Source organism: Neodothiora populina (assembly GCF_041146345.1).
Source record: "Neodothiora populina strain CPC 39397 chromosome Unknown canker_contig_17, whole genome shotgun sequence".
Lineage (NCBI taxonomy): Eukaryota > Fungi > Ascomycota > Dothideomycetes > Dothideales > Dothioraceae > Neodothiora > Neodothiora populina.
The window spans coordinates 1-483230 of NW_027191406.1; the positions used below are offsets into that span (position 1 = coordinate 1).

General features: G+C 51.1%; 146 protein-coding genes across 176 annotated transcripts; 74 read left to right on the top strand and 72 right to left on the bottom strand.

Moving 5' to 3' along the window:
- Nucleotides 1-3204: 3204 nt before the first annotated feature.
- On the bottom strand, nt 3205-8063 carry AAFC00_003937 (uncharacterized protein; the record flags this gene model as incomplete). The annotated part of the gene is made up of 6 exons (XM_069343487.1): nt 3205-4068; nt 4118-4766; nt 4817-5075; nt 5124-5825; nt 5880-7239; nt 7293-8063. The coding sequence occupies 6 exons, from the start codon at nt 8061-8063 to the stop codon at nt 3205-3207; spliced, it is 4605 nt and encodes a 1534-aa protein (XP_069202039.1).
- A 5141-nt stretch (nt 8064-13204) lies between these two features.
- On the bottom strand, nt 13205-14393 carry AAFC00_003938 (uncharacterized protein; the record flags this gene model as incomplete). Of its 2 annotated transcripts, none has more annotated exons than XM_069348125.1 (3): nt 13205-13726; nt 13786-13974; nt 14040-14393. In XM_069348125.1, the coding sequence occupies 3 exons, from the start codon at nt 14391-14393 to the stop codon at nt 13205-13207; spliced, it is 1065 nt and encodes a 354-aa protein (XP_069202041.1). The 2 variants fall into 2 exon arrangements, with proteins under 2 accessions (XP_069202041.1, XP_069202040.1); XM_069347764.1 differs by having other exon boundaries at nt 13786-13980.
- Nucleotides 14394-16391: 1998 nt separating this feature from the next.
- Nucleotides 16392-17221, bottom strand: AAFC00_003939 (uncharacterized protein; the record flags this gene model as incomplete). Its single annotated transcript, XM_069343489.1, has 3 exons — nt 16392-16611; nt 16673-16744; nt 16806-17221. The coding sequence occupies 3 exons, from the start codon at nt 17219-17221 to the stop codon at nt 16392-16394; spliced, it is 708 nt and encodes a 235-aa protein (XP_069202042.1).
- A 1832-nt stretch (nt 17222-19053) lies between these two features.
- Nucleotides 19054-20544, top strand: AAFC00_003940 (uncharacterized protein; the record flags this gene model as incomplete). 3 transcript variants are annotated; one of them, XM_069348126.1, is made up of 4 exons in its annotated part: nt 19054-19444; nt 19521-19964; nt 20017-20373; nt 20471-20544. In XM_069348126.1, the coding sequence occupies 4 exons, from the start codon at nt 19054-19056 to the stop codon at nt 20542-20544; spliced, it is 1266 nt and encodes a 421-aa protein (XP_069202043.1). The 3 variants fall into 3 exon arrangements, with proteins under 3 accessions (XP_069202043.1, XP_069202044.1, XP_069202045.1); XM_069348127.1 differs by having other exon boundaries at nt 19276-19444; XM_069343490.1 differs by having other exon boundaries at nt 19426-19444.
- A 1993-nt stretch (nt 20545-22537) lies between these two features.
- AAFC00_003941 (uncharacterized protein) lies at nt 22538-24566 on the top strand (the record flags this gene model as incomplete). 2 transcript variants are annotated; one of them, XM_069343492.1, is made up of 7 exons in its annotated part: nt 22538-22684; nt 22734-22829; nt 22890-23167; nt 23236-23525; nt 23576-23885; nt 23945-24043; nt 24104-24566. In XM_069343492.1, the coding sequence occupies 7 exons, from the start codon at nt 22538-22540 to the stop codon at nt 24564-24566; spliced, it is 1683 nt and encodes a 560-aa protein (XP_069202046.1). The 2 variants fall into 2 exon arrangements, with proteins under 2 accessions (XP_069202046.1, XP_069202047.1); XM_069343491.1 differs by having other exon boundaries at nt 22547-22684.
- A 1611-nt stretch (nt 24567-26177) lies between these two features.
- AAFC00_003942 (uncharacterized protein) lies at nt 26178-27427 on the top strand (the record flags this gene model as incomplete). Its single annotated transcript, XM_069343493.1, has 3 exons — nt 26178-26361; nt 26427-26708; nt 26772-27427. The coding sequence occupies 3 exons, from the start codon at nt 26178-26180 to the stop codon at nt 27425-27427; spliced, it is 1122 nt and encodes a 373-aa protein (XP_069202048.1).
- Nucleotides 27428-30033: 2606 nt separating this feature from the next.
- Nucleotides 30034-35168, top strand: AAFC00_003943 (uncharacterized protein; the record flags this gene model as incomplete). Its single annotated transcript, XM_069343494.1, has 2 exons — nt 30034-34936; nt 34999-35168. 2 exons carry the CDS (start codon nt 30034-30036, stop codon nt 35166-35168), a joined length of 5073 nt encoding a protein of 1690 aa, XP_069202049.1.
- Nucleotides 35169-36418: 1250 nt separating this feature from the next.
- Nucleotides 36419-37759, top strand: AAFC00_003944 (uncharacterized protein; the record flags this gene model as incomplete). Its single annotated transcript, XM_069343495.1, has 1 exon — nt 36419-37759. One exon carries the CDS (start codon nt 36419-36421, stop codon nt 37757-37759), a length of 1341 nt encoding a protein of 446 aa, XP_069202050.1.
- A 14647-nt stretch (nt 37760-52406) lies between these two features.
- AAFC00_003945 (uncharacterized protein) lies at nt 52407-54575 on the bottom strand (the record flags this gene model as incomplete). The annotated part of the gene is made up of 1 exon (XM_069343496.1): nt 52407-54575. One exon carries the CDS (start codon nt 54573-54575, stop codon nt 52407-52409), a length of 2169 nt encoding a protein of 722 aa, XP_069202051.1.
- Nucleotides 54576-54926: 351 nt separating this feature from the next.
- Nucleotides 54927-55568, top strand: AAFC00_003946 (uncharacterized protein; the record flags this gene model as incomplete). Its single annotated transcript, XM_069343498.1, has 2 exons — nt 54927-55382; nt 55443-55568. The coding sequence occupies 2 exons, from the start codon at nt 54927-54929 to the stop codon at nt 55566-55568; spliced, it is 582 nt and encodes a 193-aa protein (XP_069202052.1).
- An 8950-nt stretch (nt 55569-64518) lies between these two features.
- On the bottom strand, nt 64519-65758 carry AAFC00_003947 (uncharacterized protein; the record flags this gene model as incomplete). Of its 2 annotated transcripts, XM_069343500.1 has the most annotated exons (3): nt 64519-65442; nt 65502-65679; nt 65733-65758. In XM_069343500.1, 3 exons carry the CDS (start codon nt 65756-65758, stop codon nt 64519-64521), a joined length of 1128 nt encoding a protein of 375 aa, XP_069202054.1. The 2 variants fall into 2 exon arrangements, with proteins under 2 accessions (XP_069202054.1, XP_069202053.1); XM_069343499.1 differs by lacking the exon at nt 65733-65758 and having other exon boundaries at nt 65502-65540.
- Nucleotides 65759-66982: 1224 nt separating this feature from the next.
- Nucleotides 66983-67916, bottom strand: AAFC00_003948 (uncharacterized protein; the record flags this gene model as incomplete). Its single annotated transcript, XM_069343501.1, has 4 exons — nt 66983-67017; nt 67108-67203; nt 67323-67533; nt 67914-67916. The coding sequence occupies 4 exons, from the start codon at nt 67914-67916 to the stop codon at nt 66983-66985; spliced, it is 345 nt and encodes a 114-aa protein (XP_069202055.1).
- A 1434-nt stretch (nt 67917-69350) lies between these two features.
- AAFC00_003949 (uncharacterized protein) lies at nt 69351-71004 on the bottom strand (the record flags this gene model as incomplete). Of its 2 annotated transcripts, none has more annotated exons than XM_069343502.1 (5): nt 69351-70084; nt 70167-70400; nt 70472-70597; nt 70777-70830; nt 70917-71004. In XM_069343502.1, 5 exons carry the CDS (start codon nt 71002-71004, stop codon nt 69351-69353), a joined length of 1236 nt encoding a protein of 411 aa, XP_069202056.1. The 2 variants fall into 2 exon arrangements, with proteins under 2 accessions (XP_069202056.1, XP_069202057.1); XM_069343503.1 differs by having other exon boundaries at nt 70472-70678.
- Nucleotides 71005-76640: 5636 nt separating this feature from the next.
- AAFC00_003950 (uncharacterized protein) lies at nt 76641-77584 on the bottom strand (the record flags this gene model as incomplete). Its single annotated transcript, XM_069343504.1, has 3 exons — nt 76641-77195; nt 77334-77499; nt 77559-77584. 3 exons carry the CDS (start codon nt 77582-77584, stop codon nt 76641-76643), a joined length of 747 nt encoding a protein of 248 aa, XP_069202058.1.
- A 3292-nt stretch (nt 77585-80876) lies between these two features.
- On the bottom strand, nt 80877-83977 carry AAFC00_003951 (uncharacterized protein; the record flags this gene model as incomplete). The annotated part of the gene is made up of 2 exons (XM_069343505.1): nt 80877-83715; nt 83766-83977. 2 exons carry the CDS (start codon nt 83975-83977, stop codon nt 80877-80879), a joined length of 3051 nt encoding a protein of 1016 aa, XP_069202059.1.
- Nucleotides 83978-84986: 1009 nt separating this feature from the next.
- On the bottom strand, nt 84987-86847 carry AAFC00_003952 (uncharacterized protein; the record flags this gene model as incomplete). The annotated part of the gene is made up of 2 exons (XM_069343506.1): nt 84987-86694; nt 86777-86847. The coding sequence occupies 2 exons, from the start codon at nt 86845-86847 to the stop codon at nt 84987-84989; spliced, it is 1779 nt and encodes a 592-aa protein (XP_069202060.1).
- Nucleotides 86848-87429: 582 nt separating this feature from the next.
- Nucleotides 87430-92670, top strand: AAFC00_003953 (uncharacterized protein; the record flags this gene model as incomplete). 2 transcript variants are annotated; one of them, XM_069343509.1, is made up of 8 exons in its annotated part: nt 87430-87557; nt 87631-89511; nt 89564-89800; nt 89846-90077; nt 90130-90440; nt 90491-90966; nt 91015-91164; nt 91220-92670. In XM_069343509.1, 8 exons carry the CDS (start codon nt 87430-87432, stop codon nt 92668-92670), a joined length of 4866 nt encoding a protein of 1621 aa, XP_069202061.1. The 2 variants fall into 2 exon arrangements, with proteins under 2 accessions (XP_069202061.1, XP_069202062.1); XM_069343508.1 differs by having other exon boundaries at nt 89852-90077.
- A 3052-nt stretch (nt 92671-95722) lies between these two features.
- AAFC00_003954 (uncharacterized protein) lies at nt 95723-96437 on the top strand (the record flags this gene model as incomplete). Its single annotated transcript, XM_069343510.1, has 2 exons — nt 95723-96355; nt 96414-96437. The coding sequence occupies 2 exons, from the start codon at nt 95723-95725 to the stop codon at nt 96435-96437; spliced, it is 657 nt and encodes a 218-aa protein (XP_069202063.1).
- Nucleotides 96438-100879: 4442 nt separating this feature from the next.
- On the bottom strand, nt 100880-101902 carry AAFC00_003955 (uncharacterized protein; the record flags this gene model as incomplete). Its single annotated transcript, XM_069343511.1, has 1 exon — nt 100880-101902. One exon carries the CDS (start codon nt 101900-101902, stop codon nt 100880-100882), a length of 1023 nt encoding a protein of 340 aa, XP_069202064.1.
- Nucleotides 101903-102565: 663 nt separating this feature from the next.
- On the bottom strand, nt 102566-103701 carry AAFC00_003956 (uncharacterized protein; the record flags this gene model as incomplete). Its single annotated transcript, XM_069343512.1, has 3 exons — nt 102566-102911; nt 103000-103363; nt 103473-103701. 3 exons carry the CDS (start codon nt 103699-103701, stop codon nt 102566-102568), a joined length of 939 nt encoding a protein of 312 aa, XP_069202065.1.
- Nucleotides 103702-104465: 764 nt separating this feature from the next.
- Nucleotides 104466-105624, top strand: AAFC00_003957 (uncharacterized protein; the record flags this gene model as incomplete). Its single annotated transcript, XM_069343513.1, has 4 exons — nt 104466-104483; nt 104532-105224; nt 105279-105434; nt 105490-105624. 4 exons carry the CDS (start codon nt 104466-104468, stop codon nt 105622-105624), a joined length of 1002 nt encoding a protein of 333 aa, XP_069202066.1.
- Nucleotides 105625-107317: 1693 nt separating this feature from the next.
- On the top strand, nt 107318-109282 carry AAFC00_003958 (uncharacterized protein; the record flags this gene model as incomplete). Its single annotated transcript, XM_069343514.1, has 3 exons — nt 107318-107615; nt 107672-108150; nt 108215-109282. 3 exons carry the CDS (start codon nt 107318-107320, stop codon nt 109280-109282), a joined length of 1845 nt encoding a protein of 614 aa, XP_069202067.1.
- An 850-nt stretch (nt 109283-110132) lies between these two features.
- On the top strand, nt 110133-111437 carry AAFC00_003959 (uncharacterized protein; the record flags this gene model as incomplete). Its single annotated transcript, XM_069343515.1, has 3 exons — nt 110133-110174; nt 110233-110552; nt 110615-111437. The coding sequence occupies 3 exons, from the start codon at nt 110133-110135 to the stop codon at nt 111435-111437; spliced, it is 1185 nt and encodes a 394-aa protein (XP_069202068.1).
- A 4114-nt stretch (nt 111438-115551) lies between these two features.
- Nucleotides 115552-116887, top strand: AAFC00_003960 (uncharacterized protein; the record flags this gene model as incomplete). Its single annotated transcript, XM_069348128.1, has 4 exons — nt 115552-115728; nt 115778-115903; nt 115959-116249; nt 116300-116887. The coding sequence occupies 4 exons, from the start codon at nt 115552-115554 to the stop codon at nt 116885-116887; spliced, it is 1182 nt and encodes a 393-aa protein (XP_069202069.1).
- Nucleotides 116888-120879: 3992 nt separating this feature from the next.
- Nucleotides 120880-122511, top strand: AAFC00_003961 (uncharacterized protein; the record flags this gene model as incomplete). 2 transcript variants are annotated; one of them, XM_069348429.1, is made up of 3 exons in its annotated part: nt 120880-122019; nt 122086-122243; nt 122313-122511. In XM_069348429.1, coding segments are annotated over 3 exons (1497 nt in total), but the record flags the coding sequence as incomplete, so codon positions are not given. The 2 variants fall into 2 exon arrangements, with proteins under 2 accessions (XP_069202070.1, XP_069202071.1); XM_069348129.1 differs by having other exon boundaries at nt 121018-122019.
- Nucleotides 122512-124076: 1565 nt separating this feature from the next.
- On the top strand, nt 124077-125702 carry AAFC00_003962 (uncharacterized protein; the record flags this gene model as incomplete). The annotated part of the gene is made up of 3 exons (XM_069343517.1): nt 124077-124244; nt 124313-124408; nt 124476-125702. The coding sequence occupies 3 exons, from the start codon at nt 124077-124079 to the stop codon at nt 125700-125702; spliced, it is 1491 nt and encodes a 496-aa protein (XP_069202072.1).
- A 196-nt stretch (nt 125703-125898) lies between these two features.
- On the bottom strand, nt 125899-128089 carry AAFC00_003963 (uncharacterized protein; the record flags this gene model as incomplete). The annotated part of the gene is made up of 7 exons (XM_069343518.1): nt 125899-126593; nt 126651-126786; nt 126903-127074; nt 127130-127195; nt 127254-127608; nt 127674-127742; nt 127819-128089. The coding sequence occupies 7 exons, from the start codon at nt 128087-128089 to the stop codon at nt 125899-125901; spliced, it is 1764 nt and encodes a 587-aa protein (XP_069202073.1).
- A 2317-nt stretch (nt 128090-130406) lies between these two features.
- On the bottom strand, nt 130407-132635 carry AAFC00_003964 (uncharacterized protein; the record flags this gene model as incomplete). The annotated part of the gene is made up of 1 exon (XM_069343519.1): nt 130407-132635. The coding sequence occupies one exon, from the start codon at nt 132633-132635 to the stop codon at nt 130407-130409; it is 2229 nt and encodes a 742-aa protein (XP_069202074.1).
- Nucleotides 132636-134183: 1548 nt separating this feature from the next.
- AAFC00_003965 (uncharacterized protein) lies at nt 134184-136567 on the top strand (the record flags this gene model as incomplete). Its single annotated transcript, XM_069343520.1, has 5 exons — nt 134184-134211; nt 134308-134352; nt 134594-136233; nt 136297-136410; nt 136472-136567. 5 exons carry the CDS (start codon nt 134184-134186, stop codon nt 136565-136567), a joined length of 1923 nt encoding a protein of 640 aa, XP_069202075.1.
- Nucleotides 136568-137078: 511 nt separating this feature from the next.
- On the top strand, nt 137079-138386 carry AAFC00_003966 (uncharacterized protein; the record flags this gene model as incomplete). Its single annotated transcript, XM_069343521.1, has 1 exon — nt 137079-138386. One exon carries the CDS (start codon nt 137079-137081, stop codon nt 138384-138386), a length of 1308 nt encoding a protein of 435 aa, XP_069202076.1.
- A 1266-nt stretch (nt 138387-139652) lies between these two features.
- Nucleotides 139653-142801, top strand: AAFC00_003967 (uncharacterized protein; the record flags this gene model as incomplete). The annotated part of the gene is made up of 6 exons (XM_069343522.1): nt 139653-140216; nt 140287-140648; nt 140747-140979; nt 141112-141167; nt 141239-141360; nt 141430-142801. 6 exons carry the CDS (start codon nt 139653-139655, stop codon nt 142799-142801), a joined length of 2709 nt encoding a protein of 902 aa, XP_069202077.1.
- A 449-nt stretch (nt 142802-143250) lies between these two features.
- Nucleotides 143251-145317, bottom strand: AAFC00_003968 (uncharacterized protein; the record flags this gene model as incomplete). Its single annotated transcript, XM_069343523.1, has 3 exons — nt 143251-143500; nt 143600-145003; nt 145094-145317. The coding sequence occupies 3 exons, from the start codon at nt 145315-145317 to the stop codon at nt 143251-143253; spliced, it is 1878 nt and encodes a 625-aa protein (XP_069202078.1).
- An 888-nt stretch (nt 145318-146205) lies between these two features.
- AAFC00_003969 (uncharacterized protein) lies at nt 146206-147500 on the top strand (the record flags this gene model as incomplete). Its single annotated transcript, XM_069343524.1, has 5 exons — nt 146206-146499; nt 146552-147037; nt 147133-147157; nt 147206-147406; nt 147463-147500. The coding sequence occupies 5 exons, from the start codon at nt 146206-146208 to the stop codon at nt 147498-147500; spliced, it is 1044 nt and encodes a 347-aa protein (XP_069202079.1).
- A 1509-nt stretch (nt 147501-149009) lies between these two features.
- Nucleotides 149010-151181, bottom strand: AAFC00_003970 (uncharacterized protein; the record flags this gene model as incomplete). 2 transcript variants are annotated; one of them, XM_069343525.1, is made up of 2 exons in its annotated part: nt 149010-150654; nt 150712-151181. In XM_069343525.1, 2 exons carry the CDS (start codon nt 151179-151181, stop codon nt 149010-149012), a joined length of 2115 nt encoding a protein of 704 aa, XP_069202080.1. The 2 variants fall into 2 exon arrangements, with proteins under 2 accessions (XP_069202080.1, XP_069202081.1); XM_069343526.1 differs by having other exon boundaries at nt 149010-151181.
- Nucleotides 151182-151629: 448 nt separating this feature from the next.
- Nucleotides 151630-153326, bottom strand: AAFC00_003971 (uncharacterized protein; the record flags this gene model as incomplete). Its single annotated transcript, XM_069343527.1, has 3 exons — nt 151630-153030; nt 153084-153214; nt 153272-153326. 3 exons carry the CDS (start codon nt 153324-153326, stop codon nt 151630-151632), a joined length of 1587 nt encoding a protein of 528 aa, XP_069202082.1.
- A 779-nt stretch (nt 153327-154105) lies between these two features.
- Nucleotides 154106-155326, bottom strand: AAFC00_003972 (uncharacterized protein; the record flags this gene model as incomplete). Its single annotated transcript, XM_069343529.1, has 1 exon — nt 154106-155326. One exon carries the CDS (start codon nt 155324-155326, stop codon nt 154106-154108), a length of 1221 nt encoding a protein of 406 aa, XP_069202083.1.
- Nucleotides 155327-155695: 369 nt separating this feature from the next.
- AAFC00_003973 (uncharacterized protein) lies at nt 155696-157255 on the bottom strand (the record flags this gene model as incomplete). Its single annotated transcript, XM_069343530.1, has 5 exons — nt 155696-156117; nt 156174-156909; nt 156961-157052; nt 157108-157157; nt 157212-157255. The coding sequence occupies 5 exons, from the start codon at nt 157253-157255 to the stop codon at nt 155696-155698; spliced, it is 1344 nt and encodes a 447-aa protein (XP_069202084.1).
- A 792-nt stretch (nt 157256-158047) lies between these two features.
- On the top strand, nt 158048-158959 carry AAFC00_003974 (uncharacterized protein; the record flags this gene model as incomplete). Its single annotated transcript, XM_069343531.1, has 2 exons — nt 158048-158083; nt 158150-158959. 2 exons carry the CDS (start codon nt 158048-158050, stop codon nt 158957-158959), a joined length of 846 nt encoding a protein of 281 aa, XP_069202085.1.
- Nucleotides 158960-159443: 484 nt separating this feature from the next.
- AAFC00_003975 (uncharacterized protein) lies at nt 159444-161568 on the top strand (the record flags this gene model as incomplete). The annotated part of the gene is made up of 3 exons (XM_069343532.1): nt 159444-160053; nt 160107-160251; nt 160308-161568. 3 exons carry the CDS (start codon nt 159444-159446, stop codon nt 161566-161568), a joined length of 2016 nt encoding a protein of 671 aa, XP_069202086.1.
- Nucleotides 161569-163392: 1824 nt separating this feature from the next.
- Nucleotides 163393-164427, bottom strand: AAFC00_003976 (uncharacterized protein; the record flags this gene model as incomplete). The annotated part of the gene is made up of 2 exons (XM_069343533.1): nt 163393-163551; nt 163639-164427. 2 exons carry the CDS (start codon nt 164425-164427, stop codon nt 163393-163395), a joined length of 948 nt encoding a protein of 315 aa, XP_069202087.1.
- A 1234-nt stretch (nt 164428-165661) lies between these two features.
- AAFC00_003977 (uncharacterized protein) lies at nt 165662-168376 on the bottom strand (the record flags this gene model as incomplete). The annotated part of the gene is made up of 4 exons (XM_069343534.1): nt 165662-166529; nt 166591-166953; nt 167015-167646; nt 167708-168376. The coding sequence occupies 4 exons, from the start codon at nt 168374-168376 to the stop codon at nt 165662-165664; spliced, it is 2532 nt and encodes an 843-aa protein (XP_069202088.1).
- A 2281-nt stretch (nt 168377-170657) lies between these two features.
- AAFC00_003978 (uncharacterized protein) lies at nt 170658-172048 on the bottom strand (the record flags this gene model as incomplete). Its single annotated transcript, XM_069343535.1, has 3 exons — nt 170658-170886; nt 170962-171930; nt 171996-172048. 3 exons carry the CDS (start codon nt 172046-172048, stop codon nt 170658-170660), a joined length of 1251 nt encoding a protein of 416 aa, XP_069202089.1.
- A 578-nt stretch (nt 172049-172626) lies between these two features.
- On the bottom strand, nt 172627-173833 carry AAFC00_003979 (uncharacterized protein; the record flags this gene model as incomplete). The annotated part of the gene is made up of 3 exons (XM_069343536.1): nt 172627-173438; nt 173522-173727; nt 173817-173833. The coding sequence occupies 3 exons, from the start codon at nt 173831-173833 to the stop codon at nt 172627-172629; spliced, it is 1035 nt and encodes a 344-aa protein (XP_069202090.1).
- Nucleotides 173834-175965: 2132 nt separating this feature from the next.
- AAFC00_003980 (uncharacterized protein) lies at nt 175966-177569 on the top strand (the record flags this gene model as incomplete). The annotated part of the gene is made up of 4 exons (XM_069343537.1): nt 175966-176103; nt 176316-176904; nt 176961-177196; nt 177258-177569. The coding sequence occupies 4 exons, from the start codon at nt 175966-175968 to the stop codon at nt 177567-177569; spliced, it is 1275 nt and encodes a 424-aa protein (XP_069202091.1).
- A 1363-nt stretch (nt 177570-178932) lies between these two features.
- Nucleotides 178933-180042, top strand: AAFC00_003981 (uncharacterized protein; the record flags this gene model as incomplete). The annotated part of the gene is made up of 3 exons (XM_069343538.1): nt 178933-179032; nt 179148-179956; nt 180019-180042. 3 exons carry the CDS (start codon nt 178933-178935, stop codon nt 180040-180042), a joined length of 933 nt encoding a protein of 310 aa, XP_069202092.1.
- A 1110-nt stretch (nt 180043-181152) lies between these two features.
- AAFC00_003982 (uncharacterized protein) lies at nt 181153-182297 on the top strand (the record flags this gene model as incomplete). The annotated part of the gene is made up of 2 exons (XM_069343540.1): nt 181153-181516; nt 181612-182297. The coding sequence occupies 2 exons, from the start codon at nt 181153-181155 to the stop codon at nt 182295-182297; spliced, it is 1050 nt and encodes a 349-aa protein (XP_069202093.1).
- Nucleotides 182298-188862: 6565 nt separating this feature from the next.
- On the bottom strand, nt 188863-191152 carry AAFC00_003983 (uncharacterized protein; the record flags this gene model as incomplete). Its single annotated transcript, XM_069343541.1, has 3 exons — nt 188863-189084; nt 189144-189671; nt 189725-191152. The coding sequence occupies 3 exons, from the start codon at nt 191150-191152 to the stop codon at nt 188863-188865; spliced, it is 2178 nt and encodes a 725-aa protein (XP_069202094.1).
- A 1107-nt stretch (nt 191153-192259) lies between these two features.
- AAFC00_003984 (uncharacterized protein) lies at nt 192260-192634 on the bottom strand (the record flags this gene model as incomplete). Its single annotated transcript, XM_069343542.1, has 2 exons — nt 192260-192496; nt 192548-192634. The coding sequence occupies 2 exons, from the start codon at nt 192632-192634 to the stop codon at nt 192260-192262; spliced, it is 324 nt and encodes a 107-aa protein (XP_069202095.1).
- A 1163-nt stretch (nt 192635-193797) lies between these two features.
- Nucleotides 193798-194892, top strand: AAFC00_003985 (uncharacterized protein; the record flags this gene model as incomplete). Its single annotated transcript, XM_069343543.1, has 3 exons — nt 193798-193816; nt 193881-194464; nt 194524-194892. 3 exons carry the CDS (start codon nt 193798-193800, stop codon nt 194890-194892), a joined length of 972 nt encoding a protein of 323 aa, XP_069202096.1.
- A 219-nt stretch (nt 194893-195111) lies between these two features.
- AAFC00_003986 (uncharacterized protein) lies at nt 195112-196195 on the bottom strand (the record flags this gene model as incomplete). The annotated part of the gene is made up of 3 exons (XM_069343544.1): nt 195112-195918; nt 195972-196021; nt 196081-196195. 3 exons carry the CDS (start codon nt 196193-196195, stop codon nt 195112-195114), a joined length of 972 nt encoding a protein of 323 aa, XP_069202097.1.
- Nucleotides 196196-197865: 1670 nt separating this feature from the next.
- On the bottom strand, nt 197866-198483 carry AAFC00_003987 (uncharacterized protein; the record flags this gene model as incomplete). Of its 2 annotated transcripts, XM_069343545.1 has the most annotated exons (4): nt 197866-198078; nt 198183-198251; nt 198313-198377; nt 198447-198483. In XM_069343545.1, 4 exons carry the CDS (start codon nt 198481-198483, stop codon nt 197866-197868), a joined length of 384 nt encoding a protein of 127 aa, XP_069202098.1. The 2 variants fall into 2 exon arrangements, with proteins under 2 accessions (XP_069202098.1, XP_069202099.1); XM_069343546.1 differs by lacking the exons at nt 198183-198251; nt 198313-198377; nt 198447-198483 and having other exon boundaries at nt 197866-198051.
- Nucleotides 198484-199049: 566 nt separating this feature from the next.
- Nucleotides 199050-200377, bottom strand: AAFC00_003988 (uncharacterized protein; the record flags this gene model as incomplete). The annotated part of the gene is made up of 2 exons (XM_069343547.1): nt 199050-200167; nt 200221-200377. The coding sequence occupies 2 exons, from the start codon at nt 200375-200377 to the stop codon at nt 199050-199052; spliced, it is 1275 nt and encodes a 424-aa protein (XP_069202100.1).
- A 1418-nt stretch (nt 200378-201795) lies between these two features.
- Nucleotides 201796-203592, top strand: AAFC00_003989 (uncharacterized protein; the record flags this gene model as incomplete). The annotated part of the gene is made up of 3 exons (XM_069343548.1): nt 201796-201895; nt 201988-202164; nt 202304-203592. 3 exons carry the CDS (start codon nt 201796-201798, stop codon nt 203590-203592), a joined length of 1566 nt encoding a protein of 521 aa, XP_069202101.1.
- A 1027-nt stretch (nt 203593-204619) lies between these two features.
- On the bottom strand, nt 204620-206783 carry AAFC00_003990 (uncharacterized protein; the record flags this gene model as incomplete). Its single annotated transcript, XM_069343549.1, has 2 exons — nt 204620-206240; nt 206542-206783. 2 exons carry the CDS (start codon nt 206781-206783, stop codon nt 204620-204622), a joined length of 1863 nt encoding a protein of 620 aa, XP_069202102.1.
- A 1176-nt stretch (nt 206784-207959) lies between these two features.
- On the bottom strand, nt 207960-208533 carry AAFC00_003991 (60S ribosomal protein eL43; the record flags this gene model as incomplete). The annotated part of the gene is made up of 4 exons (XM_069343551.1): nt 207960-208023; nt 208087-208251; nt 208369-208399; nt 208515-208533. 4 exons carry the CDS (start codon nt 208531-208533, stop codon nt 207960-207962), a joined length of 279 nt encoding a protein of 92 aa, XP_069202103.1.
- A 638-nt stretch (nt 208534-209171) lies between these two features.
- Nucleotides 209172-210431, top strand: AAFC00_003992 (uncharacterized protein; the record flags this gene model as incomplete). Its single annotated transcript, XM_069343552.1, has 1 exon — nt 209172-210431. One exon carries the CDS (start codon nt 209172-209174, stop codon nt 210429-210431), a length of 1260 nt encoding a protein of 419 aa, XP_069202104.1.
- Nucleotides 210432-211477: 1046 nt separating this feature from the next.
- AAFC00_003993 (uncharacterized protein) lies at nt 211478-215057 on the bottom strand (the record flags this gene model as incomplete). Of its 2 annotated transcripts, none has more annotated exons than XM_069343553.1 (3): nt 211478-214068; nt 214130-214348; nt 214418-215057. In XM_069343553.1, the coding sequence occupies 3 exons, from the start codon at nt 215055-215057 to the stop codon at nt 211478-211480; spliced, it is 3450 nt and encodes a 1149-aa protein (XP_069202105.1). The 2 variants fall into 2 exon arrangements, with proteins under 2 accessions (XP_069202105.1, XP_069202106.1); XM_069343554.1 differs by having other exon boundaries at nt 214418-215033.
- Nucleotides 215058-217483: 2426 nt separating this feature from the next.
- On the bottom strand, nt 217484-218368 carry AAFC00_003994 (uncharacterized protein; the record flags this gene model as incomplete). Its single annotated transcript, XM_069343555.1, has 2 exons — nt 217484-218105; nt 218337-218368. 2 exons carry the CDS (start codon nt 218366-218368, stop codon nt 217484-217486), a joined length of 654 nt encoding a protein of 217 aa, XP_069202107.1.
- A 1211-nt stretch (nt 218369-219579) lies between these two features.
- Nucleotides 219580-220538, bottom strand: AAFC00_003995 (the record flags this gene model as incomplete). Of its 2 annotated transcripts, XM_069347765.1 has the most annotated exons (6): nt 219580-219614; nt 219688-219900; nt 219966-220091; nt 220281-220296; nt 220385-220441; nt 220536-220538. In XM_069347765.1, 6 exons carry the CDS (start codon nt 220536-220538, stop codon nt 219580-219582), a joined length of 450 nt encoding a protein of 149 aa, XP_069202109.1. The 2 variants fall into 2 exon arrangements, with proteins under 2 accessions (XP_069202109.1, XP_069202108.1); XM_069343556.1 differs by lacking the exons at nt 220281-220296; nt 220385-220441; nt 220536-220538 and having other exon boundaries at nt 219966-220059.
- Nucleotides 220539-221659: 1121 nt separating this feature from the next.
- AAFC00_003996 (uncharacterized protein) lies at nt 221660-222976 on the top strand (the record flags this gene model as incomplete). The annotated part of the gene is made up of 3 exons (XM_069343557.1): nt 221660-221682; nt 221735-222261; nt 222321-222976. The coding sequence occupies 3 exons, from the start codon at nt 221660-221662 to the stop codon at nt 222974-222976; spliced, it is 1206 nt and encodes a 401-aa protein (XP_069202110.1).
- Nucleotides 222977-223223: 247 nt separating this feature from the next.
- AAFC00_003997 (uncharacterized protein) lies at nt 223224-224554 on the bottom strand (the record flags this gene model as incomplete). The annotated part of the gene is made up of 2 exons (XM_069343558.1): nt 223224-224103; nt 224169-224554. The coding sequence occupies 2 exons, from the start codon at nt 224552-224554 to the stop codon at nt 223224-223226; spliced, it is 1266 nt and encodes a 421-aa protein (XP_069202111.1).
- A 2487-nt stretch (nt 224555-227041) lies between these two features.
- Nucleotides 227042-228399, top strand: AAFC00_003998 (uncharacterized protein; the record flags this gene model as incomplete). 2 transcript variants are annotated; one of them, XM_069343559.1, is made up of 3 exons in its annotated part: nt 227042-227510; nt 227580-228059; nt 228152-228399. In XM_069343559.1, 3 exons carry the CDS (start codon nt 227042-227044, stop codon nt 228397-228399), a joined length of 1197 nt encoding a protein of 398 aa, XP_069202112.1. The 2 variants fall into 2 exon arrangements, with proteins under 2 accessions (XP_069202112.1, XP_069202113.1); XM_069343560.1 differs by having other exon boundaries at nt 227042-228059.
- A 25-nt stretch (nt 228400-228424) lies between these two features.
- AAFC00_003999 (uncharacterized protein) lies at nt 228425-229084 on the bottom strand (the record flags this gene model as incomplete). Of its 2 annotated transcripts, none has more annotated exons than XM_069343561.1 (1): nt 228425-229084. In XM_069343561.1, one exon carries the CDS (start codon nt 229082-229084, stop codon nt 228425-228427), a length of 660 nt encoding a protein of 219 aa, XP_069202115.1. The 2 variants fall into 2 exon arrangements, with proteins under 2 accessions (XP_069202115.1, XP_069202114.1); XM_069348130.1 differs by having other exon boundaries at nt 228425-229024.
- A 3157-nt stretch (nt 229085-232241) lies between these two features.
- AAFC00_004000 (uncharacterized protein) lies at nt 232242-233309 on the top strand (the record flags this gene model as incomplete). The annotated part of the gene is made up of 2 exons (XM_069343563.1): nt 232242-233080; nt 233132-233309. 2 exons carry the CDS (start codon nt 232242-232244, stop codon nt 233307-233309), a joined length of 1017 nt encoding a protein of 338 aa, XP_069202116.1.
- A 482-nt stretch (nt 233310-233791) lies between these two features.
- On the bottom strand, nt 233792-235168 carry AAFC00_004001 (uncharacterized protein; the record flags this gene model as incomplete). The annotated part of the gene is made up of 1 exon (XM_069343564.1): nt 233792-235168. The coding sequence occupies one exon, from the start codon at nt 235166-235168 to the stop codon at nt 233792-233794; it is 1377 nt and encodes a 458-aa protein (XP_069202117.1).
- A 4088-nt stretch (nt 235169-239256) lies between these two features.
- AAFC00_004002 (uncharacterized protein) lies at nt 239257-240554 on the top strand (the record flags this gene model as incomplete). 2 transcript variants are annotated; one of them, XM_069343565.1, is made up of 4 exons in its annotated part: nt 239257-239362; nt 239449-239719; nt 239821-240471; nt 240551-240554. In XM_069343565.1, 4 exons carry the CDS (start codon nt 239257-239259, stop codon nt 240552-240554), a joined length of 1032 nt encoding a protein of 343 aa, XP_069202118.1. The 2 variants fall into 2 exon arrangements, with proteins under 2 accessions (XP_069202118.1, XP_069202119.1); XM_069343566.1 differs by lacking the exon at nt 240551-240554 and having other exon boundaries at nt 239821-240475.
- Nucleotides 240555-241002: 448 nt separating this feature from the next.
- On the bottom strand, nt 241003-242138 carry AAFC00_004003 (uncharacterized protein; the record flags this gene model as incomplete). The annotated part of the gene is made up of 3 exons (XM_069343567.1): nt 241003-241747; nt 241800-242037; nt 242108-242138. The coding sequence occupies 3 exons, from the start codon at nt 242136-242138 to the stop codon at nt 241003-241005; spliced, it is 1014 nt and encodes a 337-aa protein (XP_069202120.1).
- Nucleotides 242139-243037: 899 nt separating this feature from the next.
- On the top strand, nt 243038-246363 carry AAFC00_004004 (uncharacterized protein; the record flags this gene model as incomplete). 2 transcript variants are annotated; one of them, XM_069343568.1, is made up of 7 exons in its annotated part: nt 243038-243061; nt 243172-243313; nt 243372-243740; nt 244191-244316; nt 244372-245999; nt 246073-246192; nt 246310-246363. In XM_069343568.1, the coding sequence occupies 7 exons, from the start codon at nt 243038-243040 to the stop codon at nt 246361-246363; spliced, it is 2463 nt and encodes an 820-aa protein (XP_069202121.1). The 2 variants fall into 2 exon arrangements, with proteins under 2 accessions (XP_069202121.1, XP_069202122.1); XM_069343569.1 differs by having other exon boundaries at nt 243059-243061.
- Nucleotides 246364-246968: 605 nt separating this feature from the next.
- AAFC00_004005 (uncharacterized protein) lies at nt 246969-249953 on the bottom strand (the record flags this gene model as incomplete). Its single annotated transcript, XM_069343570.1, has 3 exons — nt 246969-248387; nt 248437-249829; nt 249895-249953. 3 exons carry the CDS (start codon nt 249951-249953, stop codon nt 246969-246971), a joined length of 2871 nt encoding a protein of 956 aa, XP_069202123.1.
- A 595-nt stretch (nt 249954-250548) lies between these two features.
- On the top strand, nt 250549-252656 carry AAFC00_004006 (uncharacterized protein; the record flags this gene model as incomplete). Its single annotated transcript, XM_069343571.1, has 3 exons — nt 250549-250614; nt 250676-251284; nt 251334-252656. The coding sequence occupies 3 exons, from the start codon at nt 250549-250551 to the stop codon at nt 252654-252656; spliced, it is 1998 nt and encodes a 665-aa protein (XP_069202124.1).
- A 453-nt stretch (nt 252657-253109) lies between these two features.
- Nucleotides 253110-254738, bottom strand: AAFC00_004007 (uncharacterized protein; the record flags this gene model as incomplete). Of its 2 annotated transcripts, none has more annotated exons than XM_069347766.1 (3): nt 253110-253321; nt 253385-254440; nt 254501-254738. In XM_069347766.1, the coding sequence occupies 3 exons, from the start codon at nt 254736-254738 to the stop codon at nt 253110-253112; spliced, it is 1506 nt and encodes a 501-aa protein (XP_069202126.1). The 2 variants fall into 2 exon arrangements, with proteins under 2 accessions (XP_069202126.1, XP_069202125.1); XM_069343572.1 differs by having other exon boundaries at nt 254501-254687.
- Nucleotides 254739-255481: 743 nt separating this feature from the next.
- AAFC00_004008 (uncharacterized protein) lies at nt 255482-257559 on the top strand (the record flags this gene model as incomplete). The annotated part of the gene is made up of 3 exons (XM_069343573.1): nt 255482-255554; nt 255637-255752; nt 255841-257559. The coding sequence occupies 3 exons, from the start codon at nt 255482-255484 to the stop codon at nt 257557-257559; spliced, it is 1908 nt and encodes a 635-aa protein (XP_069202127.1).
- A 774-nt stretch (nt 257560-258333) lies between these two features.
- AAFC00_004009 (uncharacterized protein) lies at nt 258334-258913 on the top strand (the record flags this gene model as incomplete). Its single annotated transcript, XM_069343574.1, has 2 exons — nt 258334-258365; nt 258472-258913. 2 exons carry the CDS (start codon nt 258334-258336, stop codon nt 258911-258913), a joined length of 474 nt encoding a protein of 157 aa, XP_069202128.1.
- A 937-nt stretch (nt 258914-259850) lies between these two features.
- On the bottom strand, nt 259851-262962 carry AAFC00_004010 (uncharacterized protein; the record flags this gene model as incomplete). 3 transcript variants are annotated; one of them, XM_069343578.1, is made up of 7 exons in its annotated part: nt 259851-260968; nt 261026-261844; nt 261904-262224; nt 262288-262334; nt 262393-262474; nt 262545-262647; nt 262846-262962. In XM_069343578.1, the coding sequence occupies 7 exons, from the start codon at nt 262960-262962 to the stop codon at nt 259851-259853; spliced, it is 2607 nt and encodes an 868-aa protein (XP_069202129.1). The 3 variants fall into 3 exon arrangements, with proteins under 3 accessions (XP_069202129.1, XP_069202130.1, XP_069202131.1); XM_069343577.1 differs by having other exon boundaries at nt 261904-262239; XM_069343579.1 differs by having other exon boundaries at nt 261904-262239; nt 262545-262650.
- A 3244-nt stretch (nt 262963-266206) lies between these two features.
- On the top strand, nt 266207-267092 carry AAFC00_004011 (uncharacterized protein; the record flags this gene model as incomplete). Its single annotated transcript, XM_069343580.1, has 2 exons — nt 266207-266633; nt 266686-267092. 2 exons carry the CDS (start codon nt 266207-266209, stop codon nt 267090-267092), a joined length of 834 nt encoding a protein of 277 aa, XP_069202132.1.
- Nucleotides 267093-268679: 1587 nt separating this feature from the next.
- On the top strand, nt 268680-269951 carry AAFC00_004012 (uncharacterized protein; the record flags this gene model as incomplete). Its single annotated transcript, XM_069343581.1, has 1 exon — nt 268680-269951. The coding sequence occupies one exon, from the start codon at nt 268680-268682 to the stop codon at nt 269949-269951; it is 1272 nt and encodes a 423-aa protein (XP_069202133.1).
- Nucleotides 269952-270847: 896 nt separating this feature from the next.
- AAFC00_004013 (uncharacterized protein) lies at nt 270848-272281 on the bottom strand (the record flags this gene model as incomplete). Its single annotated transcript, XM_069343582.1, has 3 exons — nt 270848-271119; nt 271172-271560; nt 271623-272281. The coding sequence occupies 3 exons, from the start codon at nt 272279-272281 to the stop codon at nt 270848-270850; spliced, it is 1320 nt and encodes a 439-aa protein (XP_069202134.1).
- A 371-nt stretch (nt 272282-272652) lies between these two features.
- Nucleotides 272653-274352, bottom strand: AAFC00_004014 (uncharacterized protein; the record flags this gene model as incomplete). Of its 3 annotated transcripts, none has more annotated exons than XM_069343583.1 (8): nt 272653-272826; nt 272878-273246; nt 273305-273571; nt 273634-273720; nt 273775-273846; nt 273897-274004; nt 274072-274238; nt 274289-274352. In XM_069343583.1, the coding sequence occupies 8 exons, from the start codon at nt 274350-274352 to the stop codon at nt 272653-272655; spliced, it is 1308 nt and encodes a 435-aa protein (XP_069202135.1). The 3 variants fall into 3 exon arrangements, with proteins under 3 accessions (XP_069202135.1, XP_069202137.1, XP_069202136.1); XM_069348132.1 differs by having other exon boundaries at nt 273305-273577; XM_069348133.1 differs by lacking the exon at nt 273305-273571.
- Nucleotides 274353-274836: 484 nt separating this feature from the next.
- AAFC00_004015 (uncharacterized protein) lies at nt 274837-275939 on the bottom strand (the record flags this gene model as incomplete). Its single annotated transcript, XM_069343584.1, has 3 exons — nt 274837-275551; nt 275604-275663; nt 275719-275939. 3 exons carry the CDS (start codon nt 275937-275939, stop codon nt 274837-274839), a joined length of 996 nt encoding a protein of 331 aa, XP_069202138.1.
- Nucleotides 275940-278755: 2816 nt separating this feature from the next.
- On the top strand, nt 278756-280002 carry AAFC00_004016 (uncharacterized protein; the record flags this gene model as incomplete). The annotated part of the gene is made up of 2 exons (XM_069343585.1): nt 278756-278922; nt 278979-280002. The coding sequence occupies 2 exons, from the start codon at nt 278756-278758 to the stop codon at nt 280000-280002; spliced, it is 1191 nt and encodes a 396-aa protein (XP_069202139.1).
- A 1024-nt stretch (nt 280003-281026) lies between these two features.
- AAFC00_004017 (uncharacterized protein) lies at nt 281027-282952 on the top strand (the record flags this gene model as incomplete). Its single annotated transcript, XM_069343586.1, has 2 exons — nt 281027-281231; nt 281295-282952. The coding sequence occupies 2 exons, from the start codon at nt 281027-281029 to the stop codon at nt 282950-282952; spliced, it is 1863 nt and encodes a 620-aa protein (XP_069202140.1).
- Nucleotides 282953-284694: 1742 nt separating this feature from the next.
- Nucleotides 284695-289313, top strand: AAFC00_004018 (uncharacterized protein; the record flags this gene model as incomplete). Its single annotated transcript, XM_069343587.1, has 2 exons — nt 284695-288451; nt 288505-289313. 2 exons carry the CDS (start codon nt 284695-284697, stop codon nt 289311-289313), a joined length of 4566 nt encoding a protein of 1521 aa, XP_069202141.1.
- Nucleotides 289314-290611: 1298 nt separating this feature from the next.
- AAFC00_004019 (uncharacterized protein) lies at nt 290612-292253 on the bottom strand (the record flags this gene model as incomplete). The annotated part of the gene is made up of 3 exons (XM_069343588.1): nt 290612-290702; nt 290758-291958; nt 292019-292253. 3 exons carry the CDS (start codon nt 292251-292253, stop codon nt 290612-290614), a joined length of 1527 nt encoding a protein of 508 aa, XP_069202142.1.
- A 3623-nt stretch (nt 292254-295876) lies between these two features.
- Nucleotides 295877-296331, bottom strand: AAFC00_004020 (uncharacterized protein; the record flags this gene model as incomplete). The annotated part of the gene is made up of 2 exons (XM_069343590.1): nt 295877-296247; nt 296316-296331. 2 exons carry the CDS (start codon nt 296329-296331, stop codon nt 295877-295879), a joined length of 387 nt encoding a protein of 128 aa, XP_069202143.1.
- A 590-nt stretch (nt 296332-296921) lies between these two features.
- On the bottom strand, nt 296922-299822 carry AAFC00_004021 (uncharacterized protein; the record flags this gene model as incomplete). The annotated part of the gene is made up of 3 exons (XM_069343591.1): nt 296922-298322; nt 298384-299378; nt 299438-299822. 3 exons carry the CDS (start codon nt 299820-299822, stop codon nt 296922-296924), a joined length of 2781 nt encoding a protein of 926 aa, XP_069202144.1.
- Nucleotides 299823-300966: 1144 nt separating this feature from the next.
- Nucleotides 300967-301947, top strand: AAFC00_004022 (uncharacterized protein; the record flags this gene model as incomplete). The annotated part of the gene is made up of 5 exons (XM_069343592.1): nt 300967-301057; nt 301116-301155; nt 301212-301290; nt 301348-301747; nt 301808-301947. The coding sequence occupies 5 exons, from the start codon at nt 300967-300969 to the stop codon at nt 301945-301947; spliced, it is 750 nt and encodes a 249-aa protein (XP_069202145.1).
- A 504-nt stretch (nt 301948-302451) lies between these two features.
- Nucleotides 302452-304159, top strand: AAFC00_004023 (uncharacterized protein; the record flags this gene model as incomplete). Its single annotated transcript, XM_069343593.1, has 3 exons — nt 302452-303615; nt 303669-303999; nt 304062-304159. The coding sequence occupies 3 exons, from the start codon at nt 302452-302454 to the stop codon at nt 304157-304159; spliced, it is 1593 nt and encodes a 530-aa protein (XP_069202146.1).
- Nucleotides 304160-304814: 655 nt separating this feature from the next.
- AAFC00_004024 (uncharacterized protein) lies at nt 304815-307964 on the top strand (the record flags this gene model as incomplete). The annotated part of the gene is made up of 3 exons (XM_069343594.1): nt 304815-305081; nt 305160-307843; nt 307925-307964. 3 exons carry the CDS (start codon nt 304815-304817, stop codon nt 307962-307964), a joined length of 2991 nt encoding a protein of 996 aa, XP_069202147.1.
- A 383-nt stretch (nt 307965-308347) lies between these two features.
- On the bottom strand, nt 308348-309862 carry AAFC00_004025 (uncharacterized protein; the record flags this gene model as incomplete). Its single annotated transcript, XM_069343595.1, has 5 exons — nt 308348-309009; nt 309099-309207; nt 309349-309486; nt 309656-309699; nt 309787-309862. The coding sequence occupies 5 exons, from the start codon at nt 309860-309862 to the stop codon at nt 308348-308350; spliced, it is 1029 nt and encodes a 342-aa protein (XP_069202148.1).
- A 643-nt stretch (nt 309863-310505) lies between these two features.
- On the bottom strand, nt 310506-312529 carry AAFC00_004026 (uncharacterized protein; the record flags this gene model as incomplete). Its single annotated transcript, XM_069343596.1, has 2 exons — nt 310506-312259; nt 312325-312529. 2 exons carry the CDS (start codon nt 312527-312529, stop codon nt 310506-310508), a joined length of 1959 nt encoding a protein of 652 aa, XP_069202149.1.
- A 545-nt stretch (nt 312530-313074) lies between these two features.
- Nucleotides 313075-315925, top strand: AAFC00_004027 (uncharacterized protein; the record flags this gene model as incomplete). Its single annotated transcript, XM_069343597.1, has 4 exons — nt 313075-313083; nt 313160-313267; nt 313324-314252; nt 314308-315925. 4 exons carry the CDS (start codon nt 313075-313077, stop codon nt 315923-315925), a joined length of 2664 nt encoding a protein of 887 aa, XP_069202150.1.
- A 2558-nt stretch (nt 315926-318483) lies between these two features.
- Nucleotides 318484-319642, top strand: AAFC00_004028 (uncharacterized protein; the record flags this gene model as incomplete). Its single annotated transcript, XM_069343598.1, has 2 exons — nt 318484-319509; nt 319574-319642. 2 exons carry the CDS (start codon nt 318484-318486, stop codon nt 319640-319642), a joined length of 1095 nt encoding a protein of 364 aa, XP_069202151.1.
- A 1922-nt stretch (nt 319643-321564) lies between these two features.
- Nucleotides 321565-323457, top strand: AAFC00_004029 (uncharacterized protein; the record flags this gene model as incomplete). The annotated part of the gene is made up of 4 exons (XM_069343599.1): nt 321565-322539; nt 322652-322905; nt 322995-323369; nt 323430-323457. 4 exons carry the CDS (start codon nt 321565-321567, stop codon nt 323455-323457), a joined length of 1632 nt encoding a protein of 543 aa, XP_069202152.1.
- A 737-nt stretch (nt 323458-324194) lies between these two features.
- On the top strand, nt 324195-326042 carry AAFC00_004030 (uncharacterized protein; the record flags this gene model as incomplete). Of its 4 annotated transcripts, none has more annotated exons than XM_069348134.1 (2): nt 324195-325528; nt 325586-326042. In XM_069348134.1, 2 exons carry the CDS (start codon nt 324195-324197, stop codon nt 326040-326042), a joined length of 1791 nt encoding a protein of 596 aa, XP_069202153.1. The 4 variants fall into 4 exon arrangements, with proteins under 4 accessions (XP_069202153.1, XP_069202154.1, XP_069202155.1 ...); XM_069348430.1 differs by having other exon boundaries at nt 324642-325528; XM_069343602.1 differs by having other exon boundaries at nt 324684-325528.
- Nucleotides 326043-326524: 482 nt separating this feature from the next.
- AAFC00_004031 (uncharacterized protein) lies at nt 326525-327208 on the top strand (the record flags this gene model as incomplete). The annotated part of the gene is made up of 1 exon (XM_069343603.1): nt 326525-327208. The coding sequence occupies one exon, from the start codon at nt 326525-326527 to the stop codon at nt 327206-327208; it is 684 nt and encodes a 227-aa protein (XP_069202157.1).
- A 574-nt stretch (nt 327209-327782) lies between these two features.
- AAFC00_004032 (uncharacterized protein) lies at nt 327783-329393 on the bottom strand (the record flags this gene model as incomplete). The annotated part of the gene is made up of 3 exons (XM_069343604.1): nt 327783-328263; nt 328326-328794; nt 328850-329393. 3 exons carry the CDS (start codon nt 329391-329393, stop codon nt 327783-327785), a joined length of 1494 nt encoding a protein of 497 aa, XP_069202158.1.
- A 989-nt stretch (nt 329394-330382) lies between these two features.
- On the top strand, nt 330383-331196 carry AAFC00_004033 (uncharacterized protein; the record flags this gene model as incomplete). The annotated part of the gene is made up of 3 exons (XM_069343605.1): nt 330383-330406; nt 330575-330686; nt 330904-331196. 3 exons carry the CDS (start codon nt 330383-330385, stop codon nt 331194-331196), a joined length of 429 nt encoding a protein of 142 aa, XP_069202159.1.
- Nucleotides 331197-331717: 521 nt separating this feature from the next.
- AAFC00_004034 (uncharacterized protein) lies at nt 331718-333801 on the bottom strand (the record flags this gene model as incomplete). 2 transcript variants are annotated; one of them, XM_069343606.1, is made up of 2 exons in its annotated part: nt 331718-333229; nt 333286-333801. In XM_069343606.1, the coding sequence occupies 2 exons, from the start codon at nt 333799-333801 to the stop codon at nt 331718-331720; spliced, it is 2028 nt and encodes a 675-aa protein (XP_069202160.1). The 2 variants fall into 2 exon arrangements, with proteins under 2 accessions (XP_069202160.1, XP_069202161.1); XM_069343607.1 differs by having other exon boundaries at nt 333286-333792.
- Nucleotides 333802-336010: 2209 nt separating this feature from the next.
- Nucleotides 336011-337196, top strand: AAFC00_004035 (mitochondrial 54S ribosomal protein mL46; the record flags this gene model as incomplete). Its single annotated transcript, XM_069343608.1, has 3 exons — nt 336011-336056; nt 336116-336837; nt 336894-337196. The coding sequence occupies 3 exons, from the start codon at nt 336011-336013 to the stop codon at nt 337194-337196; spliced, it is 1071 nt and encodes a 356-aa protein (XP_069202162.1).
- Nucleotides 337197-337450: 254 nt separating this feature from the next.
- Nucleotides 337451-337931, bottom strand: AAFC00_004036 (uncharacterized protein; the record flags this gene model as incomplete). Its single annotated transcript, XM_069343609.1, has 2 exons — nt 337451-337666; nt 337761-337931. 2 exons carry the CDS (start codon nt 337929-337931, stop codon nt 337451-337453), a joined length of 387 nt encoding a protein of 128 aa, XP_069202163.1.
- Nucleotides 337932-339440: 1509 nt separating this feature from the next.
- AAFC00_004037 (uncharacterized protein) lies at nt 339441-343347 on the top strand (the record flags this gene model as incomplete). Its single annotated transcript, XM_069348431.1, has 3 exons — nt 339441-342094; nt 342151-343122; nt 343176-343347. 3 exons carry the CDS (start codon nt 339441-339443, stop codon nt 343345-343347), a joined length of 3798 nt encoding a protein of 1265 aa, XP_069202164.1.
- A 996-nt stretch (nt 343348-344343) lies between these two features.
- Nucleotides 344344-347865, top strand: AAFC00_004038 (uncharacterized protein; the record flags this gene model as incomplete). Its single annotated transcript, XM_069343610.1, has 1 exon — nt 344344-347865. The coding sequence occupies one exon, from the start codon at nt 344344-344346 to the stop codon at nt 347863-347865; it is 3522 nt and encodes a 1173-aa protein (XP_069202165.1).
- A 470-nt stretch (nt 347866-348335) lies between these two features.
- AAFC00_004039 (uncharacterized protein) lies at nt 348336-348977 on the bottom strand (the record flags this gene model as incomplete). Its single annotated transcript, XM_069343611.1, has 2 exons — nt 348336-348500; nt 348651-348977. The coding sequence occupies 2 exons, from the start codon at nt 348975-348977 to the stop codon at nt 348336-348338; spliced, it is 492 nt and encodes a 163-aa protein (XP_069202166.1).
- A 5865-nt stretch (nt 348978-354842) lies between these two features.
- Nucleotides 354843-357057, top strand: AAFC00_004040 (uncharacterized protein; the record flags this gene model as incomplete). The annotated part of the gene is made up of 2 exons (XM_069343612.1): nt 354843-356702; nt 356764-357057. 2 exons carry the CDS (start codon nt 354843-354845, stop codon nt 357055-357057), a joined length of 2154 nt encoding a protein of 717 aa, XP_069202167.1.
- A 2970-nt stretch (nt 357058-360027) lies between these two features.
- AAFC00_004041 (uncharacterized protein) lies at nt 360028-362857 on the bottom strand (the record flags this gene model as incomplete). Of its 2 annotated transcripts, XM_069343615.1 has the most annotated exons (2): nt 360028-362589; nt 362798-362857. In XM_069343615.1, the coding sequence occupies 2 exons, from the start codon at nt 362855-362857 to the stop codon at nt 360028-360030; spliced, it is 2622 nt and encodes an 873-aa protein (XP_069202168.1). The 2 variants fall into 2 exon arrangements, with proteins under 2 accessions (XP_069202168.1, XP_069202169.1); XM_069343616.1 differs by lacking the exon at nt 362798-362857 and having other exon boundaries at nt 360028-360495.
- Nucleotides 362858-364009: 1152 nt separating this feature from the next.
- Nucleotides 364010-365703, top strand: AAFC00_004042 (uncharacterized protein; the record flags this gene model as incomplete). Its single annotated transcript, XM_069343617.1, has 2 exons — nt 364010-364729; nt 364780-365703. The coding sequence occupies 2 exons, from the start codon at nt 364010-364012 to the stop codon at nt 365701-365703; spliced, it is 1644 nt and encodes a 547-aa protein (XP_069202170.1).
- A 457-nt stretch (nt 365704-366160) lies between these two features.
- On the top strand, nt 366161-367785 carry AAFC00_004043 (uncharacterized protein; the record flags this gene model as incomplete). Its single annotated transcript, XM_069343618.1, has 2 exons — nt 366161-366239; nt 366299-367785. The coding sequence occupies 2 exons, from the start codon at nt 366161-366163 to the stop codon at nt 367783-367785; spliced, it is 1566 nt and encodes a 521-aa protein (XP_069202171.1).
- A 1334-nt stretch (nt 367786-369119) lies between these two features.
- On the top strand, nt 369120-371121 carry AAFC00_004044 (uncharacterized protein; the record flags this gene model as incomplete). 2 transcript variants are annotated; one of them, XM_069343619.1, is made up of 7 exons in its annotated part: nt 369120-369392; nt 369443-369958; nt 370013-370135; nt 370182-370362; nt 370412-370712; nt 370764-370789; nt 370844-371121. In XM_069343619.1, 7 exons carry the CDS (start codon nt 369120-369122, stop codon nt 371119-371121), a joined length of 1698 nt encoding a protein of 565 aa, XP_069202172.1. The 2 variants fall into 2 exon arrangements, with proteins under 2 accessions (XP_069202172.1, XP_069202173.1); XM_069348432.1 differs by lacking the exon at nt 370844-371121 and having other exon boundaries at nt 370764-370797.
- Nucleotides 371122-371689: 568 nt separating this feature from the next.
- Nucleotides 371690-373467, top strand: AAFC00_004045 (uncharacterized protein; the record flags this gene model as incomplete). Its single annotated transcript, XM_069343620.1, has 5 exons — nt 371690-371738; nt 371824-372214; nt 372271-372485; nt 372539-372564; nt 372619-373467. 5 exons carry the CDS (start codon nt 371690-371692, stop codon nt 373465-373467), a joined length of 1530 nt encoding a protein of 509 aa, XP_069202174.1.
- Nucleotides 373468-373971: 504 nt separating this feature from the next.
- Nucleotides 373972-376218, bottom strand: AAFC00_004046 (uncharacterized protein; the record flags this gene model as incomplete). The annotated part of the gene is made up of 3 exons (XM_069343621.1): nt 373972-374852; nt 374917-375370; nt 375439-376218. 3 exons carry the CDS (start codon nt 376216-376218, stop codon nt 373972-373974), a joined length of 2115 nt encoding a protein of 704 aa, XP_069202175.1.
- A 694-nt stretch (nt 376219-376912) lies between these two features.
- On the top strand, nt 376913-379763 carry AAFC00_004047 (uncharacterized protein; the record flags this gene model as incomplete). The annotated part of the gene is made up of 3 exons (XM_069343622.1): nt 376913-377095; nt 377151-377211; nt 377323-379763. The coding sequence occupies 3 exons, from the start codon at nt 376913-376915 to the stop codon at nt 379761-379763; spliced, it is 2685 nt and encodes an 894-aa protein (XP_069202176.1).
- Nucleotides 379764-380314: 551 nt separating this feature from the next.
- AAFC00_004048 (uncharacterized protein) lies at nt 380315-380668 on the bottom strand (the record flags this gene model as incomplete). The annotated part of the gene is made up of 1 exon (XM_069348135.1): nt 380315-380668. The coding sequence occupies one exon, from the start codon at nt 380666-380668 to the stop codon at nt 380315-380317; it is 354 nt and encodes a 117-aa protein (XP_069202177.1).
- Nucleotides 380669-383533: 2865 nt separating this feature from the next.
- AAFC00_004049 (uncharacterized protein) lies at nt 383534-384427 on the top strand (the record flags this gene model as incomplete). Its single annotated transcript, XM_069343623.1, has 2 exons — nt 383534-383860; nt 383915-384427. The coding sequence occupies 2 exons, from the start codon at nt 383534-383536 to the stop codon at nt 384425-384427; spliced, it is 840 nt and encodes a 279-aa protein (XP_069202178.1).
- A 457-nt stretch (nt 384428-384884) lies between these two features.
- AAFC00_004050 (uncharacterized protein) lies at nt 384885-386028 on the top strand (the record flags this gene model as incomplete). The annotated part of the gene is made up of 2 exons (XM_069343624.1): nt 384885-385408; nt 385467-386028. 2 exons carry the CDS (start codon nt 384885-384887, stop codon nt 386026-386028), a joined length of 1086 nt encoding a protein of 361 aa, XP_069202179.1.
- An 859-nt stretch (nt 386029-386887) lies between these two features.
- On the bottom strand, nt 386888-388177 carry AAFC00_004051 (uncharacterized protein; the record flags this gene model as incomplete). Of its 2 annotated transcripts, none has more annotated exons than XM_069343626.1 (3): nt 386888-387507; nt 387564-387787; nt 387840-388177. In XM_069343626.1, 3 exons carry the CDS (start codon nt 388175-388177, stop codon nt 386888-386890), a joined length of 1182 nt encoding a protein of 393 aa, XP_069202180.1. The 2 variants fall into 2 exon arrangements, with proteins under 2 accessions (XP_069202180.1, XP_069202181.1); XM_069343627.1 differs by having other exon boundaries at nt 387840-388015.
- Nucleotides 388178-389102: 925 nt separating this feature from the next.
- Nucleotides 389103-390756, bottom strand: AAFC00_004052 (uncharacterized protein; the record flags this gene model as incomplete). The annotated part of the gene is made up of 3 exons (XM_069343628.1): nt 389103-390230; nt 390288-390599; nt 390646-390756. The coding sequence occupies 3 exons, from the start codon at nt 390754-390756 to the stop codon at nt 389103-389105; spliced, it is 1551 nt and encodes a 516-aa protein (XP_069202182.1).
- Nucleotides 390757-391460: 704 nt separating this feature from the next.
- Nucleotides 391461-393503, top strand: AAFC00_004053 (uncharacterized protein; the record flags this gene model as incomplete). Its single annotated transcript, XM_069343629.1, has 1 exon — nt 391461-393503. One exon carries the CDS (start codon nt 391461-391463, stop codon nt 393501-393503), a length of 2043 nt encoding a protein of 680 aa, XP_069202183.1.
- Nucleotides 393504-393738: 235 nt separating this feature from the next.
- Nucleotides 393739-395610, bottom strand: AAFC00_004054 (uncharacterized protein; the record flags this gene model as incomplete). The annotated part of the gene is made up of 1 exon (XM_069343630.1): nt 393739-395610. One exon carries the CDS (start codon nt 395608-395610, stop codon nt 393739-393741), a length of 1872 nt encoding a protein of 623 aa, XP_069202184.1.
- Nucleotides 395611-397473: 1863 nt separating this feature from the next.
- Nucleotides 397474-402042, top strand: AAFC00_004055 (uncharacterized protein; the record flags this gene model as incomplete). Its single annotated transcript, XM_069343631.1, has 1 exon — nt 397474-402042. The coding sequence occupies one exon, from the start codon at nt 397474-397476 to the stop codon at nt 402040-402042; it is 4569 nt and encodes a 1522-aa protein (XP_069202185.1).
- A 3864-nt stretch (nt 402043-405906) lies between these two features.
- Nucleotides 405907-407312, bottom strand: AAFC00_004056 (uncharacterized protein; the record flags this gene model as incomplete). The annotated part of the gene is made up of 2 exons (XM_069343632.1): nt 405907-406091; nt 406151-407312. 2 exons carry the CDS (start codon nt 407310-407312, stop codon nt 405907-405909), a joined length of 1347 nt encoding a protein of 448 aa, XP_069202186.1.
- A 768-nt stretch (nt 407313-408080) lies between these two features.
- Nucleotides 408081-409370, top strand: AAFC00_004057 (uncharacterized protein; the record flags this gene model as incomplete). The annotated part of the gene is made up of 1 exon (XM_069343633.1): nt 408081-409370. The coding sequence occupies one exon, from the start codon at nt 408081-408083 to the stop codon at nt 409368-409370; it is 1290 nt and encodes a 429-aa protein (XP_069202187.1).
- A 338-nt stretch (nt 409371-409708) lies between these two features.
- Nucleotides 409709-411538, bottom strand: AAFC00_004058 (uncharacterized protein; the record flags this gene model as incomplete). Its single annotated transcript, XM_069343634.1, has 1 exon — nt 409709-411538. One exon carries the CDS (start codon nt 411536-411538, stop codon nt 409709-409711), a length of 1830 nt encoding a protein of 609 aa, XP_069202188.1.
- Nucleotides 411539-412587: 1049 nt separating this feature from the next.
- AAFC00_004059 (uncharacterized protein) lies at nt 412588-413975 on the top strand (the record flags this gene model as incomplete). The annotated part of the gene is made up of 4 exons (XM_069343635.1): nt 412588-412608; nt 412667-412759; nt 412820-413521; nt 413592-413975. The coding sequence occupies 4 exons, from the start codon at nt 412588-412590 to the stop codon at nt 413973-413975; spliced, it is 1200 nt and encodes a 399-aa protein (XP_069202189.1).
- A 239-nt stretch (nt 413976-414214) lies between these two features.
- On the bottom strand, nt 414215-415144 carry AAFC00_004060 (uncharacterized protein; the record flags this gene model as incomplete). The annotated part of the gene is made up of 2 exons (XM_069343637.1): nt 414215-414925; nt 415094-415144. 2 exons carry the CDS (start codon nt 415142-415144, stop codon nt 414215-414217), a joined length of 762 nt encoding a protein of 253 aa, XP_069202190.1.
- A 757-nt stretch (nt 415145-415901) lies between these two features.
- AAFC00_004061 (uncharacterized protein) lies at nt 415902-417181 on the bottom strand (the record flags this gene model as incomplete). Its single annotated transcript, XM_069343638.1, has 4 exons — nt 415902-416243; nt 416302-416559; nt 416613-416886; nt 416955-417181. 4 exons carry the CDS (start codon nt 417179-417181, stop codon nt 415902-415904), a joined length of 1101 nt encoding a protein of 366 aa, XP_069202191.1.
- A 732-nt stretch (nt 417182-417913) lies between these two features.
- AAFC00_004062 (uncharacterized protein) lies at nt 417914-420004 on the top strand (the record flags this gene model as incomplete). Its single annotated transcript, XM_069343639.1, has 3 exons — nt 417914-417960; nt 418035-418185; nt 418238-420004. The coding sequence occupies 3 exons, from the start codon at nt 417914-417916 to the stop codon at nt 420002-420004; spliced, it is 1965 nt and encodes a 654-aa protein (XP_069202192.1).
- An 848-nt stretch (nt 420005-420852) lies between these two features.
- AAFC00_004063 (uncharacterized protein) lies at nt 420853-422748 on the top strand (the record flags this gene model as incomplete). The annotated part of the gene is made up of 3 exons (XM_069343640.1): nt 420853-421134; nt 421186-422608; nt 422669-422748. The coding sequence occupies 3 exons, from the start codon at nt 420853-420855 to the stop codon at nt 422746-422748; spliced, it is 1785 nt and encodes a 594-aa protein (XP_069202193.1).
- Nucleotides 422749-424908: 2160 nt separating this feature from the next.
- On the bottom strand, nt 424909-426554 carry AAFC00_004064 (uncharacterized protein; the record flags this gene model as incomplete). Of its 2 annotated transcripts, XM_069343642.1 has the most annotated exons (4): nt 424909-425712; nt 425786-425902; nt 426032-426348; nt 426422-426554. In XM_069343642.1, 4 exons carry the CDS (start codon nt 426552-426554, stop codon nt 424909-424911), a joined length of 1371 nt encoding a protein of 456 aa, XP_069202194.1. The 2 variants fall into 2 exon arrangements, with proteins under 2 accessions (XP_069202194.1, XP_069202195.1); XM_069343641.1 differs by lacking the exon at nt 425786-425902.
- A 1877-nt stretch (nt 426555-428431) lies between these two features.
- AAFC00_004065 (uncharacterized protein) lies at nt 428432-429534 on the bottom strand (the record flags this gene model as incomplete). Its single annotated transcript, XM_069343643.1, has 3 exons — nt 428432-428556; nt 428632-429402; nt 429462-429534. The coding sequence occupies 3 exons, from the start codon at nt 429532-429534 to the stop codon at nt 428432-428434; spliced, it is 969 nt and encodes a 322-aa protein (XP_069202196.1).
- A 1464-nt stretch (nt 429535-430998) lies between these two features.
- On the bottom strand, nt 430999-432256 carry AAFC00_004066 (uncharacterized protein; the record flags this gene model as incomplete). Its single annotated transcript, XM_069348433.1, has 3 exons — nt 430999-431315; nt 431378-432000; nt 432054-432256. The coding sequence occupies 3 exons, from the start codon at nt 432254-432256 to the stop codon at nt 430999-431001; spliced, it is 1143 nt and encodes a 380-aa protein (XP_069202197.1).
- An 858-nt stretch (nt 432257-433114) lies between these two features.
- AAFC00_004067 (uncharacterized protein) lies at nt 433115-433668 on the top strand (the record flags this gene model as incomplete). The annotated part of the gene is made up of 2 exons (XM_069343644.1): nt 433115-433174; nt 433270-433668. The coding sequence occupies 2 exons, from the start codon at nt 433115-433117 to the stop codon at nt 433666-433668; spliced, it is 459 nt and encodes a 152-aa protein (XP_069202198.1).
- Nucleotides 433669-434645: 977 nt separating this feature from the next.
- AAFC00_004068 (uncharacterized protein) lies at nt 434646-439313 on the top strand (the record flags this gene model as incomplete). Its single annotated transcript, XM_069343645.1, has 1 exon — nt 434646-439313. The coding sequence occupies one exon, from the start codon at nt 434646-434648 to the stop codon at nt 439311-439313; it is 4668 nt and encodes a 1555-aa protein (XP_069202199.1).
- Nucleotides 439314-440316: 1003 nt separating this feature from the next.
- Nucleotides 440317-442290, top strand: AAFC00_004069 (uncharacterized protein; the record flags this gene model as incomplete). Its single annotated transcript, XM_069343646.1, has 1 exon — nt 440317-442290. The coding sequence occupies one exon, from the start codon at nt 440317-440319 to the stop codon at nt 442288-442290; it is 1974 nt and encodes a 657-aa protein (XP_069202200.1).
- Nucleotides 442291-444348: 2058 nt separating this feature from the next.
- On the top strand, nt 444349-445558 carry AAFC00_004070 (uncharacterized protein; the record flags this gene model as incomplete). Its single annotated transcript, XM_069343647.1, has 5 exons — nt 444349-444384; nt 444462-444509; nt 444598-445113; nt 445170-445368; nt 445428-445558. 5 exons carry the CDS (start codon nt 444349-444351, stop codon nt 445556-445558), a joined length of 930 nt encoding a protein of 309 aa, XP_069202201.1.
- A 297-nt stretch (nt 445559-445855) lies between these two features.
- Nucleotides 445856-446662, bottom strand: AAFC00_004071 (uncharacterized protein; the record flags this gene model as incomplete). Its single annotated transcript, XM_069343650.1, has 1 exon — nt 445856-446662. One exon carries the CDS (start codon nt 446660-446662, stop codon nt 445856-445858), a length of 807 nt encoding a protein of 268 aa, XP_069202202.1.
- Nucleotides 446663-447758: 1096 nt separating this feature from the next.
- On the bottom strand, nt 447759-448135 carry AAFC00_004072 (uncharacterized protein; the record flags this gene model as incomplete). Its single annotated transcript, XM_069343651.1, has 2 exons — nt 447759-448068; nt 448119-448135. The coding sequence occupies 2 exons, from the start codon at nt 448133-448135 to the stop codon at nt 447759-447761; spliced, it is 327 nt and encodes a 108-aa protein (XP_069202203.1).
- A 551-nt stretch (nt 448136-448686) lies between these two features.
- AAFC00_004073 (uncharacterized protein) lies at nt 448687-450101 on the top strand (the record flags this gene model as incomplete). The annotated part of the gene is made up of 2 exons (XM_069343652.1): nt 448687-448981; nt 449050-450101. The coding sequence occupies 2 exons, from the start codon at nt 448687-448689 to the stop codon at nt 450099-450101; spliced, it is 1347 nt and encodes a 448-aa protein (XP_069202204.1).
- A 1092-nt stretch (nt 450102-451193) lies between these two features.
- AAFC00_004074 (uncharacterized protein) lies at nt 451194-453440 on the bottom strand (the record flags this gene model as incomplete). Its single annotated transcript, XM_069343653.1, has 2 exons — nt 451194-453347; nt 453408-453440. 2 exons carry the CDS (start codon nt 453438-453440, stop codon nt 451194-451196), a joined length of 2187 nt encoding a protein of 728 aa, XP_069202205.1.
- A 2061-nt stretch (nt 453441-455501) lies between these two features.
- AAFC00_004075 (uncharacterized protein) lies at nt 455502-456874 on the bottom strand (the record flags this gene model as incomplete). The annotated part of the gene is made up of 7 exons (XM_069343654.1): nt 455502-455727; nt 455787-455832; nt 455890-455941; nt 455993-456320; nt 456386-456507; nt 456564-456724; nt 456799-456874. 7 exons carry the CDS (start codon nt 456872-456874, stop codon nt 455502-455504), a joined length of 1011 nt encoding a protein of 336 aa, XP_069202206.1.
- A 771-nt stretch (nt 456875-457645) lies between these two features.
- Nucleotides 457646-459425, top strand: AAFC00_004076 (uncharacterized protein; the record flags this gene model as incomplete). Its single annotated transcript, XM_069343655.1, has 3 exons — nt 457646-459079; nt 459132-459243; nt 459298-459425. 3 exons carry the CDS (start codon nt 457646-457648, stop codon nt 459423-459425), a joined length of 1674 nt encoding a protein of 557 aa, XP_069202207.1.
- A 724-nt stretch (nt 459426-460149) lies between these two features.
- AAFC00_004077 (uncharacterized protein) lies at nt 460150-461142 on the top strand (the record flags this gene model as incomplete). Of its 2 annotated transcripts, XM_069343656.1 has the most annotated exons (3): nt 460150-460312; nt 460364-460434; nt 460483-461142. In XM_069343656.1, 3 exons carry the CDS (start codon nt 460150-460152, stop codon nt 461140-461142), a joined length of 894 nt encoding a protein of 297 aa, XP_069202208.1. The 2 variants fall into 2 exon arrangements, with proteins under 2 accessions (XP_069202208.1, XP_069202209.1); XM_069348434.1 differs by lacking the exon at nt 460150-460312 and having other exon boundaries at nt 460411-460434.
- Nucleotides 461143-461716: 574 nt separating this feature from the next.
- AAFC00_004078 (uncharacterized protein) lies at nt 461717-462798 on the bottom strand (the record flags this gene model as incomplete). Its single annotated transcript, XM_069343657.1, has 2 exons — nt 461717-461867; nt 461924-462798. The coding sequence occupies 2 exons, from the start codon at nt 462796-462798 to the stop codon at nt 461717-461719; spliced, it is 1026 nt and encodes a 341-aa protein (XP_069202210.1).
- A 1742-nt stretch (nt 462799-464540) lies between these two features.
- Nucleotides 464541-465755, bottom strand: AAFC00_004079 (uncharacterized protein; the record flags this gene model as incomplete). Its single annotated transcript, XM_069343658.1, has 4 exons — nt 464541-464981; nt 465055-465468; nt 465562-465585; nt 465648-465755. The coding sequence occupies 4 exons, from the start codon at nt 465753-465755 to the stop codon at nt 464541-464543; spliced, it is 987 nt and encodes a 328-aa protein (XP_069202211.1).
- A 680-nt stretch (nt 465756-466435) lies between these two features.
- On the top strand, nt 466436-466793 carry AAFC00_004080 (uncharacterized protein; the record flags this gene model as incomplete). The annotated part of the gene is made up of 2 exons (XM_069343659.1): nt 466436-466503; nt 466583-466793. The coding sequence occupies 2 exons, from the start codon at nt 466436-466438 to the stop codon at nt 466791-466793; spliced, it is 279 nt and encodes a 92-aa protein (XP_069202212.1).
- An 8683-nt stretch (nt 466794-475476) lies between these two features.
- Nucleotides 475477-477235, top strand: AAFC00_004081 (uncharacterized protein; the record flags this gene model as incomplete). The annotated part of the gene is made up of 3 exons (XM_069343661.1): nt 475477-475584; nt 475743-476464; nt 476521-477235. 3 exons carry the CDS (start codon nt 475477-475479, stop codon nt 477233-477235), a joined length of 1545 nt encoding a protein of 514 aa, XP_069202213.1.
- A 575-nt stretch (nt 477236-477810) lies between these two features.
- AAFC00_004082 (uncharacterized protein) lies at nt 477811-481087 on the bottom strand (the record flags this gene model as incomplete). The annotated part of the gene is made up of 4 exons (XM_069343662.1): nt 477811-479002; nt 479057-479765; nt 479824-480756; nt 480844-481087. The coding sequence occupies 4 exons, from the start codon at nt 481085-481087 to the stop codon at nt 477811-477813; spliced, it is 3078 nt and encodes a 1025-aa protein (XP_069202214.1).
- Nucleotides 481088-483230: the final 2143 nt, after the last annotated feature.

Here is a 483230-nt window from a genome sequence, read left to right on the forward strand (position 1 = left end):
CCTAACCCTAACCCTAACCCTAACCCTAACCCTAACCCTAACCCTAACCCTAACCCTAACCCTAACCCTAACCCTAACCCTAACCCTAACCCTAACCCTAACCCTAACCCTAATACGAGTTGTAAATAAGGCGACTATCGGATGGGCTAAGACATGCTCGGTCCTATCTGCGGAGCTATAAGCGATAAAGATAGTGTTAAATCATATCCTCACCTTACACGGTCCGAACCGTAAGTATGTAATTGCTATAGACAGCTAAGAAGTACTTTAAGCTATAGTAAAGGGCAACGGTACTAAGCGAGGTAGGGAAGCACTTTAAGGCACCCTTTAAACGCTTCGAGACGCTAAACAGAGTGGACTTAACGTGACCTTTGTCTAAGTACTAGCACATATAGGAAATGCAGGAAACGAATGTGCTTACTAAACTGCTTAAACTACTATAGAGACAGGCACAAAACCATTTAAGAACTTTAACGTCCGAATTAGGGAGAGCAAGGTAGTTTAAACACTCCTTATTAAGGACCTTATAAAACAAAGGCATTTAGAAGCCTAGACACTAAGAACAAACAGATAGGGTCAATATACATAGAAGCTAAATGCAGCTCTCTTAAGCAAGTACACGCTTAAGCTCTACGGAGCGCTAAACTTTAAGTAAGCGGATATTCTTGTACAAGTAAGAACGAACTATACTTATCTCCGATCCTATTTAGTAAAGATCGGAGTCGAGGAAAGTAGTAAATGCAAATGCAAGCAGAAAGACAAGACAGTAGCTTACGTGCTTCTCCGGTGCTAGCGCTAAATAAGTATATAAGCAGAACTTAAGCAAATAGCAAAGAACAGATAAGGTAACTTGTCCTTTCTACTAGGAGGGTATAGTAAGAAAAGAGAACTGCACATAAATCAGCTAGTAGATGGCCCGCTTGAGTAGTAGAGACTGAATTTGAAAATAATAAAAGCGACAGTCCGGTTTCTTTAATAGACAACTAGGATGGCAGCTATCTCTTTACGGCAACAGGAGGGTAGCGATTAAGGAACAAGGGGCGTTAGGGTTCTTCTTTTATTATCCGTAAGGCTAAGTAACAGACAAGAAAACGAGGGAACAACATTAGACAGCTCATACGGACGATAAGACCGTGAATAGCTTGATAGACTAATTAATCAATCAATCAATCAATACTGGGTAGGCAAGAAAACGAGGGAACGACATTAGACAGCTCATACGGACGACAAGACCGTGAATAGCTTGATAGATCAATCAATCAATCAATCAATCAATACTGGGTAGAATACTAGGTAGGTTAAAGACCAGGTCAAAGGGCGGATAGAAGCTAGCGGAATCATTTTCTACACATAAATTGATGTTCGTGCAATGAGGCACCCTCCCCAGTATTTGACGATGAGCTAGCGTCATCTAAAGCATCCGATCTATTCGAATTTCAGCACGAACATCGATCCACAAAAAGCCGTTCTCATCGCACTGCTTTGTCTTTCGTCTTTTAATGATCCTTTTGGAATGACTCCTTCGATCTCGACTTACATCCATTCAATTGCTGCTGGCCCTCGTCTCACAAAGGGAGCTCGATCTCGAAGATCAGGCTTGCCATAGAACCAAACGCGTCTAAAGATACGGGTCTGAGCTCTTGTCAAAGTCCTTAATCATGATAACAAGGCTGTATTGCCCTGTGATCCTGCTCTTCGCCTGCTTGCCACGTCTTCATATCCTTTGGCGCAGCAAATCTCGAGATGAGTATGCGACTACAGGCTTCGACTGGCTCGTCGCCCTTTGTACAGTTGTCTACTTTCTTATCGAGATGTTCCGATTAGAGCAAGGCACCACCTTCGGCGGAGTAAGGGACGACGATATTTCGAGCACTGCAATTGTTTCTTATGACATATCAGCCTTACTCAAACAAATTGTTAATGATGTACTAAGTGCCACGACACTGTTCACATTCTTGACTCATCGAAAGGCAGCTATTGAAGTTATAGCTATAGCTGCTGTTTCGAGATTATCGTGGGACTTTAAGGACATCCATAGTGTCTGGCATCCTTGGGCTCCCATCTTCGCTGGCTGCTTCACTGCTGGCGCCCAGCTCTACATGATAGAGCGGACTAGAAGGTCTCAAGTAGATCTGGAGTGTTGGATCGTTGCATTCGCAAGTACTTGGATCGCTATCTTAGCATGAATACCAAAGTATCGGAGTAAATTTAACTGTTCACAGTCTACGGCCGCTGAACTTGACGATCAATTGGATAAAGCATCAAAATATTGTTCTTTAAGTAGTCACTTCGCCATTCATTGACTTCAAGGTCATCTACTAGTTCGTTGATTGAGCGCTTCTTTGGGCATTGTTTTGTGGCAATGATATCTCTACCATACGATCATCTATATCCCTAGGATGCTGTAGGTGCAGTTTGCTCTGTTTCGAGATGGCATTTCAGACTGTAGCGTCTCGAGATAGAGGACCTATGCGTTGACCATCGAAACACAATGTGAAAATTTATATAGCAGTGTAGGTCGTCTTGATCTCGTTGAACTGGACCAAAGTGATGCACAACGTTCATGTGGAGATAAAAAGAGTCAAGAAAATGCAATATGCTGGTCAAAAACATCGGACATGGTCGTTGAATCATGCTTTTAGCCAAACAATCACGGCCCGCATTGGACTGTACAGCACCATTGCTTATACGTTTAGATGCTGATAGCCTAGCTGATGGTGATGTCTTGCGGCCCAAACGCGTGAACTAGACAGCTAAACATCTGGTGTAGTACTGTAATCACAAACCCTGTACATCATTGTAGCCGCGCACTTCTACTAGTGTGAAGTTCAAGGTCGACCGGCATTGATTTGCTACCATCGTCCGACCTCGGCACGCTGTTCCACTTCGAATCATTACGCAAAGCACTTTCAAGCAATATCCTTTGGACAGCTACACTGTCTGGCGACTGTACAGTACGCGTACAAGGTCGAAGTCGAGGTTTCTCAGCCATTCCCAGAAACTCATTTAAAATAATTATGGATTACTTGACATGATGATACAATAGACAAAAAGATTGAAAATTATCCTGAGCATATACGAGTGTATGGTCTGTAGCGAGCTTCCAGTCGTCAGCCACTCGAACATGTTACTCATCCGACGTTGACATCCCAGTATGTACTGATGCGACTGCTTTATGGCTCAGCGAGATCCAGCAAGACTCGACTAATACGGTCGTGGATTAGGAAGCTCTTCTGTTTTTTCTCGTTCAGTAGAGCCAGCCGAATTAGGTGCGGTGTTGCCAGCTGACTTTGCCTTTTCTGCAACCTTGTTGACAGACTTCTTCTTGAAACTCAATTTCTTGAGATCTGCAACGCGGAAGATGTAATAGAGAAAGACGGCGGCTGCAATATTAAATGCAATATACGCCCACATGATACCGTAGTTGCGCCACCGGTCGGCCCAGAGAATACCAACACTGGCGAGGAATTGATCAGATGTAGTCAAAGAGCAGACCTCACATCCAGTCGTGGCCTGGGGGTTCCCGAGCTGTGCTCCGGACGTAGCGAGATAGTCGGCAAGATATTCTCCGCATGTCTGACCACTTGGAGGGTCGAAGATGGACGTTTCTCTGGCAGAGCATGTCACTTGCTGGCCATGCAATTGTGTAGCTGCGATACCGGACACCCAGTAAGTAAATGGCGAGACTCGGTACATGAAGATCCAGAAGCCAGGAAGTGCAGCAGGGGCCTGGAACACGCCGTTGAACGACAGAGATAATGAAAACAGCAACGTGACAATGCTTGCAGCAGTTTCTGCGTCCGGCAAGGCCGCAATGCACATCTGTCCAAACGTGCTGGCGTACACGAAGAATTGAATCATGTAGAGTAGAACCAATCCTTGGCGAATTGATGACTGGATGCCGTTGACTGCATAGTAATAGGATCCGAAAACAAGGATACCCAGAATGATCTGGTATGGTATCTCAACAACGATGTTGGCGATGATGAATGCTTTCCAACTGTATGCTTTACTTGGGCGTTCACGAACTTCATATAGAGCTCGCTGGGTAACGAAGAGCGGCATGACCTGGTAAAAGTCAGTGTAAGAAGCTGGGAAGCTTGCCAGAGAGACTCACTTGTTGAACAAGGGTGGAAAAGATAGTTGACACCATAAAGACGGAGAATATAACGTTTTGCAGGCCTTGTAGGGATGTGTTGGAGTTCCAAAAGGAAAAGCCAATAAACAGGCCGGACATAATACCGAGAAGCCACTTCGCCCAGATGTAGGCAGGCATCCTCCAGTACTGCTGGAATGCTCGGCGCGTGACAGCCGAGACTTGGGTAACGAAGGGCATAGCAAATTCCTGGTGCGATTCTGGCTCGTCATCGCCATCTGCGGGTTCATTCTGCTTATCGGCGTGGATCTTTTCGAGCTCCTTCTTGACTTGTTGCGAATTATCACTCGACAGCCAAACTTCATGCCAATCAGGTCCTTCGCCGCTCGAGCTTGCGTTAACTACCTCCAGCATGTATTCCGCAGGGTTCTCTTCATCATCACACTTTCGCGCGCCGTTAGACTCGAAGTAGTCAAGGAGCGTTCTCGAATTTTCGCCAATCGGCCCAAAGTAAACAGTCTTGCCGCCTCTTGCAAGGAACAGCAGGCGATCGAACTCCTGAAAAAGAATTGCGCTAGGCTGGTGGATTGTGCAGAGGACAGCTTGACCCGCATCGGCAAGTTTTCGCAAGAAGGCACATATAGCCCACGAACTTTGAGAATCGAGGCCACTGTCATGTGTAAGTACCGTCACAAAATTCAAGGCGCGATTACAACTCACCTAGTAGGTTCATCCAAGAAGAGTAACAGTTTTGGCTTAGCTGCAAGTTCGACACCAATAGTCAAGAGCTTGCGCTGTTCGACATTGAGGCCCTGGCCAGGGACACCGACCACCGCCTCTGCAAAGTCTTCCATATTGAGCATCTTGATGACCTCTTCGACGAAGGCGTACTTCTCCTTTATCGGGACTGATTTCGGCTGTCTCAAAAGCGCGCTGAAACGAAGACTTTCACGAACGGTAGCAGTGTCTAGATGCAGATCTACAATAATGGTGTCAGCTAGATCCCGAATTCCGTTGAAAATCATACCTTGCTGCTGAACATAACCTGTTTTCCTTTGGAAACTAGCGTCGAAAGGCTTGCCATTGACAAACATATCGCCTGTGATCACACCCATAGTCGTACGTTGGGCGAGTACGTCCAGTAACGTAGTTTTTCCTGCACCACTGACACCCATAAGAGCAGTGAGGGTTCCTGGTTTGACCCATCCTGAGACATGATTCAACAGGCGGCGCTGCTCACTCTTGATCTCGATATCGTACACTACGTTCTGCCATGTAAAGATGTCTTGCTGAGGAGGGATGGCGTCGACGTGATCTGAGCCCTCGTCGTCCTGGCTTGAGACTTGCATCTTGGTCTGTTCGTGATCATCATCGCCGTGACTCTCTATCAAATGTGCTGGTACATGGCCTCTTCGGAAAACAAGCACCTCTGCGGTACTTGCAGTCGATGAATTGATTTCAGTGGCAAAGAAGTAAATTGCCATGAAGCCAAAGAGGCAGCCCATCAGAATGCCAAAGTTCCTCCATACATGGGAGAATGAGTATCCATAAGCAGTAGAAAGATAGCTATCGCCATTGACAGTAATTCGGCCTGCGACTGCGCCTGTTGCGCTGCAGATCCAAGAATCACCTTGAGATGGGCTGTAATCCGGGATTCGGGCAGAACAGATCAACTCTTGCCCATGGTACTGGTTGGCAAGCAAGATCTCGAAAGCATAATAGATAGGATCTGGTTAAAGTGATAATTAGTATAGGATCATAGGTTGGAATAAAGTATACTTACTGATCCACCTGATCCATGCGAACCAAGGATGCATATTCGGCACGGGCAACACATAGCCAGTATATATTACTAGCGCAAGAACGACCACACCAGCCAGAGTCATAGCTTGCGAAACAGTCTTGGTGACTGCACCCATGGTTCTGAAAACAGCACTCATAACGAACATGGTTATGAATACTATCAAAAAATAAAGAAAGAATTGACCGGCAGTGCGCTGAAGGCCTACCATGAAATAGAGGATGATATTGAAAGCCACAGCTATGGTGAACTTGATCGGTATGTCGCTAATGACTCCAGCAATAGCCTCTGTGGCAGGATGGTAAAATGCGTAAGAGGCCTGCTTCTCGACAATTGGTCGTTGAGAGTACAAGGCATTAATTTCTGAGATGGCAATGAGAGCGTTGAGGAGTACAGCGAAGAACAGAGCGCCTCCGAGTGATTGAATGTATTGAGTGGCAGGCAGAGAGCCATAGAAAAGTGAACCGACGATAAGAGCCATGACGATTTGTGCGAAGATTGTTGTCAATGTGGAGGACTTATCCATCCAGATTCTCTGATACGCTCGTTTTGTGTTGAGCTTGATCTGCATCGGAATACTGATGAGGTACGGGGATTTCTGTCTGGTGTATCCAGCCTGGACTAAATGCTTGTGTTCTTGCATACTGTGAGCAGCATCACCACCGGATGGAAACTTTCGTTCGTGAGTTTCGATAGAGTCCAGTAATGCCTTGTATTCTGGTGATTTTCGCCAATAGGTTTCGAACTCCTCAACAGATCTCGGAACTTTGTTCTCCATTCCGTCACGTGGTTTGCGTTCCGATGCATTCGTGATGGAAGTCAGAAAGTCTCCCGTCGTTTGTCGAGGTGGACAATACCATCCTTGGTCCTCGAAAAACTTTTTGGCTTTGCTAGCTGGACCATAGTAAATCTGTCGTCCTTCATATAAGAGTATAGTCTTGTCAAAGATGTCGTAGATAGCTTGACTGGCTTGGTAAATTGCGACAGCGTGAGACGATCCAGCCAGGTTTGCTAGAAGCCGGAGTGACTGCACAAATTTGAGTGCAGTAGCCGAGTCTAGTCCTCGAGTAGAGTTGTCCCAAGCAGCCAAAGGCGAAGCAGTAACAGCCATCTCCGCGATACTGACCCGCTTGCGCTCACCTCCTGAGACGCCGCGGACATAGTCATTTCCGACCTTGGTATTATATGTATGGCTCAGTCCGAATACGGCCATGATGACCTGAGCTACATGCTTAGCGTGTTCATTGCGAGACATGTTCTTGATACGGATCGAAGGGGTACGCGCTGAGGCAGCAAATTCAAGAGTTTGGCCAACGGTGAGGTGCGGAAAATGTTTGTCGACCTTGGGAATGGTCAGCACGTGAAATATAAGGCGAGGAATGCAGTTCATCTAACCTCTTGATTGTAGACAACTTCACCTTTGAACTCTCTTATCATCTGCTTCTGGGGGATACCATTGTAATGAAGGGTAGAATCGGGATCCAGACTCAGTCCGTGCAGCTCTCCGCAGATTGTCTTCAGGAAAGTGCTGCAACCAGAACCTGGACGTCCAAGCACAATCAAGAGCTCACCACTGCCCAAGAATCCATCGAATTTGCTCAATATCTTCTTGTGCGGCCGCGACTTGAAGCTCAAGTTCCGAAACGGTTCCAGCAGCATCGAAAAGACAGTTTGTTGGAGTTGTAGGGCGGCACCAGAGCCACTAACCGATAATTGCTTGAAGACCACACCGGATCGCACAGCGCGAAGACCCTCTTGATCAAACTCATGGATAAACCTGCGAGCCCACTTGTAGAGGTCGAACTGCTTGTTCGTCGGGTCCAGAGCAGGAACGCCTTCGGGAAGTGCTAGAGTGTCTGATTTATGCAAGCTGCGATCCTGAGTTGCGATCTTTTTCAATTCATCCATATCAGCTCCGGCCAACGAAGAGCTTCTGTTACCGGAAGAGGATCCATGGTCCATTGAATCCGCCAGGGTCTGATTTGCGCTGGATGGGGTGGCTGTAATGGGGTCATCTTGCGAGTATGACGACGGCTCGACCGGTTCTTTGACATTGTGTCCGAATTCCTCGATCTGTGCATTTCTGGTCACATTGTTTATGATACCGTCAGGCGCATACGTGAGGCGACCTGATGCAGTCTGCACTATACCCTCACTTTCGCTCATCGCAAAAGGGGAAGCTTTGCAGTCCTGGTGAATTGATACGACTGTTAGAGACTCGATGGGAAATCAAGCAGAAATTGCTACGTCCACGTAGAGGTATGCACACTCAATACATTTTGAACAGAGCCCGCGCACTGTGGCAAAGGAGTTTGCTAGATTTTCGAGAGTCGTGACAAACAAAAGAGCACGGAGGACCCAGTCTATCTAGCTAATGATATATCTCCGTGGCATCGATTGTACTCTTTCAACGTTTTTTGACACGAACCAATATTCGAGAAAGGATGAGGTAAGACACATGTGGTCCTCCAAACCTTACACTGTGGATGCAGTCATCACGTCACTATCCAGAACTTTGAGATGCCCTACCTCAGCTTTATTTCCACCTTACCTTACCTGGATCATTTAGCTTTACCTCTAAATCACGGCGGTTCATCCTTCCCCGGAACGGGACTGTGACCTACGCGTCCTAGAACTTGGAGTATCTGGTTTTAGTTGCGCTTCACTCTTTGTATACAATGTTGAGAAATACAGTTGTGTTGCTGGAATGGGGAACTTTACAGTCTTCCACTACATTTTGCATGGATTAATCGCCAGACTAAACGGGCGGCGGGACGACAATGACTCCGGTGCTGCGAATTGCATACCTGCACTTCCATTATGCAGCAAAGTTGCAAGACTGACAGGGGTCGAGTACTCGTTACGTGTCATGGCAGTCGAGTAGCTCAGGTCTCCAGGTTTCCCCACAATAGAGTTCACGAGATGCCGTTGACCAAGTCAGAATGGCTTTCAGCCACCTTATAAACTTCCTGATGTTTGTCGAAGCAAAACAAAACATTTATCATAGCCGTGCCAAGGTTCCTTCCAAAAGGGGTAATCCTTTTTCCCAGCAACCAGAATAAGTGCTCCCCAAATGGGATTTCCTATTTGGGAGTTTACCTTGGCCCGGCTACACAAAGGAGTTAGTTCTTGTTGATTGATAGCTGGCATGTCGAATTGCCGAGTTGGTTCTTTCCCTTTAAGCACCTCTGGCAACTGGAACTTCTCCATAGCTACTATACCTACAGAGGCAATATCGTGTTTAGTATCAACCCCGACTCGGGGGACAAATCTCCAGATCGGGTCAACAAGAAAGCCTTCGAGATCTTGTGGTCCTCTAGCTTAGGTGTAATGCTAGGTTGTCTTGCGCTGCTAAGACATTGCTGTAGCCGTAAAGTCATTCGTCACTTGTCGTAGCTATCGTAGCCATCTGTCTCGGTGGCAAATAGGTATTTTGACAAGTCAAGAGTGTGCCGTAGTTTAGATAGATGTAGACAAATTCACGCCGAATATGCTCATAAGGAAAACGCTCGGGATATTCGATTTGAAAGCGAGACTCTCATGCGATAGAATTGTAGGCGAACTTGCGCAAGTAACAGCATTGCTGCACGGCTCAATCCTCCTGGCTATTCAATTCCTTTCGAGTCTAAAACGAGCGACGCCAATGAGCGAAAGCAACGCGATACTTTTGCGATCTTGACTTGGCAAACATGCTTACTCTCAATACAAGTATCGTACGGTGCTTTGCCAACGTTTGCCAAGGACAAACTTTGTCTTCAGCGTCCTGAGACTTTTCTGACATCAGCACACCTCACTGTACAATTAGGTATGAGGATCACGTCAGCTCAATGAACTCCAAGGTGGCTTTTTTTATGTTATCGATAAAAGGGGCCATAGGCGCGGGATAAATTCGCTTTGCGTTGCACCTTTGCGCATTACTTACACAGAGAAGCTTGGCGCATTTGCCGTTTACTGAACAAGACACTAAGCTGTGGACTTTTGCCATGGACTTGGCTATTTTCAGCTCATAAGGGGTGGTGTGTAGTGTTAAGGATTGGTTGTGAGGCTACGTAATAGTCTCTCCTGGGTTGGACTCGTGAAGAGGAGTATCAAGGTACACGTGAAGAGGTAATTCCAATCGCTGGTAACGAATATGAAATTGAACACAATGTTCCTGTAATAGCATAGGTGCTTTACAGCATAGGTGACCCGTGCTTTGGGTCGCTAAATAGGGGTCTAGATGCCTTAGGCGTCGACCCTTTTGTCCGAACCCCGCTTACAGTACCGCATGCTTGTAGCATGCGGGCCGTATGCGCGGTATTCACTATATGAGAGGGGTGTCCCCTCATTGCCTATTGAAGGCAACGATTAGTCTTGATCTTATAGGACATCTATTCCTATAGGAGGACCATACGTTGCTACACTTAGTTATTCCGTTACAGTAATAGTCTCTCCTAAGTTGGACTTATGAAGAAGAGTATTAAGGTACACGTGAAGAGGTAATTCCAATCGCTGGTAACGAATATGAAATTGAACACAATGTTCCATAGGGGAACATTGTTTACTGCTATATACTTTACGGTATCGTAAGTGAGTGTTTGTAGTGTGGTGACTGCTTAGTGGTGATCAGTTTGATTAGTGCGACTGAGCAGTACTAATCACTGAGCGAGTAAGTTGCTTAGTGCTAAGTATAGCTCCTGGTCACGTAAGTCGTGGTCTTGCTCAGTAGTGCCAAGCTTCAGGTGTCACTGAGCGCTTGGTCCGTGCTGGTCACGTGACGTCCCCGTGATCATAGTGATCGTAACATGTAGAAGCATTGGCAACCCCGGATTCGAGGATTAGGCCCCGTCTGAAGTAGTAACCTTTGGTATACTACTACTGTAGGCGGGCGCTCTCACGAGTCGAACTGTGACTCTACAAGCATACTCACATTTCATGAGCATCCCTCATTCCAAAACCCTTGTGGGTGCAACTCTACCGCACAATGTCTGCACATTACTTGAACAGTGCATCACTCCTGCTCCGGAGTCCACTACTCTTAATGAGAACGCTGGACACGAAACCGTTGTTTTTCTTGAAGTTCTATTTTTAGGCAACCACCTCATTATCAGAAGCCGTCTCCACGATTCAATGGCTGTATCACGAACAGCGAGATGTTATGGTTCATGGTTAATTTGATCAATTTCTTGAAGTTTCCTTGTTGTTCTATAGTGCGGAAAGGTGGTTGCCAAATGGTGAGCCCGTTCAGCGAACGACTTTGTAATAAAACCGTTTGACATCAGCCCGCCATAACCCCCATCTATCGTATAAGCAAGCAATATGCTTTAACGCTTTCTATATGTTCACACCCAACAGCCAACCACAGGAGAAGCTCGCAATCTTATCGTATGCAACGATGACTAGCTCTCCTGAAAAGTCCTTGGGCTGCATCCTGCATAAAAGAAATGGGTTCGTCCTGCAGGTTGCGTCGCTGAACACACGCTGCAAACCAGGATACACATGATTGAGAGGTCAGCCCATAATGTCAACGCTGTTCCGGTCACCTCGCAATGCATGGTACATGGTTGCTTGCCTCGTCGGCGTACTGGTCTATTACAAACTCGTGCAAGGTGCTAGTTATAGCGCACGAGCTGCATCTGATGAGGACGTGACAAAAGACACATTATGGACCAAAGCTGGAGCCCGGATGCGACATCCTATCGAGTATCTGGTACACAAATCTCAGGACGAATTCGACAATATGCTGGGACAGCAGTCCAAGGATCTGACCGCTGCTGTCGAAGAGTATCAGCGCAGATACAACAGGAAGCCACCGCCAGGATTTGATCAGTGGTTCACATTCGCCACGTTTCATGGCTCCCTCATTATTGACGAATTCAATGACATCCACAACATGCTTGAACCGTTCTGGGAGGTCGAGCCGGATTTGCTCCGTCGAGCAGTCAGGACAATTTCCAAGAATGACGATGATGCGATTGGATATGTCAAAGTGGAGAAATTGGAGGTTCACAAGAACAAGACAACCTGGATTGGCGATGGACTAATGGGCCTCATTACTGATTTTGATATTAAGCTTCCTGACCTGGAGTTGATGGTTAGTGGTGCCGATGAGCCAATGCTTCTTCGGTCCAGTGCATCTCATGGGATCGACAAGGACGGAAGCATCCGTCAAATATCTCGCAACGGCCTTACATGGGCTGATATCCAGAAGCCCTGCGAGTTTCGTGCTTCTTCCAATTTGGCGCAGGCGCCTAGGTGGAAGACAGCAGACATACCACAAAGCAAACTCCACAACCTCCCTTTCGTAACAAACAAGTATGACGAGACAGACTTGTGCAAGCATCCAGAGTACAACGAGATGCACGATCTAGGACGTTCGTGTGCGGATGACAAGACTAAGGTGTATGACGGGCTTGTTCCTATATTCTCGCAAGCAGCACCATCAACATATGGTGATATTTATTTTCCTACGGTCCAGTACTGGGGCGGAGGTCAATTGCCTATACACGACCGGCTTCCATGGGATCAGAAAAAGAACGCATTGTACTGGAAGGGCTCGACGACAGGAGGATGGGCGCTTGAGTCAAACGATTTTCACTATTTTCTGCGCCATCGATTTGTCGAATTTGTCCAAGGGCTCACACATCCGACCTATAAGCTCCTTCAACAGTCGCGCCTAGGCTACTGGTACGGCGCGTCTACCAGCGAGCTCCCAACAGACAAGTACAACGTTCATTTCTCGGCTGTCATCCAGTGCAAGCCCGAGTCCGAGTGCAAAAAACAGCAGGAGTTTTACAAGATGGGGGCTTACGGGGCGAAGAACGAGTCTTTGGGCTACAAATTCATTATGGATATCGATGGAAACACATTTGCGAATCGATACTATCGATCCCTGTCGTCAGGCAGTGTTGTGCTCAAACAAACAGGTTTCCGGGAATGGCATGATGAACGTCTGTTTCCTTGGGTTCATTATGTCCCCATCAGCATTCATAACGACGAGTTGCCCGAGGTAATGCGCTACCTGACTGAGACCGAGAAAGGACAGGCCTTAGCCAAGGAAATCGCAGGCAGAGCAAACCACTGGGGCGCACGTGTTTTGCGGAAGATCGACGCTTCTGTCTTTACCTATCGACTGATGCTCGAGTATGCGAGGCTGATGCAAGACGGTCGGCATAATCTAGGATTTGACCTTCCTTCCGATTTGCCTTAGTTCGAGGTCTCAAAACATTTCATATAGAATATTCACAATATAAATTTCCTTTCCGTCTTATAAGCATTAACTCTGGCCCCCCAATTACTCGAAGCAGCAGGTAGCCTTTGATATGCACTTATAGTTGGTTCAAGGCATCGTATCTACCCTGATCCACACCCAAGACGCTCCCGTGCCTCAAATTGGATGGAAAGTTACTGCGATCGCTATCTGTCCACACGTCGGAAGTTGCAGGATCCGCATTCTCGAACGGTCGATATCCATCATCACTAAAGTAATCAAGCAAGAGATGTGCTAAGCCGTCTTCCATGTTGTCCAGATAAGCTGCGGGCCCTTCGACACCACTGCGAATGATCGCATCGGGACCCCCTGGCCGGGTCCAGGCGTCGTTGGCTCCGACATTGAGACCAGTGGTTGAAATCTCCATGTACACGTTGGTCGCGGTCTCGTTCTTGATGAATCGCGCGTATGAATTCGTGGAACCAGATTCGAGAGGCAGGATATTGAGATCAATAATCGAGGAGGATCCTGTATCGATGAGCGTAGCGGGACTGCTGAAAGACACAAAATCGATGGTGTATGCGTATCGTATAACAATATTCGTCGGCGGTCCGCTATGATCGACATCATCTGCCGCGTACTATACAAGTCAGAGGCAGATCTCGAAGGTCACAATGATCTTGGGAAGACAGTGCTCACGAATTTCGAGGCCCAATGAACCAGATATGCATTTTCAGCAGGATCCCAGATTGCGTCTGGAGCCCACACCATGCCTGCGTCATCATTTTCAACCTTCACCAGCCGCTCTGCGCTCCAGTTGACTAGATCAGTGCTTTCCCAGATGTAAATACTCAGAGATCCATTGCGCTGCGATGCATCCCATGTGGTCTTGGACTCAGTTAGCATTGGCAACTGATTGAACGACTTGATCAACTTCATGTTTTCCTCAATACCTTTGCAATATCTAAGTCAGTACCAATAATGTACCACTTGCTACCGGATTCGTCGCCTCCCCCAGTGATCAGGGAGGGATCTCGCACACCACCTGTGCCTCCACTTGGGACAAGGATCGGCTTCCCGCCGTTCAGAGCGCGAAACGATAATGCATTGTTCCCGTTGCTGAGATAGAAATAAACCGATGGTTCATCACCAAGGAAGAAAGTTCCAAGATATCCAACAAGACTTGAGTCTGCTCTAGCGTTAAGTTGCTCGAAATCAAGGGACTGATATTCCGTGGGCGCCGCCGTCACAGTCGATACAAGTCCAGTGAGGGAGAGTAAGGCAATGATATTAGTTAGGCCTCTCATTGTGATAGTAGCAATTTTGAACGAAAACACCTATGCAAGCTGATATAGGTAGTATACATGGGAAGATACAAGGGACTCGTACTATACCTTAAATACAGCGCAGAATACTATACTACTTACCGAGGTTCTTATATTGCATGATGTACATCCATATTTCACGCAGTATTCGAGGTCAGGTTTGCATTGATCTTTTGGCATCTAGTGATGACGGTATACCAAGACAGTCCCACAATACTGCAGCTCTTTTACCCGCCTTTTACTTAAATAAAGTGTCAATGAGGGGTAAGCTGATCTTCTCGTGAACCCTGGCCGGTTAATATATGCTTCGACAAGATAGCAATAATGTATGCGACGTTAAGGCATACAATCTGCGAAACTTACATAACAGTCGATCTGGGCGTGCTTGCATCGACGAAGCTGTGAACACACCACGCACAGGCAGACACCACGAAACATGCAATGAAGATAGATCCACAGCTATGTATGGTACCTACAGTACCAGACCTATGGAGAAGAATGGTCTCCGGCTGGGGGTTCTATTGTTCTTGTGTCTCCCCGCAAACAGACAAATTAGAACACAGGAATCGACAGCTTAGCAAAGCTTAGCAGAGCTACTGTTTCCCTCTCACTGCCCCTTCTCAAGTGCAATCTTGGCCGCTGCAATATCTCGAAATGTCGAGGCGAGCATACGCCTAGGTAACGTAAGTCTATGCTATCAGTATGCAGTAGGCAGGGCGCAGACTCAGCGTTGTATCTCTTCAAAATCTGACAGTATGGAAGTCTTCGCATTTTTTCGAGTCACAGTACTGTGCAACCAGTCATGCTCTTAATTGTTTCGTGACTCTACTGACGCATGGCGATCTTCTGTGTAAGTCTAGACCAGACTCGAGCAGCGGATTCTTGGTAAGAGAAAGCCATCACATTGAAGATGCAGCGTTTTGACAGCAGAAAGACATATGGTGTAATAGTATCAAAGATGTCGTGGAACGAAAGTGTACAAACTTTAGTCATTAACCATTCACTCGGTAGTCATTCACTATTCGTTGAGGGTTCACTGTCAATTCATGCGCTCGTTAATCAGTGCCCGCTGAGAAGTTATTGACCATTCATTGTGGAGTGATTGACCATTCATCAGGGAGTCAAAGACCTTCCATGAAAGAATTATTGCATATTCATCGTAGAGCCATTTAGCAAATACGAGCTCTTTGTAGTACAAAGCACTGGCCGAGATCTTCGTTAAACAGACTGTATCCCGTATCAACGCCCCACAGCCTGTCTTGTGACCCTAATATCAAGTACCTTAGAGGCCTCAGATTGACAGCCAAGATATCGCCCCGGATGATTTACGATCCTTTCACCTTATACTCGGGCAATAACAAAAGACGTTATCTTCCGTACGGTGATCTCCTTGGCGCCCATCTATGAAACAGAAATACACTCGGTGCACGCAGTCATGTAGATTTCCCACAGTCGTTACTTGATCTGCGGTGCTGAGGCTACAGTGGGACTCGAATGCCTCTGCCTACTTACCTTACAGTACATCATTGTGTCATTATACACAAATCATCAAGACGTTGCTGCTATGACATAGCCTGCACAACAGCATTACCATACAAGGTTGTCACTAATGGACCATGCGGACAATGTAAGGCTTCGATCTAACAACTATTTATGTACTGGTAATCACGATCATTCCTTGCCCGATGCACGAGAGTTGTGTCATGGTTAATAATGGAAGTGCTACTTGAAAATTGTTTCAACAGACGCTGTTTATTTATTGCCTTGTACGCAGCAAGTGGACGACGTCCGACTCGGTTTGTACAGGATTTCTGACGTGCTTCACAGGAAAGATGCTGACACTGTTACATATAGACCACTGGAGCGAGCAGAGCTTCCACGCCGCAACTATCATACCTACAACAGGACTGTCGAAATCGGTACTCTCCATACAACAATACAGCTTTAGTGTGATACTGTTCCGGGCTGTGGAATGATCCTCTATGAGCTGGCATCCATGGCAGGAAGGTAGATCTCAGCGATGCGCCAAACCTTGCCACCCTGGAGCATTTCGATCCCGGTGTGGTTTGCACCACCTGAAGAAGTGAGGGTATCACCGAAAGTAGTATCTGCTGACCGGAGGGTGATGGTTGTGTTCAGATAACGTTGGGAAGAAATGGTTCCAGTGCAGCTGTCATCGCACTCGGTCCCAGTTCCATATCTATAGGATACGTTAGCTCATTGTTGCACTTCAACAGGAGCAACGAAAGATCTGTTCTTACCCAGTCATGTAGGGGCCGGATTTGTGAGAGAAGGAAGAGTAGTAAGCACCCGTGAGGGCATTGGTGACGTTTCTGTACCATGATGTCAGTCTAATGCATGCAACCAAGAGTTATTTCAACATGTTTGACTCACTGGACCCAGGTATCTTGATCAGCCGCAAGGTTGTACTCGATCCGGACATGGTCGTCGCCATTAACAGGAGCAGCGTCCGCATCGAGTTGTCCGAAGCTACCGAAGAGCGAAGCGCGGACGCACCATTGCGAAGCATCGGCACCGCACCAAGAGTTTCCTTGAGGCCATTGCTCTAGTGTTGTCTGGACCAGATCACCAGTACCATTCGACATTCCAGGCCACAAAAAGAGTTCGCCATTCTGAGTCTTAGGTGGAACACCTGGGATCAAAGTAGTAACAGCATTGATGATGTTGGATTTGGTAGGGCCGAGAGACACTGCGCCGCCCCAGGAGTCGTCACGTTTGCTGATGGGGGTTGGCGATGCGGACACTGCGACAGCTGCAACAGCTACGGCAGAGAATACAGAGACAAGCATTTTGAGATATTGAATGTAGGTATGAATGAACGTAGAGGTGAAGGGCCTGCCCTTATCGGTTAAGGATTCTTGTCGGAAAGGAATGGTACAAGACGAGTTCTGAACGGCTGAGGAGAGGGGAGTGCAACACATCAAGCGTTCATCAGTCCATTATTATCCAGCTAGACACAGCTCGCTAAAGTGGTGTTGTTATTCTTTCATGTCTGCACTCTACGCGATTCACGGTACGGCACTTTATTTCTGGTAAGCTACAGGAAAGCCGGCTGTTTCAGCCTTCTCAGAGCCTTAGATGCCCGTTAAGTCGCGTGTCAGAATCAAAAAGCGAAATTGATCACAGCTCAAATGTAGACCTTTCAGAGAGCAAAAGACTCACGCGTTAGTTCCCAGAATAGAAAAAGGACGATCCTCACTACCGCATTTATGTTCAGGTTGAGTACCGATGTAGTAATACGAGATAGGAGATGGCTGCTACAAGTATGGTTTCAGAGAACCTGGAGAACTGATCTTGGCACTCTCCCTCCCCTTGACCACTGCGGCTCAAGTCGCTGCATCTACTCCACCTGACTAATTATGATTCCCTGATGATGGGACAATGACCATTTACCGAGTATATATTGACGCTTTAACGGATAGTCAATGACTCGGTAACGAGTGATGAACATATATCTGATGAATGCCCAATGATTTTTTAGCGAGCAGTGAATGACTAACGTATGAATAGTCAAAAATCCTCAGCGAAATGTGAATGACTACCGGTAAATGGTCAATGACTGGAAACAAGCTCCTTTGTGTGGAAGACCAGGTATCTACTCTATGAATAGTGCAAAGGGATAACGACTGAGGCTTCTTGTAATGTCAACATACAACCTCTCGTATGCACTCAATTCGGTGCTTCAGCAAAGGGATAACGACTGAGGCTTCTTGTAATGTCAACATACAACCTCTCGTATGCACTCAATTCGGTGCTTCAGCAAGGTGAGCTATACCTGTACCTTCTTCAGAGGTACCTTGACTTAGGGCTTACACGGTGTTGGGAGGGAATCGGCCGACGTTCTACTGAGAGCCTAACTTCCGCAGCCTACTCTTAGCTCAATGCAACGCCATTCTCCACGATACTGTGCCGTGCCTCGAAATACCCTGATTGTTTGTTCTGTGTGTGTTTCGTGCTTTACCTATACCCTGCCACAACGCTTCGCATCGCATAACGCTGGCCTTCACCGAATGAGATGGTCATATTGGCTTCACCCTGCTTAATATTACATCCACTATAGGTATCAATACGACGTGGCGCCATAGACATCTGTCTTCCTGATCATATCCGCGAGCAAAAGGGGTCGACATTCTATATGGTGATATCTAGAGAGGTGACGGGTTTGATCAAGACACCGTATGATAGTAAGGTATCCCTATCGGCTTGATGTCTATCATTACTGTACTTGTACAAGCCGCTTCCAAAAAAAAAAAAGGCTTAGTCAAGCCTCCCATGCGGCACTTTATGGGACTTCACCTACAATGAACAAACCCTTGAGAATCCATGGATTCCATATGTCAAAATGCTAGACTGACAATGAGACCAGGAATACAGGCAAATACAACTAGCCTGCTACGGCTCACAGCCCTTTGTCATAGTTTTGCGACTCGATGTCGTTCATGACGGATCGCAGTACTCCGTACAAGGCTTGGCTTACTTCACAGACACAGTTAGCAGCGATAAGCGATAAGATAACACGCTTATCGCTTCCACTGTACGGTTGCATACCACCATCACCGACGACATCAGTACGCAATATACCAGCTTCTCTTGCAGACTCGACATATCCCCCGTGATAAAGATGGACGAGTCAACTATACAACGAGTGAGAGGTATCATCGATTCATATACGGCTAAAGGTAATGGCATACCATGTCTGTCCTGCAGCATAGTAGATAGGACTGGTGCCAGCATATTCTCGCATGCAAGCGGGAAGCTCGGGGTAGACTCTGCGGAATCGGTGACGCAGACGACGCTCTTTTGGTTCGCCTCGTGTACGAAGCTGGTGACTGCGATTGCAGCGATGCAATTGGTCGAGCAGGCAAAAGTAGAGCTTGACGATGGCGAAGAACTTGAAGGGTGGCTACACGAGTTAAAGGACAAAAAGGTCCTCGTTGAGACTGATAATGGGCAATTGCTTCAGGAGGAAAAGAATAAGAATATCACATTGCGTATGCTTCTCTCACACACAGGTAATACTCTTTCAGCCAATCCAAAAGTCCTTTTCCAGTTTGCAACAAGTCATGACCACTGACGGTAGCACTCCAGCTGGTTTTGGCTATTCCTTCTCTTCCGCCAAGTTGGAAAAATGGAGCCAAGCGAAAGGCGGCATTGACGAACTTACCAGTGCACACACTGATGTCTTCACGCAGCCGCTCCTTAATCAGCCAGACATGAAGTGGGAATATGGAATCAATATGGACTGGGTTGGCCTTCTAGTCGAGCGCGTGTCTGGATTATCTTTGGCCGCTTATTTCCAAGAACATATCTTCACGCCTCTAGGAACATCTGGTCTCACTTTCTTTCCTGATGTTGAACATGCGACACTGGCGCAACTGAGCCAGAGGGACGAGAAAGGTGTTGTTGTTGCGCGGGAAGGCCAATTTGGTCATGTACTACAGTCACCGTTTGCTGCAGTCTCCGAAGAGCAGAGAAGCAAAGTACTATGCGCTGGTGGACATGGCCTTTATGGCACGCCAACGGAGTACTGTAGTATGTTCGGTCCTGACGCTCCCTTCTATGTAAACCTGTCTGACACACACAGAAATCCTCGCTACCATCCTCAATCATGGCGTTGATCCTGTTGGCGGAGCTCGACTACTACAAGCTGCTACAGTCGAGCAAATGCTTGAGAATCAAATACCTCACCAGCCGAACTTTGCGCGCGATCTTGCTCCGTCCGCTAAGCCAGACATCGTGAGTGATGACGACGAGACTTTTTCGCAACCTGGAGATCCACCACAGGGTTGGGGCATATCCTTCTTCAAGTTGCTTGCCGATGGTCCCCATGGCTGGCGCAAAGGCACTGTTTGGTGGAGCGGCGTGGCGAATCTGGTATGGTGGATTGATATGGAGAGCGGAATCGCTGGTATGGTAGCTGGCCAGATATTACCGTTTGGAGGTCAGTCCATATTTCATCATACACTTGAACTCATCGCCTCTGTATCAATATTTACACAGTAGACCCATTTTGTAGACTGACTTTTTTTGCCTGGTAGATGATGACTTCTTCAACTGTCAGCATGAAGTAGAGAGTGTGGTTTATGAAGCACTAGTCCCAAGGAAGGCATGAGAGAAGATAACAAGGTATGTGTGTCCATGTTTCATTAGGTTCTTATCGTACAGACTCCAACTTGAATGTAGAAATTGAATTAGCGACAAGGCCTATATACACTCGCAGATGTCACTTTTCGTCCTTGGAAGAATTGACTATGCCGGGGTATCGTCTACTCGGAGCAAAACTTTCCCGAAACATGTGTGATCTGCTCTCCTTTTATGTGCGCTTGCAATATCCTCAAACGAAAAGACCGAATCGATAGGCATGCGATATACTCCGCTTTCAAGATTGTCGACCCAACCTTGAACAAGTTCTGGCGTTCGTGGAGTGCCATCAACGCCACCAATAGTTAGACGGACAGTGGGAGGGATAAGTTCCATAGGATGAGGATAGCCGGGGACAGATCGGTCCTCCCGTAACGCTGTCTTCATTGACACAGCTTGATCGTTCAGGATGCCAGTAAGGCATACCGTTCCGAATGGCCGAACGGATTTCAGTGATTCGCTTAGTCCACTGACACCAAGCATCTCTAAGGCTAAGTCGACTCCAAAGGGCATGATAGCATGTATCTGCTCCACTAATGTGCCGTCGTCGACGACAACGTGATGTACTCCATGTGCAAGCAGCTTCTCTTTCTTACTGGCATCCCTGCTGCTTGCAATGACCGTGGCACCTTGTGCTAAGGCCATCGTCGCTGCTGCAAGACCAACGCCGCTCGTGCCTCCGCGGATGAAGAGAGATCTTCCTGACAGATCACCGAGGGATCGTAAGCTCCCTGCAGCAGCTGTGAAGGAAGCTGGTATTGCAGCAAGAGTTCGGGAGTCCAGTGACGTTTGGACGGGGAAAGCATCAGCCGCGTCAACGCAGATGTATGTAGCCCAGGCACCATTTCTGGTGTAGCCGTAGCCTCCATATCCTCCGATGACCCTCGTGCCAATGCGAGTTGTGTCGTCAGGCGACGCCACAATCGTACCAACGAACTCGTTACCGAGGATGAGTGGAAGTAGTGCCGTCGAGACGCCTTGTCGAGTAGCTAATTCTGAGGTGATGACTGTAGTGTATTCAACCTTGACAAGGACCTGTCCTGGCGCCACCTTGGGCACATCTACTTTTGAGAGCTGCAGAGTATCGACTCCTCCAGGAATGTCTATAGCGACCGCGTCCATGGTACTGGGTAGACTCATTGTGAATTTCACCAACAATGACTCTTTCAATCAAGTATAAAAGCTGGTTGTAATGTGCCTAAACATGCATGTGTGGTGTTAATTGAATATAAACATATCTTATTAAGTCATCAATCTGCCGGCTCGAATTACATATAATGTTTACCTATCCTGAAGGCAGATAGTATATGGGCAGCCGGCGCTGTCCGATCGCTGCGGCTAGGTACCAGTATCATCTATCCAAGTCTGTCGTCTGGAATAGGAACGTCCGTACCATAGTCTATAGAAGATATCGCATTGGTGGGGGACGCGTTGAACGCATGTGCGGGGCGCCGCCGGGGGATGTACGCCGCCGCGCCGAAGGCTACTCCACGTTTTCGTCCCTAATAATACTAGTATGCACCGTGTCACTCAGTCAGCCCACCTTTGTACTTGAAGTTCTTCCTGTGGACGCATGTCGGGGGTATCCGCGGCCGATATATTCTATACCGTTCGGGTTACTCTTACGTTATCTTGAAAGCGCACTTCTGATGCTGTCCGGTTCACATCCTCAGAAATGGACGCTATAGATCCTTCACGAAAGGTTTCTTGGCAGACATGATAAGAGATACCCGTCCCTTCGGAAAGTGGTCGGAAAGTGGCCATTCATGTAACCGGACGCGGAAAGTATCGATGGATGCCTATGTAGCCATGTAGTTGATTACCTTTGCCATACGGATAGATAAGACGAACCCTAAGAATGGCAGATATGGCATCTATAAGATGACGAGTGACGAGCGATGCGATGCTAGGGCGGTCAGCAGTTACCCAGAAACAACATTTGATACTCGTCTTCTACTACTGTAATGCTTGAGATGGACGCAAAGTTGGCGATACTCGCTGAGGGAACTCGCAAGAGATTGACCACCGTCGAAGCATGGCGACTAGAGAAGACCCCAAGTGCCTTTGTTCCTGAGGGACAGCATTCGAATTTTGACATGGAACCAGTTCCCGTGAGTTATTCCTGCCAGTGAGATGTGTAGTATTCTGATCATTGTGTAGAGAGAGTCATGGACTTGGACCACGTCCACCTTCATCGCCTACTGGATGTCAGATCTCCTCGGTGTCACGTCGTGGACGACTGTTGCATCATTTATGGTGAGTGAACATACAGTTCTGGACCGTAAAGTACATATCCATGACCTTACATTTTCCTAGGTTCTCGGCCTCAACTGGTGGCAGTCTGTCCTTGCTGTCTTCACAGGTGGTGTGCTTCTCGGAGTTGTGCTTGCTATCAATGGTATCATTGGAGCCCGCCTTCATACTCCTTTCGCGATCACCGCGCGTTCGGTGTTTGGATACCACTTCAGTTACTTCCCCATCGTCTCTCGCATGGTCATTGGTTGGTTTTGGTTCTCAATCAATACCTATCAAGGCGGTCTTGGTGTCGGGCAGATGATCACGGCGATCTGGCCGTCATACGCGCACTTTGCCAAGTAAGTTATCCACATCGTTTGTCCCTGGGAGTAACGGAAGATCGCTTCTGATGCCACTCTGTGTACAGCCACTTGTCTCCAGGCTCGGGATTGACGTCCTACTCTTTCCTGAACTTCTTCCTGTTCTGGTTATTCCAGCTTCCCTTCATCTTCATCCATCCTACACGACTCCGGCCGCTGTTCCTGGCGAAGAACATCGCCGTGCCGATCACTGCCCTAGCTACGATGGCGTGGGCCATACACCGCGCCGGGGACAAAGCTGGCAGTGTTCTGGTAGGAGAGACTACGCTCTCGGGTTTGCCCATGTGGTTCGCCTTTATGACCGCGGTCACATCAACCATGGGCTCCATGTCTACAAGTATGTTCGCTCCGAGCTCATTACCCAGAACTTGAGTTGACATTTGCCAGTGGCTTGCAATATCGGTGATTTTACACGTTACAGCAAGAAGCCTGCGGGGGCATATTATCAAGTTCTTGTCATGCCCGTTACATGGAGTTTGATGTCAATCATCGGAGCAATAGGCTCTCAGTGTGCCTCTGCTGCATATGGTGAGACTTTGTGGCAACCATTCGACATTGTCGGAAAATGGCAAAATACTGCCGGTGGTCGTGCAGCTGCGTTCCTTGCATGCTTGGCCTGGCTGTTGGGAAACATCGGTTCGAACATCACAGCGAATTCGATATCTGCTGCTAATGATTTGACAACCCTCTTTCCGAGGTATGCTTGCTTGCTATTCCGTTGATCCCATGGCTGGTCTGGTGGCTAATTCGGGGTAGATACATTAACATCTACCGTGGCCAATGGGTCTGCGCAACAATTGGCGTCTTTGGCTTCGCTCCATGGAAGGTCTTAGCGAGCGCGAGCAATCTTCTTGCGTAAGTACAGCATCGAACCATCTATGTTATGATTGGATCTAATGATCTTATTTGCAATAGTTTCATGAATTCGTACTCTATCATCCTTGCGCCAATAGGAGCAATATTAGCAGCCGACTACGTGTTAGTCAAACATGGTCGGATCGACGTTCCAGAACTATACAACAGACCTCAGGGTATCTACAGATACACAAGGGGCTTCAATTGGCGGGCAGGAGTAGCTCTATGCGTTGCTATTGCACCAAACATGCCCGGTATGATCAATGCGATCCAGCCAAAGATTGCTATCGGCGGTGCAAAATATGTTTATTGTGTGGCGGACATCTTCGGCATGGTCGTTGCGGCTACAGTGCATGTGGGCCTTTCCAGACTGTTTCCTGACGCACCATCGGTCATTGATTACCACTTGTCTGCAGAAGATGCCATTCTACATGGCCGGACGCCTGAAAGAGACGATCTAGACCTGGATATGGACGACATGGAAAAGGGCCCTGATGCGAAAAGCATCGAAGTAGTAGCTTAAAGGAGTGTTACAGGTGGAAGAAGCCGAACTTGGGCGTGTCTAAAAGCCATTGAGATGCCCAGTGATGCTAGTAAATGCCAGTAAATGCCAGTAAATGCCAGTTGTTGCCAATAAGCAGGTTATGGTCTGCGGAGAGTAGAGCGTTCTCTGTGCTGCTGTCGAAAACGACTGTGAGTGGCGGAAAGGTGACCCTTCGAGCAAGAATGTGAAACGTACGATATAAGAACACGATCATTCATCTATCACGTATAGTGCGGTCGGATGAGCGACTCCGCACTTGCTCTCGAGACATCTCCACTTTGTGTCGGGTCTACTGGAGTTTCTCTCCATGTGTCAGGCGCAGTTTGTCCGCAATTGATGGGGTAACGAGTCCACAAGGCGGGAACGCTAGATGGCGTGATTCAGGTACAAAATAAGTACGGATCACTCCGGCCAGTAAGGTAAGAGCAAATGCAAGGTACCTGGATACGGTACTTGTACCTTCCATACCTACTCGAATACCAAGGCTTGGCTACCATCATGCACAACGGGTCGTGTGGAAAGCGAAATAAAAAAGTGCCATACCTTACCCTGTCTTAGTATTCGCAAGGTACAGTACTTGTACAGTATGGAGTCTCGTATTTTTTAAGACTTCTCGGAACACTAAAGCTCGCAAACAAACTGCTCAGGATCGTCCAATGAATGATGGAACACGATGAGCAGCCAGTTTCTCTGTAGATTGACCACATGAAAGTTTGTTGGACCTACAGTCGACGCGAAGCAGGAAAGCGTCACCTGTCGCTTCTACTGCACTTCGCTGCAGACATGGATATTATAGGGTCGATCTCCGTCTAGCCTCATGAATATGGTGAGTAATATATGAATAGCTGGGTCCGTTAGAGAACACCCTGCTCTTACTCAATCAATACCGCAAGGTAGGTTGTTTACTGTGCAGTCTAGACTCTGAGCATGCCTAAGCTTTGCTTCCGGCAAACGGCGGCTTGTTATGAATTTCAAAGCACTTGCGGAATACTTCCTTGATTCTTGTCATCTATTAATTTTACCTCACTTTGGAATAGCATCGACATGCGGCAAGAAAATGAAACGTCGAGAACAATCGAGTGCGGTGGATGATGTAACGTACGCGTCCCTCCGTCGGCTAACAGCGACCAAGTTTCTTCTGTTCGACCATGTACCTGTATTTCAAAGCACAGCGGAACACTTTCGCTGTATAGCGTTATACTTGGCACGAAGGAGAATCTCTTGATCTAGGACATCAGTTCCCCGTTTAGCGTGCGATGGCGGGGCGGCAAGTTTCTCCATACACGGCCATTGCGGCATCGCGATCATCATTTCCTCTTCGCTTTTGAAACAAGGTGAAATTTGAGTCTAGTAAGTCGCCTTATGATTTATCAGCTCCACATGGAGATGTCAGGGGATCGACACTACTGTCTCTTTATTGCTGCGGAACACTTCCTCTGGACATCTTGGAGAGGGTGGTCCGATGAATATAAGAGCAGGCCGCCGCAGGATCATCAAGGTCCGTCAACGCTCATTTGATAGTTTTCCTTGACTACTATCAGTCCTTGTTGATAGAGATATAATCTTCTTTTCTCTTCCGGAAAACAAAACATGAAGTTCGCTTCCAGTGGTTTGGCCGCATTGGGCCTTTCTGCCCCAGCACTCGCTGCTGTGCTGCCTCATTTGAACTCGTACCCAGGACACTCTCCTAAAGTTGACAATCGTACTCTTGACGAGATCTATGCCGCTGCCAAAAACGAGTCTGGGGAGTTGATTGTACTTTGGGGAGGAGATGGTGAGTCAAACACCTTCGCATTGATGTTCGCATGCTGTAAAGCAAATATTAATGCATTTATGCAGAGGTCAGCCAGGGCGACGCAACTATCAAGGCATGGAGGGAGAGATTCCCCGATGTCAAGTTGAACCTGACTGTCGATGTGTCCAAGTACCATGACAGCCGTGTCAACCGTCAATTCACTCGCAATGGCGACGATGGCGCCGACATTGCAGTTCTGCAGACCCTTCACGACTACGGTCGCTGGAAGCGTGAGGGCAGACTGCTTAACTACAAGCCCGTCGGTTGGGAGAACATTTACTCTTCCATCAAGGATCCCGATGGTGCCTTCCTCGGAACATACATATGTGAGTCACATCGATCTTGCTTCCTATATCAATTAGCATGCTAATTCGTATGTTTTTACTCAGACCAATTCGGTAACCTTGTCTACAACACCGACCTGTTGAATGAGACCGACGTGCCATCGAGCTACGCCGACTTCGCCGACCCCAAGTGGAAGAGCAAGCTCGCACTCACCATCCCCAACGATGACGATGCCATCACCTACCTCTTCTCCGTGATCATCGGCAAGTACGGATGGGAGTGGTTTGACGCAATTGTCAAGCAAGACGTGCAGTGGATCCGTGGTACTGGCGAGCCAGCAGACTGGGTTGCTGCTTCCAACAACTCCCGCTCAATTTCCTTCACCACCAACCTCAACACCGATACCAACCTCGGCAGCAAGACCCCCGATGACGCCCGCCTTCTCTGGCCTCAGACCGGTGCCATCTTCGCAACTTCCAAGAGACCCGAGAGCTCCAAGCTCTTCATGAGCTGGTTGATCAGTGACGAGTACCAGCAGCAGTTCGTTGACGGTGGATACTACCTGGCCCGCAAGGACTTGAACTCCACCCTTGGAAGCATCTGGGATGACGATTTTACTGCCCTGACTCAATTCGCTACTTTCGAGGAGAACAGAGACCTCGTTGAGTGGTGGAGACTCCAATTCGAGACTTCCCTCGGTACCGCACAGGGTCCCAGCCCCGTCGAGTCCAGCCCCTACGGCAACGTCTCTACCCTTTAGACGTGGTCAACATCGGAGATATAGATGGATTTGAGTGTTGTAAAGATTCGCAGTAAAGTAAACATTGTGATACATTATTTCTGGGAGTTGTATAAAGAAACTTTAGGTTGTAATAAATAAATCACCAAGATTCCGCCCATTTGTGCTATTCCAGAGTCCCCACAGCCCCACATGTTCGTGCTATAGAAGTAGCCAACACCACAGTACAGTTCATATTAACTACAATCAGAGACAAGAGACCACTTAGTGCGGGAGTCGCACGAAAACATATTTCCATTCCAATACCCACCAACTGAAGCAGATTGGAATAAGCTCATGTTATGTTCTATACGATTGCAATGTCGATCTTGGAACAACTCGTGAATTATCGGCGCCATGGGGTCCTATGAACAGGGTTCCCCTCGATCACATGGCTAAGGTACGCGAGTCAGACGGACATGCAGCATGACTTATGCCCGGTCGCATATGGTAAGGTATCCCGTACGGTCAGGTACCTTTCAAATTTGTACATAGAATTCGATGAGAACCGCACCGTTCATTCGAACGATTGACAATCATATCTCAATCTGTTGTGATAAATGTCAATGGACTCAGATGAATTCGATCATCGAACTCTCGAGACAAACCAGACAAACCATTCAACAGCAACTCGCGCTTTCCTTGCCCCCAATTCGGACTAATAAGGAGGAATTGGGAGATTGCAGATCCTTTGCGATTTTCCATCTTCTCGAAGGCAGGATCATCGCTTCGTGTCGTAGACTTGAAGCGGCCAGGGGACATCACAACTCGAAGATCAAGGACCAGGAGGCGTATGGTGGTGTCAGATGAGTTCTTTTTGGCTATGAATAGGTTCTCACTGGTCACTTGATCTTCTGGGAGTTTCCCCAGTTATCAAGATAATCGTGACTAATTTCCAAGGCCAGAGGTAGCATGTTGACCTACTGTGACCGCTCTGGCTCTAAAGACAACTTACTGGACGGTAGAAGAGGTATGATTGCTTCCATCGGGCATGAAATTGTGGGACTTTAGGGCCCAGACGCGTCGGCGTGGACGACAAACCGTGGCTGCCGATCCGAACTCCGGTTTACGTCTGATGGCTTGGCAGTTTGCCTTGCAGCGCCGAAAGCTCGGTAGAATCGGTATGCCTTGTTCCCCCATGTCTCATCAGGCAGTCCGAAACACCTCGCATGTGGACTCGACGCTCCGTTATGAGGTTTGGGAATGGATGAATCCACAGAGGTGTCTATCCGGCGCCCTTCAACCTAGCTTGCAATGCCGTAAGATGTGTTAGTCATATGTAGTCTCAAATCAAGTGGATTGGTCCATGTCATGGTCGAGAAATGAAGATGGCTTCACACAGAGTAATTGTCAAGGTATCCATGCCAGAGAAGTCCATGTTCCGCCCCTCAAGTAGCACTGTAGGAACAGCACAACAGCAGTGCACGAGTCAAGGAACGGGGGCAGTTGATGGAGAACGACCAAGATATGATCTCAGCTTTCTTGTCCAATCAACGTGGCCCCCTCTTTGCCTTAGGTCCCGCATTGTGATTGCATTACAGCATTGTCCTGTCAGCCGTCGACGTTCCGCCGCTGTTCTCGAGTCTTGTTTCTTGCTGTTCAGGCACAAGCTTTCTGCTTCGCTCGAGTTGACGGGTACCCGAATTCGAAGAGGGTAGACCGATCTGACCCCACCAAGCAGACACGAAACTCTACACAGTGGTGACTGCTGCTGCTTATTGCTGTAGTTATTGTGCTGCCTTGTTCTGTATTTTGCTGCCGGATATACGTGCTTGTACTGGTACAACTCAGCTGCGATACTGTACAGTACGATACCTTGCACCAAAAGCGAAACCTTACTTTACTTCCTACACTTCTCTTGTTTACCTAAACTTGGATCACCTGAAGTGGTTTTCACCGTTTTTCTCTTTCCGCTTTGAGTCAGCCAGCCGTGCGTGCTGCAGTGTCGCAATCGAGATAGGGACAGCAGAACAAAGGAACAATAGCCCTTTATAGGCGACAATCACGAGTCGAGCAGCGCAAGACAAGACAAAGACAGAAGACAAGACAACGACAAGGGCATTGTGGCAACTCAGGATCGGAAAAGGCAAAACAACAGATCCCGCGCCAACGCATCCCCTCCCTCGGTCCCTTGGTCTCTTGGTGGCAGGTCAACTGTCAACAAAGCTGTGTGGTGCCGCCCAGCTGTCATCATAACAAACCGCCTCAAAGTTCTTGCTCTTGCCTTATCCGCCGACACCTTCCTTGACTTTAAGCTTCCCTTTACGGATTGCAATTCTTCTGCAAATCCGCCCCGATTTTGCAGTCGCAATCAGTCATCGACACGCATGGCAGTCGTTCGTTGATTTTCTTCGGATTCTTTCCTCTTTTTCTCTCTATTTCCTCTCTTCTATTTTCCCTTGGACTTCCCCAAAATACAACTATCACCGGCCCCACAACGACCGGGCATCTCCATACGATTATCTCTACAGCACGTGTTGATCCACCCAGGGACGCACAACCCCCCTCTTTTCGAACTGTCCCGCTATCGCCGACCATAGAAGACAATACACAATCGGCGGCGCATAGCATTTAACAAGTCACTCGACATGGCTGCGACTCCGCCAGCTTTGTTGAGCGTCTCCAATGGAGCCAACGGAGACGATCCCTTCTTGTCGCCCAGTCTACCGCACCACGTCCCGCATCGATACGCATCTTTCGACAACAGCCAGACACAGTCGCTATTCAACAGCAGCTCGCCGAGTCAGGCAAAACGCGCCCTTGAGGCACATCTCAAGGACACGGACAGACGCATCCAAGACGCGTCGCGTCTCGGCCAGACACTTCTGAAACAACGAAAAGACCTCTCGGAGCGTCTCAAGGATGTCGAACACGAAAAAGACGACAACGAGATCGGTCCAGAGCTGCAGAAGAAGCTCGCAGACCTGGAGAAGGAGTACACTGCAGTCGGGCGAGAATCCGCTCGCACTTTTCTGCCCAAGAATCGCATCGTCTCGCAGGACTTGACTGGTCCAGGTAGTCCCGCAGTCTTCGCCGCCGACTCTCGCGCTTCGCCCTCCAAACTCTCCGCCCCCTCGCGACGACAGCGCAACCAGCCCGCCAATCGAGTGCACGACATCGAGTTCGCCACGGAGATCAGTACTTCCCTGCTCGCTCAGGTCAGACAGCTGCAGGCCGTGCTTGCGGAAAAGGACGACACGCTACGGACGACGACGGCCGAGAAGACGCAACTAGAGACAGACATTGCGCTGCTGACGCATCGGCTCAAAGTCCTCGACGAGAGCGAGCAAAAGTACAAGGAAGAGAATTGGAACCTCGAGACCCAACTGCAAGAGATCCAGTCCTCGCTCAAGGACTTGACGGACAAGGAGAACCGGCTGAACCAGATCCTCAAAGCCACCCAGGCCGAGAGGGATGCGGCACAGCGCGACTTGGAGGAGCTCAAACACTCGCACGGCAGACTGGCCGAGGACCAGGAGTTGTTCAAGAAGCAGACGGACGCCGAGTTCCACGGTCTACGACGCGATCTGGCGAACCACGAGTCGCAAAGAGATGTCTTGCAGAAGAAGATCGAAGAGCTGACTTCGCAAAACACCGAACTCGCCCGCGCCGTCGCCGCAAGATGGCACGACGGAGATCAGGCCAACGACCGCAGCCCGGCAGGCGGAGACCTGGATCTCATGACGGGAGGACATTCGCCCGACGACTCGCCGCCTCCCTCGCCATCCAAGACGCCAGCAAGAAACGGCATGCTTGAGAGCGAGACGCTCAAGTCGTCACTGACCCACGCCCACCGCATGATCCAGAGTCTCAAGAACAACATCCACCGCGAGAAGACGGAGAAGATCGAACTCAAGCGCATGCTGCAGGACGCGAGAGACGAGGTCGAGTCCCTGAGACACGGCGGCAATGCCTCGGTGGCCAAAAAGCGCCGTTCCGCCCAAGACAACGCGAGGAAACAGATCCGGCCGGAGAAGCTGGGCGCAGCGAGAAGCAGCACGCAAGAGATCATCATGGACGTCGACGACGACGAGGAGTGGGAGGACAACGGAGAAGCGTCGCCCAGCCGCGCGGCATCGACCAGACTGAGAAACGCCGCTTCGTCTACATCCTCACACCCACACCGCCACGTCGACACCGAACACGACAACAGCACGGATGCATTCGAGACGGCCAATGAACGCGACGGCACCACGACCGAGTCCGAGGCCTTTGAGACGGGCGTCGAGACTCTCGGTGGAGCCAGCAGTGACGATTTGACCGAGACCGAAGGCACGATCCGCGGCAAGTCCTCAGTCTCCTCGAGACCCTCCATCTACCCCAGCGGCAACGCCGGCGACAGAATGTCCTTCCATTCCTTCCAGTCTTCCGCTTCCACCGACGACGAGGACAAGGGCGACCATGTGCGCACACCCGTGCAACAGCAGCATCCCAAGCTACGACTCCGCAATGTCCGCAGCAGACGCTCAGCCCGTGCCAGCAGCCTGTCCTCGCAGGACCCCTCCATCATCGGCGAGAGTCCCAGCAGCATTCACTCGAGCGAGAGAGGCACTCCTCGCGCCCAGGCTGGCCAGAGTCTCATGGCCGAGTTGGAAGGGTTGAGTGACGAGGGGGAGGAGAGCGATGCCGTGACTCCCAGCAGATCCAGCTTGAGAGAAGACGCCGCCGCTTCTGCTCGTTCGAGTCCGGATGTGCACAGACAGAGAGCCGTAACTGCCACGACTGCCTTGGGAGACGCCATCGGTGAAGACACGCCTGTCAAGGCAATCAGACCCCAGATGGTTGACTCGAGCATGATGACAGAGCCTTGGGAGCCAGAGAGCAGCAGCTCTATTGTGTCTTCTGCTGCCGGTGCGGTCGGCGGTGCCATTGCAGGTGTGGCTGGATTCGCGCTTGGCAAGACAGTGGGTGACGACGCTGAAGAAGAGGCTGTCGAGAGCAACAAGGCCCCCGAGGCAGAGGCTGCTCTCGCTGGAGTTGTGTCTGACCCGTTGGAAGGGTCGACCAAGGACCTTGCGTCCTCGGAGCCAAAAGCTCTCACCGAAGACATGGCGTCGCGACGAAGAGAGGCTGTGGCCCGGGCGAACATGGGCACCCCTCGTGCTCCGCTGCAGAAGATGGCAGATGTCGTATCACAGCAAACATCTCCCATCTCGCCAGCTCCTGCAGCTCCGTCGCAGCTCGCCTTCTCCAGCACGACAAGTGCAGCGACCGAGCCTGTCCTTCCACCGAAAGCTGGGCAATCGCAGCCTGCAGCACTCGGATTTGCTACGCCGAGCATCGCAGAGACCGAGCCCGTCTCCCCTGCTGTCGCACCACTGCCGCAGGTCGGTCGCCTTGCTTTCGCCACTCCAAGCACCGCAGAGACCGAGCCTATCTCTCCACCACCACAACAGCTCACCCCTCTTGGTTTCGCCACGTCGACCACCGCCGAGACGGAGCCCGTTGCTCCAGTCGCCGCAACGGTACCGCTTGCCATGTCCTCGATGGTGATTGCAAACACCGAGCCGCGGGAGTCAGAAGCACGTGCCGTCGCCGAGCCATTCAACTTCTCTACCATCGTCGCTCAACAGTCGGAGCCTGTCACCCCTGCAGAGGGGCTTCGCGGTGCTGAGTTCGGCAACACTCCCTTCTCGCAGAGGCCCGACTTCTACACCGACTCTGGCTTCTCACCCGAGATGGACGATGAAGCTGCCGCGACTCATGTGCCAATCTACACGGACTCGGGCTTCTCGCCTGAGCAACAGTCTCGCGATGTCGTCATTCCTGGCACCGAACATGTCAGACCTGGCGCCGCATTTTTCTCCGCGAACCCTGCCGTACCCCCACCGTCGTCACAGTTCCCGCCGCGAACGAGCAGCATCCGCTCTGTGTCTCGGGATGTGCGATATGCCGACAAGAGTGTGGATGTCTTCGATGACGAGAACTCGGTGGCCCCGAAGACGTCAAGACCGAGCACTGCTGCCTCCCGAACGCCATTCGCCGAGGTGTCCAACAACGCTGCTGCTGTCGCCGCCGCCGCTACCACCACCAAGCCGGAGTTCAAGAAGACGCACACGTCCGAGACAGGCACACAGACAATCGTGTCCTCCGAGGAGATTGACAACATGCTACGAAACAAGGAGAGAGTGACGGCCGTCTCCGACTACAGCTCTGCGCACAGTGGAACCAGTCCAAGCAAGTCTTCTGACTCGGCGTCTTTGGCTGCCGCAGCTCTCAAAGCACCGCGCAGACCTACCAGTTCGGGCAGCATGCGCAAGGGCACCTCTCCCGCACCTCCCCTCCCACTGGACCACAACCTCAAGATCGCCGCGGCATCTGGCAGCATGGGACCCCCGGCGATGCCAGCATCTGCATACAAGGGCACCAACGGTACACTGCCACCTCGATCGAGAACGCCCAGTATCACCACGCAATCCGTCCGGAATGGCGCAGGCTCGATTCACCGTCCACGTGTCAGCAATCCGGGAAGCACGCGGCCAACGTTGGAGTTGCCGACCTCGCCAGGAACGCACACACGTCGCAGCTCCGTGACTTCGTTTGCGTCCGAGCTGGACGAACGATTCCATATCAACAACGCCAATATCTATCCCGAAGACATGCCTCCGGCGACCGACCCTCGCATGATCCAGGCCATCACGCAGACCATGATTGGTGAATACCTGTGGAAGTACACGCGCAAGACGGGACGTTCTTCCGAGATCAGCGGCACTCGCCACAGACGTTTCTTCTGGGTCCACCCCTACACTCGCACGCTCTACTGGAGCGAGACGGATCCGTCGCTCCACGGTGCCAAGCAGAGCAAGGCCAAGAGTGTCGCCATCGAGGCTATCCGCGTCGTTAGTGATAACAACACTTACCCACCTGGACTCCACACCAAGTCGCTGGTCGTGGTTACGCCTGGCCGCGAGATCGTCTTCACCGCGCCGACCAGCGCCCGTCACGAGACTTGGTTCAACGCATTGACATATCTCTTGTTGCGCACTGGTTCTCAACGAGCCGAGGATGTTAATGACACGCTCGGCGAGTTGACCAGAGACGACGTGGACGAGTTCAACCCGCAGGTCCGAAGCAACAGCAGGACCAGCCATCGCACGGGCATGACGCTGAGCACCTACAACTCCAAGCTGACCAGGGACACAAACAGCCCGATGCGTCGAGAATACCTGAGCGAAGTGCCGACGCTTGGTCGCAAGGATGGACAGAGGACATTGAACGCCAAGAGATCGCAAGCACAGTCTATGGGAACACCGGAACCGAACAACTACGGCAGTGTGTCGAGCCGTCTGGGCACGTTGTTCAAGAGTCCGGGAAGTCTCAGGGGAAGCTTCTCGAGCACGAGAAGAAGCAAGAGCGCGATGAGCAACCGACCCGGGGATCCGTCTATGATCGAAGAGGACAGCGAGGACGACCTGAGGGCCGCCGTGGAGAGAGGAAGAAGAGAGCGAGAGGAAGCTGGCTTGATGGAGAACGTCAGGGCTTGCTGCGACGGCATGTATTTGTCTTTTTTTCCCTTCCAAATCAGATATCAAGACACTAACGTGAGTGACCAGGCAAGCACGACGTAGGCTCTCTCAATAGAGCGACAGGCCACACGCATACGCATGGAGGAGCGGCGTCAGGAGTCGGATCGGTGATGAGTAGGCACACTTCTGCACGCTCCCACACCCCATCCAATTCCGAACCCCCTCGTGCACCCAGCCCAGTCAAGCGAGACGAATAGGCTTCTTTTCTTTTCGGTTTCCTTTTGGTTCTCTGGTCGCACAATGGACTTGATCTCGAAAGAAAAAAGAGCATGTCCCTTTCATTTATGATTGGCCAAGAGATTGTTCTGTCGCATCAGTCGCCGCTCTCTTTCTCCATCTGTCACGATACCCAAGGCCTTGGCATCTTTTGTTTTTCTTGCCATGTTTGAATTTCTGATGTTCTTCTCGCTGTCTGTCATTCGACATGTTTCATCCTTTTCATCTGTCCAGATTGGCCACCTGACGGCTCCCCACTGCGTTACCCTTTCTTTTGTTTCTATTTTCGTTTCTCCCGACTTTCTATATTTTATTCAAATCCATGATCCAAACTCCTCTGATCCTACCTCTCATGCTCACCACGTCATGCTATGTCACTATTCGCGATGAGTGTTTACTAAAGGTCAAGTGCTCTTTTGCATGTGCGATAGGTCGATCACCTGGTTCCATTGGCGGTCAAACGAAACGATCGGTTGCCTTTGGACTGCATCAGTCACCGCAGTCGTCGCCGCGGAGACGAGCGCCGTCTTCTCGGAGTGTGGCACGGAGGGTTCGCTCGACCAAGCAGGTGCGGTTCGCAAGTGGAGGTGGCAACAAGACTCCGAAAGAGACGGCAGAGAGAGACGAGCGAGAAGCAAGAGCAGAGATCCAGAGTGTAGCAGAAGAGAAAGATGCTGAGATACAGAGTCACGGTCATGGCGATATACAGCAACATCCAGAAAGGGAAGAAGTAGGATCACGTATGCATGGTTCGTCTCCGGCTTCAGCACCGGGACAGTTGCGCGTGAGAGTTCAGAGTCTGAAGATGGGGACAGGAAGTGGAACAACGGAAAGATCTGTGTCGTTGCCTGTGGCTTTTTATCTCAGGGGACGAGAGACCAGTCATGTTTGAATTCCGTTTGTATGTCATTCGGGCATTCTACATACCGAAGATTGCCATTTGGTATATCAGTCCTTGATTCGTCAACTATAAACTAAGGTATGCAATGGTAAATGTTTTTCTGTTGTTGCTACCTCAGCTAAGGTAAATTAGAGAAGATAGAGTGAGGTCAATGTCTTGGCAGAAAGCACAGCTTCCTAATCCGAGACGAAACGAAGCTTTTCCTTCTTCTTCGTCTTCTTCGACTTCTTCTCTTCTCTTTTCCAACAACTCCATCAACATGAGTTGAATAGTCTTGCACGCCGAGTTGCGCTCTGCACTCAGTCTTTCATCCACCAATCAGACACCGAAATGTCACTGAAATTCGGACTCAACGTCAAGTCCAAGGCAGGCGCCGTCGACGAGGATGATGCTGCCGCCTCGAAGAAGAAGCGAGGAATCGCCTTTGACGACGACGACGACGACCTCGACGTCGCTTCGGACGACGAGCAGAACAGATCCACCAAGGGCGGAAATGTCTTCGGAGAGGAAGAAGAGCTGACCGAGTTCAATGCTTCCGTCTTGGGTTCTTCTTCGCGTCCTGCTCAACCAAAGCCCAAGGCCAAGTCGACGGCGACACTCAAGTCACGATCTGGTGCGCCTCCCTCCAACCCCCCGACCCGAAAGCCGAAGCAGCCCCTCGACATGGGCGACCACAACGACGACGACGGCATGATGGAGTTCGGCGACCTCTCGTCGATACGCGAAACCAAAGCGGTGGCGTCCAAGGCCGAGGAACTCGACCCCACAATCTACGACTACGACGCCTTCCACTCGGCTCATTCGCTCGTTCACCAACAGAAACAGGCGGCCGAGCGACAGGATGCTGTGGATCGGAAGCCCAGATACATTGGCAACCTGATCGACGCCGCTGCTCGTCGGAAGCAAGACCAGCAGATCGCCCGCGAGAAACTCCTGCAGAAAGAACGAGAGAACGAGGGAGACGAGTTCGCGGACAAGGAGAAGTTCGTCACTGGTGCATACAAGCAACAGCAGGAAGAGACGAAGCGTCTGGAAGAGGCAGAAAAGAAAAAGACGGCAGAGGAGGAAGAGAGGAGGCGGAAGAACGGCGGAGGCATGCAGGGATTCTACAAGAACCTGATGGGCCAAGAAGACAAGAGACACGCCGAAGCCCTCGAGGCGACCAAGAAGCTCGAACGAGGCGAGATTCCCTCTTCGCTAGATGCAGACGATGACAAAAACAACAGAACAGAGGCACAATTGGCGGCCGAGATGCGCGCCAAGGGGGTCAACATCCACATCAACGAAGAAGGCCAAATCACAGACAAGCGCCAGCTTCTCTCCGCTGGTCTCAACGTCGCCCCCGCCGGCGGAAAGACAAACCTGCATTCAGCAGACCACCTCAAAGCCTCGAACCAGAAGAACCGGGAGAGCGCATTCCAGAGCGGCAGTGGTCGCTACGACCGGAACGACCAGCGTGCCATGCGCGAGCGACAGACGCGCATGCTGGAAGACCAGCTCGAACAAGCCAACAAACGCAAAAGAGAGGAAGAGGAAGAAGAGAGGAAGAAGTTGGAAGAGAAGAGCAAGAGTCGCAAGACCGAGACCGATGTCTCGAGCGCCAGAGAGAGATATCTCGCCCGTAAAAGGGAGCAGGAGGCCAAGAAGAAGGCTGCCGCTGACGCATCTTGAGCCTTTTGCTTTTCTCTCTTATGCCTCTTTCCATCTCTTAATATTCATTGGAGTCGTGCCGTGGTCTTTTGAGTCATATATCAAGACAAAGGTCATTGGTGGATACCTTGTTCATATTCGATGATACTCCTTTCTCCGCGTCTTCATCGTAAGAAAGCGAAACAGCATCATTTCTGTTCATCTGTCTACCAAGGTATGTCTTTCTTCTTATCTTTCCTTTTCAATCCCTTCCCTTCTCACAGTCATTCTCTGCCTCCTCATCCATCATCGCTACCCCGAACCCCGACCTTACTTTCTCTCCAATCCCCATCCACATGCACAAGCATTAGCACCAAACCACGGGCAAACTATCAGGACGGCGAACTTGGCTTTCCTAAACCCCCATGACAAGTTCGTATCAATTTCAAAGCGCCCAAAATCAAACAGACTTGCCGTTGAACGTGCCAAAAGACCGACTGCCTTTGTTGCGTCGGTCCTTAGCTATTCTTCTGGATCTGGTCTCGGCTTTTTTTTCTTATTGCTTTCGGGCACCTTGCTTTTTTCGTTTCGATGAGCAGTGAGGCAGGGGAGTGGGCTGACATTTATTTCTTCTTTTTAGGCATCTATCTCTATGAAAGTGAGGGTAACGTGGGACTGGAAAATACTGTTGCTTAGAGTAGATCTTAGAAATCCCATCGCTGTCGAGCGTATCTACCATATAAATCATGAACCCCTACTTATACCCGATCCTTCATCCTCTCCGGTTCCACATGCGCCCCAAGTAAAATCTAAGAAAGTCTCCCGAGTCGAGTAAACAATCACTTTACATGACCTTGTGGGCATAGCCTCGGACTACCGTGTACGCTGCCTTGTTCTCCACTCTATATCGCTCGAGTATCGCTTGAGAAAGTAGGAGAAGTCCGACCCCTCTGCATCGCCGTCCGAACTTTCCAAAGGCGAGGCGCCACCTTTAGCGTCGCCAGCAGAGGACGCAGACTGCACGAATGTCTCTTAAGCGCCGCGAGCCATCTCAGGTGACGAAGATATTGGCACTTCGTCATCGCTCCATTCCCCTTCAGGCTTTCTGCTCTTGTCGGTCCGAATACCGAGTTCTTGGCACTCTGTTCTTCTCCTTCAGGGTGGTGATCTGTTCCGATCCTGGGTTTGGCAGAACAGATCCGAGCAGAATGTTATGATTAGTAAATACTTGATAAGTAGCAAATAAGTAGCAAATAAGTAGCTAATAAATAGTTGACGAATAGTCATTGAATAGTTAATGAGTCGATCGTGAGTAGTCATCGCGTACTCAGTCTGTGATTCGTGAATAGGTAGTATAGGTCGTACGTCACAAATTCAAAATCAGTGAAAGCAGTAAGAGGGAAGAAGTATTCGTGTACCCGTAGTGGTCTAAAGATCAATGAAAAGGTGGTCTAAGCACCAAGCAAGTCAGAAATGCAAGTCCATCCACCGAGAGCCTTATGCCCAGCCGGTTGTTTTTGTCTGATTACTCCGTCATGACTATATAGCTGCGATTACCTCGCCCCTCTTAGGCTCCTGGGGACTCAGAAGGAATTTCAGACCTGTCTCCTTGCTAACGAGATACCAGTACAAGTATAGGTGGTCTTAGCACCTTAGTTTGCTTCTGAAGTTGTCATTCTAACTTCCTCCTCTTCTTCATCAAAGGTATGGGATCAGTGCCCTCTGCTACGCCAACGTCGCGGCCGTCGCTGTCAATGGATTCAAGCGATGTAGGCCTCCCTGTGTCGCTCTTACAGGCTTCGTGGCGCTTGTGTGACTTGACTACGAGACATCTGACTCGATGAAGACTTCAATACATCGCTATCATCTTTGTATTCAAATTTTCCCTCCTTGTTCATTATCATCCCCATTCTTGCCTGGCTGCATAGCACTGCCTTCCCCCTGTTGTCTTGCTGTATTAGCGCCATGATAGAATCTTAACAAGAGAGGTAGATCATCCTTATCTAGAGAGGATGATGTAGGATTCAAATTGGATATAATCTGAGCTCCGTATGCGGGAATGATTTCCTAAATTTTCAGCACATTTGCCAACTTTCCTGGAGATCCGAAGACGGCCTACAATAGCTGGGTCCCCATCGTGTCTTTATTCACATAGAGGCCATATAATCGTTTCGCCACCAAGTTCAGTCATCCGGTCCGACGCTGCCTTTGCGACGATGGAAAACAATTGAGGCGATGATGAGTACACGCGGAGATAATGTTCCAAGAGCCATGACACACTCCACAGATCTCCTGTGTGCCGCAAAATCTTTTTGAGGAGTCGCGTAGACCGATCAATTTCTCTCTCATCTCTTACCAAAGACAACCGCCACATGGCTTCTGCCTGATTAGTGTAGTCATGCTGATCTATACACGTCCACCTGAAATCAGCTAGCTTCGTAAAGGCTTCGTGAAGGAAACTCTGGCAACATAATTACCTAGAAGACTTGCGACCACCAGAATATCAACATGGTAAATCGACAAGACCCTCCCGAAGCGAAGTGACCAATGATCAGGCATTCGATTTTCAGGACCGAGCTCGGCAACTAATGAACACAATATCCTAAAGTGCTTTTTTAGTGCCACCAGAGCGGGTTCGGTGACGTCGCTTAACCCTGCCCACATGGCTGAGGAGATAGATTGGAAATGTGTCTCAACAATGCTAAATTTGGTGATGAATGATAGCTCATCCTGGTTTGCAAAGGTCGGAAGGGCGACAGGAACCTCTGTTCCAGTGAAGCGTTCGTAAATGCCTTTGGACCACCAGAGCCTCCCAATGATGTCCACTTGAGAGTAGCCTCGAGTGCAGCTCAGGGAGGGCACTTGTCTTTGGTTTACTATCGAAGCAAAGCATTAGGTCCTCTATAGAGGCGACATTGACCTGCCAAGCACGAAACAATATCTTAAGACTTAGAACTAGGACCTGGATCTGCACAGCACCAGCTAGGTCAATCACATACTGCAACTCGTCCCTACCTGAACATGATCTAACAAGGCCACCGGTGTAAGGGCAGTCTCATTCTTTGCGCTTCGAGCTATTTCTGCTGCCTTGAACACCATGCCTCTGGTGTGTATGCGCGCCATGCATCTGAAAAGATCTAGAAGTTGTATCTCTAGAACATCAAAGTCTGAACGGCCTCCCCCAGCGTCAAGTATTCGACTTGAGAATTGTTCAAGCTCCCCGAAGTCACCCTGCTCGAGCAGCATCTCAGCGTACTCAGCTAATACCGGGAACCAGTCTTCATGATCAGCAAGGGTTTCCTTGTAGTACTCGCGCGCAGTCTTGTATAGACCCAGCTTGCTCAATCTCACGAACTCTTCCAATACTCCTTTCACATCCTCCTCGATGTCTGCCTGTAGTTGGATATGCTGGGCTCGTGGAGGGTACACGTTGAGCTGCGTCGATTTCTCGAGCTTCCATTGGCTATTTTGATTTGTGCCAAAGTATGTCCGGTCAAGAGACAAATTATTTTGGAAATATTCATCCATAGACAGAAGAAAGCAAGTTACAATTTCAAATATGTCATTGGAACACTTGATGGACAGCACACTACCTTATATTGTCCGACAATGTCAACTCGACTCGGCAAACTTGAAGCTAAGCCCATCTCTCGTAGACAATTGGCCAAAAATATTGATTACCATGCATAATGAGCTTGCCTGAATAGTGACCTGAAGTGTGGGGTCGGAGGAGTGTGGAGCTCGCGATATACTCATGGGTAGGGAAATGCTTCCTTGATTTTGTGTTTCTAGAAACCCTTCATCATGACTATTGAAGTTTACTCTTGGGAAAGCTATCATGAGTTGGAGTTCTTACACCAAGTATCCTACATACAGAATACGTGATCAGAGTATCGGTCAAAAGAGGTTGGGCAAAGCACACGTTGATTGTACGCTGCTCGGATCTCGATCTCGATGGGGCAAGTTGGGCTCACCTCTACACGGTCAAAAAAGAGCAGGTTTGGTATTCTTCCAGCTACGTTTCTATCAGCCGCACGACTATGTTCTTAGACATGCTGCTATAACCATGGAATTTTGTACACCAGCGGACGAAACTTGCGGACCGTTCATCCAATCGTACGCGCCTGAAAAGATGTATGGACAATCAAGATATTCCCATGAAACAAGGAACACAGAGGTCAATCCTGAGTTGAATCTGGGAGCCATGGCCGGCGGTGTCGGTTTCAAAATGGGCAAGCTCGAGCGCAATGTCGACCGGATCAAGGAGGAGCGATGGTCCCTCACTGGTCATCGACAAGCGCCAGATCGGGCCTACACTACACTGTTGTGGAAACTCGAGAATCCATAATCTAAAAGCGAAGCGACAGAACGACCGTTCACTACAGCTGCAGTCCTCCTTCTCGAGGAAATTCCAAAGCCCTTCATCATCAAGGTTGATATAAATGGGAAGTTGACTTCGAAACGCCATAGATGGAAGCAATTCAAGCTGGTCAAGCCGGAAACTGTTCAATCAACAGAGCTTATTCCCTAGATGTCTCCGGAAGATCTCAATGACTTCATCCAAGGCCTTGCCAAAGCGATCGAGGATGAGATTATGGGACGTGCAACACAAGGTTAGTTCTCATCTTGCATATCAATCATCAGGAGTCCTGACTGGAACGATGAATAGTGTTCCCTGATATTCGAAGCGCATCGGGTACTGCGTTGGTGGCGCCGTAGTCATTATTCACTACTCATCGACACACTCTTCATGAACCATGTACCAACAGTTCATGGAACCATTCAGTACCTCTTCATTGAGCATTCATTAGGTACTCATCAACTCTTCATCAACTCTTCATTACGGAGTCAGCGACCATTTACTAGGAAGTTATTAGCCATCCACTGGATAGTCATTAATTGTTTATGGAAAAGTTGTCCACCATTCATTGTGTAATTACTCATTGACCAAACACGACCTCTTTCGTATTCATGACACTTGTATCATGTCGACAGCTTAAACGCCTCACGAAGGAAAGCATGAGTATCGGCAAGACGGCTATCGGACAGTTACCTCTCGTGGCTCGCACTAAGACCATGTTCAATCGGGCCTCGCTAAACCATCATGATGGACATCCATCCGCAATGGTGCGTGTTGCTATCACTACAAGATTTCGAACAGTCAGGCATGCAAGGGCGTTGGTCATTAGCTGGTAGCAGTGCGGGCAGTTCGACGCAACGCCTGCGCCTCGTGGCTTGAGAGCTATACTTGGAGTAACCCTTGACACAATTAAGTAGATGCATTCTTCCCATCCAATTCGTATATTCAGTCTATGAATAACAAAGCGCAAAAGGGTAATCCATGTAGGATCATAAGTGTCAATTAAATTGCTAAGTCTCACTTATCGACAAGAATGACGGATAGCGGACCTCGATTTCGAGGGATCAAGGGACCTGAAGCCCTTCCCCGCCATCGAGCATAAGGCAAGGTAGGTAGGTAAGGTACCTTATCGACGATTGTAAGGGTACAGCACGTGCAGGAGCATTGGTGATCTCAGTTTGCAATTGAACCTGTGAACGTAATCCTGCTTTTGCATCTGGACATACCTCAATGATCTGGAGCCTACTCCGTGAAGGGCCGCGAGGAGGGTCATACTGACGAGGCACGACGACCAGGGTATCTTTGCGAGCTTGGTGGACGCGAGAGTCATGAACCGTGCGAGTTCAGAGAATCGCCGATTTGTCGCATACCACTACGCCTTGATCGGCGATGATCGCCCATCGTCGATTTATCCAAGCCTCAGTGTTGGAGCCGCCGACGACAGTCAACGGTTTTTGCCCATAATCTCAAAATGTATATACAATGTATAGCCTTCCCACTCTTGTTAGTTACTATCCTTTGTTGTGGACCAATTTATATCTTGTCGACACGTTTGTTGGTGCCGGGGATGCAACATACCGTACATAGCGACAAGTACACAAGAAACAAAAACAGCAATTGGATCGGATTCGAATAGCAGAAATATCCTCACGACACAACCTTTCAAAAAAAAAAACCAGAAAATGAAGACCAATTCAAGCGGGGGCTCGTCCAGCACACCTTCGTGCTACAGCGCTGACCAGCTGCAACAAGCGCCGGCAGCAACAATAACTAGAATGAGAAAAGGCAGCTTCAGCCACACTTTCCCGGCATGTCCATCATCCGCGAGCGCGGTTGCCGCGACACCACAACCTCAGCGAAAAGGCCTTTCGCCGGAAACCATGGCTCTTGCGAAAGAAGCAATGCAGGCGGAACGTGCCTTTTCGCGATTCGAGGATAGGACGAAATTGTTCTTCGGTGGTCTGCAATGGCTACTCGACGCCACCGTGGACCCGAACCCCGCCCCCACTAGGCGATCCCTCCGTCAGACTTCGCTCACCGAGGATGCTGTGAATGCGTACAATGTCTTGAACGATATGCCCAGAGTACAAGAGCTCGATGAAAGCAGGAGCGGCAACATGTCCGCCACAGGCCTGGATGCTCCTCTATCTCAATTACCACAGCAGCAGCCACAAAAGCTACAGCAGCTTCAGCAGCTGCAGGGGCAAGCGCCGAGCAGGACGCAAGACTGGGTCGCGAAACAAAATGTTGATGTTGTCGAGTCAGATGTCGTCGCTGGCCCCCCATGAGCTAATTGCCCGCCGCATTGGATGTAGGATTTCTTGGTTTCACACCTGGAAGTCATGGAACGCCCACATGCAATCCGCCTCACCCCCTACACAAGTCAAGTCAGATTTCTCTAGAGGGAGAAACTCGTCCATTCTCGACGAATGGTCGTACGGCTTGAGACGCCGATCTACTGCCGCCCAGCTCGACCGATGCAGTATGGCATTGTCACTTATCTCTGCATCTCGGAAGAGCAAGACTCCGGAGAACTGCTGGCTATGTACAAGCGACACTCCACTCGGAAAGAGCCGTCTACCAGTACTTGCGCCTAGCTTTACCAGCTGAGGTTTCACCAGCTGAGATTTCCGCTCCCCCCAGGACCACAGAGATTGTGTCAAAGGATTCAGAAGTTGATGAAGACCGAGAGAAAGGCCGTCACGCTTCGAAATTTTCTTCGTCAGAGCAAGACCAAAACCCATGAAAGCAATGGAAGCAGCCACAAAAAGCCGCCGGTAACAAAATTGATACCCCACGAATGCTGTAAGAAGCATTCTAATTTCTGTCCGTAGAGGATAACCAAAAAGTGCCACGACATACTTGTCGCATGCGAAGGTCATGAGAAAGATCCGCACCTCAATTCACGTCGAAAGACGAGGATGCGGATAGTAATCCGAGAAGGAAGGACTATATGATATTTGGCCATCTTAAATAACATGACATTGAAATGCTACAACACCATCCTCCCAACCAGACTCTTGCTCGCGAGATGAGGAATCTACCAAGTAGCAGTAACATAATCTGTAATTCTCCTCTCAACCACCAAGTGCGAAAGAACGTCAGTAACCCGCACCTCTTCACCCTCGAGTCCTGTTCCTGCCTGCCACGCGCCCCCTCCCCCCCTCCCCCCCCCCCCACCCCCCAGCCAGCCCGCCAGCCAGCCTAGCTCGCAAGATCTACGATCAGCGAACATGCGAAACATAGTAGCTTTCCACACTACTGTTCGCACTACGAAACAACCTGATCTACTCTGTGCATGAAAAGCACATGCGGACTATGATCCGTTGCTCCCACCTTCCTGTTCCTTGTTTTCATGGTCTAAGATACTGTAGCTTAATGTAAGAACTGGACGGGGCTTGGCCCAAGATACCTTGCTGTCACTTCTTGTCCTCGCAGGTAAGCGGGAGCAGCCCAAAAGTTCAAGACGAAGCGAAGCAGCGGAGTGGATCCGGCAGTCCAGCCGGTTATACCTGCCTTGAGACTTGACTTTGCTTGCCAATGCGGCCGCCGTTTCTCATTGGCTTTTCCATACCTTGAATGTGCTCATTAATTAGAAATCTGTGTCTTTTCACATGAGGGCTGAACCATGCACTTTTGAATCGATCTCACGCTCAGATCGGGTTCGTAATAAGCAAAATAAACGAAGAGTTTCTTTGTTCTTCAAACTTCTCTCCTGGCTGGTCTAATCTATCTAGAAAAAAAAAAAGTACAAGGTTTCTTTTGTTCGTCCACTGTCGTCATATATACAATATCTGTTGAGTTTTGGTCTATGTTCTTTATGCTTTGCTGTGCTGAAGTTTTATGATCGGTCCGTCTGGTATGTGTATGTGTATTGTAGTTTGTTCTTACTCTTTTGCTTTGAAAGAGGCTGAACTTGGAAAGGTCGTGGGCGTTGACCTTGGACGCCTGACTGTTCCCCTTCTACTGTGCTGGCTGTTTTGGTGTATTCATTGTCTTGGTGCGCCGCTTACAGACCTGTGTACTTGACGATCCGATCGTCCGTGGGGATAGCCGTACGGAAAATCTGATACAGTGATTGTCTAGTGCCCATGGACATCGTGCAGTTGACCGTGGAGATGGGCGTGGTTTTGAAGTTTCCTTCGACGGGACTTCGACGGCAATAGGCGGCTAGAACTCCTCGAATACGACCGCCCCGATATCCTCATGAGAACGCAAACAAGAACCTTAAGTCGTCCGTGGTCGACTGTACGCTCATCGAACGATTCTTGAACGCGGGGTGGGTCGACTGATCACCGTGCCGCGCGATGTGTCTCAAGGAAGATAGCCACGCTGCATGCGCTGAACCAAGATCTGGTACCTGGCGATGCGAGGACTCGATTCCAGCCTGAAGGAGTTGCGGCGGAAGGTAGATGTATTGCCTCAGAACAGACAATCTTCGGAAATATTGATACTGGCGACCGCCTCAATCGTCGCTGTTACTGTTGCCAATCTCACCGTTGCCAATGTCAATTCCATATTTCTTCGTCGTGCCAGACCCCTCGAACCAGTCTAGGGAAAACAGATAATCACTAAAGATGCGTTTGTTCTGCAGCTCCTTTCTACCGTACCACTCTACTCCTTCTGGAATGTTACAAAGTATCTCCGAGTCGACCAATAGCGATGACATGGCGCCGATACTGCAAGGATTCATGGGCAAAAGCTTTCGAGTATCCAGAAGGAACCATGCAGTGACGATACAGATTGTTATGGCGGCCAACAGTCCTTCCAGAATACGCGTTGAAACTGCACTCTGCTGCAGACGCATCCTTTGTGGGTCCATGATCAAGGCATCCAGAATTTCAGCATCGGCAGGGGGCTCAGCCCGTCCATAGATATTCAGCCACTGTGAATAGATGATCCCGTAAAGCTCGTCCACGGCACTGGAGAAATTGGCAAAGTTCTGGACGTCGAGTAGATCCGTCCAAGTAACGCCACGACGGCCGGGAACCAAGCCTCCATAGAATGGATCCACATTCCAAGAGGTGGGCGGAAGCCAGTCTGCAATGTTCAACGTCGCGTTGCCAGCACCCCCTTTAGTGATCGTCTCCATTGTACTGAAATCCGGCTTGATGGATCGTATGCTGAAACCAGGCATGACGAATGTGGTATTTGTTTTGACGCGATACACTGTAGGTGAACAGACAGCGGCCGACAGCTCCAGGTCACTCTGGCCATGCAACGAATCGACTCTGCCGCGACCGTAAACAAAAGCCGTTTGAGGGCAATGCGCTGGCAGCGAGGCGTTGAGCGAAACGTAAGTCATACCGTAATCCGAGAAACCTTCCCGTAAAGCAAGATCGCCTAGATGTAGAGTGTCAAATCCGGGCTGATCCCCACAGCCCTTGGGTACGGGCACTTGTACATGCGCGTAACTCATGTCCGTTCCTATCAACAGAGGAAGAACACTTGGCACGGCATACTGGCAATTCATTGCAGCAGAGTATGCAGACAGTTCCACCCGTACGGTTGTGGTATTTGACATTGAGTCGGCACCAGCCTCAGATTTCAAAAAAGCATCAGTGGAGAGCTTTGGGACAACATATCTTCCGTAGGTCCAGGCTGGATACGACGTGTTGGCTTCCACCAACAACGTTGCCACTGTCGACGCGAGCATAGAAGAGCTTGATTCGGATTTGTTCCATGCAAGAGTGTTGTCGATGGTATCGTTCAGACCGATGGACGAGGGCACGATGTTTTCAACGTAACCAGGGATATAAAGACCGCTGACCACAACAGTCAAAAGCGGCACCATCAACATCACGAGTCCAGTGAGCATGACAGCGTAGTGCTTCCTGACAAAGGCCTGCCAGATGGTCCTGGGAGTCATTTGCGAGAGGTAATTGACAAGGATTGTTCTATCCGCAGGTGACGGTGATTGACGAAGCGTACGGTACGGCTGGAATAGGCGCGTGTAGAAGTCGACCTTTTGGTAGCCAAATTGAGACAGTATTGTTACGGTAGCAGGAACAAAAGTCCACGCGTAGAAAGAGTGGCCGAACTCATTTACATCTGCCAATCCACGGTGGTCCTTGGAGAATTGGTAGACAGCTTCCAATGTTGCAATCAAGGCGAGTGGCAGAAGTACAAGCCCAATGCGGGAGTAGACACTCATAGCGAACGGCTGCCACCAACGAGTCTCTTCGCGAAAGGATGAAGCAGGGGTGATGTTGCCAGTGCAGCCGATCACTAGTCCATAAGCTGGGTCGCCATCCGTCGAGATGACAGTGTGACAGGTCTTGCCAGTCAAACGTTCTTTTAGTTGTTGCGGTCTGCTTGACCCGAGACCATGAAGTGCACTTGTCGCGCGGTGACTTCGTGCCAGAATGCTCGCAATACCAGCAGGTGTGCTAGCATCACAGGGAGTAGAGTGGTGAGGACGCAACAGCAGTGTAACCAGAGCGATGGCAATCAGACTCGCGAAGATACTCTCCAGTAGTCGGAGAGAGATTTCGCGAACGAACAATCTCTGCTGATAAGCTATGACAACTCCGTCAACCCGTTGTGTCGTCGGCATCATGAGTGCGGTTTTCGCAAGCTGAGCCGCCAATGATGCAAACAGATTCCGCACAGAATCTTCCAGATAGGTGCCATTGTTGAACTGAGTGATGTTGCTTGGACGTGCTGTCGCATTCATAAGTTGGAAGAACGGATCGAGGTTGACAAAGGAGCCATTGTATGCTTCGCCAGGCTTGTCGAACAGTGTCGCGTAAGACATGCTCGCATACTCGACCATGTCCAAGACTGCAACTGCCAGATCCATAGACGAGATATTGGGGATACTGGAACATGACGAGTTGATCTGCGACACACGGTCAATCGTGCCATTAAGAAATATCGACACGGGCGATTTGCAGATGACGTATTGAGGTTTGCAGATCTGAGCCGTCGAGTGAGACGCGTTGCTAGCACCTCCAGAGTAGCCGATCACTTGGTGCCCTGATAGAAAGGTAAGGCGCTGCTCGTCCCGCTTTCCCTTGCAGTAATCGAGAGAAACACTGCCGTAATACTGATCGCTAGCATCATCGACGGAAACGCTGATTTGGGAAGAGTTCGTGGTGCAGTCGTTGGAACTCACGGTGATGTTGTAGCTCACAATGTCGCAGCTACTCTCGGGGTCCGAACCAGCGCATTGAGCCGCAGACACGTCGGTGATAACTCCGGTTTGACAAATCATGTCCGCGGACAAGACATAGACATCGGCGAGCAAGACGCTGCTCTCGTCGGTGATGGTCTCGACAGCCTCGAATGATTGAGCAGCATAATGGTCTGTGGTGCCTGGAGGCAGAGCCAGGCCGTACTGGCTGGCTGCCAAGACGGTGATGACAGGTTGAATGTAGGATGAATTAGCAGATGTGCCGAAGGTCTCGAAGGTGTCCTTGAGTTGCACCAATGTGCCAGGCTCAAAGACTCGCTGTGATCCTAGTGACAAGAGGCCCGCCGAAAAGATGATGGCAAATTTGATCAACAGGGTGCCGATGATTGCCAAGGCTACGACAATATGCCTTTCTTTGATAGCGGTGACCAGAGCGGAAACGTTCCAAGGAGAAACGTAGTCGATAAGAAGTACTTTGTCAGCCGGCACTGGTCCCTTGGTCATTGCCTTCCAAGGCATTAGTTGTTTCACCCAGTATTCGACCCGGCCCCAGAGACATGCAACAATAGTCAGAAACAGAGTTGGGCCGAATGTCCAGAGATAGTGAAGGTCAGGGTCGAGCGTTCGCAGGCCGTGGCCCCGGTTAGCGAATTGATACATGACCTCGACTGCAATGAGCATTGCAGCAAAAGTGAAAGCGAACGCGACGAAGACCCATGTTCGCAGGAAAAACGGCGTATAGAGCTTGAAGTTGGATTTGTTGTTCTCATCCAGTTCGAATTCATGAGTGCTCGGATAGTCCTTGGCCGGGTCAATTTCTCTGTAAGGCGGCGGATACTCGCCACCTTCTACTACAGCAGTCGATTCGGCATGCGTTGTAGTCGAAGACGACCGTGGCTCATCTAGATTAGCTGCATTATTATTCCAGGGTAGTGGCGGTATCGATGGTGATGTCGAGTCCAGCCACGAACGGATATTGTCGGTTTGACTTTGGTCGGTCACATGTTGTAGCAGTGGCTGCTGCTGCGGCGGCGGCTGCTGCTGCTGCTGGCCATTCGACAGTCGACGATTCACGGGTTGGTTTTCTCCTCCGGCGAAGTCATGACCGGGAGAAGCCATCCCTCATGATCGAGACAGGAGGATAGGAAGCGGCGAGCCGACATCAAGTTTGTTTTTAGCTGATTCGAGAACTTCCTGAAGCGATTGATCGACTTATCAGTTGAGGCGGTGCGCGCGCGCCTTTCCTAAAGATACCTTACCTTACTGTCACTCGTGAAAGCTTTGACCCGAGTTTTAACGCATTGAGTTCCGGGCCGGAACAACGCATCCCCGTAAAGGCGGCATGCAGGGACCTGAATCCTCGGGCTCCGTTAAAGATTGGTTAGAAACGGATGACGGAGTTCACTTTATTGTTCTTTAGTCTTAACACGACGACAGGATGTGACTTTCATGGGATCACTCACTGCATTTTTGGTCTGTCGACGTGTCTTCGCCACACTACGAGCACATACAGAAATAGCAGGTCGTTCAAATTCGACGTCATTGCGGCGAGACTCGCACGGCTATTGGCCGAAATGGCTTGATTTTCTAGAAAGAAAAAAGGGGGTCAAAGTCCCTGCGCGTGCACGACGAGGATATTTTAATATAGACATTTGTATGTGCTTGTACGGGAGAATGGGCCTCCCCTGTTACAGGCCAATCACATGCCGCATCACCTGTCGCTTTTTCGACGTGCATTTGCCATTTTGCATTTCTCTGGGCGAATAGGGAGCGGACATCGATCATATTCGAGATCCTCCCGTCTATAATCCCACACCCAAGGCCCATGGCGATTCAGTCTGCAGCTCGAGAGCGACAGAGAGATATTGATAGAGTAGGTCTTGGCTGCTGCACTATCGCTGCAATATTTGCCGAAGGTGCATTGCACAGCAGTGACTTTTTCCCAGGGCTAATGGATGCTCTTGGACTGCACAACGAGCAGTGGCCTGAGATGGAGTCTTTGCCAGCGGTCTTGGTTCATTTTACTTTACAGCAGTGAAATAGGACGTTGAAATGAATTCCTTCATGCTTCGTTCCTTTGTCCATACGATAGCATGTTCCGATTACCAAGGCGGGACAATCTCGAGCAGCCCACATGGTGTGGCACCGGAAGCAAGGCTAATCTTAACATCGACAGCCGGGGCCCATGGGTTAAGCTTCGACTTGATCTTACACTCACAGGCAAGTCCCAGACTATACAGGAAAGAGCAGGTGTGAAGTGACTCGAACACAACCAAGTGGAGATAAAGACGATGCCGGGCCCAGGTATTTACAGTACAAGCACAATAGTCCAGATGGAAAGAGGCCGATCGTGCTCGGGACTCGGAAGGTCTATCCGTGGTTGATCTTGGTTGCTGATGCTTCGATCGGTTTGGTTCCCCACGAGCCAGGACGCGGACAAGGTTGCGATTCCACTGTGCTACACACTGTGCAAAGCCATGTCTCTGACTATATACACCATTCTGCGAGGCTCGAGGTGAAGAAAGAAGACTCTAGAGATCTCGTCCTGACCGCCGCCAACTTTTTCTCGTTGTTGATGTTGTAAGCGAGATTGCGGTATATGATGCTCTTGGCTCTTCGAGACGAGCTTGTTGTGTTGGTCTTGGTGCATATTGTCTGTCTCAGACCGACCTGGCGCCAGGACTCGCCGTCGGTCCAGGTCAGCGTAGCATATATGCAAAATCGGTGATTGGAGCATCTGGAGTCGTTGATCGAGGGTCGTCCTGCGCCGACGGCGCCACTGCGTGGTGCCACTCTTCTCATCATAGTCTATCGGGTAAAACGACGTATAGACTGCACTACAGACAAACCGGATGTATAGATTAGAGAAGCGGACAGTCCTGCGCGGACATCGCCACTGCGTGGGGCCTTTCCTTTCTGTCCTCGGCCCCGACCTTGGTCATGAACATATAGTCTCACACTTCAAACACTTGGAAACCAAGAGACTTGTAGTACATAAGTACATATCTCTGCTAGACCAAGTTTGTCCAAAGCAGGGAGAGGACGGTCGAAAAAAGAAGGCTCCACGCAGTGGCGCCGTCCGCGCAGGACATGCACTGGGATACTTTTGCTGGGTACTACTGGGGTCGTACGCGAGACTTTGGATATGGGAGCTCATTGATGGACATGGTAGATAGGAGGGATATATCTTGGATCTAAGCTCTACTTTTTACAACAGCCTTTTCCAATCCCACAATGCCCGCTCTGACCTGCGGGGAGAAATGCTTCCTCAGGATCTCGCCCTCCCAGCACGTCGCGGCGAAGGGATTCGTGCCCTCGACTTCACCGCCCGCGGCGCTGGTCGTGTCGCCCTTCCACACGCCGTCGCCCTTTCTCTCCTCGGTGTACCACAGCGCCGAGACCTTCTTGCCGTGGACGCGCGTGATCTGGGTCAGAAGACCGAGCATGGCCAGCGCCGACTTCTCGGGGAGTTGCAGGGAGGCGGTCAGCAGGGTCTTGGTGAAGGCTGCGATGCGCAGGGGCGGGACGCTGCGAGTGGCGATTCTAGGCAGCAGGGCGGACGACAGCGAGCGCAGGAGTAAGACGGTCGTCGTCTGGACGTTGATCTTGTGGTCTTTGTTGGTTGTGAGGACCGAGTTGCCGCCTTCGCCTGTGTAAGGGTCGGTGAGACGCAGGGAGGAGGCGCCGAGCTCGATGTCGGGGTTCAGGGAGGAGGGGACGAGGGTGCGGTAGAGATGGGTGATGAAGAAGTCGAGGTCGAGATGGAGCGAGTTTGCAGACTTGACGACGTCGAGTTGGCCCTGGAGCAGGGCAAAGGCGGTGATGATGCAGAGGAGAGACTCGCGGTTCAGGTTTCGCGGTCTGCTCGCTCCTTGCTCGTCTTCGTCTTCGGGGTCCGAGTGCTCGGCGTCGTCGCCTCCGTCGGCGGGAGTGGATTCTGCTGTGGCAATCATCTCTCGCAGTGCCTCGAGGATGTCGCCGAAGAAGTCTTGGTTGATCAGATGGGCGTATCTCGCCAGCCCTTCTAGAACGGCTCCCATGAGGTTCGGGAGGCGGGCTTTGAGGATGCGGAAATAGGCGACAAAGACGAGCTTCAGCATCTCGGATTGGTACTTGTCTCTCTCCTCGTGCGAGACGACGGCATCTGCTTCTTGCAGTTCTTTTTCCACCACTCTGTACTCCTTGACTCTCTTGCGCTCCTTTTTGCTTCTGAACTCTCGGTCCTTTTTCTTGAGTTTTTGAGGCGGCTGGTCGTCCGAGTCCTTGTCGATGCGGTTGGTCGAGGCTTTGTGGGCGAACTCGGAGAGCAGACGCAGATGCAGAAACATGTTCAGGACGCTCTCGTGGATGTGGTAACTTTTCGCCTTCATCATCCTCGTGACCATCTGCACAGCCTCCAAACTGGCGTTGCCGTCCTCGTCGTCGCGGAAGAGCTGCTCGATGGCGTCCCTGCACCTGGCGAAGTCCTGGTCGACGTGTCTCGTGCTGAGTTTGCCAATGAGAATCTCGAGGACGTTGCCGCGGAAGTTGAAGTGGGGCACTGCATTCAAGAGAGTGCTGGCGCAGGCGAGAGCGACGGTGGCCACTCCGGCCTTGTCTGTCATTCTCTTGTCGCCGCTGAACTTGGCCGCCTTCTTCAGGTCTGCGAGATAGTCGTGGTATCCTCCGAGCAGGGCCTGTTCGAAGTTGCGCAGGACGCGGACGTCCTTGCTCAGCTTGGCGCGCATGTCGTCGTCGGTCAAGGGGCGGATGCGGTAGCCGGGGACGATGTCTTTGTAGACGGCGAGCTGAGTGGCCAGAGCGAGTTTGCGGATGGCGTGGATCTTGGACGAGGCAATGGTAGCGAGGGTTTTGAGCTGGCCGACGTATTCTTCGGGGTCTTCGCTGATGTTGGAGGCCAGCCGAGCCAACTCTTCTTTTGCGGTGATGATCTGCTGCTTGATGGGAATCTCTGGCTCCTGCTCTTCCTCCGACTCTTCGTCCTCCTCTGCGTCGTCATCCTCGTCGCCGCTGCCCAGGAAGCTGTCCTCGTCGTGGTCGTCGTCGTCGTCGTCGTCGTCTTGGGCGTCTGCTGGCGTCTCGACCGGGGCAGGCTCCTCCTGCTTGTGCTCGACCCATCCCTCGGCGGTCTTGATGGGCAATCTGTTGTTCTTCTCTTCCTTCTTCTTGCTCAACTTGCGCGGTCGGGTTTCGTAGTCTTGCTCGAGGTTCCACTTGGAGGCGTTGGAGTAGAAGCTGTCGGTGGCTTGTTCGTCGGTCGGGGCGGGTGTGGACTTTTGTTGTGGGTTTGATTTTGATTTTGATTTTGGAGGAGCATCTTCGCCGGGAGGACTGAGCCTCCGTCGCTTGGTGATTGGCGCCATTCTTGTGGTTATTATGGCTTATGGCTATAAAGCAAGACTGAGATGATCAAATCTTCATCCTATTGAACAAAAAGATCCAGGGTCCGGTTTGGGAAGTCGCGCGTGCCAAGACGATCAGAGATAAGATAATCTCACCGCCTTCTCCTTTGAGGTTGACATCACAGCATGCTCCTTCCGCCGGCAGTATCTTTTTTCTCGGGACTTTCTTTGCTCCTGCTCTTTCTGCGGGGAATTCGAGACTCCCGGGAAAGAACAAGGAAGGAACGAAGTCTCTATTGTTCCCATCCATCTGTCCATTCAGCCATCCACCCGACCCATCGCTGGATCATCGCATTTCTACATCACTATAAGATGCGTCCTCTGACAGACACGGAGACGCAGACTCTCTTCGCAAAACTCGCCAACTACACGGGCCGCTCGCTCAACAACCTCTTGACAGACACTGCCAAAACCGCAACGAAAGGAGGAAAAGAAAGCGAGGAGCGCTACGTCTTCCGCATCCAGGAATCGCGAGTCTACTATGTCCGCGAGTCTCTGGCCAATCTCGCCACTTCGGTCTCCCGCGACTCGCTCTTGTCTCTGGGCACCTGTCTAGGCAAGTTCACCAAGACGGGCAAGTTCAGACTCCACATCACCGCCCTCGATGTCATCGCCCCTCACGCCCGCTACAAGATCTGGGTCAAGCCCAACGGAGAGATGCCCTTTCTGTACGGTGGTCACGTCGTCAAGGCCCACGTCGGACGATGGAGCGAGGAATGTCCCGAGCACTCTGGAGTCATTGTGCTGAGCATGAACGACACCCCCCTGGTACTTCTTTCCATTTCTGATCTGTTTCCGCTCCATTGACTTACACTGCTTCTCCAACAGGGCTTCGGAGTCACCGCGCGCAGCACCGCAGAGGCCAAGAGACTAGATCCCACCGGGATCGTCTGCTTCAGACAGGCAGACATTGGCGAATACCTCAGAGAAGAAGATACTCTTTTCGCCACTTGATTTGTTAGACAAAGAGTCCGCCACTTGATTTGTTAGACAAAGAGTCGGAAGTTGAGAAAGAGAGTCGTCAAGATACCCCCCTCATCAATCTCCCTCCAGAATACATCCAAAAGGAGCCGCGGCGTTTTTCTGGGCATTTGCGAAATATGAAGAGGCAATGATATAGGCATGCATCGGGGTTTGGCGCATTTGGATTACGTCAATGTAGGCATAGACCTCTTGGAAAAGGAAGACAGAGAGGGGTGTTTGACATGGCCATCGGCCTTGAAAGATGGGCACGAGGATCATGATCAAATGTGCAGCTCGTCGTAAGTAAACAACGAGCTAGACCAGCAAAATGGGAGACAGACTCATTGTTACATAAACCCCACTACGCGACTCTTGCTTCAGCAAGCCAGATTCACCGTCTTTTTGGCTTTATCAATACCGGTCTATGAAGACAGCGTCGTCCAGTGCATTCCAGCAAACAGCAAGCTTGACCCTACGAAGAATACCTTATATATGACACTTGCTTCTTCTCCGCATTCATCAGTCCATGCCATCTCCATCACTTCTTATATTTCATGAGCCACAGCATTATCATCATCATCATCATCATCATCATCATCATCATCATCATCATCCCACCGCACCATCATCTATCATGCACAACCTCTCCTTACCCTCCGACACCTACAGGAGATGGGCTAGCGATCTGCTCCAGAACATCTCCAAGACCAGGTGCTCTCGGCCCTGGTCTTGTGCCAATCTTCACTGAGAGTTTGTACACGTCCTACGCCCTCTCGCATACGCGCGCATCATCAGCATGGGCGAAGTTGGTGACCGCGCATGACGCAAAAGAGTCAACGACGCCTCTGTTAGCTCTAATCTTGTCTATATTCTTCCTTCACTTCTATACCTGGTCAGAACCAATGCAAGTCGCGACCTTGATCATCGAGACCAAGAAGCCCTTTCACCAGCTCAGATAGACCGGGCGCCCAAGCATTTTATATATCGCGTCATGAGCACAACTAAGCCGACTAACTCTGTGCCCGATGATGGCATTATCTTCACTGATGGCCGGTCGAGCCGAGCACCAGGTGACACCCACTCAGGTCGCCATCAGCACTGCTTTCGCATTCGTTCATCTCAATGTCCTCATCACAATTCTGCGCCCGACGCAGATGCTCAATGATGACACTACTGCTACTTTTCTCAAATCATTAGCGTCACCCGGAGCCCGTGTCATCCAGGTCGTTGCTGCAAATTACAATTAAGAGTCATGGGCGTGCATGCACACGACTAGGAAATCCCGATCGAACAGACTATAGCATTTGAGATTCATGAATCCTTCATTGCCAGAACAGCCTGTTCCTATCTGGACATCAGTCATGTTGTCTCTTAACAGAGCACACTGCTACTCTGCTCGGTAGATGGGTGGCAGACATGGCCACTCTGCCCCATATATGCAGGAGACCACCAAGGTCTTTGTCCAGGCTACCTAGCGCTCGATCTACCTACTGGAGATTCCCCAGGTCGTTATGCCTATAGGAATAGTTATTGAAATGCGAAATAGTGCCCCAAAGACTCAGGCACCACCCAAACCAACCAAGAGGCGATCAGGACTGTCATGTAAGTCAGCGAACCGCATCGGTCTCCTTCCTGCGTGCCCAGTTCCTATTGACAGCTTCTTTCAGTTTGACAATAAGCATAAGAAGCAGGACCGGAGGTACGAATAACGGCTAGTCAAGGGACGACAGCATTGGCAAGTGAGTATGAGAAGAAATATCTAAGGATCAGCAAAGGAACCAATTCAATACGCAGCTTGTGGGTCCGAAACAACCACTTGCTCAATCCACTAGACAGCCTATAAGACAGCCCACTTCTCCAGGCAGCACACCGCCAGCTTCCCTTTCTCAAGCACTATTCTGACATTATGGACATCCGTGAAGAACTCCTGTAGTTATTGTCTTGGGAGACCAAGAAGATCTAACCCCTACCTGGGCTCCACCTAAGAGACATGAGGGTCATTCTAGCAAAGAAGTCTTTCGCCCCGGAGATAAACGCTTCACCTGCTAACTTAGTAGTGAAGTCTCTGCCACTGTACACTGGCTCACGGATAGCGCTGTGTGGGTGGAAATGGTCATGTCTGTTACATTCAATGGCATTCATAGCCTGGTCAAAGGCAGAATAACGCTTCATAGCTGATGGCAGCAGCGTAATAGGGGAACCAGTGGCCTTTCCAGGGGGGAATATGAGGAACTCTTGAAGTCAGCTAAGTAGAAGGTTCTGAGGAGTCAGTCTCGGCTTAATCATCGAAGAGAGTGAGGAATGTATAGAGAATTCGACAATTGTAAGGATCACCAAGTTTACCAAGGAGATGCTGTAATATTGTTCGAACAACGGCTCTAGTAGAGAGAGTCAGCTAGAGAGTCCAGGGTGAAGAACCTGCTCCAGGGCTAATCCATCAGTCAAGATCTAGAAGAGTACGGGAGATGCACCACGTCTGCTCGTTTGCTGTACAAGAGTCTTTGTTCGTGTGCCTTGTTTTACTTCCTTCACTTTGATCTACTTGTACCTTCTTCCACCTCTTCCACTTCTCTATCTTCTGCTCACTCTCTCCTGCAAGAACCTTTGCAGAACGTCATCTCAAGGACTCACGGTCTCTCCATCATATTTTGATTCCATCACCATCAGACAGACTGATCAGCGATCGCACATCATTATATCACATAGTAAGTCCCATTTATGCAGCGCTCTGTGTCGACCATCTTGAAAAGGATCTAACCTGAGTGCCAGCTATAATCCTCTCCCCGCCCTTCCCACAATGGCAATTACTACGCTGAGCCAAGAGGAAGTGGCCTTCATTGCAGCACTCTTTGACAGAGAGACCCCAGTGAAGGTAAGTGTACCACTTCTCACAGTCATCCACTAGGTGCTCTTGCCCCATCCGTATTGCCATTCCATCAAGGAACAGGCTCTCATCGGTGGTTTTCATGCACTATCGTCCTGCAACATGCGTTCTGACATGACTCTCACTAGGTCAACATGGACCTCATCGCACAAAGGGGCGGTTACTCCACAAAGGCAAGTGCCAACACAGCCTGGTGGGGGCTACGCAAGAAGCTGGGGATCATAATTCCCCCTTCGGGCCCTTCGGGAGCCAACATGGTTCCAAAAAGGCAAGTCAACCCAGGCACCGTGGGAATGAAGGAGGGGACCGAAACCAGGGAGATCGGAAAGGAGGGCACCGAGGCCAAGGAAGTGACAGGATACGACCCAGAGGTTCTGGAGGCGGCAGCGATTCTCATGAAGATGAAGAACGCAGGCTAATTCCAGGGTCATAAACAAACATCACAACAAGTTGGAGATGGCCAAAGCCCCCGCCACGACCGACCCGCTACACGTTTCTTCCAGTTCAGTGTGTATGACTGGACAAAGGGCCAGTCAGTAACCCCAACCTGCCCCCATCGAGATCGCGGTCCAAGCAGAGTGTGACCAACATGTAGTGGCTTGTAGGATTGGAAAGTGCTCCACGGTAGATACGTCTTCTACTCACTTTCCTCAAGGGGGATGGGTAGAGGCTTATCACAGATTTCAACGCACCGTCATTTCACTCCCATAAACTCGACTATGGCGCCGTACTCATCCCAGCCTCACCAGCTTGCTTCAGCTGTACCACATGAATGCTTCGCATAGACAATTATATACTGTATCTGTGATCTTTTCAAGTTTCATGCATCTCATACTGACGACTGGATTTCTTTCTTTTTTTCTCATGTTGACTTGATCTATGTCGGTGAGAAAGACTACCCAGCTATGAGTGATCGATGAGTCGTTGACGTCCATCACTGATTCATCGGGACATTGGGCCTTCTAGGCGTCAGTATTGACTATGGTACTGTATGAGTGTACACTGACTTGGAGGGAGTATAGTAGTGCACTCCTATTGATGTGTTGGAATTCCACAAGATAGCTGACGCCGAGGACACCATGTACATTTGTATGTATGCCACTCTCGACATTGTAAAGTCGACATCGAAAGAAACAAACACACGAATGGCGATTAGGAGAAGAGAATAAGATGCAGATGAATTGATTTCGGAATTTGCAGTCGTGAGTTTCATCTCTCTATGGAAAAAAAAGGGTAATCTATAAGTATGCTATGGTATGCTATAACGCCCCGATCCTTAACCTTTCTATGTTCGCTTTATTTATATTCGTGTGATGATGTCCGAGAATCGGTGTACTGCCACATGATACTGCCAGATAATGCCCGGGTGCGATTGAAAACGCCGTAAACGATGATGCTGGTAAGAAGGACATCTTTTTCCTGTCGAGGTGAATCTTCTTGCGACATGTTCCGGTGTAGAAACCATGCGAAGCATTGCCTTATCGTATGGTTTGTCCGGTGCGGTTCGTGGTATTGCACAGCGGAGCTGCGCTGCTGGAGCTTCCTTTGATCTCACGGATGGTGACGATTGCGGCCTGTGCCACCCGTCAGTCTCCTCGGGCTATGCGGTCTTCCTCTCGGGGCGATGGCAAGAGAAACACTTGCGGCGACGAATTTTCAGGCTCAGCGTGCCAAAAGACGACTGATGCCCGGCTTCGCCGATGCTCCACACATGTCTCGAAGATCTTGAATCCAATCGGTCGGTCAATAGCGGCAATCAGCTGCTGCTGCGACTGACTAGGCTTGCACGACGATACAGCGACGTACAACGTCCATGACTGCACTCGGACGCTCTCTACTCTCTTCGCCCCTCGGTGCCGATCCTCAAGTACCGCTGACCTCTTCTTTCATCTCGTCCTTCTTCTTCCACTCGTCAAGCGCCTCAGCAACAGGTTGGTTATGCGTCACCTCGACCCATGCGAAAGCGTCGTGTAGTCCATAGCAGTCCTTGAGACGGGGATCCGCACCTCGCTCTAACAAAAACTTGACTGCATCCGCTCCTCCGTGGTAGGACTTGGCGGCATAGTTCAGTGGAGGGCCCCAGTGGTTGAAGAGCTGGACGTCAGTGTCCATTTGATTGACGGGCAGAGCGACCTCGTCGACCAGATACTTGACCATATCCATGCGTTTGGAGTGATCTCTGTTCTTGCTGGTGGCTGAAGCGCCAACGGCGTGATGTAATGTTGTCCTGCTCGGCACCGCCCCGCGCTCGAGCAGATGTTTGAAAGTGTCCACGGAGCCGAAAGTGGCTACGCTTTCGAGCACAGAGGGCTGTCGGTCGTCGATCTTGTTATTGTTCTTCTTCACTCTCGCTCTGTCTGTTGCATTGCTTTCCTCGACTACCGTGGCGCCGTGGTCTAGCAGCCAGTGCACAAGCGCTTCATCACCGCAAACAAAATGCAATAGACGTCTGCCTACACCAGGACCTCGATCGACTCGCTTGTTCAAGTCCCAACCGTGGGAAACAAGCGTAGAAACAAGATCTACAGATGGCGCTGTGGCTACAGTCCGCGGACTAAGTGTATCGAGAGGTGCTTCGCGGTGTGTTAGGACAGCTTCTGTCAGAGGTGTACTGCCTCGGTAGACGGCTCGGAAAAGGGCATCTTTGATCAGTTCTTGATAGGCGTATCGGGGCAAGGTCTCAGAAGCGCGACGCAACGCCTCGGATACCTCCTCAGGTGAGCTGTTGGTGAATCCATGTGCCAGTAGTCGGGATGGGTGGTGTGCGGCTGTGGTTGCGGGTACGGTGATTTGTGCCATGTTGATATGAGTTGGGAGTTTACAGAAAACAGAGACTAATCTCAATTGTCACGGGCGAACGACCTACAAGTATCATCACATATAAATATACATCCGCAGACCAGCGTGATGGTTTCTTGTTATGTCACACCACTGTCATATGTTACGTTGTCCGGCGCTCCGTCTCATCTCGTGGTTTAAGCGGCCGACACTAGATGGCACGACTGCCGCTTAGCGTAGTGATGTTCGCTGTTGATGTGGAGAAGGACGAGCGCAAAACAAGACTCACGACTGCACCTTATTTGTCGTTGGACGCAAATCGCAATCCGTATTTCGTCATCGCTTCGGTGTATCGCAGGTCTTCGGTGTCTGTATGTGTTGGATATGGGGGACGTTGTCCGCAATACCAATCACGTCGCGGGATGGCTTCCACGTTTTTGGCAAGGTGCAGCTGTAGGTAATGCGGTGCCGGTAATTAGCGTGTTCCTTCTCTGGCTTGTTTTGAAACGGGAGACCCTGTCTTTCGCGAAAGAAGGAGCTGTGAAGCAATAATGCGGAACAGCACCCTGATGGATCGACATGCAGCGCAAGCTGTGCCATAGCTATGGTTGATGCTGTTGTTGTTGTTTTGGATAGCTGTCTAGCTACTGGAGTCCCTGTAAGCAACATACAAATTCCATCATGAGCAACCTCGGATCTCGCTAGGAGTTGTGGTGCATTGATATCGTCACATTGAGCTTCACCATCACTGACTCCGCACATTGTCTCCAGCATTGAGCTAGTCGAGTGGGAGATGGGGTAGTCGAGGCATGAGTCGAGCATGACCAGTGAAGGTTCAGTGATGGGTAGCGTTACGTGCTGCACTAAGCTGTACGGTGTGTAAAGTCAGCGGCATCAGCTGGCATGTTGTACAGAATTGCTAGAGCTTCAATCAGAGCACAGCGACTGACTCAGCCTTGGTCCTCTCATTTGATTGGAGTCATTTCTCGACAGCACCCAGACAATAGAGGTGCGGGGGCTCCATATTGAAGTTTTGACCTCCAGCTCATATCTGATATCAAGCACTTGCCGAGGTCATCAAAGATATAGTCTATTAGACAACCGACGTGGAATCGATGACTGGTATTGGTCCTATGTGCAGCCGGTGTAAACCCCGTAAGCGAAGTCGTTGTCGAGGTCTGTCTTAATGTGACTGTGACTGCGTTTAATTGTTGACAGATCACCGCCTGCTATTAATTTGACGGTGGTTAAGATGTCTCCTTGCAGATCTCATATCAAACAGATGGTCATTGAAGACGTGGGGTGCTGGGATTGGATTTACCGGTAAATTGGTCTGTCATGATATCGTTGCCGACAGCCCCAATTGCAGGCGCCAGCGGTTCTCGACGGGGGGGGGATGACCGAAATATTCACTCGATCGAACACGACCATGTCGATGTGATCGGGATCATTGCAGTGAGATCAACCGGAGTAGACAAGCAGTAGGTAATCACCAATCTCTTTCGAAAGTAGTACAGCTTAGACTCCTTACCGAGGATACATGCGGCCGCATCACAGTGAACAAAGGAAGGGATACAAAGCGGAGAACTCGAGGACATGATGCCTAAGGTAAGCATCGCGAGTCATGAACTTGCATGAATGCCATCAATATCTAGGCATATATACCTTTAAAAGGAGAAGGGTTTGTACTATCATTATCTACCTACAGAATGTAGCCACAATTCGAGGGAGCCAACCAGAGCGCCGGACTGTTTTCGAGGCAACTCATGTGCTGCTGCTGCTGATTGTTTTCGAAATTACCGCATGCATGCTTCAAGGCTGCTTCTGATACGGACATGTCCATGTAGACTATCGCCCAAGACAAGTGAACAAAAGGCACTGCTGACCATAAAAATTGGGAGAGATTATCTCTGTGTCTCGATGATTGCAATCGTGATTTGTACTTATGAAAGTTACTTCCTGCTTGTTTTCCCAACCAGAAGGAAAAGACCTTGTTTCCCCAACCTCGCAGCAGAGTAAGAAAAGTTCATCACCACACATCCTTCAGCTCCTCTCACGAGCATGCTCTGATGCCACTCCCATCCTCTTACTTCCCACTAACATCTCCCTTTCCCTCCGCAGCACCAGCACCCTTATTCGATCCAGCACCGGTGGTATCTCCGACAAAGCCACCGACACCCTTGGTCGTGTTCTCCAGCCCACTACTCGCGTCGCCCAACGTCTTTCCCACGCCTCTACCCACGGAGCCGACGGCGCCTCCAGCAGTAGACAGAGTGTTGTTCAGCACGCCGCCTGTCGTTGAGGCGAGACCTGAGGCTGTCGAGGTGACGCCTGAGGTTATGCTGCCGAAGAGGGATTTTTGCTGGGCGGGCTTTTGGTCTGATGGGGTTTCTGAGGAGGAGGACATGGTTGGGTGGGTTTTTTTGAGGTGAGATTGAGTTGGAGGAGTATGTGTGTTGGTTGTTTGATTTGTTTTTTGTTTTGGTCTGAGTGTATATGATGGATATTTGATAAGTGGATGAATGAATTGATAGATGGACAGAGTCGATGGACAGAAGAAGACACCACGGGACGAAAGATATAAAAGTGGAGAAGAAGACGAAGAGGGTGATTGAACAATGACGACGAGGAAGAGTCGTTGCCTTGAGATACCTTGCTTGTACCATGTCTAATGCTTCTTTGACCTTCTTGATCCTTACCTCTTGACTCTTCCTTGTCGTCTGACCTCTATCTCTATCATGACCTTGCAGCTTCTACCTTTCCATCTTACCCCGGCACATGATCCCTTGCTACTGATTGGACACGCTGTGGCATACACACGCACAAGCAGCGAGGTATCGTACAGGGATGGCGATACTGTATGCCTACAACATAGGTGGATGCTTGTGACTTCAAGGTAGGGGGAAGTGGAGCTTGATGTCATTGATCATCCTGCCGTCTTCAAAGCGACACGAGATGGACCGAAAAGGCGGGGGAGGAGGGAAGAGCGGGTTTCGGTCTGTTACAGGCGCCAGATCACGGCATGTTTTGCCGAGCGAAGCAACCCCGACCTAGAGGGGGCACTTCCGGCTGCGATTTCCCTCTTTTGTTCTTGTTCTTGCTCATGGCAAAGTGGGTTCAATTGTTTGGTAACGCATCTCAAAGTAGTCATCAATTCTACAGCCACACCTTTTACGATTTGGGTATGCTTTCGCCGGGACGAGTAGGTGTAATGATTAGGAAGATTGTTTCATTTATGGTTTTCATCTGATCTCGTGGACTTGAACACCTTCAAAGAATCTAATCGAAAATGGGCAGGAACACTCCGTAACCAGGAGGGTTGTTGAATCGGAGGCCTCTGTCGAGTCCTGAGATGGCCTTGATTTCGTCCTCAGCAAGGTCAAATGAGCAGACATCCAAGTTCTGAGCCAGTCTGCCCTGGTTGTTCGACTTGGGGATGACGGCGACTCCGCGCTGGGTGGCCCATCTCAGCAGCACCTGTGCGGGAGTCTTGCTGTGCTTGTCGGCAATCGCCTTGACCGTGTCGTGATCGAAGAGTAACGGGCAGTCCTTGGCGGATTGCATGCCGAGCTCGAGGAATGACTGAGGACCAAAGGACGAGTATGCGGTGACGTGGATGTTGTTCTTCTTGCAGAGCTGGAGCAGGATATCCTGAGTCAAGTACGGGTGGTGCTCGATCTGCAGGGTGGCGGGCATGATACGAGCATAACGGAAAAGATCGAGCAACAAGGCGCCGTTGTAGTTGGAGACGCCAATGCTCTTGGCCAGACCCTCGTCGACAAGCTCTTCCATTGCCGCCCAGGTCTCGTGGAGAGGAGCCTTGACGGGAGTCGTCTCGCCGTTCTCATCGGCCCAGCCGGGAGGGTAGCGCACGCTGGGGTCGACGTACTTGATGGCGATGGGGAAGTGGACGATGAACAGATCAAAGTAGTCGATGCCGTAGTCCTGGAGCTGCTTCTTTGCGATGGGCTTGACGCGCTCCTTCTCGTGGAACGAGTTCCAGAGCTTGGAGACGATGAAGAGCTCCTCGCGCTTGACGAGTCCGTCCTTGATTGCCTTGGCGAATCCCTGACCGGCCTCCTTCTCGTTGCCGTAGTCGCATGCGCCGTCGAACAATCGATAGCCGGTCTTGATGGCGTTGTAGACGGTGTCGGCACAAGTGTCGTTGTTGACCTTCCAGAGGCCAAAGCCGACGAGAGGCATCTGAGGGTCGCGAATCAGAACATGAATGACCCGACCGATCAATTGGGCTACAAACTTACCTCGTGGCCGGAGCTGAGCTTGACGGTAGGAGCGACCATGTTGGCGGTAGCAAAGTTTCGTGAGAAGAGAGCTGATCGATTCGACTTGAGCGAGAGAGGGACAAAAGCCGGACGGGTAGAGAATGTAGAAACAGCAGAAGAAGATCTAGGACGAAGAGAAAGATAAGAGGGAGCAGGACTGAGAATAAAAGTCAGCGATATTTAATGTTTTGGCTCTGCATGTCACCCTACCACCTGAACGGTCTGAGCACCTTCATTGCGTTCGGTGTCTTTGCCGGATCTGCTACTTATGGATACAAGACTTAGGGACGCTACTTTTGTGCGGGGCAGCTAAGTTGGTCAAGACGACCGAGTACTGTAAGGTAGTGTTGGATGAATCGGGCAAACATAGGCCACCAACAGGCTAGGTTATGTAATAACGGAGGGTCACAGAGGGCGACGGAAAAGGATAATGTGTGTGAATAATGGCTAAGACAAGCAGGCCATGTAGGGATGTTTACTACGATTCAATCCACCCACGATGCCTTCCTGATATCTGCAGCAAAACATACCTACCTATATCACCCCCCACGCAAATTCATACATTCAATCTGCAGATCAGCCCCAGTCCCAGTCGTCTCCAATCGTCGCTACTTGATGACAACTCGGGATATCTCATAGCAACAACAATGACCAAACCTTGGGAAAAAGACTTTGCCCAAGGACGTGGACCTTTACTGCAACCCAGGGCACCTCATGCGGGCATGCAACAAAGAAAGTGACTTGTACCCCGCAGTCGCAGACTGGCTCGTGCTTTGTACTGTAACCTGTGTTTTGGCGGCTAAAGTCTGTGTCGAGGCTGCTGCGAGGACACATTTACTGTGTGCCACCTTGCTGTACCTTGCCTTTTTATATCAGTACGGATCCGAGATCATGTTGTTCGCATACTCTAGGATATGTGTGTCTCGCGAACCTGTAGGGTTTCTAGCAATTGATCAAGGTCCGCTTTGTCGTCAGGTTGTAACCTCAAGTCATACCACCTAGCCTGAACTCCAGCCGGGGTTGTGATGCCGATCAAGATTGCCGACCGGCCGGGGTTCTGGCCGTGTGTCTGTTGGACCTTCCTTCTGTAAAGATACGGTAGTTGTGCTTGTCGATCATACAGTCTCCACTGTGAGACATTCCTGCTCGGTACTGTTGTCTGCTCTAGGCGGTGTTGGAAGGTGTAATGGATTGCTATGAATTGTTCATCATCTTCCCATTTTATGTGAGGTATCGGTGTATAAAGAAGAAGAAAAAAAGGACGCCGATAGTGCATGCCCCCCTCGCCTGTCCAATCACCTGCTTTTCCCTCGAAACAAATACAAGGCACATGTCACGCATTACAAGACGAATCTTTCGGCCTCGGAGCTCTGGTGTACTAGCAATAGCCAGCGTTTTTTTCCATACTCCGAGAACCGTCCCATCAACCAGAGCATCGACATGCTCGAATCACATGACATCTATGACGAGTACTTCTTGGTGACCTTGGCGAGGACTATCACGGCGAGGTTAGCCAGGCTCTGAGTTCTGTGCAGGATTGATGAATAAGAAAAAGAAAGAGAGGTACGGAAAGTGCTGTACTCACTGTGCAGAGCGACGACCGAGATGATGAAGCCGACGGAGAGGACGAGGACAACAAAGGGGTCGACCTTGAGACCGGGAGACTCGTCGGTGTAGAGTCCTGTTGGAGAGGGCGAATGTCAGCTTCTAGTACCTGTGTATATCTCATGTTTTTCTCCATAACCATCCATCATGCACCCATCTATCGACTCTTTGACACTCTTAAAAAGACAAACGTACTCAACATGGTGCTCGAGCTACCACCAGCACCAGCGGCTCTCGTTGAGCTGGGACGGGCATTGGCGACTTTATCCGCACGGTCGGCGGCGGCCTTTCTCCTAATGGCGGTGGCTGGGCCACCTGGAGGCTTCGGCGATGAAGGACGAGCGCCTGTCGAGGAGCCAGAGGCGGCGGCGCCAGCGTTGACGGGGGATGCGGGACGAGGAGCAGACTAAGGAGTTGTCAGTTCTTTGTTCTCTCTCTCTTTCTGTGGATGCCCTCTGCGTGTATCTGTCCTGATGCGGCCGAGTGTGTGCATGCACCATTGCGAGATGCAGAGTGATGCGAGAGTGCCGAGAGGGAAGGAGAGCGATGCGAGGCTGGTCGACGACTGCGTGCTGCAACACCACTTCCTCCACTACTGCCAGCGCAGTCGGTCAACCCGATCCCGTCTCGCGCATCTCTGTGCCACCCTCTCTAATCTCTGCTCTTGCTCATCGTACAAACAGACCGCAGACAGTATTGCGCCGCTCCTGATGAATCCGCGAGGGAGCAGGGTTCGATGATGGGGTATCGCAGTTCAGGAGATGGTGCAAAGTCAATCGTTCGTACCATTCTGGGAGTGTGTACAAGAGAGGATCCAGTCAATTGGTGTTCTGCGTAATAAAAGAACAAAAAGCAGAAAGAAAAGGTTGTTGTTGTATTGGGGGGTATCACAAGCAAGAAGAATCAATGGTCAAGTTAATTCAATGGCATCTATCTCCCAAACTCAGGGAAGTCGTGTGTCTCGCTCCTTCCTTAGCACTTCGCAGTACAGGACATGTGGAACTTTACAGCTGGCTCGACCCTTCTTCCACCCAAACTAGACCAAAGGCTTGGCAACTTTGCCTATTTTGCCCACCTTACAGGTACTTTCCACTCAACAACTGGACTGGACTGGACGGAATATTCCCTTGTTGCTTAAGGTAACTCATATGCTGTACCCTACTACTGCTAAAGGGACATATCGTCATCCATCGTGCGAGTCCCTGTATGCTGTACTTGTAACAAGTGCAACTGTTCCCTGTGCTGTGTGTTTTCCCAGTCTGTTCTCGACTGACTCGTGCTCTCTCGACTGATTGTGGGGAATAGAAAGGGGGCTCGGAGGTAAAGGTAGCATAAGACCCCGTCTATTTCACCCTTCTGGTACCTTAGAATGTATGGTGTGTTTCAAACATTATCCACACGTTCCACTATCCTAAGCGATGACAATGGCGACACGACAATAGCAACGGCTACAGCAGCCGTGACAAAAGCATACACGCTTGTAGACACTGTACTTCAAAGGTAGGAAAGTTATTGTTACCAGCCCAAGAAAACATATTTGTTGATTTTGACTCCTACCCTTGCCCCCTCTTGCGTGACCGTCCAACAGAAACCTCAACAAATCACCCAGAATATATATAGCCCCGCCCCCAATAAATATTCGCAATTACCCATCCGTCTGCGACCATGGCAGAGACAAATATTATCATGCGTCAAGCCTATCCGCCCAACCGTATCGAGAGAGCAGAACTCCATGATCCCAATACATGTTCAAACCCCCTGCTACCAATGATCAAAGACAGACTCCCTCGTCCGAGAAGAAGGACTGGTGGGATTGCATAGCCATTGATCCCGCCGACCAGGGAGAGAGAAAAAAGACCTTGGACCCTTCTTCTCCTTTCCCTCTTCGTGACACTTTCCCCTAACACATGCTTGTGTTCAGAACACGACTCCCCGAGAAACAGAGTAAAGCAAACATGACTAAAGCGCGAATCCCCAGCCCAATGGCGTTCCAATTTCAAATGACGAATTCCCCTTGACATCAGCATGCCCTTCCTCCTTTTTATCACCTTGTACGCAATCTGTGGTATCTCCCGTAGAATCCGATAGACACCTTGAATAGTTTTCTTTTCGCGAGGGGGAGACCAATGCAGTCGAAAACCCTTGGACAAAACAATGAGAAACTCCGTAATGCATCAGAGAAAAAAAAGAAACAGCGAAAGAAAATAGGCGTCATGGGATCGTCTAGCCCCAGACCGATGCTTGGACGCCGAGAGAGTTCTTGGACGCGCCCCAGCCGCTACCGTTGGACGCCCACGAAGCTCCGAGTCCGCTGATGGGCTTATCGGCGTTGGTGATGTTGGATGCTGCCGATGCAGAGCGCTCCGTCTTGCCGTTCTCGCCGCCTGCATTGAAGCCGTAGCTCAGTGGGGACGGCAGAGGTGTCGTGGCACGCTGCTTGTTCAAGCCCGAAACTGCAGCAGGCTGTGGAGGACGGGTGCCGATGGGCACGGCACCAGCAGCGGTAGACATCTGCTTCACCCCTTGGGCAACTGGGGGAGAGCCACTACGCGAGGACACAGAAGTGCGGGCAGAACTTTGAGCATTGTCAATCAAGCCGAAGCTGGTGGGGTTGGAAGAAGGAGAAGTGCTGGTGGGAGACTTTTGCAAGTCACGAGGGGGCATCTGCACGACAGACTCAGTGCCGGGTTGGGCGGTCTGCTGAGCGCTAAAGGCATCGAAAGGCGAGGCACCACGAGGACCGACGGGACCGCCGCTGCTGGTCGATCCGACCCTTACGTCCTGAGACTGGCGACGCTGGGCGGCAGGAGCATTGGCTGCGCTGTCAGGGCTATACAAGTTTGAATCGTTTCCGTACAAGGCACGATGCTGGCGAGCGATGAGCTCGCGACGTTCGTCTTCACTCATGCCTGTATTGGGGCTCATGGAACGGTCTGGCTTAGTGGCGCCGGAAATGTCTGTAGGAAACGCAGATAACGTCAATGCCATTCTATGGGGGGAATAAAACGAAAAGCTATTGCTGTTCTGCGATGCTCTTACTCCGGTTGTACTGTTGCTCCTGGTGATAGTTTCGGAGTTCCCTCTCTCTTTGCGCAGCCATCCGTCGCTTGGCCTGCATCATCTGTTCTGCCTCGTTCGCGCGCGGTGGCGGCGGCGCCTGCTGCTGGAATCGCTGGTTGGCGTAGTATCCCTGGAGGCCGGCCGCCGAGTTTGTGCGCATTCCATCGTACTCGCTCACCGAGTGGTGTCGAGCAGGACCGGTCGTGCGGGGGTCTGTAGAAGAGGAAAAGAAAAATGAGAATTCGCGTTCCTTGCTGTCAAAACATTCCATCTCCAACACTCACCATACTCGGCGCCATAAGGACGGCCCATCATGTGCGGCATCGACTCTCTACGGCCAGGGCCGGGCAGGCCATGACTACCCATGAATTTCCCGCTCTTCACGAGATTGTCGCTCGCACGGTCAATCTCTGCGTAGGCCATGTCAGTCTTCCGTTCCCTAGCTGGCGCTTGTGGGCGGGACATGAACATCGACTGCAGCGCAGCAATAGCTGCAGAGCAAATTTCGTTATTCATTTTGCGTCGTAGGTGTGTTGACAGCCTCAGCGCAAATTGTGTATTTGTGGCAAGGTGGAATTAATGAACGCACCTTCGAATTGGGAACTGAAAGCCGCAGACTCATCTCTGGACGCGGATGCAGTGCCTGTTTCACAATATTTCTTAGAATCTCTGTCCTCTTTCTTTTTTCCTTTCAGATGGCCAGGCGTTTTGCCTATGGGGTTGACTAACTCGATCTCGAAGGAGGAGCCTGCTGCTCCCACGATGGTTGACGACCGGGTGCGGACCAGGATGCATTGTTCTCGTAGTAAGACGCCATGATGCTTTTGGGAATATCCAGACAATCGAGCCGAGTTTATGTACAGGTCCTGTTTTTTTTTCCCTCGTTGTGCCTTCAACTGAGACTTTGGATGAAACCGTGCGCAATGAAGATTGCGACGGGGAGTGAATGAAGGATGCAATATGCGGACTGGGAACAAAGAGAGGGTCAGTCCGACGATTGACTCGGTTGAAGATAAACACCCAATTGCTATGCTGCACAAAGACAAAGAATTACAACAATCAGATAAGTATGCACGTTGTGCGTGAGTAGACAAAATACATGCAGCTCTTCTCCTCCGATGCAAGTCCAACGGTTGAAAATCTTAAGCCTGGCCAGACGCTTTGCCGAGTGGGGGCGACGGACAGGAACAGACAGAGGAAGAAAGACGCAAAGGTGAAAGTGAAAGCGCTTAAGCACAAAAGGCCGACACTGATATTCTTGCTTTGATTTCACTCTGATATTTTCTTCTGAATCAATGACAAAACTCACCAGAAAGTGCAAATCGCAAAGGAATGACTGCTCTGCCGTAGAGCTTCGACTTCTCAGGCTATCTCAAAAGGAAGAAAAGGGAAGAAAGGAAAGGTCACAGCACACAGTGGAGATGGACAAGTCGGTGGGAGATTAACTGCCAGCCAGAGATCAGAGATGGTGGACCGAGCGAGACTCAACTCTCCAGGGCCCTGCCGCTCGTTCGCTCGTCCGTTCGTTCGTTCGCTGGCCGCACCGACACTCCCCTCTAGTCCTTTTCCTCTTGCCGTGTCTCTAGGGTCAAAGTGTCAATCATCAGCATCTCATTTCCTTAGACTGACTAGGTGGACAATAATGGCGGCCGCCAGTCATGTACCACAGTACAGACACTGATACCGTACCTTATTGCTCCTTACCAAGTCTGCTTTGTTTTATGTGTGCATTGTAAGAAAAAAGGTAGTCGCGCTGTTATTCTTCGCAGCTGTGTCGGATCACTTTCCTATGGCTGCAGCAAATCCATATCACCATTATTATGACCATTATTACCATTGTTCTTTTGTTCCAACATTCAACATCGTCTCCCCGCAGTTTCTCTCACTTTCAAAGACTCGTGCATTTGTCCGTCTGTCCGCTGCCTGGCCGCGACCGACAATGGTTATCCTCATCCGGCATGCGGCTACCCGCACACTCTGGACCGATGCGCAGCAGCATACGGCAACCATTTCCAGGTAGGAGGCGCCCGCCTCGTGTATCTTCACCCCTCGTCTACATTGCCCGAAGTGCCCGTCCGTATATGGCAATTCGTCGCCCACGCGAGCCATCCACATTCGCTCAACAAGCTCGTACGCCGCACACACACACACACACACGCAATCCCACGATATTGCGAATGTGGCCACTTGGATCATTCTCACGCTCTTGCTGTGTGTCCGCCGACTTGATTCGGAAATAACATCACGTTATACGCGCAGCCTATCTCTGACCCCTTAGCAATCACTCATTTCCATTACTCCGCTCTCTCCACCCACCAGTACAACCTGACCCACGTTACAGACACCCATATCTTTTCCATGATCCCACCCTATCAGACATCGCCTAGCGCTTGGCATGTGACACTGAAGCGCAGAATTGCGCCTGTCATATGAGCCTTTTACTGCATGTACTTGATGTCTCTTCACTGCTCGGCGCCGCATGTTTCCTGCAAACCCCACTCGCCTCCCCGCATTCGATGGTGCTCGCTACGAAGTGTAGCTACTTCTGTTTCATTAAAACGGCATCTCCCTCCGTGATATCAGAGGCTGAGAGGAGAAGCCTCTGAGATACAGCTCGCTCTGGCGCATCTGCTGATCGTCATGACTATGCGAGAGTCATCCGCAGGACGCCGCGTTGCATGCCCTTCGTCTGCTGCGGCTCTCGCATGTGCGAATATCTGACTGTCCTTGCATGTTGACGCCTCTGCCTTACCTCGAGCCGGGCGAGTGCGTAGCCATACACACGCGTTGCATTATGGTACGGAGAAAACGGTGCCAGATACGAGCCGCTGCGTATCTTCGTTCTTAGACGACTTCTGAGCTGTACTAATTTTAGCTTCTTTCTCTACCTCCGAGTGATCTTGGTGTGTCTATGAGTCCGCTCACCATCAGTATCGTCTCCTCAGTTCGCATTTAACTCACCAGGATATCCACGAGATAGTCCTGCCCGGCTCTTATGAGAATCACTTGCTAAAAGTTCTGTTGCTTTGACGATTCGGGGTCTTACTCCCGAGGCTTTCGATTCACTCCGTAAAAGGCCTATGTAAGAAAGATGCCACTCGATGTGCATAACGAAGTCCATTTATTGTTATTCACAGTCTTTGTACAGATGGTTCACAAGGCTTTATTCGCTGATTCTGAATAAGAGTCGTGAGGAAGTGAGCCGCTTCAATCTTGTGCCCTGCCAAAATCTCCTTGCTGAAATAGCCATATTGATAGCTCCATGTAAGACATTGAGTCTGGTGTAGCGCGCTACAGTTGTGGCGCTCATCCTACATGCACCAATAGTACTGCCGAGGTGGTCGCTATCAGCAACATCGCAGAGACATGAACAATACTAACTAAAGAAGCTCTCGGTGACAATGACAACTGATCAACGGTAAGGCTCATCATGACGGTGGAAAATCTGAATAAACGTGGAATGAGGCTAGGGATTATGCAAGATCAAATGACCATCCACTACGCTTAAGCTCAATCATCATTGTTGCAGATGACCAGATGACTACAAACAAGCCTGCATTCTGGTTCGATTCACACGACCATCAGTGCCAGCAGATGTTGAGTCTGCGGAACTCAACTCGAATTTGGCACATATGGCCAGAACATCACTCATCGAGGATGTCCCTAGGCATCAGCGATGCACCTAGCAATGTACTTCACATTATAATCTAACATGTTCGCGGATATGCAAGTCGGCAGCAGTTAATTGGACACAGGGTCTTGGCGAATGTTTCAGCCTAGAACTGCTTCACACTTGAAACAAGTGCAATCATGACATGTCGTTCAACCAACTTATTACGGATACTTTCTGCCTGGATCCTGATGAACCCAGCGTGGTGTTTCTTGGGTCTTTTGGAATTGAACTTACAGGTTCGCATAGCGACGGCTATATTATGGTTACGCTTTCACACGACACTCTGTGTCACATATAACAGCATTTGTACGCTTCAGTCTTATCACACAGTGTCTGTCTAAGATAAGCTTTCCATCTGCGACGTGTGAACAAAAAATGTCTCGCCTTATCGACAGACAGATTCAAACCAGAGGTCTTTCCATAAAAACACTCTGAAGATTGATCATACCACCCCGTTGAACATGCGTACATAGTGTTGTCCTGGAGATGGATTCGCACATGCTGCTACTGTGTGCCAATACTCCAGTCACACGACATCCGAGACACACAAGAAACCATATCTGATGCAGGGGCTTCGTCAGTTGTTGATCTTCCCTGTTATTTTGTCATGCACTCAGAGCGAATAATTCTTGGTCATTTGCGGAAACTAACATGGCTATTCTTGCTTTCAAGATTTGTTTCTCTCTTATGATCAATGGTTGGTATACTACTACCGTTATAGCATATATCAAGGTAAGTAGGGATCGGTAATTCTTCTGGTTGTCTCTTGCTCTTTCCTTTCGGCCCTGTGTTGACTTCCTCGAGCACGGTTTCACGGTCTCCAAGCATTCACTCTTGGTTCCCTATGGAGGTGCAGAGATCGCGCCGTGACCCACTTTGATACAAATATAGGATCCAGAAGACTCTACGCTGTATGACAATGTTGGCGCGCGCATGCTCGCAGGTCTTCTATTCGCCAGCTTTCACATAGGGCGCGTGTATAGCAGGCGCATCTTTGTTGAGAGTAGAATTGCCTGAATAGGACACCATCATTCCTCGGATCCTCCTGTCGCCTGCGTTTCTCGAAGGTCAGATTTGTCGACTATCTATCCTGAAGCATCCCTTGTAATACAGAAGCAAAGTAGAAGGTGGAGCTACAGCAGATAACCAGATTCCTGAAAAAGCTAGTTGCTATACGACGATATGATGTTCACGATCAGCATCATTGAATTCTTGTGTAGTCATTTACAGAAGGCTGCACTTCCTCCAAAGATATCACAACAGTCCGATGCTCGGGATCAAGCGCAGAAGCAAGACGGACCGTCCAAGGCTCCGAACACAAGAAAACTGGTGAAAAGAGACATCAAAGACCTTAGTCCTCGACCATCGCTTATGTCATTTTCTGATTCACCTTCTGCTATTCACCACCAAGAGCGTCAGGGCTCGTTTCCCATCTTGGCCTTGCCATTAGACATCCTTCATCATCTCTACACCTCCTGTCTTCCACCGAGCGCCTCAGTCGCACTTGCTCTCACATGCCGCAGTCTCTGGTTCTCACTTCCGCCAGTTTCGCGCATCACGCGATCCCTGGATCTAGCACAGGAATGCAGCATCGATGCCATCAGATATCATTTCGAGGAGAGTTGCGAGATGCGTGGGACGAGGAGAAGTGATCTAGAGAACCGCGCCACCGAAGCAGGGACAGAAAGTACCGAAGGCGAAGATACGAACGCCGCAGGGAAGCGCAGCACTGCGAACCAGCCGTCTGGATCAGGAACATGTGTAAGACGAGAAGGCCGTGTACGCTGTGCGCTATGCAAGTCTCTGTATCGCGTATCGCTGTTCGATCGCGCTGGCTTCATCGCACTAGACGTGGACTCGTCCTCCTCGTCTCCGTCTTCTCGGATCACCTCAACACATGGACCAATTGTCAGCGCAACAGACGAGCCCATCACGGCGAGGAACAGGAGCAGCACAGCCCATCCCTCGGGATCCATTAACGTACGAAACCGAGTCTGCAAATGGCACGACGGCCGTTTCCATCGAACAGTGCGACGGGGATCAGTTCGTACAGCAACAGCCACAGCTAGGAGCGGTCGTAACAGTAGTAGAAGCCACATGGAGGAGAGAATAACAGAAGGCTGGACCCTGGAAGAAGCGTGCATGCATTGCGGATCCGTATTCGTGTGGGACGGCGGCGAGTGTGGCTGTAGTTGCCAGGCGTGCTGGCGCAGGGAGGTGTGGTGTTTTACGCATGTTGCTGGGGTGGAAGAGGAGCGGATCCGGGATGATGTTCATTCGAGGTGGATGTTCTGAGGTGTTACGTTGTGGAAATGAAGATGTGGTTTGAGCTATAGATTGATATCGAGAGGCAATGGCAAAGCCTGCGAGTATTGTTGTTCAGCAGTAGAGTCGGCGAGTTAAATTACTCGATGGGCTCCTCTTCTCTGGTAGTAGTCATTGACGATGATCATGATGAGGCACACGCCAGGCTTGAGCAACTTTGAATTTCTCCGAGCTTCGTAGCATTTATGTTTCTTGAGTTTGATGTTTTGGTTTCATCCAAGTAATAAGTTATATAGCCGTATACATGTAATCGCGCATTCTGGGTCGTCAGATGGGGTATCTCTGTGCAAATCTCATCTTTGTAATAATCACGTCGAAAGCTTCAACAAACCCCTTTTACAGGCACTTTGTTTTTTGAAGTTCTTCCTTTATCTTCTCCTTCCTCGTTGTTCTTGTTGTTGTTGTGTGTCTTCTTGCAGTCTTTTCTTTCTCGGTCAGTTGGTCTATTATCTTCCTCATGCTTTCTCGTTCTTCTTGTCCTCCGAGACCACAACGACGACTGCCGGAGATTTCTCACTGCCGCCAGTGGTGTTCCATGATGTCCTCCACTGGGACACGGCCTTGACGGCGTCTCGGTATCCGTCTGCCAGGCTGTCTTCCTCGTAGAAGGCCTTCTCGACGTCGTGTCCGCAGCTCGCGCCCTCAACATTGCGGCCACGCACTTCAAGTCTCACTGCGTAGCGTCGGATGTAAAGACCCAGTCCCCATTGGGCGGTGGTCCAGAGCACCAACATGGCAAGAAGAATCATGCGAGCGACGGAGATGCCGAGCTCGCAGTTGTGTCGCATCTTCATCGTTTCCATCCATTGCTCGTTGTTCGGAGTTGCTACTCCAGGGCCATGAAGCGAAGACTCCTCGGACGGCAACCAGAAGGAGGCGGAAATTTGTGTTAGGCAGAGATCGGATGTTAGATCGTGAAACAGGAACAACACTCCAATCTTTGGTACTAGTGAAAGTACTGTGTCGATGAGAAGATGGTTCGAGAAGATCGTGAGGAGAGTCGAGGATCGCTTGGGTTCACTGTAAGCGCGGGCCATTTGTGTGGCGGAAAGAAAGCGTCAAAGCCAGTTTCTTGGCTGAGTTACACCTCTTTCATTATAAGAGGGACAATGCAATTGAAGTGAAGCAGAAAAAGGTGATAAACTTACGTTGATCGAGCCCATGACTCCCAAAAAGCTCAAAACACAGCCATACCAGGCATAACCGCTGATGCTCACTGCGACATAGAGTGGATCGCTAGGCAAGTATGTGCACAAATATGCCGTCAAGGCGTGGTAAATGAAGATTCCAGATGCGACCATCAGACTCAAGGATCTGGTGAGCATTTTGTTAGGATCAACGATTATTCTCCTGGTTTTACTGAATATCCATACCTTCCAGCATCTGCTCGGGTCTCCATTGCGGCGTTGATGGCGGTTTTTTTTTCAATTCTCACAAGCCGGGATTGTTCGGCGTTTACACGGGTAGACAGAAGTGACGATCTCGTGTGGCGTTTGTAGGTTGCAAGTAGCTTTGCAGCTTCGCCGGACTCAAGAGGACCAGCTCGAGTGTAGTATATTGATATTGTGCGACGGTATTTGGGAGAGACAGAACTTGCTTGCAGCGACACCAGCGCGCGAAGGGGACGCAGCTCTTAATGCCAAACTTGTAAAAGCAAAAAGAGGCCTGAGAGCGAGTTGAAATGGAATGATTCAGAACTAAAAACGTCATGTCACCATGAATACACCTTGACACTCCATTTTCCACTACACCTTTCCGCGCTGGTCCGCTTTGCTTACGATTTGCTTACGATGTGCGGCATCTTGGCAACAAAAGCCCGATCCCGAATGAGCACCGATCATGACTGCACCGGAGCCTGTACCAATTCCCTCAGCTCTCTTTTCTTATCACTCTTACATCCCAGGAATGGTATGGTCAGAAAACAGAGAATGACTCGCACTGTGCGACAGACGGAGATCCCCTGCCTCTGCAGCTCATAGTCGTGCAAAACGGTGGTTGCTGTCGAATTACAGAACATTCCTCACCCTTCAATGCTGGGCCGGATGTGGGATCCCTGAAAAGCCAACATCATCGATAAGGCACTTGCATCCAGGTCCAGACACGGGTACCTCAATATAAAAGGATCCTCTTCTACCCGTTATGTCCGACAAGCTAATATGGCGTTATACTAAGACTTGAGCTTCTGACTCGCGTATCGTACGAACTTGCAGCCCAATCAGCCCAGGAGTCCAGTACGTAGTGGATGGAAAAAGCCGCAGGTTTCGCATCTTCACGGGACCACCTGCCCCTGGCTCCGAAGGAAAGGGTATACAGTAATTCGTACCTGTATTGCGCTACAAAGGCAGTATAGTGCCTTGGTTTGATCGTCAAGAATGCTGTGGCCTGACACGAGTCACCCGACTTCTCATCGAGATGTAGGTGTAGTCCACAGTGATCGGCGTCATAAGAGCTGTTTCTCATATGGTATCGCACGATGCTTAGGATCCCGTCCTACCCTGCTTGGCAATCATGTCTGTGTGCGGCTTCCCGGACAAGCCGGTTCCGCTTTTTCTTTCCTCTTGCCGAGGGAGTTATCTCCGACAGCTCACCATGACCCCGCATCAGAAACCACAATACAGAGAGAGGTTCCTTAATATCCATGGATACCATTCTGTACATTGGAACAGCTTGCGAATATACTTGTATTTGACGAGCCTAGATACTGTAGCTACTAGCAGTGTGAACTCGTCAATTGCAATAGGCGCCGAGCAACTTTTTACACATAGCAATCTACTCCAAAGCCACGCTCTTCGTGACTGTTGCCATGGTAAGTGCAGCTGCGCCGTTTGTACTTACATTATTCCAACGCTATAGTCCCAATAGTGTCCACTCAAAGGCAAGGACTAGAAGAAGACAACACTGGTATGTAAAGCTGCAGTCAGCTGGTCTCGGCCTCCGTTATCCTCGGGGGAAGGTACTTGCGCACTTGAGCTGGTCTACAGTATCCATGCTCCACATGCGCGTGTCTAATGGATCCAAAAGGCCACCAAAGGCAGACACGACCTGTGATGTACTCATGTACCTGTATAGGTATCCACTTACCCCGATCTCATGTGTGGGTGCACCGAAGATCTCTGAACCCTAAGGTAAGGCAAAATAGGTGGTGGTTGACTATGGCCCTGCTATTGAGCAATAAGCCAGGGTTGCCCTGTTTATGGTATGCCTATCGAAAGTAGATCACGTACAATTCGAGCGACTAACTTGCACATATAGCTACAGTACTTGTACTGTACTGTAGTTCCGTCCCACTTGAGCCTCATCGCACGAATGGCCTCGATCTCATAACATCTTATCCCACTCTCCACCGTAGATACTTGTATCGAGGAGCACCCATACGATAGACGTCAAAAAAATCCACTCCGACCTTTAAGCGCACCGAAAAGGGGCAACTCTACACGCAACCCGCTAAGCTTTGCCGGAAAAGAGCACCAAGACAAGGCCAAAACAATGACAGACCCTGAGTATTCAGGCGCCAAAGCAGTCGAAGAGCAGGACGAAGAAAAAGGGTTTTTCTTCTCCTCTGCTCTCCGCGGGTATTGCGGGCACCAACCGAAAAATCTAGCCGTCCAGCCGTAGGTAGTACCGACCGGAACAACCGGCCGAGTCGTCACTACCTTATCTGACTGACCGAACCGAACCGGCCGGCCGACTGACGGACTTTTCTCCACTTGAACGAAACCAAGGTGCGGTAGAATCGATATCCATACATTGTGGTATGCGAACATGATGTTGCAGGATACGAATACGGTTGTAGGGCATTGTAGGATGAAGAAGGGTTTTTTTTTTACTTTTTCGTTCGTGATCTGACTAATTGGCGATTCTCTATCCCTGTCGAACCTGGACTGTGAAGAACATGTGTTCGATGCTGGTACTCACCCACCCCAGCTGTATAGAGAGCCAAGGGATATTTTATCATCATCCTAGCATCATTCATCTGTTCGTAATCTTTGGAAATACAGTCAGTGTTGATATCAGTGCCAAAAAGTGGTCGGTGAAGTCAATGCTTCAGACATACTCATACAGGACAACATTGGCAAAAGGTGTAGTCGCACTGGGGATCGAACCCAGGACCTTTCGCGCATTCAGAGTCGCTAGGACATGTGAAGCGAACGTGATAGCCACTACACCATGCGACTGGTTACTGTAGTTCACATTGTGTATGGAATTATAACGCTCATAAGCAGAGTGATACAGTCAATTCTCAGCACTCGCTCGACGTTCACGCATCGGCTCGTCCAATGCTCACTGCACAGTGGGAGGTAGTTTTGTTGTGGCCTAACATCTGTGAAACACTATAAATACGAGAATATGACGCATGCTTTATACATGCTTTGATCTTTAAAGCTGTAGTTCAATTAAAGCCCATTCGGGTTTCTCTCCGATCCATTCACCCCGAGATGATCACTCGCTCTACTAACGAGTAGTGACAAATAAAAGTACTACAAGAATCGAACCCCGCTCTGTCAAGCGTATTGTGGTATGTAAATATATATCCGGACAAGAAGAGGAGAAAAAAGGTAATAGTGCCCGGAGGTTAACTGTGGATCCCTCTGAGCTGTCTATAGTAAAGGTAAGTGGATCAGCTGAGGGATGTCGATGTTCAGATGAGAGAAACATATTGCGACCCAATCGCGAAAGGAGGTGATGGGTTTTCAAGTATGGTGTAGCCGATTAGCGAGTGTATCCTTCAGCTTCGATAATGAGAGAGGCTTTGCGAGGAAATCATCTGCGCCGGCTTCTCTGAACTGTTGTTGAGCTTTGGGATTCACGACCGCAGTAACCGCTATTATCGGTCGTCTCCTTGTCAACACTCCTGAAAGCTCTAATTCCCGGATCTCTTTCGTTGCTTGTGTCCCGCTCTTCCTGGGCATGCTCTCGTCCATAATGATGACATCTATGGTGGCGTCATGCTTGATCAGCTCGTCTATGCCAGCTTGGCCATCATCTGCCACCAGTACGTCGTAGTTGAGAGCAGCCAACATTTTCTTAGCCAGTTTTTGATTAATTGGATTATCTTCCACTACCAATACTGTCAGTCTTGGCGTTTCCAGTTTTCGTGATCGGTCATCGTCGGGTATTAGGGTTGGCATGACCTCGACCTCAGGCGCGAAGCGGAGGGTTTTAGTCATCACCTTATCCACGGGGCTTTGCTGCTTGTGTTTTATGCGCTTCTCGAACAGATGCCATATTAAAGGCTTCTGCAGGACTATACAGTGCGCAGCTCGTTGAACGCCTTGCAATTCTTGCAGTGTGTCTTGACTGTTGCTTGGTACCAAGACCAAGGTAGAGGTGCGCTGCATCAGTAGATTATACTGTGGCGTATGCTTCCTAAGAAATTCCGCATCTGCCCAGATGTAGTCCAGCTCGACGTCCGGCAGACCCGCAAGTCCTTGAGCTATATAGGTCTCATATCCGAACAGTCGCCATGATAGTTGGAGACCTTGAGTGTACACAGAGACATCGTCGTGCACGAGCAGTCCTACGCGACGTGTACCTGGCCGTTTTGTAGACTCCATATATAGCGAAGTTGTTTGCAGGGGTAGCGTCAAAGTGAAGACGCTGCCACTTGGCGAACTATCGTCCATCTCGTCGCGAAAGTCGCTCTGTACCTCAATTGTGCCACTCATCTTTTGCACTAGTTCTCGGATGATGGCTAGTCCTAGCCCGGATCCCCGCTGTTTTCCTCTGACTTCACCCTGCTCAAAGGGCTCAAACAACCGAGGCAGAAATTCTGGATCGATGCCAACTCCAGTATCTCTAACTTCTGCAACCAGCTTGTCGCCGGCAACACGGACCGTCAGCATGATATAGCCGGACGACGTGAATTTGAGAGCGTTCGAAAGCAGGTTCATGAATATCCGATGAATATAGCTCTCGTCCATGAACACTGTCTGAGGTACGTCAGGTGAGACAACTAGAAAGACTTCGACCGTCGCTTCATCATCGATGTTGGGAAGAAGAGCGATGATGGACTCGCAGACTTCTCGAATGTCTAAAGCAACCGGTCGATATGCAGCCTCTGCATTACGCTCTAGCTTTGACCAGTCAAGGACGTTCGTGGTGATCATTGATAAGGTTTTGGTTGCCCTTTGGATTGAACACAACAGGGCACGTCCCTCTTCAGTCAGTTCCTGTTGGCTCAGCAGATCACTGTAGCCCTGCAGATGATGTAGTGGTGTACGGATCTCGTGAGATGCAGAGGCAACGAACTCGCTCCGCGCCAAAGCGGCTGCTTCTGCGTTTTCTTTTTGTGCGATGGCCTTCCAAAGTTCCTTTCGTGTCCAGACAATCTCTGCGAGCTTATTCCGAGATGCTGTGGCACTATAAGTCAGGAGTAAGTTTGCAATAACGCAGGTAACCCCTGCCACTCCAATCACTGAATTAGCCAACGCGGGTGGATATCCTCTTTGTTCTGTAGTTGCTTGTTTCGACCAGAAAGTTGCTGCTATCATGCCTACATGGTGCATTCCGTTCACACCTATCGTGGCTACGACAGAAAAGAGCAGTTGTTGGCCAAGATGCGTCTCCATGTTGGCCATGAGGATAGAGCCGACCAAACACACAATCCAGCTGATCAAGGCCGACGATAAGACCAATAGAGGGTTCAAGGTGTAGTATCCATTCGGTATACGCAATGCTGCAATTCCGACGTAGTGCATAGTATCGATAGCGAGGGACCATACAAATCCCTTGAAGATATTGACCGTCGTGCACCCAGCCCAGAATGCCTTTGCGAGTGTAATTACTGCCCAGCCCGTCGTCTCACCTCTCCGATATACCATGCCAATTGCGGAGTTCAATCCGCCAAGATATCCAGAACTCGACCCGCCTACTGAGGAGTCTCGACGCAAAGAAGACCAGTCGCTCGATGTCCTTGTGCCTGTTTCTGTCACCTCTGCTTCGCTCACCGACCTCATAGGACTTCTTGCGTCGAAATCCTGCATATGAGGACGACTTGGGTGTAGCCAAGCTTTACTGGCTGAAGACATTCCGCTTCGACTCGTAGCATCACCGGAGCCAGCATCATTGTAGTTGAAGCCATGACTCGGCGGCTTCAAAGCGTTAGTTCCCGGACTTGCGGCAGCACTTCCAGGCTGTAGAGGAGTCAAAACAAGGTCGTCTCCGCTCTGATACCGAGCAGCATGAGAGACGTGCTCGTCGAAGTAGCCCTCTTCAGCCTCTCCATGTCCGTCGTTAGCAGCCACGCCGTCTGCCTCGTCCTCGCTGGACTCTAATAGAGGCTCTGAGCTCGGCGTATCCTCGACGTCGTCGTGATAGGGGTGCATTTGCTTCTTCTTCTGCTTACGTGCTTCCCGCGAGCGCCTAGCCTGGCGTCTTCGATGCTTCTGGAACCGGTCCCACAAGATGTCTGAAGAAAGGGAGATCCAGGTGAACATGATGGCCAGAACAGCACTTAGTGCTGTTAGTGGCGCATCGATGCCAATTTCCAAATCAAATTTACACGCCAACATGGCCACTTCGTGGAGACACCTGAGACACTGTAAGCATTACTTACGATAATTTACAAGATCGCGCATTACCAAATGCCAGTGAATCCAAACAAGATCGCACCCATGGCTGTCCAGCATGCCACAGCCCGGAAATGCACTGCCATGCGGGCTTGACAAAACACCTGCGTCGCGGTAAAACTGCCCAAGAAGCAGATACCGATTGACACCGCGATCAGAGCCGGATCCCATTGCGGTTCCAGCAGGCGATATTCCGCCTGACCGACGCCGTGCGAGCTCGTCATCGTGTCCTCGCAGCAATGAAGTCGAGGGTATTCAATAGTCAAACATGATCATGTGTCATGGCGGCGAAATTGCAAATGTTTCATCGAAAACAGAGGTTGCTACAAGCATCTCGCATGTCGAAGGGGGAGGCCTGGCGGAAAACGACCAGACCATGATCCCATGGGGTCCTTGCCATCTGGCTTTGTCACGCTAAGAAACTGTATATCTGAACTGTTGGAGTAACCTTATTTTCGAAAAGTTGACCGCGTAACAATGTCCTTGAAAATTCCTTTGCGTTGTCCTGCCTTCTGCTGTGTATACTACAGAGGTGCTGACGACGAGCTCATGAATAAACCATTGCCTCGAGTTCTTATGCAGGGTCCCTCGAAATAGCTGCGCGCCATCGGATTGGGACTGTGGACGTTAAAGCTCAGGGCATCGGCAACAGAGTAGAAATGCTGCCAAGACCCGGCTGAGTGAGCTATGCATCGAGGGTCTTTCCCCTAAAACAACACATGTACCCTACATTGGGTACGAATTGGGGCGGTGCCAATTACCTTACCGTACGACATTTGCTCCTTGTTTAGTATAATGCTTGGCTCAGCAATGGAAGGTCAGACGGATGGGCGAAATGCTGTGAGGTACGTCACAAACATCACGGTGTATCTTGGGCCCACTGTGACGTCTGCGAGATATCCCTAGAGCAGAGATAACACTGTCGCATCATGTAGCTTGGGAATCGGAAGAAGAACGAACGGTGTAAATACAGAAGATGACAGTCCAGGGGCAGCATGGCTGCAAGGCGTATGTTGGAGAATGCTGAAAATTATGCACGATAGTCAGCAATGGTGCCATTGGGCATTCGTATTGTTTATTATCGTGACAAAAGATGCACAAGACCCAGAATTTTTCCAATCCCTTTGAAACGCCATTGATCACAAATCTTGCTAATGCTACATCACTTCAGCCGAGTCTGACGTTTTCACACAGACTTTCATGCATCCGTGATACAGCCCTGACTTGCGTTCGTCACGTTCTTGGCGTACTTGTAGAGCGTGCCCTTCTGGTACTTGAGGGGGGTGCCTTCCACTCGAGCTTCCTCCTTTGCATCTCCTCGTCGCTGACATCCGCATCAATCACTCTCTTCTCGGCATCAATGGTGATGATGTCACCGTCTCTGACGAGTGCGATGGGACCACCGTCTTGAGCCTCAGGGACGATGTGACCGATGAGGAATCCGTGAGAGCCTCCACTGAAGCGACCATCGGTAAGCATAGCGACGTCGTTGCCGAGTCCAGCGCCCATGATGGCCGAAGAAGGCTTGAGCATCTCTACCATACCAGGGCCACCTCTGGGTCCCTCGTAACGGATGACGCACACAGTCTTTTCACCCTTCTTGATCTCGCCGCGCTCGACGGCGTGAATCAGACCGTCCTCGCCATCGAAGACGCGTGCCTTACCGGTGAAGATGGTGCCCTCCTTGCCGGTGATCTTTCCGACAGAACCGCCGGGTGCTAGGCTGCCGTAGAGGATCTGAATGTGGCCAGTCTTCTTGATCGGGTTGCTCATGGGACGAATAATGGTCTGGTCTGCAGGGAAGCCGGGCGCGTTCTCGACGTTCTCCTTGAGGGTCTTGCCGGTGACGGTCATGCCGCTGCCGTCAATCACACCTTCCTTGAGCAAGAATTTGATGAGAGCGGGGGTGCCGCCAATGCCGAATAGATCGCCCATGACGTGCTTGCCAGAAGGCTTCAGATCTGCCAGGAAAGGCGTCTTGTCACTGGCCTTCTGCATGTCGTCGGGAGTGAGGGTGATGCCGACGGAGTGAGCCATTGCGATAAGATGAAGAACAGCGTTGGTAGAACCACCGGTGATGTTGACAAGAACCATGGCATTCTCGAAAGCCTTCTTGGTCATGATGTCGGAAGGACGGATGTCCTCCTTGAGCAAGTTGCGGATGGCACCTCCAGCAGCAAGACACTCGAGCACCTTGGCCTGAGACTCGGCGGGGTTCGAAGATGAGCCGGGAAGGGACATGCCCATAACCTCGATGACGGAAGCCATGGTGTTGGCAGTGTACATGCCACCACAGGCACCGCCTCCTGGACAGGCGTGCTTGATAACGTCCATACGCTCCTCCTCGGTGATCTCACCAGTAATGAACTGGCCATAAGCCTGGAAAGCAGAGATGATGTCGAGCTTGTTGTTTTGGGGCATGTTACCACAACCAGCAGCGATACTTCCGCCGTAGACCATCAAGGCGGGACGGTTTACTCTTCCCATGGCCATGATGACACCCGGCATGTTCTTGTCGCAACCAGGGATGGAGATGTTGGCATCATAGAATTGACCCTGCATGACAGTCTCAATCGAATCGGCAATAATGTCACGAGATTGGAGAGAGTATCTCATGCCAGTGGTGCCGTTGGAGATTCCGTCACTGACACCGATGGTGTTGAATTGCATGCCCTTGAGTCCCGCTCTCTTTACACCCTCGGTGACCTTGTTGTTCAGATCCATCAAATGCATGTTACAAGGATTGCCAGAGTACCACACCGAGGACACTCCAACCTGAGCCTTGTTCATGTCTTCGTCAGAGAAGCCAGTGGCGTACAGCATAGCTTGTGAAGCGCCATGTGCCTTTGGCTGCGTGATAGCCCGACTGACCTTGTTCAGGCCGGCGGCATCGGTGCCAGAGTTATCACTATATAGACGCGTTTGCTGCGATAAGATGCGACTGTAGAAAATATACACATGTCAGACCGAAGGAGCTTGAATTTCTTTCTTTTTGTATGCGAGTAAAACGTCAAAATTCTTACGCTGATCGCCATTGGGCCGTTGACCTGAATGCTGGCCTTGCAGCCTTAGCTGCGATATGCGACGACAACATTGCGACGTCCAATATCACCAGAGGTGTTGAGAGGAAGCTGGAAACAATGGAGGTAGACTCATTTCCAGAATACCATGTGGTCCGACTCACCATCTACTCCAAACTTTCTCCACGAGTCATTTCAGCGTCTTCGCGATATCGCTGACGTCTGACTAAATCGTCGTTGTGATTGGATACTGCTTATATCCGATACCGCCATCCACTTTTTTCTCTGTATAGAGCCCTAATAGCCCTGCTGTGCTCTGAGAAATGCAATCCGGACAGTATTTCATGTGGGGTTGTCGAGGATGGGTACCGCGCCAAGCTAAGCGGCAAGATTCCGTCGATGAAAAGCATTCCCGAAATAATTATATTGTTGTATACAGATCTGGTGGAAGCAGGCTTCACATGTATATGATTGAAATCTCTTGACCAGCAACTTCCTTAGTTGGGTCCTTTCTATGATAATCTGAGACTTGGAGACTCGAGAATCTCATCAAGACTCATTTTGCCACACTTTAGACGAATGATTGGCCGTTCAATTACTCCCTTACCTGAGTAATCGGACAACAGGAAAAGATTGCCACTGGTCAATTCGACGTCATGGCTATCCGGAATGTCGGGGACAGACATGTCCTGCCCGAGGCTGAGATACGCAGCACAGCAATGGGCGGGGGTAATCTTGTGCCGAAAGATACTACTGATCAAGACATCCCTATAGCATTTCAAAAGTGAGCATTTCCTACGTCCTCGTGCGCACTGTCTCGTCCAAGGATTGGAACTTTACTAAACATACTCACTTAGACTATGGAACCTTGCTGAAGATCTCCTGTTTACTATCAATGATATTGACACCCCTGGCGGACATAAGACAGCTGCCTGTAATCTACTCTGCACTGTGATATCGCAGTGCTCACGCTCGCAAGTAGAACAATTCCGCGCTCTTGTCTGGGAAGAGCGGGTGTGGGCTAAAGCATTCGATGTTTTCCTTGCCCAAAATCATGCATTGAGTGTCAAGCCCCTTCGCCAGCTGTTGGCTACCTTGACTACCGCCCTAGACGAGTGCTCAGATATATCTATGGCTGAGGCAACCAAGACTATCATCCTTCAGAGCCTTGTTGGTATCCTGTGCAGTACAACCGAGCATGTTCCCATAAGACCCGCCATGCAGGCTTTGGCACACTTTCTGCATAAACATCTCATGCGATCTCACGAGGTCTACGAGGCTATTTGCACTTTACGGTCGTCGGCTGCGGAACTCGAGGAACGTGTTGTACTTCTGGACGTTGTTCTGAAATGGGCTCCTTACGATGATTACAGCTCCGCTTCTGGACTACTGGCGTCTGCCATCCTGGAATCTCAAGCACAGCCAGTAACATCAGCAATTGAAACTCCCATTGCGCAACCAACGTTCCATTCGGAGCGGCAAGTATGCTGGGCGGGACCTGTACTCACAGTTCTGGAACATGATCCCTCTCGTTTGGAGAATTATCGCCACTATGTGCTTCCTGAGCTTTTCAGACATTCTCTACCGGATTTCGTCGCCTTCATCGAGCGCCTAGGACTTCATGAGATACTAAGCGGCAAGTCTTCCGGCCAGTCGCTTCATCTACCGCACGCCCAAATCGAGCGGATCTTGTTCTGTGCCCTTTCGGTGGGAAACAAGATGGGGTTGGTACAAATAGCAGAGACCCAGAAAGTTGGACCACAAGATGGGCTGTTTCTTACCTCGAAAGCTTTGTGTATTCCAGATGTTCTTCTCGGGGACTTGGTCCTTCGTTCGTCCACGACGGTCAGAATTGCTGGTTTATCTATGCTCATTTCTTCGAGTGCCACCACCAAACCGCTCACACATAGTACAATGAAGGCCCTCAGAATCGGGTTACCTTTCTTACACGCCGATGCTGACGCAGGTTTTCGCAGCGAGATGTTCAGCTTGATCCGCAACCTGACTGATCGGTTGAGAGGTGCGACCTCTAACCTCGCGAAATTACACACTGGGCACGGCACAATACGCGGGAAAGGAACTATGGTCGCAAGTGACGGGTTCAAGTCCAACGACGCCGGGCGTTTACTTCATGCTCACGAGCGATTCCTTTCCTGGTACATTTCTTTCCTGAAGATGGAGCTACGACCCAGTGCAAGCTACCAGAGACATATTTCTGCTGTCAAGTGTATTGCTCTTGTTTACAAATCTGGAGTCGATTCGCGTATCCTCCTCCGCCTCCGAGCCAAGACCGCCTCACCTAAGGCAGTATGGCCCTTCCATATCGACATCATAGATGACACTGTGACGGAATTACTGCTAGACCTCCTCCTTGACCCCTTCGATGATGTTCGTCAAGGTGCAGCAGAGCTTCTCAGCATAGCTCCTGACATGCCCAATGATTCCTCCTTAGCTGGACTACATGACTCTGATCGTTTGGCGAATATCCTCGGCAAAGCGGAGCATACAATGAGGTTCACTGGTCGAGCAGATCATGCCGACGGTGTGGCGCATCTATACAACACAATCTACAATCGTTGTTTAAATACTGGTACAGTGCGCGAGGAATGGTGGATATCCCGCTGCGGTGTACTGGAAAAACTTGTCTCTGCACTCGAACATACACTCGAGGTAGCTGCGCATGACATGAATAAGGCTGTCAGCGAGCAACCCCTGCACGGGATTTTCATAAGTTTGAGGTGCACAAATATACAATCTGATCCCAATCCATACACTGACTTTCACTCTCAGGTATATCATGGAGACGCCCGGCTTCTACAAGGCTTTTGCCACACCGGATTCTACTTCGACGTTGCAGGCATTGCATCTGCGTTTATATACATGCTTCCATGCAGTGTGGCACTGTGTCAAGACCACGCTTTGCAATGATGCACCAGAAGGCCATGTTCCCGAGGAAGTAGAGGAGAACGATGATGTCGATACCAAGGATGTGTTGAGTTATTCATGGAGAGCACTGAAAGAAGCAAGGTTTGTTTTCCAAGTGGAGAGAACTGATCATTCATTTGCTGACAGCAGTAGTCTTGTAATGCGGACCATGGCAAAGAGTTGTCCTATTATAGATTGCACAGAGTCTTTGATGACAAGCGACCAATTGAAAGATCTGGGAGATCTGTCCTTCACTCAGCTTGCCGAACTCCGACATCATGGAGCATTCTCTACCGTTTCCCAAACCTTTGCAACATGTTGCACCCGTGCCTATCAATGTGGTGGAGCTACCACAGAATTTCTGGATGACTGGTACAAGGTATGACTACTTGGGCTTCTACTTAGCGCTGTACCGGCTGACAATTTCACAGCGAGCTCTCCTTTGCATCCAGAACCAGACCACTATCAATACTCGTCGATCGGCAGGTTTGCCAGCGCTCATGGTTGGGCTTGTCATTGCAGATGATGGCAAAAGCGATCTCTACCAAAAAGCGTTTCGTGACCTGACAGTGGAAGCGACGAAACCCGTCGATGAGATCTCCGGAAATGCTGACGGTTTGTCGCAAGTACACGCCATGAACTGTCTAAAGGACATGTTTAGGAACTCGAAGCTTGGGGAGAGATCGGAAGCAAATATTCCGGATGCTCTTGGTCTGGCCTCGAACTGCCTTTCTTCAAAAATGTTAGTGTGTCCGAGTGATACATGTTTGATCTTACTGACTGTGGAGCAAGTTGGGCAATACGAAACTCTGGCCTCATGCTCTTCCGAGCCCTCCTGGATCGTCTTCTAGGTACAAGCGAGGCTTATGTCGACCACGAGACCGCTCCACAAAGTCGTCTGTCCTTTAATGCTGTGCCGAACCTGATGAACGTCATATTCTCTCTAATATCACCACCCCTGGACAACACCGAAGATCTACTTACCGAGGGAGTATTTCCGGCGTTGCAACTTCTTCAGCGGACTCCGCCTCCCGCAGAGCATTTGTCGGCCGTGCAAGATGCGATTTTGAGACTCACGGCAAGCTCGCAATGGCACATCCGCGAAATAGCTGCGGAGACGTACGCGGTTCTGACTCATCAGACACAACGCTTAGCACGCGCTCTACAATTGGTAAGAGCTGAATATGTGTCAGCGAATGCGCTTCACGGAGCACTTTTGGCTGCGCGTTGTCTATTGCAAAGTCGCTATACGAAAGTGCAGCATGATGGTAAGTACGGAATCTACATCAGCTGCTGGCGAATACTGACGATCGAAGACCTTAGAGATATCTTTCAAGCATTGTGTGATGCAAAGGTAGCACTCTACGAAGCAAAATCATGTCCTTTTACGAAGGCGGCATTTGTCGATTTGTACAACGACTGGTGTCAAGCAGCATATCTCTCGCATCACAAGCTGCAGATCACTGGTATGTGCAGGTGGTAGCATGACTTATAACGCACGACTGACCTATCGTTTTGCAGAGACCTTGCCACTTTCAACATCCGCAGAGCTGATTGCACTATTCCATCTCGATCGCGACACGTCGGCTGCGTGCTCAGCTTTGAGAGCGTCTCTCTCGGATGCATTATTACAGGAACATGCATATTTGGAATCCATTGACAAGTGCAATCTTTCCGACACCAGAGCTGCGCTCCTGGGATTGGCGGACTCTGATGCAGATGCTTGCACTACTGCACTCATTTCTGCATGCACCTCTTGCAGCAACAACCCCGAGTTTACTCGAATGTCACACAAACCTCTCGCCAGTGTGTGCGCGAGCTTGTTGTTTGACTCTGCTAGTTACACAGACATTGAAGTCCAAGCCGCGGCGCAAGATGTTCTTATTTCTTTACTGAACTCGAAAGAGGCTAGCGCCGTACAAGACATCCTTTCAGACAGCACTGAGGGTCTGTACTTGCCTTCGAATGCTGCGACGCCGCTATTTCAGGACGATAGGCTGGTGTTGCAGGGTGCTTTGCTCGATCTTCGTCTTTGCGGTACCGACATGACTGCACAATCGTTGTCAACCGATTTTCATGCCTGGATCAACGCTGTAAGAGCCGCGCTGCACGAAGACAATCCCTTCGACACCCGCTTTGCTGCCTCGCAAGCCGCTGCCAGGATACAGCAGGGACTTCGGGTTGTGTCCACAGCCCCTGCGTTCTCTACTCCATTCTTGATCTACTGTCTCACCGTGTATGATCTCACCAACGATGACGACGAGGAGGTCCGCAATCTTGCCGCACAGACAGCCTGCCGCATCCTTCACGCGACGAGATTCTCCAGCCACGACCTCGACCTCGTTCCGCTTGCGGCGGGCGCTCGACTCGCGGGATTCATAGCACAACGCTTCGACACGGACATAACGCTCTTCGCCACAGCGACATCGCGTCTGATGGACGGAAAGGGAACTCCTCGAGAGGGTCCGTCAGTGCAACAAGCATTAGCAAACGCTAGCCGACAAGACAGCGCGCTGTTCGTACAAGAGAAGCAGAATCTGTTCCTGGACGAGGTCAGAGAAGCGCGTTTGTGGTCGCAGGTGCTCATGCGCATGTCGCGCCAGGCTGTGTCACCACCAGATCTACACACACTATGCGATTGGACTACACATGGGCTAGAGACACTGCTCTCGAATCTGGACACAGAGGCAGATGGTCCTCTGGGGTGGAAGAGGCGACCGGACCTGTTCGTGCTCGGACTACAGGTCATCTACGCCATTGAAGCGTTGCTGGTTCTGAACAGAGACTGGCGAGGTGCGGTACCGATCAGCGCAGCTGAAGTCAGAGATAGACTTGTGCGACTTTTGCAACGAGGACAGGCAAATGAGGTGCATCCGTTGTTGTTGAATCAGATCAGGAAAGTACTGGCGAGGGCTGTTCGAAGAGGTGTGGGACATGTGGCGGCTGTCTTGCGCGGTATAGATAGAGCGTAGGGTCCAACAGATCCATGTATCTTATTTCACTCAGACTGGTTCTCAATGCATGCATGCGTGCTTTATAACAGCTCACATCCTCTGAATCGAAACCTGATGCAGTTCTTGGTGTCTCTTGACAACAAGCAATCCTCGACCTGTCAACGCACCCAAGCCTGCCTCTCCTGTGCCTCCGTGCCACGCACGACATTTCTCAATCTAAAAGGTATCAATCACTCCGCGTACCAAACCAAGCTAAAGCTAAGCTATATCTTACCATAGGAGCGAAAGTCTAGCCATATCTTCCTCCTCGAAAAGTTCGTGCACAACAAGAGCCAGACGGACGCCATCAAGTCAAACAGCAACAAGATCCCCACTCGGCTGGAGGAGAGAAAGAAGAGAGTCAGGGAGATCAGTTCTAATCGTATTGCCCCTTACAGAGGGTCACACGGCGCAGTAACTCCGTACTGATTATACAATAAGACTACGCGTGCGCTTGATCACCGTCAGATCAGAGTCAGACCTCCAGCAGTACCATCTTGCCGTAATCTCCGTTTGAACTCACGATCCTCACGTGTCTGAACAACCCGAGGAGACACTACGGACACACGCTTTGCGGGTTCGACTTCTCAGCTCACGGCGGAGATTACCACATCGGCTCGTCTCGAGGTACCTTATCTTTGGAGCCCTTTGCTTGTAGGTACGTGGACTTGTTACTCGTTACCCCTGAACCTTTGACGAGTCTAATTCGCAGCTCGACGGGTTGAAGACTGATTGCTAGAAGCCAGGTACAAAACATCATAAAACCAGCCTTGACTCCCACGAGGCCTCTACAGCAGATCTCTCAAACACCAGGACTTCACTTGCCTAGATCCCATAAGCTGCAGAAAAGATACCTCAAACATACCCTCATCCCCCCACCCCCAGCCTCGGAACATAAAAGGCAAAAGAGCATATCAACAATGAAGGCAAGCTACGCCGTAATCCTGGCCCTGGCGGTGATTTTCATCGGCATGGTGGCGTTCTGGTACTGGTGGACGAAGAGGCTTGATGATTTACTTGTCGGGGAGGCGATCGCTGTTATGGAACTTGAGGGTGCTCGTTCTGATGGCCGTGAGCATGGTGGTGAAGATAATGGCGGCGGTGGTGGTGGTGGTCAGGGGGAACAAGGCAAGGGATGATGATGGTATACATAACTTTTCAGTGGGAAAATCTGGACTTGGAGATGCATATGGTATAGACAGCGTGGCGTAGTCGGCAGCTTTGTTTGTGTGACTGAGCGCCATTCCGAGATGCAGGAAACAAATAATGATGAACCTTCTTACTATTTACTCTGCGTGCTTCGGCGTCGTGTCACACTGTATACACTCACTTTAGTCGCACGATAGACCAGTCTCGGAAAGTTGTTGTGCGATGGACGAGAGAAAGAAAGGCTCCACGCAGTGGCGCTGTCCGCGCAGGACATCAAGACTGAAGTAGGGGAATGATAGAGAGTGATTGATATACCAGACTAGAAATAGAAAGAGAGGCTCCATGCACCGTTCTGTCCGCGCAGGACATCAAGGCGGAAGTAGGGACATATCTCGCGGACGTGAACAAAAGCAGATGAATGAGAACCTATAGCGTTTGGATATACTGTATAGCTGGCTAGTTAGGTTCCTGCTGAGCCGTAGTAGCCCTGCAGAAGTAGAAGTGTACAAGTGCGCTCGGGCAGCCTGCGTCTCAAAGTAAGGGTATATATCTCCCGAAATCAGGACAAACCACAAGTCGATTCCTGGCTGGTGTAGTCGAAACACCCCTTGCTGAACCTCATGCCGTATTACAGTACCAGGTGTCGCCCTCGGTCTCAAGACCTAGTCAGCGCGCACACACTTCTTGGCGGCGACTTTGCGAGGCGTCGGCTACCGTTCGATTCCGGGGTCGGTGATTTTCTCCTTTTGCACTTCTTTTCAGGTGAGGAAAGGGTGGAAACAACCCTTGTAAGACCCCAGGTCAGCAGGAGTCTGTACCCGATCCTGGATGGTGTAGTCGGTAACGCCCCCGCTCACGGCAAGCGATCATGGTCTCTATCTTGGTAAGTCATACCGGGCCCGATACCAGCTCAGCTGGTTGTAGTCGGCTTTTACGAAAATGATACGGGCTAGAGGTTGTGGGATGTCTGGGGTTCGATTCCGGGGTCACTTTTTTTTCTTTTGATCTGTTTTATTCCTGTGGATGTGCGTCGATGCTGCAGGGGCATTTGTTCTGATGTCTTTCGAGACAGTCCTGGGTCCATGTCGCGTGTTGTTCTTGCTGATCCACGTATTGTGATACAGCGGCATGCCATGCGTCTTGGATGACTTTTATACTCTTTCCGTTTTGTGTATGAAGAGTCATCAGACTTACTGGTATGCAGCGACCGCTTGATTCGGACTCGATCTGATGTCTGCACCGGAAGCGACAAGCAAATGGGAGTTTTACTGCTGCCTTGCCACGGTATTCCGACGAATGCAATCAGCTCACCGGCGTATTCGAGCAGGGGTTCCGTTTACCATCATCATTATCACCGTCGAATATAGGATGCCTCTAGTCTTGTCATCGAGTCATTGCGATCTGAGGGAAGCGTGCCAGGTCCCGATTCACGTTGTCGGATGATAAAAAGTGAGACGGGCAAGAAGTCTATGGCCTAAGGTAGGTCTATCTACTGTATCTAATCAATCAACAAAGAAGTGAAGTCGCGGTCGGAAGATCATCGGGAGTGAGTCATGGTGTATCTCGGATCAAGCAGCCGGGCGGAGGTGGTTGTCGCTGTACTGTAAGTACAAGTACTTGTATAGCAGAAAGTCAACCTGTGAACCCTAGTGCAGGGCTGCCAAGAGCGACGCCTTCCCAAAAATTCCATCGTTGCTTCCGCGTTCGGTTTCGGTCGTGACGTGAGGCCAACAATTCGTCTCTATCTTCTCCATTTTCTCTATACCATCTTCCTATCTTCATCTCCATCCTGTGCTCTTCTTCCATCTGGTGTGCACCATAGTCGCCTTTCCTCTCTCCTCACATCTATTCACAAGAAATACAAACACAAAAACAGCAAGAGATGGGTGTGTGGGACTCTTTCACAGGGCGCAAGTCGCAAACCTCGCCTTCGCCGTCTTCGGAAGAGACAGTGCAGGATCCAGCAGCAGCAGGAAGCAACACGATTGATGCCTCAGACGTCTCGTCCTTCATGAACACCCCAGGCCTCTTCGATCCCGCTTCCCTACATCCTCTCGCCGGCCTCAACCAAGACACGCTCGACTACCTCAACCTCGACGACTCGACTCTCTCCGATCTGCCCGGCAACCAGAGCGCTCTTCCCTCGCGAGGCTGGTCCGACGATCTTTGCTACGGCACCGGCACCACATACATTGCCGGTCTGACGTTGGGAGGAGCATGGGGTCTCGCCGAAGGGCTGAACAAACTGCCTTCCACCGCTCCGCCGAAGCTCCGCCTCAATTCCGCACTCAACTCGATCACGAGGAGAGGTCCCTTCCTGGGCAACTCTGCCGGAGTCATCGCCATGGTCTACAACGGCTTCAACTCTCTGATCGGTCACTACAGAGGCCAGCACGACGCCCTCAACAGCATCACCGCCGGTGCTCTGAGCGGCATGCTGTTCAAGAGCACAAAGGGCGTCAGGCCCATGATGATCTCAGGCGGCCTTGTGGCGACCGCCGCAGGTGGCTGGGCTGTGAGTCTATTATACATGTAGCCATAATCTGCTCATCATACTAATTTGTCTCGCTCAGTTTGCACGCAAGCTCATCTTCTAGATTGCCGCGCCTTTCCCTCCTTTTCCACCATCTCTTGCTCAATCCAGTCGACTGAGCGAGAGCCAAGACTCTTTGTCTTTTCTGAATCTGCGGCACAGGAAAGCCGGCTACACCCCGCCTGCCTGCCGTGGACCAAAAATGTAATTGTAGATATGCTGTGGGCATTGCGACGGCGTCTTGGAAAAAATATGGTCTATGAGTTGTGCCTTCTCACGCGCCCCCCACTCTCCTCTCCCTGTTGATATCTATTTTCTGGCTGGGCTGCAAGGCGTGTGGGTTGGTCAATCGATGATGTGATAGGGCAGGATGAAGGACCACGGTGAGTCTGTTCTGCCCATTCCGCCATTTATCTGTATTTCTTCTTCCTTTCGGCAATAGAGATTTATTCTGTTACTCTGCCTCTATTTCTCAGAAACGCCTGGCACGTTTTTCACGCTTTCCGTCAATATCGACCTTTTGTCATGCATGTGATCCACAATTTCTTGTAGCTCCCTTGGCTCATTCAGGGGCTACATCGAGCCCATGGCAAAAAACACGCATACTCGCAGCATGCTTCGGACACTTGGTCATAGTACCCACCATTTTTATAATTGTCGATTGGAACGCCTCTGACTTGAGTCTTGTCTGTGGAAGGATGATCTTGGATCTCAGACATGCCCATCTATGTTGCAAGGACTTATCAGGTATGGGTGTCAGCAAAACGGGGCACCTGAGGATATACACATTCGCTATAGATCTCGGAGTCAACGAGCACCCGTTATCTGCTTTGTTCAAAAAGCTGCTATGTTCACAATCTTGGTCGAGACGGACAGTTTGGGTCAGTATTGTAGTCAAGGGCTATAGTGGTCGCAGCGCTTCCGACGTCGGTCCGCCATGTTGTTGGTAGGGTCGATTAGTAGTATCGGAAGACAATGCCAACTCCCACTGACTGGCGTTGCTGAAGAGATCGCTTCCACTTGAGCCCTTTGGCTAGAGGGACTAACAGCCGAGACTACACGTAAGGTATCGTCGTTTCAAAAGAGCTTCAACAAGCACACCTTGTGTTAATACATCAGACCTTAGGCCAACAGCAAAGATCATGGTACCAGCCATCCAATTGGGGTCCTGAGGATCAACATTGTCTACCAAATACTGCGACTGGCTCTGAGAAATTCAAAAGAACAATTCCGGAAGACGACTAAGCAGCGCCGAGATCCACTACTGCATCTACACCAACACAATGGCAGACGGTCAAATTCCAAGACGCGTATCTCACCCCATCATGACGACTGTCCTTCCCGTAACAGAACAGATGCGAGCAGGATTCATAGACAAGGAATCCATGGACACTATGGAGCTGATGTCTAGTGACGACCTGGAATCAAGCCCTGCTGGGAACGCAAGAAACACCACAACCCACTCTTCGACCCCAGCCCGTGGCTCCACGCGTGCACGAGGACGTGGATCAGGACGAACCCAAGCTCGCGGACGCGGTCGTGGTCGTCCTCGCACATCTGGACGTGGACAGACAGGAGGAAGACGCCGTGCTGCCACCTCTCTTCGCGCTACTACTACAAGAACAACAACTACTACCACGCGCCAAGGATTGCGATCCAGCATGGTGATGTCCGAAGACAGCGCATCAAGCGACTCCACTTCCAACAGCGACAGCAGTGATCACGCTGAAAGCAGTGACGACGAGCTCTCGCGTCCTCCTCATGCGTCGTCTACCGACATGTTCCAGACTCCCACTCCATGGCTTGCGTCTTCACAATCAGCAGAGATATTTGAAGAATTACAGCTTTCCTCACTCCAACACCAAGAACCCCTGCCTCAGTCAACCGCAGAATCTCCCTCTCACAAATTCCTCCCCACATCTCCCCTCTCCTCCGACAATGACAACGACAACGACAACGACATCCAGCCCCACTACCTCTCCGACGTCGCCCTGCAGAACGCCTACGACCAAGCCACAGAGTCCGCCTGGCAATCAGCCAGCAGCGACTTGTCGTATGCCATTGCGTCGTCGATTGCGGTCCAGACCAGGCACACGCCTGTGAGGCTGGCGGTGCATCGCTTGGAGGCTTGGATCGAATGTGCTTGTGGATCTGGGGAGGCGGTTGGGGAGTGCAGGTGTGGAGGTTTTTGAAGTCATGGTTACGGTCTCTATTGAATGGGTAGGCGGGAGGAGTTGTTGGAGCTGACAAGGGTCGGTCACTATTGGGGCTTGTGTGCGGGGACACACAGGACATTCAGGGTATTCGCGGCGTTCGGGGCATCCAGGATTTTCAAGACATCCGCGAGGCTCAGGGGAACACGATACACGAAGGTCAGAGCATCTCACTGGATGCAACTCACCATACAATGATCCGGACGGCGGATCAGCGAGAGAGAAGGCTTTGTATACTAGATCAGCAACTTTGCGAGCGGAAGCGGAAGCGGAAGTGGAAGTGGAAGTGGAAAGCTTCAAATCCTTTTAAAAGCAGTCGAATCACTATCACTCACTCCAATAATCACTTACTATGATCCGTCACACCAACGGCTAGCTTTCTTCGCACATATACAGATGCATCCCGGCCACATGGTCTTTGTGAGTTTGGCTTGAAGCTGCTGTGTTGGTATTGCTGGGTGGTCTATCCCCGGCTCCTGCTCCTGACGCTTGGCAGCGTCACTTGAGACTATCCTTCACTTTTGTTCTATACGCCTGTTCTGCGTTCACGGCTCTCCAGATCAAAATTTCAAAGTGATACCGTGATCACAAATCATGAAGATTCGTCCAATGTCCAAAGTGTAGCGATCAGCCTCCCCATCGCCCTTACCAGACCTTAAATCTCTTCCACTACCATGTGAGCATAGCACATACAGAACCCCTCCGTCGCATCGTAAGTAGACAAAGTGAGCTCCCACTACCCAGTGAGATCGAGCGACGAAAACCACGCCTCCAGCTCGTCCTCATCGGTCGACTCTTGCATAGTAACGTCCTCTCTCTCCCCTAAAAGACACTCAGAGCCCTCTTGCTCCCCTCTAGCAACACCGCAAAACCTCTCAGGATGAAACCACCTCAACGCCTCAACCTTATAAAGATGCATCAACCTCCACTTCAGCCCTTCCTTCCTACACTTCAACGCCGGCTCCCTTGGATTCGTCGCAGCGTGCTCCCTTTCGCGCGCAGAGATCTGATCATTCACCGCAGCCAGCACGCCTTGCGCCAGCGGGCTCTCAGCCGATCTATACCGCGGCTGTTTCTTGATGCCGTCATTGAGCTTGTGAGCGTCCTTGACGACATGCAAGCCCGCGCGGGCGATCCAGTCGTAGGAGGGGCCTATACAGCCATGGTAGGCAAGCACAGGGAGCAGGTACGCTGGCGCTGGAGTCTTGCTCTCGTTGTTCTTGGGGGGGGGGATCAGTAGGGCGCCGAGACAGGCTTCTTTCCGGCCTAGATGGCCGATCCGAGATAAGTAGATGCGCATTGTGGTCAGCTCTAGGTGCAGGACGAGCGCGGCCTGTAGGTCGGCGTAGTTGGGTGTTGCTGCTCTGATGTTGTTGTAGATGATGGTGGCGATGATGTCGTGCTGCCATTGGAAGCCTGGGATGTAGACATTTTCTCGGGGTCGGATGGTTTCGTCGATGGCCTCTTCACCAATCTGAGGCAGAGGTAAGGGAGCATCTTCCATCGGCTCATCGTGGTCATTGTCGTATATGGTGCTGCTGAAATTGGGAACAAAAGCAGCTCCATAGGAAAAAGCAGATCCAGATCCATGTACTAAAGAGGACTCCATGACGATCCTTCTTTGCTTGAGTTCGCTTCTGTTCTACAATGACAATGCTTGAAAGACTAGATAAAGCAGTCGGGGCTCCTCTCTTTCCGTTCCAGACTTTTATTTTCGCAGACAGATAACCACAGAATGGACGGCACTAGGAGGAGTCCAAACTCACTAGCGCACGAGCCCGTTCCCTGACAACGATGTCCATAAACAAGTGTATGCCTAGGATGCTTCTCTAGCATAGCTAAGTCTTGTCTCTTCGCAGTAGTAGTTTTCTATAGCGTCGTCGAGATACCGTGCTGCCCACTACAAGGTGTGTCATGTTTCTGGCCGTTAGTTGCAGGTTTATCTGTCGGTATTTAGGCATTTCTTCTCTGTCTAGCCATCTCCGCTGGATATAAGAATGCTTGTAGTGAGTGTTGTTCGCTTTCAATCTCTGCCTAGAGCTGTGGAGACCAAATTCGTCACTTGTAAGTGAGCGGACAACGACTTCAGATGGATAGTAGTAAAGATGGCGGATATCCAGACACGCAGATACAGATTACACGCGCCCAGGATCGTTCCTACTTGTGGAAGCTGCAACGCATTTCTTGCGGACTCTTTACGATTTCGAGAGATTGAAATCCATTAGTCTAAGGCTGACTACAAAATAGAGAAGTGGAATCAATCCTAATGACTAACCCAAAGCATCTCAAATATCTACATGGTCACGACAATCTTCTTCGCAGACACCCCTTTCTTCTGAACCTCCAACGCATCCTGAATAGCTCCAATTCCCTTCCCTACCACCTCTGCCGGCGGCGTACAGATAAATGAACCCTCTGCAAGCGCCTGTGGCAGGAAATCCACAAAGACCGCAGGACCAACCTCATCGTCCCGAAGAGAACTACCGAAGATGAACTTCGCTTCGACGCCTTCCGGAATGTCTCCAGATGGCTGCTTGACGGTAGCGACGGACTTGACCCCGCCTACTTTATCTACCACTCTCGCACAAGGTACGGTGCCGTCACCGACGCAGGCAAGAGCACCAGCACTTGATTTCCCTTGGAACGCCTCGATAATCTCGGCGACGACCGTGTCGCTCCTGTAGTCAAAGACTTTACTGGCTCCGAGTCCCTGGACATATTCGAAATTTTTAGGGGATGTGGTGGCGAAAACCTCATAGCCTGCAGCAACGGCGAGTTGGACAGCGTTACTCCCGACGCTGGTCGCAGCTGACCATATGAGCACCGTCTTGCCGGACGGTGTTGGTTTCGTTGCCTTGGGGTGTTGCAATCCCAGGAACCCCTTTTGGAATAACCCGCATGCTGCCGTTGACGTGCCCAAGGGCACAACACAAGCAGATTCATAGCTTATGCTTTCGGGCATTTTCGCGGACAAGTGGTCGTCTAGTAAAACAAAGGACTGGAAAGCCCCATGAGTAGGACCGCAATTGAAGAAAGCAGCCAGGCCGAGCACACGATCGCCTGGGCTGAATCGAGTCACGGCACTGCCGACTTGCACTACTTCGCCAGCAACGTCGCTTCCGAGAATGGTGGGATACTGCAGAAACCCAAAACGGTCATCGCCAACTTGCTGGATAAACCAGTCCACGGGGTTAATGGCTACCGCTGCAGTCTTGACGACGATTTCGTGCTCCTTTGGAGAAGGGTAGGGCGCCTCTTTGGTTTCGTAGGTCTTGGCTCTGGAGGCGGTCTGCCAGGCGGCTGTGTTCTGGGACATGATGAGGTTTGATCGAGGCTTAGAAGTTGATCTAGGTGACTGAGATAGAATACAAGTATTGAATTATGGTCAAATCAATCGGGGATGACTTGGTATTGATCGAATTGAGTTGGTTTGCAAGTATACTGTATGGAGCTGATCAATGACCATGTGAGCCCGACCAGAGTATCTCATCGCTTATATGTTCTCTGCCTCGTCTGCGCCAGCTCATGGCATGATCAAGTAGTGGGCGGCCATCGGGGACAAGATATTACCGGATTCGGTAATCCCTATATCGATGACGGAGATAAGAGCAGATCATGGAGATGATCTGGCAATTTCGTCTATTAGAAGAGCGGCCGAAGATGACAAATCGACACTTGACATGCTCAAGGATTAGTAAGGCGGTGTTGTTGATGTACAGTACTGGATGCTTTCATTGCACTAAGAAGTCTGCAAAGGGTTAGATACGTATGGTGTGGAGCCCCGGCTTACGATATGCACTGCGATGGTGTGGAGGGCTTTCGGCCGAGGCAGCGGACCTCAACGCCGAGATTCTTGGGAATGGCTGAGATTTGACCTATTGCTTGACAATACCAACTTGATTTGCAGCTATGATTCATGTACAATTTTTGTACGCGATACTTCTCGATTCTTTCCAAGGACATGACGCATATCTATAGTCTAAGTGCTGGACGCAATAACCTTGGACACTACCTTTCCCAATGAGTCCATCTCGGGATTGCCAATCTTTGCGTTGTCGCTCTCGTTATAGAGAGTGCCGCCCTCTGTCCAGATCCTTCGCAGAGTATAAACTGTAGCTACTGGATTGCATGATTCCCACGCGTTCTTCTCCAGTTCCTTCAGCTTCGGGAGAGAGGTATAGTTGACTTGCCACTTTGCGCCACCGGTCTGGTTTTCGAACTCATGTAGAATCTCATGGCCAGTGGTGGTGAACGAGTTGACCTTCAACGCCTTGTTCTTTGATGGTGCAGGGTGTTTTAGAGCTGCTACCAACAATTTTCCGACACTACACATGAGGACGACGCATGATCAGTAGACTGAACTTCCGGAAGCTGCGCAGTGCAGCTTAACACAGTATAATGAGAAAAACTCACTCTTCCATGGTAGTGAGACTAATTTTCTCATCACCCGTGCCTAGTAGAGTCGCGGTCTTGCTTCCAGGATCGAACGAACCATACTCTGCGTTCTTGCTCTTTGTGATGAACAGGTCCGCATAAGGACCCGTGACCAGATATGTGTACTCGAGCCGCTTGATGTGCTCGCGAATGTAAGCCCGCACTTGCAACTTCAGCTGGTGTGGCTTTTCGTGTGGTGACTTGATCGGGTCATATTCAATATCTGTACCGTACTCGGAGGGAAAGAAGCGCTTAATCGTCGACGACGCCTCGGCCCATCTGATCAGATCAATTTGGGATGCGATCACGTTGCGGCCCACAGCGCTAACGACAGTGTCGAAACCTGTACACACAAGACTCATGAGCTCAGCACATATACTTCCAGCTTTTCAATATGTTCTTGTGAAGGTGATGACTTCATTGGGGTGTATTAGGAGACACGGTGAACTTGCTTTCATATGCTTTGAGGACGTCCTCTTGCTTGGCCAGATCCCCCACGATGACCTTGAGGCCTCGAGATTGCCATTGTTCAAGCTGTGCCTTCTTGCTCTCAACAGTCGTCTGCGATGTGAAGATAGCTATGTCACCAAAAGCAGATCGAGCTGTAATGAGAGCATCGGTAATGAATTTGCCGATCACCCCTGTGCCTCCAAATATCAGGATATTCCTGGTTGCAGACATCTCGCTGTATGATAGCTATTACAGTGTCGAATGGAAGGCACGGCGACAGGTTCAGCAAGATATTTGCTGTCCTGCATGCCTTGAATTTGCGTGCTACAGATCAACACTGGCGTCAATAGCGACCCCACTACGTCGGTGATATCGGACTTATAACGCTACAGCTCAATTGCATGCTCATCCTGATACTGCTGACATCGAACTTCATGATGTTCGCAGCCAATACGCCTTCGTCTCAGGTCCTTCGGAGCTTTCGGTATCCACAGATGCTCCAGTACATGATCGGGTATATAGTGATTCACATTTACTTCTAGGAAAGCATAAGAGGCACGGCATTTAGCCTGTGTGAACACAGTGCTGCGGCTCTCGTGAATTTTCGATCTTCCTTCTACGTACTACCTCTTTCACGCTTACTGGTGTTCATTCCATGGTTCTCATGCGAGCATTTGAACGGAGATACCTGTAAACGCATCGAAGGGTAATGGCAGGATAGACATGAGAAGAGACCGTCTTATCGATAAGGAATCCACTTTAAGTGGCGGGACACAGGATAAAGTTTGCACTTGGTAGTCCTGAGGCTTGTCATCGACATTATTTTATATTGTACACAGTACCTTACATTCCAGATAATCGTTGATCTTGAGATAGAATCAATATCTTGTAAATCGATCTGTCTTTACTAGCTAAGGCTTTCAATATATCAGCGGGGATTTTTCAAAGGTACATGAAAAGATTGTCCGATATCGGCACATGCTCAATCAACGAATATGGCAGGCATTGAGAAGGTATGCTCTGTTGAACTCCTCAATGACACTTTGCTCACCCATATCCAGTCACCATTCCAAATCCCTCTAGTGGACTTCAGCAAGTACCTTCGAGGCAACGAAATAGAGCGCACAGAATGTGTTGCAGAGATCATGAAAGGCTTCACCAGTTCCGGCTTCGTATACCTTCGTAACAGTGGACTCTCGCCGAAGAACGCCTTTGAGTGGTCCGAGAAATATTTCTCTTTACCACTGGAGGAGAAGCAAAAATTCCCTAATGTCGACCCGGCTGTGAATCGAGGCTACAGTGGGATTGGTGTAGAGAAAGTGACAAATGCCGAAAGTGAGGAAGATATCGCCACCCTCCGCGCCATGGTGCCAGACATCAAAGAAAGTATCGAGATTGGAAGTGAATCATCGGAATATCCGACCAAACCACACGCCAATCATTGGCCGGAGTCAATACCCGGTTTCCGCGAAGCAATGAATGAATTCTTCAGCCAATGCGATCACTTGCACAGGACCCTGCTGAGCGCGATCGCAGAAGGCTTGGGCATTGCGCCTACCTACTTTGACAAGCAAATCGCTGCAGGAGACCATTGCATGAGGCTACTACATTATCCTGCCGTGCCAAAAGCTGTACTCACCAAAGAGAATGCTGTACGGGCTGGGCTTCATACTGATTATGGCACGGTCACCTTACTTTTCCAGGATGGTAGTGGAGGCCTTCAGGTTCGAACACCAAATGGTGACTTCCTGGATGTAAGGAGCATTGACGCTGTTTTGTTCTGCAAATCCGAGGCTGACCTGCTGCAGGTCCCACCGATCGACGATAGCATAGTCATTAATGCAGGTGATTTGCTACAGATTTGGTCCAACGATGTGATCAAGTCAACATATCACAGAGTTGTTTCACCACCCGATGCTCCAACCACTGATGACGACAAGTTTTCTGCTAGGTATTCAATCGCTGTCAGTATTGCCATCCACTTGATGTTATTGTACTTCTTCTGACTGTTTCTGACAGTTCTTTGCTCATCCCGATCACGACAAAGTTGTGGAAGCAATTGAGACGTGTTGGGATGAGGTTTCGCGGCCAAAGAAGTACGGGCCAATTATGCCGATTGACTGGATGATCAAGCGTCTTGCGGCGACTTACTGATTGGCGCATATGGATGCGACAGACCAAGTGCATCGTCTGCTCCTGGGTAAATTGACTGATTGGAAACCGCAGAGGCGCAGACTGTTACATATGCAAATTTTACACTTAGCTGGGACTCACTCGCGTTGCCACAGCAAGTTAAGGTATAAAATTATCGGTACATGGCCATAACACGAGACCGTTGCATTCCACCCAAGAGCGATACCTGTTCCGTAGACAAATTAAATGACTCTTCTCCTGTTCACGAAGTTCATTGATAGTCGAACGCATGATTCATGCTCGTCGGATTCGCCCGAGGTAGTTTGCCCCTGTGCAGGTAATCGTTACGAAACGACATCAGCCTTATAGTACAAATAGCGATGACGCTGGGAAGACGTACCGGAGAACGATTGGTAAGTTGGTAAGGTAAGGTAAAGATAGACGACGTATCGTGGACGGACCCAGCGAACGGGAAACACATCCGCATAGCAATGTCATGTTCTAGTACTTCCCTCTTATTCCGCAGTCAAGATCCGATTCGTTCGAAGGATGGGCGAGTAAGGCTTGCACTGCATCATCGAAGGATTCGAGTCGCGTTTCCTTTCTTGGCTCCAGCATAACCGTTCAAGATCGTGCGATAAGCTTTGTTGGCATGCTTGTAATTGCCTTATCTGTGTGCTGACAACTGCTTACAAGTCTCTGAACCAGACCTCAGGAACAGTAAATAAGCCGTGATACAATTCTCCTTGACAGGCCTTGACAGGTCGCGTGCCCACCATACTGTATGTATATAGGTAGTGAGTGCATTGTTCACATGGCACAGCGGGGTTCCCGCCGGCAACAGTGCAACAAAATCTTGTCTGGCAATCCGGTTATTCTAAGGGTGGTAGGGATCTTCGTGGTTGCTTTTGGAGATCTTGCAGGTAATTTTCGATCCTGCGCGACCACATTCACCGTTCCCCTTCGTCTTGTAGGGCATTCGCGACCGGTCACGATTCTCAAGAGGTTTCAACATGTCGAACACACAATTGAAGCGACACTTCTTACATGCTCAAAATGCGCAATCCTTCCAAGTAGCCTTACATGTTCATGCTGCGCAGTTGGTATAGACACAACCGATGACGTCCGATTTGACGAGAGGTTAATTGTGGTCAAGCACTAAAGTGACAAGAACAGGTACTCGCTGCATCATTCGCAGGCAACATTGACCGTGATTGGTTGGGGTCCAATATATCCGAACGGCTTACCCGCTTGTGGCGTTAGAGTATGACGTTACACTTACCATTTACACGTGAGCTACATCGGAACATCTTTAGAACAGAATATGAATCCGTCACATGAATTATGGTAAAGGGAAATTCGAATCAGAAGTGACTCTGCAAATGCTGTCGTTTCATGAAGCAACAAAAGCGTTGCGTTGTTGCAATGAGTCGATGATAAGCGCACTGTGGCAACGCCGCCCTTGCTTGGATCGGACACCCCATGGGAAAGATAGAAAATCCGCGAAAAGGCCGATGGGGCTCCCACAACGTTGCATATACAGAATCCACTTTTATTGACCTTGCTCCATCCAAAACCCGGGCGAGGCGGGAGACACCCTGGAGCCGCTAGGTGGGGAATACGCGGGTGGTTAAATAGAGATGCATCACCCCCGGATACACTGTTTTTTGACTAAAGCTTGCCTCCGCTTTATTTCTTGTTGATTGAGTTCATCATGTCGTCCACACCGGATAGTCTCAATGAGAAGTCATCCAAGGATGAGCCTCTTGGTGGTCTTACCAACGCCCCGGCTGGTGGCATGGTTGAGCATGCTGAGAACAGTGCCATTCCCCCAGTAAAGACTACTGAGAAACGTCACCGTGCTCGCTTTCCCAGCATATCTACCCCAGGGACCAAATTGGAGCAAAAGAAAACAATCGACGACCCAGATGTATTCATCCTCGATGAGGAAGACTGCTACGAAGAATTGGGTTTCTGTTATCCGAATTGGAAGAAATGGGGCATTCTTACTAGTAAGTATTGATTTACTCTTTGGTGGTCGACAATACTGATCAATTGCTCTTCATAGTCATTTTCTGGATCCAGGTATCCATGAACTTCAACACTAGTCTTTATTCCAACGCTATCAGTGGACCCAATGGCGGTATAGCAGAGGAATTCAACATCAGCGAACAGGCTGCTCGTTGTGGTGCTATGATTTTCCTCGTCTTATACGCTTTTGGCTGCGAGCTGTGGGCCCCTTGGTCTGAGGAGATTGGACGGTGGCCCATCCTTCAGCTTTCGCTGTTCCTTGTCAATATCTGGCAACTACCTGTTGCTCTCGCGCCCAACTTCGCCAGTGTTATGGTCGGCCGTGCCTTGGGTGGTCTGTCCTCTGCCGGAGGATCCGTCACTCTGGGTATGATTGCTGATATGTGGGAGCCTGACAATCAACAATACGCCGTTGCCTATGTCGTCTTCTCTTCTGTTGGTGGATCCGTTCTTGGCCCTATCGTTGGTGGTTTCGTCCAACAATTCTGCAAGTGGCGCTGGAACATCTGGATTCAGGTATGTTATTAGCTCCACTCAGAGCGCTGCTGTGTACTCTAATTGCTGACAAATGGTGTTTCAGCTTATCTTTGGTGGTGTTGTCCAAGCAGCTCACTTTTTCTTTGTCCCGGAGACTCGTACGACTGTTATGATGAACAAGATTGCCAAGAAGCGCAGAAAGAGTGGCGAACAGCCTAATGTTTACGGACCGACCGAGCTTATCCCATGGAGGGAGCGATTCGAGGCCAAGGAGATTCTACTTACTTGGGTCAGACCGTTCAAGATGTTCCTCACCGAGCCCATTGTTCTCACTCTGTCCCTTCTGTCCGGTTTCTCCGATGCTCTGATCTTCATCTTCTTGCAATCTTTCTCTCTGGTGTTCGACCAGTGGGGTTTTGAACCAATGACTGATGGACTCGCCTTCATTTCCATTGGTGTTGGTTACATCATTGCATGGATCTCATTCTTCCCCGCCATCGCGCGTAACAAGCGCCAGCGCGCAGAGAAGCCTAACGATGAGCATGCACAATACGAGTCTCGTTTGTGGTGGTTGCTGTTCACAGTGCCCTGCCTGCCAATCGGTCTTTTCATCTTTGCCTGGTCAAGTGGAGGTCCCCCAATCCATTGGATGGGTCCTATGGTCGGTGCCGCCATCATCGGCATCGCCAACTACTCGATTTACATGGCTACTATTGATTACATGATCTGCGCCTACGGACCATACTCTGCATCGGCCACTGGAGGCAACGGATGGTCTCGCGACTTTCTCGCAGGTGTGCTCACCATCCCAGCAACTCCCTTCTACAATAACATCGGTGGCAAAATGCATCTTCAATACGCCTCGACCATTCTCGCATGTATCGCGACACTCCTGGTCGTTTCCGTGTACGTGATCTACTGGAAAGGCCCCGTACTCCGCAAGAGATCCAAGTTCGCCCAGCAGCTCAACAACGCCCGTCAAGAGAACGGTGGCAGAAGAGTCTCCGTGGTCCCTGGTAGCAAGACCGCGAGTCGAAACAACAGCTACGCTCGCTCGTCGAGCAGGCCCGGCAGCATTGCTGCCTCGAGACAGAACAGCATTGCCGGCACACCTGGCCAGAGCTTCGCTGCTGCTCACAGACAGAACAGTCTCGCCAACACCACGGTTTAGGCTCTCTTTTCCTCTTTTTATCGCGCAATGACGTGCATGTTTTGTTATGAATGGTGGATGTTTGACGAAGAACTTATCACATTATAATACATCCAGATCTCTTCTGCGATGCGTTTCGGTTGTCGCGGGATCATGACTGGTGAAGATACCCATACATAGTTCCTTTTGGACTCCTTTTACCCTTACACATAATACAAGTCAGTCTTGCTGACTTCTCAAATTCGACCGTGCCAACCTCATCATGCAGTGTATCGAACAAGTCGGATGTGATTTCATGACTGAGATCATTGTACTCCCGTGACATCTCCCGCGACATCTGCTGATTTGACAGACATGAGAACTCAGTGTTTGTCTATCTTACACCATCCTCGCAAGAATACTGTTGTCGGCGCCATAGCGCATCGTGCTATTGCAGAGTGCGTGATATAGCTGCCGAATACCTTCTCACTTACTCACCAGCGTAAGGTATGCACCTGGAATATCCAGTCAACAAGTGTTGTATCGCAGGACAATAATCGACAAGGACAGGGTTTCCCTCCCGACTAAAGGCACAGCTATCGCTGTGCAGAAATGCTTGAGAGCAACCTTGGCGTCGTCATTACTTAGATCCTTCCCCGCCAAAACAGGTACCATCTGCGGAGAAGAGGCCCACGCATTAGGGTGCGCGTATCAACACTGATGTTCTTGACATTTCATCATTCACTTGCGACCCTAGCTTCTGGCGAAGAGCGCCTGGAGGTTATTTGATCGATATAAGTTTTGCGTATATAACTACGTTGTTTTCTAAGGTTGATTGAAAACATCGTTGCCATCGAAGAGGGTGACTATTTACACACCTTACCTGTAAAAAATGTCGGAGACAAACAGATCTGCGCTCAAAGAGTTCCTTGCAGTATGAGATGACTTTACCCTGATAAATGCCTTCCAAGTGTCACTTACGAAAGTCCTAGTCCATTGCGACGATCAAGGGAGATCTTGCGAATATCACCGCCCCACCCTTTCTACTCGCATCCCAATCGACGGTCGAGTTTCCGTCGTATTGGGCGGAGCATCCTTCCATTTTTGTCGCACCTGCATCTGAGCCTGATCCCGAAAAGCGAGCTTTGCTCGTTCTGAAATGGTTCCTTGCAGCACTCAAGCGCCAGCAATACGCAGGCCGTGACGAGAAAGACGGGGTCAAGAAGCCACTCAATGCTTTCTTGGGGGAGCTTTTCTTCGCTGATTGGACCGACGAGGCTGGAACAACTAAATTAGTTTCCGAGCAAGTCAGGTAATCCGCCACATCTTTCGTTGGTATGGCACTGCTGTTGACCGCATGACTGACAATCTCAGCCATCATCCACCAATAACAGCATGCTATCTATGGAATGACGATCATGGCGTCCGCGCCGACGGATTTGCTTGCCAGTCGATTACCTTCAATGGCAGCGTGAATATAAAGCAAATGGGTCACGCAATCCTGCATGTCGTCAAGTACGACGAGGATTACCTAATACCACTGCCGAATGTCAAGGTACAAGGTCTTCTGACAGGCTCACCATATCCAGAACTATCAGGTACTTATCAGATCATTTCGTCAAGCGGCTATGTCTCGGAAATCGACTTCAGTGGCAAGAAGTTGTTCGGCATATCAGGTAAGAAGAATATCGTACGTGCAACACTTTCAGGCCGGAGAGACGCAGGGAAGAGCAAGCCTCTCTACACCGTCGAAGGCACCTGGAATGACAAGTTTACGATCCGAGACGAAGGTAGTGGGAAGGACATTGAGGTGTACGATACTTCTGCGAACCCAGCAACTCCCCTGCGGACCGCGGACTCGACTCTTCAGGATGCCTGGGAGTCGCGTAAGGCATGGGGCCAAACAATACAAAGTCTGAACAACGGACAAATGCAGGCGGCCAGCGATGCAAAGTCGAAAGTCGAGGAAGGTCAGCGTGAAATGAGGAGACAAGAAGCACAACAGAGAAACAAATGGCAGCCAGTCTTTTTCCGCAATGATCCTCAGGACGAGAGGTACAGCAAATTGGCCTCTCTAGCTGAAACGACACCTGAACTGGATCCGCAATTGGGCTTCTGGAGATTTGATTTGGACAAGGCCGATGCAGCGCGGAAGCCTTTCCATGGAGAGTCGAGGCCAGACAATACGGCGTCATGATATCTGGCGTCGTCTCGATGTGAGCAGTTCTGCGCGTCGTCGCTTATACTATACCTTAGCGACATAGTGGATCATAGCACCTAATCGCGCTGAAGGTGTGATTATACACCGAGCTCTACTGTATGCTGCAGACCTGCTGAGAACCCTTACTGAAGCGTCTTTCGTTCGAGAAACATTGATGGCTTGCGTGTAAGTCTCAAGTTGACCGATCCGTAAGCAAACTCCATGGGTCACGTACGAGAAAGAATCTCGGCTGCAGAATGCTGGCTGAGGCATCTCATCAGATGTGTGATGATTGTCGACGCTCATGATGGGGTTGTCGACTGATTCCGAACATCTGCATCAATGAAGGGGCGAGCTTGCTTAGTTAAGCGACATATCACACGATCCAAGGTAGACTCCACGAATTGTGGGGCCTCTCACCACATAATTTCTCTCCAGTCGTTGACAATTGGTAATTCACCAAAATGTTGCCCAAAGGTCAGACACTGTCAGTCGTTGCCTCTAGGCAAGGTAAGGTCAAGACTTAGATGGGCGGCCAGCTTCGCCGCCTGATGTATGGTGACCTTGCGGATAAATGATACGCCGAGGCGGCGGCGTTAGTCGTAGTCGCCGAAAATCTCTCTTTTTGTGGCGACGCGAGAAGGTATGCCGAGCGACAGTCACCGCTTAATTAATACTAACGATTTTTCGTAATTATTCCGATAGAAGGAATTAAACACATACCCGTCCGGAGGGAGTCGCTTTTTGATTATCTGACAATTGTCCGATATAGCCACGTCTATTATTAGACTCGTCGAGCTGAAGACAGCCGACTTTTGACGCAAGATAGCAATAGTAGACGGAGGATGCCACCTACCATTTTTGTTGTGCGCCACGCCCAAGGAGAGCATAATGTCAAAGTGAGGAGAGCAGCAAGACGATTGATATACTACCATACTCATGTGTTCTTCATAGCGACGACATCATTTGCGTGATCCCCACATTACGGAGTTAGGCAGGAAACAGTGCGATCAGTTGCAAAAGTCCTTCCCTTATCATGATGACATTTCGATTGTCATGGCCTCACCCCTTATACGAACTATTGAAACGGCATCTTTTGGATTGGGCCCAGCTCTGAGTAGACCTGATGTCCCATTCCTTCTTGTACCAACTGCACAAGAAATCGCAAATCAACCATGTGATATTGGTTATCCACCGCAAGAACTAAAACCGATGGTTCTAGATATGTTGTCGAAAGAAGATCTGAAATTTAATACGTCAAAGATCGATTTCAGCCTCGTAGAAGATGGGTGGAACTCCAAGGTATGCACCAGCTGACCCAGTCAGGCCATTTACGGACTAACCATCTAGCAGAAAGGGGTATATGAGGCCAGCTACCATGCTGTTGAGGCGAGAGCAGCGTCGTTGCGCGCATGGCTATACAAACGACCGGAGAAGAACATTGCTCTTGTTTCGCACGGAGCTTTCCTGCATTACTTTTCAGAGGATTGGACGTCGTTTGATGGTGCCAAGGGGACAGCCTATGAAAATTGCGAATTCAGAAAGTTTACTTTTAGCGAGGATTCCACGGAAGAAGAAGCCCATTTGATAGAGCATGGAGATGGGAAGATCAAGCAGGGACGACCTGACGGTGTCCATGCACATGTCTTGTCCGCGATAAAGCAAGTAGAGAAAGCATAAACCTATTTAGTCAAGCGGTGTCGCGATTGTTGATATTTCGAGCGTTCACGGCTGGGCAATGCGTGGTTTCATAAATTTGAAGCAAATACCAATCAGGGGATTATCATCGGATATGATGACTTGTGGCTAGAACCAGGAAAGAGGGTGGCGGAATGTGATGAACGTGCGCATATCGATAGAGATTCGATGTGGTAGACTGCGATTTTTGAGCCAGACCCAGACCAAAGATTAGTTGCAAAGCTTGCCACTGCCCATTGACGCGATCTTACCAAGGTACAGTATCTTGTATGGCGAGAATCGGAGACTTCACGTGAGTATGTGTAGATGGTGAGGGCTATCGATCGGCTCGATTAGACGTACAGAGACGAGGAATGGGCTCATAGACATTGCTACCTTCCGGTGTTCCAGTCGCTTATTCGCACACTTCGACCATTTGAGATTCTCTGAGATTCGGGGGCCAACCGGGTCTCCGTTTTTCTTCCACAACGATCGAAGTGAAATATCATGATTCGTATGAATGCGTGGGTATGCGCCGGTACCACATGATCAAGTACGAGGAGAAGAGCCGCAGTGACGCTGCAATATCATGGATCTGTTCGGATATCATGATTTCTTGACCCAGACTTTTGGCGCTGCAGCGGTTGAGCCAATTATCGTGCTTCCGATGTCCTCGATTCTCGTCAGCGAATCCCAATGAATACATTTGCCCACTACAGTGTCTGGTAAGCTTTAACATATTTCATGAACCATTGTCGGCCGATCTCGGATGTAGTCGTAGATGCATGGTCCAGGCCACAATACTTGTTCGTATCGAACCAAATACAGCACAAAAGCTCCATCGAAGATGACAAGTCAAAGAACGAGGCGCTGCGGCGTCCTGAAACGGATCGTTTCGGGTGACTATTGCGTCGCGTAGACCAGGAGGAAGTAGTAATACCTTGTAGTATACTTACATGAGGAAATTACTGGGACAACCGTTAAGGACTGTGTGAGTGTATGTATATGGACCATAATAATGCGCAGCATCTCGAAGCAGGAAATGTGAGCAATCGGTTAAAGTGGATTTGCCCTTGATCGTAAGTTGTAGCGGCAACAGGCGCTAAGCCTAGTACGTGCAGGTCCCCACCTGGAGTACACGCCGTCCAGATTGTGACACTTCCTCCACTAAGCTACAGCATTTTCAGTGTGACTCGCAGTAGGCAATGGGGCCATCAACTTGACAGGCAGCGTAATCGTGCTACAGTCCCCGTGTCGTTTCATATGTAGATGTCATGACCAAAACAGTATAGTCCGATACGTGCATCCTTGTCAGGACATTGCAAATAGGCGACCTCAGCGTACCGACTGCAAGGCATCGGTGTTGCAGCCTACCAACAGGCGGGGCGCCAATGGACCGGATGTACCTCCCGCATCGTCCGGACGGCAGATCGACAAGGAGTCTCGTGTTTGACAGCAATATACGAGTATTGGCACTCAGTGAGAGCAAAGGAGTGCGGCTTCAATATGAAAAGCGCAATGCCCAAGCGATCTATCGTTGCGAGGGTGTCGCCCAAACTCCATAATCAGATCCTTAGGATAGCCGTTTATGGCTAAGTTCAGAACCGGGTCGCTCCCCGCAAGTGACCCTGCGAGTGACCTTAATGCAGCAAACTGCTTGTATTCGTCCACACGACTAAGTTGAAGCTGTGGCATGAAACCTTGAGTTACACGGAGGCCCGGCATGGCGGTTCCCAGAAGTCGAAGTTGCTTACCTCTTCTCACTACTGACACTACTGACAAAGTTCTCAGTGCTTGCAGACATTGGATGTCTCAGCACGAACTGTCGCACAGTATGGTCGCAGAAACGAGTATCTCCTGACCGTGTGGTCTATGGGCGGTCCACTCACTGCGCGCCACTGGTTAAGATTTTTACCATCAAGTGCGATCGCTGCCACTTTGACACAAGTATAATTGAGTTGACTTGATAAAATTACCTTTCTGGGACGGAGATGCATGCACTATGCAACAAAACCATAATATCCGTATCTCGCAAACGGACCTGGAAACACATCATACCGACAGACGTGGTCGATGGGAGAAGTACCGACTGCAATAGCACCTGCATTGTTGATCAGCCATGTCTTCCATATTGATCAAGCAATGTTAGATTCAATACCTGTCATAACCGGTCTCAATCCTGAATGTTCTCCGACGTTTGGATTGGTATAAGTACTCCGGTATAATATTCTCGCCCACAAACCATAAGTGTACTCTGAAACACTGGCGAGTGCTTTCTGTCTCTCCTTTGCATATTGCAGCCCCATCGTACTATGCAACTAGAATTAAAAGGTCTCACGTAGGCTATTCTCGAAGTATAAGCAACAGTTCAGGTCCTTTCCCTTCACTTCACTCGAATTGACTTTATCATACCAAATCCATCAATCTGAACAATATGGAGTGGTACCCGGATGATAAGTCTTTGGCACTAGGGGACCGACCCAACAATATCACAGTCGTTGCTGCTACTTTCGTAGCTCTTTCCTGGGTCTCGGTGTCACTCAGAGTGTACGTGCGGGCATTCATGATTCATGCCTTTGGGCCTGATGACTGGATCATGTTGCTTACCTTGGTATGACGGCCTAAGATTGAAACGTAATACACCATTCTGACTTCATCAGGGCCTATATACGGGCCTCTGCGGGTGCTATATAGCAACCGCGCTCATCGAGGGCAGCGAGGAAACGCGAGAGGCCGTGAAGCTAGGCATAATGGCCGAGTTGCCGATCATGGCAAGATTGTTACGGGTATGTTCTTTCCTTGGCTACCGGTAAGGGGGTTAGGCCGAGCTGACACTCGAAGATTATCGCTCCTTTGATGGGCTTGTACCTATGGGTCACGATAGCTCTCAAACTTTCGCTTGCAATCTTCTTCCTCAGAGTCATAACTCAAGAGTGGCATCGAAAAGTGGTATATGTCACAACAATCTTGTACACGCTATACGGCCTTGCCTTCTCCTTCATCGCCATATTCCAATGTGGCAATCCGAATGACTTTCTTGTCAGTGAGATGGAGGGGAAATGTATCAAGATAAGTGCTTTGAAACCCATGAACTATGCCTCTAGTTCGCTGAATGCTTTAACGGATTGGATTGTATGTGCAACTGAACTCGCGACTGTGGATCCATGCTGATTGTTCTGAAGTACGTTTTCTTCCCACTCGCGGTCGTATGGAAAGCACGAATGCCACTTTCGTCCAAGTTGTCGGTTGGGTTTCTACTCAGCATGGGGGCGATGGGGAGTATATCATCTCTCATTCGCATCGCCTACATACCCGGACTAGCGCCCGGGCCTCACTTCTTCTCGAATGCTATCGACATCGCGGTTTGGTCCATAATCGAGCCTGGTTTGGGTATATGTGTAGCGTCGCTAGCAACACTGCGGCCTCTTATCAGAAGTATTGTGGAAACAACTCGCAAGTCTTTCGGAAGCAGCGAAAGAAGCGAGAGTACTGTTCGAGGCAGCAGAAGCTACAGGATCCCTGCAGCTCAAGCTTGGGCTATGAATCTTATCGAAACAGGAAGACATCGGATTCATGATCCAGAGAGCGGTGTGGTCTTCGACATGCATAAGAATACTCCAAGGAAAAAACCGAGCCAGCGCAAGGAGGTGCACCAGGACAAAGTCACACTAGTCAGCGAAGAAAATGAGGCCCTCCCATTCAAACCTACAGCACCAGCGCCAACGCATTCCTCACCAAAGGGTAGTCTAACTAGGGGCTCACAGCACTGAGATCACGCTCGCAGTCGAAACCAGTACCGGTAACAGTAGGTTCTGGCAATAGATAGGGTTACAATCTCCATACTGCAAAAGGTAGCCCTTTTAGTTGTCTCGATAATACAAGATAGAATTGTTCCCGAAGTCCACACAGTAATTACAGTACTGTACAGTGCCAGTCGTAGTGAATGATTGCAGGATTGGGAGACCTTAGTCAGCAACTAAAGCTGGGACGGTTGCGACATACACTACGCCTCGATAGGAAGGTGACCAACAACGCAAATGACGATGCGTGTCTCGTAGGGCGTACGGTAATTGTCCGCGCCCTACGAGTCACTACGCGAAGCTCCGTGCGACGAGCTGGCAATATGATAAACAGACCTTTGGCCATGTAATAGGGGATAGGAGAGATATAAAAGATGGCCTCCTACCGCGATGATACATGAAGCGAGTCTATAATTGATATGGTTGAAGTATACGAGAATTGAAGTATTTGCAATATCAGCCATGAGTCGTAAAGCCAAGTATCCCGAGGGCGCGCAACTGGTACCAATAGACATACATGCGTCGGAGGAGTGGGACATGCTCTATCGCCAGAGAGTAACATGCGGATGGAACAAAGAGAAGATCCAGCCATGGCGAGCATCCATGGCAAGGGGAGAGCGGGTGCTATTCTGGATCACGATCCCGGCCAGCGACCGTACGATTGGTCTGGAGTCATTGCATAAAGAATTAGAAGTCGTTACTTATCCTGTCGGGCATGTTGCATTATGCAAAATCGACATTCCGGAAAATGATGAAGGACCAGATCTGAGCCTCGCTTCTGGCGATGGCAATATTATTCATATAACCACTCTCTTCGTCCTACCACAAGTCAGCGATCTGGGACTTGGAAACTTTGCTATGGATGAATGCGAGCGATTGGCGCGAGTTGAGCCATACGGGAGTCGTCACTGTAGCACTGTCACTCTTACATGTATATCTAGCCGCTACCACAACAAGGAGGACGATGGTCCAGATGGTTCAGGGCGGTGGGCCCTGCTCGGCATGGATATACCTAAGCGCGACCATTCGTCCTGGTACAAGCGGCGAGGCTACTTGGGATACAATGAGGAACTAAAGCATTTCACTGAGCTAAAGGACGGGTCGAAACTTGGGTGGTATGCACAGTGTATGCGGAAAGAGCTCGATAGCACTGAATCGTTATGAGCATGGCCGGATTGTTCGGTTGAACATGTCCGTTCGCTGCTCTCTGTGCTCCCCTCAAGTCTATGAACGCTATACTTTGAGAAGTAATGAGATCATAGGCCTTTACGTGAGCCTGATACTGTCATGGCGGGGTGGACTTTAGACTTAGGTTCAGATGGTGTTCATATATCTGTACAGACTGAGATTGCTATTGATACGGATAAAGTGGCCTGGATGGGAAAGTCTGCAAATACTCACATTGCAAAAAGCGGGTTATGATGCACATGTATATAGAGTTGCCAATTCAAGCTTTTCGCCTCATTGCCCAGATCCACTATATGTTATGTTCAGGCGACTGTAATCTGCTCTTGGTTCTCGAACACAGCTCCGTGCAGATTCGTATCTGACATTGGCAGTACATTTGGCACCTCGTCAACATGCGCAGTCACGTCCAAGATCGGGTTACTGCTGCGAGGATGAGCCTGGAGGTTATACTTCTTCAATCGAAAGCTCTTGTGAGAGCAAATTTTGGAAAACATGTACACCACGGAACGATAGCCATGCCTTAGTCCTTGCACGTGGAGATTATATCACGTCCTAGGTCTCCAAAGTAGCGTTGCAGAGGCCTTGATATACAGATAAGGGAAGCATGCCACTCGTTTGGGTATCTGTATCAAGCAGAAATGAGCGTATGCCAGATTGCGCTCGAAGAAATCACATTTGCTAGTCATGAGCCTTGCGAATATCCAAGCTGGCGTGTCGCAGATACCAAGGTACGGTACCTGTCGTGCAGTCTTCCTTTTTTGAGCATGTATTAGAAGTGAGCCTGAAGCAATCAATGTAATCAGTCCGCATTTCGTCAGGATTTGATCGACTGATACACGCAGGCTCTTGACTGAGTTGCCAATGAGATCGAACTGAATAGCCCAGAAATGAGTTATTGAAGCCGATAATGTACTTAGTAGCCAGGCTGATCACATGGGTGAGTGTGAGCATTAGACGAATCACCGACCACCGCACTCACACTATCTGGTCCTGGTTTCCCCAACTCTGCATCCATTCGCCGACACGACATTTGAGACACCTCAGCTTGAAAGCTGACGGTACCATGGTAGCGACCAGCGATAGGCCGACAAGACTGATGAGGACTCCACGAATGTGAGAAAAGCGCAAAGTGTCGATACTGGAATTGCTCGAGAAATGCGTAACCACCCACAAGTCACATCTCCATTCCCCACCCCCTTCATAGGTCGCTGGCAGTAAATATTGGCACACCCGACTATGGCAGCGGCTGGGGCAGCGGTTGCTATCACTTCATTTCAGCTCTTGGCTCACTGCGCCCAATCTGTACGCTTTCGATGCATACAAGCACAATATAGCAATACGGGCCTCGAGTGAGATCCGGAGGGCACGACTCTGAGCACTTCGATAGGCAATGATCAGTGTGCTGTTGTGCTGCGGCTACTTGTATACTCGGCCTGATGCCCATCCGACCGAGGTACATCAGGCATGAGACCTTTGACTGGAGGGATTGACCCACTTGTATGTTGAATTTAGAGGGTGGAGATTTGAAACTTTCAGGGTTCTAACCGCGCAACTGATTATCAATTGCTCAAACACAAAGGTACATACACGTTATATATCGCGAGTTCGTGATATCGAAGGAAATTACGCGACAACATGCATAATGTTGCTCCGCAAACACGGCTGTTCCTTATACCTTGGGGCCGAAAAAGAAGTCTGTCTCATATATATTGCAGTACATGTTGCTCGCCACAGATTATCGGTGGGAAAGCTCATACCAGACCAACGAGAGTCGCGAACTGCTGGGTTTCTCTGCAAGGCCAACCACTGTTTTCATGCGCATTTGCCTGCCGGAGCACATCTCATCTAGTGACTGCGTCTGGTTGCTATCTTAGCGGCCGCTTCGCTGGAGATCTATAAGACCTTCAACCTATCTAGTCGTTCTGGCTATGGGCGGATTCGGTCGTCAGGCTGACTTCTTGCATATACATATTCACGTAGGTGACGAAGGTGACGTGGACAGACAGGCGACCATTAAGTTACTAATGTTCCATAATCGTCGGTATAACACGAATATTATTAGTTTCGGTGCTAATGTATAGACGACGCGCAAAACAACACAGCACGTTACCGAACCTCAACATTTCATATGATTGAAACTTGGATGCTCACGGTCGAGTTCTGCTTCTTTAGACCTCTACTGTGTTACTGGAAATTCGTCATCCGCAAGCTTTATCAGACCTTGTCGGTCGCATGAAGCACTCAGTCACATAAAGTGTCCGGCAGATCAATATAGCATCTTCCGAACAAATGAACTATCCATTATCCTCTAGCCTGATTAATACCGGGTTCCCAACTCTGCGGTAGCTACTGTGCGATGTAACACAATGTGTTAACATGCATCACTGTGCGACCATAACATGATCGAGCTATAGCTCTCAGGACGGATTGACGCCTGGTTATTCCCTTTCGAGAAGAGGAGGTCGAGGTAGTCAAACAACAGCTGCAAGGATGCTGGGTCAAGCACTCTGCCCAAAGCATCGCTGCGATCCCAGGGTCATTCAGTGGGGTGGGGCATGTCATCGGAGAAGCACTTATATAGAGCTACTGTCTCCTCAATGACGTCCCAGCACGCAACAACGCTGCTTTAACAAAATCAAAATGCAGAGCTTCTCTTTCGTTGATGACGCTCAGTCCTCGAGGCTGGGCGTCCACATGCTGGGTATCGTGGAGGGAGCTATTCTACTCGTGTGTGCTGTCCTGCTCCTTTCTCTGATGATGCTAACACCGTCAAGTCATTGCTATGCTATGGATTGAGCGCAATTTATAGTGTTTATTTCCATCCGCTATCTCACATTCCCGGCCCGTGGTACATGGCGGCATCTCGTATACCATACATCATTGCTACAATCAAAGGATCGACGCCTACCTTCATGTCAGACCTACACGAAAGTTATGGAGATGTCGTAAGATATACCCCCAACGAGGTATCTTTCATCTCGGGTGAGACTGCATGGGCAGACATCTATGGTTTCCGGACAGGCAGAAATAAAGGCACCGGCAGTTTCGAGAAAGACCGCGTATGGTACGCACCAAGTGTCGATGATGTCGACAGTATGGTTCGGGCACATGGAGCGCATCATGGCCGTCAGCGACGAATCCTGTCGCACGCATTTTCTACGCAAGCCCTGAAGCAGCAGGAAGGGTTGGTAATGCAGTATGTCGACTTACTTGTCAGCCGATTGAAGGAGGTTACATCGAGGTCTGATGCTGCGGTTGACATGAGCAAGTGGTACAACTGGACCACCTTTGACATTATAAGTGATCTCACATTCGGAAAGTCACTCGGATGCCTCGCGGATCTAGCCACTCACCCTTACGTCGATTTAATAATGAACTTCATCAAGGCTTTCGGAATGTACTATGTTCAGTCATACTGGCCGTGGGTAAACTATCTCGGATCCTTCGTTGTCGATCCCTCTATAGCCGCAAAGGGCAAGGAAGCGGATGATTGGTTCAGGTCACAGACACACAAGAGGTTAGCCGACCAGACCAGGCGTCCTGACTTCATGCACATGATACTTGCACATCGCTACGACTATGGCCAAGGAGAGGGAATTTCTGATGGAGAGATTGTCTCCAATGCAGCTAATCTTCTAGCTGCTGGCACAGATACCACATCGATCGTTCTTTCTACTGCGACGTTCATGATGCTGACGCGCCCAGAAGAATCGAGTAAGCTGAAGGCGGAAGTAAGAGAGAGGTTCACGTCCTCTGACGAGATCACCGTCGATGCTGCCAGTCAACTTCCCTATTTGAATGCATTTATTACCGAAGCCATGAGGCACAAACCTCCAGTCCCCGCTGGCTTTGTGCGAAAGGTGCCTCTCGGAGGAGCAGAAATCAGTGGCTATCATATTCCTGGAAACTGTGATGTAGGGATCGCCCTGTTCATCATCAACTATTCAGCGCTAATCAAGTGGCTGACATACATTCATCAGGCGTCAGTTTCTGTGTCCCAATACGCCGCATATCACTCTGCCCGCAACTTCGCCCTTCCCAATAGCTTCATTCCGGAACGCTGGATTGAAGGTGCAGATTCTCGGTTTGCATCAGACAACAAAGCAACATTCCAGCCGTTCAGCTTTGGTCCTCGGAAGTAAGCAACCTATCCACTTCGCTTCTTATATATTTACAAAGACACGATTTCTGACTTTTGCACTACCAGCTGCATTGGTAAAAACCTAGCATGGATGGAAATGCGTATGCTATTGGCCAAAATGGTTGTTAACTTCGATTTCGAAATGGATGAAAGAAGCAAAAGTTGGGATACTGACATGCCGGTTCTGGCACTTTGGCAGAGACCAGAGCTCTTTGTCAAGGTTAAAGAAGTCAAGCGGGCGAGTGGATCTACTTTACCACTGTAGTCAGGCAATGAAATTGATGACCGGCTATGTCAGCAAGTTTCAGATCGATGCTTTCCGACCGAATGAAGTCTCCACACTACCAAAATACATCATCAAGTGATCCCTGACTCGTGGAATAGTTCGGCTTTACTTGACAGTGAGAAATGAGATGATACGAACGCTGTCCGAGTCAAGGGCTGCCTCTTCTCCGATTTTCGAGTCAGACATAGAAGTTCTTTAAATATTCTATCGGCAAAAGCTTAGGCGAATTGCAAGCACGGACAATGGGATGAAACGCCGCACCAGGAATGACCAGGATAAAAGTCTAGAGCCGGCTCAGCCAGCCCTCTTTTCAATGCCGACAACGGAACCTGTCTTACTTTGGCTGCACATGGAAAGTCTTTTCTTACTGGAGTCCACACAGGCAAAGATGACCATTGAGTAATGATGTCTTTGGTGAGCAAGTGCAGCCGCAGCCACTCAAACCTCGCAATAGATCTCCCGGATACCGTAAAGTCTATACAGCGGCATGGCCGCTCTCAGAGATTATTGTTTGGCGCTGCACAAGCGTATGGTGAACCTACAATGGCAAGAGCTTACGTATATTTGAGCCACCAGGTATGCATACTTGAACCCGCTTTGGCTCTGCTAGAATATGGGCACGCAAGCACGCTAATTGATCGACGAGCATATCTAGATCGTATAGATTAATGGAAAACCTTCGACGCTGGATCGACAACTGTGCTTTGGAACTAACGTAGATAGCCCCTCAGGATACTTCGATGAACCAAAAGCGATGCCTTTCTTTCTCGAAAAAACGTTGCCCACATATCGTGCACCTTTACTGGTTTATCTGACAACGTGAACCTCGGCCGGCAATTGCAGGGCACATGGGCCATAAGGTGGCGGCAAAGATCGGGACTAAAGCGGGATACCGCAACCTAAGTTTCGCTTCCACGAGCCTCACGTTTCAATGCACGGAACTCGACTTGACGGCAGTCAGTCTCGCCTCGCCAGGAACCAAAAGCTCGGGCTCGGAGCCGGCCATGTGGAAGTGAATGTCGATTTCCCGTACCTTAGATTTGGGACCACAAAACCGTATGCCGTCCGATGGGCCTTCCTCGAGATACGATTGGCAGCCACGTGGGTTTGTGGATCGATGGCGTCGACATAGTACAGCTGTAAATGTTAAGCGACTGTTTCTTGAGGTTGGTGCTGCAACGGAGTCAGAGAAGAATGGCCTTTTTTTTCTCCATCTCCCGATGAATACTTGCCTTTGTCCACTTTCGGTCATTGTAGACCAGCCTATCCCCCGATGAATTGCAGAATCGTTGAGTGAAGTAGTCTTCTCCGACTAGACAGACACCACCACAGTTCCAACACGGAGAAACCATCTAGACACACTCGACAACGACACAGGCAAATAGTCCGACGACCAGGTGATGCCAGACACCTGACCGTATTCAAAAGTCAAGTTCTCGAAATAATACCACTGTCTTTCATTTTCTTTTCATTTGATATACGATAACGACCATTTCTTTCCTTTGTCTTGTTCTCTGCACATACGGATCGGCCAGCAAGTAATCATGTCGTCTCCAACTCCAACTATAGAGCAGCTCAAGTCCGTACCCATGGCCATTTCGGCCTCGGTCTTTCTCATCGCATCGTGGATAGTGGTTGCACTACGCATATATGTGCGAGCGTATATGATTCGTTCGTTTGGATGGGACGATTGGCTCATGGTGGTGACTCAAGTCAGTATTATCGATATTTTTCATGCTCGTGAGGAAGAGCGTAAAAGTGAGCTAACATGACTTGGTAGCTCTTATTCACTATAATGTGTGCTCTGATATTGGTGATTTGCTCGACGGAAATCAACTATGGAATCACCGGAGAAGCAGCAACTGTGATTGCGACTGTGAGTCTTCTTCATGTCACTGAATCGCAAAAAAGTGCAAGAAAAGGACTGACAAAGCAAACAATAGTCCATGGTCACCATCTTCGGAATCTACATTATAACGACGCTATTCCTGAAACTAACCCTCTGCCTCTTCTTCCTCCGCGTCCTCCACACCCGTCAACAGCGGACCCTCATAATCATCACGGCGGCCATCTCAGTCCTCATCTCGCTAGTCTGGTTCTTCATCGCCATCTTCCAATGCGGCAACCCATCACTCTATCTCGTCCATCAACTGGAACACAAATGCCTCGACTTTGGCACCGTCCTCGCACCAATGAACTACATCCACGGCATTGCAAACGCCATCTCGGACTGGATCTTCGCCATCGTGCCCATCCTCGTCGTCCTCCGCACCCAGATGACACCCCGCGCCCGCGCCTCGGTCATCGCCATCCTGGCTCTAGGCGCAGCAGGCAGCATCTGCAGTGTGATCCGTCTAGCATACGTGCACGTACTACACGTGCGCGTGGACCAACTCTTCACCGCAGCGCCAATGTACGCCATCGTGTCTCTGATCGAGCTGGGCTTCGGCATCGTAGCAGCGTGTCTCGCAACACTGCGCCCGCTGTTTGGACAATGGATCGAGAAAGCCTCGACGTACGTCGGTGGCATGTCATCAGGCGCGGGGCGCAGAAGCCGCAAAGCAGCAGCAGGCACATCGACATCTCGCACCGGCGGAGGAAACGGCACCAGAGCCTCAGACCACGGCATCGTCATGGAGCGCACGATCCGCGTAGGCTACGAGTCGGAGCAAGGCAAAGAACTCAAGACCCTGCCCTCGTCATCAGTGCACGGCATCGGATTCATCAGAACCTCCAACGAAGACGCAACGCCGCCGCCGACGCCGACGACGCAGAAACCTGCCATGATGCAATCCGCTCGCACGACGAGGTCGTATACTACGCAGAAGGAGACATGGGATCCGACGCGCGACGCGGAGAAGGAGTTTGTCGTTTCTATCCATGGCTTCGTTGCGGCTGTCAATCGTGATGGGTCGACGACGCCGGCTGCGAGGGGTCATGCTAGTCCCACTGCGGCGCGATTCCACTCACATGTACATTCACATTCGCATTCAAATTCGCGGTCGTTGCGTTCAGATGATGTGACGGCGAGGGCCCTGGTCGAGTCGGATAGCAGTGATGTCGGGAGTCGGAGACAGAGTGGTAGCCAGAGAGGGTCCGCGAGGGATCGGTCGAGGACGGGGAGTACGTCCAGCGGAGACTCTCTGCTAATTGTTCAGGAGCATGTATAGAGTAAAAAGCTGTACAGTGGAGGATGTACGAAAGCGAAACATTTTTTCTCATTTCGGTTCGGTTTTTTCCTTAGAATGATACACAGAAATCGTCTACCATACTATTACAGGATAAATTGTCCATCTTTCCATATCGACAAAGAAAAGACGCGCGTATATAGGGATAAGGCTCTTGCCAAATCGACAAAGAGCACAATCAACAAACAAGCTTATAAGCCCGCTTATACCACGGCCAAGCAGCCTGCTGCGCCCGTTCTTCGGCCAAAATCTCCGAGAGATCTAAATCACGTCGTCCGCTGGTGACATCGATATCATGAATGCTGATGATCTTGGTCTTCTTCCAGAACTTGAAGGCGAAGTAACTGATGAGGACAATGGGGAAAGCGAGGTAAGCCATGAACCAGTTCTCGACGAGCTCGCCCGAGGTCATGTCGGCATAGCCCACGGGTGCGAAACCGGTCCAGAACTGCGCGATCAGGATCAGGATGTTGAAGATGACGCCGACGTAGCTTCCGTACACGGTCGCTTGCGACTTGAACGCCAGTTCGTCCAGGGTATGGCCCTGTGCCTTCCATGCTTGACGGAAGCGGATGTGGCACGCGCAGATGCTCGTCCAGTTAAAGATTGCTGCGAGACCGGAAATGGCTAACATCCAGTTGAATGCCTGCTCACGGATGTCGGTGCCGGCGGCTACGATGTAGCAGAGGAAGCCGAATGCAGAGGCAAATCCGATGGCGACGATGGGTCGGCCGGCGCGGTCGATGTAGCCTAGGATCTTGGGGGCTTGGCCGCGATCTGCGAGGGCTGCAAGGGTACGCGAAGAACCGTAGACAGCTGTGTTGCCGACTGAAAGCACAGCAATAAGAATGACAACGTTCATGATCGACGGAACTGAGATCACGATTAGTTCATGTTTTGTAAGCTGAGAACTGAAGACATGTTACTTACCAACACTGATGCCAGCATTGCGCACAGCAATGACGAATGGGGAGGCATTGGCGTCAGTGGAGCCGCTGCCATTAAGGAGCTGCGGATCATTATAAGGAACAAGCACACCGACAATGGTCAGCGAGATCATGTAGAACTAGACGAATGGAAGTAAGCGTACGTGCCTAAAGACGTCAAGTCCCACTCCCCTAGCTGCCCTCTCTTGCGAAGAGGATCTGTGGAGAGTCGGCACATGTAAAGAACGATACTTACGAGAAGGATTCGCCAGAAGACTTGCTTGATGGCAGAAGGCAGCGTCTTGCGTGGGTTTGCAGTCTCCGCAGCACACAGACCGACCATCTCAGTGCCAGAGAACGAGAAAGCAGCAGTCACGAAGACGGAGCAGAGACCCTTGAAGCCGTTATGGAATGCGCCGGGATTAGTCCTGTATTTGTGTCAGACTCATTTCCTGAACGATAGGAGAATCATGTATTACTAACCAGAATTTCGCCCCAATGTAGGGTTGTCCAGAAATGCCACCAGTATCGATGATTATACCAAGGAGGCTGGATAGCGCAGCGTTAGCATTCTGTAACAAACGGATCGAGACTGAGAGCGACATACATAAAACCAATGATTGCCAAGACCTTGATGATCGAAAAGACGAATTCGGCCTCTCCGTAGCCCTTGACACCGAAAAGATTGATGCTGATAATGACAACCAGGAATATGGTGACCCATGCCGCACCATCAACCTTTGCTGCGCCGTCCCAGAAGGAGAGGGTAATCGAAGCCGCAATAATCTCAAGAGGGAGAGTGATCAACCATGACAGGGCATAGTTCCACGCGATCGCAAAGCCCAAGGCGGGATCGATGAAACGAGAAGAGTAGACGGCAAAGGAACCTGCAATGGGGAATGCGACGGCGAGTTCTCCAAGAGCGTGGACAGTGCAGAACAGCATCACTCCGATCAGTCCATCTATTACGTTCAAGCCATTAGTATGCGTTACAGACGTGCCAGGAGTGTAGATTGAGAAGTCGTACAGGCAATGATGAGCGATGCAGGACCGCCTGTTGCTAGCGCTGAACCAGATCCGACAAAGAGACCAGTACCTAAGAAGAAACCAATGATTAGTCAATGCGACTCGATTGACCATGTAGCGCATGACGCTATCCGTTTTCCCCTTACCAATTGATCCTCCGATCGCAATCATCTGTAGATGGCGATTCTTCAAGCTCATCGCCAGAGCAGGCTCCGCTGGTGGTTGGTCCTTGAGAGGCCTCCCTTGCTCGTCCATAGCTATAGTGACCATGCGAGCATTGGGGTTTCTCTTGAAGCTGTCCACAAATCGTCCCATGAAGGTCCCGGGTTTCGTGACCACCACCTCGCCCTCATCGGCCTGGTAGTGACCAGAGTCCGCTGGGCTAGACGCCTTCTCCAAATCGCCGAAATTGCCCATATTGGAATGGTTCGCGTGACCTTTTACTACACACGTTGTTGGTGATGATGATACGACTTATGTAGGGAAGAAGAAGGGACAGGTCAGCGACAAAGGGCCACCAAGACTATATCACGCAATTCAATATTGAGGGCTGTGCAGACGGGGGCCAAGTCCGTCTCTGCCACGCACGGGAATGGTCAAGTCCAATGGCTTGCACATGGTGGAGCAGGACGTCGTCGGGGTTCTCGCAAACTTGTCACAGAACGATAGTACAATGTGCACACAACCACCAGATAACGGGCGAGCAGGGCGAGCCGAAGCCAATGAAACCACTCCAGTGAAGACGGTCCTATGGGACGAAGCGATCGACAAGGAACGTATGCGCATAAGGCACATGGGACGCGCCACGTTCTTCCTTTCCTTTTTTCGCCCTTTGGCCCTTTGGGCGGTCTGGAGGACGTGCAGACATTGGCGGCAATCTTTTCGCATGGTTGAGAGTACCTTCCAAGCCGCCTTACCAAGTCTTGGGACCTCGTAGCCAAGAACGCCATGGCGCGCGAGATGACAGATATATCTAAGCAGTAGGCTTCTTCATTTCACCGAGAGGCGCTGTACCTTGCTTGGGCAGAGATTGACAAGAGGACTCGAGACAAGCACACGTCATGCTTTCTTGGATGGCTCAATGTACAGAAAGTATAGATAAGTGGTGGTTGTGGCGTTACCTTTTATTTACCTTATCTTTATTGCCAATGAGACAAAGCAAATTCCCAGAGTTGCGGTCACAGAGATGACAGACAGAAACCAGGAATCGCATGCGATACGACGCACTAGTCTTGTCAGCAAGTACACGAGACATGATACCACGTCAAGGATTGGCAGATCTTCCTTCGAAGATCACCTACTCGAGCAGAGATGCGCCGAGGTGGACAACGAATAGAGTAATCGCATCTGCTAGATACCCTCAGCCACCTCCGCAACCCCGCTCCCGCAGAATGACGTGAGTGGGGAAGATCTGCGTATTGTTCGAGCCGTCTCCGAGACCCCTACTCACCAGCGACTGTAAGGTATGGTCGCTAAGATATTGTATCTCAGAACAAAAGGCTTCCTTCAACTTGACTTTTCTCATTCTGGTCAGGGGCACTTGGTGACGCGATGGATAGAATACTGCGACTTGAGCTTGTCCTGTGGAGACAATGGCCCTATTGGACGAACGTAAGATGGTTGAGTCTATCGCAGAAAACTGTGTCATGTGTTCAAGGATCTGGCCACATGGCAGCAATCTAAAAAGCCAAGATGGAAGGTTTTGATGTGGTCTTCGAATCCCCATCGGATAACGAGTTTGAGATGGTCATGTATTGATGCATTGAGTGAAGTATGACGATCGTGCTGGCGCAACCGAATCTCCTCTGAGAGCATATAAGAGACTTGCCAACCGAAATCTAGTCTATTGAGAACTCTACTCTAACTTTATCGCATTCGTTCCGGTGAGACGTGCAGATAACCTGTCCGGAGGAGAGTGGAATAGCAACGCAGAAGAAATTGGATATCAGTCAGGACCAAGAACATCGCGGGGTATTGAAAGAAAGGAAGCCGGCCAAGCCAAGCGAAAAACAAAATAACAGACAAAATAGACATGAGGAGAAACAACGCCGAAAGGAACCCTCCTTGCGTTTCACGAACAGCACTCCATAGTCTCGGTCTTTGTAACCTGGCGAATCCATTCCATGGATACCTTATAAATGGGAGTGTCTGACCTGTCTCCCGGAATGTGTCTCTACAATCTCCACGCTTCCCCTACAATCCTCGTCTTTCGTCTCTGGGGTTGCCTACTTGGACGCGCCCACGCGATGCACATGTCAATGAACAAGGTAGCATTCGGCCCGATCCGACGACACATTGAACATGTAGTCATTTGATCAGTGAATAGCTTAGTGGCATACTGGGCTCATAGGGAGCAAGCCACGCAAAATGAGCCTGGCATTGACTCAAGAGCGTCGGCATAGGTCACGAGCGCTCTTGAATGTTGCTAGATAAGCTCCGCTTCGTTCACATGTGTTGACCACTGAAAGGCCTCGTACCCGAGAGTAGCACGTGCTAAGCAGGATCAATCTTGCAAGACCTCAATGGCACCGAGTGGTTTACTGACGTCAAGTAGTCCAGAGGGTCGAGGGGTGTGGAAACATCGTGAGCTAAAACAATGTTGAATGTGGCGTGGACGTTGGAGATAAGGATTTGATTAATTCTGCGCAAATGCCTGGACCGCGGTACATGAAAAGGACTTCTTTTCTGCTCATAAATATCAAACAAGGGACGATGGGGGTATTTAATGGAATGTTCATGCTCGGGGCATGTTCTGAGCCATGACCGGGTGAGTCATGTTGGGAATGTTCATGGTTTGGTGAGACATGTTTGGAGTGGGCATGCTCTGATGCGAGAGGCTCGGAGTTGGGGTGCCTTGGTGAGACATAGCGTTCGGCATGCTCTGATGCGACAGATTCATGATATGATTTGACATGTTCTGAGTCTGCATATTATGATTTGGCATGTTGTGGTTTGGCGACACATTCTGAGGTGACATGTTCTGATTTGGCGACATGTTCTGGTGGGACATGTTTGCATGCGCCATGCTTGTGTTTTGCATATTTGAAGTCGGCATATTTCCATTAGCCATGTTTCCGTTGGGCATGTTGGCATTAGGCATGTTCATATACCAAGATGCGTCATCGGTGAGGAATGTGTTCCAGTCAAAATCCTGCATGTTCGGCATGTCGACGGTCAGATCGTCCAGCCAAGAATAGGTGGCCGCAACATTGTTGTGCTGAATATTGGACGAGGGCGTCGACTCCGATGGAGGCTGAGGTTGCCAACCAACGTTGAGTGCGGTTGTGAGTATCCTCGAATCCTCCTCTTTCCGTTTTTGATGAAGTAAGACGAGCAGCCGGGCGGTGCTGTAAGCTTCTTTCATGGACGGCGTGTCGTACGTGGCAGCGACGGCGGCAAGCGTCTCCATGGCTGGCTCCAGCTGGGTGAGTGCTGCGCGCGTGTCGATGGCGAGCAGAGTGCAGATGATCTGAAAAGGCGAGTAGGCAATGTGGTGCCAAGGACAGACAGTGTCTAGTAGCTCACGAGCTGCGTGAATTCCTCTGGTGCAGAAGGTCACCACACGGTCCAGAAGTGTCCCCGAGATGTTGTGATTGAGCACGCGCAACCGCCGGTAGATGCAGAGCATCAGGTTGCACTGGGTCAGTGTCGAGGCGGGATGGGTAGGCGTTGTCTCGAGCACGCTAGCCAAGACAGTCTCGAGTTCGGAAGAGTCGGGATTCTTGTCAGGATCCAGGCTCTCGGACAAGGGCAGAAAGTCCAAAACTTGTGTAGTCACGTCGCTCGGGCGCGGCGACGGCGGGAGAGATGAGATACCCCTGAGAGCAACCCTGGATCTACCCATGTCGAAGGATATCCATATGTTCAGGTGTTGAGCCACGCCGAACAGCCTCCTGCGGTCCTCGGGATCAGCCTCATTGGGAGCGCGAGGGAGGATAGCGTCTGGCGATGGCTCGGTGTGAAGACCGGCGGCTTCGATCATGTGCATGACGGCGCAGCTAGCCATCCATACAATATGTGGTGGGGCGGTCATCCTCAGATAGACGACCCTCAGCATCCAGCCTGACATGATCGTGAAGGTGGGAGCGAGCGAGGAGATCAGCTTCTCCAACAGTGTGTGGGCGCGTTTGGCCAACTCCAGCTCGCTTTGCTCGGCTTTCGGATGTGTGAAGAGCGAAGCCAGAGCCGCAACACCACAGAGCAAAGCCTCACGTGGTAGCTCCTCTGGGTCAGTTCGAGGCTTCTTCGTTTTTGTTTGTGGGCCTGGTGGTTTTTGGAGTTGTTGCGACGCTTGCTGTGGCGATAGATTCTGTTGTTGCTGTTGCTCACGAGCCTGCCTGGCCTGCCAGGTGGCTTCGATACTGTCGTATAGCAGGGCGCGATTGAGAAAGCCGTAGACGGCATGGATCTTCTCAAAGTAGATGTTCGTCAGCGCGTACATTTCCTGCCTGGTGAGGATGTCGGCGACGGAGCGAGGCGTCTGCTGGAATTCACCGCGGCCCCCGACATGGAGGTTCCAGGCGAACAGACTGAGCTTGGGGGCATTGACGGGATCCATCTTGAGCGCTAATTTGCGCATGAAGGCGGCGCCCGAGTTGGCCTCCATGGAGCGGAGATGCGATTGGGCGTTAGCATTGTGCGAGGTAGTCGAGGTGCCCGAGGCCGCGACGGCGGCAGCAGCGGCAGTAGCTGCAGCTGACGTCGTCGAAGGAGCCCCAGTCGAAGGAGCTGTCTGATCCGGAGCGCGATTGGGAGGCGAGGTATCTGTCTGGTAGTCGTCAAAGTTGGAAAGGGCAAGGCCAGTGGTGCGCTTCTTGCGCATGTGTGAATCGAAATAGCATTGATAGTCGAACTGTGAGCAAGTGTCACATGGATTTTCGCCGTTGCATTTTCTCTTGCGCTCTCTGCAAGGTTCGCAGGCGATCCTCGAGCGCTTTCGCTTTACGTGTTGCTCGGTCGTCATGATGTGGATGATGGAATGAGGTCGGTGGTAATGAAGGGTTCAGCTAGCATGTCAGGGATTCGTACGCATCTAAATGTGGTTCGAGAGCATAGCGAAGTGTGACGGCAACAGCGGCAGCGATACAGTATGCGATGGCAGTACAACGATAGTTCGGAGCAGAGAAGAGTCGGTCAGCGACCGGTGTCACGATGGTGAAATGAGGAGAGGCAAGAGAGCAAGTCAGAAAAGAGGATAATCACATCGAAGACGAGTCGGGGCACTGAAACCGTGCGATGGGGACGGTGACAATCAAAACTCCGAGGCAGCGAATAGATTGCAGTAGAAGGAGGGATACCGTACAGTAGCTTACTCTGTACAGTTAGTGGAACTGGCAGGGTAGAAGCGCTAGAGGCACTAAACGCTTTCCTGACAACGTCTGGACACAAAAGCACCTGCCAGTGGATGCCCTATGTCCTACCGAATGACTGTACCAAAGACCAGATCGCGATTCCAGGAGCAAGACGTGGAGACCACAAGGACACTAGCCGGCAGAGTCACAGAGTCAAGGGTGAGCCACCGGCCGAGGTGGCCAGCAGGTAGGTGATTACTGTAGGCAAAGTAGAGGGAGGTGGGCAGGCGATTAGGACATTAGGAGCAGATGCTATGCATCAGGAATACAGTAGCGATCCGTGGAGGTCCGAGGGTACGAGTTGATTGGTGGAGAAAGGAATTACACTCGACTGACCGGCCACCAAACAATACTGAAGGAGCAGAGGGAATCTCGGTTAGGCAAATCCTTGAGGCAGAGTTTGAGCGTCTCGAGAGACTGTTTGGGTATCATGTGAATCAGGCAACACTTGGAAGCAGGGAGTGGAAAGGAGCGACTTGGATGTCTTACAGCAAGTCACAGGAAAACACCGAGCTGATAGCAGTGTCAAAGACGAACACAGTTAAGATCAGGGTCAAGTGGGACGGACTACTGTACAAGTACAGTACTGTATCTAATGGTCCATCGAAGAAGTGGGGCTCTGCCTTTTGCTTCTGGGTCCCACAGTTTCTTCTTCACTTCTTCACCACCGAAGGATGGATAAAGATACAGTGATGTGGTGGGGAAGGATCTGCCGAAGACAAACCGGACAGCCAAGCCAAGACTTTTGGTCAGGAACATTTGCACTGCGCTGCTGTCCCCGAGTCTGCCAGAAGAGGGTCAAGCACTGCATAGAACATAGAACAGAAGCAACACCTGATACCGTACGCTATTTCGATTCAAGCTCACCTCCCTCCCCAGAGAAGAGCAAAGCCGCCCGGACAGATCAATCGTCATCGCCGCAAGCCAAGCCTGGAGGTACGACGCGGGTAAGGTGTAGTGTGTAAGGTGCACCTGCCCGTGGAATGCGTTGTACCTGTGCCATCCACTGTAGCTTCCTTACTGACAACCATACCACCTGCCTGCTGCGATACTGCACCTTCCTTGGATTAAATCAATCACCAAGAATTTGACCGATTCAATTCTGTAGCTCAGCGACACATACCTCCGTTCATCTCATCGTTTCCCCCAACGGCGGCAAGATGTGGGACGACGAAGACAACAATCCATGTAAGCTGCTGCATTTAGTCGATGCTGTTGACACCGGCCTCGCTATACCAAGACGTCATTACGAGACCACACCGGACTGACCCGCCACGATGACAGATGGCTCCTTCGGCCGCCGCGACAGCGAGACTTCGGATCTTCCAGGTAGGCCGTGACTGCTCCTTTCGTATCGCCATGTCGCGACACGATCCTCAGCTGAGCCGACTTCCTCCCCCGTCTATTCTATCTATCCAGCAATCCTGCAGCACGAGCCGAAGATGCCGCTCAGGATGGAAGAGCAAGATTCAATCAATCTTGCAGTAGTAGCTGCAACGAGGAGTGGCATGAGGGCACAACTATGAGAGTCCAGGACAGAATGCTGATGCCTCGTCTACGACGCCAACAGGCTACAACTCGTCAGGCGTCCCCGGCACACCGCCTTCGGGCCTCACCAGCCCTGACATCGCCGCCACCGACTACAGCGCAACACTAGGGCCCGAGCATATGGACGACGAAGAGCTGGAGGCGACGAGTGACACAGAGTCCACAAAGGTCAAGCCCAGGAAAGGCGGTTACAGCAGCCGCATCGTGCAGATCCTCTACGAACACCCAGACCTAGACATCCAGATTGTTGCTGCTGGCAAGAACACCGAGGGAGGAGGTTCCTACATCACATACACCATCCGAACCGGCGATGTCGAGGTGCGCAGACGCTACTCCGAGTTCGCCTCGTTGCGACAGACGCTCGTGAGCCTCCATCCTACCCTGATCATCCCGCCGATCCCCGAGAAACACACAATGGCAGACTACGCTGCCAAGCCGACAAAAGCAAAAGAGGACGTCGGCATCATCGAGCTGCGCCAGCGCATGTTGACCACCTTCTTGAACCGTTGTCGCAAGATGGAAGAGGTGCGCAACGATGGTGTCTGGTCTAGGTTCCTGGATCCCAACGCCTCGTGGAGTGAGGTTCTGCACTCGCATCCTGTTGCCTCGATCCCGAAGAACAATCTCAAGGCGCCTCCTCTCGATCCCGCCAATCCCTCGCCTGGCCACCAGTTCCTCCCTATCCCTTCGGCCTCTGCCAAGTTGCGTTCGACGAGCACTGCCGGAGTCTCCGCATCGGGCACCCCCACTTCTCCACCCCAACAATCCACCTTGCCTTCTGTTGCCGCCCACAGTGTACCTGGTCTTCAGGTCTTCTCGCCCTTCCCGCCAGATGCCGATACCCTCTCCGAAGCCGATCTCGATCCCTACTTTGTGCAATACGAGGCCTCGTCGCGCGAGCTCGAGACTTTGTTGCAAGGGTCCATGGAAAGAGTCAATCAACGCACATTGCAACACCTGTACAAGCTCGGTGATGACTTGATGGAGTTGGGAGGAAGGTACAATGCCTTTTCGCTTTCCGAGCAGTCCCAGACTGTTGCTGCCGCCATCGAGAAGGTCGGCCAAGCGTGCGACTTTACCTACATCCAGACGCGTGATCTATCGAGTGCGCTCAGTGCTCAATTTGCAGAGCCCATGCGGGAGAGCGCCCAGTTCGCCGGCATCGTCAAGAATGTTCTCCGATACCGTGTTATGAAGCGCGTGCAAGAGGAGATGACCAGGGACGAGCTAGAGAAGAAGAAAACAACCCTCGAGACGCTCGAACGCAGCGAGATGGAGGCCAAGAGGATAGAGCAGTACCTGAACCAATATTCCCCCGCGTCCGCCGCCCCCAAACGCAGTATGAGCACTGGTAGCAACGCCAACAAATTGCGCAATCCCGCCCGTGATACATTGCCCCGAAGGGCGGAGGACGACACGGCGAGCATAGACTCGGATTTCCCTCCTACACTCGGTCAAAACGCTCCTTCGGCCGGTCAGGGCCTTCCACAACCCGAACCCGTCTCACATCCGACGACTTCCCATAGGAGAGGAGTCAGTACGAATTTCATCACCAACAAAGTCTTTGGTCGTTTGTCACACGCCTTGCATTCCGTCACTGATGCCGACCCTGAACGTGCGAGGCGCGACCAGATCGGCAAGACGAAAGAGTCCTTGGTCCAGGTTTGTTTCTCTACAGCCATTTCGCAATCTTTATCTGTCCACATGCTTACTGCCCGTCTATAGCTCGAAGCTGCGCTTGAAGTCTCGGAGAAGGATGTTCGGGATGCTAGCTCGGGCGTGCTGAAGGATCTCAAGCGATTCCAGAACGAGAAGGAGGAAGACTTGCGACACTATATGGTAAGCTGCATGGATCTTCTTTCTAGCACCCCGCTTCCAGCACTGACCACATTCATTGCAGATCAACTTTGCCAGATGCCATGTCAACTGGGCAAAGAGCAGTCTCGAGACGTGGGAAGAGGCCAAGGCCGAGGTTATGAAGATCGATGTTCGATAATATTCAACTCTTTGCATCTATAATGTCGTTACGGAAAGCGGGCGTAATGAACCACTACCTAGAATCGTCCAAAGGCTGTACACAAAGGATTTCCGTTGTTTCAATCATATGAAATACCTCCCACGTCCATTTCCTGCAGCTGGACGTCCGGAGGATTCGAGGTCTCCTGTTCAGGCATCGGCCCACCCCGATGAAAACAGAACGGATCTACTCTTGTTAAGCCATTATCCCGATTGAGATAGATCACAATTGCTAGCTGAGGGACTACGATTTATGCCTGATTGCTTGTATGTTGCGTTCTTCGTTTTTCCCCACATCCATCATCGAATAGTACCCCCCGGAGAATCTGTTCCGCCGAGCCACCGTCGGGGATATCGGTCTTTGAATTATTCGTGGACAACAAAAATTGCGTCTACAACAATATTTCACTTGTCGCCCCACACGAGATCCAATCTCGACGTCTCACGCGAATGAACACATTGGGCGTGGATTGTATCAGAAAATATCGGACATGGGTCAATATGATCGAAAAGCTCAATCCCAAAGAAAGCACGGACCATTGACCGTCAGCGGTGCTTCCAAAGCACCTGTCGTTCCACCCACAGGTCGTCCCGGTTGGAAGGGACCGAGTTACGTCAAGAAACGACCATCTCGTAATTCGTCTGTTCCAACACCCCCAGCCACTGTCACACAAGCACAATTGCTGCCTGTCGAGCTTCAACAGCTTGCCTTGAACATCTTTTACGATACTTTTCCAGTGGCCAAAGATTTCGAGAGTCTGAAACCAACGCTGCAAGAAGTCAACGATGCTCTAGCTTGTAAAGACCGTGACAGGGCATTCGGGAGTGAAGACTATCGAGATGCGTACGCGGTGAGATGGTCTCCCAGTCGAGCTTTGACTTATGCCAACGTTCTTGCATGGATTTGCAACGAGAAATGCCGTGAGGAGCGATGGGTTGAATGCTTTTCGAACAACAAAGACGACTGGAGAGATGCTGAGCCCCGATCGAACGAAACTGCCAGGGTGGTCTGCTTCGGTGGCGGTGCTGCAGAGATAATGGCCTTTGCTGCTCTCTCACGATATCAACGACCCGACGAGAGCGGCGTGCCAAGTCAGGAATCACAAGAAGTTGCCAACGTGGACTCATCAGGGACAGTGAAAACTCCCACGAGGCTGCATGCTACGTCCAGGCCATCATCTCCTGTCCTTGACCTTCACTTAGTCGACACACCGGACTGGACCAGAGTAATATCCGACCTTCAGTCCTACTTAGAAACTCCACCAGTTCTCTCCAAATACGCCAGTGCAACAGCCCGCGCTAACAATGCTGCTTTTCTTTCTTCGGGTGCTATCAGACCACGTTTTACCCAACTGAATATGCTCGACCTCAGCACTGACGCCCTACGTGCTATCGTGGCCTCGGAACCAACTTTATTCACCTTTTTCTTTTCATTACAAGAACTTTCCTCCACCTCGGTACCGAAGGCTACGGCGCTCCTACGGAAAATCACTGCTGCGGCCCCAAGGGATAGTCTCTTGCTCATTCTAGAGAGTCCTGGCGCACATGTCGAGATCTCAACCGGCAATAGTGAAAGTACAGCCGACGTTTTGGATGAGAGCAGAAGCTGTCCAATCAATTGGCTTAACGATCGCATTCTGTTACAAAAGCCTTTGAGCAAGACTGAAGGTGAGGAGACTACTGCCTTGTGGCAGAAAGTTTTGGACGAAGAGTCTAGACAACACAAACTGGACGTCAAATTACGCTATCCCGCTCTGGAAAACATGAAGTTTCAGCTGCAGCTTTACAAGCGTATATAATGACTCAATGGCTCTAGAGCTTTTCCACTCGCAAGTCTCGCACATAAATGTCGATGGACCATCTTTTTGGCTGGAGCCAATGAGGCAGTGTCGCCGGCTATTTCAGCGAGATACACTGTGGATAAACTCAACACATGATCCTGGAAAGTACAATATCGATTTGATTAAGAAATCTATCACGAACGTTACGAACAGAGTTCTTCACATGTTCCACGCGCTGCATTCAATCCTATAGCTGCTCGGTCCGTCATTGGTTGGTGCAACGTAAAAATCCCAGTTTGCCAAGCGACCGGACTCTTTTGTGGCGCGGAAAGTTCCCTCTCAAACAACGCTAACCAGTAATCTGATCCTAAGAGTCAGATCATCAGATAAAAAATTTGACCTTAGTTCCCATTTTCTACCATGAAAATCAGGACTCTCGGGCATATTCATGCCCCGAGCAAATAATCGAGAGTGTTGTTGAATATGCTTTAGCCGATTATCAGATCAGCTCCTGCGGCCGGCACCGGAATCATGACATCCATGTTACTTGTTCACGCGAGAAATCCCAGGTGTATGATCCTCCATCTGTCTCACCACTTGCAACAAGAGATGGCAAGCGATGGAGTATATTGTGAAATCCCACGCAGGACCCTGTTGTTTCAGGGAAGAAGCTTGATGGGGCCAAGCTTCTGTCATTGACTTGCTCTCGTTAGTGGTGCCCACCGCCGTTCGGTCATACAGTAGCTCACTCGGCGGCCTCGAGAATTAGTGCTTCGTCAACACGAAAACTTACGCCCACTTCGTAACTAAAGTACAAGCTATGGTACTGGTGCCCCACATTGGGATTGGTGAATGCTTGATTGTACCAACATGCTTGCAGATGGCACCCGTTGGGCTCAGTCTCACTAGCCTTGTGAAAACCACTTCCATACACAACCGTAAGCACAGCCGGGGAAGCCATCACCAGTAGAACCACTGCGTCGGCGAAGATACCACGTTGTTGGGCCTGTTCCACCGCAGATCTCTCGCGATCCGGCCACTGCGCACGCGATGATCAACGTTAGGTGGCTCCTATTGCGCAAAAGTCTAAAGCCTCAGAAGTCTAAGGCTATGAAACACGAATCGACAAGTTCATGTATTTTCCGTGTCTTTCGAGTGCTTGGGGAAAGATGGAAATATGTATATAGTATGCCGATCGCCCTCCGGCCTTTTTTCCGGGACGACCAATCCTCTGCCTCTAACACCTCGTGGTGTTGTCTGATCTCGACTACTCTTGTCACAAGCATGGTCACTTTAACATATGTTCTGTTGTTGGCCTTTGCTATTTTCTCTGCTAAGGTGTCAGCAGCACTGAAGCCCACAGATCCAAGGGAATTTTGTTTCTATGCCAATTACCAGGTTCTTACTCTGCTGAAATGGAGTGATGGAAGTAGTTCGGCTAAAGCCCAACGATCAATTGTTTCCTCTGGCACCTTCACCAATGATGTCGATGATCTGGCCCAAGCAGACCGGCGTAGTATCGAGTCTCGCGCCGATGCCGCCGCGGCCGCAACAGCAGGAGGCAAGCCGAAAGTAGCAGCATACTGTGCGAATAAAGCCGAGCTTACATCTATGTATGCATCTACAAAACTTTACTGTTCACCACAAGCTCTAGAAGATGGCATTCTTTTCTGGGAAAGACTGTGTGAAAGCGTCAATGCCACATTGGATCTAAGTACCATCCAGGCTGTCGTCACTAATGAGTATATTGCCAAGTTACCGATTGTCGACCCGGACACTGGTATCAAAAATGTCACTGGCCCCGCAGTGCTTCTAGAATCCTACTTTGATCGATCTCTCAAGAGCTATGTGAGTGCTACCTGCTGAATTATTTTGCAAGCTTTTGGAGAATTAGCAAGATTGATGAAAAACCAAATAGACTGTCCACGCAAATTCCAAAGTCCTTTCGAAGAATCTACCATGGGCCATCATGGGCTACTGGGGAGGAGTCCTCTTCCTAGGGATTCTCACAAACCTTTTCAACATCTATGTTGCTCGTCGAGCGGCGACTGAAGACATCGAAAAAAGCAGCAGTAGCCCTGTTCTTACACCTCTACGGATCCTTCGACACTGGATCCGGACGTATATTGTCATCCCTGCTGCAGTTGGCACCTTTCACCAACAACGCTTCATGTGGTGCACAATTCCGAAACGTCTTGATTCTCTTATTGTATTCGGCTGGTGGGCTTTGTGCATCATTATCAGCAGCACAGGCTACCATGCGTTCTCGGAAAACATCATGTTAGTGTTTATGATTTCACTCTTCCTCTCCTCCCTCCCCTGATATATCTATTCGAGTAATGTGTAATCTGACATTGTATTGATTGGATCTCAAACAGGTACGTGACTATTGCCAAGCAGATGTGGTACTGGCTACCCCTGAGAATGGGGTGTCTAGCCGCTGCGTGTCTGCCGTGGTTATGGTTGTTCAGCGGGAGAAACAACATCTTCATTTGGGCCACCGGTTGGGACTTCAGGACTTTCAACATCTTCCATAGACATGTTGCGCGGGCTATGGTCGTCTTTGCCATTGTTCATTCAATTGGGTACACGGTGAAGTATTGCATGTACTGTGAGTACTCTTTCCCGTTCTCACTCCTTTGTCTGGAATTCTTGGATATCATTACAGTATGCTCAATTATCTGAATACCTGATATGTACAAGAGCGACATCTAGCAATGGCCGACTGATACATTTACGATAGCACCGGGCACTTATACCACAGATTGGACAGAGAATTGGTTCAGGATGGGGGCAGTGGTGAGTCCTCCACTTTGTAACGATATCAACAGAAGATTGGATTCACTGACATCGCTTCTGCTTCTTGCCAGGCCCTGATTCTAGCATCACTAATTCTGCTCTCCTCGACTGGTTGGCTAAGAGTAAACTACTACGAGATATTTCTGGCCATCCACATCACGTTCGCCATCGCGTTCTTGGTGTCCATGTTTGTGTAAGTAATTGTCCTTTATGCTCAGCGAATATCTGTCGGTGGTCTAATCAAGTCACTTGCTATCAATAGTCACACTACCGAAGTCGAATTCTTCTATACCATATTTCTCTATCCATGCGTGGCTCTTTGGTCGTTCGATAGGCTTGTGCGCCTTCTCCGGATAGCTTACTGCAATATCCACATCAACAAAACTTCGCTGATCAAGATGTCAAACGCCATTGCGTCTTATAACGCAGAAGAAGACGTCATCAGACTCGACGTCTATCCAGCGTTCAACGCAGCCGCATCCAAGGGACTGATGGGACCGAAAGGTGGACAGTATTACCACATCTACCAACCATTCGCTTGGAAAGGTTGGGAGAATCATACATTCACCCTGGCGGGATGGTCGTACGTACACGAAGCCGAGCAGCGCATGCATCTGTCGTCGGCTTCGTCTTCGTCTGACGACATGGAGAGAGGTGTTGTGGGCAGTAACCAGCATGGGTCACCGATGCTTTCTTCCGCCGACGAGAAAATGCCTCGTCAGTCCACAGCCGCAACGGAGACCTCAAACGACGACGAAAATAGGGAACGGGGTCAATTGAAACTCACGTTCTGGATTCGACCCTACGATGGCTGGACGCGACGAATCCGTGATTCCTGCCTCTCTGCATCTGCCCAGTCTGCCTCAGCATCAACTCATCTCAAACTTCTCCTAGAAGGTCCATACACCAAACACTCTCCACTCGCCTCGTTCGACAGCGTAATTTTCATAACAGGCGGAACAGGCATATCCGCCGCACTAGCCTACATCACCGAACTGTCTGAACATCAAGAACAACAGCGTCAATATGGAAAGACCACGAGGACGCAAAAGGTGCAATTGCACATGAGCGCCAAACAACCCGCGTTCCTACGACGGATCGCAAGAGAAGAATTACAATCGCGGGAAAGTGGACTAGAGGCAAAATTCTACTGTACCGGCTGCGAAGCAACTCCTGATTCGCCAGCGCTCTTGACGACCAAGTCGTCAGCATCATCGACTTCTTCATGCGCAAGTCCTCCGTCACCGCCGTCCGTGTGCAAAGAGACAGAAAAGCCCAATCCCACCACCGCTACAGGACTGTCGGATGCAATCGAGCCCTGTCTCCAGGTCTCCACCTCCCCTCGCTCCTCCACCGCTGTATCCCGAGAAGGAAACACAGACCTCCACCGCTCGCGCCCAGATATCCATTCCATAATCTCAACTGCCACGCACGAAGCTCTCGCGCAGCAATCCTCACCCTCGGACGAAGAGAAAGCAGACAGACAGAAACGAACAAGGATCGCGGTCTTGGTATGTGGTCCCGCGGCAATGGCCGATGAAGCTCGAGACGCGGTGAGGGGGGAATTGGAGAGGATCGGGGGAGGGACAACAGGCGTGTGGTTGGAGTATTTCGAGGATGTGTTTGGGTGGTGAATGTCCTTTTTTTCTCTTATCACTTTTCCATGGCTTTCCTTTCCGCTTTTTGGTTTAGTCTTGTCCTTGGGTTTTGCTTGGAGGGCGAGGATGTGTCAAGTCCATGCAACGCAGATGAAAATATAAACAGTAGAATCAGAGATGGAAACACTAAACGCGATTTCGAAATAGTCATGATGGATAAAATATGGATGCAGCAAGTGAGCAAAGTGGTCAGCTTCTGATAATTTCATATCTGGTAGACTCGCTTGTATGTTGCCTAGTGGCTAGCTCGTGTAGCACAGATACACGAGAGAAGTGCATCGATTCCTCATGCATTTGTGGACGTTATAGCTGGACTTTGTACTTGGATCTTGCAGTTGGCCTGTTTGTTCAGAGAGACGAAGTCTTCTGATCCTCTCGTGTAGAGTCTATATATGATCATGAAAGGCCAAGAGACGGATAAGAAGTTATCCACTCTCATCAATCTCCTTTTTCGTGAGTCCCTCGGCTTCATCGTCGCTTTCATCCGCTACTCCCAACTGGTTCTTCTCATCGCCGCCGGTCTTGCCATCACTGGCACCGTCCTTGGCTCTCTGCGCTGCCTTGGCCTTTGGCTCTTCTCCCTTGGGATAGATTGTCGCGTCGACGCCCTTGCTTGTCAGATACAAAAAGTGGCGTTCGCGGTAGTTGTCGATTTGGTTGAAGAAGAGATGAAAACTGTTTAAGCTCGGTCGATTAGTCCAAAAAAAAAATCCTTCGAGTGGTGCAACGTGCACAAGAAGCACAGAAGGGGTGTATCAAGAACAGGAGACTCACGTGTTCTCTTGCTTCTCCTCCTCGAATATCCTCTGATAAATCTCCTTTTGCTTGAACGCCTCGAGCTTCTCCTCCCACTTGCTGAACTCCAACTTCTCGCGACCGTGCTTGACGGCTTGCAGTTCGTTGTAAGAATCAAACACCGGTCGTTCGAGTAAAAGTCCAAGTCCGGGCACTTTCGGAATGCTCATCTTGATATCTTCGTAGCTCTCGTGGATACGAGAAGTCGGGGCTCCGCAGCGCACAACCAGACTGGCCATGCCGACCATTTTGCGGATCTGATGCATCATGAAACTCTGTCCGTGGACTTTGAGTGACAGCCATTCCGTGTCGTTGATGATCTTGGGCTCGTGATTGACAAGGAAGGACTTGATGTTGCGTTTACTGGACGGATCGCGGTAAGTTTTGAGGATAGTGTAGTTGTGGAAGTTGCGTGTTCCGACGTAGGCTGTTAGAGCCTCTTGGAGGCGTTGGATGCGTGACACCGGGACACGGTAACGGCGTTTGGCGTCATTGTAGGCGAGTTTGAGCGACTTTACTGCAGCCTCGATGCGCTTCTTTTGTTCTTTGTTGAGGGAATTCGAAGACGCGATAACTTCTGCAGGAGCAGAAACTGTAGAGTTTGCAGTCGTTGCCTCGGCGGCAGCATCGCCGTTTGTCTTATCGTCGGTGGTCTTGTCTTCGACCGAATTGTATGTCGTCTCCTCTTCGTAGAGCGCCTTGATGACCAGATCTCTGATGTCCTCGTCCAGAGTCTCCAGTATGGGCTTGATCTCTTTATCGTCGACTTCTTTCCAGAAGTCCTTGACGTCTGCCTGTCGCGCATCGAAGCCTTCTCTGTCTCCAACCTCGTCCGCACTTGCTTCTAATTGTCTGGCTAACCAAGAGCTCGGGTGAGGAGGCAAGAGACAATGACTGGGCAAGAGGTATTCGTACCAGCGCGAATCACAAGACTGATAGCAAGAAAAACTGCCGATTGTTCTCTCGATTCCCCATACCCTGATCTGGGGAGTCAAGTGTTCGTTGATCTTCTCGACGATGTTATCATCCTCGATGATCAATTTCAACGAAATCATGTTCCCAGCAGCATGTACACCCTTGTCTGTTCTCGCACAACGCACGAGCTGGGACTTTTTGGGGTCATCCGCATTCGCCTTTGAGATTGCGCCTGCCTTGACGAAAGCAGTGAACAGATCACCCTCGATTGTTTTCTCGGTGGTGTTGATCTGCATGCCCTTGTATCCAGTGCCCGAGTATCCGATCAATACAGCGACTTTTCGTTTGGGTTTGCGGTCCTCGGCCGCTATCTCCTCCGAGGCAAAAGGCGCAGGCAGAACCGAGTTGTCATCTCTGGGCTTGGCCTTTTCTGCATCGTTTCGAGCTCGGCGATCTGGTTGATTTGCTCTTTGTTTAGTATGTCAGTCTTGTGGGTTTTCGATTCGAGCTTCTTTGCTTTTGGTTCTGGATAGACAGAATAGAAAGATGCAAACTCACTCCCACTCTTTGCGGCCCATATCCCTTCTCTTGCGGCCACGACCAGACTTGGATCCATTGTCTTCGAAGCGTTTGCGCTTGCGCTCACTGTCACTCTGGTCCTTGTTTGCTTTGTCGTCATTTGCCGGGGCAGGAGTAGGGTTTGAGCTCGCTTCCTCGGATTTGCTGGAGTCGGCAGGCTGCTGCTGCGACGCAGCGACGGGAGTCTCGGTAGTGTCTGCCATTTCGAGATGGCGACTTTCATAGAGAAGGTCGATTGGGCTGTGATGGTAAAATGAAACAATTAAACCACGACTTTCTTCAAAAGTTTCAGATGATTTCTTTGGACCGTCTTTCTACTTTTGCGGAGAAGTGGAGCCGAACTTTCCCCGACTATCGGTGTTGGTATGCAGAGACACATTATAGAAGCTACCTCTTCCCCCTGCTGATCACGGAAATAAGTAGACAAGGGATGTTGTTCCTGCGCACCAATGCAAGAACTTCAGTGTCACTTATCGAGGCCAACGACTTGTCTACCCCCCGGGCTTGTTACTGTATATTGGCCTGAAGTGGCTTGAACACAGATCTACCAGAAGGCAGATCGTACTACTGTTGTTTTTCCAATTTGTTGTATGGATTTATTGTGAGGAGAAGCATACTGGAGCAAGAAGACGGCTATGAGACAAGATCAAGAACAGGCTACACGGGGATGGGAGATGATGGTAAGGTAGCCAGTATGGAGTTGAACTAAGCAGTGGTTACAAGACATGGATAAGATGGCCCAAGCTCAGACTCGCAGCTTGTACCGGAACGCTTGTCGAAGATGAGGCTAGAGGATCCTCACGGTAGCAAACTGGTCAAAATGATGTTATAAAAAGTCATAAGCATTACTTTTGTTACTTTTGTCTACTTTGCTCGTTTGTGCTCAAGGAATTAGCAATATCACTTTCATCAGTCGACAGAGAAAGTAAAATCACAGCAATATCTTCCTTGTTCTGTCGACAAGAAAGTTACGTCACCAGCATCAGAGGTAAGAGGTATCAAGTAATGGAGACATTCTAGTCCTTGAAATGCAGACTGACGAGTGACTTGACTGTGGCAGAAGTTTTGTGAGGGAGTCCCGTAATATCAGGATGGCGTCTCCGCGGTTTCGAACGTTCAATTCATTCTGGGCGTCGAGTACGGTTTTCGCGTCATCACCGAGGTCGAGTTTTAGGCCTCTTACAAGACTACCTAGAAACCAACAACTCTCGTGGCAATTCTCCCAGAAGCGTACAGCGTACAATCGTGGGTTTAACTATCAACGCTTCCAGAAGTCTTCGGGTCTGTTGAAGCGATGGGCGGCACGACCCACATTTTACTACGAAGTCGGCGGCATAGGAACAGTAGGCGGTGGCTTCTATATATATAACCTCGAGGAAGTGCCCGTACGTGCAAGTTTAATATGCTTCGGTCCAACTCGATGCTGATACGTTCTAGGTGTCGCACCGACGACGTTTCAATGTCGTTTCTGAAGACTATGAACAAACCTCGGGTCAGGAGCTGTATAAACAAGTCATGAGCCAATACAGTGGCCAGATTCTATCGCCATTGCATCCCCAACATCGAATGGTACAGAAGGTGCTCGATCGTCTGATTCCCCATTCGGGTCTTTCCGAGGAAAAGAACAGATGGGAAGTACACGTGATCCAAGATCCTCAGAAGAATGCATTTGTAATTCCAGGTGGAAAAGTATTCGTGTTCTCGGGCATTCTCGACGTCTGTCAAGGGGAGGACGGCTTGGCAGCTGTCTTGGGACATGAGATTGCTCACAACGTGGCACATCATGCCGCAGAGAGGATGAGCAGTACAGTGATGATTCTACCTGTTGCTGTCATCGCAGGCTTGTTCCTCGGCCTGCCGGATGTGTTTCCCCAAATGGCTGTTGACCTTGCATTCTTGAAGCCCGGCAGCAGAGCTCAAGAGGTACGTCCCGGTTGAGAGATTAATATCCGCTCATGGTCGCCATTTTGACAAAGCATGGCCCTGATGTCTGAGTATCGTGTGCTAATTGCCCGTAGAGTGAAGCAGACTACATCGGACTGAGTACGGATTCCTGCATCTCTTTCGAGTCTCTTTACTAATGCAGTGTAGTGATGATGGCAGAGGCTTGCTTCGATCCTCATGCAGCCGTAGGACTGTGGTCTCGAATGGAGAAAGAGGAGCAATCAGCGCCACCTCAGTTCCTCTCTACACATCCGTCTAGCCACAACAGGATGGAGAAGATCCGAGAATGGCTTCCGGAAGCCGAGGTCAAGCAACAAGAGGGAGGATGCGGGATGACTGCGAATCACGGTACGCTGTTGGCGAACGTCTTTTTTTTTCCATCTTTATGCTAACGACTATTCAAGCAAGCCATTTCCAAGATGCTTTCGGTGTGCGATGGTAGACGATCTGACATGAAGTTTGTCTGGTCTTTGGGTCTCGGAGAGCCGGTTGCACACGCTGTCTAGTGATACCGATAGGAGTCACTGGCTGACGTTTCAGATCTGGGACACAATTAGTGGCGAGCTATAATATCACACCATGTATAACAGCTTATGTCAATGGCCAAGAGTCTTCAGGATATTGGCAGTAGACAAATACTGAGAATTCCAAAAAGGCCAGGTGACGAGCGAGACAGGGTTGCCAATGATTGCGAATTCTTTGTGCACGGAAACGACATGCGCGAAGACTTCACGGGCCAGCTGAATGCATTCATGTCTCTCTCAACTCTCATATATATTATCAATCTTCTCACCATGGTTTCAAAAAGTCTTATTGTTGCTCTTCCTCTGAGTTGCGTCGTTCAAATTTTCCGCGACTTGTGTTCAACTACCGATCCATCAATCTACAACCTCTGCGTACGATATATCGCCAGCAATGCCCGGAAATCATCACGCAGTCCCAGGTTCCCTATTGCGCCGAATCCGTATTTACACGCGAAGCATCCCCTGGGCTTTGGTCCGAATTCCCCGAATTTTGTGCAGCTGCAGTGTGGGGTAATTACAGTCAAGTAAGGTTTCAAGGAGGGGTCGAGAGACCACCGTGTGTACGGAGTACTGTACGCCTTTTACCCCATGACGCCGAGACACAGACAAGCTTTCTCCGCCTCTGTCCTTGCCTGCCATTATTCTTTTGTTCGCGATGGTACCTGTACCTTGCTTGATCTTGCATAGGTGCTGTACTTATTACCTCATACTATATTTCTATCTTTGTCGGAGCGTTTCCTTGGTCGTGTGTTGCTAGACGGGTGAATATACAGTATTTCGATTATCGCTTCGACACTGCGGGAGACACACGGATTCGCACACGCGGATACGATTGCGGCGCAGCGCATATTCTGGGTCTTCTGGATATACATATACATGTAAATGAGGACATCATAAACCGGCCCGTATAGACGACATCACACGATATATATATCCACATATCCTAAGTCTCGAGATCGACAACGAAAGCCACGAAGACAAAGAAAAGAAAAGGGAAATGGCAGGCAACTGGCGCCGCCTGGTAGGTATGTACCTTATGTACCTCGCCTCTCGCCTCTCACCTACCCTTAGCCTTCATTGTCCCTCTTTGCTTTGATCTCTTTCCTCCCTCACTGGATACCTTATTAAGCGGGAAACAGACAGGATCCTGACGTCGAAATACAACAAACCCTTCCCCGTGACGCTGCTTCCGACGGCGATAGGCACGGCGTTTGGGTTTCATTTCTCTGCGGCGCAGGCGGAGAGACAGGTTCAGATTCTCGACGAGGTCAAGGCGCTTAGTATCGAGGACAGGGAGGCCGTCGCTAGGATCGCGGGGATGCCGAGATAGACTGTTTTTGTACATAAGGTGTCTATCAGGGGGTTGTATATAGCTTTTATGTAAGGTGAGGAAAGGAAAGGCAGAATCTAGCAGGGAGGCCAGAAATTCATTTCTTCGCGAACCTCGCCTCGGCAGCTCTAGCGCGGCGTTCTCGCTCGAGACGCAGCCTCATCTCAGCCGTCATACCCCTGGCCTCTTGCTCTCTCTTTTCCTGCGCCGTCTTGCTCTTTTCCAAATCGCTCATTATCCCTAGACCTCCTACACTTTTTCCTTTGCCGAATTTCTTCTCTCGCTTCGCTGCCTCGGCGATGCGATCGGCTTCTCGCAGCTTCTCCGTCTCGGCTTTTCGCCGCTCTGCCTCGCTCGACTCTGCGGCTGCGAGATCTGCCTTTTCGCGCTGAGCGCGCGTGTCGACTTCTGATTTCGTCAGTGCAGAGGGCACTCGGGCGTCGTCGTGCCATGATCCCCAGGGCATGGAGTCGCCGAGCTCGTGGCGCGCGAGCCGGAACGCGTCGCGCGTCGCTCTGTCGCCTGCGAGCTCGAATGCGGTTTTCTGGTCGTCGCTTGTTCGCAGTGTTGGGTTCGCGTTGCATTTCTGGAGCAGGGCGGAGACGCAGGCGGCGCTGTTGAGCGAGGCGGCGAGGTGTAAGGGTCGGGGTGCGTGGTGGTTTTTGGCGTCGTTTGCGGGATGGAACAGGAAGTCTGGGGAGAGGGAGTTGGTCGTTAGGTAGGAGACTAGAGCGGGCGCTTTGGAGCGGCGGATCAGAGATTGGATCTGCGTCGTGTGCAGGCCTGCTTCGTCGTCTTTCTCGGCTTGCTGTTTGGCTTTCTGCCGCGCTTCTTTGTCTTGGGCTTGTTTTGTCGCTGCTTCTGCTGCTGAGCGGGAGCGTTGCGCTTGTTGCTCGACTTTTTCGAGGCGCAGCGCTTCGATGTCGATGGTGGTTGTTTTGACGCGGGTCAATTCGGTGAAGGACCGGATCAGCTCGCTTTGCGTCGCTCGTCGTGTCGAGAAGGGGAATCCGCGGATCCGCGTGTCTTTGATGTCTAAGACTCGTCCCTCGTGGTTTTCGAACAGGGTCTTGCGATTCGTAGAGCCCGTGGCGCGTACGAACAGCAAATCTGAAGTGCTGATCCAGTCCTTCCACTCGGACAAGAGACCTCGCACGTCGGCGACCAGGGCGGTCTCATTGTAGCGTCTTATGCTTGCTCCGGCAGAGTGAGCGTTTCCCTTGGAGTTGTCGTTCGCGGATTGCGAGCCACCCTGCTTGCGTCGTGTAGTGTATCGATGGAAGGTCTTCTGGGCTATCACTGTGGCGCTGCGCTCTTCTAGGCCGTTCTTGCATGTCGTCTTGGGAGTAAGCGATATGATCATGGCGGCAAAATGACCGCCTCCGATCATACACAGAAAGTAATGAGGGTCGGCAGTAGTCGGTGCTTTGATCTGCGAAGGAAGAGCCACGCCCCCGTCCTCTTGGTCGTCTTTCTTCTGTGGCGCATCTGTGCCAGCCTTTCTTGCCGACAGCTGTTTCCTCTGCAGCACCTCCACCAGACCCTTCGAGTCAAGCTGCTGCTCAGCCGGTGTAAACAAAGCGCGATAAACGCCCAGACTTGTGTTCTTGGGCAGTTTGTCACTTGTGAACCAAAGCAACGGTGCCTTACCAGCTCCTTTCTTCCTTCTCTTGCTCAGCTCCTCCTCTTCAAAGTCCGGATCTGCGATATCGGCCTGTTTGCGCAACAGCGCACTCAATGTACTATCGCCCGCCACCTTTCTCCTTCCGTCGCCCTTCTGCTCGCCCTCCGCACCCGACGAATCAGCACTGTCGTCGTCGTCGTCGTCGTCGTCAGAGCCCGAAAGACTCTCGTCCAGATCTCCCACTAGCTTTTCAAACTCCTGCTCGTCGACCGCTTTCAGTCCGCGCATCTTCCTCTTGATGTTGTACCCGTGCATGTCGCTCCTGACATGGCTCCTCTGCTCGTGCACAGTCGGGAAGTTCAGGTTGCAGAGCGCGCATGAGGTCGCTGATGCTGCTGCTGCTTTTCCACCACCACTGCTTCCATCCTCGTTTACATCGTCGGTCTGCTGACTCCGTCTGTGCGTGGTTGTCGACTCCGGCGTGTCGTCCTCCCCGGCGGTGATTTCTAGCCCGTCGTTGAGTTCTGGTTTCAGTTCGAGCGTATAGAGCAGTTCCTCTGGCAGGTCGAAGACGTATAGCGGGCGCTGGAGGTACTTGGCTTGTTCCTTGCCGGGACCTGATGGCTGCGGCGTGTTGGATGCCATGACTACTTATTATTGACAGAAGAACCAGTAGCTGACGACTTATAGGCAAAGGAAAGGTGGATTGGTTTCGGGCGAATAACTTTTGGCGTACGACTCGGTCATGATTACTTTGTCCTTCGACGTCATCTGCCTATGACTCATGCCGTTGTGGCCCACGAGTCATAATGGTCTGTGGCATACAATCACATAATAGCTACCCAGCAACAAACACAAGCCTAGACGCACACGGCGAGAGGGATGGATCTGTGGATAAGAGACATTGTCTAAGTGCTTAGAGAAGCAAATGTTGTCTTACTGGCGTTGCCACGCTTAGCCTTATGTACAAACCACGCTGCCTTCATATCGATCATCCACTCCAGTCCAAATCTAATGTCTCCAAGCGACAACAAGAACAATCAAACATTGGGGCTTGCCGCGCGTGTCTCAATCGTAAACCAGTGTCATGACCTCAAGAAGCCGTCAGCGCAGAGCTGACCCCGAGAACTGCCATGCCAACAAATGCAAAGATCATGCACAGTCCACGGTTATGCGTCAGATCCAGACTTTCCGAGAACAACTGCAACGCCACACTGGCCATGATTCCGGCCGTCACTGCGAACATGCCGCCGTATATGCCTTCTCCGGGAGCATAGTCACCTTTGCCGGCAATCTTGAACCATAGTGCTGCCACTCCTGCTCCCAATGGCTGACTGCATCCACCTAAGAGAAACGACCACATCATGGCTTTTGGTCTGCTGTTGATCGCAAGATAAAGCGGCAAAGCAAGGGCGAAACCTTCGGTGATGTTGTGGATGAATAACGCCAGGAAAACGGAAAAGCCGAGCGTAGGATTTGCGTGGTTCGTTGCGTAAGTGATGAAACCTTCAGGAAGTTTGTGCAGAGCGATGGCTATTGATGTTTGCAGACCAATAGACAAAAATGCGTTGGTAGGAACGTGGTGGTGATGGTCAGCATGGTGGTGACCGTCCTCGTCTGCTTCCTCTTCATCGACTTCGGCGTGGTTCTTCCCCTTGTCGGTAGAGCCCTTGCCGTTGCTGTTCTCTACCAATGTCGAAGAATTGGAGTTGTCCCCTTCATCCTCCTCTGGTATCAGAGGCGGTGGCAGATCGCCATCGGTCGCGATGCTTGATGACTCTGTCCTGGTATTGTTCAACAACGGCGTTGATTCGGTTGAGTGCGCATCTCGCAACTTTGGCATACTGCGGCTCGAGCTACGCCGGAGGGATCGACCGCCAGGCAATCGGAAACTGCCTCGTGACTGCACATTCTTGAAGCAATCCATTCCACACGGCTCACTGAAGCCGTAGCAAGGACCGTCACAATCACACGAGCTCTTCTTAGTAGTAATGTTGGACAGAGTCTGGCTCAAACGTGCGTGTAGTGAAGGTCTCCTGACTGCCATGCTCGGGTTCAGGAGGCCATTCTCTGAGCGTTGAGATGCGCCAACCTCTCGCTGCGTGGCGTGCGACATACTTTTGCTTCCTGAGGCCATGTGCGGTCTGTGCGGACCAAAGGCTGATTTCGCGGCCACGGATGCAGCGTCATGATGGTGATGATGATGCTGCGGGGCGTCATCGTGAGGGACGTGATCCTCTCCGTGATGGTGATGCTCATGCTCTGGACCATCCTCGTTGGCCTCCTTGACATCCTCTTCGTCATCGTGGTTATGCTCACAGTCTACGACATGGGTAGGCATATAGTGATGTAGCACACGAGAGACGAGCTGAATCACCATTGCTCCGCCAAGAAAACAGGCAATCAGTATCCAAGCAGCTTCTTTGGGTGAGAAGCCTCCTTGTGTCAAAGATTGCTTTGCAGATGGCAGCATGCTGTACAAAGAAGAGAATAGCTGTGTACAATCAGTTTAACCACAATATATCATCATTTCCCTACCATACGCACCATGACACCGAAACTCAAGCTCAGTGAAGCCGACAGAAAGGCATCACTGTCTTGTATCCTGAAGTTCCGCTTGCCAGGGAAACATTGTATAATGACATCGGCGCAGATGATGGAGGCACCGAGAACGCATGCTAGATGTGATTCTTAGCCAGGTCGTCGCCACCGTGATATGTAGATGCTGGACTTACCAACGCCGCTGATGCATGTCATGATCCATCCTCGCTCATCATTGGAGAGACCCATGGCGAAGAGGGTATGTGAGAGTTGGTTGTTGGCAGTTTCTCCCGCCAATGATATCTGAATGGCGGTCGGAGTCGATGTCGAATCAAGCTCAAGCGCCCCGCGGCTTCGAGAAGAAAATCTTAAGAAATGACGACAACGAGCAGGGACAGACCACAGCAGCTACCTTGATGTTCAGAATATGTTTATGGATTTGGGAAACAACAAACAATTCAATCACTCATCAGTAATCCACACACCGCAGTATGATTATGGGTTTGCTGAAATGGAGTGGTTGATAACGGTGAAATGTCATTGAAGGAGCGGGCTCGTATCGCTGACCAACGACTACTCTGAGAGGCTCAGTGGAGTGAAGGCGTGGTCTTGGCAATTCACCTTGATGGTCTTGCCAATCCGAGTCCAAGCGTCCATGTTATTCTTGGGGATCAGAATCATTCGGACCTGCAAGGTATTGCGAAGATGCGGTATTGTACAATATCTTACTTGCTGCACACTCTGTCTGTAGCTATTCAATTCATGTCATTGGCCTCCTTCACAAGAAAACCAGAATTATGAAAGTACAAAAACAAGCAGGTTCAGTAGGATTCAGGGGGGCTGCGAGGTGTATCGTGATGTGATGCATGCAAGATATCGAGTCATGTCATTATATCTACACTAGGTCCATGTAGCTGCTCTTCTACACCGCTCAAGTGCACGTGGTATTATCCTACTCTGCAGGGGTTAAACTCCGACCGAGGCCAGCTCAGTGACTCTTAGTTTTTGCCTTGTCCACGTCTTCGCCTCTACATGATCCTCAAGGCGCACTCCCTGATTTCTCGATGCACATTTTGATCATTAGGTAAATATAGGACCGCCACCTTCAACAGTCTTCTGGCTTCGTATTTGTCGTCAAGCCCCTTGTATGCGAGCGCAGTGCGGTAGTAAATCTTACCCATCTCTGCGGCGGCGAAAAAGCTAGTGAAGGCCTCTTGCGCAGGGTCGTTGGCGCCTTCGTTCTCGTCCACACCGATGGAGAATCGCAGAATGCGGATAGTGCGCATGCCGGTGTGAACAGCCATATCTAAATCATTAAGTTTCAGGTAGGCAAGAACGGAATTTGCGACAAGACGAATACGTAGCAAGGTGCGTTCGGTACTGCCACTGCGTCCAACAAACGGCGAGTTGGGATCCGTCAATTCGCGGTCGAAATAGTTATCGCCATGCACGTGACGTTGCTTGCCGCTCACGATGATGTGTATTGCGTGCCACGCCTGACGGTATAGCTCGAGAGCTTCGGTGTAGTGACCAGTCTGCAATGCCACATTTCCTTCATCTTTCAGCTTGGTCGACTTCAGCAGGCAACTCTCGGGCGAGTCGAGAGGTATAGCCATGACTGCGCGCATGTCTGCCTCGACTGATGCCAGCGGCTTCGGGTCTCCATCAACGGTCAAGCTCAGCAAGCCCTTTATTTTCCCAAAGGGTGCGAGAAGGCGTCGTTGGAGAGCGGGAGATATAAGTTTCTCTTCGTTTCCTGTTTCTGCAGGTGCCACTGCGGCGTATGGATCGCGCAAGTACAAATGTAGGCTCAAATGCTGGTTCAGACCCGGCATGCTGAGATGACTGTAGTACCAGCTCGTGCAGAACTTGTCCAGATCGTCCAACACGATGACGAATCTGTCCATTGCCGGGCGGAGATGGTGTTGAGGCGCTTGTATGGTGACATGCATAGTGTGATCCTTGAAGTTGTCCGCTTGCGCGCCAGCACACAACAGATAGACATGGCCATCGACAGCGACGTGGTGTTTGGCGTCTGTCCACGGGGTTTCGATTAGGACGAACGAGTTCAGTCGTTGGAAGACTTTGCGCGACTCGAGATAGATCTGGCGATTGACGCGGAACAGCGCGAGCGCTTCACGGTAGTTGTAGGTGGCATCGTCTTCGCTGATCTCTCGGCGATTGTTCCATGGCGCGAAGAGCAGCGAATAGATTTCCGTTCGGAGTTCTGCTGGCAGTTGGAGAAGCATTGTGCTTCTGCTTGCGGTGCAATGCCGCGTCGGCTGCACAGGTGTCAGCCCACAGCAAGTGCGCGCTATAGATGTTCGTCGCCGAGGGCGTCAGTAGTCTTGGGCGTCTGTTCTGCAGTCATTTGCAATGAAGCGATTCCTGGTGTGGATAAAACTACTATGCCACAGATTACAACGGGACTTGCCCCGCTCCTGTATAGGATGAACGGTCTGGCTTACATAATCCGTCATTGAGGGCGAATCCCCAACGCCAAGATCGATCATACCAGGACTCAGTCGTTAGAGCCATTTTATTCTACAGATGAGTACAACAGATGTCTTGCAACACAAGAACCTCCTCTGAGATTTCATCCCTTCTCTTGCTTCTTCCTAATTTCGTCTTCTTGCCTGACTGTCGCCATTGCTCGGTCCAACTCCGTCCTCCAAATCTCTCTTCGAACATGATTGCGACAGAGTATATGTGCCATTCCAGTTATCTCTCCTACCACCCCTCGATTCTTCGTCTTGGTCATCTCTGTCGCCTAGCCAATCTTCGAGACCCGGAGCAGTGAACAAACTACCTTTCCAGAAGCCATGATAGCAGGTCATCATCGAACAGAACAGCCATAGTACTGTCGTGATGACAGTGAAGGTCGCGGCCCACCCTCGCATACCATCGTTGCGAAGGTCTCTAGACAAAAGAGACCATGCGTTTGCGTATGATGCCAAAGGAAAGACCAAGGACCAGTGAGCAATGTTGAATGACTTGATAGGCAGGGTGAATAAGATGCCAGCTGTAGCTTGACATACCCCTGGAGTAACAGTATCAGTATACAGTCTTCTCGTCTCGTCGACACTCGATACTTACAGAAAGTGGCGTGAGCAAGGAGTCCTAGCGACAATAGTATACCCAACCAATGCATTGCCTCTGCGGTAGCCTGTATCGTCGCCGCTGACAGTGGAGGTGGAATGGATTGAGTGGGTCCATACCTTGTTGACACGAGATAATTCGACAAATACACACTCATCTTGTGGATGGCGAAAGCTGCCTGGCTGAGTGCTGCGATGGGCAGGAAACTAGACGCAACCACGGGCTGGGCAGGTAGTTTGAGCGAGATCAATCGGTAGAAGAAGATGCTCAAGATGAACATGAGCTCGCAGATGGCCGTGAACCAGCCCATATATCCAGTCACGAGGACGGCTATGGCGCATTTCGTGCTTTCTCTGTTGATGAATGGTAACAAAACTCCAGCCGTGGAAGCCGTCGCAAAGAGCGGCACCGTGGTCATGACCCATACTCCAGCAACATCCGAAAGGTCTTGCTTCTGTGCGCGTACCATTTGCACAATAATGATACCGATGGTCACGAGCACGGATCCAGCCAGTGCCATCCAATACATGACGAAGCATACCCAGACAGCTGAACTGCGGTAGTCGTAGTAAGATACTATCCCTTGGATGATGGTGTTCCAAGAAATGGCGATGGCTCCGAGATATGAGCTATTCGGGAACTCGAGTAAATTCTTCTTGAACAGCTCCGGGTGACTGATGTATCGTATCAACAAGAAAGCTATGAAGATGGCGAAGAGGACCACTTCTAGGATCTATAGAGGTATTAGCGCTGTGGCGTCCAGTGGAATGAGAACACTACTAACCCACAAGCAATACCCGATATCTCTAAGCCATCTCGCACCTCCAGTGATTGGATATGGGAAGTTCACATAACACGTCTGAAGCACACCAGTTCCTGAAGATGTCGTCAATGAATGCAGAAAAAGAGTGACTTTTCGGACTCAACATACCCATTATGATAGTGAACCATGATGGCTCGAAATTAAGGATGCGGTCCCTCCTATCGCACTGTCAATGATTTGCCTAGTCAATCGCACACTTCTTAAACACCTACCAATGCCACCCCGAGACCCAAGCATTAAGATTTGCCTTGGCCATATTTGATAAATATCACGGTTTCCAAAGGAACAATCGTATCATGCCCAAACCAAAGAACATTCATTCCAATATGAGACGTCTGAATAGTGTCACTCATTCTCGACGACATACCATAACTCTAAAACTATAAAGCATATACCCATTTCGATGACGGTCCACTGACTCGACCACGAAGAGAAACATATTTCCATGAGGTAAGAATAATTGCCGTGTACTGAAATATAAACTTTATGAGAAAAGTCGTTGTGACGCAATGTCAACTCCTCGGAAGATCACCCGTGAATCTCTCCATAGAATCAAACATCAATCTATTCTAAGCAGATATTTTGCTCTAGGCTTGAATGGGTGAGTGCACTGTAGGATGAGAAGAGTATGTCAATATGGTCAGCATGAGTAGCCCTGTATGGCGTCTTTTTGCATTCGGGTTTCTCGTCGGAATTACAGCAAGTCAGTCGTTGATCTTCAGGTACCAACAGCTAGAAAAGCTCATGACGCAGACGATATTCTACAGCCGACGACTAAGAAACATTACCTACTATGTGTGTTGATGTAATGCATCAATTCGATCGAGTGCTTTGTTGAACATTAGTTTTAGCATGAGCAGACGAGACAGGTCGAAATGCAAGTTCATTAGATCTATTCACATTTTCACTATGATATTGATTTGACAGTATTTGATTTGGTTATACTAGCCGCTGTGGTACATCCTATCAGTATTCACTGTAACACCGCCTCTGTTTGCCTACGCTTTTCGCTAAGAGCTGCACAAAGTAAACAAGATAAGAGAGACAAATGTCAGACCAGATGGTGGTGATAGTGACAGGTGCCGTAAGTCCTGCCCCTTATCATTCGGTTATTTGTTGATTCCTCTTCAAATGGTAATGAACCAAGTAGAACCGGGGCATCGGGCGTGCAATCTGCGAACAGATCCTCGCAAGATCCCGTAAGCAATCTCTAAGACTCTACGCTACATCTCGCGGCGGACAGGACCTGGAGTTCAACATCCCATCTGATGCAACCGTGTTGTACCCAGCACTCGATATCACCTCAGGCTCGAGCATCCAGTCGTTAGCCCAGCGCATCCAGAACGAAGACGACGGTCAAGTAGACGTACTGATCAACAACGCCGGCGTCAACACCTCGCCCGAGCATACACCTTCCAGCGTCCAGAAAACCCTCGACACCAACTACAGAGGCACATTGAACATGTGTCGGACTTTTCTACCATTTGTCTCTGCTTCTTCTGCAGGTCGAATCGTCAATGTTTCTTCAGTGGGCAGTAGCTTGCACATCTACTCGGAGCAAATCGCCTCGAGGTTTCGCAATCCAGACATGACATTGGCTGAGCTCGAGGACATGGCGCGCGAATACCAGAGTGCGGTAGAGCGCAAGGAAGAAGACGATGGGTGGGGTGGCAAAGGTCGAGCGTACAGCGTCAGCAAAGCATGCGTGAACGCACTGACTGCCATCCTTACCCGTGAGCAGCAGAACAGCAAGGGAGGTCAAGCTCAGATCAACGCGTGTTGCCCTGGGTGGGTGAATACAGACATGGGAGGCCTCGTGGGGAAGCCGCCCAAGAAGCCAGAAGATGGAGCAAGGATTCCTGTCAGATTAGGATTTGGGGATATTGGACGTGTGACGGGGAGGTACTGGGCGAATCCCGGCATCTCTGATACTGGAGATGGCAAAGTCGTGGAGTGGTGATTACAGTGTGACTTGTTCATTAGATGCACAATGGTAGTGACCGAAGCACCTAGCTTACAACACTAGCGTAACTGTCTTGATAGACAGCCCAGACCTGAACCCAGCTGGAGGATTATCCGCACACAAGTACTTGATCTCGTGCAACTGCAATGACCTTAGACACAGGGATGGACAGGGTGTGGGTGCAAGCATGGGGTTTGCATCGCCTGCTGCTGGTCTGTGCGAGCGGAAATTCAGGACGGGCAGACCCCGCCAAGCTGGGCGGACAGCGGAGGACAAGCTACGTTTGTATAATTATAGTGTCTTCTGTATATCGATATTGCCTATACACGACACGCACTACTACGAACTCAGGGTATCAGCCGTGCGGACTCGCTGTCGTCGCCGAAAAGAAGAGCAAGAGAAGGCGATTGAGAGGTCACATTGGCGCCATCAAACACACAGACACAGGACCTCGACACCTCATCCTCGCACCACCTTCACAATGGCCTCACTACTGGGCCCGCTGTCTTCACTACTCAGCCAAACGTCAATCGACGACCACGAAGAGGTGCTCAAGGCAGCGAATGCAGCGCTCGGCAAAAGCGCCAAGGACGTCGATGCGCAACACGTCAAGGTCGTCGCGCTGCTGAAACTAGACCGATTCGACGAGGCCCTGCGCACCCTCGAACACGGCGGAGATGCCTTAAAGCAAAGAGCAAGGCTAGAATGGGCATATGCGCTATACAAAGCTGGCCAGCCGGGCAAGGCTGCCGAGATCGCAGGTCAAGTGGGCGGAGGACAGTCTGATCGCGGTATGAGGCACGTCGAGGCCCAGGCGAGCTACAGACACGAGGACTTTGAGCGCGCCGCTGCTCTGTTTGCTCAGCTTGCTTCGGCGGATGCACATGTGCCTGACGAGGACATGGACTTGCGCATCAACACTGGCGCCGTCAATGCGCAGATGGAGTGGTCTGGACTGGGTCATTTGGTGAAAGAGAAGAAGCCCCAAAGAGAAGACCTGCAGGCCTTCGAGACGGCCTACAATGCTGCATGTGGGAGTATTGCGAGAGATGAGCTTGGCCAGGCAGAGGTTTTGTTGAGGAGATCAAGAGGTTTGTTTCTCTTACGAGCCAGATGAGGAAACAGCTGCTGACACGGTGATCAGATCTCTGCGACGCCCTCGAGGATCTTTCCGAAGAGGATAAGCATGCCGAGTTGTTGCCAATCATCGTCCAGCAGATCTACGTCCTCGTGCGACAAGGCAGAACTGAAGAGGCCGCTCAGTTGGCCTCAGGCATTGCTGTCAAGGAGTATGTTTTCTTGTCATTGTATTTTGAGTATTCATTTGACTGACACCCTGGATTAGTATCACCGAATCATCAACACACCACATTGCCGACATCAACATCACAGCAGCATCTTCAGAATTAACCAACCCATATCTGACCCATCGCATAATCCACAAGTCGCCGGAGACCATTACGCCTGACCGACCTTTTGCATATCAGAGTGCTGCCATGCATAGAAACAATTACGCCCTCGATTTGCTCTCACAAAAGTATTCTGGCATTATTTTTTCCACCACTTCTGCAGTTGCCAAGCACCCGTCACCCACACTTGATGCAAACGTCAACTCACTTGGCGCTTTGAACGCTGCGGCGCATGCAAGAAACCAGGCCGGAAAGGACGCCATCAAGGCTATTTTGCCCGTGCTGGACAAGCGACCAACCGACGTTGGTTTGGTTCTTGTCGCAGTTCAACTCTATGTGTTTGCCGGAAACCACGGTGCCGCTATCGTTCTCCTCGAGTCTCTCTTCTCTCGCCTACAGCAATCGACAAATCCCGCCGACCTAGAAGTGCGATACGCCCCAGGTCTGGTCGGAACAATGGTTTCTCTCTATTCCGCACGAGGACAGACGAGCAAGTCGCGCGCCGAACTAGCAAAAGCAGCCAAGTACTGGAGACAGCGATCGACGTCGACAACCTCGTCACCAATCGCAGACCGCGCGCTCGCACACTTGTACAAATCTGCCGGCGCCGCCCTCCTGGCATCGCACGACTCACAAGACCAGCAATTGGCCAGCGAGATCTTTTCAGACTTGCGCGCACAGGACAAGGACGACAGATACACGAACGCCGGTCTGGTCGCCGCCTTGGCTTTTGCAGAATCGTCATCGATCACCGACGAGCAACTATCTTCTCTGACACCCGTCGACAGACTCACAGCCGGGATCGACGTCTCTGCCCTGGAAGAAGCAGGAGTGGCCAAAGCCCCCGCCCCGACGCCGTCCGCAACAGCGACCAAGCGTGCAGCACCATCTGCCGCCGACGTATCCAAGAAACCAACCAAGATCCGCAAGACGAAAATGCCAAAGGAATTTGACCCGAACAAGAAGATGGATCTCGAGCGCTGGCTGCCTCTCAAGGACAGGTCCTACTACCGACCCAAGGGCGGAAAGAAGGCAAAGGCCAAGCAGGCAATGCTCACTCAGGGCGGTGTCGTCGACGACAGCAGAGAGAACAGCCGTCCCGGCACTCCTGGCGTTGTCGCTGGCGAAGTGGTGAAGGCGAGTGGTGGAGGACAACAGAAGAACAAGAAGAAAAAGGGCAAGGGTGGGAAGTGGTGATTGTACTTCTCTCATCAGACCTTTGTTTTGAGAGGTCTTTGTGTTCACAGCGGCTAGACTATGAGAGAGTACTTGTCCATAACGAGAAAAAGTCATTGCAGAACGAACATGAAAATAATTTACTAATTACTCTTCAATCTCTAGGAAAGAATGCGCAGCGATAGAGATGCTACTCTACGGCTACCACTATGATCGTCGTATCGCCGGCGGATATATACGGTGTAAGCACGATTCTGCCCATCAATAAGCTCATCATCTTTGTTGGTCTAGTGGTCATGATTTCCGCTTGTCATTTGAAGCAATTCAACTACAAGCGCGGGAGACCGGGGTTCGATTCCCCGACAGAGAGCTTTCCTTTTTGTCCTTTTTTTGCTAGTACATCTAGCTATTTTCATTTTTTATTTACTGCATGAACCACCATGTCTGTGCCGCGGACAGAGACAATTGTAAGACTGTTGAAGCAAAGTGTTCTAGAGGCTTTTGATGAGTGTTCTGTTTTACATGAGTCTCAGAGTATGGGTCAGATGTCTGGTACGAGATCCCAGACTCGCTCACATTTAGAACTTGCCGAGACGCTAGAAACGAACGGGATACTTTTTTTTCCCTGTCTTTTGCTCCCTTTATTTTTGATCGTGACTTTTCATGTTCATGCATTCTTTGACTTCGTATCTGGTCTATGGGTATTTTTCCTGCATTGGGAATATATTGTTTGATTAAAATGTTCTGTTGTTGTTGTTCTGCTTCTTCCAATGGTTTTATGCTTCATCTCTGGCTTGAGAAACTTTCAGTTTGCACTTTACTCGACCCTCCTTGTATACGACATCGTCCGCCGACGACCCGTATCGGCATGATCCCAAGGAATAGGAAAAACACAAGCAACAGCATCTTATCATCAAGCGCGGAATTACAAACACGATCAAAACCAAATTCAGTTCCTCTCCCTCCACCACGTGTGGTGAGTGGAAATGTGAAAGGTGCAGAATATATGTACCCCACGACTCCAGCAAGAAATCACCAAAGCTCTTGTGGGTTAGCGGTAAACTACTGCCTTCCCATCATAACCTGCAACCGGTAATCTCACTTTGATTTGTGTCGTGTGGGGAAATGCCTGTGCGGGAAATAGGAAGAGGCAGTGCCCCGGGTTCGACTCCCGGCAGGAGCAGATCTTTTGGATCCTCTCTCTCGATAGTTATCTAGCTATTATGTATGGTTCTCAGTTTCCATTTTGCTGGAATACAAATGCAAGTTGAGTCAGATGATGGGTAATTAGGTAGGTAAAGTTGAGATGATTTTTACTATATATATATATATTGCGGACTTGTAAGATTCGAACAGGAATAGCTAAATCATGAGTGCTACACATCTGGAATACCGACCTACCACCACCCATAACCACCTATGGTCCTCTTTGCTTGTCTACAAGTTCCTTACTTGCGCTTCTCACTCGATTGATACGTCAAAACATCAAATCATGCCATCGCGTCCGGCAGTCTTCTCCACTCTTTTTAAAGTGACACCTGACCCGAGCGAGTCCTGATCTGGAGAAGTTCTGACCCGAAGACGGTCTGGCCTGATTTCCGCTATGGATCTATGAGTCTGACACCTTGTGCGTGCATTCAGCTGCTTGGCTCTTCTTGAGCCGCTGCGTCGTCGCGTTTTCATAGGGTTTGTGATGAGGTCTATTGTGATTGTACATAGAAGTATATATGCTAGATATCTCTGTACTTGCCGTCCATCTCCACCCTTTCTGTAAAGTAGCTTCCATTCACAAGAAGCTAGCCCAGTTTCCTGAAAAACATAACAGTAACGCAGTATTTATCCACGTCATAAATCACTGTCCTCGAGAAGGATGCCCTCGTCTTCGTGTCCCGGACCAGATTTGCTCTTCGCAAACACACCATTGATGAACTCGGACTGTGTCGATGAAAGAAGAAGTGTCCCGCAAGCAATCAACGCCGCGAGGAGAAGCCATTTAGCTTGGACCTTTGTCCATGAATTTTGTCAGCGGGAATTCCTTCTCGCCATGGGCGCAGATGTGATTGAAACCACGAAAATAACGAAAGGACTTACACTGGATGCACAAACCCCACTGACTCTCTGATACGCATCCCCAGGACTCTCCTCAAACAACTTCTTGACCCCACAAGTCCAGATCTCAACACTGTAAAAACCCGCCACACCACCCCCGTTCCTCCTACTAGCTCCGGACCCAGCGACATCACCCCCGAGCACGGGAACCTTCCCTTCGGAGTCCACACTACTACCCAGCACCAACCGCAGCGTATCAAGATCCGCGATATCAATCTTGCCACTGCGCTGATTATCAGCCCAGACCAAGAACCCGACAACGGCACAAAACACCAGCCCGACCCATCCGCCAAGCCACGCGATGAGGGAGTCGAACGTCGCGCACTCGACGTCTTGTTCTCGCGTCCACCATCGCGGGCCTAGGAACTTGACTACTGCTCGCAGATACCGAATGGGTCCGACCGAGAACAAAGACTCCGGGATGCGATGCGCAAGCGTGTGCTTGAGCGTCAGAGGGAAATACGCTCCGCCCAGCGCCATTGTGATCAGGCCGGCCAGGAACAGCCCCGTAGGTGTTCGGGCATCGGATTGGATCGGCAGGTAGCGGATCTGAGAAAGGAGCGTCGGTCGGCCTGAGAGGTCTGCGTCTGGGTCTTCGGGCCCGGAAGGAGACGAGGCCAGGGAGTAGATGTCTTCGGTTTTGTCCGAGTATCTATGTGCGTACGAGGTTACGTCTGATGAGATTGAAAGCAGGGCAAGGCCGATAAGAAAGGCCGAGAGGGCGGATAAGGTGCGAAGTTTCAAGGAGGGGGAGGGGGATTTCTTGGGCATTTTTGGCTCTTTCGTCTTTTGTCGGAGACCACTGCTGCCTCTTTTCCGAAGACGTGAAATGACAGCGTATAGTCAAAGACGAACGACCAGGAGGTTGACAGCTCCAGTCAACTGACGTCCCCGCAATATCAACTCTCTCGAGCCTCTATGGAAAGCAGCACTCTCTATCTACGCACACGCTATGCCGTCAGATGCCGAATGGAGACTCCAAATTCTCCGCGATGGCAGACAAGATTCGGTGACGATTTTCTGAAGGATAACAGACCAAATGCAACCAGTCTTCCAAAAGAACGGTAGTGATCGTACGAAAGAACCAAGCAGAGACATTGGCGGCACGTCCATCGGTCTGGTCTGGTCTGGCCTAAATCCCAGCAGTGGTTCCAGCGCCAAGAGCTGAAGTGTAAATGACATCATTTCAGTTCCTATCTACACCTTACCTTATCTTATCCTGCATTACTATGAATGCCTTGGACTTTTAGAGCTCAAATCATAACATTTGACTGTTCAATGAATATACAGGTCATGGTGTGGAGAATAATCGTACGGACACTGCGGCAGGATATTTGACATCGAGCAGTGAAACGAACGATACGGGGGGATTTGCGCAGGTGCCATAGATCATGATAGTTGCAGTAGCATTGATCAGAAGATGAACAAGTCGCTTACAAGATATGCATTAACACTTGCATGTCACAGAGAAATCAACGTCTTACTCTCTCGCATACATTTGCACTGACCGTCTCAGGGAGGAGTAGAGAAAGAAAGAATTTCGGCAGATATGATTAGATAGATTCGCTTGCTAGACAGATACAAGGTCGATAGAACAAATAAAAATTGATGAGCTCCGATGCTTCATATCTCAAGATATGCATGAAGGACTCCTCCCCTACCCTTTGTCCAAGCCCGTGAAATACAAAAAAAAAAACTCCAGATGCGAAGATACAATCTCGGCGGAAGGTTTGGTCCTTTGTTGTCGCCGGGATAGATGGTAACGCCTGGTTAACGCCCTCCTCCTGTAGAATATTGTCGATATGTCTTGGTCCATCCCAAATGGTCCCATACCCCCGCCATGAAATTCACATGACTACAGACTTGCCAATTGGAAGCCAATTCGACACCTCTTCCCACCGTAAATGTGCCGATCTCCCTCACACAAACCATCGCAGCTACTGCTCTTGCTGCCCTCTAACATTTTTACGATAAGAAACCTGGCCAGGAAACATCTGGACCATCCCTAAGCACCAAAGTGCGGGCTGTTGACCTGGGACATGGGATCGTCGTCAGTTCCTTGACTGACGTTATCGACATCGACAGACATCGACATCTCGCTTCGGAGGTCGGTTCCGTCGACGTCATGGTGACTTTCGTTGTCGACAAGAGATGAAGAAAAGTGTTCATCGCTCATGACAATATCTCTTCCTTCATTTGTATCAGTGGACGATCCATGTGCATCGGCTGCTTGCTCGATGCTTCTTGTGTTTAGATAGTCTGACACTTGTTCTTCCTTTTGTTTTGAAGAACCGAAACGACTACTGAGTCTGCTCGGACCGGCGGGCGGACGTTCGTCTTCTCTCATGGGCAACGGCGACGAAGCTGGCTCTGAGAACGGGACATCGGAGAGGGAAGGCGAGGCGGTGCTGCTACGATCAGCGCCTAGCAACAGATTGTTCGGCGCTGTAGGAGATAGAGCAGAGAAGCGGTTGCCATAGCGTCTGACCTCGAGAGGATCTTCGGGTGGTGCAAACGACCAGACCTCCATAATGGTCTTGCCTCCGCGGCTGGCAAGGACTACTGCCTTCTCGTCCTCGAAAACAACACGCCAGACAGCCTCGGCGGGTTGGCCAAGTTCGCGAACAAGCTGACCGCGAGCGAGGTCCCAAACTTTGACACGACCGTCGGACCCACCAGATACAATGCGCGACTCATCGAATTGTAACGAAGTAACACTGTTATCGTGCGCAGCCAGGCGATGTATTGGAGTGTAAGTCTGCAGGGACCAGACACGGACAGAACCATCGGACCCGCCTGTGACGAGGGTGTCACCCCGGAGCTGAAGCTGGCCAACCAGACTCGTGTGACCCTGTAATATAGCGAGACATTTGCTAGAGGGCTGATGTCAGATATTTTGTTGTTTTCCGAGGGACAAAAGAAAAAGAGGCTTACCCGTCAGAGACATTCCACACTCGCACGCTCGTATCAAGCGAGCCAGTGGCGACTCTCTTACCATCAAAAGCAACGGCATAGATCTGGCTGAAGTGTCCTTGTAGAGTGCGCAGGCATCGGCCTTCACTGATGCTCCATATCCGGGCGGTGGTATCGTAACTTCCAGAGACGACGTAATCGCCATGTATCTCGAGACAGCGGACACTCGCTTGGTGGCCCAGCAAGACATGTTTGCACAAGCCTTTCTCGATATCCCAGACGCGAAGTGTGGTATCCCGCGAACCTGAGATGGCGGTGGTGCGATCAGACATCTTGAGGCAGCGCACTGTCGAGGTGTGGCCACGGAGCATGTGTATGGCTTTGCTGTGCAAGAGGTCAGTTCAAGGATCTTCTTCACGGCAAAAGCAAAAGGAGAGACACGAACCCAGTCGCCATGTCCCAGACACGAACATCTCTATCGCAACCTCCCGAAACAAGAGTATCACCCCAGGGAACCATAGCCCAGACACCCATAACATGACCCTGCAGGCACCTCAGATGGCGGCCCTCGGTATCGAATATGTGAATCTTTGCATTGTCCAGGGCCACGATGATGTACTTGTCCGTGAGGTGGAGACTTGTCACAACGCCCTGATCCGGAGTGATCTGCCGCTGATCGACCTTTCCTCCGATTCGCCAAGCTGTCTCGACCTGGTAACGTTGCTTGAAATGTGATCTGTATGTCGTAGCCTTGGGTCGCCGTCTCAGACGCGAGGACAAGGGCGCCGGAGTGACGCGATCGAGGCTTCGACTCCTCGTGAGATCAGGAGCCGACATGGCTGCACCAGGCAGACCGCGCCATGCTGATGGAGGCTGGAATGGTCTGTGATCGGGATCTAGGTATGAGTGCTGGTGGTGCTTCTGAGATGGAGTAGGATTATCGTCAGACATGCGGCGGTAAGCATGCTTCTCGCAAAGACTCTTCCAGGCCATGTCGTCGCTGACCAACTCGTGCCAGCGCGTCGAAACCTGCGACGAGCGGGCAAGAGTCTTTGCATCATCGATGAATGTGAGGATCTGGTGTTGTTCGAGTTGTCAGCAAGGGGCAAAGAAATACGAAGACTGAAGAGTCACTCACCCGTAAACACAGCTCATTCGGCAATATGCCGAACGGATCCCTTTTTAACCGCGGCGCCACAAATCCATTGATCCAGCCCAGTAATTTGCCGTCGCACATGTTCAGCAACTCGGCCAACATCCTTTTCCGCTCTTCGTTGTCCATTTCGGCAAACATGCCGCGCATGTGTCTATAACCAAGACCAGTGCCACTCCTCGCGCTCGCTCTGGCGCCTGCTCTGAAGGTCCCGCCGCTGCTGCTGCTGCCCTCGTCGCCAGACTCCATCTGAGGGTCGAGGCCAATGTCTTCGTGTTCGTTTGCAGTGCTCCAGTTCGGAGCGCGCTGTCCCGGGGTCGGTGACGGAGCAGGGGTAGGCGGCGAGGCAGGCGCAGAAGGCAACAGGTTGCCGGGGATGACGCTGGGGTTGGAGGGTATGGGTATGGGCATGGGCATCGACGACGCGGCGGCCTGCACCGTCGTCCGGGCTATTGATCGCGGCATTGGAAGGGAAGGAGCGGGTTTGTTCGAACGATGCGGTTGTTGAGCAGTGGCAGCAGCATAGAGTCGTGATGTCGTCGATCTGTTGTTCAGCGAATGTGTCGTCGACGACTCGGCATCGTAGTCTGCAGGCATCGACATGGGTCGTTGCTGTTGTCGCAGGTACGACGGATGCCAGTCACCCTCCTCCATGACTATGCTTTCCTTGGTTCGAATCGATCCAACAGTGCTTTCCTCCGTTGATGGGTGAGATGGAGTGGAGAGCCCAAGCGATTTCAGTACATGTGCTCCAGCAGGACAAGAGGTCAGGCTGCCAGAGTCGTCGAGATTGTGGAGGTTGACGATGCAGTATGCGGCGGGCGGTATGCACAGTATGTGGATATGTGTGTATGTAATAACGGGTAGAAGGGGGAAACAAGAAGAGTAAAGTAAGACAAAGACAAGGTACAGTAGTGTGGAGTTGGACTGACACCAGTGTCGACGGTCCTCCCGAGGCAAACCAAAGCGCAAAGTCAAGACGATGAAGCGCGACTCAGTTCAGTCTAGCAGCGGAGAGGGAAACACTCAATCGCTTACTGCGGTACTGTAAGGTAGACGACAGCAACAGTATCAGTAACAGTAACAGTCATAGATAGTCCCAGAACAGGACAACACAGTACATCAACAACGCACGGCACGACAGAAGTATGGGGATCTGCTCTCGCTACTGTACTATATCTGATTTGTCCAAGTTGGCTGCGCACCATTGCCCTGAATGAACGATTCCAGAAAATAGTGGCGGTAAATCCTTCGGCTGTCGGCTGCAGTCGACGATGCAGCCATATCGGATGTTTCGATACTGATGTCCCTGTCGTTGATGACTACTGACATTTATAATGACGCTGATAATCTTTTCTTGACTGTGCATCAGAGGCTGACTGCAACTCGGAGGGTAGTAATTCATGCTCTTCGTCATATACAGTAAATACAAAATGAGACCATTAAACACGCCAATGGCGAAAGTGACCAAGGACGGGGCAGGAAGAGAGAGACGGAACTCAGCCCAGTCGGCAGCCCAGACCAGACCAGACCAGACGACCACCGAAACCAACCACTACCGCTACCACCACTGCTAGTATCGTCCTGTGGACTTTTGCACACCACCCAAAAGACTCCTGGCCGCCCGTCATTCTCTACCTGCCAGAGCGCACGAGGCACAGGGCGTAAAAAAAGCACAGGGCAAGGCTCGCGATTGCGTGATGACCAATCCTACATTCACAGATTGCACACTGAACAGTTGCATTTGGGTTTCCTTTCTCACACCTTTTTGATCATTTGTATGAAACGCGACCAGGGACTGATTACTTGGCTTAGATCTGTCAATATTCCCATGACTCGCATAGCGGCGGGCTTCTCGCAGTCTATCTGGACCTCGAGCCTTTTTCCTTCACACAATTACATAAATGCTGTACATCAAGTAGACAATCTCCAGGGTGTTCTCGTGTCTCTGGTTTCTTCTTCTACATGCAGTAGAACCGAACGGGTAAAAAGTCTAGAAAGCCGTTTTTGTCGTCTGCTGTACGTGCAACTGTTTCTTCGAAAGTCGTTGAGACTATCTACTTTGTGATAAGAAGAAACAGTGTAGAAGCGCATCTACTGAACCGGCTGGGATCTCGGTTTCTACACATCATCAAGCACATGCGCAAACAACGTTGGGAGGAAACGCTTAAATGGTCACGCAGCCGTTGGAGGCATGCCTTGCATCGATGACCCTTGCAAGTATTGCGTTCTTGTATCGTGATTAGATCATGAGGTGTTCTACCCTTCGATATGGCGGTATAAAGCCAACATGACTGTTCCCAATATCCACCTTATCACACCGAAACTCAGCATCTCGAAGTCCACCTGCGTCATGCGTGTCAGCCTCCACTTCGGTCTCTCCTTTGCTATCAAGTACTTACCTACTGCAGTCATATATGACAACCAGAACGTAAGCAAGTAAGAGAGTTCGCAACGCCACCAGCACGATATACCCTTAATATAAGAAAATAAAAGAATAAGGCGAGATTCACATGCGACATTATGCAAGTAAGCCGTTTCCCTCGCTAAATCGCAAGAGATACTGTACGGCGGCACGGGTGCGTTGAGCGATTGCGTGCGATCGATATCCTTTGGTGCACGATAAAAGCTGCAGGTGCGGGTAGATATTGATTTACTACTCCAGTGTAAACGTAAACGCGGGTCGAGGTTCGGCATTTTGCTTACCTATTCTATGATACTGTAATGTACTGCTGCATTTTTGTCACGACACTCAAGGTCTGGGGAAAAAGTGCGAGTGTGGTGGAAGAAATAGAAGTCATGAACCCACTCAAATAGCACGGGATTGAACATGACATCAAAAGCGCACTCGAGTCGTTGTTGCTTTCGTGTATGCCCCATTTGATTCGTCTACTTTAAAGACAAGCGAAAACCTATATAGCAGAACATTGACCTTTCAATCAGCATGACCAAACTGCGTAAGCAGAGGAAGTAGCATTCCCCCCACGGTCGCGAAAATTTCAACCAGTCCCTGTCCTTGGTCTTTCATGGCAGGAGCCTGATAGCCATCATAGACTCCTGCTTCGCCGTAGCCATTTTGCCCCGCGTGACCGCCGTGGTGGTGATGCTGTTTTCCTGAAGTGTGGTCGTGGGATTCGTCTTGCATTGTGTGCATTGCGACATATCTTCGATTTGCATCAGGATATGTTCGAAATCGAAAAGAAGGGAGGGATAGGAGTCTCAAAAGGAGAAGAACTTACAGAAACGTGCCTCCAGAGAAAAGCAACAAGACTCCCGTCGCGAAATGCGTTCCTTCTTCTCCACTAAAGCGTCCACCGCCAAAGGTATTGGCTACCGCCCATGTCACCAATGCGCCAATTGGAGCAGACAAACTGAAGATAATCAAATGCGTCCTCGCTCTGCGTTTCGAGAGGCCTTGCTTGAGCAGCGCGGAAGTCAGACCAAATGCTGCAGGCGCCTTGTGAATCATGAGGGCCAGAAAGACGATGAACCCAAGTCGTTGTGAGGATCCGGCTGAGGATGCGCCTAGTGCTATGCCGTCTGCAGCGGCGTGTATCACTAAACCCACAGTTGTCGAAGAAGGCCGAGATTGGCTTGCCTCGTCTACAGTAGGGAAGTCGTCTTCGTCTTGGATCTCTTCATTCTGAGTTCCCGTTCTGCGCAAGGTGAAGCGGTTCAGGGAAATATGCGATGGCTTTGGCTGAGATGATCCCAGAGCGTGTCGAGGCAGCTTGTCGATCAGGTACATCAGAATAAAGCCGAATATCACAGAGACCCCTATCCATGCATGAGGCTCCCAGTGGTGGTGATCGTCGACATGATCGTGCGATGGGTTGTTGTCTAATTCTGTTCCTGGTATAGGGCCATCGGGGTGTCCGTCGTCTGGTCCAGACTTGAGCTGTCCTCCTTCTTGTCTTATATGTGGCGCAGTGAAAGTAAATCCGTCTCTTCGTAATAATTCATGCTCCTGATAGCCAATGACAGGACTTGATGGTAGCCAACCAGCGTTGTGCCTCGCACCTAAAGCAATTGATCGAGTCGAGTGTGCACTTTCTACTCCTCGAGCAGCGTACAATGTCTCCACTCCTTCAGGGATGATAACAATCAGTGATGTACCAACCAACACACCAGTCCCCACGGCGGTTATGAGTCGCAGTTGGCGCGTTGACATGGTGAAGGCCAAAGGTAGAGCACCAGCCAGGAAAGATCTGTGGTAGTCAGTACTGAAGTACTTTGCTATTTGATTTGGGTTGTTGAGGAAAAGCCTACTTACGCAACGGCCATGACAATGCTCAGGCCGAGCAGCACAAAAAGTCCATCCCACATCTTCGACTTTGATGTTCCAGGCAGGAGCTGGACGCGAAAGGGGTTGAGGGTGTTATTGATTCTGTATGTGGCGTGGTCACCTTGACATACTCATTGCTCCTCTATTGCTTGTTCCGGTCGATTCGAATAGTTCCCAAATGTGTTCGACAAACACCACTGACTCCCTCCACAAGACTATTCACCCTCGACGAAGCGCTGCTGGATATGGTATAATAATCTATAAAGATTGTGAAACGCGATGCGCGAAACCATGCCATACTTTGAGCTTGGACTTCCTCTGTCCACTAACCCTACGTGGACCAACAACACGCGCTACGGGCCGGCCGTCAGCCTTGTTGATAAGATCATGGTGAGATAAATCCCTTGATAAGATACCCCTTTGATAAAACTCAATTCACTGCCTTTGATGATTGTGATTGGAAGCACAAAGTACAATCGATTCTGGATACACAGCGTTGGAGGCTCAGGGGGCTTGTGGATGATTTACTAAGAGTTACAATAATGTTTGAATTTCATTAGATGATTACTACTCCCTGAATGCTAAAACTCGTCATAATGTTTCAATATGGACTGAACGTCTATTTGGCAAGGCCCATCAACTTGGCCTCGTGCAAAACAGTACCGTCAATGGCTTCCTCAACGGTCATCTTCTCCGTAGCCTTCCAGCCAAGCAGCTTGGCGGCTCTGAGGGAAACCGGCCTTGAATTGGATGCCCAAAGGTAGTGAGCAAAGGGGTCAAGCTTCTTGGCTTCGTCGGCGCTCATGGCATCGACTTCGGCAGTCTTTGTAAAGCCTTGCTTGTGTGCAGACTCTGCGACCAAGCGGGCAATGTGACCCCAGACGATATCGCCGTTGTTGCAGAGGTAGTAGCCCTCGTTGCCCCAGGTAGCCTTGCCGTTCTCGCCAGCTGCGGCAGACTCGATCAACTTGACGTACATGTCAGTCTGATCGTGGATGTGGACAGAGCCCCACAGAGTCTTTCCCCTGCCGACCTGAACGCCCTTGCCGTGCTTGAGGGTCGCGACTGCGAGAGCGGGGATCTGGACACTGTTGGTCTTGTCGGGGCCACGTCCGGGACCATAGATGCAAGGAGGTGCAACAATGGCGGTCTTGATCTTGTTGGGGTTTGACTCTGCGGCAGCGAGCACGATCTTGTCGACGTCACGGTGAACGGCATAGTCAGGCAAGCTGACGAGCTCAGAAACACCTTCCCAGTCATTGAACTGTCGCTCTGATGCCTCTCCGTGTCTCTCAGCCTTGACGTCTTCGAAGGTCAAAATTCCGGCTCCGGAGGTGTGAATTAAGTAGACAGGCTTCTCGGATGGGTGAGACTTGAGAGCCTTGGTGATAGACTCAGCACTTGGAACATCGTCTGCAGCAATAGATGTGTCTGCATAGTTCAGTATTAGTGGATGCAAGCTTTTACCTGGACATGGTTTTCCAATGCAATAGTTGGCATTTGTGAATACTTACGGACAATGATCTCGGCCTTCTTGGTCTCCTCCTGAAGGACGTCGTCGGAGTCGTTGTCGCCATACACAATCTTCACCTTGGGGTACTCGGCAGTAATCTTCTTTCCCTTGGCCTCGTTGCGGACCATGGCGGTGACCTCATATTCGGGGTGAGATTTGTTGAGGGCATAGAGAATATCTCCTCCGATGTAGCCAGTGGCTCCGGTCCTTGTCCTTAGTCAGATACATGCATTATGGAGGTGGGAAAAGTATGCAGTATATAAGATCACTGCAGGGCAAAGCTGAGCTTGACATACAAAAAGATCTTGGTCATCGTGAGAGATGGAAGATTGTATAATAATCAGATGTTGTCTTTGTTCTTTAGCAAGCTAATGGGCAGATATATTGAGAAAAGTCGAAGGGAAACGTCAAAGATTATATAGCTGTCGCCGAGAATCTCAATTGGGGATGCCAATCTTCGAAGGATTAATAATGTTCGCCATTGCGGTCAGGAGATGACGCTCATGGAGAGCTGTTTACCTTAGCTAGACCCCGCTTTATTAGTGGATCCGAGAAAATGTTTCGAGCTGATGCAGCACGCAGCCACATGAAGATGTATATCCGATTCTCGGATATGGCACGAAAAACCTTGATGTTCTCTTAAATGGTTGGACGGTTTTCTGTGTAGTGTACCTTGGCTGTTAGACTTATACTTCTTGATGGTGCAGTGGGTGTTGGTGACGCTCCAGTGGTACTGTAGATGGAAATAATATGATGTCACAGTATTCGAGATCTTTCTGGTGTTGTTCCTGCACCCCTGCCCTATACCAGATAAGATGAGAGCTCGGATTACCTTACCAGTCGGAGGTTTGAGATCTGGGGATTCATTAGATCATGTCCACAGGGGGCCGCAATATAAACATTAGCGCTCATAGAATCGTACGTGATCGCTACGCTTGATCATCATTGGCTTGATAATCAAGTCTTGCAGCTGTGCTGCAGAGAGCAGTACAAGTCTTCCACGACCTCAGGACGAGCCGCGAGAACCCGCGACCGGCAGCACAGTAGCGCTTCGGCTTTGCATTTCGCAACCCAATCTCACACTTGCATTTTCTGCTTTGACCCAGCACCCGTGGTGGGGGTATATAAGTCATATACCCGCTGCTTTGCGTTGCGAGTACTCGCATGCCAGGGCAATGTCGTCCTTCTCGACATTTGTCTCTGAGTGACCTCACCTTCGCTACGCCATGGACAATCACCACCATCGTCAGACAAGAAGACCATCTTCAGTTGTCTCAGTGAAAGCCAGATATCTTTGCAGCGAGTCATGATTTGGGCGACTATTCAGACTCAGTCAAGCAGACATACGACGACTCGATATGATCATGGGGTGACCATTGGAAGCTGAGCTTCCTACTCGAGGACTGTCATGTCGAGGTCATTGATGGTGATTTTCTGTCATGCCATGGTCCTCGTCAACGGAGGCCAGCAACCGCTTTACAAAGCAAGGACACGATAGTGATATCGACTTGAGTCATTGGTGAGCAAGAGTCCACACACTCTCTCGCAAAAGCATGCAGCATTGTGGCACGTAAAGCACGTGTCGAGGGAATCTACGATTATTGAAATATAAGGGTCTAGGTAAGTGGCAGCTCCTCCCGATGATGCTTTTGAGGTGCACCGGGAGAAGTGGTTTGGTTATTGAGGCAAAGAGTCCCTCGCACAATCCATCGGCGTGGCCTTGTGGCTGGTCTGCATACCCGGAGCAGTCGGGTATTTTGTTGTACGTGCAGTAACACAGGCTAGTGAGGTGCACTTGAAAAAGATTTGTGAAATCGAGTATGCACCGGACGCAGGTCACGCACTGCTTGTACGAATACACAAAGTGCAATAAATCCCGAGAGAGGGATCGCGAGAATGTACAGGACGGCAGAGCTAGCCAAGGATAGGTTACAGTAGCTATATGGGTGGGGTTTCAGCAGGCCGGACTGCTGCGACAATGGTCTACTGTAGTAAGGACGATGGTGTGTGTGAGCCAGAATTGTAGGCCCTCGAGAGTGCTTACCACCGGTGTTTGTCGGAGGTCGGAGGACGGACATGAGCTGACCAATCGGAATCGATTATTCTGGTGCGGGCCGGGCGACGAAGGGGAACCGACCAGAAAGTTCAGCTCCGCAGGCCGCAGCTCCCAACAGGTCCGAGATTGTTTCTTTCGCCTGAGTCTCTGCGGTGCACTGAGGGTTCAGCGTTTGTAGCGAGTAGCAGCAAATCCCCATACGAAGTAGAAGCTGCACCTGGTTTTGTCTATCAAAGCTAAGACTCTCGAATCCAGAGTCTTGAATCCTCCTCCCACGCAACGCTTTGCTTGCGCCCACCCATCTACATCCCACCTCCCCAACACCCTCTCCCTCTCCCTCTCTTCTCCCTCTCCACCCTCCTCTTTGCAATTGTTCATTGCATATCATCATGTTGTCCAGGTTTGCCCCGAGGTCATTCGCCTCCGCCAGCAGGCGTGTCGCTTTCCAGCCTGCGCGCTTCACTGCGGTGAGATCCGTCACCACCGATGCCGCCAGCGCCCACGTTGAGAAGGACAACATTCCCGAGGTATGCCACAGCAGTTTGAGTTCGTCAAAATAGCAACATGGGGTGTGAGAGGAAGCAGCGACCCACCGGGCAGGCAGGCAGTGGACCTTCTGCCACGTTTTGCAGCTTCTCTCAACATCTTTATTTGATCATCATTATTATCGTTACCGCCACCTACCACTGTTCTGTCATTGCATACACACACCTTTCGCAATGTTGACTTTCTCTCATAGGACCACGAGGAACTCTTCGAGGTCAAGCTCTCCGATGAGTCCTTCGAGACCTACGAGCTCGACCCTCCTTCATACACCCTCAAGACCTCCAAGAAGGAGCTCAAGCAAATGTACTACGACATGGTAGCTTCCCGACGAATGGAGATGGCCGCCGACAGACTGTACAAGGAGAAGAAGATCAGAGGTTTCTGCCATTTGTCCACCGGACAGGAGGCTGTTGCCATTGGTATGGAGCACGCTCTCACCAAGCAGGACCAGATCATCACCGCCTACCGTTGCCACGGTTTCGCCATGATGAGAGGCGCCTCGGTCAAGTCCATCATCGGTGAGCTTCTCGGCAGAAGAGAAGGTGTCTCCTACGGAAAGGGTGGTTCCATGCACATGTTCACCACCGGTTTCTACGGAGGCAACGGTATCGTCGGTGCTCAGGTTCCCGTCGGTGCTGGTCTCGCCTTTGCCAACCACTACACCGGCAAGAAGAACTGCTCCGTCGCCCTCTACGGTGATGGTGCTTCCAACCAAGGTCAGGTTTTTGAGGCTTTCAACATGGCCAAGCTCTGGAACCTTCCCTGCATCTTTGCTTGCGAGAGTGAGTAGCCATCTAAACTCACCATTTCCGGGGTACAGACACTGACAGCTCGACAGACAACAAGTACGGTATGGGTACCGCTGCTAACCGTTCATCCGCTCTTACCGACTACTACAAGCGTGGTCAGTACATCCCCGGTCTCAAGATCAACGGTATGGACGTCCTTGCCTGCAAGGCCGCCATGCAGTTCGGTAAGGAGTACTGCGCCGAGGGCAAGGGTCCCCTTGTCTTCGAGTTCGTCACCTACAGATACGGAGGCCACTCCATGTCCGACCCCGGTACCACCTACAGAGTAAGATTCCTTGGCTGCCGATTTGTATCTCAAGGCCAGCACTAATCACTAATCACTATAGACCCGTGAGGAGATCCAGCGCATGCGCTCCACCAACGACCCTATTGCCGGCCTCAAGCACAAGATCCTCGACTGGGGTATCTGCACCGAGGCTGAGCTCAAGGGCATTGACAAGAAGGCCCGCGAGTCCGTCGACGCCGAAGTCGCCGAGGCCGAGGCCATGGAGGTTCCCGATGCCACCCCCAAGATCCTCTTCGAGGACATCTACGTCCGTGGCAGCGAGCCTCAATTCCTCCGTGGCAGAGTGCCCGAGGAGAACTACTACTACGACCAGGACAAGCCCGTCGAGATCCACGCTGTCGCCCGCGCATAAGCGAAGAGCTTCCGGACTGGGACGAGGCATTGTATTCTATCCAATCGACAACAAGACCCGTGGGATGATCACTAGCGACAGCTAGAAATCAATGTCATGGAAATCACTCTTGTTGTCTGTCATCTGGACAGCGTCTGAAAAGAGGCAGGACATACAGATGAATGAACAAGTGAGCATTTTAGGGAGTGTGTGGAAAGGAGTCGGTGGAGGCTTTGGGCGTTGTATTACCCATAGCATTTTGTACTTTTTCTCCCAAACAATTCAAACGTCTTTTGACTTGCAAGTGAGCGGCGTATCCCGTTATTATGCTGTGGTGTAGCATGTGTCTCGGTTTTGTGCACAAGAACATGAATTTTGTAGTCCTCGGGTACATTCGATGCGTGAGCACGGAAAACAGTAGTCCGATACGGCGAGTCGAGAGAGAGACCGCTCTTCACTGTCACTGACGATCCACCTAGATTGCTAGGAAACGGTGAATGGTGTTGAAAGAGGCTCCGCAAGAAGACGGAGGACGACTACTGACCATCTTATGGAAGTTGTGAAAGCAGCATGCAATGAATCGACTCTTGTAGGTAAACATAGCATTGCATCAAAGCCTCTGGCCATACCGTAAAGCGAAAGCGAACGCGAATTACAACCACTACTTATATTACCTACAGTAGCTGCTCAACTCGAGCGAACTCAATCTCATCTCGGTATGGGACACGAAGTATTGATAAAGACACAACGGTACAAGGATATTCGGCACATTTGGAAGCATTGCTACCCTCTGAGCTCCGAGGTTCCGGTAGGTCAGGCACGTTATTTCCGACCTCACTCAAGAGACTTTCAACTAGCTACACAATAGTAACAGTGGTCGCGCAGTGTCATGATCGATTGGTTGAATGGCCGGTTGGCTGGCTGGCTGGCTGGCTGGCAGAACCGGCTGGTATCCTCAGGCAGGGGTTGGGAAACCATGGTGTAGAGAGACAGGGAGCTTCGCGTTTGTTGGGTTGACGCAAACCGTTCCTGCCGAGTGATGTCACCGCCAGCTCCGTGGAAAGCCGCACTTCCCGGAATGGATGGTAAAGTGGATGAGGGGAGAGCAGGATAAGAAAGAGGTACAAGGATAATAACAACTCTTTTTGTTCCTCTTCTTGTTCTTCTGTAATAGCTTTTGTCTTCTGGATATACTTAGATATACTGCCGATAGTGCATAAAGAGTGCTATATATTACCTTGCTCGTCAGCCATCACTCCACTCTTGAAGCTTCGCTCATAGCTACCTCTACCTCCCATCTTGGTGTTTGAACGCGTGCAAGCAACATCTCACACGACATCCGTAACTTCCTGTTCTTCTATCTCTTCGCATACAGCTCGACACAATGGCCAAGCCTCAAGCACCCGGAGCTGTGACTCCTGCAAACAAGATTGAGCTGTTCTCTGGAAGTTATTTCGCAGCATGTACTCTTGGTGGTATCATTGGTACGTTAGAAGCTCTGTAGCAATAAGCGCAATGCTCGGACGAGCCTGCGCTTCTGCTTCCTCACTTGAGAGCCTGGTAGAATTAATCTGGCTAACTTGCGATCTTCTTCTGCAGCTTGTGGTCCCACTCACACCGCAGTCACTCCTCTTGATCTGGTGAAATGCCGTCGTCAAGTCGATTCAAACCTTTACAAGTCGAATATGCAGGCATGGCGTCAGATTGGTGCCAAAGAGGGACTCCGCGGTATCTTCTTCGGTTGGGCTCCTACTTTCGTTGGTTACTCCTTCCAGGGCGCTGGCAAATACGGTGCCTACGAGGTGTTTAAGTACTACTACGGCGAGAAGCTGTTCCCGAACACCAACAAGACCGTCGTCTACCTCGCCGCCTCGGCCACCGCTGAGTCCATTGCCGATTGTTTCCTCTGTCCCTTCGAGGCCATCAAGGTCCGCATGCAGACCACCATCCCTCCCTACGCCAATGGCCTGCGCGAGGGCTGGACCAAGATTGTCGCTCAGGAAGGTTTCGCTGGCCTGTACAAGGGTCTCGTGCCGCTCTGGGGTCGCCAGATTCCTTACACCATGGTCAAGTTCTCCACTTTCGAAGCCGCCGTCTCCAAGATCTACCAGTACCTCGGCAAGCCCAAGGAGACTTACGGTACCCTCGCCCAGACCGGTGTGTCTTTCCTTGGTGGTTACATTGCCGGTATTGGTTGCGCTGCCGTCTCTCACCCTGCAGATGTCATGGTTTCCAAGCTCAACTCCGACCGCAAGCCTGGTGAGAGTGCCGGCAAGGCCATGGCCAGAATCTACGGAAACATTGGGTTCAAGGGATTGTGGAACGGTCTGCCTGTGAGAATTGTCATGATCGGCACGCTCACTGCCTTCCAATGGTTGATCTACGACTCTTTCAAGGTCTACCTCGGTGTAAGTATTTGCTCTTTATTTTTTTACCAATATGTCTTTTGCTAACAGCACTGTGTCGACAGCTCCCTACCACCGGTGGTCACTAGAGAAAGCCCGAGTGCAATCGAAAGAGCCGAGACTTGATCCACTTTCATCCCACGTGTATGAAACAAGAGAGGGATCATTGATGCTTCTCCTTGTTCATTTCTGATGGTTTCTCATATTTATTCTTTGCAGAATTGGGCAAAGCGGGCGTTAAATCTGTTTATCGAAACATTTAGAAGTTGATGAACATTCAAACATATAACATTTTCACATCACCCTGTCCGATTCCAGCATTGTTCAAAGATGATGGACTTATCACAGCAACAGGCGCACTCAAAAACGACCAGTAGTATCGAGTCCAGGTAGGAGCATAGAAAAATTACTAGCAGTACAAGTACAGTATCGTCGTGGTCTTGAATCAAATCAGCAAAACCCGCCGCACGAGGAAAATACCTGATCTCACACCACCAGGCAAGGGTCCGGTGTCCGGGTCGAAGTCCCGTCTGCTCGGTCTAACGCTACCTAAAAAGGCTGGCTGACGGGAGACCAATTCACACTCCGGTGCCTGTCCTGCTGCACGAGTCTCGGCATGTACCTTAGCTTCGGCTTTTGCGAGTCTAGCGACGGGCATAGCATTGGAACTTAAGCTACCTCATGGTTTACTGATCAAGGTTCCTGCAATACCTTCTCGTGAGGACAACACTGGTCACCCCGATTGATCAAGAACAATTTTAGGCAAAGGGTTTAATCGCCAGTTTATAACACGACCTTCATGAAACAAAGTCAAATCTATGCAGCAATGGCGAGGTCGGGCGCAGTAAGCTGATGTGTACAACAGCAAACAAGGCTGTAGACAAACTTGTCGTCAGTCGGTTGTAGGATTCTGCGCGCCTGCCTTCCAAAATTGGAGATGCGGACGCAACGCGCGCCTCGGAGGCTGTTTCTTTTGTATCTGCCTCCGTAACTCTACCTAAGCTGAATGACCGGAGACGGATAGTTTGACATATACCTTACCTTAGGTAGGCTGTAAGGTGAGGTCTCTTGTGTATATAACCTGGTAGGTTCGTGTTCCTGCTTCCACGGACAGTATCTTGAGCTATTCACAACACAAAGAAGAAAGAAAAATCTATAAGGGATAGCCATTGTAAAAAAAATCAATATCAATATCAATAATGGCATCTTCATCAACATTCGTCACCCGATTGACTTTGCCCCGTGCTCTTCGCTTCCTCGCTGGCGCAACAGCGATAGGTCTAGTGGGAGCACGCTACTACGCAAACCGGAAACCTATCCGACTCGATTCTTCCACTAAACTTCCTCCTGGATCTCCCGCGTCGGCAGCATGGAACAACCTTACTCCTTCGAGAGATTTGGCCTTCGATGCGAAGACAGCAAACAAGACGCTTTCGTTTCCGAGAAACATGGTCTTTGCCAAGGAGTTAAGTGTAGTGGCAGTAGAACAGGTCAATCATGACACTAAGAGAATCACTCTGAGTCTCCCTTCTAGGGAAGAAATTAGTGGCGTTAGTGCCGGTGGTAAGCTCTCTTCCTGCTCCTTTTGCTCTTCATCTGCTTTCTTATAGAGACGGGACGAAAACGCTGTGATTTGTGACTTCTAACTAGAGTACCAGGTGCTATTCTGACCCAACACACACCGTCGAATCGCTATTTCCCTGTCCTTCGCCCCTACACGACAATCTCCGACCCTTCAACGCCAGGCGAAATCCAGCTCCTCATCAAGCACTACCCGAGCGGAGCAGCATCAACCTACATGCACTCCCTGCAATCAGGCGACAAACTGACAGTCCGAGGTCCGCTACCAGGAAGTCCCACCTGGACTCCCATTACATCGTCCTCTGCCAGCGACTCCAAAACCGCCCTCTTCGTGGCAGGCGGAACAGGTATAACTCCCCTGTACAGCCTTCTGCACAGTGTCCTCAAGAACGAAAACGACAGCACTAGGATTCACCTCGTCTGGGGGATCAACACCGCACATGACATCCCGTTGAAGAAAGAACTCGATCAGTTACTTCAGGCCCATCCCGAGAAGCTGCGTATCACTTACTGTGTCTCGCGCGATTCTGCAGATATCTCGGAACGCCAGGATAGTGTCATCGCAACGAATAATACAATGGCGACATTCAGAAAGGGATACGTGGACCGTGCAGTGCTCAGTGATGTTCTGGCCCAGGAGACAAAGGGCAAGACTTCTAAGATCTTCTTTTGTGGTCCGCCTACCATGCAGAGCGTCCTTACAGGACGAAAGGGCATTTTCAAGGAGTTAGGATTCGAGGGCAAGGACGTGCATGTATTTTGATTTCTCGTCGATTTCTGCGCATCACGAATTTTTCTCTTGCTGCTCGTCAAACAGCACGCAAGTATTTGCACACTAGGTAATATTCCCTTCTTTGGGATCCTTCATCATTGAGTTGAAGCATGTTTTGACTCACAGAGGAAAAATTACTAAATCAACACTCAATCCTGCTCAACACTAACTGCATATTATGTACAACTTCACTTTCAACGGGGATCTCCGATATATACTGTGCTATGCGCGAAGTGCAAACATGGCGCCCCGCCTATCGAGATATTTGCAACAGATCTTTGAGAACGATCTCTCCTAGCTTTAGTGAGAGCTTAGAATGTGCAGTGGAGCGTGACTGCCCCATGCAAGAGGACACAAAATGCTAGCCTCCGAGTATTGGAGTCTATAGGTCTGTGCATGGACATTCTTTGGGGTTTCTTAAGAATCCGAGGATTGGACCAGCTATCTCTCTACGTCTCATTCAAAAAGACATCTTCCGTTCCAAGCATCGTCAACCATATCTACAATTGATCTTTCCGCATTGCTAGACCCTCTGTAGTTCTTTCGCAGTAGTTGTAGCAGCCGTCTTCCTTTACCTCCACCTCAGCTATGATTACGAACATACCACGCATGGCGCATCTGTCAACAAAAGTTTGTCCGAATTATGCAGGGAAGACAGGCTTAATGTATGCATTTCAGAGACTTATTCGGCGACGACCTGAGTTAGGAAGCGTCTGGGTCGCGAAGTATGGTTCTCTTTTACAGGCTTTTACAATGACGACTCAGAATAAAGGACGCAACTAGGGCTCAGAGCTGCGAATATGTTCTGAAGGAAATCCCAGAGAGCTATTACTTGAACTTCGTCGAGGAGATCTGGCCCCGACTCCGCCTCAGCCAAAATACCAATGTCCGCTTGCCCTATGATACCATTCCTGATCAGCGTGTCCTAGTCTACAAGTATTTGTCTCATGACTTCCTCGAGCTGGCTCGCGAGGACATTGGCCTTCAGTCGAAACGGCGGATTCTGAAGAGTGTTCTTGAAGGTCTTGCGGAAATGCACCACTTTGATCTCGTTCACCTCGATTTTAAGCCCGACAACATTGTCATCGATAGTCACGACAGCCTGGACGTAAGAAGGGGCTTAGATGCTGTACAGATTACAGACCTCGAGAACGCGGTCTGGCTCAAACCAGGCAAGAACGTCCAGGGTGTGCTCGCCGGCAATGACAAGTGGCGCAGTCCTGAAGCTCATCTGCGTGGGAAGCTCAACAAACCAACTGACATGTTTTCGTTCGGAGTCGTGGTACGCTGCATGATGACCACGAAGTCCATTTGTGCTGAAGGCTAACATGATCTCTTTTACAGTGTATCTATGCCATGCTTGGCCGCGTCATTTTTGGACGCGATGGAGATTTCGATTTTCATGTGTCTCAGGGTATTGAGCCCGGCCTGATCCGCCTACAACGTCAGATGTCCTATTTCGGTGATGAGGCAGGATACAAGGGCCTATGCCGCCATCTTGACTATTATAAAGAACTTTGCCAGCTTTCTCGACGCTATGTGGGATGATCGTAATTGCCCGTATATCCCGTACAAGCACTTCAACGCTTGGCCAGAGGTCGAGAGCGAAGACTTCAAAGATGTCGTGCTGAAGTTAATGAGCCTGGATCCCGAAGGGAGGATCACAGCTAGAGAGGCGCTGTTGCATCCTTGGTTTGCTGGGGTAGATGCGGTCTGAAGACTTTCGGTTTGGTTTGATTTCGTGCGTGACGAGTAATAGGACGCTTATAAGAAGTGGCTCGCATTCAGAATCTATCAACGAAGGCTGCTGAAGAGGCTGGAAATTAAGTGAGAATAACCAATGAGCTAGAAAAAGTAAGATAAGCAAACAGAGAGGTATGCTGTATGCCAGGCGCTTTGTATTACACCTCTTTGCAAGGAGCCGGGCTTCTACAAGACATCTTCACCTGAACGTATTCCTCACAGAATTTGCGACTGTGGGCGGTTTCTATCAATTTCGAGTGAACAAGGTGGTCTGTGATTTGGAAGACTACATAACGGTAGGTCGTAGGCATCAGAACATCCAAAATGTAAGTCATGCATCAGTTGCATATGTAGCCTTCTTCATATTGAGCATAAGCTAAATCCTCAAACGTATCCGAATACCCAATGTTCTGCAACATCTGAGGATACTGTTCGTTCATCGGACCAGGTTGGTGGATTACTTCCGATTCATGGCCCCCAAAACGAGGCATATAGCCTATTTCTACTTGAGCCGAAAATAGGGAACTTTCCGGTATGAAAGTCGTAGCTGCTCGGAATTGTGCCAGACGAGAATTGATCATGGCATAGAAAAGGAGCTCGTACTTGGATGCCAAAGTTGGGATATCGATGGACCTCAGATGCGTCATCACATCATTGAATTTTTTACCTTCTTTTGGCAGTTTGGTCCATCTGTGTAGTTCAGCAAGGTGAAGTAAAACATAAAGCCTTACAAACTCACGAAGTCTCAGGTTGGCTTACACCCAAAACCAGCACAACTCCAGCACCGACTGAATTTTGGATGTTCTTATATCTGTGTCCAACGCTGATCATGTGTTCAAGAGTACGCTTCGCGTGAGCGAAGCCTTGACACAGATTCACATTGATCGACAAAGCACTGGCAGTGTCTTCGACAGAGTTTATACCGCGCTCACGACGAAAGTCGACCAACAAGATACAAGTGAGACGTTGTATGATCCGCGACTAAACGTCGTCACGTCTCGCACTCAGAAAACACTCGACTAGGTTAGCTTGAGGTTCATCGTGAGAACAGTTCAACAGCGACGACTGCCTGACCCAAGCTGATTGAGGATTAGAAAGCCACATTGGACCGCAGGTTTCCAACAGAGTAATAGTCTCTTCGTCGGGTCCGTCATAGGCAACCAATCTCTCGTGTCTTGCTTTCTCAGGCCGCCCTTTACCTTTGACGCTGAATCGTACCATTTTCGACAAAGTCGGCCTGCAGTGGAGGATATCGACAACCTTGTCGAGAATAGCCTCTATTGTCACCTTGTCCTATGACACATTAGCTTCTTATAGGTCAATAATATCAGATCCTCGCGTAGTGACCTTCTCATCATCGTCTTCTAGTGCAGATTCGAGCGCAGTTGCTGCCATGCTTTGCTTGTGGCCTGAGGGTCCCTCAAGACGGCAAAAGATGGTGACTCCTGCCGTGGAAAAGTAGATTGATGCCGCCTATTAGGATATATATACTCTTGCGATCATAGATTGGGGCCCAAGCTGAGATATCTAGCTGGAGAAACATCGTATGAGTGCTGTTTGTATTGCCTATCGAGAGTATGCATATATTGACTTGACCCATACCAGCAGCACGGTCCTGCATGACACTAAAATATCGTCTGAACTTTTAGTTTGCAGCCATATATGCAGCACAGTAACTTCAATGCAAAATACCATCTGACGCCAGACACCTGGCAGGACTGCATCCTGGCCAAACATGTCGCGATCCCTGTCTTCGCTTGTCACGCAAAGTCGAGACTTCAAAATTACCATAGATTATGAAGAATTCATGACTGCAGGTCTATGTACATCTAGTTGCATGTCACAGATTGGATACAATCAGAAAGAAATTAAAGTAGTTGTAGTTGCTTAAGAGTTTCTTTAATAATATCGAGAATTTAAAACAAATTCGTTAGGATAAATATGTCCGTACTCGAAATTGTGACTGGAGACAAAGGAAGAATGTCCACGACCTCTAATCCACTCAATCCCAAACTCCCAGCGTCGAGTCCGGTGCTCGCTGCCTGCGCGGATTTCTACCTTCAATTTCACGAATCAAGTCGTTCCGTATGCATCTGATCATACTGTTCATGATATCTCTAGTATGTAAATAGCTAGCTTCATTGTCATGTGACATTCGGAGTGGCGGAGACCAGTTCTTCCACAGGTTGTTGTGACCAGGGCGAAGGGCAAAGTTGCCTGGGTGGAAACGCATGTACAGGCTGCAGCAGTAGCAAGATGGCTTACTACAACCGATGTAACGTTCATCGAACACGAATCGTAAGTTTCGAGAGTGAAAATGCTCCATCAGAAATACTTCGGCATGCACTCTGGGTATGAATGTTTTGCTTTCGTACATCTCTCTAAACCATAGGGCTACGCCGTCTCTCATGCTGGCCAGTGCAGAGCAGAGTTGCTCAACACGGTCTTGCTGATCATGAGATACCATGCGCTTCAGGGCGCTTTCCAAAGTGGTCTTTTGATCTGGGGCGGGTGCTTTTGGTGCTGCTGGAATCTCAAGATACTTGACGGTATGACCGTCAACCCATGCTGGATACATCGAGATTGTATCAATGAGCGAGCACGAACTTCTATGCCAGCTTGAGAGGCGGCCGATACTATGTCGGATTCTCGACCAGACTGAGCCCTCTCCGCTACTGCGGGCCAGGTTCGAGAGTGTCCCAAGCTTGCCAGATTCATGAAATACCGCAGCTCTGTGACAGAGTTCTTGGTACGTAAAGCTCTCCCAGGTAGACAATTGAAGGACCGTATCAAGATCATCTACTCTCGATGATGAGAAATTATTACATAAGTTGTTCGGATCATTGAGTTATTCGGATCATTGACTTACTCGATATCTGTGACATTGCTCCCGATTCACGAGCTTCCTTGACTGCGCCGCTGAGCTTTTTCGCGTAACTTACGGCTTTTTTCTTGCCGAACTTGATACATCTTCCGAGCATGATATTCTTTGCTACATCCTTCTCGTCTTCGGAGGCGTTGTTGAAGCTGGCAAGATGTTCCAACAGCCAGCGTAGGTGTCCGTTTTGCTTGGGAAGCCATCCAGCAAGCCAGAAGACGGGTCCTGCAGGTTTCGTTTCAACCGCAATGGAGCAAGTCGTCTTGCCACCATTTTCGGGATCACACAGTTCGCAAAGATTGTCCAGGAATCTGCGCCAGTCCATTATCGTGTTGCCTCGCAGCTGTGTCGACGAGAAGTCAGGCTCGCCGGCACCTCTATTCGGATTGATGATCGAGAGCAAGAGCAATGGCTCGTAGAACCGATGACGAAGCCTCTCGATGGGGTCAAGTCTGGGACGGCCAACTCTAGGGCTGGCTGTAGAAGTCATGTTGAAGGTTTCGATTATGTGGCAATCTGCTAAAGTAGAAGCAGCTTGATATATTGGGATATTGCCACCTATTCACAGGCATTATAGACACCTCCAAGATCACCTAACATGACTGACACTTGAATCCTGATCCATGTTCTGCATGGCTCAGAGCCCTTGACGTCGCCGATCAAGCGACTGTCAAGATATCTGCGATGACATGCCAGGGATAGCCCGCCAACTCATCCTGGACAGCGCATGAGAATCCTGTCAATGGAATAGACTTTACAGTGGGCAGGTTTTTTGATCCCCAATACCACACCGTCAGTCCAGCATCCCAGGATATACCTGAGCATGGAGCGGGTACATCCAGAATAATGCAATCGTTTGATCGCGGGCAGAACCACCTGATGCTTGTCGACATATGTTTGAAGTCATGCAGCATCCCGTCCAAAGGGAGCGATAATTTGCCAAAGATCCGGATGTGGGGCTGATACACACCAGGTCCTTGATACAACTGACCTGGTCTTGCTTGTTGACGTGTAGTTCACATCTTCCACGATCCAACAAAAGCCTTGCAGATCGAAGTACGATATCCCGATCCATGACTACCGTTCATAGACGTGTAAACAATGGAGGAACCACTCCTGTGCAGCAAATGTAGCATACCACTACAGTGGTACCACTGCAGTGGTAACGCGAACCAAACGACAAGGTAGGCCTCATACTCCCCATGGCAGGAGGAATGATCCACCACCTCGAGCTCTACACGATGACCATACGACACGTCGAAGCCCGGCGCTATTCTGCAATTGTTAGGATTGACCCTGAAGCGCCCTAATCCAGAGAATGCTTGCCTTTAGTAGGTCTTTTCGAAGATTCTGAAGGGCAAACAGACATAGAGCATAGCTGTCATTGACCAGTGTTGTTTGCAAGATGTGGTTGGGGTTAGCATACTGATGAGCTCTCTGTTCACCTTATAAGATGCTCCTCGAGGAACATCAGAGCTCGGGCGTCCCTTGTACGAGTATACCAACAGCGATTGGTCGTTGCGCTGTACTATGTATGCGACTTGCTAGATACCTCCCGTGCTTATGTTGAACGCCGATCCAGTCGCTTATATTTTTCATACCAGTCCATTGACAACTTTTAGGTGCCTTAGGCACCGAGACCCGACGTCTGCGCGCTTCGTGTCCGTTCGTAATGCAATGCGTCCTTCCTTTCATTTCAGAAGTTCTCCCAATTTGGCTCAGAATTTTGGATCTTCGGCACTCTCACACGTATTGAACATCATTCTCTTGACGCTGGTTGACATTATACTATCCACGAATTGGGAAGCTATTTAGTCATATGAGTGAGCCTTGATTTATCTAGGACACGATTCCACTAAGAGCTCTTCGAGTTCGTGAGGAACGCTATCTAACGCTTAGGTATGGTACGTGTCATCCCGCTACGCTCCTTGACGACTATCTGCGAAGGTCCTCCAGACTCTGATCCAGAACCTGCAATAACCCTCGTAAATGATTGCGCCTCTCTACGTTTCCATCTGGCTCTGCAGCGATGCTGCGGAGATCTTCTTCACTCAGCATGACCACAGTCTCAGGGCTGAAGACCTGCGAAAGACCCCGAAGCAGATGGCGTTCGATAACTTGTTTGCAGACATTGTCGACATATGTTTTGAGCGCAACCTACACAAATCAGTAAGGTCTCCAACCGAACCTAGCATTTTACTCGATGATGGACATACCTTGTAGTATGCATCGAGGCCTGCCAAAGCTTCCTCACATGCTTGGACATCCATATCGACGTTTATTCTATGCTGTAGTGAAGCAAGAAGCTTCTGACCGTCCACTGTGTTGTTGCTAACGTGCAGCTTACCGTTCCAATCCGTTTCTGTCGTCTCTTTCATGGCTTTCTCAATCGCTGCCTTGAGAGATGCTTGTCGAGACTTCTGAATATTATCAGTATAATAGTGATTGTAAGTTATTGGTTGCTGCCTCTCGTCTTCATGTAATTTGTCGAGCTCCTGCCGGGCAATTCTCAACTTTTCATTCAGGGACGAGAATATGATCTGTGCAACCTCTTCTCGCACAAGCTCCTCTTTAATGACATGACGCAAGGCTGCTTGCGTGAATCTCACAATGATTTCGTGGGTTCTGTCGAGATGTGCTCCAGCAATACTAGACCACATACTCGATTGCACGTGGAATAACTCCGACAGAAGCACATGGTTCGTATTACCTGGTAACTCTTTTCCTCTGTTCCTTCTGTAGGTCTACCGACCGTCAGCTTATTGGGAATATCCTGAGAGAGAGAAGGATCTCATACCTTGCTGACCCAGTCGATCATATGTTGCCTTGTGACTCTGACCTGGCTACAATCAGCTAAGCTCTCAGCCTCTGCCGATCCGTCAGCCACATCAGTATCGTAAACTGGTGGTGGAGATTCGCTGTATTCTCCGGGAACGTGGGCACTATCCGAGACCACCTTCCTCTTCGCGCCGTTGACACGCATATTTGCCGCGAACTCGATGTTCAGCTGATGTACCGTCGCTCTAAGCCTCGTGTCGTGATACCGCGAGTCACTTTCGACATGGGGAAAGAAGACTGGGTCACATTCATGGTATCCGCCGTTCGTGGCTGCAATACTAAGATTGTGAAATGTCATAGACAGGCGGGAAAGAAATCCTCGCATTCGTATGAAATCCGGTCTCTCCTCACCCATACTTTGAAGTTGGCCCTCAGTCCGGCGCATGAGACTCTGGATCTCTTTACGCACTTTTGGCAGCTCGTGTTCTATGTGTCGATCTAAGAGCTGCTGGAGAAAAACTTGTAGCGATCTGATCCCAATTCTATCCGCATCCAGATCTTGCTCTCTCCATGGTGAGTTCTGGAAAAATGCAAGCTCTCTTCTGCGTCTTTCGTGGAGGTCAAGCCTCTGCTCCAGTTCTTTTGGGGTGGGATTCTTGAGCAGAAAAAAGCCAAGTTTGAGCTTGGTGGTATCCTGGTTTTTGGCAAGCAATGCGATCCTAGTCTCAGATCCTTCGTTGATGAGGTCTGGTTTAGTGATGATTCCAACTGTTCTTTTGCCCTCAGGATCAACTTTACGAGATTTGATGATGATGCTCTGATTGGCGATATCGTTTCCCGCTTGGACGACAGCGAGAATGATTGTTCTTGGGTTGGCAATGTATTTGTCCACCAGTTTGTGAACGACTTCGACGTCCTGCTCGGTCTGCTCTTCGTTCGGAACAAGTATGATACCGGGTAGGTCGACAACAGATAAGTGCAAGCCAACAGGGCCTGTGACCTCAACTCTGAAAAGATCGTCTGCAAAGGAAGGGCCCACAGTATTCTCTCCAAAACCTCTGATACCCATCAATACTCCCGCATCGTTAATCGCCTCTGGCAGGTCTGCAAAGCTCTCGAGCTGACGCCTGTAAGCTTGCATAGCGTCCGAAGTCGCCTCATCGCGAGTCTTGCAAGGAATGAGAGTGGCGATGATCTGCAGATCCTCTCTGTCACTGTTTTGGAGCAGTATTTCGGTTCCGAACCGGGTACAGACACCATCCTGCCTCGGAAAGGGCAGACCGGTCAGCCCTTCGAGTACAGAACTTTTCCCAGCAGATTGATCACCAGAAACGACAAGTTGAGGAAGGTCAACATGATTGCCCACTCCACTGGCTCGCAGAGCAGCGATCTGTTCGAGTCGCAGGGATGATCGTTCCGAATGGAGAGCGGAAATTTGATGGTCCATCGTGTGACTGAGTTGTGCTTTGTGCTGTTCTTGATGTTTTCTTTCCTAGAAACCAGGTCTACCTATTTCGAGGAGATCCTAAGCCGCGGTGGCACTTGCGTTATATACCCATGCATCACCCTGAGGACAACGTCACGGTAAACCATTTCAATCTGAAAGAGATGCAACAGCAGCAGTAGTACTACAAACAACGTCAATACTGAACGGACGCGAAAGCTCCATACGACATTTTGGCATGATAGCTCATTTTCAGGTACCCAGTCATATTCACTTAGTAGAATAATACGCTACCAATCAGTGTCAACACAAAAAACGACGACGCTAAAATTTCAGACGACTATTTAGCTTGATAGTTCACCGTTGGATATCCAGTCACACTCAATGGACTGACAGCAATGTACTACCAAGCTGTACTGTAGATGATTTACGACTGTGGTCGTGATATACAGCACATATCGCTTCACAGCATGCCGGATTCAGGGGCGTTGTTGTTTTTGCCGCACTTTCCTGGACATCTTCTCGGGGTATAGCATGACCTTGCCTTGGATCCCTGCCACATAAAACAGTGACCTTACTGGACCTTGCTGCAGTGGACAGGGACAGCTCTCAATCTGAGCTGCTGGTAGTGGTGCCACCATCGCCAGCTTGCTTCGTAGTGTAAGTTGCAAGCAGACTTATCAAACATCAACGTTCCCAGGTAGGTTCAAAAGGAAAACAAGATATGCAGTCGAGATCCAGCAGGTGCATGCATAGGCAAGAAGTAAAAGACAAAATGGAAACGTACAGCAGCAGGGATTCCCACGTGGTCACCCACCGTAGTACTAATCTGCCGGTCAACTGCTTATGTCTGGCAGAGCGGACGGGATGCCCAGTTTTCAGCTGCCTGTGGCCGTACGTGAAATATTGCTCGCACATTATGCATTATATTCCTTGATTTACATGCAAAACTCAAGGCAAGAGATCCTTCTCACACACCTTGGTCGACGAACAATATTGTGGCAAAAGAGGGCTTAACCTGTGCGACGAGATGTGAAGGTGAACGTAGATCCCCTACTCTCACCCAACCCGGTTTGACGATGAAAGTGCGAAGCTGATCAAGTCTTATTTTTACACTTTCTGAGGTTTTCTTGGTGGAGCGCCGCCAGTCAACGGACGGGCAGTGCCAGTACTCGGTGCAGAAGTTGGCACTTCATCATCAGAATCAGACGCTCCGTCCTCAGACTGCCTCATTTGACGACGTCTTCCTTTGTCGTCCTGCTTGCGTAGTTCTAGTAGTCTTGCTCTGCATCCTTCCTTGTCGAAGTCTGCCGGCCAGCCGTAGTGGAAATAGGTATCGTAAATCTCCTTAGGTTCTCGTCAGAAACGGATGATTGGATATTCGTATGAGTCACTTACTGCAGTAGGTGAACAATGTGCAGCCAGATGAGGAGGCTCGCTGCTTGTATCAGGATGCCATTCTTCGAGATCGTGAGACAAGTTCATCTTCCTCCAGGCGGTTTCGAGCTCGGGTATAGAAACAGCCAGTTGTAGGACCACTTATCGCACTCGGCGACAGCATGTAGACGGGATTCTCATAGCGCAGCGTCCAGGCTCGGAAAAAGTCCGTTACTGGCAAAGTGAAGTGAGCTCTCCACTTGTCTGCTTCCGGGATGGTCTCATATTCTTCGTATGGGACATCTATTCGCCAGCCCCCGACGCTATACGCTGTCACGGTTCCTTCCGCTCCGTCAGTTTCAATATGACAATTGTCAGAATATATAAACTTGCCTCTCTCAGTGTCAAGAATAAGCGAGTAACCTTCGCGATCCACGCCTTCAGTCAAGTAAACACAATGGCTTGGCAGAGGATACACTTGGTCCATCACAGGCCTGCGCCAAAAGTCATCACCAGCATAGCAGATGGGCACCGTCTCATCTTGCACCAGGAGTCGTTCGTAATAGCCTTCAGCGAAAAGATATGGCAGGTGACGCAGCAGGTCGATGACGGTGTCGTTTTTTCCACACGCCTCAAGAGCTTCGGTAGCAAGCGAGTCACCCCAGCCGGTGGCGGGGGGGAGCTGCAGGGCGGATTCGTTCAGGTATGGATGCTTGATTATTTGTGTGTAGAAGGCTAGCACTGCTGATACTGTTTCGTCTCGCGAGTACATGTTTTTTCTGCCATGTTCAATCACGATGATGACATGTTGTAGATCTACTGATGGAGACTTTTACGAAGGTGTAGACAATTTACATGCAGTGTTTGAGGTAGGCCAAACCCTAGGGATGGCGGGTGCATCGAGGAGGCTATATGCTTTCGGGTGTGTTGACTCCCGACGTGTAGCTAATCAACGCCGGGTATCCTGAAACCCAGATCTCGGATATGCTAGGTAGATGCATTCCTCTTGCAAGTGAGCAGTGTTGCAACAGATGTCCTCATGCTGGCCAGGTTTCTTCTCATGTTGGCCACCAAGTAACAGAACAGGTGTTGCACTGAGTCGCAGTATCAATATGAGGGGCAGGGCCGAGGTGCGGTGAGACGTCATTGTTGAAGCAGCAGCAGCGGGGAGGGAGGGACTGTTGTCTGGAGACAAATAACAACCACCGGCGGACAGGCATTCACAAGTAAATAACACAACAAAACACACAACCACAAACCCCGCAGCCGAAATGCAGTCCGGAATATCAGGTATATCTTCCTCGCAGCCAACCAACGCCTCTCTATGCCATACTGACAAACACCCCCCAACCAGCCTCTCAAGAGCTCCACGATGCCTTCAACACGCTCGTCTCCTCCCCCTCACAGCGCGGACTCCTAGCCACAATCGACAAGGAAACCCTCGTTCCAGCCCAAACAATCCCGGCCTCGTCGACATTCACCTCCGACCTGAGCGAGCTGACTTCCCTGCTGACTCCCACCGCGGCGTCCTACATGCTGCTGAAACTCGACGGGTCGGCACCAGACGGCTACGTCGCCGTGACGTATGTGCCGGACACAGCGCCCGTGCGGCAGAAGATGCTGTTCGCGTCGACGCGGCTGACGCTGGTGCGAGAGCTGGGCGTCGAGCGCTTCAGAGAGACGCTGTTCGTCACTCGAGCCGAAGAGATGACGCCGGAGGGGTGGGCGAAGCACGAAGCGCACACGAAGCTCGCGGCGCCGCTCACCGACGAGGAGGAGGGGCTGAAGGGGATCAAAGAGGCCGAGGCGCAGGAGAGTGGAGGCACGGGTGCGAGGAAGAGGATTGGCGGTGGGGGCATTGGGTTGGAGGCTGGGGAGGGTGTGCTCGGTGCGCTGGAGAGCTTGAAGGAGGGCGCCGAGGGCGAGTTGGTTATGATTGTGAGTTTACGGGTGTAATACAAGAAAGAGAAAAGAAAATGCTAATTAACGAAACCCAGAAAATCGACGTCTCGACCGAAACCCTCCAGCTTGACTCGACGGCGTCCAACGTGAGCCCCTCCGAGATCAGTTCCAGAATCTCCGACTCGGAGCCCCGATACAGCTTCTACAACTACCCCGGCGTGCAAGGGCTGGTCTTCATGTACAGCTGTCCGACCGCCAGCAAGATCAAGGAGCGCATGGTCTACGCGGCGAGCAGAGCCAGGATCCTGAGTCTCGCTGAGCAAGAGGCTGGTCTGACTATCAGCAAGAAGCTAGAAGCTACCAGTCCGACCGAGTGGACCGAGGACGTCCTCTCGTCCGAGTTTGCTGAGAAAAAGGTCGTCGAGAAGGGCTTCGCTAGACCGAAGCGACCTGGCAGGAAATAGATGTTGAAAACACCATCATCAAGTAGGTAGATTACCACTCGTAGATTGTATGAGGAACATAAAAAATAAAGTTGTAGATGCCACGGCTACCAATGTCTGCTGCTTTTCTCTGACTCGCAACCTTGCACAGAACCGACATGTCAAGCAAAGAAATCATCGGTGCTGCGCTTTATCGTCCGATCACACAAAACGCAAAGACAAATCCCCAGAAAGCTACCGCTACTCTTCATATTTGCCTCCAGGAAGCGTTTCCCTGCCCTTCTCTAGTGCGTCCTTCAAGAACTCATACACAGCAAAAGTGACGGCTTGACCAGGCGCAACACGCATCACACGCGGCGTGATGCCCATCCAGAAAGCTCTGATACCCTCTTGCTTCCACATCTGCGAGCCGATATTGACGATACGACCCATGGCTGTCTCGCCAGGAAGGGATGGCGTCTTTTGCAGTCTCGTCTTGATCGTGTCGATGGGAGCGTTCGAGAAGGGACCTACAGCGCCCGACACGAGGCCGATCAGCGCAGTCTGCCAGCCAGGCAATGTCTTGCTGGGGTCATCCGACTTGTTCTGCAGCCACGACTTAAGCTCGGCATAAGCGGTGAAGTTGGCCGCTTGATTCGTGCCCTGGCGCAGAGCCGTCAGACTGACACCGCGGTAGAGCGCGCCCACTCCCTCTTCCTTGACGACCGTGTACAAAGCGTGCGCCGCGTTGCGGTATTTCGGAATGTCGAGCGGGTCCGCCATGCTGTGGTGTTGTGCCTGCAGACGGATCTTGATCACTTCCATGGGCGTCACCACGGCCACGGCTTCTGTGACTCCGGCTGACAGACCGGCGAGGAATGTCGATCGTGAGGACACGCCGCCGTTGGGGTCCGCGAGCAGTTGCTTGTACCATTCGTATGATGTGAAGCGGATCGCCATCTTCGGCACGATACCCGTCAAGACGGCGCCGAGGCCTTTGTAGAGACCCAAGGGCGTTTCACGTTTCACAATGCTGGCTCCCGTTGCAAGGAAACCCCGTCTTTTCGTCTGTGACTAGGTTAGTACTTCAGAGCTCATACTTTTGTGAACAAGCATCATACCCCTGGTGCGCGAGCTCTTCGTGACAATTGCATGCGGACTTTGATTGTATCTACGAGACCGACTTGTCAGCATGCGGCGTCCAAGTCCACGGCGATAAGAAGTGCTCACCGAGAGGATGACACGCCAATGCCTCCATCATGCCAGCTCCTCCACCAGCGATTAGATTCGTGGCTGCGGAAGCTGGTTTCCTCCCACCAGGGCCTTGCGTTGATTTGGCAGACATGTTGTGTGCTCGAGTATGTTTATTGACTCTCTTGCAATATCCAGTAGTGTCTCGGCTTGCTGTTTCTACCTTCACCTGAGAGGGTGCTGACTTATGCAGGTAAGATGGTATAGAGTCGACGTCAAGGAAATCTACGCACGCAAGTGGGAGGGGGGAAAGAAAGAAAAGAAGTAGAAAAGCGTGTGCCAAACCATCTCACTAAGAGCCGATGGAGTAAACACGATTTTATTTTGAGTCATAAGACCGTGATTCGCTCCAGAACCCTCTTAGGTTCTTGTGTCTGGACGAAGGGAGTTTGTACCTCGGGAGTAGTGACTGACCATGCTCAGAGAGATTGTCTCGGCCATGTGTCCCATAGCTCCCCTCTTTGCATCCCTCGAGTCTCTCTGCTTACAATGAATATGTAGATGTATCTCTGCGGGTACGAAATGTCTTATACACTACTCGCATCTTCGGATCTCCTCTCAATCACCGTAGAGCATGCGACAGAATCAATGGCTCCGTAGTAGTGTATCGACAAGTTTTCTTCTCCACGAAAATGACGTACTCGGAGCAACGGGTGTGTGTGTGTGTGTTGCGCACCTGTAAAATTGTTGTGCTTTCACATGCGAGGTTCAAAGATGCGGAGAAAAGCAGAATCTGGGGTAACTGAAGCGAGTAGACCTGGGGCCGGGTCCTTTTCTTGTGCTGTATTCAAACCTTGTCTTATACTCGATCGAGAAAGAGTGGCAGCCGTTTTGTGGTTTGGTCCGGTCCTGAATGGCTCGCTGTGGTTAGTCTAGTGCTGAACCTCTGGCAGATTCCCTTAGACTCCCCCTCTACCGAGGTCAACACATGCTCTGACTACCTTTCATGCCGACTTTCGGCTCTCGTGAGCATCCGATTAGATAGAGTACAACACAAAGTACCGCGGCGAAGTTGTATAAAGTCCATATACCTTGGCTATTGCGTCTGGTGCGGACAATAAGGTCAATTCATACTTGACATGCTAAAGTTGTTCATGTACAATAGCAGTTCTGATCATTGTTGTGTGCTGAGGAGCATAGACTACGCTGTCGACTTGATGCTCTCTCAGCCTTGAATGACTTGTCTGCATTTATGTGCCATGCCTAGTAATAAGAACTGTAGGGAGAACCGTCAGCACATTACTTCCGCTCATTGCACAGCGTGAACTCGAGTCAACGCTCAAATATCTTTGATGTACCAATCTTGTGCTTTTCTGAGCTGCTTATCCGTCGAACCGATACACAACGTATACTCTCTTTCCTCGCCATCGACAGTAACAGTGTCCGGTCACTGTGCCTGCCATGACTTACTGTAGCGGCGATGTAGCGGCGATCACTGATGCAGGTGAAGGTCTTGACACCGGTATTTATGAAGGGTTGATGTTTCCTCAATATCTTTCTGGTATTGTGGAGGTAAAGAGTGCCATTGAACATGTAAATATCGCTAGCGACTAAGGACACTGTTAAGAAGGCGCGCATTCACTGGTGTGGAGAGTGAACGGGCATGTACACGTAAAAATACAACCGCCGTCCCGCATACCATGTCAATTCCATTACGGGGGAACAACCATCTTCCGGCAACACAATCAAGCCATCAATAAGGTCTCAAAGACATTCCTTGAGCCATGTACCTGCCTCCCAAGCGACCATCATCCAACCGCCATCTCAAGCCCCCTCAACCTCCATCTTCACATCCTCAGACGCCTCCATAAGCGACTCGGCAGTCAACAGCTGCGTCAGTAAACCCGCGACATCCTCTGCGTCACTGTCGATGCGCTCCTGCAGATCTTCTCTCTGCTCGAGCGTCTTCAATTGACCGAACAGCCAGAGCTCTTGCATCTGGCGCGTCATGGTGAGGATATCCTCGCTTGTGCGTATCTAGAGTGTGGAGGTGAGTTTGCAGTTGTACATGATGTGAGAAGTGTCAAGATAGAGTAATTTTGAGAAATATTGAGGACTGAGAGGGTAGAGATTTGACTCACTAATGCGGCAGTCTCAACTTGCATCTGATACTGGTTCAACGCGGTAGTGTTGCGATCTGTCTTGTCGACCTACAGGAACATGAGCAAAACCGATCCCGAAATTCTCGAAATCTGCAACAAGTATACACACAGCAGCTAGTTCAATGAGGTTCTCAAAGCGCTTGAGCATGTTGTTTCGGATCTGGTCGATCCGCGCTGGTACACAGTGGCACTATTAGTCCTTTCTGCGCCTGTTACTGCGCGGTGGTGTTTGTTCGAACGTACCCATTAGCGCAGGGGTGTTGCGCGGTATGCTGTCCATGATTTTCGTCGTTTTCTGGAAGACAGACACAGAGATGCTCACATCGTTCACGGGATCATGTTGGGACACTTGTGTTGTATAAGAAGCATGTGTTGCTTGGATTATTTGGTATACACGAACAGAAGCCCGCGATGGCGCTTGGAAGCTATAGGAAATTTAGCCGAACTCGACTCTGGACAACCAGACATTCTCAGTCACTTCATATACTCAATATTGGGCATATCGCTCTGAGCGCGTTTGCCATAGTATTCGTTCAACTCTTACGTTGCCAACCATGGCGTACATGATGTGGACAAGCAAATTGTCTACCAATTGTGACTGGGTCGCAGATGCAGGCGACTGAGTTTGTCACAACTTCCAAAGGACAAGATCGATTAAGAACATATTCTTAATGAATTGACTAGTATTTCTACGAACTCAATGCACATAGGCAGTAATATCAGGATAAAAGTGGAGAAGAGTTTTCAACGCCGACAATTCGATCAACATGAACTAGGACCCCAAACCAATAACAGTTTTCCTCGCCCCAAGAAGACGCTCGAATTCCTAAGTAGCAGAACGAACGTCTACTCCTCATCCGACGACTCCTCGTCAGACTCAGCAGTCTCGAGCCATTCGATGAACTTTTCAGCACTCTTGCGGACCTTCTTGCTGGTGGCAATATCAACGTATTTCTTGCTGGCTTTGGAACCAAAAGCCTTCAGAGTCTCCTCCGAGACGAGATCGTTCTGGTAGTACTGGAGCAAGATACCAGAGACCTGGGAGATAAGGTTGGGCTTCTCGATACCGACTAGACGCTCGGTACCACCGAGGAAAGCCTTCTCGTGACGCTCAGAGGTAATCATACGCTTGAGCATACCAGCACGAGGAGAGACCTGCTTGATGATGTTGTCATCGAAGATGGTCTGGGCAAGGACAGCAAGAGTCCTGTGCTTGGTCTCAATGCCAAGCTCCTTTGCCTTGAGGTAGATATCAACATCCTCAACCTTGGAGACGCCGCCCTTGGACTCGGCCTGATCGATGACCCACTTGCCGAGCACGTCGTAAGGACCGCTCTCGGCATCCTCTTCGCCCTCGATGACGAGCGAGCGCTTGAGGTCGTCAGGGAGCTCCTGAGCACGAGCCTTGATGGCAGCCTCGGACATGTCAACGGACCACTCAATCTCCTTCTCCTCTTCAGGCTCGTTGAGCTCCTTTGCCTGGGCGTTGATACGACGAGTGAGCTCGTCGTCGCTGCCGGCCTCGTTCTCAACCTCGTCATCGTCGCCGCCGTTGTCAGAGCCACTCTCGCCTGGGCTTCCCTTGCCGTTGGCATCGTCACTGTCAGCATCGCCATTCTTCTGCTGTGCAAGCTTCTTTGCTCTACGCTCGGCCTTCTTGGTAGACTTGTCCTTCTTGCCCTTGGTGGGAGCGTTCTTGATGATGAAGGATGAAAGCTTCTGGCGAGGATCGGCCTCGGTGATGGTACCGCAAGCCTTGCAGTCGAGAAGGATTCGTCCTTCCTTGATATTGACAACGGTCTCGGGGTTCTTGCAACTCCTGCAAAGAACGAACTTGTTGATGAACCCGTCAAGGTAGTCCTGCAGCTTGGAGGCTTCGTGGGCACCGTTGATGATCCAGCGGTCATCCTTGGGGTCGATGTTAGTCTGAGCACCTAGCTCGAAACCAAAGTACTTGATGACATCTGAGCGGTGTTAGCTGGGATGACACAAAAAGGCTGAAGAACACAGAACTGACAGTTTGGTGGACGAGCAAGCTGGTCGGCGACGTTGTGCAAGTTGACGATGACGGTCTTAATGCCGTTACCCTTGCCCTCGATTTTGGACTGGAGACGCTCCATCTTGTAACGATAGAAGGGATCGGTGACATCCCGGCGAATGTTGACGTTGGCCATGGTGGCGGTAGTGTTGATTTCCGAGAATGGAAATGGATAATTGGTTTATTGGTATGAAGAAGAACCGAAAGAACCAGAAAATTCGTGGGAATGCGTTACCGACATGCAGTAGAACAGCAATAACAAATGAACTCTGATCGAGGATTTTTCTTTGGGTCTTTCAAAGAAGTCTGGCTGGGCTGATATCAACCGTTGGTACTGAGATGACCGCTACAGGGTCTTCGCAATATGCGAAATGGCTGCAGCTTGGGCGGCGGCGGAACTGCAAGAGCGTGGTAGGAAGACGAATACATAAACACCACGCTTGTTAAGTGCTTCGATGATTTCTGGGGATGTTTGGGATGGATAGAACGGGTTTCTTTGTGGAGGGACAAGCGCAGGCGGGCTCAAAGTAAGCTCGTAGCGCAGACTGTAGGGGTTTGAGGGATGTGTTGTCTCGCAGATGAGAGAGTTTGACAGAGTAAAGCCTGAGGAACAGGCGGAATTTGGCGTATGTGCGCTTTTTGTATGTGTTGTAGGAAAAAGGATGAAAAGTGAGACGGGAAAGACTGATGAGCAAAAGTGATGATGAGTCGGTCTTAAGGCTGTGTGCGAGCCGTGTAGCGGAGGCAGGCAAATTCTGTTATTCGCGCCGTCTCCCGCACTAGTCGAGCTGCCTCTAGTAGCAGACCCTAAGGTACCTTTACTGTCTCCGTACTTTTATTACCCTTCCACCCCTCCACGTGCCCTGCCAACGATGCACATATGCGTAGTTTTGGTACTGTTTCACCTGTCGACGACCGTGGTCCGATACAGTTTCGCGCTTGATTCACGTTAGGTACCGCAATGCACGAGGCATTGTGTTGTTGCATTTGGAATCCGAGAGAAACAAAACATGAATGGCCGCGTGATTTCATTGTCGTGTTGCTTCCTTCTCAATCCGCAAAGCTTTTCCTCCTGCCTAAACGGCTACGATTGTCTGCCTTATTGCTAAGCTCTGCCTACAGTTGATCCCGAATGCATGTGCTGCTGCCTGTATAAAGTAAAGTAAGGTAAGTACCGTAGGCTATGTCCGCGTCATGATCACCCGGAGCATTGATCCGCGCTGCGAAGGCATAAACCGAACACCACATCAACTATTAGACACATTTGCACATAAAACTTGGTGCACGAGAGTCTTGTATAGCAGCTGCTACAGCGTATGGTGTATGAATGTAGTCAGTTACCAATAGATTAGAGTAATCATGCGATTTGATATGACACATGCTGTAACAGTCACGATGTCGCTCTTGGCGATATGAGCGAGCGAACGAGTCGTGGTCATGCATAAAGTAAATTCGAGGTCTGGTGAATCACGAGTGGAGCGTGAGCTTCTCAACTCGTCTCTATCGTGTCATCCTTTTGTGTCAACGGATAGAATACATCACAAGCACGAGAGAATGGCTGTAGACTATTCAGTGTATTTGGTGACTGACAACACCCCGGCTATCCTCGGCGATAAAGATATTGTAGAGGTTGTCCGGGCCGCTGTAGATGGAGGTAGGTGCTATGTGACTCCCCATTTGTCTCTGCCACGGCTATCGTGAGAGCACACAATTTGCCCAGACGTTGACTTTTTCTTCTGTCTGTAGGCGTGACTATAGTTCAACTCCGGGACAAGACGAGTGATACCGGTGAATTGATCAAGATAGCGAAGCAGCTACATGCTGTCACGAAGCCCAAAGGCGTCCCGCTCGTGATTAATGATCGGGTGGATGTAGCGTTGGCTTCTGGGGTCGAAGGTGTTCATATTGGACAAGATGATATTGGTGAGTACACCTCGCAAAAGATCTATTGCTCAATGTACTATACTGCAGATCTATTTCCGGTGCTATGATCGTTGCAGAAACAAGAGCAATAGGACTGTACCAGAATAAAGTATCTTTCACAAACTGACATGAGCTTAAGATCTCACCTCTGCTCGCAAGATCCTAGGGAAAGATGCCATCATCGGCGTGACAGCCAACAGTCTCGAGGAGGCAGAGATCGCTGCAGCTGGAGGCGCCGACTACCTTGGCCTGGGCACCGTCTTTGCCACACCAACCAAGGAGAACAGCAAATCCATCATTGGAGTATCAGGCGTGCAAACCATTCTGTCTTCCCTCGAGAAACAGTACCCAGACGTCAAGAACGTTTGTATAGGAGGCATAAACGCCTCAAACTGCCAGCGTGTGCTTTATCAATCGACTACGCCAACCGGCAAGCGCCTCGATGGTATTGCCGTCGTGAGCGCGATCATGGCTGCCCAAGATCCCAAGAAAGCGTCTTCTGATCTTGTGAGACTTGTCTCGACGCCTCCTCCATTCGCAGCGAGCAGCTCAGCAACCCAACGTCGGCAAATGACCCAAGAACTAATCGCGACCACAATCCCCGAAATCACCAAACGTCTGGCGGAGAAGAAACCCCTCTGCCACAACATGACGAATCTCGTCGTCCAAAACTTCGCCGCCAACGTCGCCCTAGCAGTAGGAGGCAGCCCGATCATGTCATCCAACAGCCACGAAGCCGCCGACCTGGCCGCTCTAGGCGGCAGTCTGGTCCTGAACATGGGCAGCACGACGCCCGAAATGCGCGCCCACCACCTGCGCGCAATGGCAGCCTACAACTCCATCGGCGGGCCCATCCTGCTCGATCCCGTTGGCGCAGGCGCCACATGCGCACGCAGAGAAGGCGTGGCGGCGCTCATGCGCGGCGGCTACTTCGACGTGATCAAAGGCAACGAGGGCGAGATCCGCACCGTCAGCGGCGCAGCGGGCGTCAAGCAACACGGAGTCGACAGCGGCGCATCACAGCTGTCTCTTCGTGAACGCGCACAACTCGTCAAGCAAGTCGCCGCGCGCGAACACAACGTCGTGCTCATGACGGGCACCACGGACGTCATCAGCGACGGCGTCCGCACCTTAGCTGTCAGCAACGGCCACGCGCTACTGGGAGAAATCACAGGCAGCGGATGCACACTGGGCACGACCATTGCGGCCTACCTCGCTGTCGAGAGAGAGGATAAGCTCCTTGCTGTGCTTGCGGGAGTGCTGCATTACGAAATCGCGGGCGAGAGAGCGGCCGCGAGGAAAGAAACCGTCAGGGGTCCCGGGTCGTTTATTCCTGCTTTTATCGATGAGCTGTATCTCATCAGGCAGGAGAGCGTGGCTGGCGGGGAGTGGGCTCAAGGAGCTAAAGTCGAGGTTCTCGATATTTAGTTTGCAATAGTCAAAATACCTAGACAGATGGGTATTGGTAAAAGGAGGGTATATGTGAAATAAATTCGAGTCAACATAAGCCTTCTTTTCCATGTGATTCAATTGACAGCCCAAGGTCCTCAGTAGTCTTCTGCACATTCGTCCACAAGAGAAGAATAAAACAAGAAGGCGACAGATTCTGATCGGAAAAGAAAAAGAACTACAGCAGCAGCAGCAGCAGCAGCAGCGACAGCACTCAAGGTCGAGTCGGTAGGGCGACCCTGTCCTCGCCCTCGCACTCTTCCTCCGCTTCACCCCCCACAAGCAAAAGAGATTAGTCTGCCTCGTCCGGTTGATCATCATCTATCTCTGTTACTCAGATAGTCCATCTGTTCCTAGTTGTGTACCCAGCTGATGCAAGGTGCACCTGGTGTGTATGACACGTCTACAGCCGTTCCCAGCTATGCCAGCATATTCGACGCAGCTAACAATCATATCTAGAACTTGAGACGTCGGGTTGAGTGGATGAAAAGACCAATTGTTCTTTTGATTGTTGTTTGGAGAGAGTGTGTAGGAATGGTACATCCACAGAAAGTGGTCACTTTGATCGGTCGGGTAGACAAAATCAGCTACATTACGCAACGGTAGACACTGGACTGTCATATGCTTGCATGCCTTCCATCCAGCGTTATGCAGAAAATTTGAAGAACCGATCCTAACAGACAAAGATACACAAGAAGGGAGACGAAAAGAAGAGGAAGAAAAAGATCAATGGTTATGCACTCGCTTCTAGCCTGAAGAGGAAGAGGAGGAGGGGTATCTACACATGACATTCATCATCAGCACGACCACGACTTGATAGACGCCAATTGATGCAAGACTGGTCCCGAAGAACAAAAGTCCCATCCGTGACCCTGGCTAAGTAGTCTCAAACCCACACGAAACAAAAGAAAAAACAGCCCAATCCTGAAGATTTACCAAAACGCCATGCAACGGAGCAAAACCCCCCGATTGCTGTCCAATTATGCCAAGCGAAAACACTGTAGAATCAAGCTGTCACAACGGGGACTCCCTGGCCATGCTGCTCGTCGGCACGGATCGCCTCGATCGCCTTGTCGACCTCCTCGTTAGCAAATCGCTGCCACTTGTCCCTGCCATCTTGGTCCGCCAGGGCCTCGGCGTCACCCACTTTCTCGTACATAAGCCGTGAAACATCCCTGTTAATGTCGGTATACTGGTCCTTTGTGATCTGCTGCTGGCGGTAGCGTGGGCCCAGTGTGGCCTTGACCATTCTCTGGATCTCCGTCTTGGTCGAGTAGGACATGCGTGAAGGAGAACTAGGACTGGTCACGGTCGCAGGACTGCTTGGGCGAGTCGGTGAGCGAACGCGCGATTTTGCGCGGTCTGCTGGACTGCTTGCAGCAGGCGAATAAGGCGAGAAGGGTGGTGATATATTGGAAGGTCTAGGCCTGACGATTGAGGTAAGAGGGGTGGGCGAAGCAGGCCTCGGTCGGTCTTGCGGAGGCGGCGTGACCGAGTTGGCCCTGGGAGATACCTGACCAGACTGGAGGGGAGAAGAGCCTGGCGAGAGGACATAGGGAGAATGTTGCTGCTCTTCGTCGGACTGGTCCGCTGCCGGAGACTCATTGTCGGAAGGGGCAGGTAGTTTCTCGACTTCTTGCAGTAATGATGTCAAGAAGCTGGGTTGTTCAACCGCAGGCTGGTGTGAGGGTCGACTCGTCGATGGGCCCGGCTCTGGACCAACAATGACATTCCTTCTCGTCCTCGGTCTTTTCAGCTTGCGCTCAGGCACAGCATCACTGTCGCGCGGCGACGCTGGCGAGGTAGTGGCTGATTTTCTCTTTCTCCCCGATGGGGATCTTTCGTCGTTTGCCATGTGCATGACCTTGTCGAAAGCATTCCATGCACGGATCTCCTCTTGGGACTCGGGGGGTGGAGGTTGTTGTTGATGGCGATGCAGTAATGTCGAGGCCGTGTCACGAAAGCGATTCGTGCCACCCTGGCGGTTTGCCACTCTCAATCGCTCCTGCCACGCTTCTAGTTCGAGTCGCTCGGCAAGCGTGCGACGGGGCTGGGGCGCCTCCTCGTCGAATGGGAAGTCGAGGTCCAGATCGAGGCGCGCCCAGACTTGTTGCCACACTCGATCCCATTCAGACACGCGATGTCGCCGACCCCGTCCTCTTCTGCTGCTCGATGCCACATGGCCAGTGGCACGGCGTGTGATGTTGCGACGTGTGGGGTTGGTGGCGCTGTCCATGTCCTTGACGCATGCCTCGCAGTACCACACCTCGGGGCTCTCGTTGAATCCAGCGCAAAAGACATGGACGGTGCGATCACATCCGTCGCAGTACATGACCTCGTACTGGCTGCTGACACTTCCACATACAATGCAGGGCTCGTCGACTTCGAACAGGTCTTCGTCGACGACAAGTGTCGGGTCCAGCTCTGCCTGCTGCTGCTTGTCCTGCACGGCATACGAGGAGAAGGAAGGCGTGTCCAGGGCCTTGCGCAACTCGACCACGTTGAATTGGGCGCGACATATGGGACAACTGTTGGCCCGCTCTACCCAGGGCCTGAGGCACGAGTCGTGGAGGTTGTGTCCGCAGGGCAGCAGATGGGCAATGATTTCGTCATCTTCGGCTTGCTTACTGCAGGAGAAGTAATGTCAGCAATTTCTTTCTTGAGGGATCATGTGAGTTTGACGGTCGACCAGAGACCAGCCGGTGCATTGCGCGCAAAAGAGCAAAAGAGCAAAAGAGCAGTGAGAGAGACGTCACCTTCCCAGGCTTCTTCCGGCGAAATGCTACTGTATTCACGCCGATCAAAAGCGGAAAGAGCAATTTCCGATCATCATCCGGCTGTCTCTCTTCTGGTTCATAGACTCATAGACTCGCGGTATAATGGGAAGGTGGAGAGTGGTGCAGGGTTTCGATGATGAGCAATGGGTACCTTTGATTAGCAGCTTGAATATGATTGTGATGGTTTTGATGATGATTATTATGATGACGATTGTTACTGTGGTTTGTCGAGTTTATTGTCGTCTCATCATTATTGTTGTATTCTGGTGCTGCTGCTGCTGCTGCGACTTCGTCGTCATGGGTCAAGCTGGGCGACCGCTCCTCAACCTTGACAACTCCATCGGGAGTGGCAACACGGAGGTCACCCAGGCAGACAATGCATGTGTCCGTCATAGTGACCGAGCAGAGTTTGTCTGGACGACGATTTCGAGTACAACAGCATGTAAATCATGGAGATGGTAATGGGAGGTAAATGGGATGGTGACTTTATATAGGTGACCAGAGTATCTACGCTAATCCTCATTAGGCTTGCAGGTAGCCTTTCGTGCACCCTTCGTCCTTCGCCCTTTGCCCTTTGCCTGGCGCCCCCGTGAGTCGTCACTTTATCGCTCACTCTATCTTCTCTCTCTCTGCCTTCTCTCCCTCTTTCCCTTCTTCACTCTCTCTGTTGGGGGGGCGCCTATTCCTTCACGTGCCAGCTAATAACCCGAGGGAATCGCTAGGCATCCAGTCACCTCGCGGGCACAGCCAAGCGTATACCTTAGCCCTACCCTCCCTACCTATTTTTGTGCATCGTGACGATAAGACCAACCCCCCGCTCCTCTCCGGAGTATTTGTTTAGTGTCACACATACAAGCACAGTAGGTAATTATCATCGATTATCATCATTATCCGTCCGAGCGAAGTCTCGCGTCGACATCACTTACGTTTCTCCACACCGTCTCAAATGACCAAGGGATCATGCATGTGCGATGGTGGCTTCAGACATGACATCTCGCCTTCAGCTCTCCTCCAGCGCAGCCGAGACGAGCTTCGGAAATGGTCTCATACCTGCCTTAATTATCACTGTCCCTAAAGTTGTTAAATTTCTCAGCTGCGCGGATCCTACATGTAGGATAGTCACAGCCACTAATGCATCATCGTTGAGTGAGATGTATCGTGTGCCTTTGGAACCACTCGCTACTCGAATGGCAGCGACGTTATCCGTACCAGCCATCCTTTCCAGCAGTATAATTTGCCCATCATCAACCCCTCGTCGACCATCACTACATCACATGGATGAAAAGGATCCAAAAAAGGGGAATAAGAGTTTGGACCGGATTGACCGAGTGTTTTTATTTCGTTCATTCCTCACACCAGGGAGTCCAAAGGTCCCAGCGCATGTTATGTAGCAGTGTCGGATGGTAGTGTCCTGTTCTAGCTACAATCGTCTTCTCATCAAAGTCCTTGCTTTTTGCGCCGCGATATGCCGTCCCATCAAAGGGGGGTTTTAAGAAAAAGACCTCGACCCGAAGAAACCATGAAAGTGCATGCACGATGCTTGACATCAGAGCCTTGTTGTCATTGCATTTAAACCTCAGCAATCTCACGCAGACGACGGATGGTCGATCTGGTGGCAGCAGCGGCAGGGGTGCTGTAGGGCAAAGGCCTGTTAGCCCTCTTGTTTTTGTTTCATCTACAATCCAGGGAGACGTACGAGACAACGTAAGCACCGCCAGCGACGGTCTTCTTGCAAGACTTGCAGTCCCAGATACCGGTGGAGTGACGCTTAACGGTAACCTTTCCGCAGAAGGTGCAGGTGTAGCGGGCGTGCTGGGTGATTTCCATCTTCTTGACCTGCTTACGGAGCGAGGCACCGTAACTGATTTCGTGCATTAGTACTTTGTCCAGAAGATATAGCCTTCAGTCGCTCTTTTCCACGGCGTCAAGGATCCAGGAGCCTGTCCAGGAGCCTGAAGAGGAAGTGGTGTGTCCATACCGGGTACCGTATTTACCGGTGATGCCGACCTCTGAAGAAGAAAGTGTTAGCCATTAGCTGCTGAATGTCTGGATATCACCAGCGATTCGCCCGGATTGTTGCAAAATCCAGAACGAACAATTGGCTGGACAGAGTGCGAAACATACTCTTGGTGCGCTTCGTCATTTTGGCTGATGTCGAAGTGTGTCGAGATGTGTAAGGAAAGTCGTCCTCTGTGATCTCTTCAAAGCCGTGAAAGTCCAGTGCGAGAGGTGCGCCTCGCTTAATTTCGGGGCTAGACTTTTTCCGACCCTAGTTTGTTGAGTCGCGCCAAGCTTTCCATCTGGATCCTCTTGCTGCCTCCTGTGTGCCTGTCTTGCACGTCTTCATCTCTTGTTGATTCCGAGTCTGCATTTATCAATGCTAACATATTCAATCATGAAATGCTCGAGGTTCGCTGATAGATGGCGCAGATGGTAGTTGATAATTTCTATCCTCGAGTCGCATTGTGATGTGTCTTCTGTATTCCATGTACCAGAAAGAAGCCGAGGCGGTCAAATAATCTAATTTATATGGGGGCATGACGCCAGCGGGACGCTGTACGCATTGGTACAAGCTCCAGACGTCCTCCTCGTCGAACTCCTGCATCCTGATCATCTATCTCGATAATTCGCCAGCCAGGCTTGCTGTTCTGGAGCATAGTACATAGGTATTCTTTTCTGGTGCCTAGCTACAGCGTTCTCTGAACACCAATATATATATCGAGTCGAGCTTTATCACTGGGTCAAGTCTTGACTTTTGTTGCCTATCAGTAACCACCCATAATGGCTGCTACATCAGATAGAGAATATGAGATTGTGGTCTTTGGCGCCACGGGATTCACTGGCAAATTGACCTCTGAGCATGTGGTGACCCATCTACCTACAGATCTGAAATGGGCTGTTGCTGGCCGTTCTGAAGGAAAACTACAGCAGCTGGTAAAGGAGCTTCAAGCCTCCAACCCTGATCGTCTTGCGCCAGGAGTCGAGACTGCAACTCTTGACAAAGAGAGTCTCAAGAGGCTCGCAGCAAAGACAAAAGTCTTGGTCAGCACAGTTGGTCCCTATCATTTGTATGGTGAAGCCGTCGTAGCAGCATGTGCCGAAGGTGGGACTCACTACTTGGATGTGACGGGAGAATCCCCCTGGGTACTCGACATGATCAGAAAATACGACAGCATTGCAAAAGCGAACAACGCCATCATCATCCCTCAGATCGGTATCGAATCTGCTCCTGCTGATTTGTTAGCATGGTCAATGGTCACCCATGCGCGACGAACCTTGTCCTCAGGAATCAAGGAGCTGGTTTATTCTGTGTACGACATGAAGGGCGCCCCAAGCGGAGGCACTCTCGCCACCGCCTTCGGCATCTTCGACGCCTACTCATTCAAGCAGATAATGGATGCCGGAAAGCCCTTCTCCCTGTCCACGATCCCAGCACCCCCTCAAGCCTCAACCAGCGCCCCACTAGCCCAAAGACTCCTCGGAGTACGAACAGTGCGCGACCTAGGAACTCTAACAACGAGTCTCCAAGGCGGCGCCGACGCGACCATCGTGCACAGAAGCTGGAGTCTTTTCGACCAAGGCAAATACTACGGACCAGGCTTCATCTTCAGCCCTTACGTGCACGTGCGCAACTTCCTAACCGGCATCATGGTCCACGCCGCAATCGTCTTCGGCACTCTCTTCCTGCTGCTCTCGCCTGTCCGCTGGCTCCTCAAGAAACTCGTCTACCAGCCCGGCCAGGGACCCTCGAAACAAGACTCCAAGCACGACCACCTCGAGTATCGCGCGCTCGCCACCGTCGACTCCGAAGCCGACCCTTCGGACCCAAAGAGAATCACTGCCCGCATGAGATGGGAGGGCGATCTGTATTACCTCACCGGTGTGTTCTTGGCCGAGGGCGCAATCACTCTCGCGAGAGACGAGACATTCAGAGCACGCGAGATTGGAGGTGGGTTGTTGACGCCTGCGACGCTAGGCGCGCCGTTCTTGGAGAGACTGCAGAAGGCTGGGTTGGTGGTTGATGTTAGAGTCATGCCTTGAGTTTTTGCTTTTCTGCTTGTTGGCGCGGCGCCACCATCTAGATACATCTTACCTGATTACCTACCTGTCTCGATATAGCTGAAGAGACCCAAATAAAAACAGAGGGGAGAGAGGGGGGATGATAGGAAGAGAAAGCATATAACCTGCAGTGCTACACCACCAGAACCACAAGCCTCGAATATTAATCCTCTAAACGAGTGAAACTTTTCTTATCTTCCTTCCATGATTTCCATAACAAATAATAAGGCCGAAAAGGAGGAGCCAGAGATAATGCAAGATATGATTTGTTTTATAAGGATATATATATATAAGGTATGTATGCTATATGCAGTAGACCCCGACCAAAACGCCCCTCCCTGCATGTCAAACTTCAATCGTCCGTCCGTTGTTATGTTTATGTATCTGATCAGAATGCAACAACCCTCGCAGAAAAAGTCGTGATGGAATAGCAACAAAAATAGGAGGTTCATCGTGCATGCATGTATAATGGTTTGGATGGAGAAATAACACAAAAAAAGACAAAAATGGGGACAGCCATGCATTTTACATTTTCCTAACAACAGCAACAACAATAACATCGATAACAAGAAGTGAGGTTCTTCACAGGAAGAAGCCTCACGTATAGGTCGAGACGTACTCGTGCAAGAGTTAACGCTCTTTTCTTCTCTTCTCTCCATTTTCCCATGCTCGAGCATGAATCCCTCGTGTTTGACGCTTCGTCAGTGCCTTGGACAGCTCTCAAGGTCTGCATGTTTGCTCTAGTATAAGAAAAAAAGAGATTAGGGTCTGTTACGATTCCCACTTCAATCACAAGATAAAGACGCAGGGCGTAGTGGCTCGTCACTCCAGATGACACTTCTAAGCATCTCCTGAGATCGCTCTAACCATCAACTTTCTTTCCTAATGACGAACCTCAGAGACATGGTCTCGGGCTCCTTGAGAAGCGTTGCAAGCGTTCGTTTCGCAGTCATGTAGCAATGTGACCCTGAATCATCCACAAGAGTGTCTGTCCCGTTTACAAACTTTCAGCACAGAGGTGCCTAGTTTCAACCGCCCTTGCGATCAGCCTCGTTCACAGGTAGAGGCTCGCCTCCAGTCCTTGGGCTGTTTCCGCTCCTCCCGTTCGCCGCAGACTTGTTCTTCTTATGATTCTTTCTGCTAGGCGCTGTTTGCCATTGACCTGAAGACTGATGTTGCTGTTGGTTCTGTGACTTTGTACCATCAGCACCAGTGTTTGGGCCATGGGGAGCTGTGGAGGCATTTGTCCTCGACGAGTGGTTGTTCTCCTTCTTATTGTGGGAATGATTCTCAGCGCCCGCCCTGCCATTAACATTGTGGTTCGGCGTTTGAGGCTTACGGTGATGTCCAGACCTTGACATGTCAGGTCCGCGGCCCACGCTCGGGGACTCTGTACGTGCTTCCTCGACCGGAGAAAGCACAGGACCGTTCGCATTCTGTGGAGTGGAAACCTGTTCGGGAGGAGTATATCGATCTCCATTGGGTGGTGACAAGTTCAGCGGGGCCATGTTACGAGCTCGAGCGATTCTTTCACCTTGCTGTGCAAGTGACGCATGACTCATGCTCGAATGGTCATCGCGACGGTCATACGGCTCTTGCCAGTGATTGTTCGAGACGGTTTGCGTTGCCAGTGTCTGTCCGGCAGACGCATTCGATGGTCGTATCGTGCTGACTTGCTGCTGCTGCTGCTGTTGCTGTTGATGCTGCGCGAAGCCATTCGTGTAGTTCGATGGGGTGTCCAAAGTTAGGAGGCGGATCTGCTCATGCAGAGACTTCTCCGAAGCCGCATCGACACCATTACCGACAGGCGTTGTATAGCTTGAGTTCGTCAATGTCGACCCCGTCAAGCTTGAGGTCCTCGACAATGTGTATCCAGTGTTGGATCCGTTGACAATGACGGGTGCCTGACTCTCGACGGGTCTCGGTGGCTGGGTAGCTTGCTGGGTTGACCCGGATCTGGTGTTGGTCGACGAAGCTTGACTCCTATCTGGACCCAGCGGTGATGGTGATCGGGACGGATAGCGCAATGCGCTAGAAGCTTGCGGCAGAACAAGCTCGGGAGAGATGCGGCGGGAGGCAATCGGTCTGGTAGGTGTGCTCTGTAACGAAGGCACTTTGGACACGTTCCCAGCTTGGTACTGAGGGAGCAATTGAGGACTTTGCCCTACATAGTACCCCACGTACTCTTTCGGCATCGCATTGTCCGCATAGACAAATCCGTTCGATTGACGCACCGAGACGTTCGCCTGTACCTGCGGATATGTATGCACAGGACGCGAGACCAAGTACGGTGTGCCCAATGCTCCCGAAACATCATAGCCTGGATGGACCAGGCCTTGCAGAGTCAAGGCATTCGGGAACGATCTACCTGGTTGCGATTGCGATCTCGGTCCAGAGGATCCATCTGTAACGGAGCCACGATGTACACCTCTTCGTAAAGTAGGCGTGGTATTCGACTGAGATGGCGAAGAAGGGCTCGTGGCCGCATCTTCTGTCGTCCGCGATTGCACGAGTGGAGACGGCGGCGGGTATCGTGCTGGATAATGGTACAACGAACCTGGAAGGAGCGGTGCGGTATTCGGCGTGTTCTCCAAGAAGCGAGGGCTTTGCGGCGAGGGACCGACATTGGTAAAGGAGGACCTGTGCTGGCGCGGCGATGCACCAATATCCATACCGCGAATCTGAGCCTGGGCTTGGGCCTGTGCTTGCGCCTGGGCATGTATCTGAGCCTGTGTCTGCTGCTGTTGCAGAAGCTGATTCCTAAGAGCTTCCTGCTGAGCCTGTAGATACTGATACTGCTTGTACAACTGGTCATGCAATTGGTCCGTAGACATTCGCGTAGTGGCAAAGTAATCCGCGGGATTCACACTGAGAGGTGGACTCATGACATAGGGTATTCTCTGATTCGCAAAATTGGTCCCACTAGAAGCTCTGCGACTGTTGTTGTTGTTGTTGTTGTTGCTCCTCTGGTTGGAGCTGTTCCGGCCACTTCTTCCATTATGCTGCGGTCTGGTCTGCCCATTGTTGTTTCGGTTGGTCTGAGAGGCGCTTCTCCTCAGTACGGGCAGTTTGGGCGTAGGTCTCTGGAACAGTGTGCTTGACTTCTCCTCCGGAGGGAACTCGTATTGCTCGCAACATTTGTCCAGATTGGTGCCGTCCTGGATGAGGTCAAATGCTCGCCGTATCTCCTTGTGGATGCCAGTCCAGGCATAATCATCTGCAGAGTTTCCCAGGTTCCTAGGTGTATTGAAGGGCTCCTCGACACATAATGACGATCTCGCCTCCTTGTTGTTCGCCCAATTGCTTGCGTCCCATCCTTTCTCTTTTCGCGGAAGTAGCCTGCCCTCCTTGACTGAAACAACGGATGCGCCGTAGTCCACCATGTAGCCATAATGTCGGAAGAAATGGAAGAGAAGCTGCCCCAAGCTCTCCGAGTTGTCTTTGCCAAATGCGCGCAGCTCATCAAGGTCATCGGCGAAAACAGACGGCTGACCGTCTGCTGTCGTGGACCGAGAATGGGGGATTTTCTGCAGGGAAGGTAATATCGGTGGTTCTCTGATTTGCAGGAAATTGATGATCATGCAGATCCAGGTGTAAGAGCTGATGGTACCGCCGAAAGCTATGTGGATGGTCAGCCGATGATGACGCATTGCGGCGAGCAAAAGCAAGCGAGGACTTACCAGCATCGTTCAATATACGTCTTTTCGTCCAGTACTTGATGATCTTGGCAAGAGGCCGTATTCGATCGTCCATCTGGACATAGGTTCTGATCATACGCGTATTCTCCAAGGCCAAGGGGTTGTTGACGTTGAGATCACATGCTAGCTGCAATTCAGGATCCCATACCTTCACAATGGGCACCTTTGCAGAGGCGCGACACACAACCTTTTCCATGCCATCTAGGGTTCTGGTCAACAAGGGGCGCTTCTCGCGAGCCACGGGCAATCAGGAAGGAGAGAAGAACGTACGCTGGTGTAGCAAAGCAGCCAGAGTGTGCATGGATTCGAGCTTCTTCTCGTTAGTCGTGATGCAGACGTCGACGTCAGAGTCGGTAGAGCTCAAGAGATTTCCAGAAGAGCCAAAGACGTTAACCTTGATCTCGGAAGCAGGCCATTCTTCATTCAGGATCGTCTCGAGTTTCCGGACCAGTGATGCTCTCCGGTTTTCGCTTTCATCTGTCGGTAATATTCGGTCGTAGAGCTCTCGCATGTCCCCTGTTAGTTTATCATCCTCGTGTGGGTCGAGATACTTTTTCGGCTCCTCCTCAGGTGGCGGCAAAGGCTCATTGCCACCCTCTGTGTATATTATCCGTCTCTTTTTGATCTCGGCGCCGATCTCAAACTTGCAGACCGGAGGCTGTACAAGTCGCGGCGGAGGATGTGCGCCCACGGCTTCTGATGCTATTGACTGCGGTGAATTGGCGCCTAAGGTTTTCGTGGGCGAAGGCGATCGCGAGGAGAATCTGACGTCGCGGGGATGTTGCAATGGCGTCGAAGGAACGGAGTTGGACTGGTGGCTGCTGAACGGCGGTCGTCCTCTCCTTTGGGCGCCGTACTGTCTGCTGTTATCTGTAGAATTCGACATGCTCGAGGCTTGCCCGGGCGTCATGAGATGCTTCCAACGAGGTTGGTTGAACAGATATTCCGCATGCTCATGGGTAAGTTTAGACAGGTTCGCAGATTGCGCCAGAGCGGCGGGATGGTTGTGAAGATGGAGGGGTGTGGTTGCGTGACCAGGCAGAATTGCGCTACTTTCTTTCAAAAGACAAAACGGATTCTGTGTAGTCGATGGGGGGGCGACTGATCGGTGTCCCCTTTTTTTTTCAAAAGTCAAGTAAACAGAGTCGTGGGAAATAAGGTAATTTTGTGGCGACTTGTTAAGTGGTCGTGGCGGTAGTGGTTGCAGTTGCAGTTGCAGTTGCAGTTGTCGTGGCAGTTGCGGCAGTTGCAGCAGCGACACCAGAGTCAGACAATATGGCAAGAGCCAATATAGAAACCGTATAAATGGGCAAAGTGGGTAATGGGCCGCAGTCAAGGCGTGCAGGATGGATGGGATGGCTGAGATTCCCGAAAGTCCCAAGAAGTTTAGCAAAGGCGGGCTTGGTGATGTGCAGCAGAAGGTGCAGCAAAGAGATGCAGAGCGACCTGCAGAAAGAAGCGCCTGTGACACCTTTGAATGAGAATGGGCCTTGGCTCCTTTTCTGCTTGAAGAGTGCTTTCCAGAGTCGACTTTGGATGCAGCTTCCTTATCGTAAAGAGGGAAGGAAGTATGTGCTGTCGACTTCGGTAGCGGCAGTGGAAATGGCAGTGTCAGTGGCAGTGATTGCACTTGCTGTCTCTCTATGCATGCGGCAGCAGCAGCGACGAGAGAAAAGCAAAGGGGAGGATGTGGGGAGCAAGACCAGGTCGGTGGTTGCGTGTGCGGCGTTTAATTGCACCAAATTCGAAATGTTGTCGTTGTTGTTTGCAGGCGGCAAATGGGAATTATCGGCCAGGCACAGGGACACTGTGTGTAGTGGAAAGGGCTGCTAGACTGCTAAAGCGTGGAGCACGTCCGATGGCGCTTTCTGTGGCACTGTTACGGTACAGTACAGTACTTGTACAGTAGATGTTCCACCACTACTATTGTGACTTCTAGGCGTTATCTATCTCTGCGAATGCTGCAAATTCGAACCATGGAACTTCCACTTGCTCGTTCTCGGACTTCGATGTGGACTTGTTTCTAGCCCTTTTGGTAAAAGGAGGGGGGAGGGAAGATGAATATCAAGAGACGTCCAGTTTGTCTGAAACGGGTTAAAAGGTCATTAACGACACAATCATCAAAAGTCCAGTCAGGTCAATTCAAGCAAGCCAGCGCCTGCAGCGGCCGAATGACAACCTGGAAGACATCATTCACGCACGGCCCGAACACGGCTTCTTTTCTTTTCTTTGTTTCTTTCTTTCATTGTTCCTGCTTCCCCCATTCGCGCTTCCGTCCGCCTTTTTTGCCGAACGCTTATCATCTTGCTCTCTGGCTATTGATCTACAGCAGATGTCTGCCTCTGGCTCTCCTTCGTCCTGCTGCCTTGCTTTTGGGCTCTACAAATTGTCTCGTGCTATATGAAGTATATGTGTCATACGCTACAATTACCAAATGCACTATCAGGCGAACAATCGTGACCTTTTTTTTAGCCCATCTGTGTCCGGATATAACGACAATTTCCCCGCCATCGCTAAACGTTGTACTTGTACTTGTACAAAGCTACTCGACTCGAACAATAAACGACCCAGGCCTGCGTGACCCCCCTTCCCACTAGAACATTGGGATTGACCGATCAGAACACTCTGGTAGCAGATTAAGTAGATTCGCAGATACAGCCACTAGACCACGAAAGGTAGGTGAACTCGGGCAAGCACACCTGGAGAAGCCCCAAATGCTGTTCTCACTCTATTGTAATTCTCATATATTAGCTGCTGTACGGAGTACAGTCTTGTGCAAGGCCGTCCTCTCCCTTTGTGCACGTGTCGCACAGAAGCAACTGCAGTTGCTGCATCATGTGAGGCGATGCCTCCCTCCGGCATGACCTACTACTCGGACCTCCTTCTCATCTACGGCGTCCAATCAATTCCACGCAACATCTCAAACAGCCACAATTCGCAGGCTTTTTCCGGCCTTTGTGTCGTGAATGGATTTGGTCGGAAGGAGCATGACCTCTGGCCGAGTCTGCGTCTGCCGACATGGCCTGAACAATGAATCAGCTTACCGCCTTCGAGGTTTCCGGGGGGCTCATGCAGGAACAGCCGTCAGGTATCACTATCACAGTGGTGAGTCACTTCTTCGGAGAATATCCTATCACCACTCGATGGTCACTTGGAGGACGGAAGATGTGGACCTTATGCAAGGTTCATATCATTCCTTACGATGCAAGGTCGATACACTGCCTGACCTTGACGTGAGGTCATGCATTACACTACTGTCTCACTCGCAATGGACCATAAGCGGCAATATAGCGCAACAAGGGATGTATTTGCATCAACTTGATGTAAACGAATCAATTAAATCTTGCACAATGACTGAAGCACCTCTTTGGTCTTGAAGTTGAATTCCTTGACGACTTTGGCGATATCCCTAAACTCACTGATTCCAGCATCGCCCATGCACTCATACATCCAGCTCTCACTCGTCGTGACCACGGCACCCTCGGCCCTCAACCTGGCGAGCGCGATCGGCACCTCCTCCGTGTTGCAACTGCTCACACCGTCGGCCAGAATGTAGACTTTATGCCCCTCTCTCAAAAGATCCAGCGTCGTCTGTGTCACGCAGATATGACTCTCGATGCCCACTATGACCACCTCTTTCTTGTCAATCCCACCCGATCCATTCGACGCAGACGAAGAAGGTAAAGCATCAAACGCCTTCCTCAGCTCCGGCACCATCATAGAGAAAGCCGTCTTGTCCACATGCGCCACTGTTTTTATTCCCTCTTTTGTAGCATCGTCGCTCTCGCCATCCAATCCGAGTTCCTTACAGGTTTCTCCTAATTTGGCTCGAGACTGAGTAGTCGCAAACACGGGTATATTCAGGATCTTGGCGACCTTGAGGATCTTTTGCGTAGTCACAATCACTTGAGAGAAGTTGTAAATTGCGGGGCGGAACTTCTCTTGGAGGTCGCAGATACTGTATGACCAGAGGGCCGGGGTCAGCAAAGATAGACGTTCAATGGTCTGTCGTCTAGAGTATAATAGAGCAGAGTAGAGTAAAGCAGGAATTGTTGAACGTACAATATGACCGGATTAGCTGTACACATATCAAAACGTCAGTCCAAAGCAACTGTTTGTCTCTGCTTGTCCATCTCTATCCGATCACTCCCTATTCCGTGTCCACGGCAAGGGGTTCAGTGAACTAGACAAGAACATACCTAATCGTCTAGCGACCGCCATCTCGTCTGACTTTCCTACTCTAGACCCAGGGACTCCCTGCTAGAGGCAGTCAAAGCCTTGATGACCTCAACTAAGATGCGAAGGCAAGGTATCTTAGGTAGACAGGTCCGACGTGAGCAAGCAATAGATATGCAGATAAAACAGACGTAGGACCGGCAGACCTGCACAGAAAGACGCCGAGGACTCGAACACAAATTATATCCGACCACAAATAGAAGAGTAAGGTACTGTTGCACCAGTCACACACAGACTCGAGGAAGGCTCGGTTGCACTAAGTGTCTCCTATCGTATTGTATCAACAAGTGGTGAGATACAGCAGAGTGAGGCGGGTAATTGTCCGCACCTTTCCCCTCATTTTGACAATGGATAGATGGATGGATGGATGGGGTTCGACTAGGTACCCTACCCCCACATCTCGTGCTACATTAATTACTTACCTTATTTATTTCGTCTCATTACTCCTCGGTTCATATGGGTGTTTCTAAGCTTGATATCTACCTGACCTAGCTTACACAGTTACATTCTGTTATTAATGTTAGTGCATCAAACAGAGTATGGAACGACTTGATTACTCTTCTAGCATCCGTGGCTGTTGGTGGGTGGCTTTAGTGACAGAGTGTTGTTCCAAACTTTACCTTGACCATAGCTACTGTACATGGAGACCCGGGCTTGTATCTTCATATGTCTATGTTGACTCGAATATTGATAGCATATACATGAATCGAGGTCTATCGTCTTCCTTTACAACTGGGTGCTCGAGGTTGTGTTCATGAGTCTCAAGAGGTGGCAGAGCAAGAGACAGTCGTCAAAGAACAAAGAACACAAGAGATGGCCGGACGAATCTATCGAATAGGAATATATCAATGGCACTTTATAGCCAAGAAAAACAAAAGAGGAGTAATAGCAATTGGTGAAGCATTTCAAGTGGTTTCACAGGTATATCTTCCCCGTCTTTCTGTGATCCCGTCGTCTTTCACCTCCTCTGTCTCGGTCTGTCACTCTCTCGTCTTTCTCTCTCTTGTACTCATAAGTAGAGACAAGGAGAAATATCGTGGCGCAATGCTACAAGAGAAATAACTCCCTCGTGGGTCGAAAGGCAAAAGAAAAGAGTTTCCTGATCGCGACCGGCAACACCTTCTCCTCCTTTTGACACCGCATGCTTCACGTTTTCGTAATGCCGTATGTATTTGTTTGCAGATTTGATCGTCTGCTTACTTTTGCATCATCAACTGGACGAACTCGTTGTCTGTAAAGTCGAGAGAGGTCAGCAATAACTCGTGGGCCATCTCGTGTGAGCGATTCCAAAGGGGAAAACGAACAGTCGATACGTCCATCGCCGTCCTGATCGGCCTCTCTGATCATCTCGTCGACCTCGTCGTCGGTCAACTTCTCTCCAATAGAGGTCATGACATGACGCAGCTCGGCAGCAGAGATGAAACCGTTGTTGTCGCGATCAAAAACCTTGAACGCTTCTCTGATCTCCTCCTCAGAGTCAGTGTCCTTCATCTTGCGAGCCATCATGGTCAAGAACTCTGCGTTTGGTTAGTTTTGTGCTTCTGGTCGGCGGAGTTGGTGCAGAGCAAGAGTCTAGACTGACCTGGGAAGTCAATGGTGCCGTTGTTGTCAGCGTCGACTTCGTTGATCATGTCTTGGAGCTCAGATTCGCTGGGGTTTTGTCCGAGAGAGCGCATGACAGTGCCGAGTTCCTTGGTGGTGATTTGACCTGTAAGGACGCTCTGTCAGTGGTGCTGTCATTGTGTTGAGAGCGCGCGCATGAAGTCGTATGGAATGTCAATGTCGAAACAGGGGGTCCACGGCGTTTGAGAGATGGATCTCCGAGTGGTTCGCTGAGTGCAGACAGAGGTGGAACCGAATTCGATGCTGCCAGATATGGCTGCAGAGAAGAACATACCGTCGCCATCCTTGTCCTGGCTTGGGCGTCAGCAACAGAACAAAGACAAGAAATGCGCAGAGGATGCAGGGAAGGACCCCATGCCCAGGGCGGAAGGCACTTACGAACAGGGAGAAGGCCTCCTTGAACTCAGAGACTTGCTCCTCGGTGAGAGAATCGGCCTTTCGAGGAAACACAATGTCAGTAAGCAGTACGATGAATGTATCGCGCGAGCGATGACTCCTGAAGATAGGCGGGGTAAACAGGGAACTCTACCATTGTATCGCTGGTGGGAAATTCACAAGAGGAAAGACTGAGGCAAGTTGGACGAGTATATTCCGAGGCTCAGCCTAAAGAATACACTGGTATTATAAGTGTTATCGTAGAGTGGTGGGAGGAAAGAGGGGAGATGGGTGAAAGTTGCAAGTAGGTAAGTTGATAGGAATTTGGGGTGTACAACAGTTGGCAGCGATTGATGTTGACGCCTGGCCTGGCGTGGGCCACGAATGTGCCGTGCGCTGCTCTCCATCTCTCTGTCTCTCTGTCTCTGTCTCTCTCACACAAAGCCTCAAGTATCACACAACCTGTGCGCCACAGCACTAGTACCACTATCATCATCATCTAAAACTTCCACGCTTCTGTCCTTGACACTCAATTTACTTTCTCAAGAAAGCAGCTGTGCTTGGGCGGGGCCGGATCTAGTGCCCTGTGTACTTGTAGCTCAAACCTCGACCTCTGCCGTGCTCAGCAAAGTTCAATGCCTGGAACAGTGGCATGTGCGTGCCCTGTCCTGCCTGTGCCCTGTGCGATTCCTTCTCTGACCCTTTCAAAGTACGTTTCTATTCGCGATGAGGCAGGGGAAAGGCACAAGTAGACGTCAGGTTGCAGATCAAACCGAACAAACGACAGATTGGACAAGGCCTTAATACCTTGTGTTTCTCGTGTCTTCAGTCGTGCGTGTCTTTCTGTCCGAGGTGTGTAGTGGAACTGTCTGTGTGAAAGTAAGGTAAGGTATGTGAAGCATCAGGTAAAGCTCTCTCCTGCTTGCTGTTCTTGTTGTAGCTTGGCAGACATGTGCACTACTGTCTACTGTCACTTACTGTGGCTGATGCCTTACTTTGCCTTTATTAACCCGGTGGAAGTCATGTCTGCTTTACTCGTACATCGGCTCTGAGGCATCCGTGGTATCTTGACCCTTCCACCTTATCGTTACATTTGTACGCATCACATACCTCTCGACAAACGAAATATACATCTGCATATCTCACCCTGCCCATCCCTCCTCAATCAACCTCCAACACACAACTTGTTTCCGTTAGATGATCGCATGAGCTAAGACCACATGATGAGAGTGCTGTTGAGTTCTATGCTGTATTCAACCCATCCATAGATCCCGCGCAATGTGGCGCGATAGAACCAACCTGTAAAGACCAGTCCGCCCTGGCGTATGACACACAAACTGATGTTCAGCGCAGCTTTATCTCATATCGCCAGTCCTACTCGCACCATCCTACAGGCAGATCCCATGTAGGAGCATCGGCAGCCTTTGGCGACAATGGCTCGGTCGCAGAGGAACGGCGAGGCCTCATGTCCGCTGGCGCCTTCGACCACGACGGAGATGCCGTCATTGAAATGGACGTCTTGCCTCCGCGATGGCTGGACATCCAAGACGAAGTCACCGAGTGGCTCGACTCGATATCGAAACTCATGAGGAAGCTCGAACAACTGCACCAGAAACACGTGCTTCCTGGATTCGATGACGACGCTGTCAAGCAGAGGGAGGAGCGCGAGATTGATGCCATGACGTCCGAGATCACCAGGGGGTTCCAGACCTGCCAGAAGGCCATCAAGCGGATAGACAGGATGGTCAGGGATGCCAAGCAGAACGGCGGTATCGCCTCGGGAGAAGAGACCATGGCCAACAACCTCAAGATATCTCTCGCCACAAGAGTCGGCGACGTGAGCGCTCTGTTCCGCAAGAAGCAGACGGCGTACATGAAGAGTGAGTTTTGGCTCGTGACACTGATGCCGCCAAGCGACCGACTAACTCAAGACTCACAGAGCTACGGCAGCTGGGAGGCATGAACACGCCCTTGGACGGCACATCGACCCCGATCCCACAAAACCCATACACCGATCCGTCCCTGATGGACTCGGAAATGGATCGAACATCCGCACAGTCGACTCTGCTGCAACAGAAGCAACTGGCAAAACAGCGCTCGACGGGGCTCCACGACACGACGATCGCGCAACGAGAACGAGAAATCGAACAGATCGCCCAGGGCATCATCGACCTGTCCAACATCTTCCAAGAACTGCAGACCATGGTCATCGATCAGGGCACCATGCTGGACCGCGTCGACTACAACGTCGAGCGCATGGCGACGGATGTCAAGGAGGCGGACAAGGAGCTCAAGGTGGCCACCACATACCAGAAGAAGACGACCAAGCGCAAGATTCTGCTGTTGTTGGTTCTGCTGGTTGTGGGCATGTTTATCTTGTTGCTTGTCAAGCCGAAGCACAGAGGGGGACAGGGCACGCCCATGGCGAGGCCTCCCGTGGCCGATGCGCCAGCCGTGGAGGATCCGCCGCCTGCTGATGCTCCGTTCAGGGTCAGGAGGGAACTTTGGCTCGATGGGGCGGCGAGGAAGATGAAGAGGGATTGGCGCAGGCGGAAAAGAAGATGGTCGTTTGCTGAGCTTGTTGGGAGTCTATAGTCGCTGAATACAACACTGCTACTGCTGCGCTGCTGCGCTCCCTGTCGAGCCTGCTTTTCTCCCCTTACTTCTAGTCTGGTGCATGTCTTGGCTTGTCATATATTGACAGCCGTCACATATCGTTCGTACACTACCAACGATGCTGACCATCATTCGAAAATAGAAGGAGAATTCATGACTTTAATCATCTATCAAAGTCCTACTGCTGGAAACTTCACAGTCTAGACCTCACGACACCTCCAAGCATTCACGCCCTCTTCCTGAACTCATCGGCATCATTCGTGCACTGCCTCGCCATCTCCGACTGTTCGTCCGTCTGACAGACCAAGACCTTATGCCTCGACGCCTCGGAGCTGATGCGCGTGACGACCTCATCATCCGGGCGCTCGTTCTTCGCCTGATCCAGCTCGAAGCCCAAACAAGCAGCCTGTTCGACGATGCGCTTGCGCAGCAACGAGCCCTTCTCGCCGATCCCTCCCGCGAAGACGAGAGCGTCGCATTTGCCGCCCAGCTTGACGTAGTAGTTGCCCACGAACCCCAGGATTCTATCGACGACAAGGTCGAGCGCGAGCTTGCAGTCCGCGTCGCCCTGCTCGGCCTTGGAGCTTATGACGCCAAAGTCGGTCGTGCCGGTGAGTGCCTTCCAGCCGCTCTGCTTGTTGAGGATCTCCTCGGCTTCCGTGATGTGCATGTCCTTTGTGCTCTCGCGACTCAGCTTGCCCGCGTTGTGCGTGAAGTGGAAGATCAGACTCGGGTCGACGCTGCCGGAGCGGGTGGCGCCCGGCAGGCCCGCGAGCGGCGTCAGACCCATCGATGTGTCGAGCGATTTGCCGCCGCGGATGCAGCATGCTGAGCAGCCGCTGCCGAGATGCAGCGCGATGATGTTGAGGTCCGAGGTCGATTTGTTCAGAGACTCGGCTACGGCCCGGGTGATGAATGCGTAGGAGAGTCCGTGGAAGCCGTACTTGCGCAGTTTGTTGTGTTTGGCTACTTTTTGGTTGATGGGATAGGTGCGCACGTGGTCTGGGATGCTGCTGTGGAAGGTCGAGTCGAACATGGCTATGTTCGTCGCCTTGGGGAGCTGCTCGTAGACTGCTTTGACGATGGTCAGAGCACCTGCGTTGTGTCTGGGCGTGACAGCACATTAGCAAGGTGCTTCGTCGTAATAGAGTGGACAGGAGGATGTACTTACAGGGGCGCAAGATCAGAAAGCTCCTCGAGGTGTTGATAAGTGTCCTTGTCTATTCTCGTTGCATGGTCATAGTCTCCGCCGTGCACGATCCTGTGACATGCGAACTCGATATCTTCCTTCTGCTTGAGTTCTGGCAGGCCATCGTCGTCTACGAGATGTTTCAAGATGTATTCAAAGGCGCTTTCCTGTCCAGTGACACCATCGACTTCCTGCCCCTTGATCTTCTTGTCTCCACGCTTATATGTCACTGTGGCCGGCGGTGCCGTGAGACCCGCTACAGAAATGTCCGCCAGCATCTGAGGCTCGACATCTTTGGACGATCCTTTGTATACAGAGACCTTGACCGAGGACGAGCCTGCGTTTATTGCTAGGATTAACTTGGACATTTTGGCCTATGTTCAGTCTTCTTCTTTTGCTGATGTTCAGGAAAGAGAAAGCTATGTCCGAGTCTCTTTGACCTCCCAGCGGTGTTATCTTACCTGGACCATGCCACATCATGTAGTAAGGTATTGTGCCTATGACGCAGTTGTTCATATATCCCCGGATTTTCCTTGGGTTCGATCGGAACTGGTTATCGATAAGACTGCATGTAAGTATTCTTTTGAACACTTCATGACTTGTTGCCTCTCCGATCTCTGAGATGAGAGTCTCGCCTTCGTCCATCTTTCTTCGATGGGTTGCATCGTGGACATATCTCGATGGCAATGGACGTGTCATTGACGACGCTTGCTGGAGAGTTGTATCCGCATCCACGAGAGCCTGGAGGGGGTGTACCTTCGCGCTGTGCCTCTTCTAACGTCACAAGGTAGATGAGACAGAATTGGACACAGTGATAGACTTTTACATGGCCTCCGCACGGATACACCACTCTTTCGTAGATACACATGCTGTTGGCTTGATAGTAAGAGGAATATATATCGAATTGAAACAATTAGTGACGCTGAGTCTTCGGATTCATGCAAGAGATGTGTCGGTGCTGCAAGGTAAACACGATAGCCTTTTATATCTACTCGACCCAGAGTCAACCATCACATCCTTCCTGAGGCAGCAACACAGCAACTAACGGTCTCACGCTTGTGGCCGAAACAGGTAACCTGTCCTGCACGTTCCTGGCGAGTGGCAGAGTACCAATCTCTCCTCCAGCTGTACCCCGTTCCCGATCTGGCCAAGCTCGATATACTTGGACAACCTTCTTGCCGACGAAGACCAAGATGAATGATAAGAAATCATGGCCCCTTGCCAGCGAGTCTGGTGATTACTTTCGAAAGGGGCGAGCTGGACTTTTGAGCTCCCTCATCGTGATCCATCCTATTGTCAGTACTACCCGGAGAACCCACGAGAGTCGAGACACTACAGAAGGATGTCATTGGCCGTGACACAAGGGTCTCTGCAGACGTCAAAGATGAGAGTACATGTCAAAGACGGAGTACAGCAAGCCTGCAGATCAGTGCAGCGTCAAGTCCGGTGTGGGCTCCGGTGAAGACGAGCCATGTCATTTTTCTCGTCAGGGGGAATGCACCACTCCGCTGTTAATCTCTCATCGGGACTCATCGCCTTTTGAGTTTTGCTGGGCCTGCTACAGGGCTAACCTGGTCAATCACCGGCAACATCACTTCGTTGTCTCGGTTGTCCAACATGACACCACGCTGCTGTGTTGGAGATACTGGTCATGTGCTTTCGTCACTGATGCACATCTGGATGGGGCAACGGTGGTTTCCAAGGCATACGACGTTCTTGAATCGTACACAGTCTTTCCAAGCCGACTAAGTTGGTCTGCAATCGTACTCGACTGTGTTGGTGCCCGCATCCATTATCGAAACACCACTGCTTTCTTATAGAGGTGTTCATTGCACGGCCCATTAGAGGAACCATCAGATGTGTTAGTCATATTTGAAGGTCCGTAGGTGAGTCGTAGAGGCAACTGTCGGTCTACCATGACATCAGCCTCTTTGTGCATGTTGAAGGATTCCTCTGGAGTGTGCACAACATCATTATCAATGACCATGTCATGTATGGTCATCACGCGCCAGCGTTGAGGTAGTCAGTCTTCCAGTAAGGAGCAGTACGATGAGCTCGGGCAGATGACACCATGTGAGCACTCTACGGAAGACTCGAGAGATGATTCGCCGGCTGTCGTGTAGCTTGTTGTAGAAAAGTATTGACTTGCTTAGGTTGAAGTATCCTTGGTCCATTAGACCCAGCAGAGTCTCTTCCGATAGCCATCAGCAAAGACATAAATATGCCCAGAGCACAACAATGACTGTGAATGCACAGTGATTATTTAAAAATCAAGTCAACATTAAACAAGACTCTATTCGTTCGTTGGCCCTTTTCATTCTTTCTGGGCTATGGTTCTAGTCATTTGGACAGGGTTCCCGTCGAGATCATGTATAAGGTATGAGAAGTGAACTGCAAACGACCATATAAGGCTCGAGTCATAACCACGCATCGTTCTGATGAATCCTTCTCAACCTTGCCTGGACAATCATATCAGCTACAGAAACTGAATTGTAAGGTCATGTTATTTGCCTTGTGTTGTTCTATAAACCATCAATATCCCTACAGACCTATACCTACCGTAAGCATTTCTATACACTTCCGTGACGTCGTTTTACTCCCCCCACACGGGAGCTGCCGCCCGATGTCCCCCTTGTCCATTGTTTGTTATCGCCCAATCTTTTTTTTTGGTGTTTAGCAGTTCGCCTTTCGCAGTACACACTGTATATATCCGATAGATCCAACAAATCCACATAAGCAACGCAGGAAGACCCAGATCCCGCGCCCCACCTCGCCCACCCATACCCGCGGTCAATACCTACCTTAGACCACCACCGACCCACAGAAGAGAAAGAAGGAGAGAGAGAGAGAGCGCAATGACAGAACTCCCCTCCCTAGTGCGCGTGAAGCGCAAACGAGGCGCCGACCCAACCACAGATCTATTCCTGGAAGACCTGTCGACAAAGCGTCCCCAGACATGGCAGTTCCGGCTTCAGAAGCCTCACCCGAACGAGACGAGGACGGACGACGCAGGTCATGCCCCTGGCGCAGCGGCACACAATAATCCGCCAACGACACAGACGCAGACGCAGACGCAGACGACAGAAGGAGGAAACAGACATGAAGGGGGACCCCGCCGTTTCCGTCTCGCGATCGACAAAGCCCGTACGACGACGCATACAGCGAGCCGCAAGCGCAAAGCGCAGATTGACGCCGAGGACATACCCACGTTCATCGAGGCGACGACGGCGAAGAAGCAGCGCGTGCACGGCGACGAGGATCAGAGCGGTGCACCCGCGGCGCAAACGCAAGAGGACAAGCCGTCCACGGCGCTGAAGAGACCCAGTGCGAATGCGAAGGAGAGGCAGTGGCGGGCGGCGAACTGGAAGGAAGGAGCGGCGATGAGGGCGGCAGGGGGTAGCAGTGCGCTACCACTGCCGCCGCCGCCGCCGCCGCCGCCGCCGTCACAGATGCTGGTTGATGCGCTGTCGAGGTTTGCGCTCGAGGAGGCTGCGCGTGATGAGGCGGGGCAGAAGCCCAAGGTCGTTTCCATCCCGAAGAGACCTGTGCAGAGATACAGGGATCGGCATCCGCAGGTCGTCGCGGCTTCTTCGGCACAGTATGCTACGGCTACGGATGGTACGACAGAAACTACTACGGGTGATGTCGATATGACCATGACGGAGTCGGGCGACGAAGACGATTACGTTTACGACACGTATGTTCGCACCAAGGACCCTGTCATGCTTCCTGCTGTAGATGCAAATGATGCGACAAATGGTGTTCAAGTAGGCTACATCGTCATCACGGAGCAGGATCAGCCCTTCTGGGAGACTTATTTCCAAGACGAGGACACGGACAACGAGTTCGAGACGGACAGTGAAGACTCAAATGGTACGTAAATTGCTTCTTTATTTTTTGCGCTTTAGAGAACGGAAGAGACCACTTTCTCGTAGCCATTACTGACATCTCTCGCGCCCGAACAGCCGAGGGCTATTATGGAGCAGATTACCCCGAGGATGAGGTCGCCTCCGACGACGAATATAACCGCAACGCCTATGGGTATCGTAATGCTGGCTCGGATGATGAGCAATGGGACTCCGATACGGGCGCCTGGAGCGACGAAGAAGACGCCATGCAGAACCCGTGGAAAAAGCATCCTTGGATGCGCGGTCACAAAAACAACATTGGTAAAAAGGACGAAGACGATGAGGATGAAGACGCCGAGGATTAAAGCCTTTTTTTTCCCTTGCCCACCCTCAACGCAGATATCCAATACGTCTCAGGAAACTCGGTGGTAGATCCTGAGCTCGCACATTGACGACGTCTATGTCATTTTTGCATCTGTCCGGCCCATTCTTCAACACCTGTTGCATTCCCCAGCTGGTCCTGATGCGGTAGTAGACAGCGGTCAAGCCGTCGCGTGGACGTCGCTGGTTGAAGACGAGCTCGAAATCATCCTCGATCTTGCGCCAGTCGTGCTCCTTTACGATCCGCGCGAACATGATGAAGAAGCGCATCTCGTCCGAATAGGGATCGCGACGTTCTCGAGGCGCCCTGTCTGGATCTTCGAGACATCCGTGATCTGGCGATGTTGCAGGCGTGCTGTTCAAAGAGGAACAGAGAGATGGAGGCCGTGATGTGTACGGAGCATGTTGCAGGAATGTGGGCGGCGGTCTTGACGACATGTTGCCTGGCAAACGCACGTCCAGGCTCGCCCGCACATTGACTCCGTATGCCAGAGCTTGCAGCTGTGGTCTAACAATCGGCATGGATCTAGAGTCTTGCCTGTCCCGACCATGATGAGAGACTGATGCTGATGGATCAGGGTGTTGAGGAGCAAGGAATCCAATAGCCATCATGTCTCTCGCGCGAGGTTGGGCACTCGTTCCATGAGAGTCGATGCGATGATGGTTCATCTTTGGTGTGTTTCGTCTTGTCTCCTGGCCGCTCTCTGGTTCACTTCGTTCATATATGGTCGAATCGAGATATTGCGGTGTGACTCGGCTGGACAAGTAAATAGCAAGCTTGCGACCCGACAATGACCGACTACAGCAGACAGCCTTGGGCGGACCAGTGTTACGTGGAATAGTTGTGTGCAAAGGCTTGATTTCGTCACAAAAATGACCAGTCGCATCTGTGTGGATGTATCACTTTGGGCAGTCTTTGTTTTCAATCAATGTCCCCCGTTCCACCCAGCCACTCGACTAACCAATGAGTAACCCTTGCCTGCTTTTGTTTGTAGGGAAAATCTTCCCAAAAAGCTTGAGGAGACTTTTGAGTCTCCACACCGCCCCCTCCCAAAACGTGCATATTCCCACACCCCTTCTTCGTCACATATGAGGTAAAGAGATTGCGGTAGCCGGCCGAGGGTTCGATACATGGCCTCTGATCTTCCCCAGCCAATTGGAAGAGTCGATCCTGGGATGAACCTGCACATTGCCATCTCGACGACAAGACAACAAGTGAAAGAGCCGTTGTGTTGCATATACCTTGTGTGATTGATCTGGTAACACCCGCCTGGTGCTTGTAAAATGGGCTTTCTCGAACTGAGACATTCCCATACCCAAAGATGGAAGTCTGAGGGCAATAGAGGTTACGGTGCGACTGGAACACCATGCAGATTTCACCAGAATCCGGTCTGTACAGTGTCTTCATACACATCGATGGAGAGCAGACACTCCCCACCTTCCTTTCCCGGGTCCGTCTGAGAGAAGTTTGCCCAATGGTAGCACGACTGTGGTGCGGAGATGATGCCGTGGATCAACAGGCATGAATAGCAATGTTGGTGGACTCGACATGGATGTACTCGAGAAACGGTCGAGCAGCAATGATTTTCCTCTTGATGGATGGGTGTATCCCTGGCGAAACAAATACTAAACTGTTATGTCTCGGAACAAGGATCTCTGAGTTCTGACAACGACGATCTTTCATGCAAAGATACTGTATTCCATCTGGGGCTGTTGAGGTGAGCGGGTCCTGCGTCTTTCGGTCAGCTGCATATTACCTATTGCGGAGACCTTCTCGAAAAAGATCCGTCTTCCATCTACATGCATAATATGACTTTAGCCTTGTCCTGCAGGTGAGCTTCTTGAGCTCTTCGGCAGCAGGCAGCGGAAGATCTGCCTTTTCCCACCATCATGCTGATCATGCGGTCGGTGTTCTTGAGACAAAACCCATACTTCCAGCCTCGCATCCCTGCTATCCCAAGTAGACCATCCTGCTGCTTACCAGTCCATCAACAATCGGGCACTCATGAATGACCCAGAAGTGGTCGCGCATGATGTACAGCTGCGTGGCCAGCTTATATTATCAAAATGCAGCACGACGTATCATGTTTGGCAGCAACTAAGTAAGAGAGTCTGCACCATTAATGCAGGTAAAACGGTAGGAAGAGTCAAGCACTGCAACCCGAGTCCGTTAAGTGAAGATTTGCACTCATCCTGTATTGCAAATGAATGGTCTTCCTGTCGACTGTGAAGAACAATTGAGTGTTTGATGTCCAAAGCAAGTATAGCCGTGCAGGAAACGGCATTGCAGCGCTGCGAAACAATGGAGGTGTCAATGCTCCTATCTGCAGCAAGCAAGCAGGCGGTAAAGGCTGCAGCTGAAATGTCCCTCCGCGATATGTTTGCATTCATGCCTGCTTCCGGATTCTTGACTTTGCGTGGTAATGAAGGACCCGGATTTGACCGACTGATGTCCGCATCGTCACTGTAGAAGGCAGGTCAACGTGCAAGCGTCGAATGCATTGGTGTCATCACCAAAGTAAGAATGGCACGAGGTCCACAAGCTACATCTGATGTTCCAAAGCAGTATGTGTAGTTTCGCTGGCATCGAACCACCTACCTTGCCGTCTTTGCGGCTTGTGGCATGTGCCCCCACATCTCTAGCAATCCCGACACCAACGCATCTGAGCAGCTTCGCATTACAGTACAGAGCAATCAGACCAAGTGACACTGTCATGTAGAATAGTGGATGTCTTAGTCCTGCACGATGACTTGGTCCACTCTTTCCACCGCCTGACCGGATACATACTCAATCGTAGACTGCGATGCCTAGAAAGTGGTCAGAAGCGATCGGAGGAGAGCCAATCTCGGACTGCAAGCATGATCGTGCAATCGTCCACGCGGCTTATCCTCCGATGTGTTGGCGATATCGGGCAAACACCGAAGTGCCAAAGGTTCTCATCTCCAAGCAGCCATATGAAGTACCAGGATGTCTTTGACTTTTAGGGTTCGTGCATGAAGCTCCAGTAAGCCTACAGTGAGGCCACAGCAGAGCCGTGAAGTCACGATTGATCGAGGAATATTTGTCAGACCGCGAAGCAGGAACAATCGTCGTTCGAATGATTCGCTTCCGAGACAGTCGAGTCACAGTACCTTACAGCAATGCGGCAGGGATCGAAGGCCAGGCTGTTCCCGTCTTGATATGCTTGCGATGATGGCGCTGCACTGTGACTGCCGTGAAGATCTCGCCGCGCACATATCATGTAGCATCACTGCGCTGTAACATGAGATACAAAGCACTCAATCTTCGAATTGAGCCTCACCCGCTTCTGTATCTCCAGACGCCGAAAGTCCGACTGTGCTCGTTGTATTTGAACACCTTACAATCCTCGCCACACTTGGTACTGTATGAATGTGTGTAGAGTAGGCTTATCTGCTTCCGTTACTGTGACACTTGCCTACCTTAGCTTACCTCACCTGGTTCTGTGCACTTTCGAGTGAAAGGATAGGCCAGAGTTGGCCCAGATTGGCAGCTGCGGAGGACTTATCTGCTATCTTGACCCCGCAATTATACTCCGTAATACTGTACCTCATAGCAAGTAGCTTATTCCACGGACGCATCTTGATATCGATCAGCGAAGGTATCAGTTATCAGTCTATGTGAAAATCCAAATAGATCTACATATAAAATAGGTCATGAGGGCAGCACGCTCCACCTAAACAGTAGCCATAGGCTTTCTCGTAGCCCTTATTGACATAAATCCCGGACTGCTGCAGCATGCAGTCGTAGAAAGTCCCATTGTTATCGACCACCTTTCATCGTGATTGCAATTACATGAACGCAAGAATGCCATCCTCAGAACATCGTAATGCAGTCATTGGCAACTCTGACAACTTCTGGTTGCATTCTTCCAAAGCTAATCGATTCGATCTTACACACCCTTCATCGCCAACTGCTGCACCTATCACGCCTAGACTAAATCTTACCACATCTACGACTCCAATCGCTGTCGACCCCAATAAGACAGCTCTCGTGATCATCGACATGCAGAACTTTTTCCTCTCCGAAGCATTTGGTCGCAAGCGAGGACCAGGCCATGCTGCTTGCGACAAATTGGAGAAGTATGCTATCCCAGCCGCCAGAAACGCCGGTATTCAGGTAATCTGGCTTAACTGGGGTCTCACGGACGAGGACGTAGCCACCATGCCACCAGCAGTGAAACGGGCGTTTGGGTTTGAAGCAGTTCCGGAACCAGAGGAAGGGACCGTTGACATGATTCGTCAGGAAAGCGGAGCGCTGTTCACGGGAAGAATATCCAACGGTATTGGTGTTGACAAGGATGGTTCGCCCAGACACCAGGGCGATTCGGTGCTGCTAGAGAACGGCAAAGATGATCGGATCTACAAAGGTCTGGGCTCTGACTGCGGAACCATCACTCTCCCCAATGGTAACGATATTCAAGCCGGTAGACTGCTGATGAGGGACTCTTGGAATGCTGCTTTACATCCTCCTTTAGACAAGATCTACGAAGAGGGCTGTCGCTCATCGTATAAGCCGGATGTGTGGTGCCATAAGAACCGTATGAGTGGCATGTGGGGGGCGACTACGCCGTGCGAACTATTCTTAGAGCAGCATGGCATACGCACTCTTCTCTTTACTGGAGTCAATACGGATCAATGCGTCAGGTGAGTGGTTGATGTGACATCGCGATGCGCACTTCTCTAATCTCCGAACAGTGGCACCTTCACAGATGCATTCTCAAAGGGTTATGATTGTGTGCTTCTTCATGACGGATGCGGCACTACCAGTCCTGACTTTGCCCAGCAGTGCATTGAATTCAATGCAGCGAAAACGTGGGGCTTCGTTGTTGGCTGCGAGGATCTTGCCATCGGTGTAGATGAAATGCTCCATTGACAATGTTCAAGCCTTGTTTATCTTGTCGTTCTTCCATGAGTTGTCACACCGTAGCTTAATTGAGTATGAGAGTGGAACTGATTGCCATGCGAGCGCCACACTGTTGCAATTGAGCAAGCCATAGTGTAGGTACCAAGCTCGAAATATGGCTTTCACCGTGCATGCGGCAAGCTCATCTGCGTCTATTGACAGCTCATCCGAGCAGATCATATGCGGAAGTGGGTCAAGCACTACGACTCGGATAATCCTGGTAACCGAAACATAAAACCTGCTGTTTGGGTGAGGAGGATGGCTGCATGATCGGATGCATCTTTCAAATTGCGGCTTATGACCCGTCCCTGCATATCGTGAGGTTGCGGAAGGCCAAGTAATTGCCATTAACGGTAGTATCAACCGATGTCTGACCCATCAACCTGGTAATTTAAGTATTCTGTAAGCACTAGTGAGGTCTATTTGCTATAGCGTTATAGACGGCTACATCACTAGGCGCCAGCAGCAAAGAAACTTGCTAGGCTGCCAGCTGCGAGGCCTGCGACGAGGCACATGCCCATAAAACCGCCGGCTGCTTCTCTTTCTTCAGGATCAACCCACTCACTAGCGCCCATCATGCAGATGCTGCCAACGTAGCCATTCGACATACCGAACAGAAGCTGGACGACAACAAGGTAGAATACATCGCTGTTGACAATGGCACCGTGTCCTCGAATGTTGCAAAGCTGATAGAGTGGTATGAAGATGACGCGCGATATCGCCAAGACGAATATTAGCTTCGGTCGCGAAGTGAGGGAAAGTTGAGGCAATGCGGGGATAAGCCTGCCTAGCAAGTCGCCTGAATTCCAGAAGAGGAAAGCCAAGGGAATGAAAGAGGGTGGGTGTAATATAGGCGATGTGACTGCTGGATCTCGTACACTCAATATCATCTGAGTAAAGACTGGAAAGAACATGGTGATGGCAAAAGTGATGAACACACCGCCAGCGAGCCATCTCAATTTCCTGAAAAGGACGCTGAACGGTACCGGCTTTCGTTCATGCTCGACGAGGGAGCTAATACTGGTTGCAAGCCCAGAAAGCGCAGCCTTGGATCTCTGATGCCTGCGAAGCAGATAGATGAAAGCAACCAGCGTGAAGACGGAGATCGCGGTGGCTGTCAGGAAGTACGCGAAAGCTGCCTTACTGGGGACAGGGGGCGGGCCCGGTCGATCGGTTGCAGCATCATCCACGTCCGAATGGGGTGCAGGCGGAGGACCTTTTCTGACTGATAGAACCGATACGATCTGAGCGATGCAAGGGAGAACGCCGGCAACGGCTTGGCCAGTCATGATGCCTTGCGTGTATCTCTCCTGTCCGAAACCTGCAACGAATGCAAAAACGCCGTTCTGACAAAAAGCCGTGGCCAGACTCGTGGTAAAGACAATACAAATGATGAAAACAAAGTAGGCATCTGCCTCAATGCCAGAGAGTACAGTTGTAGAAAGTGCCAGGAGGGTGAAGGCAATAATATTCATGATCAGGGCGACGACGATTCGTCGCGAATATGAAGCCTTTGCTTGCATCTTGCTCAATATAACCATAGAGCCGAGATTTGTGATGCTGGACACCGAGAGCTCTGCAGCTTGGAAATTGTGAGATATCCACGCACTAGAAGAGAAGCGACGTTGGAAATATGGTCCGGCAGCTAGAAGCATATTCCAAGCCCATAACATGGCAACTCCCAGTGTGAGGAAGACAAGGTACTCGAGCCAGGAGAAGCCTGTAGTGGGTTGGATTTCATCGTCATCTTCTCTTTCGTCGTCCGTAGATTGCCCTGTTACCGGCTCATATGGCTGCTCTCGCTGCCACAGCTTCTTTATGTTGTACATTGATGAAGGGAGTGGTTCAGGAAGGGTCAAGAGGGTAGGTATATCGTATGTTTGGCCGTGTGAGTCAAGGGCGAGGTGACCGATATGTGACAGTGAGGACCTGGAATAAGTCGTGACTTAAAGTAAGCTGGCTGCCCAATTATGTTATGACGCCATTTCTATCTTGACTTGAGGAAAAGGCTAAGATCACGGGTTCAAGTCCAGATGTGTAAGGAGGTATGCGTTCGAGTATGGGGGTCCTCCGCAGCGCGTGTGATGAAGCTCCGAACGTCTGTAGTCGATGATGATATTCGGTTATACCGGGGATAAGATATGTGCAGCTGCCACAGTGTACGCTGTTGCCCGCCTTCTAAGATACTACACAGTACCTAAGGTAGGTACGGTAAAGTAACTTGATCTTGTAAAATCGCATCAACTACAACAGACGTCCACGATCACTATTATGCGCCTTTCGTGAAGCTTCGTATCACCTCTTGACAGACCTGCCTTTGAAATGCGATGACCAAAGCATAGCATTGTACGCTCAGCATGCTTACCGCTATCGTTGCTACCAGCTCTGGGATCTTCTTCGTCAAATGACCGTAATCATGTCCTGGCCGAAGTCAACTGGACAGGAACTGAACGCCAAATATCTGGACGAACGTTCTTTCTACAACTACTTGTGAGACATGTGCACGAGGGATGGACTCTTGCAGCTAATTGCAGGACAAATCAGCATGTCTGCGTACACTAAACCTTTGCACTAAAAAATGAAGAAGCCTTAAATCGTTATGACTGTGCTGTTCACTGGAGCTCTAAGCGCCTTTTCAGCTCTTCGCTGCTCAATGTCCAAGCGCTGCTGCCGAGCACGTGCACCGAAACTCGCAAAATGCCCGATTATGACCTCCATGATTCATGGGTATCGCAGTCTTCGATCATACCTTACTTCGGCTGGCTCGTAGCTCAGGCAGTCAAGGGTTTGAGGCCAAGCATTACCGCTAGAACGCTACGGGGACCACGGAGTCATGTCCGGGGGAACCTGGACCGGTATGATTCAGTACGGAGAGAAATGAAAACAGAGATCGCTTTAGTGAAAGTCCTGGTATCGGTAGCAACGAGAAATAAATTGATCCTGGTCAAAGTAAGGCACTCTTGGGGGCATATCTTGGAAGCACAACATGTGGGAACACGAACTCCTCGTTACCCGTATAGAGGAAATCTATGTGGCGGAATGGCTGTGGATGGTCTACCATATCGTAATGCCTATGGCGAGGGTGCTTGTCACCCGAATTGGCGAAGAAGATACGCCCGCGCGCCAACGCGGCAAATGACCTTGTTGCCTTTTACCATTCTACCAGGTCACGCCAGCAATTGATCGCCATAATTGAGATGGACTTATAATGCAGATATCCCTTGCTCTGAAAAATCTGCGTAACCCTGCAACTTCGCAACAACAAACCTCACCAAATGTCGTTCCATGGTGGCGGTGACATCACATCTCTGCGATGGGCGCACAGTGGCATCGGAACCATGCCTCCATAATGCTGCCGCTGCTCTGCCATTTCATGTCACGGCTGACAAAGCTCTTTGGTCACTGACTAGTCCGTCTACTTGTGGTTTCTTGCGCTCGGCATCTTAAGCACGAAGAGAACATGGCACCACAGTACGTCCATGCGCGATATCAGTGCTCACAGCATTTGTGAGTTTGCGAACTTCTCTCGCATTACCCGGAGAATAGGACATTCTCTGTGGTCTTCCATAGTGAAGAGCTGTGTTGCGAACATCCAAGCGGATCGAGGCTATTACCGAGATTCATTGATCAGTGTGAGCTTGAGGAGAGCGCGCCAGGACAGACCATCCCTGAATCATCAGCAGCAATATGCTGAGCTCGTCCTGGGGACGAATCAGTTCATCAACAATAATCATCGTTCACGGACGGCATTCTTCTCACGTCAACGTGCTCATGATCAGCATCGTCACTGCGCTCGTATACATCATGCAGCTTCCGGAGCGCACTGGACATGATCGATCTGACCCGTATGAAGACAACTTTACATTAAAAGCAGATAGTCACCAACTGCCTGGAAGGTGCAGACGTTATGCTCGTTCATGCTCACGATCGAGTCAACTTTGACACGCATTATGAATCAACTGAGGTCAAGACTGTACAGCCCTAACAGCAAAATTTTCTAGTTGTTGAAGGGAGGAAATGGCCTTGCCGCGAGTGATAACAAACCCAGTGAGTGTTCAGTCATTATATCACTCCTGGACACTGTACAGGACACACCTAGTGAAGCTTATCTGTCGCAAAACAAGCACTTGGAACCATAACCTGTAATCGATACCGCCAGACCCTGTATCTTCGATTCGCAATGTGCAGTATCGCGACGTGAGAGTGCCGGGCAGCATTTGAACCGCACAACGATTTACTCATTAGTGGACTCAAAACCCAAGACCCATCAGGATTCCATCAGTCTCGCTTAGAAGATTCAGGTACAGTCGCGCAAACGACAGGAGCGATCACTTTTGATGACTCGCCCAGTGCTTGTGTTGTAGTTAGTATCTCGCTAATTGGATCTGCAACCCTATGCGGAGATCAATAGCCACCGCCGCATCTAGGGACACACTATATGACCCGGATTTGCCGAAGACGTGTTGACAGACAGCCATGGGCGAAGCGAGTCCTACCAAGGAGTATTTAGTGGAGATACTACTACGAAGTGGATAGCATCCCAAGTGCCACCGAGTCGAAAATAAGATGAGTGTCCGAGTGACAGTCCTATGTAAAATACACTTGCATGTTGCGTAACAACAACCGGGCACTATACCGAACCCTGCCAAGGAGACGAACGTCGCAAGTGAAGGACCTCGGCATGGAATGGCGAATGACCAAGAGAACTTTAAACGTTGCTTGTACACGAATCCTCCAGAATATACAGGTCATATTATTCACAGATAGGTCATGCGCCGAACGCCACGCTCCGCAATCCCCTTCGGAGCGATTCTTATGGCGTCCATGTACAGCGTACCTCAGTACTATTCTCTCTCCATGATTTTCAACACCCCACCATATTATCTGCGTTTGAGGCTGACGACAGCGCCCAGTAGTCTGGATGATATTGGGAATTTTGCTTTTAATTGACAGGCTGATCGCCGTGACAGCTGGCCCACAGAGACCCGTCCGTTTCGCCAATGTGCATTGATCAGGGAATCCTATCAGATACAGGGCTTATTCTACAAGTACGCTCTTTTACGTTCTCGATCACGTCCCCGCAGGCTTCCGGCCTGTCTATTCATCACAGGACCGGACAGATGTGAGGAACTTGCATTTGGAAGTCATTTCCGAGGTCCAAGAATCATCAGGTGAGGCGGGTCGCACATCAACACGTGTGAGTGCGGTGAAGGTGGGGCTTCGAGCCATGACCCCTGCAGCGGGCCGTCGCATGCGGACTGGCGACTGGCGCTGTCGTCTAGAGCTTAGCAGGACCAGGGTCGTCATTTGCCAATGGCCGGGCTGAGAAATATAGGTAATGAGTCGAGTAAGGTAGAGTTGACTGGTTGTTTGACCCGTGCGCGCTGCTGGTTTTCGTTCGTGTCTCGCGGTCTCACGATATTATTGCACAACCCTCTGCCTTAAGAGATAGTAGTGCCCTTTTCTCTTTAGGATCCTCGTTAGCGGTGGTCATGTCATGCGCCGGTGTGCCCCTCCAATTGCCCAATACGGTTTGAAACAATTGCCGGAGCCCGCAGCGAAAGAGAGTAGTAGGTAGGGTAATGATAATGGGTGGGTGCGTGCCCTCTTTTCTGTAGGTAGGCAAGTGTTGAGTGAGCTCGAGGGGTTTTTGGCAGTAAGTAAGGAAGAAGAAAGAAGGTGTGGATTTCACGTATCTAAGTCAGGTCTCTCTTTTCTTTTATCGTTTTCGATCTATCGCTCTAGAAGATCCAGTCTCTGCCCCGTCTTTGCCCACTATCGAACCGGGATCGCAATTCCTTCAGCAAACAGACCCTCCTCCCTGCCTTCGCCTTGCTCAATCCTACGAACAACAGACCACTCCCGATCGCATCGAAGCCTCGCCTCTAGGGTCATCGTGCCCCATCGTCGAAGAACCATGGACGAGATACCAAAGAACATGCAGCATGTCAGCAGAGAGGAGCTATACACGTCACTCCCCGCCCGGATTCATTACCTACACTCGTTTCTGGAATTCGGTCCTGGTGAGACATCATTTGACGATCCTCGCGTCTCTCGAGTGTGTTGAAGTAAGGACCCAATATACTGATTGCATAACCAAATAACACAGACGACGTCAACGCCCTAGTCGAGGGTCAGAAATACATCAAGGCCGTCATACCCGCCATTGTCAACATTGTGTACAAGAAGCTGCTGCAGTACGACATCACGGCGCGAGTCTTCTCCAACAGAGACAGCAGAGATGAAACGAATCCGGAGAGATGGGTGTCCGAGGAGAGCACTCAAATCCAGCACAGAAAGATGTTCCTGCGGTGGTACCTCACCAAGCTCAACTCCGACCCCACCAAGATGGAGTACTGGGAGTATCTGGACAAAGTCGGGTAGGTTGTTTTTCTGTTGGCACCCCCGAGACTCAAGAAGTCCAAGAAGCGGCGCAAAAAGAAAAAAAGACAAACGACTGACAACCCCTCTCTACCGACAGTCTGATGCACGTCGGCAAAGGCCGCCGCAACCCACTCCACGTAGACTACATGTTCCTCGGCGCCTGCCTGGCCTACATCCAAGACTCCTTCTTCGAAGCCATCCTCTCGCACCCACGCCTCGACCTATCGCGCAAGATCGCGCTCGTCAAGGCGCTGGGCAAAGTCATCTGGATCCAAAACGACCTGATGGAGAAATGGCAATCGGTGAACGGGCTCGAGTTCCGCGAAGACGAAGACGACAGCGAAATGATCCCGCAGGCGTCCGAAGCCGAAGGGTACCTCAACGGCAAGAAGATCCTGGGCGCCGGAAGCAGCAGCAGCAGCGGCGGCGGCGGCGGCAGCATCGCCGACGACGCGAGCAGCGTAGCCGGCAGCGTGGCCGCTAGCTCCGTGCACTCCAACAGCAGCGGCAAGACGAGCCTGGGCCGGCCGCTCGAGGACGCAACGCATCTGTCCGGCCCGCGATGTCCCTTCAGCGGCATGTCGATCGCAGACCGGGACGAGCAGCGCGCGACGGCAACGCGGTCGCCGCGTCTGGAGAAGGAGCCCGACGTGATGCGTCAGTTCCACAAGCCCGGCACGCCGAGGGTGCGTCTCGTCGACGGCAAGACGGTCATGAAGGAGAATCTCGACGCCACTCCTTTCGAAAAGTAAGCTTTGTGTTTTTCTCTTCCCAAGAGACGAGATCTTGTGCGAATCGGCGTTAAATCCTGACGATAAGAGTGATAGCTAGGATGTCTTCGTCGTCGGACATGCGGTGCGGTGGCAGTAGTGGAGGTAGGTCGGCCAGGGAGGGACATTCGCATCAGCATCAACAACAACAACAACAACAACAACAACAGGAGGATGAGAGGTCGTTGCTCGCACCGGATGTGCAGTAAATTGTGAAACAAATCCTGGTGATAGGGGGGAAGATGAGGTGTGCTGCCGCTGCCGCCACTGCCGCCACTGCCATTGCCATGAAAGTGTGGACAAGGAGAGTTTGATGTTGGTCTTCCTTTGGGAGGACCGAAGATGTAATTTATGATACCACTCGCTATTCGCTACAAAGGGGGAAGCAGGACAGACGTATACGTATTTTGTAGATAAGAAGGAAGAGGACAGGGGGAGTCAAATGTGTAGCTCTTTTCTCCGTGTTCCCATGTCATTCACATGTCTGTTTTGATGTTGAATCCCAAGGACTACCGTCTCTTGCTCCAGACCTTGACGAACTTGATCTTATCTTCGACACCGAGGCCGAGTCTCTTGACTCGTCCCAGGCGGGCCAGTGCTTCGGCAATCTTGTCCAGCACTCTTTTTTCTGCTTCGCTGTTGTATCCGCTGCCGTTTGCTTCCATCTGCACTGGCTTGAGCGGACGGGCATGTAGATCGTCGAGGAGATTGGTCTCGTACGAGTTTCTTCTTGGTGCCTCTTTGCTCGTCGCCTCGGCGGCGTCGTTGTAGACTGCCTCGGCGATGCGCACGCGGATGCAGTGGGTGGGTTTCGAGCACAGGTTCCAGGTAAAGTCGAACCATGCGCCGGGGACGGGGGTAGTAATGTCGGCAGGCGTGTAGCGTAGACTGACAGGGAAGATCTTGGTGCGCGCAGGGACGGTGAGCAGACCAGGGCTGAAGGGCAGAATACCGCGGCCATTGGTGGCAGTAGACTCTGGGAAGATGGCGATGCAGCGGTCTGGGCGGTGTGCCAGCAGGGCGGCTATGTCGACCAACTTTGCGCCTTTTGGAGGCTCCAGAGCGGGCTGAAGAAGCGCATTCAGCATTGCTTGCCAGAGCCCTATGCGCAGCACCTTGCGCTCATTGGGGAAGGATTGGGTGAAGATGGGGTCGAAGATTGCGGCGAGGTAGAGGGCGTCAATGGGTGAGGTGTGAGACGAGGCGATGACGGAGCCTGGGTGGGGCAGACGATGTTGGTTCTGGCCCAGAGACCTGGTGCGAGTTAGTGTATGCGTGAGTCGGACATGTGCAGCGACGACGGTACCCTTTCTTGACGCCGTCGACAGCGAGGTCAATCCACCATATGCCAGGCACGCCCAACATGACCCATAGGGCGGCCTTCTTGCCCAGAGATCCGATCGGCAGCCATGCTAGCACCAGGAAATAGAGGAGGGAGAAGGGAAGCAGAATGGTAACTCGCACGACGAAGAGGAAGACGTGGAATGGTAGAGCGACACCGGCGGGTTGAGTGGGAATTGGAAAGAAGGGGGCAATGCCGGAGCCTGAGTGAGTTTTGTTTCTTGTCAATTTTGTTTCTTGTCAGGACAAGGAAGGCATGGGGGAGATACGTACCTCTGTCACGAAATGCACTGTACTTTTCCATCTGGCTGGTCCTGGCAATAAATTATGCATGTATGGAGGGATGATGATGATGATGATGATGATGATGATGATGATGATGATGAAGATTGATGAAGATTTGATGATTGCAGTACAAGCCACTTTTAGTTGACTTGTTTTTATTCTTCTCCTTTTCTCTTTCTCTCTCTTTCTTCTCTTTCCGCCAACTCTGACTGTGTGCAATGAAATCAAGAGTTACAGAGAAGGGGCGCCAAAGGTGGGAAAAGGGAAGCCCAACCGCCTTTTCACTCGGGTCAATCTTCTGCAGAGGTCTGCAAATGTCTGCAATGTCAGCCGACACTTGTTTCTAGGGACAATTCGAAGAAAAGATCGCCTGCCTCTGCCGGAAAGGTCGCCTTGCACGAGATCAACTCTCTGACAAGACGCGAAGAAAGACAAGTGGAAATGGCAATTATTGGCTTCCGGTAAACGTCATGCCATGTGCTGCCTTCCACCTCTACCTCTGTCCTGGGGGGAAGCTTGAGACATGTGAAAATCGCCAAGACCTTCCCTCTCTCTTGTGCAAGCTGTGAAGCATCAGGCACAAGCACAGCCACTCTGCTGTATGCAGCAAAGGGCGTGCGCCACACCAAACACGGCCATTTGTTGTTTTGTTTATTCACAACTCGGTCGGCATTTACGACTCGCAGCATCCGACTTTTGGCTGTCTATCTCTCTCTCTCTCTCTCTCTCTAGCTTTATGCTGTATATCTCTATACTCTGACATCTTATTCCTTGTTCAGTGCACTCTGTCGTCCTGTGGCCTACATATCTGTTCATCCGTAGTCCGATCGGGGGTTGTAATGATTCAGCCAGTGTGATAGTAGTAACCACTGTTGTTTGGTCTTTTCGTCCGTCAATCTCGTTTCGATCTACTGTGCCATGGCGCAACATGGAGAAAACATGGTAAGTGTGCCGACAGCACAAACGCGTGTGTCATGTGTCTCTTCTGTATACCCGTTCCAATTGTACTTGTTCTATCCCTTGATACTTAGACTGATCAGAATAAACTATAGCCACCGCGGCCATCTGGTCTCAAGCCTCCAAGTCGCATACCAGCAGTCTCCCTAGGTCTCACTGAAATGTCGTCGTCTGACAACAATGCGCGCGCCATGATGCCTCCTCCACCTGCATCACTGAAACACAAAGGCTCAGCACGTATGCATTGCTCGCTGCCCACCTCCAGACCCAGCTACTGATCATCTGAAACACCCAGTGCCAGAGCCAGCGCCGAAACGAAAGACACTGGCCGAGCGAGCGGGCGAACCAGGTCGAGCCAATGCCGTACCACGACCCGTCAATGGAGGCTTCAGGTCGACCGTGACTTCCTCAATGCGCAACATGTCGGACGCATCCACCATCTCGTCCCGCACGACTTCCTCTTCCCTGTCCTCAACGCGCCAACCCTCGGCGAGCTCCTTCAAGTCCCGGCCACCCACTGTTGCCTCTACCCATCGTCCCGCCAAACCTTTGACACAATCGCGCTCGCGATCTGCTCTTGCGACAATCCGCCCGACACAGTCATACGAGGACGAAGACGACGATTCGGCAGGTGACGATTCGCAACTGCCCACCAAAAGAAAGGGTATGCACCTTCCCTCCCTGTTTCCCTCTCGAAGCTGTGACAACATCAAGAACATCAACATGGCGCCGAGGAGACAACGTAAGCGTCCAGAAATGTCAATGCAGACTGGCGCATCTATTGTCAAACCAAAGGCCATTACCTCCAGCACTGTTTCATCCAATCATCAAAACTCTCCCCTCCGTAACGTTTCCCTCAGCTCTGCCTTCCAGACACTCAGCCTGGAATCCAACATTTCTTGGGCTGAGGAAGGCCGCGCTTTTCCTTCATCGCAAGACGAGGCAATCTGCCCCAAAACCCCTTCTTACATTCCTAAATTTGTGCCAAAGACTCGGCTACCAACAGCTAGTCTGCCCGCCGCTGTCGAATCCCCCTCCCTAAAGAGTTCTTTTTACCAAAACACTCACGGCAAGATTACCTATTTGACGCGCGATTCTAACACAATTGCTCCAGCATGGGATACCAAAGGCAGACTCGAAGACATGGAGGTCCTATACTCCCAGCTCAAATCTCAACTAGACTCGGCATCCAAGGAAAATCACGGCATGGAAGACAGCATCGGAATCTACAAGACGAGGAGTATGACCGCAGATTCCAATTCTCTGCCCTCATGCAGAACTGACCATTGTCGCAGTCAACGAGCTAGAGGCCATTCGCCTTCAACTGGTAACGCAGAACCAGACTCTGTCAACAGATATGCACGACGTACGACTCAAGCTATCTTCTGCAAACTCGAAAATCGACGATGTCACCCGGTCGCACAATATCGAACTCGACGACATGCGTAGAAAGCACAGAAACGCGATGGAAGATAGCAAAGACGACCACCGGAAAGAGATTGAGAGACTGACACGACAGGCGACGCATGACCTCGAAAAGCTACGGAAGGATACCCAGGAAGAGATTGAGAGGCTGAACAGAACACGACAACAGGAGATTGAGGAAAGAGAACGAGGGCTGAAGGCCGAGCTGGAGGAAGAGCGTAGCAAGCGTGCCAAAGAGGTTCAAGAGCTGACCACTCAGTTTGCCATGCAACGCCAGAACACGGACATTGATATGACCAATAAAGACCGCGAGATTGCCGCTCTTCGAACAGAGCTCAACGAGACCAAGGCCAAGCTTGACGGATCGATCGCCCTGGTGAACAACCTGAATGAGAAACTGGCCGAGGCCTCGGCGAACACGATGACATTGGACACGTCAATGAGGGCAATGAAGGCCAAAATAGATTTCTTGGAGTCGGATAATCAGGCCCAATCGACCGCCTTTGCCGAGATTCACCAGCAGATGCAAGATGCGGTCGACAATGCTGCCGCAGCACAAGAGAAGCTCCGCCAGGAGGAAACCCTTCGTCGCAAATTACACAACCAGGTCCAGGAACTCAAGGGCAATATCCGCGTCTTCTGCCGTGTCCGTCCTCCACTGGGTGAGGAAGAGAATCAGAAGGCCGAGATCGAGTTTCCGGATGCAGAGGCCGACAGCAAAGAGGTCGCCGTGCAAGGCCCAGAGCAGAAGAGCGCCATGGGAACCGTCACGAGACCGGTCACTGGCTTTTCCTTCGATAGAGTCTTTTCGCCGAAATCGCAAAACGCCGAGATCTTTGACGAGATCAGTCAACTCGTGCAGAGCGCGCTGGACGGCTACAACGTCTGCATCTTTTGTTATGGACAGACCGGCTCAGGAAAGACGTACACCATGTCCTCGGTAGACGGCATGATCCCTCGCGCGGTGACGCAAATTTACGAAAGCGCCAAAGCCCTAGAAGAAAAGGGGTGGAAATACAGCATGGAGGGCAGCTTCGTCGAAGTCTACAACGAAACCATCAACGATCTACTCGGCAAAGCAGAGGAATGGGAGAAGAAGAAACACGAAATCAGACAAGATCCGGTCAAATGCAAGACGACAGTGACAGACGTCAATATTGTCGAATTGGATTCTCCGGACCGGGTGAATAATATTCTAGAGCAAGCGACGCGGAACCGTCGTGTCGCAGCCACAGCGGCCAACTCTCGCTCTTCTCGAAGTCACTCCGTTTTTATCCTGAAGTTGATGGGCGAGAACCACATCACGGGCGAACGATCGGAAGGCACATTGAATCTTGTCGATCTGGCAGGAAGCGAGCGTCTGAGTCACAGTCAAGCCACAGGTGACAGACTGAAGGAGACGCAGAACATCAACAAGAGTCTGAGCTGTCTGGGAGACGTCATCAGCGCTCTGGGCCAGGGCAAAGATGGCAAGCACGTCCCCTATCGCAACAGCAAGGTAAGCATGCATATTGTGTCCTTTGATCCTCTTCCAAACCATATGCAAGAGCTAACAGGAAGCAAAATCACAGCTGACCTATCTCCTGCAATATTCCCTTGGTGGAAACAGCAAGACTCTGATGTTTGTCATGATCAGTCCGCTACAAGCGCATCTGAGTGAGACGTTGACGAGTCTGAAATTCGCCACAAAGGTTTGTTTTTCTCGCGTTGCAGTTCCACTCCAATCCACCCTTCTCAGACTTTCTTTCTGATTAGATCTCTTTTTTTCTGTTCTTGGTTGTATATGGTGGAGCTAACTTTTGTCCTAGGTACACAACACGCACATTGGAACTGCCAAAAAGCAGACCAAAGTCAAAGAGTGAGGAAGGATTTGTGTCCTTTTTTCGCTACGCTCTCATTCTTCAGTTCCCCCTTTTGCTGTTCTGGTCTGCCCACGAGTGCGTGGAATTTCCAAGATTGGAAGGGAAAGACAAGAAGAGGATATCGCTCCGAACAGGATCGAGTATGTGCCATTGCAGTACATACAGTACGCGAACGAGAAGACAGCAGGGAGGGGAGACTAATTGGCTCCAACTCTGACGTGCGCCTCGAAGAATGTGCTGTATTAGAGAGACAGACATTTTCTCTTTCTTTCTTCCTTTACTTATGATGATGATTCCTCCTTTCACTTGGTCTATTCGTTTCCTCTCTGAACCTTTTTCCAAATGCTTCTGTGCTCTTGCGGCTTGAGTTAATCGCAGAGCAGATGTCAATGTCGAGATATACACTGGTTTCTGTTCTGGTTCTGATTCGAAGTGACTGTGTGTGACAGACTTTGAAATAACTTAGTTGCCGTTGTGTTTTCCTTTTTCGTGAGTGTTGTAACGTGATGGCTAGTAGAGATCGAGATGTGTGTGTTGCACTCTGAGCGTGCACCAATTCCCCCTCTCTGCCCTCCCCCCCTTCCCTTTTTCCAGCAGCGCAAAGCCTACGTCCTCCACCCCTGCGTCAGACTATGCAAGCGATCAATAACAACAGGACCCCACGCCTCAAGACTCCTATGAATCAAATTATCGAAAAAAGCGACCGCCTCGTCCTCGCTCAACTGTAGACAGAACCTCTCCTCGACCTTCTTGACCGCCATCTCGCCGCCAACAAGTTTGATATCGGGAATACTCGCATCCTGCATCAGCGCGAAGAGGTTCAGTATCAGACTGCTCGAGCGACGCAGCGTCGTGAACGCCGTGAAGCAGTACTGTCTGAACTCATCGAATTGGGAGTCTGGGTTTTTCTCGAGCGACGACCCGCCTAGGCCGTCGATCATCTCGACGCTGAGCTTCATCGATGGCGCGAGCGGTTTAGGATCGCGGCCTAGGATGTAGCCGAAGTCGGCGTGGAAGAAGTGCCCTGAGGGTGAGAGCAGCAGGTTGTCCATGTGCCTGTCGCCGACGCCGAGGAGGTAGGTTATTACGCAGTAGCCTGCTAGTGACTTGACGTAGGTGTCCATTGCTTGTTTTCTGACGCCGAGGATCGAGGATACTGTGGGGGTAGGGTTGTTGTTCGTTGATGAGGACGAAGAGGGGGGAGGAGCTGACACGGGGTTGTTGCGTCGGAGGTACTCGAGGATGGAATTGTGGTATTTGGTGCTTGCGAGGATGTCGGACAGCGGCTTCGAATACACGAATTGGACTGCGCCGGCCAGAGCACCGGTGGCGAGGATGCGATAAGGGGAAAGTTGGAGGTTGAGATTCTCCTTTTGCAACAGTCGGTCCATTAGCGAGATGATTTGTATCACCAACTGGTCCTGACGCAGGTTGTCGCCGACTTTAAAGATCATGGAGAAGCAGTCTCCCTTGCCCTTGTCGGTCTTGAACTTGAGCAATAATGGCGACAGAGTCGACTTGAAGACGTTGGCTTCTTCTGGCACGACTCCGGTGATGTGTATCGTCGGATCGAGAGGTAGAGGCAGAGGGGGGTCGATCTTGATGAGTTCGTTCTTGGGATCAGCGAGCGCCTTTTTCAGCTTGTCAATCTTACGCTGTCTGTCTTCGCGCGATGATTGAGCATCTTCAGACAGCTTGGACAGAACGGTGATGAACTCTCCTTGTCGAAGCAGCGTCTTCCGTCGCGCTTGGCCCTCTGCCGTCTTCTCGAGTTCTTGCATGAAGTCATAGGACACACGTGCGTACAGCTTGCGATAGGCTACAGCCTGCGGGTCGAGACTCGAGCGGTCGTCGAGCTCAACCATCAGATACCAGTGCAGGTAGTTACCGAGCAAGATATTGGCTGCAGAGCGCGAGATCAGGAAGGCAGCGAGAGAAGAGTCCGAGTACTCGGGATTGTCGGACGTGGCATCTGGCTCGAACTTGAGTGCTTGGACGAGTTGCAGCAAGTACAACATCAGCTCCTGTTTTGTTGTCAGTAAGGTTTATAGAGAGCCAAAGAAAGAAACCGACCTCGTCATCAGCCTTGCGTAGCCGGTCAACAGCATATGCACGAACATCAGGATTAGTAAAGTTGGGAGCAAGCAACTCCAAAGCGTCGTCGGTGTCAATCTCCTCCCACTTAGGAAGCAGTTGTATGACCTGTTTGACTTCATTGGGGTCGGTCCACGACGTCGATTTGATCAGTTTCGTCAGAGCACGCTTGTCTCTGGTGAGGTAATGCCTGAATTTGAATATCTTGTCCTTCTCCTCGGCACTGAGCTCGGCGGTGGGACCATAAGACATGATTGCGTTCAGCTGATCTCTGGTCTTTGGATTTGGCTTGAGATGTCTGTCGAGCATGCCGATGCGTTGATTCCTCACAAGACTTCTGTGCTTGGTTTCTGCGGGGTTGTCGCTGAAGCCAACCTCGGGGTCGTATATGCGGATCAGGTGCGTGCCGTTGGGGTCACCATAGCCGGGAGTGTTGGTATCAATGCCGGCAGCGAAATGCACTTCGGGAGGAGGTTTCAGCCTCACGTCAGACGTCGGAGTGTTTCGTACTCTGATGTTAGAAAGTGGAGGCGGCGGGTATTCATGGTCGGTGAACACAACAGGATGATCGAAACGGGGGAGATCAATATAGAGATAGAAGATGGCATTCCGGTCATCATCATCATCATCGTCGTCGTCGTCGTCGTCGTCAGGCGTCTGGCCATCAATACCCAGACCGGTGGCAGTATCGTCGTCAGCATTTGCAGCTTGCCCGAGCCGAGCTGGTTCCAGAGTGGAGGCGTGCCTCAGGTTTGTCCGCTCCATGCGTTCGATCTGCCTGAAGAGCATCTGGTCGAGCCACTTGTTGTCTGGAATCTCGCCCATCTCGTGTTTTTTGAGTAGTTCGCTCAGTCTTTCCAGCTCAGCCGCTCTCCGGCCATGTTTGTCATTCGCGTAGACGTGTTTCTCCTCCTGTCCGCGTCTCGGCTTCTTGGGAGCCCAAGGAGTGGTCGAGTCGCTGAAGCCGTCTGCAGGCTTATGTCTCCACAATCTACACTTCTGCCTGCCCTTTCTCAACGTGCCATCGTCGTCGAAAAGAGAGATGGTCGTGCCCCCAAAGGGGATGTGGTGTCCTCGAGCGCCTTCATTTCCGACGGGCGACAGGTCCCAGACGGTCAGGGCCAGTTGGGCGTTGAGCGGAACAAGCGAATAATTCACGGGCAGCTCGAGCCACTCATTCCACACTCGCGAGTTCTTGAATGTCCTGTATCGAGTCTGGGCGTGGACTGCTAGCGGTTTGCTGTCGGCGAATATCTGGGCAGTGACATAGACCTCGGATGTCGGACTCAGGTTGGATCCTCGATGGCGGAGTTCCGGCTTTCGCAGTAGCGTCGAATAAGGCAGTGGCTTCTCGTAGCCTTCCAGTCGTCCTCTATATCGTTGTCTCGAGTCAGCTCTGGAGTTGTCCATGTGGTGGTGATCGGAAATACAACCCACACCTTGACGTTGACCCGCGTCTTGAGATCCGACGAACTGGCGAATGTGAAGCTGTCCATTTCTGCTTCTCTACCAAGTGGCCAGATACATGTCTAGTGGAGAGTCACTTGTGTTTCCTACCGGACTCTGGAGTTGTGATGGGACGGTTATATCATATCATTCATGCATACGGTATAGGTATATGTGGCCCCTGCTTCGGAGATCGGAGTTGTGATAAGGCCTATCCTTATCGCTGGCTGCCTCGGCCCGTAGAAAACACACCAACCTTAAGCTATCTCAATCATTGGCAACATAGCTCGCTACCAATCACCTAATTCAATACAATTCTTGCCAGAGCGCAAATCTCACTTTGTTCTCCTAGACGCGACTGAGTCAGTAGAGGATTTATCTACCTTTACGGTAGATAATCCCATCAATCTCGAGGTAACACGCGTGAAAGTCGAAGCGCGTGACGCGCCCCGTGTTGGGGAAGTGACCTCATTGGCCAGGCAGACACCAGTAATTGCCTGTTTGTTACATTCACACTATTAGCAATTTTATCGTGCTCATCCATTAGTTGAGTGTGCCACTGTATGACCAATGAATAGGACATGAGCAGTCAAGGCCGTAACATCATCCCGAGTGCAAAAGTGAACGACCTGTTTCTCGTCAAAAATGGCCGACTCATCTGCATATCATCGTCCTGACGAAGAAGAAGACGAAGAAGAGGTAGATGAGACCGTAAGCTGTTCACAATCTGTATCACAAATATTCAGACAAAGATGCTTACCGTCCATGCAAGGGCTACAAAACCGTCAAAGATGCCGTGCTCTTTGCCATCGATGTCAGCAAGACTATGCTCACAAAACCTCCCGAATCCAACTCTAAGAAGGCTGATCGGGAGACTCCCACCGTTGCCGCATTGAAATGCGCGTATGCCTTGATGCAACAGCGCATCATTTCCAATCCCAACGACATGATGGGCATCCTCCTCTTTGGCACTGCCAAGTCTCGTTTCCAGGATGAAGACGAAAACAGTCGTGGCCTGTCCTATCCGCATTGCTATCTTCTGACCCCCTTGGAAGTACCGTCGGCTGCAGATGTCAAGCAACTCAGAAGTCTTGTCGAAGACGAAGAGGAAGCTCAAGACCTCCTACAGCCTTCGGACGAGGAAGTCTCCATGGCGAACTTGCTCTTCTGTGCCAATCAGATCTTCACTACCAAGGCTCCCAACTTCTCCTCGAGACGACTGTTCCTTGTTACAGATAATGACTCGCCACACACCGACGACAAATCGCTGAGATCGGCAGCGGCCGTCAGAGCAAAGGATCTGTATGATCTGGGTGTCGTGATAGAATTGTTCCCAATCTCCAGACCTGATCACGCTTTTGACCGATCCATCTTCTATAATGTTCGTGCTCCTCTGTTCGAATCAGGTCATTAATTGCTAACTCTGCCAGGATATCATATACAGTGCTACACCATCTGACCCCGAAGCACCCGCCCCGATCACCAAGGCCGCCAAGGCAGCTGCGAGTGGTGATGGCTTTACTCTCTTACAGTCTCTATTGTCAAACATCAACTCGAGAGCAGCGCCTCGACGAGCCTTGTTTTCCAATCTACCTTTCGAGATCGGTCCCGGTCTCAAAATCACAGTCAAAGGCTACATAATCTTCAAACGTCAACAACCGGCTCGAAGTTCATACATCTACCTGGAAGGTGAAAAGCCGCAAATCGCAGTCGGCTCATCTCTTTTCCAAGCAGAGGACACGGCGCGCACAGTGGAGAAAGCCGAGATTCGAAAAGCGTACAAATTTGGTGGCGAAACCGTGACCTTCACTCCCGAAGAAATGCTGGAGATCCGCAACTTCGGTGACCCGGTCCTGCGAATCATCGGATTCAAGCCGATCGCTTCATTGCCGATATGGGCAAACTTCCGTCCGTCGACATTCATCTACCCCTCCGAGGAGGATGTAGTTGGAAGCACGAGAGTCTTCTCTGCTCTCTATCAAAAGTTGTTGAAAGACGAGAAGATGGGACTTGCATGGTACATACCACGCAAGAATGCCACACCCACATTAGCAGCAATAATCCCGTCATCCGAAAGGCAAGACTCGGATGACGTCCAGGTCCTGCCTCCAGGTCTATGGATCCACCCGCTTCCATTCGCAGACGACGTACGCTCAATACCAGAACAATCAGTGATCCACGCGCCAGACGAACTGATCGATCGAATGCGCATCATAATCCAACAACTCCAGTTACCCCATGGAGTGTACGACCCCCACAAATACCCGAACCCTTCCCTCCAATGGTTCTATCGCATCCTGCAAGCACTAGCGCTAGACGAAGATCTACCAGAACAAAAAGAAGACAAGACGATACCCAAATGGCGCCAGATCGACAAGCGAGCGGGCGAGTTCATCCTCGACTGGGGCCAGGATCTAGAGGACTGGTACAAAGTATGGCAGAAAGAAAATGCCGGACGACAAATCGCCACGAAACGAGGATCTGCCTCGAATAACACCTTGACATCTAAAGCCGCAGCAACAGCAACACCCGCCGCGACAAAGAAACCGAAAATGGAGGGTAGTGGGGACAGCGGCGTCTCGGACGAGGAGATGCGTAAACGCTTCGAGCAAGACACGCTCGGCAAACTGACTGTTGCCATGCTCAAGTCTTTCTGCACGAGTAAGAAGATCAAGCTGCCGCCTGGAGCTAAGAAGGATTTTATCGTCGAGGAGGTCACTGGGTGGTTTGAGAACAAGATGAATCTGGACTGAGTTCAGGAAACATTGTCTCGACCGATTAGGGTTTCATGCACGGTTCTCTTCTTGCTTCCTTCATTGTATTTTATTAACAGACGAAGCGTGTGTTGTTCGCAGAAAGGCATCATGCATTTGTACTATGGTCTGATCACATCGGCGTTCCTGGCGAGGCGAAAAGGAGGAACAGGAGCTACTGTAGTTGTATGAGCGGTGTGCAGAGAGTGTCATGTCTCCGCGCCAGAGATACTGTATTCATCACGAGACCGAAGGGTTACCCCAGTCATAAGTGCTCATCACGGGATCCTGGCGCCATGACAACAAGTTTGATAAATGTAGAGGCTGGTAGAAATTACTGAACACCTCTTGGCAAGAAGAAAACCTCTTACCCCCCTCCACTTCTTCATCACAACGTTTCAACCACAGCCTCACGCCCCTTTCCTACTCAAGAATCAAACCACAGCGTCAAAATCAAGACCACAACTGCGGCTTACTCGCACTACCGTATTTCGCCTGCCAAGCGAAGAAATACATCAACGCCGCCAACGGCTGGCCGACGAGACAGAAAGAAACCCAGAAGATCAGATTTCCGATCAATTTGCCGTTGATGCCTTTCATCTTGGCCAGGGGGTCTGTTAGGAAGATCAGGGGGAGCTGGAACATCATGCCTAGAAATGCGACTCCTGGAAAGAATGGAATACATTAGTAAAAGACGTGGGACCTGAGAAGATAGTACTTGTACGTACCGAGGATGTTATGCGTAGGCATACCGACGAGCAACTCGTGCAACACGCCAGAAAACAAAAAAGTGGTTATCTGCGCGACCAGGGGCGGCACGCCCCTGCCTACCATCGGTGAGTATATGTGTCGCTTCATGAAGTGGAAGACGGGCTTGTTCCAGCTCGACCAGTAGCCCCTGACGCCCGTCGTGTTCCACCAGTCGCCGTAGAACTCTCTGTCCGCGAACCGCATGACCTCCGACAGGCCGTTGAGGAAAGACTGGAATAGTGCGAAGAAGCCTGCGAGCCAGCAGAAGAGGGAGATGGTCGATAGCTTCATCAGACGCTCGAGGATGTCGGGGATGTTGAGCGAGGAGATGCCTCCGAGAGAGTTCCGGAGCAGTGGAGCGGCGTATTGTGCGCTGGCGACCCAGATGACGATGCTGAGACCGAGGACCTCGAGACAGCGCTTGAACACAAAGTCCCAGCGGATGCGCTCGGTCCTTGGGTAGACGGGCTGGTAGACCAGTGTTGGTGCCCACCAGAAGTAAGTAAGATTGCGCAGAGTGATGTTCTTCGGGTAAGGGCAAGAGTTATATAACTCGGGCAGAGGCGCAGAGGCGTAGGGGTAGAGAAGCGCATGTCGTAGGTCTCGGTTCGTGAAGGCATATGAGCAAGTCTTGAGCCAGACGATGATGGCGTGCAGCTCGCAGAGCGTGCCAATGCCTGGATGGTGGATGTGATAGTAGACTACATACGTCGCAATCACGAGGTTCAGTGTTGCATTAATACCGTGGGCGAAAGCGATGAGGTGCCAAGCTGCTCTGAAGGCGCGAAGCTCTTTGTATCTTTGGGTTGGGTCGTTCTCTGGTATGTCCTTCTTTTTCGTGCGCGACAAGGCGCCTTTGGCTTGTTGTGCGGCAACAAGCTCAATGATATATGCAACGAGAAGGTGACAGGGAACGAGGAAATAAAGAATACTGCCGTACACAACATCTTGCCTTCGATAATCGTGACAGCGAATACAGATCAACACGCCATATTTCTTATAGTTTTCTATCATCAAGCGGAGGTTCGACACAACTGCATATCGATTGTGGTTAGTGGCGTTGAACACACTACGATAGGAAGAAAGATACTGACTGATAACCAGAGCTCCCAAGTTTCTGAACCCGAGGAAACTGGGACTCGCCTTTGATTCGTGGCTCAAACATGATGTTTTAGAGACCGCATGCACGGCAAACGTATGTCTGTATTTCTTGGGTGCTGTGTATGTAGGAGACGCCGCCGTCTTGCTTTCTTCTGTTGTTATTGATCCACGAGGAGCCATTGCAGGCAACTCGTGGCTCGTCACAGAAGCAATCTTCATTGACGATGCCATACTAATAGCAGAAATGATTTTCTACTAATGCAGATTATTGCTCCCGTAGTAGTCGCAATGGTGCAGCAGATACCCCCTACCTCTCGGATTTAAGTAAATTAGATGTCCGTTGCAGTGAGACACGCACGAGCTGTGCAATGGCAAGTTCTTACAACTGTACAGTCTCGCAGAGAAATCGATGAATGGACCAAGAGCTCTAGTCCAACATGTTGAATTTGAACTTCCACAAGTGAGTGCTGTCGATGTCACTCAATGCTCTCGTGTATTCCTGCGGTTGAGCTCCCCACTTCCCCCAATGCTCCAACTTGCACAAAACGGTTCGGTTGTTGCATCCTGCCGGCGTTTTTCTTGGCCAAATCGGCCACTCGTCTTTCCCGACGCCCACTTCTTTCTCGCGAAACGGATCTCACGTATAGCGAGCGCCTTACAGTACATTGCTGTTATAGTAATGTATCGAAGTCACTAAATCGCACGTCAACATTCGGCTATAATAATACTAATCTTGTGAACCGGGCATCGCACCAGTACGCGTACACGCGTCATTCTGAGCTGGGAGGAAGTGTCTTACAACACTTTTCAACCTATCCTGTTTTATATCTCTTCTGGCGCGAATCAATACAATCATTCCCTGGCTTATTGTCTTACTCACGGACAGACCAAAGGAAAGACGGGGCATCATAAGCTCCCTTGATTGGCGTGAACCAGTCCTGCTCTGTCCCTCATAGTCGGCGAGCACGCGAAATATGGATGGCCAATTCCAGACAGATCATGGCCAGAACCATGAAGGTTTCAGAGCGAGAACGAGGATGTCGCGAAGTATGTGTAATTCTATATCTCAGTCTTACGAGTCGCTACTGGATAGCAACCTGTGTTATTGTGCATCATTAACATACTACAGGACCGGCTACGGATTACAGTTCAGCAATGGCTCAATGGGTCTTGAACAGGCGGCCTCAGAGCTGTGTCTACAATGGCTACGAGGCTGAAAGACCGAGTCCGAGCTACGTGATTGATGTATGTCAAATTTCTTTGTCTATGCGCGGTCATGTTGGCTCACCTGACATCCCACTCTTCGAGAATGTTACTAATAAACACCACTTAGATGCCTCCGCCTCCAGCTCGAAAGGCGAATGCAGTCGATTCGCTACCAGCGAAGCATCTCCACTCATCTCTCAACAAAATGCGACATCCAGTGAATATGGTCAAGTGGACACCCGAAGGACGACGCCTGCTTACTGGGTCCACCAGTGGCGAATTCACATTGTGGAATGGAACTGCCTTTAACTTTGAGACCATCATGCAAGCTCACGACAGTGCCGTCCGAGCAGTGGCATACTCACATAGTAACGATTGGCTCATATCAGCCGAACAGGCTGGCATAGTCAAGTACTGGCAGCCAAACTTCAACAACGTCAAATCGATACAGGCTCATACCGATCCGGTCAGAGATTTGGCTTTTGCTCCCACAGACTCCAAATTCGTGACTGCTGCAGATGATGCAACTCTCAAGATCTTCGACTTCGCAGGCGGTGTCGAAGAATCTGTGCTTACTGGCCATCAGTGGGATGCCAAGTGTGTGGACTGGCACCCGACCAAAGGTCTGCTGGTCTCTGGTTCGAAAGATCATCAAGTCAAGCTCTGGGATCCGAGAACAGGTAGATGTCTGACGACCTTGCATGGTCACAAGAACACCGTGAGCAAAACACTGTTCGAGCCACAGCACGGTGTCCTACTAGCTTCGTGCGCTCGCGACTCTACGGCGAGAGTGTTTGATATACGCATGATGCGAGACGTCTTCTTACTGCGCGGACATGAAAAGGAAATCAGTACCTTGGCCTGGCACCCGATCCACTCCTCCATGTTGACCACCGGCGGTGCAGACGGTTCAATGAATCACTATTTACTTGACGAGCAGAATCTTCCAGCCGACGCTGCTCCTACACTATCGCCTTACGATGCACCGGACAGCATCGACGCTGCAGCTCAAACAATATATCCCGCACACAAAGTCTCATTCGCACATGATTTCGCCATTTGGAGCCTTGACTGGCATCCGCTTGGTCACATTCTAGCTTCTGGATCCAATGACCGTGCAACGCGGTTCTGGTCACGTCCCAAGCCTGGCGATAGCACATACAAGGACGATAGATGGCACATTGGTCAATCGGCGGCAGAAGCACAAGGCACCTGGAAACGCAGTGGAGACAGGAATGCACAGAATGAAGATGACGAAGCGGAAGACGAGGCAGAAGGCCTCGAAGATCAGAAGATGCCATCGCGACAATCAATGTTGCCTGGACTGCCTGGTATTGGTGCAGCGCTGCCATCCTTCCCGGACGGTACCAGCACGGGCGGTGCGCAGCCATTATCACTACCAGGTCCCGGGGACTACGGCATGCCCGTACATCAGCACATGCCACCAAATCTACCTTTCCATGTCCCTCAGGGTGGCGGGCCTCCAGCACATCCTCCGGGTGTAGATTTGGAGAAGCTCAAGCAGATGTTCGGGGGCCAGCTTCCCGTCCCGCCGCCCATTCCGCCACAGGGTCAGAATGGGCCATCATTCCCTCCGCCACCACTACCAGGTTTCTCCGGCGCACCGCCTCCACTACCAGGCATGATGCCTCCGGGTTTCGCACCGCCTCCAGGGTTCCCGATACCGCCTCCACCGGGCGGCCTTCCAGGCATGACACCAGGCATGACTCCCCAACAACAGCAACAGTTCATTCAGCAACAAAATCGGAGGAGGGCTCCGCTACCGAGCCAACAGGAAAGTCTACAGGAAGAAATGAAGAGGGGAAAATATACGAAGCCACGATGAGCTAGCTGGCCGACGGATCCTCACTCGGATGGCAGGTGCATAGTCGCGTAAGAGATCAATGTTTTGATACCCACTTTAGTGTTATGAGACGGAAATAATGAACAGAGGGTTTGACCCATTTCATTTGTCGCCAGTGGCTTTGAAACTAAGATGTCGTATTTGTTGAAATCATTGGGCCATGACGAGGAGCATAGTACCTTACCTCATTAAAGACGAGAATGATGCGATGGAACGCGGGGGCGGCCTGCAGAAGCCATGATTGGTGCGTGTTTTTTCTATAGTTGTTTGCCCTGCTTAGCTGCGAGATCCGCGACGACCAAGCAAGGGCGTAGGATTGTTTATTTATTGCACAGTTCCTCGTGCAGCTATACAAGATTTTCCAATACCTTCCTCCTCCTCTTCATCTCTCATCTCTCTGTCCATATGAGTGTAGTGGGAACACCTGTCATGGAGGAATTAATGCTCCATGCTCAGAAAGAACGGAGCAATTTTGCTCCGCACCGACTCGTTATCTGGAAAACCCTCGGCAAATCAGATATCCGGCGAACAATGGTTGCCCGTGTCTATTAGTTGTGTATTGACGCTTTTTGTCGAGGAAGCTGCCACCTATTACCCTACTCAAGCTACGGCATCTGTGTATATAACAACATTACAAATCACCTTTTCGGTCCACCCAGTCCAATTGTCAAATCTTCCCAACTCAAACTGCTCCTATACTTCTTGTTCATCCGTATACACCAGAACCAGAAACAGAAGTCTATATACTACATCACAATGGCCACTTTCACCGTCCAGCCCGAGTACGGGTAAGTCACGTCACCATCTATTCCATCTCCTCTAACCATCCTCCTCTCTACCCTCCCAATCCCTCAGATCAAACTCCCCGGTTTCTAACCACCACCATAAAAACAGCTACGTCCTGCTCGCCGCGACCTCAACCTTCTTCATCGGCTTCTGGCACGGCGGCCGCTGCGGCTTCTTCCGCAAGGCCTGCATGCCCCTATCCAACTACCCAGCGCCCTACGCCGACAGCGCAATGCTGGCCTCTGCGTCCGAAGACGCGACTCTCAAGAAGAACCTGTACCTGTGGAACTGCGCGCAGCGCGCACACGGAAACTATAACGAGAACCAACCGTCCGTCGTCGCGGCCATGTTGATCGCGGGCCTCAAGTACCCTGTTGCATCGGCTGTTTGTGGTGCCGCGTGGGGATTGGGCAGGATCGCGTATGCGGTTGGTTATACGAGGGCGGATAAGGAGGGTGGTAGGGGCCGGTTGATCGCTATGCCTATGTGGTTGTTCCAGATGGTGCTGTTTGGTATGAGCGGTGCTGTTGGCGTTGGTCTGCTCATGTAAGAGATGGAATGGGGGGAGAGAGGGATAGAGAGAGGGATAGAGATGTAGAAAAGTACAATTCATGCATGTCATTATCCGTATGATACGTTCTGGGCTTGCGATAGGATATGTGACAACCCCTGACTTGCTCAGACATGCACCGAGACAGCAAAGCTGCATCTGACAGCATTGCCTCATCACACCAGTACCACGATGGCTCTCAGTCATCCAATCCTCGCACATCACTTCACCATTCTCACGATACAATCAAGAATTTGCCGGAATAAACTTTCCATTATATAGATGTATCTACACACTCAAAGAAGGAACCATCCACCCGCGACACCAGTCATCGACCACACCCAAGTTCGACAGCCTCTACCAGAAAAGCGCAAGGTAGATCCAATAGAAGGAGTGGAGTGTCAACAGTCGCCCCCTGAACGTTAAAAATTTCTTGCTTGCTCTGCACAGTCAGGTCTGGCCAGCGACCCTGGAACTGCAATGGATTCTCTTGCTGTGGTATGTCTTGAAGATAGATTATGCTTTCCGATGTCCTCCAACGAATGACCGTCGTGCCGAAGAAACCCCAAACCCCCCGCTCTCGGATAGTTGTGGCTGCGCTTTGCCATGCCTACGCCGGCGCCGGCGCCTCCAACGCTGGACTTTGATGTTCTTTTGTGGAAAGAGCGATGGAAAGAAATGTTGACAGATATGGAAACAACATGAATGTCTGTGTGGTTTGGGGCTTGGTTCCTCGTTGCGCGGCCCTTTTTCTTTCTGTCGAGCCTTTTTCTTTCGACGCCCGCCCGCATGCACATGTATTCCTTTGGATTCGAAAAAGAAAGAAAATAGGTAAAGAACGCCGTGTTCATTTCTCATATAGACTCTTCATATGATCGACCGTATTGGCGCTGGGGTTTACCACACTAAGACTGCTTTTGATTTTGAGTCTGCAGCATCAAGATCCTTCTCCTGATCCCGAGTCCTTGAGAGACAAGGAGATAGACCCGATGCTCACAGCCTTCTGAGGCACACCACCGCCATCCTTACTCTTGAGACTGCCTCTTCTCCTAAGTGTTGGTGTCTGCTCTTTCGTGTCTTTGGGACTGCCAACATCCTTATCGAGATCTGCCGCAGATAGTTCGCTTCGCACACTGCTTGCTGAGTTGCGACGCTTCACGCCACTTCCGGCGAGCTTTTCTAGGTCGTCTTCGTCGTCTTCGTCTCTACGACGTTTTTCGTGTAAGCGGTCCGGCGGCGAGGCTCCAGATGCTGTTGTGCGAGGCGAACCGCTCTCCACTGCGTTGGGAGACTTGTTTTCCTGGATAGCGGACGGTCCGCTGGGCGAAGCAGCCAGCACGTCCATAGTCTCGTCGTCATCGTCAGGGTATGCAACAAGTGGTGCCCTTGCCGGAGTTCCGCCATTCGAAAGAGCTTTTCCAACAGTTGTAGTCGGAAGAGACGTCTCATCCTCGTCTTCGCCGTCGGATGTGTTGAAGTATGCCTCCTCTTCCGCATCGGCATCCCTGAGACCTTGCCACCTTTGACCTCCATTGATTAGACCTTTGTTCGGCGTATCGGCACCTTGAGTAGAGAAGCTCGCCTCGTCTCCTTCTATGCCGTTCTGAATCTGATCGTATTTGTCCACCAGACTTTCGAAGATATTCACGTATGTGATGCCAAGAAGCTTCTCTCTATAATTTTCCACCAACGGTACGATTAATTGCTTCAGATGCTCTTTTCTTATGTATTCGAAGAACTCCAGACTCGCAGAGTTCAGCAAGTTGTCCCGGGGCATTGTCTCGTAGACAAGACCAAGCAATGGTTCAAAAAGGTGGTTCGCAATGATCTGCCGGTTGTGGTACTCGTCTTTGAGTCCTATGCAGATGCGGAACCACTTTAATGCAGTGAGTTTCAGGTGTTTCTGACCACACGACAAAAGCTGAGCAATGCGACAGTGGAGATTCTCGGTCAAGATGTAGTATTTGCTGCGGTATTGATGTTGTCGGACGAAGAAACTGAGTATTTCGACCAGATGAGTATAGAGGGAAGCCTCATTGACGGAAATGTGCTGCACTGTAGAGTTCGAGTTAGCCATATGCTGGATAGAAGCTGCATTACGTCAAGACCCACGTGATTCTCGATGTTCAAGATCCTTTAGCGGTTTGAACAGTCGCTGGGCGGCATCATCGTAGAAGTTATCAACGAAGCTTTCCATCTGAGCTCCAATGTTAGGATTGCCTCGCATCTTCGCCATGAAGTCACCGTTAGTTCTCCCTAGCATGTCCATCGAGGCTGAGCTGGCATTAGGGTCCAATAGAACTTTGATCGCATCCGCCATCTGTGCCTTGACGCCAAGATCAACCTCCACCAATAGCAGCTCGATTAAGGTGTCTGTGAGCGGCTTTGTCTTTTCATTTATGGCCTTGAAGATATATGTTCTCATCATGATTGGATCATGGTCAATCAGGGCGACAAGGACATCGCTACCAGCGACTCGGACAGCTGGATCATGATGACGAAGTGCAAAGGTCAATACGTCCAAAAGTCCTCCCTGGATGAGATTGTGGTACAGCTGGGCGCGCGATTGAGCCTGGATGTTCTTGGCTATGGCAGAGCAATTCGAGATAAACAGGACTGCATCCTTTTTCCTCTGCTCGTCGGTTTGCTGTGGAGCAAAAATCTGGAACAGGTCGGTCAAGAAGGCGGCATTAGATTGAATATGATTAACAATGTCGACTTGGTGGAAGAAGATCATCGAATTGAGAACGGAGAATGTAGGGTCATCGAGGATGCGAGCCAATACAACGTCCTTGAGATATTGCAGACGATAGATGTAATGTATCTTACGTTTGATCTCAGGGTTTTCGATCTTGACAACCTCTCTAAATTTCGATTCGTCAGCGAGGAATTGTCGGTGGTTTGCCTTGTGGCTTGGGAAATCGGGATCGTCTGCGTTATAGGGTCAGCGGGGGCGAGGCAAGACTGTAAGGACGTTTGATCACACTCACATTCCAAAGCACCAACAACACCAAGTATGGCTTGATCTGTGACGACGAATTCTATGATTGAGGCGTCGTTCAAAAGAATAAGAGTTTTCATGATATTGCACAGCTTGTGGAGATCGTCAATATCCTCGAGGTCTTCGGCCATCTCGACAAGGGGCAACAGTTTCGGTATGTATAACGACTCGCCGGCCATTATAAATTTGGCTAAAGCATCTCGGCCAGGGGCGGTTGAGCTGGCAGAGCGCATGATGTTTTCGATTTCCATAAGGTTTCCAAGCTCTGGATTTGGAAGGAGGATAGGATTGGAGTTGTCTATCATGTCGTCTGAAAGGCCATCATCTGTCAGAATGTGAGCGCCGAGGGATTTTGCGATTGGACCACACGTACCTGGATGCATTGCAACAAGACGCTGCTGCGCTTCGCTAACAAATTCCCTGTAGAGGAGCGTAAGTATATGCAACTTGGGCGGCTAAGGCAAACGCCAATACTGACCAAATTTGCGAGCAACCATCGGCTTCCTGGAAACTCAATGCCATGTCCACACCGGTAGATTCGGTCCATACGATCAAGGTATCTGGTAAGGCGTCAATTGCGCTCTTAATCTGCCAGTCGTGACTGACTATCCGCCAAGAATGTCATCGTACCCTGCTGTTTCTGATAGCCATCATCCCGGGAGATCTTGGTCTCTAGTAGAGTCCTCGACGGCTCATCCTCTGACTGCACAACCACTCGAGCTTCATCTCCAGCCTGCTAAAAGTCCGAGTTAGTCAATTCATTCGATATCTGGACAATATGTTGACCGCCATCATCACTAGGTAGGGCTGGTTGAAGGTGGTACTGGCAATAGATGCTGCGGTTCTACCAGGCTATGCGAAGAGGACATGCAAAGGAACGCATGAGATGGTCTCATATTGCATAGTGATGATTGCGGAGGGGAATACTTACGCCAACAAGCTGACCGGCGCAGAAGCCTGTACCTCGGTCGTACCAGTCATTGTTCTTCAATTCATAGACTTTGACTCGCTTTCTGTCATTGGATGGCGCGGTAGCAAGTGCCATCATCAGATGAAGTGCGCACTGCTGAGCTCTGGGACTCGCTCAGTACAAAGGATTGGCGCCGCTATCAATGCGCCTAAACCGAGTGACGTTGTCTCCACCTTCACACCCTCACTGTGAGGAGTGTTGTGGACCAACCCTGATACCAAGTCTCACAAGCGAGTTGTATTCCCCTCCGTCTCCTTGATTATCGCAAATCCGTTCTGGTAACTGGGATCTTGTATCCGATGGATAACGGAATAAGCGCACGTGGTTCTTCTCCTGCTTCCTGGGTCGCGATTGCCGTCGCAGACGTCACGCGCTTCGAAGAGAAGGTACGGCGTAGCGGACGTGTAGGGAACTTTGGTTCTAGTCGCAGCTTGAGATCCAGACGTTGCTTACAAAAACACGATTAATGATTAGATGAGAAATGCGCGCGTGGAATAAGGATTCCGGCCGAGGGACGTTTGCTAAATTTCGAGGTGATGGTTCTGCTTGCTGCAATCGAATTATTGTCGAATGACGAGATAGCCAGTGGCGCGCTCGTTCGCTCGGCACTTCGCGTGTCTGCGCCCGACGGAAAGCAATGCGACCGGGTAATGTCCAACGCGTACTTCGTCTCACACTGTTGCCTTCTCGATAACTCCGCTTATCGGCATGTGTTATGTCGAACGAGCAGAGGGCTAAATTGATGGAACAGTCGTAGTACGTTTGGTGCAAGGGAACAACAGTGTCAGAGGTCCTGTGATGCTTCGCTCGTGCTCTCCTCCAGATTTCCACTGTTCAAGGTTGGCATAGTTGGTCTGTGCATATCCTTATGTCCCCAACGCGCCTGTCAACCTACAGTACTGCACTGCACCTTACCTCACTTACCACCACCTTATCGACTTATAGCCTTCGAAGACTTGTATATTCTGGCTTATGATTTCACGCTTACCATCAAGTAGGATGAGTCTGGAGCCTTAGCAGCCGATGCAGTTCTTTGCGACAGACAGCTGAATTCAGAATGAAGCTATTCGAACTGATCTCGAGTGCACCAGCACGTACAACATAAGTACAAAGATACCTTACCTTACTAGACACAGCAGAAGTATCGCGAGAGCACCTTACGATGCTTGGCTCTGGCAGGCACCATTTGCATGTTAGACACACGGCATTGCGTCATCTTGGACCCTGAAATGGAAGACGAACAACTCTTGTCACGTGTGGTGCCTGTTGCACTTCCCTGCTATTGATGATCTCTGGGGAAATAATGTTAGTCGATCTGCAAAGCACTGTGACGATCCTGCGATCCATAATTCTTCGTTTGACACCGTCGAACACCCAAGATTCCCAGCCTGCTATGCGATTTTAGGGCTTTCTACTGTTTCAGGCTGCTTCTGGGGATCAATCCCGTCCCGTGTGATCCATCAACGGGCTTCAAGCTCTTACTTGATCATCTCCAATATCTCGAAGCTATCAAGGATAGGAGTGTATTATTTTGACTCGACCATGGTGCTCATGCTTTGTCAATGTACTAAGGGCTCTGCGCTCGTTCTCCACTTGGATCTGAACACCAGGTGGTGACTTTCTGAGGTTCTATATCGTGTGTACACATCGGATGGTAGCCGGCAATCGAAAGGTCAACGGTCAGACACCTTGTGATCGGTCGGAAGTTCTATGATAGTTCAATATACATATAGGGTGTCGATATTACTATCTGCCTTGTCAGCATTCAGACTGCTGGGTATTCATATCGGCTTCGTCCATTGCTGTCGGCACTGTAGAAGTGCGATACCTGACTCAGCATATAGTGAGCCTACACAAGTAGTTGAGGCCGAAACTTAGTCTTTCCCACTCTATTCAAGCCTCGGTGTACTTACAGGTATATAGCACCGCGGAGGATAATGTGAGACACGTACGCAGTGGTGCATCTCAAGCCCCACGCCATGTGGATGTGACTATGTCACAGCTGCTTCTGATGTACTGGCTGCCGTAAATCTGAGCTTGGTGGCTCGGTGATAGAGCCGTGAGCCTCCGATACCCGGGGTCTCCGCAGCCGTCATTGTCATTCACCCACAGATCTTCCCGTGAGGCATAAAGCTTTCGCAAACATGCGTGATACACAGTACAACCAGAACCTGTCAGCCTGTCTCTTCACGATTGACCAGACTTGCAGATAATTCACTTCATTGGCGTGCTCATCGTCAGTTGACTAGACACGATTCACGACACTTGCGCACGAACAGCTGAAAGGTTGCGCCGAGCTGAAACGCACATCGAGCACCTGTAAGTGGAGTCTGGGCCTGAGGTCCTCAATCGTGCAATATCTTCTTCTATCGTACTATGGCAGTGAGCTGTTGTGACGATACGCAAAGACGGCACCAGTCTCAGCCAGACCATGGCTTTTGAAATTTGCGTGGTCAGACGTTCAGCTGGCGGCGTGCCTGACGCTAGTGGTCTTGGCTGGAGCCCGCTAGCTGAATTCTGTTCACGGGAATGCATCAACCTTGGTGCCATGTGAAGACGACAAGGTACATTACCCGATCTAGCATCTTAGCTTGCCCGCAATAAGGAACCGCTCTACAAACGAGGACATATTGACAAGGGTAGACCTTCGACAGCTTCCAACATCACCCATGTTGCACGCTATCACCCGGATCTGCACCATATTGCCATCCTTGCCGCTTTCCTGCCGTCTTATGGTGATGGGAACTTTCTCGGTATAAGTAGTGTAGATTCGTATCGAGTAAGCATTTCCCTACCAACGCTCTTCCGGTATGTCTTGATTTGTGAAGTATCATAGCAACTAAGTGTCGGGAGCAGGCTGGATTACGTCTACTTACTCGTCTGACTTGTCTCCCGTTCTGATACATGACGAGAGTTTAGGGGGGACATTGTAGATAGAGAAACCCTATGTGAGCTTTGACATGCGAGTTCTCACGGTTGTGGCTGACGTGCAGGAATCCTCACGCTTCGCTATGAATGTCAAATCCCGAAAGTGCTTTCGCGCTAGATTCACCATGGTGAGCTTCGTGGTTAGATCCCGCTGGGGTTGCCGTTTACGAACGAGACAAAAGGCGTCCATTCCCTCGTTTCTCTCTGGGGTTCTTCGTTTAACTAGATCTCTTGTATCGCATTCACTACCCATACTTACGATCCGCGTGTGTCTTCGCCTAACGGTTCTGAGACACTCATAGAGGAGCATTGTGATCTATAACAGCAGCAACCTCGATCAACGTCAACTATCTATTCACTTGTATAGACCCGTAATCTCGGGAGAGTTTCCAAAATGTCGATTCTTTCTAAGATCAAGGGGGAGAAGAAAGACTCGGAGCAGAACACAAATCAACCACAGGAGCAGAAACGTCCCGATGCAATAACGAGACGTAGTTGGACAGCCGGAGATATGCGACAACTTCAGAGGACGGCCATGCCACCCATCAGTAGGACGAACAGTGAACTGTCCATGCGCTCTTCAAAATCGTCAAAATCTTCAAAGTATCGCTTGGGTCGACCGTCCAGCAGTCTCGGTCGCAATGTCAGCTTCCAAGGCTTAGCAAAGGTCTTGGAAGACCACGACGATGGTGAGGATGGTGTACCACCAGTTCCTGCAATGCCACTCAGATACTCCTCGGCCTCTTCCTCGAGACCGTCCTCTTCTCGCGGCCCTTACTCGGCCAAAAGCACGCCAGGCAAGAGCCCATTGTCAAGTGCTGGTAAGTGTCATGAAGTCAAGCTTTATGTAGACAAATGCTAATGTCATTCCAGAATCAACACCTCCAGATAGTGAGGATAGCTCCAATGCCTCGAGTAAATCGGAAGACGTCCTCGAAATGCGTTCACACCCTTTCAGTAGTCCTGAACAGTTCGTTTTCCGTAAGAGCCGCGATTTTGAGGACCACGTCAGCAAAGACTGGAAGGGTAAAGCACCAATGTACGGTTCAAACACCATGATGGCTGAACGAGCCACAATGTCACAGCACTCCCCTGAGGCAGAAAGGGATCAGCAGCCTGATCGAAGATACTTTACACATGCAAGCCCAACTGGTCCTTCAACCTCACAGATGACCGTAAAGCCTGCACCCGCTTCATCCAAGGACACGGCGACGAGACCAACGAAGAAGAACAAGTTCAGCTTCTTCAAGAAAGAAGGTAGCTCGGTTGCCGCTCATTAAATCTTGCCATGATGCTGCCAAATGCTGTGCGGGCTCAACATGTCTCTGTGGAGAGTTACTACGAATATTGTGGTTCGCATTTCCGCCTTACTATGACGGACTTGTCAGTTTACAATGTCTGAAGGGGAATCTTAACGAATTTCATGGTTATCTTGTTTATGAAGCGACTGATATTATCGAAGCGCCGCAAATGTCGGTTGGAAGGGATTTTTGTTATTATTAGATCTTTGCGTCTGAGCGGATGGATTACCTGCCGTTTGCGAACGGCACCACGAATTACATGGACATTAATGGGACATTAAGTGCAAAAACAAGCATTGCAGCCTGAGCGTGATTGGTGCTTCCCTTATCTTGATGAACTATGTGGCACCTCAAGACCAAGGTTCTGTTCATCATGCATTGTACCACGATGGAATAATGTCTCCTGCTTGTGTCGGATGTTATTTCGATATGTGGGGCCCTCTACGCTGGCAATCGTTCTATTGAAATGTTAAAAAAAGCTCCCGCTATCCGCGACCCAACAAGGCCTCAAGAAGCCTAAAATTGCCGATTTGTGAGGTAACCCTAGATTTACTGTACAGATGCATCCCATATGCACTTATGAACTTAATCCTCGACTTTCAATTGTCCGGTCCTATCACATCGGCCTGGCCGAGGACTACCGTACCAGGTGATTGCATTTGTGTCAACACGTGCTGCCAGCACAGCACATTGGAGTAGTGCCTATGCCTCTCGGAAATACCATGCCTCCCAGGATGATCTAAGATATGCAAGCGAAGGATGGAAACATTGGGCTTGCAGGAAAGCTAGATCGCGTTGTGTCTCTAGCAACAATCCAAGGTTTTGCGATCCTTGTCCTTGTATTGACAGGCTGGCCCGCCTATGCGCGTCGTTTTCCTCGAAGCCTTGTTGTTTAGACGTCTTTGTCTTCATACATAGGGACATGCGCAACCACGTCCTCGCGTGGTGTTAATATGCGAGCAGCTTCTGCAGATCACTTGGGCTAGACCCTTGACAAATGGGAAATGTGTCAGTCTCACGAGCATGCACGGGTCAAGGAGGGTAGGTATACGAGAAGCAATATCTGCTCGTGAAGGATGGCAAGGATACTGTACTACTCAGAAGTTTTGCGGCAATAGACGACTTCCCATTTCGCAATTTCAACAAAATGTTACTGTCCAGCATGTTCGTACAATAAAACTTCGAAAGAGCTGTCAAAACGGGTGGAGATGAGAAGATGTGGGGAAATCTATGGGCCGCCAGATAGCTCTGGCGTAGTTAAAAAAAAAAAAGTTGTTGAATCGACGGGAGACGCACAGATGGGGGCGAGATGATTAGCCAACAGTATGATACAGAGTACAAGTACTGTCCACTATTTCCTGCGTGGTGACTTGTGTACATTTTTCTGCTGTATAAGCTTTTCAACTCGTCTTACTTCCAGTTGCGAGGTGTGAGCTTTATGCGAACGCCACCTTCACCTATATAGAGATTGGCGAAATCTCAGATCAGCGACCCTCTCATACAGGAAAGTTCACGACGTAGATATTCGGGATCTTTTCAACCTTGGTGACGGGAAGAGAAGCAGCCATGACATCTGGAAATGGTCAGCAGGCCGAGCCTACCGAGAACGAGATCAACGAAGCGTTTGCTCCGGTGGAGCGAGTCAGTGTGAAGCCAAAGGGGACCAATACGACTCCCGAACCATCGACTCCAACATCTTCGATCAGGGGTCGAATTCACGGTGCTCCTGAGGTCATCGGTATAACTGAAAACGACGAGAATCCACACACTGTGCACGAATACGAGGAAACAGCACAGAGGAAAAAGGGCAGATTTGCATATCTCAAAACTAGAGATTTCTGGATTGTGCTCTGCCTTACGCAGATCATTGCCCTCGCTCAGACCGGCACTAATACCTTCACAACTCTAATCGCCAACAAGGGCACAAACATCCCAGCTTTCCAAACGTTCTTCAACTACGTGCTGCTGAACATCGTCTACACTTCACTGACGCTTTACAAATATGGCTTCAAGAAGTGGGGTCAAATCGTCCTGAAAGACGGCTGGCGATATTTCATCCTGGCATTTCTGGACGTCGAGGGAAACTACTTCATCGTCCTAGCCTATGAATACACCAACCTGCTGTCTGCTCAGCTGTTCAGTTTCTGGACTGTCATTTGCGTTGTGGTCATCTCCTTGATTTTCCTCAAGGTCCGCTACCATCTGGCACAGTACGGCGGAATCGTCCTCGCATGCGGCGGCTTTGCCATATTGATCGCTAGTGATTTCATCACGCGGTCCAACAACTACGCTCCAGCAAATGCGTTGAAGGGCGATCTCTTCTGTCTGCTGGCTCAGACTCTGTATGCCTTCTCCAACACATTCGAGGAGTTCCTGGTTTCCAAACGGCCCATGTACGAGGTCATTGGTCAGCTTGCCTTCTGGGGCATGTGTATCAACGGCGTCCAAGCAGCCATCTTCGATAGGCACTCGATCCAGCATGCGAACTGGGATAGCGCCATCGGTGGCTATCTGACAGGCTACACCCTGTTGCTCTTCGTCTTCTACAGTCTTGCGCCCATCGTTTTCCGCATGTCCAGTGCCGCCTTCTTCAACATAGGTCTGCTAACCGGAACCTTCTGGGGCGTGATTGTCGGCGTCAAAGTCTTCGATTACCATATCCATTACCTCTACCCTATTGCATTTGTCCTCATCTTACTGGGCCACTTTGTCTATTATGGTACCGAGGGAGTTTTAGGAGAGGCGAAGAAGCCGTGGCTGGGCGAAGACCAAGAAGGAGGCGAAAGTGGACTGGGAACTGCCAGGCGAAGAGCAGAGAACCCGGACAGTATTATTTGATAACGAACTAGTGCACTATCGACCACGAGACATTTGCTTACTTACAGCCTGGCCCGAACATCGATGATGTTGGATGACTTCAACGGCTCACTTTTATACTCACTGCATACGGACACCACTCATTCATGTGGAAACAAGGCGTACATATTTTGCATTTGATTTCTCGAAAATCATATACGATGACTCGGGCAGCATATGTGCTGAGTCGTATCATACTTCACGTTTCTTGTACAAAGATTGAATGATCAAAGTAATAGTCCAGACCCTAGCACGCTGATTCTCGCAAAATTGCATTCCAATGATCTGGACCCCTGTTACAGCACTTCGGCGATCCGATCGTCTACTTGTAACGGCAGCAATTCAGTACTACTACGCAACAACGGTGAAAACCCCCACAATACGCCATTTCCGCGTATGTGTATAGCTGAACATACACGCCGCGTCTAGTATAACTGTGGGTAGGGGAACCCTGTCTATGGAGTCCTGTTTCAATCGATGCTTAGATACCTTGAGTCTGTTGATACGAGCACGTCGAGGATTTGGTTTTCAATTACCTTTATATGCGATATTGTATGCATATTAGCCAGCGGGCGTGCTGTATCGGGGTGTCGACTCGCAGTGATAGAGTACCCAGTGAAAGCGACCCCAAAATCGATTGATCGTCAAGCCAACTAGCGAATATAAAGCATTTTTTGTAGAATGATAGATGATGTTCGGAAGACGGATATATTATACTGGATATGTGATCATCTGGATTCTCTCGACATAGATCATTTAGGGGCCTTTGATCGGCTTGTCGAGGTTTACTATCTTGTCATCGGGCTCAAGTCTCCTCGAGGACAACATCTACTTACCAAGCACAAGTCTCTACAGCACCTCTGAGTGGTAGCTCGACTTCAGATATGCTTGGAGGTAGAGCTCGACTGCTGAGCTTTCCCGTCTCTTTCTGGCTCTACTGAAGAAGTTGATTCTTGTACAAGCTCCACCAATCCATCCTCTGGTTGTTCGTCGACAGCACGGTCGTCATCCGATGTCACGATTACTTCATCGTTTCCGTCCACGGGTTGTGTCAGAGCTGCTCTTCTGGCATCGACTCTTTTCCTCCATGGTTTGTAGCATACGACGCCCAACAGGCCAAACACGACGAATGAGCCGCACACGGCGCCACCTGATTGAGGTCAGTGGGGGCTTCACGGGCTGGCTGATCTTGTTGCACTCACCGATGATATCGTAGTGGTCACTTGCAACTATGACGCCATCCCAAAATCCTCCTTCTAGTTCTGCTGCTCCTTGTAGCATACCTAGAAATTGAATCGTTCCAATGACGATAGCAACCAAGACGGTGACTCCTGTTAGAATAGCCTGGTAATAAAGCACAGCAATAGTATCTGATGCGAGTCTTGCGGATGTGTACAGAGACATCATAAGTGCGCCATCTATCGTGTCCAATAGACACATGCCCGATGTGAAGAGGACAGGGAAAAGTAATATCAACCATATGGATGTACCCTGTGAAGCAGAAATGGCACTGATACCCAATAGAGCGATTTCCGATGATGTATCAAATCCTAGGCCGAACATGACGCCCAGCGGATACATTTTCCATGGCCTTCGTAGGTTTGGTCAGTCATTTGCTTCACTATAACAGAGAAGTTGGGTATCGAGACGAACCGATCGACAATCTTGAACATCTTCTTCAGAACGTGAAAGAGGCAACCACCGCCTTCAATCTTGAAGTCGGGCTCTTCAGCGTTCGCGGGCGTCTTCATGACTTTTTGTAATTGCTTCAGTAATTTGTACAGGATCCAGACGTTCATGCCACCAAGCACGATGAGAAAGACAGCAGAAACGGTACTGCCTATGATGCCTCCGACACGCGAGAAACCATCGAAACGCTTCTCCACAGCAGCTGCAGTAGACGCTACGACGATGGATGTGATGATGACAATGGTACTATGTCCTAATGAGAAGAATGTTCCAACGGTGACGGGTCTCTGGCCTGACGCAATCAAGCGCCTGGTCATGAGATCTATGGCGGAGATGTGGTCCGCATCGAAAGCATGCCGTAACCCGAGGGTCCACGAGAGCACTGCGGTGGAAACAAGAGAAGGATGGTAGCTCAAGACTATGCCGACAGCAATCCATACAGCGATATTCACCGTGACTAAGAGAGAGATGATAGCAACTGCCGGTAATGGCAGACGCTTTAGGAAGGGTATCCGCTGATGGTAGTATTGACCTTTGAGATGCAGATGATGGACTTGCCTGCTGAAGCCTGACTCTGGGTCCTGTAACAAGGGCATACCGCCGCCCACCACCGGAGCTGCCATCACGCAAGCAAGCTCTCCGAAAATTCAGAGGTCTGAAGATAATTTGTTCTTAGTGTTTTTACCTTACAATATAAATTTACTTCGCGGGCGAATGAGTAGGTAAGCAATGATAGTGGGGCATTCGGCTCGGCGCTGGCTTGGTGCGGGGCAAGATCTCCATTACGGGGGCCTCCGACTACTCCAATTCGCAATGATATCAAGATGCGCGAATGGCTGTGTAATGGACACAGCTCCGTTGCGGAGATCTGCATCTGTACACTGCTAGGGTGTGTTCTTGGTCATGTAGAAAGAGTCTATCTAATGGCGGCCGGGCGAGTTGAACTACGGCGGACGTGAACGTAGAACAATCAGCAAAATAGCTTTAATACTCATCATTTTAGATATCTAGCAAAGCATATGCTCGCATTGGTACCACCGAAGCCAAAGCTGTTTGACAAGGCAACATTAACCTTATGTTGTTGTGCTGTTTTCGGTACGTAGTTGCAGTTGAATTCGATCGACGACTCATCGGGTGCTTCAAGATTGAGCGTGGGTGGTATAACATTCTGTGATTTGTCAATCCTGAGTACAACCAAACTGATCCCTGTACGCCTTACCTCTTGCATTGCAAGAATGGTGAAGATAGCTTCCACAGCACCTGCGGCTCCAAGCAAGTGCCCTACAGCGCCCTTTGTACTGCTGACGTTGATTTGACTGGCGTGCTGCAAGCCTTCGTCGCCTAAGAGCAGTGATTTGATAGCACAATTCTCTGCGGCATCCCCCAACTTTGTGGATGTAGCGTGAGCATTCACATAACCGACTTCCGAAGGCTTGATCGCAGCATTCTTCAATGCGCGTTTCATGGCAAGGTAGGGCCCATTGCCATCGGCACGTGGCGCTGTCATGTGATGAGCATCAGAAGAGAGTCCATACCCTTTCACTTCTGCGTATATGTGTGCCTTACGAGCCTTGGCGTGTTCAAGTTCCTGTAGCTAGGTCAGCCGCGAGTTCTGTTCTGCCAGGGAGGCACATGCATCTCCTCACCTCGAGAACAACAACACCAGCGCCCTCGGCAATAACAAAGCCAGCTCTGTCCTTGTCGAATGGTCTCGATGCCTTCTTAGGAGCGTCATTCCAGTCAGTAGCCAGGCTTCGGGCACGTGAAAATCCAGCTACTGCGAGTGGATGTATACACGATTCTGCCCCACCAGCGACCATCACATCAGCGTCTCCGTACGCGACCATACGCGCGGCATCGCCTATAGCATGCACGCCGGTGGTGCAGGCAGTGGTGGCGGCATGATTGGGTCCCTTTTGCTCGTCAATATGTGGATAAGTTCAAACTTGATTGCATGAGCGCCAATGCAACATACCATGAAGCCATATTTCATCGAGATGTGTCCAGCTGCGAGATTGATAAGTAGTCTCGGGACGAACAACGGTGAAACCTTCTTGTATCCCTGTAGTCGCATTAAGTGGGTGTGGTTGTCAGAAGGATAGATGGCTGTACATACACCAGCATCGTAATTGACCGAGGTCTTATATACATCGTCCAGACTCCCAATACCTGAGCCAATATACACACCCTAGTCTACATTAGCTTAAAAGTAATCATCACTCACACCAGTATATATACCGTATTCTCGAGGTCCTCTTGGGATGTCGGCTTCCATCCAGCATCTGTCAGTGCTTCTTCCGCACATGCCATGGCGTATTGTGCAAACATCGCCATTTTCCGGTCATCCTACGCTCGTAGTGTTAGCGTCCAGGATCATACCACTTTTGCCAGGAGATATCAGGATCAGACTTACGCCAGGCTGCAACCACTCATTAGGATCCCAACCACCATCTCGACGGCTGCCTGGAGGAACAATACCAGCTACTTGCGATGGTAGTGCTGCAAATTCTTTGCTTCTCTCCTTGATGGATATAATGCCAGATTGACCATCAATCAATCGTCTCCATGTCGGACGCACACCTGCAGAGCGTGAGTAATTTATATAGTGGTTCACAGAAATTCTACCTTACCTACTGCTAAGGGTGTTATGGCCCCCAGACCTGTGATAACTACCCTTCGCATTGCATTTTGCATGTTTTCATGGAATGCTAATAGTAATAATGGTTTGTTATAAAGCGGCTTTGGCTGATGCTTGAGCGCAAGCAGTGCACAGACCAAGCTTTGACTATCACTTTCAGTAGGTAATCTTACCTTAGGCAAGAAGATGGACCTAAACTAACTGTAAGTTGGTCTACAATTGATAGATGTCCTAGTTTACTCCATATATCCGCTCGATGTGATGAAGGGAAGACCTATGGCACGTACAACAAAGCACTTGTAGATAGAAGAGCTATAACATACATCCTTGATAGTAGTTTATCATTTACTACTGAGAACTGACCGAAAGTACCCCAATACCATGCAAAGATCGAACCTTGACCATTTCCTTTTTCCCAATCCCATTTCTATTCCCATGCCTATCCCTGTGTTCATTATATCATCTAAATGAGCTTTTTCCTTTCAAAATTCAATTGCAATGATTTCATATCGTAACTTCCGATGCAAAACCATAGGCGGGTCATTCATAACAATCACTCATGTTCTTGGAGCCTGGAGATAGTGGTGGTTCGAGCAAAACTCGAGGTGGCGCTTGCATCGCCTTGTGAGAGAAAAGTTGCTTTAGGCTGCCATTGGGTACAGATGAGCCTGGAGAGAAAAGCACTTTCTGGTAATTCATGTCTTTATCGGTGCTTCGGAATGCGGTGTCGGTGCTAGCTGTGCTCCCGACCGATGCGGCTCGACAATGCAGATTGGCGGGGCCGACTGGAACATCCATGTTGATCACAGGCGTGATCAGATCGACGGAGAAAGAACTGAACGACGCACTAAAAGGATCTCCACGACGAGGCAAGGGTCTATATGATCCCGAAGTGCTGACAACAGATGTTGGAGTATGCGACAACGAGGGCGCAGTACTATTCGAAGTGGAGGGACGACCAAGGCCACGTCGATTATGCTCAGCATCATGCTCAAACTGCGCAAAATGCGATAGGTAATTTGCGACGTCACTATCGTGTCGAGCATATGAGGACCTACGATCGTACAGAGATGACGAGTCTGAACTGTCCGAGAATGCCAAAGAGGGTGGGCGAACAGCAGTAGGCGAGCGCATAGCTAAGTCGTATGACACATCTTCTCCCATGTACGAGGCCCGGCGTGATGAGATCTGAGGCGACATCTCGGGAGGTAAAATTGACTCCTCAAGCGGTTTATTGTGGTCCTTCTTTCGGCAGCTTCAGACATGTTAGGCTTGTTCAAGAGTGTAGCAAATTTGGATATGCTTACTTCTCTGAGCAATAAAGTATTGACACATCGGGAGTCACAATTTGTTTTTCGCATGTCGCACTGTACCACTTGATGAGCAAGATCACAGGCTTGACAGAATGTAGCAAGCACTTACCAGAATTGTGGCAGGCCAGCCATGTCATCGTCGTCAGGATTTACCTCGGCCTCACGTTTGGCTGCACTCTTGCTGCTACCAGGACTGGACTTGCATATCGGACTCTTCTTGGGTGGAAGGCAAGTATTACTCTTCCTGGTCACCAGTGGAGCTGGCCGTGCGGGCTTTGTGTGGACAGGTAGTGCTCGCCGAGGAGGACGGGTGTTTTGTGGAGGACTCATTGCGGATTGTTTCTACCTCAAAGACTGTGTCAAGGTAGAACAACGCGGTATGGTTGTATCTAGGAAAAAGGTGGTGGCAGTACTGAACCGGTACTAATAGCTTGGAGGCTTTTGTCAGTGATGATTCAGGTGCTGGATCAGAGCGGTCCTTTGCATGGAGTGAGCGCCTTTTGACTGTGGACCAGATGCAATGGAGACAAAGAAAACCAAGGACAGCATGGTATCTCAAAATGCAAATGCCCCATGATCAAGACATGGAGTACTTGAAAGGTGATGTGATGGATAAATGACCTAGACAAAGCATACCTGCTGTGTAGAGGATAGCGGTGTGACCCGTCTATCAGAACAAATGGACTACTGTAGGTATACAGGCTGATTGTGACCCTTTTCGAGATAAGAAACCGCCAATAGCGCCCACTTCGTTACTTCGTTACACCAATGATGGCAAGCAGAGTGATGGGATACAGTCCGAAGTGATCCAGGGGTTTGTTTTGTGATTACACCGTCTACCGTGGCGCTATACTTGTTATTCTTTGTCCTTGGGACGGTATATTAATAAAGAAGCTTGCCAGGCAAGGGCAACATGCTACGATTGGCATCTACGCCGCCGTTTAGCTCGACTCGTGCTACTACTGTCACCTAACCCCTGTACCGAGGACGTATGGGCTGTGGAGCGACTGATTAGTGTGAGAACGCATAATCACGGGTCTACTAAACAACCCAAGTGGACACCCAGGTCACAGACTTAAAAGCCTAACTATGGCTAGTAAATAATCAGGTACCCGCGCGCGAGGAAACAAAGACGAAGAGGCACCATTGGGAGGACGAGCTTCAACACGCCATCAGGGATCTGCAGCGTTTCTCTCCAAATTTGCGGGCATCCCACCCTCAAGCCCACTTCGTGCGCTTTTCATTATCGATAGCCTTTGCTCTCCACACCTCTCTCCTGCCTCACTCGAGCCCAGCACAACTCAGGCAGTCTAAGTCTAACGCTCAGCTGCAAGTCTTCACATGTGATTTAACATGATGGGAAGAAAATTTACGATCTCAGATACAAGGTGTCATTACCGGACTCAAGGTTTTTGGCAAGGCCGAACCTACAGTATTTCGTGATTGCTCCCGAATATTTGCTCATGCATCCGAGTCATCCAGGCCATATGACGCACTACAGTTGTGTACGGAATGCCCGGTGCAATTCAAGATCCGGAATAATCAGGACAGCCCTTCATTACGGGCGTCTAAGTGGAAACACTAAACAATGCAAGACTCCCGCTGACGTTAGCAGTGTCAATTACGAAGGTTTTTTGCTGTGCGTGCTGTGTTGCGCCTACTTGTGTGTCTGTAACGTCCGTTGTGGATCAACCCCACAAGACAAGGTTGAAATCGTTACAGCTGCTGCTTTTGCGTGTAGATCTGTGCCTGTCGATTACAGACTCTCTATTTTCAGCAACACCGCAAGTCTGGACGTTCATAGGGGTGTGCGGTGAGGTACGTGTACGTAAGGTACTCTTGACAGACGTTTTTCGAAATTCGAAAATTCGCAACGCGTGGCTCCCCAGGTCACTGCTACGCAGCTATTGTACATTCGGCTTTTGCTGGATGTTTCGAGGGTTATTGTTCCCGCCCACTACCGTCCTCTTACCCTCTTCCGAGCAGTGGGTCATGCTAAACTATTTTGGATGATTTGGAGAATGACACAGCGCGACAGGTGTTTGGTGGTCAGTGTTAACGCAATCTTGTCAAGGACAACAACAGCATCATCACCTACGAATGGTCTAGATTTAAGGTACGATAGATGCTGACAGCATGGTGGCTGAGTCGCGCCATGATGCGTTGGCCATGGCGCGACTTTGAGTTGTCAGGTACTGGTAACCTTGAGGTGAGGGAGGTAACCTGGCTCGCTCGTACGTGGACAGTAGTTTGCTGTTCTTAATGCACACAAATGAACATGCTAAAAACGACATTTCTAGAGCACGCTGTCTTAGCATTGTCTTAACATAAAAGTGCCGCACCAGCTTCAGCAGTGGCCCTATATCCTTTCATGTCGAAATGGCCGGTGGTCCTATGTCAGGATGCAAAAGGACAGTGAACTAGTTATAGTAGGAATAGCCGAAGGCGGGGCTCGAACCCGCGACCTTGAGGTTGTCTCTTCATAAGAGCCACACGCTCTACCGATTGAGCTACCCCGGCAGGTCAGTTGATCAAGTCCTCTGAGAGGACTGGCTTGTTCACTGTACCAGAATCTCGACCTGTTGAGTAATATATAGGTTGACAGAAGCTTCCTGTAGCATTACCTCAAGCACGGCAGCCCGCCCCCTTTGGCAAGCAACGGCTCTGTGCAACAACCGTACTTGCAATCGATAGACGAGGATGTTCCTGCGATGTGAGCAGCCGCTCGCGCCACATCTTGGGCTGCATGTACCACAAGACAGTAATGGTTCGCAGATACTGAGCTGCCACACGCCACAAGACGTGAGGTATGTGTAGGATAGAGAGTCGTCGAGTTGATCACAATCGAGAAGGGGGGATGGACACATACAAAGTGCGGGGAAGTTGGTCCAAAACCGGCAATCGCCGCTTGCGCAATGTCCTACAGTAAGCCTTTCGATTAGATATGCGGTAATATCTATTTAAGGTATGCAGCGCTGCGAATACTGTACTGTACCATACCTTACTCTACTCAGTATACTCATAATTTACACAAGTTACACAGTCGCGGTCACACGTGCGTCTCGAGACGTATCGAAATCAGATTCGCCTCGCATGTACAAGGAGAATTACTGATACTAGCTTGTATTGTTCCTCACTCTTTAGCGATGGCGCTCCTGCAGCTCTCAGATGTAGCGCACCAGCTGCCTCGTGGAGATGCAGACTTCCTGCGCTCGCGTGTCGCGGATCTCCTTGAGCGCAGGAACATGAGCTTTCCTGGAGCGCAACCTGTGAGCTTTGCACGCAAGCATTTCCAGGATCTTCTCATGACAGAGTATACGCGTCCAAAACCTGATGTCTATGACGATCCACAGCTGACCAGTGTCACAGTTACTTTGTATGCGAAAAAACGGATGGCATACGATGCCTTCTCTTTCTCACATTCTACATCGAGGAGGGCAACAAAGTCGAAGCCAAAATATTGATTGACCGGAAAAATGATTACTACAACATCGATAATATGCACTTTCATCTACCACTACCCGACGCGCCGGATGCAAGCTTCCACACTGAGACGCTACTCGACGGAGAACTTGTCCTTGACAAGTTACCAAATGGAGATGAGAGGAAGACGTACCTGGTCTTTGACTGCCTAGCGCTAGAGAACAAATCACTCCTCCAGCGGACCTTGGACAAAAGATTGGCCTACTTTATGGAATCGGTGCTGAAGCCATACCAATCTCTCCTCGAGCGATATCCCGAGGAAGTTCCGGAGCAACCGTTCCTCGTCATGCCAAAGAAAATGGAGAAAGCGTACGGGATCGAGATGATGTTCAAAGATGTCCTACCAAAGCTGCCGCACGGAAACGATGGTCTCATCTTCACCTGTCGGACTTCGCCATATGTCACCGGTACAGACCAGCACATTATCAAGTGGAAACCTCCACATGAAAACACCATCGATTTTCGCCTACAACTGGGAGATTTTCCGATGGTCGAGGAAGGCGGAGAGAGGTTCCAGGACTTCGATGCTTGTCCCAGCTTTGAGCTCCTTGTGTATCATGGAAACAACAGAAACGAATACTTTGCTCCGCTGTATCTCACCGAGTCGGAGTGGGAAAGTATGAAAGGCATGGGCCAGATGCTGGACGGTCGGATCATTGAATGCGCCAAGGACGATAAAGGCCGATGGAGGATGAAGCGCGAAGCTGATGGCACGCCTCGATTCAGAGATGACAAGACGGAAGCAAATCACATCAAGACGGTAGAGAGTGTGTTGGAAAGCATCGAGGACGCGGTCACGGAAACGGACCTGTTGAACAACGTCAAGCCGATCTATATTCAATGGAAGAGACGAGCAGCGGAGGCAACTGAGAAAGCCAAACAGGCATCTGCCCCGACTAATGGGCGATGAGGGAAAGGCAGAACGAAGAAGCATTTGCATAGCGCGGGTCAGGACAGGCGTTTGTGTGGAGTTGAAGTTGGAGTTGGATTAGTTTCCTTGAGATACCCCTTCCAAGACATGGAGTTGAAAGGAAGGTCATTGACCGAATATTAATACTGCGAAGGACTATTGCTTGCCTTGTATTCGTGATGATAGTCATTTAATGTTGTAAGCCTGTTACTATGTACGAACACTGTAATGTGGGGAGACGCAGGCCAGAAGTACTTTTGACCGTAACGGATCATCGACTCCGCCTTTCCATGAGCTTAAAGCATTGATGCTGTGACGCCGCTGCAGTCCTCTGCGTCAAGTTGTGTTCAACTTTTGTGTTTTATCATCAATAACGCCATCCGGCATCACCGCGAAGTTTGAGGTCCGGAAATTTCTATCACCTCGACCCTAGTGACAACTGAGGATTCCTTATCCAGTGACTGCCACACAACTCGAACGTACCTGTAGCTGCTCTCTGAAACCCACTAGGACTGCCACCCCCGCCCGCCTTCCGTGCACTTTCATACAGGACACTCAATAAGGCACTTTGCTGTCGGATATATATCCTCTGCGACTCTAGTTCGCATAAATTGTGACTCCAGGAATCAGGGTGTCCCAGAAGCCTTGTACATCTTCCCTACTCAACTGCGAACGCAATCTCCTAACTTGCGACAATTCTATAAGACATACAGGCCATCATCCCAGCTTATCACTTCATCGCCTCATCCATATCGTGACAGGTTGAGACGACAACATCCTTTGGAAATATCCAACCATACAGGCAGCTAGACTAAGAGCAAACATATCGTTCGGGCGCCTCTTGCGCCTTCTGGAGCTGAGGTGGGGGGGCCGTGGAGAAGAGGCCGGCGTGGGCAAGATCTGTTTCTGGCAGAGCAGAGAGCGTCAAGAGAACCCATCTTGCGCACTTCTCCAGTAGAGCGCGACACGGGATCGATCAGCTCGAGTGGGCCTTATCACAAAAAGCGGATGTGGGCCTTTGGCGATGGACCCGCAAAGTGTTGCCTTCGTCCCACACAACGACTCCTGGCGTCTGCAGAACGAGCTTCTGCGCGTGCAGCAGATCCAGGCCGATCATACTGACAGACTTATTCGATTGGAGCGTCGACAAGAAGACGACGCCAGAATGAAGTCTGTCTGGGGTGGTGCCTCGCCATTTCCCAGTGTCCTCAGCGGCACGCCTCAGCAAGGTAGCATTACCCTGACGAATTCTCCGCCAGACTGGCGTACTACGATTACTGACTGTGTCGTAGCTGCACTTCATCACCCTCCGAGTGATCATTTCAAGGATTTCGATGATGAGGCTAACCTAATAGGCAGTCTACATTTGGATGCTGACGATGAACCCAGACGTATGGGTGCCACATCACGAGCCAACAGTGTGCGTTTCGACGAGTCCGCCAACCAAGGTCACTGGTCTCACGCCTCCCGCTCTTCAATGGACTTTCTTCCTCGAAGCACCAGTAGCCTGGGTGGCATTGCCATGAATGAGCGTACCTCTTCTCACAAGTCCGACGGCCGTGCAAGTTCTGTACATTCCGTTCGATCGGCCGCCTCAGGTCGTGCTAGCAGTTTGAACCTAGATACCGCTTATGCGCTCCCCGATACCTTGCGTTCATCTCCCCTAGATACTCCCGGTCTTGCCCCGGGTCTCCTGCTCCTCGGATCCGTACCAGCCATTATTAGGTGCTGGATGAATACTGACTTCAAACACAATGCACTACTATACGCGGCCATCTGCTCTGCATCACACAAGTCTCATGTAGATCTGCGATTACTGCGGAAGCTGGGCTTTGAAGACCGCATCGTGGACACTTCTTCTGGAGGCCGGACCATAGATCTTCCTGTCTACTTCCCAGAGGCTGTACCGCATCCAACATCGTCAAGACCGAGCAGTCCGGCGCCCCAAGTGCCAACGCTTACAGTAGAGTTCAACGTTGTCGATGGCGGCACAAATGAAAAAGAAGCTCGATCAATACAGGTCTTCATAGGCAGCGATACTCTTCGCTTGCACAACGCGGACGTCATGTTCTCTACAAACAGTGTCTGCCTCTACGACGATGAGCAATGCAGGCTTTCCATTCCGCTTGTTCGTCCAGAAGATGAGACAGTGTTCAACTCTCTGCAAACCACAGGCAGAGGACTACAATCCGCGTCAAATGCTGGTAGAAGTGAGCAAGCAGCCGAGCAGGAGTATACATCGCTAAATGGTTTGAGGCAAAAGCAGGCGTATAACAGCGAACCGACAAGCGTGGACACGCCGCTGTCCGCAAAGTATCGCGCACCTGGCGTGATCGCTGCGGAGAGCAGGACTTCCAGCTCACGCGACTCACATGGCAATGCTCCTCCACCCGAGGACGAAACCTCGGCGGGAGCCACGGGAGGGAGACAGAACTCACTTGGCTCAAACAACACTCTGACAGAGAACAAAGAGAACGCTGCAGAGACAGGGTCGCCAAATGTAACAGCAGCACAGGGCGCGCCAGCCACGTGGGGCAGTTGGCGGCGAGACACTCCAAGCCAGATCACACAGTCGGAATGGTCTGGGTCAAACAAGAACCAAGACAGTGGCTATCAGCGCCGAGACACTGGAATCAAGGTGCTAAAACCAATGAAAACCTCGAGCAGAACGATATCGACATCGGCATCCTCGCCGTCCACATCAGAGGGGAAGTCAAGGTTCTTTGACGAGGGCAAGAGGCGGGGAGCGCTGGAGAGCATGCAGTCAGCCGGGATGGAGAGGCGTACATCAGCAGCACCGCCTTCGCTCAGCCGCAAGTCGTCTTCGAGCGCAAGGGAGAACCAAGCCCCCGCAGGGGTTGGTATAGAGACAGTGACCAAGACCAGGACTAATCCTGTGGGCGGAGCATCGGCGTTTTCGTGGTTAAACTCGGGCGGCAGCAAGTCATGATCAAGGTAGCTTGGTATGATTCTTATGCATGCATGCATTATATAGCAGAGCAGGGACGGTCCAAGCGAAGTTCACGGATCTGGGCTCTAAATTTAGACGGTGTTCTGTGGCGCATGCATTATGACGACGAAATATGATCAAATATGATCGAGCATGAGGTCCTTTGTCAATTGTACCCCTGATTCCAAGGGGGCACAGCTCATGCGTAAAATGCAAGATGTAAATGGTAATCGCATGGCACTGCACCTTCCCTCAATGTGCTGATCGTAACAGGTAAGGTACTTTACCTTCCAAGGTTAAGGTACCTTAGCGATAGAGACGAAGCTCAGACCCTACTGTATGTTCCCAATTTACAGCACGCCAGATGCAGATGAAATAGCACAATATTTATGTGCGTGCCCTCATCTGGCTTATTCGGAAAGTAAGAAGTGATATCAATGGGACAATACAAGTAGATAATATCATGTGGACACGGCCTCTATACAAGCAATAGGAACAGTAGTCATTCAGGACCATTGTTCAGCAAGGCAGACACCTGTACATGTACTTTACACCTCCTGAGCCAAGTGCCTTCTCTGTACTTCCTTTATCGGTGACACCGGCTTTATACACTTGCCTGTATTCTCCTCTTGTTGTACTTACTGCAACTCAGCTTCGTAATACTTTCAATTTGTCTTCTCTGCTCTGCTCTGCTCTGCTCTGCTCTGCTCGTAATCTGTCCGAGATAAGCAAACACCCGGCAGAAACTCCTTGACAGCACAAGATCAGATCCCATCACGGCTTGGCACAGGCACAGGCACAGGCACAGGCACAGGTGCATGTGCTGATGCTTGTACAGTGGTGCAGGAACCAGAAGAAGACGGTAAGACAAGGGCACGAGGGCAATATGGTACAGTAGTCCCTGTGAACCAACCCAACCTCAGACTACTGTGCACTAGACGTCAGATCTTGTCAGTTGCAAACTGTATTCAGATGCGATTTTCCCCCCTTCCCCGGCTTTCTTCACTCAGGTCCGTCTGTCATTTTTATTGTCAGCATCAATAAAAAATTGAAACAACACCCGCATCAGCTACGAATCCCCGGCTATTCTTTGAACATCGCGAAGCAGCAGAGCAGCACCAGCACCAGCACCAGCACCAGCACCAGCAGGGCCGAGACTGATTTTCTCACACACGCTCTTTTTGCTTTTGTGCAGCTCACACTACATCATCGCGACAGCTGTCGAACAGCGTCCCATCGAGTCGGCACATTTTCGTGGATTAACACGCACGTGTGGTACAGTCGGTGCCTGTGCAGAGCCCGGGAAACATAGACATAAAAGCGAACAAAACACCAATCCACGGGACAGGACCCCGGCTGATCAGGGCTGCCACCACACCGGCAGCTCACCCATTCCTGCCATCACGGCTTCTCCAAAGAGGCGCAAGATCTCTCCGCCTGCCGAAGAAGGTGTAGAGCACGACCACAGTGCACTGTTTGCTCCTCAATTGCATGGTCACGACCGACGACACAACGACAGCGATCAACGTCACTCCTCTCCATCATCTTCCACCTGCTCTTCCTCTCCTGATCCGCCACCTTCACGTCGCGGCCACCTGGATCCGCCGTCTTCACCATTGCGCTACATCCCTCCTCATCTTCAGAGTCAAGTGTCCGACCGTCCCCCGTCCGCCTCTGCCGCAAGCTCGCCGAGTGACGCCTACGCCGCTCTGAACCTAAGCGCAAGCAGTTTCTCCGATACCATGTCAGATGATCGAAATGTTCAGGATGGGGCAGCTGCGAGCCGTCAGAGATCGCTTTCTCCGACCAAGAGGTCTGCGGCACTGATGGAGGGTGCCGGAGAAGAATCAGAGATGCACACCGCTCCTTCCATTCCTTCAGATACGGCCATGCCTGACGACACGCAGTCGGACAAGAAAGAGCAAGATGACGACGCCGAAGACTTGCCCCCACACACGTCCATGGACACGGCGCCTGTCGCCCCGACTGCTGGTGTCGCAGCTGCGACCATTGACGAACAGGTGCAGCAGATCATGGAACTCCTCAAGGAGCCTCTCACAGAGGGACAGAAGGGCTTCGTCGTGGCACACCGATGGCTAGGGAGAGTGCTGGCGAGAGCGAGCTCATTACCCATGACTGCTCCCCAGGGCTTTGACAAGGACGCTACAGAGGGCGAGGTTGGCCCAGTCGACAACTCCGACATTCTTCCTCATGGTTCCCAACATACCCTTTCGCCGTTCGAATCGAGCGAAGATCCTTACGTCCCGCTGTTGCCTGGTCTCACAGTGGGTCAAGAGTTCGAGATTGTCCCCCAGGGTGCCTGGGATCGCATCGTCTCGTGGTATGGAGTGGCAGAGGGCCAGTTACCGCTTGTCCGCTATGCACACAACACTGCGCCATCTGGCTCGGCAGCGAACATCATCTTCGAGACGTACCCTCCAATCTATACCATTCGGAAAATGATCCCGGGGGCGACCCGTCTGTCCATTCCTCCAACTCCGCCCGCCACTTCCAACCCCAGTCAGACGAGCACCGGCAACACGACGCCAGAGAAGTCTTCCGACCAGGCTTCTGTCAAGATTGTCGCTTCGCGCACTGAGCGTTTCCAGACCTTCCTCGCCAGGAGCAAGAAGGCCGCGGGCATCCCCCTCGCTCACAAAGTCAAGATTTGGAGACAACTCAACACAGACCATATCAGCAACGAGAATGCACCCTCGACCGAGCCTGGCATGCTCACGCCCGCCACTTCTCGCAGCACGTCGCCGTCAACTGCACCTGCTGCAGATAGGTCATCGTCGTCTTCGCAGAGCCTTGTTATGGACGCCTCCGTCTTCTCCAAGTGGGAGGAGGACATCGACTACGAGAAAGTGGATGCAAAGGATGAGACTGCCAACGACAAATACAATGGCAAGGCGACACTGGGCACCCTCGAGCTTGGCCAAGACCAGGTCTTTGTCCTTGAAGAGCAAGTACGCGGCCCTGCCGGTGGAGAGTATGCATCCGATGCCCGTCGCAAAGCTACAGCCAAGTCGCAAGACGGTGCCGCGAGCGGAGGTGCAAGCACGCCTTCATCGACTGGCCCCGTCACGAGAGGCCGCACCAAACGCGATGGAAGACCGCGCGGTACCGTTGGACTGACCAACCTCGGAAACACCTGCTACATGAACTCGGCGCTGCAGTGTATCAGTCGCGTCGAGGAACTTGCTTTGTATTTCCTACACTCCAATTTCAAAAAGGACATCAACCCAAGCAATCCTCTAGGCTACGGCGGTAGAATGGCCAAAGCCTACGCTGATCTCCTCACCGGCCTGTATGCTCCAGGTGCTACTTCTGCATTCCGTCCCAACCAGTTCAAGTCTGCTCTAGCTTCTGCTCAACCCATGTTTTCCGGATATGGTCAGCAAGACTCTCAGGAGTTTTTGAGTTTCCTCGTTGATGCATTGCACGAAGACCTCAATCGCATCCAGAAGAAGCCTTACATAGAGAACCCCGACTCCGATGACAGCACCGTTCACGATCCAGAAGCTATCAAAGCCCTTGGTCAGACTTATCAGGACAACCACCGCCTCCGCAACGACTCCGTCGCAATGGATCTTTTCAATGGGTTTTATAAGAACACCATGATTTGTCCCGCGTGCGACAAAGTCAGTGTCACCTTTGACCCCTACTCACTCTTGACCCTGCAGTTACCCATCGAAAACACGTGGCGTGGTCGAATTTACTTTGTCCCTCACCTTGGCAAACCGGTCACCTACGAGGTCGATATCGACAAGAACTCTACCTGGAAAACCGTGAAGCAGTACATTGCGAGCAAAACCGATAGGCTCACCTACGATCGACTCATGTTCGCCGAGATCTTCAGCCATAAGATCTACAAAGTGTTCAGTGATAACGAAACCATTTCGGAAAGTGGTGTCCAGTCCAACGATGTCCTATGCATGTACGAGCTACCGGAGTCTCCAACAAACACCAATCATTCCGTCAAGAAGAACACATACCGGAGCCTTTACTCAAGTCCTGAACCTCCGTTACCCGGCATGGACTCACCACTGGCCGACCGCATGGCTATACCCGTCATGCATTCCCTGGGTGCGTCACGGGGGAGTTTGCCCAATGTAGTCTTGAACCCCACCTTCATCCTAGTCACTAGAGACGAAGCCAGGAACTACGACGCAATATTACGCAAGCTACTTGCTGCAGTCGCGCCAATGACAACGACAGACTTCTTGCATGAATTCAGTCAGGATCGGCCATTGCCCTCCACCAAAACGACAGAAGGCGATGCAGTTGCGCCTGCAGAGGACAACTCTAGTGCTTCGGCAGACGCGGAAGGTCAGATTACCGACAATTCCGTCCCATCTGAAGATGGATATGTGGATGTTTCGGTGAGAGACGAGTCGGGAGGACCCAAGGCGCAGAGCGCCGAAGGAGTTTTGGAGCCGTCAAACTTCCTTCCTGCCGCATTTCGAAATCTCTTCGAGATAAAATACGTCGAGGGCACCTCTGGAGACATGTTCTGCACCGGCACGGGAAGCATTGGTGTCGGAAAGCTCATGCAAGATCGAGTCCAGCAACACAGCCAGAGACGTGACTCGACCGCATCCCTTCAGTCGACAGCTTCGGAGAGGAGTCAAAAGTCGAGCACGAGCGCCTTAGCCCGTAGTCCTCCCTCCAGCGACGAAGACGCTCCTGATGTCATCCTCGGCGGGCAGGGCAACGACTTCTCCGGCGACGTACAAAGTGATGATGATCTTGCCCAGTCGTCCGTTACCGTTGCGTCGAAGCAGTCTCGACGTCGCGACTTTCATAACAAGCACAAGAACCGAAAGAACAACAAGACTTACTCGAAGCACGCTCGGCGCAACAGCAAGCAGTCCGCCCGGTCGAACACTTCCCGCGCATCCACTGCACAGCCGACGCCCGAGTCAGACGAGTACTACATTCGTCTTGGAGAAGGCATTGTTCTGGACTGGCATGAGGAAACTTACGACGCCCTTTTCGCTGGCGATCGGTCAGGCGACGACATGCGCGGCACATTCACATTCGACCCCAAAAACATGCCTGTCGCAGAGGACTTGGCTCTTCGGGAAAGACTGACCAAGCGCAAGAAGCGTGCCCAAGACGGCATCACACTAGAAGACTGCTTTGCGGAGACTGGCAAGACAGAGATATTGTCGGAAGAGAATGCATGGTACTGCAATCGATGCAAAGAGTTGCGACGTGCAAGTAAGACACTGGAAATTTGGACCGTGCCGGACATTTTGGTGGTGCATCTGAAGCGTTTCAGCGGAGAGCGATACAGACGTGACAAGGTGGATGTACTGGTTGACTTCCCTCTCGAGGGATTAGACTTGACGAAGAGAGTCGGATGCAAGGAGGATGGCAAAGATTACGTCTACGATCTTTTCGCCGTCGACAACCATTATGGCGGTCTCGGTGGCGGTCACTACACTGCCTATGCGAAGAACTTTTTCGACGGCAAGTGGTATGACTTTAATGGTAAGTTTGTTGACATGATATCCACCGAACTGTACTGACATTGTTGCTTCTAGACTCGTCGGTGTCGCAGCAAAACCCTAACAAGGTCGCCTCGACGGCGGCGTACTTGCTGTTCTATCGTCGCCGGTCAGACCAGCCATTGGGACCACCTGCGCTGCAGGAACTGATCAACAAGGTCAAGAATCCCGACGTCGACGACGCCTCGGATGCCGAATATGACTCTTCGGGGGAAGGGGCGCGTCTCGGCGACAGATCCTCAGCTTCCTCTCGCCTGCTGCCTGGGTCGTCGAGCGCTGGAACAGCCGCAGCAGGAGCTGCCAACGAGACGCTTCCACCAAAGGGGGGCGCAAGTGGCCTTGGCAACGCAGCGAACCAGGTAGCGAGACTGAGGGAGATGAGTGAAGACGACGAAGGGTATTCGTCTGGACCCGTGACGAACCTGACTTCCGGCTGGGGCTTTGGTGGCCTCGGCGATGAGAACTTGCACAGTCTCAGTGGTGGCAGTGGTGGTGCTGGCAGCGCCAACACCCCCGCAGGAGACGACGACGACGACGACGACGCAGCTTCAGATCGACCAGAAATAGGCTCGGATTACGCAGGCTCGAGCGGCGGCGATCGACTGATCAATGATTCCAATGACTTTGACGATGATGTCCCTGGACACGGAGGCGATTGGTCTTCCGGCATCAATCAAGACGATGACGACATGTTCATGGATGCCCCCGACGACTCGCTTTATATGGACGCAGATGAGAACCAGCCCGAGCAGCAAGAATACGAGATGGAAGCAGGAGGAAAGGTAGTCACATCGTCATTGTCGTCGACCAATGAGCAGCACGGCAACAGCATGAATGGAGAATAGGAATACATTCAGCACGTTGCCATCATGGCCGCGATGAGAGAAGAGGGCTTGGTCATAGAAGAAGAAGAGCAGGAGGACGAAAAAGACGCAGCAGACGTGGAAACGCAAGGATGAATGGTTTTGCAGCAGCATTATTGTACATTTCATCTTTTCCTTTCCCTTTCTCTTGTCCGTCTGAATTTCAGTCTCTATTGTTAATTGATAATCGATAATAAAATAGAGATTATAGTGGTCCTCATCCGTTGTTCCTAGACCATCATTCCCAACCCATCATCCTCACAACCCATCTAACGTCTCCCAACCTCCATACTTCGATCTCGTGACACAGCAAGCCTTCCCTTCAAGACCACGCACCGGCCCCTTTTCCTCCGTCTACTCCATGAGAAGGATCCAGCTACAGGGTAGACTGCCCACGTACAGTAATTAGATAGCATCATCCCCTTTTCTTCCAGAAGCATGCTTACTTGCACTTTTTCAACGAGACATGGCACGTGACATGTGGGAGATATATCTGGTATGAAACCTCACGTTCGATATGTACATGTTATAGAAGATTGTCTGCCTTACCCTGCGCCGAACCACTGTAGATTCTGCTTTTCGGGTCGTTTAGGGGTGGGGTGGTCATCTACAAAGCAGGGCGACCCTGTCTTCTCTGCTTACGGTTTCAAATTCTTGTTTCGTTTTGATCTTCACTCTTTTTCTTTCTCGTGTTGTCCTGATAGATTATATATCATCTGCGATCACGCCCCTTCCGTGCCCATATGCAATGACTTGGTGACAGAATGAGATGCGAAGGGGGAAAAAGTCTTGTACATGAGCTGTACTTCATGCTGGCAGCTGTAATAGAGAACGCCGTAAGTCATAAATACGTGCATGCTGGCAGAAATGGCCATGTCGAGCCTTTTACACTTGGAAAGAGAGGAGAGAAGAGAGTAGAGATGTTTATTGATTCCCTATTTGGTGACGATATCAATGAGAAGCCCAAACGTCCAATGCATCGATGCGTTATTTCATCTTCGTTTCGCATCAGCAGCAATTTCAACAGCGGCGATACTTGATACCGGCATGGAAACCATAACGTTCCCGTCCACCTCGCCCAGCGTTACAAGATCATGGGAATAAAAATTACTCAGGAGAATGGTAGGTGACAAAGGAAATAAATGCAAGAGGATACAAATCGGTCGACGAATGCTCCGCACGAGCGCTGGCGAGCAAACCGTTACCGAACAAAAACGCATAATGATGATGGAGCGAGAAGGAAAATGGTATATGTAGTGAAAAAGAAAAATAGGTCACAGTCATGGGATGAAGCTGCGGACCTTTGTTGCAGAGTCGCGTCCGGCAATAGCGTAGAATGCCCCCACGACAGCGACGGCAACAGCGATACCCCTGTTTGAAAGTCAGCTCGTGTCCGTATGAAGACAAATCTACCAACAGAACTTACAGAGATCCGGCGCGATCGCTACAGAGCTTACTGAGCCAGTTCCATAGGCCAACCTGCTTCGCGTCGCTGTCCTTACTTTCAGGTGCAGGATCGGAGACCGATTCCGACTCCGATGGAGGCGCTACATTATTAGTGGCACTGTCTTCATGTGCTTGACTGAACTTGGGAGTGGTTGGACGTGGGGCCTTTTGAGGTGCATCGCTTTCATCGTGATTATTCACTTTCGACTGCACCTCACGTGTAGGAGTCATTGGTGGCGTAGGCGGTCCGCGGTGCACAGGCTCGTGAGCTGATAGCGTGAGCTTGGTCACAGGTTCCTTTTGGTCGGTCATATATTCGGCAGCACCAGAAGTGACTTCTTGAGCCGAGCCTGGCATAACCGTCGTCTCCTCCAGTTCAGGAATTACTTCCTCGGCCAGATCCTCATCAATTGCATCAAGGTGGTCACTCGAACCCTTGGACAAAGACGGCGAGGTGGCAGCACTGAAGCTGATAGCAGATGAGAGAGTCGGAGATGGAATTATCGCGTCGAGCGCTGAGCCATCATCTGAGGTTCGGGAGCTGACGCGGTGTAGATGCTTGATTATATCATCTCTTGCGGTCGGGAACTTCTCCAGAGTTGGATCGCTGAGGTCTTCGTCCTCGAATGGATCAGACCTGTGCGAGTTGAAAGAACCGGATCTAGCGGAGCCGCTTGACAGACGAGGACGGGCGCCGGTAGGTGACATACTTTCGTGGCGGAAGAGAGGTGGAACGTCGTCATCGTTGGCAGGATTTGTGTGTATCCGCGAAAGAGACTCATGTCTGAAAAGTGGGGAGGAGAGGGGCTCCTCGTCATCCTCGTTATCCTGGTCAGCCTCATCGTTACCAGCATTCGCGTGTATTCGAGAAAGAGACTCATGTCTGAAGAGGGGCGAGAAAGGCTCAATGTCGTCCTCGTCCTCATCTTCGAGACTAAAGTCAGTATGATGAGGGGTAGGAAGAACACTGTTCTGCGGTTCGTGAGCTGACAAGCCATCCTGTCCTGGATGATGGCCATTGAGGTCGCTAGTGGCGGACTCTGGCTCCTGAACTGCAGCCGTGGCGTCATCATGTACATGCGTCTGCACTGCATTCTCATGTTCATGGGTCTGCTTAGGTGCAGAGGTCTGTTGTGCTTTGACCACGAGAAGATTGTTGCGGTTACCAGCACCATCGTCAACTGAACAAGAGGTCAGCTGGTTGTTGCGTCAAGGAGAAGCGAATGCAGCAATGAACGTACCAATATCATGTGTTTCGTCAAGAACCCACCAGTCTCCCGGACCTAAGCGGAATTTGTACTGATATTCACCTTCCTCGAGATCAAACTCCTTCCAAAAGTTCAGCTCTCCACTGTAGTCATCACGCTTGCAGTCCATCTCGATGGGACGCCATGGCTCATCCCCCAGTGACCCTGCTATGAACACAGGAGGCTGTAGGCCGGGGGAGCTGTATGAGATTTTGACCTTTTGTGTCATGATGGGACTACCGGAAGCTTTGGAAAGTGATTGCTTGACTGGTCCGACCCAAAAAGGTGTTTTTGGTTGAACTGCAAGAGATGCACTCTTCACTTCAGAAGTTCGGTTAGAAGCGGGTAGAGCTTCGTGGGCAGAAGACACAAGAGACGGGTCGCTGCGCCGGGCGAAGTCAGTAACTGAAGTCATGATAGCAGCGAAAGTTGGATCTTCAGTGTCGTTCTTTCTTTCTATGTCTTTGTTTCCTGTTACTGCGGAAGAAGGAGAAATGGTAGTGCAATAAGAGAATGAAGAAGTGCAGGTTGTCAGGTGATGGATTGATCAATACAAAGGTACAAGGTGAACAAGAAGCATCTGCAGGTGGGGTCATGTTGCTGAGTGAGATGAAACGTACCTGCTGTATGACGGATATGTGGTGTCAGAAGCTGTGCCGTCTTCTGCTGTACAGGAAATGGCAGGAACAGCGAGGGTTTTGTTTCAATTTTTTTCTGTCAGAGTGACGACAGCGCAGCAGCAGTCCAGAAAGGTATAGATACTTGGATGGGATTATACAGTGAACAAGGCACAAGGCGGGGCTTTTGGAACGTGGGGAACCAACAAACGGTGAGCGAGACAAGTTTGAGGATTAGTATTTAAAAGCACGAGGCGAGGAACGATGAAGTTGCAATGAGGATAACAAGGACAAAAACGATCTGCACCTGCGAAGCAACTATACCTCCGTAGAAAAGAATGGAAAGCAAGCTTAGCGTGACAGGAAACTGGAATGCAAGAGATGGGAGGGACTGGAATTGGTTGGGCGGAGCTCTGCAGGCTATGATATAGCCTGGCGTGATACCTGCTCTGCCTGGTTGATACTTTTATACCCCAGCGATTACTTTGTCTCCAGATTGACACTGTATACACCAATGCGCTGGCCGATGAGGAGTTTGCTCATCTCCACAAAGTTCGCTGTCGTCCCTCACTCCCACCGTTACCGGATTCCTGATGGCACAAGGTAGTTGTGTAAGCTCGATTGCGCTTTGAAGTTTACTTGTGCTCCAGCTTCGCTCAATGCTTGCCAGTGACGACAGAAAGCCAAGTCTGGTGGGGATCGAGTTCGCGCCCCGCAGTCTTCCCCGGATGTCAACACAACGGGTAAGGGCAAAGCAAGGCCGACTCGGCAGGTACCACGAGTATAAACTTTCGACTTCGACCAAGTCCAGACTAGCACTTGTCCCCAACAAGGCTGCACTTGCACAGCAGCAGAACTCCGCACGAATAGTCGTTGTATCTTGATGGACAAGAAGCACATCGCTTGGGCGACAACACTACGGAGCGGACGGCTCGCTCAACGCTCTTAAACAAAACGCTGGACGACTGATCGCACGACTTACGATCGATGTGTAGGACACGAAATCGTGTCTCACGAGCCGTCAGACAAGAACATAACACAGTAGAAGCAGACAAAGCATTTGATGTAGATCACCCGTGACGACAGGACAACCTGACGATCATGACTTGCCCTGCATGAGGCCTCGAACTCTCGGGACAGAGAGACAAATACCCAGTACGCAGGTATCGACGTAGACGGTCATGTCCAGAAAGTATCTCGAGGTATTCCGGCGACAGACCCGAGGAGGAGGTACTGTACCGTGACTTGCCCCGCCTGTTAGACCCAGACATAAATACCTTTGTGGCTAAGCGGATCTTAGGGAGACGCATAGATTCTTTGCAAAAGTTACAGTTCGTCTATTTGCAAGCTGGCGAGTCGTAGCGCTACCGTGTGTGCATGCAACATGTTCGCCGTTCACAGAGTCGACCAGTAGAGCGTTGACGGTAACAAAATTAGAGGACCACCGGGTTCTGTCTCAACGCTGGATGCAGAACAGGCATTATAGATTCTTCTAAAATGAGGCTCACGATCGCAAGCGAAGAGAGCGCGGGAGCCAACGGATGGCGAACATAAATTGCGTTCGACAGGTTGTCGCACTGATGGCTGACAATGATCATAATTCGCCAGCGTCTTCTGTTGTCCTCTCGCATTGTAGCAGCAGACATAAGGCTTCGTCTCCACAGGTTTCGAGGGAATGTAGGCTCATAGGGTACCGTAGCGGTACAGAGGGAAATCTTGGTATACCAACCAGCGCGATTGACTCGTGGCGGAGTGAGACGAAGTGTACGGAGGTAGAGATAAGAGGTAGAGAAATATGAATAAGGCGTCCAAATAGTGATGTCTCCTATAAGCACGCCTCTCTGGAGTTGCTCAAGGCAAGACCCCCAGGATTTCGCCACCCCCCCCCAGAGAATAACCCCATATATACCCCCTCCAATCCCCGTACATTCAATCAGGCGCCACTACCCACCGGCTTAGTCGGTGGAGTGGCCAGTCGCCAGCCTGAAAAAAATCAGTCCTGTACGGAGCATGAGAGGTCCCTGGTTCGAGCCACCGTCGCGTGATAGCCCTTCGACAAACCAGAGTTAGACTTACGCTTCCTTCCTCATGTGCCATTTCCCCTACGTTGTGAAGGGGCGTAGTGCAAACTACGCGAACTTCTACACTTGGGAAAATGGTTGAATACAGCTGGTTTCTTGCCCCCCTCCGTGGGGGGAAAGTTTTGCTCGGATTTGGAGTAACAATGATGGAGGCTTTAGTATCTAAGTTTATTCGATGACGCTCTTCAGAAGTGGTCCGTCGAGAAGAGGAAGAAGCATTATCAAAAATTGGATAAAAGTTGGATAAAAATTGGATAAAAGAACTAACACTTGCCCGCGCTCAGCCTCTTCTTCCTCCACGTGGCAAGACTACGAGCTGGCCTTCTTCTTTTGCGTTGTTTTCATGCCATGTACCTCCATGAGAAATTCATGATGGACACGCCGACTGGACAGGAAATCCCCTTTAGGCAGTTCCAGTCAATCGAGAGAAAGATGACATGTATACAGCTCGGTTCGTTACCACGCCCTACCCATCGTCTTTTGTTCCGCTAGCCTTGATGCGTATGAGACCGACTGATCGAGCCATAAGACATTAGCGGGGGTTAGCGGGGGTCCGTCGTCCAGATCTATGGAGCGAAAGTATGATCCAGAGTGGGTGGGCACAACAGCCTAGGTTCGTGAGGGAGGCGGCGGCGGCGGCGGCCGAGGAGGAGGACAAGCTGATCCATTGCCAAAGTATCCGACTGGCGCCGTCGTCGACAATTGCGGCGGTGCATGATGGAATGGTCTGACTTGAATGTCGTAGTAGACACCGGCTGTCATTTCGGTCAATTGGGATGGTGGTCGGTAGAGTGTAGGGTAGCCAGAACAACGCGGACGCTCTGAGGTGGTCGCGACATAAGCCTGTCCCGCGTCTGTCGACAACGACTGATTCGTCACACCAGAAGACCGCGCTGGTATTGTAGCCTGCGGAGAAGCGGCAGGTTGACTGGACCGCGACGCGTCATGGTAAAATTGCGTCATGGAATAGTCGCCAAACTGTATCCACCACCAGAGAGTCAGCCACTGGCCGCGCTCGCAAAGGGCAGATAAGGCCCCTGAGTGGCAGACTGAGATAGCAACAAGGAAAAGCAGCACCTCGTGTTATATGACAGAGTAGATAGCACAATAGATCCAGGATACTTCAATCATACGCGCATGACAGCGCCAATGGCTCATACCGTTGGCTGCGAGGGGCTTCCATTCTGTTGCTCCAGCTGCTGCTGCTGTCGTTGCTTGTCCTCAATTTCCTCGTCTTCGTCCTCGTTATCGTGATGGCTGTTGTTGTAGTTACTGCTGTTACTGTTGCCGATGGCCTGCTTGCTCTCCTCGTCGTCATCGAGCTCCATCCTCTTGGCTAGTTGATCGAGCAGAAAGGCGCGCTCGAGACGCATCTTCATGATGGCGCGGTTGAGACGAAGCTTGCGCAGACGGGCCGAGTCATTGGCTTCTTCGACTTCGTTCAGGCGGCGTTTGAGCTCGATGCATTTGCGATAATATGCCTTTTCGACGGATGGCGCCAGAGGCGTGTCTTGGGTTGCGCTGGCTGTGTTTATCGTCAGTCGCAAGGTCCCTCATAAACAAGGCTGCTGTGAAGTCACGAATCCAACTCACCTCCAGGTGAAGGCATGATAACTGCTTTATGATGTTGTCGTTATCTAAGTTCTGGAGTGACAGAGTCTATGAAGAAGAATGATGCGCGATGGATTAATGAGCAAGAAGATGGAATGTCGCACTGTCACAAATGATATGCGGAGAGGCAGTCACAGTGAAGCTCGGGGAAGTCAGGTCTTGGCAATGGTATACTGCAGATCCGCAAGACATTGCTCTGTTTGGCACGTTCTAACCACCTTATGTCCAGTATCTTCCTCTCGCTCATTAGTTTCTTCTCTTTCAGTGTACATTACTGCAAGATTCTCAAGTTACTTAACGATATGCCATGCCGGACTACACTATTTCCGTCCCATGTGTTCACAGAACAAGCTTGGGTTGCCCTCATCTACAGAAGCCCACCGCGCTATGCAATGTATATGTAGCAGAGTATAGATAGGAACGAATGAAGTTTGGACACAAGCAAAACGGGAAAAGCAGATCAAAAACAAAATTCAAGGCTTGCCAAATTTTCTAGCTGTGCCATACGCTGTACTGGTCGTTTTCATATCATGTCGTATCCGTGTTGTGATAAACCCACTGTGCGTTCATTGTCTTTCCCATCTCTTCTTATGATCCGTTCCTCTCTTTCTCCTCAAGCTCTTTGACGTAGCGCACGAATCCTTTCTTGTGCACCAAGCCCACGAATCTCCCCTGCTTGAGCACACAGATATATCGCAGTCCGAGTTTCGAAAAGCATTCGTATACCAATTCCATCGGGCTGCAGATGTCCAATGCCAGCGGCGAGGGGTCGATATATGCTGAGAAATCAAGTGGAGCATTCGATCCGGTGGAAGCGCCTTCTTCTTCATCGTCTTCATCATTATCCGAGGCAGCCGACTCAAAGGCCATCCTGGCCCCTCGCGGTCGAGAGTGAGTGCTGGTCATTTGACACAACGCATCATCCTCTTCCGACCCCAGACGGTCAAGAGCAAACTCGAGGTCCGGTCCAGGGATTATGCCCACCAGGGTACCGTCTTTCACGATGGGTAGACCTCCGTCGAGTTCACCAGCCATGTGCATGTGATCTAGTTGACTGCGCAACTGACTGGCGGCGACAATCGGCGAGCTAGAGACGTCAATGATACGGGAGGGATTGACCGCGGGTGTGATGTCACCGAGATCTTCTGTGAATGGTGGGTGAGATTTGGCGTCCAAATACGGGTAGGAATTCATGTCTGTGAGAAGGTCGTAAATGCTGAGCGGCTCCAGTGCATCAGCCGTCCATTTCGACACAAGCACTCCGATCGAGAATGGGAGGACATGCTCAAGTGACCCAGTCAATTCGAAGAGAATGACTGCAAGCGTGACGGAAAGGCGTGTGACGCCGCACATGGTAGCCCCAGCCGCCACCAGATCGTACACTCCTGGCGTCACACATGATTCCGGATTCCCATCCATTGCGCACTCGCGGAATATGCCCCAGTGAGGATAAGCGAGTGTGATATATTGGACAACGTGACCGACTATGCGGCCGAGGAGGCCGCCAACAACCATGGAAGGTACGTAGATCCCTGCAGGGATCTTGACTCCGAATGTTACCACGGTGAGCAGAGATTTAACAATAAAAGCAACTGCAAGATACCAGATGACCTGTGGGATATTGTCCTCTGTGGGGCACAATCCGTAGCCTGATGGTGTGAACGTAGAGCATGGACTTGCGAGCTCATAAAGCAATTCTGCAACCGGCATGCGAGTGTACTTGTTCCAGTAGCTGACCAGACCAGTAATGAATGCCACGAGGCAGACCTCAAAGAGAGGGTGACCCTTGATCATGGGAATACGCCTGAAGGTGCGAGCCCATATGCGCGAGGCTTTGATGAATAGAGCGCCGAGAAGCCCACCCAAAACGCCGAGCAATATGAAGATTACCATCTCAAAACTTCTCCAGTCGGTGAGATATCGAACTTCGAAAAGAACGATTTTGTTTGTGCCATATGGATTCAGGAACTTCAGAGACAGAGCCGCAGCCTAGAGATTACGATTAGCGATCATGGGAGTGGATTGGATGGAGCTAATTCGAACAACTTACTATGCAACAGAAAAAGGTCCGGAACAGAGTCTTTGGCGGAAAGTAGTAGCTGACTTCCTCCAGTGAAAACAATACGCCTCCAATGGGACTGCCAAACGCAACTGCCACACCTGCCGCGGCACTGGCGCTCAAGATTTCACGTCTTTTTGCGTCATTGGAGCTATACTTTTCGAACATTCGGCATGCCACATTACCTATACAAGATGCAATGTGGACGAGCGGGCCTTCTTTTCCGATGCTGAGACCAGAGGCAACGGCAAGGATGAGACCTATGGTCTTGAAGACAAGTGTTCTCAGACCCAGAAAGCCTCTGATGATAAAGCCACTCAGTATAACCTTGACCTCTGCCACACCGCTGCCAGCCGCCGGGAAATAGACCATCGGAGGTCGCTGAGTGGCCTGGACAAACCTGCGGGTGGGGCTGTCGAGGCTGTCTTTCCCGGCATCGGGGGCCGGTAGGGTGTTGCGGCGTTCTGCACCGAGATCCTCATCCAAGGTGGAAAGAGAAATGGCAGAACTGATGACTGTCCTTGTCCGCAAGGTGACCAGGCATCCCAGACAGGCAAGCAGCATAACCCAAAAGACGAAGACGGCAAAGTCCAGGAACTCGTTCTCCTTTCGTCCTGGAGTCAAGCGGGTAGACCAGCGCATCCAGTTGTCGCAGACACTGCCGCCCTCACAGCAGCGTTTCTTGCTCTGGTACCAGCCAGAGCTGCAGTATCCTTCCTTCCAATCGAAAATTGCAGCCTCGGAAGTGTCGATCAGATAGGCTACGCCCGCAGTAAGGCAACCGATGATGGCCACGAGTATCCAGCCTTCTGCGGCATCGAAGAGTGCCTGGACTCTTGCCTTGAACCCCTTTTTACTGCGTAGTTGCTTCAGGCGGAAGGCATCGGCTATGCTGTCTTGCACCCAATCGGTGGAAGTGAACTGATCGTACCAAACGCGGTCATCGACGTAGATGGATGCGGTCGATTTGGCGAGCGGGTCGGTATCTATAGGAGATGTCCGGTCAGTTTGTACTTGATGCTGTAGTGAACCACAGGGAACAAACCATCTGCTTCATTGCGCTCTGCTCCCAGGGCTTTTGCGACACGGAAGCCCAAGGAACCGTGTCGACTGTGATTCCGTCGTAGACTGTTTGTATGGCTCTGCTGTCGCTTGAAGAGCAGTCGAGGGGAGGCGGGCACACTCCGATAAGACGGCCGACCATCAGGGCTGTCAAGGAGACTCGAGTGCTCGTCGAGCAGAAGGCGAGAGGGCAGTCTACTCCGAAGATCCTGGTCCGACTGTCGCGTTACCGGCCTTCTCGTCGCTCTCGGTGAGGATGGGTAACTCCCTCCCCTGGACGCACTTGCTTGCTCATCCTCGTTTTGGATTTGGTTATCATCCTCTCCGTTTCGATTGTAGCTGTAGTAGGATGCCACTGATCTAGGCATGGTGATGTCGCTTTCGTCGAGGCCCGACTAGCTGGGTTTGTGGTCGTGCTGCATGAACAAAACGGCAGGAGGGTCACGGCGAGGTGACGATAACAGGAAGTGGCGGTACTCGTATATACAGAGGGGCTATAAGATCATGGGAATGTGAAACGAGACCCGACGACGACGACGACGACGACGACCAAGGCTACAGCTTCTTTTGGGAGTCAGTCAGCCAGGATGGGACTTGATGTTCGCCAGATGGTCAGAGATATGTCACGCGAGTCGGCACTGGACCCCATGATAAGATAGCCCACACCATTGTTCCGCTTCAACGACAATATGACATGGCCTGGTAGTGCCGTAGTCCTATTGTTTGCGCATCTGACCTTTGGGATCGTCACACGAACCCAATAGACTTCGTTACATCCACAGAACTAAGGGGGGGCCCTGCGTCGACGGACTCTTGCCGAAAGGCTCTCGCTACCTCGACCTCACCTTGCTGCGCGCTGCGATACGGTATCACTGGTTGGTTCTAATTTCAGAGGAAGATTGCGAATCGTCCGCCAAGGCAGAGCGGTCAACCGCATGCGCAACATCTCGGATGTGCATATGACTCGTTAGTCAAGCGGCGGCAATCGTGTGAGATATATCGCATCTCACTCGGACTTGACTTGCCCACACCGTATATAACACGCGATGACTCCATGCACTTCGATGTCATGGCGATCTCTCTTCACATATCGCAGGGACAGGCCACACTGTGAAGCGAGAGAGACATTGTGTCATGATCGAAGGTGCGGCGAGAGTCACACGTGGCAGAAGCATACAAGTCTTCTGACTGGCAGAAACAATACTCTATCGACGCGGGTATTTGCTGTACAAGTACCTCAAGTTTACGGTTGGTACTAGTACAAGTGCAGTGTGTTTCGCAATAGGAGCATCGACAAGGGATGGGGTACCGGAGAAAACCCCTACCGGCCCGCAATTCTTCCGCTTTACGGAGAGTTATGCCCATCTGTACCTACAGTACCTTAACCGATCGGAATATGCCTGTTCAATCATACTCGATCGCTTGCCAAACACATACCGAGTATCTCCAACGTGAAAGCGGTAAGAATTGACCGACTCTTCTCGTCTGCGCTCTCTCTTCTTCCAAGTCGAGATGGAACAATTCTTGTTGTTTGGTGATTCCATCACCCAGCATGGCTGCTCTCAAATGAAGGGCTTCGCGCTCGTGCCAGCGATACAAGAATGTTGGTGAAGGACTATTTCGACTACCAGTACTATACATTTTCTTATATCTTGTGGTAGCATACATCCGTAGGCTAGATGTCATCAACAGAGGCTTCAGGTACCTATCGTCATAAGACCCACCCCGCCTGTTTATATTGAGCTCACCAAACCAAGTGGGTACAACACGGAGCAGGCATTGAAGATACTCCCCAAGTTCTTCCCGGCACCTGCACAATCGCGGGTGCGGCTACTTGTGAGACAAAGCCATACCGGGATACTATGGCTGCACAGATACTGATGCCGAATGTAGACAATCTTCTTCGGTGCAAACGACGCACGACTCCCAGATACTCCGGGCTACCCCCAGACAGTTCTTCTGGAGCAATTCAGGAAGAACATTGCAAGTATCGCGACTCAAGCATGTGTGCAGGCACATAACCCACAGATAATTGTGATCACACCTCCTCCGGTAGACGAACGGCTCTGTCTACAGAATGACCAGCAGAACGGTATCAATGTCCAACGACGGACGGCGGCGAACACTGCAGCATATGCCGAGGCAGTACGTGAAGTAGGCAGTCAATTGAACCTGCCCGTCCTTGACATTTGGGACGCATTTATGCACGAGGCTGGATGGCAACAAGGCCAGGCGCTGCCCGGGTCTAGTGACATTCCTCAGAATGAGGTGCTCGTAAGACTTCTATACGATGGTGAGATTCAGTGAGAGCTGCTATGTTCACAGCAGTGTGGTATACTGAACACTGCGTTAGGACTCCATCTCAGCCCCGAAGGATATCGCGTCATGCACAGAGAACTGATGGGGCTCATTGCACGACAAGTGCCCGACCACTCGCCGGAGCGAATACCTTGGGTATTTCCTGCATGGGACGACGCAGGAGCTTGGTCGTAGAGATTCAAGTCAGTCTGAAGTACAGATGCGATGTGGATAGAAGTGAAGAATTATATACGACACGACATGGTCCCTTCTTGCTCACTGCACTGCGATGATAGAAGCTGACATTGTTCACTGTGAATTATGGCCGTATGTGTTGTATTGTGTTTGATCAAAATCTTGGTTGACATCACGGTATTGCTTTTCCAAGACGTCATCGTGATCGACGGAAATGCGGAGGTTCTGCAGGTGCCCGGTCTTGTCTTTCAGTTTCTCACATCAAGTCTAGCGCTGTGGCATTACAAAGTATTACTTGACAGTGAACAATACAACTGCACGGTTGTCTGTCGTGTAACACACACCCACCTCTGACACTTGTACCATAGATTGTTTTCTCTCGGTATCGGTGACAGGTGCATCGACTTTATATCTTTTTCGTCGGAAGAAAACTCATTCGCTCTTCACTAAAATACATACTTAATTTCCCCGTCTAGGGACAGTTCCCTCGACTCGATCTCCATCATGGCTTCGCAAGAATCAGCAGAAACCTCTGAAAACACACCTCTCATCCCATCCACGAACGGATCATCTCGAGGTGGACCGCTCGGTAAGATGAGTAGAAGTGTCACCTTTAACCCCACAATTGCGAGCAGCAGTCCTCCACCCAACAGAGGACCCTTGTCAGCCTCAAGTTCCAGGACGCCAGGTCAGGTCTCGACTCTCCACAACCCTCCCAGAGATGGCTCTCAACCCATGTTGTCGGCGCTCAACAGCAAGTTGAGACGGAGGAATAGTCAGGGTGCTCCCTTGATGCTGCCACTTTTTCCGGGCTCCAAGATTGGACCACAGAGGACAACCAGGACCGCACAGAAACTGAAGTTGCTTCCCAATCCGGAATTTGGAGATGACCCGGATGAAGAGAGTGGGCGCGAAGTGTATTCGCAATTCACACGCATCAAGGATCCCACCGCACGAAGAGATGCTGCCAGGCTGGGCAAGGACGACAGAGACAAACTCCCCCGAGTGACGGCATATTGCACAGCTAGCTCCTATCGCATGGACGATCTTATGCGCTACTTGAAAGGAAAGACGAAACTCAGGAAAGCTTTACCCAAGCAGTTTGATGAGTGCATCTATTCTCCCTATGCATATTCCAAGACCGAGAGGAAGACCGAGACAAGTACAGAAGTTCGGTCGTCGGCGCAGAGGAGGTTCTCGGACAGCGCAATTGAGGTCGAGGGAAATGCGGAGCGCAGACGGGAGGATCTCATGGATTTCCATACAGATGCTGGCGACATTGTATCTGACGCCCAGAACGCCGCTACTGCCAACGAGATTGCACACCACGAGCTGGAGCACAACGATGCGGCCATTGCACAGAACCCAGAAGCCACCAACACACCTGACTTTGACACGACAGTACACATCCCCGAGGTCTTTCTCTTTGAATATGGAGTCGTGGTGCTTTGGGGAATGTCTGTGGGACAAGAGCAGCGCTTCCTCAAGGAGATTGCCAAATTCGAGACGGAGAAGCTGAGCAAGGACAACATACAGGTGGAGAATTTCAATTTTTATTACACGAAAGAGTATCAAGCAAGAATATACAACGACTTCATCAGCTTGCGGGAGAAGAAGAATTACATGACCAAACTGGCCATCAGCCACGCGCTGGCTCAGAGCACCAAGGTATGTCGTTGCAGAAGTCTGGAACGAATTGCATCTGCTGATACTCGAGACAGACATCGTTATACGAAGATTTGGTGGACAACACGATCGACACGACCAAAGAGATCCCCGCACAGATCGCCATGACTGGGAAAGTGAACCTGTCTCGACGTGAGATCAATATGCAGATCGGCGAGCTGTTCATCCTCCGAATCAACATTCACTTGCAAGGGTCTGTGTTGGATGCACCAGAATTGATGTGGGCGGAACCACAGTTGGACCCAATCTACCAGGCAGTGCGAAGCTACCTCGAAATGGACCAGCGTGTGTCACTTCTGACGGAGCGACTCGATGTCATTGCCGATCTCCTTGCGGTGCTCAAGGACCAACTGACACACACTCACGGTAAGTCTTTGTTGTGTACCCGAGAGATTGAGTTGGCGGAGTGATTTTCTGACACTGAACAGGGGAATATCTCGAGTGGATCGTCATTGTTCTCATCGCAGCAGAGATATTAGTGGCTGCCATCAACATTGTGGTTGACTTGTACGCTGGAGTGGACTAGAGGATGAGTGAAGGACACAGAGGGGGAGAGTAAGTGAGCGCTGTATATGTATATTCTGTGAATGCAAGATTCAGCGATGGAAGGTTTGTGCTTTCAAGTTTTTGCATGGCGTCTGCAGGGGATGGAATAGAGTGGTTTGCTGGATAACCGATGCTTCCATGAGATTTTTCGTTTCGCGCCATGTCCTTTTTGGTTTGCAAGGTACCTGCTGTTTGTAGAAAGCAACGCGAAAGGATAACCTCACCTTTCATTGTCACCGGAAGCCACACTATAGAAGCAAATAAAAGGGACAAACAAGCTGTCAGAGCTTCCAAGCAGCGAGCGGAGGAATTGCCTGCGAGTCAAGAGTTGAAGCTCTGGAGCAAGGTATGAGTAAGTGCAAGGTGGACGACACCTATACTCCACAATCACAAGGCGAGTCGCTTGTGGATTGCCCGTACATGTATGATTGTCAACTTCGAATCGTATTCCAAAAAAAGGGGAAAGAATAACAATCCAACAATAGAGGAACAGACAAAAACAGAGAAGAAATATACGCGACAGACAAGAAAAAGAAGTCATGATCTGAATGCTTCTGTTTCTGCCCCTCCTCCTCCTCCTCCTCCTCCTCGGCCTCCCCTTCTTCGATGCGCTGCCGTTCACATAAACCATCCCCATGAGTTGGAACTTGCTCGAGCGTTTCATCGAGTCGGAACACTTCAACAGAGACCCCTCGCTCACGGTCGCCTATCTCGCGCGATATGCGGACCATGTCGGCATCCACTATGTCCTGTGTTCCAAGCTGCGCCAGTTCAGCTACGAGGAGATCGACTTCTTCCTGCCGCAGCTGTGTCACCTGGTCATCTCCATCGACAATGACTCGATGGCCCTCGAGGAGTTTGTGATAGACTTGTGTGAGGAGTCGGTCAACGGAGCCCTGCTTGTATGACCACCTTACTCCATACAATTGCTGCAATAGTCCCTTCCAAAGAGCGCATCGCTGAACTTCCACCCGCTGCAGACTTTCTGGCTCTTCCAGACCTACCTCCGGGATCTCACCCCGAATCCCTCGTCGAATGCCTTCAGGACCTGCCGCCGCGTGTACAACAAGGTGCAGCGCATTGTCTTTGGAGTCTCGGAGCCCGTGCGGAAAGAGAAGATCAAGGAAAACATCCTGCCCGTCACCGTCTTGTCGAGCATCGTCCTGGCCTCCATCGCCGCTCCCTTTTTGCCCGCCCACGTCGGGCCTCTAGCCATTGCACAGGCCCGGAAGCCTCGCCCCGTCGAGGAGACCATCTCGGAGAATGTCCAGACTCAGAAGCTGGGCAGGAGTCACACTGTGTCGGGAGGGACAACTCGCGCGAGGAGGCCACGACCCTCACCAAGCACTCCGGGAGACGCACCCAAGAGAATGACACGCACCGTCTCGAGGACGACCATAGACGAGTCCAGCGCTGTCGAGTCTCCAGCCTCGTACTCTCCCACGCCGCGACGCGTCGCCAGTGGCCAACACCTTCCGTCGCATCGTCAGTCGTTGCTCGTCACCCGCAACCACGAGGGCTATACGAGTACAGCCTCGTTGCCCGATATTAGATCCTCACCAGACTTCCTCCCTGGAGCGCCGAGTCCACCAAAGCTGTCGCGCAGGCCTACAGAGATACCCACTTCGCCTCGTCGCCATTCCCATACAGCCAAGCCTCTCAGCGTCACTTCGTTGACTCCCAGTCAACGCACGCGCATCCTCAGGTCAAACTATTTCCGCAACCAGACGCAGTTCCTGACCGCGCTCGAAGACATTTCCAATCGTCTGGTAGCCGTGCCGAAACCCGCTCGGTTGAGCGCCCTTCGTGCCGAACTCGCCTTGATTGCTCAGGATTTACCCGCCGAGGTGGATATCCCACTGATATGTCCAGCCACGCTGGAAGGAGGCATGGCCTCGCGCAGCCGACACCATCGCATAGTCCGCCTCAATCCTGCCGAGGCCACCAGTCTCAACAGTGCAGAGAGGGTCCCCTATCTGCTCATGGTCGAGGTCTTGAGGGAAGACTTCGACTTCAATCCCGATGCCGAGCAGAATCTGAACTACATTGCTAGACTCATGGCGGAGAAAGGCAAGTCGAAACGTCGTCTCTTCGACATCACAGACGAGGCCAGGGAGAAGGTACGCTATGCGGAAGCTCAAGCCGAGTCGGACATTCCACCCGAGCCTGCCACAGGCGACCTGGCGAGTGCAGCTCTGCTTCGTCACTCTGAAGAGTCCGACAAGCCGCTGGCCCTGGCGAGGGCTCAGACCACAATGATGAACAGCGTGAAGGACCTCCCGCAATTATCCAGCGGCATCGGCTCGCAATCGTTGACGAGTCTCGTGCCTCCTCGGTCCTCTGATCTGTCGACGAGCAGGTCAGCCAGTCCTGATCCACGCAGATCCACTCCGCATCAAGGGAGGTACCAAGCTACCGACCATACCGACTTCTCCGCTCTCGCAACCCACATGCGAACAGCTTCGCAAATGCTTGCACAGCTGGACCTCAGTAGTTCTAAACGGCCGAGGAACGAAGTCGCCGCCATCAAGGCCAAAATCATCGCGAGCATGCAGTCGTTGGAGGAACAGAGCTTCCTGACCGAAGACGCCACCCAAGTGTCTAATTTCGACACCCTCATGGCCAATGCCAACGATGTCAGCGACCACGCCGACCCGGCCGACCTCGACGATCCCGCCCTCGAACCAAACGAGGCAGATCCAAATCTTAGTTCCAATGCGGGTGCTGCACGTATGGAGAACGACATCAAGACCGGTGGCGTGCAGCGCAAAGGCGATCGAGACGACCCTTCAGCCGCCACTTTTGGCGAAGCCTGGGAGTTGAAAAAGGAGCGCATCCGTCGCAGCAGTCCCTACGGCTGGATGAAGAACTGGGATCTGCTGTCCGTCATCGTCAAGACCGGAGCCGACCTGCGCCAGGAGGCGTTTGCGTGCCAGCTCATCGCCGTCTGCGCCAAGATCTGGGACGAAGCGAGAATCGACGTCTGGGTGAAACAGATGCGCATCCTGGTGACGGGAGAATCATCCGGTCTCATCGAAACAATCACCAATGGTGTCTCGCTCCACTCACTCAAGAGATCACTCACGCTGGCCTCCATCGCCGCCGGCACGAACCCCAAGAAACGCATCGCCACGCTCCGGGACCACTTCATCAAAACCTTCGGCGCGCCCGAGTCCCGCGCCTACGCCACAGCGGTGGGCCACTTTGCGAAAAGCCTCGCGGCATACAGTGTGATAAGCTACGTACTGCAGCTCAAAGACCGACACAACGGCAACATCCTGATCGACAGCGTCGGCCACATCATTCACATTGACTTCGGGTTTATGCTATCCAACACGCCCGGATCAATGGGCTTCGAAGCCGCGCCGTTCAAGCTGACGCAGGAATACGTCGACGTACTCGGAGGCGTCGAGAGCCCGCCGTTCAGAGTGTTCAGAGAGGCCATGAAGGAGGCCTTCCAAGCACTGCGCAGAGACGCAGAGAGAATCGTGACCCTTGTCGAGCTCATGGGCAAGGAGAGCCGAATGCCATGTTACAGCGGAGGCGTGGTCAGCGTCGTGGCCGCGCTGAGGTCGCGGTTTGTGTTGGAGAAGAGTAAAGAGGAGGCCGCGCTGTGGGTCGAGGAGTTGATCGCGAAAAGCGTGGGGAGTTATTATACCAGATTGTGAGTACAATTCCCATCTCCTACGATATCCTGCCTGGTCGGGCATGTAACAGCTACTAACGATGACGTCTTGTTCCACAGATACGATACTTTCCAATACCGTACACAGGGAATCTACTAGATGGGACATCTCTGCTTGAGCATTTGAGATCGGGGAAGGAGCAGAGGAGTAATGTTTGTCTCACCACACTTTCATATACACACACGAAACTCGTGAACTACACACCACCATACGCCATGACTATCCATGAGGGTGAGATTGTGTGAGTGAGAACGTGAATGCTAGAGAGCGAGAGCTATACTTACGCTTTGCAACCAATCTATCGAATTGCAGAGAGGAGGAATGAAGCATTCGAAACTTCACTCATTGATGTCTTCACGTCCTTCCTTCTTGCTCTTTTTCGCCGTATGTGATATTGATTCACAGGAAGCCATAACAGACGAACGGAAACCCGGGTATAGTACTCCTACTAGTCCTTGTTAAAACCGCATTCCCATCCTCCTCTACCTCACAGCCGCCTTGACAATATTCTCCATGCGATCCTGCATATCCGCAAAGATATTAACCGCATCAACAAGCTTCTTCTCGTCAGCACCGTTTTTGCTCCTACTATGCGCCATACGCCACGCCGCCTCGTCGTCGACCAAAGTCTCATAGAACTCATAGTCCGCAACCGTGTTCTTCAGCTGATCTTCCTCACTGCTCTCGCACCAGCCCCACAACGCCGGGTCCATCACCGAAGAATCAGTAGCAGCCAACTCAGCGAGCAGCGGCGGAGAAACAGTGATATGTGCCACACCAGCCAACTGCATGACCTCGGCAACACTAGTCAACGAAGCAGGCAGAACCATCGTCTGTTTGCCTCTCGCGACAAAACCCCGCTGCGCAGATCTGCACACCTCAAAGCCCTTATCTGCGTCTATGTATCCAGGCACGAAATGCACTTTGAGCTCGTTGACGTACGGCGCGATGTACGTGCAATTCGCGCGGGCGGCGGTGGCGGCCTGGAGGGGCGAGAAGAGGGTCGTGGCCAAGGTGTGGATTCTGGAGGGCAGAGCCTCGAGGATGGAGCACGCGCGCAGGCCTTCGTATGTGCTTGGGATTTTGATGCAGATACGGGAGCGGGGGAGGGTGGGGGTTAGTTTTGAGAAGAGGGTCATGATCCCTTTTTTTTCGGTCTGCTTAGCGTGGGGGATTGGGGGGGTGGTTGCGCCCAGGGAAAAGGGGGAGGGGTGGGTATGGCGAGAAACTCACGTTTCGCATTCGCTACTGTTCGCTCCGTCGAGTATGCGTGGTAGGGATTCGTTTGGACGTGCACGAAGCCTGTCAGGTACGCTGCCATTCTCGAGGATAGCTTGATCATCTGTTACGTCTCAGGTGATAAGTGTCAGACTGGCCCTTTTGTCTCGAATCTAGTGGGATAGACTAGTTATGTGCGTGAAAAACAGGGTCGGAGCATCATCATCATCATCATCATCATCATCATCATCATCTCAAAACTCACCATAATCTCAGTCGCCAGCTGTTCGAACGTCACCTCCCCTGTGGCAGCGTACTCATGGATCCAGCTCTTCGCTGCATCAATGGCCTCTGTGACTAGGGATGCATTCTCCGGTTTCGATAGCTCGCCATAGGCGATCGCCTACGTTACGTTTCCAGGTTCAAGTCAGTCGGTGTTTCCTGTCTTGACTAACATCCAGCCCTTTTGTGTCCCTCTCTCCCCTTCTGCATTGCTCCACTTGTGGTCTTGGAAGTTTGGAACCGATACGGAAAAGTGTACTCGACAACCAGAAACGAGAAACAAAATGTACCTGGTTCGAAGTGCAGTCTACGAAAGGGCCCAGAATCCGCGCGACTACACATGGCAAAGACACGGACAGATCAGCCTTCTTGATCTCAATCTCTGCTCTAAGGCCCCATTCTGTAGCCAATTTTATCTTACCTTCAGGATCCAGCGTGTCACAGTCTACTTGACTCTTCGAGCGCAGAACATCGAGCAGGGTCTTGGCAGTCGACATTGCCATTGATATATTGGACAGTGGTGGGTGGCAATCGAATGTACGAGGCACAAGTTGGCGTGTCACTTGGTCACAATCTACCCGTATGGTCGCTGAATACACATACATATATCGAGCTGACGATCTTATGTAAGATGCCTAGCACGAGAAGGTGACTGTTAACCTCGTGCTGTAGTACCTTTCGTCGGGGTACCTTCCCCAAGCTCGGCTAAAGCACTTAAGCTCTCGCTTGAGCCTCATTGGGACGGGGTACTGGGGAAAGTCGAGCGAGCGTGAACACTATGGTACTTGCTTGCGTTGAAAGTTTGTCCTAGCGCAGATGTATCTAGATTTTGTCCGTGGCAATCCTGCAGTCTGCATACCGCATCAGAGCACTCTTACTCAGGTGTTGGAGACATTGTATTTCTCGGCCAAATTGCAAATTGCATAGGATCTATCCAATTGCCTCGCCAGGCCTTGTTTGTTGTGCATCACCTTCCCAAGAAGCTCATTTGAAAATGCTGCTTAATTAACCAAACCAGTGCCATGTCAAGCAAAGAGCATGCTCGCTCAGTCGATGATGTGGTGACAGCCGGACACATGTTACGCAAAATAAGAATGGCGAAACCTAGCGAATACGCATCGAGCTTGTCACCGGACTGTCCTACGGCCTGTAGATCCGCACTTTTTGTTTGATCCGTTTCCGACAAGCTGGGCAATTCGCGGGCATGCGAGGTCGCGTCCGGTCATGTTGCATAACCGGACTGTGTTGCTCGCTGCACCAAGAGCACATGACTAGATGGCCACAAGGTAGGCATGCTATGTCGGCAGTTTGTGTATAACAGATTTTGCAGTCCAGCTTGACAGTCATGTCCTCGTCGTCTTGTGGCTCGGGACGTCCCGAGTCCTCTGTGTCGAGACCCAGAGTGAGTGGCTCCTCGTCGTCTTCTGCTTCATCCGGCCCAGCGTAATCAAATGGCGGTGACGAGGAATTGGCAGAACCAAGACGTCGGTAGAAATCGATGATACTACGTGGTGCACTTCCCTCCAGGACTTGTGCTGTCCCGTTCTCTCGCATTCTAGCAATGATTGCTGTGCGTTCTGGCTCGGGGGTAGTACGGAGGAGATGCTCCAGGTGGTTCGGTGGCCGCGGTATGTCCAGCGAGTCGGTTGTCTCTATTCTGTTTGCGTCTTCAGCAGCCCCAGCGGGTGAGGCAGGCTGCGTCCAGTCCTGTAGACGAAGCATGGTGAAATATTCGTTCAAGTGGTCTTCATATGTCGAATTCGCCCCTGGTACGAGCTCTCCATTGATTGAAGTAAGCTGCTCCTGATCCTGCGTGGGTACAAGGTTACGCTCTTCACGTCTGACTTCCTCGGCCACTCTGAATCGATCCCATGCTCTAGAGAACATGCCTGCGATCGGACTAACATATTCGGAACCCTGGTTCTCCATGTCATCACGAGCGCCAAACACGCGGCGATAATTCTCCGCCGTGCGCTGCTCGCGACGAAGCTGGGAGACTTGAGCTCGATGATCAGCCAGATCTAGATCAGCAACGTTCAGTAAATCCGAAGCCTCGTCTCGGTTGTGGCGAGCCTCGTTGTAAGCGTGCTGCGCAGTGACAAACTCCTCGGACACCTGGTCTCGATAGCGCTGAGCCTGTTCCAGGTGGGTCTGTGCCACATCGAGCCGTTGTTGTGCGTCTGTCAAAAATCGATCCCGATATACGCCACCAACAGGAGGCGCAGGAGTGTCTCGGACGGCTACATCTCCTTCGGAAGGCTCGGCGCCTTCCATATCGTCTAGTGTTCTGCCCAAGCTAACCAGCCTTCCTGTAGCCTCGGTCGGATCAGGCACAAGCTCGCCCAGGTCCCTCAACCCAGAAATAACACGCTCGATTCCATTGCGCATGCGATGCAGCTCTCTGCGTAAAGCTGTGATACGGCGATTCTGGTATTCTCTGTTGCGGGAACCCGTGAATTGCATGGCCTGTCCTGCGATCCTCATAGCTTGGGCTCTGGACGGTGGAGCTATGAGCGACCTTGAGGTGTCCGGCGACGACGAGACCTCCTCTGCGGCGGCATCCTCAAACATTTGGTCTAGTTCAGCATCTAGTGATGGACCAGTCTCTGCGGCGACGCTCGGTAGATCTATGTGTTGACGTTCATCTGCCAGACTACGCTCGTGTCCAGCCCGTAACTCGTCGAGTGTGCGAGGCAAGTGGCCAGGAGAGACATCCCTGAATGGCTCGCCCAGCACAGCAGCTCTTTCTTCGGATCCGTCGTCCTTTGTGATGAGACGGTATCCTCTATGGAACTCATACCATCGTTCGAGAAAGTCGGTTTGGTCTGGTACTTCCGGTATCCGAGTTTGTGAGGGTCGAAGATCTGTTGCAGCCACGCGATTCTCCCAGAACTCTGGCTCATCATTTCGTGTCAGTACCGTGGCCTGCTGAGAATCAAAGAACGGAGACATGTATTACCCTTACAGAACCAGCAGTACCGCTGCCATCTTGTGCCTCTGGGTACAAAGCCGACGCCGTCGATGTATGTCGAGTAAGAAGGCGCATGCGCTCGTTCGTCGGCACAAGCGCAACACTGGGGGATAGATGTCAAGCGGCAACTCGTGGGCAACTTGTGATCACAGAAGCCCGGCAGACGCTCAACATCTGCAGTCAGAGTGCCCATCACTAAGTGAGAATGTCGCCACGTTGGGACGATTGACTGGACGAACTTCTGGAAATCGATCAATGCATCCAAGCGAACAAGGGACAGTGCACCTGATTCCAAAGCATCAAGTCAGACTCGAACTACAAATCAAAGGGTATGCACATATATGCAAGATAAGGTAACGTGATCTAGACACAAGTTCTGTGTCTCGAAGTCATAATGTGAAACTTGGGTGGATGCGATTACGGGGGTATGACTCGATCGACTAGCCCATGACTCTGCCTCTGCAGCTAAAATCCGACACGCCGAGTCTGGGGGAAACAAACGGCGACTTCTGGCTGTAGACAAAGCGTACCTTATGTTTGGGTTGCTTTGGGGTAAACACATAATACGGAGTGTCGAGCGAATTCTTCGGTGTACTATATTTTCATATGCAGTAGCCAAGTCAGGGCAAGATATCGTCAGCAATACTCTCCCTCAAGCTTGGAAGCAGACCAACACATTACACTCCATCACGAATTGGCGACTTTCGGAGTCAGGGGATCTCGCCCGGGGGTCATGCAATGGACTTTGTATGTTTCAATGATGACGGCGAGAAAGGCCGTTTGCTCATGTCCACTTGGCTGACAACCCGTCTGTCCCGACTAGTGGTCGCGACTGATAGGCAATGCAGGCAAGCACAAGCATTCCTCTTCCCAAGCGAGCACTCCTCAGCAGCGTCTGCAGCGCTTCAGACGAGCCTACAATCCAATTCTGGTAATTGATGTATCCGAGCAACCTTTGCACCTCTACCAGCCGCTGAGATCAGACAGCAACTATGTAGTCGACCACAAGTCACCGCCGCCAGTGGCCCTGCCCTCGACCAACTGCGCGTATCATTACAGCGTATTGTTATAATCCTTCGCGAGGAAGGTCGTACGCCGGCTCCTCATTTATGTCTCTCCTTTGCAGCCTCCGCTCAGGTCTATAGCGTTATTGCTCGCGCTGCTGCTACTTCGCACAATGAAGCTGTTGTGCGCGAGGCCATTTCCATCTTTTCTATGCTCGTTGACAGCGAAGAAGAGCATTTTTTATCCTCGACTGTATTCTCCAAGTCCCTGATACGTTTTGTCACTCGTGTCACCGCATCCTCCTCTATCGGAGATGATGCTGAAACCGAGCTCATCGAGGTTCTCTTTGGTGTTGCTGCTAAACTCCGCGTACAGCCTGACATTCTACCGGTCTGGTTCCATGCCTCTGTCCGTCCACCTGTACAAGAGACCGCCCGAGGGGAGAAGAAGTCTTTCGCCGGCACCACGCAGAAGGATGATTTCCCCTTGTGTTATCTTCTAATAGACCGCGTCCATCATGAAGGTCGCATTGGCGACTTCGCTCGCACCGGGCTGTTATACATATTCGAGGCTGTTTCTCATTCGACCGACCTGGAGAACTGGCTTGTCAGCAGCGATATTCCAACCCTCATGGCGTCTGGCTTGGGTGCTCTTTACAGTCAATTGAGCAGAGAACTATCCATAAGACACGACATCGATCGCATGCCTCTGATGCTCGCGTTATCCGACTATGCTGAGATGCCGGCTCGCGCGGACGCAGAAAACATCTTTTCTACATCGCACATCAACCACCTTTCAACCTTCCTCTCTCACCTGGCATTCTGGCAAGACGTTCTGGAACATTGCAAATCAGCCCTTGTGAAACAAACACTTCTCGATCACTTCCAAATACTTTTCTTGCAGCAGCTATTGTAAGTTCTACAGTGTCCTCGTTCTGTTGCTATTGCTGATCTAAGACGCCTAAAGATATCCTTCATTGCTCCAATCATCCGACACCGATGGAGGCTCCTCCGTAGCAGTCCTGACATATCTTGCAAACACCCTCGAGGCGCTGGATCATCCCGACCTTGTGCGCATGATCCTTCAGTATCTTCTCGCTATACAAGCTCCGAAGCCGTCCACGCACCCGAGTACCGACGCGGCGGCTAGAAGGCAGAGTTCATTGCAGCTCCTTGACAACATTGCAAGTGACGAAGAAAAGGTCGACCCTAACCTGTTCAGCCTTGTGGATTTAATTCTGAATGGTATAAGATCTCGCAACCCACAGACCACAGTCTCGGCTCTGAAACTCTCATCGGTCTTGCTCAATCGGCACACTGACTATGCACTGACTACACTTGTCAAGACGGAGCCTGTTTCCGTCACTACTGAACGTAGGACTGCAGGGGCTCTGGCCCACGAATCTGAGGCGTTGATGAACATTGCTGTTATTCTGGGCTATAAAGAAAGCTTGGATGATGCATATACGACCGCTCTGCAGGATGTTATCTCTCCATTGGAAGTGCAAGCGGTGCGCAGAAGTCAGGAGAAGAACAATGCACAGACCGAACCCCAGCATACCCCGATTCCTATGCGAATCCTCATCAACGATCCATTTCTTTCCGCCATTTCGGATCTCTTCAGCTCTTTTTTCACAAATAATGTCGATGTGAATTTGTCACTGACAGAGGCAGTTGTACAATTGGCATTGCGCTCTCAGATATCCTTAGACGGCTGGCTTGCCGCGGCTCCCTCGAGTTATCGATTCAATGAGGAAGATAGTGGAAGCCAAGTGTTTGATGAACGTTTCCTGGACGAAGAGGAAGCTTTAGCACTCAGAAAATTGCAGCAAGCTCATCGGCGTCCGCTGAGGATCGAGAGCCAGGCGCCTGTTCTTCCAGCTCTGCTCGAACGCTTGCAGGCGTCGATCGATCGTATGCGTGATTCGATCACGAACCTCGATACACTGATCACAAAACGGATCGAGATACTTAGTGGTGTGGAGAAGGACGAGCATCCACTCCCGATTGAGTCACGCGCCCCAAGCCGAATGTCATCTGATGCTGGCAACGATAACGCCAGATTGCAGCGACTGAGTGAATCCAAGCAGATTCAACGTCTCAAATCTGCATCAATTGCAAGCTCTCGTGTGTCGTCCCCCACCAAATCCCCCACGCCCTCGCGAAGCCATGATATCACCAGGGCCAAGTCGCCTTCACGTGGCGGTGAATCTCCCGCTAGACCTCCACTAAAGCCCGACTCTGGACGCTTGTCCCATGGCGTCTTCTTACCACCACCTCCTGATTCGATCGACGAAGGAGGACAGCCACCGATTTCTGGACCTCTGACGAACAGTTATGCGCACGAAGCCGAGATTCTCCAGCGTAGGCTCATGTTCCATCGGCGGACAAGTGACTACGGTGGAGTCTTCCAATACGCAACAGACTTTGCCAAAACTTACACGAAGAACACCGGCTTTGAGGCCAGAGAAGCCAGCGCTAGCCATGTGCTAACCAACATTGTGATTCTGCACTTTTTCGTGCTTGAGCTTGTTGCCGTGTTGCAGACACGGGCGATCATGTTCGATGAAGTCACGTTTTCGTAGCGTTGATAGTGTAGTAAATGTAGGCATGAAACGATAGCTGCTCGCATGCAACAGCGCAATCCATAATCCACAGAACGCATTCTGGTTGAACTCTGGACTCTCATGCTATCAATGGCGTAAGACGAAGACAGCGACACATGGGAGCCACAGGCAGACTCTTAAAAACCATCAATAGTCTACTTCGCTCTGTCATACATATCATAAGAGGGTCGCGGCCATCTTACCGCGTGGCATCTGTGACCTTCTCGAGGTACTTGCCTGTTATTCTCGTTGCATGTTGCACAGCATTAGTCAAAATCGCAGATCTATAACAAGACCTCAAAGACTGGAAGACGAAGGATGTTTAATAGGTTGCGAGGCGCATCACTAGGCGGAGCTCGCTCCTTGGTATCACTGGCTCAAATTATATCCAATGATCTCCTACATGCCCAGTCACCACATCCTCCCGCTGCCTTTTTTTCTAAATTGGACTGGATATTGCCTTTACCGAAGCCACAACATATACGCCTTGAGATGTCTTCGATGATGTCCTCGAATCTATCTCAATCCTTCGTTCCCCGGTGAAGATGGTCTGAATCATGGTACAATACACTAAGCTGATAGCTGATGCCTATGATAACGTAAGGTCATCGTCGTAAGGTTGATCTCGTGAATGAATCCTTGAGGAGGAACTGTGCGTTCCTGTCGAACTTCATGGAGTATCTCAAATGCCTCACACCCTGGTGCAATGCATGTATATGTAGGTACTCAACTTGCGATCGCATGAGTAAGATCAGGCGATTGCCTGGTTACCTAGTGTAATTAGCCTTGCTGCATTTTGTCCCACACCATGCCTTCTTATCGCTTCTTGCATGAACAAACATAACATTGAATGGCGCTCCCAAATGGATGCGTTTGGCATTCTCAGAGCAGGTCCGTATATGAACATGGCAGGATTTCCATTACTTGAAGGTGAGAACCACTTTATGTACAGTGAGCTGGCTTACAGGGTGTAGCTAGCAGGTAGCAATCGTGCTTTGCGTAGAAGCTAGCTGGTAGTACACAATTGGTAATTACTGGAAGCGCAAAAAGCGGAGAGGACGCCTTGTTTTAACACCCCACCCCGGCGTCCATGAGCAAGCTAATCAAACGAATTAGAAGTGAGTATGGTTGCCTGAATTGCCTTGTATAGATAGTAAAGGATATATGGTCTGTCTCTTCCACTATCAGATCCGTTCTGAGGTGAGTAGCATTGTTTGTTGTCCATCCTTGTGTGGCAATGCTTCACCGCCGGACGTTCGCTGATATCCTAAGTCTACTGTTGCGACACTTCTTCATCATAGATCATTTGGCAGAGTACTCGATACATGTCTCTGCTAGAGGAAATCGCAATCTCCAAAGTTCAAATTGTTCCTGATGATGGAACATGATGCATCGGATGTCGTCAGCCTCACTCTACAACCAAAGTCCGCGCATCTTGCCGCTTGCGAAACGTATCCATGTCGCGATCTGGCTACACGTGGACCGCCAAGCCCGGCGTACAACACATATTGCAAGAAACAACACAGTTACGCTAATAGCTACAACACGACATTAAATCGACATGAAAAGATGTATGTGCGCAGATCCGGCCTTGCTTAAGCGTTCTTTCCTGGATTTCCCTTTGATGGAATAGCTGATGACAAGGTAGCCCGGAGCACTGCAAGGTTATGAATAACCCGGCTGGAGAACAAAATGCCAGAGCAACGAATTCAGATCCCAGGTCTCGTCGTGAGCGGGTTCTGTGCCTGAATTCTTACAGGAATTCAGAACGGGAGACACATTCCGGCCTGGTTGAAGCAGAGTGCGATTCGTCCTCTGCAGGTCGAAATTTACCAACGCCTGCGCCTTCCTCATCTCCATTGCCTGGGAAGAAACGATCTGCGACATCTGACGTTGAATTTCCAGCAAACGGATTGAGGCAATTGGGGACATGTAATGCGAAGCCTGCACCATCTTCACCGACAAAGGAGGCAAAGCGTGTACGCACGGAACCCGACAATGTACCTGCTACTCCGGAATCTGCAACTCACCCAGACACACTGGCTCAAGCGCGGTACTCGGGAATCTTGTCTCAACCGAATTCACGGCCGATCACAAGTAAGCAATTGGAAGGTGAGATAAGGAAGATTTACAAGGATCTGGTCGCTGTAGAGGCCAAATGTATCAGCCTTGATGAAGCAGAGCTCGCCAACGACAGCAAATGTATAACATCGCAAGAACGTGAGAAATGGCAGGCAATGATGGCCCTGCACCGAACACTACTGTACGAACATCATGATTTTCTTTCTGCATCACAACATCCTGCGGCGGACGAGTCGCTTAAAAGACTGGCTCTAAAATATCACATGCCAGCTCGTATGTGGAAGTATGGCATACACTCGTTTCTGGAAGTACTGCGTCGACGCCTCCCAGATTCGATGGACTACATGCTTCAATTTAATTACATGGCATATCAAATGATTGCTCTACTGTACGAGACAGTGGTGGCTTTTAAGCCGACGTGGATAGAGTGCTTGGGAGACCTGGCACGGTACAGAATGGCTATAGAAGATGGCAATCAGAGGGACAGAGATATCTGGGGGGAAGTTGCTCGCTCTTGGTATTCCACTGCCTCAGACATAAGTCCTGACACTGGCCGCCTATATCACCATCTCGGCATATTGGCCCGACCGAACGCGGTGGAGCAGCTCTCCCTTTATTGTCGATCACTGATTTGCGTTTCACCATTCCAGAACGCGCACGAATCTCTCTCGAATCTCCTAACATCTGCTCTTAGTCCCGAAAAGGCTGGACGTACTGTCCTCTGCATCCACGAGCTAGATGCGACATTCATCCATATTCATGCTGCAATGTACACGCAGCTTGCTCAGAAAGCCGAAAAGTCTGTTTCGTTCGAGGACGTTTACGAGAAACAGGGTATGTACATCGCAGGACTTGCGGGGCAGATTGATTACCTCGGGGAGCGGTGGAAGAAGCACGGTGTATGCATTGCTATTGCTAACATCGCAGCATGCCTTGGCTATGGCGATGAGGGAACCGACAACCCTATATTGGCAGCATTGACGTCTCTTTCGGATGCTACAGAAAGTGTTCAACTCTCGGACAGCGATTGGTCCAGCTTGATGCAAGCTACCGGTCTACTTTTCTCGGTCCTTGCGGTAGCTCTCAGCCGCAAAGCCGACTTTACGGTTCTGCCACATGTCCACGTGCTCCTTGTCTTTATACGCGGCGTTGTGTCTCTTTCCTTTGGGTCAGCACCATATCTGCAAACCTTTGTTGATCTAGTTCCATGGCTGGAACTTGGAGCATTTCTTAATAGCTTTCCTCGACCAGACACGATATCCGAGGATGTGCTTGATGCAGCTGATCTCCGAGCTGTCGAGCGTCGTGCCTGCCCGCTATTCGAAGACTACTCACTCAGAGGGGCTGTCTGGGGACGTAACTATCTCGCCGAGAAATGGTTCACAAATTCTTCCGACGACAGTACTGGTGAGGTTGAGGAACTGAGCGCCAATGATACAAGACTCCAAAGGGTCTTGTGGCTGGGCGTCTCGATATCCAAGGTTTGTGGTGTCTTTTGCACTCTTTCTGCAAAGCCGGAAACTCAAGCTAAATGTGAAATTATAGCGAGTCAATCACCTCCGTTTCAATGCTGATAGCATGACCTTCATCGACGGCCATAGATACAGCCAATAGATACTGCAAGCCTACCTCAGGTAGACAACCTATATTCGTCAATGACACAAAATGGCCAGATAACATGGCGTGGGGCAAGGGATATGTGCAGCCTCCACAGACTCCCTGAAACCAGTTAGATCTGGAAGTTGAGAGACCGCCGAATAATTCCTACTCGCGGCAAGAAGGCAGCCGCTATGTGCGTCAATGAATTCCCAGGCCATAATCGCAAGACGTGACAGGGCGAGCCGGCAGTGCAATGGGAAACTCATTACGAATCACATTCACAATATGTCACATCCACAGCACGCGGCGACATACCACGACAAAATGCTCGTAAGCATAAACTTATCACGATCGTCTGCTCGGTCGATCTATCTCTTCTGAGAGTGCTCGGTTCTTCAACATGAATTACTAAAAGTCTTTATCAAAATAAACATCAAAATCAATTAGCTGCATTGCTACAACTATATGAATGATCAAATCGCAATGCTGATGGAAAGTGCTTATGTTGACAAGATCTGGCTGCCATATGACACAGATGGATGCCTGATGGGGACTGTATCGACACGGAGATTACCAACGTGGTGGGACAGATGTTGTAGAGAAATTCATTGCTCCATTTAGAAGCTGGTGCTGAGACTCTGGGGCCCGCTAGTATCAACGTATAGTACTGTAAGGGCGAACGACAACAAGAGGCTCGATTGCCCGACTGTTTCGGGAGTCAAGGTATATCTGCAATTTGTAGTGACACTTCCCTCGTCGGTGAGATAGATCCTGCTCAGTGTCAAAAAATGGACTGCACAGTGCATATGCCGGGGTCAAATATCAAATCACCAATGCATATGACCATCGATCGAGGCCCGAGACCTGGTCAAGCTACGTGGTGGCATGGTGAGGTGGCTGGTCTCAAAGCGTTTGGCGCGGGGAAAAGCAAATAAGGCTCGATAGCTTGTTCGTCATCGCAACCGAACAGGTCTTTAGCGTTTGCCCATCGAGGATCACGGTGGGCTTAATAGTAAGACGACGAAGCAGGAAGATCTCTATGATTGTAACAAGCTTATCGCCCAAGGTGATCATGTCGGGCTAATTCGTTCTTATTTTGATCATCACTCCAGATTGCAGCATTGCAACCAGAGCAGACGGAAGCCCTTGGAGAGCGACTGATCTCGTCACACAACAGTAATCACCAGCTTTCTCATACTGTATCGTGGTGTGGAGAGACCGAATGGCTTTGTCTAAATTCGGAAAGTCAATAACATCGTTCACGGATTGAGCATTTCAGCGATCATACCTCATCAGTGCACACTCACGCATACGGCGCAGACAAGGATAATCTGGACCCATTTTTGCATTAATCCGCACGCCTTCGTACCGCAACGCTTGGTGAGCCGTTTGCGAATTGTGGGCACTAGCAGACGGGTCTCAGTATTGGCCCTATCTTGTACAAAGGTATTGCTCAGTACCCCAAGTTAAGCGGCGTACTCAGCATCTGTACAATATCGCACAGTACGGAGCTGTTGCGCTAGAGGACTCGGGGCAATCGCATCACGTTGGCTCACCCTCGAAATTGTGTTTCCCAATCTTCAGTCCATCGTTCGTCCATTCCTGCCCAGCTATAGCTTCTGTACGGTACAGCTTCAGCTCATCGCTGTCATATTGGCGGCTGTACTCCTGCACCCATCTCCACACTTTGCTTGTCTCCTCGCTTTACGCTATCTCTCGATCTCGCGCTCCGTCTGCAGTAACTGTACTGTACTGTATCTGTACCTGTACCCACCACCACTTGCATCAAAGTAGCCAGAGCAGCAACGGAGCCGATCTCTGAGCGGGGCACGCGTGGTCTTCCTATCTCGCCCAGAAAAACCTCTATTGTCTTTCTGTCATCTCTCCCTTGCACTTCCGATCCTGTCGTGTACTAGTGAAGGCTTAAGCCATTCCTAATGCCTTCCCTTGGCTTTCTCAAGAAGAAGAGGACCAAAGACGATCTCAATTCGCCGGCCTCTCCCACCAAGCTTGCTTCGTCCACAACAAAGGACTCTGCTACCTCATCCACCATCACCCCTACCCTGTCCAGGAACACGGCTGCCACCAGCAACAATAACAACAATAACAACAGCACCAGCACCAGCACCAGCAGCAATATTCCCATCTCCAACAGCACAGCCTCTAATTCTGCCGACATCACCAAGCCTTCTAGCTCTGTCAATTCCAACACCAACAACATCGCGTTCGGTGGTGCCGCTCCCGCCGCCTCCACCTTTGGCAACACCAACCCCGTCAGCACCACTACGCCCGCATTCAACAACAGCGGTGGTGCCGTCAACGAGTTGACCCCGCCCAGTACTGCAGATAGCACCAAAGTCGAGCAATCGGCACCACTCACCGATTCAATGCAGACCGGAAACTACCAACAACAGCAGCAGCAGCAGCAGCAGTACACGTCGCAACAGCAATACCAGCAAACCCCGTCTGCGCCGTCATCGCAAAATGCCGCCAGCATCCATAACATCATAAACCCTCCGTCACGCAACGACACTGCGCATACATCCAATGGTGCAGCCAGCAGCCCAATGCCCAGTCACCCTGCCTCTAACCCTATCAGAGAGACAAAGGGCAAATACACTCTCAGCGATTTCACCATCAGCAGAACACTCGGAACCGGAAGTTTTGGCAGAGTGCATCTGGTTCAATCCAAGCACAACCAGCGTTTCTATGCCGTCAAGGTGTTGAAGAAGGCTCAAGTCGTCAAGATGAAGCAGGTCGAGCACACCAATGACGAGCGACGCATGCTGCAAAAGGTCAAACATCCTTTCCTCATCACATTGTGGGGCACGTTCCAGGACTCCAAAAATCTATACATGGTCATGGATTTCATAGAGGGCGGCGAGCTGTTCAGCCTTCTTCGAAAGTCACAGGTAAGTCAATCAAGCATCCACCTCGGACTGGGTGTTAATTTGGGCGAGACCAAGACCCACATCGGTCTTCTCGACTTTGCGATGGCATCGGCTAATCTTTTTATCACCACAGCGCTTTCCCAATCCCGTCGCAAAGTTCTATGCTGCCGAGGTCACACTCGCATTGGACTACTTGCATTCGCTCAACATCATATATCGCGATCTTAAGCCCGAGAACCTTCTCCTCGACAGACACGGTCATCTGAAGATTACTGATTTCGGTTTTGCCAAAGAGGTTCCAGATATCACCTGGACCCTTTGCGGAACACCAGATTACCTCGCTCCCGAAGTCGTCTCATCGAAAGGATACAACAAGTCTGTCGACTGGTGAGTTCATTCGCATATCGCTCTTCTCGTTTCCAATCGCTCCCATTCGATCTACACGAGTCAACGCCTAATCTGTGCGCTTCTTCCAGGTGGTCACTAGGTATCCTCATCTTCGAGATGTTGTGTGGATTCACGCCGTTCTGGGATTCAGGAAGTCCGCTGAAAATCTACGAGAACATCCTTCGAGGCAGAGTAAAGTACCCCCCCTACGTGCATCCCGATGCGCAAGATCTGTTGAGTAAGCTCATCACCCACGACCTTACGAAGCGTCTCGGTAACCTGCACGGTGGCAGCAAAGATGTCATGCAACACCCGTGGTTCGCTGAGGTCACGTGGGAGAGATTAGCAAAGAAGGATATCGACGCACCTTACGTGCCTCCTGTGCGCGGCGGCCAAGGTGATGCCAGCCTCTTTGACAAATATCCCGAAGAGACAGAAGCCTATGGCAACATGGGCGAGGACTCGTAAGTTCAAGGCTTCCCTGCTAGTTTATCATGATCTTCGCTAACGAATCGACCTCACAGACATGGTCGACTCTTCCCTGGTTTCTAGATTTGTGGCTCATGAGCGCGAATACGAAGTATGCTTAGGGTACGGTATGCTTAGGGTACAGTGTTGACACATGTTACGACCACGCCTACATGTATGAGACAAATGGTGTTGAATGGCTATATATCATAATGCTCGGTCACGCTGGAGTCGATCAAACGAATCCTAGGATACGATGCGTACACGTGGGGTTGAAATAGGGCGGAGGCAGAACAAGAAAAGGACATTGTTGTGGGGTCTGTCGTGTGCGCCGCATGGGAAGGTCTTGCAGGTCGACAGACGACTTGATGCTTTGGCTATTGTGATAAATCAGAAAAGACCTTCGTTCAAATCTCGACATTCGATATACATTGAGTGGACCACCACGATATCTGGATAGTGAGGTGGTTAGCAAAGTTCTATTATTGCTCAACCTGTCCTGCATACAGACCGAACTCGTACAAAGGGTGAGGTGACAAGACGACGCTGCCTTGGACTGATATTAAGCCGAGTCTTGGCTTGCATCATTCGCCAAACTTAGTTCACGACCAACACTCACGACAAGGCTTGACGAGGCGATATACGATGATTAACCAAGCCCCGGCCGACCATCGTGCACCTTTCGCCGCTTCTGACAGGACCGCCATGATGGTATTGCTCGAGACCCAAGAGGTTGCGTTCTGGGAGCGAAGGCGTAATCCATAAGAGCAACAAGAAGCATCTAAACCTCTTGTATCCCGCATCATATCATTATATCCTCCATGACGGCGGTGAAGGCGATAACGAAACGTGAGCGATGGTCTCGGATCATTGCGCCGTTTCGTTCGAATGCCCGACTTGAACCATTTCGATTACTCAAGCAGGATATACGAAACATCAGACATCGATATATCAGCGACTGGTCGACGTTCAACCAACTCATCTTCGCCAGTGCGGTTTACGTCTTTTTCACCAATCTTCTTCCAGGGATAACATTCGCCTCTGACCTATATGTTCTCACTGGCCAGCAATGGGGTACCATTGAGGTCGTTTTCTCTACTGGACTATGCGGCGTCATCTTCAGCCTCTTTTCCATCCAACCTTTGACTATACTGGGTGTTACTGGGCCGTTCTCTGTCCTCGCCGAAAACATATATTCGCTATGTATAGAATCTTTCAACATACCTTTTTTGCCATTCATGGCATGGAGTCTGATTCATTCTTGTTGGATGCACTGGATCCTGGCCATATTTAATGCGCACGACTGGACCATGTGTTATGTCACTGAATTTACTGCGGAGATATTCTCTTTGCTGAACAGTATCATCTACTTTCACAAAGCAGTGCAGGAACTGGAGCGAGCGCATGCTTCGGTTGATTTTGCCTCCTTCCTCTATGCGATCATCGGCGCGTGTGGGACTTTCCTCCTGGCACTGTTTCTGAGTACCGCGGACAGTTGGAAACCGCTGTTCCATCGTTATATTCGTATGGGACTGCGCGAGTATGCCGCTGCGATCAGTATTATATTTTTCATCGGCATCCCTTACGCAGGTGAACTTGCGCATCTGGACAAAGACACGCTAAATGTTAGCACAACTTTCAGGCCAACCAGCCCGGATAGATCTATCTTCTTCGTGCGGTTCTGGGAGCTGCCCGTTGGCTGGATCTTCGCAGCAATTATACCAGGGGCCATTATTACTATTTTGTTTTTCTTTGATCATGAAGTCAGCAGCATTATCTGCACCATTGATCGATATGGTACGCGGAAGCCGGGTGGCTTTGCTTGGGATATCGTCCTCTTAGGAGCAACCACTGCCTTGTGTGGTATATTGGGTATACCTCCAGCCAACGGACTCCTACCGCAGGCACCGTTACATTCGGAAAGCTTGTTACACGACGAATCAGAGGAGCGGATGGTTATCACCGGAGATGATACAGAAAGAGTCGAGCAAAAAGTGGTGCGCAGAGTATATGAGCAGCGTTGGAGTACGTTCCTACAGGCAGGGGCGATTCTGGTCTTCGTGAGCCCTCCATTCATGCATGTCTTGGGCTTGACACCCACCAGCGTATTGGCTGGGTTGTTCATGTTCATGGGAGAGCAAAGCCTTTCAGTAAAGTTTGAGATACCCCGGCCCGCGATGAAAAGAGTGTCACATTACTAACTATATTCCAGTCCTATACTGTATCGCACATTCCACATGCTCACACCACCGTCGGAGTTACCTAAGCTCCCAAAGACGGTAGCGTCTTACTGGCCTATACACGCCTATACCCTGACGCAAATCGTTCTCACAGCTGGCGTGTTTATAGTCACACTGACGGTGGCCGGACCGGCATTTCCGGTCATTATTATCTTGCTGGTTCCTGTACGACTGTTCGTGCTGAACAAGATCTGGAATCGCGAGACTCTTCGATATGTCGATAGTTGGGCCTGCCGCGATGGAACGCCCGAGGGCACGGAGGATGAGAAGATGATGGAGAAGGCCAGGTTAGAGCATGTGCATAGCACTGCCTACACTGATGAGACTCGAGTGCCGATGGACGAGGAGAATGCGATCGATGCGATTGGCATCTCACACGATAATGATGTCCAGCTGACGGTTGAACATGGCATGTCAGAGAAGCGATAACGATGATTACATAGACTATATTTCGCAATGGTCATTGACGATATTATGGACTGTACAGTAATTACCACGGATGGCTACCCATCCGTATCCGTAGGAGAGCAACATTTGTGCAAAGAAGTCCTGAGCCTCGGCTCGCCCTCCCACCGACGATCATCTGCGACGAAGCCGAGTGGGCGACAATCGTCATGGTCCCACGTCAGCGTCAGTGGGGGGGAAGTATTGGGATAATTTGACGACGAGTTTCACAGTCAGTCCGGCCGGACTGCCTTTGACCCATGAGTCTTTATATTGCGGGTGTCGTGACCTCCGTGGAATAAAGTCCGAGGTCGTACGACTTGATAGACGCTTTTCCACCTACTTTGACATGTGCATCTACGAGACTTTGGTTCATATAGGCGAATATAAATATCAACAATCGACCTCGACACTAATCTAGGACTTTTACAACTCACATTATACACATAAGATCACTCACATCCACAATGCTCACCGTCCACCACCTCCAAGTCTCGCAGTCCGAGCGCCTAGTCTGGCTCTGCGAAGAACTCAACATCCCCTACGACCTGAAGATCCACAAGCGCGACCCAATCTTCTCACCGCAATCAATCAAAGACCTGCACGCGCTCGGCACAGCGCCCATAATCCAAGACGGCGACCTAACACTATCCGAGACAGCGGCATGCGCAGAATGGATCATGTACAAGCACGGCAACGGCCGCCTCGCACTGCCGCCCAACCACGCCAACTACGCCGACTACCTGTTCTTCTTCCACTTCAGCCAGGGATCCCTACAGCCCATGATCGGGCGGCTCATGGTGCTGCAACTCGCAGGCGTGGGAGCAGACAACCCGACGGCGAAGACGATGCATCACAAAATGGCGCAGCAGCTGAAATACCTCGACGACCACCTGGAAAAGCCGCACAACACCTGGCTCGCGGGCCAGGACTTCTCCGCCGCGGATATCATGACCGTCTTCACGCTGACGACCATGCGCTCGCTTTACTCGCTGGATCTGTCAGAGTATAAGAATGTGCTGGCGTGGTTGGGTCGCTGCACGAAGAGAGAGGCTTATGTGCGCGCGCACGAGAAGGGCGATCCCGGCTTGGAGCTCATGATCGATGGGCCTGCGCCGCCGAATTTTTTGGCCAAGGCGTCGAAGATGTAGAGGGCATGTTTAGATTGCGTTCGTTGTTCTGCATTTGCGCAGGTGTGGTGGGGTAGATGGGTTTCTGTGCGTATAAATCCCTACCTGCCTGTTTCTATGGAGGGGCTGAGAAGGGTAGGGGGGAAGCCGCGCACAGCAGGTGTGGGGTACATACAGTACTGTAACTATAATCACATAAAGAGTACGTAACATATATTTCTCATGGTGCGTGTTTCGGCGGGACCTCAAACACAGACGGCGTTCTGTCCCTTGAGTTTGCAATAGATCTAGAGTCATTGTACTAGTTTCGTATACAGACGGGCTTTGATCCAACTTCACCATGTCAATCTTGCTCATGTCGCCTTGTGTCTCGTTTCTCGGTTGCAAGTGCCGCGATGCTACAGCACACCGAAAATGTTACTGACAAACACTTCACCGTAACAGCAGCGATTGATTTTTAGGGAAAGTCAGCGGCGAAGAAGTTGGGTTGGAACAAGGCTGACTTGCGCCAAACAAAATGCTCGAAAAAAGGATTTCAATCATCAATCATATCTAACGTTTTTCGTCTTCCCCCTCCCTGTATCCTCGTCTCCTCTCAGAAGCCCTGCTGCCTATGCCACTTCTCTTCCCAGCCAGCATAGTAGGGGTACTCGTCCAGCGAGTGCGGCTGCCAGTTCTTGTCCACGAGGCCTTTTTCGATCTGCTCCTTCTCGTACTCCTCCATGGCGGGGATGACGACGTGCTCCGTGTGCCACGTGCCCTTGTAGTCCATCAGACTCTTCTTGCCTTCACGGAGAAGCTTGAGCATCAACGTCGGGATATGGGGCTCGTCGCGGAATTCGGTGACTGGAGTGAACAAAGCCTTGAAGTTGAAGACGACGGCGCCCGACAGAGGGAGACGACGCAGCGTCTGCCAGTCAACACGGAGGTTGGCGCGGGAGACGTCGTGGGTAGGGTCTTGCTGCTCGCGGAGCTTCTCGTGAGGGTCACCGGGAGGCATGAACAGCGGCTCGTCGATCTCGAGACCCCAGGAACCACGTTGGATGGGCTTTTCACACGGTTTCTTGGAGAAATATCTGCGGCTTGCTGTCAGTGGGATTGTTCGATCTCCTCAAAATCTGGCAGGGATCCAACATACCTGTCCATTGAAAACTCCATCTTCTCCTTGTAGTCGGGAATCGGCTTGTGGATCTGCTTGAGATCCATGCCGATCTTGGTGTCGACATTCCATCCGAGCGAACTGCAAACCGTGCCGGCGCGGAAAGTGTAGAAGCCTGTCTCGGGGTCTCTGAACACCATGGCGAAGTCCTCGGGTACGTTGTTCAACAGTACGTTCAGCGGTGGCATGCTGTTGAGGTCGGTCTCGGTCTTCAGGATGCCATTGTGGAAGATCAGTTTCTCCTTGTCGATTCGGAAGTATTGCGGGTATCTCGCGCAGAGGAACTGAAGAGCCATCTCCATCAACTCTTTGCAGGCGATCTCAGTACCAGGGAGCGCTTGGAGCACCATCTTGCCGTACTTGGCGTAGAGGTCCTGTCTTTGCTTGACACGGCGGGCATAGTTGTTCTCAAGTTCGAGCCACCAATCCTTCTCCATCTTCTTGAAGGCTGCGATTGTAAGGTCAGATTGGGATCACTCTCAGCAACAATCGGGAAAACTTACACATAGTCTGATGGTAGGCCCATCGGAGCGGTCTAAAAGGTCTCGCCTTGGCAGTGTTGATGTCGAACTCGGGATATGCCTCAGGAAGAGGAACTCCGCTCAGGGCGGCGTAATCAGGGAAGTTACCAAGAGCCTTGACCTCGGCACCGGTGAAGCCAGTGGGAGTGAATTTATCATCGTTGGAAGGGGCGAAGTTGTCGGTCTTGTCGGACATGATCTTGGAGATATCGACGGGAAGCTTGCTCAGTTCCTCTCCAGACTTGCCATCAACGGAGAAGGTCTTGTCGCTGATGTCGGCCAGGGCTGGACGCCTACTCGGGGGGAAAGTGTACAGGTATTCCTTGCCCTCCGGAGGCTCGTTCTCTGGTAATCCCTGCTTGGCCGGTGATAACGAGCGCGGCGGCGTCAACGATTCTCTGGCTCTTGATCTTCGCAGCTGGAATCTGCATAGGATCTGATCGATTTGCTTTTCATTGATGGCGAAGTACGAAAAAGCACCAATTGCCAGCGCGAGGCCGACGAGCACAACATACGGACTCGTCATGATGGGTCTCTTTTGCTGGTGGGGAATATGAACAGGGAAACAGTAAGTGGAAGGACAAAGAGGAAGTAATTAGACGTCAATGGCTATCGGAGCTTGCTCCAAGGTGGGTTTCTCAACAGAACTTATCCCTTCGCAGACCGAGATAGATAACTAGATCAAGATAGAGGAACAAACCTTGGACAGACGGCCGGTAGTAGCATATATATAAAGCAAGCAATGGCAAGCGATGTCGACAAGACAGAGACACACATTGCGGCACAGGGCACGGTAGAAGAGAGATATGCAATCATCCTCAGGTGACAAGATTGAGTTACCTTACCTGTATTCGGATAGCGAATGGGACTGAGGATCGTGATGCCTATCTCGAGCCAGTCAGACTTGGGTAGGCCTCTAGTAGGTCGTGACGGAAAGCGGTTACATGGGGCAAGTCAACCAAGACCACTTGCGGGGCGGGCACATGTCGCCCGCCAGAGCATGATAGAGAGAGGCACGGGAAAGCGTTGCCCGATTAGGCAATATATCTAGCACCTTTGGCCAAGCTTTCTTCGCACCCAACCCGCAACGGCAACGGGGCAGGGCAGTGTAGACTTGGACTCAGGGATACAGACAAACGAGAAATAGCCAAGCAAGGAAGCAGGTGGGGCAAGTGACGACTGAGGTAAGGCAAGGTAAGGCAATGCAAGATACGGTACGGAGAGATACCCTTGCCAATTGTTACTGTAAGGCCACGCCCAAGCATGAGGTGCATACAGCCTCAAGAGGGAGACAAAAACGCGGGGGTGCAGCTCAGCTGCGGCTTTCCCTCCATCTCGAATCTCTACAGTGACTGTGTCACTTTTGGGCAGTCGCATAATTAATCGTAAGCTACGAAGGCAAAAAGGGCCCGGCAGATACCTTATCCCCAAAAAAACCCTCAGCCCCTCTTTCTGATCAACAAATACCATTTGATAACAAACACTCATATCGCCCCCTTTTGTCTTTTATAAATCATGGCTGACGCCGATCTTGAAGAGGTAAGTGAGAACACTGTACACAAAGAAAAATAATCCGATTACCATATATCTCAAACCCTTCCAACCCCACCACTCCATCATGTAGTCCCTCCCTCCAGCGCTATACCACGAACGAGAAAAAAAGAACAAAGTACATCTCAAAACTCACACGAAATGCACTAAACCCAGATCCGCCGCGCGCGCATGGCGCAACTGCGCCAACAGCAAGGAGGCAGCAAGAGCGGAGGTGGTGGTGGTGGTGGTGGCGGTGAAGGACCATCAGACGAGCAGAAACAACAGGGTACATATCTCCAATCTCTTGAACCCTCCCTCCCTGCCCCTGGACCTGGTTCCCGCGACAAGATCTGTCGCCATGCAGGATGAAGAGAGGATCCCGCCGCTACATAGGCAGAGCCCGAGAAGGATGAGCTGCGAAACAGCTGCACCACACCCCACTGCAAAAGGCCACAGCGACTCAACAAGCAATTTCTTTCTGACCTTTCTCTGAACCCCAACAGCAGCGTCGGAAGCGCGCGCCTCAATGCTCTCCCAAATCCTCGAACCCGCCGCGGCAGACCGCCTGGGGCGTATCCGCCTCGTGAAAGCCTCTCGCGCCGAAGACGTCGAGAACCGGCTGATCATGCTTGCGCGCAGCGGGCAGCTGCGTCAGAAAGTCAACGAAGAACAGCTGAAAGATATCCTGGGCGCCGTGTCGGATCAGCAGAAGGAGCAGGAGACGGTCAAGGTGCAGAGACGAAAGGGGGGCTGGGATGATGATGATTTGGATGATTTGTTGAATGAGGATATATGATTGTTTGACTGAAGCCCTTTTTGCTGGTGCGTGGAAATGATGGCCATGGTTATGAAGGTGCATTCAGGACTCGGCGTTCCTCGGAATGAATGGGCGTGGCTCTTTGTGAGACTACAGGGCACAGATACGCATGGAGAGTAGTCGCATTTACAGCTTCCGGCAGAACTCCGTGTTTGGAAGAAGAGCGCGAATCGCTCAAGTCACAGACACACTAAAACATTGCAGACCAACGAGCGCAACCCGAAGAGAAGTCGATATTGGCGAAATGGGGGGTATTCTACAAAGCCTCGAAAACTCCGCCAAAAAAGGGTCTATCCGAGGCAAAGACAGCCCAGACTTCCCATGCAGTACAAGCCAAAAACAGAATCATGCGCCGCCGACGGCGCAATTTTGCATTTCCCTTCGTTACAGACGTGATCTTTTTATGCCTCCGAACATATTATTAGTAGTGGTAAAGTGGTAAAATCGCAAGGTTGTCGTCCTTGCTGACAGTGCGAGAAGTGAAGTGGGAATGTTTCCAATCAGTCAAAAGCCCCAGGGATCGTAGAGACTGGGCTGATATGCTCAGGCTCAGGGGGTGATGATTCGGTGTGGTCGGCGGTTGAAGTAGCTTCGCCGTCTTGTTCTGTGTCATTCGCAGGCGCTGGTAACGTTGCTGATCCAGCCTGACTCGTTTGAGACTTTGGAGTAACAGGCCCATCGAGATCCGCGTAAGTCTCGCTTGCTGCAGCTGTCGGGGTAGTAGGCGCTTCGTGGGTTTCCTGGATCGCGGATCGCGCTTCGGAAAAGTCCGCCTCGTCGCTGTCGAAAACGCTCTCATGCAGCACATGCGAGTCCGAATTTGTTTGGATGCGCAGATCGCTCGGTGGCTTTCTCGTGCCTTCGGCGCCGCCAATGGTTGAGTGGTCTTTCGAGGTTCGTGCGGTGGGCGAAGAGTCAGAGCTGGTGCTGGTCCTTCGGAGCAGCATTCCCTGACCGCGACGCTGGGGGACGATAGGGCTATCGTTTCTTGCAGGTGTGGCAGGAACCACTCCTCCACCGAGACGTGCCCAGAACATCTTTTCGCGCAGTCTCACACTTTCCTCCCAAGCACCAGTGAGGTCCTCGTTGGTCTTGGCTCGCCAGAGACCATCACGGACCATCCTCAAGAAACTCATGAAATCGCAAGTTGCACGGACACGGCCCAGACAATATTCACACAAGGGATATCGCTGTGCACTGTCGTCTTCGCTCGTGCGAAAGCGATGTCGTCGGGCATGAGCCTCGGTGCGACGCGACTCGCCGCAGAGCGAGCATGCGTATACAGCATTGTAGAAACGTGACTGTGGGATGAAGGGCTCCACGACCAGCGTACCCGCAGTTATAGCACCTATCACCGTGCGCCGTGCTAGCCATGACAGTCCAGGAGCAAGGTCCAGTCGCAGTGCCGGCTCAACGTCCTCGACGAGGCAACGCTTGTAGAATTTGTTGTCTTTCAATGGTGGCAGATTACTTATAAAGCCAGTGTCTCGCGGCGAAGCTGCTACTCCAGAACTAAAGGAGCCAGGTACATTCGGAGACGAAGAAGCCAGAGGGGCAGAAGAGTTTGAAGCATTGCCGTTGGCGAATCCGACACCTGAGGAGTCACGGGAATGCGCCGGCACTGCTGCTCGAGAGGTCTTCAGAAATTCGGCAAAATCGTTGTAAGCCTGCACATCGATGCGCATGACTGGAGTGATGAGATGTGAAAATCGAAGGGGCTGGTCGGGAGAATAGTCGTTGAAGGCAGGAGCATTAGGAGAGAGCGGGAAATTGTCGAACAGATGGCTCATCTTGCCTGCCGTTTCGGGGCCAGGAGTAGACGGTGCGGTCGAAGAGCGAGGCACAGTATCAGGATCGTCTTGGTCGGAGCTCATTCTCTCCATGACGTTCTTAAGATCAGCCAGCTGTTCTTGTTGCGAAGCCAGGAGAAGTTCGGTATCGTTGAGTTGTGACCTGAGCTGGGCGTTCTTGCGTTCTGTGGCCTCGCTTTCTTTTCTTGCAGCAGCGACCATCTGTTGTTTGGAATGTTAGTAAGGCGCCAGGAAAGCAGAAGACGGAGTTGATGTACAGTATTGGCCTCTTCGAACAAGGCACTCGTGAGAGTCTCGAGCTCGACCTCCATTTCCTTCCTACCCTTTTCGGCCGTGTCCTTTTGCTTGAGCGTCTCGGAAAGCTCTTCGCGCATCTCCTTTATCGTCTTGTCCGAGTCGGCTTTCTTGATCAGTATCCCCGTGGTGATCATTCTCAAATAGCGTTCGCACTTTGCCTCAGCTTCGACCAGTCTGCGTTTGGTGGTTTCGAGCTCGTGCCGTGTCTGCTGCAACATATCATCAAGGCTGGTTTGGTGATTGATCGCATTGATCAGTTTAGTGCTCAGCAGCGCGACCTCGTTACTCAGATCGGGGTGCTGTGAGTCTGATGGCGGTGGTCGGGGCGACGGGCTTGGTGTACGAGGATCTGGTAAGGTGTTGAGGTCGCCGCTGTCTAAGTGCATCCTTCCGCGAGGCGGCGTCCCTAACAAGGCCACTTTGGGCAGGTGCGATGCCGATTTGGCCTTGATCAAGGTATTGGCCATGTTGGCCATGTTCTACCTTGGATCGCTTACTGAAGAGGGGCGTGGAGGAGTTGTAGTGGTAGCAGTAGGAGTTAGTGCTTCTTTGACGGACGATATGTCGCCAACGAGTTCACGAGAGCCCCAGAATGGGCGATGTTTGGTGGTGGCTGGAAGTTATGGTCGTGACTGCCAATTGCGGGCTGGAAAGTGAAGGTTTGCCGCTATCAGTGATCCGGACCTGGAAAGAGAATACTAGTAATTGAAGTTGTCTAGACTCGCCATCAATTGCGACAAGTGAGAACGGAGTCAAGTGTAATTAAGAATCTTATGGCAATATAGAAGGACAAGAAAACAAAAATGAAAGACACCAAAGTAGAAGTAAAGGTCGTCGAACGATCTGGCGCCGTAAGGTCGAGATACCCTCCGGCTTAGGGTACAGCAGGTGCAGACGGGATGCATTACTCAAGCGACAGCGGCGCATCCAAGATGACACGGGAGATGATGTAGTGCTCTTGGCACAATGTGGCCCAACCAGGAAGCACAGAAGGCTCAAAGTGTCCAGGCCTGGTACTTTCAACGGTGCCTCGAGGTACAGCCGCTGTCAACAGTTCCTTGAAGCCTTCCACCTCTCCCGCTGCGCCGGCATTTCCGAGCCAGTGAAACTCGTACCTGCATCTCTTCTATCCATTGGTATAGCGAAGATGTATGCTACTGATGGCGACATAAATCTTACTGCACCCTTTGCATACCGGAGTACCGAAGGAGACCCGTGGTAGCCCTCCTGGAGATAGACTATACCGTACTGCTGTTTGGACGGCTTCGTTTAAACGAACATGTCCTATTTCGGCACTAATAACGCGATTCATGCTTTCTTTTCCTACAGTTTTCTTTTTTTTTCCTATTCGCTATACTGCTCGACTATACAAGTACATACAGTACAAGTCGGCGTTAATCTGAGACACCAATATACTATGCGGGAGATCTGGTTGTCATAGCACTCAGCTGATGCTGCTTGCGCACTGCAAGTTATAAATAGCCCTGTCGTATCGTGTCTATATCCAACTCTTGGGCTTGCGTCTATGAGTGGCTTAGAACGAGAAGCGAAGCGTATCTATGCCCCAGTCTTTCGACTAACGCCGTCGTCCGTGACGACAGTGTGTACACGACATGGAAACTTGGGACGTACATTGAACACATGGCATGTGAGTCGATCCTCATGGCAGAGCGCATCCAATCCCCCTGTGTTTCACACGTGGGTACACTTTACTTGATGGACAATGGTATATATGTTACCGCTCGTCGATTGATCATCAGGCTGTTACACATTTCATTGCACCGCTTACCCTGCCATGTTGGATCGCCTTCCTCTCAATAAAGACTGGGGCTTAGAAACCTGCCCGCCGGTGAGTGGGGATGGAATGCTTAGACAGAGGGAGCCATATTGTCAATTCGACCACGCGCTGTTGCTCTGCGAGAAAGGCTAACGGACAGATCCGAGTATTGCACGACACTATATGGAAAGATTCCATTCCTGGCTTCAAATAATTAATGGCGTGCCAGAACCACAAAAACGCCTGTTGCCCTTGGCGTCTTTCTTATGGTGGCCGTGGGGAGATGGTATGCACATCAGAGTTTGGAAAGTCACCAGCAGGAGTAGATGATTTTCTTCTCGGATGGTCAAGGCGGATCCTTTCAGGCGGAGCTTACACCAGCCAATTGGTCGCAAAAGATGCCACGAGAACACAATACAGCTAAGCTGGCTTGGCAAACTCTCTGTAGCTAATCACACTTTGAGCATATCCGGTGAGCACTTGTCGCTGCCAGATATAGTTCCAATCAAGGAATTCAAAGGTGCAGTGAGACCCAAAAGTATGTCGGCAGTATCTATCTAACAGTATCTCCTTGGGAAATCGAGGGTACCGCTAGCGAAAAGACTGCTGCTTCGGTCTGGGCACTCGTAAATGGTCAATTTGCTGTAGAGCAATGGAGCAATTGAAGATAAGGTGAGCGCCGTGAGATTGAAGAAGAGAAGAGAGAGAAGAGACGGGCAGCTTTAAACGCTGCAAAACGCATTTCTTCGCTCGGAGCCAAACCGGGCCGGTACCTTAGTTTGCTGAAAGAAGCAGAAAAGGCCCTAAGCCCTGCGTCTTGGCGTCCTACATCCATTGTCGAAAAGTTGCCAGAAACGCCCGCAAGCCATACTTGACGAGTTGATTGCGACATATACCACTGTGCGAGCATGAACTCTGGACAAAGAACTGCGAGACGGCTAGCCGTGGGATCGAGTATGTCTGAAAGTGAACGTCTGGCTGTCGGATCTTGTCTAATCTGGTGGAAATCACAGGCTGGCCCACGCCAGATTCGGTCTGCAAATCATGCCTAGCACAACTTTCTCCTTCCATGTCACTGGCCGCTTCTCAGCTACGGACAGCTGCCAGTGCAGCGACAGCAGCATCGACTTTGGAGAGCACTTCCTCAACTAGCACCACTGTCGAATCATCACAGGGCCCGGTGGCGCAACAAGCGTATCAACTACGAGCCTCCGTCGTTCTTTCTCGTCCGCCGGTCCTGACCCGCGCTCTACACCCCTTCGAGAAGGCCTTTTTTCTCTACCAGCGACGATTGAACGAGCGCCTGGCCCTCCCATTCACAAGATATTTCTACTACAAGAAAGGCACACCCGCGGACCGCGACTGGAAGCGAAAACAGAAGCAACGACTGACACCCGCCCGTGATATTGGTGTCTACAATGCTTACGGAGAGCATGGATGGAACGACGAGCTGCTTGTGGGCGACCGGACGAGCGAGCCTGAGGAGCAGATCGAGGCTCTCATCAGGGATGCTGAAGGAGGAGACGTCAAGGAGGGTGAGGGACAGAAGAGGGACACTTCGCAAGACATCGCCGTGCAACGACCGCTGCCCAGGCTCACGGAAGCGGATGAGAAAAACGACCAGACCAGCCTGAACAGAAAGCTCGACATGAGTCTGTACCTGATGGTCAAGAACAAGGACGGCAGATGGAGGTTCCCGGAAGACTTGGTTCAGGGCAAGGAGGGTCTTCACCAGGTCAGTACCCAAAGATTACCAGTCCTTAAGACAGCAGATATTGACAAAGCATACAGGCAGCCGAGCGAGTTATCGTGCAGGCAGGTGGGATCAACATGAACACCTGGGTCGTCGGCAATGCACCCATCGGCCTCTACTCCTTCAACTACCCCAAGACCATCACGAACGCGGCCGCCAAGGTGGAAGAGCTGGGTCAAAAGGTCTTCTTCATGAAGGCGCGCATCATGGCGGGCCAGGCGAGCCTGTCAGACAACCAATTCGGTGACACCGAGTACAAGTGGTTGACCAAGCCCGAGATCGAGGAGACCGTCTCGCCCAGATACTGGAGCTCCATCAGGAACATGTTGGCGGAGAGGTGAAGAGCAAAAAGAAAAGCAGAAGACGGGGCAGATGGGCATATTCACGCGCCTGCGGTCAGTGAGGATCTATCTTGTACAATAGCGCTTGTGGGAGACAACGGAGGATATTCAGAGTGTAAAGTAACATTATCTATTACGCGCCAACCTCGACATTTCAGAGTAGGCATTGGGTATCAATTATTTGCATTCGTCATTTTCGTTGTTGTGCTTGTGTGCTTCTCGCTGCGTCTCCTCGCCTCCTGCTATCTTCTTCCTCACTTCAAAGTGCGCTTCTGGCCGTCGACGACAGGGGGTTTGCTGCCACCTGACGACTTGGCAGCCATGCTCTTACCACACATGGGGCATGCGTTCTTCTGGTAAGCGCAGCGCTGGCAGTACTTCCGCCCGGCTTCGGTCTTGGTGTGACAACCATCGCAATTGCTGGCGTATGCGGCGTAGGGGTTTTTGGCACTCTTGCTTAGCAATTTACTCTGCGGGTGACAGTCAGTCAATGTGTTTCAGTAGGATGCCCATGCGCCGATATAGAGGCAAAGGCGACGGATTGGCAGTGTAGTTCAGACGTACTTTGCTCACACCATTGGTGCCCAAGGTCGCTCCTGCTTTCGCGCCGCCGCCTGTGCTCTTTGTCGTGTTGCTGCTCGAACTGGCTGCGTAGTATGAATCCGCCCTTTTCTTCACGCCGGGAGTGGCGAGCGTGGTCGTCTTGACCAGCTTCTGGCATTTTGCGCAAACCATTCTTCCGATGATTGGATTATGGTAGCGCTACGACTTGTGTCCGAGTTGGGGACTTGGGGCACGGTTTGTATAGTATGTGGAGCTTACACTCGTGCAGCGTGGACTAAGTTGAGTAATCCCGGAGCATCGACTTTGTCAATCCAGAGTATGATCCCGAACCCTCTGTGTTGGACATTGGTATTGACAGATTGCAACAACAATCAGTCGTAATGAAGCACCGAAAGGTTACGAACGCAAGTCGTGCCTGCCTTATCGGTAATACAACTACCTACAATAACCCAGCTGTGTAAGTCAACCTGGAAGGTGCCAAATGTCATTGCATCACATTTCCACAGTGCTGAAGGCACGAAGCCAGGCATCATTTTAAGCTTCTCCACACGATGGCGCGCAAGCAGCTGAAGTCCTAGAACAAAACCAGAGGACCGTGCAAGGGTTCGTAGGGAGAAATAATAATACTGCACAGTCGTCGCACGGAGGTAAAGCAATCCGACACGGTTCGGACGGGGTCACCATCTCCTTGTTGGCCATGTCGGCCATCTTGAAACGACCGTCCGGTGCCAAGAGGACATAGGAAGTTGACCCTGTCGCGCGCGTACTCCATGGCTACCTTAGGCTGCATGCCATATAGCAAAGCATTGTAGAATATCACAAAGTAACATGTTGCTACCGCATCGTTGTTCCCCTAACTTACTGTAGTTCGATAAGAGAACTCAAAGGGAAGATTATCACTTTGTATCCTCGCTCGTTTCTATCCTGCTGCCAGTTCGACGCGAATCTGTTTCGCGAATACATCGCACCGGGCAGGCAGTGCTTCCAAGCGGCTTGTCATCCCATGCTACTGCTACGTGTGTGCTCTCTATCCTGCGCTAATTCCCCGATTCCCTTCCATAACAAATTCCGGCTGCCCACCCAAAATATTGGACGTGTCCAACCCAGCGCGACAACTCATCTACCATTATACGGTCATCTCGCTAACACTGCTTGACAAGCAGCCCTTGCAATACGATTAGGAGCGCAGTAAGTGTTGTAACAACACACTGCAAGCGCAGTCATCCTCGTACAGCTTCGAGGTTGCATACCTGCCGCATTTCATTACTCAGGAGCCCTCTCGAATCGATCAATCTGAGTTTGAAATCATACTGTCCGGTGCCTTACCTGGACCACAGCCTGGCTGTTCTGCCGTATCGCGTCGCCCTTTCTGGTGCATCTGCCTTCGCCTCGAGAGCTGGATCGCAACAATTAACCACCCGTTGCTGACATGGCCGGGAGACCTCACGGTCAACCCCCGTTTCAAGCAACAATGACTTGTTGTTAGATTTGGACGATCAACCTATTTATAATTCCGGCCAACGGTCCCACCTTGATGATGACACGCTCCTCTTTGATCACAATGAATCCGCGAACCATGCCACGGGCGCTCCTGCCACAGCTACCTACGATCACTTCCTGGGTGCTGCTTCGAATCAGTCCCTACCCGGCGGGCCAGGCGCTCCTGCCGCTGGCATTTCCATGCCCGCTCACTCACGCTCTTATTCGCAGACCAACGACCTGAACAACTACCAACGATACTCGGATTTGGATGATCTCGAAGACGACCAGGACGCGAATGGCTATTATGCAGCCAGTGGCATCGATGATGAGCACTTGCCCGGGTTGAGCGATGGGAGATTGAGAGGACATGGTCACAATCGCAACAGTATCCTGAGCTTAGGAGGAGGATTCATGGGACGTGCAAAGAACATGCTCGGTATGGCTCCAGGCTACTCGGAGATGGACCTTCCCTTGACCGAGGCGGGCGCACGATCAACCGTCATCGCAAGTGGTGGTGTCGACACCCTTCCTGAGCGACCTGCGCCTAAGAAGAGCACCCCCGGCGCACAATTCAAATTTGGTTTCGGCAGGAACTCAGCTGATCCCGCCGCAGCCGGTCCGCGCATCATTCATCTCAACAACCCTCCAGCCAATGCTGCTAACAAGTGGGCGGACAACCACGTCTCCACCGCAAAGTACAACTTTGCTACCTTCCTGCCAAAGTTCTTGTTCGAGCAATTCTCGAAATATGCGAATTTGTTCTTCTTGTTCACTGCCATTCTCCAGCAGATCCCCAACGTTTCGCCCACCAGTCGTTACACCACCATTGTACCCCTTGGTATCGTGCTCCTCGTCTCTGCCGCAAAAGAATTGATCGAGGACTCTCGAAGAAAATCTCAAGACAGGCAGCTCAACACCTCAAAGGGTCGTATCCTCAAAGGCTCTACCTTTCAAGATGCCAAATGGATAGACATAGCAGTCGGAGATGTCGTGCGTGTCGAGTCGGAGGAGTCCTTCCCCGCCGATCTTGTTCTCCTGGCTAGTTCGGAGCCTGAAGGTTTGTGTTATATCGAAACTGCCAACCTTGATGGCGAGACAAATCTCAAAATCAAGCAAGCAATCCCTGAGACGGCCAATATTGTCAGTCCGGCAGACTTGAGCAGACTGAATGGTAGGATCCGCTCTGAGCAACCTAACAGCAGTCTGTACACGTATGAGGCAACCTTGACCATGCAGACTGGTGGGGGTGAGAAGGAGCTCCCGCTCAATCCGGAACAACTCCTTCTGCGTGGTGCGACTCTCCGCAATACCCCATGGATCCACGGAATCGTCGTGTTCACTGGCCACGAGACGAAACTTATGCGCAACGCCACAGCCACTCCCATCAAGAAGACCGCTGTGGAACGACTCGTCAATGTGCAGATCCTCATGCTCGGAGGTATCTTGGTGGTCCTGAGTGTTATCGGCTCAATAGGCGATCTGGTCGTCCGTGCCACTTCGGCTAGAAAACTCTGGTACTTGGACTATGGCAACGTGAATGGCGCCAAACAATTCTTCAGCGACTTCTTCACCAACTGGGTGCTGTATTCGAATTTGGTGCCCATCTCTCTTTTCGTCACCCTGGAGATTATCAAATATTGGCAAGCCATACTCATCAGCTCAGATCTCGACATTTACTATGACAAAACAGACACAGCCGCAAATTGTAGAACCTCGTCACTGGTGGAAGAACTTGGCCAAGTCGAGTACATATTCTCCGACAAGACTGGCACTCTAACGTGTAACATGATGGAGTTCAAACAATGCTCTATCGGAGGGATACAGTATGCCGACGACGTGCCTGAAGAGCGAAGAGCAACCGGATACGACAGCGAAATGGGTATCTTCGATTTTGTCAAACTGGAACAGAATCGACGCAGTCATGCTACTGCTCCGCAGATTCACCACTTCTTGACCCTACTTTCGACGTGTCATACTGTTATACCCGAGACCAACGCTAGCAAGCCAGGCAAGATCAAGTATCAGGCAGCTTCTCCCGATGAGGGAGCCCTTGTCGAAGGCGCTGTCACCCTGGGCTACAAATTCATCGCAAGAAAGCCTCGCTCTGTCATGATCATGATGGGAGATCAGGAGGCAGAGTACGAATTGTTAGCAGTGTGCGAGTTCAATTCCACCAGGAAGAGAATGTCCACAATTTTCAGATGTCCCGATGGAAAGATTAGGTGCTATTGCAAGGGAGCGGACACGGTCATTCTAGAACGTCTCAGCGGCAACAACGCGACCGTGGAAGCTACCCTTCAGCATCTGGAGGAGTATGCTGCCGAGGGTCTACGTACCTTGTGTCTTGCTATGCGTGAAGTCCCCGAGCAGGAGTTCAAGGAATGGCAAAGAGTCTTCAACGACGCTGCGACGACTGTCGGCGGCAATCGAGCAGACGAACTTGACAAGGCCGCGGAGTTGATCGAACACGACTTTACACTTTTGGGAGCCACCGCAATTGAGGATAAGCTTCAGGACGGCGTCCCAGATACCATTCACACTCTGCAATCCGCCGGAATCAAGGTATGGGTGTTGACTGGAGACAGACAGGAGACCGCCATCAACATCGGTATGAGTTGTAAACTGATCAGTGAGGACATGAGTCTTTTGATTGTGAACGAAGAAAGTGCCGAAGCGACAAGAGACAATCTACAGAAGAAGCTCAGCGCTATCCAGAGTCAAAATGCTGGTGGCATGGCCATGGAGGCCCTCGCTCTTGTCATTGATGGCAAGTCCTTGACGTACGCTCTTGAAAAGGATCTCGAGAAGATGTTTCTGGATCTGGCAGTAATGTGCAAAGCAGTCATATGCTGGTGAGTATCTCTTATTGTTTCCTCTTCTTCTTCAACATCTGCTTACAACATATCAGTCGTGTGTCTCCACTGCAGAAAGCCCTCGTTGTGAAGCTTGTCAAGCGTCATCTTAAAGCCATCTTGTTGGCCATTGGCGACGGAGCGAACGACGTTTCCATGATCCAAGCCGCCCACATCGGCATCGGTATATCTGGTGTTGAAGGATTGCAAGCCGCTCGTTCCGCCGATGTCGCCATTGCCCAATTCCGTTTCCTCCGCAAGCTGCTATTGGTGCATGGATCCTGGTCGTATCAACGAGTTTCGAAAATGATCCTGTATTTCTATTACAAGAACACCGCTCTATTCATGACGCAATTCTGGTACTCTTTCCAGAATCAGTTTTCTGGAGAAGTCATCTTCGAATCATGGACGATGAGTTTCTACAACGTCCTGTTCACGGTCTTGCCCCCCTTCGTACTTGGAATCTTTGATCAATATGTCTCGGCGCGTTTACTGGATCGCTATCCTCAACTTTACCAACTCAGTCAAAAAGGTGTCTTCTTCAAGATGCACTCTTTCTTTGCGTGGGTTGCGAACGGTTTCTACCATTCTCTCATTCTTTACTTTGTCGCAGAGCTCATCTGGCTATGGGACCTGCGACAAGGTGATGGTAAGGTGGCGGGCCACTGGGTTTGGGGTACAGGTCTATATACTGCTGGCCTGATCACCACCTTGGGAAAGGCAGCGCTCATCACCAACATCTGGACCAAGTACAGTGTTCTAGCTATTCCCGGAAGTTTGGCGATTTGGTTCATCTTCCTCCCCATCTACGCTACTGTAGCCCCCAAGCTTGGCTTCAGTATGGAGTATCATGGCGTACTGCCGAGACTTCTCGGTAGTCCAGTGTTTTGGCTCATGATCACCGTGCTTCCAGTCCTTTGTCTTCTGAGAGATTTTGCATGGAAGTATGCCAAAAGGATGTACTATCCACAAGCATACCACCATGTCCAAGAGATCCAGAAGTACAATATCCAGGACTACAGACCACGGTACGTATCAATTCTATTAATGCCTGTACGTGCATCTGCTAATACGAGATCAGGATGGAGCAATTCCAAAAGGCCATCAGAAAAGTGCGCCAAGTACAGCGTATGCGTAAGCAACGCGGGTATGCTTTCTCACAAACAGATGAGTCTCAAGCAAGAGTGCTGCAAGCTTATGATACGACGAGAGAGAGAGGTAGATACGGAGAGATGGCAAGTAGCAGGAAGTAGAAAGAGGATTGAATGCAACTATTTTTTGTATATGACACGAAAAGAAAAACATGTATTGTAGCCGCATCAAGCAGCGCCTAGCGGATTAGCAAGACCTTTGAATAGAAAGACTGGATCTTGAATGAGCCCGGAGTGCCGACTTCCTATATCTATCTCACCTTATATGAGGCGTTTCGACCTTGCACTGGGGTTCACGTACTTGCCTTCGCAACGCAAGCGTCAATCATGACACCACAATCTCAGAGCAGCACTTCTCTCTCGAAAATAAGCAGATTTTTGGATCCTGGACCATGATGACTATCATCGATTGCAGCAGCGGATGTTAGATGGACGTCTTGATGTTACAAGCTGCCTGGCTTTACTTTTCTCGGTAATCTTCACTTTCAGTCATTTACTCGGAGTGCTCATAATATCTGGACCGATCCTTGCGTATTGTTACGGTTGCAGTCAACGATCAAATTATTATTCACGGGCTCAGCATCCAAGCATAAGCACCCTACGGTCCTAAGCCACTCTTTCCTTGTGCCTCTACAGCTAATGTTACGACTCAACGGAAGAAAGCCCTCAGCGCGCACTTTCCCATTTCATTTGATGTGTCCTTGCTTGACGCAAGGCTTTGACATATAAAAGCATTGCCCTCTCCCTACCTCAACCCTATCATTTCGTTCCTACACCGTTATCAGCAGCGGGAAGGTTTGCCCTCATTGTACATGTTATTCGACATATGAGACGAGGGCATTGCTCATCATCACAAAACGCACTTCCTGGAAATTTAGCTTGACTCAATTGCTTCTTCATTCACTGCTGATTAGCACAAGTCATTGATGTAAACAAGACATGCCACGGCCCATTTTCCGCCGGTATCCGCCTGACTACGGTCAAACAATCGACCTGACTACTTCTGCCACTCAAGGTGTTACTGCTGGATCCAACCATAATGTCACCTACAGAAACCCGGAAAGACCTCATAGAAACAATCACCCTTCCATATCACATATGCAGCGACAGCACCATTACTCATCCCCAAGTGGGCGCCTCAATGCGGCACCAAGATTACCCATGGCCGCGAACGATTATCGCCCTCAGGACATTAATAGCAGAGGAGCAGCTGCAGCCTTCGCCTCAAGAAAGCGCACTCAACAGGGCCTGGAGTCTGCACATCGTGGAAGGGCGCCAAAGCGTAGTCGTCAACTTGATAATTCAAATCAGACTAATGGTTTTGGTGATCCCCGGGGACCTCAGCAGATGTTGCTCGCGGAACAAGATATCGTAGAGATATCATCAGATGAGTACGAGCATGACGATAATGGTCCATTCAACCGTGAGGGCAACATGCGTGAGCCAGGCTACCAGATTCAGTCTTACTACCAGATGTCTGACAGTGCAGCTGGGGTCAGATATGATAGACCACGCGGGGCTTTTATTAATCAAAAATATGAAGCATCACTTTCGGACGGCCACGGTGAAATGCTGAGGCGTTTCATTGATGACGACTCTGCTGCTGGTTCAACTCATCTTGGAACCGCACTTATGGCACCACCATTGATCAGAAATCGCGCTGGACAAGGTCCCTTTACGCAGACCGCGCCAGGATCTGATCCAATCAGAAGTGGTAGGCAGCCAAATTTTCCTCCAGTAAGACCTAGTCTCCAGCCGGACGCTGAGATCGTGGATAGACCGCAACATAGCACAGTACCCTTGCCCGTTGTCCGAGATCGTCCTTCGTCACTTGGCCGTTCCCTTCTGACGAAGAGTATGCCAACGCCGTTCGTTGAAGAAAGCGAGTCCGAACAAGGAGCAAGAAGCCCCATCCAACACATTCAATACTACGAAGGTCCCATTAGCGGAGGTGCTTCAGACCTTTTCGTTGACAACGATCGACGCAGTTCACTCCATTCTTCGGAGACTTTGCCGCTGCACTCCATGCCAATACGGAACTATTCTGACAAAACTGAAATGCGTCAGCCTAGTGATAAAGCAAGTAACCATGACGTCGAAGTACGGCCTATAGGGGATTCTCCATATGTAGGCGATCCTCGCAGAACTATGCAGCAACAGAACGCCGATGTATGTCCTCAAGTTCCAGCAGCTCCTCTTAACAGACCAGATGGAGTATTCCAGGTTCGATCCCAAGCGGGGTTGGACCTTGACTTTCCTCGCCAGCCACCAGAAGAAACATCACTGCCACTTGTTTTCTCACCAATAGGCCCTGTGGCTCAAATTGAGGCTCCTACTGCGATCATGACAACAGGTCCAACCGCACCATGGGGTCAGGATAACGTTCACTCTCAAAGTGCGAATATCCACAGGAATCTGCAGGAAGGAGATCCGTACGGCGCATTGCATGATGAGAGACATTACATCCAAGAAACTCCAAGCATGATCCTTAATAGACAACAGAGGAATTCTAGGATCGCTCGAGAGCTGGCCAAAAGTCAACAAGACCGGGCATACGATGCACGTACTGCTAGAGACGATAATTACAGTGTCGAGATGGCATCATACGCCAAATCGGAACAACTACGAGAAAAGAGACAATTCGCGAAGTGCAATTCAGTCGAAGAGCAACGGCTCCGTATCCATGCGAGCTTAGGAAATGGAAGGTCAGCAAGCGTGAATCCTCACTCAAAGAGGACTGTTGATTGCAGCTACCTCTCGAATCCAATAGAGCATTCAGGACTTCGAGCTGTCCCAGCACCGCTGACTCCAGCGACCGAAACACAGGGACCGAAACCACCTCAAGAACAGCTCGAGAGCGATTGCCTATTTTCACCAGACCAGATCGCAGCCTTTGAGATTACCGAGCTTGATCTCAAGATCTGCGACTGGAAGGACAGATTGAGCATGAGCTGGAAAGATACACGGGAACTCACCAAGAAGATGACGAGTGAAGATCATACTTTCGCTGAGATAAGGGCCCGCTACAAATTGACAAAATTGAAGATGACTCCATCAACACTGAATGCTGCTGTGGACCAGACAATCAGGACCGACCATCCAGGATTGCCTCACACGTTGCCACAGGAATTGACCGAATCAGGCTCTATCCATATATCTCAACTTGACAATCAAGCCACATCCGAGGTAGCAAAAACGACATCAACTACACTAATGCCTGCAGAGATTGCATTGAGAGAAAAGATTCAACTCGAGTACGAGGCTCGTCGCCTTGCAGAGATGGTTAACATCGAGAAAGAGAAGAGAAGAATGGCTGAGGAGCTCGGAACGGAGAGGGAACGACGCGAAGAAGCCGAAAGTAGAGCAGCAGAGCAGGCACAAGCTGCGAGAGAAGCACGTCTAAAGGCAGCCGCAGAAGAGAAAGCACGTATGAAGGCAGAACAGGAGGAGAGAAAGAAGCAGAATGAGCAGAGACTCGCACAAGCTGCGAGACATCGAGGCATCGAGGTTGGACGTGCCACCGGCACAGGGTTCTCTTTTCCACAATCCGATAGAGATGACACGGACAGTCTCGATATTCGCCCTGGACAGGGTGCCCATACCTCCAGATCGAAAACATGGAAGCAGCGCGACACCAATAATGATCAATCAGACGAAGAGAGCGAAAGAGCCATATCGTTCCAGAAGCCGAGGTATAAGCCGAAGAAGTTGAAGTCAGGGTCACAGCAGGAGATCGAACTCAACGCGAGAGGCTTCGCCACCCAGAGTGGCAAGACATGCCTTGACTTCAGGACTCTAGACGCATACATTAAGCAGACAGAGGATGAGGTGGACGATTCGTCTGAGGAGGAGCCACTGCCTGAGGAGATACTAGGAGAGGATCTCACATACCATATGTATCTGGTGAAGTACAAAAGCTGGTCAGGCGAAGAAGAACCCGACGACGACGAGGAGCATCCCGGACTCAGCCTTACATTAGGAGAATTTCCTTCGATGACATTGGCCAATGCTGCAGCCACGGACGAGATACTTCGTTACTCGGCCGGAGATCCAGGAATCGTCATCGACCAGAACAAGCCCTTCTCTTTCCATTCGTACCCTGGCAAAGACAATCTGTCGGTTCTGCAAGCCGACGTACCAAATGGTCATATCAAAGTCTGGGTAGTGCCAGACCTGCGGTCCAGATTTAGAGGGGAGCTCCCAAATCTGAGCAAGTCGGACTTCTACAGAAAGAGCGTGTATATCATCAAGGAGACTATTTTATCTTCCTTGCAGGACGAGGCCTCCACTGCCGAGGACGATACCGTGAACAAGGACAAAGACGGCGCCGCCGCCGAAACTAGACAGGGTGCAGTCCAGGAGGTAGGAGATATCTACACCAGGATGGATATCGCCAACAAGGTAGCGGCAGACAGATTTGTCGAGGCGACATTCACTCGCAATGCTCGAAGGATTGATGAGGTGAACGCCCAGATGACGTCTGCAAAATGGGATATGAATCAGGTACTAGAGGAATTGCGGCTGCAAGATCAGCTCTTTTGCATGGAGAAGCCTCTCAACAACGAACAGACAGTGAAGATTTGGGTTGAGGAGCGGAAGCTGAGTGGGCCTAGGAATTAAAGAGACGTTGATTAGTCCTTTGCGAAAAGCAATATCAGGGCTAACAGAGCCCATCTTGGATATGCTCATTAAGTGGTCTAGTACTACAGTATAGTTTTAATTGTTACAGTATCTGCGACCATGTGGTGCTGTGGGGTCCCTGACGAGATATCCTGATCTTTGACAAGTCCTGGTCGTCGAACGAACAGACCATGTGCGATATATCGTGTGCGACTGCAAGCTCATTCCGAGAGGGACAGTTTTGAAAGCCACGGGGATTAGTCCAGATGTCGATTGCCTGCCGCCAAATGCCACTGTGCTGTGCGCAATATCGTTCCCCACGTAGGCTGCATAACGACACCCCAAGAACCTGTCGAAGCACAACAGCGTGCTATACTCCCGACGTCCAAGCGCAAAAGAAAGTCCAGACACCACACCCGCAGACCAGACACTCTCCTATGCTCAATGCAAAGTATTCCCGATCCCACCAATCAAGGCGCCTTGGTCTTGAGCTGCACACCATGCCACTTCTTGATCTCTTCACCCAGAATCTTGTTCACCAGGCGATGTTGCTTGATCACGGGCAAGCCCTTGAACTGGTCGGATACGATGTCCAGCGCGTACATGCTTCCGCAGCCGCCGCTGATGTCCTGGACCTATTTTCTTCGTTAGACCAACATTGTTTCCTCTTGACATGTACCCAAAGGAAAAGGTCCGCATGCTTAGTCGGGGAAGGACCGGTGAGTAGTTATGTTCACCCTTCCCTAAGCCGCTTTTCGCTCGTGTTCGGTCTCTCGCTTATTTACCTCAAGTCTTTGCGGTCGCAGTTCGTCCTTGATGATGTTGAAGATCTTCAATTCGCCTTCGCAGAGGTAATCCGGGGCTTCTAATGATGATGCTGCTGCACCCGAGGACGCTGCTTCCGCTGCGGCAGCGGATGAGTTCCACCGTCTACAGAGGTTGGCATTCGATTTCCTGGGAGCGATATGCGATGTGAGGCAGGCGGGGCGCAGAGCGGAAGGAGATGATGTGCTGCTATGTATCGATCGTGTTGCGAGTGGGGATCTCGTAGTCGTCGTCGTCCGCGACAGAGTTCCTGCTGTGCGGCGGAGGAGAAGTCTGGACGAGTTCATGATCACTTCTATTTGACTGATTCTAATCCTGCTTTGATTGGGGATGAATAAATGTTTAATTTGTGTAGTGGTATTTGTCGTGTTGTAAAGAACAAGCAGCCCGGAAACTTTCTAGCGGAAGCATTGTGCTGCTTTGTGCCTTATTGATGACGGAGAAGTTGCGGAGTGTGGTCAGCAACTGATGCGGCTACTGATGGCCATAAGTCGTGGTAGTAGTAGCGACGGTTCTTTGGTCGTTGACAAACAGCTTTTGTTAAGTCGGTGCAGCTTCCTCTGCTTATACTTTTGCTATATCAAGGTGCTTATAGTACTAGGTCATTCTTCAAGAGCACAGAGATCCTCGAATAGTGATAGGCCTCCGGCTTTTTCTGTATGATCTTCCACTTCGTTCAAGTCTCATTCGAACAATTCGAGTGAACAGAAGCAACCCCAGCCGAGCTTACACCCATTGACCGCGGTCAAGTCACTGGAGTTTGACAAGACCTAGACCAAGTACTATCCGGATCCCTGGACTACTCGCCTAAGATAGGCTGTAATTCATAAACTTCGAGATTGTCTGTATACTCCAGTTCCTCCGATGTACTTGTCCTCATCTCATGACAGCACGTGTATCGCGACCCCGACCCTTCCCCACCATTTTCTTTCTGTTCACGAACGCACACAAAACCGCCGTTAACCGTAGCTGATCATGACCCTGACATGCGACATGGAACATCTGAAGATCACCTTACTGCTGTAAGTTTCACAGGCGTGTTAAGCATGAATGATGCACGCCACTGTAAGTCCTTCACGCAATCTACTCCTCTACCTTCCTTTTCTGTCCTCATAGATCCCCTCTGTCTCCACAAGTCAACAACGAATCAAGGCTGAGCCAAGACCATGCATGAAGGGAAAAAGATGGAGAGCATATGGGGTGCGTATGGGTATGGCATACTAAACGCACGACATGACTTCAGCAAGGATATACGTGTCACGCATTCTCAGGTTATGCTGCCGCAGCAGCAGCAGTAGCTACTACTACTGCCTCCGTGTTGATCCACCTATAGGCGTAACCTCCGCTATGCACTTCTGATGAGAAGTCAGCAATATCGACACACTGAGTATCAGTGAGGCGCTTATATGAGGCCTGCATGACTCCGCTCCCGCAATTGCGTGACACAGCCCTGAAGTATGTCTACAGAAACAAAATAAGTAGCGTCATACGTAGGATCACCACTTTCTCGATGAGCTGCTGTCACTGTTGTGGCGTATATCAAACGGCAAACAAGTAGGTGGACTCGCATGTCGCGGCTCGACGGCCACGTCCAACAGAACAGCAGAAGTACTTACAGTACTTGCATGTTGTCCAGGCCCATTCTCGCTTCAGCTTTCCGTGACAGATCGCAGATCTCGGTCGTTGGCCCTCTGAATGTACGTACCCCAGCAGTTGTTTATTTTCGGTAAGTCCATCCCTACGCACGCACGTGTGGAACCCTTGCTCTTCTGTACTTCTCCCGACATGAGAAAGTACAGTAATACAATTCGACCTTACCCCCCCCCCCCTCTCAAAGGGAGCAGGGGTAAAGTCACGTTTGCCAACTCCAAGATCGACAAGTACTCTATTTATGTAGAGACGTTTGTGGAGTGATCCAACGATGTTTTTCTTCTGGACCCTTATGTCTCCATGTACAGTATACCAAGAACATTAAATTGTTCATCAGGAATTTCGTACTCATGCAATAAGTAATATGTGCCTGTCTGCGAAGTGCGACTATACCAAGTGGCCCAGCCTGGATGAAGATAAAGTGCAATATGCAGTGCGTTCCGCCATTCTTCGAAACCTCCATGGCAATGCGGTGAACCTTGGAGAGATACTTTGCTGCAAGCCACTGCCGTTGAGAGCGCCCAGAGTAGGATTGATATCCGCTCAACATATACGTACCTCCCATCTGTACGCCACATTGTGCAACGAACTGGACCCCGTATGGAGAGACTTTGGAGATTCAACAACCCATGCTAGATCCATTGGCATGTCATCAAATGAACTAAAGCCAACAAGGTTGCGGACCTACCAATCTATCCGTATAGGAAATGTCATCAGAAATTGAGACGAAGCAGGGTCCTTTGTTAGATATGCATCAAGGTCTAACACAGCCCTGCTCGCATTTGGAAGTCCATCGCGCGGCGAATAGAAGAGGTAGTTCACCTCGTTCCAGGGTCTCAGGAGCTCCAGTAGGTTTGCGGCGGAGTGGTCTCCCGGCTGACACAGCATTCCCGCGGAGAACCGACATCCACTGGAGGGCTGGAAGTATGTGGCACACGACAACGGTGTCTTTAATTCTTGTGTATTTGTCGCAACTTACTTCAAAGTGCGTTTTGCGATTGCCCAAGGAATCTGCGTTGCACGGGCGAGTCTCCACACTTACCCCAGCGGGGATATGCATACTGACATTCTCATTCGGACCGAACATTGTCTGGAATCACCGTGTGTGAATCCACTCGCCCACACTGTCCTGTAACGCCCTCTCCACAGCCATCTTGAGGATGGTGAGGTTTTGAGCTCCGGGGTACTCACCGGCGCACCTTTGTCGAGTGTTCGGGGATTCAGAATGTCATTACGCATAAAACGTTGAAGCGGCTATCTTGTAGATCTACTCCGTGTCCTCGAGTGTTCGGAGGCAGCCGACCCTACAAGGACGTCCCGTGCATGAAGATGTGTCCGTAAATCTGCATGCGCCATATTGCCACACTGAGTCGAAATATTCCACGAGTGTGGACCATGACCAAATAGGCGTGCAGACGTAGCAGCAGGGAAACTGAACGTTAGGGTGGCAATGACATTCCGTTCAGGCAGGCTGCCGGCCACATGTATGGACGTTTGAACCACCGGCGATGGGAACGCGCCTACGTGCGCAGCAGCATTTGTCTAGACGAGATAATTTGGCGCACTGTACGACAATCGAAAATTCGAGTGCCGTAAAAGCTCGGGACGGCAGTCAATTGAGATGCGACATTATCGATCGAGTAGCTCAATATCCATCACACTTTCCAATTGAGCAGGCTGATTGACCCCTCGGAGAGTAGAGTGATGCCCTCGGAAAGTACTGTAGTGATAACCTCGGAGAGTAGTGATGGGAGAGGCGAAAGTCAAAATCGGGTTAGACAAAGTACTGTTCCGTTGTACCTTGCGCTTTGCTTCCAAGATTGAATTAGCCAAATTAGTTGATGTGCTGTCGATGAATGAGCAGGACTAGGGCAGCGCAGGCTGCACGGTCGAGTGCACTGATTGTATTTCGTGCATCAATGCACACAGCCTTGTAGTGATGAGGCTCGGACTTCAATCTTCGATGCCTCTACAGGAATCGTCGACTCATGAAACATATTTTAGGAACCGATCGTGCTACGCAGCAAGGTAGATCAAGTTTTTACTCAAGTCAAAGTTAAATCTGAGCCTAGCGTCGCGAAATCAGGAAACCGTAGTAGCGGTGCGCGAATGTCTTCAACGTTGTTTCTGCCAATTTCATCAATAGCAACCCAATGTTGTCCCATGGGCATGTTGTAAATAACCATAATTATGGATAATCACTGTACATCAATACCTCTGGCAGCTACAAAGTATGATAATCTGCGGTGTCGGCGACTCACGTGTTCTTGGTCCGAGTCGACCAGCTGGCTGGTGGATCTACAATTGAGACAAGCAGAATTATTGAAATATTCATCTGACAAGGACGGACAGCCAGCGATGAGAGTGGCGCTATTAGCATTGCGCAAGCGCACACTTGGATAGTCTGCTCAACATTTGCAGCTCGCGTTAGAAGTGATGTGTCCGCTATAGCGACACTGGAGGAAGGATACACTATATGTGGTACAATCCGATGAGATGCAAATATGCGAGATGAAGCATTATATCTCGTGTGCTGCTTTCCCGCTCTGCGTGCCGCTCGTTCGAAACCTCGGCCTCCCCTACAAGGTTTGTTATTGCTGCTTAAGGAGACACAGGGGCCGCAAAGGGAACCTGGAGTGACTTTTCCTTTCGCGGGCGTTGCCTGTATTTTAGTGTCGATGGGGAACTCCACATCTGGAGCATACGCGCGCCAACAAAGCTCATAATTTCGTCAGCGTCGGGAGACTGTGCACTGCTGCAGTTGAACACTGCTGCACAAAGCGCTGACTCACTTCGATCAGTCCGAGCGTTCCGACGAGCCACAATCTCTGAACACATTATGGGGTTGAGTGGAGAAGCACTGAAGTGGAAGTTCGATCAGCATCATTGCTACATAACAAGGACTCGGTATTGGTATTATTTACGAATTAACACAAGGGCATGCATGCTTCTGGCCAGTTCCTTGATATGAGAAGCAGGGGCGCCGGATTCCGGACTCGTAGGTACCTTACCCGTCCCGGCGATAGGGATGTACACAAAGCACAGCGACTCGTAGTGTACAAGCCGGCAGCAGAGTGAAAGCAGCAAAAGTCGGACATGCATGATAACGGATCAGCATGGGCATGGCACTAGCCACGCCTATGCCGGAATCGGCTAGCTCGGACCAACTTGACGAAATTCCCAGACAAGGCAGAGAGCAACGCTTGGAGACAGTTTGATCGCATAGGAAGTCTACATCGGCTTTATCGATGGCTGGGTGGGTGTATCACCGATCGAGTTCGATTCGAGAGCCAAGTAAGCAGCACCTCGGGATACTGTTGAGCGCGAAAAAAGAGACGGCGTGCAATAGGGTAATTGGCACTGCACAAAGGGCATGGCATGATATGCCATTGCGGTGTACAGTATATGCGACCAGGCATGGGAGAAACATTCAATGTACGTAGATGTAAGCATCAGCGCTAGCCTTGATGCAGGACTACTGTGTTACATGCTTTGCGAGGGAGTTGTTTCCATTAACTGTAAATCTGAGTACCAGTGTACCCAAAAGAGTGCGAAAGGTTTGACTGGACTGATTGATAAGGTTGGAAAACAGTTTTGGTGGTGTGGGCACGTCTTTGCAGTGCCGTGGGTGCCCCAAAGAGTTTTGTACCCCAGCCGCTGGGGCTGCCGTTCGAGCCGCCATCTGGGTCCAGAGCAAGCGCTGCGTAAGTCAATCCCCAACCCGATGCGTGCGCTGAGGAATCCTCGCTTGCTTGCTTGTCAAACTCAGAATCGGCTCTTCGCACCAGTTGCATGGGGGTGGAGCCACAGTTCTGCAATCCTGTTGCATCCGTGATTCGCGCGCTGCGCTCGTGCCCGCACCTTTCAACCTTTCAACGACCTCTCCTCAACCAACGAAACCCAGTACGTCGCTCATGTTCCCCTGCACGCTCCACAAATTATAGGCCTTTGCCAGCCTGAACCCTTCTCTTTTAATTCTTCTTCATCCGCACTCTCGCGACTTTTCGTAGGGGTTCACTCGGAGCACATAGATAGCACACTGCTGGTCGGGTCTAATATTTGCTCGATCTTGATCATTCATACGACATCATAGGTTGGCAGTGACGACGCTTTGGGTTGGAACACCAGAGGCACACACTTCCTGCTTTTCAACCTCCGACATCACAACATCAACAACAAGCCAACGACTCTTCGGAAAGAAGGCACTCTCATCGCTTTCTTGCTCCTTCACGTTTAGAATAGTGCAGCTTTCACTAGCTGTCACTGATCAGTGTTAATCCTCGACCCTAACGTGTCTCCCTATCGAAGAGTACATTGACCTCCGAGAGATCCGCTCTTCGTGCTCGCTGTTTTTTTGCTTCTATCTTTTCCCGTAAGTCGACGAAAGCCCGTCTCGGCAATCTGTTCTTTGTCTCTTATTGACCTCGACAGTATTTGCGCAGTCTTTGTGATGCACTGCCGCTTTTGAAACTCTCATCCCCGCATTCTCTAGATCTCCCGGAATGCCTTACACACCCCCAGCTCAGCAGTCACCTGCACAGTCAAAGACGACGAGTCCGAGGCCCAGTCGGTCCTCGTCTTACATTGGCGACAGTCCCGTCTGTCGGTCGCCTTCGTCTCCACGACCGAGCCTTCCCCGATCCGTCTCATCTGCAGCTTATATGAATAAGCAGCGACGGGGCCCTTCATCACTACAGTCTGATGCATTATCCTTCCCTCATTCTCCTGCCGAGGAGAGTCCCTCCAGACCTTCTAACCCCCAAGACTCTGCTGTAACGCTATCGCAAAATGGTAGCATTCATTCAACGCCGCGACTGGGCAAGCCATTGATGCCGATAGGGGCTGTCCTATCACCGCCAGCGTCTTCCGAGAATTCTGACGGTGAGTCGGAGCCGTCCCGTGGTCGAGAGCTCGGACGCAGTTGGAACGAGTTGGAACAGGCCGTACGTTCCATAGAGCTCAAGCGTGAGCCGTCCCCAGAGCGTAACGATGCTGCCGCACCACAGTACGCAAAGTCGAGGTCCGAGCCAACTACAACGATGCACTCGCCCACTCCCCTATCTGCCGAGGCACGCAAGATCACCCACTCCCGGTCGTCGACTGAAACAGCCATCATCATCCCCGAGAGACCCAGTTACTCAGCTTCCCCTGCATCGGATTATAGTGACGACGATGAAGAGCTACGAGTCAAGCCCCCTCTGCTAAGGAAGAAGTCCGGAGAATTGGTCAAACCAGCTCTCCGACCTTCGTCTAGACGCAGATACTCCAGCATGCCTGGCACCCCGACGTACGGCAAGTCTGTACATTTTAATGACAATGGAAACCAGACCAGACATTTCTTGCAAGTCGACAAGCCATCTGCTGTCTCTGCCGGATCCTCTCCTGTCGAGACTTATGATAGCGAGGTTGAGTACCCATTTGAGCCACGTGCGTCAAAGGCCGACTGGACTATCAAGTTGGCAAATTTCCCCGAGGATACGTACGAGCGTAAATCAAAGCCAGTACGTGTGGAGCGCCTGATCCTCTCGTCTGACACAAAGACACTCGTCGGCACTGTCGCGGTTGTCAACATTGCATTCGAGAAGTTAGTCGTTGCTCGCTTTACTCTCGACTATTGGAAGACGACGTCCGAGGTTCGCGCTGACTACGACAACGATGTTCGTCGACAAAATCCTACCGACGGTTGCGATCGGTTCACCTTTAGCATCCGACTCGCTGACCAAGCCAATCTTGAGAACAAGACACTTCTGCTATGCATCAAATACGCGACCAACGGACAGGATTTCTGGGACAACAATGACAACATGAATTACCAGATTGATTTCGTCAAGCAGATGGCCAAATCCGCCTCGACAACGTCAATGTCTTTGCCATCTTCGCGAAAGAGTCTACCTCGTAGCCGACACTTCCCACCGACGGCATCGTCTGGTAGCGGTCGTGCACCTCCCTCGGATGACGAGTCTAGCTTCGAAGGTAGCTCAACATATCACTTTGGCTCGCCCGACAAATTGCTTGGAGACTCTTCCAGCACCGCAGTCAAGCTGAAGCCACGTGCCAAGCGAGTGGATCTAACCCGTGCTGGTTCTGCTCCTTCTGTCAACGGACTCGGAGGCAGATACGACTTCGGCGCATCCCTGAGCGCTGCACTCTCCAATGCTCAGGATAAGCTCGGCAAGCAAAGTGGGTTGATGACCCACCAACCAGCCCGTTCCGGACCTCGTGTGGCTGCCAACTATTTTACTCGTTCTCCTCCGGCAGATGCCAAATCCACCACTATCCCGGACCGTCCGGACTCCATGACAACCGACAGGCCTGCCATGGGATCCGAGCAGTACAAGGACCTTGTCCAAAAGTTCTGCTACGTAGGTTCCAACACTTCACCGACCAAGGTCTAAGCCTGACTGGATGCTAATCGTCAATCAGTTTACTCCCGGAGGCTCGGGAAAAGTTTCTCCTCCAGGATCGAAGCCAGCCGGTACCGACGGTTCGTGGGATAGTGGCTCAAGTACTCCCAGTCCTCCGCAAAGCATGTCTCCCATGATGGATGGCTCGAGTGATCGCCGAAGCCACAGCGCACTAAGTTCGCAATCTGCTTCACCAGGCCCTTTGCCTAGCAGCGGCTTTGCCACTCGTGACGCACCCATGAACTTTGGCCACTACTACCGACCAAGCGGCTACTTGTCGGACTCTCACACACCTACCGCAATTCGTGGATAGACGGCACTGGTGGTGCATGTCTTCTCGGGCTACATGCCACTATGCATACCCCAAAAATTTGCCACGACTTCCAGGTGATTGTCTCTGGGTGGAGTGTGCTCCAAGCCATCGGTACATATATACCATCCGACAAAGTCTGGCACCTTACTTGTCCGTCGATTTTACTGGAGCAGGATACATAACATCGCTTCAGAGTGTGCACTTTCAGCGATTATTCTTTATTGACAGCGTTTTTCTCTCTTGATTTGCATGGCGCTCCGGAATGGGGTTTTGTGGCAAAGATTTGTTTTTCCGGTTGATATCATGGTTTCCCGACTTGTTGGGAGCTTTCTTATTACCTTTGGTTCGATTGGCGATGCGGATACCTTTCAAAAAAGCGTTGTATCTCGGCATTATCTGCATTGTTTTGTTTTATTCCCTATTGCTCTGGACAGGGGATGGACGATCCGCTGAAAAGGGTGGTTCACGTTACGATGGAGGGCTACGACGGTCATTTGCATTGCACGAGACACGGTTATTCAGTTTAGGTCATAATTATAGAGGTCGTTTGGGATGGCTTTCGGGAGCTGGACACATCGATATGAACTGGTAGCATCAGGCAGTCGGTGGAGCGCAAAATTGGGTGAATGGGATTGTACTGTATGCACACATAGCTATCAAAATGGCGCACACATACACATCTATTCCCCCTGCTCTTTTTCCAATTACGGTGTTTAAGAGCGAAAGGGTCTGCAAACGATAACGCCACACCTTGCGGTAGGTAAAAGAAATTAACAACACAGTATGGCAAGTTTAACGTGCCGAGCCAATACAAAGTTACGAAGTCGCATTCACGAGAGTGTGTACGGAGCGACTGTGGCTTGTGGGTTTTGCTCGTCTCCAGGGCCATCTCGGCGCACTCGGGTGTCACGCTATTGCAGCCAATTTCTGGACTGCGGAGTCACGCAACACCTGCATATTATACAATCAACAGGCGAATCCTTCCCTTTGCCCCTCTCACCCTCCTACAGTACCTCACGCTGAAACGTCGGCCGCTGCCTCAATACGATACAAGAAGCGCGAGCCCATACTCACATGGGTGGTGAGACGCGCAGGCAGAGCAGTGAGAGAATGTGCTCACGCCGAGGCCGGGTAACGGACGCAAAAGTTGAAGCACATCAGCACGGCCGGAACGGCTGTAACATCTGAACCGATGTGTGTGTTCAGCGCGACGGAGAGTGGAGTTCAGATAAAGTACACGCGAGTCTAGATGAAAGTACGGGTGTCGGCGATACTGTAGGAAGCGGAGTAAGGACGTAATCTGGGAGCGAACTATGAGAAGGAACAGTTTCCTCGAATCACTACAGGTGCTTGAAACGATTTGCAGAGATGCACAGTAATTACAGTAAGCTAAGCTAAGCATCTATGTGAGCTGGGTGGACCCTTGGAGACAACTCGAATATCCTACTTCTTGCCAGGGGGACGTGATGCGTCTTACAAGAGGTGCAGAACGTACGGCATATGATGTTACAAGGCGTGCATGCATTCTTTTCCTGATATGTGTACGATAAGATGATGTAGCTGCTGCTGCTATGTGTCTACAGCGTGCAGCATATTCGCCATGTCAAGACATTCTTGCATCGTGCACCTACAAGTTCGCTTCCTTGTGCATTGGTAATCTGACCGGGCGATCTTGAACCCTGCCTAAGGTAGCTATATTACAGTACTGTGAGTGCATGATAAGCTGACTGCGAGATATTGTGTTATAGTAGTGTACGTCTGCACAATGCTGCATGTTGTACAAGAACTACGCTGTGAAAGATTGCATTGAGACATATCTCTGCCGTTTGCAGTGGCGGCAGTGGATACTGCGGTTACGGGAAAGGGTGGATCTTTCGAGGTGGGGAGTGAAATATATCAGGGTGTATGTGTTTCTGTCAGCCCACGGAAATATGGAAATTGGAGCATCCGTCGATAGTACAGCAAGTACGGTTGAATTGCGTGCGTGGGGTGATATATGGGCTCACTCTACGAAACACACGAACGAAGCACTGATATCATTCTATACCGGCAGAATGTTCCTTCCAGAACATGTTTCTAGATACGGCACCCTGAGTCTGCAGCAGCGTTGCTGGAAAACGGGTCTTTGATTTTAGCACCTTTCACATGTGAAGGAACGTGTTCGCAGGGTGTTCGAGCACGCCGAACGGCGTACTGTGCACCGAGTGGTGAAGCCGCTGATAAGGGCACAACGTACCGATTCATTCTGCTGTTATTGGTAAGCTACTTGTACGGTAATGGATGCTTCGCATGGCCTGATCTCTTGTGCTGTCCCTCGAAGGTGCTTCACGCTTCCATTGGAAGATTACGAGGCAGACATTGCCGACGTGTATCCCTTCGTCCGGTACTTGTACACCATGATCGAGTGTGATCTTCGTTGACATGCTTATGTGATGTAAAACGTTGCGTCTGACTTGCGGTGCGAAGAGGGTCGGAGCCAGCTGCTTGGGTTGAGGACGTGTGTTTTCAGAATGCACATCTGTAAGTCTAGAACAAGCACGCAACTGTGTGTGTTGAGCAGAATCATAGGTAGGATGCACTTTCAATTCGCGTTTCTTTTTCTAGACGGTGTGAGCTCTGGCCTCTCGGGCCTCTCGGGCATCCCAAATGATCGTCTGTGGCATCAGTTGGGAGAGCGCTAAAGGCTTGACTGGTTCATGTCTAGGTGGAAGATCTAATAACGACGGCTTCTTTACTAGTGAAGTCCAGAAGCGATAGTATAAGCGCTCAGGATAGACGTCAGCGCCTGATGCCGTTATCGGTATAGCGTCGACAGGACCCAACTCTTCCAGAGATGGTCTCAGGAATGGTTTCAGATGTTCAAGATCCAGATTGATGTTAATTATGAGCGAATCAGGATAAACTATGTGAATATTTCTCATTCCTCATCAAGTTCATGCTAACGTCAATTATATCAGCCAAGCTATGCTCCTAAACGATTTGGACATAATTGCCAGAGAACAGGCCCTTCTTTCCTGCATACACTCCCCAATACCAATCGCCGTTGATATCTTCCACTTCGGTGATGATCGCATGTCGTGGGAATGCCAGCTCGTCCTGCGCCTCCTCGCTTGGAAAATGGCACCAGAGCGCTCTAGTCTTCATACCCACTCCGCCATCAGGTGGTATGAGATCCGTAGCGATTTGATGACGAGTAGTTGGGAGCCTGGACGCTGAAGTACCATCTTCTTCCCTCCAGCTCCATTCTCCGACCGGCAAGGACGTGTATTTATTTGACCCAAACATTTGAGATTCATCTTCTTTCAGTGCCCAGCCACCAACAAAGTCTTTGACAACCACTCTTCGTGGTCCCCCTTCTCGATCTTCGAAGCCGACAACACTCATGCGATGTCCGCGTGGGCAGCGTCGCCAACCTTGTGTGCCATCCTGCGGCTTCATCTTGCCTGAGCGTTCAGCTGCATTATAGCAAGAGGAGCAAATGTCATAGTTCCCACTGTTGCAAACGTGGCAGTGATAGCGGGTATGCGACGGCGGTATAGAGCGTTGGCAGATGTCGCAGTACACAGCCAGAGTTAAGGTAGTGTACAATGAAGGATCCGGTACATTTGGTAAGTTTGAGGACGACAGCGCTGAAGGGTGAGAGACAGCATTGAAGGAAGATTTCGTGGTGTGCAAGGGCAGGGGATGTAAATCATGGTCAGCTGAGTCACCTTGACTAGGAGCGTCAATTGGATGGATGTGTCGAGTGATGTCCGAGATCCGGCGAAGGCACTGTAAGGGGTGGGTGCAGTGGCATGCCTGTTGTACACAAAGGTTACAGAACCCCCACGCGCCATCATTACATGTGTCACAGTGCCAGTAGCAATCATCGGCAAAGGCGAAGCAACCGTCGCAGAACAGGCCTTCTTCCAAAGCACCTGTATCTTCCCGGAATCTTCTGGCTATCAAAATGTGAGGTCGTGCATGATCGGCTGACTGTATTCCTGGAGGATGAAGACTTCGATAGCGAGCATGAGCGGCGTAGCCGAAGCCGAACCAGTAATTACAGCCCTTGCCAGCACGGTAACATGTCGTGCAAAGATAGTAAGCTCCCGAGGAGCATTGTATACAGCGCCAGTGGAGTTGACGCTGAATGTCGGGCTTAGCGCAAGCGGAACAGCTCACTGGGCCAGGCTTCACGCTTGCGGTCGCTACGCTGGCAATCAGGGGCGATGGTACAAGCGAGGCAGTAGCTGGTCTATGGTCTTCACCGGACAACATACTTAATGTTTCAGGGGACAACAGAGCAGGCGAACTGTTGTTGGCGGGATTGCTGCTTGGGCGGATCGGCAGCGAAACGTTGAATCGGGATTGACCCGTAAAGATAGAGCTGCGAGCAGTACCGTGCGAGTATGGATACAATTGATCATGTCCTGAGTACGAACGCACCGGAGCCGAGTGATCTTGATTACGATCATTGAAGGTTTGATGACTAGATCTAGATGCGCCTGCAGCAGAAGTAGACCGGAGATGATTCAGGGGGAGCAGATACGTTTGGTTCGATGACGACGATGTCTGGCTGAGATCACGACTATGCTGCTGGTCGGAGGAGTATTGATGCTGTGATCTATGGCGAGGCCGGGAGTGGGAACGGGCTTGCGATTCAGAGTATAAACTCGATCGAGATTGGTTTCGATGCTCAATATCAGCTAGGGAGCTTTGTCTTGGGCTGCGATTCGTCTGGCTAGAGTTGGTTGAACGATCGCGCTCTCGCTCATTCTGGCGATCTCTTACGCCCAGATGATCCTGCTCGCGCTCGCGTTGTAGTGTCTGAAAGGCATGAGCTATCCTCTCGGTGATGTGCTCTTCTTGTTCTGGAGTTAAGTCGTCAAGGTCGATGCCATCCAATAGGCCCTCGTCCATGATTTGATGCATAATCTCCTGCTGCATATCAAGAGAATCAGGTTCCGAAATGGAAGTCGATGTCGAGGTTGATGCGCTTAGTATTGAGCGCAAACTCGACTGGTGGTCAAGATGGCCCCGATGCCGTCGCCTCTGCCTTACACTACTTGGTTCAATCCGAGGAGGATTAGATCCATGTCGGACTGCACGATGACTGGATGTCGGTGGACCTTGGAGGTTAACATTGAGATGCGCCAGACTTAACTCACGAACCTCTGCCAACAGACGCTCGTCTTCAGATGCATCCGAGTCAGCATCTGGAACACTAGGCAGAGGTGGAATAACGTTGTCTCCGGGCTTGTATGTCTTTTCACTCTGGTCTTTTTCCTCTTGGCTTTTTCCACGCTCTGGGTGCGCCTTCAAGAACATCTCCAGCAAAGTTGTCACCGTAGCATTAGCCTTGGTATCTCTTACAACAGCCCTACATGCGGGACAAGTATAGTCGCTGCTGGAATGACTAAGACCATCCCTCGCCCGCGCATGCGCCTTTGCCTGAGCCTGCCACGAGAACCATTCTTTCAAGCAGGAACCACAAAAGGTATGAAGACAGTCAAGAAGCGTTAGAGGCTGGAAGAGAACGTCTGTGCAGATCTACCCAAGGACATCAGTTAGGGATCTTACAATACCATCTCTCGTTGGTGAATAGGATTATATCAAATTAGGCAAGCGCCATTGCAGCCAGTCTCCAAATGTACCTGAAGACGTGTGATGGGCAAAGGGCTGTCAAAGCGGGTAGCTAGATCGCAAGCCTCATTTGTTATGCGGTAGGAAATCGACAAAGGAAAGACATTAAACGCACAGAGCATGACAACTCCTTCTCCAAATCGAGCGTGCCATCCTGGTCCTTGACCTCCCCCATCACTACAGTATGATCAGGATCTTATTTACCACAACTCGTCGATCATGTTATTGCGCAACATGTCACTTTGGCTTGAAGGGTAGATGGTATCCATACTGAGACACGGGCCTTGTCACGTTGCAAGGCGCCCCACACGTGCGGGGGAAATCGACCTTCCTAAATCAACGTCGGCCTGACCTATGTGCCTCCACGGATTGTGAGTGTTTCCTTCAATGTTCTCTACGAACAATACTCCTACGCTGACGGAGAGGTTTCCCTTACATAATCCTATATTGCGATTCTCAACACATTCCTATGAGGTCTGGAGTCTTGCAGCTTCATTTGATGCTGTCATAATAATCATTGTCATCGTCCCATCTAGCTTACCACAAGTGGTACGATGTTAGACCATAGGTAATTGTAGCGAGGTGTTTCTTGTCAAATGTACCTCTGTCCCGCGTCGTGGAAATATCCGCACAATAATTATGCTTGCAATACCTCCAACCGATGACCGCTCACCTGCCCTTCTGAGTCTTAGCTGGTGGTCTGTGTCGATGAACCATTGGCGCGTCGATCATTAATCACGTATATCTGCGGTATTACTATATCTTATCGTACCATGCTCGCTTCCATAAGGTATCTGAGATGGTGGTAAGCTTCATACTCACCTCCAATTCTCCGAACTTGTGACTAGACAGTCACTCCAAGTACAACCGTCTTGGTATATGTCAGATCTGTCTACCATTGATAGGTCTTTAGATCATCTTGGGATCCTATTCCTACCCCTTTGCGCGTTTCTCATCTTGGCAGAGTAAGGCCGGCCTTTACTGCCCTCTGCAAACGCCCGGACATCTGTCTCTCTCTCATTAATGCATGGATCATCTGCTCAACAACCCCGTAGCCGAGATTTCTTTAGCCCGCTGCTCGCATGCCAGTATCGACCACTAAAGTGCCTACTCTCCCGCTTAATTGTGTATTAGGCTGCTAGGCACAACTTTGTTCTATACCCATGTAATAAAGATGCACTTTCTCGAGAAAGCTCGAGCCGGCAACCCGTCCTCAGCCTGTGCTGTATAAGAGGAGACCTCGTCCAGTCATCACGACTTCTCACGTCTCGTTCCACACAATCGTCACACCAGCCTTAAGCCTTTCGTTCACCTATTCTTCCCTGCCATGGCTCCCTTCTTGAGCTCTCTCCCGCTTCTTGGAAGTGCTTACCTCCTCCACTTCGCCACTAAGGCTGGTGCGGCGGCCATCGATACACGTGCCGCCCTGTCTCCTTATGCTCCTATACCTGTTTCATGTCCCAGTACTCCCCTAGTCCGCTCTGCCGACGCTGTTGGCTCATCCGAGTCGGCCTATGTCAAGCAACGCAAGGCTAAAGCGGACGTCTCCCTTGCCAAATGGCTGAGCGACACGAATGCTGCCTTCCCTACAAGCACACTTCCAACTCTCGCGCTTACCCTGAGTGGTGGTGGCTTGCGTGCTCTTCTCACTGGCGCTGGAGTCCTTCAGGCATTTGACTCGCGCGATAGCACTGCCGGGACTGCTGGCCTCTTTCAATCTTCTACCTATCAAGGCGCTCTCTCAGGCGGTGCATGGCTGACGTCTTCTCTGGCGGGAAACAATTGGCCTACCATTTCTTCTCTTCAGAGTAGTCTCTGGGAAAGGACTTTTGCAGACTCTTTGCTGGATCCTGCGAATCTGCTTGTTGCCGTTGCTTACGCAGAAATTGTCAATGATATCGTCAGTAAGGCCAAGGCTGGCTACGAACCCACTCTCATAGATGTGTACGGAAGACTCTTGGGTTATCAACTGCTCAAGGGCGCCGATGGTGGTGTTGCTACTACTCTCTCCGATGTGACCGGCTTCTCCAACTTTACTAGCCACAATGTAAGTTTGCCACACTGAAACCTTTTTACATCTTCTCATGTGTGTTTAAGGTCCCATATCCCATCATCACTTCTCGTGGCCTTCTTCAAGGCCAATGCACAGTGGTGCCAGAGGCGACTCAATATGAATTTACTCCCTACGAATTTGGTTCTTGGGACTCAGGAGTACATGCCTTTGTCGAGACCGCCTACCTGGGCTCAAGTCTTTCTAATGGATTACCTACCGCGGCGGGAGTGTGCATTAGCAATTACGACAATCTGGGCTACATCGCTGGAACCAGCTCTGATGTTTTCAACTCCCTCTGTGACATTATCCCTCCTATCAACAGCACCACTAACCTTACCACCACATTGGAAGCCATTGTTGCAGATGTGCATGACGCCGTAGAGCGCGATCTCTACGCAGTCTACCCAAACCCCTTCTACAAATACTCGACTTCTTCGTTGGTCGAAGCACAGGAGGAACTGCACCTCGTAGACGGCGGAGAAGGCTTGCAAAACATGCCCATCTGGCCGTTCATCCAAGATGCACGCAAGATCGACGTTCTCATAATCAGCGACAGCTCGGCCGACTCCAACAGCAACTATCCCAACGGCACAGAGATCCGCACTACATACGAACAAGCACAGTCCCAGGGCCTCACGAGAATGCCTTTCATCCCGGACGTGGACACTTTCGTCTCCGCAGGTCTCAACAAGAGAGCCACCTTCTTCGGCTGCGACAACGACGACGTCGTCACCATCATCTACTTGCCCAACAACGACTACAGCTACGCCAGCAACACGAGCACTTTTATGATCCAGTACACGCCGACGGAGACACGCGATATGATTGCCAACGGCAATCTTGTTGCTACTCAGAACGGAGATGCGGATTGGCCAACTTGTGTGGGATGCGCGATCATGAAGAAGACTGGCGAGGCTCTGCCTAGCGCTTGCACCGCTTGCTTCGACACTTACTGTTATGCTGCCTGATTGGGCATCTCAGATCGAGATGATGAAACCTTCACTTGGCAGGATACTATAGTTATCCGTTAATGTCTACTCAAAAAATAATGTTCTCTGCACTTACGAAGTCAAACCGAAGTAGAAGTGTCGTGATGACCTGTATTTGATGATTGCCTGAAGGAGATTACCATTTGTTATGCGTTTCGGGATCACGATAAATGCAATAGACTGATGATGGACTGGAATGAGATTCTACATCTTATAATCATACCGTACCTAAGGTAGTGGGCGAGGTCATATTGTGGGCCATAGCGGCGGCACTTTGACTCGTTCTGGTATCACGCGAAGCCTGCTTGATCGATAGCGCGACGCGCTTCGCGTCTTTCTCTCTTCCGAAGCTCAGCTATTTATCTCTCCACTATCAGATTCTATCATCACAGAGTGCAAAGAGCGTCGTTACATTCAGCCTCTTCATAGTCTCGCCATGTCGGACAGATCCGAAAGTCCAGAAGGGAGCGACGTATCTGATATCAGCGAAACACTGCAGAATCAGGTTGATGATTGTATGTTCGCTCCAGACCTTCAACACTGTCAACACCGGACTGCAGCTGACCATTCCCAGGGTCTAGTAATACCACCGATGCCTGCAACATAATATTTTTCAGAGGCAAGAACGAGCTTGCGCGCTTCAGTCCAGCATGCACATATCCAATCTTTGGAGAAGAAGAGGCGGTATTCGGCTACAAAGGGCTTGACATCTCGCTGTCCTTCGCTTCACACAATCTCAAGCCGCATGTGAGCATCTCTTGGGACGAGAAATGGGAAGACCGAGGAGAGATCAAGGCGTCAGATGTTCGAGCAGCGCTGGCGGATTTCCTACCAGAATCTGCATTCGAAGATGAATCGCTTCCCACAGATCTTTCTGAGAGCGAGGCCGCTGAGTTCTCGCCGCCTGGTGTGCGGATCGAACCTTACAGCATTGGCGGGCGAAATTATGAGATCTGGTGCGCTAGATTGGTCGACCCCTTGGCCAGAGAGATGATGGAAAATGCGCAAGTGCTTGTACCCCTGTTCATCGAAGGCGGCACCGAGTTACAAATGGACCACGACTGGATCAACGAGCGATGGAAGATCTTCTTTCTGTACGAAATCTGCGATAAAAGTCCGGGCACATCGCCTTACTCCATGGTTGGATTCGCAACCTCATACCAAGCCTTTTCTTTACCCGATCGATCTAGTCCAGCTGCCGGCTTGGTAAACCTGCTTGAAAGCGAAGGTCCCGACTCGATCCTCGATCTCTGGTCTCCCGAAGACACAGAAGCAAAAATGCGTGCGAGCCGAAGCTCCACCCTTGACCTTCCGAGCAGGGAGCGTATCTCACAGTTCATCATCCTGCCTCCTTACCAAGGATCTGGGCACGGGCCACAGCTTTACAACAAGATGTACACATTCCTGATTGCTCGGAACAATGTATTCGAGTTGACGGTAGAAGACCCCAACGAGGCCTTTGACGATATGCGTGACGCTTGCGATCTGGTCTACCTGCGCGACAGCGAACCCGATTTTGATCTTTTGACAATCAACGTCGATGTTGAAACAGCAAAACTAAAGCCAAACGCAAGCATTCCAGTTGACGACATTGTTGATGGAAGTACGAAGAAATTTATCAGAACTCATTACAAGATCGTGCCCAGACAGTCTGCGCGTCTGGTCGAGATGCAGACCCTCTCAAAAATCCCTACGTTCAATAGAAACCCGGCCCGCATAACAAAGAAGGAGAAGAGCAGCAACAAGCAGGACAGAGCATACTACTTCTGGCGCTTATATGTCAAACAACGTCTGTACGAGACTCACAGAGACACTCTAATGGAGCTTGATCATGAGGACCGCATCAAAAAGCTTGAAGACACCGTCAATACTGTCCAAGCTGACTACGAACGACTCCTTGCACTGGCGGAAAAACGTGCAAACCATGCGACGAAGGTCCAACTTCCAGTCTTGGGCGCAGCGAGAAAGGAGAGGAAGAGGAAGGTCATCGTACTCGATGAGAGCGACGATGATTCGGCCGGAGTAGTGGTTGTCAAAAAGGGCAAAACTGAGCTGAAGTAATGTGGCCGGTGGCGCTCGGTGCGGAGACTTGTCCTGGTCAGTCGTGCCACTATTGTTATGGTGTACACGCACAGACTTTTGGAGAGGGCATCGCACCATATCGTCAAAAACAGATATGTGACAGATAGATGACGGCTTTGCGCATGATACCAGATGAAAGAAGGAATGATCGAGTAATACAAATACCCATACACAATATCGATGGTCAGGTGCTCGCGTCCGCAAACGTTACTGTGGTCTCACAGGTTCTGCACAGTATGAAGAGCAACACCTGAGCTGTGTGGCATGGGATATGCGCTGCGCCCCACTACTTCCCCATACAGCGGTTGCATGGGGTCACGGGTAAGAAGCGACGGATTCACATTCACGCATTGAACAGCTGCGTACCTAGTTGTGAGATTTCGAGGTTGCAACTGATCTGACATCACATTCACGTGCGGTACACGCTACTATATATTACTCCGGCAAGACGATTTACAGCATCGGGCCATTGCATCGTGTCAAGCCTTGACCTTGTTCGAACAGGACGGCAGCCGATCTGCGGTGCCAGTCTTCGAAGACTTATCAACCGTTCATCAGGAAGTCTCCGACTATTCGATTATTGAATACAGTCATTAACAATTTATTGGGAGGTCATTGACTACGAACGAGCTCCCTTTGCACTAAACTACTGCAAGGAAGTGACGCATGAGAGGAGCGCATCCCACACAAGGCCACGGTCGTTGGGCTAGAGGCTAGGTGTGCTCGTCCATATTGCGATCACAATACAAGTATCGCAAATTGGGCAAACGACACGGCTCTTCGGCACCGACATTTGTTCCTATGACCTGCTGGATACAATCCCCATGCCTTGTTATTGTAATTACACTTCTTCTCATCCATGTACTCCGCAGGAGTAGCAATTGTCATCTGATAGCCGGTATGACGACAAGGCACCGAGGACAGCGTTAGCATCAACCAGTACATCTCGCTCAAAGATGGATCAGATCCTGATTTCCACGGTTATTGAGGCTCTTATCCAAGTGGAAGATCCTCGATCTTTTGACCGCTGGGTAAATCTCATGGGTAAATTGGAAGGTGTGATGCACACACACTCGACTACATGACCCCAACTCCATCCCCCGCAATACTCCGCACTGCTTGCAGGAGGGTCATGTACCTACCCTGCCGGTACAGTGAACGGTATGATAAATGACATGGTTCGATATGAATGTGTGTTCCGCGATGGTACAAGTGAAGTCTATATAGGGGGCGAAAGCCTCCACTGAAGTAATGATGGCATATAGTGATCTCCTCTGAGTTGTAGATCACTTCGATTCTGCATATACCTCAATATGCAAATCTCCTACGCTGCTCTATTCCTGCTCTCTTCGACCGCGGTTGCCATCCCGTCATGGAGCCGACTTCGTACGAGAGCACCAAATGGCTCTCCAGTAGTCTCTCTCCAGAACGGATCATACTACGGTCTGCACAACTCAAACTATAATCAAGATTTCTTTCTAGGCATTCCTTTTGCACAGCCACCTCTCGAAAACCTCCGGTTCGCCAACCCGAAGCCGTTGGAAAGGACCTGGTACGGTGCTCTGCCGGCCACCGAATACGCTTTCGTGAGATATGTTCCCCAGTGTGAGGAGGTCTGAATCTCACAGTTGTTTAGGAATGTATAGGCTACGGCGGAGACCAGATTGGCTACCAACAGAGCGAAGATTGCCTCTATCTGAATTTAGTACGTCCGGCTGGCTACGAGAACGCAACCCTCCCAGTAGCAGTTTGGATACATGGCGGTGGCTTCTTCGAAGGTGGTACCCCAGATCGCCGCTATAATCTCACATTCATTGTGGAGAACTCTGTGAAAATTGGCAAGCCTATCATGGCTGCGAGCATTGCCTACCGCTTGGGACCATTCGGCTTCTTGAATGGCAACGAGATCAACAGCACTGGACTCGCAAATATCGGCTTGAAAGATCAGCGCTTGGCCCTGCATTGGATTCAAGAGAACATTGCTTCATTCGGCGGCGATGCATTTCAGGTGACGATCTGGGGAGAGTCGGCCGGTGCTGAGTCTGTGGGATTTCATCTTGTTGCATACAATGGCCGCGATGATAAGTTGTTCCGTGGTGCGATCATGGAGTCTGGATCCTCCATCTCCAGTGGCGGTCTCAGAGGTAGCGACGTATGTCCTTTGGTCGCCACTATTCTTTGCAGGTATCAAGCTGACCTGTCGAAGTTCTACCAACCCAGATATGACTCTTTGGTCAAGACGACAGGCTGCAGCAACGACTCGGACAGTCTAGACTGCCTCAGGAAAGTGCCGTTCACTGTACTGAACAACGCCTTGAACACGACAGAGGTATGTCCTTGACCAGGGATTCTCAGTACAATGCTAACGTCAGTAGTTCAACAGCGGCTGGAAGCCTACTATAGATGGAGACATCATAGCCAAGCACACAAGCATACAAATTGCTGACGGCGAGTTCGTGCATGTTCCTATCATCATTGGAGCCAACACGGATGAAGGTACTGCCTTCGCTCCGAAAGGGGTGAACACTTCGGCTGAATTGAGATCCACCATGGAGCGTATGTTTGCCTCGTAGACATTCCTGGGGCATATACTGATGAACTGTAGTCACAACTGCGGGGAATTACCCGGAATTGATAGACGAACTCATGGACATCTACACAAGGGATGACCCAGAGTACTCGATTCCAAGTTCGGAAAGCCTGGGAGGGAACGTTACACTGTTGGATCCTTATGGCGCATACTATCGACATGCCGCAGCATACTATGGCGATTATGTTTTTATTGCAAGCCGCCGGAGGACTTGCCAAACATGGGCAGCTGCGGATCTGCGTGCATACTGCTACCGATTTAACGTGATCCCCAGTGGCAGTGACTGGCCGTATCAAGCAACCCACTTTACAGAAGTGTAAGTCATTTTGTTCCAGGCCTGGTGTGAATACACACTGACAGAACATAGAGCATTTGTGTTCAACAATGTCGACGGCACGTAGGGAAAGACATTGTGTCGACCAGAATAAAGTACTGATCAGTTGGCAGGACTCGGCTACTCGGTGAACCCATTTGCCAACAAGAGCTCAACCTACACAGACCTGAGCGAATACATGTCCAACTCATGGGCGAGCTTTGTTCACGACCTCAACCCCAACGTATGGCAAGGTCGCAATGAAAGTATTCCTGCTTGGCCCAGCTACGACACCACAAATCCTCAAAACATGGTCTGGGATGTCAATGTCACGAGCCATGTCGAATCGGACACCTTCCGTGCGGACGGTATCAAGCTCATTGCTGATAGCACCGCTCAATTCGGGCAGTAAGACCAAGAATATGGCTTTGAAGGGGGGGTGTCATACACGCACTATGTCTTGACGACCAGAAAATACCGATTCAGCTGTAAGATTGAGGAGATATATGAATTCCAAAGTACACAATGATTGTAAATCATTTATTGTAGCTTCCGATGGTGACTGGTGATGATTGTGAACAGCGATGGCGAGCAGCCATGGAGTAGATTAGCGAGCCATGTCTCCTCATGTGATCCTGTTCACCTTCCGATAGCCATGAAGTACCTCCCTGTCCGATGTCCTCACTAATCTCGAGTATTGCGTGCTGGTGCGTGGCGTTACCATGGAAGTGAAGTGAGCATCGGATATAACATAATCAGCTCGAGTAGATGCATAATTAGCAGAGGCTCGGCAGGGTGAAATGAGTGATTAGATAAGGGCCGCGGGCAATCGTCATTGGATCTCTTGGCGCAGATTGTCCCGCTCAAATTATTATGTCCGTAAACCAAAGTCAACTTGACTCACAACCTCTGTACAATAACTTGCTTACGATACAAAAAGCAGTTGTTTCTTCTGACCGATTCCTAGGCTTGTAGAAAACATGGCAGTCTCCAAGGGTAATAGACCCAATGAGGGTGAGGGAAAATTTGGTGCGTCTCTATGTGGAAGCCACGCCAAGTGGGGGCAGGGCAGTCACGGTATATAAAAGTGCTCCAATTGACATATCAGACACAGAGAGAGTAAACACACAACCAGAGAACCCGTACTCTGGCTTAATTCCAGATCAGACCATCGCAATCCTACCATCATTTGAATTGGAGAGCGGAGTCTCGCTCACAAATGTCCCGGTCGCATACAAGACCTATGGCTCACTATCCCCAGAGCGCGACAATGCCATGGTCATCTGTCATGCTCTGACCGGAAGTGCAGATGTCGGCGACTGGTGGGGACCTTTGCTTGGAGGTCCGGGCAAGGCATTCGACATGTCTCGCTTCTTCGTCGTTTGCTTCAACAGCTTGGGAAGTCCATATGGAAGTGCCAGTCCCGTGACGAACAAAGACGGGGATGCACAACAAGAGCACTATGGGCCGGAGTTCCCCTTGACCACGATTCGCGACGATGTAAAGTACGTCTTGAAGACATTTTCCTGTGAGATGGGACAGAGCTGATGCTGGTGAACAGTATCTTCAAGGTGCTGCTTGACGACCTAGGCGTGAAACAGATCGCTGCAGTCATCGGAGGCTCCATGGGAGGCATGTTGGTCTTGGAGTTTGCATACTTCGGCAAAGATTATGTCCGCACCATCGTGCCGATTGCAACTTCTGCGCGCTACAGTGCTTGGGGCATCAGCTGGGGTGAGGCGCAGAGACAGAGCATCTACTGCGATCCCAAATACGGTACGTAGCTACCTTTGCCATTCCGAGACTGAGATACTGACGATTATGAACAGACGACGGTTACTACACATTCGAAGACGTAAGAGCAGGGACCTCTCATATGTCATAGCTACGAGTACTGACTACCGCTCAGCCGCCGTCTGCAGGTCTAGGAGCCGCCCGCATGTCCGCCCTTCTCACATACCGCAGCCGAGACTCCTTCGAGTCAAGATTCGGTCGCAACACTCCTGATCCGTCACGAAAGCAGAACATCAACGGCGCATTCCAGGCCCTTGGCCCGACCAGCGAGCATTTCGCAATCCACAACGAAGGCCACAAGCACAGAGGATCACCACGCCCGCACTCGCGCATCGGCAGCAGCACAGATCTCACCAGCTCAGTCGAGTCCCTACCCGCCCTGCCACCCACAGTCATGGACCCTCAATTCCACGGCACCACACCCTTGCCCACGCGCACGCCATCGCAGAACTCGGTAGCAAGCAAGAAGCGCACGCCGACCTACTTCTCCGCACAGTCCTACCTGCGCTACCAAGGCGAGAAATTCATCAAGCGCTTCGATGCAAACTGCTACATCGCCATCACGCGCAAACTCGACACGCACGACGTTTCACGGGGCCGTCTACCAGCCGACACGACGACAGCAACGCCCGTCATCGACGCGCTGGGCCTCATCGAGCAGCCGGCTCTGATCCTCGGCATCGAATCAGACGGCCTCTTCACCTACGCCGAGCAGCAAGAACTCGCCGCCGCGATCCCCAACGGCTCGCTCAAGACCATCGACAGCCCTGAAGGCCACGATGCGTTCTTGCTCGAGTTCGAGCAGGTCAATAAGTTCGTGCTTGATTTCTTACATCAGCATCTGCCGGACATCATGGCGCGCGAGGCTGTGCAGTTTGACTCTGGAGAGGGCGTCGAGGGCGCCACGGCGACGAAGACTAGTACCTTCGGAGAGGCAGAGGTCGATGATATCACAGCTTGGTAGTTTGATGTTGTCATGCCAGTAGAGGGGTAAGACATGAAATACGAACGAGAGACAGGGGGGAAACCCGAAAGAGATGATAATACCATATTTGTGACATACTGGGAAGAGGAACGAAATGTCTTCTATAACACCCGCGCTGGCGAATAAAGCCCGCGGATCAGTTTTGACCCGATCAAGCTTGTCTTTCTAACATCGTGACTTCGCACATGACCATACCTCGGAAGAGGCAAGTATCTTGACACGAGTCAGCAAAGGTCGAATGTGTATATGAGAAAGAGGTTGAGCAACGAAAAGAGACCAGCCCCGGAGCTGGGGATTTGCTAAATAGACTAGTGGTAGTGGTGGCAGTAGTGGTGATGGCAGTAATAGACAGTCAGTCAGTGGTAAGAGTAGTAGTAGTAGTAGTAGTAGTAGTAGTCCACTTCTCTCTTCCTCTTCACATCTCTCTCTCTCTCTCTCTCTCTCTCTCTCTCTCTCTCTCTCTCTCTCTACCTCTCCATCTCATCAGAACGTCGTCTGCGCCAAACGACTAGCGGCGTTCTTGGCATCGATTCTATCCTCGTCGTCCTCCTCCAAGCGCGCCAGACTGCTGGCTCCACTCGTCGCCCGCTTCCTGCCGATCGCAGACGTTTCCTCGCTCTCTTCAGCCTCGGGCTCTTCAGGCACGAGATTGCCCGCGAAGCTGCCGCTGATGCTCCTGCTGAGGCCGTCGGGTCTTCGGGGCACGCCGCTCCACGCGTCGCCCTTGGGTCCCTGACTGCTGGCCAGACTGGTGCGGCGGACGACTGGGTGAGCCTCGCGGCCGAGGCGCGACAGACCGCCAGACGAGTCGATGTTGCGCACGTCTGGGCGCACCTGCTCGAGCGTGGCCAGGGTGCGTCGCTCGAACTCGATCTCGCGGATGACGTATTCCCTGATGGCGCTGCGGACGTCTTGGGCGGTGCGGGCGAACCACTTTGTGCGCTCGACGCCGAGGTTTTGGGTCACGCGCTCGCACTTCTGGCGCAGGTACTGCTCGTGCGTGCGGGCTTCTTCGAGCGAGGCGATGGCTTCGTCGACTTTGTCTCGCTTGACTGACGATGAGGCTTTGAGGCGGTCTGCCGCCGACGTCTTGCTGCGCGTGGTTTGTTGGGCTTGCAGCAGCTCGCGGAGCAGGATGTGGCGGTTGGTCAGGGTTTCCTTGACGATGAAGGCGTCGTTGGAATGGTATTGCAGTGGGTCGGCCAGGGTGGTGGCTTCGGCTGTGCCTTGGGCGGCGTGGAAGTCGCCTACGGACTGGACCACTTTGCCGAGTTTGCGGTAGGCGTTGGCCAGACCGGGGTGGGTTTCTTGGACTTGCATCTGTCCCATCTTGACGCCAAAGTCGGACTCGGCCAGACCGAGTGCTGTGGTAGAAGTCAGCAGTGGCAAGTAGTAGGTGGTGGTGGTCGTCGTCGTCCCAGAACATACCTCGTCTTGACTTGACAACCTTGTCGACCTTCTGTCCGGCCTCCATGGTGGCGAGGTAAAACGACTTGACGACAGGACGGGCCTCGAGCAGCTCCGGGGTGTCGTCTGGTGGGGGAGCGAATTGCTTGATGTACTTGCGCCTCACACCCGTGGCAGGCTGCTTCAGCCTCACCACAGGGCTGTATCCCGTGTCGCTCTCGATGAAGAAGACGGTCTCTTCGTCGCGCATGAGCACGGCATTGCTGCAGATGAGATTGAACCATCTCTGCATGGCTGCCTTGACTCTGATCTCGTCTTCATCGGTGCCGACTCCAGCGGATGTGACGGGTTGAGGAAGAGCGGGAACAAAAGCGTCGGGGTTGGCAGAGATCAAATGGTCGGCGTACTTCTGGATCTCGGAGTGGGTGCGTCGAACAGCGCGGAACTGGGTGGTTCGGAATCTGGGAAGATTGGTCTGCACGAGGAGGGAGGGAACCCCGGTCAGCTGCGTGTCATGATGACTGTGATGCAGATGCTGCATACCTGAGCGTCAAAGACAAATACGGCGTCCTTGCGTCCGCTACGTTCCAGGCCGGTGATCTTGATGTGTAGCTTGTATTGAATAGAGGGTTTGGGAGGGTGCTGCTGTTGCTGTTGCTGTTGTTGCTGCACCTGAGCCTGGAGCCTGGGGTTGCCATGATAGCGCTGGGGCTGCTGGTGGTTCTCGTAGCCTGAGGCTTGCTGATACTGTCTCTGCTGTGGTGCGAACTGCTGCTGCTGGGCGGGTGGCTGACTGTGCTGGTCGGCTTGCGACTGCGACTGCGACTGCGACTGCGACTGCGACTGCGACTGTGGTTGTTGGGCCTCCGCCTGTGTCCGGTATGGCGACTGGGGAATGTACGAGTCTCCGTTCTCCGAGGTCGAGTATGCCGACGCGTTCAGGTGGTCGGCGCATGGTCCGTCGGAATAGGGCGATTGGGTCAGGTTGTTGGTGGGCACGTCGTTGTCGTTGTTGCCCGGCATGCCCAAGTCGCTCCTGCTCTCCTGCGGTGAATTGGCCCAGGGAGAGGAACCCGCGTCATTGGAGATGGCTGAGTAGTCCATACTGCTGATGGGTGCGTCTCCAACGCTGCTGTTTATGGTAGTAGTGGTGGTGGTAGTAGTGGTGGTGCTGGTGTTTGTTGTAGCAGCAGCAGCAGCAATAGTCGAATCACCGGGCGGTGGCTTGAAAGCTCCCTCGTAGTAGGCGCGTTCTGATGTTCTTCTGGCGAATCTAAAGTTACTCGCTGATTTGTCTTTGTCTGTGCTTGACGATGCGTTCATTGCATTCCAAGCATGACTTGTGACTCTGTAGCGACTTGCGGTGCTTGGGGATTATTTAGGGTAATATGAGTCGAGTAATGATGCTATGTGTCCTGTGCTTGCTACTACCGTCTTGTCTTGCCACAGTCCCTTGCTCTGCTGCTGTTCGTACGGAGTTGTATGGCTTCACAAAGTAGCCTACACTTCTCTCTCCATTCCTACTCACAAGTCCCTTGGCGTGCAGCTACACTGCCGCCCTTGCACTGCACTGCACCGTACATTTATTACTCGGACTGTACAACTGCCTAGCTTCTCGTCCAGCCGTCAGCCAACGGCGCATCTCGTTGCTGATGCCCGGATCATCGTTTAGACAGCACCGGAGGCTCCGGGACACACGCCGCAGCCCTATCGTAACCCTAGCTCGTCTTGTCTGTAAGTGGCAGGTCAGCCTCTTCACTAGTTTGACCTTGGTCTAAGAACTTTGATGATATCCAGACCATATATCAGATACCTGTCTCTCTATCGTTCAAAACTATCCTTTGTACAAACCCGTCCAGCTGCTTTGAGTCGTACATTCCTTCTTTGGCTTTGCTTCGTTTTGTCGCTCATCTTCTCTACTGAACTCCGACATTGCTTGAGCAAAGTGGCCAACCCGTTCACACTTTGCCAGTGCATTCAGGCCATATCGCCAATCTCGACGGCGTGCCTCTGAGGGATGCTAGCGGGATGGCTGTGTCGAACGCTGCCCCGTCGACCTAGCTCGTTCGGCGCCGTGTCGCCTCGTCTAGGATGTGTCACTGTCTCTATAACGCGACTCGCAAGTAGCATTGCCGCCGAGGCTACACCCTTGGATGTGGCTAGGACCAGGAATATAGGAATCATTGCTCACATCGATGCTGTACGTAGTGTCCGCTCTCTTGCGGAGAAACTGTAAGTGCTGAGTGTTATCCAAGGGCAAAACCACCACGACGGAGCGTATGCTCTATTACAGTGGCTTCACACGACGACTAGGAGGTAGGCCCGTTGTTATCTTTTTGTCTCCTTCTCTTTCCTACCACTTTCTCTACACTCGAGAGCTGCTCTTCACTTCGAGCCTTGTCCTCCATCACCACTGACTCGATGAAGATGTCGACGAAGGATCCACTGTGACGGATTTCCTGCCTGCGGAGAGGGCTAGAGGAATCACCATCCAATCTGCTGCAGTAACATTCTCATGGCCACCATCCAGGGGAGATGCTTCGCCTGCTGATGTGAATGTTCGTCCGCGGTCCATTCAGCCACACAACATCAATCTCATCGATACCCCTGGTCATGCTGACTTCACATTTGAAGTCCTGCGCTCTCTCCGTATTCTTGATGGCGCAGTCTGCATTCTCGATGGCGTTGCAGGTGTCGAGGCTCAGACCGAAAAGGTGTGGACTCAAGCGGCCCACTACCAGATCCCCAAGATTCTTCTCGTGAACAAATTGGATCGTGATGGTGCTGCTTTCGCCAACACCGTCAGGGAAATTGGGACCAGGCTCCACTGTTGGCCTGCGCTTTGCACTATACCGTGGTGGAGATCGAGCGATTCCCGCTTGCAAGGCGTTGGTGATGCTGTTAACCTTCGCGGCATCTTGTATGAGGAAGGTAGTGATGGCAAGACCGTGGAAAACTTCGACTACGCTGCTCTCGAGTCACAAGACTCTGCTTTCGCAGCTGAAGTCAAACAAGCAAGGATCGCATTGGTCGAGCTGTTGAGTGAGCATGATGACGAGATGGTGGAACGGTTCTTGGAACATGATGAAGACCATCTCGCAATTCCAGCTGTAGACATTACCGAGAGTTTGCGCAGATGCACCCTGGCCAGCCCGCAAACTCTCGTTCCCGTTTTTGCAGGTGCCAGCTTCCGCAATGTTGGCGTCCAGCCTCTACTAGATGCCGTTGTCGATCTTCTGCCATCTCCAGCAGAGCGTCCAGATTCCGAGATAAGCATAGCATCTGCCACTTATCACCTCAACAGTCTTCTGAAAGGCGACGTCTCCCTACCTCAACCACAAGCGACAGGTGGCAAGGACAAAAAGGACAAGAGCAAAGCGCTAGCAGGCGGCAAGACAATGCACATTATCAAAAATCTCGAAGCATGCGCGCTGGCTTTCAAGGTCGTTACTGATCCACGTCGTGGAGCACTGGTCTATGTTCGCGTCTACTCTGGCACGCTCACCAAAAACTCCTCTCTGTTCAACACGAACCTAGGAGTGACGGAAAAGGCTCCACGGCTGCTGAAGATGTACGCTGACGAGGCCGTGGAAGTGAACTCGGTCCCAGCGGGTCAAATTGCCGCTATCCCAGGTCTGAAATTCGCTCGTACTGGCGATACCTTATTATCCTACATTGGCAGCAATCCCAAAAGTGGGCCGCCGGCACCTATCAACAGTCTTCAGTTGCGGCCTATCGCTGTGCCTCCGCCAGTTTTCTTTACCAGTGTCGAGCCGAACAGCCTAGCTGAGGAAAAGCATCTTGGTGAGACGCTTGAGCTACTGCTCCGAGAAGACCCTAGTCTGCACGTTCACCAAGATGCCGAAAGTGGGCAGACACATCTTGCTGGTATGGGAGAGCTGCACCTCGAGATTGCAAGGGATAGGCTCATCACCGATCTCAAAGCCAAAGCAAGGACCGGAAGTATTCAGATTGGCTACAGGGAAGCCATCACCACTGGGTCAGACGAGCAGTCGGCCATGTTCGATCGTGAGATAGCAGGAAAAGCATCTAAAGCTGGTTGTGTCGCCAGGGTTGAGCCATTGACTGACATCGATGCCGATATTAACGAAGATGACGATCACATCCAAACGATATCGCTACCAGAGGAGAACCGCTTGGTCACCAAAACACCCACGTTATATGTGGACGGATCAGCAAGCTCTCCAGATGCCCCTTCTCTGCCATCAACCCTACCGATGCAAAGTCTCTGCCAGGCACTACAGACTGGAGCTAGTGCTGCGCTGGCACGAGGACCCTCGCACGGGTATCCGATTCACTCGACTCAAGTCACTCTCACGTTCGAACCTCAAAGTCATCTGTTCCCGTCAACCACAGCAGCCGCCATTTCTTCCGCTGCACGTTTGGCTGTACAACAAGCGCTCCGCAGTGCCAAGGAAGCCGGTGGCGACACGGTCATCATGGAGCCCGTCATGCTAGTCACCATCAGTGTCGACGAAGCAAGTCTAGGCGGTGTTGTTCATGATATCACTTCCGCTCGAGGCGGCCAAGTCATTTCTCTCGGTTCCGATGAGACCGACCCATCTCAATCGGACGGCTCGAGGGACTTTATCGACCCTCGGAAGATTTACGCACCTCCTGACCCCTTTGCGGGCTCGAACGCCGGTATCAACATGGATTCTTCACTTGGTAGTCAGATGAGACAGATTGTCGCCCGAGTGCCGTTGAAGGAAATGGTTGGGTATCTGAAACATCTGAGGAGTTTGACGCAGGGCAGAGGCACGTTTGTCATGAGTGTCGATCGTTTCGAGCGGATGAGCGCTCAGAGGATGAAAGTCACGCTTGGGGAGATGAGTGGCGAATACTGAGGGTTGAGGATTTGTGTGTAGTTGTAGAAACAGATCTAGGTTGGCAGGAGCTGTAAGATATCACATGTAGTGGATGATAGGCAAGACCCCCGAAATGACTACCAAGTTGAAAGGTATGGAAATAAGCGAAGATTATACAGAAACAGCTAAGCCACCGTAACAAGTACAATTTTTGTTTCCCTGACCAAGACGCATCATCGCGAGATCAGATTTGTTTCCGTGTCCTTCTGAGTTACAACCCAGCTATGCGCGCTTCCCTCAAACACCAAAATCCAAAAAAAGAAGCCATCGAACATTCCCTATTCACAATCCAATTCAGACAAAACAAGATGAAGTCTGGTCAATTCCCATCTACCATTGGGAAAATCAAAAGGAGCATCAATCAGAACCAGACCCTCAGCCCCACTCTCTCCTGCCTCTCCCTCGTCCTCCGCCTCTACTCCCTCATAGGAAAACCATCAGTAGAAGAAAGCCCCCTCCACACTAGCCAGTCTCCCACCGACCCCCGCGCCACCAATCCACGAAAACAATCCTCCCGACAGAAAGCTTTTCTAGGAATCATTCTTCAACCCCTCCCGCCGAATCTGATTCCGCCTCCCCAAAATCCTCACAGTCCTCTCCCTCTCGAGCGCCGACATTTCAGCCCAGTTGGCGATGCGGCTCAGCGTGCCGTCCGAGTTTATCACCAGAGGACCCAAATGGTCGAGTGTGATCTTTTCGTTTGTGGAAATGTCGAGGGTCTGCAGGGTTTCTGAGGGGCCTTCTGGGGCGGGAAGGGCGAGCGGTTTCTGGTCTTGAGATTCTTCCTGGCTTGCGGTGCGGTTGTGGGTTTCTTGGGTTTGGGGGGTTTGTGCTGGTGCTGCTGCTGCTGATGACTGCTTTTCTTGTTCTTGGGCACGGCTCATTGTTGTTGTTTTTGTTTTTGTTGTTGTTGGTTATGTCTTGCACTTGATTTTTTGTCTTTTTCTTGGAATAGAGTGATTTGCACGTGAAGCCTGAGTTGTGGATATCTCTCGATCTCGACAATCTTGGTGTATTGGGGAATGATGATATCAAGTGCCAAGATGTGCTTTTTGCTGTCGTCCTTTGGCTTGTTTCGCGGTCGTGATACACGGTTCTAACGGGATGGATGCTTGGTTATTTTGTATACATTTCCCCATACACGACGAGTCTACATATACTGTGGTAGACACGACGCTTGGTTTTTCTCGAAGTTTCTAGTGCCGCTGGGGTGGGATTTATTGTATGATCTGACTACATACTATAAATACAGCCTGATGTTTTATTTCCACTCAGTCTTTGAGGATATCGCTGATCACTCGAGAGGTGTTCCGCTTGTCTGGTGTGTTTCTTGGTTCCCAATGAAAAGTCGGCTGGGCTTGTTCTGGTTCTCGTCGCTCATCGGATTGACGAGTTACTCTACAGGACTGCTTGTTATCAATGGGATATTATGTACACTACACAACACTCTCGATGTCTCGTACGCTCGTTCTTGGGCGAGACAACAGATTTGAAGACAGTACGGTGAATAGTAGAACAAACGTCTTTTATTACATTAAGTCGGTAAGCGACATCACTCAGTACGTTCGTACAACGCACCCCCGACGGCCTACAAGAAAGCGAGGAAGCCGCCAGCAGCCACGACCATCGCACCACCTGCAGCCCCAAAACGAGCCGCAGCTCCAGTGGAAGATGAGCTTGCAGCCGAAGCAGACGACGAGCTTGAAGATTCCGAAGTGGTGGCCGAGCCCGAGGGAGGCTGCGAGCTTCCGGTGGAACGGGCAGAGGCAGAAGAGCCCGATGATGCGACGGAGCTACGAAACGAGGATCCGGAGGCAGTGGACTGCGATACTGATGGGGTGACGATGCTAGCACTCGACGACGCAGAGCCAGTCCTGGTGGCTGCTGCTGCGTTCCCAGTGATAGCACCGGCGCCTTGAGGGCCAGATGCAGTGAAGTACAGGCTGACAGCGGTCTCGCTAGGGTACTGATCTCTGACAGATGTCGGCGCGCCATCGACTTGCTGAACAGCAGTCTGGCTGATGCTGGCGAAGATCTCGGCGAAGCTGGCGGTCGGAGTGCCGGTGCAGAGAGCAACGCTGGCGCTCGAAATGATGGACTCGAAAGCCTCGACGACGTCATCGGAGCGCGCACCGTGGACGTACTGGCACTGCTGGCAGCCGGACCAGTTGTCGAAGAAGCCGCCGCCACACATGCATTCTTGGTGAGCGATGTAGTCCACGGAGGAAGTGCCGTTAGGTTGGCATTGCTGCTCGATGTTGATGATCGCCTGGCATGGGGCAATGGTATCCGTGGTGTTCGGCTGACACACGCTGTTGATGTAGTCCTCTTCGGAAGTGGTCTGGCGCGAGATGAGCTGACTGCTCACCAACTCATCTGGTAGGATGGATGCGCTGGCTGATGCCGCGAGGGCGAGGAAAAGAGCCGAGTGTTGCATGTCCGTCGTACCGTGTCGTAGCTACTGTCGTCTGCGAAAAGAGTCGCAAACGCAATCCGTGTCCCGCTCATGTTTATATCCATTTCCACCATGACCCTGCCCAAGAAAATGATGCCATGTTCTAACGTTGAACAACGCCACCCGAATCCTATTGGAACTGTCTATCCCATCTACGGGTAGCATCCGAGACAGTCAAAGATTCCATGAAGAAGGCGTTCTGCGCGGAGATTTGATTCTGCAAGAACCAATCGGTGCAATAGTTCCTGCGTATAGGATAACCCTAGAGCTATCGAAGTAATTATACCGGCCCACTCACCTAGAAAGCGTTCCAATAATTAAAGATTTAGCGCAAGCACCTTGGTTGTCGCAAAGTCTATTGAGGTGATCGGCCTGCCATATTCAGCTATCGTACCAAACAAAGCTTGGTAGTTCACGCTATAAGCTTTCGACAATAAGCATCCCCACGTCCAGACTTCTGGCGGCTTGCGAGATACTGTACGTGAACACGAGAAGGTATTTCGCAGTCGATACACAATCTTTGGTAAGGTATGCCGTAAAACACAGCGTATACTTGCACTGTATCCAAGGATATAAGCATGGAACAAACATTGAGCCCTAACCACGGATATTATGTTCCGGTGGCTATAGACGAAGTGGGGCTAATAATTTAACCGTCTGTCTGTTACCTCGGACCCTGTGAATCAGTGTATGCGACTTGGTGCTTCCAACACATTCGAATGCCTCAGTAAACTTGTGCACGAGTCCCTCTGGACGAAGAGTGAAGGATCCTAGATCTAGTGTAGAGCATGAACGAGTCATGCGGTCCACTCACTGTGTGTGCAAATACTCGATGGAGGACTTCTTTCCGATGGCCAGTAAGCATCTGCCTAAATGGTTCATACTGCCCATGTCGTATCGGAATTCACCGATGCAGTTGCAAGAGGATATCACTTTTATGTCATTTCAATGAACTCGCGTGTATCTCGAAAACGGTCGGATAGTAAAGGGTTCTTGAACTTGCTCTTGGAGTTGTGATGAAGTGAAGTTACTGTACCCAACCTTGCTGCACTCAGGAGTGGGGCCGTGCACTTCACTGCGTCATACCCTCGAGCTGTTAGTATGCTGCGTCAACATGTAGAAGTGGTTGCAACTCGGTCGTCATCGTACATGTGATCAGGATCACTTCGATATATTCACACTGTGCCTCTCGCGTCACAGGAACCGGTAGATGTTCCAGCGTGTCAGATCAGCGAGGAGTTGCATTGATTACAGCTCGAGAACAAGACTTGGACACCTTGGTATTGTTCGGGCCATGTCTACCTTTACTTTGCCGGGTTCGAGCCCTGCATGTGAGGTACATTTGAACGATGAATTGAAGAAGGATCAGTTGTTGTCATTTCCAGCCTTCAAACACTGGATCAGCACGCTACAGCATTCGTTCAAGCAGCAAGAACACAAAAATCATACGTTTCATGCAGCACCATACAACTTGCGCCGCATTGATATCCAGCATGTTGATTATTTCGGAAAGAACAAAGAGCGAATTGGGTTCATCAAGTTGAACACGCTGGTCACAAACGACAATGACGAGTATTTACCTGGGTCTGTTTTCTTACGAGGTGGCAGCGTTGCTATGTTGGTAGGATTGATTGCAGACTCGGAGGCATAAAGGTATAGACTAACGAGTACACAGCTTTTGCTCCAGGCAGATGATGTTCCTGCAAATTCAGAGCAAGATAAGTACGCAATCATGACATTGCAGCCTCGCATACCGGCAGGCAGTCTATCGTTTTGCGAAATACCAGCAGGAATGCTTGATGACAGCGGGTCCTTCTCGGGCGGCGCCGCAAAGGAGATTGAAGAAGAGACCGGTTTGACGGTATCAGAAGACGACTTGATCGACCTGACCGCGCTCGCGCTCGCACATGAACCGCAGGAAAGTGGTCAAGAGCAGCTACCGAAGGCTACCTATCCGAGCGCTGGGGGTTGCGACGAATTCGTTCCAATCTTTCTCTACCAGAAGCGTATCCCACGGGATCAGCTCCAGAGTTGGCAAGGGAAGCTCACCGGACTGAGAGAGCACGGTGAGAAGATCACGCTCAGATTAGTGCGTCTTCAGGATCTTTGGCGCGAAGGTGTGCGAGACGCGAAGACACTGTCTGCGTGGGCTTTATACCAGGGTCTGAAGACGGAAAGTAAATTGTAATTGAAAGTGAACGAACGGGGGGTCGAGGTGTACGCTGATAAATTGAGGTCTTCTTTGTCACAAGCATATTGTGTGGTGCAATGTGGTCTCAGACAAATCAACATAATATTTGGCTCACCTCGATGTTCATCAGTATCAGAGGCAAGACAAGTCCAAGTGTGATGATGGACAAGGTGGGAGGGTGGCGCCAAGAGGATTGCTCATGTGCCCCGCCTTCCCCAAGGCAGCTAAGAACGATAAGATAAGGGACGAGGTGGAGAGAGAGTGACCGCCTAGTACAGCAGGTACGCATTACACCCATACGGTGAGTGCCTTGCTTGATCCATCCATTACTCATACATACTCGCTGTGAGCTCATCTGCGTCTATCAGACAATCTCACCCCTAGACTAAGCGCTCGCATCTGTAGATCCGTAGTCGAACATCCATCCACCCTGACCAAAACCCCACCAATAACCATGAACTTCATCCACAGCGTGCTCGACAAAGTCCGCGACAACTACGCCCCCATCTCGACCACGTCCACCTTCCGCCAGACCGGTCAGATCACACCGGAGGAGTTCCTCCAAGCCGGTGACTTTCTTGTCTACAAATTCCCCTCGTGGTCGTGGGCCGATGCCTCGACGCCCGAGAAGCGTGTGGCCTATCTCCCTGCGGGCAAACAATACCTGGTGACCCGCGGAGTGCCCTGTCGCCGACGTCTGAACGACAACTTTGCCGGACAGACGGGACTGGACGATGTCGTGAGAGATGGGCTCAAGGGCAGCGACGACGATGACGATGGCTGGTTGAGGACGGGGGGTGATGGTGTCGACGCCGCTTCCAGAGCCAAGCCCGGCGACGTCAGGACCATGGACGAGGCCGGCGAAGTGAGCGGAAGTGTCGAGGAAGACGACGAGGACGAGATTCCAGACATGGAAGACGAGGAAGACGACGAGGAGGCTATCATTCGTGAACCTCAGACTGCCGACGGCGAGAACGGGTAATGATTTCGCCTATATTCCTTCGTTTTAGTCACATCGCTAACAATGACAATACAGTCCACTACGCACATACACTGTTTACATCACCTATACACCCTATTACCGCACACCCCGTCTCTATCTATCCGGCTACACATCATCCTCGCCTTCAGCTGCCCCCGTGCCCTTGGTCCCCGAAGCCATGATGGAGGACATCGTCGGAGACTACAAGGATAAGACCGTAACCCTCGAAGACTTCCCCTACGTGGCGCCAACGATCAAGACCGCCTCCGTGCACCCCTGCCGCCACGCCAGCGTCATGAAAGTCCTGCTCGACCGCGCCGACGCCGCCCTCAAGCTGCGCACAGCAAAGATGAAGCGCGGCCTCGACGTCACCGATCACGGCATGGAGGGGCTGGTGGACCAGACGACGAATCTCGACATTGCGGCGGAGAGGAAAGACCAACAACAGCACCACCACCAGTCTACCAAGGACGGCGACGAATGGGAGGTGTTGAGCGAAAGCGGAAATGATGATGACGAGGTCGCTATTCGTGTCGACCAGTACCTCATCGTCTTTCTCAAATTCATGGCTAGTGTCACGCCTGGCATCGAGCATGACTTCACCATGGGTGTTTGATTTTCTTCTTCTAGCCAACTCCTAAATCAACCATTTCCTTTCTTGCTGTTTCTTGCTTCCGTCAAGGGTGAGGCGAAGCCAAGGCGTTTGGTCTGCGTAAGTGAGGGTCACAGAGGCGCAATATGGGTACAGTGCATATCTGAGAATAGGGAATGGACACACACAGACAGCCTTGGACGAGAAAGAGAAGACCATGAGATAACACATCAAAGATACCCATCCCAATAGCAAATGGAAACCCCCCCCCCCCCAAAAAAAAGACAAATCATGATTTTCTCTGTCATTCCTTCCTTGAACTGGGAAAGAGACATGCAAGAGTGAATAGAGAAAATGTGGCACTGTGGATGGATGAGATTTTGCAGAATCGCAATGTGATGCAGGGATGATATGTCTCTGGTCCCTCCCTCTCGCTCTGTAATATTATCTTGCATCTCCAGGGCCTTGTCCTTCCCTGTGCGTTTTTTTTTATCGCGATCCATCCGTCTCACTCTCGCTGTTACTACTTTTGTCGTTTTTGCAGCTATCGCTGCGGTACGCGAACCATCATCGTCGAGAGATCTAATCAAGAAAACAAACACCTGATCCTCCTTTTTTATCCTAGCCTATCCTAATCCACGATCTATTGGTGATCCGAAACTGTGGGGGTATCCGTTGTTGTCCGCGATGATGCGCGCGCCCAAACGAGAAAACAGAATAAGAACAAAAACCGAAAAACACATCTATAACGTCAATTCATGAGTTCTTTCTGTCGACCGACCCAGGGCCATTTTCTCTTCATTTTCTCTTACCCCTTTCCTTCGTTTCTGTCCATGTGACGTGAGAGCCAGCCCGCGCCCAACTTGGACTCGTGCAAAGAAAATCAGGGCTTCCAGACTGGATGGAGTTGTCCCAGTGGAGCGCCAAAGTTGCAGCTGGGCTTCTTGCGTAACTTGATACCGCCATCTTCGAGCGGTTTGAGTTCGGGAGAAAGCATTTCTGATGCATTTTCTGCAGAAGCAGTCTCCGGCTTGAGCAGGGCAGCGTCGTCCTTAGGAGGGGTTTCAAAATTGCCCTCGCCAGCTTCCATGGCCGCGCTGTAGCCAGGGCTAGGCGTCTTCAACACCATTGGTTCGCTGTCCTCTGGATGCTCGATAAGATCCTGTAACTTGGCACTGAGCATGCTCATGGTGAAGTTCTCCTGGTCTGGCTGGTAGGGGAGCTCGGGTAGCATCAAAGGTCCCTTGAGAGGGCGATCGTCTTCCATATCCTCGGTCAAGGCTTCGTTTAGAGCAGTGTTGCTTCTGGTCGGAGTGTCCTGGTGTCCATCGAAATTGCTGCGAGCAGGGCTCATGTCACCGGAAATGGATGCTCTGAGCGGGGTGTGTCCGGCGTGGTGTAAATTAGCTGGGGGGGGTGGTGATAGGGTGGCGCGAGTCTGGGGCGGTGATCGAGGCACTTCATCAATCATTTCTGATCCATTCTTGCTCCTGGCCGTAGAGACTAGATTTCAACATCAGCGATGCATACTCGGGGGACATGTTTACATGCATGCATACCATCCATGGAGGGATTTGTGGCCTCGAAAGGAATACTGATATGGGTTGGAGCAGAAGCTCGCTTGAGTTGCGATAGAGGAGGGCGGTTTTCGCCAACCGGGCTTGTGCTCTCAACTTCGGCGATGCTGGCGAGGCGAGAGGCCGGGTTCGAAGCGGCATTCCGGAAAGTGGGCGGAGTCAGTGTATTGCCACTGTGTGGAGAGACAAGGGGACTTCTGGCAGGACTGTGGTGCATTAGCTGGACGTCCTCCTTGTGAGGGAAGAGAGTCATTGTACCTGTGGCCATTGGTGGATCCCTTCAATAACGACTCCAGAGCGATGATGCGGCGGTATAATCTGTCCCTTTCCAGTTGCCAACTCTCCCTCTCGGCGACAAAAGCCTGATGTTGTAATCGCATGGCTTCGGCTTGCTTGTCGATTTGGATCTGCATGCTCATTTCGCCTGCTGACATGTGCGCCTCGGACAATTGGCTGACTGTAGGGGACAAGACCAACGAGCCATTCGAGTCCAATCCCATCGGCGTCCACAGCGAGTCATTCGATGTTGTTTGGAATGCAAGAGGCGGGGATTTGGGAGCTGGACGAGCAGCTTGAGGGCATTGTAATACGTCCATGCCCGATATCTTCGATTAGCGATGGGCGATGGCAGCAGTAAACAAAACAGGTCAACACTGTCACACGAAGGAGGTGTGTGTGCACGAGATGGTGTATCGATGTGTCGGTGGTCGTTTTGACTATGCTGGCGACTGTGGTATATAGCTACCATGGATATTGTGTGAAGAGAGCAGTCGATGGTGAAAAGACAATGCAAGGGTCGTTTAAAAGTAAGAGTTATGGTAATGGTAGAGAGTGGGTCGGCGAGAAGGTTGTTTGCCAGCCAGGCGCAGAGTCGGTGATGCCCCACAGTGCGAACAATCAACAAGCCATACGAGTCAATGCGGAGATGGTGCAGGATGATGCGGTCTGGTACAGGACGGCGTGGAGCGATCTCATGCGTTGATGGGGAAAAGGGAAAAAATGGTGATTCTGTCTTCTGTTGTCTTTGCCTGTTCCTGCCCACTTAGACTAATGACCTCAGAGTGTTGCTACCTGACTTGTTACCCGTACCTTACCTTACCCTTTGGGGTCAGGGTCCCGCTCGGGCCCGCGTCCACCTGCTTCCCCGGTAGATCGCCAGCTCTTGTTTTCCTGCGTCTCCCTCTTGTACCTGTATCTGCCTGTATCTACAGCACCTTGCAATCTAAGGTACATGGCGATAAGCAGTGAATCCGAAACAACGTCTCTGCCGCATACCTGCCGTAATCGTAACGTGCAAGCCTGCATCTGCCCGATAACACAAGGCAAGTAGCTGATGTAAATTCAGGGGTACTCTGTTCCACGTGTTCAGCCGCAATTCGACTCAAGGTTACCCTCGTTCTAAACTTAGGCAAGGTACTGTAAGTCTAATGAATTGTTGGGTCGACTTGAGCTACCGCATTGTAAGACTATCACATGCGACTACACTTGATTCGCACGCATCTACATCAACAATAAACGAGGCTACACAGCAACGTAGTTGGCTGGGAATGCTCCAGTGACGCCCCTTATCTCTCCCTGCCACCAGTCATTGGTCGACTCTGTCTTCTTGATGATTCTGATCTTGTCTCCCTCTTGGAAACTCAGATCGCCCGGGTTCTGTCCTGCAAAGTCATAGAGAGCTGTGACCGTCAGACCTTGACTCGAGTGTATCCTCTTTGCAGGTACAGGCGGGGGCGGCTTCTTCTTTGCAGCGATACCCGAAGCCATTGATGAGGACAAGCCTGGTGACGGTTTGCGATCTCCACCAAAGTAATCACTGCCACCGCTCGGCCTTGAGACTCGCTGGCTGCCGCCTTGTGGTGTTAGGTATGGACTGCTAGTGTCGCTGTGTCCGGATGGGGAAGCTGCTGGTCGTTGATTGTACTGCCCACCAGGACTCATTCTAGATGGTGATACTGCGTGCGACGGGAGAGCAAAGTGTCTCGCTGAACCTGGTCGAGGGGGCTTCTCCGGAGGAGCCTCTTCCTCGTCGTGTACGGCTGAGTTAGTAAAGCTGTGCCTTCCCGGTCGAGTCGGTTTTGTTGGAGCCTCTTCCTCTTCGACTCGGGCTTCTTCTTTGCGGGAGAGGAAGCTCGGCATGGATGGCCTCGGTAGTGATCCGTGGGAACCGTTTCTCTTCTCTGCGAGTGCATTACGAAGACCAAGACCAGTAAGACTGCCTTGTTTGTTGTCTACAAACTCCATTGGCTGGTGCACAGCTTTGCCATTTGCGATCAAGCCGAGACCGCCCTCGACTTCGTTTCTGAGAGGGTCAAACTCTGCGCTGAACTCTGCCACTACGTCCTCTAGCTCAGGGGGAGATACAGGCATGCCCTGCTGCTGGCAGAATCCATATACCGCGGTATATAGTTGAGCTATAAGAGAGTGCTGTATCATTATTTGAGTGGCGAGGAGATATGGCAGGAGTCGTGAGACAGCATCAACAAGGGGCGGTAAGACTTGCTTAATGTGCTCGTCCGCTTCATGATATTCGTGTGTTGCAAGCTCGAGGTCACTTTCATGCTTCATAAGTGCAGCATCCTCCTTGGGGGATCGCGTCTCCTTGCGTCTTGCACTCTCAACACGAGTGTGATAGCGCTCATAGTCAAGCTACATTCGATACGGTTAAGTAGGCACAAGACACGAATGACTGAGTACTGAACATACCTTACGGTCTTCCCGTTTCTTGATCACTTTCTTCAAAGCGCCAAGGTCGTTCTTTGCCTGTACGGCTGGTTGCAGTAACTTCGAGTCGATGAATGCTACTTCCTGGGCAAGGTCTGAACCAAGTTCTGCATACAGAGCCTCTGACTGGCTTGCCCTCACAAGCGTATGCTCAGGCGTAGGGGCTGTGATGTGCTTGACATTCTCCTCGGTGCCAATTGGTTCGTAGATGGTGTGAAAGGTCTCCGCAACAGATAGCTGACTACGCAAGATGCGATTCCACCCTTCACGAAACGACTCGCCATTACTGATGAACTGGTATGCGGTCAGAGACGCCAGCATGTAGTGCTGAAAATCTTACGCTTGTCAAGAATCTCTCGGTTTCGTTGAATTCGTGCAGGATGCCACCAACATCTGCCTCATCTTCCGAACGCTTGAGGAACGTACCGAACTTCCTTTGGACTCGCTGCATCGTTCCGGCAGCCTCTGATCATATATGTCGAATGGATGTTAACACTCAAAAGGGTGTTGGTGTTATATCCCGAGGTGTGTTATATCTCGATAGCAAGACGAGGGCTGTCAGACATACAACAAAATGATTGGGTACGGACGAGGCGCAGTTGAATGTGAAAGCGGCTCATACGGAGCCGATGGCGCGACGCTGAGGTGTCGTATGGATCTTGGCAATTCATTTTTGGTTACAGGTAATTACATGCTATATTGCAGGATGGGCATCCAAGACCAACACGGTCTTGCCATGTTATCATGACTGTAAGAATCATGGGAATGTTCCGAGGCTGGTGTAGGCAGCACATCTAGTGAGAGCAAGACCTGACGATCCATATAGGGCATTACAGTCTTGAGTTTTGATACCATGGTACCGAGGTACTTCGCCCCCATTCAGCAAGTCACAGGCTGCAGCTTCTTCTATACACGAAAGTGACGCGCACGTGCGCGGTCCAACACGTACGGACGTCATGGTCACATTTCCCATTCTGGATTTCTAGCGAAGGTAACCCCACTTCGCTGCATATACCTTACCTTACGAGAACACAGTGTTGTCATAACTGGAGTGTTGTCAAACCAGCACGTCACTACTATACGGACTCAGCAACAAAACATCTGAAGCATGCGACCAGCGTGCATTAAGTCAAGAGACCGTCCGACACCCGGACGATGACCACATCAGTACAACGTAGCACCCCCAGCCTATCAATACCTCAGACACAGAACACCGCCCCCGTCATCGAGTTTAATTGCCTATATACCCATGATCTCCGTCGCAAGCAGAAACGTTGGCAAGATGGATTCCTTCGATACCATACATTTAATAAACGGGCCATGGTCTACGACGTGCCCCGCAATTTCCTTGGCGACCTTCATTGGACGGAAGGAGCAGATATTCAAGAAGGTGATGAGTTAATCTTAGAGAAGGGGGGTGTGGTCGTTCAGGTAGCCGAAGAAGTCGGTAGAACAGAGACTGATCTCAAGGAACTCCTGCAAAGGACCAACCACGCCAACAAGCCTTCTCCAAGATCGGCTGTACAGTCACCCGGTCATTGGACTCAACCTTCACGAGGTGTATCCGTTGCGCCGTCAAACAATGTGACACCTGCGAAGCATAGGTCCTTGCAGTCGCTCCTTGGGCCTCAAAGAGGTCCTATTGGTAAAGCCTCTCTGCCAGGCAAGTCTCCGTTCGAGGAGCGTAATAGGGACCAGGAGAACCGATCGTCGGAATCAGGGAGGGCCTCGAAGCGGCAAAAGACCGACGCTTGGAATGTTACCAGAACGACCAAGACCCCAAAGCAGACTACGAAGACTGCTGTCTCAGCTACACACAGCAATAGGGGCAAAGCCACTACTAAAGCTTCGAACAACAAGGATGCATCGGGGCAGCGGCAATTGAGTGTAACTGAGGTAATCGATCTTTTGTCTGATACAGATCCGACTCCACGCAGTCCCGGTCTTCACTCAGGCCCCACAGTAGAAGCTTCTCTTGCTACTTCTGCGCAAGATCGAGGGGGCCAAAACGCAACATCCCCCCGACCAGACTCACTTGACCCAGGTATATTGCGTGAGAATCGTCCTATCTCGAGTACCGAGACGTCCCGTCACTTTGTTCGAGGCGACTCGCCCTCGGTGCATCGCGTTCAGCGCAGGGAGACGGCCGAAGCTGCCAATGTAGCAGCAAGACGTCACATCGATCGGGCGAGTTCTGTAGGACCTGCAGAAGTACCACGTAGCAATGAGCAATCCTTGTCCAGAACAGCGAACACGACAAGCGATACGTCAGACAACACACGGCCTCCTGCTGACAAAGTCCCAACTCAGACTATTACAAATTCGCAAAGGCAGGGTCAAGCCTTGAGACTGGTAAGCAGTGCTCCCAGGAGGATGTTGGTTATCCAAAGCCTATCTTCAAAGGCAGGGAAACAGCGCGACAGTCGACAGGAAGTCCGCGAGCACAGCAGCGACCCTGAAAGACCGTCAAGCGAGAGAGGAAACGTAGCAACGACGCGCCGGCAAAACAAACCACCGGAGCCAGAGGCAGCTCGGTCAGAAGCGCAGTCTATACATCGCCACCGACTGCAAGAGCGACTAGCGCAGATAGGCACTTCTGCTCGAAAGTCGGACACAGACGAGGAGTCGTCGTCGACAAGAACCGTGGAGCCGCTCAAGTCCACATCTAGCACTTCGCACAACCTTCCGCAACCAGCAGAAACAGCTCCAACAACCCACATGTTCCCTCCGCCTCTTCCTATGAACCAAAGCAATCCACAACGCAGACCCAACAACGGATCAACTCGTTTCCTACATCCTCAGGCAAAAGACGACATGTTAACACGCAGTCGAACCCCAAGCACAACAGTGCATCAGCCAATTCACAGGGTGGCACCACCGCCGCGTTCTGCGACCAATGCTCCCATGGGCCCGCCCCCACGACCGGCTTCAACCAACACAAGACAGAGCTCCGGAGTCACGACCGTCATGCTCGCAAAGCCTTTCAAGGCGCCGTCTGCGGCGTCAACAGAAGAAGCCATGATTTCGGCAACGGAAGCAGCAGAAGCTATAGCAGAAGACGACTTCTCAGAATCACTAGACGTCGAGGAGGAACAGATCGGTGCGCTGCAAGAAGAGAGTAATAGTGATCTCGGACCGTGGAGTAAAGAGGCGTTTGACCTGATGGATTGGAGGCCGCCTGATCGAGAGCTGGCTTGATGATGTGGGACTCGCATTTTCAGTCTTCCCTGGAGATGTGGTTTCGAAGATAAGCACTAGATTGGGGTTTGTCTTTTTCACGAAGACACACTGGAGTACTGGAACGACTGGAGAGGTATATGACGATCAATTAATATAGATATGATACACAAGAAACTGGGGTTGGGGTTTTGTGGGTTAACGGTGTTGATTAATGGTGTAAAGCTTACGACAGACAAGAAAGAAGAGTCACGTTTCACAGTCTCTTGCCGCGTCGTAGTTCCCACATGGTCCCGTATGGATCCAGTAGCTCGTCGTCGTCGTCGTCGTCGTCATTCGTTTCTTGCTCTTCTTCCTCGTCCTCTTCGTCTTCTTCCGATGATGCGTCTACTTCATGCACGTCAAGGTCATTCTTATCCTCAGTAGTATTCTCAGCAACAGCCGACTCATCAGCCTTTCCCATGCTGCTGATGCTTTTACCACTCACATCGAGCTGACCAGCGAGATACCCTCCGAAATGCAAGAACGCATCCAGCATTTCCTTTCCCGTGGGCACGATATGCTCACTGGGCAGCAAAAAGCCATAAGTGCCGCGGTCTCTCAGCTTGAACTGGTAGGTGTATTTGACCTTCATTTCGTGGTAGAACCAGTCCAGAGCGCTGCCGCCGCCGCTCTCGAAGCGCGGGAAGATGCGGCCTTGTTTGTCGTTGTTGTCTTTGGTCGTCGAGCTTGCTGCTGCTAAGGCGACGTTGCCCTCGCAGGCGGGCGCGGACTGGTAGTAGTGGCCTCCGGCTTGTCTGATGGACTTGGCGAGCCCGGCGGCCAACTCCTGGAGGTTTTCCAGGCTGGGCGGGTCGGTTTCGCATGAGTAGGAATAGGGATAGAGGATCTCCTGCGAGTAGCTGTGGAGATCGAGGAAGCCGACGAATTCGACGTGGTTGTTTTCCGTTTCGTTGCGGGCCCAGTCGGCGAGGCGTTTGGACTCGACGCCATCGAAGGGGGATTCGCCGGCGAAAGACTCGGAGCAAGGGTTCGTGTGCGTGCTCTCGCCGTCCCATTGGAATGCGAAACTTCGGTCCAGGTCTAGTCCGCGGCAGAAGCGCAGGTGCGTCTGTTGGCGGTTCTTGCGCCATAGACGGTCCGTCTCCCAGCTGTATACATAGCCGTCGGGGTTGAATGTGGGGACGAAGACCCAGTCGAATTCTTGCAGGAGTGAAGTGATGTAGGGGTCTTTGCCGTATCCCGTGATGAGGGAGTATGCTATGTAATTGACTGTACTGGTCGAAATCCACTCGCGGGCGTGGACCCCACCGGTCACAAGGATGGTCTTGCGGGTGGTGGGAGCCTCGTCGTTGGTGGGATGCACGCCGACTCTGAGAGCGTTGATGTCGCGTCCTTCGTAGCTCAGACCAATGTTGATTAGACGGACGTGGGTTGTGAACAGCGAGGCCATGAGACGCATCCAGGGCTGAATGACGGAGAGTGGCTGGTAGTCGGAGAAGAACAGGTTCCCCTCGGATTCCTGTGGACCGAGGGCGGGACCGAAGGCATGGTAGCGGTTGTGACGGCCGTCGGCAAGACCTCCACGGCCAGATGGCGGCGAGGGATATGTGTTGGCGATTGCCTGGGCCAGTTCGCGCTCTTGCATCAATGGCTTGTGCGAGCGCTGTAGGGACGCCGGCAGCAGGGCAAGCAAAGAAGGCACAATGTCCTTGGCAAGGCGGATGTCGACCCAGTCCTCGGTGAATTCCCACACATCCAGAAACAGCGTGTCGGCGGCTTCGGAAAGAGCAGCAGACTCGGCGCCCCCAGTGATGTTGAAGCGCAACACTATCTCGTCGCCGTGTCTCGCCAGCTGCGCCGATGCATCTTTCTGGCCCGTCTGTCCTTTGCCGAGACGAGGTGTGCTCGAAGGAATGTCTGGGCTAGCTAGACCCCAGACCTTGCGGATGATGGGATCCGAGATTGAGCGCCATAGAGGACGGTGGGGGTGGACGTCTTGCGGAAGCGGTTGCGCTCGTGTTTGTGATGATAAAGCCGAGTCATGCGAGTCGACAAATGGTATGGCGATGACGGAAGTGGCACACAGCGCCGACACGGTGAGAGAGGACAGCGATGGGGGGCGCATGGCGGGCGGAACGAGTGTGTGCTCCCAATGACAATGTCCAATGTCGACAGGTGGAGAGGGAAGTGGGGAGAGTTTCCTTCGAGGTAATCTGAAAGTAGAAGAGCAGCGACCCTGAAAGGCAACTGTTTTCTGGGCGGCAGCTTTCGGTTTCGGTTTGGTATGACGCTGCCCGCAATCAGCAGATAAGATCTTCCACACCTTACCTACATCTGTAGGCACTGGGCGATACTCACATCACTTGTGATACGGTAGGAGCAGATGTGCAGTGACGCTCTATCCTGGTTGTTATCTCACTATCATCCTCCAGTCCTACCTATCACTGCACTGCTTGAAATGGGAGGTTTGATATGTTGCTGTGCTTCATCAGCACAAGCCTACCTTAAGGTATCGACGATGATGGTGATCCGTGCCCCCAGCGAAGCAGAAGCACGGAAAGCCTTCGCTCTCTGTTCAGGACACCTTGATGGCATTATTATGTGTCAAGACCAAGGGCTAGTTGAGGCTGCAAGACGTCTGCTCACTCCAGTAAACATGATGCACCATGGTTGATACGGCTTCTACTCTACAGACGCCACCCCTCACATCGTCATGTATAGCGGATGAATCAAGGATAAAGGCAGATATTCCTTCCTCCATGCCAATGCTACTGTACTTGTACCTTGTACACACAGGTACAGTACGACGTGGATCTTGCCGCATTCACATTGAAACGCGAAGGATTTGATCCCACCGAGTCTCACGTGTGACCATGAGGATGTGGGACAGTACAGTTTAGCACCCTTGTAGTGTCTAAGTCAAAGTAGATTAATTGCTCGGAGCAAGAGAGACAGTGGTTCTCAAAAGCACGGTCAAGATGCAGGTAGCGACGATTGCGAGGGTGCTAAGTACCGAGGCATGCATGAAAGCACAGTGCAGGCAGGTACTGTATCATAAGGTGCTCTTACTGTACAGCATCCGCCTGGAACATTTACCTACCTGACTGGAGGCAGCTTGACTGCAGCCTGTAGACTTGTAAAGGTGCTTTTTCAGTGGCAACCTTCGTAATCAGGTTCGACAGGCACTGAGGCAGGATTTCGCTCTCGCTCGCGTGGGTTGATGCTTCTAGAAGTATTCAACAAACGTCCGGGAAGGAAACCGTTACTCTTGGCGTTGGCATTCCTTCCGCCGAGGACGCGCAATCACCAAGAATGGAGGCGCGGAACGGGTTGGGGAGGGAAGGAAAAAAGGCCCCTCCTTCCAGCAGCATGAAGAAAAACTTATTGTTCAGAGACACTGTGGTGAATCTCAGCGATGATTGCAACATGTAGATGAAAGTCTAGTAGAGTGGACTATAATCGTAGACAGCACGGAGGACCAAAGTTAGGTTGCTACCGTGCATTAGGAGGTTTTATGCAAGAATCAGTGTTGATCCTGTACCGACCCATAGAACCCCCCGGAGGGGGGCCTGTTGACGTCGCTCCACTGTAAAGCCTCGCTGGCTCGATCTCGCGCATCCGAACTCTGGACCTGCCCTGTTCTTGAGACGAGTCTTTGTCCAAACATCTTCTGTACCCGCCATGCCTTCTTTGCCTGTGATCCTGATTTGATCGTCCATGTCGCTTCCCCCGCCGCTGCTAGGTCTCACTGCCGCATAAACACACGCGACCACACACTTATGCATGGATGAGAAGTGGAACCTTATCAGCACCCTTTCCTTCTCCGCCGCCCTTCTCTCATCCCCCCCCCCCCCAAATCTCAACCCGTCCCATAGATGAAATCTCGCCGGCTTCCATAGTGGCACACGCATCCTTGTCCACACATGCAAGCCGTCTGCATCTCATAGACGCGTCAAGCCGTCGCGCTTTCGCCTTTTGATGAACCGCCATGCCACTCCTTTCTCGCCGCCGGAGCACAATCGATGTCCTCTTCAACGATCTGAACTTTGCTGCCTCTGATCCTGCCGCTACCACCACTGCTGCTGCTGCCCATGCCGACGACAATGCGGTAGGAAAGAAGCCAGCCGCCCCACCTGCACCTGGCCCGGCCGCTGCCTTGTCTTCCTCTCCCACCCTGGATGCGGTCGCGTCATTCATCGTCCCCCGTCTTCGTCGACCCTCGACTGCCCATCCACTGAGTGAGGGCTCACGCTCCTTCGACAGCCCTGCTCGCAATCACTCAGAACGACCCGACTCGCCTCCGGTTCAGGATGCCACTCCAGCCCACGGCAGATTCAGCAGACTGAGGTGGAGGCATTTCTCTGACACACAGTTGGCCGCAACTGCCAGGGCACACGCCGAACAGGAGGAGAGACCGCCTCTGCCGGATCCATCACCTCCCCTGCCACCTCTTGCCACGACAGCGCCTGCCATCATCACTACAGCTCCGACAATGGACCCTCCCAATCCAACCCCGACGCCGCCAAAGAAGCCGAAAAGCCCTTTCAAGAGACAGATGTCCAAATTCACTTCCTCGAAGCACCTGCTCGCCAACAACAGCAGCAATAATCACAGCAGCACCAGCCTGATGGAAAAGAAGCCAATGCGCCAGTCGACCGAGCATAGCGAAACCCCAAAGCATCTGGGCCCGTGGAGAAAGTCCTTTGATCGGAAGGAGCGACGAGACGACCACGTGCGACCAATGCCTGCTGCTGATTCTGCTCCTCGCAACCCCGCTCCTCCTGCTTATGGCGACGAGTCAAATTCCGCCCTTGCCCTCCCGCTTGAGAGGCTGTCTGTGTCGTCGGCGGGAGATAGAAGCTCAAGCGAACATGTCACGTATGCCACTACAACCACGACCCATACCATCTCGACTACCACCACTCTCTTCAAGCTGCCTCGCAGAAACAGAAGGAAGTCTCTTTTCCCTCTTCCTCCCAAGTTTGAGCCTCCGCCCGAGCAAATCGACCTCTCTCCTGCTTCGCCTCGCGCCTCGACCAGTGCCATCTCTACTCACTCAAATATCGAAACACCGGGTTCGCTGGGTCCAACACCCCGCGTTGCCTTGCATAGGCGCCATACCGAGGTCTCACGTCCCCGTCTGTTCACCTCTTCCTCTGTCTCGCCCTCGCACAATTCGTTGGCGAGGTCTGCCATTGCCTTCGCTGCCCATCCTGGTGCTCCGCTGATCCGCAACGATTCGACCCACTCGGCCAACTCCGCCCGCTCTTCCAATGGACTTGCGCCGCCGAGGAGGACCGGTCTGCGCGATAGATCCTCGACCATGGGCTCATTAGGGAGGACTTCTGAGGACTTGACCCCTCCGACTCCGCCCAATCAGGCCAGTGGCCGCACCTCGACCTCGACCTCTGGCCGCACTAGTCTTGGTGGTTTTTTGAACCTCAATCGCTTCCGTCACGGCTCGGATCCCAATGCGCGAAACTCGTCGCCAGGACACTCCAAGACCGGCTCCTTTGCCTTGGCCAGCAGAGAGGCCCTGATTATTCCAGACCGTGAGGAAGGTGACACCCCAGGGAAGTACCTGGAGCGTCTTCAGGCCACCGTGTCACGCAGCTTGATTGCCGGCATCCTGTCCAAATCCGCCGACCCCTTTGCGCAAGCCGTGCTCCGTAGCTATTCCAGGAAGTTTCCTTTCTTTGGCGAACCCATAGACATGTCATTGCGGAAGTTTCTCTTGGAAGCTGAATTGCCAAAGGAAACTCAGCAGGTCGACCGAGTCATTCAGGCTTTTGCCGACAGGTATCACGAGTGCAACCCCGGCATCTTCCAGAGCCCTGACAAGGCATATATCGTGGCCTTTTCTCTAATGATGCTTCACACGGATGCCTTCAACAAGAATAATAAGCGAAAAATGCAGAAGCAAGACTATGTCAAGAATACGAGTGGTCAGAACGTGTCTGACGACATCCTGGCCTGCTTCTACGACAACATCTGCTATACGCCGTTTATCCATTTTGACGAAGAAGTAGACATAAACGGCGAGCGCCTGCTGACATTCAAGCCGAAGAAGAGCAAGCTGCGAGGAACAATGCCTGACCCAGTACGCAAAACCAGTGGGCCAATCGACCCATATGCTTTGATATGTGATGGAAAGCTCGATGTTCTCCGCCCTCCGATCAAGGAAGCGATCAACACTGACGACCCGTACACTTATCTCGGGACCGCTGGCACGCTTGATATCCACAGGCTACAAAGGGCCTTCGTCAACACGGGCATACTCCAAATCATTTCCGCCCGCTCCAGACCTGCCGCATTCGAATCGCAAGCAACGAGAGATAATCCAAATGACACTGCTGCTGGAGTCGTCGACTTGAAGATCACCAAGGTCGGTTTGCTCTGGAGGAAGAACCCAAAGCGCAAGAAGGCGCGCTCGCCCTGGCAGGAATGGGGTGCGATCATGACTGGATCCCAGCTTTACCTCTTCAAGAATATCAACTGGATCAAAGGCTTGATGGCGCAGCAGCAGGCCCACAACAAGCAAGCCACCAATGCACCTGTCATCTTTAATCCTCCTATACAAGACTTCAAGCCTGATGCCTTGATAAAGACTGACGATGCCGTCGCCCTGTTGGATTCTAGCTACACCAGACACAAGGACGCCTTCACCCTGGTGCGCCACGGTGGCCAAGAAGAGGTTCTACTGGCAGAGAACGAATCCGAGATGAACGAGTGGATTGCATTGTTGAACTACGCAGCCGCGTTCAGGTCCGCAGGTGTTCGCATCAGAGGCTTTATAGGATGTAGAGAGACTGACGCCTCTGCGCCCAAAACCAAGGACCAGATGGCACTTTCCAATGCGGCCGGTCAAGCTCTGCCTGATGCTACGAGCACCCAGCCGGTAGCGCCTCAGCTCGTACATCAGGTGCTTGTCTTCCGTGGTCAGATCATGCGCCAGACCATCTTCGAGTCTGAAAGGGAGATCGAGCAGATGACCAATAGCCTGGAGACCATGCTGAGGAATGCCCGTCACTTGCTTCTTCTCGCGCCAATTCAACAAAGAACACGTGAAGAGGTCAGTCATGCTGCAGCTCGCCTGAATGCTATGCTCAAGTGGGTGCGGCGAGACATCTGGCGTCTAAAGTGCTACCGGGATATTCTCGCTCATGATCTGGAGATCGACAACGACCTTTTGCAAGGTAAGGCGGCACCGTCTAATGGCTTACCTCCTCCTCCATCTTCGCCTCCGGTGACTCGTGCTCAAGCAGGCGGCCCGCATTGGGCCAAGTCTTCGCAGCCCAGCCAGACTACGGCGCCCTCTGTGGAACAGCCACAATCTCCGAGACTACGAGGAGCTACCGAGTCTGCCGCAGAAGAGTTCTTTGGTAATGATGTTTTCAAGACTCCTCCCGAGCACAATCGAAAATCCGAGATCAATGGAGAGTGGAAGCTACCATCTCTTGATATGAACGCCGAGCGCAACCAGGACCGCTTGTCTGTCACTAGTTCCTCGCACGCCTTCCAAAGAAAGCATAGCACTGCAGGCTTATCCACCACATCCAGTGCATATGATCGACAATACTCGTTCGCCGGGTCTGATGCACTATCAAGACCCGGCCTTGGAGATCACGCTCCAAGTTTCGATGATCGTGAGCGCGAAGTCTTGATGCTCGCGCGGGATGACCTGGCGCCTACAGTCACCGGAACATCTGCTGTCTCAGCCGGGAAGCCTCAGGCTTTCGATTTCGCGTCTGGATCTACTCCTCAGGACAGCGCGTCGAAACCAAAAAACAGACGGAGTCTGCATCGAACTCTACGCGACGTCCGCAACGAGCATTCTTCTATACATCGCCACCGCAAAGGCAAAGACAGTGCCAGTACTGTGCATTCTGATACGAGCCACGTCGGTGATCTACCTGCCGAAGGTGCACCCGTCTTGGAAAGATCAACCGGGAAATTCATTGTACACGGCAAAAAGGCGTCTGTCGTTACTTTCGGAGGAGACTGGACGGAAGAGAAGATGCGAGTAAGGATGGAACTTGAGGCTCGCAACCAAACTACTATTGGAGAGGCAGAAGAGAGTGGACCTGAAGCCAACCTTCGCCGACATCTCGAACGCCAGATGGCGGCTTCGGAGGACTTGGACGGATTCACCAGTGACAGCACGGCGCCACCAAAGCATCGTACGCTCAGTGATGCCGACACCTTTGTCTCTAGTATTGATCATGATCATGACCGTTTCGAACCAGCCTCGATCTCTGCGCCTCATCTTGGCTCCTTCGATCATGGCCACGCAGGCCTCTTGGAGCGCGAAGAAGAACCACAGGGTTATTTCAATCTTGGCCAAGCCCAGTCCCCAAGCCAGGCCGAAGATGAGGTTCAAAAGCCAGTCTTCAAGCAGCCGAATTTCTCCCCACCGACTTCAGAAGTCATCCGCGAGCCGACCAAGGATATTGCGCCCGAACAACTCCCTCTGCCACTATCACCTCCTGACCCCACCCCTGAAAATGTGAAAGAGGATGATACTGCAGTCCAATCACTCGGGGATGGTGCAGCTTGAGCAGCGTCTTGCGCCCAGGTTTCTTGCTTTGACCAACACCCGAGGTTCGCAAAACTTCCACGCTGGTCGTGCGCGGTCTCTTACAATGTTTTCTTTTCGATTCCGCTTCCGGTTATTTTTTCTACTCAAAAGCATTCATCGCATGATTCCCCCTTGCTTCATCTAGCGTGTCATTCACGAAGCGGTTTTGTTTCTCATTTTCCAGCAATTGCATAAGATGCACGAATTCAAGGCGCGCATACAAACCTTCGAGGTGGAAACCACACCTGGCGGAATTCGATGTTCTGCTCAGGGTGTTGCATGACTTTTCTCAGAGCGTTCTCTGTTTCTTCCCTTTGTTTTATCTTTCTCTGGCGGTATTTTGCATTTTTGTTTTTTGCTTCCAAAGCATGGACTGGAGAAATCTTCTCTCGAGCTCGGTGTCGGGCTCGAGGTTTTGTATGTTTAGTTTCTAGCATAGAACGTATCCCAGGAGACGCAGCGTGATGCGAGGTTCTTGCTTGACGCATTCTGGGAGTTGGTGTCTTTGTCTATCTGCTGCTGTGATTCATGTCTATCTTATGTGCGAAGTATATCAAAGGTATGGCTGTCTAATTCAGGGGTCACCTGTAGATAAAACTTGATCGGAATGCTGATTAGATGAGTTCTGTGCGTGAAGGGACAATGATGCAAAGGGTCACCCTGGCTATACTACAAAAGAAGAACAACATTGCACATACAGTCGTAGCCAGCCGTAACCACCTGCAATTACTCGTCAAACGGGGCAGCTGATTGAGAGCAACGCTGTCCATCTCGCGTTGATGGCGGTTCCTTCGTCTTTATTCCCCAATCTAGAGAGCTACTCAAATGGGTTAGCAACAACTGAGTAAACAAGGGCTCAGTCAGCCTATGAACATTGTAGAGAGCGTTGACGCATCGATTTATCTTATGCAACAGCTGCACGCCATTGGAGTTGATACATCTTTCATGCAACCAGTCTTTGTGATTTGCTATCTTTTGTGTTTACTAGCCTACAGCCAATGGATCATAGTCGGTCGTTGGTCCAGCGTTATAGCTCCACGGCATGTGGCTGTAAGTAGTAGTCCTATAGCCAACGGCGCTCGGTAAATCCACTGCCGCGAGCGTCTTGGCCCCCAGAGCAATAAACGTCACCAACAAGGTTAATTAATGTCTGTCTTGCTATAAGAGACGAAAAGGCATGCGTGGACTGTGGATCCCCCCGGAGGTTCCACCCTAATAGCTCAGAAGAAAGGCGCACTAACTGACGCGGCCGCGAAAGGTAACTCCAACTCTGTAGCCGTAGACTTTGTGTTTCCCAAAAGCATATAAACCAGTACATCAAGGTTGTCCCTTGTTTGCAGAGAAAGCACGCGACCATAAGAAAATCAGGAAAAATTCAAACTGCACTCTTCTTTCTTTGTTTCTGTTCTTGGTGCAAACGGGGAGGATAGACGCTACCACCACTGCAGCCGGACTACAGTCTACCTAGATAAATAAGCGTCCTGTCATTCCACCACATGCGCGCGCGACTGCTTCTTCGACCATGAGCGAAAAGCAGCGCCTATCACCTCTTCACCACCTCGGATACACAGACGACGAAGACGACGACGATGACGAGGAGTGGCCTCTAGCATACATCAAAGAAGGAACATCAGCGACAAGATCATCTCAGACATCTCGTCACGACTCGACGACTCGACCGCTGATAGACAAAGTGACGAATGCATGGCGCAGCGGCAAGACCAATGTTCACGTGCACTCTTCCGACGACGACAGCAGTAGTGACGACGACAGAGATTGCGGCGAATACTGTGATTGCGAAACGACAGACCCTATATGCTACGTTGCCTCGGCGGCGGTAAGGAATCGGAGGATCCGGCGCAGCATGTATCTTTTGTTACTGGCCATCATCGCCTACATTGGCTATCGAGTGTTTCTGAAAGAGGGCTGGGACGAAGAAAAAGCCATGTTACAGAGCTTCAATTCACCGAAAGGCACATATGGATTGCAGGACTGGAATAAATTCTCGGATATTGTGCAGATGAAGGAACTCCAAGCAGAACATTTACCTGGGGGCGAATACGACATGGAAGGGAAGCGACGCCTGGTCTTCGTCGGCGACATTCACGGGTGCAACGACGAACTCAAGAAACTCATGGATAAGATCGGCTTCAACAAGGACAAAGACCACTTGATCTGCACTGGCGACGTAATCTCCAAAGGGCCCGACTCTCTGGGAGTCATCGACACATTGATATCTCTAAACGCCTCATCAGTGCGAGGCAACCACGAAGACAAAGCATTAGTCGCCGCGAAGCGCGGACTGAAACATACAGCGCTCGACAGCGCGACGCGCAAAGAACTAGCCGCGAACCTCAAGGCCGAAGACCTGTCGCCGTACTTTGAGCGCCACCACATGGACTGGCTACGCAGCTTGCCTCTGATAATTCACATCCCCGCCATAACGCGCCTCTCGACAACCTCAACCTCTCCTCGCGCAGCAGCAGCAGCAGCACCAGCACAAGAAGCCTCCGACCTCGAAGACCCAGACCTCCTAATCCTCTCCAAGACCAAGAAAGGCGCCAAAAAACTCCTCCACATGCGGCCCATCCACGACGAAATCCACGTCGTGCACGGCGGCCTCGTGCCCGGCCTGCCTCTGCGCCGCCAGGATCCGTATTCCGTAATGAACATGCGCAGCCTGTCGCGGTCGTCGCACGTGCCGAGTCGTGACCGCGAAAAGGGCGTCGCGTGGGAGAAGATGTGGAACTGGTACAACGACCGCCTCGCAAAACACCGTGGCCGCGGCGCAGGCGGAGTCAAGAAGTGGTCTTGGTTCCAGGAGGATTACGAACTTATTCCACCTCCCGCAGCCCTGCTGCCTCCATCGCAGGATACCAACCCCGACGAGAACGCACGCGATTCATGGACTTGGCCTACGCCTCCCTCCTGGCTCGAGAAATTCCTCAAAGGCACAAGCGAGACGGACCCCGACGACCTGCTCAGACTCAAGCTCCAGAGTCCCAGCGTGGTCGTCTACGGGCATGATAGTCCGCGGGGGTTGAACCTGCATCGGTGGACGAAGGGGCTGGACAGTGGGTGTGTGCGCGGGGGATACTTGACTGCGCTTGTGGTTGATGCGTGGGGACGGGCCAGGCTCGTGCAGGTGCGGTGCGGGAAACATGTTTAAGGCTTTTTTGTTGTTCGTGCTTATCTTGCTGTTCTGGCTGTCTCTGGAGGGTTGTTCTGTGGGCATGTTGGTTATTTTTCCTCGCTGGGAGTTTTGGGTTTTGGCTTTTTCTGAGCTTGAGACATGGGTTTGCATTCGTCGGTTCCTTGAAGCACTTGATCATGTTTGTTTGCTTGTTCTTTTGGGATGCTGGGTCTGTTCGTTTCGACTCGCTCGCACGAATAGGGTGACTTGGTGGTCTTACATAACACGGCGGAAGAAGAGTCTTGCCACACACACAGCATGTGGCGAATTCATAGAATATTACCGAGGAGGGGGTAGAAGTTCAGCAATGGAGTTTGTGAAGGACGGGATCACTTCCCACCACTTCCTTCCTGCATTAAAGCTGTCAAGGCAGAGGAAACAAAAACAAGATTCGAGGACGCACTCAATTGGCTGGTTGGCTGGCTGTCTGGATACGGCTAGAAAGACGAAACGGCAGGAGGGGGTATATATGACTTGAAGAAACCCAAAAAAAAACCGAAACAAAGGGGCTTTAGGGAAAACCTAAAAGTCCACGACAGAACACTCGACCATCGCTACAGTCATGATCGTGAGATGAAAACGTGGCTCCTACACCATCCAGAGAACAGCACAGCCGGGGCATGCAACATGTAACATGACCCATCTCACACTCACGCATACCATCCTCGACTGCCGACCTGCGTGCTCGATTCAGCGCGGTGCTCGATCAGCGGCTCTCGTATGCAGTAGGCACGGACCAGCTTCTCCCACGTGGCGACGTCGATGCTGAAGACGGCCTGGTGCTTTCTGGATGTCTTTTCGCGCTGTTCTGAGGCGGGAGACTGGTCGGCGGGGACTACGATGGCGTTAGCTTGCGAGATTACTGATGAGTAGCGAAAGAGAGGATGAACTCACTGAGGGTCGGGAGGCCATCAGAATCCATTTCGATGCCTACATTTCCTTCCTTGATCAGGAAGCTGACATAGAAGATGTTCTCCACAGTCTGTGCGAAGCTGGTCGGGTTTATGACGAAATCAAAGAGATGCGGCCCTCCTGTCTCGCCGACTCGTAGCCTCGTCATCAGCTCGTCTGTCAATTCACCGGCCTCATTCACAGCGGCTTCAGCCCGCTGGCAGTGTCGTTGCAGTGTCGACCGAATCTTTGAGCAAATGACAGTCAATGTGTTTGTTTCTGTCGTCCCGAGGTCGTCTTTCGTGAGTGCTTCCGGGCGGACCTCCTGGCCGGCGTTATCCCGTGCTTGTCGCGGTCGTCGCTGGGTTTGGGTGCGAGCCTTTTTCTGGACTGACAGAGGACCTAAGAGAAAAGCTGGTACAGGCGGACGGGAGTTGGAGGCAAAGCATGCACGAGCGCCAAAACGGGCCCAGTCGAGATAGTCAGCGTGTTCCTGATCGTCGTCATCTTCGTCTCCACTGAGTCTGCGGCGCCTGGCTTGTGTAGCGGTAGAGGCAGCGTGACCGGTGTCTGGTCTCATGAACGTGATGCATTTCGACACAAACTCGTCCACGTCGAGTCCAGTGGACGTGTCACCCAGTAACATCCGAGCCGACTTTTTCGAAAGAAGATCGGACACATTGACCATGAGACGAGAATCGAGGGTGGCATCCGAGGTCTGCTTGACGTCTCCGAATATGGAGTTCGCCCGATTGATGGTGTTTTGCAGGCCATTGTCGTTGCTTCGCAGGTACCGATCTCGATTATCATTAAACTCGCGTTCCAGCGCGCGCGACTTTTTCTTCAGCCGTTGACGCTCCTCGGGGTTTTGGTCCGGGTTGTAGTATTTTCGCGGGTCTTCTTCATCTTCGAGAAGGGTGGCTGTTCTCGAAGTCTCCGGTCGTCTTCGCTTGGTGGAGGGAGGGACGGCGTCATCCGAGGTTGATGGATTCCCACGCCGCGGCGGCGGCATTCGTCCTTTTCCTTTGTTCCTCGGGGCGGCGCGTGGAGTCGCTTGGTTTTCCTTGTCCGAGGCAGCGCTCGGAGATGGACTGTGGGCGGGAGTGTGGTTGTAGTCTACCGATGGGGTCGTGGAACGAAGTCTACTGCTGGGAGGCCGAGCCATACTTCCTCAGTGTTGATGGTGATGGATATGAAGAGCTGAACCTAGCGCCGCCGATTCGAGTGACAGCGGCAGAGGCGGACGAGGTGGGCGTGGTTGACGTTGACGCTATGCAGATACAAGTATCGCAAGGTCTCACAGGGTGTCGATAAGAAAGCAAATTCCTGCACGCTGTAGCTGCAGTGAATTAGACCCGACGACTCCAGAGCTGGGCGACGGAACGACAAACGATGCCACGAAGAATGACAGACAATCGCTAATGTGTTGATATCATCATAATGTATCATAATATCGATATAGTTACGCGCGCCAACCAGCTCAGAAGCACTTTCTTCGCACGCGGTGGTCCTTGCGCCTGTCGTTCGCGTGCCGTATGCCCGTCTTATCTCCTTCTCAGTCCGATGACAAACAGCACCATCTTATCTTATCGTCTCATCGATCGTCGACAAGGGCCGTCCTATCACCACGTGACACTCTGCGACAATCAAGCCTCGGCCCGACGCGTAGTGAACCAGGACTGAGTTTTGGGTCAGCATGTCCACCTTGGCGCATGTCATTGGTTGACGAGTCGATGAGTCTGACAACAATTAATTAGTGGACCGATCTCTGGACGCAACGCCGAGGCAGCTCGATCGCCGCAACATGTCTACTAAACATTGATCATTTCTCCGAGAAACATGCCTGGCAAGACACAGCAACAACACATCACAGCATACACACCACACATCTGCTTCGATTCAGAAGCTGTCGGTTCGCACAAGCACCCCCTCGATGAGTGTTCGCGCCCCGATCGCTCGCCTCGCCCGGCGTGCTGCCACCCCGCGCGCCACTGTCCCTCTGGCGGCGAGAGAACCTCTGTCGGCACAATGGTGGAAGCCATCTAGGAGCATGGCCAGCGTGGTGCCGCCAGTCACCCAGGACAACGCTGGCAGCAAAGGCCCGACGGCAATGGTGTTCATGAACATGGGCGGGCCCGCCACCACAGACGAAGTCGGCGATTTCCTCAGCAGACTATTCGCCGACGGCGACCTGATCCCCCTCGGTCGACTACAGAACTATCTGGGCCCCTTGATCTCCAAGCGACGAACCCCCAAGATCAAGAAGCAATACGCCGACATTGGCGGCGGCTCGCCCATCCGCAAGTGGTCCGAATACCAGAACGCAGAGATGTGCAAGGTCCTCGACCGCATCTCGCCCGAGACCGCCCCCCACAAGCCCTATGTCATGTTCCGATACGCGAACCCTCTGACCGAAGACACGTACCAGCAGATGCTGGACGACGGCTTCGGCCGCGGCAGGGGAGGAAGAGCGGTGGCATTCACGCAATACCCACAGTACTCGTGCAGCACGACGGGCAGCTCCATCAACGAGCTGTGGAAATGGCGACAACGACTCGAGACCAAGCGCGCAGGCGAAGACGTCGACGAGGCCGGCGCCATCCACTGGAGCGTCATCGACAGATGGCCCACCCACCCCGCCCTCGTCGAGGCCTTTGCCCAGAACATCCAAGCCACTCTGGCAACCTACCCGGAAGACCGCCGCAAGAACGCCGTCGTCCTCTACTCGGCGCACTCCCTGCCCATGAGCGTCGTGAACAGAGGCGACCCGTACCCGGCCGAAGTCGCCGCGACAGTGCACGCGGTGCAGCAACGGTTGGGCTTCCAGAACCCACACCGCCTGGTCTGGCAATCGCAGGTCGGGCCCTCGGCCTGGCTCGGCGCGCAGACAAGCGACACGGTGACCAACTTTGTCAAAAAGGGCCAGAAGGACCTCGTCCTCGTGCCCATCGCTTTCACCTCTGACCACATCGAGACCCTCTTCGAGATCGACCAGGAAGTCATCCACGAGGCCAACCAGCTCGGCGCCGACGGCGGCGTCAGGCGCGTCGAGAGCCTGAATGGCAACATGACCTTCATCAACGGCCTGGCGGATATCGCAAAGGTTCATCTCGAGAGCGGGCAGGTGTGCAGCAAGCAGATGGGCCTGAGGTGTCCTGGCTGTACCAGTGAGAGGTGTCTGGGCTCTAAGAAGTTCTTCACCAGGCAGGAGGCGTTGTTGTGAAAAGGTCATGATCTGGACGGCTAAGCTGTTCGGGTTTGTCGTCGTCGGTCCTCGTCGATGCTGAGTGTATGATTTTTTTCCGTGTCTAGCTAGCTCTCTTGCGCACACATCAGATATATGTTCTACTCTTGTATAATCATAGAAAAGTATCAGGGACAAACACTTTGTTCTGTCTCTACCTCTTCAAACGCAACGCCTGGACTCGCCGTGGGCAGATTGGTCTTTCGATCCCCTGACTCAATCAAGCTGTGAAGCTCTAGCTCTGTATCTACCCAATGATAATCTTGAATAGAAATCCTGCCCAGAGGTCATGTCATTCCATACATACAAATACATACTCAGCGATATCTATCGGGGCCCCTTCGTCTGCCGCCTCCGCCTCCACCGCCCCCTCCCCGATAGCTCTCTCCACCTCGTCCGAATGCAGCTCCACCCCCGTATTCCGGACCGCCATCAACCAGCACGTCTCCATCCTCGAATGTGTACCGTTTTAGTTGATCAAGGCCTCTACCCATCGAGTCGCCGTTCAGTCTGGCGTCTTTGCGCGGGTCCCAATCCCTGCTTGTTTCGCGGTCTAGCTCGTCAAGTCGTTTGTCCGCGAGCTTGTCGCTAACCGGCTGCCAGTAGAGTTTGGGTTTCGCCGCCGTGAACCTGAACAGTTTGTCGAGCTCGAGGAAAGAGGCGCTCGCTTCCTCGACGGATTTGGCCGTGGGTCGTCGCGATGGCGGTGGCTGCACATCTGAAGGTCTCCGTCTGTCGCTTTGTGAGACAGAAGGTCTTCGCGGTCCCGACGCGCTGCCTCCTGCTCCGCCTCGAGGACCGAGTGGGGCGCCAGGCATACCCTGAGCGAAAGAGGTCCGGGAACCGCCGCTGCCAGATGCTTCTATCAGTCGCACATCGACTCCATCCTCGACAACCTCGTATGCCACCTCCCATCTCTTGGCCGTGCTGGCTCGGGTGCCACCCTCTGATCTCTCCTGCTCCATCCAGCTAAACATGCGCTCTTCGGGAATGAAGTCGACCCAGAGCGGCTTGCGCTGAGCCTCGGCCGGCCAGACACGCGAGTGCAGGCTGGCTCGTGCTCTCGATGCTGCAGATATTGAGTCGAACAGCACAAAGGCATGTGTTTTGAGGGCGTCCACGTAGCATTCTTCGACAAGTCCATCGGAGGCGGAATTATCCGGCGGGGTAGCGAGGTGTTCTAAATGGTCCTTCATCGCGTTGACGTTGATGGGACGTATCAATCCCTTTATGTAGAGAGCGCGTGTGGCAGGATGTAGGGCAGGGGCGGCATCGACGTTGTCATCTGGTACAACTGCACTGGAGTCTTGACCGGAGCCTGCCAATGGATTGATGATGTCTTTGAAGCGACGTTGGTTCGGGCTGCGTGCGGATCTGGACGTCGATGCTCGTCTCGGAGCAGGCTCTTGGTCGTCTGTGGTCGTCGCGGGATTTTCGACAGAGCGATCGACCTGCAAGACATCGTCACTGGTGGCCATGGGCTGCACGGTGGCGTCGGGATTATCGAGAGGGACATTAGGTGCGTCGACGTGCGACTCTTCCTCGTCCTGCTTGAGCTTTTTCACAGCGGATTCGTCTGCGACAGGTGGAGTCAAGCTTGGCCGCTTGCGCTTGCGGTTATCCGGTGATGACTCTTGACCTTGCGCTTCTGTGTTGGCTTCTTGGGCGACATCATCCATTGCGACGTCGTCGATGACTGGATCCTCAATGGCATCTGCTTGCGCACCCGATTCATTGGTGGCATCATCTGTAGGGGCTGCCTGGACCACGTCCTCCTGTGCTGCTGATTCGACAGTATTTGTTGCTTGCGCAGCATCATCTGCGATAGTCTGGGTAGTCTGAGTGTCGGGTTGAGCGGGCTCCTGGGTTGGATGCTGCTCTTGCTCCGTCTGTTCTTGTTGCGCTTCCGGCTGTTCGCCGTTTTCTTCTGCCTTTCCGTTCTGCTCCACCTCGGCATCTAGCTTTTCTTCCTCATCATCAGCCTTCTCAGCGGCAGGTTCGTCTTCCTGGGCGCTTGTTTTGGCGTCATCGTCTTCGATGAGGCGGTCTATGATTTGCTGCTTGCGCGATAGGCCAGTGGAAGCTATGCTGCGCTTTTTGAGCTCCTCCTTGAGCTCTGTGACTTTCAGGTCGCTGTAGTCGGCCATGTCTGGGATCTGGCTGGAAATGGCTCCTATGCAAAGGGAGAGCAGCAGTGAATGGCGGACGGTACAAGATCTTTACAAAGCGAGAGGTGCGCTTGTTCGCATGGTACGGCCCGGTCTAGCAACGCTGTCAAATCAAGCTATGCAGGTGATTTGTCCAGCTGTCCAGAAGCTGGCCAAGGTGATACCGCGATGTGTGATTGTTTGGAGACTGATGGCTGGTGGTGACAAGTGTAAGGTATGGGCGAGTGTAAAGTAAGGTAAGGTACAGTAGGTAGGCATTCCTTCCATTTACAGCGCAAGCGTCGAAGAAAGCGAGAAATGGAATGACGAACGTCTTGGCATGCATCATCTTCAACTCTCCACAGTACCTGCTAAGTACCTTAGGTACAAAGTAGTAAGGGGTCTGCATCATTCCAATTGACCACCTTAGTGAAATAGTGAGACTTGGCCACAAATGTGGTTTGTATTTCAAGGATAAGATAGGTTATCTCGATCGACCTGGTAGCAAAATCGTTGCTGCTTCCAGCTGGGATTGGAGCAGTGTGAAATGCATGTCGAAGTCAAGGTATATGCCATAATAATGCTGCCTTGGGTTACCTTCCTTAGTATTGATATGCACACCTCAACCTGGCATGTGACGTTGCGGCCTTGTTGTACCATGAGACACGTAGTATATTGCGAATAGTCTTCGATCAACTACATTTAATATTTTTGTAAATCTATTCCCTCCAACACATATAAGAGTGCAATAGACGTTCTACAGCTGTACACGTACAAGCTTCGTACCGCTGTACCTCCATCGTACATCGCAACATACAATTGACGTTCAACCAATTTCTAGTAACGGTTTCACGTACACACAGGACCGGTAGCTATTGTCGCATCCTCGTCCTTGCCTACCTATTTTCTTCACCCTGTGCTCCTGTACACTACATAGTTACCAACCTCATAATTGATCTGACGCATGTTACTACTTGTCTGCTTGCCTATCATCCGACAAACTCAAGTAATTGTCCACAAGGGGTCAGACAGACCTGACAACCGCAGCCATGAGCAACAAGATGTGGGAGGTCAGCAGAATCTCTATCTCTATCTTTTTGATCGCTCTGTTAATTGCGCGCATTACAGGTCGATCCCGAGACAAGAAGTAAACTTCTCGAAATCCAAAAGACCAACGAGAACAACCGCTGCGTAGACTGCGGCGCCCCCAGTCCGCAATGGGTATCGACATTCCCACCCCCCGTCCAACAATCAGTGACCGACTAACATGGAACAAAAAAGGCCTCGCCCAAGTTCGGCATCTTCTTTTGTCTATCATGCTCTGGTATTCACAGGTCCCTCGGAGTCCACATTTCCTTCGTGCGATCAATCACCATGGACTCGTTCAAGGTACAGGAGGTCGAGCGCATGGCCAACGGAGGAAACAAGCCGTGGAAAGACTTCTTTGACGAACACGAGAGCAACAAAGTACAGGCTCGCACTTTCGACGAATGCACCATCCAGGAACGATACGACAGCGAGGCCGGCGAGGAGTGGAAGGAGCGGCTGACCGCAAAGGTCGAGGGCAAGGAATACGTTCCCGGAGAGAAGAAGCCCCGTCCTGCCAAAACCAATATGGAATCATCAAACACCAGCAGAAGCGGTACTCCTGTCGGAAAGACATCAGGCTCTGCTTCCACCGCCCCTGGCTCGCTGCCTTCGTCGCAAAAGGCCCAGAATGAAGCCTACTTCGCCAAGATGGGTTCTGCGAATGCCAACAGACCCGGCGACTTGCCCCCTAACCAGGGTGGCAAGTTTGCTGGATTCGGCAGCGATCCTTTTCCATCTTCTTCCTCGCAGAGCTCATCCGCCTTACCTGGTGCCGAAGACTTCCAAAAAGATCCTGTGGCTGCACTGACTAAAGGCTTCGGATGGCTCAGCAGCACAGTCACCAAGCAGGCAGCAACGGGATACAATGGCTGGGTGAAGCCGAACATGCAAAAGGTAATTGTTTTCCCGATCGTCCAATCCATACTTGACCGTTTCCCCCACTCATGCGTCCGTAACATTCTAGCTCGCCGAAGCCGACCTGGCAACCCAAGCACGATTGACGGCCGCCCAGCTGGGCCAGAACCTGCAGTCCGGCACCAAAGCAGCAGCCGAGAACTTCAACCGCTTCGTCGAAGGCGACGAGCGATTGGCTCCACGCAGCGGCGGCGGCAGCAGCGGCAACGCCAACTCGTCCGTCGAGCCCGACAAGCGCGACTTCTGGGAGAGCTTCGGTGAGGCGCCCAAGGGTCCCGCGCCCGAGAAAAAGGACTTTTGGGACAGTTTCGCGGCTGCCGGCGAGGCGGTGCAGCAGAAGCCGAAGCCTACCAGCATAGGCACGAGTGCGATGAAGAAGCCGGCTTCGCCCTCACAACCTTCTTCCAAGGACGAACTGTGGGGTGACTGGTAATGCGCTGTCTGTTTCCCTTGTTATTGATCCCACGACGCTTCGAGTGCACTGTATTTGCTCGGTATATGTGGATTTTTGGATGTTCACAGTGGGGGTTGGGGGATTGCAATAGCTTTGAGATTGGCCTGAGGCCAAAAGCGACGGCAATGTAGCCATGATTTTTCAGTCGTAGACACGCCCAACCTTATACATACAATTTCCGATAATGGAAGTCTAAACCATCATTTTCGTCTTTCTTCTTATAGCGCACCCATCTCCTTGAGCTTGGACACCATACCATCCACGTCCTCGACCTTGCCACCTCCTTGTCGTTGCGGAGGCTCGACGACCTTGACAGTCTTTAATCGCTGGGTCAGATCGATGCCGTAGTCCTCCATGGTCTTCTTGACCAACGGCTTCTTCTTGGCCTTCATGATATTAGGCAAACTGGCGTATCTCGGCTCATTGAGCCTCAGATCCGTCGTGATGACCATGGGCAACTTCGCTTTGAGCGTCTCAACACCGCCATCCACCTCTCTCATAACAGTGCACATGTCCCCCTCGATCTCAACCTTTGACGCCTGCGTCGCCTGAGCCCACCCCAGCAGCCCAGCGAGCATCTGGCCCGTCTGATTCGCGTCGTCATCAATCGACTGTTTGCCGAGAATAACCAAGTTCCGATCCTCCTCCTCGACGACCTTCTTGAGCAATTTCGCAACATGCAGCGGCTCGAGCTCGCCCTTGTCCTGCACGACGTGGATCGCGCGGTCTGCGCCCATGGCCATGGCCGTGCGCAGAATGTCCTGCGCCTTGGCGGGCCCGGCCGACAGCGCCAAAATGTCCTTGACGTCGAGCTTGCGCTCGCGCATGCGTACTGCTTCTTCGATCGATAGCTCGTCGAACGGGTTCATGCTGTGCTTCACGCCGGCGGTTTCTACGGCCGTTTGCGTCTTGTTCACGCGCGGCTTGACCTGTTTTCTTGCGTGTTAGTTACTTGGCGTTGCTTTGATTTGCTTTTCTGGATATTCTGGTCTCTGATGGTCATGGTGCTGGAGTATTGTAGAGTGGTGCTTCTTAAATCTCAAGAGTGGGGTGGGGGCGAGCAGCAGAGAGTGTGTAAAAGGTTGGTCTGCACGAACCGCGTAGTCAATCACCCGCTTGATGGGCACAAGAATTCGTAGTCCGGACATTTTTCTTGCTTGGATGGAACTGTATACGAAAAAAAAGAGAGATGGCGAGGGAAGTCACTCGTGACTGTCTATTGTGTGGAATGCGGACAAGAAGAAGCAACCGCATAAATGGTAACAGCGACTTCGGAGAATCTGCGCTTTACATGGTGTGGGGAAAGGTCCTGCTCGTTCGATACATGATGTAGCCGCGGTCCAAACCTTGACCGTCTTGAGGCATGTACCTTACCGTAGCCTCATGTGCACATTGCCTTTGCATGCCGAGGCACTACTTTTACCTATATAGGGTACCTATCATCAAGAGTTACAATAATCATGGCTTGCTTCACTGATAGACGCCAAAGGCGCTTCGGACGGACCTCACATGTTCGCTCATTCTCCAGATATGCACGGTGTCCTCGTTAAGATGTGGAAAAAGCATCAGATTTCTTTTCATCATCCTAATAGTACATATTGTAATTTTTTGGTGTAAAAACAGAGTCGTTAGGCTGCTAGCAGATACAACCCCATGGGAAATAATATCGTATAATGAACCCCAGAAGTCTGAGTTTCTTCTCATCGAAATCATAGAGTCAGGGGTCAGATAGTAAGACCAGCATCAACGAATACTCGCTGTTAGGATGTTGACTAAATAAACATGCAAATATTGATGGGCAGCCGGTCAAGCAAAGAGGGTCGTAAAATAAGTTGGACAATGGGTGTGCTGCATGGCGTCATTGTGCCATGTAGCGACATTCGTCCTGTTGAACAGACGGCGCGTTTACTGAGCAACGGCAGCCTCAGTGTTGGCGGAACCCTCGGCGGCGGAGGGGGTGCCGTCAGTCTCGGCCTCACCCTCGATGGGGGCGTTGGGGTCCTCGTCTTCCTTTCCAGGGGAGTCAATGGCGACCTTGACAGCGATCTCGCGACCGTCAATGTCCTTGCCGTTCATTTCGGCGCAGGCCTTCTGCTGAAGCTCCTCGGTGGCGAGTGTCACGAAACCGAAACCACGGCCCTTGCGAGGCTCGTTGCGGGCTTGAAGCTTGCGGACCATGAACCTGGGAATAGGACGAAGAGCGATCTTGGCGGAAGAGGGGTTGTACTCGGCGAAAATCTCAAGGAGCTGCTCGACGATTAGCATTATGCTTTATGCACCTTCCCCATTCGCGGCAAAACTTCACCTTTTCCTCACGAAGGTCATAAGGCAGGTTGGCAACCATGACCTTGGTCTTGGAAGGAACGCCGTCCTCGGGAGGACCACGCTGCTTACGGGGACGAAGAGCATCAGTCTTGCCAGTCTTGCTGGGGTCGACCTCGAGAGAGCCCTCCTCACCAGGAGCAGCGGAAAGAGCCTCGTTAGTAGTATCGGTGAGAGGAAGGACCTGGCCAGGAACGTTGGTTGGGCCGTCGGTAGACTCCTCGCCTTCGGCCTTGCGGGGCTGTCTACTCGTCAGCATAATCAAAGAGTAGATCTTCGGTCGTTGTCACTCACACCACGTCCACCACGACCGGCACGGCCACCTCTGAAGCGGCCACGTCCACGGCCACGGGTGGAGCTGCGACGGCGAGTGCCCTCCTGACCCTCAGTGCCCTCTTGAGCGGGCTCAGGCTTGCGTGCAAGCTGCACGGAAACCTTGCGGTCCAGGATGGTCTTGCCGTTGAGCTCCTGAATGGCACGCTCAGCCTCAGAAGGAGTCGAGACGTCAACAAAGGCGTAGCCGACTGGGCGAGTAGTGCGGGGGTTGGTGGGGATAGACGTAGTCTCACTAAAAGGGGGTCGCACGATCAGCATTCCGGACACAACGCCAATAACAACAAGTCAAGCAGAACTTACACAAGGTAGTCCTTGAAGAAGTCCTTCAACTCTCCCTCAGTGGTCGCATAGGCGAGGTTTCCAATGTAGAGTCTCCTACCCTCAGCGGCGCTGGCGATGACAGCTTCGTTCTGAGATGCGTTGATGGGCTTGTCGCCGCCAGCGCCGACGTTTGCGCCGTCGGCAGTGGCGGTGGGCTCATCGAGGGTAGTGTTTGCCATTTGGGCGGTGGCAGCTTCGACGGACATGATGGAGATTGTAGTTTGAAAGTTGATGACACGGAAGAAAGTCGTGTAAGAAACTGGGAGTCCTGGTAGAGCCTTGGGGTCTGCCTTTGAACGGTGAGAAGGAGTTTAGATTGTCGAGACCGCCTTGAGTGGGTGGAAACTGGCTTGACGAGGGAGAGTTGGGATTGGGTAGCTAGGTGCCCGATGAAAATTGAGAATGGGGGGTGATCGAAAAGTTGTGGTGAATGTCTTGACTGTTTGTTTGATGGAAGGGGAGAGCTGTACAGATGACAGCAAGGAGGTTCAATTTTAATGAGTGTCCGTGAATGTGACGCTTGCTGCTTCCGGATTAGTGTGGCAACTTACCTCATTGCTCCTGCAGCAAAAGCGCAGCAAAAGCGCAGCAGAGCAAGAGTCGGAGCTTACGTAACAACGTCATACTCTGGGGTAGTGGCGGATTGTGAAAGGTTAAGGACTCGGCAGCAAATGTAAATGCTTGACAGATGGCATGGCCGAGACGCCATATGTAGTACCGGTGTTCGCACGTTGAGGTATTGCATGTGAAACATGTACTACTGACATCTTTTGCTTTGACTCTTGTGTTTCATCTGATCGTTCTATACTGCTTCTCGCATCTGGTTCCATTGTGACGAAGAAGTGGCCCATCCATTTTAGCTCTTCATTTCGCCTCTCACAAGATCTTGACCTGGATCACTTTAGTCGGCGCATCGAAGCCTCATCGTAGCTGTCTGAATGAACAACACCGAACATGGCCCTGCTGTAAAAGGGCATGAAAGAAGGTAGTCGCCACACACCCTTACATAGCACAATGTGTGTATGTGTTGTAGCCATGCGAAATCTCATCTTGTCACAGGTCTGCGAAAAACAAGCCTCGTACAAGATCTGCGCTCGTGCTTTATGGCACCGAAACAGGAAATGCCCAAGACTTAGCTGATGAGGTTGGCCGACTTACAGAGCGACTCCGATTTGAGACTACTGTGATAGATCTTGATTCGATCGAGCTCGTATGTCACCTCACTCTTTACATTCAATCTCGCGCATACTAATACTATCTAGCAAGATCTTGTGAATTTCACTATTGTCATCGTCGTCTTATCTACTACAGGTCAGGGCGAGTTTCCTCAGAATGCTCGCTCGTTCTGGAGAGTCCTTTTGAGCCGACAGTTGCGCCCAGGTGTACTACGACGTGTCAACTTCACCACCTTCGGGCTGGGTGACAGCTCATATCCGCGATACAATGTCGCACACCGTATGCTGCACACTCGGCTACTGCAGCTTGGCGCTCAATTGTTCTGTCCGCGTGGCGAGGGGAATGAGCAACACCCCGAAGGACATACTGGAGAGTTTCGCTCTTGGATATTAGACCTCAAGGATAGTCTCCTGACTCATTTCCCCCTCGGTGATGGACAAGAGATCATCAGCGAGGGCGTCTTCTTAGAACCAAAGTGGATCCTCGAAAGTGCTGATGTCCGAGATTCATCCACTAACGGGGTGACCGCAATCGATACCCTCGTCCTCACTCCGGAAACTCCTCCTGCACAGGATCTGATCCCAATCAATGACGCCGTCGTTGCAGACTTGACCTCGAACACGCGTCTCACACCCAGTGATCACACTCAAGACGTGCGCCTATTGGATCTATCAATTAAAGACGAGATCGAATATGGTCCCGGCGCTGTTGCTGTAGTATATCCGAAAAACTTCCCCAAGGATGTTGAACAATTCATTCGCGATCAAGAATGGCAGGATGTTGCAGACGTACAGATAAAAGTTGTACCAACGAAAAGAGATGCAGATCTGAAGACCTACCCCCCTTCGCCCTTGAGACATATCAGCACAGGAAAACAGACATTCACCCTGAGAGAGCTCCTGACAAATTATCTCGACATCTTGTCTATACCGCGAAGGACTTTCTTTTCGAACCTGGCGTATTTCACGAAGGAAACCAACGAAGACGAGGAGTATCAAAAGGAGCGCATTCTTGAGTTGGCCAATCCTGAGCTGATAGATGAGCTTTGGGACTATACCACGCGTCCGAAGCGTACCATTCTGGAAATCATGCCTGATTTCCCCAGTATCAGGATACCATGGCAGTATGCTCTGACGATTCTGCCTATAATGCGCGGACGACAATTCAGCATTGCTAGCGGCGGCACACTAAAATCCAACGACAACGGCGGGACAAGAGTACAGCTACTCGTGGCCATTGCAAATCCACCTAATCCTATCATCAAGTTTAGGAAGCGATACGGTGTTTGTACACGATACATTGCTACGTTAGAGGCTGGTCAGCAAATCGCACTCACCATTCAGCCCGGCTATCTCAATGTTGGAAGGGAAGAACTACAAGTCCCTATCCTCATGGTGGGACCGGGAACTGGGGTAGCACCCATGCGCTCCATGATACATGAACGAAGACAATGGGCTAGAGACATGGAAGACACTGTATGTGCCTCTGAGAGCTACCTTTTCTTCGGGTGCCGCAATGAAGGTGCCGACTACTTCTTCCGGGAAGAGTGGGAGGGTCTGTCCGGGCTAGGACTTACCGTCTTTCCCGGCTTCTCGCGAGACAAGGACAAACCCAGGACTTATGTACAAGAACTGTTGCGCAAAAATGCCAGTATAGTACGCGAAGTTTTGCTGCAGCGTCAAGGCAAGATCTATATATGCGGAGCTTCCGGGAACATGCCGAAAGGGGTCCGTGAAGCTTTGCTCGAGATAATGGGAGGCGATGAAAGGTTTCAATCCCAGGAAGGTGATCAAGTAGAAGCATACCTTGACGAACTCGAAAGGGAGGGTCGCTACAGGCAAGAGACATGGTAGTCAAGGGTCTGCACTTAGCGTGTACTTATCATCTATGACCCTTCTCAAGCTCGACCGCATAGATGCTGGAGCTGCAAAAAGCATGATACGACATGACAGCGAAGCATCTTGCCGGACAACACCATCAACGCTTTGATCGACACGTTTTGTGCTCATGTGTTGAGTCCATCAATTAAGCTATGTGCTATCTGACTGATTAATGTCGAATAATGACCTGCCTCCCTTGAATAGACTAAAAGATAAGAGATAAGACAGATTTACCATCACAGTGTCCACAACCTGGCGTCGTTTCATGCAGCCACGTCTCGAGCCCGTTGATCATCCCTGAGCTGACTCTATTGATCATTCGGATCTAATGTACTTTCAGTATCGTCTGCTTTGTAATAATCGTAAGTTCGAAATAAACACCGCATGTTCTTAGCTTAAGGATTAGGCGTGAACGGAGTAGAGATCACGCCGACGCCGAGCAGAATTGTCGGCGGAAGCGCATCGGCGGAAGCGCGCGCTGGGGGTACTTGTAGATTACCTTACCTTAATTGGGATGGAGCACGGAGGTACGAAGTCATGATGCAATCCGACCAGCTCATGTGTGGGGATATGCGAGCCCTTACGAAAGTACAGTCTATCAGTTCATCCTTGCACGACTGTTTAGAGCGGTACGAGTCCCTGATAGATAAACTTCCACTTGAAAGTGAAAGATGGAGACTTGAACTTTTGCACCTCTAATTCTGAGACCGACGAAACGTACAACACAGTCGTTAGAAATAGGAGTCCGCAGTGACATATACAACCTTACCATCCAGATCAGACCAGAACGATATTCGCCATCGTACTTCTAGAGGCCCACGATGGACGCCGATACAGATGCTGCCTTCGTAGGAGACGCTAATATCGATGGCACAAGAAAGCACCTAGCACCTGAAAGCATGGGCAATGGTATGCTTGGGGAAGGAAACACACTGAGCGCGAAGGGAGGCATAGATGCGCATGTGGCAGAAGAAACAGCCGACGAGGGTCTTGACTTGCTTTCTCCCATGCCGAATGACGATCCCAATGATGATAGAGGATCTGGACACGAGTTTACTGGTGCAGATGATTTCACAGATCTGCCGTGGTGGAGACGACCTTCGGTACGAGGGTCTAAACAAGAAGACATCGACGCAAATACTGACTGTATCTAGATCTACTGGATGCTGGCTCCATTCTTGGTCATGACCCTCGCGTTTGGCGGGATAATTACACCAAAACTGAACATTATCTTGAACCTCATCTGCCGGGAATATATCTCTGAACAACAGACATCGAATCCAGCTTTCTCATTCCTTCCTGTTTTAGTCAGTGGGGAAAATCCTCAATGTCGCATACCGGAAGTCCAGTCAAGGGTTGCACAATTCACATTATATGGCAACCTCATTGCAGGTCTGCTCTCTGCAATCACAAGTCCCAGACTCGGCGCTCTTTCTGATCGGTATGGCCGAACCAAGATTCTTAGCTTGACGAGTATCGGTACAATTGCTGGGGAGGTGATAACAATCCTCGCAGCCAAGTATCCAGAGAAAGTGGCCGTCAACTGGATCCTGGTCGGTTTTGCCGTGGACGGCATATGCGGATCTTTCATCGCTGCAATGGCAATATCCAACGCGTATGCGACTGATGTGACGGCTCCCGCCAAACGTAATATTGCTTTCGGCTACTTCCATGGATGTCTTTTCACTGGTATCGCTATAGGTCCTATACTTGCTGGGTTGATCGTCAAGCAGACAGGCAACCCGCTTTCCATCTTCTACATCTCGTTAGGTGTACACCTCTGGTTTGTTCTATTTGTGTTTCTTATCATACCCGAATCGCTTTCCAAGCAAAGACAGCATGCTGCAAGGCACAGACATCATCAAGAGAAGACTATGGCAGGCTCATCATCTGATTGGATTGATCAATTGCGGGCAATCAACCTATTGGGGCCGTTGAAAATACTCTGGCCTCGGGGCGAAGGTAGTTCTCCAGCGCTGCGGAGAAACCTCGTCTTCCTCGCTGCGGTAGACACTATACTCTTTGGTGTTGCCATGGGATCCATGACGGTGGTCATCATCTACACCAATTATCAATTTGGCTGGGGCAGTTTCGAGTCCGGTGTGTTCCTATCCATAGTGAACACATGCAGGGTCACATGCCTGGTCCTCGTTCTCCCGTTGATTACGAGGTATGTGCGCGGTAAGGCGAGCTCAGTCCGCCAGCGTAGTTCGGGCAGTGACACATTTGACCTTACGGTCATACGAGTTGCTGTCTTCTTTGACACGCTTGGCTATCTAGGCTACGCTCTGGCTCGTACAGGACCTCTCATGATCCTGTCTGGGTCCATTGCCAGTATTGGTGGCATCGGCTCGCCGACCTTGCAGTCCGCTCTGACAAAACATGTCCCGGCCGACCGCGTTGGGCAACTATTAGGTGCGTCTGGTCTACTGCATGCGCTTGCGCGAGTTATTGCACCAACCATTTTCAACGCCATCTATTCAGCCACGGTTGGCAAGTTCACGCAGACCGTCTTCGTCTGTCTCGCTAGCACATTCGGTCTAGCCTTCATCTTGAGCTGGTTCGTGAGGCCTCATGGTAAGTCATTGATTCCCCTGCCCGACTGGAATTGAGAGCAATGCTGATATGGCTGTGCAGTCTACCTTCACGAGCATGTCGAGCCTCCACCCCAGGAGTATCGCGACGAGGAGATCAATGAAGCTGATGATCCACTTTGAGATGTTTTGTAAATATATTTTTGTAACTTGGCAAGATATGCATTGGCTACCAGCCCTCTGTGTTCTTTCTCTTCTTTTTTTGGGACGGCTTCTTATGGTATGATCTTACTGCATAGCGTAATAGATATAGCACATATGTGAAATCGACGATACGTTACGATTTTTTATCTATGTCCAAAATTTGCTCGTCTTTAGCATTTTGTAGGTTACAACCACCAGTGATCAAAGAAAAACACAGTCTTGAGATACAGCTACGTTGCGAGGAACGGATTGTATTCCAGACGTGTCTGGAATGACTTCGAGACCACATCTGCATCACTAAGGGCTACACACCCGATGGTTGCACTACATCTTGCTATGGAAGTAGTATGTCTCGTCAAGCCCTAGCCCCATATAGCTAGTCCGCTGTGGCAGCCACTCGGGCGGTGAACTGCTTCGACAACCTGTTCACTTTCAGCAAGCAGGCACATCTCCTCCCGGCTGTGGACCCTTGTGTGAACACATGCACATAAGGTATGGAAGAATACAGGTCAAGGCATGCAATAAGGACTGATCACGATGGCGACCGTGACATTACAGACGGACGAGGGCACCTAAGCAAATCTCAATCCCAGCGCTGGCATGCCCTAGTCAGCCCCGGAGATGTTCATACCGTGGTGGTACTGAGACTACAGCCAAGTAAGAACCAAGCAAGAGCTGCTATCGCACGCCTCGGCACTAAGGCTTGGAGGGACCTAAGATTACACCTATCAATATCTAAACTTAAGTCGAGATGAACACGATATGGGAAGCTGTCAAGATATAACGCCTAACGCTTCTGTGCCGGAAACATGAAGCTTCTTAAGATAAACAGGTACAGCAGATTGGAGGCGTGAAGTTGACCTAGGAGCAGACGATGCATGAGTCGACTCTTGTGACAGTAGCTATGGTAAAATGGGCTGCTGATTGCGATCTATGTGTAGTACGCATACCCTACGTACGTACTGTATGCACAAATCTAATGTAAATACCATCCTGTCACAGTAGCAAACACAAAGCACAGTATCGAAGACAAACAAAGTGCAAGCAACCCGCAAGGGAAAATGTCTCAGATCGTTAGATTGTTGAGGATGAGTAAAAGTAAATCAAAGTATTGTCCAAGTGGGAGACCGTCGCACAAAAGCACAGTACATTTCTTACCTTACCTTTGCTTTGTGTCACTTCGAAGGAAACCTGGAAATCCTCTTACCCCTTAATGACGACACCCAAGAAAAACAAGCTTAGAAAGTGAGCGGTTGCGCAGCAAGCAAGCAAAGTGCTGCCCTACCAGCCGGCCCAGCCCTGTAAATGTGAAAAAGCATGAAACAAATCTCGCAATAATAATAAGCAAAGGATCTCAAACGCGAAGTGCCTTGCTCCTTGGCTCTGCCTAAGGCTGTCTTGTGCTTTTACCCTTTTTTCTGTTAAAGTGCGACAGAAGAGACAAAAAACGAGTATGCAAGATGTCACCATTAGTGAAGATCACTTGGGCTACACTCGTATCGCGGTTCCAAGGAGCGGGAAAAGGGCGTTAGAGACGTTGGAGTCTCAAGAGCGAATGGAATGCACGGTACAGCAGGTGGGCGAAGTCCTGAGACGATCAGCATTTGGATGAAGATGGATCTTCGGACCAGGTCCAGCTCCGAAGGATGACTTGTTCTACCGTGCCTTCGCGTCGCAGAGGACGGGTCTACAGCACATGACAAATCCGCACGTAATTGGCTTGAATCTGTGGATCAAGTTATGATGTTACTGTGCACGGCGAATGTTTGCAAGCTGTGGACTTTTTGTTATGAACGTGTTCGCTCGTTTTGCTGAGCTCTATATGGTGCTGTCGTTGATGTAAGAATAAGACGTATCTACAAAAGAAGCCGTAAAAGGCAAGAGTGTATTTCCAGCAAGAAGAGTTGGGAAGGAATCAGAATAACGCCACGCTCCTCCCACATTTTACAGTAGCCGTAGCTATGGAAAAATGATACTGACTTCCCCCCCGATTACCCATTGTCAACGCCCGCTAAAGTCGAATCATATGAGACTTGAAGCGAAAATGAAATGAAAAGAAAAGAAAGCACCCTTGGAAGCATGTTTCTATACAAGGGATGAGGCGTGCTGAAGAACTGTGTTGAAGCATTAAGTACGAATTCAGTCGTCGATCGGATCGGGGTTTGTGACGCCTAGGGGTCGGGAATAGTCTCGCTGGTCCTGCATTGTACCAATGCTGGCTCTGCTGCCATTTGCTTCCCAGTTTGACATGATCGCTTGGGGGTTGAGGCGTTGGTCGAAGACAAGCGGTCTACTGTCCCGCCTACTGCGTTGACTGCCATCGCCGAAGGCACTACCGCCTATCGGGCTGACTGGACTAGGGCCATTCGAATCGAACATCCGCGAGTGTCGATTATTAGTTGATGTATTGATAAAGGCAGGGGGGACGTCGTATGACTTCTCTACGTCGTTGCCAGCGCCAGCACCAGCTGAAGACAAGAGTCCCGTTTTGCTCAATACACTTGTGTTTCGTTCCATCTTGCGCCGGTTCGCAGATGCTGCGTCAGAGGATCTGCGGCGACGCCACAAGATGAAGACACCGGCGAGGATAAGCGCAGCTCCAGCGAGAGATCCTACTACAGCACCGGCGATGGTGCCTCCAGAAACACTGTGGCTACGCTGGGCTTCTTGTGCGTCTCCGCCAGGCTTCTGTACCATGGGTGTCGATGTGACAGTCCTAGTCACCGGCGCTCCTGATACGGTTAGAATCTGGGTACTGACTACCATACTGCGGGTCCATGCTGATCCGGTCGTCGATGATAGTTCTGCTGCTTGGCTAGAAGGAACTACAGCCAAACTAGTTGACGTCGGTGTCGGGGTCGATGATGATGATGATGATGATGATGATGATGATGGTGATGATGATGATGATGGAGGCGTCGTAGAGCTTATGCTCGATGATGACTGCTCAATTGTTAGCACCGTTCGTTACTGTTGAAATAGACCACGCAAGTGTAAAAAATGAAGCGGTGCGTACAAGTGTAACATATGATACAATGATCGAAGGGCTTTGCGAAACGGTTGAGAAAACGGTGACGGGTACAGAACTGTAGACCGTGCTTGGGTTTGGCTTCGAGGATGGGGGAGATGATGTCTAATCAGGCCGTTTCAGCCGGTGTTCGAATAGACCATCCAAGATAATCTTAAAGAGAAATGACAAAAGAAACGAGCATGTGAATACGCGGAAAAGGCGGGAAAATTGCAAAAGAAAGAAAGAACTTACAGGTTGTGGTGTGCTGGAGGGAGACGAGGATGACTGTTGCGAACTCGAAGCTTGGGTGCTACTAGCTGCAGATGAGCTGCCCCCCGCTGTTCCAGAGGGGCTCTTGTTTAGAGAGATATAGCCATAAAGCCCTTTATCACTGTCACCGCAAGTCTCGCTAGGGTATCCAGGACAAGAAGCCGAGCACTCTGATGTGTCTTGCTGATCTGAAGGAATATAGTTCGAACACCAGCAGTTTTGGTATTGTAGAACAGCAAAGGCATATTCGCCGGCACATTGGTCGTGACATAAACCATTAGACTGGTAGATACTTGTCTCTGTAGGACCATTAGTTCCCGAACATCCGAGTTTATCGCAAAGGTCGCTGGCAAATTCTGAGCGTGAACATACCAACATCGTAGTCAGAACCTGTGTTCTGGCTGGAGCAATATGACATTGACAGGGCGTTGGTGGGTCGGAACGCTGACAGCAAGGCCAGTGCCGAAAGCAGCGTCCTGGAAGACGAGATCCTCAAAGACGCCATTGCGTCTTGCCTCTGCTGATCTTAGTTGTATCAGAACAGCAGTGATTGATGCAAGATAAAGGGTTTGCGTGTCGCAGAGAAGCTCTGTCGGGACTGGGTGGTGAGGATAAACAAGCCCAGTCGATATATTATTACAAAGCCCCTAAAGGGGTTATTATCTTGCCACAAGATTCCTTGTGTCCAGCAGGTTTCCAGTGGAAGTGATGATAGGTTTGCTGATCAGTGGTAGTTATTGGTCGGTATTCATACGGGAAGCGACAGGATGGGCTGTTGGCGGATGCGAGGTGCCGATGGCTCTTGCGTACGTATCCGCAGGGTGGACTGACGAGCGGACAGGGAGACGACAAGCAAGTGTTTGGCTGCTGCTTGTCTGGATATACCCCGACAGACCGCTTGATATTAGGACAAGTGCTGTATTTTGTAGGTTTCCTAGAAGTCGGGTGGCCGGATAGTAGAAGACGATCAAGAACGAGGCTGGAGTGGACGGTCCGACTTTGACCACTATTAATTCAAGCGAAGCTTCGTTAAGCCTCACCGCGCAATCGTGAAGAGCTCAACCTCAGCAACCAGAAGACGAGCAATGGGCAGGGCGATGGAGTTTGACAGATTGTCGAACGAACGGAAAGGAAGTATTAGCTATAGCAGCAACGACAGGATTGGCAACAGGGCGTTGGAGAGGCCTGCCTTGTAATGCCGTGCGGTAAGGGAGCGCGAAGGGAGATGAAAACGGTGGAGTGGAAATAATGTTATTATTATGTGCCAGGGCACGGATGTCACTGCTGTTGAGAGACAAGAGATCAGATTTGGTCATGCCTCCCGCGTTTGCCTAGAAGTTTTGGACGAAGGCAGAGGAACCAAGAGCCCACTGTTGCGAGCCAAAGCAAAGCCAAAGCAAGCCAGAAGGAGCCAGAGGGAGCCAAAGGAAGCCAAAGCGTTATACAGCCGGCGCTAAGTTTGCTTTGTGCAAAGCTATGATGAGGATCACCCAGAGTCGTGCCCGCTCTAGCCGGCCGTCCCAGGACGATCCGGAGCCTCCACCCAACTGTGTCTGGCGTGACTGGTCGACTGCTGGTCGACTGCTTCCAACTGCCAGCTTGGTGTTGTTTCAGATAACTGTACAAAGCTCCCAAGTCCTTTGTTGACCGACCCGTGCTGGTCTTTGCACCACCTTGCTGTTGCATACCTGCTACATTCCTTGTCCACCTTAACGTCATACAGTTGTACAAGTACAATATGCAAAGCATTGTACCGTGGTATTCAGCCTGTTTTGTTTACCTCTCGTCGTCGCCTCTGAAATGCTGCGTATGACTTCGTATATGCATTACTAAATGCAGATGCTCGTGTAGGCGTCACGCGGCGAGCTCCAGGAATAATGCACAGCATGAGCATGCCCTATTCCGGTAGGTAAGCAGGGCAGCTCTCTCTCTACTTGTACAGTAGCTCCGATGTGTAAAATCATACCGCTTTGCAGTACACAGTAGACTTCCGCGCAACGCCGACGTGACTCCACACGAACACACACACATGTCTTCTAAATTCATATACCAGCCAACCCGGATTTTCGGCTACTTCTACGGGTTGCGAAAATCTCGAAGCTGAAAGTACGGACCACGCATCGAGCTATCCAGATCTGCCTCGCTCGTCCCCAGCGGTCAAGTCCTGCTCTAAAGATCAAGGTGTCTATTGCATACACATCTACAAGCACATTATAACATTTCGTGATGGCTATCAGCAAGTTTTGATTGCGATGCGGAATCGATTGCAACCGTGGAGGCCTATGCGCAAATATGCCGAACGGCACACAACTGACGCGCCAACCGCAGTTGTGCAATGGGCTCTTAATCGCTAAAACGATTCCTGCCTTACCTACGCACTCATCAGAGCTTGGAGCTCTTGCCGCCCTTGACGCCCTCGACTTTGGCACCGCTAAGTAAGAAATCCGGGTATTCCCAGCTTCCACCTGGGGAACCACCGCTCGTGCGCCAGCTTGCACCATCAATGACTTCACAACGTTAGCCAGGTAAAATAAGCTATTGTAGAAAATCGATGTCTTGCGACAACGGCCAGCACTCCTTACCTGAGATTTGCCCATTAACATAGTTGGCCGCATCGGAGAAGAGGAAGACTGTGGCGTCGGCAATCTCTTTCTTCTCGCCCCATCTTCCAAGGGGGATGTTCTTCTTCGACTTAGCCAAACTGTCTGCATCGCTCTTCGACAGACGATCCATGCCTTCGGTGCCGGAAATAGGGCCCGGGGCGATGACATTGGAAGTTATACCCAATGGACCGTACTCGATTGCGATTGCATGCGATAAGGAGTCTACCGCAGCTTTGGCTGCCGAAACATGAGTCTGGAGAGGTAGGCCGGTGTAGTGTATGGTCGCAGAGACGAAGATGATTCTTCCTCCGGTGCCATTGCGAGCTGAGCCCTTCCCGTCATGCTTGTACTTCTCTGCGCTTTGCATTAGGTAAGGCAGCGTCGCTTTGGCTGTGTTGTAGCTGCCCAGCACATCAATGTCGATGACCGACTTGAAGGCATTCGGGCTTAATTGAGACATGGGAGACAAAAAATTGCCGGCTGCTCCAGCGATCGTGAAATCGAGACTACCTAGCTCTCTGACAGTCCTGTCTGCTGCTTCCTTGAGCGCATTCGCGTCTCGCACGTCTACACCGCCAATAGCAATCACCTTTGCTCCAGGTCGTGCAGTGGCAATCTCCGCAGCCATGCGTTCGGTCTTCTCGACGTTTCTACCAATGATCGCTGCGTTGGCGCCTAGATAGACAATAGCTTTGGTTTGGGCGCTACAGATACTTCCAGAACCACCTGTGCAGAACAATACTTTGCCACCTGTACTCATGTAAGCAACGAGCGCAGAACGATGAATTAACTATCTTCGAGGTCGATACCGAATATGCCTTCCTTCCAAACATTGCTCACATAGTCGCTCTTATCGAAGGGTTTGGGACTAGTGGACGACATGGTGTTACGAACAATTGCTTTCGCTTCTTTCCTGTAGTAACTTTGTAGAGACTGTTGAATGTGACGATATCATAAAAATCGATGGTGGTCGTCATGTCGTGCTTATAGCACCAGCTGTAGCGCTCAATCCCCTACCGTACGGACGTATGAAGACCACTGAGCCGAGGTTGAAAGCTAAGACAGACAACTGTTCGACGCCGAGCTCTTGATTCATTTTCCCCTGGGCGACCCTGGCCATGCTTGCAATCACACAACTACGGAATCTCAAGTCACATATCCTTCGCGTTAGCCGAACCCTATGGCTGGCATGCAGAACAAATAATTATACCAATCAATAGTGGAGCACAGAGCTTGATGGAAATATTGAATGCGAGACCAATCAGTTCATCGGGTGACTGGCCTCCGCATTTCATATGTAAGTGCTAGCTGCCAATACTGTGATATGCTGTACTTCATGCGTTGGGTGTTTCACAGATTTCACGTATGCGAGGTGCCTCGACCCAAATAAATGCGGGGAGGCGCAGCGCAGACGAGGTCGGCTATACTTACTCCGCCCCAGGCACCTGCAGCTGATGCACAGTGCAATGGTTTGTATCGAGTGTATCAGAGACCAGGTACACATCGACTGCAAACATATATAGAGGGTCCAACGTAGAGGAGAATCGAAGAGGGAGGAAGAACGCCAGTGATGTGCTATAAAGTGGACACACAGACCCATGACCTACCTTGACTGTCTGCACAGCAGAATAGCAATCTGAAGGGTCACAGTATGCACCAGCCGCTCCGTACAAGTATATACTATTCGCCGAGGATCGAGAAAAAGCATAGCGATCTCGCTGCCCTCCCTACTCAATCGATCTCGTCATGGTCCTGGAACGGCCACTGCTCCTCAAACTCCTTCTTTTCCTCCTCCGTGTCAGGTATCTTCGCCATCTCATTTCTCATGTGTAGCTCCCTCGTTCTAGCATCTTCGAGTAGATGCAACGGAACCCATCCGTCGATGTTGACAGGGGAATAATCACGCAACGTTTGCATCCCTTCGTCAGCCTCTTGCTGCTTCTGATCAATTGCGAGGCACTGCGCTATTTCTTCCTCCGTATAGTGGATAGGGAAACCTTCGTTCTCGGCACTGGAAGTTGCCATAGAATCCCAGAGCGGTGCAATTTTGATTATCTCAGCCTTAAGTGAGGTGTTGTCTCCTTCCCATGGCCGTCGCGCAACGTCGAACAGCTTGCTCCGTGCAACGAGATGATGCTTAGCCATGCCGTTGAAGTGTGCCCGATTATAGCGACCGCTTGCGCCGACATAGAAGAAATGGACTTGTCGCTTGCGGTATAGCTCGAACTCTGCTTCTTTCTCCTCTTCTGAAATAGTGTCCAGATTGGTCGGAAGTTTGGGAGGCCGAAGATTCTCGGAGTCGTCGTCGCCGTATTTTTGGTAATGTTTCGGTATCTTCGCTTGGAGCTAGAGAGGTAGGATGCATGTATACTGCCAGTCTAGGAGCGCTGTTATATCTCCAGATTCGGAGACAAAGATGTTGCTAGGTGAGAGATCTGGGTGACGAATAATAGGTTTGACCAACTCAGGATCGTCCGGAACGATTAACGGCGCGAGAGCAAGATAATCTCGGAGATTTCGCATCTGAGTGGCTGGATCGACCATCTTCTTGTCATAGGACTCCCGATACATTACTTCTCGAGGATAGCGTGGCTGTCCAAAGCGTTCGAGCCAAGCCAGCTCCCGCTGGCCTACCGATTCCATGACCTCTGTAGCAGTTTTCCCTATAGATTGAATATCAGCATTACATCGAACGTGACTTCACTCCAGGGACCTGGAAACTCACACGGGCCGCGGCGGACTTCCAATTGGTCTCGGTCCTTATACCACCAAAGTAGTTCGGAGGACGGACCAATACAGAATGTACCTTCTCCGAAAGTACTGTCCAAAGGCACGAACGTTGAAACTTCATGACTTTCCAGGAAGCTCTGGTGATATATGCTTCCACTGGCAGGAAAATCGAGCTGAAACATCTTGCTTTCGAGGACAACGATTTGCTTCACAACGTTCGATCGCTCCTCAATTGACATAGTGTACCATGTCTGTTCAAGTTCAGTGCCTTGGGCTTTAGCCATAATCATGTATTTCGATCCGACTGGGTTGGGTGACACAGTCCAGTCGAGAACTTCAGGAACAGGAATCCCATGCAGTCGCAGATACTGCATCGTGGCGACCTCACTAGCGATACCAAACTGGCGAGGGACAGTGCAGGGATAGGGTATCCTGGCGATCACAGCGAGCGAATCGCTGAAAGTCACTTCAAAGACACGATAGTAGCCGCCTTCGGCCAATTTGGCAATATTGGTGACAGATTCTCGAGGTCTTCCTGCAGCTTTGGAAACGACATCGAGTAGTGCGGAGACATCGAAGACAAGATGCCTCTCTTGACGACGGAGTCGATCATTGTACCTGAGGTGGCCCGTCTCAGCAGGATCTCGAATTGAGAACATCAATCTACTCACAGACAGCCCCCAGAAGTATAATTGTAGAAAGAATGACTCGCATCCTTGAAATCTGGTATATCTAGCAGTTTTGGCAAGGGGCAAGAGAGGGGTTGGGAGACTGAGAAGACACGGTCTATGATGGGTCTCCATAGCTTGCCATGCTGGCGGCTGTAGCTGTGTGTCTTCAAGATCGGATGCTGCCAGATGCGCCTTGTTGCCATTAGTTCGAAAGATGACCTAAGAATGCGCTGCGCTATTGCTGTGCTATTGCTGTAAATATCGAAGGTCGAAAGTCCTATGAACAGAGGACGCGAAAGGTGTCTCCAACTGCTCAAGCATCAACCAGTATAATCTCTTGTTCTGGTGAGACGTGTTGCGTGTCTAGAAAGTGAATCGGTCACAGTGACCAGGAAACATGACCGAGGACAAACTAAGGTACGTGGCTGAATTTAACGAAGTGATGTCGACTTACTTCACTGTCGTTGAGTGATTGTAACAACGTACTTCCTCTGAGTCCCGGTCAGTATTACTGCCTTCTCTAATACAGATAGCCAGCTTTCTGCCCATCTACAAGCATTTAGAAGAGCAGACATGTTACGTCTGCTAAAGCAGCGTGCTAAGCTCGCTTAAGCTGCTGCACTTGTATAACAATTCGAGGTCGCTTAACGCTTCTACCGCCGATTTTCTCAGATCACATTTCGTGACAAGAATGCCGTGCTGGCATTCGATGTTTCTGACCTTCAATGCATGAGAACAAGGTTTCTCGTGATTGCACTCGGTGAAGACGTGATGTACCTCACTCAGTCCTCTCCATCTTCGGAGAGAGTCAAACTTGAGGCGAGGTGGTTCGGCGTTGACGGAGTCGGCTACACTTACTCCGCTCAAAGTACCTGCGGGTTTCCTGCTCAGAGAGGCGGCGGGCCCGGGAGTCGGTGATGGTGACGATGGTTGTGCAAGACAACTTTCAATCTATATAATTGTCAACCACACATACGTTTTTACACATCGAATAAGCTATAATTCTAAGAGCAGATAACTCAGACCTCTAATACATCCGACTGTCAAGTGCCAGCATCAATATGCCTTGCCCAATCACCGTGCTCAAATTCGTGGGCACAACCAGTCTGGGCCTCTTTACTGTAAGATATAGCGACTGCTTCATGAAGCCTCTGCCAATGGCCCAGACGTCCATATTTTCGAGATAGTTGGCATTGCTGATACTAGTCAATCACAGGGTGTGTCATATTCGCTCAGCACACTGTCCATGCCAGCACTGCTTCTGCTTCCATCAGCGCCTCAAGCTCAACACGCCTTCACTTCACTCGTGAAGTCCTCCACACTACATCTTCGCACACTAGCCGCTGTCTCTGCTGTTTCGTTCCCGTTGGCTTTTGCCATGTCGACTCCTCGCATCAGACATCCATACCTCTTATGGACCGGCGCGGCGGCGCTGCTCAGTCTGGTACCCGACTTCGTGATCGGACAGACCGCATTCAAGGAGCAGCAGGATGCCAATGGAGAGACCGTTGAACGAGCTGTGCGTACCTCTCAGAAATTGCATGCTGTCCAGGCTGCCATCGGATTCGCTGGTTTTGCAATGGCTGTCGTCGGTATCTGGGGCGACGGTGCGTGAGCTACGTCTTCGTCTGCCTCATTTGTCTGAGGCAAGCAGACGATTCTCGACAAGAGAGATGAGGCTTATATGGTAATATGGCTTGCTGAATAACGACGGACGTGATCATGATGATATGGTGGGGGGCGGTGGAGGTGTCTGGAGCGCATCCGTATAGGCAATGGAAACCCTTTACACTCTGCTGTACCATCTCCAGAAATCTCGACACGATTGACTCCACATCCCTGCAGCACACCTTGATGGCACGAACCCGAAGTCTACGGTAGCTTCAGTGTACGAAGGATATCAAAGCAGGGCACACGAGTAAGAGTAGGAGCAGGAGCCGGGGTCTTCGTGGTTGAGAATAACTGAACCCATTTCTTTTTGTTTCACGCTTGAAGGCAGCGCGCAGTAGTCGTCCAACAGTCCACTACTGCACAACATTGCTCTTGGTGTCAATCGCACGTGAGATCAGTAGCTTGTAACTACCGAGGCATGCAAATTTATAAAACTATTTATGACGGTCATTACATCATCTGCAATGTTTGAAAGCACAGTCTACATGACTTCTCACTCAGCCTAAGGCAGCGGTACTTTGGGATGCTCTCCGTCTGTAGCGTCTATGGATTACCAACCTACCTATCTACGATACGAAAGCACATCCATCGACGGAAACTCGAAGGCAGACAATAAACTTCACGTCACTCAACATATAGGTATGCGAAGCAAGCGATATTTCCCCAATGTCGCGGTAGTATTTGTAGGCAGGTGCTTGGAGCTTTGACCGCTCCGTGTCTTCGTCGCAAAGCTCACCCCGCGTGTACCGCAGGCACGTCGCGCGTCCTTGCGCGTCTTCGAACTAACTCAAGTCATCCAAAAACGTTGGTGCATCGTACATTTCCTGTCGATCGAGCATTTGTTGATTCGCCAGTCGCATTTTCCACTGACCATGAGAGTGTGAGAGACAACATAGCACATCCTCGCATTCTTCATTCAGCATGCCTCGCTTACGCAAACGCGTGAAGTCCATCCCTCCTCGTGCGGAGCCGGAGCAGGAGCCAGAGACTGTTCTTGAAGCAACCGAAGATGCGGTGCAAGAGGAGGACGAGGAGGAGCAAGGGAATCAAGGCCAGCATCAGGAGAACGGTCACGACGAAGACCACAGCGTAGAGGGAGGCCAGCATGTGTTGCGTTTCAACGAGACTTTGACATGGCGCGCCGGCAAGCCCATCGCAGTGGCCGAGCTGCTAAGACGTCTCAAGTCGTTGCACCAGGAGCTGAGCGCACTGGAGCAGGAAGATGCCGATCGCGATAGTCTTACACCTGTGGCTCAGCAATTGGCACAGCGGAACTTACTGGATCACAAAGACCGAGGTATCAAGGCCTGGACGGCATTATGCATAGTCGAGATGTTCAAATTGCTGGCTCCGGACGCGCCCTTCAAGCCATCGCAGCTAAAGGACATCTTCTCTCTCATCATCAATTCCATACTCCCTGCGCTTGGAAACCCTGCAGACCCATACAACGAACAGCACCTACAAGTTATACGCTCCTTGGACGAAGTCAAAAGTATTGTGCTTTTGACTGACATCCCTGATGCCGACCCATTACTTTACAAGCTGTTCCTTACCGCCTTTGACATCTTTGCTGACACCGCCAAGAACAATGGTGGAGAAGAATTGAGCAAGAATGTCGAGCATCACATTTCGAGTCTACTCATCACAGTCGTGGATGAATGCCCAATCCTTCCGGCCGACGCTGTGGACATAATCCTTGCCCAATTTTTACGTGTGGACCCAAGCACTTTTCCCTTGCAGATCAAAAAATCTGCGCGAAGCGACGAACAGAGGGGGACGTTCCACCTCCAACAAGTGCCTCCTGCCTACGGAATGGCGAAGAATATATGCACGTCTTGTCCTGATAAGATGGCTAGAATGATCAGTCAATACTTCAACTCCATCATGAATCATGCTTCCACCGAAGGTGATCTAGCCAGACCTAAGAAGACAAAGTCGAAACTCTCCCGAGATACCCTCGACGATGACGAAGACGGTATGCAAGGCCCATCTGAGGAAGAGCTCAAGTCGCTCGGAAAGACTCACCGCCTCTTACGTGAGTTGTGGCGGTCGTCCGCCACAGTGATCCAGAACATCGTCCCCCAGCTAGAAGCAGAGCTCAATGCGGAGAATATTGATGTACGGTTGCTCGCCACCGAAACTGTTGGCGACCTCATATCAGGCATAGGCGCGGCTGGCCCGCCTCCACCAGCAGTCCTGGACCCGGCGGCTTATCCCTCGCAAAGCAGTCGACTGGTACAGCGCGAGCCCAAGACCTACGACTTTCTCACAACCCCTTCCGCTCCGCATGCTTTCTCATCTGTTCATCCCTCATCATATCAACACTTCATGAACCGTAGAAACGACAAGGCTCCTCAGGTACGTGCGATGTGGGTGACATGCGCAGGTCGCATTCTCTCCACTTCCGCCGGTGGTGTTGGCCTGGACCCGCAAGAAGAGGAAGAGCTGTTGGCTTGGCTCTCAGACATGCTTCTGGATACCGATGAACGTGTTCGCCTTGCTGCCGTACAGGCTGTTGGGCGGTGCGATTTTGACACCATTGTTGAAAGAATCGGCTCAAACGGTGGTGTCAACGACCAAGGTTCCGTCCTGTGCAACCTTGCCGACAGAATCAAGGATCGCAAGCATCCCGTTAGAGTTGAAGCCATGGGCCTTCTCGGCCGCTTATGGGGTGTTGCAGCGGGCGCCATAACAGAAGGCGATGAGAACGTACGAACCTTGCTTGGTGCTATTCCCTCGAAGATCTTCCAAGCAATTTACATCAACGAGGCGGAAATCAACGCTCTGGTGCAGCAGGTTCTGACTGACTCTTTACTTCCTCTGAGTTTCCCCCCGATCAAGAAGGACAAGGCACCGAGCAATGGTGACTCGCAGCGTGTCAAAGACAGCCAAACCCTTGTCTCCCAAGCCGAGAAAACGCTGAGTCCTGACGCCATACGTGCGGAGCGCATCCTCGTGCTAGTCAGAGACCTGGAGCAAAAAGCCAAATCTGTTTTCTTCGCCCTCGAGGCCCGACAAGCCAAGACTGCACAGTATTTGGAAGCATTCCTAAAGCAGTGCGAAGCTTACAAGGGCGGTAATGGTGCGAAAAAGGCGGAGAAAGAGGTGAGTGATAGACTCTCGAAGCTGATCGACCTCTTCGCACGCCAGCGACCGGAGCCGATCACTGCTTCAGAGCACTTGTGGAAGTTCGCCAAGAAGAACGAACGGCGCTGTTACCAGCTCATCCGCTTCGCCATCTCTCCAGACAGTGACTATACTAAGGTCTACAAAGCCTGCAAGGAGCTGAAGAAACGCATCGAGGAACAGCCCGGCATGGCGGCTGTGCCCAATACCATTCTGCCGATCGTTCACTTGGCCAGCGTCTTGGTTTACAACAAGAGTCATGTGCCCACGATGATCGAGCTTGCCAGAACAGAAGGCAAGGAGCTCGAACGTGCGGCGCATGACGTTCTCAAGGAGATCTCGGAGCACAATCCTGAGGTCTTTAAGGCACATGTTCGCACCTTGTGTGCAGAGCTTGAGCGACAGGTCCCTACTCCAGGAAGTCCCAGTGACCCTGGTGTGGTAGAAACGCTGAAAGCTTGCGCCGGGTTCGCCCAGCGCTATCCGTCAGAGATACCTGACACTCGGGACTTTCTCAAGTCCATGATGCAGTTCGCGCTGCACGGTAATCCATCTGTGGCCGGCAAGCATGCTGTGTCAGTCATCGTTGCTGCAGAGGAGAAAAAGGACATGTACGTGAAAGACCTCGTTACAAAATGCACGGAGGGGTTCGAATACGGCTCGGAGGGCTTTCTGTCCAAGTTGGCAGCTCTGAGTCAGCTTATGCTTCTCTCGGCAAGGGATATTGAGGAGGAGCATGACGTGATTGTGCAAATCTCGATTGAACAGGTGTTGATGCAGGTCAGGACAAAGGCCCAGGACGACGATCCTGCCTGGACTATGGACCTAGATGATGAATGTGCTGCGAAACTTTGGGCGCTCAAGATCCTGACGAATCGCCTACGATCGTATGCGAACTCGGTATCGGACTCGGAAATGGAAGTGATAGTCGCAGAACAGGGTCACCCGGTCTTCAAGCTGTTGAACAGCATCATCAAAGGAGAGGGTGAAATTTCGAAGAAAGACCCAACACCTTTGCATCACAGATCGCAACTCCGCTTGACTGCCGCGCTATTGCTGGTCAAGTTATGTGGTGCGCACAAGCGACTCGATGCTCTACTGACTCCGGCCGACTTCAATTGGTTGACGACAGTAGTCCAGGATGCTCTGCCAGAAGTGCGTGCAGCATTCATCGAGAGAGTGAAGAAGCACCTTGGCTCTGGGACGTTACCGCATCGATTCTACACTCTCGTTTTCCTTCTGGCGTACGAGCCAAATGCTAGTGTCAAAGAAAACACCATCACCTGGCTGAGAGGGCGAGCCGCGACTTTTGCGAGGACAAACGATTCGGTCCTGGAAGGCATCTTCGTGCGCTTCCTCAGCTTACTGGCACACCATCCCGACTTTTCAATGGATACGGAGAACTTGCGAGACTTTGTGGAGTATGTCATGTTTTATCTTAAGACAGTGGCCAGCCAGAGCAATATACCATTGATTTTCTATTTAGCGCAGCGAGTGAAAGGCGTACAGGACGGCATCGACGCTGGGCTGAGTGATAATCTCTATGTTCTCTCTGATATCGCCCAAGCTGTGATCAGAGCCTATGCAGACACACAAGGCTGGTCCATCAACACGTACCCCGGCAAGCTTCGTTTACCGTCCGGTCTCTTCGCCCAACTGCCAAGCCACTCAACGGCTCAAGCAATCGCGGAGAAGCAATATGCACCCGAAGAGCTTCTAGACAGTGTCGAGGATTTGGTTCGAGCGAGCATTCGCACGAAGAAGCGGAAGTCGGAGAGAGCAAGTGGTGGGGCAGGGGGGAAGAAACGCATTCGAACCAGCGAGGACAAGCCTGTCAGAGACATAGCAGTCGGCAAAACGGCAAAGATCAGAGCGCCAATAACCAAAGCGTCGATGACGCCGAAGAAGACACCGAAGAAGAAACGAGCCACAGGAGAGGGGGCTGCAGGAGCGACACCTTCAACAGAAGTCAGACGAAGCGCTCGCGGATCGAAAGCCGTGGTGTATGCCGAGGACAGCGAGGACGATGACGAGGCCGAAGATGAAGAAGCTGGAAACGAAGGGGAAGCAGAGGAAGAGGAGCACGAAGAAGCAGACGAGGAGGACCAAGACGTCGACGCCATGCAGGGACTAACGACAGAACAAGATGCAGTAGAGGAGAACGAAGTCGAAGAAGAGGAAGAGCAGAGGCCAGCCCCTCAACCCAAGACCAAGCCAGAAGCAGTAAAGACGAGAACATCCAGCCGTCGTTCCAACGGCACCACTACTACCCCGGCCTCTAATGGCCGCACGCGTCGAGCCACAGCTGCCGCGACAGCAAGCAGAAGCAGCAGCAAGAAGACACCCACTCGCGGCAAAGCAGCGCCCAAAGCAACGAAGTCTGCAGCAGAGATCATGGAGATTGCAGACGACTCACCAGAGAACGACGAGCTTAGCGACGCCGAGTCTGGCATGGAGGAGTAGACAGGCGAGTGAATGAGCAGCTGGGATAAGCAGTAGACAATGATGAAAGTGTGTGAGGGAGCAAGGGTAGAAGGACAGAAAGAAGGAAGAAGGTTTACATTCCGAGATAAGGGGAAATCGACGGTGAAGAGGCCGGCTAGCAATGGAAACACTTGTATCTAATGACTTGACACCGAGCCTATCCCTTACTGTGCCTTACTCACGCATCTACTGTACGTAACCTACGTGATGCCCACATGTGACCACGAGTCCGCATCTTGAGGAGGAGAGAAGAGAGGAAGGAAGACAGACTTCTATACTCTTCCTACCCTCTCAGAGAAACAGTGCAGATTAAAGATGTAAGTGTGATATAACACTCATGAAGCCTAACGACCTAAAATGCTACGGCGCAGTCTTGCATCTTCATCTTGTTTTATACACTGCAGTTACAGTAAGCTTAGACCAAGGCTCGAAACAAGCATCTGCACGGACGCGACATCCAACCACGGCGGTCGCACTTGCTTACCATACAGTACGGCGACTCTCAATGACGTGTAATTATCGTACTTCCCGAACAGTACCTTCATACGCTTTACACTCAACTATATCACGGTCATCGTATCGCATTCAGTGCCCAAGGCATCTCACATGCCTGCGTACTTCCAGATGCATCTTGATGTATGAGTTCCGCTTCAGACTCTACCCTGCCTTTTCTTCGTCCTCGCGTAAGCTAGATAAGAGCGCAAAGTAAAAGGTATTTGCTTGCTTGAGACACTCCATGTCAGGGTGTCTGCTGCGTGGCACAAGCAAGTAATTGACAGCGAGTGGTAGGTTGCACAAGGCCTGGTCTTTAATAAATCTCTCAACTCTCTGATTTTACTCTCCACAGACACATCACATCATCATTCTGATACCCTTCCACCATACATCATTCGCTATTTGCCACCTTGGTTGTTGTTTCATCTCGTCTTCTTGTACTGTGATCGCTTCGTTCTGCAGCTTTTACAAGCTCATCAGCATCATCATGGATGTAGACAAGGTGGCTTTCCGCGCTCGTTTTCTCGACATACTACTAGCCATCGGTGAGGCCAGCTACGTCTCATTTGATCTCGAATTATCAGGCGTTCCTGTCAAGCAACCAGGAGGAGGGGCAGACAAGCCTACACTTCAGGAACGATACCTCGAGACGAAACAAGCTGCGGAAACCTTTCAGATCCTTCAGGTTGGTCTCACCTGCGTCAAGGGAGAGTATCACTCCGGCGTCTATCTTTGCAAACCTTACAACTTCAATATTAGCCCGGTGATTGATGAGAGGAGGCTCGACGTGGACCGTACTTTTTCATTTCACTCTGGTGCCGTGGACTTCCTCCTTGGTGTTGGCTTCCGCATTGATCTACCGTTTACTTCTGGTATTCCCTATCTATCACGCAGCGAAGCCATTCTGGCTCACGAAATAGCACTTGCCCGTAACGATAGATCTACCATCGCCGATATCAATGTCAAGCCAGAAGATGCCCAGTCAATCGCCTTCCTTCGCCGAGTCCGCAAGGAGATTGACGCCTGGCTTAAGCTTGACCAGTCTTCACTGCTCGTTTCTCCGCTCAAAGAGAATGGCCGTCCTGTCGATCCCGAGCTCTCGAGATTTGAGAGACGTCTGGTGCACCAGTTGGTACGCGCAGAATACCCAAAATTAGTCACCATACCTGCGAAGGGCATGGTCCGCATCTTGAAGTATGACCAGGAACGAGAAGACAGAATAAAAGCAGAACGCTTGCGAGATTCTCAAGAGCGCATTGACAGACAGACTGGTTTCCGATGGCTCATCGAAGCATTGATAGGAAACCCTCCACGAAACTTGGACGTCAAGCAATTTGCTGTCAGCCCTGAGACCGGAGAGGCAGTACCGGCAAATCTTGACGAAATTAGGTCCAAGTACCACCGAGCACAACGTCTTTTGGCCAACAAGAAGACTGTTCTGGTAGGCCACAATCTATTCCTCGACCTCATCTATGTGTACAAGGCATTCATCGGACCTTTACCCGACCATGTCGATGACTTTGTCGCTCTTATTCACGACTTGTTCCCACTCATCATTGATACGAAATACATGGCTACCCATAATTGTGGTGATATAAATCCTAGATCATCATTGGAAGAAATCGCAGAGCAACTATCGTTGCAACAATTTCCCCTGCTGGAGACTCATCGCGAACACAACAAATATCAACAAACATCGGCATTTCACGAGGCAGGTTATGACAGCCTACTCACAGCACAAGTTGCGGCACGTCTGTCAACGAAGCTTGAAGCTGCCGGTTCTTACATTGAAGAATCTTCCGACGTGGAATCTCCCGGCGAGACTGGTGGGGTTCGCTTGAACGGAGCAGCTGCGAACTTTACCTCTCAGAGCCAGAACTCTTTCCCAGTATCGACCTTGAGCGGTGCTCTGGATGGACTCAAAGGTCTCGTCATAGCACCTTTGAAAACGTTGACTCAGGCAGGCAGGACACAAAATCAAGAGGCCTCTGGGGAGGCGCGCAATTTGACACAACCCTCTACGACTAGCGGAAGTCAAGGCGGCTCCAACGGCCGCAGAGCCAAAGAAAAGCTGCCGAAAAGGACAGTAAAGCCCGACAATTTTGTCAGTAAGAAACCGAATACAACTTCACCGGCCCCATTGCCTGGACGCTTTGCTCATTCTACCATATTCGAACAACTACAAGACGATAGCGAGACTCCTGAAGAGGAAGCAGCGGAAGAAGATGAAGTTATACAGTTCGATGACCTGCCGACATCTGCCACTGCGTCCGCACCAGTTGTGGCTGATACCGATGGTGTTTCCGGGGATGTTGTGGCTCCCGAGGATTGGGACACTCCGTACTGGCGGAGGTCAGGAGGAAAGGCAATGCCTAGATTTGATACGGACTTCTGGGATGTCTACGGAAACAAACTCAGAGTCTTCGGTTGTCAAGAAGGTGTATGTTTGCTTCATGGCTAATAGTGTCATGTATTGAAAAAAAAAACTCTTTCGCACCGACGAATCACGTGGTCAATAATATGTGGGCAGAAGGCATTGTTATGAACCTCCGGCCTGTACAGGATGGCTCAAACAGATGATTCAAGTCGATGTAGCTTGACACGTGCTGTATTCGATGCTGCTGCTGGTCGTGCCTGGATACAACAGAAGATCCACACCTGAGAACCCAAGAACACATCAAGCTAGCTGTGTAGGAAGCCTTACTCTAGAATGCACGAATTGCGTGATCGCTACCTTGATCTTGCTCCACCAATCTATCCAGTCCAATGCAGTCGTGTACACGCAGCTCTCAGCCTTCTGACGTAGATGGATGTCCACGGATCCCAAAGTGGGGCGATCGGACACTTGATGATCCACAAAATGGTGGAAGAATGTATCCCTGGTCCAAGAACTAGTCAGGACACAAGGTCCAGAAAACCAGATTGCGCCAACGATATGTGGATCAGGGTGAGGCGCAGCTGTGCAGCTGCAGTACACACATACTGTACAGCAGGTAGCTAGCCACTTGGGTTCCCTCGGAATATCAAGGTTGCTTTGTAGCACACAGACTGGATAACTCGAGGGGCAAACTATGTGCACGAAGCTTGGAAATGCTAACTTCAGGAAACGAAAACAGGGAAATGAGGATATCGCGACGAGGCGAAACCAACTTTGCACATGATGATTATCGTAAGCTCGATTGATTGATAGTAGAAGAAGCGGGGCACAAGAAGTGGGGAGGGGAGGGATCAGGGGTCCGATCCCGTTTCGCCAGGGTCCAGATTCCAGGATGCAGGTGCAGCTCAGAGTAGCTACTACGTCAGACACAACAATTCTCCACTCTTAAGGGAAAACAAGATGGATAGCATATCACATTGTGTGTGGCTTGTGACATTGTTATTATGATGATGACGGATCAGATGAACTGTTGTAAGGGCACGCACGCCACAGCTGAATTGTTACTTTCGTGTTATTCTACACACCAAGTACCGACGGAAAGAGCAATTCAAGTATCACAGAAGCTATTAAGCGAAGTAAACAAGGTTACCCACCATGTCAAACCTAGGATCAAGTCCTCCAAAGCAAGTGATCCGAAGAGATCAGCAAGCCAATGGCTCGGATGCGGACCTGAGAGTTCTTCGCCTATTCCCTTTTCTACAAGTACAGTGGAACCAATATAACCAGAGCACAGTACGCACACGGGCTTATCATATGTGGGATAGGTACGGCATGTAGGGACACTCGAGATAATCTAGGAGGTAGCAATAACAGATCTACCCACCCCCTCGAATGACGCAAGTTTCCAGAAAGAAACATGTGATACTGCTCCTTACCTACTCACCTCGTCTGTACAAACCACGTTGTCGATCTAGGTACTTTATTGGATCATGTTTTCGAACCAGGCCTCTAAACCACACAGTCGCTTAGCTTCCCCGACCAAGATCCATGCCCGTCTGTGGCGCAGTAACTTAGCTCCCTGCCTTACCTTACCCTGTTTGTACCCTGGATACATACTCTTGGACAATAGCCCCGATAGTAGTGGCAGTAGTGTGTAACAGCAGCTTAGCTTGTTTCTCTTCCACAGTTCCTTGTTTTTCCCATCGCTTGATCGCCCGCTCTCGCGTGCGCCGGGAAGAGTTGCTGCTGTACTTGCTGTTGGGCGTACGTATGTACTCTATCTAACCTTTACCCTCTTTCTTTGGACCCTGTGTGAGGACGTTGGTTTCCTTAGTTGGCAGGTGGGGTCGGGGATCAGGATAGACAGACAGGCAGACAGACAGACATCAAGGTGCCCTTTGGAAGTAGATTGGCACACCTTGGGCTGGGATGTACGTCCTACTGCTGCTGCTGCTGCTGCTGCTGCTGCAGTGTTATATATAGCTAGGGGTGTAGCTCCCCTCCTCCGCCCTCTCTCCTTCTTCTCGGTTTGTTTCTGTATTCTTGAAAGTATAATTGATTCACACTACAACACTTCATCTACATTACTACATTTACTCTAATCTACCTTATCGTGTTTGATAAGAAAGAAAGAAAACCATCATGTCGAATTACCAGGATGATAGCTTCGGGTCTTCGGTATGTCGCTTGCCTTTCTTTCTGTCTCGTCTCTTCTTTTATGACCCAGCCAGCGCTGACTTGCCGTTGTGATACAGGGTCGCGATACTACAGGTAGCCGTGGATACGGAGATGATAACCTCGGTGTGAGTCCTTACTTGTCTATTCTATGCCGCGTTCTATTATACAGATACAAGAAAGAAAGAAAAAACAATTCGCTGATACCATATCCAGTCTTCCAACACAGACAGCTACGGCAGCTCAGGCGGCCGCGACGAATACAGCAGCGGCGGTGGCAGTGGCGGCCGCTCCTCGGACAACTATGGTTCCTCTGGCACCACTTCTGGTCTAGGAGGAAGCTCGGGTTACGACAACAACACTTCGTCTTCCGGAGGCGGCTTCTCTGGCGGCTCTTCGGGCGAGGGATATGGTTCGTCGACGACAGCACGCGATGACTTTGGAGGCTCCAACAAGCAGGATACCTACGGGTCATCCACCGGTGGGCGTGATGATTTCGGTAGCTCCAACAAGCAGGACACGTATGGGTCAAGCGGCCGTGACGACTTCGGTAGCTCCAACAAGCAGGACACCTATGGTTCCTCGACGGGCGGCCGAGGAGACGACTTTGGCAGCTCCAACACCGACAGCTATGGCTCGAGCAACACTGGTGGTCGCTCAGAGCTCGGTGGTTCTCATACTGACAGCTATGGTGGCTCGTCCGATGCTGGACGCAACACCCATGACGATGACGTAAGTTCATCTCTTCGTTCCCATTGGCGTCCAAGAGGCTGACTCGTGTGCTCCAGTCCACTCCTGGTGCCGGGTACGGCAACAAGACCAGCGGCTTCGGCGACAACTCCGACTTCGACAACACCCGCTACGGCAGTGGCTCCAACACGGGAGCCTACAGCGGGGCCACCGAGTACGGCTCTGGCGCGACGGGCGGTGCCGGTAGTGGCAACAAGATGTCAAATTCCAGCAGTCACGGTGAGAGTGGCAAAGGTGGTATGTTTGTTCCCGTTCCCTTTTCTCTTGGACAAAGGCTGACAGCGTTTGTTGTATAGACTCGACCATGGGAAAGATCATGGAGAAAGCAGGCAACATGCTCAAGAAGGATAACATCGCGGAGAAGGGGCGTACCAAGCGAGAGACCGCTGGCTATGGCGAGGATGAGACGTCCAGGGACAACTACTAAGCCAGTGCTACGATGAGTTATGACTTATGTAATGTGAGGGGAAACTCCTGTGAAGACTGAGTAGTCAGACGAGACAGCTTTATTGTCGTGTAACGATTTTGTTTTTTTCTCCTGTACAATTTCATCCATCCGGGCCTGTCTCTGAAGGGTATAAAATGATGGCTTGGGTCGGCAGATGAAAGTGTTCCGCTGTTGAAAGTGACCATGTGAAAACGTCTGATTGCGCCACGCTGCCTATACTCCATACGCCGATGCTTTTGATAATCAAAGCAGAAAGAAAGACCCGCCACATTCTCCTTAGCGGACGTACTTGCTCATGAATCGTCTGTGGAAATCACTTCTCAGCAAGTCGTTCACAAACTCCTTGCCCTTCTTCTCCTCTGTTCCTCGAGCCTGGTTCTTGAACACAACATCGTCGTCCCAGCGCCTCTTCATGGCATAGTCCTTAGGGTTGAGCAAAGGGTTTCCTCGGGCAATGTCGAACTCTCTCTGTTCTTCTTCCTTCACTGCCCGTTCAGCAGCCTCCTTTGCGGCTTGTTCTGCGCGCTCGGCCTTGACCTTGGCGAGTTCGCGCATGAGATTCAATTCTTCGTCGTCGTCGTCGTCGTCATCTGAATCCTCATCGCTATCGTCGTCCTCGTCGTCGTCGTCCTTGTCTGATCCCGACGCGCCAGAATCAGATTCAGCGTCGATAACGCGGGTCTGCTCTAGCACACGGCGCCGCTTGGTCTCGTAGTCTTCTTCCCCTTCTCCCGCTTCTGCGCCATTCCCAGCTTCGGTCTCCAAAGGCCGCTTGATACCGCGAGCCACATCAGCGCCATCATGCTGGGTCTTGACAAAACCCTCAATAGCCAAAGTCGTTGCGTCGTCGTCCTCCTCTTCAGGCGACGGTTCGCGACCTTCCTTCTTGGCATAGTGTCTTCGTTCGGCGCGCAGCAGTTCGGCGCGCAGATCGCGACCGGCGTTCTCTGCCGTCGTGCCTTGCGTCGCTTGTCTGAATTTGAGGGTTTTGTGCGCGGGCAGCAGGCGCTGGTGGTAGGCTGGGCCGCGCTGTGCGTCTTTGCCGCGAGCTGGGTCGAAGGTCGGGCGGTGGGCGGTGGTCATGGTTGCGTTGTGAGGCTTGTCGGCCGTCGATGGAGATTGTAGGTAGTGTTCTGTAGAGCGTTGTGTGATGGTTGATGATAATGAGGCGATATGGGATATGGGTTGATGGTGTTGAGTGGATTGGTCGGGAGGTAATTATAGGAAGCACAAGTGCTGGTTGGTGTTCATCCACCTCTGCGGTTAATCCTCGGTGGTTGCGGCGACTGTCCTTCACCCCCGAGCTGCGACAATCGCTTGTAGGGCGACCCTGTCTGCTCCTCGGCCCCTGTCATTATAGCTCCTCTTTCGGTCTACACTTTGAAGGTCTGTGTTGAAGTGGATCGCAGTGGCTTTTTGAGGGAACTGAACCCTACATCACATGAAGGGGAAGAAGAAATAAGCACAGGCTGTGTCATATTGAGCTCAATTTTAGGTAGTCTCACGGGCTACTACGATCAAGACTCGAGTATTGGGCAGGGTCATGTTAGTGGTTACACTAAATGACATTACTGTCAATGGAGTTTGTTTGTCATGTCTTGCATTCTTCCTATCTACTTCGCCTAAGACGGTATTGAGTCTTGCTGCCGTGATAGCCAATTCATGTTCTTCGTGTCTTCGAAAGGGGAGGCCCGCGCGAGAAGTGTAGCGAGCAGCGGGCGGAATGACCGAAATCCGATGACCGTCAGCGATCTCAGAATGTCCAAAACTGCTTCCGCGCTCAACAAACCTCTCTGCCCATTATTATATATGACGTGGCACAAGCCGAAAACCAACTTGAGAGTATCGGATGAGTGTTGTATAGCGGGTCTGCTCTTGCCCGCTTGGTCCACAGCAATGGCACACAAGGCTGCTGTCGAAGCTACAGTACGATCCATCAATAGTTGCCAGTCGCATGGCAGAGCGGGGCCGGGCTCCCTGTAAAGCTACGAGAATTGTAGCAGGGCATGTATATGAAGCAATAGCTGCGCTCGCCGTTTGATGGGATTGCGATCATGTCCCGAATGCAATGTTGATCGTCCTGTAGGCGGCGAGTTCAAGGTCCGTCTGCATGTCTCGGACCAAGCACCATGTCGTGTCCTCGGTAGACTTGCTCTTGCAATCCACACTGCTCAATCCATCAATGATTCCTGAAATTCTTCTTCTGGTAGAACAGATCCGTCCTCGAACTACCCAGGTTGATAATCTTGGGGCAACCGTCCCTGTCCTTTTCTAGACGCGTGCATTCGAAGCAGTAGAAAGCGTCGGAGATGCCCTCGCCACCGCAGACGACACACTTGTTCTGGTAGTTGCCAAAGGAGCACTCGTCGCAGATGCGCACGAGGGTGGTGGGACGGACATAACTGTCACAGACTGGACATTTGCCGTCGCACTTGTCGCAAAGACGTCCGATGGCAATGCCGGCCGTCTTGCGGCACATGACCAAGTCGCTGCGATGGTGTCAGTACAGTAGATTGCGCATTTTTGGTTTAGCACTTACGGATGATGGCGAGACATGATGTTGAAATGTCGATATAGAGGGTGGAGGAAGACAGAGATCCAGTGGAATGAGGCGTGTATGTTGAGATCTGATTCGCGAGTGCAGTCCTAGATATTGGAATGTCAATGGTTACACGTGTGCTTGCTTCACAATCGCATCTGATGGTGGAGGTTTGGAGAAGCTGGGAGGACTCCGCTGACATGAGTCATGGTGCACAGCACAACAGATGGTGGAAGCACCATGTGTGACTCAAGCTGGCGGAGCGGAGCCGGGGAGCGGCGTCAGTCCGTCACCGGTCGGCTTTAAGCGATACATACAGCAAGGTACCTTTAACCACTTACTTGCCTGAGTTACAGTATACACTTGAGTCTAGAGATAAACCTTCACACCGTAGCCTTCCCAATTACACCTGCCAGGAGAGCTAGACCGACAGATCTGTTTGTCGTAGCAGTTGCCCACTACACGCGAGAGCACCTCATCGCGCCGGACAGCCAACAAATAGTGCGTTCTGCCAGCATACAATCAACATCACAGCACCCTCACGGCCGCTTTCACACCAACGCACCAGATGGCGGAGACGACAGATGCAGAGAACCCCCTGGTGTCCAAGAGCAGCTCCGACCCGTCGCTCTCTGTCCAGCTACATCCTCTGGTCCTTCTGACCATCTCCGACTACATTACTCGCCATACACTCCGAGAACACCAAGGTCCCATTGTGGGCGCCATCATTGGACAGCAAAATGGTCGCGAGGTCAGCATGGAGCACGCCTTTGAGTGCAAGCTCAGTGCAGCTGCATCGACATCAGACCATGCGTCTACATTGGCTTTGGATGAGGAGTGGTTCGCCGAGCGTCTCGAGCAATGTAAGTCACAGCAACAGCAGGACGCCGGGGAACAAGACGAGTATCAATGCTGATACACATGTCCACAGACAAGGAAGTCCACAAAGCCCCTGCACTCGATCTCGTCGCCATCTTCGCTCTGGGTCCTGCCACCGGTCCCCAGCCACAACACATCCCAATCTTGCAACAGCTGCAGACTCGCTACAACGACTCCCTAATACTGCTTCTGTTTCACCCAGACACTATTCTCGACGGCAGTCTGACCGGCAGCAAGTTGCCTCTGTCTTTGTACGAGTCGTTCTACGAGCCAGGCGCAGACGGCGCCGACAGTAGCCTACAGGCCAGACAGCTCCAGATGCGCTTCCGTCAACTGCCCTATGATGTCGAGACTGCCGAAGCGGAGATGATCGCTGTCGACTTTGTGGCCAAGGGCAGCGGCACCGCGACCGCGACCGTTCCAGCTCCAGCGAGTGTTCCAACTACTCAGAAATCCGGCGGAGAGGGCAGTCGATCTGCAAAGGGCAAAGCAAAACCCGCTGATATTCCTACCATCGCCTCTGGCAGCGAGACTGCACTGGACGCCAGCGATCAGGACCTCATCGCCTCTCTGACCGGAAAGGCGAATGCCATCAAGATGCTGCACCAGCGTATAAACCTCATCAAGACCTACCTCCAAAGCCTGCCGGATTCCTACCTGACAGATGCTTCTCTCGCTCCATCAGCCGACCAATCCACCCAACTAAACCAACCTCTGCTCCGCAACATATCCTCTCTCCTCTCGCGACTTCCGCTCCTGGCTCCTCCTCCTTCCCACCCCTCGACCGAAACCACCACCACTCCATCATCACAACCGCCATCGCTCGCCACCGCCTCGGCGCACGAGCACGCAGACGTCCAGCTCGTCTCTCTGCTATCGGCATTGACCCGCTCGCTGGCCGAAGCCAAAGACATGGGATCCAAATACGCCATCGTCCAGAAGGCTCGCTCCGACAAGATGCCTTCACTATCACGCGGCTCCAACCGCGGGCCATTCGGCGGTGGCGGCGGTGGAGGCGCGGGTGCTCCGGGGTTCGGAGGGATACTGGAGGATAGCCCTAATCATGCATGGGGCTCTGCTGGCGATATGGTGCCGGAGTATTGAGTTCGTTTTGTGAACGGGACTTTCCATCCCTTTGTTTCTTTTTTCCTTTCTTATTTCTTACGATAGCTCTATGCCGTATGTATCACGCACACGAAGCCACCACCACGCAAAATGCATAAACCAGGCGTTTCAATCTGCGGGAAGATTTCCCCAAGACGACGACGACGACGACGACGACGACGACGCATCTTAGATGAGATCAATACCTGCCTATCGATTAGCACTTGGTCCTCGTCGTTCCAATGCGCAAGCCGATAGAATAAGTTGGCCCCCCCACATCTTCTAAGCACCACATGAATAGCCACAGAAAACAAAACCTCTATTGTAATCAGCAGCAAACCTCATCGATTTCTATAGCTGTCTTCGTCCATAGCTGGTCACTGCGCCTTTCGATAACATCGACGACAAAAGAAAGGGAAATGAGGATATTAGGATAATGATGGATTGCAATGTGCGCGAGGAAAAGAAGATGACTGTTTCTATCCTCCGTTTCCTCTTTTCAAAAATAAATTTGGTCATGAGCAAAACAAAAAGAAAGAAAATGATCAGGCTCTGGTACGTGCAACCACCACCACTTCCGCTCTCGTGATCAGAACTAGAAAATGAAAAAGCAAAAATGCAAAGCAAAACATCAAAAACCCCCAGAAACACGCTTTCTGTCCTTTATCCCAAAAAAGTGGAGTTATGTATGTGTGTAAGAGGGATGGGTATTCTGTCTCAGTCTTTCAGTAACAACAACAGCCATAAAACAACGCTCATAAATGCTTCCTTCGTTTCCTGATATATCTTTCTTTCTTTCTTTCTTTCTCTCCGTGTGTGTGGAAACAAGAAAGCTCTCGTGGTCGATAATCCGCATGCTCCTTTCCCGAAAAGTTCCGTGCATACCATCAGAAGACAAAAACAAATGAGAAAAGGGAAAACAAATTTCGCAACGCTGGCCTCTATCATGCATATGCCCATCTGCTTCTCTCTTCAATTTCGTGCAAAAGCCAGCTTCGCTAGATCTGGTTCAGAACCGGAATCCCCTTTACGTGATATGCGAAATAAAAGAAGGAGAACACGGACGTGATAAGAAAACCAAAAAAAAAGTCGTCAATATCGAACCACTGGACTGCGGTTGACCTCATCATTCAGGAGAACGCCGTCTCTGATGCCCAGCTTCTCCAGCTGATCCATCCATGTGCCTCCCTTCCTGGGTTTGCCCTTGAGATGCCACCATCCCTTCTTGTCTGCCTCCTTTGCCGCATGCGGAGGTAGGGGCGAAGCATGTATCTCCGTGAAATTGTGATATCTCGAGTCTTGGCCTTCGTGCAAGCCTTTAGCGCTGGCCTGAATCTGACCTTGAGTCTGACTTTGTGTCTGACCGTGAGTCGGACCTTGCTGCTTCGCCTCGGTGGCCAAAGCGGGTGGCATGCTGGACTGATCGTACTTTCTGTGTCGTGAGAAGCCGCGCGTAGGAGTTGCCATGTGTGAGCTCGGCTTGGACGTATCAGAGGACGTACGTGATTGAGTGAGCTTGACACTCAGGCTGCGAGATAGTGAAGATCCAGATCTGGAGTGTTGGGATGACATGGGTGCGCGCAAGTTTGAGCCGGTCGGAGGATGAACGTCGAAAGATCTGTTGTGAGTATGTGAGTTCATATGCGCTGCGGGAGGACCGATGCCTATCATGTCGTCGACGGTGCGCTCGACACGCTGTCCACCGTCTCGTGCTTCACGATCAGTATCAGTGGTTCTGGCCATTCCTGTATGACTTTGCGATACAGGCTTCCTGCTGATAGTATGTCCATTGTTCTGTGGACGGGTGGGCATATAAACCTCGGGCTTGGCCTTTACTGGCGAGCCAAGGCGTGCAGCAACGATCTCGTCTTTCTCGCTCACTGCCGATGACTTGATGGTGGCCGAACGAGAGATGGAGACTGGACTCTTCACAGGAGGAGGATGACTGGCTTCTTCGATCGCAGACTCTTTCCATTGATCCAGGCTGGGGAGCGGAGGTAATTCGCGGTTGAGGTCTGGCTTTGCATGTCCCCTACGACCATCGGATCGCCCTCTGGTGGAATTGGATCTGCTCACCTCGCCACTTGTAATGCTGCCGTCATCCTTGTTGGAGCGACCCCAGTTTCGCCAATCGCGACGTGGCGGTGGACGGACAGCTTGTCCTCTGCTATCATATCGCTCGACATCGGAGCGTTGTCCGTTGTTGGCACGCGATCTACTTCTTGTGCGGCTCGGGTCTCTGCTGCGCGAACCGGGACGGACATAGTCCATGATACCATCCTTGACGCTGTTTGCAAGGCTCCTGACACTTCGCCCACTAGCCACACTCTTGATGCTTCTAGCTCTGCTTGTAGCGCGGGTGTTTGTGCGTGGTTCGCCCTCTGAAGGCCGTCGACTTCTGCCTCGGTTGTGCTTGTGGATCTCGTGGCGGATCCAGTCAATGGGATTCGAATCAGACTTGACGTGTGAATCCATCTCGGAAGGTACATTGGTCGAGGTTCGATTGGAAGCACGAGCTGGAGTTACGCCGGCCGAAGTTGGTGCAGTAGAAGTGTTCCAGAGATACTCAGTGACATCGGTGCGAGGGGTCGAACCACTGGTCTCATGCGAGCCTTGTCGCTGCGCACCTCTAGGACGGTCGTGTTGGGTGCTGAAACTGTTCGGGACTCTGGCCTGGTTCGTCTGCGGTGCAGAGCCAGACTTTGTCCGGCGGTGTGTAGGGTCTGCGAGCAACAACTGATCGGCACGACGCAGTGAGCTTGCTCTGACCGGAAAGCCTGTATGATTTCCACCGTTGCTATTGCTGGCGCTGTGGCCATTTGTGTGACCATTGACATTGCTCCTGGCAAACAAATCTGCGACTGGTAGCTCGGGCTTGTAAGCATACTGTCTCGCATCAACACCTGGCTGAGGCTCGTCGTATCCGTTTGTCAGAGCCGATCGACTCTTGGTGGGTTGTGTGCGATGCTCTGTGGATTTATCGAGAGACTGCTTTATCGCCGAATAATCCAACTGTGCCTTGGCAGATGGTCGCGGAGCTTCATCATAGTTGTTATTCGGAATGTGCGAAGGCCTCTGGTTAGTCAGGACAGCTACACAGGCAGCACGAAGCTCCACTTCAATTCTTGGGTTCAATGGGGACCTTCGTCCAGGATACGGTGAAGGCGGTGGGGTATAATCCGGAGGAAACTGCGTTATTAGATTGTCTGTCGCCATGTGCTGCTTCTCGTCCGATCTCGAAGGTATCTATTGACAACAAGAGTCAGTGACATATGGAACAGTATAAATCTCCAGACTCACACCTACCATATGCGACAGGCCCAGCCCGAATTTCTTCATGTTGGCGATCGACGACAATGTGTGTTCAGTGTCGATGCGTCACAGCAGATGGTGCTGCACAGTGACAGTAAAAGGGTCAGGCAGGCGGTGTGTAATTGGACTCTGATGTGTTGGTTCGGGATCGGTAGGAGTGAGCTCCCAAAACACAAGCCAGGGAAGGCAGGCTGACAGAAGAAGAAATTCGGACACGAAAAGGTAGTGTATGTACTCGTCAACGTGTCGATCGTGAGGCTGGGGGACTAAATCTCAAGGTTGTTGGTTGTAATTGCAGATGGTCATGGATCTTGTCTTTTGATTTGCATGGGCGCAAATGGGAAGAGCGATCGTGCTGCACTCGCTCTGCTGTACGGTTATGCCGTTCAGAGCAACGATTGGCTACCTGTTTGGCCTCTAGGTAGGGTACAGTAGGCTGCTCGAAGGCATGCAAAAGGCTCGCAGCCAGTCAATAAAAACAACTTCGTTCTGGCATATTATTTCCAGCTCGAAAGTGCTCCCAATATCACTCTGGCACAAGTGCTTCGCCAAGCTGAGGAAAGTACCCTGTTTTATCACCGGCAAACCAGCATGCGGGATGCACTACTCAGCAGAACGAAAGATGGTCCCACGGGTGGGTGCGGCCCATGAATTTACGACGATACAACATAATATAGATTGGAAGCCGGTACGCTTCGGCGATCAGGTAGAGGCTAATGTTTGAGCATCGGGTTACACGCCGCCTCAAACGGTCTTGCCGGGCCAATCACCACCACATGGCATTTTTCGCATGTTTCAAGACTAGCTAATCGGGGTCGCAGACTTTGTATCAGCTTCGGTTGCGACCGCTCTCTCTCTCACTCTCACTCTCTCGAACCCTTCCTCCGTGCTTCAGCAACTAAGATAGGAATAAAACGTCTGCAAGGTGCAACATCGCCAACGCATGAACAAGCATTTCTTCGTTGTCGTCGCTACCACAGTCGTAGAAAGCCCGGCCGTTTCCTGCCCTGCCACTTGCACTTGTCGCAACCACACACTACAGAGACGACGACTGGGTATATTTCACATGCTTATGCTTGTATCACAAGTGGCGGGTGCGAGTAGTGGCACGAGCCAACAACACGCAGCCGCTTTTCGACTTGGTGTAGTACCTACGCTCAACGTGTGTAAGGTACAGATACTGCATAAACTCCCTGCCACTGTGCCTTGTAAGGCCCGACTCAGGTACAAGTACGCTACCCACCCACCGTTCCTGTGTACTGCACCTTGCTTCGCACCTAACTCAGCTTCGAATTCCCCACTAAGAACGGTGGGGGAAATCTTGTCAGCTCTACGGTGGAGTCCAAACGGCCAACGTACTTGTAACGCATCTGTGCATTGGGCATGACCCCACCAGGTTCATGGTGCCCTTGGCCAATAAAGGAAGATCGAGTACCACGATAGCAGCCTGATAGCACTGTAGGATTCATCTATAATATGGATATTCAAGGAGCGCCACGGGGCCTAGAAGCCGTATGGTGTCAAATCAATCCGTCCCTGAACAGATACCACTCTCATCTCTGTGCCTCAGCCCCTTCCGAAAAAGCTTGCCTTATCACAAGTCTTATTGTTTCGCGCACAGCAGAATACAGCACAACACGCAACAGGACAGCCGAACTTTTACTGTAGGCGGTAGACTGTAAACATACCCTTACCGCTCGAACCACCGCAGGTCGTAATAACGGCATTCGCACACAGCAGCAGAGCCCGCTGCCGAGGGATCACGGGGTAAATGGTCACTGCGTCCTTCGGCACAACAGCGGTGGTGCCACGACATTGAGATACATTAGTTCTCACCCATAGATTATGCCCGCACTCTGCTGTCTCGCTCAGAAGGCCGTTAGTCGACTCACAGCCTTCAGACGGTAGGGCCACGACATTGTTGTCGTAGGATAGAGAGACAACTCACGAAAAGGGTGGTCTCCTCCACTCTATACCGCGAGATACCGGCTGCAGCGGCAATGACATGATGATCACTTGGTTCGAAATTTTCATAGGGCAGTAGAATGCTGATCATCTACAGGTACAGCCTTCGATTGCTTTGCTGTCTTACAAAGAGCTCTTTGCCCCAAAAACCACGTTGTCGAGCCACCCCTTGACAATCTCGTTGACTTCCTTTGGTGCCTGAGTCAAAGCCCAATGACTGGTAGCCACTTCACCTCTGCTCAAATGTGGGATGAATTCTTCCATTCCCAGTGACATCTCGGGCTTGAGGACGCTGTCCTTGGTTCCAGCAATAAATAGGACTGGCTGGTCGATATTCTTGTTCTTGAGTCTGCGCTACGCGTTAGGTCTGCCACGTTTGTATCAACATCGTCTATTCAATCGACTTACCCAAGCTCATCCTTGAAGTTTGCCTCGCGGGTACGGTACCAGTTCACTGAGAGATTGTCAGAGCTAAAGTCAGAAATAGAGCAACCATTCTATATCGACTCACAGGGTCCGTGCATGCCACTGCGCATGTACTCTGACGTATAGTATTCGAGTTCCTATGGTTTCGTGAGCTCAAATAAACATGCAGTGATGTTTGATGATCATACCGTTTCGTCCAGCAACAGCGGCTTTCCAGACTTGTTCATGATGTCGAAATCGATGCCCTTCTCCGGGCTGAACATGAACTGGCCGTCTGGACTGCGCCCACCGTACATAGCCGAGAGGAATTTTGACACACTCTCCCTCGATTGGATCTTAGCCTCCGGCTCTGGACCGGCCAGCTGTAGCTGATACCCGAATTGAGGCAGGTAGGGAACCACTTTTTCCATGGGCTTGTAAGTGTCTGCTGGTGGTAAATACGGAGTGCAGACCGAGAGCACATGCGTGACCAGGGTAGGGTGCCACTGAGCAAAACGATAGACAATAAGACCGCCCCTGGTCAACATTGTATATTAGCTGAAGTACATCCGTCGGTGCTTGTCTTACTGTGAATCACATACCAATCGTGACCACCAAGAATAATTTTTGGTGCATTGAGTATCTTTGCGAGCTCTGCCATGTTATCCGCTGCCCTCTTGAATCCATACAGTGAAATGTCCTCTGGAGGCACACGTGGAGCATCCTGCAGAGATGTCAGGATTTGCAGAGAACACTGGACCAACAGATTTGTTCGCTTACGGTTTGTCCATAGCCCATTTGATCGGGAACAACAACCCTCAGGCCTTGATCCATGAAGAAGGGGATCTGGTAGCGCCATCCAAATGATAGATCAGGCCATCCATGGACGAGGAAAATCGTGGCACGGTACTGTCCATTTTTGGGCACACCGAGGAGGTAATCTGAATCGACTCAGCATCGCCTTATGAGTATGGTTGTGATATCATGATCGGGGGCAGATCAGTGGTCTACGTACGATACCTGTGTCCGTTAAGGACCACGTACTCGTGGGTTACACGAGGGTCATCGGGAGTGATTTTATCTACGGACATTATGCAGACGAGGTATGTGGCCTACGAGAGTAACCTGAACCGCAGAAGCGTTATCTTATAATGCAGTAGTCGTCGCTGTCGTCAGTCAAGAGGTCAGGCAACGTATTTCAATATCGTGGCTAAGTATTCATGGGAACCGAGGCATAAAGACAGTGGTATTTTCATTACGAGCACGCCCCCGCCGAGTGTAAGGTACTATGTATTAAGTAGTAAGGCCTTACGCGTAAACCACACCGGTACTGTGCGTACAGATCAGAAAACCTGACAGGCCCATAACATGATCCGCTAATACGAGGAGATTGTCATCATGAGAGCAGAATATCTGGAGCAATTCGAAGCGCAGTTTATGATACCTGTCAGATTGTTGGGGTACTGACATGCATCGTCACTGAGGCGAGTCAAGATTAGGTACGGTAGGCATAGTACACTGGTTATCCCGGACGGCATTACTGCATGATGCCCCGCAGGACTTTACAGTACAGGTACAGTACCGTGCCCTATGGATGCTGTGCCGTAGCGTATTGAACGCAACTTCGCACACAGGCTAGGCTACCGCTACTGTATACCGTTTGAATTGCACAGGTTTTGGCTTTTAGAGGTATCGCAGGGTTCGGCCCGAGAGGGTGGCGCGATTTTGACTCAATCCTCCTGGGCGTCGCGTGTCCGTATTGTACTGAATCCGATTGCCCGTGTGTACCCTCATTTGACTGACCAATGTGAGGTCGAGCTGCTGTATCGTTCTTCCGACCGAGCTGTGTCTGCATACCAAGAATGGAAACATTTGGTCAGACTTTCTCTGCGCAATCGAATGCGCACGCGCAGATGCAGAATGGTCCAAGTTCCGCGACTGGCGACGTGGATGTCGCAGCAGGTCCAGGTTCAGGTCCAGGTAGTGGTAAGATGCGACGTCCGCACCGGCCCCGAAAGGACTACACCAATTTGGACACCGTCTTTGATTCTCTGGACGACCTCAAAACCGCCCTACGCCAGTATATGGACAAAGCCGCTGCCACCCACAATGCTGCGCCTGAATACATCTCATGTGCTATGACACTGTCATCACATGCCATTCTCCCCTTAAGATCACCGCTCGAAGGACCATACGCGCAGGGAGGACCCAACTTCCTACCCTTCAACGCCCTTTCTTCAGGTCGCAATAGCAACAATAATAATCATGACTTTGAGGACCCTACCAATTCGGATCTATTCCCTACAAAAACCATCCAGGATCTTGTCGATATCCAAGACCTGAAAGAAAGACAGATTTGGCAGCGTGCTGCCGCAAAAGGCGTTGTAAATGCGATTCAGAACCTAGATGGATTCAAGTATTGCTTCAATAATAATTGGACAAGCAAAGATGATAATGGCTATCGTTACTCTTATACTTGTCTGGATTCCTTGGAGAACAAGGACAGACATGCCAACGGTTTCCGAGCCACCAATGCGGCGAAAAGACGACCAGGCGCAAATACTCGTGGTGTGCGTAAGCCTACGTACGACTGCAAAGGCCAAGTTGCCGTCAAGTTCTCTGGCGTCCGCCGCACTGTCGAGGTCGTTTACAAGCACCACCCTATCCATAAGACTGTAGCCGAAAGAAGGCCGCCCCCGCGCAAGGACTCCAAAAGAAAAGATCTGACCGACGACCAGCAGCTTGATGCCCCTGCAGACTTTGATTTTGATTCTCACCAAGATACAACTTTTCTGTTCGAGGACGATCCACGACTGCACTTGTCCCCGTCTGCATCTGCCAGTGCTACTTCCATCATACCGCTAGCCTCACAGCCCTTACCATATTCCATACCTGTTGTCAATAGCAATCCACCTCCGGCCAAGAAAGCACGTCGCAGGATAAAAGATGCAGTAGTACCGTCACAGCCCAAGCGCCAAGTAGTACCTGAAGTCGCTCAACCTGATGCTAGCCCAGCGCAAGACCGTCCCATGTCACTGGCAGAAATCCTGCAACAGTCCATGACTGGTGCGCCTGTTGTCTCCGCACCTCCAAGTACTAGTCAAAATTTGACCCCGACTTGGCCTGGTTCGGCTACTTCTCCACACCAGGGACCGACAGGGCATTATCAACCACACCCTAGTCAACAATCCCTCATACAAATGGGACTCCCACAGGCCTCCACTGAGCTACGGGACGTTGGTCGATTTTCGAAATTGGCTAAACCCTGCTTCAAGTGCAAAGCGGCATCCGCTGAGGTAATCTTAACTCTGTCCTTTAGTTGTATGTGTAATAACTCAACGTGTCTAGTGTGATGGCAGACAACCCATCTGCAACTCTTGCGAGCTACAAGGGACTGTCTGTAATTATCCTTCGATTCTGCGATTCGACAAGCAACCTATGGAGTCTGGGTGGATACAAGGTGGGTCACTGAGACATCTCGTTCGTGATGGATATCGTAATAACATCAAGTCAGTCCAACCCACTTTGAAAGGTCGTAACGTCTTCCGGATGATGCAGCAGCCATCCGCATCTCTATCGGTCACGCAAAACGAGGTTCCGGACCATGATCCAAACCTCAGTGTCTGGTCTGCACATGCGTAATCCGGGGAAATTTCTCAATTTCTTCACGGACTTTTCTGATTTGTCTTTGTTACAATATACCCAGCTAAAGCGCTACCGATTCGAAAGTAGCTTCGTCAAGGTCATTCCTGAAGCAGCATTTGGATCTTACTACCCACTCTGTGGTAGCTTTGGAGGTGCGTGCATTATGACGTCCTGTAAGCAATGAAATATACCCCTTGATTTAAAATATCCACAACTCCTCGTGTGAAGACCAAAGATGGTTCGACCGGATGACTATTATGTGAGCACTTATTCGACCAATGCACCAGATGAAAGCATATCTGAGGTAACGTATGGCTTCCCAGGACCTTCCCATTCCATATGATGTCTCGGGACCACTTCTGCTGGCTCAGCCACTGTGATCTTGGCGTTGAATGGACGCTCTCTATGCGTTGAGACGTGAAGATCGTGCCTTCCTGTACCGTAACGATTTCCTATAACAAGTTCAGGCCGGAGTCATAGGTGTCGTCATGGGTGAGTCCTCGATTGCAGAGTATAAAAAGGCCATTCATCCACCTCTTAATCTCTCTTCATCACTCATACTCAAGCACAGTATTCTACTTTGCAGTACTTATCATCAAGTAACGTATCCTGATCATCCCTATCTGGCTCCAAGGCGTACCGTTGATCTAGCTTCGCGACTCTTTCGTCGCTACTCTCTATCCATAGATATCACCACTTCCGTCGATCTGCCGCTGTCAAGATGAAGCTCGTCCTGTTTGGGCTCATTGGAGTTCTTGGTGCCTCTGTCGCGAGCGGCAAGTCGTTCAAGGCCAAGTTTCTACCATGGGACGAAGATGCTTGCCATCAAGCCACCAAACTCAGACACGACTCGACGCTGCGGGTCAACAAGTGTCACAGCTTTGGTAGATACTACTTGCCAGCGTTGTCACTGACAGTGTGCTAACATGCGGAAGATCCATTCCGCTCTTACCAAATCTCTGGTTACAAGCACACTCAGTTGATGACCGACGATTGCCACGTCTTGGTAAGTTGACCGCATCGTGCTACATGGCTATTGCTGACTTGCCTGCAGGTATTCGATGGCAGAAACTGCCAGGGAATCAATGATACCGCTCCAAGTCTTGTCGAGGCACCCAATACTTGTGCGAATGCGACCTTCGAAGTTGGCAGTGGTCTACATGCTGGACGTTCCGCCAAACTCATCTGCAACCCCAAGGGCTCGGCCAAGCCTGTCACGACCGTTTCGACCACCCCGGGAACCCCTAAGTCCACGCTTGTGCAGGTACCATATGTGGCGACCACACTCCTGCAGACAAAGACTGTCAGCTCGGCATCGGTCGCCGTACCCACCTCGGTGCTCAGTGTCATACACGTCATTCCAAACATGCACGACGATCTGCCTGATGACGACGACGACGACGACGACGACGACGACGATGATCATGAGGTTTCTGTGACTACCATTACCAAGACTGGGGTCGCCCCGTCGACCTTGAAGCAGGTTGTGTATACCACATCTCACTCGTCAGCTCCATTGTCAGCTCCGAAGTCGAAAGTGCAGTCCACTTCCACGGTATGGGTATCTCCGTCCCAGAGCACTTCGACCAAGACCATGGTCATCATCCCTACTTCCTCGGCCAAACCAAGTCCTTCGACCACAAAGGTCTTCATCTTCTCCACGGCCTATCCTGGCAAGAAGCCTCTGCCATCCCCTGCTCCAGCAGCAAACTGATGAGGTTGGTGGTCAAAAGCGGTTTCTGTTGCAGTGTTGTTTTTTCTTTGTTCGGTTTCTAGTTTGCTTGGTGTCGATTATTGATAGTTAATCTGTATCAAAAGCCTTGAGCCGTTGACTTTTCGTCAACCACGTGTCGAAGTTCTTTCTCATATTTTGACTTTCCAACAAGCTTGGTGAAGCCTCGTGATCGACGGCGTCTTTGCCTGTCTCCAGCATGAGTCGAGTGATTTCTTGTTGGTCGGTGACGCAAATTACATTATTAAACTTACATATGCATGTCGGTCATCAGATTTTAGTACCGTCTCGAGTGAACGTGCCATGTATGTAATTATTGTATTGATACGAAATGCTCGATTGAGATAACATAGCCAAGCTCTACACATGTCTTGGGGACCTTCGCATACAACTTTGATCCGAACGGTCGAGCTTGACAGTCCCCGCTCGGCATGTTCAGAATGGTTCGATCCGCTATACCTACAAAATGCAACAGTATACTGAGGCTTTCCCAACATCTTACATGACATGAGAAATAAAGTTGATATATCTAATCAGCGGGGACACTGGACACTGCTCAAAGGAGAGCCTTCTTGGGTGGAGGGGGTCCCTTGAGGTCCTTCTGTCTGTTGGCGTATTCGCGAACAACGATGGAGCAGTTGACGTCTTTGCAAAGCTGCTTTCTCCTTGCTGGCGGTAGAAGAGAAGTGAACTCGAGTCCAGACGCTCTGAGCAAAGTAGTTAGCGAGACATAGCAAACGTCTACCATGACCAATCAACTCACCTCTCGATGGCCTCGACAGGAACCTCGAAATCGGTCAAGGGCTTATCATTTGCGATTCTTGCATTGGGCAAGACGAAAGCGCCCAGACTGACATTGCCATTCGGCTTGCCGTCCTCGGCAAAAATGACCTTGTAAAAGTGCGTGGGCACAGCGACGTTCGGCGGCTGGCCGATCATCTCATAAGTCACCTTCCACTTGCCATCGGCGTCGCGCTTGGGCAGATACAAGGGGCCCGTGACGATGCGAACAGAAGGATAATGACTGGTCAACCTGCGGCAGAAATCCTCGAAATGCGCCCAGTAGTCTCTGTTGAAGCCCTCACCGACCTGGGGACACATATTGCTCAGCGCGAACGTGTCGTCCATGGCCGTCTGCGACCACTTGGCGTCGGCCGCGGGCACCTGGTGCCCTCTGTCATATCCACTCCTGTAGTAGTCCTTGAGCTTGGCGCGGAACTTGTCCGGGATGCTGAGGTCCTCGACGAAGACCGAGTGTTTGCGGTCTGCGTTCTTGAGCTCTAGCGACGCAGGCGTGATGTGCTCGGCGACCCAGTAGGGGTTTCTTCGCTCGCGGTCGTAGGACGAGGTCAGGGATGTGGCGGCGCGCACGTCGGCCACGGGGCCTGGGAATCCGTACTGGAAGAGGCCGCTCGGGTCGACGGGGCTGACGGGGAGTGCGGCGGTCGGGATGGGTCTGACGACGGGAATGGGAGACGCCGGTCCTGTTGTTGTTGTTGTCGTCGTCGTCGAGGTCGTCGTTACGGGCACAGAGGGTGTTTGGATCTGTGGCTTGCGAGTGCCGAAAAGTGCAGCGGTTGCCGCAGCGCCTGCTGCCGCGCTGCCTGCAGCGACGAGAGCGAAGGTGACCTTGGACATTTTGCTCTAGGATACACTTGCTCGGCGTGTACAGATTCAAGAGGGATGTCGCGGGCAGATATATATCTACCACGAGCTCTGATCACCGGACGTGGAGATGGATGTTCCGCGTGTCTGGGAGACGCGCGCGTGCCAAAAAATGTTCAAGGGTCCAGTGCCTTAGTGCATGTGTGGCGTTGCTTCTGTGGCTCGGGGCGTCGGTCCCCCCCGTCTATCCTTGCCTTGCCTTGGTACAGTGCATACGGCACAGTACATGATTGACGTCTGATGCTCCTGCTTCTCTTCCTCTTCCACCACGTCGCAGTAACCACGGTAAGCACACAATCTAGACTCTGAATATTCTTATTGTATCCAAAAGAAGAAAGAGTCATTTGCTGACGAGGGACAACCTCCAACAGCACCGCTTCATTGACGACAAACCATTACACACACACAAACACTAACAGTACCACTATCCATGCAGCCTGCCGTGCGTGTGTCTCCGGAGTTCATTTCCAGGGAAACACACACACAGGACAGGCATGCGTGCAGTGAATGGCTGAGACACAGAACGGAGATCGGAGAAGCGGTCATTGCGCGCGTTGCTCTTCATTTGACTAGAGGACAACAATGTCGACTTTTGCGAAACACCTTTCTTTTCTTTTGCCTTTCTTCTTCTAAACCGTCTCATCAAACGCGCGGTCTCTGTCCCTTTCTTTTCTGATTTTCTTGGGATCCTCGCGCTTGACGATCACAGATAACAACGAGCCCCTCCCCCTTGTCCTTCTCTCGAAGAGTAATTCTCTCTGTGGCCTCAGGGCGTCTGTAGCACGCTTACATTGCGTCCCATGACGAGACTCCTCTTCATCTACTGAAACAACCAGGGGAACCAGAAGGTCTGATCTAGCAGAAACCCCTTCTGTGGGCTATCTGTCGAACTTCCGCCTCTGTGCAGGGGGCTCGATAGATGAGTCTCTGGAGGGGAAGAAGCGAAATCAGTCTCAGGTCCTCTTGGATTCATGAAAGATGCAAAAACGATAGTTTTCAATCGGAGAAGGACGCGTGTATTTATGCTCCGTCCCGGGGTCGCGGGGGTTGCTCGGTTGATTGAAGATGATAAGTCGAAGGGTTCCTGGTGTGATTGACGGCTCGGAGACTTTGAGCAGAGGGAGAGGAAAGGACATTGACTAGTGTTGTTGTTCACTGGTCTAGAAGGAGGAAAGACGAAGAAGAAGGGAAGAGAGGCTGAGGTGGGGGGGTTTTGCAGGAGGAAAGATTGGATTGTTTTTCTGGTCAAAACTTGTCCGGTGATGAAGGAAACAAAAGCCAAAGTTGACTTTTCTGACAGCCCTTCCTTTTCTTCTTCCTTGCCTAGCCTAGCCTAGGCGGGAGGGGGGGATGGTTGTGGTTGTCACTGATAATATCAAAAGAGACAAAACTTCTGAGGACTCTTTTCTTTCACAAAAACATACAATCAAATCGGGTTATTGTTTCTTTTCTTCGCCCTGTTGTTCTTCTATGCAATTCCGTTCTGTGTTTTTTCGTTCTTCATTTTATCAAGTGAAACAAGAAAGAGGATATGTACTTTTTTTTTATGTTTCATGTATGGAATTCTTTCTTCAGAGAGTAATGATGATGCTTGAACGCATAGGATATGCAAGAGAGGGGGTGCGTGTATGCATGTATGCGTGCCAGGCAGGCAGGCAGGCAACAGCCGCGCGATTCCAACAATGACAGAAAGGGAAGAAAAAAACACCAAAAGACTAGAATCTGTCTCTGCGCTTAGCGCGGTAGAGGGTGAATCCCACATAGGCGCCGACGAGCATAAGACCGAACAGGACAAGCTTCAAGAAGAACCAGCCCCAGCCACCACCACCACCACCGCTGCTCGACTTGCCAGCCTTGTTCTTAACGGGCATGTTCTTGTTTCTATTGTTGTTCGTCTTCTGCTGCGTGCCGGTGCTGCCGCTGGGGCTGTACAGGTTCTTGGTCTCGACCTTGATGATGTCGTGGTTGTCCGAGAGCTCGCCCGTCTCGCCGGAGAAGCCGAGGTAGGTGACCGAGGGCAGTTTGACGTCGCTGACTTGGAAGCAGCTCGTCCATTCGTCTTCCTTTTTGTACATGAGCTCGACCTCGAGGGATTTTTCCGCAAAGTAGGTGATTCGGGCTTTGGTGGGGAAGTTTGCGTTGCGCATGCCGCGGGCCTGTTGTGGTCGTCAGCTGTGCTTGTCTCGGCGAGGGGCATGAAAGGGCGAGAGGGGAAAAAAAACCACTCACAGAGCAACCAGCCAGCTCATTAGCCTTGCCGTCATGGTGTTTATCATAAGACTTCTGGCCGTCGCCGAGCATAGCCATGACGTACGGGAACACGACACCAGGTCTGTTGTTCTTGTAGGTGTCGAAGAAAATGCCCAGCCCCTCGAACTTGTCCTGCATGCCGAACACGTCCCCCTGCTGGCCGCGCTGCTTGGTCACCCACATGGCGAAGCCGTCGCCGAACAGGCTGCCCTGCCCGTTGATGCTGAACTCGACCTCGACTTGCCAGTTCGTCGCTGTCAGGGGCACGCGCGAGAAGATCCATCCGGACTGCGAGGGCCGGTCGGCCGTCAGCCGGATGTACTTGTCCGCGCGGATCAGGGTGTCGCCGCCGTAGTCCCACCATCGCGATTGGAGGTCGGAGTCCAGGTAAGGCTAAGTACGAGACGGGTCAGCATTGTGGTTGCGAATCGAGTGTTTTGGTCATGCTGTGTTGTATAGCAAGGCGGGGAGAGGGCAAAGACTGACCGATGTCAGGGAGTGAGTTCTCAGCTGGGACGACATGTCAGCAAAAGCGAGCCCGAGCAAAGACAATGGTTTTGGTTGCGACAAACAGGAATGCTCTTGATTTCGGGTTTCGAGTCATCTTGTTGCGCGACAACAGCGGATATACACGTGGCGACGAGAGCGCATGCGATGGTGGGAAGCTGCGCCAGCAGCATCTTGGGCGAACAATTGCAGGATTCAAAGAAACAGCATAAACAAGAGAAGAGGGCTGCAGTAGCAAGAAATCAAAGGACAGAATGAGGGGGATGAAGAGTTGACAGGTCAGCCAAGTCGGTAAAGGGTAAAGGGTAAATAAACCGGCTGCTCTGATGGAGTGGAGCAGAATTGTGGCTAATGCACTGAACAAGACCGAAGGCAGGAAAGTGAGTTTCTCGCTCTCTGTTCTGTCGCCTCCAGGAGTTGTTTCAATACTGCACAACTAAACCGACTTGTTTCTGTTGTCTCGTCTCGTCTCGTGTCCTCTCCGCATTTATCGACTTCCAGGTAAAGCTCGGGCTCGGCCAAACCTGCCAATTCTTATTTAAGGTATTGTACTTTGTACTTCTGCATCCTCTTATGCAAAGCACTATGCAGCAGTATCGGCAGGCACGAGCTCTGTAACGCCGAGCAAACACGAGCAAACTCGCTCAGTTCCATGACGATTTTCCAAAGTCGCATAGCTGCGTACCTACCTTACAGTAATTGTAGACATCGATAATTAATTGCACTACAAAAGTAATACACCAACCACACCCCAAGAGATATCAGTCGAGCAACCTTTCGTCGCCCGCGCATAACAACAGCATCCGCTCCTCTTCAGGCTCTTACATCGCCAATCCTCACACACACACACATAATGTCTTCCCTACTCGGCGGCGCCTCCTCCAACCCTGCCGCGGCAGTAAAGCAACAGATCCAACAAGAGTATGCACACTCACACCAGACCGAGAAAAGCGAGCAAGAAAGAGGACCAGACCAATAGCTGACCCTCCCCTTCCAACAGAGCCGCCATCGCCAACGCCCGCCAACTGGTCGAGAAGCTGAACGAGCACTGCTTCGAGCGCTGCGTGCCCAAGCCCGGCTCGTCGCTGTCTTCGGGCGAGACCACCTGCTACACCCAGTGCATGGAGAAGTACATGGCTGCCTGGAACTCGGTCAGCAAGTCCTATGTTGCGAGGATACAGAAGGAGACTGGGGCTGGGGGGATCATGTAAAAACCGAAGAGAAAGGAAAGAAGGTGTGTAATAGATGGACGAGGAAGGGAGCAAAATCTGCTTCCGTGGAATCGTCGTCATATATCATTACGAAAAAAAACCTGTACATTATCACATCATTATTTTTGTATCTACATTGGCAAGTGTTGAAAAGCGCTGACAGCAGCCATCACGAATGTCCACCATGTCGGTGCACCCGCGGACTTCCCAATCCTCCGAACCACTTGCCTGAAGAGCCCGGCCTCACATGAGTGCTGGATCCGGGTCTGGCCTGACTCGAGCCGGGTCTGATGCTGCCTTCCATGGAGCTGCCGGATCTCGACGTGTCTTCTCTGCTCCGCGCACTCATCGACGCCATGGCGACTTTTGCAGCCTCCACTGCTGCTGTCGTGTTACTGCTGACTCTCTCAATCTCCGCTCGCTCGCCCCCGTGTTCGATAACCTGAGGCGAGCGGTTCATGATGGGCGTTGATACCGTGCGCGTCGTCGCTCTCCTCTTGCCTGGCCCCGCCTTGCTAGGAGTCGATAGCGGGACCAGCCCTGGCCCCGGCGAGGACGCATACTGATGAGGCACTTTCGTTGGCGTTCGTTGCTGCTGGATCCGTCTTGTTCTCGTCGAAGGCAACCCATCCCCGAGCGCTGCACCCCCGGGACTCTGGCCGTCTGCTTGTTGTTGCCACACCCTTGCCTCCTTGTTCCCGTTCGTCAAGTGATCGCCCGGCGTGTCTCCGCGGAGGTCCTCAGTACCAGACACCCGCCGTAGTGAAATCGGACTGCCCATGCCCACAAACTCGGGTGTTCCAGGCACGCTGTAATACCTCTCTGCTGAAAGCTGTTCCGAGATGGCGTCGAGTTCGCCCGCCAGACGTTCAAAGTGCGCGGGTTCGATGGAAAGGTCCGAGTCCATCTCATTCTTGTCCCCGGACAGCTGTGCGATCCGTCGGTCGTATTCCTCATTCAGTGCTTGGAATTGGGATGCATGTCGCATTGCGACCTGTGACTTTCGACTCGTCAGATGCTTCTGGTGTGCCATGACTAGCTTCACGTCTGCTTCGTCGAGCCCCCTGTCGTGCTCAAACTGGGTTGCAGAATTCGTTCTGATTCCAGACTCTGCTAGGTGGTGCTCGTAATCCTCCTTCAGCTGATTCCTTGCCGCCTCGAGCTCAAAGGCGTGCATCGAGTGTATGTCCTCCTCTTGTTGCATCCGCTGTGTGACAAGATTCTCGAACTTTTCATTATACTCTCTGGCAAGCCGATCTTTGGCATGCTTCAGGTCGCCTACGTGTTGCTGAATCTTCGCGGCGAACAATGTTTCGTTATGACTGATCACTCTACCGAGTTCAGACAGCTCGTTCTGCGCTTGTTGGAGATACTCTTCGAACGATCTCTGCTTTCCAGAAGTGTCGAGGTTCGTCGACAGTTTCGCCTGGCTCATGTCCGGCGTCACTGGGCGACGAGGCTGCTTTGCCTTCCGTTGATGTGTGCGCAGGGTGGTGTTGTCCGCCAGAGCATCGTCGAGTTGCGTTTGAAGATTTCTCAGCTTGTCCTTCAAGTCAGTATCTTCCTTCGCCGCTGCTGTAAGCTTGGTTTGGTCTAACTCAATACGAAGCTGCTCCATCTGGGCGCTCAAGAGCCCCATCTGCCGCGCATACTCTTCTCGTTCGGACAGCAGCTCTTCGACCGACGAGGCCGACCTTTGCTTTTCGTCTTCGGTGTTTGCTAGTCGCGCGGTGATCTCATCATTGGCAAGAACGATACTGGCGTAGTCCTGCCGCAGTCTATCGAATTCAGAGGCCTTTTCCAACGCATTATCGATTTCCTCAGCGTGCAGTCTTTCCCGCTCACGGGATTGCTTGATCAACGCCTCCAACTCGGTCGACAGCGTCTTCTTCTCGTGATCGAGTTGCGTGTGGATTGACTCGAGCAGTGCAAGCCGCTTGCGCGTGGCCAAAAGGTCGGCGCTGGAGGAATCACGCAGGGCTTGCAACTCCGCGAGGTGTCGGTTTGCAAGCTCTGTCAACTCAGCATCCGCCTTTGCTCGAGCATTCTCCAACGCTTCAACTATTGCTGTCTGGTGCGTTTGCTCCAGCTCTGCGACTTTCGTCGACGCCGCTAGCTCGGAAGCTGCCATGGCTTCTTTCAACTCAACTTCGTGGCTCTTTTGCACCTCGGCCATACGCCGTTGGTATGCTTGGTCTTTCTCTTCAAGTGTATTTCTGTGTTTTTCTTCTACTTCCTCCATTACTCGTTCTATCTCCTGCCTATGCTCCTTGCTTGCTTGCTCCATCTCCACTCTGTGATGTTTGTCCTTCTCCGACACAACAGCCTCCATCGCCACTCGGGCGTCCTCGAGAGCCTTCGCGAGCTCGGCGCGATGCTCGCCGCCTACCTCCACTAGCTTTCCGATCCACCGGAGCTGGTTGGCCTCTTCCTGTTGGAGAAAATTCTCTTGAGTCCGTGCTTCTCGTGCTTCTGCGTCTGTCAGCTTGGATTCCATCTCTTGCAGTTCTTCCTGCATTTGTTCTTGTATTTCACGCACTGCCGTCGATTGTTGAATCTCCAAATCCTCCCGGAGGGTAGCCAGTTCCTGTGTATGGTGGTGGCGCAAGTCCTCGACGCTCCTAGCCGTCGACAATCTGGCGCTGGCCAGCATACGTTCGTACTCGTGCAGAGCTTCGAGCTTATCTATCTCCGCAGCCTTGGTCGCTTCCAAGAGAGCCTCTTCGTGATCGTGCTTCATTTGTGCTATCTTCGCTTCGGCCTCTTGCTTAAGGTTAGTCGTTTCCTCCAAATGGTGCTGCTTGAGCTGCTCGACAGCCTCCTTTGCTTCTGCTGCTTGAGCTTCTGCTCTCTCAGCAGTTTGAGTGGCTTCCGATCTCAGAAGATCTGCGGCCTGTTGAAGATCTGCAATCTGCAGACGGTGGGCCATTTCCAATTCTGCAAGCTTTTCTCCCGAAGCCTTTACCTGGTTTGCTAGCTCTTCCTGATGTTGCTGCTGCATGCTGCTGAGACGGGTCTCGAACTCCTGAGAGATGCGTGTCTTTGTCTCGTCGACAACGGCAGCAAGACGCTCGTCGTGCTCAGTCTTGAGTGCAGCGATCCTGGCATCATGTTCAGACTGCACCTTCTGAGCCTCTGCTCGAGTCTCTTCGGCCTTCTCGCTGAGTGCGCTGTGGTAGTTCTTTTCAAGCCCAGCCACGCGTGCTTGCGACTCTTCTAGCTGGCTCTGGATGCCCGCGACCGCATTGTCCTTGGTCGACTCGACCTCAGTGCGAAGGGTTTCCAGCCCTTCGGCGTGCGACTTCTGGGCGTCCAGCAATTTGCGCGCGGATTCTTGCTGGATGGCCAAGAGTTTCTCGGCATTCTCCTTTTCGAGACGGACGATCTCTACCTGAGCAGCCTGCAGCTTTTCTTCATATTCTCTGGCAGCTTCGTCCTTGGCAGATTGCGCGCCGTCGCGCAGGGTGGTCATCTCCTCAACATGTGCAGCCTGTGCCTCCGACAGACCCTTCTCAAGAGCCGAGATCTTCTCGTTGTGTTCACTTTCCAGGCTGGCCAGCTTATCACTATGCTCAGTCTGGAGCTTGGACAAATTGTTCTCGTGGTCCTTCTCGAGCTGTGCAAGCTGGGCCTGGACGGCCTGTAGCCTCTCTTGCACTTCTTGGACAGCCTTCTCCTTGGCCGAATCTGTGTTAGTCTTCAACTCCTCCAACTCTTGAGCATGTTCTTTCTGTGCTTCGGCTACCTTGGTCTTACCATCCTCTTCAAGTGCTGCTACTTTTGCGTCATGTTCTTGCCCGAGGCTCGAGAGCTTAGCTTCATGCTCGCTAATGATGCCTCTTATCTTATCCTCGTGTTCCTTCTCGAGGCTTGAGAGTTTGTCATCGTGCTCCTGGCCAATTTGGCTGATCTGTGTTTGAGCAGCCTCAAGGTCCTTTCGCACGCTGGCGACAGCCTCGTCCTTGCTGAGCTCGGCATCTTTCCTAGCCTCTTCAAGCTCTTCATCGTGAGCTCGCTTAGCTTCAGACAGAGCGTCCTGTGCAGCCTTCAACGCCTGTTGGTGCTGTTCAATCTTCTCGGCATTTCCACTTTCTGCCTTTGCAAGAGCGTCTTGGTAAGCAGCTTCGGTCTCACGAATGCGATCCTCGTGAGCGGCAACACAACGAGCTAATTCTGCCTCTGCTGCGCTGACAGCATCGGATCTGGCCTTGAGGTCGTTCTGAAGTAGTTCGATTCTCTGAGTGAGTTCGCTCTTACCTGCCTCTGCCTCCTTGGCAGCAGCGTTGAGCTGTTCTTCATGTTCGGCTTCTAAAGCTTGAATGCGTTGCCGCAATTGGACTTCAGCGGTCACCTTTTCGCGTCGAACAGCAGTCAATTTTTCTTCATGTGCCTTCTGGACAGCCTCGACCATTCCTCTGAGCTCCGCTTCAGCAGACTTGGCATTTTGCAAATTCTCAGCGATTTGACTCTTCAGCGCTTGTAGTGCGTCTTCGTGCTTCTGAGCCAGATCCTGTAGGTGCTGTTCATGGGCCGACTGCAAAGAAGTCAATGCTGCCTCGCTAGCCTCAACCTGACTACACGCTTCGTCGAGCTGGGATTGTAATGTTGCTCGCAGCTCATCCGTCTCTTGAGTATGGCTGGCCTTCAATGCTTCCACTTCGGCATCCTTTGACGTTTGGGCCTGCGTGTACGATTCAGCAGCTTCGGTTGCCTTCTGCTGCGCCTCTGCGAGCTCAGTCTTGAGCTGTGCCAACTCTCCTTCTTTGACCTCCAGAGCCTTTACATGCTTCTCGGCATCTTCGGTAGACTTAAGCTGTGCCTGCTCAAGCTCGGTCTTGAGCTGAAATAATTCTCCATCTTTGGACTCTTGAGCTTGTGCGTGCTTCTCAGCGTCTTCGGTGACTCGCGACTGCGCTTTCTCCAGCTCGGCCTTGAGTTCGGCCAATTGTGCTTCCGTGGCGGCCTGCTGCGCTTGCAACTCTTCGGTGTGCTTTGATGCGGTTTCCTTTTCCTTCTCCTCACGTGCGGACTGAGACCTTTCTCTCTCTTCACGAAGCTTGGCGCACTCGCTTTCCAGCTCGGACAGCTTCGCTTGGTGCTTGGTGTCCGCCTCCGCCAAAGCTTTGGAGTGAACCTGGTTCGATTGGATCATCGCAGAGTGAGCGCGTGATGCTTCGTCTTCACGCAGCTTACGTTCCTGCTGTAGTAAAGTTTCGTGCTCACTACGTAAGTCGGCGTTCTTCTCCTCGAACCGAGTCTTGACAGCGGCGAGCATGCTTTTGTGCTGTTCCGTATTCTTGGCCAGCTGAGAGCGCAATTTCTCTATCGCAGCCTCATGAGCCTTCAGAGCAGCATCAGAAGCCTGAGCATGTTCGGTCTCCCGTCGACGGAGCTCCTCCTCGTGAGACGCCTTCAGAGCTTCAACTGCGTTTGCTCCTCCAGCTTTCGCTTCCTCTATCTCTTCGATTTGACGGGCGGTGGTGCTTTCGATCTCTTCACGGTGCCTTTGCTCTAGCTCTACGATCGTAGCATTCCGCGCCTTCTTCAGCTCTGCCAATTCGGATTCGAAGTGCTCGGTCTTGGTCTTGAACGCGTCTTCGCGCTCATTCAATGACCTTTGCAACTCGGTCTTGTGGGTTTCTTGGAGCTGCAGAATGGATTCCTCGTGAGACTCTTCCAATTCCGTGATCTTCTTCTGGGCTTCTTCGAAGGAAGCTGTGAGCTCAGAAAGTCGGCGATCTGCACCAGCGAGCTCCTCATCCTTTGATGCTTGCAGGCTGCTTACATGGCTTTTGGCCTCGTCGAGTTCGGCCCTGGTAGCGTTGAGTTCAGCTTCCAGCTTGCTTCTCAGATCCTTAAGCTGTTCGATCTCGGCAGTGACCTCAGACAACTTTCGTGAACCCTGCTCTTGACCTTCGAGTGCCTTTTGATTCTCTTGCTGCAATGAAGCAATCTCTTTCTCTTTGCTGTCAAGGGACTGCGTGAGATCAAACTTGATGCTTTCCAATGCTTGTATTTGCTTCTCAGCTTCTGCAACGGAAGTGGATGATTGTGCCAGACCATCTTCAAGTTGTTTCACTTTAGCGATAGCGTCATCAAGCGAGGCCTGTAGTGTGACCTTGTCGTTCTCTGTGTCGCGAAGGACTTGCTCCAAGGATTTGAGGGAAGCAGTTGCTTCGGCGTGAAGCTCCTGGTACTTCTGGCTCTGCTCGCGTAAGGCACTCAATTGATCCTCAGCAGCCGTTTTATCGTTGAGCACCTTATCCATCTCCAGCGTGAGCTGCTCCAACGTTTGCTTGACATCTCCCTGCTCTGTCTCATTCTTTTCGAGTCTTTGGATGGTGTCCTGCAATTGCTTCGACAGATCATCTTTCTCGCCAATCAGGGCATCAATGCGATTCTCAGCATTCTCCATCCACTCCTCACGCTCGCGCTTGACTTTCTCGAGCTCTGCCCTGATGTTGGCGATGTCCTGCAGGCGTTCATCCTCAATCTCTTCAATTGCTTCCCGGGAGGATTCTTCATCCTCGGAATCTTCAGGGCTCGATTGGAGGGTTTGTCCACCGACTTTCTTGAGGCGTCTCCGGAGGTTATCGAGCTCCTTGAGTACCTGTGACGGCTGCACCTGTGGCTGAAAAGACCGGCGAAAGATCTGAGAGCTGATACCCTGCTGGGGAGCAACGGTAGACAGGCGAACGAGCTCTTTGATGTGCTCAACCTCATGCACAAGTGAAGCAGGATCTTGAGCCAAACTTCCGATGCTTCCATCCATTGTGGTGACCGAACTACTCAGGTTCGGCACCTCAGACAGGGCCATCGTTTGCTGGCCTCAATAAATTAAGCAATGGATGTGACAGATAAAGCCAAAAAAAAAGATATAGGCAAATACAATCGTAATATATTCCTCTATATCTGCAGCATAGCGGAGATACACTAATTGAACAAAGAGGGTTATTACCTCACGTAATAATGGAGCAAAAGCACTGCTACTACTCACGTACAATCCAACGAACAAAGATCAGTGAGAGGAAGAGCCCGGTGAAGGGTGATATGGCGTGAGAGACAGGCCGGGCAAGAAAACACACAAATACCTAAATTACACCCAATGTCAATCTATGATGCTTGTTGACTGGGCCGCGCCGCCAAAGTCTGTCCCACGTCGTCTGGTGATCAGTGCATATGCAGGGACGCCGAACGCCGGAAAGAAGCGCATAAGAGAGCATGCATGCGAAGCACCCCGAGACATAGCCATGGGTTTGTCGGCAATGGATGTATCGACCTTGTAATGGCATGTATACATGTTGGGAATGTAGATGGAATATGAAGCTGATATGGTGGACTGTGGCTCTTGCTGACTGCAGCAAGCATAAGGTATGTTTCAGGCAAGAGCTTCTTGGATATCGCTTGGCATTCAGCAAGCCTGCCTGCCTTATTATGGAATGGTCTACGGCCAAAGGTACAGTAGTAGGCCCAACACAGCATCATCCTCTGTCCCGGAAATCAAACCTTTGACTCGTGTCGGCCGATGGTTGGTCGTGCCTCGATAAGCACTCCTTGATACTTCCTCGGTAGACTTTAAGTCACCCAGACTGAACATCAAACTATTCTTTTGCCCCTCAGATCACACACTTCGACTTGCTCTCATTCCTGCAGCACGCTTATCACTTCTCCGTGATGTTTGTCCACAAGGATGCCAATCACAAAGACTTGGTAGTGATTGATTGATCGAGATCACAACTGACGGACTCTAACGTTGGTCGTGATTCCAACCTTTACTGCTTCATCTTCAAAAGTGGAGCATAAGATACACACTACAGGAAAGTTCCCTTCTCAACAAGACGTAACTGCCCAGGCTAGTCCTATGATCTCAGTCAAATCATTCTTCATCTTCATATGCTCGAATCTGGTTCATTTCGATTGAGAGATGCTTGTCTTTTCGAGAAATCGACTTATCGCGGATATCGATGCTTGCTGGGATCTTGTAGCGAGAAACAATACGATAGTGTAGTTCCACCGAGCTCTAGTGTAAGTACTACTTTATTCGTTGGTCACTTCAGAATTTGTGTTCTCATCGGGTGTCCTTCTTCTATGGCTCTTGAAAGCAGATCACAGGGTCTATCTGGTCAGTCGATATCAGGGGATCACAGACGTCCACCATAAAGATTAATTTGCGCCAAAGATTCATTCATGCCGACAATGTACCCTATGCCTTATTTGACTCGGCATCATACAGATAGGGTATTTGCCTACCTTACCTCAACATCTACGGCATCCCCACTACATACCCCGCGTTGCCGCGTGGTTGGTATGCGGGGAAATATACATGGAATAAACCGAATAGAGTTGCTGCTAAGAGTTGCAGAAGTGAGTCTCCAAACTCCCCGCAATGGTCTTTGTCTATCAGGAACGCGATATCAAGCCCTGTTAGCCCTCATTGGATACGCCAAGTTCAGGTGCCGACATTGATGCTAAGTACAATATGCGATTGAGATCACGCATCTAAACTGTACGTCATACGGACATCTCGTGGTGTGCATCCCTATGGACCACAGAGCTAGCTGCCTTGTGACCGATGAGAGTAGCCATCCAGTCTTTGAGGCTGGTTTGGGACAGCTCAAGACAATCTTCGTTCCTGCGCCTGATTCGCACACGCACCAGGATAAGATACAGTTCCTTCGGCACCATGTCCTCACAAGATGATGTTTTTGTTGGCAGCATAGATCAAGGGACAACCAGCACGCGCTTCCTTATCTTCAACCGTGACGGCGTGCCGGTGGCTGATCATCAAGAGGTGTGTGCCGCTGTCTTGCGACCCCTTACGTGATCAGACAATCGCCTCAGAGATAGAAATCCAAGATGCTTGTCCTAGCTTTGCTCGGCTCTGCCGAGGGCCCTCACACTGCTCTTTTTCGAGTGTATAGCATATTCTTGAAGGCTAAAGGCACACAGGAGTTCACCCAGATCCATCCTCATCCAGGATGGTGCGAACATGATCCGGATGAGATCGTCAACACTGTACACGACTGTATCAAGGGCGCGGTGGACAAGTTCAAGACAGATGGACACTCTAATGACAAGATCAAAGCTATTGGTATCAGCAACCAAAGGGAAACCACTGTGGTATGGGACATCAAGTCAGGTGAAGCCTTGCACAATGCAATCGTCTGGACAGACACTCGAACTTCGGGCATTGCTCGAGATTTGAAGAAACGCAAGGGTAGCGACGAGCTCATGGACATTTGCGGCGAACCAATCTCGAGTTATCCTTCTGTGACGAGGTTATTGTGGCTTCTGAAAAACGTCGACAAGGTAAAGGAAGTGTATGAAAGAGGAGATCTGGCTTTTGGTACAATTGATACTTGGTTAGTCTATAAGCTCAATGGCGGGCCAGAGAAAAATGTCTTTGTCACCGATGCCACCAATGCTTCTCGAACCGCGTTCATGGACATCCGAGAAGTCAAGTATAGCGACCATCTCCTTGATTTCTTCTCGTACGAATTCGACCTGAGGAAAATACACATGCCAGAAATTGTCAGATCGTCAGACGCAAAAGCTTTCGGTGCCATTTCGTCAGGACCTTTGCAAGGGCACAAGATCACTGGTGTTCTAGGCGACCAATCCGCCGCACTCGTTGGTCAAAAGGGCTTTGAACCTGGCAGTGCGAAGAACACGTGTGTCACGGCCCTGTCTCTCAGTGAACTTCCGTCCTAGGCTGACAATAATGCAGATACGGCACTGGCTGCTTCCTCCTCTACAACGTCGGCGAGAAGCCCGTCATATCAAGTCACGGTCTACTAGCCACAGTAGCCTACGACTTCGAGGGACACCGCGCCTACGCCCTGGAAGGCAGCATAGCCGTAGCCGGCTCAGGGGTGCACTTCCTGATGCGCAACCTCGGTTTCTCATTCGCATCACACAAGATCACCGAGCTAGCGGAAACAGTGCCAGACAACGGCGGACTGGTCTTCGTGACAGCCTTCAGCGGCCTCTTCGCGCCCTACTGGATCGACGACTGCCAAGGCACAATGTTCGGCATCACGCAGCACACGCAGCGCGGCCACGTCGCGCGCGCCACTCTCGAGGCCGTCTGTTTCCAGACCAAAGCCATCCTCGACGCAATGGAGAAGGACAGCGGCCACAAGCTGCACGAACTCAAAGTCGACGGCGGCATGTCGAATAGCGCGCTCTGCATGCAGACGCAGGCGGATCTGGTCGACATCCCTATCGTGCGACCCAAGATGCGCGAGACGACGTCGTTGGGGGCGGCTATCGCCGCTGGCTTCGCGGCCGGCGTGTGGAAGGACTTTGACGCTCTCAAGGGCGTCAACAAAGCCGATGAGACGGTCTTCGAGAGGAAGATGAGTGATGCCGATAGTGCGAGGATGGTCAGGAGGTGGGAAAAGGCTGTCCAGATGTGCGCGGGCTGGAAGGATGACGAATGAGGTCTATCACGAGTTGGATGATGTGGTGCTGATGCACATCGTAGGACATTCGTGGCGCATGCGAGCCTCATGATCTATGTACTGATCCTTTCGACAAGGCAGTGTCGGATGCTGCAAGATCGTGAGCCCCGCTTCAAGAACTCTCTTCGGCTGCTCAAAGGCTCATGGCAGCATCACCACTTTTGAAACAATTGGAAGTAGGACTCGGAAACTTGCACCAAGTGAGTGCATAACATTTTGACTCGGACAGAGGAGCGCCTGTGGGTAAGGGTATCTACCAATCGTGACCAATCGCTGTATATACCAAACCAACCCCCTTACTTTATGGAAAAGTAATCCCATCCAAATCAAAGCTTTGTACCCAGTACATGATCGTCTGACGTCTTGGACCACCCCTGTTATCACCGAACCCTGGCCATATCCATGGCCGTCCCCCAGGTCCCATTTTTTTCAAATTACAAAATCGAGAAAAGACAGACAGGAAAAAGAATGTAAAAAGCAAAGTGAAGGGTATATGAATCAGAAAATTGGGGAAAGGTCATGATCATCGTGAGTTGTTGTTGTGTGTCTGCCATTTAGGAAGACTCTTCCATTAACATCTCATCTCCGGCTTCCCTCCACTCGTAGCTGGAATCGCTCAATTTCTTGGTTCCCGGAATGCGAGAGGCCCACAGGCGTTCGGCTGGTGTGCGGAAGGTGAACGCTCGCTGGCTGCTGATAACGCCAATTGCTTGGAGGACTGCCTTACGGCTGTCACGGCCAAAGACTGCAGGGTGGTTGATCCACTCAAGTGAAGACTCAAGCTCTGCATCCAAGGCAGTCATTGTAGCAGTGTCGATTCCTGCGGCAGGAGTGAAGGGTGTCATTGGGTCGGAACGTGGGGGCGAGGGGGTCCTAGTCGATGCTATGCGCGGAGAGTCGAGATTTGGCGAGCGTTCGCCTCCGCTGAGTGCAGGTGTTGGAGGAAGCTTCGCACTTGGAGGCGGGGGCAGGGGAGGTAGTCCGCCCTTGCCGAGACCCTTGAGGATCGTGCGCGTCTCTGTGAGGAGATGGCATGCTCGTTCGTGCTGTCCTTTAGACACGAGAGTCAGGGCTCGACTGAGCATGTCTGAAGTCAGAAGCTCCATACGTCTCTGAACAATAGATGGGTGTGGAGGAATAGGTGAAGCAAAGCTGCGGTTGAGTGAGACCTGGGATGCTTTTCGTGAAACTGCGGGGAGCATGGTGATCGCCAACAGCGAAGGTCGCGGAAGTTGCGTGACGTTGCCCTCGCGAAGAATGTCTCCCCACAAAAGATCTGCTTGGATCAACGGCACTTCTTCCACAGAAAGAGCCCGCATGTCGTCTTGGTCCAGAGGCCCTCCAAGGGCTTCCAGACCTGAAATCATATTCTCCCATGGGTCCTGTGGTAGTTGTTCTGGTGTTGAGCTGTCGGGTGTGATTGCTAATTGCACTAGAATGTCACGTTTGTCGCCAAAACGAAGGTCTCCAAGTGATGCTTCGGCATCTCGTCCGCTAGCTCTTTTGGTTATCTGTAATGCGCCACTGATCTTGACGAATTTCGCAGGAGAACCCTCGGGCAGACGGAGTTTGAGTTTTGCGTTCTGGTGAGAGATGCTCTGTAAGGATCCGAGACATCCAGCAACGCATTCACGGAGCATCATCCAGTCTTTAACGTAGGTGTAGGTTGCCTTTGTGCGGGTTGAGAGTTCGATCATGGTATCTGGCTTATGGGTCAAGCCAAGTCCAAAGGAATGGACTGCGATCCTGGTGTACAGTTAGCGCCAGGCTCTTCGTGGAATACAAGCACATGAGACTTACTTTGCAGCTTCAGCTCTGGACACTACGAAATCTACACTTTCGGTGTCTGACGTTGCCGAGTCGCTGATGAGCAGGATACTTGACAAAGGGTTTGAGGATTTCCTTTGCATCAGCAGATCCATTGCTACATTCGCCCCGTCGACCACATCGGCACGCAGACTCTTCTGGCCGATTGGTCTGATGGTTTCCATGACCTTGGGCCATCCGCTCCAATCTTTGGATGTCATGCCAACGATTGGCATGCTACCGCCATTGGAGCCAAATGTCACCAGACCCATGCGATCCTGATCTCCCAGACTCGATACCAAGAAACGCAGCACGTCACGCAGCAGAGAAATCTTGAGGCCTTGCATGGACGACGATATTGGAACCACAACGACGATGTCCAAGGGAACATGGATCGAGGTCGAAATCTTCAGTGCGCGTAGAGGCCGAGCTCGAGAGGAAGTGTACTCTGTGGGTGCGGTGTAGTTGGATCGTGCTGCACCATACGAAGAGTGCCCAGATGAGGACATTCTGCGGTCTCCTCTTGAGGCAGTCGTGACCGCATCGTCTTCGGGATAGTAGTCTTCGTCGCTGTCTTGGAGATCGAGATTGTCGATGTTGATGAGAGCACGTCTCCAGATATCCAATTGTTTCATATCATTGAACTGGAGGTTGAAGTGAGGAAGCTCGGCCACAGACAAGCTCAGTGTTAGGATGCCGAGTTCTGTAGTCATCAAACGTCAGTTCATATTTTTGGACATACACGCTCCGCATTTTCTTACCAGGTACGTGTTCAAGCTGCTTCAGATGTCTTTTGATCAAGATGGAGCCTTTCAGCGTGCACTTTGACTTTTGCTTCGCTGCATCAGGCAGCCCGTCACGAGAATGATGATGCGGCACCTTCTTCTCCTTGATACATATCAACATCTCCGAAAAGAGATAGCACTCGAGATCCTGCCATGACTGTCGATCCTTTCCCACCCGAATGGTTCCGTACAAGATTAGTTTTCCAAATCTGGAAAAATCGAGACCGTGCCAGTTGTCGACCTTGGTCCGGAGGTCTTCTGAGACCCGAGCCAGGATTTCAGGGCGCTCCATCGGGAGTTCCACTGGGCGTGGTCTTGCAGGAGATCGCGGCGGCATAGATGCACTGTCGGATGCTTCCTGAGGGAAGATGGGCGGAGGACTACGGATGTCTTCTGGATCAGGGCGCCACTTGCCATCAACGACTTCCACAGTCACCAGACAAGTCAAGCTTTGCTGTTGGCGACTCCGGCTCAACGTGGGAAACTCGCTTCGTACAGTGACCAACGGTGACGGGATTGGGTTTCTCGGCAGGCTTCTCGGAGCCACCGTGGTCTCCATCGACTGAACATCATAGTCATGTCTTCTTCCGTTCATCTGCTGTGGCTCTGGAAACTCGGCAGCTAGACTAGCTCCTCCTCCTGTTGCGCCACTGTCATTACGGGTGTGTTGTCTCGAATCGATTGAGGTCTTGTGGGAACGTTGACTTCTGGCATGCGAGATTTGAGGTTGAGGTTGAGGATGACTTGGAACTCTCGATCCACGATCGGAGTGTGTTTGCACAGAGACGATGGATCGTGCATCGTGACGTGTTGGGTCCGGCTGGATCGTTGTGGGAATCTTCGTGGGCTCTTGCGGTTGTTCGGCCGGATCAGGAGATTGGACTGAGCGTACTAGAGTATTGAGTTTGCCTGCGTGTGGTCAACATAAGTCGCTCGACATGTAGAATTGGCATACGCTCTTCCAATGTGTAGAATGCGCAGCAGATAAGAACTCACTGAAATTCAGATTACCACCTCTCGACGGATCGATAGCGAGCGGAGCATCACAAGTGGGACAATCCTGTGACTGAAATTCTTTGATGTATTCGTAGAAGCAAGCCTCGTGAGCAACATGGCCGCATGATAGTTGGAGAATGCGCTCGCCACGTAGGGTATGTTCCAATGGCTCTTCGCAGACAGCACACTCACTGCCAACGAAGGTTCTCTCCCTTCGCGACCTAGGACCCGTAACCTCGATCATGCTGCCTAGTTCGTCTTGAAAAGGGAGACCGGATCGAGAACGAGAACGCTGGGATGCAGGACGAAGATGGTGTTGAATTGACGGGTCGTTATCAGGCTCAAACCGTGGCCGGGTCTTGGAGTGCTTTGTCCCCTTCGATATTGGCTGTCTTGCATGGAGATCTGCAAGGAAGGGGAGGCGAGTCAGTTTCATCTATTTGGGGTAGACTGCTTTACGTGGAGCGTAGGTAAGGGCGTATGCAATGATCGAAAGTGAGTACAAAGAAAAAATCAGAGACACAGGGAGTGCTCTAGTTCTTTTTTTAAACTTGAATGATGTGTTTTCGGGAGGTGTTCACTACCTGGTCCTTCGTTGGTCTCGACTCGCACAGGCTTCTTTCCGCCCATTGACCTCGACTTGGACTCTGGAGAAAGAAGACCAAGCGTGACGAAAAGGTCCTGATTGATATGATGATGATGATGATGAGGATGCTGCTGCTGGGAAGAGTGTCTGTTTCTAGAGCTCTCGTACTCTGGCCCAATTCCTGATCCTGATACCGGATGAGACGGTCGGCGCGTGAATGGCATCGAGATATGTACGGGCAGCTAGGGTGCTACTAAAGACTAACTACGCTCTCTGGCCACCAACCTTCTGTCGCGGTCAACAAGGGCACAACGACTGAGAGAACAGATCAATCGAGACGAGTTCCAATTGTGGATAAGAGGAGGGATAAGGTTTGTTGCACACTGTGACACTGAATCGAAGGCAGACACCAGGTGTGTCTGTCCTCACTCAGCCGGGCCATAGCGCAAGATATCATGCTCGCTGGCGCTCATCCTCGTGAGAAATAGCGTCTCGCCAGGGCACATCACCACTCACAGTGCCACTCTCCCATAATGCCCCGAGGCATTATCCGAGTCAGTTCAGTCCAGATTGGATGTCCCACTACGAATATTGAGGGAGCTCGTGCGTTCTGAGCAGAGGCCAAGGGGTTCGACCACCGGGCTCCACATCTCCCTGCGGCTTTTCATCAACCTTCGCGGGTAGCTAAGTAAGTTGGTTCTGCGACGAATTATATCTGCGCCTAGCGCGCAGCGTGCATGAACCGAGGCCATGCCGCTACCGTAGAAGACCACTCTGCCCTGGCCCACCGGGCATGGACATTGAGTTCCCCCATCCACATGCGTCACCGCGTACCAGATTACAAGTTCCTGGTATGGTCTTGAGCTGGGCTAAGGCATTTACTGCTCTTGTGGAAGATCTTCGAAGTAATTGCGCTCGAGCATTCGTGATACAAGGCAGTTACGGTGCGGGTATGATGCGGCACTTGGTGTGGCACAATAATTGCGTACAGTACAAGCAGAGGCGATGTCTCAATCCGCGACTAATCGACGGCTCTTCACACCTAATGCGATCTTCCGGCCTCCAACTACTCTTCCACCCGTCCACTGTAAGTGCAACATGGGAATGTACTGTAGATCCTCCGACCATAGGACCTTCCGTTTTTCGCCTTTCGCTTATGAACACACCTTGACTGATCACGCCGAATAATATACTACGATGTTGCAATCGACGCGCTTCTTGCGCGTGAATTTACACTTATCTCCATCGCTGTGAAACAAACCATCGCCGAAGGAATAACGTCCCAGAGTATAAATGTGTGGGTAACCATACGATCCAACCCTGCGCACAATGTACAGCTACAAGTACCGTAACTCTCTGTGCTGAAACAAGCGCGGACCACACCGCCGTTGCGATTAAGGTGACTTTCAATGTGTGCAACACTGGTAAGGGCAGACTCACATAGGGCTTGGCTGGATCTTTTGCTGTTGCTGCACTGAGACTCGAATTTCTAAATCCGCGTGGCTGATCAGCTGTTCGTCGCGAACCAAGCAAGCAAATCCCGTTCCCCTAACCTCGGGGCCCGCCTGGCTGGCCCTATGCAAATTACACCCACGCATCCGCCTAGGTTCACTGACCTGATCCGTGATCGAACTCCCGTGACACGTTTACCCTCGGGCCTATCCTGATTATGGGATGCGAAGCAAGAAGAAACACAGGAACGCTACTTGCTGGCTGCATGATGTGGCTGCACCAACCGTAAACTAATATACTTGTACACTGCCAAGTTAACGCGGAGGAGACTTCTCGCAATGACCCCTCA